Here is a 564440-nt window from a genome sequence, read left to right as displayed (position 1 = left end):
ACACAAAGAGGGAAATTCATAGTAAAAACATGGTAGCTTTGGAAGATAACCATTTAATTTGTCTAACTGGAAGCGCTGAAGCCTCATTTTTACTAAGGACTGTGAATCACTCAGCAAAATTACTTGGTTTTCAAATAGATCTCTTAACCAGTATAGTTGAGATAGACTTGAGAAAATGTGAACATATACTTTAAACAAAACAGAGATCTTTCCAGCTTCCCATTTTATGTATTTGAATGGGTTTTTTTTTGCATATTGTCTTGTTTTTAATTATTTAGACTTTACATTGACACATGCCGACGCACTCTTCTTACACAGAGACACAAAGATTATTAAATGAACTCACTGTTTGTGCTCTACACTTTGGATGTTTTTTTTTTTCTTTCTGACAGCAGGATTTGACATAAAACACTTCGAACATGAGGAACAACATGTTTTCAGGCCCCTCCTCATACTTGAGAGGGAAAAGGCCTCCGATGACAGCGAAAGTCCATCGTCTACAAACAGGAACTGGGACTCGAGACAAGTGTGTGCAGTGGAGATACATTCCTCATAATGTGGAAGATTTCTAGTATATTAACTAAAAGATAATTTAAAAAATTCAGCATGTTTAGTCATACAGCATCTCACTTCAAGTCCTTCTTCTCTTGTTTTGTTGAAACTGAAGTTTCTGAGAAAAGCCCTGAACTGTAAACTCAAAGGTGCCATCAGGAATAATAATATAAGTGATACCACAACTGATAGAGAAAGTCGGTAAGAAGCCCAGACATTGCTCAAGTTGGACACACCAACTGTTTGTAAATCCATCAGTTTGTGCGTCAAGTCCTTCCTAAGTTCTTTAGTAACACCCGGCTGGTGTCAAACTAGTGATTTACTAAATAAGGTTGCACCATTAAAACTTAAGAGATGTCTGAGCTAGGTAAAACTTTAGTAATGTGCAGGAAACATAAGTAACACTGTCCAGGAAGAAGCAACCAACTATATAAACAGAAAGTCACTGTTGCTGAGCTGTAATATAACCTCCAAAAATATCAGTTTTAGGGAAGAAAAGATAAAATAAATTTAACAGCCAAACATTTGTGAACATAGGCATGTACTTTTGTTTTATTTATATCTGCATACCTGAAGAAATGTGTGAAATATGTTTTAGAATTTGTAGTGTTCATATAGTTTACAAAAGAGAGGGAAATTGCGCAATTATGCTAAGCTAACACACGTTGTTTGGTCATTTAGTCTTAAGTTGTTGGCAAGTTTTGTAATTTTAAGTTTAGTGTGTTTAGTGTCAGGTCAGATATGTTGACTGTATTACATGTTACCTCTTTTACTGTTCAATCTCAGTGCGTCAGATATTAGCAAGCTAATGTTAGTTTTGTCAGTTGGTTTATTCAGCTAGCTAACGCAACAGGCCCACCTGGCAGTTAGTAGCTGTGAATATTTAGTAACAACTCATCTTTACATAAGAACTAGTTCAGTGATGTTTAAATGTCCACTTACTAAACACTTATGTTATAAATTTGCTAAGTTTGAAGTTATGAACAGCTGGTGAAACTGGCTACAGAGCTACACATTGGGCACCTTCATTACAGACAATTTACTAAGTTGGTTTGTCCCATGCGGGGTAACCTTGTTTAGTCTGAGAGATCACATTAGAGGAATAGTTCGTCTTTTCACTTATTTGTTTTCTTATTTTCTTGAAGAGAATTAGACGAGAAGATCAATACTACACTCTTGTTAAATATGAAGCTGCAGCCAATAGCTGTTAGCTTAGCTTAGCATAAAGACTGGAAACGGGGGGAAACTGTTAGCCTGGCTCTCTCAAATGGTCACAAATTTGGCCTCCCAGCACCTATAAAGCTTGGTTGTTTAATCCATTCAAATACTTATGTATGACAATAACATATTGTGGTTTTACGGTGGTTTATGTGTTGGACTATTTCTTGGTCGGGTGCAGTCACTTATTTGAGTTTCTGCTGGTTACCTGGAAACCTCACAAAGACAACAAGACTACACCCAGCCAAGAAATAGTCGCATAACCTGGCGTGAATACCACATATGTGTTGTTTTTGTACTGACTAAATAACTGAATTATAATGTGTCAATGAGTGAGCATCCGAGGTGTTGGCAGGTGGATTTTGTTACCTTTGGACAGAGCCAGGCTAGCTGTTTTCAGTCTTTATGCTAAGCTAAGCTACTTTGGTGCTGACTCTAACTTTATATTGATTTTCAGCCTTAAAAATTCTGTTGCATTGGCTTTGATTAAATGGACAAAAGAGAGTTTGTTGAGTTGAGGTTTTTTTTCTATAAAGGATAGTTTGTTGCTGCTGCTCAAGGATAAATGTGAAGAAACAGGTGAATTTTTCTTTTTCTTTTTCTGGCACATTTCAGCTGAAAGTTGAGTTTACAAGATTTAAACAGGGCTTGTTTGATTTGATTGGATCTACTTTACAATCCCAGCTGGTAATAACTCAATAAAAGTGGAAGATAAACAGCTCCGGATTTGATAAGGATATGTGGGGTGACCCGGTTTAATCACCCGGCAGTGGCAGTTTGATAAAAACCCTCGACATTTGTCACAGAGATCATGACATGCCAATGATAACAAGAATTTTCTGGCATGTCACAGCACCTGATAGGGAAAGGAACTGAAAAACGCTGAAAGATGAAAGTGCATTGTGTTATCCAACCATGGAAGCAAAAAGTGACCTTCTACTTCTGGGTCCGGTCACTCATGACTCGGGGATTTGTTACTCAAGAGCCAGCTGAATCCTGCTTCACATTACAGCACCAGTGTGACCTTTCAAAGTCCTGGTTGCCATAAATATCAAGGGCAGGGTTTTCAGGCAAAAATGTGTTTGCTGTTAACATTTATTTTGCATCATTTGTTTATTATCTTTCTTTTGAAAGCAACAGGCTGGCTAGATGTGGGTCATAATTGGCCTGCTTATACAACAGCGTGAGAATAAGCGTCCTCTTCATATCTCTATTCATAACCTTCAGTCTTGCTTACATCATTATACTGAATTACAACATCCAACGGTGACAATAGACAAAGGCAGCAAGTTTGGACTCTGGAAGAGACGACGTTGTGTAAAAAGGTGAGGAATGAACGAACATGGCCGACAGCTTAAAGAAAGGCTGACATGTTTTTATTAAATTGTAGAAAAGTGTGTGATTACACATTTATGTGCTTGAATACAATGTCTGCAAAACTTTGAATCCACTCTTTGACTTTTTAAACATTGAATCAAAGTGGGTGTAATTGGATTTTTGACACTGAACAGAAAACTAACAGTAACAATCTCTATGAATTTATCACAATTAGTATTTATTCCCTCTACTGTGACATATGTAAATCATGAATGGTGCACGTTCAAGTTGTGATCACATGCATGTAATCAAGGCGTGACGATTGATTTAAGATTAATTTAACTTTTCCAGATCCTGCTTTTACTTTCATCCCACCACTGTAACTCAAGAGAACATAAAAAGTACTATTTTTTTACTCAATTATATAATAATTGGAAGTAAAAAATATATTCACTGTTGCATTTTATTAAAAAAAAAAAAGAAAGAAAGAAAAAAAACAACCACACGCTGTAAATTGATAGACTTTATCAATCTTGTTGACTTCAGTCTAACTGCTCTTAAGTGTATCACATTCTTGTGATTATATCGTATCAGGCTGCAGCTGATGATTATTTTCATTATCAATTAATCTGCTGATTATTTTACAGATTAATCGATGAGTTGTTTCGTCTGTAAAATGTCCAAACAGTCTCCAAATAGTAAAGCTTCTGTCTTCATACATCTTACTTTGTCCGACCAACAGCCCCAAAACCCAAAGATAATTAAATCTACGATCCTGTATGACGGAGAAAAGCATTAAATCATCACATCTGAGAAGCTGAAAGAAGCAAATGTCTGAACGCTTGAAAAATGACTTAAACAATTATAAAAATAGTTGGTGATTAAACTCTAAAAAAGTATTGTGTGTGTATCCAAAGCCTGATATATCTTCCTCCTCTGTGTCGTTGTTGTCCAAAAACTATTAAAGGTTCCTTCATCATGAAGATTACAGTCATGTTAGTTTGCTTAGAAACGGCTCTAAACGTGATTGGTTTGAAATTAAGAACTTGCGTCAACATGTTTGCACCTGGATAAGAGTTAACTGAGCTGCTTAGTAACCAGCTTCCTGATACAGGTTATTCAGGTTATTGACTGAGCCGAACTGATGTCAGCCAGGTAAACTGAAGACATCCACACTAGTTGAACTTGCTTCGAGAGACTTGAAAACAGACGGTAACAGAGCTGAAAATGCAAAGAATTTCTGGAGGAAAACCTGCTTAAAGTCTCCAAGACGACTTGACTGTGACTCAAGAGAAGATTTATAACAATGACCCCGAAACATGACACAAGACTTTAAAACTGCTGCTCACACACTTTCCTCATGAAACATAACAGTTTTACAGAGAAAAATGTTATTTTCATTCACACTGATATAGATTTGTCAGATGAACAAAACAATACTGTTGTGAAAAGGACAAATACTTTACTATCAAGTATTTTCTGTTAACATATTTGCACAGGTTTGACACTTTTTTTTTGCTTCTGTATTTTTTTATCCAAATGAGATCCACTGTTGTAAAACAATAAAACATAAAAAAAAAATCCATGGTGGATGGTCACACTTCCTATAAGCACTGTATCTCTGCAAGTGTCTTTTTACACGATCATGTTTAGCAGTCCAGGACGCTGCTGAGCCAGCTGTGGTCGAGTTTCTTCACCCTCCTCAGCTCTCTGACCTGAGCTTTTGTCAGAGGGGGGGCTGCAGACTCCGCTGCTTGGCCTCCAACTGACGCCTGCTTCGGTCTCGAGGTACTGGACTCCATTTCCTCCTCTGAATCCTCTTCCTCTTTCTCGCTCTCCATTTCCTCCTCCGCATGTTGTTTTTCCTCCCTGAGGCCACAAAGGCACACATCGGGGGGGAAAAAAAAAAAAAAAAAAAAGTTTAGCGTGACTTGATATCTTTTCAGAGACCAGAAAATAGAAACTCCACATTTTCCGATGTTGACTATTTTAGTTTTCAAGTTGCTGAGTCATGTGAGACCCTGTGTGAACCAGCAGCGTTTTGTCAACTCACACTGACACTATCTCGACCCTCGATGATGAAGTTAGTCAAACAAAAACACATGGAAAAGGGAACAAACGGTAAACGGACTGCATTTATATAGCACATAGTCTTCTGACCACTCAAAGCGCTTTACACTACATGCCATACTACAAACATTCAGACATTTATTCAGATAACGTGTTGAATTTCAGGAAGTTTTCGAGGATAACTGACCTGGTGTCTGTGACGGAGATGAGCAGAGACTGTACGAACATGGAGCAGAGGAAAGAGGTGGAGGGCAGGACGTGTGCCGGCGTCTGCAGGAGCTGTCAGCAACAACAACAAAGTTTAAAGAGCTACAAACTAACAGGGACAAACTACGAATACATGTGTGTGTTTTCATCTTTCACTTAATGATCAATGAATCATTTTTAAAACATAATCCATGAAGGGTCAAACTACTGACCTCCTTGACAGCGACGGAGCCCTGAGGGAGCTGCTCTCGCTCAGCGGACAGGATGCTCAGCGAGTCTTGATTTTCCTCTTGTTGCTGCCGGTGTTTCCCCAGCAACAGGTAGAACGGCGTCATGGCGACGCTGTCATCAACCACGAGCTTGAATGGAGGAAAAAAAAAAAAAATCACAATCAATGTCAGGAAAAACAGGAAATGTATGTAAGTAAAGATTTATTCTTACAGCGCTTGTAAAGAGCTTGACGTTAAAAGCATTTAATTTATATTTACAGAATAACAAATAAAATGAAATTTTAAAAAGTGAGGGAATGTAAAGGCTGATTTACGGTGGGTTGCTCGACACTTTTGACAAATGTCACTCAACAGAAATTAAAGAGTCACATGACGTTTTCAATTTATGCTCCGGCGAAAGGTATCAGTCGTCTCCATGGTAACCAGACGCTATCCTCCAGCCGGCTTGTTCAGTTGCATTATATTATCCAGACTGGGACCAAAATATCAATAAGGAATGGTCACAATGGTCTCCATGGCGACGTTAGCAACACTACCCAATCACACTGTGTGACAAATATGATGGTGTCCAAAACATAACTTAATTTTCCAGGTGCGCGACATGAAAGGAAAGTGTCAAGCATCCCTTTTTTCTGTTGAAAATACATAATTTCTGTCAACCTTCCATAAATCAGCCTTTAGTGAGTTTTGAGGGTTTTTTTTGAGCTGGATAACCGGTTATTCAAGCCTCCTGCACTTCTTCTAGGTTCAAAATGCTGCTAATTGTCTTTTAACAGTCTGCAGACGAGCTACAGCTCCTTGACTGAGGTGAGAGTATAACGAGTTACGATAGTCGAGCCCCGAGGACAAAAAAAAAAAAAAAAAAAATTTCAAAAAGATAAATATTTTATCTTTGAGATATTTCGTAACTGTAACAAGCACAATTTCCTTAATGTGCACAGAGAAATCTGAAGAGTCAAAAGAGAAAACTGAATTCTCGTTTACTCTGCTGTTCTCAGGGCCGATCATCATCATCATCATCTCTGTTTTATCCTTTTTTTAAAAAATTTTTATGGTCACATTTGACAGACATGTACAGCAGTGTGTCGTCTACATAAAAACGACGAATTAAAAAGGCCCACGGTAGCATATAAATAGAGAATAAAACAGGCTCATGTCTCACATCAATAAAAATAAAAACAGTGTTCAGAGATATGATGGAAATAAAGCTTCAGCAGTGATTTTTATTTAATAGGAGGAACAAGACGGGACATCCGGATACTTTGTGAGAGAACAAGGAACTTCTGCAACTTTAGCCAAGCACAACAGACTGCATCTTCTCCATCAGCCTTTTTTCATTTTAGAAGAAAACATTTGAAGCAACAACTGAATACAGGCATCAGTCCAGCCTGCAGTTTTCAAACTATTAAATTTTATGTGCGGCTTTGCAAGCATGAGGAACGGCCAGATATCAGATATCAACTTCAATGTTTCTCAGAGTTCAGAAAATCTGCTTTAAACATGTTTGTTGGTGTACATGTGTGTGTTTTACCTGTTTGCTGGACGCCATCAGTCGCTCCTCTTCCGCCTTGGTGGTGAAGGTCATGAGGTCCTGAACAGGAGAGTCCACATCAGTCAGAAGAACACAACAGCACACACACAGTGTGCAAAATGTAACAATGGAGCAAAAGTCCTTTTTTATCAAATCAATGAATTAATCAATTACTTTATTTGTCCCTAAGTTGTGCAGCAGTGTAACAACACAGAGTAAAACCACAAATCACATGAACACAACAAATACACATACTATCTTCACGTGAACAGAAACATTTAAAAACAAGAAGTTACAACATAAAAAGAAGAAGAAATTTTTAAAATTCTGCAAATTGAAGCAAATTTGTAGCATTGACCAACTCCTCTGTACAAAAGGTCAGATTTCCTCAAGTTGTATCTCTAACCACTGAATCATGTGTTTAGATGACACTCAGGTGGATTTGATCTACTAATCAGAGGCTCGTTCTAGTAACTCAACATGCAGACGGTGTTTATCTGCTATAAATATGGCTGTGCATCAAGTTTCCAGTAGATCATTGCTCATTAGGTAGGGTTGTGATGGTGGCAAACATCAGAACTAAGCAGCATAAAGTCACGGCTAGACTAAAAGTTTCTAAAAAGGGGACGTCGCACGGAGCTCTAAAACGCTCTGCAAAAACCGGATCAGTTGTATCCAAAGCTCAGGTCAATACATCAAGCTTAGTTCCCCGAGAGATAGAAAAGCAACTTCCACACGGATACAGAGTTTGCTAAATAAAGAACACAAGACTCCAATCAGCAGAAGCCATGAGGAGGCTCACAAGAAGCTCTTTGGAACAATGTCAAAATCATGCTGAGGGAACATGGGTCATCAGGTTTCGCACACACTAGCGGAGTCTGTGCCAGCTCCACTGCATGCTGTCATTAAAGCAAAAAAAAAGGGGGACGAATCATGGCTAGACTGAAATTCACGTCCATTTTTCAAAGATTTAACTGAATCGTTAGGCTGATATTATCATTTGTAATGAAAGAAATAGTCAAGTAGACTTTTAGACCCTACTGTAAATACAAAAACATTAAATAAGTACAAAAGAAAGGAAAGTACACTAGTTAAAAGAATTTAAAACCAACTGCATCAATATAATTATATAAATATGTTTAAGGTGTCTAGATTTGGTCACATTTTCCTCTCAGAGTTAAGTAGAGAGTTGAGGAGGTGAAAGAGTTTTTGCTAACGAGACTCTAAGAGGAGAAGCAGAGGGTGAGATCTGATAACTCTGGATGTAAATGATGTGTGCGTCACCCTGAATGGACTCTGCTTTTATGGCGGCATTATGGATTTTATACAGCTCACTGTAACTACGATTATGGCATAACATTACACCGTTACATCATCATGTGATGTGGATGTCACGGCTGAGACATAAAACAGACTGAAAACTGGAACGAACTGTCTGAGTCCGTTTGGTTTTGCTGAATTCACATGTTTTCTAAACGCTGCAATTTCTGGTGTCATCACTTTTGGTTTTCATTAAAAGGATACGTTCACAGTTTTATCAAGTCTGTCTTGTTTTGATAAACTTTTCAATAAATGTTTCCACAGATGGAGGGCTGTGGATGTTTAGTTTTAGCTTTAGACGTATATAAAATATTCTGAGGTGGTTTTTCCACAAAAAAACTCAATTATCTTGTTAAAACCCTTAAAATTACTTCTACTCCTTCTTCTTTAATTAAAATCCAGAATCTATAAATATGCAAATATATTTCATTTCAGAAGTTGAACTGCTGGACACGAGATGGACAATTTACTCCACTGTAAAGTTTATTTTCAGTGTTTGTGAGCTGGAGGCTTCAAGTTTCCACATCACACTTGTCAAAGTTGAATACTGGACCAAGATTAGCTTCCAAACTAGTTGTGATGTCACAAATCTTGCTCGTAAGCCCGCCCCTTAAAAATCGTATTTTCAATGAGCTCAGAGAAACTTTCCACTTTCTGCAGATGTTTATAAAAAAAAACGGCCTTTTAGTGTCAAACTCTGCACAGTGAAGCTCAAACATCCAACTGAAGGATCAACTAGTAAAACGTGTTTTTATAGTGGAAGGAGACTTTAAATATCAGGGCCGGGGTTACGTGCAACGAGGGGAAAAATCAAAAGACATCTGATGTTTTTATAAATAACACAGTGATCCTGACTTGGCTAATCAGTAACAAACAGAACAGCATGTAAAAACCTGTAAGTGTAGCGCCCCCTTTGGACCAATCATTGTAACTCTACAAAAGGAAGATGACCAAATAAATCATAATCCAAAAGACAAAATATCACTGTCTGTGTTTGAGGTAGAAAATAAACATGAATTTGAATGATGGTGTATGAAAGAGCAGTGACCAACCTATCAGTATAACCAGTTTTACCAGTTTGAAACTGCCTCTGCCAGCCAATAAAAACTGTCCTACTTGTGTGTGTAGCTTCTCTGGATGAACACAGCAGTAAAGTAGTAAAGTCTACTCTTTGCTATTAAATAAAATCAGACATATCATGCACATTTCCAGGTCTATGTTTATGGGGCTCAACTGGAATATCTTTGCCTTATTTATATTATACTGGCCCTTTATGCAGCCCCTCAGTTCAGCCTCTGTCTGAAACAGGCTGTTTTAGCTCCTGTCTCTTTAAGCCCCGCCTCCAAATGAGCCCACTCTGTTCTGATTGGTCAGCTTCAGGAAGCTAACAGCAGACTTCCAACGGCTCTGGAGGCTACGTAAACAAATAATAGTAGTCGCATTTCACCTCTTTTCCTGTTCTTTACTCGAAATATAAACTTCTCAAATACATCCGTACATGTTCGAGCCTGAATTTGATTCGAAATGTGCGAGAGGACAACAAACAACAACCTGTGGAACAACCTTAGCAACAACCTTAGCAACAAAGACTACTAACAGACAGCATGTGTGAACAATCTGACATCACCACAAGGAGGAAGTAGAGGTAACGCTGCAAACAAAGCCCTGACTTTTGACTTGCAGTGAGCATTTTCACATACGTTCACCTCAAGTTTTGGAGCTTTGACCACTTCTAACATAGATATGTGACATTATAACAGTATTAAAATAACAGAATAAATCATAAAAAGCGAGATTTGTCCCCTTTAAACATCAAATGTGTTTACCATGTACTGAGTGAGGAAGTAGAGCTGGGAGCAGTTCAGCCATTGGCTGCTCTCCTCGCAGCTCTCCAGCATCTCGTCCCTCGGGGCAAAGACAGCGCGCGTCACTTTCCCCGAACACACGGCCTTCTGGGAAAACAGCGGCCGAGGCTCGCTGGGCTTAAAGACAAACACTGAAAATAAAAAGAGAGAGAAACATGAGAAGATTGATTCCTACAGATTAAGGATCTTAGCTGCTGGATCAGAACAAACATAAGCGTCAAAGCAGATTAATAATTCTGACAACGACACTAATGATATGTATTCTATAAGCTGCGGCACGTTGTTCACTGTCAAACCAGCGTTTCAACGTAAACTTCCTCTTTCACAACTTCAATAACTTTCAATTCTTGCACACGGGCAGCAGCTGCATCTCAGATCTAAAGACAAACCTCTGAACAGTTATTCATGGCTTTATATGGAGTGAAATATTTTGGAAAAAATCATAAAAATAAAATAAATCACTTGTCATTTTTAATAGTTATTTGATGTTTTCTGTAAACTCAAATGCTTTGCACAGTATTCCTACATATAGATACGGAAGAAATGTGATTTCCTGCAACTTTAAAGAGGTCTGATTCCAACTTGCAAATGTTAAAACTCATATTCGGGCTGCACGTGTGTTTAAATCTTACAGTCGGTGCATCCTTCCTGGAAGCAGAAGGCAGTGATGTTCTCAGAGACGGGGTCGGCCAGCAGCAGGCTGACGTCCATGGAGGTGCTCCACTCCACTGCCAGAGCAGGAAAGCAGACAGAAGAAGAAGAAGAAGAAGAGGGAGAAAAAAGAAAAGGGGAAGGATACGTATAGTTATATACTTGATGAAACCGAAAATATACACTTAAACAAAACGCATGCAGCTGCAAATATGAATTTTTAGCTTACAGGAGCAGGTGAGCAGATTCCAGCAGCAGAGCAGGTTCTTCGTTGTAGTTCCCAGCAGATATTTGGAGCAGCTCAGTCGCCCAAAACAAAGATCCCTAGTGGAGGAAAAAAAAAAAGTCTAATTTATTTTCCTGTCGCTGTAAAGAATCCCCCTAAAGAACCACCAGCTCCTTACACAACACATATTTCACAGGATTAGCTTTTTTTCTGCTTTGGGGGCTTCGATTGGGAACATGTAAGCACCCACCAAGAATAAATCAGTACCAGTCAGCCTTTCTGACTTTAAACTGCTGCTGCATGAACAAACATATCATTCATAAATGACTTATATTGACAAAAAATGTAAATGTGAAGTAGTTTCACAGCACTCGGTGGGTGAACCAAGCATGACTAACGTCTGAAGTTTCATGTAAAGAGTCTGAAGTTGGTTGAAGTTCGAGGTCAAGCAAATCACCAGGCTCTACGCATCCATAGGTGGGAGTTATGTAAGGGGCACCGGGCAGCTGTCAAAACAGCAGACCATTAACGTCTCCCAAGTTTTCCCTCCTTTCAACTCTGAAGTCTTATTATTATTATTATTACGAATAGATTCCCACCGTCAGCTCCCCCAAACTACACAGGAAATGTCTGCTCATTTGAAGAGGTTTTTCTGAGTATGATTGAGTTTTTTGAGGGGAAAAGGCAGCGTGCCAGATACGGAAATTAGTTCAGACAAGCAGAAGGAACACAAATAAGTGTCTGACCAGCACCTTTTCTAGTGTTATTGAATGACTCTTTAAAAAAAAAAGAAGAAGTCTCTTGATTGTTAAAATCTTTATGTTCCTTCTGCTGGTTCCTTTATTTTAACCCTTATATAGCATTAATACTCTGAGGCTTCACTGTATCCCTCATAATTAGTCTCTCTACCAAGTGTCTGAACAACACATCTTTTTTTCATTCATAAATACTCATCAGACAATAAATAAATAGCTGATTATATTTTAATCTTTCAGAGACTATGTATTCTTTAGGTTGTGCACTATTTGTTTATGGAGAGAAAACATTCACAATCGCACTTTATTATAGTTCTATGTAACATAAAATAAGAGAATTTAACATCCATCATGATTTCAATAAACAATTTGAGTGGTGATTTTTGAAATTTTTGAATAAATATGAGTCAAAGTTAACCCAAAACACTTTTGTATGAACAAAAATGCACAAAAAACTGAGATATTTCCATTTTTTTACATATTTTGGTCACTTTAGCAGTTTTCACTGCTCTCAAATGTATATAAAAAAAAAAAAATGGCCGAAGGGTGAATTTTATGTCATCTTTCTATATTTTGCTTGCTGAATGCTGAGTTTGTGTTGTGGTGCTTATTTCCAAAAAAAAAAGTGGTACAGAAACTAGCAACTGAAGTTTCGCGTCCTCAGTGACCTGTGGGGCCCCTTCTTGAGCAGAGGGGACATTTGCCAACATTTCTGAGACTCGAGCAACGTTGCGAAACTGCAGCCTGTTCCTGCCGTCAACCGGCCGACAGGCAGCACTTCTTCTCGGTTACATCCTCTGAGAAACAACACTCCTGGACCTCTGCCAGAACGGCGACAAGGTCGTTTAACTGTTCATGGTCGTCCACTGCTGCGGAGACTTGACAGCGAATAAACGGTCCTCTGTTACTGGTCTTTGTACAGTTTCTACTTACCAGTGTTGGACAGACTAATGAGCATTTTACAGATATTAATGTTGTGAAGATACAGTTTGGTGATGGTTTTCTTTCTCTCACTTTTAACAAGTCACAAGTTATTAAAGTGTTTGCACAGACTGTCTTTCTCTCTCTGCTAATAAGCACTTGATGATCTTTTGCTGGATGATGTTGCTATACAGCGTATGAATCAGTGTTTGGTGAATGCCTGCTGTAGATCATTGTCTGTTAACATCAACGTGTGCCAAAACAGATTCTGAAAGTTAAAAATAGAAGATTGGAATGTGATGAGCGTGCAGCTTTCTCCTCGATCGTTTATCAGCCTGCACAGAGAGATTGCAAATGAAAAACTATATATTTATCTAAATCTACACCTCTGCCTCTGCTTTAAGAAACAGTTTCACACTTTGGGAATAACATTTATTCTCTTGCTGAGAGGTAGATGAACAGATTGATATCACTATCACGTCTGTACGGTAGATATGAAGCCAGCAGGTGGTTAGCTTAGCTTAGCACAAAAGGCAACAAAATCCACCTATCAACACCTCTAAAGCTCACAAATTAACACGTTAGATCTCGTCTGTTAAACCCATACAAAAGGGACTATTTCTTGGCCGGGACTAGCAACTTCCTGCAGTCCCCTTTGGTTGCCTGGCAACGGCTCAGGGCCAGGAAATAGTCTGGCACACCCCCCCCCCCCCCTCCCCCCACCCCGCTCATTTTTGCACTTTGGTTTAACATATTATTTAGTGAGCCAGGTTAGCTGTTTCCAGTCTTTATGCTAAGCTAAGCTACTTAGCTAATGGCTCCAACTTCATATTTAGTGTGCAGACATGAGTGCTGTTGATCTTCTCATCTAAGCAAGAAAAGTGAATAAAACTTAAATCTTAACATAAACAGCTGTTCAAGAAGGTGGCTAACTAAAAAAACAAAATAAAAGAATGTGAGCAAGCATTCAATGATCATTTTCACTACTTAAAACTGCTGCAAACATAATATAAACTCAGTCCTACAAGTATTAATGTTCGACACACACACCCCTACTGAATGTGTGGGTATTTGTGTGCTGCTCTGACCTGATAGCTCCCGGCGGCTGGGACAGAGTTGTCAGGAGCTCCCAGGAGGCCGGGCTCCACACAGTCACCACCTCCTGAAAGCTGACGGCCAACAGAGAGCCATCGGCTGAGAAACAGCAGCATTCAGGCGCCAGGCTGTGATAGGCTCCGACGAAATCACACGACCAGGATGGACCTTCATCTGCAAGCCAGGTCGAGAGGAAAAAGAGAGAGAGAGAGAGAGGGAGACAGACACCAAGAGTTCTGGATTACATAATGAATAATAATACATTTAATTTGTGCCGCACTTGTCATTCATGGCGAAACTCAGCGTGCTACAGTATTAACACAGAACATAAAGAAAATAGCAATATAAGTTAAGATGAAAAAGCCTTCCTGAATAGAAAGGGTTTTTTTAAAAGAGTCTAGGGTCTGAGCTGCCCTCAGTTGGTTAGTGAGGTGCAGCAGAGCAGAAGACTTGATCCCCCACGGTGCATAGCTTAATACCGGGGGCCCAGACGAGCAAGCTGCCGGCAGATCTGAGAGAGCTGGTGGAGGTTTGTAGTATGATCGGTTTCTGTAGGTAGGGAGGTGCATATCTGGTGATGGGTTTGCATGTGAGTAGCAGGACTTTGTGGTCAATCCTGAAGGAGGCAGGGAGCCAGTGCATTGAGAACAGAATTGGTGTTATATGTTGGTGTTTTCACACTCATCAGGATCCTGGCAGCGTTGTTGTGATGTGTACCGGAGCTTCTGGAAGCTCCTGCCAGGGATCCCTGTGAGGAGCCTTGAGGAGATAAAGGCAAGTTTCTCTGCATCTGACAGGGTTTACAGATGTTTTTTGAGAGGTTTTGCATAGTCAAGTCAGCTGAGGGTCAAACCAAACCCCCAGATTAGTGACTGAGGAGGAAAGGGGGATGGTCCTGGCCGTCAAAGGTGTGAAGTGCCAATAAGAAGAGGATGTAACAGGACGTTTGTTGCTCATCCAGGCCTTTATCTCCTTCAGACAGGTGCTGAAGCGTGACATGGCTTCATAAGGGCTCGGGGCAGTTTTGATGTACAGCTGGATATCATCAGCATAGCAATGAAAAGACATCCCATGTCTGCTGGGGGGAGCGTGTAGAGGGTTAACAGGATGGGGCCGAGAACCGATCCTTGCGGAACACCACAGGTGACAGGGAGCGATCTAGACCTGCACCCCCCCCCCCCCCCCCCCAACTGAGACATACTTCATCCTACCAGAAAGGCAGGACTGAGTATCATCGATTAATCGTTCCATCTCTACAAAAATGAAATGCAGAACTTTAAATCACATGCCAACTTGCAGAAACGCTTGCTCATGTCTATGTACCAAACCAGTCTGTGACATGGCAGAGTGCACTATCAGCTCACAGAGAGCTTCCCGTTTGCTTTTTAGGAGTTATTTTGAGGAAGTGAGGGAGTTGTTGTTTTTTTTTTTATTGAATGACAACTTGAAAATCCTGTTAAAGCTGACATTGCATGTTCATATAGCATCTTAATCATCTTTATTTATTATAGTTTCCTATTAAAACTATTCCTTGACCTTATGATGGGGGCAGTAATGTAACTGGTGTATGCCCCTAAATCACCAGCACCAAGTTGTGGCCTGTTCTGTGAAAAAAAAAAAAAAAACAACCTCTTAATCTATAAAATCAGTGTCGGGTTTACCTGAAACTCCACTAGGAGTTGCGGTAGTGCACAGTATTAAAAGTATAAGAGAAGTCCATGAATAAAATCCTAGTGTAGGGCTGTGCTGAGTCCACGTGTCTGGCCTCGGTATCAGTGTCAAATGTTATAAAGAGAGCAGACAGATTCACAAAGCAGGTGCAGCCACAGCTGATCTACTCAAATCTCAGGATTACACACACAGTGATGCATGTCTAAAGTGAGAATTAATCGGTACATATAATGTCCGAACAACAAAAAAAAAACAAAACAATGAGGTAAAGACGACACTGAGCCAAAAACCTACTAAACAACAAGGTCACAACAAATTAAATAAGGTCAGTAAATGTTGTTGCACTGCTTAACTAAACTCCACCTGTTGGTCGACCGGACTGGCAGAAACCGAGCTAGACTGCTTACCCTCTGTGTGGGCTGGGGCGGCCAGCTGCCAGGCTTTGAAGTGCCCGTCTTTGCTGGCGGAGACCAGCATGGTGGTCTGGCTGTCGGCAGCGTGGCAAAAGCACATGGCTGTAATCCGGGCCTCGTGGGGGGCCGAGATGGTCGTGTTCAGCACAAAACTGCAGGTGATAGGAAAAGCATGTTACAGGGTTGTGGTTGGAGATCAAGGAAAAAAAAAAACAAAAAAAAAAAATCACTATTTAGCATACGTTCCTATTACATAATGGAACAAAAACACTACTAGATTACATTATTTTCATTTCATGTAATCCTGTTTATCTTGAAGCTTCCCACCTCTCCTGCACAGGCTTCTGTTTGCTTTAAATTCATATATATCACAGTATATGTAGGTGTAAGTACATCAGAATATATGCAAATATATCTTTTATATAATAATTGTATTTTTGTGCTTCCTCCAGTGAGCTGACTTCTTAACCGTCATGTAAACCAGAAAGCTGCTTAAACATAATTAGGGAAGAAACCCGGTTGTCTCAGGTAGATTTCTCTTGGCAAACACGTAAACATATAGCTGGGTGTCCAAACAGTTTTGTTTTTTGTTTTACAAGTACACACATGCAGAGTAACAGACTGCAGACTGAGGAAATAACAGCGTGGAGCAGCTGGATGAAATAAATCATTACACGCAGCAATGCGCCCTCATATTCACAATTATTCCGTCCAGATTTCAACTAAAAGTAAAACAAAGAAGCCTGTAGACGTATAAATAAGTCGGTTTTCACTGCTGTGAATATTTGAACATTGATTTGTTAAATTCAGGCACTTTCTCGCTCTGAAAGGAATTTAAAAAAAGCAGCTTTTTCTATCACTAATAAAGTTTCAAATCAGTTAGACATGATGCCAAAATAAGATCAGGGGTAGAGGAGAAATCTGGTTGCTGATGAGCTGCATGTATACTTAGATTTACAGTAACCTGGTTACTACAGTGCATGTAAACTTCATTCATTCAAACCTTTATTTAGACAGGTTGGACCATGTTGAGCAACGTCTCTTTCACAAGGACACCTTGATTACAATACAAATATAAAATATACAAAACAATAAACATAATCGGCAAATATGAACCTTCGTAACCTACTTTCTCTGAGTAAACTGGTCACTTCGGTGCATGTAAACATACTGATTTAAACTAAATAAAAAGTATAAACAGATACCTCTGTGTTTGTTCATCGAATGCCCACAGTTTTAAATTCAGCTCCAGCTCAGCTGCTTTCTGTTTTCTTTCTTCGACCGTTGCCAGCCAGTTGCCAGAGGCATCGAAAGCCGCCTTCACCACCTCGAACTGCTGCAGGCCCGACTCATGAATGTACTCCTGCTGTACAATGTCCAGCTGTGGGAAACACACAAGTTGGCCCAAGAATTTGGCTATTAAGGCAAATTTACACCGAGTTGTTGTGGTTGTTGGCAGTATTTTTAAAGTTTGTGTTGGAACTTTCTGTTCTTAAAACTACTCGCATCGGTTTTTAATTCAAATAAGTTGTTTCCAAGTGCTCATAATCGTATTTATGCACAAATGACAATAAAAGCCTCCACAAACATAGTTTTTTTTTGTTTGGTTTATGTGTGATATCTTACATTGAACAGCAGTTTGTCTCTTTGGAGCGAGTAAAACTGCAGGTGGCCCGGTTTCCCGTTCAGCACCAGGGCTTTGCTGCGTGGATCCACCATCAGGTCTGATCTGACACTTTCTCCTGAACAAGGACAGAGAGAGAGAGAGAGAGAGAGGAAAAAAAAAAAAAAAAAAAGAAGAGAGAGAATCAATTGCTGCATTCAGGTCTGATTAAGAGGAAGTCGTCCAAAGTCAACAACGTTTTCCTTCCCACAGGTGGAGACGGCTGCCAGCTACCTTAACTGAACGGGAGCGGTTCGTTAGGACGTGTTTTGACACATTTAAAAAGCATAAATCTGTGTCAAACAAGGATGAAATCTTGCTTTTTTTTATTTTGATATACCATATGTAGACAGACAAGTTTGATGCAAAGGGACAGAGAGGCGCAAATGTTCAGAAATCTGCATCATCAATGTACACTGGAGTGATTGTGTGACTGTAGACCATACATTTTTTTTTTTTTTTCCCAGGAAGTGAATCTGCTGAGACGTATAAAAATACGAAAAAACATAAAGATAATCTGCATGTCACAGCATTCACAGGCTGTAATGCAGCAGGGGCGCGACCGTCAGTTTCTTTTCCTGATTTGGAGCCATGACCGATGTTATTTTAACTTTTAGTGGTTTTTATCCTGCGTCATGCTTATATTTCATGCATAACACATTGTTTCCTGTGCTGTTCACTTTTTTTTTTTGTGTGTGTTTGTGCATGTTTAAAAATGTCATATGTCAGCTGTTTTACGGCAGTTCTTGTTAAATGTAAGATTTCCCTGCGACTGATATGATGGTTCAAACAGTGTTAAGACCTTTATTATTTGATTTAACACTGCTTAAATTAAATTATGGATACAATTCTCTGCAAAATGTACTGCAAACTTTTAACCTGGAGTCTATTTTGTGACGTCTCTGATTGTTTCTGATGCTGTATGTGTGTTTGTTCGTCCGGCTATGTGCGTTGTAGGTCGTTTCCCTTTTTGTTATATATCAGTCTATGCTCGTTTTCCTTTTGTCTGCTGGACTCAGATAAAAGATCTTGATCTTAATTAAATAAAAAGGTTAGAGTTGTAGCTTTCTTGGCATAAATGAAGATTGCACATAAAAGTGGTAACAGCTGATTCTCATGCAAGTTTTTTTATTCCAGACTAAAAAAAAAAAGTTTTTCTTCCTTTGATTTGTTTTCTAAATGTCGGTGAACACATTTCATTAGTTACAGAGATATTTCTAATCACAGTGAACACAACCTAAGTGACTGAATAGTTAACAAATCTAAGTGTTATTGACGAGCCCGTACAGCATGTTTGTAATCCAGCTACAGTCTGTACTCACCTTTGACCAGACCCTGAATGACCGCCGACACTTTCACACAACTCTGGATGATCGTGATTTCTAGAGCAAAAGAAGAGAACAGAGATTAGTTACTGCAGCTTTTAATTAATCCTGAAATCAAGTCTGTATAAACATTCCACAGCTGCAGATATTACTGCGAGCACCTTTCTCATCTGTCAGAGGAAAGATCTGATGTACGAAATGTGCGAGTTTAAAGTTTGAGGAGTTTAAACTAAGCGGAGAACAAAGTGTATTAAAAATACTGAAAACCAGAAATAACTAGTTTCCACCAGTGGAAACTAGATGTCGACTCCAAAAAAGATTAAGTACACAAACTACAGTGGTGTTTGAATGTTTGTGAACAGTTTAGATTTTTTTCTACTTTTGCATAAATATGACCTAAAACATGATCAGAAGTCCTAAAACTAGATAAATAGAACCCAGTTAAACAAACGAGACAAAAACATTAAACTTATTCATTTATTTATTGAGGAAATTTATCCAATCTTACATATTTGTGGGAGGTGAAAGTATGTGAATCCTTGCTTTCAATAAGTGGTGTGGCCCCCCTTTTTGCAGCGAGCAATGACTTCCAACTAAACGTTTCCGGTAGCTGTTTATCAACCCTGCACATTGGCTCGGAGTCCGTTCCTCCTTACAGAACAGTCTCAACTCAGGGATGTTGCTTGGCGACCACCGAGCTGCTCACTTCAGGTCCTTTCACAGCATTTCTATACGTCAGGACTTTGACTCGGCCGATCAAAAACATTATCTTTCTTCTGCTCTAACCGTTCTTTGGTAGAACGACTTGTGTGTTTCGCGTCGTTGTCTTGCTGCATGACCCACTTTCTGTTGAGCTTCAGTTGACGTTTTCCTGTAGAATTTGCTGCTTCAGCTCTGAACTCAAAGCTCCTTCAATGATTGCGAGCCGTTCTGGTCCAGAGGCAACAAAACAGGCCCAAACCATGATACCGCCATCATTGTTGTGCTGGAAGGCAGCGTTTGCTCGTCGCCAAACATAACGCGTCATATTCAAACCAAAAAAGTTCAATTTTGGTCTCATCCATCCACAGAACATTTTTCCCCAAACAGCCTTCTGGCTTATCAACGTGGTCTTTAGACGAGCAGTAATGTTCTTTTTGGAGAGAACTGGCTTTTTTCCTCACAACTCTGCCATGAAAACCATTTACGTCCAACGTTCTCCTGATGATGGACTCATGAACATCAACTGTAGCCGCTGCAAGAGAGGCTTTTAATTTCCCTTTGGACTATTACACGCCTGCTCCTGGTGTGATCTTTGGTGTTCGACCCCTCCTGAGGAGGCAACAATAGTGTTGGATGTTTTCTATTTGTACATGATCTGCCTGACAGTCGACTGGTTGAGTTCAAACTCTTTAGAAATGGTTTTTTAACCTTTTCCAGCTTGGTGAGCATCAACAACTCTTCTTCTAAGGTCCTCAGACATCTCCTTTGTTTGACCCATGACACACTTACACAAACCTGTGTTGTGAAGTTCAGACTTTGACAGTGAAGACTCAGATTTCTCTTCTTTAAATAAGGCAGAATCACTCTTGATTATCATCCTATTGATTGAAACACCAAACTCTAATTTCCCTTTGAAATGAATTGATAATCCTAGAGGTTCACATACTTTTGCAACACACAAATATGTAACATTGGATCATTTTCCTCAATAAACAAATTAACAAGCGTAAGTTTTTTGTCTCACTTGTTTAACTGATGTATCTTTATCTAGTTTTAGGGCTTGAATGAACATCTGATCATGTTTTAGTTCATATTTATGCAGAAACTTTCAAGCAGCTCTGTATTTCCACTATTACTGTTATTTTCCAGCAGCTTGTAATTGTTCGTTGTGTTTAATCCGAGGGTACGGTACAGGTTTACAGCTTCTTACTGTTGTCTGCGTGTGAGGTACAGAACAGAGCTCCGTCAGGTGACACAGCGATGTGTGTGATGGTGGCGCCCAGGCGGGGCAGGAAGTCCCGCTGGCTCTCTTGATTGTATCTCCACTGGACGAGCACCGACTCCACGCCTCCGCTCAGCAGGTTGGTTCCTGGTAGAGCAAAGCAGAGAGAGAGATGGAGAGGCGGGACAGTGATGTCGGGCACAGAAACCCTTCTGAAGGACTGGTAGACATTTAATACACTGTGGGACACCCAGGCTCTACTGCAATGTATGACAAACATATTTCAATTCACACTAACACTGCAACTAACGACTATTTACATCCTTGATTAATCTGCAGATTATTTTCTTATTAATTGATTCATCTATAAAATGTCAAAATATCATGAAAAGTGCCTGTTAGTTTCCCAGAATTAAATGAGACAAATTTAAACGACCAACAGTCCAAAAACGAAAATATAATCAGTTTATTATCATGTTTAACAAATAAAGTATAAATCACATCACATTGGCTTATAAAACCAGCCAATGTTTGGTATTAAAACCATTATTCTATTATCAAAACAGTTGCCGAATGATTGTCTGTTTAGCAGCTCTAATTAACTCAGACGTCAGCTGTAAACAGGTGATGACGTGTTTGTACCTTCTGGGGTGAAGCGCAGCGAGCTGACGGCGCTGTGGTGCCAGTGAAGAGTCGAGTACGTGTACTCCTTCTTGTGGTTAAAGTTTCTCCTGGAAGGACAAACGGAAATATAAAGTTTCTCCTCAACACCTGATATTTATACATGAACGTGTAAGATTCTCCATCTGCAACACACCTGAAGATTTGTTAAACTCAGACGATAACGAATCTCTCTCCTCACTGTTTTATTAGCAAAGATCAGCGGTAAACAAATAGGTAGCAGCTTTTTAGCCGACAGTCTCTGCTTAAAATAACAAACCGTGACGGCAGATTACAACAAATATTGTTAATTAACAAAAACTGTCACTGTTCTCTGATTAATATGCTCTCTGCTGCTGGCATCTGTATCCAGATGAAGATTATTTGTGACGTCACTGTACAACCGCCAGACGATCGTGTGTTTTTTTTGTAGTTCAACAGGGACCAACAGAAATAATCTCCCAGTTCAAACTTAATGATTTGATTCATATCACATCAACATTTAATCTGATCGGTTTAATCGATCTGAATCAGGACCTCAGATACAAGAATACAGACATAGAATATGTTGCTCATCTCATTATCAGGTTGTGAGCCTTAATTAGACATAAACTCTACTGTTACTTCCTATAAAATGTAATTAGACATCTTTGAGTTGTACTCATTGTTTGTACAACTACACTGGTTTCTGCTGAGAGGTAAAAATATTGAGATTCAAATTTAATAAAACTCTGTCGAACCCCATGCTCGCTTTACGAAGAAAAAGAACAGAATAAATAAGCTGAAATAGTGAAATAAGAAGGTTACAGAACAATAATAAACGTTTCTGTCACATCATCTGCTGGGAGGGATGTTCAATGGTGCAGCTATCAGCAGAATAAACGCAGGACACGTGAGCGGCACATGTTTAGACTAAACGGGAGCGAGCGTGCACGCTTCAAGGCCGTGTGGTTACGACACTCACCACAAGCGAATCTTTCCGTCCGCGTGGCCCGTGGCGATGCAGTCGTCTTGCGGGTGACAGGCGACGCATGTGAATGTGTTCTTGCCTCCCTTCTTGTTGTCTTCTTTGAGGGAAAACCTTTAAAAAAAAAAAAATCAGACATACAGTGTTAACGGCCGTCCTGCTGACTCATGACCTCGGTCACGTATATGTTGCAACGTCTTGTGTCTAATAAAGCAGAAATGTTTTGTGGTTTTGCGTGTAATTTAAAGCTGTCAGAGGTTTGTGGTTTTACTGAAAAGTTGGTGACAAAAATGGGTGAAATGATGAAACTGATGTTTAATAAAAGTATCATCTCCACACTGTGACTCACCTGTATGACTTCTGCTTCTTGAAGAAATAGCTCTCCAGCTGCAAACCTTTAGCTGAGGCGATAAATTCCCCCTGTGAGGATGAGAACGTTTTATCACACGGGTCAGGAAGGCTACAATCAAAGTGTATTTCAAACCTGTTCTTGAGACATTTACACAAGAATTAAACCTACAATAACTGGTTTTATGGCCATTTGTTGGCAGCAGAAACAATATGTAACCTTTTAAGTTGATATGTTGAACCTGTTAGCAAACATATTTCCTCATCCAGCAGTTATAGAGAAACATTATTACACATTTGGAGTCGTGTTTCTGTCCAATATTCTCTCTCTTTAAGCTCTGGTTTTGGTCTCTACCAATTCCTGAGGGAGATATGTGGCTCTTGAGATGCTAAATGCTCCACTTTGTTCACCAGTTAGTTTGCTGTTGCTCTACATTAACTGTGTCTGTTTGTCGTTTGCTGCTGAGCAGGTAGTGTACAGCTGCTTTTTAGAGCTTCTTCCTCTGTAAAACATGCTATGAGAGCGCTGAGACTGAACCGAAACAGTGAAGTTGCAGCCTGACAGCTGAACAATGAGCTGAAACTCACTATAAAGCTCCGTAAAGCCGAGAGGAACTGCAGAGTCTCTGATAATTCTCATCACTACAAGAGACTCGCAAATTACACGCTGTCATTTCATAACTTGTTATTAAAAAAGTATGGATTATAGCCGCTTTAAGAATGAATTTTGAGTGGGTTTCATCCATCATCTAACACCCAGGAGGGAACTTTACACATTCAGAAGGCTTTAATTTCAGAGCTTTGATACTCAAACTGCGGTTCATTAGAGGTTTTCTGAAGACAGACAGATAGTTTGAATTGACACCCAACAATTACTGTTTCCTCACATCAGTTTATGTTTTCATGGCAGCAAACAAACTAAGTGGATGATTCACATTTAGGAAAGTGAGAGTTCCAGATGTGCGTTGGTGACAGTGGCGGCGGCGGAGGCGGAGGCGTACGTACCCCTCTGCCGAAGGCGATGGCCTCCGGGTTGGAGCTGACGTCGCTGAGCACGGCAGAAAACTCTCGGGCCTCCACCAGCTGATCTCCACTCTGAGGCAGATGTACCGCCACCAGCTGGAACAGCTCTACACACACACACACACACACACACACACACACACACACACAAAGGCAAACATCAGCCTGTTTGACATTCTTACCCAGTGACCTTTTACACAGTTTCTAACTACACACATGTTTAAGCGATTTTTTTGTCTCTGGCGGCTCCTAGTGGTCGTTTTAAAAAGCACCTCTCTGATCCGCCTGGGAGATATTAGAATAAACGGGTTGAAAGCAACACATTTTTACCTGCATTACCATTATTTTAACAAACAAAAACCTCAAACTTCAGATTAACTTCAACAGATGTTAAATGAACAAAAACATTCTGCACATATAAACTTTTACATTCTACCATCTGCAGGTGATATTTAATTATAAATGTAAAATATTCGAGCTGTGAGTTTACAAGAGAGAACAAACAGGCTCATGAATGTGTTTAAACATTCAGTGACATTAAATTACTGCAGAGAAACACTGAGACCCGGGAGAATCCAGACAACACATACAATGATTGATTATCACTAGACTGAAGCTAAAACTTTCCTTTAAAGTAGGACTGTAGCTAACAGTTACTTTTGATTAATCTGAAGATTGTTTTCTCAGTTAATCGTTTAGTCTCTAAAACTGTGGAAAATGTCCGCTATAGTTTTATAGTTTTATAGTCCAAGATGAATTGTCTGTTTTGTTCGACCAACAGTCCAAAACCCAAAAATATTCAATTTAGCAAATCCTCACTAACGACTGGCTGGAAGTGTCATAAAAATGACATGAAATGATTAATCGATTCTCAAAACAGCTGCTGATTATTTTTTATGTTTTTAATGTTTACAGTTAGCATGCTAACTAGCATCGCTCTGCAGGTTGATACTTTTTCAGCATTATTATTGATGACTTCTGCTTTGGCTCCATGTAACTCAGTCAGGAAGTTCATGGCTCTACTTGCTTTAGATTTTAGTTCAGACCTCAATGAAATCATGAAACAAACATTAAAATCAATACATTTACAGCAGCTGAAGAAACACTTTAGATCAGAGGATGAATTTATCCTGTCAAAGCACATCCTGACTGTCTTTTCCTTTCCTTTATTTATACAGAAAGATCTCTTATTCATAGACGCCCTGATTACAATACAACTATCAAATATAAGAAACAATCAGCAAATATAAAAAGCAAATATGAACAGATAAGAATAAGCAATATCATATAAAAGCTATATATAAAGGCACATAACATGAAATATGTTAACAACATATATGCAAAGTTAAAGCTCAATTAAAACTCACACATTCACACTGTTAAACAAACAGTCACAGCAATCAGACAATATGTCAAACCTACCGGATCTTTTGTCAGTTAGCACGGGGGTAACGATGAAGATGACTCCCTCATGGTTTGCTGAGGCGTAGATGGAGTAAATCGGGCATCCAATGACATAAGTCTGGAAGAGATCAAACAGCTGTCAGACATCAGAGAAACAACACAAACAAACTAACTAGTCCTTCAGTACGTTAAGTTACACTCACAGCTCACAGGAGGCTATAAATATCTAATCAATCTCCTCATCTCATGACATCTGTCACCATCAGGGCTGCAACTATTATTATCAGTTAATCTGTGTGTTGTGGATATTTTGAGCGATGGTCAGCACCTCAGTGGAGAAAAGAAGACACGAGCCTTTCATGTCTTAAAGCTGAAAAAGTTTATTGAAGTATTTGATCAAGGAGAAACTGAAATAGAGAACAACTAGGATGCTGTCTCTTTCCGTTCCGAGTCTTTATCAGCCTACAATATGAACAATTAGTCTAATTGGTTCACTAGTTTCTAAACAAGGAACTGCATTTTACTCGTGTCAGTTCAGGTCACGTTGCATTAAACTTCAGGTCACTTTCAGCACATTCTGGTTTCACATTCCACCTATCTGTGTTATCTAGGAAAGCCTCCTCTGACCTCGGTGACCATGGTGATGCTGATTACTCTCTATCAGAGGGGTTTCTGCTTTCCCCAAAACATCACAGACAGCTGGAGTCTCGAGGAGAGGAGAGGAGAGGATGTCTCCTTCCTGCTTAAGAATTACACTGTGACCTCAAGACCCAGACCCAATGTAACCCAATCTGTAACCCCTAAAGATGGAAAATTCCACAACACTGTGGATTTTCTCCATTAAAATTCCAAATTCCTTTTTTCTTCCGACCAACAGTCCAGAAACCCAATAATAATAATAATAATATCTGTGTTATTATTCTATATGACAACAACAAGCATCTGAGCTGAAAACCAAAGAATGTTTGACTTTTTTGCTTGAAAAGTGACTGAAACTATTAATTATAACTATAAATTAAACTAATTAAATTAATTAAAGCTGATTCATTGTCTTCCAATACACTAATTGATTAATGATTACAGCTATAGTCACCATGGATACTAATTAATACCTTAAATCATTCAGCTGTTCAGAATGTACATCCTTTAATTCATTGGTGTGCATGTTGGTTTAATACAAATTTAAAAAAGTGACGTTTTCTTTTACTTTATTTCGTGTTCTGTGATTTTAAACTCAGCATTAAAAGGTTGTTTTATGAAAGTGTAGCTATAGATTTATATTTATGATCAGAATAATATTTTAAACAGTAGCAAGCAGGAACATTTTTGACGCTTCCTTCTTTGTGCAGAATGACAACTTTCTGCAACCATTTCACCGTCCAGTCAACACTTACTGGTTTGGGACAGAACTTAAAATGGAAAAACCGCCCTCACACACTAACGTGTAAACAGAGGTGGAGCAGATACAGAGAGAGTCTGTTGGGGGGCAGCAGGTTCAGCTGAACCAGAATGACTGTAAACAGTTGAACCAGTCTGTACCTTAATGAGAATCCCGTCTGTGAAGTCCCAAAGGCGGACAGTGCCATCTGCTGAGCAAGAGTAGACCTGCAACAACACAGAGGAAGAAATAAGAAATGTGACAATAAAATACAAATATAAACAACGAGCTGAAACAACTGAAGCACCTGAACACACGCTGATCATATGAAGAGTAAAACAGTTATAAAACAGACACCTACAACACAAAGATAATATATATTTAATATGTTGCAGACCTGCAACTGACAGTTACTCTCAAGTCAGATTCATTTTATTTATACAGCCAAATATCACATATTTGCCTCAAAGGGTTTTATTACATACGAAACTTAAGACAACAAACTCCCAAAAGATTCTGTAACAAGGTGAAAAACAGAAGAAAGAGAAACAGAGGAGTGATTCCTCTTCCAGGACAAACAGACATGTAAAAGATGTCCATCAATGTCTTTTACAACCAACAGTCCAGAAACCCAAAATATTACAGTTACAGTCACACAAAGCAAAGAAAAGCATCGTCTTGAACCGGCATATATTTGGCATTTTTATGATTAATCAGTTACTTAATTTTCTGCTTATCAACTAATCGTTGCAGCTGTAAAGTGTTGTAAATGAAACAAAAACAGATTAAGAGCTGCGAGTAACAATTATGTTCATTAGCAATTAATCTACAGATTTTTTTTGATTAATTAAGTCTAATAAAATAAAGAAAAGTAATGAAAAACTAGTCGTGAGTTTCCCAGAGACAAAGATGATTCTTCAAATATCTTGTTTTGTTCGACCAACAATCAAAAATGATTTTTGGTGTTTTTTGCTTGAAAAATCACAGACGACTGATGATTATTTTCATTATCAATTAATCTGTTGATTATTTTCTCTATTAATTGATTAGTTGTTTGGTCCATAAAATGCCAGAAAACTGTGAAAAATGTGGATCACAGAGCTTCAAATGTCTTCTTTTGTCTCAACCAACAGTATTCAGTTTACTGTCACAAAGGACTAAAAACTGACTCCAAACAAACTAACTTATCAAGATAGTTGGAGCTCAATTTAATAGTTGGCAACTAATCAATTAATCGACTAATCTTTGCAGCTCTAGACAGGATATCAAGCTGAAAGATACTTATCTGATATGATATTTAACAATCTAATTTAGGAGAGACACCAAGCAAACAGAAACATCATGAAATTAGACAGAAAACACACATATATACATTTTCAAGCAATTTTGTGAGTAAATTACAGCTGTACACTTTAACCAACTGTGTGGTGAGACGACTGTACCTGCAGGTGGTTGGAGGGTTTGAGCAGCACACCTGTGACCAGGTCTGTGTGACCCCGCAGGTCGTGGATACACTCCTCTGTGGAGGTGCTGAACACCTTCACACATTCTCCTGAGGCGCATAGCAGGAACCTGCAGCAGCACAAAACACATGTTTTCAGTGGTGGAAGAAGTGCTCAGATACTACTACAGTAACAGTACATAAGTATTATGAGCTTGATGTAGTTAAAGTATTGCAGTAAAAGTAGTGGTTTGGTCCCTCTGACTGATATATTGTTATATATGACATCATTAGATTATTAATACTGAAGCATCAGTGTTAGAGCAGCATGTTACTGTTGTAGCTGCTGGAGGTGGAGCTAGTTTCAACTACTTTATATACAGTTAGCTAGTTTAGTCCAGTGGTTCCCAACCTAGGGGTCGGGCCCCTCCAAAGGGTCAGCAGATAAATCTGAGGGGTGGTGAGATGATTAATGAGAGAGGAAAGAAGGAAAAACAAAGTTCTGATACACAAATCTGTTTTCAGTTTTTGGACTTTTTCTCTAATCTTTGATTTTTGGTAAAATATTGGATCATTTGAACATTTATTAAAATGAAAGCATGTGAGAAGTTTAGAGGGGAAAATCACTATTTGGTGGAGCTGTTAACAACTCATAGACATGTGAAATGTGACCCCGACTACACACTACTTTTTGTAAGACGTCAAAAGACAAAAAGGTTGGAAACCACTGGTTTCATCTTTAACAATGTGTTGTATTTTAAAAGCTTGTTATATTATCCATTGTGTCAAATCTTCATCTGAAAAGTAACTAAAGCTGTCAAATAAATGTAGTGGAGTAGAAAGTACAATATTTCCCTCCGAAATGTAGTGGAGTGGAAGTATAAAGTAGCATCATATGGAAAAACTCAAAGCACAAGTACTTCGAGATTGTACTTAAGTAGAGTAACGTTACATGTGTAAATGTACTTGGTTACTTTGCACCACTGCATCTTTTAGGCTACAAATCGCAGTTGAGGCACTCAAACGTGGTTATGTTTAGTCGGTATGAATGTTATTAAATTATCTTAACAGATAATTGTCGCAGAGGTGAAACAAACTGGGGATATTTTATGTAAACAGCAGCAGTAAGTTTCCTAGCAGCTAAATGCTAACGGCTAACAGCTAGCGCCGGCTTTAGCTCTCCGGCTAATAACGTCTTCCAAACAATATTAAACATTATCGGACTGAAAACACACACTCACTTCGAGTCGGTGGTGATGACAGGCTCCCTGAAGTTTATTTTACTGCCACCTCGGTGAACCACGCGGATGTCCCCGTGTTCAACCATGTTTTCACTTGGTTCAACTTTCACCTCTGACCTCTGCCTCCGCTTCCTCTTCTTCTTCTTCGCTCCTTTATAAGCGGCTGTTGGTGAGGCAGCTTATATCGCCCCCTACTGGACTGGAGTGGTGACTAGTAAATTACCATTTACTGTGTAAAAAAATAAAGAAATTAAATTATTTCTGGTAAATATGTGTCTTTGAAGCAGTTAATTAAACGGCTATACGCTCATTCATTCACTGATTATAAATCATTATACATTACGGACTACATTCCACTTATGGACATTAATTAATTAGTGAATACACTATATTAATGTCAAATCTCATAATTCTTTATTTGCACATCTATAATTTTTGATCTAACATGGCACGTTACATTAAAACAATTTGTATTACTATAACTATTATAATTGTTGTTGTTATTATTATTAGCACACCACATATACTGTTATACATTTTTTAAATTGTAAATTTCTTTCTTTCTTTTTTATATTATTTAAAATTACTTCATCTTGTGTATATTTTGACTGTTATGCACAACAACACGTGCAAACCTACTAGCAATAAACCTGTTTCTGATTAAAATAGCACGTGATCAAGTGATTCTTGTTGTTTACAGTGTGTTTGTTCCTCTTTTTAGTGTCTCTGTGAATCGAGTCATGTATGTCCCGACATTAAACAGGCCATGTGACAGACCTCCATTTTGTCAGCATCAGGAATAAAATGTGGACAGAATTACATAAATATTCACAATTTAATGTTTGACAAATGTTTAAACACGTGGGAGTTCTGAATAAGGCTCATTTTCAATAAATTTCACGCTCAAACATGAAAAAAAAAACATTTAATCTTTGCAGCAAAACATAAATGACGCTTTTTATCAGTTGCTTTGGTACAATCTGTAATTGTTTGGAAAACTTTCTGTTTATTATTCTTATTATTATTGGTGGGACTGCTGTGCAATGACTAAACCTCCCGTCTGCACCCATGTTATCGAGGGTAAAACATCTCAAGCCAGAGCTCCTTTATTTTAAGGAATACATAAACATAAAACACATCAGAGTCTTCAGTAAAGCCTCGTGCTTCTAACAGAACAAAAAATATTTCGATAGGACTTATAGTTCTGGAGTTACAAGCATATATTTGAGAACTGGTTTTTGGCTTAGAAGCAGTGTGTGTAGAGTCCAAAAAACAGTACCTTCTCTTTTTATTTTATGTTTTATTTATATTTAAAACATGTGTATGTTATTGTTTTGTTATTAAAAACAAACTGCCCTGCTATAGCATGTTTAATTAATTATTCTAATTATTAATTAATAATTAATCTAATTATTGATAGATTTGGGGATTGCTGATCATTGCTGGTAGTTGCATTAGATATTGGTATAAAGCTTTAATAATCAGCTGATAATGTGATAAAGTCAATAATGTGCACGTGCAATGTTGTTAAATCCATTTAAATGGACACACACACCGACCTGTTGACTTCTCTATGAAATGTCCTGATCACATAAGAGAAAAGATAAATACGATGCATGAGTCTATAATGTTAATGTTTATTAAATTAACATCTTTATTTTCACCTCACTAATAAGCTCCAATAAACCTCATAAAACAACTTTAGTCATGTTTGCTGTGACGTATTTTTTTTCCGAAACTATTACCGACATAAGATTAATCTCTTCCTCTCTCACAAAGTAAACTCAGTGTGTGTGTGTGTGTGTGTGTGTGTTTGTGTTGAATGTCTGTGGCTTTTTTTAACGTGTGTGTGTGTGTGTGTGTGTGTGTGTGTGTGTGTGTGTGTGTGTGTGTGTGTTCGGTGACAATGATTGAATGGGTAGATTTCCAAATACCTTAGAACAGCCCAATGAGAACAATGAGAGTAAATGAGATCACTTCCTGAACTGACAAGGGCAATAAAAAACGAAAGTCAAAGAGAGAAACAAGTGCACATGGTGAATGAGACTGACGGGAGAGCAGCGCGCACACACCAATCAGGTAAACTAATTAATGAATAAAACAAACTCATTATTAAAAAGATGGGGGGGGAAATCAGATAAATAAGTTACTCTTTTTTGTCACTTTAAGAATAACCATTTGGGATAAAAGGAGAAAATATGAGATTATATTATGGAGAAATCAGTTGTGGGGACTCAAATCCCTTATGGAGACAAAAACAAGTCCCCTTAACGTAAATCATTCATTTTAGGGTGAAGACTTGGTTTAAAATTAAGGTAAATTTAGGGGTTAGGATAAGTCTGCAGGAAATGAATGTAGGTCAGTGTCCTCTAAAGTGTGTGTGTGTGTGTGTGTGTGTGTGTGTGTGTGTGTGTGTGTGTGTGTGTGTGTGTGTGTGTGTGTGTGTGTGTGTGTGTGTGGACTGCAGCATGAGTCAGTGGAAGCAGATTCAGCAGCTGGAGATCAGACTCCTGGAACATGTGGATTATCTGTATGATGACAATTTCCCCATGGACATCAGGCAGGGTCTGGCCAGCTGGATCGAGTCTCAGGATTGGTGAGTTGTGCAGTGTGAAAAAAAAATGTTTAAAGAAGAAGAAGAAAAAAAGTTCTGTGGAGTAACAGGGACAATATTCCTGAGAAAAAAGAGTTTTTTAACCTCTTTTAACCTCCATTTTTGTGCACAAGCATGAAAATAATGTACCAAAAATAAGAAAGTTACTGTTCTTCAACCCTGGTCTCATTTAAAAAGATAAATCTTTTAACTTTTACAACCAAAAAGTCAGAATCAGTGTAACACTAACTAAATTTTATTCAACTCAATTGTACTGGGATGGAGACAGGATAATCAAAAATAGATCTTTCAAAATGGGTAAGTGAGAAATTTGCCTTTTTCTGGTAAGTTTTGAGTGTCCCGACCCTTTAAATTCCAACGTGGGGCTCCTGTACAGAAGCATGTCTGATGTCTGTGAAGTTACTGTGTATGTAAAGGTTTTTGCAAGAGGACAACAAGCAGGCGAGTCTGTACAGGTGTAGCTTGCAGAGGAGAAAAAGAAGCCAATGACTATCTCCAAGATATCAGCTACACATTTTGCATATCAGTGAGATCATGTTTGTCAAATAATTTGCTGGGAAGGAAAGAACATTTGTAAGAATTCACCAAACCGAGAGTCGGCAGACTTTACTGTTCACTTTTAGATTTTATTGAGATATAACCTGCGGGGTTGGTGTGGGTGTTCCATTGAAACGTCAACCTTTTTTTATTTTATCAATGGATAAAATTACACTGTGAAATGTGAAAGAGGTCACTTGCGGTGACGAACCCACAGAGAATTATCATCCAATTCCGCACTTCCTCTCAGCTCCATGCAGTACTTTAGTCTCTTTCAGTTCTTTGTTTTGGTTTTTCTTGCTGCTATCAACCTCAGTGAAAAAGCTCTTATAAACCCACTGTGCACTAGAATTTAGCCTCTACAGAGCCAGATATTTTTATTCAGGAGTTGGAGAGTGAATATTGGACTTACATTCACCAGGTGGACAGAAACACGACTCCAAATGAATGATAATGTTGCTCTGAAACTCCTGGATTGTTATAATTTCAGCTTGTTCTGTTGCCCCCATGTGGCCAAAAAAATCTACTAATGCAGCTTCAAGTATTTATTTTCTTTCTTTGTACTTTCCGATTTGGTAAATGTGTAAGTATGTCAGCTGACTTACAGACATCTGTAGGCTACATGTTTACAGGCTTGTAGGTGCAGGAATGTGTCAGGCTTCATTTTAAATTGACTAGTGAGCTCATTGGTGTTATATGTGGCTTTTTTTGGTATAATGTACCACAGAGTGCTTTGTTTTTTGTGATTTCTGGGTAATAACCATTAGCGGTCACTAGTATGGAAACTTATTCTGTGTGGCTTTAAACTTGCATTAACTGATTTTTAGGCCACCTGAGGGAAGTGGAAACAAGTTGCAAGTACAACATTGACATATCATCAATTTTTAAGTTGATATAATTAACCTGTTAACAAACAGTTGCTTATATACACATCCAACTGTTTCAGAGCAACATTACCTTTAATTTGGAGTTGTGTTTCTGTCCACCTGGTGAATGTAAGTCCAATATTCACTCTCTTTTAGCTCTGTTTTTGGTCTCCACCAACTCCTGAGGGAAATATCTGGCTCTTTAGCTGTTAAATGCTCCATTTTGTTCACCAGCTAGTCTACAGCTAACTGTGTCAGTTTGCTGTTTGGTGCTGAGCAGGTAGTGTACAGTGGGTTTTTAGAGCTCTTTCTCTGAAAACAGATGCCTGCTGCGGCCCAAAGTGACGTGAACCAAAACAGTAAAGTTGAAGTTGGGGGTAGCGCAACAAGCTGTAAACACAACACTGACATAATATCATCTTATGAAGCTGATATGACGAACAAGTTGGCAAACAGACACAGAGCTCACTGTGAATTTGAAAGATAACACAACCACAAATGTACTATATCAGTCTTTTTTGTTTACAACAGTCATCTTCTTCTTCATTGCCTTTGCTGGTGATCCCCTAAACATCACACAGTGTTTTGTTGTTTTCAGGGACACAGCAGCTAACGATGAGTCAATGGCGGCGGTGCAGTTCAACAATCTGTTGTCCCAGTTGGAGAGGGTGCGCTCGCAGGAGCAGAACTTCCTACAAAGACACAACATGAAAATCATACAGCAACAGCTACAGGTGCGTCACTCTCCTCTCATCTTTCAGTCACAGAGGCACTCAGTCCATTTTCAACCATAAATCTGCAGCATATCTTTTCTTTCACTTCACTGATTGTTTTATTGTTTCATGCTGATACAGCACTTCATACATGGATAAATGATAGACAACTTTCACTACACATGCACTAAATGAGAAAGCAGCGTGTCTGGCTGCATCACAAAGAGTAAACAAAGGAAGTGCCTTCGCAACAGCCGAGGTACAGCATCTACACCTCTACTGTATGAGAAAGTGACACTTTAAAAGGTGTTTCACAAAGTTTCAAAACCAGAGGAAGGTTAAGTTTATACAGCAGAGAATAAGAAGCAGTATTTGCTAATGAAAAGAGTTGTGTTTTGTGTTTGTGTGAGTTGTGTTTAGCATGTTTCAGCAGATTCCTGGGATTTGGAATAATTTACAATACAGTACAACAATAGATTCCTCTCTATCTCTGACTGTCTATTTGCATGTGTGTATATTATCTGTATAGAAATGAGTCATCATTCAGGTGACACGTTCACTAATCAGAAATAACCTGAAATGAATCACTTTTACATAAATTGTTCTACACTTTTCCACTTACACTTTTAAAGGTGTCATGGATGTTCATTCTTTCTAGTACAAAAGACAGTTGTGTGCTTCAACAGTATGTATTGAAAACATTTGTAATAAGAGGAAGTCGTGTGGTCTATGGTGTGAGTGTGTGTTTACAGGAGGTGAAGGGGAAGTGAGGTATAGTAGCTGTACTCAGCTGTAGCTGTACTTCATTTTGGGAGCCGCTTGATTGAGTTCTACTTTCATGATATTTTTAGTTGGTGTTCAATGTTTTTTTTTGCTTTGTTACCTGAGAAAAGCCTGTCTCAAATGTCAAATGAAGAAGGTGAAGGCCATGCAAGAAGTTTTAAGACAGTCTGTTCCTTCTTTACGCGCTAAAGGGAGAAAAAGTATTCCACTTTCGTGTAATGACAATCTGGGGGTAATTCTTGAAAGTAGATGAGCGAGTTTGGTCCAGGAGTGGTACAGGATGTTAGGTTGAGGTCAGAGCTCGCCGATGTCATGAGCTTAATTCTGAAAAAGACACATACCTTTGCAGAACAAACCGAGAAGGTTCATACCGCCGTTTCCTGTGCATGTATGTGTGTATCAAAGTCAACACTTCACAGAGGAAGCAGCTACTCCTTTGTGGTAGTTAAGGGTGTTTGCGGCTTGTCGTTGTTATGTTTGAGTTTGAAGTTTGTATCGTCGATGAGAGAAAGTCACAGCCATGTTAAAGAAAGCTTTTCCATTTGTTTGTCTTATCACACAGTTTGAAGTACAATCTTTCTTGGGAAAACCCCTCACATCAAAGAAAGAGATGCATTTTAAATTATTCATTTGGATCTTTCAAAGCTTTTCATCAGAAATTCAAGCAAATGTCAGCACAGTGTTGGTTTGACTGACTGAATTGAACTCTGACATGTGTAGTGTGTAAAAACCAAAGTAGTAAGAGATAAGAAGTCAAACACAAAGAGTTGACAGCTTGTGATTCAAGTCTTTCAAACCCTAGAAACACTAAACTAAACTAAACCAAACCAAACCAAACCAAACCAAACCAAACTAAAACTAAACTAAACTAAACTAAACTAAACTAAACTAAACTAAACTAAACTAAACTAAACTAAACTACACTACGCTACACTACACTACACTACACTAAACTAAACTACACTACACTACACTACACTAAACTACACTACACTACACTAAACTAAACTAAGAATTAAACTAAACTAAACTAAACTAAACTAAAAATTAAACTAAACCAAACCAAACCAAACCAAACTAAAACTAAACTGAAAACTAAACAAGCTAAACTAAACTAAACTAAACTAAAAATTAAACTAAACCAAACCAAACCAAACCAAACTAAAACTAAACTAAACTGAAAACTAAACAAGCTAAACTAAACTAAACTAAACTAAACTACACTACACTACACTACACTAAATTAAGAATTAAACTAAACTAAACTAAACTAAACTAAACTAAACTAAACTAAACTAAACTAAACTAAAAATTAAACTAAACTAAACTAAACTAAACTAAACTAAAAATTAAACTAAACTGAACTAAACTAAACTAAGAATTAAACTAAACTAAACTAAACTAAACTAAACTAAAAATTAAACTAAACTGAACTAAACTAAACTAAGAATTAAACTAAACTAAACTAAACTAAACTCAAAATTAAACTAAACTAAACTAAACTAAACTAAAAATTAAACTAAACTGAACTAAACTAAACTAAAAGTTAACTCGAAATTAAACTAAACTAAACTGAAAACTAAACAAGCTAAGCTAAGCTAAGCTAAACTAAACTAAACTAAACTAAAAATTAAACTAAACTAAACTAAACAAAACTAAACTAAAAATTAAACTAAACTAAACTAAAAGTTAACTAGAAATTAAACTAAACTAAACTGAAAACTAAACTAAACAAAGCTAAACTAAACTAAACTAAACTAAACTAAGCCATGCTAAGCTAAGCTAAGCTAAACTAAACTAAACTAAACTAATCTAAAAGTTAACTAAAAATTAAACTAAAGTGAACTAAACTAAGCCACGCTAAGCTAAGTTAAGCTAAGCTAAGCTAAGCTAAGCTAAGCTAAGCTAAGCTAAACTAAACTAAACTAAGCCATGCTAAGCTAAGTTAAGCTAAGCTAAGCTAAACTAAACTAAACTAAACTAAACTAAACTACACTAAAAATTAAACTGAACTAAGCTACATTACAACTTATATTGAGCTAGGCTAAGCCAAACTAAGCTAAGCTAAGCTAAGCTAAGCTAAGCTAAGCTAAGCTAAGCTAAGCTAAGCTAAGCAAACCAAACCAAATCAAACCAAACCAGAGATTCAGCAGTGACAGCTGTCTTTAAATGCTAAATGTCATGCTTGTCACAGTCATGAAAGTGAGCGTGTAGGTGTTGTTGCATCCTCAGTCATCATTCTGTTGATGCTGATGCATGAAAGTTTAGTCACACATGGAGGCGAGAGAAAAAGTTTCCTCTTCCCACAGCAGAATTTTTTTGTACTTTTCTAAGTGGGATTTTGAATTGTCTGAAGAGCAAAGAACCACACGGTTCATGTAAATTTCATGCAGTGTATTCAGCGGTGATGTAGAGGCTGTTGTGGTGGCTGGAGGGGAAGTTTGTGTATGTCGGCACAATAAATAGCTGAACAGAAATGCCCGACTAGGGGGTTTGAGGTAAATTAGCAACTGTGTCATCGAATTAAATTAAATTATATATTCATTTTTTAATTTTTAATTGAGTTTATTAAGAAATTCCACCCAAAATTAACCTTCCAAACACACAAAATATTGACTGCAATGCACAGAGTCTAACAAAGGGAATCCAAAACTCTACACATGCATACATAAGGTCTATAGATCAAGATCTACTTTTTAAAAAGTTTGTATCCAAGAAAATCAAAATTCACATGAAAACATAAAATAAAACAAATGTAAGAAATCCATATCAAGATTTCTTGTTGATGTTATGTGTTTATGTTTTTATTTTTTACTGTTATCAGTATGTATGAGTAGCATCTTACTGTTGTAGCTGGTCAAGGTGGAGCTAATTTGAAGTATTTAATGTATCGGCGGGTAGTTAAACTTATAACAGTGCATCATATATTTTAAGATTATCAAATGTTTTGTATGTAAATCTTAATCTGTCAAGTAACTCAAGCTACCTAATAAATGCAGTGGAGTGAAAAGTGGATAAGAAGTATAAAGTAGTATACAGTGGAAATACTTAAATAAAGTACTTTAAATCTGTAAATAAGGACAGTACAAATATACTCACACTGTCCAGAGCTAGAACAGTATCAGTCTTTAAAATATATATATATTTAAAATTCAAGAAGCTGCAAAACACTTGTGAGGTTCACACCCTTACTTCCTGTCTTTCTTACTTTTTTTCTTTCTTTGGCTATTCTTCCTATAGTCCACCAAACACACACTTATACACACTATCGCCACATAAACACAACAAACATCTCATTCAATTAACAATCAAGTACATACATTCAATTATGGTTCCTGAAATGTTTGGAGATACTGTTTTAACTAAATTTTGAACCGATCTTTATTACTCTCTTGAACGATATGCACTTGCAGTGAAAACCACCCGACCGTAGTTCTGTACGCGACTGTTTTCTGTTTCATACGTAGCTTATTGTGTTTGATAATTGTGTTGAGCAAACTGAGAGAATAACCTTTCATATAATATCTTTGGTGATCGTGTCACCAGCACATTTCTCACACTAGATTTAACAAAGCATAAGTGGATCTCTGACTGACAGTTAGCCAACTCAGACTGTCATGTCTATCGAATTAGTTATGTAAGAGCACAACATGCTGCTCTATTTTGAGCTATTTGTAATTTCTTTTATCATCATCATCATCATCATCATGAAACAGTAATCAATCTGTGACAAAACTCAAGCATTTATAACTTGTCTAATGATATCTGGTGGCATAACTTTTAAAACTCTTCTCACGACTGACACAACTTCCCATTTTACTCACAATGTTATCAACTTTTTTAGATCAGGATCGTTTAAACTCCGAGGTTATACCCAGAGATTTTATCTCTTGTGCTTGTTCAATAGGTATATTGTTCTCCAAGTTTCAAATGAACGTTATGGTTACAGGCTGTAACGTCTTTGGGAAAAACTGGTTTTTCTCCAGGTACCAGGGCACACCTTTGACGACAGGTGTCCTTATCACACTGTTATGTAATCACATCTGTTATGACTGGAGTTTGGTCCTTTTAATTCTTGGAAGAATCAAGGTGAACTGCATTCCTTTGCAGATAAAAACACATCAAAGCATTTCCAGTAACTGCGTGCACATCTCAGAGAAGATCCATGATAATGATCTTTGTTAAAGCTACTTCCTATTCAGCCGGGGCTTGTTCTCCTGGTTGGCAAGATAAACACTGTTTCATTATCTCTTTAATTCCTTTGTTTTTCATGTGTTTTTGTAACCTGTGATATTCTCTTTGTATGTCACGTGTGTCTGTGTGGGCGTGACCTCCAGGTGAAATACACGACCAATCCCGCTGTCATGGCCAGAGTTATCTCCACCTGCCTCAGGGAAGAGCGGCGTATCCTCTCCAGCGCCTGCATGCAGGAGCAGGTTTGTCACATCGTCTCCCTCAGTGGGAAAGTCCCTCTGATTCCTCAATAACAGCTGCTGCTGGTAAATCAGAGCTGCTACCAGGAAGACAGCACAGTGTTAACGCACACCCCCACATTCCCAAACGCTTCACTTCATTCCCAAGAAACAACTTGGCTTGATAATCATTTAAGTACTGCAATAACCATAAACAAGGTAACAGTGTATATGCAGATACATGCTGTAAAACAAAATGATAACAAGGAGTAGTTTACGTAAGGTTTTACAGCTACAAAAGATTTATTTGGTTATTATCAGTGTTTTTATATCAATAATGGATCTTGTTGACTGTAAAAGGTGTTACTCACTGTGATGAACCCACTCATAATTATCACCAACGCTGCAGTTCCCCTCATCTCTACCGAGCTGTATCGTGTCCTTCAGCTCATTGTTTTGGTTTTCTGTATCACAACTCTCACCGCTATAATTTCCACCCACAGCAGGCAGCGGTTTTCAGTGAAAAAGCTCTAAAAGCCTCAGCAGACAGAGTTATAGAGACTAGCTGGTGAACATAGTGGAGGATTTAGCAGCTAAAGAGTCAGATATTTCCCTCAGGAGTTGATAGAGAGCAAAAACAGAGCTAAAAGAGAGTGAATATTGGACTCAAAATTCACATTCATTAAAAAAAAAACTTAAATATTAAAAATATAAATTAACTCAGATGTCCACGAACTACCCATGTTTTGTATTTGCAGCTTTTAATTCACATCAGTGTTCGTTCCAGTGTTGTTCGGAAAATAACCATCCAACGAACTTTAAGTATTTTGGAAGTACACTTTAATTGACTCTGCCCACTTATGAGAAATGTTTGTATATAAATCACCTCATATAAAGGGTAGTTATTTAATTTATAACTTATGGGTTGCCAGTAGGGCTGGGTATCGTTTAAAAAAATTATGATACCAGTACCGATACCAATAGAGTACTTCATTCAATACCTTTTCTTTTCTACTTCATTCGATGCCCATCATGTAAACGGAAACAACCAGTTGCTTAAAATTCCACCAATCCTCCCCATCAACATGACTTTTACACAAATACATTTTGATATTAAATCGAACGCCGCGGTGATCGGCTGCGACCGAAACCATACCAATGGTCTTTTTTTCTAGATCTGGGTTGAAAAAGGATTGAACGCAGGTATCGTTTGACTGGAGAAGTTTTGACACTACTTGGTGCTGGGTTATTTCGTTCGATACCTTAAAGGTTTTGAGTACCGATATCCAGCCCTGGTTGCCAGGTTGTGGAAAGTCATCCTGCATTTAGATCTTTAGTTCATCAGGACGACCCCTTTAATGGACTGCTTGACCCTTTACCTCCTAGAAAAGGGAAGCATTTACAGTTACAACTACAAAAGAACCCTTTATTTATTAATTTAGATTAGATTTATGGCTTATTAGAAATTGATAAAGACCTTTATTAATGTCATCAATTAATTAGCCACTCTGGCAGCTCTAGTGACTCTATAGAGTTGGCAGTGCCAGTAGATGCGTCCAACACTTTGGGTTATAATATCTTGAGTATTGGACGTAATTCTATGAAATTTAGTACAGACGTTTATGGTTCCCAGAGGATGAAGCCTACAGACTTTGGCAACTTTTCCTCTAGCGCCACCAGCAGTAGCTTGTCCAACACCTTCATTTATGACCAAACACAGTCAGAACTAATGACATTCCCATCAGCCTCAGCTCATAATAATAATAATAATAATAATAATAATAAATTAGATTCATATAGTGCCTTTCAAAACACCCAAGGACGCTTTACAGAAAAAGGAAGAGAAAAAAAAGAGAAAACTAAGCCGAGCTTAAATAATAAACAACTGAGAGGTTAACTGGGAGTCGAAAGCAGGTGGGTTTTGAGGGCTGATTTGAAAGCGCCCAGGGTAGGAGCGTATTTCGGAAGAGAGAGAGGTCCAGAGGGTGGGGGCTGCCACGCTGAAAGTCTCTAAAAGTGTGTCGGCAGGTGCGGGGGATGGAGAAAGTGTGGGACGGTGGAGGAGGTCTGAAAGGTACTGGGGGGGCCAGGGAGTGGTGGGATTTGTGGGTGAGGAGGAGTTTATAGGAGATGCGGTATCTCACAGGGAGCTAGTGTAGGTGAATGAAAGTGGGGGGTGATGTGCTGATGTCATACAAACATCAAGGAGTTAACATTGTCTTTGTGAGTATGATAGCATGCTGATGTTGTTGGAAAAGTTTTTTAAAAGAAACCTTTTCAACAGGGTCCTCTGGAGAAATCTCTGCAGAACTCAGTGGCCTTCGAGAGGCAGAAGAACATGGACAACAGAGTCGGGATCATCAGAGGCAGCGTGCAGGTAACTAAACAGAACTAAGACATTGCTTTGACTCCAGTTACTGAATTATATCTTGTAAAAAGAAAAAAAAAAAAAACTAAACAAAACTGTGTCTAGTTGATGGACCAGGCCGTGAAATACATCGAAGACATGCAGGACGACTTTGATTTTCGCTACAAGACCCTACAGTCTCGAGGTGAGGAGTGTTTAAAATGAGCCCACAGGTTGTTATGAAATGAATTCACTCATGTTATTTTCCACTACTGTGCAAAAATCTGCACAGACAAAACTATATATATATATATATATATATATATATATGTGTGTGTCTGTGTGTGTGTGTTTATGACAGATCCGGCAGAGAGGAACTCTGAACTGATGAAACAGGAAGTAACAAGACTACAGGAAATACTCAACAGGCTCGACTTTAAAAGGAAGGTATGCTTTTGTACCAATGTGAGAATGTGAGAGATGAAGGAGTCTTACAAACATTTTCAAACATAAAAGTGACAAAGACTCCAACACATCATGGGTGTGCGGATGCAGACTCGTACCTCACAGACCATCATATCTGCTCTTCAAACCTTTGTTAGGAGATCCTGTCAAAGATGGACGTTGTGATCAAGGAGATTGACGACCTGATGACCTCTCAGCTCAACCCCGAGCTGCAGGACTGGAAGCGCAGGCAGCAGATCGCCGCCATTGGTGGTCCGCTGCTCACCGGCCTGGAACAGCTGCAGAGTTGGTAATAAACTGAAACCGCTTCTTTGAATTTGAATTTATGAATATGATATCCCCTTGAGATGTAGCATCTCGTTTTCAAGGGGGTCCTAAAAAACAGAAAATACAGAATATAACACATACTTACAAAGACATCGTTACATAACAAACATAGACTACTAATACACAGATACAGACAGCTCTCTCACCATCTCCCACACTCAGCAGTTGCACAAGAAACCGGATACAAGAAATGAGAAATGATCCGTGAAATCAGATCAGTTTCATCAGTACCGAAAGCACCTGAAACAATTCATCTTCTAATTGCAAATACACACAAATTAAAAGCATGAACAGGTTGTTTTAAGATGACAGAATAAAGAAGTCGTGAAGCAGAGAAAAGAGTTCTTTATATTGAAAAGACCTGCGTCCGACTTCTTTAAATATTCTGGGGACAGTTAAAGCTACAGTACGCAAGATCTGGCATGAGACTCAAACACAAACCCCTCCCTCACTTCCCTTCTCCTCCTTGCTCCGTTGTGTTCCGCCCAACGTTTCATCTGCATCCTCGTGATTGAACGCACCCATATGCGTAAGCCACAGCGACGTCTTCCAGCAGCTAATGCTAGCTTGGAGCATCAGTATGAGTTGTAGGGTAGAAGTGTCTTGATTGACAGCTGTGAGCTCCCGCCTCTGACTTCGGCCTTCACCTATCGGTTAAAAGGGTGAGGCTCGCTTATAAACTTGAGCCTCTGACAACAAATCTCCACATTAAGATACGCTTTGAAACATATTTCAACTAAAAGAAATACGAAAAAAAAACTTACATACTGCAGCTTTAACTATAAGGACTGCGTTACACTAGCAAGCATTCACACACAAACATGCAAATGATCAATTTCTAGATTAGATTAAACATTTAACAGTGATCCCTGCAGGGAAACTGGGACATTTTCACAGATGAGAACAGGACAGATGACACCAAGAGACAAATGACAATAACACAAATTAAATTTATATTGCCGTACGTGCATAAATTAATCCAGATAATGAGGATTGTCAAATATAGTTACACAGTTACATAGACATATGTAGCTGACGAGCTGTACAGCATGTGCAGAACATGTTGATATGCATTGTTATGCATTGTGGGACATTAAAGGGGCACTTTGGTAATTTAATGTCGCACTTCTGTATATTTGGGGGATGAGAAATGGACAGATTTAAGAAGTAGTGGTCAACATGGATGCAGCAGCGGTTTCCTCAGTTTTAACCCCTCGTATCGATCTTAAAGAACTTCCTCATCATGCAAACAACAATATATATATATATTTTTTTTCCGTAGACCATCACATGTCCTTCAAACTCAACGCTCCCAGTTTGTAACTCAAGATTTCTGCACTAAATTTCCTTCTTCAAGCCCTGAAATCATCACAGTTATTTTAGCAGACTCGATAAAGATCCTCTAAACCCACAGAAGACATTAAAAATGTGTTTTCACAGGATGAGTAATATTTGAATAAACCTTTACATGCAGAATCAATGGAGTTCCCTGTAATTGTTACTAACAACATCAGTTACATATTTCCATAACTTGTGGGTTGACCTTCAGCTGCTGCATTTACCGAACAATTATTCCACTAATAATCATAACAAGGGCTCAGTCTGAATGATAAATGTCTGATTTAAATACTTTGATCAGAATAAACTGTCTCATTTGGAGAGACATGTTATTTTGACTGAAAGAGCCGGGATTCATAATTTGTCATGGAAACATAATGTTGAGTCAAAGATGTTCCCCGTAGAAGATGAACCACTCTCTCCTCTTTTTGTTGTCATTTACAACTTTCCTTCCTTTAACCTTTTTTTACAATAAATCCAGTGGTTGTACTTTCACATAAAACAGTAAATCCAGCTGTTATTGTGCTTATCGTGCTATTATTACCAGTATTAACAGTAAAACTCTGGATTTAACTGGTTTGTGACTGGATTTTAATTGAATATCGTTTAAGGTCTAAAAAAAAATGTTCAAGGAATTATTCTGATGAAGTTGATTAAACAATTATACAATAGTAGAACATTAAATTGATCATAATGACAGCTGTTTATCATGTATTCCACAGCAGTACTGAGTTTAGGTATAAACTGTTGTTATTATTACCATTAATAGACTTTTTAACTGATCGTTGTATTTTAACTGTATTCAGAAAACATTTTAGTAAAATCAGTGTGTTTAGTAACACCACTGAAACTAAACTACATCAACATTATGATGTTTTTACTCTTTTTTTGGCCCAAACAGACTTAAAATGTTCAGTCAGTTTGAGTCGAATACAGGTATTTTATTTATTTATTTATTTTTGTAGTGTTTTACAATTCAAATACAAACAAAAACACAGTGGACATAACATGATACAGAGCAAAACATACACCCAACTCAACAACAATTCAAATATATAATAATAATAATAATAATGATAATAATAATAAAAGTGTTGTTTGTTTTGCTTTCTTTTTAATAATTTATTCATATACTAATCTATTTTGTATAGATTTTTTGTTAGAATGTGTGTATATACATATATTTTTTGTTTATTTGTTTGTTTGTTTGTTTTTAAACCACCATGTTCAGGTTCTTGTTCAGTTTTTTTTGTGAAGAATAATTCGCCTTTACATGTTTCCTTTTATAGTAACTGTTTGTTTATCTAAAGTACTGAGATCAATAAGGAAAGGAAAAGAAAGGAATAAATAATAAATAAATAAAGAAATAAATCAGAGTTTCCGTTCAAAATCTTTACAAAGATTTTGCCAACGACATTTCAGCCCACAAACTGCGGTCGACCACATGACGGAGCAACACATGAGGTTTTCCTCCAGTGTGGGAAGCTGCAGTCAACTTTACCGCGTAGTAGATCTGCAACCATTAGCTGATTAATTGTTTATTAGCCAACGGTTAAATTAATCACCACTGACACATTTTGATTCTCTATTAACAGTCATTTCTAAAGAAAAAAGATGTGAATATTTCCTGGTTTCTTTACTCCTCAGTGACAGTAAACTGAATTTCTTTGGGACATTAGAAGACGTCATCTTTAGGAAACACTCATCAACATTTTTCACCATTATCTGACTAATTATTTTATAGACCGACCAACTAATCGATTAATTTAGAAAATAATCAACAGATTAATTGATAATGAAAATAATCATTAGTTGCAGCCCTACTGTAAAAACAGTCAGTGTTTCCCAGGAACATGAATCTCACAAATAATCCTGATACACATGTGGAAATGTCAAACTCTGCTCTGACCAGCATGAATTTTAACCAGTACGATGAAAAACCAATTTATTTGTAGGTTATGTAAATTAAATAAGTATAAATTCTCTCAATCAATCCTCTCATCTGTCTCCTCTCAGGTTCACTCTGACGGCTCAGAGTCTCTTCCAGATCAAACGCCAGCTGGACAAACTGGGGGAACTTGTTTTGAAGGTCACCTACGAGAGCGACCCGATCCCCCTGCAAAAACCTCAGATGGAGGACCGAGTTAAATATCTCATCTATCACCTCATCAAGAGGTACTCTCCCAACGCCTCGCAGCATCTTCATGTACTTAAAAATACAACATAACGCAGGTTGTTCTCTTCTCAGTGTTCCTGTTATAAGTTGGTTTAATTATCAGAAGCTACACATTTATGTTTCTAGTTGAAAATGTTTCCATTTCCAGGAAAAAGACAGAAGTCATGAATACAAATGTAACTGTCAGCAGCTGAAGGAAGTAAACAACTTGTTACAGTTGAACAGTGACAGGAGGTGTGATCTGGAAAATGTTTAAAAACAGTATGAATCTAAGTCATTTTAATCCATTAATGCTTATTATTATAAATAATTGATGAACATCGTAGTATTTTGTATTGTAAAGTGGAACCAAAATATACTCTGATTGTGTTGTTACTAAATGCAGTTAATGACACAAAGAAATGAAGTCTTTGAAACCAGTGTTCAAATTTTGCTTTGTAGTTTCGAATTTGTGCAGCATAATCTGTTTTTTTTGTTTTTTTCATGTCAGACATGCAAAACTGTACATAGAAGACTAAAAATGCTGACATAAACAGACGTAAACAGATGGCAGGATTTCCTCCTGCAGGTGCAGCACCGACTCAGCTCAGCTGCTGCTCTGAGAGTCATATTAAAGGCAATAAGTTTAAAGTGAAAACTGTGCAAATCATATAAGTTTTTTGGTGTGTTTTCAGCTCATTTGTGGTGGAGAAGCAGCCATGTATGCCCACACATCCACAGAAACCCCTCATCATCAAGACCGGAGTACAGTTCACCACCAAAGTCAGGTATCATTCCTGTTTAAATCCAAACTTTCATTGACTAATGTCAAGTGTTTTCATTCTTATCTGCAGGTTTAGTTTATTGTTGGATGGTGAAAAAGTAGTAAAAGTAGTCGTGATGCATTTTTTTTCTCTTCCTCCCAGACTCCTGGTTAAACTTCCTGAAGTGGATTATCAGCTGAAAGTGAAAACAACATTTGACAAGTGAGTTAAAAATGTTGTTACTGGATTTCATCTCCAGGCTAAAAATAATAATAATTTCAATATAAACACATTTATACATTTACATGACTTGAAAGTATTTTATTTATCTGCAATGTAGAAGTTTGATCCTGCAGTGTTAATCATTGTGTGTGTGTGTGTGTGTGTGTGTGTGTGTGTGTGTGTGTGTGTGTGCGTATCTAGGGACCTCCCCCCCGGCAGAGTGTGAGTACAAACAACCTCCATACAGCACGTAACTGCTGCTGCTGTTTAATTACAGATAAAAGAAGTGTAGCATGAAGTTAGCGTGGGTTGGAAAAAAGAGGCAAACGTCACTTCGCTGCTTCAATAAATTAACTGTTTCCTTCCAAAAAAAAAAAAAAAAAAAAAAGGCTTCCTTCTTTCCTTTAAAAGCAGGAAACATGTAAAACATCTTAACCTGTAACTTAAACATTACAATAAATCTTAAAGTCTCCTCCTCCCACTCAAAAATATGTTTTTTTCTTCTCGTTCCTTCGGTTGGATGTTTGAACTTCACTGTGCAGAAAGACTTTCATCTGCTGAAAGTGGAAAGTTTCTCTATGATCACCTTGAATCTGCGTTGAAGGCGTTTACCTACGAGCATGACTTGTGACATCACAACTAGTTTGGAGCCAATCGCGGTCCAGTATTCAGCTTATACGAGTGTGTTGTGGAAACTTGAAGCCTCCAGTTCACAAACACTGAGAATGAAGTCGTGTCCTGCAGGAAATAAAAAATATTTGTTGATTCATAGATTCATAGAGTCTTCTTACATGTCTTAAACCCACCAGTCCACCAGACGTTTCCCCTGCGTGTTGAACTGGACTGAGTTGCCGTCGGCCCTTGACGTTGACATTGAAGTTTATTTTCACACTAGTAGTTTTTCTTGAGGAAATGTCACATGTGTCGACCGTTGCTCGCTGCATATACTGACCCTCCTGGAAACTAAGTGAGAAAGTGAAGTGAAACGTGCAGCCGTGAACTTACTGTTTCACGTTTATGTCAGCAGCAACGTATGTTTGAGTTCTGCTCAGTGTGACTTTAAGTTATATTCATGTATATGCTGGGTTTTTGTCCTCCTGTGTCTCCAGCCTGTGTCTTCTCCAGCCAATCAGCTCCCAGCCTGTCTTTGTGTCTTGCCACTTGTTCCTTGTTGTTTCATTAGTCCAGTTTGTATTTAAGTCCTGGTTTTCTGCTCACTCTTTTTGGATCCTTTGTTCTGTTTCTTCTGCTCTATGTTGTTGTTCAGTTTTTTCTTTGCCTGCACTCGAGCTAAATTAAGAAGCTACTCTTTAGTTCGTACCGCCTGCGTCTCCTGCTACTCTTCATGATACAAACATCATGCGTTTGGTGTCTCAAATTATTTCTCACTGAGCTTGAAAATGTGCAGAGCTGGAGATGACCGAACTAGTTGTGATGTCACACATCAGTCTCGTGGGTACAGAATCACAGAGAAACTTTCCTCCTTCAGCAGATCGATGTGAAAACAGCCGTTTAGTGACAAACAGCGAAGGTCAAACATTCAGACGAAGCAGGCGAAACACGTTTTTGAGTGGAGCGGGACTTTAAAGACAAGTTTTTTTTTTGAGATTGGAGTTTGAAACCACTGTCGCATCATCTAAAAACAGTCAGCAGCGACTTCCTCCGATGAATTCATATCATCTAATACACGGATATTGATAGAGGTTTACAAAGCTGTGAGGATTCGTGTGTTTTAACCTTCTTTTTCTCCTCAGAAGTCGGCAGTTTTTCATCCTGACAAACAACACTAAAGTTATGGACATTGAGGATTATTCCAACGGCTGCCTCTCAGTGGAGTTCAGACACTTGGTACGACAACCCAACCGCCGTCTGATTTTATTTACTCTTACTGATACTAAACGTTAATTGTACCCAGTTTAACCAGTTAGTCTTTCTGATTTTAGTTTTCAAGCCGACTGACACTCAGTTTATCTCTTACAGCAGCTGAAAGAGAAGAAATACATCAACGGCACGAAGGGGAATGAGGTAAGAAATGCAGATGAGTTGATCATTAATACCATATGCACCTTTGACTCTCATGTTTTTCTTGCTGTAATCATTCCTCCTGTTCATACTGACCATTAGAAGATCCTTTCATAATACACTTACAATATATAAGTGATGGGAGACAAAATCCACAGTCCTCCTTCTGTGCAAAAATGTATTTAAAAGTTTATCTGAAGCTAATATGAAGCTTCAGTCGTCCAAATGAGTCAAATCAAGTAGATATCTTTCAATGTTACAGTCTTTTTATTGCCAAAGTTCCTGTTTTTGTTCCCTGACTCATTGGGTGTGAATGACCCCATTACATAGTGTGTTTCCTGTGTGAAAAGTTTGCAACACAATGCTTCACATAAACTTTTAAACGCATTTTTGCTCAAAATGAGGAGTTTGAATCAATTATATTGTAAACACATTAAGGAGGAGGAGATCTTCTCATTGTCAGTATGAACAGGAGGAATAATTATGGCAAGAAAAACATGTTTCTATGTTCATTTGGGATCCTGATTGTTGTTTTCAGACAGTGTTGAGAAATTGTGACATTTAAATCAGGCATCCTTCTTTGGAAAGCTCGAGGTTTAGGTGTTTAGTAACTGTATTGGTGGAAGAACTATTAATGTAGATAAAATAATAGTTCATACGTGCACCTGACTGTTTTGAGGTGATTATTGTTGTTGTTCGACCCGTTAGTCTTAATTTCTTCTATGCATTTTTTAAAGTTGTGCTAAGAAGGATAAACTCTGACATGAACGAGTGTTTTGTGTGTTTTTCAGGGTCTTCTCTCCGTGACAGAAGAACTCCACTCTCTCAGTTTCGAGGCCTGTTTCACGGTGCAGGGCCTCGCCATCGATCTGGAGGTCAGCAGCAGCGTTTACATTCGATCCGCTCTTTTAAGCGCCCGCTGTTGCTGCTACATGCTAACTGTGTACTTTATTACATCTAGACGTGTTCTCTTCCGCTGGTGGTCATTTCCAATGTGAGCCAGCTGCCTGGAGGCTGGGCCTCCGTCATGTGGTACAACCTCCTGACTGATGAGCCCAGGGTGAGCGAATTAATTTTAAAATGTCTTTGAAAGCTCTACACAGAATCAGTCGCCAGTTTAACAGGTTCATCAGCTAATAATAATGTGTATAAGTTGTCTGTAAACTGTAATTTAACTGTAATGCTGCATAGATATTAATATATATACTGCAGCACCTTTAACAATCTTACAGTAATAGTCAGTTGAGAAGACTTTGCTTAATGTTTTTCTTACTTAAGTAAAAGCAGCAATGCCACAATATAAATATAAATACTGTATTACAAGTAAAAGTACTTTTACTTGGGTAAAAGTACAGTAGAGTACAGTTCAGGTATTGCAACCCTGTCTACTAGAAATGATCCATATACAACTAAATATTAAATGATTATGTTCACAGGTAATGTTTTTTTAAATGAATGAAGCACTTTATTCATATATAACTCAGGGTGGGTGGGCGGGGGGGTGTACAAGATTCAAGACTCTTGACACCACAGACTCGGGTCCACATCCTGAGTCCTGTGTGTGTGGTTTGGTTTAGACAACACAAGCATTTTGGTTGAGGTTAGTGAAAGATCGTGGTTTCACTTAAATGTTAATAAACCTCAAATCATTCAGGACCTTTTTCTGTATTAAACCGAGTTGATCTTTCTCTACTTTCACTAAGTGCTGCTAAACACAACCATGAAAAGTTCAATAACGCTGTTATCAGCGGAGATTTACTCCAACTAGTTAACATCGTCTCTGAACACGTCACTCATACGTTCATTATCAACATTTTTGCAACTTGCCAAATATGATAATGAACATTTTCTCATGTTGTTGACAGAAATTCAGCAGCATTACGTTTAACGCAAAGCATATTTCTGTTGCAATTTAGTTGTATGTAAACATAATTTCTATAAGATAAGTATAAGTAAGGGTATCATCAGCTAAATTTACTTAAAGAATTACTAGTAAAAGTTTTGCAGAAAATCTTCCCCTGTGACTGATACATTAAATATGTTTAATAAAGTCCATCCTATCCTAAGATTATCCTAAGATATATCTGAGATACTGGAGAGTTTTCTTGAACTATTTGTTTATTTGAAACCATGTGAGAAGTTTCGAGGGAGAAACAACATCTGACAGACAGAAACTGAGGTTTGAATCTACTGGTTTAATCTTTAACAAGGCAAAGTACAATATTTGCCTCTGAAGAGTAATAGTAAGGTGAAAGCATCAAGCAGCTTTAAAAGACCCTCTTCCTTGTACTTAAATACAGAACTCCAGTAAATGTGCTCATGTTACTATCCGTCCACAGAACTTGGCGTTCTTCGGGAACCCTCCTCGGGCCAGCTGGAGCCAGCTCTCCGAGGTCCTCAGCTGGCAGTTCTCCACCTTCGCTGGTCGAGGCCTCAACAAGGAGCAGCTCACCATGCTGGGAGAAAAACTTCTCGGTGTGTGTTTGGCCTCAGTGTTGCCGTAAATTAAACGAGGAAACATGTTTGAGGTTGCTGCTTTTTCCTGAAGAGCGACACAGGCAGATGTTGACAGCTGGTTTTATCTTCAGGTTGCTGGGTTACGGTCATTTATGATATGTACTTTATGTGTCTGCAGGTCAACACGCCTCCTGTAGTGACTGTCATGTGTCCTGGTCTAAGTTCTCTAAAGTAAGTGTATGTGCTGTTATGTCAGATATGATTGTGCCATCTAGTGGCCACGAGCGTGTTCTGTCTGTCAAAGTTGTATTATTTTGTTGTTTTTTATTTATTGACATGATTGGTTTAGTTTTGTGTGTATATTTCTAAATGCAGTAACTGACAAAGAAAAACCTGATTCAAAGTATTATTATTCCAGGATCAGAGTACTGCAGCGCTGCAACCAACGATTATTTTTATCATCTGTTTATCAGTCTGACGGTTATTTATTTACCTATTTAAAGTCTAAAATGTTAGAAAATAGTAAAAAAAAAAGCCTATTCTCTGTGAAATGTCTTGTTTTGTCCAAACAACAGTCTAAACTCTTAAAGACCTTCAGTTTACTGTCACAGATGAAGGAAAATTAGCAAATATTCACATTTAAGAAGCTGGAACCAGTGAATTTTTTTATACATTTGCTTAAAAAAATGTTTAAAAAGTGATAGCTTATTAACATTATTGCTAGTTAAGTTTCTGTCAACCAACAAATCAGTGAATGAACTTATTGTTTCGGCTCTAGAGCGCTGGACATCACATTATTAAAGCGCTAATTGTTTCCCTTTTTATATTTTGTCCATTTTTAAAGGAGAATATTGCAGGAAAGCCCTTCAGTTTCTGGATGTGGTTGGACTCCATCCTGGAGCTCATCAAGAAGCACCTGCTGCCCGTCTGGAACGAGAAGTAAGTAACCGGCTCATTTTACTGTGTCTGACCCTCCGTCCCAGTCAACCCAGTAAAGCTGCTCCTCTTAACACTTTGCCACGACATTACTGGATAAGATGAGTCTGTATCGAGGCTCCGGATTCACACTCGTTTACCTCAACATGGATGTTTACGCCCCAGTGACCTTTTGAATAACTTTGTTTTCACTTTGCTGAAAAGGACAAACATGGGAAGTGTTTGAAAGAAATGAAAGAAACAGTATTAATATGCTTCAGTTGACATTTTAAACCTGTAAAATGTAAACTGGAGCTCAAAACACACACAGAAAAAGCAGCTATAATCCACAGAAGAGTTTGTGTAAAGATTCATAGCAAAGCATGAAGAGATGATTGTTTTTCTTCTCTTTTTACCGCCTCTCGTCTCCACCGTCCGTGCAGCTACATCATGGGTTTTGTGAGTAAAGAGATGGAGCGCACTCTGCTGAAGGACAGAGAGCCGGGAACCTTCCTCTTACGCTTCAGCGAGAGTCACCTCGGAGGAATCACCTTCACCTGGGTGGAGCACAAAGACAACGGTGAAGCATCTTTTATACCGTTTCCACTGTGGAAACCTCACTCTGATCATGAGTATATCTGTTGTGTTTATCCGCATTATACCTAAACCATGACAGGTCATAGGTTAACATATAAACAGTGCAATTCTGTTCAACTTTATACTGTATAAGTTCTTGATTAAGGCCATTTTAATGTAAAAAAATATGAAATTCACTGTTTTATCGCTATAATCTAGTGTTAAGAGAACAGACACCTGACATGCACCATGTGCTGTTTGAATAGTTAAGAAGAAAATGACATGTTTGTGGGAATAAAGTACGTTACAGATGAATACTACACTGGAAACCTCATAAATGTGGCTCATAAATAAGACACAGAAAGTATTTATTCATGGTCGGTTCCAGTTAAACAGTCCAGTCGTCCTTGTTTGTTTGCTAACGGTGACTTTTTCCAACAGGAGACGTGAAGTTCAACTCTGTGGAGCCTTACACTAAAAGCCGGCTGAGCGCTCTGCCGTTTGCCGACATCATACGAGACTACAAAGTGATCTCGGACGGGGTCGTCCCCGAGAACCCGCTCAAGTTCCTCTATCCAGACATCCCCAAAGACGAGGCCTTCGGACGGCTCTACAACAGTCAGCCCAGCAAAGGCAAGACAGCGCAACCTTCTCTTCTTTGTGTTTTTTTTTTTAATGCACATTTTGATTATTTGTCTGCTGACTAGATTGTAAACATCAACACTAATCTCTCTTATATCTTTGTTGAATTTCCAGTCCATCCATACATCCCGTCTACCCTGATCCCCATCTCCGAACTGCGGTGAGTTCTTGATGCTGGACATTTGTAAGCTACAAAGACTTCTATTTAACTTACTTTATACTAAACTATCAATCAATCATTTTGCTTTTTCATTTAATTAATGGGCCACATTTACAGAAGTATATGAGAGAAAAATGAAACAAGTAACATTTGAGTTAATTCCCTTTGCTGATCAGAAGCAGTTCCCTAATCTATATTATCAATCTGTCATTGCTGTCGCAGCTCTAACACAAGCACCACACCGCCTCCTTGTCAGTCTCCTGAGCCTCCAATGACCCCCGGAGAGTTCGACATGCTCAACGAGCAGCTGTGCTTCGACATTGAAACCGTAGGTTTTCATGCATTGGCATTTAAAAGACTTCTGCAATGTTTTGTATTTTTCTTACTGTATAAATTAAATAAATGAAAAGACTCAAACCAACAAGGAATTGATCCTAATAACTAGAAATGTTTGTGCATCCAAAGCCTGATACCTGTACATCTTATCCTTCTGTCCAAAAACTATTAAAAACACATCAATGAGCCACATCGCTCGTTCCCTCATTACCAAGAACACACACACACACACTGTAGTTTGGGTCAATCCCACACACACCCTTTATATCTACATAGGAAGAGGGTCCCCTTCAGTACAGCTACGGTAGCCCTGAACAGACAAACTAAACTCTTAAGAGGGCGTTTTGTGTTTTTTAGCAAGTTTCATCGCCACCGTAGGTTCTCCTACATGCTTGGAAGGGGAGGGTGAGGTGTTTATTATAGGTCCCGCTGCTTTTCTTGGCAAGACACGCCCTGCTAGCCCGCTATTTCAGTGTTCACACCATCCACCAGCACTGGTCACTCGCTTCAGCTCCCAGCATGACATCGCACCGGGCTGCCTTGCAATTGTGTTTAGTTTTGGATGGTGCAAACCTCCAAAAACATCCTGAAACTGCATTTCAAACAGCGGTTCTTCAGTGCAGCAGCAGCAGTCTCTGAAAACAAGGACAAGGAAGAAAGAAAACTTCAGAGCCCCATATCAGTATTTTCCAAGCTACACATAATCCAGCCTCTACGCTTGACTCAAACTCATAGTCCTTCAGAATTAACGTTTCCCTTCAGTCAACACCAGACACACACTGAACATACAGTTAGATAGAGCAGCAAGACAGCGGCGCAAGCATGAATCCTAGTGCTTGAATGCCACACACAGGGCGAGTCTTGCCAAGAAAAGCAGTGGGATCCATAATAAAGCGAGGACGAGGGTTGTTTGCAATCTACAATCTCACCACTAGATGCCACTAAATCTTACACATTGCTCCTTTAAATAATTTACTGCTAAACACAAGGTGAAGATTATTAACTTCTACTAAACCAGGACAAATGTTTCCAGAAAAGTCTACTGCTAATGTCGTTCTTCTCTTTGTCTTCCAGATGAGTTCTCCATATTCAGAATAAAGCGAGATGAAACGCGCCACATTTTTGATCAAAGGTTTCTTGAATCCTTCCGTGTTTTCGCACCGACGCGACGCCAAACCTAAAAACATCCGTCCATCCATCAGCTGTACCGGGGCTGCAGCCAATCACAGGAGACGCTGGACAAGAGGCGGGCGACAACCTTAAATCGATGTTTTCATTTTTCCGATTATGAAACAGAAAAAAAACTGTGTGAAAAGAGGTTTTTGTTAAGTTCATTGCTTCTGCTGTTGTTCCTTATTTTTCATATATTCATAATGGGGTAATACTTTATTTTACAGCTGTCTAAATGTTATAGTAATTTCCTGAGTAATTTGCAGGTAATTTAACATTTTTAGGACATTTTACAGAGACGGTGGTGGAATTTAGTGCAAATTATAAGAAAAAAACAGAAAAAAAGTGTTATGTTGGTTTAGTTGGTGAGTGATAAGTTGTCAATTTGCAAACAAATATTTTCAGTGTGTAGTTTTGTGTATCAAAAGATATATTAACATATTAGGTTTTTCAATAAAAGTGGCTGCTGTGTAACTGTTCATTCTTAAGACATTTCTTTATAAGGTTTATGTAATTTGGTTACACAGGAAATATGCTCATTGTAGAGTTTTTAAGAAACAACTTAATAATGTATAATAGATATTGTTTGACACACAAAACTGCACGCTGAAAAAAGTATCTTATGTCACCTAAAGAATTGTAAAGAATTGATTTATTAAGAATTCTTGCAAATTTACATGAAATATAATGAGCTGGCACTTTTCTTATAATTTGTACCTAATTGCACCACCCTGTCTGCAAAATGTCCTAAAAATGAACCATTAAATACCTGCAAATTTCCAGAAAATGTGTATAAATTAACAGACCTGTAAAATAAAGTGTTACCCATAATTGTTGTTTTTAAAAGAAATTCTGTTGTAGTTTGTTTTCACTGTAAGTGTATGATTACTTGTTTTTGAGTTGATTTTCTACGAGGTTCTACTGTATATAAAGTCATTTGAATATAATTATTTTTGTCTCTTATTTTACTTATTGTCTTTTATTTTATTTCTGCATCAGTAGCTTCTACGTCTCTTTCACCAAATTATTCAGTTGCACAACGTTTGGATCCAACATGTTTTGTTATATTCACTCATTTCCATCTTCACTGATCCAGTCAGTGTGAGTTTGTCTGCCACCTGTCAGCCATGATGAGGCATAACAAGTAGTTTACTCTGAAAGAAGGTCTCTAAGCAGGAAGTAAAGACGGCTTCGCCACTGACTGCTACCAGCTTGATACACAGGCGTGGGCGGTGAACCACGTGATTCCCGGTGAGTCAAGAGAGGGCTGATGTGTTTGTAATTGACCTGGAAAAACCATCTGAACCATGCAGGTCTAATCCAGTCTGCTGTTAGTTCGTTAGATACATGTTGATATTAGTCCTAATAGGATTATCCATTATGCTTTTTGTGTTTACATGCACACTAGTATCCTGGTTATGTTTTGCACATGTTAACAGCTTATCTCGGTTTCAGAAATCTTGATATACTACCTGGAGTACTCTGATAGAAACCTGATACTGTGGCACATAAAGACCACCTCGTCCAGGAATCTGAACCATCTCGTAGTGGCTGAGATGGTCAGAAATCGAGACACGCCTGCAGGCAGACGATCAGAAACCTGGATACTGTTATGATCATTTATACGGTTTCATGTAAACGCCATATCCCGAATATAATTAAAAAAAGGACATGATGCACCGTGTAAACACACTCATTGATTACACCTTTGTGCCATTTAGTGCCTGTAATTGTGCACGTATTGAGCATATTCTCTCACTTTTTTATGTTTTCAGTGGGACTACATCCAGAATACTACACAAAGCCCCCCTTTCCATGCATTTGACAGTATATAATATGATGCATTTCAGTACAACAGCCTTGCAAACAGAGCCACCCAAAGGAGGTCCAGTAGGTCCTGACCTGCACCTTCAGCCCCACGTGTCAAACAAACGTAACAACACACATGTAAAGGACAGAAAAATGGGTTCAAAACAATAAAAAAAACAACAGTCAGGAGCCCAAATGGACATTGAAACAGTTTTTTCTTGCTGTAATCATTCCTCCTGTTCATACTGACCATTAGAAGATCCCTTCATAATACACTTACAATGGAAGTGATGGGGGACAAAATCCACAGTCCTCCTTCTGTGCAAAAACATATTTAAAAGTTTATCTGAAGCTTCAGCATCCAAATGAGTCAAATCAAGTAGTTTAGTGTCAAAGTTCCTCTTTTTGTTAGCTCAGCTCAACAGGGAAACACTGTCCGAGGAAACACAAAGGGGGAATTTGATGCTAAAAAGACTGTAAATGTCTCAGATATCCACTTGATATGACTAACTCAGACTGCTGAAGCCTCATATAAGCTTCACATCAACTTCTAAATGCATTTTTGCACTAAATGACTGTGTGGATTTTGTCCCCCATCACTTACATTTGGAGCACATTTGATGATAAGATGAGCACATATGAGAGGGGATTACGATAAAAAGGCCACAAAATGATAAAACAAACAATAAAAGTGAATTACAGTGATTCAGTCTTTGTGACGCAATCACACGAATCAGCTTTTCAGAGTCTGATTCACGGGAAACACCTCCATATATATTTCTGAGATGATTTTAGTGAACTGCTTGTGTGACTGACGCAACATAAGAGTGTACCAAAAGCTGTTGCCTCATTGTTCTAGGGGGAACTGGAACAATCTTAGTCACTCTATTGTATTCTTTAATCGAGCAGTTATGATTAAATTCAGCACAAAAATCTCCATAGTTTAAAAAGTTACTAAACTAATCGGCTCGAAGGTGAGATTTATGCTTTATTATTAAGTGTTTTCTAAATGTAGTTTTTGGGTTATCAAGAAAAAAAAACACTTTAAGGATGAGAACTAACTTGTTTTGGCAAAGGTACACGTAGTTAACCATATAACTCTCTCTCTCTCTCTCTCTATATATATATATATATATATATATATATATATATATATATATATATATATATATATATATATATATATATATGGTGTGCATATATATATGTATATACATGTATCTACGTCAATGCACACTGACACTTCCCCAAGTTATTCTACTGGAAAGTCCCTCACTCACAATGACCCCAATGCGTAGTGTGTTTCCTGTGTGAAAAGTTTGCAAAACAAAGAGGGATTTTGATGCTAAAAAGACTGTAAATGTGGCAGATATCTACTTGATATGACAAACTCAGACTGATGAAGCCTCATATAAGCTTCACATCTACTTCTAAATGACTGTGTAGACACACCGTGGATTTTGGCCTCCATCACTTACGTTGAAAGCACATTTGAAGGATCTTTTAATAGCCAGTATGAACAGGAGGAATGATTACAGCGAGGAAAACCTCTTTCACTGTTCATACGGACACCTATGAGACTTGAAAAATGGTGAATCTGCCCTTTAACACGGAGCACACAGAGAGAAACAATAAGTCCAAACTGGTTTTACTGTAATGGGAGTTTTGCTCCAAGCGAAAGTGTCAACAAGGAAGTTTAATAAATAATTTTGAGCTTATTTTATATGTTGTTTGCTAACTTTCTGGTGCTAACGAGTTACTAATTACTGTAATGCTAATGGAGTTTTAAATTATTATTTTGCCTTCTGTCTGTTTAGTGCAAGAAAACAAATTAAACATCCTCCATTTTTCTTCTGGACGCTACAACGCAGCTAGACTTTAGTATTTTAGACTTTAGTACCTTTAGTATTTTCCCCCAATTAGTTAGTTATATAATAAACGATAATAATTATAACAATTGTCATAACTCACACGGTTCCATTCATATTTTTCTGCGCACACAGACGCTTTTCCACATGTGCTCACTAGTAATCAAACATGGCCACTCACAGACTGATAACAGACTGATAAGAGTGTGTAAGTGTGCTGTGCTGTGATCTTATGATCAGTACTTAGGCCCTGTTTACACCTGCTATTAACATCCGCACAAGTGGACAGCTCTGAACAGAGGTGTAAACGCACCCAAGACACATTGAGATGGATTGAGATCCGATCAATCAGACCGCATTCGGAAGCGGTCTGGGACCACATTTATTTTAGTAATGTAAACGCAACGCGTCCTGGACCACACTGAAGGACGCCTACTCAACTGACGTCCTCTATCTTCCAGCAGACTTGGCAGGGATTTGCTTTCCTGTCTCCGGATCCAAAGCTGTTTAATAACAGGATAAACAAATTAATTTGTTCTTCATGTGAATTAAAAGACGTAATCCACCTCCTGTTTGTTTTTCCTGTTTTTCCCCGTTCATCTAACCGCTTTCCCTTTTCAAATCTACAAATAGAATAATAATTGAACCAAAACCAGAAGCTAACTTGTTTTTCGCTTGTCTGTCAGAAGCTAAACGTTGCCGGATAGTTTCTTCTTTCCTATCAAGTTGATAATTTTTAGTTTTGCTGCGCTGCTCGACATGATGAGCTCAAGATTTATCAGGAGGATGACTGCTTCACTCCAAACAGTATGAACCCGGACTGTGTGTGTGTGTGTGTGTGTGTAACAGCTGATCTATTGGATGTGTAGAATAAAACAAGAACATTATTAACATTAGATCTTGACCGCTGCTGTCAATGAAGTTATGCTGCTGTGTGTCTCGCGCGTAAATGCGCACAGCTCCTCTCAATGGAGAGACGCAGCTCTCTCTCTCTCTCTCTCTCATATAGAGCGGCAAAGTGAGATGTCCTGACCACTTGTGATCGGATCAACCAGAGACGGATGTCAAAACCAGGTGTAAACAGGGCCCACGCCCGACTCTCTGAATCATTTCCTTGTCTCACCGGTACTTTAAACGACATGTCCACACCATCACAGCCCCCTTGTATGACTGTAAATTTCCCGCGGAAGCCACATATTTAGGAATTATTTCTCTTCTTAAGCATTTAATCGCTGTCGTTGCGTCATCTTGCCTTGCGGGAACTCCTCAACCCATTCTGAGAACTGAACTATAATAACCAGAGGATACTTATATCCCTGGCATATGTACAAAAGGTCCTGACAGCGGTGATAGACGTTTTTGTTTATGCCATCACTCCACGCGGTATGTGGGCCGGATCTGGGAACCGAGTGGGAATGAGGTTTTAGGCTTTAGGGTTGCTTTCTTACAAACAATCCCGCCGTATAAACCTGAAATCTGTGTGTAGCGGCTAACATCTTTATATCCAGTCAATGCTGCATTAATTACCGTCAGATCCTGACTGATCAGCTGTTAATGAAGTTACCTCTGTTGTGCCACGTGCGTAAAAGCGCACATCACTTTCTCTCAATTTAAAGACAGTTTCAGCTGCTGTGTGATGCTGCAGGTGTTTAATAAAGTCAAAGGAAAAAAAAATCTGACACAAGCAGCTGTGGGCAAAAAGCAGAACATCAGTGCTGATGTTTCTGCAACATCCCGGATCACATTCAGTGACACGTGAACGACATTAATGTAAAATTCAGACGTTAATTTAACACGTTTCAGTCCCGCCTGAGTCACATTAATAGCTATAACCTATTCTGACGGACGTTTCAGCTGATTATGTTATAGATGCGAAATACTAGAGAAGAAAAAAGTGCATGCAAGTTGGAGCTCTGCTAATTAAAAGACGCAATTTGAGGCTTTTGTGCTCTCTGCAGTTTTCATTATGGATCAATCTGTGTGTTGAAACGCGGATAAAAGCTTGAAAAACTGTAAAATAAACTTTACTACATGTAATACATTCATAGTCTGTATGGGTCGTGTTATGAGCAGCACTTCTCCCTCTTAACTGTTATTTGTAATTATTTGTGCTGTTGTTGATGTTGTTTTCTGGGTTGAGGTGTTATAATCAATATATTTTTTGTTATGTTTTATATGTATGGTGTTTCAGTGTGGAAATAATAACACCCAGTAACAGCACAGCTTTTATTTTGAAGGCGGAAGTTAAGAGTGTGTAACCCTGCAGCTGTAACCGGCTGCTTGACGCAGCTGGATTTCTGATTTTTCGAGAATCACGTGATCTGCGGGAGGATCAGTTAACTATAAAGCCCAACCTTTTCTTCTTCTTCCCTGTCAGACACAGTGAGAGTCACTGCAGACTATTTTACTTTCTGTCCGGAGTTACCAGCCTGCTGCTATAATCGGACCGGGAAACAACAACCACACAGTAAGTCTGAAGGAAATAAACATTTTATTCATGTTTTGTTGTTGTTTGAAGTGAATATTCAGGCAGCAACTTCAGCATAAATCATCCTACAACTGGGAATAGTCTACATTTCATATCCATTGATGGTAATTATATTCTTACTAACGCTTGTCTTCACAAACATCATATTGTATTTATTAAGGGAAGGCAAATAATAAGTCTGTGCACATTGCGTTTCATGTATTTATTTATTTATTTATAACTTTTCGAAATGTGAGGCAGCAAACAGCCCTATTCCACTGCTGTAGTAATCCATATTATTACATACTTATTAGTATTAAATAACTATATTAGGTGCATTGTTATAATCTAATTCAAATATATTTTCAAATTTGATGCTATTTGATGCTAAGACCTACCATTGAAATTATGGATCAAAACTGGTAAACTGCCAACCTGCCAACTAAGTAACCCGGTAGTAATAGTATTACTCAGCATAACCGCCTTATTTACAGTGATGGTTTTCAGACTTGTCACTGTTTTTTGGGGCTTTAATCGCGCAGATGGCCCAGTGGCAGGAACTGTTGAGGCTTGACTCAGCACTGCAGGGCCAGGTGAGCCGACTGTATGAGAGGAAATTCCCCCGAGAGATCCGTCACTGTCTGAGCGTCTGGATCGAGAGCCAGGACTGGTGAGTCTGGGAATAATACACGGTTGATTTTTAAGATTATTGCACTTGATTTATTACCTGGAATAACATACGATACGCTTATAAATGACGCTGTATTGTTAAAGATTAAACCGGTGCTTCCAGTTTTGGCTTGTGACACTTTATAGTATCTAGTTGTGGCTCCTTGTCATGTTCTTCTTCTTCTGTTTTGAACATATACTGTATGTCAAATATATAAAACATGATCAGAAAAGATAACAAACAAAACTAAAACCCCCACAAAAGCAGAATGTATTCACACACACACACACACACATATATATATCTATATATACACACACATATATATATGTACAGTTGCATTTAAGAAAACAAAAACAACAGAATATACAAGAATAGCTAAACGAACAATAGAAATAAAAGAAAGAAGGATAAAAGAAACTAAGGCTGCAACTAACTATCTTCATTGTCGACTAATCTGTCAATTATTTTCTATAAAATGTCTGAAAACGGTGAAAAAAAAAATGTCGATCAATGTTTCAAAAAGCCTAAAGATATTCAGTTTACTAATATAGAGAACTGAAGAAACCAGGAAATATTCACATTTGAAGCTGGAATCAGAGAATTTAGACATTTTTTCCTTAAAAGAACGACTCAAACGGGTTAGAGAGGAATAAGATATATCAGGCTTTGGATAAACACACAGTACTTGTAAGTAAGATGAGTTATTTGTTGGTTTGGTTCTGCACATGACGTTAATTGATGATGAGAAAAATAAAGAAAATCATCAGCCAAATCTTCTAATTGGGCAAACAAGAAAAGAAAAAACAACAATTATCTGCACAGAAACACATAAATCTATATATAATAACTACAGTATATAATGTTTATTAATACTATATAATAAAAGGAAGGAGAGGAATATCCCCAAAAAACATGAAGAACAAGGTAAATATGTGTGTTGTTGTTCGGTAGGCTAGGCAACCAGATTAATATCCAGTGAGTCAGAGGAGGAACTTCTCCCAGAAATGTGTTAAATTGCTGATTGATCGTCTATCATGTTTTTGTTTTTTTTGCTTTTCAAACTCATCCCCTCCTGAGATCAATCACTCTGTTAATCTGATCAGTTATGACAGTCAACAGTCACAATCCTTAAATTAATTATATATATATATATTTATCTGTTGATTTGCTTTTTTTTTTTTTTTAGGGATTCGGCAGCTGGGAATGAAAATAAAGCGAGAACTTGTTTTGATGCACTACTGAAACATTTGGAAGAACAGTGGAACATTTCTATCCAGGAGCACAAGATTTTACTGGGACCTGATTTTCCAGGATTAAAGAACTACTTACTGGTAGGCTGTTATAGTATACCAGTATACCAGTATACCAGTATACCAGTCAAAGGTTCGGATACACTTCTGTATGTGAACTGAATATTGTTTTGTTGCTGCTTTTGAGACGATGTTCCTCACTTTTACTTCAGAGAATAAACACGACTTCAGTTTAACTTCATCTTATCTTTTCTCAAAGTAAAATAATTACGACCTCTCCTCTCTTTATGTGTCTTTATGTCCCGTGTAGGAGAACTTTGGACATGATCCGCTGAACTTTGCCGTTATCGTCTCTGAATGTCTGAAGGAGGAAAAGAGAATCCTTGTTTCCGCCTCCGTGTCACAGGTGAGATCACAACGATATCAGTAAAGATGATCAGCAGTCGATTTTTAAACCGGTTTTGTTGGTAGAAGAGATGTAAAGTCTGTGACGGCGTTATGTCAAGACTGCAGATCAAACGCCTGAATAAAGATTTTTCAAATTAGGCTTTTATTCAGTTGTACTATTTTATTTCTACATCTGAACCTTCAGATGTGTTTCTGGTTGTTGTAGTGTTTCAGATCTGTTTCATTCTGTTAAAAAAAAGGAATAAATACACACTATGTGGAGCTTTTTCTTCTTCTGTTGTGTTTAATGCCGTGTTTCTGTAGTGAAACTTGCACTGTTAGCGTGAGAGTCTCTTTTGTTAGAATCTGGTTTGAATGACACCAAATAAAGTAAAAGCATGAAATGAATCTCTTTGTCAGGGTTGCGGTCGTCCGACCATGGAACAAACATGGAGAGAGTTGTACAAAAACGTTGAAGAACTGAGACGGCAGACTTCGGTAAACTCGCTCGGACTGTCTCTCTCTCTTTTCTTTTCTTCTTTTTTTTGACATCACACGGTTTATTGGTTTGTATTTCACTGACTTTACCATTTATTTAACTCTGATGCAGGATGTAAAGAAGGAAATTAAGGCACTGGAGGCCCTGAATGAAAACCTCGACCATATACAGAAGACCTGGCAAAGCGAAGGTTAGTAGGAGAGAGAGAGAGAGAGAGAGAGAGAGAGAGAGAGACAGAAACAGACGACTGGTTTGGTTTGACTTCCTGCTTCATCTGTGTCTCATTTGTCGTCACCAGTGGAGCAGCGTGATGGATCGGCTGCGTCTCGTGCTTTTGTGGAAGATGAATGTTTGAGACGGGCCAACTTTATCGTACGAACAAAGCAGGTACTGTAGACCAGATGGTGTCGACAACGGCACAAACTCTTAAAGCATCTTCATCTTCAAAGTATGTCTGTATTTTGTGATACATTTTGAACACTTAAGCAGATTTATTACATATTTATATATTAGAGAGAGACGCAACAAAACTTGAACTCCCAGACTTGAACCAGGCATTTTAGTGCTCCAACTATTAGTCGATTAATCAATTAGTTGTCAGCTATTAATTAATCACCAATCAATTCGTTTTCTAAGAAAAACTGTTCGTCCTGTCGGTCGGGACAAAACAAGACATTTGAGGATGTTGTCTTGGTCTTTGAGAAACAGTAATTAACATGTTTCACCAAACAACTAATCAATTAATAAAAAAAAATAATGAATATATTAATTGATGATGATGATTTTCTTTTAACGTTCATTAACTTCAGCTTCCTTGACCTGCAGTATGTCAAAGACACATAACAACAGTCTGTTCAAAGCTCTAACAGTATTGTTTTTACATATTGATTTTTATTCCAGGCAGTTTTTTCCTCCCGTTAAATTCAATCAATGCAAAAACTCATTGTGTTTTACAAAAAGATGCTCAAATGCTTGATATAATGTAATGATTCGAAGCCACAACAATTTCTACATTGATTAATTAAGTATCTTAATTAGATTTTCTCTGTAGATACCTGAAACAGTTCAACATCAACATTGATGCAACAGAACCAGAGATATCATCTTTTTTTTACTCCATGAGTTCTTCTTCCTTGTTAAAACCCGGTGCCTACATTACCCACAATGCAACTCGGAGATGAGGAGCAGCTGCAGAGACTTCATACACCTGGAAACACACTTTAATGTGTGAAATTTAAAGCTTGTTGTATTTGTTGTTTTGTCTTGCAGATGGTGCTGCAGCAGATATTGAACATTTTAAACTTGGCAAAGCAGGTTGTGGAGACTCTCACAGCTGTGGAGCTGCCTGAGTGGAAGCACAGACAGCAGATGTCCTGCATAGGAAGTCCAGCTGACACCAGTCTGGACCATCTCCAGAAATGGTAAGAAAGCACTTTAGCTTTTCATCTTCCATGTAGAAGATGTTTTGTGTTTTCTGTCCCACCTGTCGCGTTTAATGACAGATGTGGTGTTGTGCGTGCCTGTGTGTGATTATTCTGTATGTGCAGGTTCACAACTGTGGCAGAAGTGCTCCAACAAATACATCAAGAGCTGCAGAAACTGCAAGACCAGAGCAAGAAATACAACATCACTGATGACTCCAACCTCCCTGGACTCCCAGATATTGAGAAATTCACACTGTCCTTGTACAAAGAACTTCTCACCAAGTGAGTCATGGCATCGGGACTCTTCTGTGTTTTATACATACACACACACACACACACACACACACACACACACACACACACACACACACACACACACATATCTCTTTATTGTTGACGTGTTTTGTTTGTGTTCTTGCATTGCAGGGCTCTAGTGGTTGAGAAACAACCTATCATGTCGAGCTTGCCAAATCGCCCCCTGATACTGAAGACCAGGGTGCGATTTGCAGTGACAGTGAGGTAAGACGCCATAAAATACATTAAATAGAAGTTAAATAATTAAATAAAAACACAGATTCGGTTGGTCTAACCTAGTGTGTTAGTTAGTGGATTATTCAAGCTTTCCAACCAAGTAGGGTCAATTTGATTTGGTAGTTAATAGCAAAACATTTAAGCTATGCTAACTGTTTCATGTATGTGAATGCAGAATGCTAATACCATTAGCGCCATACACCGGGAGGTATAGTTAAATAAAAACACAGATTCGGGTGGTCTAACCTATTTTGCTAGTCAAGCTTTCTAACCAAGTAGTTTGATAGATTTAGTTTATTCCATGTCAGCAAAACCTTTTAGTGATTGAAAGGAAAGTAAAATGGTATTTGAGCTGAAAGTGAGCTGTCAATCAAACGTGATCCAAACACACCCTCACAGTCCTCAGAAACTGTTTGAGCAGCAAAATGAGCTGTTTTTGAGCTACGTTTTCTAATAGTTATGAATGTTTATTTTCATTCAGAATTTTGTGGATGTTTAATGAGACACTCAACTTTGATATCACATATGCATTTTTCATGATTTCAAGCCACATTTCTGGAGGCTTTAACACCGTTGCTCTGCAGGCATTTTCTCCAAATCACCTGTAGAGTGATTTCAGGTCATTCACCTTACAAGAAATGAGCTTTTGTTTCATGTACAGTACTTCAAATACAGCACTGTACTGTAAGAAGTTACTGTTGCTGTAACTTTATAACTGCTTTTTGTGTTGAATTATTACTGTAATGTTATCGTTTTCTAACTGTAAGAAATACAAAATGTTCCACATGTTAAAAATAAAGCAATCATGAAGCTGTAATGTTTTGCAATTGTGATGCTGAATGCAATTTCACAAAATCCGCTCTCATTTTATTTCACTTTTACTGTATTTATGTATTTTAAATCATGTTTTTTGTTGATAGTGTGTCCCTTTCCTCATCGTTGTCCCATTTGTTTTGTATTATTATGTGGTGAAGCCAAAGATAATTTTCCACAATATGGACATTAAAGTTCCTAACTAACTAACTTCTCACCACCAACAGACTTTAAAAGTGTTAAAAGAGGACAAAAGCTGTATTCAGTTTGGATTCACAGCAGTCATAATGAACCTGTTGGTAAAAACAAACCAACACAGCAAAAAACTGTCTGCAGAAACCTTTTAAAACCACTTCCTGCAGCTGACATCACTTCTCACCGTCTTATCAGCTCATTATGTTTCAATAAACTGCTAAATATGAGCTAATAGGAGTCGACAGCAAGAAGCGAGAGTAGTATATTTAAAATAAAATTAATGTTTATTTGTGGATTACTCCATCAGTATCTGTTTTTTTTTCCTCTTCTCAGGTTCTTAGCAAACCTCCCAGAATTCAAGTGCCGACTCCAAGTCAAACCTGTGTTTGACAAGTAAGTCAAATAAACTATTATTATTTTACATAAACAGAAACTTTTGTTTTCCTCTAAACCTTTTTTGTATCCTTTTTCCCCTTCTGATAAATAAGGGATGTTGAAGAAGTCAAGACAGTTAAAGGGTAGGTAAACCGGTCGATTGTTTATATTGTATTGCATAAATCGTTATAGACTGCTGATTAACTTTGACACATTTGTCTGATGGTGTCGTAGGTTCCGCTGCTTCGATCTCACCGTGGATAACAGTAAAGTGTTGGACGTGGACGCGCCGGAAGGAGGCTTGGTGGCAGAGTTTGGGCACATGGTATGTAACGCCACAAACTCTTGAACTCTTGAAGCTTAAGAAATATTAAACCTTTGAAATCTGATTTTTTTTGGGGGGGTATCTATGTGTTATTAATTAAACATATTGCTTTGTATTGTATGAACAGTACATGTAATATAATTCATGCATCACTTGAGCTAAACAAACGTAGAACGGTATTTAACGGACACATTTTCTCTCTCTTTTTTTTTTTTTAGTCACTCAAGGAAAGCAAAGGGAAAACTAAAGGAGCAGCTGAGGTACGAGGAGACGTTCTCATTCAATGCTTTTTGTGATTTTCTGTTATTTATATACTGTTATAATGTTGTATATCGATGCTAAACATGGTCCAAGTTCCAAAACAAACAAAAGGGGAGCCACTGGTGGGTTTTTTTGCCTCACTACTTCTAAGTGCTGGTATATAGTCATTATTAGGGCTGCAACAAATGATTACTTACTAGGGGTGTGCCCGAATACAAATACATTATTCAGCAAAGCACAAATAATGTTTTTTTTTTTTTTTTTTACAAATATTTGTTTCATACAAATATTTTAAATAATATTTGTTAGTTAGAAGTCTATCTGCATGAGGCAATGAGTAAACTTTTCTCCTTCGTAAGGTAGTTTATTTATGAACACTTATTGTAACACTTGAATTTTCTAAAATTAAAAGCGTAATAAAAACAAAAACACTTTTATTCGAATACAAATACAAATAATCTTGCTGCCTCGACAAATACAGATACAAATACAAATACTGGGCTCTCTGCACATCCCTATTACTTACAATATTGATTTATCTGCTGATTATTTTCTCGTTCAACCAATTAATCTTTTAGTCTATAAAATGTCAGAAAAAAATGAAACAATGTCATGACGATTTCCCTAAACTGAAGTTAACACATTCAAGAGTGTTGTTTTATTCAACCAGAAGTCCAAAAATATTGAGCTTTATACATATACATATATATATATGTTTAACAAAAGTATCAAATAGTCACATTTGACAATGAAATTTTGGCATTTTTGCTGAAAAAATGACAGAAGATTATCCAGTCATCAGATTAATGCAGATTAATTTTCTGATGATTAATTGTTTCAGCTCCAGTAATTATACAAGTAATGTCTCTCTCCTCTTCATCAGAGTCGTCTGGGAGTCACTGAAGAACTCCACATAATTAAATTTGTGACGGAGTTTCAGCACGCCGGACTGGAGTTTAACATTGAGGTGAGTTTCAACTGTTTCTGAACTTGTAAATATTGGATTAGGAGAAGAGAGTGTTGGAAGTTTATTAAACGGTCTCCTCCTGTGTGGGTCCAGGCCAGCTCGCTGCCTGTGGTTGTCATCTCCAGTACCAGTCAGATTCCCAGTGCCTGGGCCACAGTGATGTGGTACAGCATGCTGTCCACCAGTGAACCGAAGGTAAATCCACCATCACACTGCAGCGCTCTCTTTAGCTGCATGCTGAGACACATCCAGTGTTGGAGAGTAACTAAGTACATTTACTCGAGTACTGTACTTCAGTATAATTTTAAGGTACTTGAGTATTTCCTTTTGATGCTACTTTATACTTCTACTCCACTACATTTCAGAGGGAAATATTGTACTTTCTACTCCACTACATTTATTTGACAGCTTTAGTTACTTTTCAGGTGAAGATTTGACACAATGGATAATATAACAACAATATAACAAATACAACACATTGTTAAAGATGAAACCAGTGGTTTCCAACCTTTTTGGCTTTTGACATCTTACAAAAAGCAGTGTGTAGTCGGGGTCACATTTCACATGTCTATGAGTTGTTAAAAGCTCCACCAAATAGTGATTTTTCCCTTTAAACTTCTCACATGCTTTCATTTCAATAAATGTTCAAATGATCCAATATTTCACCAAAAATCAAAGATTAGAGAAAAAGTCCAAAAACTGAGAACAGATTTGTGTATCAGAACTTTGTTTTTTCTTCTTTCCTCTCCCATTAATCATCTCACGACCCTTCAGATTTATCTGGTGACCCTTTGGAGGGGCCCGACCCCTAGGTTGGGAACCACTGGACTAAACTAGCTAACTGTATATAAAGTAGTGTAAACTAGCTCCACCTCCAGCAGCTACAACAGTAACATGCTGCTCTAACACTGATGCTTCACTATTAATAATCTAATGTTGTCATATATAATAATATATCAGTCAGAGGGACCAAACCACTACTTTTACTGCAATACTTTAACTACATCAAGCTCATAATACTTATGTACTTTTACTTTATTCATGCAGGACTTTTACTTGTAATGGAGTATTCTTACATCACTGTATTGGTACTTTTACTTAAGTAAAGGAGCTGAAAACTATCTGAAAACAGTCAATTGAGTTGAGTTTTTTCTGTTTGTTCTGTACATGTTTTACGCTACAATAAAGACCTTCGTTTATCTTTCATTCTCATGTTCGGACGGTACCATTTTCTTTCTTTTTATTGTAGTAGATGAGTGAATATTTGCAAATTTAAACTTGTAGTTAAATCACATTTTCACGACCAGCCAGAGAGGGGGCACATCCCTGTGACAGACAGTGAATTAGGATCATTTTTTCACTGCAGCACAAACAAACTGTAGTAAAACTCTTAACTTTGTTCTGCAGAACCTTTCGTTGTTTGTCGACCCTCCTCCACTCGCCTGGCAGCAGCTGTCGCAAGCTCTGAGCTGGCAGTTTCTGTCTGTTGGCAAACGAGAGCTCAATGAAGACCAGCTCTCCACGCTGAGACACAAAATTGTGGGTAAGTGTTTGACCGTCTCGTCCAAGGAATTGCAGCATGGCACTCTCTAGTGGTTGCTTGCTTAAAACTCTTGTTACAGAGGTCTTGTTACTTTAATGTGACACTAATATATACAGTATTTCTGTAGAGAATCAGTATTGTTATATTGTAATTGCTTGCAAGTATTTGTGAGCAGCTCAGAATAATTTCTTTATTATTCAACAACAAAAGTCACTGTTGAAGACAGTTCAAGTTGTAAATCTGTCATCTGTGAACTTCTTTGTCAAAAAAACAGTTTGACATTTTGGGAAATACGCTTATTCTTTTTCCTGCCGAGAGTTAGATCAGAAGATTGATACCATGCTAATGTTTGTGTCATAAACATGAAGCTACAGCCAGCAGCCTGTTAGCTTAGCTTAGCACAAAGAATGGAAACGAGGGGAAACAGCTAGCCTGTCCGTACAAAAACCAATGAGTAAGAACAACTTGTTGTTGTTTTACCAGGAGTTAAGTGAGTATTTCTTGGCCGGGTGCAGTGACTTCCTTGAAATCTCTATGAAGCTACTTTGTTTTTTTTCATTGTTTGAACAAAAGAGATATAATGTGATTGTTAGTGAGCTTTCGAGGTGCTTGTATACAGAGTTTGTTCCTCCTTAGACAGAGCCAGGCTAGCCGTTTCCCCCCCTGTTTCTAGTATTTATGCTAAGCTAAGCTAACCGGCTGCTGGCTGTAGCTTCATATTTCTCGCACAGACATGAGAGTAATATTAAAGGTGCAATATGTAAGATTTATGTAAGAATTTTAGTTTGAAACATTCAAAAAATAACTATTAATTAAATTATCAACAGAATGTCAAGAAATAACAGTTTTGACAGTATGTCAAAGACGTCTATGTCTTAACATGCTAACCAACTAGCCCCAGCCCGTCCTATCTCATAATACAACTTTGTACCTCAAGAGGCGATAATGAGTCACTGTCCAGTCTGCCCTCAGTCCAACATGAGAGGGTGAAGAAGTAGCACTTTGTCTTCTAGGTTAAATTTATTCAAGCAAATGTTAGCTCAACGTTAGCACTGAATTGATATTGCTATCATACTTAATCAAAGTCTTAGTTACCTAGTTTGCTAGCTCACAGAGCACTGATAATGCACTATTGATTCAGCACTAATGTAGCATAATGTAACGGTGATATGCTGCCCCCTGTTGGTTTGGAGTGTGGAGTATGAAATGACCAATTCTTACATATTGCACCTTTAAGCTTCTCATCTAAATCTCTGCAAAAAAATGTATTTCCCAAAATATCCAGCGACTCCTTATATTTATAGAAATTAAAACAAATACATGAGTGTTCATCAATAGGATTTCAGATTAAGGATTAGACAGTCAGTTGTGTTTTTAATGTACTAAAATAATATATTTTACTTTACATGTATGTTAATTTTTTTCATATTTTTCTGTAACTGTTGCGTCTTCACAGATGATCCTGATGATCTTGTTCCCTGGCAGAAGTTCTCCAAGGTGTGTGTGTTAGTTAGTGTAGTTACTAATAATATAATACCAATAAATAAATAAAATGTGACAAAACAAATCAAATGTGATGTTTTCCAGAAGAGCAGCAGTTTTTTTGTGCTTTTTTGTGCGATATTGACAATATATTGACAAAGATACATCTAACCAATCTGTAATATTGATTCTGTTTCAGATTTACAAAATGAGCATCTTTCATATTTACTGATGAGTTTGTTAGATGGATAAAAGTTATGCAATATTTTTAAATGAACCTCCTTTACTTTACTGGTTAGAGAAGAATCTGAGGAGCTTAATCTCTCTTTCTTTGCTTTCCCATGTGGACAGAACGAAGGCGCTTGGATCTGGATTGATGGAATCCTGGATTTGATCAAAAGACACTTGGTGGACTTTTGGAAGGATGGGTAAGACTAAATAATCTTGTCTCCTGAGTATGTGGATGACGATTAAGTCGCTGTGTTTTGACTAAAATCTTGTCATATCCTTTATGTGGGCTTCAGGTCCATCATGGGGTTCGTGAGCAGGGAGAAAACAAAAACCCTGTTGAAGGAAAAACCGGCCGGGACCTTTCTGCTCCGCTTCAGTGAAAGCATCATAGACGGTGCTATCACCTTCAGCTGGGTCGATCACTCCAACGGTGGTACGTTTCTGTCCGAGTCAAGTCAGATTTAGCACATTTCAAACTCAAACTCAAATTAGAGTTTTAAAGCAAGTCTGCCTAATACAATACTGATGTGCCATTATGTATGAGGAAATTAGTCTTAATGGCTGCAATAATTCCTACTCTCCTTACTGACCCTGAAGATCTTGGAACGAGACTACACTGTAAGAAAATCCACAGCCCTCGTTCCAAAGTTCAACTGACGCTAAAATGTTGCCTCAGTTAGTTAAATTGAGTCGATATATATCAAATTTACAGTCACTTATGAACGATATTCCCTCTTTTTCTTCGCCCGGGACCGTTACTCACCAAGCTGCGGCAGAGGGATACATTCACGGACAAGAAGAAAAACATGTTTTTGAGTCGTCTATACTGTCTTAACCAGATATTTTGTCTTCTTGTGTTTGCTTGTAGAGGCTTATGTGCATTCAGTAGAGCCCTACACCAAGAAGGAAATGTTGGTGGACACTCTGCCGTACATCATTTACAACTACAGCCTGAAAGTCAAAGGGAACAAGACCAGGAACCCTCTGCTTTATCTTTACCCAGACATCAAAAAAGAGACAGCCTTCGGACGCTACTACAGCAGTTCTAGTATTGTCTCTTGCTTAACCTTCAAATCCTTGTAATGATTCATGGATTTATAATGTGAGATTTACATAGTAGTTGAATATGAGCCCTCTAATGACCTGTATCTCTGCAGGTATGACGACATTCGAAGAGATAAACGGTTATGTGAGGAAAATACGGGGCCATCAGTCAGAGTAAGTAAGATAATGATAAATAAACAAAAAATACCTCAGAAATAAACACTTTGCATCTACAGCTACAGTCCCATCACTGAGAAATGGTGGATGCTTTCTTTCAAAATGCGCCAAACACTAACATGAGTTCCCCCTTTAAATCATGTAACTAGTAAGTGCCATGCTAATTGATATTTTTGATAATAATTATGTATCAAATGACAGTGTGTAATGTGTTTACTGAGCTTTATAGCAAGTTTCAGCTCATTGTTTAGCTGTGCGGCTGCAACCTTAGCATTCATCACCCATTTGCTCAGGTCAAATTAACATTTGATTGTTGCTCAACCCATCCACAACTCACAAACTTATTGACTTTTGGGTGCAAACCACACTTTAAACCCCTTATAATCATCAGCCATAACCTCATATCCATCACTGCCTCATTCAAAATAAACTGTAGTAAACTGGAATGTCACCTCAACACAGACCGCAGCATCAAAAAAGACTTTTCTTTCTACGTCAGCGCAAGACATAATTGAAAGTATCCTCACATCATCTCCAGCAGATGGTCAACAAGTCATCTAAAATCACTGGCACTTAAAAACCAAAAACAAACTGTAATAAGAGCACATAAAATCATCTTAGACCCCACTTATCTGGCTCACCTTCTTTTCCAGTCGCCAGTCTTTGGGAGGCGCTATAATTAGTCCAGCTTTTTCCTCACATCACTACGAACTCCATGCCACCATAGCCGTCTTTTGCCCCCCTGTCAATCTGTACTGTTGTGTGCTATAACTGACAGGAAGCAGAGGAAGGATTTGCCTTTATTATTTACAGTGTGTTGTTTTTTTTCTACAGCGATCCTACGCCACCTCCCTCTCCACCTCAAGAGCCGCTCTCCATGGACACGGACACAGACGTGGACATGGACACGGAAACAGACGCCCGTGTCAAAACCGCCATCGCACATGTGGGTTTGAAACATTTCTCATAGGTGCACTGTGTCGAATTTAGAGTCGTCTAGCTGAACAGACATGGCAGAAATGGAATATAATATTAGTAAGTATTTCGTGATTCAGAATTGTACAAGACAAGAATCACGATTTTTTTCGCCCTTTCACCCACCCCCTAACCAAAAAATGTAAAAGTTGCAAAACCAAAACAACGAGCTAAAAGAGGTTAAAATTGAAGTAGAGCTGAGGGAGGACGGCCGATTATTATTATTATCCATTTTTAATATAAAAACATTGATTAGCACAGCTTTGACAATCTCTCCAGTTGAGTAATTCCACTTTTTTTCAAATATACAGCTAGTTTGATGTTTCTCGTCTCTTCAGTTCATTTAAACGTGACCTTTGTGTTTCCCTGTAGATGAGGGATCACCAACTGATCGAGGAACTCTTCCCTGATTTACTTGACACATCTCAATCCCCTTTCTACCGCACATCTGAAGAGGAGATGCTCATCAAGTCAGTTTGTTTCCCCCCGGGAAATGTGCCAGCACCTTTTTGTCAGGATGAAACATTTTAGTAATCAAGAACAAGCAATGTGTTTTGATGCATATATCAGTGAAATACAATGATATGGATTTAATGTTCTGCTAGATGTTTTAAATATGTTGTACAAAGATATCGTGAATGTTAAGATGTTTGGGCGATGCAATAGATGTTTAAACTGACTGCCTCTCTATGTTCTTATGATGATTATTTGTTAATAATTGATTTGTTTTTCTTTTTGGAGATTCACTTGAATGTTTATACAAGCTGACTTTGTGTCTCTCTACTGCTGTGTGTGTGTAAAAGACATCGCTGTACTGTATTTCATTTTGTTCATTAAAATAAACATATTTTTAACCCATTCCAGTGCCTAGGGAAATCACATCTTCATTATACAGCACTGAATCTACAATAATAACTTTATTTATGGAGAGAAAACAAAGAAAACATTAAGTGGTCAAATTTCTTGACTGCTTGTCTTCAGTTTTCCAGGAGTATCAGTCCTGACTAGGGCTGTAGTCAACCAAAGAAAATCTTGGTCGACTGAAATCGTACATAATCTTCAACTAATCGATTAGTCGCAGGTGTAACGGGACAGAGTGCACAGTGAACTCACATTTCTCCGTTTTGCCTCTTCAGGTTATGCTAACCTATTGTTGCTAACTTTGGAGCTAACCCCCTTCACTTTTCCAGTACTTGGGGAAACAACAGACCTGACTTTTTTTTTTTTTTTTTAAAGCATTTATTAACTGTTACACTTTAGTCTGTATTGTATATTTAATGCCAGACTGAGAACTTACCGCTAACTTTTTCCTCTGGTCCGCTCGCATCCACCGTCACTTTCCCGCCGCTCTTTCCCCACTCGCTACGCAAACATACTAAGCACTGCCCTATTCCTAACCGGAGTTACGCTACCGATATTTAGCGTTATTTTTGGCATTAAAAAAATATCTTTTGGCCTGGCGGTGATTCGTTGATATTAATACGAGAGAAACGCTGACTCAGTAGACATTCAGTACCTTCAGTAAACGTTCAGTAACCGTTGAGTGCAGTTAGACCCGGCAGTCTCCGTTAGGTTGGACGAGTCCAAAGTTGTGAAAACAACGGGGGTGTTTTGAATACACCCCCGTTGTTTTCACAGGTAATTTGTTAGTTTGTCCCTCCCGCCGCAGGAAATAATGGATTAATCCCGGAAGGCTACTGATGTAGCACTTTTCTTTTTATGAGAATAACACGGAGATTATTCGACCAATGAGAATTTAGTCGGACGAGAGCATATCGACCAACTAATCGACCAGTCGACCAGCAGACTACAGCCCTAATCCTGACAACACGTCATAAACAATAAATAATGAACTTTTTCTGTCTCGAATAAACCGTAAATGTATCAAAACAATGGTAAACACAAACAAAACTCAGGATAGTAAGTGGCAGCAATGTGACTGGCTAAAATAAAAATAAATGACGAGTCTGGTAAGAAATACAAGTCATTCTCACTCACTTTTTCACAGCCTCTAAAAACTATTCAAATAAAACAATCCTAGAACTTCTTTCCTTCTCTGATCTTAAGATTTGATATATTTGATACTGAAATAGTCAAAACTTTAACCATGAAGATTAAAGCTAAAGCTAAAGCTTGACCGAACCGGTAAATACTGACCTGTGTGACACTTTCCTCATGGGAGATGACGAGGAAGCAAACATTTAAACAGAATATGATGTGGAATGAGAACAATGTGTAGGTTATTCATAGTAAACTTTGTCTCGAAAAACATGAGTCTCGTGGGTATTATCTGTACGTTCAGTTGTTGTTTTAAGGCGACTGTCTTCAAATGTGTGTTCCCGCGATGAGGGATGTTTAATACAGCACAACACCGTCCATGTACCGGTTTGTAGTTTGTCTTATTTACTGTTCATGTGGAAAAACTTAAAGTCCCCCTTCATACAAAAATCTTCTTGTTCCTTCAGTTGGATGTTTGAGCTTCACTGTGCAGAGTTTCTTTTCACATTCATCTGCTGAAAGTGAGCCAGTTAAAAGTCTGATTTCAAGCCTTCGAGCAGGATTTTTGACATCACAACCAGTTTGGAGCCAATCGTGGTCTAATATTCAACTCACACACAAGTGTGATGTGGAAACTTGAAGCCTCCAGAAGCACAAACAGTGAAAATGGACTTTACAGTGAAGCAGGAGACGTCTGGAATATTTGCATACTCACAGATTCTGGATTTTTAATGAGGGAGAGGGAGTAGATGCCATTTTTAGGGATTTTAAAGTGGTGTTTATACTTTATTTTGTGGAAAAAAAACCATATCAGACACACATTATTATTCCGAGCAGAGTATTTCTGTATGTCTCAATACATGTTTGGATCTTTAAAATGAAGAAATGTACTTGCTGGCATTCACGGTGGGAAGAGAAAGAGGATGTGGAGGGAAGAAAGCAGGAAACACATCTGCTTTATGAACATTAGGTGACGAACACACCCACAGAAAAATGTAACTATGCCGACAACGAAAAAAAATACAACAAATGAAACAATCTGACGTCTTTTAGATGAATTTTTTTTTACACTTTTAAAAGTCTCTGTGAAATAAATACAAACTGCTTCTATTGCGAGTGTTACCACTGGAAAAATACATTCAGAATACAATCTGTCAGTGACTTCAGATGGAGATCTGAAGCTTCAAATATCCTGCCTCCAGCAGTCAGGAGGACGTTCTGACAATAGACGCGGGTATTTATACATATTTATACATTCAGAGACACATATAAGAATATACGTAATAATCTCTACACACCTTACAAAACTCACAGAACTACTACGGTGAGATTATAACACAAATACTAGCAGGTAGTGAACAGTACAAACAAAACTAAACTAATACAAGTTGATACAATCTGATTGAACAGTACAGACGGATTACATGAGTCACATACTGCGTAACGGATATTTAGATATTGTATCATTAATTTAACAGTATTGATAAGGCGCTCACACACACACACACACACACACACACATACACACACACATTACATTATGATAGAGGCCTGAAAGCATAGCACGCTAATAAGATTACTGCTGCGACAGAGAAACACAAGTTCAGCTCACAATTCAGAAGTTTGGCAGCTAATGTACAAAAAGCGCGACGGTTCACCGCTGCGGAGAAGCTTAAAGCTCTGACGCGTCTACAGCAGGCTGTCCAGGCTCTTCTCCACTCTCTCCTTGTCGTCAGAACCGGCAGGCGGGCTGTATTTGTCCTGGTACTGCTGCAGGATGGTGACGACATCGTGGTGGCCGAAGTGCACCGCCTCCTCCATCGGCGTGTTCCCCCATCTGTACAGAGTGCACGTTGTTTTGTTATTTGTCACGTGAAGAAAGGAACCATAGAGAAGGATTATTATACATACAAACAGCATAAAGTGCCTTGAGAAAAAAGGGTAAAAAGAATAAATATACCTGCAAAAAACACACAGACACTAGATCATGTGTGTCTGCAGGTTTTCTTGCTTTCTATCAAGGTGACACATTATATCTGCGCAAAAAAGTGTGAGTTCAAAAGAGAACCAATGAGGATAAACCAGGACTCTACAGTGGATTTCTGCGCTTTATGGATCACAGCTGATGATCTTTCTATGAGAGAAACAACCTCTAAAATGATCGGACACTCAGAGGAGAAACATGAGTGTCTTATGTGTCTTCTTGGCAACAGTTAAACCTGCTGCAAATATGGTTTTCGGAGTTATAAAAATAAGAATAAATAAAATAAGGTGAGCTGTTTTTCAAGACGCGTAGCCACTTCGGACCTGAGATATAGAAGGGCAAAACCAGTAAACATGAAGATATGTACCAGTTAGATTATCTTTTAAAATAAAAGGACAATATAACATCCTGCACTGTAGTCAGCTGCTCTACATATCAGCAGTCACCAGTAAATGTGAGTTATGAAAGATTTCTACAAACATTCTCACAAAAACTGAAACCAAATCCAAATGTATGGAAGCGCATTGAATTAACCCAAAGACTGGAGGCGTTAATCTCATGATTATAACTTCCTAATTATGAATTACTATCTCATAATTATGAGAAAAGCATGTAATTATGAGATCTTTTCTCATAATTATGAGACAGTGAGTCATAATTATAAGATTTGAGTGCTGGAGTGCTTATAAAACCTCGACAGGTCATGTGATCAAACTTAAACAGACTTATAAGCTTCTTTCTGCTCAATGTACCAACAACATACATATATACTGTACATTCATATCCCTTAGTTACTTTTTTTCTGTATTGTTTGGTTTCTGTGTGTTAGTTATGTTTGTTTTTACAGTATATTTCTACTCTTGTATATTTAGTATATGTTTATTTCTTTAGTTTATGTCTTCAGTTATTTTTACAGGGACAATGTACATGAATTATCAGTGTAAATGTGCCAGTTTAATCCCAGTTTGTGTCTCTCATGTATCAGTGTACATTCAGGTCAAAAGGTAATTAAGCTAACCGACGATGTTTCAGAAACCCAGAAAGACTCGTCTAACCATCTGCATGGAAAACATTCTGTCTACTGAATGATAAAAAAGATTTTTTTTAGCCCTTTTCACAAGTTGCACCTCAGTTTGATGATGTGTGATGAATTGGAAACAGAGTCAAACGGGTTCAAATGTTCTTCTTCTCTTCTATCTTCATCCAGATGGTTAGAAGAGTCTTTCAGTATCAATAACATGTTAAACAACGATTGCACCAACAATCAAAGCTGCTGTTTTTTCATATTTCTGTCCATTAACTAAAACATTACAGCTGACTGTTTTCCAAGTTCTGCTTTTCCACAACAGGAACCTGATGACCTGAACCTGAACCTGCGCTGCTTTTTCGTTGTATTTTACAAACCAGGAAGGATCAGATGTGTGAGTCAGACATTTTAAACTGAAATGACAATCAGTTCTTGTGAAAAGGAAGAAAGACAGTAAAAGGAAGACAAAAAACCCCCCACAGGACATGAAGGAAAATATTCATCTTTTAGCAAGAGCACTAATCCATCAACACAGCTGCTGCGTTAAAGGGAAAACATGCAGGCTGCGGTTTAGAGCCTTGAGATGGAGAATCTGACATCATGTAAAAAAAATATGCTACATGGAATAAAAAGAAATGATCGATGAGATGAGGATGTGAAGAGACACCACAGAGATGAAGGAGGGTCTGGTCTCACCTGTCTCTGGGTACTGGGTTCACCTTGCAAGCCTCCAGCAGGAAGCGGACCACCTCGGTGTGTCCTGAAAACAGAGCAGGAGTTGGAAATACATGGTGGTGGTAATAAAGATTAACTGGTTGACTGTAACCTACACGTTACCTTCAGCTGCTGCCACATGGAGGGCTGTTCTGGAGTCGTAGTCTCTCTGCTCCATGTCCATGGACGACAGCGCAAACCTACACACACACACACACACAAACACACACACACACACACACGCACACACACAAAGTTTGTGTAACTACCTTTGTAAGGACCAAAATCCTCACCTATCTCACAGTTTGTGGTTGAAGAGTATCTTAATCCCCCAAAGTGAAATTCTGGATTTACTGTTTTCCCCCAAAATAAAATAATGTTTTATAAAATTAGAATATTGAAAAAGCTGAATTCCTCCAATCAATGTTAGTTTATATGATTTCTTTCTACTTAAACCTGTGATAATTAATTTTGTGAGCACTTGGTGGCAGCAGAAACAAGTAGTGAACACACACTGACACACAGTATCATCACTGTTTCAGCTCATCTGTTGAACTTGTTAGTAAACAGTTGTTTATTTCCACATCCAGCAGTTACGGAGCAACATTATCATTCATCTGGAGTCATGCATAAACATGTGTATGTAGAGGAAGTGTGAATGTAGGAGAATGAAGGAGTATATATGAGTTGTGTATATTCAAGAGTGTTTTTAAAACCTATTTATTCTTGTAAATTTTATTTATATCCTGTTCTTATCCAGCACCTTTCAGGAAGTTGCACCTTTACTCTTGTTGTACTGCTTTACAATAGCAATAAAGGCATTTTATTCTATTCTATTCTGCTGCAGCTGAAAATTACACCATTAGAGCGCTGAGAGTGAACCAACACATTGAAGCTGAAACGTTCCTCTTGCTGCCACTTGAGGTCACCAAAGTGCAAAACTGCCCCAGGAAGCAAAGAGCAAAGAGGTCAAATGTCCTTATTTGAGAGGATTTTCATCATCTTTCTGTTTGTGTTGGTATAATAAAAAACACACACAGTTTACATGTTTAAGATTAAGTTAAAAAAGGTTAAATAAGACAACTGTGGCCAATATTAAAAGTTATTAAATGTAAAAAAAAAAAGGACTAAATGAGTTTGAGCTGTTTACCTCCTCAGGGCAGAGACGTCTCCTGTGAAGGCAGCAAACAGCAGGTTGATGACAGTCTTGACCTGTTGACAACAGAAGACACACAAAGAGAAAAGATGCAGAACAACTGAATCACTCTGATTCACTTCTTCTTCTCTGACAACAACAGCAGCAGCTGTAGAAACATTATAGATACACAACGCAGTGAGAGCTGCAACGATGAGTCAATCAATCCACAACTATTTTAATAATCAAATAATTGTCATTTTTTTCAGCAAAAAATGCCAAATATCTCTTTGTTCCAGCTTCTCAAATGTGAAGATTTGATGTTTTTCTTTATCATACATGATAATAAACTTAATATCTTTTGGTTTTGGAGTGTTAGTTGGATAAAACTAGAAATCTGGAGCATTTCTCACTATTTTCTGACATTTTATAGATAAAATAATAATAAGTTAGATATGTTAGTTGCAGCCCTAAAGTCAATCACTATTTTAATGAGGGACTAGTTGGTATAAAACATGAATTACTTCATACTTAACTAACGTTATGTATTTTATTTCTAAGCAGCACTGAGGAGAATTCAGTTTCATTCTTGTATTAATCTTAAAAGGACAGAATACAGAACATCTTCAGCTTTTATGAGAAAGTCTTTTTTATTTAGATATGAAAGAGAATTCACCTCAGCTAACTGTCATCACCAACACAGCTACGTCTACTTCATTATGAACATAAATGAAGTGATATGATGGACGGAGACGTCGCTGCATCGATCAACACTTACCGTGAAACAGGAACATTTCCTACAAGCAACACTCGAGGAGTCGAATTCTCACAAAGAAACATTGAAAATATAAAATAAAAATGACGAAAAAAAAATAAAAGATTTGTTGAAATACAAACTGCAAGCAAAGAAATCTGAATGAATGAATCAGTTAACTTGAGATTTTATTTTATTAACTGTTAGTCTTATTTACGTAAATGACCAGATGAAGCCTGCAAAGGATGAGAGGGAATTACCAAACCTCTGAAAAAGGTTTGTGTGATGAAGGCGACAAAACTCTGGATTTTAACTTGCAAAACACACGAGAGCATCATCTGCAGCAGCAGGGACAGACTGTACATGTATATCTGTACTGTATGCAAATGTGCGCTAACAGGTAGGAGCGTTTTATCACACAGGCTCATGCAGCAATAAAAAAAAAAATTCACCACCGACAACTTTCACGAGCCAACATGAAACAAAGCGCTAAATTAGTTGAGAAAAATAAATTTTGCAAAAGTTTACGAGCAGAAACTGAGACAGAAGTTAAAAGACCGAAGACAAACAGAACATTCACAAAGCTTCATTTCTCTCAGATTAAAACCTCACGACTGTTAAAAGACGTCACTGCTGCAGACGGACCAGATTCAGGCTGTGAGACATGTTAAACAAACTTAAAAGTCTCCTCAAGTCACTGAGCAGAGTCTGTTTTCACCTTCATCTGCTGACAGTGGGAAGTGAAATGGACTCGACAGTGAAGTAGGAGACATCAACTTCAAATTATTTGCATTTTCATTGATTCTGGTTTTTCAATGAGAGAGAAGGAGTAGATGCCATTTTTTTTTAGAATTTTTAACGAGGTAATTGAACTTTTTTATGTGGAAAAATCCAAAGGAGACACAAAATATTCTTCAGAGCAGATTATTTTTATACATCTGAAAACATGTCTGGAGAGGATCTTTAACGTCACACTGTGATGCAGTTTGGGGGAAGCAAGAGGAAGTTTTAGTTCAATTTACTGTCAAAAGATGGTACACCAGCATTAGACTATGAAGATCAAATCAAGTCTAGAAAAAAATTTTTGTCCTTCACTCAGAGTAAAGTTGTCAGATTACAGTTTAGATTTTTTATCTGATTATGTTAAAAGAATTACAAAGGTTTACAGCCAAGAATAAATATAAAAGCCGTTATTTATATTAAAGTTCTGTGTGTAAATGCTTCGTTAGTGCACAGTATCGCCCTCTGCTGAGACAACAACGATGGGTTTGTTGCCCAGTTTCTGTTCAGGGAATCAATAAATGTAATTTGAAATAATATATATATATAAATGTATAACGTACAACTACTATTCACCAAAGTCAGATATTTTCCTTTTTGTTTATTTTGGATAAAAACCCATCATGGGATGAGTATTGTATAAATTCAGTATGTCATAAATACCAAAATACAATTATGTGTATGATATGAATCTGTCCCTATAAACTAAAATCCTGCAGATACAGCAAAATACACAAATAATCAATTTAAACACCTTCCAAATGTTGACTTGCCTGCAAGAAAACATGTTTGTTGAAACTAAAATGCTGTAAAACTGGAATCTAATGTTTGATCATGTGACACAACATGACCTGAAAGCTGTGTTTTTGTCAGCAGGATATTTGGTGCATAAACAACCGAACACATCCTGCAGACTTTCACTTTTTCCTATTGTGTATTCAGAGATTAAACCTATTTTTCTATTATTTCATATGCATGTTCATTTAAAAAGTTTCTCTGATAGCAGAAACAAAACTCACAAAAATCAAACCAGCGCTGAAGTTAAATAACGCAGCATCATGAGACAAACATGTAACGGTTCTTTAAAGGCTGTGAAATTATATTTTAAAAGTTTTATGAGGATCCTACATGAAAACACGATGTTCTGACAACATGAGACAGATTTCTGTTTTATTTCCTCTGAGGTGAGCCGCACTAAATTTGAAAAAAAGATGATGTCATGTACTTCAATCAGGATTTGACAACATTTGAACCAGAATCTGACGACAGTTGGTGGTTTGTTTAGTAGTTGTCAATCAAATCTGATCAAAACACACCCACACAGTCCTGATAAAGCAGATTATCTGAGTTAATAAATTAAAATCTAAAATTAAATAATATCTTAAGATCTTTTTAGAGAAATACTTACAGTAAAGGGGACATATCATGCTTTTTGTGATTATTTTTTGTTATTTTTATACTGTTATGATGTCAGATGTCTATGTTAAATGTGGTCAAAGATCCAAAGGTTGAGGTAAACATACATAAAAATGCTGCCTTTCAGTCAAAATCCAGGGCTTCAACTTGCTCTGTTTGCAAAGTCATTTGCTTTTTGAGTAAAGAACAAGTAAAACAAGTGAAATCCTATTACTGCTGTTTGTTTACGTGGCCTCTAGAGCCGAGGGGCAGCTTCCAGGAGCTGACCAATCAGAACAGGAGGAGGGTCTTAAAGAGACAGGAGCTAAAAAAGCCTGTTAGAGGCTGAACTGAGGGGCTGCATAAAGGGCCAGTATAAGATAAATAAGGAGTTTCTTAAAATTATAAATCATGCAAATATATTCCAGTAGAGCCCCAGAACATAAATACAGACCTGAAATGTTCATGATACGTCCCCTTTAAGATTTAAATCCAAGTTTTCAGGGGCTTTAAGTTTGCAGAATGAACTTTTAAAATGCTGCTTAATGCTGGAAACTATTTCTATCTAACTGTTAAAGTGATGAAGGGAGTTTAATGCAGGTAACCAGTGAGTCTGAGTGTAAAAAAACAACAAGGTGGGTGTTAAAGAACATCTACGGTCGCAGAGAAACAGATGATGGATAACAGTGCTTTATTAGATTTTTTATACAACGGACACCAAAGCAAAAAAAATAAAATAAAATAAAATAAAAATCTTAACACCACTTTTCGCTGTCATGTCTGCATTTCCATCACAGCCAAAAAGAAACTGAAGTATTTTTTTTCTCAGAATTGTGAAGCTGTTTTCTCCTCTAAGCAGACAGGACAGTTCAGGGAGTTTATGGAGACATTACATACAGAATTACAACCATGTGGACCGAGAAAAGAAACCAAAACATATAAAAAAAAGTTTGACAGTCATGAGCTTGGAACTGTGTGGTTTCATCTGCTGTATGTTTTATTTTTTATATTAAGCTTTAAGATTTGATTTTCCTAACTTTGCATTTTTTTTCCTTTTGCCAGATCTGCTTGTAAAACTGCATATAAATAAATAAATATATAATATCTTAACCAAAACATCAGAGATCCTTACAATTCCAAGGTCACTACATTGTAATGGTGGTGATAGTTTTTTTTTAAATTTATATGCAATTTCCATGTCACAAGTTGGGATAAAATTTATGTCCAAGACACGAATCAACATAAATAAAGACATGTGAAAGGTAATAAAAATTACCTTAAAAACATACTGATTACATGGGATTGAAACACATTCATTAAAATCATACAAAAATATGCATGCAAGAGGGAGAATGAGAGTTTCACAGAGAAAATAATGAAAACACCAGGAAACATTACATACATGGTATGAGCCATAAAAATCAAATGATTTCTGTGGAAATGCTGGTAACTGCATTCAAAAGCCCCTCTGTCTTCAGTTTGATTGTACAGAATATTAAAAGTAATACAGTTATTTACACTCATGCAAAGTAACATCAGGCTTGTTCGTCATTCTGATTTACAAAGTGGAAACAGATCAGATAATCAATCCTGATTGGTTGCAATAAGGTTAAATCAGTCTCCTGTCAGTGCTGGTCTGGTCCAGTCTATGTTTGTTTTTTTTTTTAGATTTTGTGCCCATAAAGGAGGAAACTGTAGCAGCAAAGAAATAAAAAGACTCGCAGCACTGTTATAAAATGAGAGACTGATTCTCTCCTGACGTCCACACGTGACTGTCGACAATCACGGACGGTTCAGGAAAGAGACGAGAAGCCTGAGATGAGACACTGAGATGAGAGCTACTCTAGGAAACGGATCACATCTGAGGGAAAGCTCGTAGTTTTTTTCTATTAAATGAGTCATGGCAGCAAATACCGGCTACACTATATCTGTAAAAAAAAAAAAAAACAAACCTCAAACTATGATGAAGCAGGCTTTATCATCACGAGGAAGATGATAAAGATTATATATCAACGATTCCGGCGATAAAGTTATAATCCTTAAAATTCCAGCTGTGGTTACTGGTGATATTATTATACCAGTTATAATAAATGTTCCAGATGTTTGTTTGCTAATGATGAATGCTTTTAGTGTAACTTTATATTTACAAATCATTGTAGCTACACTTGTAGTGACGCGAATGTTTCCTCTGACGCCAGCTGTTCATTTCTTCTGAATGACGTCATTACAGATGTTCACTTATTACACACAACCGGTGCACGCGGCAGCTCTCGTCTTACCACTTTTGTCCAGTACGTGCACATAATTTCAGCACAGGACTTATAATGCAAGTGACTGTACAGTAGAGCTGCAACAATTAATCGATTCATTGCCAACTATTAAATTAATAGATAATAGATTAACTGTTTGGAGTCATTTTTTAAGAAAAGAAATAGCCAAACTCTCTTAATCAAGCTTCTCGAATGTGAATATTTTCTGTTTTCTTTAGTCCTCTATGATAGTAGTACATAGTGGACGTTACTGTTGGCTTTGATCGACATTTTTCACCGTTTTCTGACATTTTATGGACCAAACAACTCGGGCTGTAGTCAACCAAAGAAAATCTTGGGGGGGAGTGCACAGGAAACTCACATTTCTCCGTTTTGCCTCCTCAGGCTAAGCTAACCTATTGTTGATAACTTTGGAGCTAACCCCCTTCACTTTTCCAGCACTTGGGGAAACAACAGACGTGACTTTTTTTTAGCATTTATTAACTGTTACACTGTAGTCTGTATTGTACATTTAATGCCAGACTGAGAACTTACCGATAACCTTTTCCTCTGCTCCGCTCGCATCCACCGTCACTTTCCCGCCGCTCTTTCCCCACTCGCTACGCAAACATACTAACCACTGCCCTATTCTTAAACGTAGTTACGCTACCGATATTTAGCGTTATTTTTGGTATTAAAAAATATCTTTTGGCCTGGCGGTAATTCGTTGATATTATTACAGGAGAAACGCTGATTCAGTAAACATTCAGTACGTTCAGTAGACGTTGAGTATAGTTACACCCAGTAGTCCCCGTTAAGGTTGGGCCGTTGAGTACAGTTAGACCCACTAGTGTCCGTTAGGTTGGGCGAGTTCAAAGTTGTGAAAACAACGGGGGTGTTTTGAATACACCCCTGTTGTTTTCACAGGTAATTTGTTAGTCTGCCCCCCCATCCCCGCCGCAGTAAATAATGGATTAATCCTGGAAAGCTATTGATGTAGCACTTCTCTTGCTATGAAAGTAACACGGAGATTATTCCTGTAATCAGCAGATTTATCGATAATGAGAATAATGGTTAGTTGCAGCCCTGCTACACAGAGAGTTAACTAATGCTTGTAAATACATGTAATGACTATAGTAGAATAAATGAACAGCCATAAACTGTATTAAAGATTGAGATTGATATGATGAAGATTTTAAGGATTATAACCTTAACAAACAAAAGTAGAGTCCAACTAATACTAATATCAGTACTTAATAAGATAGTCCACTGCTAAACCTTTAGCAGAAAGCAACATGATCCACGGATTAAATCATTTAAAAAGTAGCAAACAGATCCAACTCAAGTTATTGCAAACTGTAGAAAACACTATAGGAAGGAAATGAGTTTCATACAGTCCAACATTTCCAAGGACCATTAATTATAACAGAGGCTTTTGAATACTTTTTACCTCCACAAAATAATGACCGGAAACAGACACAAAAAACTCCATGACTTCAAGAAAAAAAAAAAAAAAAAAAAAAACTTCTCACAGCATGACAAAGTAATAACAGGGTATTATCGGCTCCGGCAAGCAGTCGCTTTGAGCTCAAGTCAAACCCTCAGACAGACACCGAAAACACCAGCGTGGTACAAGTTTCAACAATGGATTGAACAACACAGAGATGAAACTTCACTCCAGTCACAGTAGAGCGACATCTAAGGCATCTGCTGACTTGACATTCATGTGCAAGTATTTTCTATTTCCAGGAGGAGGAGGAGGAGAAAAAAAAAAAAAAATCGGAACGTCTGAAGTGTATATTCAACACACACACACACACACACACACACACACACACATTCTGGTCTGCTGTTCAAAGGATCAGCGCTCACGTACAGACACACACACACACACACACACACACACACACCTAAAAGCTATATACACCTGTCGCTATGTACATTCAGAAGTACAGTAAATCATGTGTATGGAAAGAAGTCTTTGATAATATACAACTTACTAGAGGAGTAACACTGAGAGCAATTAGAGACAATACTGAACACGTGTTGTGTATGTTTGCATACCGACACTGAAATCACACTTTTTTGAGTATACGGATAAATATTTCTGGATCGGTGGACTTGAGGCGTCTAACTCACTTTGATAACATCTATTTGATATAGTTTTTTTTCACTCTATGAATGCGTACTATCCAGAAACACTGCTGCAAGATCAACCGATCAATAATCAATCATTTCTCTGCTGCTAGAGCTGAGTATCGTTTCAATTTTTTGATATATATATGAAAACAAAAGAAGTTTTCAAATGTTTTAAATGTTGTCTAAACACAAGCAGCCGTACGAGAACTTTGCCTCAATAAAATAATCTGAAACCGACATCTTAATCTCATCCTAAGGTTCACTTACTCGCTTGTTCCGGAGCTTTCGACCATATGAAACTGTCAACTTCAAAGCCAACAAGGATGAGAGAAGACCTGGAGGTGCTCAGGAAAAAAAAGAAAAAGAGTTTGAACATCTACATTTCCTCCACGGCAACAAAGTGAACTCGATCTGCCGATGAAGACCGTGTGATGCGGTCAAAAGCTCCAGAGCAAGCGAACCTTGAGTTCAGTCAATGAGGTCAAGAGTGAAGGGTCAAACTCTTCAAACACAAATAATCAGATCAAAGAATACAAATGTGAAATTTGATGCTTCATTTCTATACTTTTATATTTTTCGATAATCTGAGCTGCGGATTAATTTCGGAAGTTTGATACTCAGCGTATTTCAGATCAGATGCTTTAACTTTTTTTTTTCCCTTGAAGCTTTAAACCCTTCTTCATATCCTTTACTTTACTTTAAATTTACAAAGTTCCTGTAGAAAGCAGCTTTAATCCTGTTGCAACACACTGGTGGTGGTTTTGGATCTCAGCCTAGATAAACCCTGCAGTCACCCTACGAGCTACGAGGGGCTTGAACCGGAGGTCACGGCGGTGAACGCACACGGCCCGTCGCCTCAGCCGACGTCACGCGGCGTACAACTTATTAACCTGGACAAACACGGCACAACCAGCAACACGCGCATTCAGACTCTACAGCAGCTCGATACGCTGCAGCCGCTCCAACCAGCTCCTGACACCAGACCGTCGAGTCCAGAGAGCTCGTCGTCGTCGTTTACGTCTCTCCTGAACCTTCAGGTTGAGCCAAACTTTTATCAGCAGCCACATTATACATATAGATCATATTTAGATACGCTTATAAAATCTCATCATGATATTTTGGCTGATATTCATTTTGGTTTATATAAACATACTGAGTGGAACATTTTACAGTTTTAAAACAGACTTGTCAGTGCTCTCTGGTACTGTTCTCTAAACTGCCTCAAACGTTTTTTGGCTTTTTTTTTTTTTACTTATTGGCCGACATGTACGCCATCATGTACGCCATCATGTACGCCATCATGTACGCCATCATGCCTTCCCTCCAGGATTTCAGAGGTTTTTTTGGTGATTATTGCAGCTAAGCTTCCTCAAAAATTGCAATTTGTACTGTTTTTTGTGCCCGTTTTGTGATAAAATTGCAAGAATGGGGAAATGAAAATAATGCGATTCTTTAAAAACTAGTCATATGTTATCACTTCCTGTGCGCTGCCATGATGTAAGTTACCACAACACAAAATGTGACAGTTGGTCCAAATCACAAGCAATGTGTTGATTTGGTCATTTCATGCGGAAAAGTTGTGGTACTTCATTACTGCGATCGCACTATTTGCAGTTTCCTGGAGGGACTGTTTAATGTGGATCCCCCTGCAAATACTGATCCTGATTTCTTGGAGGGATTAATTATAATATATCTGCAATGAGTTTAATATCGTCTGATATCAAATTATCAGAAAATTCAGCCTAAACTGTGGTCCAGATGCAAATACCGACAGACTGAAGTCCAGTTTATCTTCTCTACGTCACAACAGTCGTTCTCTCGACCGCAGCACGAGTTGATATGGGTATTTTATATTTTTATATATCTGATAAGGCATTGAGGGAAGTACAAATGATGCTTCAACGTTATTCAACGTAATGTTTACAATTTAAAGTAATCAGGGTGCATACCAGTGTGCAGTACGAGGGTGTTTTCAAACCTGTGTTGTTCAGTCTGGTTGAATCTGACTCTGGTTCGATTAACTGATTAATCGATTAGTCAGAAAATTAACTGGCAACTATTTTGATATTCAAATAATCTTTTTTTTTTTTTAGTCAGATGTGACTATTGATTGTCATTTATGAAAATAAACTCAATATTTTGGGGGTTTTGGTCAAAATAAAACAACACTTTTGAATGTTTTTCACTTTTTTCCTGATATTTTATAGACTAAAAGGTGAATCAATAATGAAAATAAAACAATGAAAATAACTGTTAGTTTTGTTTCTTAAGTTTCTGGTTCGTTGGATCTTCTTGCTACGTTTCTATTTGTTTTGTTTCTGCGTGTAAAGAAACCAAACCAAAGTGAAAACGCATCAAGTTCACCAGCTCACCCTCTAACTGGGACCAGAACAAACGAACTGCAGGTTTGAAAACGAGCTCATTCTTTATAAAAACAATCATCTGCGACCCTGTTTGTGTATAAAGTGACTCCGACATGGGCTCCCGACTAATCTCAAATTCACACACGTCTGCATTTACAGACATCTTTAGGCAAGTGTCTTTCAGAAAGACAGTCCAGTGCTGGTATACTGTGCAGAGAAATATTCAGAACTGGATCAGAACTGTTTGCAACAAGCTCCTGTTCGGTTCTGAATCTGCATCCCAACTTCGTACTACAGTATCGTCATAGTGACTCATATAAGTGTTTGGGCTTTTGGGGTAAATTTTTCCTTTCGACATCCAGCGTGTAGATTGTAAAAAGCACAATACCTGAAGAATGATTAAATCCCTTCAGAATCCAGCGCTCATTTTTATAAAATGAGAAACCGAGAGCGAACACAACATTCTCCTTGGACCCAAAATATTCCATCCATAATCCAAAAAAAAAAACACATCCCGTCATACCGCCATCATGACACCCAGCATGTGTGTTTATGTGCTAATATAACTAGAGTCTCAGGCCTCAGTGTGAGCTACAGTTAAGCAATCATTCCTATAAAAGTAGTCTGAGTGTTTAAAGTCTGGCTGTACCGAAGCGCCACACATGCAAACACACTCATACACGGGGTTGTTTTTTGTTTTTGTTTTTTTTTTGGTTAAAATAAAACTGAATTTCAAATCAACCCTTAGCCTACGTTGTTTTTTTTTTTTGTTTGTCTTTAAAAGAGGAATATGTGTTAGAGTTAAAATAAAAAACATATTGCATTAAAGAGAGTAAATTGAATACAAGAGCACAACCTGTACACTGTACATCAGATCCTAAACACACACTAAGGCAACAAGCGGGGCCGAGGCTACGAGTTCATTTGGAATTCAGAGGGAAAATTAATAATAATAATAATAATAATAATAATACTAAAAAAAAAGAAGAAGCAGTAACTCATTTCCATCACAAATAAAAACAAAAGCTTCCCAGTCCGTCCACACAGTAACCGCTTCACAAGCAATAAATAATTCCTCTACATAATTTATATAAATATTCGAGGGTGCGGCACAGAGGGAGGGGGGGGCGGGGCCTGGCGAGAGGAGGAGACGTGGTGGTGGTGTTGTTGTTGTTGTTGTTGTTGCGAGAGACCAGGTGAGGTGAGGGTGTGTGAGGAGGAGGAGGGGGGGACAGGCGGGTCTTTTTTTTTTTGTTTTTTTTGTTTTGTTTTTTAAAGTTTCACTCGGCGACATTGTCCATCCTATAGACTACAGTGGTGGAGCAGTCCTGGTGCGACTCAGTGGGAGACACCTTTTTCCAAAGAGGGGCTTTCAGAGCTAGCTCTTGTTGGAGGCTCTCGTAATCCATCGGTCCGAAGGAGTTTTGCTGTTTCAATTGACACGAATAACAAATTAGTCTCGCTCACTTCCTTGTGTTAGTGTGTGTGTGTGTGTGTTATGCTTTTTGTCTAACATTTTAAAAAAAATAAAATAAAAACAGAGCCAAAATCTGCTCGTTTTACAGCTGCGATGATTAGCTGATCATCAGGAAATTAATCAGCAGCGACTGTTTAGATGATCGAATGATCGTTTTAGTCGTTTTTTGAAGAAAAATGCTAAAAACTTGCAGCTTCTTGAATGTGTTGTGCACTTTGTTTCATTGTATTTGTATGAAAAGTGCTTTATAAATAAAGTCTGATGGATTGATTGATTGAATGTGGGGAGTTTATAGATTTCTCTTTGGGTTTTGGACTGTTGATCACATAAAATAAGACATTTAACACATTTAATTAGTAATGAAAATAACTGTTAGCTGCAGCTCTTCTTCATTTAATTATTAACTTTATGAGGAAAACTTTCAACACTTTGCTGTGAGAGCAGCAGCTGCTGAGACGTGAATTAAACGAGGAGATTTTGGCTCTAGTTTTTCACCTCTAGGGGCCTCGATGTATTTTGGTTTGATAAAAGATTAACAGAAGAAAACACCTGCGACGACCTCCACAAGAAGAGGCAGCGCATCGACAGATGAAGGCGACATGATGATGATGATTATCTGACATGTTGAAGAATAAATCATGTTGTTTTTTTTTTTTTTTCACATTAGATGGACTGTATGTACAGTTATGGAGCTCAACAGCTACAAATCAGCCAATGCTGTTTAATGTAACTGTAACAGTGACTTCAGAGTCGGCTGAAGTCACTAGCAGCAGTTTTCTGAGAGGAGATGTGTTCGTTAGTGTGTTTGAGGTGCAGTTTTTTGTTTTTTTTTCTCCTCACAACAAGATGTTGTGCGTCCTTACCCGCTGGTCCCCTCCCTCTCTGCGAGGATCGTGCTTCTTGGCGAAGTGCCTCAAGTTGTCGTAGTTGTGGAAGTTGAAAAGTTCCACAAGGTCCTGTGAATGGAAAAAAAGAGACACGTAGAGCAGATTCATCAGAATATATAATGTGTTATTTCTGGAGGGAAGGTACAAAGTGTTAAAATTGACATTTCATTCTGATGATTAAAGGCTGAAAGAAATAATTATTTCAGTGGTAAATAAGAAAATAAATGAGCTAATTCCATTAATTAAAAACACTCGCAGTCTTAAGGTGGATTCTTGTGTTTACTGGTCTGTATCCAGGTCTCGTCTCCAGGCCATCATTAATCAAGCATTAATTAATTATCAAACACATTCAGTCACTCTAAAAAGTAAATCAAGTCGAGCTGAATTAATAACTTCAGGACTCTGTTGCACATTAATTTCATGAGGCGTTATTCCTGTTTGTATAAAAGAACTTATTTCCTTGAGGCCACAGAAACGTAAAAATGAAAAATAAACAAACATATAGCTGAAGAAAATAAAAGTAGATAATTGAGCTGAGACATCAGAAAATTAATCTGCAAGTTTTTTGATAACTGGATGATGGTTACTGCTATTTTTTCAGCAAAAATGTTCAAATTTCACTGTCAAATGTGACTATTTGATGCGTTTGTTTGTCAGGTGTTTCTTCTACAGCTGGTTGATATCTGACCTTCTGTATCGAGACATTTGAATGCATTTAACATCATTTGAAATGCAAAATGCCCAAACAGCTTTATTACAGCATGGTTGATAGCAAAAAAAAAACATATCATATCACATTATTGGATGTAAATTTGACAAAACACCATCCTGCTGCTGAAATGTTAAAGACTAAATATACTTTGCTGCAGGACATCTACAGTCTTACATGTGCACATATCTGAGTATTTATTATGTGCAAGTACACACTGCATGCTCTTCTATTTCTGGACGTTACATACCAAGCAGAACTGTATTCCTCTGACCGAGTTGCCCAGCTTGTCCAGTGGAGGTGACCAGCACATAATACCCATCACGTTGGGAACAACCAGCAGGATCCCTCCTGCCACTCCAGACTTGGCCGGCAGGCCGACCTGCAACAGAGAAAACAGACGAGTGACAGAAGATCAGCTGTGTGTATCTGCAGAGTCGACACGTCTGCAGTAACACAACGCTGAAAAACAGAAAGTCGGCAAAGAACACAACAACAATCATTTATCATTTATCAGCGATCTGGTTATTATCAGTTTCCTCAAACATTATGCAGAAGAATCTGAAATATTTAGATTATTTTAAAATAATCATTTCTCAAAACTCTTTTAAAAAGGTCTTTATTTATTTAATTGACACCACTCTTTTATTGCCAACATGTCTTATCTGTTTCATTACACCTGTTGATTTATTGTTACTATTATTATTAATAATAAACTTATATTTTATTGTTTTATTATTTTTAATTGTCTGATTTTACTGCCTTATTGTATTATTTAAATGTTTCAACCATGTTTTAATGGTTTAATTTAATTAATTTAATTAATTATTTTGCATCACAATAATGCACATTATCTTATTATCTTATTATTGGTTGCATTCCTTCGTATGATATCCAGTTCAAAATACGGCAAAATGAGAGTTTTCTGCACTAAAGTATTTCAGACGAGCAGGATGAAAGCAGAGGATTGTTTTAACTGTCAATATTTCCATCGCTCTTTTGTTTTATGTCAATAAAAAGAGTGGAAATAATTCAAATCATCAACTCAAACAAAAGTAACAGACAAAACAAAAGTAAACTCTCACTGTGCTGCCTCTGAACTGACAGCTCTGAATGTGGTTTATCATTAGAAATTAAACACTCAAATGTGCATTTTCACACTTTTCTCGCTGCCATCGGGAAGCGTCTCGTTAAAACACCTCTGACGATGTGTCATACCAAGGTTTAATCGTTTTAATCAAAGTCACAAGTACATGTACAGAAGTGTCACAGAACAAATGCAAAAAGCCTTTAAAGCCTGATTCATGATTCTCCTGCAGTTATATTCTCCCCGTTGTGAGAGAAGAGAGTTCATTTGACTTACATGGAAGGCGAACTGTCCCGAGAAGTCGTACATGCCGCAGGAGTGCATGAGACTCAAGGTGTTCCTCACCGCCTCGGGGCTCAGCACACGCTCGCCTGTGATTGGGCAGATACCGCCGTTAGCCAGGGTGGCTGCCATGACGCTGGCGCTCTCGCAGGTCACCTCGATGGAGCAGAGCTGCAGGTTCGTTCACACAGAGAGAAAAAAAACAGTTTGTATCAATCCTCTGTTACAACTTTATTACACACGGCGACGCAAGTGTGTCTCATGAGGAGGGCGAAGACGATCACAGTCACAGTGGTGGTAGAAGAGAAGAAGTAGATCCGTACAGATGACAAATTAAAATAAATCCTCCAATAAATGAGGAGAAACATGAGGCTCAGTGGACGTTTACACAGTCACCAGATCTCAACCAGGCTGAACATCAAGATCTTTTTAATACCACGGCGCCTCTTCATAAGATTTTTTTTTGTCATGGAAACCCTCCTGAACACAAGCCAGAAAGCGTTACTATGACAACTGGCAACCGTGAGTTGTCATTAGCTGCATATTAAACATTTTCAACATGGTGATTTTGATATTTTTTGCTTATTTCTTCTGTGTTTTACTATATTTGGAAAACATACTAAATGTAAATGTCACCTCAGTTTAATGATGATGATATGAAACAACAAAGAACGACATGAAAATAAACTCTGCCGCACCCTTGGCTCGTCATCAAGACATTCCAGATACACACATAGATAGACTTTATCGTCTCTAAAGGGGAAATTTGTTTCCATGGAGATACATTTGAACAATAAATAAACTCACACATGTGGGAAAAGAAAAAGGAAGAAACAAACTGTTTTCTTGTGATATCAGATCAGCGACGGCAGAGCAGACACATATTCTACGGTAACGAGCCTTATTTCCATTTTAGTGTCCTGTATCTGCGACTAGATGAGAGCAGAGTGATAAACAGGTTGAGTGAGTATCCAGGGCGGCGACGGGGTTCGACAGCATTTTATCGAATTCAAATGCAGTATCAATTGCAACTAACTAAAGTCTCAAATAACTGCAGCCCAAACATGTCTGATCGCCTTTTATAGACTAAGAAGGCAGAAACAGATTTTAGTTGCAGCCTAATTAATGCTCACAACCTTAAAATTAGATGAGCTACTTATTCAAAAATACTGAAGATTCAACTATTAACTGGATTAAAATGTTGATCTGATACGAATCAAAGAAACAAACAGTCCACTGACGGTCCTACAGTGGTGTTACAGAGTGATACGTCTTTTCAACTACAAACAGTCTTTGTCTGAATACAGACAGCAGCTGCAGAGAGCACGATAACCAGAGAGAGAACAGAGAAACTTTTCAGTTTAGCCGTTAGGGAAATTAACATTAATTAGCTACAGACGTCTGACTTTAACCAGCGACAGAGAAGCTGCTACATACAGATTTGTTAGCATCGGACCGAAACACATCAGCATATTTCGGGAACGGCGATGGAAGTGATGGCGAGTGTGTGATAAGAGACGACAACAGACAGCATGGTGAGAAAGCAGAGGGAGCAGTAGAGTAGCGCTGGTTGAATTCTTCTTTTGTAGAGCAGTAACAGAACGTGGGGGGCAACAGAGAGGGCTTTGAGTTTGTGAATGACGATGAATGAGTCTTTGCTGCCAGTGTTTGTGGATGTCGGGTCAAAACTGAGTTTAGTGTCTGCTGTGTGTCTCTTCACCGCCATCATCAAAATACCAGATGAGGGGAAAAGGTTTTGGAAGAATGGTGTTACACGCCTGACAAACACAGACGCTGTTTACAGAAAAAACCGGGAAGAAAACAGGATGGAAATCAGAGAGTGTGACAGAATAAAAGGGATATGTTGATAGTTTGAGTAGAGCAGCAGAAACAGGACTGAACCAGCATCTCTGACACTCAGGGGTGTGACCAATAGGAGGAGGAGAACAGCAAAAATTAAAAAAAAAAAAAAAGCAGCAGGAATATCATATATTGTCATTTAACATGAGTAAGAGTTGAAAACTCAACTACACTCACTTGAAAGTAGAAGTCCAGTACAGACGTCATATCTGTCCCTTCTGGGAAACACTGCGGAGGAAAATGAGAGTTTCAGCCAAACGAGTGAATACAGTAGAGAAACATTTATCAACTATGATGCTGCAGCATTTCCAGATAAAAAGCAGGTGACTGTGTTTTACTGTTAAAGAGGACGAGTCATGCTCATCCTGGAAACAGACTCCCAGCAGCTCCGGAGGCCGCATAAACAAACCATTCCCGTTATTTACTCAAAATATAAACTTCTCAAATACACCCGTACATGTTTGACCCTGAAATATACGAGTGGACAAAGCGAACAACCCACGTAACAACCTTAGCAAAACATGAGGTGAAGTTATGTAAAAACGCTCCCTGAAAGTCACCTCTACTTCCTCCTCGTGATGACGTCCGATTGTTTGCACACGCCCACAAACGGTCGTCCGTCGGTAGCTTTTGTTGCTAAGGTTGTTCACGTCATCCAATCGCATATTTCAGATCGGATTCAGGTTCCAACGTGTACTGATATATTTGAGAAATTTCCATTTTGAGTAAGTGAAATCTACTATTGTTTGTTTACGTCTAACCAATCAGAACAGAATGAGCTCATCAGGAGGCGGGGCCTTAAAGAGACAGGAGCTATAACGGCCTGTTTCAGACAGAGGCTGAACTGAGGGGCTGCATAAAGAGCCAGTAGAAGATAAATAAGGAGTTTTTTAGACTGTAAATCAGGCAAAGATATTCCAGTAGAGCTCCAGAATATAAATATAGACCTGGAAATGTTTATAATACGTCCCCTTTAAGATCCGTCTGCATCGGTGAAATATAAGCAGGTCTAATAAATGTTTATTCAGCTTATTCCATTAAATCAGAGCATTATAATCAGTTCTGTTTCTTCTAAATTATAGATGTGAATATGCCTGATTCATATATGATTAATAAAGCAACTGATCAGCCTCTAGCAAGAACTTATTCTTCTTTGTATGTGCTTTTAAAGTTAGCGGTGAAAAAAGCAGCAAAGAGACACAGAAAAAATGTTGCCCTCTAAAAAGTTTGACAACAGTTTGTGTTTTCTAAATGTCAAACATGAGGAGCTAAAATGTATTTATTTATTAATTGACAAATATAGATTATGGACTTAACCTCACAGGCTTAATGACTAAATACAACAAAGCTGCTTTTCCCAGTTATGTTTTTTTAGTTCTTAGTTAGTGTTGTGAAGCTTTTTAGGGTCGAATACAGACAGAAAAACAAAGAAAACAAAGTCAGCGGTGCCTCATGACACATTCAAGGTCAAACCTTTTTTTCTTTCAGGTAGTAGCCGATGGCAAAGTTCCTGTCTCCTGACTCACGCTCCGACTGGAATCTGTCACACAAAGAACAGAGCACACCCCATTACACAGAGGAAGGAAATGTTTGCACTGTGTGTGTGTGTGTGTGTGTGTGTGTGTGTGTGTGTTGTGTGCGTGTGTTGGAATGTCACTACCCCACCCCTCATGTGTACAGTACAACCAGAGCTCTCATACCGTCATGTGATGATACTGCAACACGAGCCGCGGCGCTCGCTCTTTTTTTTCCATAAACATAGTTTACATACGGCGTCATCTTAGATCATATACATGACATACACGTATACAAGTGACCTTTACAACACAGACGCCGGTCCCGGTCCCAGTCCTGAATACAGTCCATCCAAATCAATCAAACTAATAACTAACTGGGGAATAAATACAAACTTTACTTTTTTTTGAGCACGTTTAAAATTTACCAACCAAAATGATCCTTTAACCAGAGAATGTTGCTGCTCTTTATGACTTATTATTATTATATATTTTCCTTTTTGGTCACCGTATATATCTACACATATTATTCTAATGGAAATAATCATCTGAGTGAAAGATTTTCTAACTGGTTCTTTGTTAATTTCTCTTTTATTTCATTCATTCAAACTGTGTGTAACAGTAGGAAACACTTTGCCTACATACAGACACCTGAACGTAGCACAGATACAGTTTTGCAGCCTGGATTTATTTAATGCAGCGCTGCAGCTAATTATTATTTTTTTATTAATCGATTACTCTATCCATTATTTTCTCAATTAATCAATTAGTTGTTTGGTCTATAAAATGTGGATCACATTTTCCTAAAGTCCAAGACGTGACCTGAGATGTTTTGTCTCGACCAACAGTCCACAACCCAAAAATATTCAGTTTACGATCACAGATGACTAAAGAAAACCAGTAAATGTTCACATTTAACAGGCTGAAACCAGAGAATTATAAAAATAAATTAATTAATTAATTAATCAATGAACAAAATAGTTGGCATTTAATTCTTGGTGATGAATTTTCTGGCGTTTGACTAATCGACTGACTGTTACAGCTCTAACTGAATGACAAGGAAACATATTTTTTAAAAAGGGAGTACAGATGGTACATTTGATCTTTAGCATCATGTGCGTCATTTATATATTTGTAAATGCAAATGTGCAAACCCAGCAGGAAGAACATCTCCCGTAAACTAGAAACAGGTAAACATCACGTAACGACAACGTCACATGTTTAAGCTGCTGTCTGTTAGGCAACTGTCATCTATGTAAATAATGCCAAATATAGAGCTAACACCAACCCACACAGGTGTTTTCATCTAGCTGATTAAAGCTCTTTTTATGGCACGGTCACACTGGATTTCACCTCCCATTTAATGTCTTTGTGGAACAATCGAGACACGTTATCTTCAGTTCTGACAGTTCAATCTGATTTAACTTTAACTTTGAAGGTGGGATTGATGTCTCAATCAGGAATTACTGTTTGTTTTATATTGTTTTATAATCGCACGGCGCAGTAATACAAGCAGCAGTCCTTGCAGTCCTTGTTTGACTGCAAGGACAGAACACCTGAGATCTGCCAGATATTCATAAATAATTGTGATTTAGAGATAATTATTATTTTACAACACTCATGAGGAGCAGCTTCTGCACCGATCTGTATTATTATGAGTCAAAATAGCAGCAACAATGAAGTCAGCAGCGTTTGGATCGACAGCTCGGTGCATCTGCTGACCGCCAGACACCCTTTTCACTCTAATTGGTGCGTGTAGTTTTGGTGTCATCGTGTAATTTCCACAAGCGCACCATCAACCTGAGCAGAGATCACTGAAGAGTCACCTGCAGGTTACGTTTGGACATCTCACAAGTGTTGGCAGTGAAAATACAACACCATGGACTGGATTCAACCGTGACGAACCGTGTGACAGACATGTTTACCAGTTTACCAGTCTGCTGTCGTCTACAGGATAAGTGTTGGTACATCCAGTTTGTTTTTTTTCTGTTTGTTTTGATCCACAAACAACAGACTTGTGTTTCGATCTGACACAAATCAGCGCATTAAGAGCTGATTAAAGCCTCCTGCTGTGAGATGACTGATTGGATTTTGGCCAAAGACGCAACATGCTTCAAAGTTTCAACCCACATAGAGTTGTGCAGCATGTTTTTCTGCCCTGTGTAGTCCTCTGTAGAGCTGCTACAATTATTAGATTAATTGATCGGCAGAAAATTAAGCATTTAATTAATTAATCAGCAACTATTTTGATAAGCGATAAATCGTTTAGCCATTTTTAAAGCAAAAATGCCAAAAGTTTGCTGTTTTCAGCTTCGCAAATGTGACGATTTAATGATTTTCTTTGTCAAATATGAAATTAAATTGAACATCTTTTGGGTATTGGACTGTAAGTTGGACAAAACAAGACATCTGAAGACGTCACCTTTGACTGTGGGACATTGTAACATTCATTTTTTCACTATTTTCTGACTTTTTACAGACCAAACAATTAATTAAGAAATTCATTTGCAGAGTAATCAATAATGAAAATTTATTCTTAGTGCTGAATAAAAGAAGAGAATGGAAACTGAACTCGTCATTTGAGAGGGACTTACGTGGCATTGCTGAAACCAACGTACTCGTTTCCCGCCATCTTTTTCAGGAAGTTCATGACCTGGAGGGAAAGCAGCGGGGAGTTAAATGATAAACAAGGGCTCATACATACAAGATTAAATTCTGTGGTTGGCTGGTTGCTGAAAATGAGGAAATAATAACATCTCAGTATTTTACAACAGTCCTGAGTCCAGTTTCTCTGGTTAGTTTGGCTTTAATTTGATTAAGAATATGGACTTTTCATCATTTACACCTGTGCTTTTCCTAATGTATCTACATTCTGTGAGCTTGTACTAAGGAACTAGGACACAACTAATGAACTTAATTATGCTCTCAAAGTGAAAAAAAAATAGTTCAAAGAAGAATCTAATGTATGAAAACTAACTCTGAAAACTTGTCTGACCCAGATCTGACTTCAAATACTCACATAGTCAAATTTTTCTGCGTTGCCTGCACCTTGCTGAGGAAGGAGAAGAAGAACACGCAATTAGTACAGTTCATTAACCAAAGTCTGATGCAGGTAGAGGTAAAGAACAGCATCATATAAAGATAATACTAACATATGATAATGCTATTGCTGTCATATTAAAAACTACACAATTAGCAGATAGATGTGAATACATTTTGTAATAATAAATCACATGAGCTTTGCCAAGAATTATATAAAGAGTAGATACAAAATATTAATAAAGATTGGCTTTGCAAATAGGTTACAAAGAGGGAAATGTTTTGGAGTTAAAGGGGAGATTTAGTAGACATGTACATTACCAGAGTTTAGCCACTTAAATAAAAACATGTCTCACTATTATGTCTCGCTTATTCAAAGGGATTCGTTTTTATTTAAAGTGCAAAAAAAGGTAAAAACACCAGTTTTGAAAATTTGCGGCAGCCCCGACTGTGTGTATGTGTTTGTATGTAAAGTATGACTGCACAGAGATGTGGGGGGGTGTATACAGGGGAGTTTTGTATTATGGGTTACCATAATGCAGGTGTGTGTGTATATGGTTTTTTTTTTTAAGATGTAGGTCAACATGTGTCATCTGTGCAGAGAGCCACCGGGCAGCCAAAACAGAGGGAGGGACGTAAATGAGGGAGTAATGAATCTTCCTCTGAGAGCTTCTAGTTTATTGTACTTTTGTTTATTTATTAAGTCACAAAAAAGCTCATTGATGCTGCCTATTCCCACAAAGAAAACACAGACACACATGCACATTTATAGTGCTATAGCATTTGTTATAAACTCATAAATATTGAACTATATGTATGTTTTGTATGGTGTGATTTTACATGTATAAAAAAATAAATAAAAAAGAAAGAGGCTTCATATGTGACTGACAGTACATTTTAAATTCTACACTTAACTGTGCAGAAAAAAAAAACTGATGGAGGTGTTAAAGAGTCACTAAATGGGGGTTTTTCTACAGGGCTGATTGGAGGAGAAAAAGAGAAGAGAGGGGGGAGAAGGGTGGGGAGGAGGAGGGGGGGATCATGGGATTGGGAGAGTGGAGGAGATAGATATGGAAAAGGAAGAAAAAATTACCAACGTCATTTGACCTGCAGCAGCAGTCATTATTTCCCACAGTTCCTAAGTCTGGAAAATATGCAACAACATACAAAAACAGCAACAACATGTAGCCTTCAAGCACCATGTAACAACAGTTTGGGGCATACTGCCACGGCAACCATCCCATAGTTTTTACCCCCCCCCCACGGAGGTTAAAAAGCTGACTGGGCGACCTGACCGACGGCTTGACATTTGTGCTTTTCAATTATGGAAAATAAAAACACACACATTGAGACACTGATGATAATGGTGAGCAGAGGTGGAAACAGACACACGTTACTGTCTCTGCAAACGATGGAGAGTTGATGTCTTTCATATTATTTCTGGAGTTTATTGAGCAGTTTTTACAGGTTTGCTGTTTGATGTAGGAGAAGTAACCAACATATATAACTCTCCATATGCTATAATTTCTGTATTTAAGAAAACAGAACCAGTGGATTTTGCTGGGATACACAGTGTTTGTACTTCTGCTTCGTCTTAGAAGGATCCGCTCACAATGTTAAAGAAATACCTCAACATTTTGGGATTTAATTAGGTTTTTTTTTTTCCCCCGAAAGTTTGAAGAGAAGATTGATATCAATCACGTCACGTGCGTCAAAGTACAGAGCTGGAGTCAGGAAGTCATTAAGCCGCCAGTATAAATCATCGGAAATGAAGCTTTTGGTGAAAGTTCAAAAAGTTCTACGTTTATTCCCTGCGGGTGAAAGTTTGTTTCCTCTTGTTTTGTTTCTCTTTCCTTTCACTTCTGTTTTCCCTTCATTTACCAGACCAATGATCTTTCTGCCCGTCTTCCTCCAGCCAATCAATCCCCAGATTGCCTCCTCCCATCACCACCATTTCTTCCATTATATCCAAAGAGACTCTTCTAAAAGGTTTCCACCTGCTGGCTCCGCTCCACCACCACCAGCGTCTAGACTCTACATCTCTTTACATCAATGGAGTCTAACCGCCAAGACTTCCTGTCGCTAACATCAATAGATATTGTTCTACACTTCCAGTTGATGTCTCCTTATTGAACTGCTTGTTGGATGGTAGAATAGTTTTCCAATATCAGAATTGAAGGAGCTGTGTTTTAGCTTCTCTCTTGAGCTCTCATGTGTTCAACTGAATACATAATAAAAGCTTTCCAGTCTGAAAATGTGCTGTTATCCCTTTATTTCAATGACCAGCTTCAGCGTCTTTATAAACACTTATAAACAAGCCTTCTGACTACTTTGGGCAACACACAGAGATAATTCGTTATTTTCTGGCAGAAAACCAGCCCTCAGCCAAGATTAGCATAAAGACAGGAAGTAGATAGTCTAGCTTTGTCCGAACTGAAAAGACACAGTTTCCAACATCTATGAATAGTTCACTAAAGTTCACTCGTGAGACTTCCGTAAAGCCAAAACCAAAGTGCTGAAAGACGCTAAAATGCAGAAGTGACTCCTTTCACATTAAATAGAGTAATTTGGTTTATTATTGATATAATATATAGATTATTGCAGCATTAACGCACTGGTAGAAGACTGATACCGATCTTCTCTTCTTGCTTTCATAGAGTTTTTTCCCAAATTGTTGAATTATTCCTTTAAGAAGCAAACTTATTGTCAGTTCTGACTGTAGTAAAGCATTTAACACAATTTACTCTACAGCTTTCTATTTCCTTGATCAAAGGTCACAGATTACTGACTGTAGCAGTTGTGAGACAACAGAAACAGAAAGTCTCAATGAACTGTTCTGTTTTGTACATAATGAAATAAAAGAATCATCACAAGGAGCAACAGTTGGCTTCTTAACATCGCTGGTGACAAAACAGATCAAAACACTGCTAAGACGAACCAGATCATTTACAAATGTGGACAGATTTTAATACTGGTAACTAAAAAAAGACCAACGTTTGCTTTCAATCTGACTTATTAATAATGTTTTTCTCTGTGCAGTATTTAGACTACAGGACTTATAGTACAAAAGGCTTTTTGACATTTGGTGGTTAGTTTCCTGTCGAGGCCCTGAGTGCTTAGAATACACTTTAATGAAAATTGTTAGAATAAAAAGAAAAATATGTCAGCACACTGTTTCAACGGTGCTTCAATTGATTATTAATTAATCACTTGCCCAACAAGTGTTGCTGAGCAGCACTGGGGAAAAGGTAACTTGTAGTACTTTGCTTAAAAATTAACTTTTATGGAAACCATGTTCAAAAACATACCGTTGTTTAATGGTTTACTGTTATGTTATGACCTCTGTTATGACTTCTGCTGGGACGTCTCCAGAATAAATGTTTTCTGTCATGGTAACGACACAATCTTTCATCCAATCTTTTTTAAATGATTTCTCTTTCACTAGAAACTATTTGGTCAAGAAAATAAGTGTATATTGTTTATATATTTGCATGATGATAATGCACAATAAACACAGGTGGAAAAACTGAATTTTTCAAAACAATGAAATGGGATTTTGACAACATGCATACACATGGGTCCCAGACCCTTAAGAGTGGTGACGGAGCTACTCTGTTGGGTGGGTGTTGCCTGCAAGAGGTCCAAAAATAAAAAAATCAACATCAAACAGGCCACGTGCTTCAGCATGCCTCTTCAAAAACATACAGTTTCATTACTATGTGAAGACTTTCATTCCCTCTCTGGATATTGCTTCCTCTCGAGTCAAATGAAAACTAATAATCACACCCCTCCGAGCTTTTATAGCACATTTGTTTCTTACAACATCAGGGAGAATGCCACAAAGATCAGGCACATAATTAAGTCAAAAGCTTGGCATAACAAAGGTCAAATACCAGTCCTTGAAGTTGAAAAAAAAAGTGGAGCAATTAACAAAAATCCATAATTCAATAAAATAAAAAAAGCTCATTTCAAGACATCAGAAACAAAAAATCTGCGACACAGTCTGAAGGAAGCTGACACACACAGTAAAGGTATCTATGATGCAGCTCATGTGTAGATGTGTGAGTGTTAATAATTCACTGCTTCACCCTGGTAGGGTTAAATAATTACAAATTAAACCTGAGAATGATTATTAAACAGCTGTAAAGCTTACGGCAGAGTTTAAAAATGGAACACTGCCAATGTGAAAGCCTACTGGCAAAGCTGGTATTTAAGCTATGTTAACATTTCCTTTGTTACGGCTGAACCTGTGAGCAGCAGCGGGATGATGTCGGTGATTCATTTCTGTGACTGTGCGGGCGAACTTACTGTGTTAACCCAGAGAGAAATACAAATAGGGCGACACCAAACTCTGGTGACGAGATGGAGGTGTCGTTATCTGACTTCCTATCTGTCTTCATGTAGAGACTGTGGCTGCTGTATAAGTGCACCTGCGTTCCACTAGCGCTCTTCTTCCAGGTTATTTTCAGCGGAGGACAATAACAGCGTGTGAGCCGGGGCCAGCTAAATGCCCCTCAGGAAGGATTAGCACAAATCTTAATCACCACAACAAGACACATGGCGGTGGACTAAAAGTAGTGACCTAGAAATTCTTCAAGAGTCAAGAGTCATAAATATCTGAGCGCACTGGGAAGTCTACAGTCTATTGAATGTGTAACAACACCACAAAAGAAAAGAGTTTTGTGTGGACGAGGGTGTAAATTCAGCTAAATATTGCATTATTGTGAGTCTTGAGTGGGTTTCATTGTGTTCAAACACATAAAGTAGGTTAATTAGTCTTTTGTTAAACAGTCAAATCTTATCTGGTACCAATATTTACCTTCACCTTTGTTTTTTATCTACTTGATAAAGCAGCTCAGTGATACCCACCATACAAGGAATTTTTCTAGTCAACGTTTTTGAGTGGAAATGACACACACATGAAGAAAGAAAGAAAAAGTGTTACTGTTTTTTACCTTTATCAGTGAAGTACAAACGATAGCGCCGGCATTCACCATCGGGTTGTGGGGCTTATCTGCAGATGAACAACGAGAGCTCAGTTAACATGCGATAGAGGATCTGAGAGTTCTGTATATAGACTGATCAAACAATGAATTAATCATATCAAAATATATGTAGAACACACACCGACTCCAGATACTGCAGATAAAAGGATAGTTACGTAAATTTACATAGAAAATAGAGGTAGGATGTATATGTTTCACTTTCAAACCTGATGTTTAGGTGCAGATTTTGGTAATACAAGTCTGTGTGGAGACTCCTGCCATGTTTTATGAACTAAACTGATTTTTATACCATTCAAACAAGAGTTTGACAGCCACGTGGTAGCATGTGGGGGTGGATGGTGTCCGACAAAATAACCCAAAGCCAGTTATTTTCAGTGAAAGTTTCTATTCGTTCGTCAGCTGTTGACGTCATGTGACTCCTGACATATTGTGCTGTATCTCCTCTACAGCACAGTTCAACCAAAAACTTCTATATCCATAACTTATCCCCTGAGATGAGCTCTCTTCCTCTTCCCTTTTAGTTGTAGCAACGCTGGGCGAGGAGGAGGAGGAGGAGGAAGAGGAGGAGGAGGTGAGAGGAAGCCTTCCTCCCCCAGATCTCTAAAAAGAGTTAGCTCTTACATCACCTACATTACCTCACTAGTGCATGATCTCCTTACACAACAGGAATGCCACAAAGCTACGCTGGCAGGAGGAGATACAAAATTCCGACTAAACATATGACGACAGGATGGCTCCGCTCTTAGTACCAGCCTGGGATTAGTGGCATTTCCTCTGAAAAACTCAAAACAACTTTGACTTTGATAACTATGAGATTTCATTTCATATCAAAAATGTCACTCAAATAAATATCCGCACACTTCTACAGCATAATCCATGTGTTTAGTAGATGACTGAACAAGTATTTTCACACAAAAAAAACAAAAAAAAACTTTCCACAAAATCCTCTAATGGGAGCATCTGACTCATTCACTTGGCAGCTCAGTCGCAGCTTTCACTGCTTAATCTGACACTTAAAGCCTCCCTACTGTGTATTTTGGCATTTCCTGACAATGTTGACACCAAATATTGTTTTGACAAATAGCTTAATTTTGCTCTCAAAGTTCAAAAACTTCATTGTGACATATGACTACAGTAGAACGCTGCAGTTATACGTCATTCGCATAAAACTCCTCCATAAGCTACTGAAACAGTATCAAACTAAACACTCCGACGTGCTGCAACAACGGATTAATGCTTAAAATATGAATTATTTATTTCAATTAAATTGGTACAGAAAATAACGTGTAATGTGGTTAAAGCAGGAAACTCAGTAAATCTTACAGTATTTGTTGTTCACAGCTGTTTATACTGTATGAAAAGCTTCTCCTGCAGCACCTGAAGGCAGCAGGACAGATATATTGATAAATCCGCAGCCTCTGAGAAGTGCAGCGTCAGAGCTCAGTGCCGTTACGCACGACCGTTCACTGTGTTTCCTTTCATTAAATCATCTTGATGTCACCAGGCTGCTACACCGGATGGTCATAACTCAATATTCTGCTTTTTATGAAGGAGACGTCGTGTCAATGAGGCTCACCAGCCTCCTTTCCAACTTCCTGTTTAGCACAAGTAACATGTTTTATCCTTTAAACACATTGTGATGCAAACGCTGTTGTGTGACATTAATTACTAAATGTGACGAGGTGAGATACATTATAATTATTGCTGAAATAGCGTTGGTCCAATATAATCATATAAACAGCTTCAAATCAATTTCTTTATTTCTATCGTTGTTATAGTAACTAACTAATGAAAAGAAACTACTCCATCTGTCTTTTGGCTGCAGATTTGTGGTGATGTGTGTTCATGTCGTGAAGAAAAGCTTTTTGTTTGCCATCACGTTTAACTGTGATTGACGCTTCAGCTACGAGAGCGGTGATGTGACTGGCTGAGAGACTATTTAACAATCACCACACCCGCTGATCTATATTTACCTTCACTCAGCCTCTTTCTGCACGTCGCGCTGCTGCACATACACGAACCTAAAATAGCAGGCGCGCACGGACGGAAACGTCCTAACAATCCTACCACGCTGCACTTGACATTTATTATTCAAATTTCAACTGAGGGTGCAACATATTAAACCGAGGATGCAATGCGTGCTTTTCCATCCTCCTAGAACCGAGGAGGAAAATTTACAGACGTGTACTAAAAGCGAGACGTCATTGCTCAGTATAGACAAGCCGCCAATAAAGAAGCCGTCATCTGACTTCACGTATCCGTTACTGACATGTAACCTGCTCTATATGGCTACAGCCATAAACCGTAAACGGAAAGGTTAAAGGCTATAATATCGCTACCGTCCCCATACATCACCAGTGTGCTGGAGCAGCAATCTGGTTGCCACGGTAACGACTATTAGCCACACGTTCCATTCTCTGTTTGAGAAAGAAGCGTTAACCGTTAAACAGGAAGTTGTAAACACTGGCTGAAGCTAAACAGCGGGTGAGTGTCAATGACTAACTATCAGGGTCGGTGCTGACAGACTGTCCCACTTATCGTTATGAGGGTCATGAGGGAGCAGCGTCAGTCTACAGATTGATGGGAAAAATGCCAAAAAAATGTTGCAGCAGGCAAAGTATTTCTCTTTTATAAACTCTATCCGTGTTGTCATGTGATTTAGACTCAACTTAAACATAAATGCTTCCTTGTTTACAAAGAAAAAAACAGCAGTGAAGCGTTAAATCAGTTGCAGATAATGTAGGTTGTCGCTTATAGTTTGCACACTATGATTCAGTGCCACTTTCTGCTCAATGATATAAATACAAACAATGTAAAAGTCGGAAACCTCCTAAACCCCTCTGTTGGCAACACATTCTCCTTATCAACGTTGCATCAGGTCTCAACTAGGTTGCAACATTTTAAGGAGGAAAAGTAGCGTGCACGGGCTGATAAGCTCTCCACAGACAGAAGAATAATCTTAAAAAGGGAGATAAAAGAAAACTCACCGTCTTCATTCAGGAAGAGCTTATTGAAACGTAGGCCACTGGGCTCCTTCCCGATGAAACTGTGCACATACTCTGTGCCGTGGTCATGAACGGCGACGGCGTATTTCAGCGGTTTGACACAGGACTGCAGACAGAAGGGGACCTTGGTGTCTCCTACGGTGTGTCTACACGAGACAGAAGATAACGGTTATCTGAGCGGTTAAAGCAGCCGCAGTTTCAGTGGTTATTCAGAATGAGAGAGAGACATGAAAACAGTGAATGTTATTGAGATTATTCATTGTCGGTTCATAGAATAATGTCAGTATTCCGGGAAAAACCATAAACTTCAGTGACACAGCGGGCAGGAGAGTGTTGCAGCATGATAACAGAAACACATGACCTGTTTAGTACCATGTTATCTTTACGACTTCCACTCTTACACAAACATAAATATACACACCTATGGAATTTTACAACTGCTTATCAGAGGACAAGCTGACCGAAACAGCTGCCGACATCATTACACTACACTCGTTGCACTACTTTTGTCTTTTCTGGGAAATATATGAACGTTTACACAGTGAAACCAACAGCGGCTGTACATGATAACATAAAGCCCTGCAATAAATAAACATGATAAATGAACATTGTAAGCTTCACAAAAGGAGTGTTTATTACACCGCATTTCATTTTACAGGTGTTCCTATTATTCTGTCCATCCCCAGGACCTGGAGGAGTAAACTGCAGCACCGTGTCAGAATCATTAATCATCATGTGACTCATCATATTAACAGATATGGCTGACGATTTTCTATAGTTTTATTATTTTATTATTGTCAATAAATCTCATGTTTGGCTCCAAACCAACAATGAATTGACCTACTTACAAGTACTGTGTGTGTATCCAAAACATGTCAATGACTCACAGTGTTGCAGTGGGTGACATGTTCCTTTATTATGAAGATGTTAGTTTGTTTAGAAACGGCTCCAAAGACTAATAACAGCGATCATGTTTTCAGTCTCTGGAGAGTAGTTCCTTGTAATGCAGATACCACTGTGAATGTGTGGGGATGTTGTTCTGTTTACAGAGTTTCATTAGCTGGTTGTCCTAAACATCACAACCTTTTGACTTTGGTACAAGAGACTGAAAAGTTGATCTCTGTTATTAGTCTTTGGAGCAGTTTCTAAACAAACTAACATGACCGTAATCTTTTTTTAATGAAGGAACATGTCAGCCAGTGCAACAGTGCGGCTCATTGATGCATTTTTAATTTTGTTTTTAACAGTTTTTGGACAAAAACGGAGGTCTACAACACAGACAAATAAGATTTATCAGGCTGTAAATGACCGCTATCTCATTCAGTCATTTGTGGTCAGTCACTTGTATCATTTTGAACCTGTTTAGCAAAACATGTAAGTTAACATCATATGATGTAGAAATGTCATGTTAGTTACTCATTAATGCTGCATGTGTGTATTTTTACATTCATAGTAACTTTTTGAAACTTACGCAGTGTTATATTTGTCGCTCTTGTGTGCTATTTTTAGCTTAGACAAGGTGTATCAATCAAGCTAGCAGCACTAGATGGGACCATATTGATCATTGGCATTAAATGTGTTTTATTACATTATTGTGTGGTAATAATAATTGCACTGTTAAAATGTGTGTAATTGTGTACAATCTATTGTACTTGTCTTAAATCAAATTTGAGGGTTAATATTTTACACTTCACTCTAACTTTTATTCTCCTGTTTTATCTGTCTTATTATTTTTTAGCTTATTTTTATTTCCAAATTGAACACTTTTTAAATTGTCTTTTTACTTGTGTTGCTTTTATATTCTGTCTTGATGCCTTTTATGCTTTATGTAAAGCACTTTGAATTGCCTTGTTGTTGAAATGTGCTATACAAATAAACTTGCCTTGAGGAGAGGTTTTAAGCAAATTGCGTTTATTTTTAGTTTTCACAGTGCAAATGTGATTCTCATCATGATGCCAGCAAAATAAAAAGATTAGAGACTCTCTGCTGTGATGATTAATGCTAAGGGCAGCTACACAGTCTGTGGATACACACAGTACTTGTAAATAGGATGAGTTCATTACCTGCCAACACTCCCAATTATTGCAGGAGTCTCCCTGTTTTTAAACCTTTCTCCAGCTGTGCTCCCAATTGGTAATTTTTCCCGTTAATCTCCTGATTTCATAGTGATACAAATCAAACGGGTGTTTCTCAGTTTCTGTGTGTGATATGCGTCAAGCTACCTGGCAACCGAACTAAGAGGCAGAGGTCAGCGTGAACAAACGACTGCCAACATTTTTCTCTGGTGTCTCCCGTATTTTCACCCCCCCTCCCGCTGTGCTCCTGTTTTGTTGTTTCTTCATAATTTGCATGTTTCCTCTCTCTTTATTATGAATAATCGTCATACACACAGATCCACAGGTTTTACATGTTTTTCTGACGTTACCCGAGTTGCCAGATGGTCTTTGAAACCCAAACTATATGCAAAATCCATACATGACAAACAATTTCAACCCATCTATCACCACAACAAGACTCAAAGGGGCGTATGCACAGCTGCTCTCTGCACAGGAAGTCTTTCCTCTTGACCTCTGTCCTCCTTCCTCTGCTGCTGATGTGATTCACTGCCTGCAGGTATCGCTTGATAGAGAGACGAGGGGCTGGTTCGTCTCAGCCGGCAGCAAAGTTTACAAGAATTTGCCAAAATTTAAGATACGTGGCAAACTCACAGCTTTTGTGTTATTAGCTGTGGTTGTGTAAAACATACTGGTGGTGGTTTGGACACTGCGGGCAAAGCAGTTGAAAACATTGCTTTTCTACATGTTCATGCTTGTTATCTTATCTTTCACTTCATCAAGTGTCCCCCCCCCCCCAGCCCCACCCCACCCACCTGAAAATACCTTCCACACTTTCATCTGATTTCTGACACTGAGGTTAAATAAGTAAAAACTGGCTTGTTAGCATTCCACACTGAAGACACTGGATGCTGTTTTGTAATGATTTAACTAACTGAGAAACATCAAAAATAATGTGCTAAATTTTAAAAACATCCCAGTATCCCTTTAATACTTCTCACCTCTGTCCGTCAACCGTGCACAGAGAGACGGCCCACAGGTCAGGGTTGAATTTGGCAAGCTGAGGAATGTAGTCTGCAACCTGAAAGAGAAGTATACAGCTGAAAGAGGGTCACAGTACACCGCTGACGTCTGCTGAGGCTCATGTTTCAATGGGAAGATAAAACCACTGACAGAACAACAAGACTGACAGAGGTCAAATCCTCGTCTGACGATCGCAAAGGAAAAATCCACCCTCAGGTACTCATATCAAAAGGAGCTATTTAAAGGCAAAGTGTTTTGTCTACTTTGTGTCTTTTATCTGTTTCCACTACCACTATTATCCCCTCAGTATGTCTACATCGAGCTCTTCTTCTGTTTGGTTTGGCTTTTAGTCCGCACATAGCTGACGTCTCACATAGCTCCGCAGAATGGATGGATCTAACAACGCGGGCTTCCTGTTTTAAGGGCTGATATACTCAAGGACAGCTTTTAGACTGGGTGTTCCTATATACTGTATATGTTGGTCTGCATGGTCATAAATTCTGGGTCAAACTGTGGACAGTCTGTGCAGACCCTAGCAGAATTGGGAAGATGAAGAAGAAAGATACAGAAAGTAAACTGAACTTTTGGAAAACAATGACGTGACCCTGCTGAGACACCGTCAACTTTCTGCCTCTAACCCAAGCGGTAACTGTCACGGCTTGAGGCTGAATCGTAGACTGTATATAAAGATGGACGTAGCGAGGTGAGACAGTGTGCATTGGAGCCGGTTTGAAGCTCGTAGCTGCTGCTTATAGTTGGCGCCATCTTTTCCATTTGAAGCCAGGAGCTTCCAAATAAAAAGTGTCGGGTGTTGCCTTTCACGCTCTGGAAACACACCACGCTACCTCAGACGGAAGCTAACGTGTGCTAACATTAGCTACGCAGCAATAGCAATAGTCTGACTCAGTGTGAGTCTTGGAACGAACTGTCAATCACGGCTGTCAATCAACGCCCACATGGCAGACATCACAGCTACTATAAGTCTTCAAATCTTTTTAACGAAGCAATAATTTCCAAAATATCAACCAGCACACTTATTAGAAGGCCTGAATTTAACAATTGAGACCAAAATGACTCGTTGAAATAAATGATTGACTTAATATTTCTAGAGAGAAGTTGACGCTTTTTGAATGGGAGTCAATTGGAGCTGTTTGGGTTTTTGCGCTTTCTATTTAAGATTATGCTGCTTTCTCCTTGAAACTGTTTTTTGTACAAATATTTGAAAGTAGTACTTAACTTACAGCTGCCGGGAACACCGCTACGATCCTTTTAACATGTTCAAGGGTGGAGTTTTTCCTTTGAATCGGAACACTGCTAGCAAACCAGCTGACTGCAGACTGAAGCCAGACTGTTACAACAGACTGATGGTAATGAATCTGTATGAGCTAATAAATAATAAAAATGATGGTCTGGAAGAAAAAACAAACAAACAAAAAAAAAAACAACCAAGAGTCATGCATCTAAGGTCACACCTGTCCTCCAGAGAGATTTTTGGCACTCTCATACAGTTCATCAATATGGGAGGAGAAGGACTGGAAGTCTGGGATGACGAACTTCTTGCGGAAGGCCTGAGTGAGCAGGACAATGTTGCTCTGGACACACCTGATGAATAAACAACAAATAGCATGCTCAAATACAGTGACTGCATGCAACTGAAGGAAAAAAAAGTTTGTCAACCAAGTTTTTAAAACCCTGATGTCTGACAAACTTCTGTGAATGTTAATAGAGGTGGTTGATGAAGAAGCTTCATCATAACATATTGGTTCATTGGTTCATCCGTGTAGCATGACCCAACATGAATCCATATAGTGATGAATGATCATTTTCAAACCACACGACTGTAGAAAACCATGAACATAGAGCCTGTGAGGGTTTCAGGGACGTGTCAACACTCGAGCTTTCTTGAGCCTTAAAAGAATTTCAATTTGAGCAAAATGTCTTTCATGGATCCATTTTTTTTTTCAAAGTGGCACTAAAACACAAGATGAAATACTGAAAGCTTAACTTCTGCTAGACAAAAAAAACAAAAAAAAGTGATTTGATGACTCGACACTTGTGTTGTGAAGGAAGGAAGGAAGTTGAGGGTTTCAGATTGAATACAGTCCAGAGTTACTATGACATTAACTGCATATCAGGGCATCCAGTCATGGTGTTTACCCCAGTGTGACATAAATCAGTGTCTTTAATGTTTAGAAGGTTAAATAAATCTGGTGTTTTTTGTTAATGTACAATATAAATCAAGAGTAAAGGCTACAAAGTGCCAAAAGCATGTTAGCGAACTACAGCAAACATCATTCTTTGCTCTTATGTCAGAAAGCTCTTAATGTTATGTTTGTGCAAACACATAATTCTTAATGTAGTGTTGGAATAATGAGAATACTGCAATGCCATTACAGTATTAGTAACATGGCGTCTGACACTAATTATGTCCTTACATCACATCCATTGATTACTCATTACTGCATTAGAAGGATCTAGAAGGAGAGGAGTTTCTCACATAAACAGAGCTGCTACCCAAATGCTTGTTTGTTGATATTTTTTATGTGTTTACAAAATAGTTTGAATTTTCTCATTAAAAAATATGGTTTTCAAAATGCAGAAAATATACTAAAAAGAGTTCAGGTTCTTTGGAGAATGTGATAAAAAAAAAGAGAAGTGCCGCTGTGGTGTCGGTGTGTATGATGGAGAGAGAGAAAACAATTAAGTCAGACAAGACAAGACAAGACGAGACTCACTTCTTGAATAGGTGCCTGTCCAGCGTAACGCCATCTGATGTGTTCTTTAAAGTTTCTTTGAGGGTTTCCATGCATTCCTTCAGTCGTGGATCTCCACTGCGAAGCCCAGTGGCTTTAAGAGCCTAAAATAATACAAGAGGAAAGTACAGGACAGTAAAAAGGAATAAGGAAAAATGTCATCTTGTAATGCTAGTGTGGTTCTGATCAGTGGTATGTGACTGCTGTAATGAGCTTATTAACGTGGTGAAATGAGCAAAAACCATCAAGCTGAACTCAATTTAAAAAAGGACTTACTGTGAGAAATTTATGAGCAGGAATCTTCTCTTGACCTTCAGCGACTGTATAGAAGAGCAAATCCTCCAGACTGGGGAGAATACCTACGTTTCTTCTCCTAGGTTAGAAAGACAGACAAAACAGTTTAAATAATGTGAAGGCATTTCAATGAGGTGAGAAATACATACAATAAATGAGCTATTATTCTTTTGTTATTTATGTAAGTGACTGTTTTTTTCACTGGCAGGTAAATATCTGTACCAAAATAGTCATGTAATAAAATATCTGGCATGATGGCTCAGAGTAAATTACTCATGTTTGTCCCTATACAGTGTAGACACGCGCACCATATCTGTTTTTACACGTGTCTAAACAGTGCCGTGAAACTGAGGGAGCGCTCGAGACGGTTTGAGGTGAAGGAGCGCCAGCCACAGACCGTCTCGAGCGCTCCTAGTTTCACGGCACTGTTTACCGTAATGGACATCAGCTACTCAACTTCACAGCTCTCCGCTAAACTGTCACCTGCCGCCGGTCTGCTGCTAGCTACCGTTAATAAAACAGCTATTATGTGGCAACATTTACAAGGAGTAAGTATATGTGACACAAAAAGGCAATTTATTATTTTGGCTGGTAAAAAATTTTGATTTTTTTCATCTACAGCCTCTTTCACACATAGTTCCCGGTAGATTACTGGGATAAACTTTCAGGCACCGCTAGTGATTTTCACTATTCACACATGAATTCACTATTCACTCAGGGACATTTCCGTCTGGCGCCTTTTCACACATGCCACGGCAATGTCGGGATACGCGAGGTGAGGGACAGTCCAGCAAATGGCGGTGATGCAACACTTACGGATGCCAACCGCTCTGCGCGGACTGAGAGGAGCTTCTTTATTTCTGAATCTGTCTAGTTTCCAGACATTATTGAAAAAAAGGAGCTTGTTTGCAAAAGTACTTGTATTGCTTGTTCGTTATCAAATCATCCTCAAAAGCATCAGCAAGGCAACAGTCAACAAGTCGCAGATACAAACACGTCATCAGTAGAGTCCTGTGATTGGTTCGCTCGCTCCACGTAAAAGCGTCTTACGTCAGATAAACGTAACCTTTACATGCTTGACCCATGGATGTATAAAGAGGACTGGATACAGTGTCGGAGGCGGGGCCCCGTTCATTTTTATGAAAGTTGCTCAGTGGCGCATGAAGCCAAAAAAAAAATCGACTTCCCGGTATGAAAGTACCCGGATCTTCCGCATTGTGCGGCCCATAGAGCATGCGCACTAGTGACTTTCGCTGGCCGAGTCGGCTACTTCCGGTTTAGCCCTCCGGCTAACTTGAATGGGGATAAATCAATTCAATCATGCGGCTCTTCTAGGCTTTTGAAATGTGATCGGACCAAACGGATTTAATTCTGATAGTGATACAAGTCATTTCGCGGGGTTTGTGACGCTCAGAAAAATGTATCCGCTGATTTACAGACGTCTCTTTCACAATGTAAGTCTATGGAGAAAAGTCTTTTTGGGCCAGTGTGCATCACGTGACGTTGTAATTACACGGTTTGGCCGCTATGTCAAATTGGCTTCAAAGCCTGGCACTCCTCCTGTATCCAGTTCTCTTTATACATCCATGGCTTGACCCTGTAATGTTACTGCTTTCATCCACAACACAGCCGTACCAGCATTTTCTCTGAAACGTTACTGGATCTTGAGGTGGGAAATTAGTGGTTACAGCTTTCCCTGTATATCGATCCCTGCTCCCATTCGTACATGACCCCATGCTGGAAAATGTTTCTGAACATTTCAGGGATAAACTGCATGTGTGGAAGGGGCCTTCCAGTCCCCCTGGGCACGTGAGTCCAAAAGTTCATTTCGGACTGTGTCACTCAAAGTAAATATAGTGCAACAGCGTAGGCATGACTGATATGCAGCCAGATTGCCCTTTAGCCCGAGCTACAATACAGCCTATTCCCACCTGTCTTCACAGAGTAAACACAGAGCTTATCTGTAGCTGCTGATAGTCTTATCATGTTAACGAGGGATTCCAGTGACACATAATATGCAATACAAGTGGAAGCATTAACCACAGAGATGTGTGTCTGTTTGTACAACCAAGTAATCACAGGGCTCGTCATAAATTAATTATAATATTCAGTGTTTCCTGTTGGCAGTTCTCCCTGATGGGGACCATTAAGTTTAATAGCTGGAAATCAGGAGATAATAATGTCTGAACTGGCACAAAAATGGGAATAATAAGCTTTAATTACTATTTTAATGAATTGATTATATTTTATATATATATATATACACACACACGTTATTTTTTATTCAAACATTTGTTTGAACGTCCAGCAGTGAACACTTCACTACGACCTTGACCTTGACCTATCAGTAAGCTAAGTTACACAAGGTAAAATGGAGGACACTAGTGAGAAAAGCCTTCCCTGAGTAGACAATCACGACACCAAAGCATCTGAGAAGCATGTGTGTGTTAGTATTTTGGGTTCTACACCGTAGATCGACTTTGTAAAAAGCAGGTGAAAGCCACTGATACTGATTCGGCCGTTTCCAGACTAACTGCAGCTCATCTTGGAAGGTCTCCATCAGACAGCAGCCTGATGGAAGAAATGCAGGAGCTTCTCAGATTTAAAAAAGACAGACTAATAAATGTCACCAGATGGAAAACCACTCATGACGTGATACGTCGTGCATCTGTGCAACAAGCAGCTGCGGCAGTCGTCATTTTTAAGAGGAAGATGTCCTATTTGGAATTTAGCACTTCTCAGTAGTCTATGGTTGAAGAACTAAAAGAGACACTGAAACCTTTCAAAGTGGCAACTCAGGCCGATATTTACCCCACAGCATCAGCAGCATGTCATGATATCTCAGCTCAGGGCTCCTGATGCGTCGCATAAATCAGCCATAAAAGAAGTGAGAGGTATTTAGGTATAGCTTATATGTTACACCATACGTATTTTCCAAGACGACTAAAATAGCGTGTGATATAGAGCTAAAGACTTCCTGGTCTGCTGGTTCTCCTGTTTAGTCCATCTTTCATCTGAACAGAGAACTTTAGTCAGCGATAGGTTATCACAAGAGATGAAGACACAAGCTGCCCTGGGTGCGACGGAAAGCCTGTTTGGGGACTTGTACAAATCAATTGACTTTGGCAAATGTAACGGGGACGCCATGCAGGAAGCTCACATGAAGGAGACTCCTCTCTCCTCTCTGCAGACAGAAACCCACTGATTTGAGAGATATAAGGTTCAACAGATCCCACAACTGTCAAAGCTGGCTCATAAATATGTGTTAATCGTCAAATAATCATAATCAAATAAGTGTTCTCATCAGTGGGTAATAGTATAAATAAAAACAGAGCCACACCTGATCCTGCCTGATTAAGTTGATAGACTTGTGTTTCTGCTATGTTTGTTGATACTTTTTTAGTTTAAAGCTCCTGTTGTCTGTGATTTGACATTTTATATTCAGGAACGCTTCTTCATCTTAACTCTTATTATTATTTTCTTTATGTTGTGTCTTCTATGTTATTAATACAGTAGCACTTTGAGTTTCACTCGGAACGAAAAATGCAGTAGAAATTAAATGTATTGTCATCATTATTATTATTATTATTATTGTTCTGATGCCTGAATACAGCAGTTTAAAAAAAATAACATCCAATTGTTGGAAGAATGTGATGTCAGACTGGTGTAATGTAAATTTAATAAACTAATATTATTGTTGTTGGGGACGGGCAACTAATTGCGTGTCATTTCAAATTCATTTGAATTTTTTGGAAGTCAAGATCTGAGTGAACTGTTGGCAGTCGAGTTGCATTATGGGTAATGTAGGCACCAGAATGCATGTTTTCTCACTCCTGTTGTTTAATATTAATATTTTTTATTTTATAAGTGATTTTATAAGTAATCTACAGAGCAGATATGTTTCTGTATGAAACAAAAAAAAAAGGCAATTTAATTTCAGTTGGACTTTAAATGCAGTTTTCAACCAACAGCTACACTTTAGAGGTGTCGTCCACCTGAGAAATGTCACACAAATGGAGGCTTGATAACCTTTCCTTTCATCCAAATCACCTCCACTCGCTCTGTTCGCCAGACACACACCATCAGTGAGGGTATAATAATTAATAAAATCTATTGGCATCAGTTAATTTGTTCATATCGCCACATGGTCCATTCATTCACTACACTGCATATCTCTTATTTTGATTGTGCAAACACAATGGCGCCCTACTACGTGTCGACTCACACACAGGTTTGGCGGGAGTGCCAGTGTTAGACAAGGCCTGAATTCCAGGGATTCTCTTGTCCTTAGCCCTGCCCCAGCGCTCTGCGGCTCTCGGATTAATAAAGCCAACATCGTGGCCCGTTCACACGCTGGTCATGACACAGCAACGTGGTCCGCGACACGGCAAACCGGGCTTAGACACAGATGAGGCACCCTTGTGCAAAAAAACACTAAAAGTATGACCGGACGAAGTGTTCGGAATGACATGATCAAGACAGATTTTCACACCGCTGTGGTTGGATGTGATAAAGATCTCGTGATATAAGCGCCTGGACCTTCGTGGGTGTAAATAAAAAGTCCAGGCGATAAAGCTGACGTCATTTTTTTGAACAATCCAATCAAATCAAAGTGTTTCTCTCTCTAAAACTAGTAGCAGCCATTTCATTTACACCTCCCTTATGTCTAATGCTCACCTGGCTACGGGAGCCTTTAAGCTCAAAATTGCAGAGTACACCGAGTAGTCGGGTCGGATCGAGGTCAGATCACATTCCCACCACGAGTTCGAATTAACTGGACTAAAAAGTGCAGGTGTGAAAACACCTTTAGAGGCGGTGGTCTCGATCCGGTCCCAGATTAACTCCGGAGTGGTTTGTTTGTGGTGGGAACGTGATTTGTCATTTGCACAGAAGGTCAAACAAGGCAATGACATCCTGAGGACATGATTTATGCTTCTGATCCAACTCTGCTGCACATTAACCACACAAGCTCATTTGAAATTTCAGTCTGCACGTCCTCCGTGTCTTCATCTCCTCTTTTTTTGGGCACATTTTCTGCTCTCCACAGAGTAAACACTCCACATATAGCCGAGGTAACCGCGCCAGAACATGTGCAAACAAACCAAGATCGACTGAAATGCTGTCCGTCAGGCATGCCTAATTCAAAGGCAGCGTTACTGGCCTGACATCTGTCACTAAAACAGCCCCTTTCATACAGCAGAGTCAACAGATGCACTGCAGAGTCACTAACTGGTTTGCGTACGTGTGTTGTGCAAGGATGATACACTTCCCATAGAGCGGAGGTTGGATTAAGTTCAGGTGAAGTGAGGATAGGAAATTTAAAAAAAAAAAAAGAAAGCATCTGTACGAATTGAGGCTAAATCTTCATTAATCTACCTTTATAAGCACACTTAAAAGTGTTTGCTTTCACAAGTGGACTGAAAAGTTATTCATGTTTGTGAAAAGCTCATTAACCACCAACAGGTTCTACTTATTGGACAAAGTGTGTTTGTATTTCTGCTCACATGGGCCACACGGCAGCACTTTGAGCAGCGACTGACGAAAACATGAGGGCAAAGTATTCATGCCGTTAAATCTCATGATATTCTTTCTATTTATTCTAGTGATAGAGAGCGCTACTTTACAAAACATGCATCTTCTGTTGATACAAATACCAAAAAAACAAAGGATTTCAAATGAACTGTTAACCCATAAACGGCTCTTTTTTTCTCTTCTGCAAAGTTTTTTCCATGTAACCAGCTCATTTATGTTTCATACAGTATGTGAACAACCAACCAACAAGTCTTTGTGTGTCATCCACACTGATAAATAAATATCAATTTTTATCTTTCCAAAGAAAGTGTTGCGCAGTTCCCAGTAAAAAGGACATGGGGGAAAACCAAAATGGAGCTCAATTTCTACATCATTCAGACAGCACATTGAACAAATCTGCTTCTCTTCTAGACTAACATACCGTCCAGTTCCAACAGTAAGTAGAGAAATGAAAGATGACAGCTTTTACTTCATTTTTTTTTTACAAACATTTATGTGTAGACAAGCTGCAGAGATGCAAGCCGCATTGTTCAAATACGTCCCAGAGTACCTTGCATCTACCTGGACAGTAAAAAAGTGAATCAACTTGCTTACTGAACTTCCTATTTTGCACGCTGCAAACATAATGGTGACACTGGATAACATACTGCCCTCCCAGCATTCATGTATCTTCAGGATGCATAGTGGTCATTTCTGCAGACCAGCATGTATTGTTGAGCACTAGCGATGCTATATGGCTGCATACATATGTGAGGTTAAGTTCCTTTCCTGGGCAAACAAAGATATTTAGCTACTGTTAACTCTGGTAACTCATTACCTGGACAGTGACCTATAGTGCATCGTCAGTGCTATATAGACTACAGAAGGTTTGCTCAGGGTCGGCACGTTACGCTGCACTCAATGTCATGAAGATTTTACTCAGAAACACTTGGTTATGAGCGTTAGTGACTGTCATTCCACAAAAATGGAAAAGAAAACTTGGCATGCGGTATCGTTAGATGATACGGCAGATGGTGGAGATAATTTATGCCACATATCCACATCATAATCCTGTGGTTTGTCTCAGTTTTCACCAGTCTGTCACATGAAAAGAACTAAACGGGCGAATGCGCCAGACTCTGTTTGAACCGTGCAAACAGATCAGGTGTGAATCCAGCCTGAGACACCTCAGTCGACTACATTTGCACGTTTGAAAATCCTCGTCTTCATCGCGGGCAGATGGCTCAGTCCATTTGCCTCTGGATGACTGCTCATTGGTGCGAGCACAACACTTACTCATTGAGAGTTTCCTGGATACCAGCTAAAGACGGGGCTGTGATTTTAAAAATCTCCTTCTGGGTGTTCTGTGACGTTTCAGTGCCATATTAATAATCAGTATTTTATTATTCATACAGCTAGGGCTGCAACTATTTTGATTATCAATTAATCTGCTGATTATTTTCTCTATTAATCGCTTCTCTAGGTGAAGTCTTCAGATATCTTGTTTTGTCTTGTTTATTATCATGTCTAAAAGTACACATTTGTCAAGAGTAAAACACCAAAGAAGTATGTGTGAATTGCCAGTTTTTGTTGTAACAATCTGGTAATTAAGCTTCTATAATCAGTTTTAGTGAAACGTGCAACTGAACTACATCCACCAGGGCTGCAACTAACCATTATTTTCATTATCCATTGTTTTCCCGGTTAATCAATTGGCTGTTCGGTCTCTAAAAGGTCAGAAAATGGTGAGAAATGTTAATATGCAACCTAAAATGTCTTGTTTTGTCCCGCTCAATAACTCACAACCCTTAAACACAACCACAACCTTTTCATTTCTGCCAGGTCTGTTCCTCTAGATGACACTAAATCTTCTACGCTGGTCCTTTAAGGTTCAAGAAGCAGATTGGATGCTGCAAAGATCTGGCTGTAATATTTAATTATCTCAAAGAGATAGAGAGAGAGAGAGAGAGAGAGGATATCCTTAGTAGGCCATACCAGTGACTTAGCAGCAGGTTTTATTTCACTATGCACTGTGTGTTAGAGCTTAACACCACCAGTGGCTATCACTTTCTGTTCCTGTCATGTAACACAACAGTAACTTGTCTGTTTTTGATCTCTTAATCTTTCCAACCTCTGATCCAACAAATTGCTCAGGCTAAATGGCTCTTCGCCAAGGAAGCTCTTACTGAAGAACATAACTTAATAACACATTCTGCTACCGGTTGAAACCACACAACAGCTCCGATCGTTTGTACTTTCCACCTTAACTCATTTAGAGCTGCGACAATTAATTAATTAGTTGCCAAATATTAAATGAATCGATTCGTTTTGAGGCATTTTTAAGAGGAAAACCGCCAAATTCTCTGATTCCAGCTTCTCAGATGAGAATATTTTCTGGATTCTTTAGTCCTCTATGACAGTAAACTGGATATTTTTGGGTTGTGGACTGTTGGTCTGGACAAAACAAGACATTTGAGGGCGTCACCTTCGCCTTTGGGAAACAGTGATGGACATTTTTCAACATTTTCTGTGATTTTATGGACCAAACAACTAATCGATTAATCAAGAAAATAGTCAACAGATTAACTGATAATGAAAATAATCATTAGTTGCATCCTTAAATTCAGCACTTTCTCGCTTACAGCTCAGTCTACAGCTTGATAATTAAACCCTGATGTGTCAAAACATGTAAACACTGCTAAATTTCAGAGACCAGTTGTTGTCATGAACCACGCTTCCCTCTGTGATTTATGCTGTCAATCTTCATCAGTGATCTGACAGGTCACAACATTCCCATCACGTGTGTCAACACCTCTTCTTGTGCTGACTACGTAGAAATCACTGGACTGATTCCAACTCTTGGGAACAATGCGTTTCCGAGGACGGCGACATATATGTGCACATATATTCAGATGCTCCACATCAGACTCAGGTGACGAGTCAAGTCAATATAAAGTCATCTCAGGGCACTTTTCACACAGAGCAGGTCTAGATCGTACTCTAATGTACAGAGACCCAATATTCCCCCATGAGCGAACAGTTGGCGACAGCGGTAAAGGAAAAACTCGGGAAGAAACCTCGAGCAGAAGCGCGCTCTAGGTGGGCGGCCATCTGCCAAAAGACGCCTGCTTTGTTTATCCCTTCAGCTAAAAAGTAACAGTTGCTGTTTGCAACATACCACAAGCTCAGTGCCAAGATGTTAGTAGCTAGTCGTAGCTAGTTTGTTTTTTAACATCTTGGGACCATGTTGGAAATAAATGTTTTCACTTTAACATGTTATCCTTTGGATTTTGTTTATGTGTTTGTAATCCATAAATAAATCATATTCTATCATATCATATCATGTCTGCTAGACTGATCACGACTACTGCGGGCAAGCCCATGAAAGTACCTTACATTTGTTGGTATCTCTTCCTGAAAAGTGAGGAAATCTAAAACTACTCTTCATGTCATGTTTCATTAAGTCCGTTAAGCGGAAAAGATTTGATTAGAGAGTGAGCTACTGACCCAGAGAGGACTCGGGTTATGTGAGTGCAGACTCCGGAGAACAGCATAATCCCACCCCCAAAGTCCATATTTTAGTGATGTAGCTTCATTTCTAGGTCAGGAAATATCCCAGTGAATTAAGCTGCACAGAGCTGACTCATAAAAACTGTATCCCTTCAAAAAAGGGAAACACATGGACTGCAGTCACTGTACAGGCAGCCAGCTGGCTAAGACCATACTACTTTAAATGCAAAATGGCAGATTTAAATCCAACAAGGGTGAACGGGTTTGGTTTTTAATTATGGGCGTTACAAGGTAATATTAAACAATGGGACAATTTTGCAAACGCCAACAAAACAGAACTGGATTTACAGTTTCAGTGTGAATCTGAATAAAGAGCTACGACATCCCATAATGACATAGATTTCACTAATTTATCAAAACCACAAGTGGAGTTTTGTGCACTTACAACATGCTTCACAGTAATTGACTAAAATGGAAGACCGCACCTCTCTTTTTAACCATACCTCTCCGAAAATACCCTCACCAACCAGTGGAAAATATATATAAACACATCACAACAATTTGGTTCAAACCACTGCTCAATGAGACTATTGTTTCAAATCAGTTATTTTGGTAAAAGTTTTTATATTTTGGGAAAATATGTTCTGAGACGTGCAGAAACGTGTGTATCTGTAAACTTGTAGATGTGTGTTATTCTGTAATTATAAATGGTAAATGATAGAAATTATTGATTAATAGTCAGACACAAGTGCCGAGACTAAAACGAATGGTTTAATCTGGAAACTGTCACTTATATAGCAAGATGTTTCAGGTTTTAGTGGCGCAGCTTCACTATTTCTAAGACATTATTTAAAAAAAGACACATTTGGCAGGGAAATTATAAAATGGGCAAATATGCACAAATGGTTTGCATGCAATTTAACGGTAAAATTGCAGGGCTGGAGTGGATTATTTTACATATTATCCTGTTATTACTATATTTATTAGTCTTATGAAGTGGTTAAACCACACACAGACAAAAGTGGACTTTTAGAGAGCAGATACTGTCAGTGGTCTGGAAGCAGCCCTCCAGCTGGGACCTGCAGCCACCTCAGTGAAATGAGTGGGAGGTCACAGTAGAAACCACTAGAAGCCATTCAAACCAGTTCACACACACCAGCCAGGCACTGATCATTATTGTAAGCCACAAATCAATTATCCTAAGAGGTTTTATTCCACCTCTATGACAGCAGTTGACATAGTTTGTGGTTGGATTTCTTTATATTTTAAGGTCTTTTCTGTATTTCGTCTGTATACAGTTTTCAAGCCTATTAAATGTGGATAAACTGCTCGCTATTTAAACTTGAATATGGATGTTTTTAGCCTCCACTTCATCACTGATAACAGGCCCCACTTTCACTTTTATTAACAGCCCACTACCACGTTGCGTGTTATCTCCACAGGAACAGATAGCTAACCCAGCGTTACATACAAGCTGGTGAAAGCCAACTAAAATCCTAATTAACTTCGGGTTAAGTTGCCGTGTGGGTATTCCAAGGTGCTGTATTTATTCAGCGACTTGGCACAAAGCCGGTAAATGGAGGTCACACATGGTATGATAGCTGTTGCTATAGGGGCGGTGCGGTTAGCTAGCCATATTCATATACATTACGTATGTGTTTAAAGGGGAGGTTATTTTGTCTATAGGTAAGATACTGGCTTCTTGTGAGAAGATGGTGTTAAGTTAAGTAGTAATTGTGAGCTATTTAATGCTGTTTTAATACAGGTTTTGTGACGGTTGGCGCATACATCCGCTAGCGGCAAGTGTATGCGTCATGACTCGCCATAAACGCTAGCTGTAACATCACATCATGGAGCCGGGCAGCTTATTGCGCGATGACAGCACTTGGGGAAAAAAACCTACTTGTCACTGGCTGCTTCACCGCTGACTCCATCCTTCTTCAGCTGTTCAGCGTCCAGCTCCACGGCGCCTTCGGTTTTCGCGCAGTATGAGCGGAATGGCGCGGCGCAGAGCGCGGTGCGTTGCGCGGCGGCATGGAGAACCTTCAGCTGAGTGGACGCGGCTCTGAAATCAACGGAGGCGGTGCCGAAGCAGCAGCGGTGGGTCGGTAACCAGGTCTTCTGTATAGAGCCGGGCAAGGGACGCTTGAGGGTGGCTTCAAACAACTCCTTCAGCACTGTCGAGAACCTAAAATGTAACATCTCAATCCTGTCAGGCAGTTAGAGAGAAAGTCTTGGGTCCAGATATTTCCAGTAGCGACTACAGGCTCCCTAAGAAAATTGTCCAACCGCTGCGACTGTCTGAGAGGCGATGACTCACAAACCGGCGCGCGGCCAAAAATAAATAGAGGCGCAAGTTCACGCCCCCTCCGTTCCTATTGGTGGAAACGAGGTTATGTCCGCATTCAAAGATAATATATGACGCCCTCCTATTGGCTATTGGACACATGCCTGTCAATTCCTGTTTAGAGGACGAACGAACCGCTTCACACATACCTGTCTAGTCTGATTATAAATGTGGCTTATTAATGACAGTAACGTCAACCTTTGACTATAATCAGATCCTGTATTAAGCTAATTATTCTCATTTTTACTCTATTTTCCACTCATGTTTTATTTATCATAAAAAATGATACATTATTTATATTGTTTTATTGTTTTATTTAGCCTTTATTTAAGCAGGAAAAGTCTGATTGAGGCTAAAAAGGCAGCAGCACAGCATATATGTGTGTGTGTGTGTGTGTGTGTGTGTGTGTGATATATATATATATATATAATATCAGAATTCGTCACAAGTCATCAACATCAGGGGTCAAACAGGGGTAATCTGCAGCACGATGTGTCTTTCCTCCATGTCATCATCTATTTATTTATAATTTATAATTTATCAGTCTTCTTCTTCTTCTTCTTCTTCTTTGTCTTCTTCTTATTATGATGATTATTATTGCTGCCACACCCTTTGCAGACTGATAAACAGGCTTTTTGTTTAAATCTTTTTTTCCCCTCAAATTGCACCTAACATTCATTATTTTATAGTTTGCTGTTTAAATCGGTAGTCTGCACACAATTTAGTGATAATTTAAAGTAAAATTAAAAGTTCCATCAATTATCATTATTATTATTATCATTATTATTATTATTATATAGCACATGAATAAAAGAGTAAGACATATACAGCTTGACATTTTATTCATTATCATATCTTTATTAAACATATATGTACTTTTATATGTTATTTTATACTGTTGTATCTGTCTTTATAATATCATAAATAACTTTCTGTGGGACTTCTGACCCACAAGTGTTGACAGTTTTCATTTTACAGCATTCACTTGTGTAGTGTACATTAATCTTCATTAGAGCTGCAACGATTGGCCGGTGAATAGACAATTAATCTCCAAGTATTTTGATCGATTAATCATTTTGAGTCATTTTTTTTTTAAAGAAAAAATGATAAATACTCTGCTTCCAGCTTCTTAAATTTGAATATTTTCCGGTTTCTTCAGTCCTCTATGACAGTATGACTGAATATCTTTATGTTGTGGACAAAACTATACATCTTAGGTTGCACCTCGGGAACATTGATCAATACGTTTCACCATTTTCGGACATTTTATAGACCACAAAAATAATCAATTAATCGAGAAAATAATGAACAGATTAATCAATAATGAAAATTATCATTTGTTGCATTCCTAATCTTCATTTTTACGTCAGTCATTAATTATTATAAATATACTTAGTTTAATGCCCTGAGTTTAGTCTGTCAGGCAGAGTTTATACTCTGGGTGAGAGGTACCTCCCTCGGCAAGCTTCTCCAGTCCAATGAGCAACCGTTAAAAGAGGGCCATGTTCATTGAGCGGACCAGATATACTAGAGGAGGTGGGATTTGTAGGCACCAGGAAGCAGAAAACCCTGACAGTCCGCACTCAGGGCCACAAACTCAACTATAGCTACAGTTCTCCACGTCCTCCAGTGCTCCAGTGTGTTGAAACGTCATTTTCAGAAGTTGCCACGCATACACAGCAGCATGATGTCGAAGTTGGTGATCTGCACACTGTGGCTCTTTGTATGTTCACAGCTCAGTCTGTGGTCCGTTTGGGCGACAGCAGACGAGCAGGACGGCGAGGTCAAGATCGAGGTTTTATTCAAGCCTGAGCAATGCGACAAGCAGAGCAAAAGAGGAGATCTGATGAATGTTCATTATGATGGGTTCCTCGCCAAAGATGGTTCCCAGTTCTACTGCAGGTTGGTTGTATGAGAAAGGGAAAAAAAACTCTTAAAACTTAACAGAAAATCTTTGCAAGCCACTTTGATATATTAAAAGTCTACATGCAAATATAAGACGTACTTTTTTTGTACTTTCTTCTGTAAAAGCAGTGATTGATTGATTAATTGATTGCAGCTTACATGCATGGGCATTCTGTGTGAGTCATAAAATTGTGAAGCCCTTTTGTATGTTCAAAATCTATAATCTTAAAAGCCTATTTTAACTATTTTAGCTGAATCCATGGAGCCAAATCATATCTGTCCTGCAAATCTCATTGATGTGAAGACTGATTGATTGATTGATTGATAGCATGTTGTGTCTTTTTGTGCTTTTTTTCTGTTTCAGTCGATCTGACAAAGCTGGGCACCCTCAGTGGTTTGTTCTGGGTGTCGGACAAGTCATCAAGGGCCTTGACGTTGGGATGATGGATATGTGTCCAGGAGAGAAGAGAAAGATAACTGTTCCACCTGTACTGGCTTTTGGAGAAAAAGGCAAAGGTAATCATATGTAACAGACTGATTTTTGCCCACAGGAATCACAAAAGAGCATTTTTTTTAAAGGATAGGCCTAATGTGGTTTTAAGGTTTTCATTAAGTGCAACTCATCTGTACTTCATTTTAAGAATGATGAAACAACTTCATGGATTTCATTTTTCAATCAGTGCTTGACTCATTCATGCAACTATTCTGAGACTGTAGTCTGTAACTGTAGTTTACACATGGTGGATAAACCACTGAATTACACAAAATTACATTACATCAGAAGGGTCCTCAAACAATTTCGTACTGTACTTTTATAAAGTTGAGGGACAGATTTTAAAAAATAAGTTTAAAATTGATGCAGCAGAGGCTGAAATACCCTGATGTTCAGTCCCTAGTTTGGGTCAAACTCTAAAAATACTGGATCCTACATTTCCCATAATGCAAATTGATATAATCTATTGCTCTGCTGCATTCATATCATATCTTAATTATGAGATTCTGACCTGTAAATAGCGGCTACATCAACATTTAAGTTGTAATTATGACTAGTAAACTCAGATTTTTCTGAAAGCTCTGACATGTCCGACTCGCCACTTCATAAGCAAAGAAGGCTGCTTTAAATTGGCCAAAATGGAGATTAAACCCACATTTACCGAACATGTTATATTTTTAATGCACAGTATTTTAACCCTCACTCTGTAATCATACAACTGTCTTACATTGACCTGTGACGTGAAACACACCTTTCGCATCTCTGTCATCCAACCCAAATGACAAGAATGTGACATTAGACCATAGACTGTAAAAAATAATGGAAGTAGCCACCATAATGGCATTATGAGTTTGACATTTTGACTGTCGCCATCTTGGATTTTTGGAGCCAGAAGTTACCATATTTGGACGAGAGGGTGGAGCTGACCCTAATGCTAGCAGCTACCTGCTAGCTTGGATAGCGAGTGCATTTACTGTCTATGGTTAACTGTAAAAATGCTAATGCTAATTTTCGCTAGAGAAAAACAGGCTTAAAACTATAAAAACAAAATCACCATCACGTCACCAGGGTTGTTATTATATCTTAGACCTGACACAGTTTCTCTAGAACCACAGACGACATTAAACTGCAAACTGTTTTCACTGGCTGAGTAGTAAACTGAACTTTAGGTGTAAAATGGACGGACTGGCCCTTAAAATAAGACAAATAACACAAGTTTCACCTGCATTACACTGCAATCATAACTTGTTGTTGTCCAGATGTTCTCTCTGGTGGATATCCTGTTTCAAGCAAGTTGATTTTCATGTTTTAGTAAAATAAATGTAATCAGTGACCAGTATAGCTCAGCAGTAGTAGTATGCATGTTGTGATTAATGAGTTATAAACAATAAATCCTTTTTTATATACACTTTCAAACTGACCAACTGTATTGTGTGATATTGTTTCTGTAACGAAAGAGCTGCCTTTACGCTGTCTTGTCTTCTTTTCACAGCTCTTTAGCTGAAAGGGCATCACATCCCTGGCAGTGTTTGCTACCCATCCCCCCCCATGGCATGTACTGTAAGCATGTACGGAGGTTTTAAGGTGTCTACTTCCTGTCACTCTTTTCTCGCATGCACAGGAGCACTTTTAAGGTACTAACAGCCGAGCGGTGTTTCACCTTCAACTACTATTGTCTGTAAACCTCTTCACGTTGGTGTGTGATGGTCTGACGGTGTTATAATCTAGAGATTCTTCATTTCAGTGTACTCTGATTTCTCTCTTTGTCTGTGGAGGAAATGGGGTTTGCTGAGTGTGCATGTTGCCCCCCTGCACCAGTTTATATCCAGTCAAAACCCTCCCAGGCTGAAAGCTGCTGAATGTAAACTCACTGTTGACCAGCTGCAATGAAGCCACCCAGTTCTTTCTTACTCAGTCAATAAATATTAACAGCTTTAATTGCATGTTGCTCTAGTTAGAATAGTCCCTCTTCTTGCTGGATTAATGTGTTGTATCTCTTACAGGCTTTTACATTTTGTAGATTTGTGTTCTTGAGGCCTAATTGCTACTCAGAAAAGGCTATGTTTAGTTAATAGTGAAGTCACCACTCCTATTACTCATATGTTTCTGTAGTTAGTAGCTATTTTCACGGTGGTCCTGATGTGCAAAACACAACTGAAAATACAACATTTTCGAAAACACAACAAACCAAGACAACAACATTTCAGGAAATGCATCAACAAGCATGACAACAAAACAGAAAACACAACATATCAGAATACACATGAAAATTTTACAACTCATAACAACGTTTAAGAAAACACAACAAAACAGAAAACACAACATTTTACATATGTGAAAATGTGAAATTTGTTCTGTTTTCATAAACGTTGTTTCTTGAATGTTATGTTCTTCTTTCTGTTGTTGTGTTTTCTGATTTTTTTTTTTTTTTTTTTTTTTTAATTTTCTAAAATGTTATGTGTTGTGTTTTGCATCTCACAGCCTCTGTATATTTTGTTCAGTTCATCACAAAGTCTGAAAATGTCATTGAACCACCAACCAATGAAAGTAAATAATGTTTCTGTTGAAATGCAGCAACTGCTTTCCTTCCTGAAATATCGTCCAACCAACTTCACTATTCCAGCCTATAAGGTGGAGGAATTTAAACATGATCAGTAATTACAAGTAATGATTATGCTATTATTAAAGTTACTACAAGGAACTTTTAACTGGTTATGAAACAGTCTTATGATATGACCTACGGCACGCAGACCAGAAGAGCCTTTGTTTACATTACATATAGCATTGTAGCATGAGGGAGTACAAAGACGTTACTAGGACCTCCACACAGCCCTGCAGGAAGGTGCCACATTGCCGGATTAGGTGTGAATGCATCCTTACATGTAACCTCGGTGTATGAACGCTACTAAAACAAAGTTTTACTTTAGTTCACCATCGTCATATTAGAATTATTAATCTTATATAGCCACAAATAGATGCATTACCTCATCGCTATGCATCTTACAAACAGCTGTTTTAAAAAAAAAAGTATTTAAAAATAAGTAGCGTCTTTTTTTCACTCACGTGCTAGCCAAGATCTTTACGACGTGCTCATGGGAAATGCAGTCTTCATTCCGGGAAAACACAATCAACACAAAATGAAAGTTCCTTACAGTAACTTTAATGCATGTGGTCTATTTAAATCTTGATATTCTGTTGTTTTCCTGGTACTGAAACAGGTCCAGTACCACCCAATGCCACGGTGGTGTTTGAGGTGGAGCTCTACTCCGTGTCCAGGGGACCACGCACCATGGAGGCTTTCGGAGAGATAGACATCGATAAGGACAGAAGTCTCACAAAGACCGAGGTAAGTTTCAAGTATGAAAAAAGGCTGAAAGGCTTTGTTTTATTGTAATAATTATAGTTGGATTAATATGCCAGGGGGTTACTTACAGGGCAGAAATGAGCTGTAAGCCCCCAGTTAATCCTTTTACCTTTGGTTGTCTGTGCAATGTGGACAGTTTTTCTATTTGAGGATAATCTCTTGCCACTGATGTGCTGTGTGGTAATTAAACACATTCATTTACATTTACATTCCTTTTCACATAAAGGTCAAGCACAAAACTGTAATAATGAAAGTCTTAAAGTAGATTTTGACCTTAAAGAAACAGTTTGACATTATGGGAAACTTTTTTTTTTTTTTGCTTTCTTTCCACTAGATAGATGAGAAGATCAAAACCAAACCTTTATGTTATCTTCTCATCTAACTCTTACTATTTCTTTATGTCTCTTATCTTGTCAGTAAGTGCTTTAGTTGTGGATATTTTCAACAAATGTTCAGTTAAATAAGCACAAACCAGCTGATACACAGTAAGTCTGGATCCCAGCTGGTAATCTAAAAGCTTTTCCCTAAAAATATGTTTCTCCATCACAGTATGTCTCCATCTGAATTTTATGTCAGAGAAGAAACTAACAACCCTCTCTGATTTTTTTTTTTTTTTTTTTTTTGACATATTTTCTAATCGCAGGCTGACTAAGAACGAAATAATTCAACTCAAAGTATCTTATCTGGTTGCCTCATAAACAGTGAAGGTCATCCTTGTTTCTAATCTCATTATCTCACATCATAAACACTGAATGAAGGTTACAAGAAAGGCTATAAATCACTACCTTTAATTTATTAACGGCATTTAGGTCTTTACAGCAGCGTAAAAACAAAACAAAGAACCATATCGATACTACAAACCAGTATTTTTACATGACCCCAGAATTCATGATCAGAGTTGAGTTTGATAACGTTGTAATAACCTAAATATAAAGAATGTTGACAGTATTGCTTTATTTTCAGGTAAAAGAATACTTGAAGAAGGAGTATGAAAAAGGAGGGAAGCCCCGCGACGAGGCTTTCTATCAGAAGATTATGGATGATATATTCCGCAGGAATGACGACGACAAAGACGGACTGATCAGCGCAAAGGAGTATAATATTTATAAACATGATGAGCTCTAGTGTAGTTCACGGTGGTCATTTTGTAGTTTTAAGTACTTAATTCAGTCAGTGAGAAAAAGGGAACAGGTGAAGAATCGAAAGGAAAAATCCACCCTCAGATATTTTTTCCACTGTTAGATGTCAACTTTACTCTTTCAGTCTACCTACTTTACATCAACATGCCTCATCACTTCCTCTTTAGTTGGAGTTTCCCTCTCTTCCCAGAATGCCTTTTGACAACCGCTGCACACACTCTGGTCTGTTGAAGCTACTGTGGGAGTAGAAATGGAAACATCTGCCTCTTCTATAATGTTTTTCCCCCTGTATGATTTTTCAACTTCAGTTCAATGTGGCTTATCTGGAGAGAAATCTTTAGATGATTTATAGTTTAAACAACTTCTTATTTATCTTATACTGGCCCTTTATGCAGCCCCTCAGTTCAGCCTCTGTCTCTAACAGGCTGTTTTAGCTCCTGTCTCTTTAAGGCCCGCCTCCTGATGAGCTCACTCTGTTCTGATTGGTTAGCTTCAGGAAACTTCCATCCGCTCCGGATGCTATGTAAACAAACTATAGAAGCAGGATTTCACTTCCTTTTCTTGTTTTTTACTCAACAAATCAACTTCTTAAATACATGCGTACATGTTCAGGCCAAGATATGAGAGTGGACAACATGGACAACCTGTGGAACAACCTTAGCAACAACCTTAGCAACAAGCTTAGACATTTGGGTATGCGTGACTAATCTGACATCATCATGAGGAGGAAGTAGAGGTAACTTTGCAAACCAATCGTTCAGAGCAGACTGAAGCCCTGGCTTTTGACTTGCGGGGAGCATTTTTACATATGTTCACCTCAAGTTTTGAATCTTTGACCATGTTTAACATCCGACATCATGACAGTATAAACATAACAAAATCACAAAAAGCACAAGTCCCCTTTTAAAGGGGTCGATGCCTAAACCTTAACATTTGTACTGCTGATGATTGTAACTGAAAAAACACTTAAATGCGACCAGAAATGCAGGGGAAGTAGCTGTTTTTTAAGAAAGTGTTGAAGAGTTTGTGGGTGGATTTTTTTCCTTTAAAGATCTGACAGGAAACAACCACATTGAGGTTCTTTGAGTCCCAAAGACGACTTTCCAAAAAAGCACAATAGACTCTCATTTTTTAATACAAAGTATTAAACTTTGCAAAGAAGAACATCCATAACACCCGAGCAAACATTTACTTTTATGCAAATACCACTAAATTTTAGCGTTTTTAAATGTTTTATTCCTATTTGTTATTAGTTTTGTCTTTCGGTGTGTCTCAGATACCCGAGTTGCAGCCCGTAGAACAAACAACACGATTGCACAATGTTGTTGAATCAGTGGTTTTGAAAACTGTACCATGACTGTCATGTGAGAGCTGAGAGAAAACAGCTGCAACTTTTTCACCGTCCTGTGAAATTTCTGCCCTCTGTTCTGCAAAATCACACCAGTGATTCAGCTCCTTCACACAGAGGTGACTGCAAAGTGTTTGTAAGACTATACAGATACGATTTTTCCAATTGAAAAGTGTAAAAGAAATGAAATGTGGCTGAAATGGGTGAAGTTTGAATATAATTGATAAAAAAGAAAATGCACATGTATTGTTGTGGTTGACATGTTTACAAGTTTTGTGTACATCTTAATGTGGTCACGATCATGATTGTCATTGTATTTTTGTATTTAGTAACAGAATAAATAAGCCATAATGTCATTCAACTTTCTCTCCTCGGTTGCAACTGTTGATTTATGGACTTTTTACCAAGATGAGAAAAAAGAGAGAGAAGCTATAAGTAGGCTAAAGATAAGAGTGTGTTTTTGAAGTTAACCTCCAGTTTAGGTGGATGTAACTGACACGAGAGGACAGAGCTGATAAGACAAATGCTTTCAGTGTTTTTCAGAGTACAGTGAATGATTTCTTGACCTGAACTCATGTTCTTATGTCAATGTTTACTCTGTATGTTCCTTAATAAATGCATTTTGTTTTGTCATCATGCAGAAATAGTTGCCCGTTCATACACCAACCATTAGAGGATACTGTTCAGCAGTAACAGAGGAAAGATGCGTTTGCTGTACAGAGATTGGACACAAAGGTTATAGGATGGTTTAAGCATATAACGTTAATTTCTCAGATAGTAGCAGAGAGGTCTAAGAAAGTCTTTGTCTGTCCCTTAAAGGGGAAACTTAAATAGGTGAAACACTTTTGTCACCATGACAAATAATAAATATTTGATTGGTTTCTTGTTAATGAGGGAATATAAACCAGTCATTTTTACTTTTTCTAGCCGCAGCATTTTCTGAGTATCTTTCTAGTTTTAACGATATATGGAAGTCTCTTATTATAACAACTGATCATGTAAAGAGAAAATTTGGTTTTAATGAGATTCATTTTGTGAAATAATGAGAAATCTTTGGGATATAACAAAATAAAAGTGATAAAACAAGAAACATTTCTTGATAAAACAATAATTAGTATCTAATAGTAATGAGAGAGTATCATTATAACGTGAACACATTAACACAACATCATGGTGGCAGCAACACACAGCCGAACTTTCAACACTGGTTTTATTGTTAAGATTTTAGTCCTTTTTCCATCCGAGACTCGTTGACCAACAAGGGGTCACAAACCGTAGTGAACTGTAGTGTTAGTGGTGTCTTGTTGGGTTCTCAGGCTTTTCTTTCATTCACAGAAGGAAGAACTTTAAATGTAATTCTCTTGTAGTAGACGAGACAGTAAAACGTGTAAAATCAGAGGTGCGTTCAGGGTGTAAAGGAGCAACAATACAACAGAAAAATCGCCATAGGTTTTAAAACATTTATCACCCTCAGATGTTCAATTCAAATATGTATAAACCCAAATAAATGTCCTATTTAGGAAAAGAAAGGAAATGATCAAGTGATGAATACAACAACATGTCTTTTTGTGACATTTTGACATTTTTGTCATTTCTCAGGAATTTGCACACCTTGTGCAACTTGTACTAAACTAGAACTGAACCTTCAAGAATAACTATACAAATACAAACAAACATCACAAAACTTAGGCAACCACCTGAAATTCTGAGGCAATACAGGAGCTGTGTTCATGCATGTTGCAGAAATCCTTTGATTACAATCTCAAAATGTGAAGTTATTTTATGTAAAGTCATGTAACATCGGTATGAAATAGTCAGATGTCTTGTAGATAGACAATATGTGAGATGTGCAGGAGAAGAGGGGATCCTTGATTCCTTGGGAGAAGAGGACCAGGCTTTTTCCTTGTGAGAGATCTCTTAGAGACTCTCTTTAATTTTAGTTTTTTGTATTTGACTATTTTTGTAGTTTTAGATCGCTTGCTTTGTAAAACCAAATAAAACTGGTTTGTAGTTTTTATACACTTCAACCAAAGTTCCTGACTCGTGCTCATCTCTGAGGTTCTCTGGTGTTAGAAGAAAAGACGCCTCCCTCGGGATAAGCTGACAGTAGTTTTTGAAATTGATGAGATTAAAAATTCTCCAGACTCTTATTAAGATAAAAAATTAGTGCCGTTTACTAAATAATAGAGTAGTAATGGTTCTGGTTCAGTGACTAAAGTTAATATATAGTCACATATGTGTCAGAGGTAGAGTTTCAATACAATATTAAGTTGAGGGTTTATAATTAGGAGTCTAATTGGCTAGACTGTTAGGGCTAGGGCCTACAGAGTGGGCCTCGTCCAGTGATGTCCTGTTAGTGGGCCATCCTGGACTACTTTCAAACCTCCAACACCTATTGCACCTACACATTTCGTTGTCGGGACATACTTGACTATATAGGCCCTTTGGTAGTGGTTCAACAACAGCTGGTGATTATAGAAGCTGAATTCTGGTTCCCTAAGCAAGGCCAGGTTGGTCGTGCGTCTGTAGATTTTGGGAACTACGTTCGAGGACAGCCGTCTGTGTCGGGTATCGGTTATCTGTAGGACAGAAACCCAAATAAATGTCCTATTTAGGAAAAGAAAGGAAATGATCAAGTGATGAATAGCAACAACATGTCTTTTTGTGACATTTTGACATGTCATTTCTCAGGAATTTGCACACCTTGTGCAACGTGTACTAAACTAGAACTGAACCTTGAAGAATAACTATACAAATACAAACAAACATCACAAAACTTAGGCAACCACCTGAAATTCTGAGGCAATACAGGAGCTGTGTTCATGCATGTTGCAGAAATCCTTTGATTACAATCTCAAAATGTGAAGTTATTTTATGCAAAGTCATGAAACATCAGTATGAAATAGTCAGATGTCTTGTAGATAGACAATATGTGAGATGTGCAGGAGAAGAGGGGATCCTTGATTCCTTGGGGGAAGAGGACGAGGCTTTTTCCTTGTGAGAGATCTCTTAGAGACTCTCTTTAATTTTAGTTTTTTGTATTTGACTATTTTTGTAGTTTTAGATCGCTTGCTTTGTAAAACCAAATAAAACTGGTTTGTAGTTTTTATACACTTCAACCAAAGTTCCTGACTCGTGCTCATCTCTGAGGTTCTCTGGTGTTAGAAGAAAAGACGCCTCCCTCGGGATAAGCTGACAGTAGTTTTTGAAATTGATGAGATTAAAAATTTATAGACTCTTATTAAGATAAAAAATTAGTGCTGTTTACTAAATAATAGAGTAGTAATGGTTCAGGTTCAGTGACTAAAGTTAATATATAGTCACATATGTGTCAGAGGTAGGGTTTCAATACAATATTAAGTTAAGGGTTTATAATTAGGAGTCTAATTGGCTAGACTGTTAGGGCTAGGGCCTACAGAGTGGGCCTCGTCCAGTGATGTCCTGTTAGTAGGCCATCCTGGACTACTTTCAAACCTCCAACACCTATTGCACCTACACATTTCGTTGTCGGGACATACTTGACTATATAGGCCCTTTGGTAGTGGTTCAACAACAGCTGGTGATTATAGAAGCTGAATTCTGGTTCCCTAAGCGAGGCCAGGTTGGTCGTGCGTCTGTAGATTTTGGGAACTACGTTCGAGGACAGCCGTCTGTGTCGGGTATCGGTTATCTGTAGGACAGAAACCCAAATAAATGTCCTATTTAGGAAAAGAAAGGAAATGATCAAGTGATGAATAGCAACAACATGTGTTTTTGTGACATTTTGACATGTCATTTCTCAGAAATTTGCACACCTTGTGCAATGTGTACTAAACTAGAACTGAACCTTCAAGAATAACTATACAAATACAAACAAACATCACAAAACTTAGGCAACCACCTGAAATTCTGAGGCAATACAGGAGCTGTGTTCATGCATGTTGCAGAAATCCTTTGATTACAATCTCAAAATGTGAAGTTATTTTATGTAAAGTCATGAAACATCGGTATGAAATAGTCAGATGTCTTGTAGATAGACAATATGTGAGATGTGCAGGAGAAGAGGGGATCCTTGATTCCTTGGGAGAAGAGGACCAGGCTTTTTCCTTGTGAGAGATCTCTTAGAGACTCTCTTTATTTTTAGTTTTTTATTGACTATTTTTGTAGTTTTAGATCGCTTGCTTTGTAAAACCAAATAAAACTGGTTTGTATTTTTATACACTTCAACCAAAGTTCCTGACTCGTGCTCATCTCTGAGGTTCTCTGGTGTTAGAAGAAAAGACGCCTCCCTCAGGATAAGCTGACAGTAGTTTTTGAAATTGATGAGATTAAAAATTTATAGACTCTTATTAAGATAAAAAATTAGTGCCGTTTACTAAATAATAGAGTACTAATGGTTCAGGTTCAGTGACTAAAGTTAATATATAGTCACATATGTGTCAGAGGTAGAGTTTCAATACAATATTAAGTTGAGGGTTTATAATTAGGAGTCTAATTGGCTAGACTATTAGGGCTAGGGCCTACAGAGTGGGCCTCGTCCAGTGATGTCCTGTTAGTAGGCCATCCTGGACTACTTTCAAACCTCCAACACCTATTGCACCTACACATTTCGTTGTCGGGACATACTTGACTATATAGGCCCTTTGGTAGTGGTTCAACAACAGCTGGTGATTATAGAAGCTGAATTCTGGTTCCCTAAGCAAGGCCAGGTTGGTTGTGCGTCTGTAGATTTTGGGAACTACGTTCGAGGACAGCCGTCTGTGTTGGGTATCGGTTATCTGTAGGACAGAAACCGCTTCAGTAGGAAAAAGCACAAATAATACAACTAATAAAGGTCAGAATGTCTGCTGTGAAAAAGGTCAGTTTACAGCCTCAAACACCTTCGTACAATTGTCACAGTGGAAAAGGTTCCTATATGTGGACATTCACCTGCCTCTTACCTGTTACTCTTAATAACTTCCTATCAGTGAAAGCCAATTAGACTGGATCATTTCCAGGACTCTTAGTTCACTGAGGTCAGCTCTGTGAGACTGTTAGTAGACGAGTCAAACACCAATAGTTTGTGATAAAAGAAAACATTACAAGCATTACTGACATAAAACATTGTGGCTTAATTGTTCAAAAACCTAAATGTAGCAAAGAAAAATGGATTTTCAGTTGGTATAAAAACACATTTATTAATAAATATCTGTGTAATGTTCTTTTATACATAGTTTATCAAATATATACACAGTATATACTATTATTTGGGAAAAATCCAGAGTGACAAAACATTATTTTTAGTCTGTCAGTTGAGGATCTTCATCTTCACAGACGGTAACTTGATCGCTGCTGCTTTCACCTCCTCTGTCATGTCGACACCCAGCGGCGCCCTGCGACACAACGTTTATACAGTGATAGAAGTTCAGTTTGGTATCTCACTCGACTCAATCATTGAAATTTCAAATGAAATCCTTCCTCCGGGTGTTTGACTTACTTCGGCTCGTAGCTTACGTCCACATCCGGAGGCAGTATCCCCTTCCCTTCTCTCAGACGCTCCACGCCGTTCCTGATTAAACAAAAAACAAAAAACCTTAACCAGACTCAACGGTAGGACAAATCTGATTCAAAGCTTTTTACTGATCATCACATCAACATACACACCACGCAATCATCACGCCGTTGTCTGTGCAGAATTTGGCCGGAGGACAGAGCAGACGCAGGCCTGTCGTCTCGGTGATGATGGTCAAGGCCTTACGGATGTACTGATTGCTTGCAACTCCTCCAGACAGCACCTGGAAAAAACCTAAATTTATATCCACAGTGTTCTCAAGCAGGTCACAAATATATAGTTTCATGTTTAAAAAAGGCTTTAACAGCAAGCAGCTATATTTTTTTTTTGCAAATGTTACTCAAACAGAATGAAATAGTGTATTTTTGGGGACTATTTTCAGTGGCGGATGAATCCACATTTGTTGCTTTCATGAGTATTTCTGGCAGCAGGACGGTTTGTGTGGGATTGACTCAAAATAATCTACAATGTGTGTGTTCATGGTGATGAAAGAACATGTCACCCGGTGCAGCCGCGGGGCTCAATGACGTGTTTTTAATAGTTTTGGGACAAAAATGGAGCTCTACAGCACAGAGGAATAAGATATATCAGGCTGTGGATGCACAGAGAATACTTTCATTGTTGGTTTCAGTCTTTTATAGAATAGAATAAAACCAACTTCATCCTTAAATAGCTCTACATTTAAGTTATTTATGAGACGCTGCCATCTACAGCCTTTAATGCAACAGCACGATAAATTTAAATCACAAGCAGTGCAAGAGTCAGTTGTCAGGCTCTTGCAGTATTTTTATATACGCAGGATGATAATGTAAGAACAGTGTGCTGAGAGCAAAAGTAAAATAACAATAGCTATCCCAATATAGCACATTTTAATTGAATGAATAAATAGTTGGTCACATGATATATATCGTCATATCGCACAGCCCTATGCCAAATATATTCTTGATTAATTGATAAGTGTATGAAATGCTCATCCCAGTTTATCCATTCCCAGTTAACTTCTCCAAATGTCTCGTTTTGTCCGACTAACAGTTTAAAATCTAAAGATATTCAGTTTACAATGATATAAAACAGAGAAAATCTGCAAATTCTCACATTTGAAAAGGTGGAACCAACAGAATTTTTGGCATTTTTGCTTGAAAAATGACTGAAATGATCACTCAAGCATCAAAATAGCTCTAAAGTGGTCAATGAAGAAAACATATTTTTCATTATTCAACAGAAACGCACTCACCAAGGTGGGACTGTGTGACGGCAGCAGGCCGTTCGCATTGCAGAACAAGATGGCTCGATGTGTTCGCTTTGCAAGATGAGAAGCGACCGTGTGCTGTGTGGCAGCCGCGATGTCGTTCACACATGACAACAGCGTCCCCTGTTCTATACCTGCAGAGGGAAGGAAAACATGTTTTGCATGTTTTTACAGGAAATATCACATTTATCTGGACCAACTGGTAAGAATACTGGGAAAACAAGTAACACATGCAGCAATTAAAGCTCATCTCCACTCAGAAATGTGTTTTTCTTCTTGTTACTTGTCATTTTAAGGATTTTTAAGGAAGTAATTGATATCTATATGTCTTTAAACATGTCTGGAGGGGATCTTTAATGTTGTTACACCTGTGTAGTTAGTTAGTTTCTCTCCCCTGGTCATGTATCTCATAACAGGAAGTAAACTTGTACATGTAGCTGTTCATTTAAATACAGGTTCAGGGAGAAAATATGACCAAACTGAGTAAACATTGAATTCACAATATTCAAAGGGTTAAGCTGCTTGTTGTGAATCACTGGTACATGTGTTTTGGTTGTAATCATACCTTCCTCTGCCTCTTTTTTCTTTATTGTCATTGTAATTTGATTCCGTAGTCCAGCGAAAGAAAAGCAGCAGTCATAAGTTTGTCCCATAGGAGTCCTGAAAGGAAACCTCGCCCTGTCACCGTCCTTTGCCAGAAGCTCTATAGCTCGTCCTCCGCTCAGCGTGGAGCACCGCGGGTGTTTTATGAGGGACAAACGTCTCGCCACCTGTGAATCCACACAAAAACAATGTTAGTTTAGTTCATGATCACAAACTGAGCATCACGAACAGCAACGACAGCCAAACTCACTTTATCCAGCGTATCCCCAGGAGCTTCGTCCAGATTGTGACCCAGAAGCAGAAAGTCATCGACTCCTCGAGCCACAGCGAGAAGTGAGTGACCACCAGAAACCAGCAGCACCAGGAAGGGGAAGGCGACGGGCTGAAGCATCCTGACGGTCAGGGCGTGGGCTTCCATGTGGTGGATGGGGATGAAGGGCTTGTTGTGTGTCCTCACAAACCTCTGACTGAACTCGAGACCGATGCCCAGGCTCAGGCCCAAACCCGGCTTCACCGTGGTGGCCACGGCTGACAGCTGGCTCGGGACCACGCCGCTCCTCTCCAAAGCCTCCTGGACTACACGCTCGATGTTTTCCCTGTGGAGCTGCTGTGCCACTGTGGGAATGATGCCACCGGTCCTGTAGGATAAAGGACAAGTTCACAATTTTTTAAAGTGTGTCTTAAAACAACAATGAGGTGCTATCACTGAGCTAAGGTTAGACTGTTGAGAATGTATGTTGATCCTGTCTGTTCTGTTTTGGACGTGACCCTTTTTACATTTTGGTTGGAAATATTCAATCCAATATCACAAATTATCTCATCACTGCCTTATTTATAGTCATCCTGACACCTAAGATATCAAATCATATGAAAAACTTTACAGCTGTTGTATCTCTTTTGGCCTGATTCTTGTCAAGTGGAAATCCCCTGCTCCACCTACCCATCACTCTAAGATTAGAGATATTTTCTACTTTGTTAACATGGAAAAAATAAGTGTACACTAAGAGGGTCATCTACCAGTTTTAAGAAGACACAGGGACCATTTTTCACATATGCTGACAAACTAACTTTCACTGCCATCCCGGACGGACAAACTCCAAGACCAGATTCAATATTCTTACCTAATTTATTGAAATTATTCATTTTGTTTTATTGTTGTGTACTCTACATATGTGTAAGTGTATGTGTACACACATATAGATGTTTGCGTTTACAGTTGCCATGTAATTACACAGCTGCTTATTTTTTATTTCCTTTTGTAATTACTTAAAGTCTCAATTGAAGCTCGGTATACTACTTGTCTGTTATCTGTTTAGAAACCCAATAAATAAAGTTTTGAGGAAAATAAACAGTCAGGTGTCCATATGAACAGTGAAAGAGGTTTTCATCGCTGTAATCATGCTGAACGTTGAACCTTCATATTAGCTTCAGATAAACTTTTAAATACATTTTTGCACAGAAGGAGGACTGTGGATTTTGTCCCCTATCACTTACATTGTAAGTGTATTATGAAGGGATCTTCTAATGGTCAGTATGAACAGGAGGAATGATTACAGCAAGAAAAACATGTTTCAATATTCATTTGGGCTCCTGACTGTTGTTTTAAGACCACTTGAAAACTTGGTGAACCTGTCCTTTTAGGAATTAATACAAACTACACTCACCTCAGATGTACTTGTGTCTGTGAGTGCAGAGACTCTCCCAGTATTGCACCTGTCTCATCCAACACAGCAGCTCCAGTGTCATCACAGCTTGTCTCGATGCCCAAAACCAGTCTAGAGCAGGAGGCTTTTCCAAATGAAGGATTGCACCAAAGTGTGTGTCTAAACTGTAGCAGCCTCTGTAGATGTTTTACTTTTGAAGGGAACATAGTCATGCACCTTAAGTTAACCAGCTGTGAGGTAAAATAGTCTAATAAATCAGGGTGACCTCACCTTAGTTTCAACTGAATTTTAAACTCACAAAATATATAAAAAAACGGAGACAGATATGTTAGTAGCATCACATTAAATTTCACAGCGACAAACCAATAACGGGAAGCATAGTGAGGCACTTAAGAGCTGCTTGCAGGAAGCACGATTTTACTCTGTTTTGTTTCTTGACTGACATTTCCTCCAGGGAAAGACGTCTGGCTGTGTCACATGTAAATAATTCCGTGCGTCGGCAAATTCGTGACAATAGATTAAGTGACAATAACCAGCTAAAAGACACTCAAATAAAATAAAATAACGACCCAGTAATATAAATTATACACTTATTCGTTTAGAAAGCTTTTTTTTTTTTTTAAAGAATCGTTGAAAATGAAGCTTGGGCCCTCTTTGGGGACACTTTAGTCTGCTGCACAAGGAAGTAAAAACGGAGTCCAGCCGTTTATCGGCCTTTTTAACCATGCGGCATTTCCCATCAAAGTTTTAATGTCTATAGAGGTAAAGTAGAATTTTTGTCACTTCATAGTCAGAGTGTATTAGTTTTTTGGTTTCTGTATATAACGGCGCTGTTTTTAAAAACGTTACAAACGTTGAAATTAGTTGTGCTGCCTTCACGGGTCTCAGAAATGTAGTACTTCTGATGAACACTCAAACTAACGAAGGGATAAATGAGAAAATAATTGGATATTTGTTGACAGTCAGTGTCATACGAATGCTTCATTTTAACAATATAAAATTTGATGTAATTAAAATAACAATACTGACATCTATATTGTATAGCAACAAAAAGATTGAGTTTGGCACTAAAAAGACTAACATTGAAAGATATCTACTTGATTTGACTCATTTGGACGGCTGAAGCTGGACGGAGGAATGATTACAGCAAGAAAAACGTGTTTCAGTGTTCATTTGGGCAACTGACTTATTTTAAGTCAAACTTGGAAAAACTTTGAACCTGTCCTCTAATGTCTCTGACGGAAACCATTTTATTTGAATGAAAGTAAAAGTCATTTACACGGCTCGAGTTCTCCTACGTACATCAAATGCACCATAACGTTCATGTGTGCAAGATTTTTACCATTTCTGATTTTTCTGGCTCACTAACTGCAGAAAAGCAAACCAGTTCCCATTTAATATGTATCAGTGAACTTGTAATGGATCATACAATCGGTCTGTCGCTTTGTCTGTACTGTACTTCATGTGTTGTAGGCATAAAAGTGTGTGGAAATGGTTCGCGGGAGCTAAAGGTTGCTAATGCTATCAACATACACGGAAATACCTCGGATCACGTGACATGTTAGGAACTGACTGCTGCTAACAGACACGTGATATTTTAGTGTTTGCTCGTTAATTAGGCAACCTGCGCGTTTACGCTAAAATATTAGACGTTTTGGTAAGATTTCCAGTCAACTATTCTAATTGTAGTTAGCTTTAGCATTTTTTTCACCTTTAACAAGCATTTCATGTTTCTGAAGGAGGCATGGATCACCCAGCTTGTATTTTGGAGGAGTTGAAGCAGTTTGTCGTAGGTGACGCCCCACCGACAGTGTATTACATCCCAGATTTCATATCAGAGGATGAGGAGTCATATCTTCTGCAGCAGGTCTACAGGTCTCCAAAAACTAAATGGACTCAGCTGTCAGGCAGGAGGCTTCAGAACTGGGGAGGGTTACCGCATCCTAAAGGCATGCTAGCAGAGAAGATGCCTGACTGGCTCCAGAAGTACTGTGAGAAAATTTCCTCTTTAGGTGCATTCAGTGGGAAATCAGCCAATCACGTGTTGGTGAATGAGTATAAAGAAGGAGAGGGGATTATGCCACATGAGGACGGCCCTCTGTACCACCCTACGGTCACCACTATCAGCCTGGGCTCTCACACCCTCTTGGACTTCTACACACCTGTCAGCAGCCTGGATGATGATGATGATGATGATGATGATGCTCCGCTGACAGAGGAGAACCGCTACCTGCTCTCCCTGCTGGTGAGGCCGCGCAGCCTTCTGATATTGCAGGATGAAATGTACCAACGTCTCCTTCATGGCATCAAAGCCTGCACCCAGGACACTCTGACGGACAAGGTGCTGAACCTGGCTGCCGCCGGCGGCGCCCTACCGGGGGAGACACTGACCCGAGGAACCAGAGTGTCACTGACCATTCGGCATGTGCCTAAAGTGATGAAGACAAAGCTTATCCTGGGACGGAGATGAAGAGAGACTGCAGGAAACAACTGTCACCAATATCATGAAGCATAAAATGGGCTGCTTTATGAATTATATTTCATGTCTTTATTAATTGGATCCAGAGCTGCAACAGTTAGTTGATTAATCGATTAGTTGCCAACTATTAAATTAATTGCCAACTATTTTGATAATCGATTAATCATTTTGAATCATTTTTTTAAAGTAAAAAAAGTTAAAATTCTCTGATTCCAGCTTCTTAAATGTGAATATTTTCTGGTTTCTGCAGTAATCGATGACAGTAAACTGAATATCTTCGGATTATGGACAAAACAAGACATTTGAAGACTCTGGGAAACAGTGATCGACATTTTACACCCTTTTCTGACATTTTATGGACCAAATGACTTAAAAAATAATGGAGAAAATAATGGACAGATATTAGTTGCAGGATCAATTTAAGCTTTGTTGATCTCTCTGCAGCTCTGGATCTGTTGTGACAACACATACATAAAGGACTGCAACTAACGATTGTGTAAATCTCTTGAATATTTTAAGGGATTAATAAATAACTCACTATTATTTAATATTAACAGAAGAACGGTTCTTGATCTGCAGCCAAAAAAAGATTCAAGTATAAAATTTCCGATCAGAAGATCAAGCAGCCGTTTGCTGTTTTGTGAATCTGTAACCATCAAATGTTTGACTGACTGTAATCATTAATGAATAGTCAGAACTGCAATCAGGGTTGATTTCTCTGCTTCTTGTTTCAGCACTACAACATATAAAAAAATATGAAAAGTTGTCTGGTGTGTGCGTTGTTTACATCATGGATGTTCTCTGGTATCTGTTATATGTTGTCTGATATGAGCAAGAAGCTACTAAATGTGTTTGAGGTCATTTAGAAAGTGTCACCATTACATCGATCGTCCACCAGAGAGCGCTGACGGGTTTATTTTTGAACTGTTAAATTTCAGTACATATGTTGGTCACAACTCCTTTAGTAACTATATTTAAGGCGTCGTTATCAAAATGTGCATATAAAAAGTTAGTAGAAGCTGATGTATTGTTATGTCATGTATGTATTGTATGTTTTGTCAGTATCCTGTTGCATTCTAACAGAAATCACAGTAAATCTTATTTGTGTCACAAATGTAATAATCTAGTGTCTAGTAGCCTCTCAGAGAAGCTCAGCACTGAACTTTATGGCTTCATAATCTACCATCAGAAAAATAAGAGCTGCAAAAATGAGTCAATTAATTAGTCAATCCACAAAACATTAATTGCTATTTTGGTAATCAATTCATTGGTTTTAGTCATTTTTTTAAGGAAAAAACCCCTAAAAATTCTCTGGTCTCAGCTTCTCTAATGAATATAACAAAATACAAATGAATATTTTCTTGTTTCTTTAGTTTTCACTGATAACAAACTGAATATATTTAGATTATTAACTGTTGGTTGGAACAAAACAGGATGTTTGAGGACGTCTCTTTGGACTTTAGGAAACAGTGAAAACACTTTTTATCATTTTCTGACATTTTTAAAGACAAAACAACTAATCCAGAAAATAACTGACAGATTAATCAATAATGAAGATAACTGTTACTCACAGCCCTACTGAAACCCATCACTATGTCTAACCAGAGTGTAGAAATGATTACAAGATGTCATTGAAGTTACAACTGGCTTGTTTTTGACTGTTAAAGATCACAGTCACACCTGCAGGCTGATCTCTCTTAAGGAAATACAAAAAAAATATGCAAATAGCATCACAGTAGGGCTGCAACAAATGATTATTTTCATTATTGATCAAGTGTCGATCACTGTTTCCCAAGATGTTTTTGTCCCGACCAACAGTCCACAAGCCAAATATATTATGTTTACTGTCACAGACGACTAAAGAAACCAGAACATATTCAAATATAAGAAGCTGGAAGCAGAGTATTTATATTTTTTCTTTTAAAAATGACAAAAATAGTCTGTGACCGACTAATCAACTAATCGACTAATCGCGGGTCTTTAACTGTTGTATTAGACAGACAACACAACTGCAGGGCTTTGTCATCATGTGCTCTATCCTGCAAACGCACTAACTATGTTTCACTTTGGTGTGAAATGATATATTCACAGGAGGACACCGAAACAATGGAGCCACAGACGAAGCGCTGGAAAGGGCCGGTGTGTGACACCGACTCCTGGGTGGCTTATCCTGTACTGTCAGATGAGCAGTCACAAGACGTCGAGCTGATAGAGGCGTTCGCTGCACCCATTGTCAACAAGAAAGAGACGTCTCGACTTGTCAGGGAGCTGAACAGCCTCTACCCCTTAAACGGCCTCCAGCACGTCAAGAGGGTGCGAGCGTGCAAAGAGAAGGGCGGCCCTCACCCCCTGGAGGTCCTGCTGTGCCTCGTCAGCGAGGCGCCACACGTGAAGGAGGTCAGCGTGGAGTCTCTGCTGCCCTCGGGTGAAGTTAGACATGATGGATTAGGTGAGCCTTTTGTGGTGAAGGTCCCCGCTCGTCCCCCCTTGACGCGGCCCCAGTTTGAGCTGGCGAGCAAACACTGGCCCACTTCCTTTCACGAAGACAAACAGGTGACTGTCGCCCTGAGAGGAGAGCTCTTTACCTCGCCTCAGAAAGCCAGGATGCACATGTACATGACGTCTGCTCTGACCGCCGCCAAACAGGGCAAGGAGTTAGGGATGGAGGCGGTGGGGGCGGCGGTGGTCGACCCGGCGACGGAGAGGATCATCGCGGTGGGCCACGACTGCCGAGGCGACCACCCTCTTCATCACGCGGTCATGGTCTGCATCGACCTTGTGGCTCGGAGTCAGGGTGGTGGTGGTTACCGCTTTGACAGATACCCTGCTTGCCACTATTCATCGCCCAGATCCATCTCTACCTCAGATACCTCTCAAAACACGTCTGACGTAGAGCGGAACGCTCAGCCGTACATATGCACCGGATATGACCTTTACGTGACCCGAGAACCTTGCGTCATGTGCGCCATGGCGCTGGTCCACTCCCGGATCGGTCGTGTGTTCTACGGGAGCGCCTTCGCTGACGGAGCTTTAGGGACAAAATATAAAATCCACTCACAGAAAGATTTGAACCATCGTTTCGAGGTTTATAAAGGAGTCTTGGGGAAGCAGTGTGAGGATCTCAACACGCTGGATGAAAGTTTAGAGGGAAGCAGGAAATAAATGTGTCTGATCAGCTGGACGAGATCTGATTATCATGATGTTTCACATAAGTGTTTATTTTAAATAAAGTTTTTAATCTTGTGGTGTTTGTTGCTAAGAGAGCATGTGTGTAGATGAAAAGTTCCCATCATGGTTGAAGTGTTTCCATGAGATAAAAAACACTGATTTGCTTTTTTTTTTTAATATAAAAAGGTTGTGACACAGAAACTTGTACAAAATCTCCTCAATAAAGTTAGCATGAGTTAATGAAAATAATAAAAGCTGCTGCGAGGGCTCTCTAGGCCGTCATGAATCTGATGCAAATCAGCTGATTAAACTGAAAACACTCATTCACATTGAGCTGCAGACTGATTTGTATGTCAGACTAGTTGTACATGTGCTAACCTGTGCTGCAGGTTCCTTTAACTTTAGGAACAAACATGAGTTGTTTCCGTCATGTTCACTGAGGTGTAACTTTTGTAGATGCCACCTGCAGCCGGCGGCTGTTACAGCTAGGATCAACATTTACAACTGTTAGCATCTACTGTACAAGCTAAAATAATTAAAATTATTTGGTCACATTAACCTTCAGGTGATATTAAACATCAGCTGTTTGTAGGTTTTTGTAAAGTTTGACGCATCAAGATTGAAGAGGCTGTTACTTTTATTTAAAGGGAGGCTGGAAATGCAGGTGATGCATCTCTGCAACTGACTTTTGCAATTTTATTATCCGACTGCATCCATCAACTCTTACAACATGTTTAAGTTTGTACTCTGTGTTCTACTGGAGACGTTTTTTCAGAAATCATTTGATTAGAGATCATTCTGATGATCGTTTATAAGCTGCTTCATGTTATTCTCGTGCAGTTTATCGTATACGAGTTTAACGCCAAAGTCAGACTCTTCTGATAAATCCATGTTATTTGTCAGATCAATCTACAATCCATCAAGTTTATGGAAACATCAAATAAGTTGTCAATGCTTCTAGAGATGTAACCATCTGTAAGACTGGAAAGGGAACCATTCAATACACAACCACGAGACATTAAACACTTTGAGGGCACAAACAATTTAATAAGATTAAGAACAAGAAATATCAAGAGTACTATGAGCTATGGCCAAACAAAGCAGGACTAGCTGCCTTGATGATAGCAAAAAGTCATAATCTAAAGACAGCAACTACATGAATCTACGTTCATCACAGAGACGTGGCAGACCTCCCTCAGTAAACACTTAACCTGACGACAAGAGTTTGTCTCATTTCTACATACATTTACATTTTCTTGAACACAGAAGACATTCACAACAAAAAAAAAAAACAAACAAACTGTACAATGAAAAAAAAAAAGCCTGCCCTGTTGTTGATTGAGTTGAGAAATGATTCACATACAAAGGAAATGATGCAAATAAAAAGACTATGATTCCTCACTCAAGCATGAATACGTTTTGACACCCGTTACAAAATGAGAGTGTACCAATAAACGACGAGCCACAGGCTCCTACCCTTACGAAGTAAACATCTTTTGAAAAATACATTTGGGACATCTTTGTGGCTAGAAACATATTCACAATTTGTGTCACCGTGTGAAGTGAGGGCAACTGAAGGAAAAAAAAAAACAAACTCAACTCAAAAGCCTCACTGATACCTGGGCCAGCCCGGGTCTATGCAGGCCAAAAAATACATCATTAAATATTCACATAAGTTAGTAATGCGTATGGCATCCTGTCATCTACATACCTACTCCTTTTTTTTGTTGTTTTTTGTTTTTTTTAACTTTTCATCTTAAACCAGATATATCTAAATGACGACAGTGACATTTACACAAATTGTTCGACTTTAGTTTACACATCGGCGGAACGGACTACACAGGGATTAACTTGTGTCGCTACGAGGCACCGCGTTTACAATAACTTAATACTTGTTGATACCGAAAATCCTCACTCCGTGTAGCTGCGGTAGCTTGGGGATCAGCACGCTCAGGAGCGAGGCGGTGTTTATGAAGAAGTGCGCCGTGTCGTATTTTGTATAGAAACTCGCCAGGAAGTATCTGTGGAGCGAAAACAGACGACACACAGAAAAAAAAAAGGTTTGTATAAGTTTCAGCGTTTCATTTTCCATGACTGTTCTGCAACCGTTCAACACCACTGTTATGATCTGTTAGCATTGATGAAGTTCTGTTTTCATGTTACTTTCTGCATCAGTGCTTAAAGGATCAGTCTCCCGTGCAGAGCCAAACCAACAATGAACTGATCTACTTACAAGTATTGTGTGTGTATCCAAAGCCTGATATATCTTGTTCCTTGGAGCTGTAGACTTCTGTCATTGTCTAAAAACTATTAACAACATGTCAGTGAGTCACACAGCTGCACAAGGTGACACGTTCCTTCACCCTGAAGATTATGATCACGATAGTTTGTTTAGAAACGGCTCTAAAGACGAACAACAGCGATCATGTTTTCAGTCTCCAGAGAGTAGTTCTGTGTAACGTTGCTGCACATAAGTGAGAACATGCTTCTGTTTACAGCTTTCTGTGCTACATATCACAACTTCTTGACTTTCTACTGAAGTTCTAAGACATATCAGGCTTCGGATACACACACAATACTTCTAAGTAGATCAATTCATTGTTGGTTTGACTCTGCACATGCCCATCAGTTTTATTTTGTACTGATATTATCAGATCAGTATAAAAGGACAGGACAGAATCAAAGGATATCTAATACGTACAGAATGATCGGTGAGATGGTGAAGAACTTTCTCGATGAAGTGAACTGGACGCCGTAGTCCAGCTGTTCCCAGTGTGTGAGGAGTCTGGCTTTTCCTTGGTCGGGGGTCTCGAAAGGCGTTCCTTTCACCGCGTGCATAAAGACATACATTCCCTGTAGAGACAAAGAGTCAGTCAGTAGTGCAGTGAATATAGTGTGTGACAGAGATGGAAGGACTTGTTTCCATCTTGTTCTCTCTGTTATAACTGCATGAGTTTTGGTTATAATCGTGGCTGTTTAAATATACAGCAGGTTTTGAATATTGTTCACCATGTGGGGGGAAAAAAAGTAGCAAAAGGTTTGTTTGTTTTTTTTTTTAAATATGTAAAGTTTGAGGCTGATAAACTTGTGGGAATAAAAACTTTTATTTCCTGCAGGAGTTTTTGGTGTTCGGCCTGCGGAGCGTTTAAAGCAGAAAGGAAAAAAAAAAAAGAATTAAAACACATCTCCTGCCTGAGGCGTCTTCTGCGTGCCACCACGATAACATTCAAGAGCCACAAAGAAAAAAAAAAGGACGAGATGATGCAGATTTATTGCCATCTCGGGAATGACGCTCGTTTCGAACATGCCTCTGTGTGGAAAACACAGGAATCCAGCTTTAAATGGAAAACGTGCGTTACAGAAGGAAAAGTAATCAAACTAAAACGGTGGCGAACAGCCAAGACATAATCAACACACTGCTGCTGTATTGTGTAGAAAACAATAGGCTATAGTTGACCTTAGCCATTACTGTTAATAGCCCTCCGTATTGGCTGTGAAACACAATCCTCGCAAACTGCTTCGAGCTCGCACTACTTGATGATGTCACACAAATCGACTTTGTTTCTTCATTTGAGGCCGGCCGTGTAACAATGAGAGGTCAGTTTTGGTCTACGGACCTTATGTGGAGTGGGGATATCATCATCATCATCATCGTCATAATAGGTCACGCGCCAGGCTCTGCAACAAGGACGGCCTCCCCCAAAAATAGAGCATATCTTAACAAGCACACACACACAAACATAAGCGCAGGCCTCGGCAGCAGAAGCTTAACAGACACTCGGGCTCTTTTAGGCTACAGCTAACTTAAATGTCTTTATTCAAAATGGCCCAGCGTGGTTTGGTTTTGTCTCGGGGGGGGGAGAAGAGAGCGACGAAGATGGTGTGCGAGAGACTTACAAAGTTGTGTATGACATTCGTGAGAGTCCACACCACCGGCACGCTGAAGAAGGGTATGCTCAGGAGCACGATGTGAAGTATCCCGACACCGAGCGCGTAGGTCAGCCAGATCCCTCGACTGTTCATGACCCGAGTATTTGGGTTCACCTCACTGTGTGCCACACCCACATTCATTCTGGTCTGTGGATGAAAACGTTATAAAAATAATGTTATTAAAAAAAGAGTCGACTTTCAACAGTGGATATTCAGCTCATCAGGAGGAGTCTGATGTCTGTTTTACTTCACTGTGGTTATAACCATTCGTGGCTTTTTGAAAGTATTGCAAGGATTTCTAATGTCAGATAAATGGTTGTGAATAAAGCTGCAATGATTACTTTCATTACCTATCAATCTGCTGATTCTTTTCTCAATTAAATTTGGCTATAAAATGTGAGAAAATAGTGAAAATGCCCATTATAATTCCCCAAAGTTGTTGTATTTATTGGGACAAAGTACAGTTTTAAACATAAATGTTAACATTTGCACCAGAGTTAGCTTAAACTAATTTTCATTAAAAAAAGTTATATCCTTAAATTTCCTATTTTGTACGAACAACAGTTCAAAACTCACACATATTCAGTTTATCATCAAGTATGACAAAGAAAAGCATTAAATCATCATATTTAAGAAGCTAAAAGCAGACCATTTTTGGCATATTTGCTTAAAAAAAATGACTAAAATTAGTACTCAGTTATCAAAATAGTTGCTGACTAATCAAATAGCTGACTAACTGTTGCAGTTCTAGTTGTAAATATGTATTTTAGTAGGTACGTGATGTTAGACTGTGAGGATTATTATTTTTGTATCATGTAAGCAAATACAAGATGTTGAAGTATGAAATATCACCTTTAACTCACTCAAAACTAGATTTATTTACTACGATCCTGAAACAGTTAAACACGCTCTGTAAATATCTCCACTCATAACTAAAAAAAAAAAGTGCAATTATACATTTATACAATAACATAAGACACACATGATATTACCAAAAAGTACCATTGTAGCACTTTGACCTGCCTGCAAGACTGAACGTGATAACTATGAAACACCTTATGCAATCTGGTTGAACTTTGCCCTCTGGCACACTTTAAGCTGCCAGGCTGGATTAAAGAAAAGGAACAGAGCTCAGGACGCAAGTCATTAAAAGCAATGATGACTTCAATCCCACATTCCCAAACAACAGGAACCCGATGTGTGCCAACATTCAGCAAATCTGTTCCACTATTTCACCAGCTAAAATGATATTTTGACCACAGAAAAAAAAAGCTGCTTTCAACTTCTCAAATCTGATGATGTAATGCTTTTCTCTGTCACGCATGATGGAAATTAAAAACAGGCATTCTCACTGTTAAGTTAATCTAGAAAACAGGCCTTAACTGCAGATTAATCAATAATGAAAGTAATGGTTAGTTGCAGCCCTTTTGACAACCATTAATCTGACAGTGGAAATCCTTGCAATACTTTGAGAAGGTCACATATGGTTAAATATACCACTGTGATAGAAGAAACAACACCTTTTAATTGCTAATATTACATCTGTATTAACATTTAGCCAAATAAATATCAACAATTATTCATGCAGTGCAACAAACAGATATATTCTGATCTGATAACAAGACTATTTACTTGTGGATAGTGAGTATATACAACGACAGGAATGACTGAGACAACTAAAAGACTTGTTAAACTAGATTTTACTACAGTTGCATAGAAATTAAATGTGTTTTGCTGCTCAGCCCACTTTCACTGGCTTAGACTATTTGCTGATTAATTTTTTAATGTAGCTACAGCAAACTGCACGATTTAAGATATACAATTATATGGAGTCAAACTGATTATATTTCTGAATGACTTAATAGAAACCGGATTATCTAGCTAATCTTTAATGTCTGGCTCGTCCTACTAACTATGTGTAAACATGAGACGTGTTTTCGTTTCCAGTGCATAGCCCGAACCGAGCCAACCGCTTAAACCAAAGTTGGCCAGCGTCATTGCGTAAATAAGAGACGTTAAGTAACGTTTTGTGGTTAAGAAAAGTGTAAAGATCAAAACACCCACAAACCAAGCGGTGGAAACTTACAGGTGGCGGCGAGCAGTGGAGGTATTTGTGGAACCAAACTGCTACGGAGAGAAATGGTTTATCTCCGCCGTGTTCGTGTGTTCAGTTCACGGGCACAGACCCGAGCGGAAGGAGACTGTTGTGGAGGTTTTTATGCCCCATTTTTTGACTTGTCAGGCTGAGTCTCACTGACAACAACTTCTACAAAAGAGCAGAGGTGGAAAGTAAGTAAGTATATTCACTCAAGTACTGTACTTAAGTAGGATTTTGAGGTACTGGTACTTTACTTGAGTATTTCCATGTGATTCTACTTTATACTTCCACTCCATTACATTTCAGAGGAAAATATTGTACTTTCTACTCCACTACATTTATTTGACAGCTTTAGTTACTTTTCAGATGAAGATTTGACACAATGGATAATATAACAAGCTTTTATATATAATAACATTTCGTTAAAAATGAAACCAGTGGTTTCCAACCTTTTTGGCTTTTGATGTCTTATAGAAAGCAGTGTGTAGTCGGGGTCACATTTCACATGTCTATGAGTTGTTAACAGCTCCACCACACAGTGATTTTTCCCTCTAAACTTCTCACATGGTTTCATTTAAATAAATGTTCAAATTAGCCAGTATTTCACCAAAAATCAGAGATGAGACAAAAACTCCAAAATCTGCAAATGTTGTTTTTTCTCCTTTTCTCTCCCATTCATCAACTCACGACCCCTCAGATTTATCTGGTGACCCTTTGCAGGGGCCCAACCCCTAGTTTGGGAACCACTGGACTAAACTAGCTAACTGTATATAAAGTAGTTGAAACTAGCTCCACCTCCAGCAGCTACAACAGTAACATGCTGCTCTAACACTGATGCTTCAGTATTAATAATCTAATGAGTACTTGTGTGCATTTATATAATTCATTTACTTAAGTTTCTGAAACTTTCTCAATATATATATTTAGAAATCTTATATTTTTTAATAGTTAACTTTGTTTAAATCGTTTATTCTGCAAGTGCACTGTTTTTGGTCTGAGAGAAATGGAATTTAATTTCAATGTATACAAGTACTGAGAAATTACAATAAAGTTATCTTGAATATATTCTGCAATGCCATTAAGGTTAAATTACAGCATGTACAGTATATTCATTATTATAACAGTGTACAGAATGAGCAGGTCCAATAAGAAAGTCTTACTATTTTCTATCGGACTATTAAATCTTCCAATCTCTTCTTCCACCACTGTGTATTTCTAATTAGCCTGACAACGAGTTGCACCTGCAAGCTCAAACTCAGGGTAAACTTCAGTGTGTATACCTCTGAACCCGCCCACGTGTCACTTCTGACCAATCAGCGTTTAGTAGAGGGGGCGGGAATCGAGTCATTTCCGCCGTGTGGCTCGTGTCTGTTGTTTATGGAAGATCCAACAGTGAATGGTCCTTGTGCAAGTCAGTATTCAACTATTTATCTTGTTATTGACGTTAATATTCAGTTTAATATGAGTTTGTAACCATTAACGTAAATGTGCAAGAAATGATGTTTTCAACAGTAAGTTAGCGAGTCCAAACAGCTTTAAACGAGCCGCAGAGCAGCTAGCTAACGTTAGTTTGAGCTCTAACGTTTAATCGCCTTCTAACTGTAATTATTTATTAAGATGTTTAGAGCTGTAACGATTAATCGACTAGTTGCCAACTATGAAATTATTTGCCCATTATTTTGATAATCGATTAATCATTTGGAGTCATTAAAAAAACCCGGATTCCATCTTCTTAAATGTGAATATTTTCTGGTGTTTTTAGTCCTCAATGACAGTAAACTGAATATCTTTTGGTTGTGGACTGTTGTTCAGGACAAAACAAGACATTTTAGTAGAGCTGCAACAATTAATCAACTAGTTGCCAACTATTAAATTAATCGCAGACTATTTTGATAATTGAATAATCATTTCGAGTCATTTTTTAAGAAAAAAAAGTCCAAATTCTCAGACTCCAGCTTCTTAAATGTCTGACAGATGCTGGGTTTTTGGGGCTGATATCGATATTAGGGAGTGAAAATATTTTGATATCGATGCATTGACGATAATCTCATATAAACAGAATATATACACACACACATTATGAAACGAGTATTTTGCAGTGATCCCTCAAATGTGGTTATCAAACACTTGTGACAAAGATATGTAACGGAAGCATGATAATTTACAGTTTAACAATAAACTTTATTGTATAAAATGACATCAGTGCACTGAAACAGTAAACTTCACTGGGAATTTAATAATTATAAATAACTATGATGAAGAAAAACACACAGAACAAAAAACATATGTATATATTAAACTTGAATTAAGAAAAAGGACCAAATATACATAAAACGCTGCCTATATAACTCTTAAAAATAAAAAATATCGTGCATATCAGACAACATATACACAGATACCGATATATCTGTTATAGGCCAATATCAGCTGATAATATCGGTCAGGCGATATATATTGGTTGTGTTCTAGTTTCTTGTGTCTTCTATGATAGTAAACTGAATTTCTTTGGGTTTTGGAATAAACAAGACATTTGAAGACATCATCTTGGACTTTGGGAAACAGTGATCAATATGTTTCACTATTTTCTGATATTTCATAGACTAAAGAACTAATCAATGAATCGAGTAAATAACTGCCTGGAAGCTCTTTTATTTGTTACGTTCACGTATTTATTAGCGTAATTGTTTTCATCCTCAACTCTTGACTTAAGATGTTTAGAACTGCAACTATTAATCGTTTAGTTCTTTGATAATCAATCAATCAATTTGGAGTACTTTTTTTGATCTTGTATGACAGGAAACTGAATATCTTTTGGTTGTGGACTGTTGGTCGGGACAAAACATGACATTTTAAGTTGCAGCTTTGACCTTTTGAAAACAGTGATTGAGATTTTTCACCATTCATCAAACAACTAATTGATTAATCAAGAAACTGTTGCACAGATTAATCGATGATGAAAAGAATCCTTAATGGCAGCTCTAATATTTCTATGATTAACAGTAATAAATGGTTACTTGTGGCAAGAAGACTGTGAATCTGTGTCCTCATCATCATAATAATAATTATTATTATTGCAGATGGACAATTAAACTGATTTGTTTGCCTCACATAATGTTTACAGGCTGTGCTGTTCTTGTTCATGTACAGTCTCAGTTATCTCACTCAGTTGTCCCTCCTGGCTCCCTCACAGTCAAGACGGCAGCAAAGCAAACAAAAACAGGGATTTATTCATCTCATATCATGCCTAACTTTAGTGGATCATAATATATCGGGTATGGAATGAATCTGGTTCAAGATGACATCAAACTTATCTGCGGATGTCAGTTTTTGAGTGACAGACTTGTTTTTAGCCTAACTGTTTGCTGGAAATGTCTTTTGCTGCAGTTGTTGATCACTTGTGGCCCCTGCCGGCCGGTTAAGAGGAGTAAGGAGTCAGCAGTCAACGGTGATATGAATCGTGTTTATAAAACTGGTTTTTCAACAACTGTGAATCACTGCAACCACGAGAGATCCTTGAGCACACAGTCGTAAATGTGCACAAAGATTATTAGGCTGACGGGTCCAGTCATATGCAAGATCTCCACATCATCTCACAGATTTCACTAACATCTTCATCTTCTTCATCTCCACCCTCACATCACGATGTTGTCCCGACTTAACAACATTCATAAGTATAAAACTAATATGAGGCAGTTTTCTTCAGCAGGTGTCTTGAATCATGAAGCAGCTGTCTGCTGACACCGTGCGGCTGCTGTCCAGCTCGCAGGTCATCACTTCTGTAGTGAACGTTGTGAAAGAACTGCTGGAAAACTCCCTGGACGCTGGAGCTTCAAGCATTGACGTTAAACTGGTACAGAGTTTAAATTACTGGACAAAAAAAAATATTTATTTATAGAACTATAATGATTTATGAGTGATAAGTTTTTGTTGTATTTCATAATACAATCTGTAAATCTTAAGTACGGAGGGTGTGGCAGCATGTTGTTGTATTGTTCTCACAGCTCAGACAATGTACAGGACATGGCTGACTTTTAATATCCCATTGTAGGAGAACTACGGCTTGGACCGGATAGAAGTACGTGACAACGGCCAAGGAATCAAAGCTGCTGATACGGCTGTGATGGCCGTGAGACATTTCACCTCAAAGATCTGCAGCCACGAGGATCTGGAGCAACTGGAGACGTACGGTTTCCGAGGAGAGGCGCTAGGCTCCGTCTGCGCCGTTGCCGAGGTAATTGTTGTGTTATGAAATTCATAATGTTGCTTTTTCAGTATTTAAGTTTGGTATTTATCTGTTTGGAAGTTGAAAACTGAACCTGATTGATGACATGGATCCATATTTAGAGGACTGCATATGTCTCTATCAACAAAAATACTTTATTATTACAACAAAAAACATTAGAGAGTATGCAAAATTAGAAAATGTTGTATTTTTTTGTCAACATTTTGCAATCTAATTGGAGGTTATTTCATTTATTAGTCTTCAACAGAGTCAATGTCCACTTATCAATAGAAAAAAAGCATATGAGCTCCTGCTTATATTCATAATTTAGTATTTTACAGTTAGCAACACCCTTGTCTCTTTAACAGTATACATGTAATACAGTACATATTCCCTAGTTTCTAACCAGTAAACTGGGAATAATAATAAACTGGGATGTCGTGTTGTGCTGTTTCTCTTCAGGTGGCCGTCACTACAAAGACCGAGGACGATGACATCAGCACCCAGTACACACTGAACTGCACAGGAGGCATCGTCTCCCAGAAGCCGTCTCACTTAGGTCAAGGCAAGGCATCGTTAACCGACTCAGAACGAGATGCTGAAGTTCAACTCATGAATGTTTTGATGGTTTTTCATTCTGCTGAATTGGAAATGTGTTGCTGTGTCGCTGACAGGTTTAATATTTTTGTATTTTGAGGGATGTTTTATTATCTTCTGTGCCATAATTATGAAGTTAATGATTTATTCCATGATTTGATTATTCTATTTATTAATATCTTTACCCCAAAAGTCAGTCATTAAACTGACAAATGTATTTGCTGATGGACAAGTCTTAAAGGGATTACGTATAATTCCCGATGATACACATATCATTGATGTTTACACATCTAGCCATCTATGTTTGGGCCTCATGGTGTTCATGTACATCTAGTCTTCCTGCATCCTTCAGTCTTGTCACAGGAAGCTGTTGCACAACTCTGTTCTTTGTGTGTTTTCCAGGAACAACAGTGAGCGTACTGAAGCTTTTCAAGAATCTTCCAGTGAGGAGGCAGTACTATTCCTCCACAAAGAAGTGCAAGGAGGAAGTGAAGAAAGTGCAGGACCTGCTGATGGCGTACGCCATTATAAAACCTGACCTGAGGCTCACGCTCGCTCACAACAAGGTCAGTCGCTCCTCTGGCCTTTTCACATGTAACCATGTGAAAACTCTCACTGGTGAACGATCTGAAGTTAGTGTGACTGTCGGGTAGCGTTATTGAAACCGAGGTGTTTCTCCAGCAAATTTAATTAATATAATTTACACTTAACAACTGTCCAATATTTTATTTTTCCACCAACTCATCACCCAGTGCAACAACTAGTGATAAAGTGATGATTTGCAACCCAAAATCTATCTTATAAGCATCAAACTTTTCACCACTGTAGGCCTTAATGATGGTTGTAAAACGTTTATAGTTTGGTGCATCACAAAGAACGGCAGCTTAGTTTCATGCACCTTAATGTGGAGTTTTTAGTTATCAAAATGTATAAAATATGTCTCAATATACATCTTTGTCACACTATTGTTCTCCTAAATTATGTCTAGACAGCAACACCAGATACTCTCATTTTAATCTATGCAGCTGGCGTGAGAAGCTTCTGTGGACGTTTTAATATTTTTTAATATATTAGATTAATCTGTTGATTATTTTCTCGATGAATCACTTCTTTAAAATGTCAGAAAATGGTGAAAAATGTCGATCACTGTTTCCCCAAAGCCCAAAGAGACGTCTTGTTTTGTCCCAACCAACAGTCAACAATCCAAAAATGTTCAGTTTACTATCAGAGGAAACTAAAGAAACAAGAAAATATGAATTCATATTGTGTCATATTGATTTGAGAATCTGGGAACAGAGAAGTTTGATGTTTTCTTCTTTAAAAATGAATAAAAATAATTATTCGATTTACCAAAATAGTTGGCGATTAACTTTCTATCGATTGACTAATCGATTGTTACAGCTCTGTAATATATAATTTAAGATAATTCAACCATAAGTCAAGCTGTTCTTTACATAAGGATGAAATAATCACTTTTCAAGCCATTATCATGTGTTTGATACTCAAAAGGAAGATTTTTAATCACGTCTACGATTAAATTTATTAGATTATAAAACATGGATCAATGTAACGACCCCTCCTCCAGAGTCTATGAAGTTTAATAGTAATAAACTTTATATAACGGACTTTAAACGTGTTCATACAGTATATTCAGTATATATTTCACTACAAACAGCAGCCACTAGGTGTCCTCATTAGTCTTCAGATGAGAGTCTGAATGTCATTAAGCTCTTGAGGATCACACATGATATTTATACAGCACTAGTTTAAAAAATATGTCCTCCAGATAGAATAACAAATAAAAACAACAACAACCATTATGAAACACAAGCAGCAAATACAAACACTTAACAGTTTATGAGTTGTTAATATTAATGCAGTATGATGTCACAGCTGCAATAAATCTCCACCTTCATGAAGGTTATCATGTTTAATTTATAATCAATCTGTTTCTGAGAGGTTTTGGAACTGTATCGGGTTAGAGATGTTTCTAATATTTATATTGATATTGATTGATATTGTTCATCCCGTTTATATGAATTATAGTAAACAAAATATTAGAACACAGCAGCACCACAAACTACAACCTCCAAAAAGTCTTTTAAACAGATTAATTACAAACTAATCATGATAACTTTGATTGGATTTATTGTAGAGCTGCATTATGTTTAATGTTGATATAAAGTGAGTGTTTGTTTGTTTGTACATGATAATAAAAATGGTCTGAATGTGGGATTGTAAATGTGTTCATCGACATTCAGGCATGACGAGAAAAAAACATGTCAGAGGAGTAAAATACCAACAAATAAGAGCACAGATCACTTTTCACACTCGTCTATATTTCTCTCACATTTTTATGATATTGTGAAATATTGCAAACATTTCTGCGGACGTTTTTAATCTTATGAAATGTAACTTCTGCGTCTGGAAATCCAATGTCTTCGTCGCTTCTCTTCTTCTTCGTCTCCGTCAGACGTGTGAAGAAGCTTTGTCAGATAAATTATGATTCAAACACCCTTTTCTGAAGACACTAATTGTCTCCAGCCTCCCTGTTGGTTCGTTGTCGGTGTGAATGCGAGTCAGTGAGCTATGAAATTGTTACGTGTAATGGAAAAATAATCATTTTGGCTTTGTGGAAACATTTCTATAAACACATCGACTATAAAGCTTTTATTGAGGCGAGCGGACGGACGGACTAACCTGACGGACGGTGAGACTGTCACTTCTTTAAAGAAACCAGATTTCTTACAAGGATGCATTAAAATGTACAATACATGTAATTATTTAAGTAATTATGAGTTGTAGGACTCTTTTAATTATTGTGCATGTGGCCCTCAGTCACATCAGTGCATTTTGGATGCAAAGAAAATATAAAACACTTCTAAATATTATTAAAATAAGTTACTACTTGAATAACTTTTGTTAAAACTAATTATAAAAGCATTTGATGCAGTTTTAATCTGTTGAATGACATGGATGCTCTCAGAACATTCAAACTTCTCTGGTTTTCCTGCTTTGTGTTTCTATTCTTCATCTTCTTCATAATAAAACTCTGAATAGATAATTATCACACATACAGATGTTGACTTTGAGGATAACATCTGGTATTAAAGGGTGTTGATTGATATTTAACAGATGTTTTGACATTTAGGTGAGTTAGAGGCGTCCTGCTCTTTTTTTTTTAAAAAGGTTGGTTGTATTTATTTATTGGGACAGTTTTTAACATAAAAGATGCACCATACTGGAGTTAGCTCAAAGTCAATTTATATCCACAAACCATAAAAAAACACAAAATACAAAGCTAAGCAGTGATCAAATAGTGATTTAAATTCTTTGCTTGCATCAAAACATGAATAAATTCTGTGTTTAAGTTATAATATAATAAATTGTTGATGTCCATAAAGGATGCAAAGATCTACAAACCTTTTTCCAAAAACGTGAGCCTTCGACATTCAGTAGCCTGTCAAGTAATGACGCTGCTCCGTCTGCAACATCACTGCAAGACAGAGGTGCTGCACAGCTTCAGATCATCATTTAGCAAATGAATAGCTGAAAATAGTAAAGGTCAGTGCTGTTAATGGAGGAGACTGTTTACACTGTGCACAATGCTACTGGAATAATATGCTGTGAGCTACTGGTAAAAAGACACTGTTCTGTATTTGCATCGTGGTTTCAGCTGTCGAAGGAGCAATGAAACCCAAAATCTATCAGGAAATCTGCGTATAAACAGAAAGATGATTCAACACCAGAGTAAATTCACTTTATATATTATCTTAAATGAATGAAATGCTTGACTTGTGTCCAAGTTGGCTGCACAGAGTTATTTGTATCATTTCATTACGTCATTAAGACTTTAAGGTTTAGACTCTTGCGTCATTGACACTTTGTATTTATAGTGTCTGAAAAAAAAGTTCATAAAATAATAGTTCAGATAAAAAAGAAATCATAAAAATGGCCATTAGAGAATGGAAAACAGTCAGATAACTAGTTGATTGTTGCATGAGGTAGTTGACAACACACATACCGAAGCTATGTTTCATATTCCACAACGTCCAATTTTATTTGTCTACATTTGGAACGATTAATCATCAGCTTAACCACCGGTCGTTAATTATCAGTCGTATCGGGGTTAAATGCTCTCGGTATGAATAGTCAGTTATTTTGGTTGTAAATACGTTTTGAAACTGTTTTTATTTGGTTTCTTTTCTCCCTCTGGGTTACACAGGAGTTGCATGCTTTCGGGGGCACATAATAAAAAATCCAGTTATGTCAGTTTGTTCCATTACATAAGATTAGATTAATCAACAGCGGAATTATTTAGCAATTAGACATTTCCATCCCCCTTTTTTTTTTTTTTTTTTGCTCTTTCCCAACCACAGCTAAGCATAACTGTCAGGTGCCCCAAACACAAATATGGCTGACTGTGAACTCGGATTTGGCTGATTATGACGCCTGAGTAAGTTGCTGAACACAGCTGTGGGACTTAGCCCCCAGATTCAGTTTCAGGCTGCAGCCAGTTTGTACACAGAGGCGTGTAGGTGGCGTGGGTCAGGGAGGGGGCACACGACCACCATATAGCTTTCATAGAAATCAGTTTCCTCCCCCCACCCCCCCCCCCCCCGCCGTTTTGTACAATCAGCACTCAGTTGCCCCTATCCTTTATCTCGAACTCTGCTATTCGGCCTGTGTCGTGTTTCACAGCTTCTTCGAGAACTGTTTACAGGAGTGATCCGTTTACATGTGCCAAATTGCGTATTTAATAGCTGAGACATGCCCCGCAACGGAGCGCATGCTTTGGGAAATCAACACCCAGGGGATCTAATCACAGGGAGACACAAACTACAAGCCCGACCCGTGGGTGTCAACATATTTTGTATCAAAAAATATTTCCTGATCTTGACATGATCTTTTCTGGTAATAAAGCAGGTTTTTTTTTCACAGGCGTCGCTGGTAAGTTTGAAGAGGATGTTTTTGAATTGTAATAATTTCCAAAATGGTATAAAGTCATTATAAGGAAAATAATCATGACTTAAGTAGCTGAATGTCCTGTTGTAGTTTTAGGTTTTCAATTAATCTTTTCTCAATTGATCGATGAGTTTTTTTTTTGTCCATAAAATGTCAGAAAATGGTGAAAAATGTCAATCACTGTTTCCCACAGTCCAAGATGACGTCATCAAATGTCTTGTTTTGTCCACAACACAAAGATATTCAGTTTACTGTCATAAAAGACTAAAGAAACAAGAAAATATTCACATTTGAGAAGCTGGAATCAGAATTTGGACTAAAAACAACGACCCAAAACAATTAATTGATTATAAAAATAGCTGGTGATTAATCTATTAATCGACTAATCATTGCAGCTCTACATGCTGTCTTATAGTCTTGAAACTCTGTCACACATCACTGATTTAAATCATAAGATATATATATAAAGAAGTTGTTATAATTTAAATCCCCCATTAAAGATCCTCGATGGCGCCCTCAGAATGAATTTTATAAACCATAAACTTTTAAACCGGACATTGCTGGTATCACTACAGTTTCATCTTCCTCTGGCTGAATATCTTTACAAAGAATATGTACGAGCTCCGGATATGTTGGCGGCTCCGGTGGCCCAGTTTCTATCTTGACAGGTGTTTATGCAGTGTGATTCGCCTGATGTGGACTCATGGAAGTCGACCGGTGTCATATTGTTCCAGGTGGTGGTTTGGCAGAAGGCCAAGGTGGTCGATCACAGAAGCGCCCTCCTCGCTACACTGGGGCCCGGTACTGTTGCCAACCTGCTCCCTTGCCACCATCGCCAGGAGCAACCAGAGGTTAGTTAAGGGGAAAAAAACGCAGAGACGAGAAAATTCAGCAAATCTGTGGAACGAATATCAGAGTTTTCTTTGTTTTCTTGCGTGCAAACATTGCTAGAGATGCATGAGTGTGTATCATTTTTTTAAAAATCATATCACATTTTAGATAAGTCAGTTTGAAATAGTTCCCCCCGTCTTGACTAAAGGCGATGTAAAGCTGTGTTATATCACAGTATAAAGGCTCGGCGTTTACAGGTTTCTGGTTTCATGGTCAACTGTTATTTTTATTGTTTCACATGGACCGTTGCTCAGCTGGACAAAGTCACCTTTGAACGTCGTAACAAATGATGCAGTGAATGTGAAGAGACTGCATGGAGCGCGTTGCTCTCTGATGGATGAGCGTCACAGGCACATAGCAGGGCCGAGCTGGCACGCCGCCACATGCTGCCCGTTCCACCTCGTGCACACACCTTCCACTCCTTTGCTCTCATACTGTGGCTCCCATGCCCCTTTGCCCTTCATTATGGGGCCAATATAGCAGTTTATCTTCAAAAGAAACACACTCGCCCCCTTTAAAGAAAGCTCACCGTCAACAAGACCGACTTTAAATCACACGTCTTTTAGTCTCGTTTTCGGTTAAAAATCGAATCTTTTTGATTTGTGGTTGAAAAAGATTTTTTTTGACTCGTTTCAGGAAAGTTTTAGAGGTCAGCTTCTCTGACGTTTAGTGACACTAAAAAAGCACTTAAAAACATATTTGTAATAATGTAATTTGCACTGGAAATAACTGACACGGTCTCGCCGGATAGCTTATTTGTTTTACTTGTCTCCGAAAGGTCTAATTTAACCGTCAGTACCGCATTAAAAGCCTCGTTAAGATGGATACTTTTTGCCGAGCAAATGAAAGCACGCACGTTATACTTGACCGTGAGCTAATAACCTCATCATGAACGCCTGGTCTCAAGCCAGCAAATGTGGTCAGTTGGTGGCTGGCCAACTATTCCCTTGCCCTTTTCTCTTGAGTTCTTTCCTGATGAAGAGTGAGTGATTTTGGTTAGCTAAGCTTTGCTGCGCTGATTGTAATTGAATTACTGTTGAGCGGTAACTTTCTGCTTGGTCACGGTAGGTGTCATGTGGCTCGTACCTGCTGCCAGGCTCCCAACTAATCTAGTCTGACAGATATGGAGCAGCCCTTTTCACCCTGTTTCTCTCTCATTTTCCTCTTTGTTGTTGTTATTTTGCTGCTGCACTTTGGTGCCCGGTTATGAGAACAACCTTTCACCTTTCCCTCTTACTCCCTGTAGCAATGAAAGAGAACTTTTTCTCCTCCTTGTCCCCAAAGACCAAAGCTTAGTGATCAAGGGAGCCAGGTTGACAATTTCACCGGGGCCTCGCTCAGGGAGAGTTGCAAGAGCTATTCCTCTGCAGAACAAAATGTGACACTCATTTTTGGCAGCATGACTACACATAGCCGCGGCCCTTCAGGGCCAGAGGTGCCATTCGTGCTCTCATAAAGTGACCCTAATGAGCAGAAATAGAGAGAAGCATATGTGCCCCGACCTGAAACAGCAGTTCATTTATTAACTTCATTGGCGTGCGTTGCTGCTAATAGTGAGCTCGAGGCCATGTGGAGAGAAAAAAAAAAAAAAAAAAAAAAAAAGCATGGCTACTCACCGCCTGCAATCTGTAGAACATTAATAGCTTTCTATAATTTCTTACAAGCTCACATTCATAATGGAGTTTTGAGTACAATTGTTGGGTTTTATGTCGAGTCATCAATTTCAGCTCATGAGATCTGCCTCAGGCGGTGATTCTGGGTGAAAGGTCATAATATATGACGCAAATTTTAATAGAAAAACACCAGCCTGTGTCGGCCGTGTTCATAGTGAAGCCTGCTAGTAGATTCTCTCGTTTCAAATGACTGTCTGAAAAAAGTTGCAAAGATAATCCAGGCCATCGAAAAAATATGAAGGGAGTCGATGAAACGAGTGGAAATGTAGCTACTACTCGTCCTCATTACGCCGCGGCAGTGTATGCGCGGTATGCTGCGACCGCTGCCAAGTGCCTGTTTGCTTGTGCACAATCAGAATTAATGGCTTCATTCCCAGCTGTGCAGGCAGTGGACTGGATCAACCGTGTCATCCTAATTGAAAATGTAATGGTGGCAAAGTTTATGTAATGTCCAGGTTTTTAAAACGTGTAGTTACGCCTCCCCCCCCACCCCCCCACACCCCCCCCCCGCCCACCCCACCACCCCCTCTACCCCATCCGTGCCAGCCGGCTGCTGAGCATGTCGGTATGAAAATGTTTGCATAGGCATCTCAGCCAAATTCATTCCCTTATTACAGCTGTTGTTTGTTATGCAGTGTGATATTTTCCTCACTGTATTTTTTTTGTATGACATCTACTGTCTGCTTGTCTTGTGTCGGATTGTTAATATTGACATTTATTTTATGTTTTTATTCAGATTTTTCTAGACGGTTTTTTTCCGAAGCCTGGAGCAGATTACTCTTCTACAAGCACGTCGACACCTGACAAAACATTCATATTCGTCAACAACAGGCCTGTCCACCAAAAAGATATAATGAAGGTAAAGTCATTCTGGATAAAAATGTTTATATAATGAATATTTTTTTATTGTATCTTATGCCGTTCTTTTCTTTTATGTTTCCTCGTTATCGCGGTCGGACGGATCATCAGCTGTTGCGTCAGCACTACAACGCTCAGTATCCCGACGACCGAAATCGATATCCCACCCTCATGCTTAAAATCGTTGTTTCGCCTTCCTCGGTGGACGTCAACCTGACACCAGACAAGACCCAGGTTCTCCTTCATAACAAGGTAGTTGTGAAACTCAAGCTTGATCAGTTGAACATGTGGTCACAATCTATTGTTCAGACGTGTTATTGAGCTCTTCGACAGCGGTGTTTTCAAGCACCGTCCAACTTTTTCTTTTCATCGGGGAACTAATTAAAAACACTAGACTACAAGATGTTAAAGGATAGATTTACAGTTTTTCAAGTACAGTAGTCAAGTTTTTCTTGCTGTAAGAGCTATTGGCCATTAAGAGATCCCTTCCTAATGTGTATTCAATATGAGTGATTCACAGTCGTCCTTCCGTGCAAAATGTATTTTTTTTGCAGAAGTTCATCAGAATTTTATCTGAAGATTTTATGAGTTTATGAGTCAAATCAAGACTATCTGACAAAGTGTTTTTAGCAGAAAATTCCTTCTTTTTGCTTTTATCCCTCCACTGCAACTCAACAAGGAACCAAAAAAGGGAATTTTTGCACTAACAAGCTTCACTTTATTTGACTAACGCAGGCAGCTGAAGTCGTATAAATGATTCAGATAAACTTTTGAGAACATTTTTGCACAAAACGAGGACTCTGGATTTTGTCCCCCAAAGCTCATTTGGAGGGAATCTCTTAATGGTCGGTATGAAGAGGAGGGATGATTACAGCGAGGATTTCAGTGTTCATATGGACACCTGATTGTTATTTTAAGACGGATTTGGAAAAATGTGAACCTATCCTTTTTTTATTAATAAAAATATTTTCCATCTGTCATGTGTGTGTGTGTGACATTTAGGAGGCTGTGCTGACTGCAGTAGAGGCTTTACTAGTTTCTCTGTATGGCTTTCGGCCCAGTAGCGACCCCCCACCGGGGAAGCAGCTCAGCCATGAAACATCTTCACCATCTAGTCCTCTGCAGACCGATGCTTCACAACCGGGCGACGAGACTAGCGTGGAGAGGGATGTCACGCCCGACGACCGCGGCGGTGACGTCCTCGAAGATGCACCCGAACGCTGCGACGCGGCTCTTTCCACAGCCGGGAGCACCGATGTTCCACTGAACAGTCAGACCTCCAACGGAAGCTCCTCATCCTCTATAGCGGAGGACTGGATCGTCAACCAGATCCCAGATGGGCTCGAGTCTAACTTTTCTCTTTATGACGATGAAACGGCTAATACAGGAAGCAAATCCCCCGAGAGTTGCGAGGACAACGGCGTGTTAGACGCAGACACAAGTAAAGACGGTCTATCAGCTGAGGACTGGAGCAGGGGGACGGCTCTGACGGACCCCGTGTCAGGAGAACCCCTTCGACCCGTCGAAATCCATCAACCCTCAAAGCACAATCACTCAGACACGGATGAGATCAAGAGCAGCTCAAACAAAAAGGTGTTCAACGTCATAACGGAAAAGCGGGCCGCTCTGACGGCCTACGACCTGATCAGCAACCGAGTCATGAGGGCACCGCTGTCTCCCGCCGCCCTCTACGAGAAGGAGGTCAGAGCAGAGGTCCTCAGGGAGAAACCCACAGCCAGCCTGCAGGATATCAGCGTCGCCGTTCACGAGAGATGGAAAAATCTGAGGGAGGAAGACCGTAAGAAGTGAGTTTCCAGACCTTCACCTTTCCAAGCAGTTGTTTCCATTTCTTGTTATTTGCAAGGCAGAGAGAGAAGGAGGAGGTTTGACCTGTCATTTGCATGTGAAAAGCCCCAGCCTGGAAATTTTGTTGATACGAGCTGTGTTTCTAATTTCCAGACAACTGTTCCTAATAGCGGGATAGGTAGACAACATTTTCCACAGTGAAAAAGGTATCACTAATGATGAAGTGTCGTCTATTTCCTGAGGATGCCATCTCATCCAGAGAATTCACATGTCTCACGTTTGTGGTTCACTGTCTGTTAAACTTCCCACAATTTCAATAATCCCTGAACACAGATGTGATTATAATGATTTTAATTAGAGATCTCACCATTTACTTTTAATATCAACTGAAAGGTAAATGTCTTGTTTCCAGGTTCTCACAAGTCTCTTTGTTCATTTTTAAAAAATCTCACCTACACTTACTTCATAACTGGTTGGAGGAGTGACACATAGTTGGCTAGTCAAGAACAGATTTGAGTTCTGTGCCAAACAGATTTGGCACAGAACAGATGGAGGTAATGAGCATTTGTGTTTGACCCCTTGCTCCCCTCAGAGTCAAAGGATTTACATTAATGAAGGTAAGACAGAGATGGAGTCATTTAAAACAAAAAACAAAAAAAAAAACAACAAAACAGAAAAACGAGGTGATCAGATGAATGCAGACTGCTGCTAGAATATCTGGTTATTGGTTGTGTCTGTCACTGCTTATCAGTGGTGGAAGAAGTACTCAAATGCTTTACTAAAGTACAAGTACAACAGTATTATAATACTTTATTACAAGTCAGGTACTTGTTCTGCAGAATATCTGCCCCTGCGACTAATATATTCAATATACAGTACAATATATTATGATATTTTACATGATTAATACTGATGCATCAGTGCGTAAGCAGCATTTTACTGTTGTGGCTGCTCAAAGTGGAGCTGGTTTCATCTACTTTATATACAGTTTAATCCAGTGGTTCCCAAACTAGGGCACCGGCCCCTCCAAAGAGTCACAAGTTAAATCTGAGGGGTCGTGAGATACGATAATGTATGACATAAAAACACCACAATCGTTTTCATGTTATTACAAGATTATTTCATGTTATAATGACTTTTACTGAATAATCTGGTATCTAGTAATAACAATAAAATATCTCAGAATAACATGAAATAGCTTATAACACAACATGAAAAGTTTCTTGTTAAAATTAGAAAAGTTTCTCATTATAACAAGAAACTGAGCAAATATATTTTTTGTCATAGTAGCAGCAACACACTGCTGTAGAAAAAGTATGTTCTTGTCTCTCATCTTTTTTTTTGGTGAAATATTGGATAATTAAAAAGTTTTATTAAAAAATAAAAGTTAAATTGTAATGAAACCGTGTGAGATGTTTAGAGAGGAAACATGACAAGGAGACACAACTACACACTGAAATTAAGAGCTCACGAGACAAAAAGGTCATTAAAACACTTCTTTCATCTTTAAACTATTACCAAATGCTTTTTATGTCAAATGTTAATCTGAGAATTAATAACTAAAGCTGTCAAATAAATGTAATGGAGTAAAAAAGTACTCCATTACATTTATTTAAATGCAATATTTGCCTCTTGGTTGTAGTCGAGTATCAGTAAAGTACCTCAAAATTGTACTTGAGTAAATGTTCTCCACCACTGCTTTCTGTTTACTACATATTAACTGTTTTATCTGAGTACAGTATTTAGTTCCCTCAAAAATTCCCCAATGAAATTAAAAAAGGAGCGTCCACGGCATGTATGCAATGCAGTGGGCTGCGTTTTATAGATTCAAAAAATGGCCGTTTTACAACTCCACCGCTGACAGTGATGACACAAAATGATGATGAGTAGCGAGTGTCTAAAATCTCTCGTTCACTATTGATTAAACTATTTAGTGTCTATTATAAAGGGAGTAGTGATTGTGTCGTGTCTCCAGGCTCAGCGGACAAACTGTGAGCAACTCTTTACCTTTTTATTCAGTCTGTTGGATCAAAACCAACTCTGAAAAAAGACCAAATCTTGTCTCGTAGTCATTAATAACTTATAAAAAGCTCCGGGTGCACGAAAACGCATCAATAACAGAAAGTACAAACTTTTCTGTTTGTACAGAAATCTTCTGTTCTCCAGCCGTGGAATAACACCATTATACTGCACTGAAAGCGCTTCAACCTAATTATGTTAGATTACTGCAAACCAATTTAAAGTAATTGCAAGGTTGGAAAATGTGTATCAGCAGTACTTGGGGCCTTATATAAGGTATGGAAGAGTGTATGGAAAAAGCCATCTGTTTAGAATCCCGCCTTGCCGTACTGCTGTCTTTAACATGAAATAAGACGTGGTAAGTACAGTACTTGGCTTCTTTCACCGCCACCGTTCAGTGGTGTACCACTTCTAGGAATTACACAGTTCACGAAACAGGTTATTTGAATAATGGGGTGCTATGTTAAGCCTTAATGCTTAACATATGAAGATGCATGGAAACATGACTTGGCAAATACCTATATTGCTCAGGAAAGCACCCTATATATTTATATATACATATATATATATATATATATATAAAATTCAATATCATGTTCTCAGTATGTACAGTGGGAAGGTGATACTCGGTATCTAAATTCTTAGAACATACTACTCCTGTAGTATGTGTACTGTAGTAGACAACAACAGATGGCAGCTCAGCAGCTGTTACACAGAGCAGAGCAGCTGTATATAAAACAAGTTAAAGCTTGAATCACTTATCAGGCAATTAAAGCATTTGGGCTGGTTATTAATGTTAATAATGATAAACATCCCAGTAAGAATTGATTTGGTGATTTGCAGGTCAAAAGATGTTTGGACGTTCAGGCTAAAACTGGACATATTTGGTTGCATATTAGTGTTTCATTGACTATTTGAATGTGAAGCAGGTTCTAACTGTATGTAGTCATTTAAATGCTGTTTAAACAATGGTTATAAGTAACTTTTATAGACGTTTATAAAACTTACAACGACATTTCAGATATCCTGGATGTCTAGACGTGTTTTGCCTGCTTGTTGGGATGTCAGCTCGGAATAAGTTTAATAATAAAGAAAGAAGTTTGTCACTGCTGGTTAAAGACTTGGTTGAACTCTCGCAGGTATGAGGAGAAAGCAAAAAAACACCTGGAACACCACAACCACAAGACCAAGTTGGCCTCCGCCGAAGGTCCCAGAGAGACGAGCGCGAGCACCCCGAGAGGCCACGCGCAGGGCCAGAAACGCAAGGCCCCGCTCTCCAACCAGCAGCTGCTGGACGAGCTCTTCTCCGCTCAGCCCCAGAAGAAGATGAGGAACCCTGCGCCTAAACCCTCACAGCCCCTCCCCTGCAGCGTGGCTGCCCTTCGGCTGCAGCTTCAGCGCCTCTCATCCCAGAGCAGCGCAGCACCGCGGGGCCTCCGTCTTGTAAACCGGCTGGCCTCTCAGAGCGCCTGGGTCATTTTATGTGGTCAGAGGCTCATGTTGTTAAACCCATTTCGAGTGGAGGAAGCCTTGTTGTTTAAGAGACTTCTAGAGAATAATATACTTCCAGCAGTGAGTCTGCAGAACCCTATACAGTTAACAGATGGGTAAAGTATCACTCACTTCTCTCTAGCTAAATTCCAATGTTGTCAGTTGTTTTCCTTGTGGGAAACTGCACACTCATCCAATTTCTTTAGATACTTAAGAGTATCTAATAGACACCATTACCAAGAAAAACAAATCCTAACCCTTGGAAACCCTTATAACCCTTCTTTACTTAAGTAAAAGTACCAATACAACAGGGTTAAATACCTCATTACAAGTAAAAGTACTTAATTTAAAATTTTACCAGAGTAAAGAAGTGTTATCAGCTAAATTTACTTAAAGTATTAAAGGTAAAAGTTTTGCTGTGACTGATATAAAACATATAATAAATTACATAATTAATACTGATGCATTAATGCATAAGCAGCATTTTACTGTTGTAGCTGCTCGAGGTGGAGCTACTTTTATATACAGGTTAGTCCAGTGGTTGCCAATCTAGGTTTCGGGCCCCTCCAAAGGGTCATAAGATAAATCTGATGGGACAGAAAAGAAGAAAAAGCAAAGTTATTTTCTCTCATCTTTGTTTTTCTTGGTTAAATAATGGATCATTTGTACAGTTACTGAAATGAAACCATGTGAGATGTTTAGAGGGTAAATGTGTCTTTGGTGGAATTGCTAACAACACGACAAGGAGACACAACTACACACTGATTTTATACAAGAACTCACAAGACAATTTGTTGTTTTATTATAATCTCATCAAATGCTTTTTATGTCAAATGTTAATCTGAAAACTGGAGTCAAAAGTACAATATTTCCTTCTTAATTGTATTGAAGTATAAGTAGTAGAAAATGGAAATACTCAAGTTAATTACTTGAGTAAATGTACTTTGTTACAACTGCTCATATCTAAAGTCTGTTGTTGTATGTTTTACATCTTGTCTCTGTCTTGTAGGAGTCTCGGGGGAGCCGAGTATGTCGAGGCTTTGTGCAACATGAAGAAACAAAACCCTGATCTGAACGGAACGACGTTCATCTCTGATCCCAGAATCGTGGCTAACGGGTTTAAAATCAGACTCACTCCAGGTATTTATACATAAAGTGTTATTTTTAATTTAATTCTGTACGAGACAGTCCAACGTGTGCGCGATTAATCGAACATTCACCAGCTAATTATGCAGCTCGCCCTTTTAAAACCCGACAACAAAACCACTAAACATACGAACCTTTAAACTGGTACTGTGGGTACTGGAGTATAACGGACCAGTAAGAAAACAAACCTTTCTCATGTTTCTGAGTCACGCTGTTTAAAGGTCTCACGGATCGTTCAGTTTTATTTCACAAACGTTGGAGCCGTTTGCCATCATTAATGTCATAGTTCACAAGTCACTGAGAAATGTCAAACATACAGTCCCGGAAAAATGGATTATAGTCAATTATTTCTGACAGTTTTCTGTGTGTCGGATTAGTTGTGGATAAGACAAAATATACTCATTCTTTCAAAAAAACAATGAATGATGACACAGAAATTACAGATTTTGTAGAATCTTGTGATATAAAACCAAACAAATGTAATTTAAAAAAAAAAAAATCATAGAAGATTAAGAAAAGTTTATCAATATTTCAATATGATAAGAAAATTTTGGCAAATACATCCAAATTGACCACAACACTTTTATTTGCACACATGTTCAAGCATTAAAGTTATCAGTGAACCAAACACACATTTAAATAATTAACACATTTATTCATATTAAACAATAAACTGGTTGCTTTAAATAACCAGTTAGACTTAGTAAAGTGAATATAATTGAAAAAAAAAAAATAAAAAAAACATCAGTTGTTTATACAAAATGTGTTATTTATATCCAATAAGCTTCGTATTTTAGGAAGATCCTATTTGCGGTTTAAATATTTAACAGATAAATGACATTAGTGTAATTTAACCATATATTTACTGTAAGAAACTAAGTCAAAAACAAAGGTAAATGTAATTATAAGCATCATGTAAAAAAAAATAAAGCAGTTAAACTTGTTTTTGCCAGATTTCTTCCATCATTATTATGACATTATTCCTCCGTTCGCTAGTAAAGGGTATACAGTGTCCTGTGAATGTTGGTTGTTTTTGTTACTGGAATGGTTCACCTCAGTTGACATTGGCTCTCTGCCCGACAGCGTGGTCTCACAGTAGGTTTGTACCCCAGTGTGCAGGTGATGAGAATGGTTGCCCTTTAAGAAATTCAAGGAATTTTCATTTGGCACTGCCAGCCTCGGTGGGTGTGCATGAGACTGGAGGTAGAGGCGTATATAAGATGGTTTCATTGCACAGTCTGCTGAATATCTACAGCTTCGTGACGGTTATTGTGACTATTCATATTTAAAATTGATAGATTTCTCACAAGCGAGGCAGCAAATTTCTGTATGCAGTTAAATATGCTGTAAAATAATGACATTTCTTACTGACAGTTGTTGCTCTCTACATAAATATTTAATAGCACATGCACTAGACTTTGCAGTCTCGCACAGACAACAGAGCCAGCACAGAAATATTATAACTGTCTCTGACTCTCCAGGGCTTTTTGGTTCATTTTTCATCCAAAGTCATGTATCAGAAATATAAATTGTGCATGATTTCCAGTATTTCCTCATGAAATGAGAAGCTATCATTCTTCCACCCTACAAGACAACTTCCTTTCAGTCTGCTGGGGCTTCTATTAGTCATTTAACACTCCATTTGGCCCTTCGCTTGTTTGACTTGGTCATCAGTCCGGCCGTAAACCACAATATTTATTTATTATTCTTTCCTGGAGATAGTAGTAGCGTCTGGAGTATATGAATCCTTGTTTTCTGCTTGTTTTGGCCAGGTCTCACGTCAGCCGAGAGACATCTGGAAGTGACAGCTATGGCAGACTGCGTGCCTTTCCTCGGCGTGGAGGACCTCAGGGAGATCCTGACTGCAGTTCTTCACAGGAAGGCCAGCACCGTGCATGAGTGCCGGCCACTTAAAGTCACAAACTACCTACAAGTGAGACACGCTATGAATTCAGGGATGAGAAAAAAAAAACAAACTGCATCTGATAAAGTATGTTAGGTTATTTTCTTTGTTTAATTTAATGTGTGCTATGTGACTTTTTCTTGACAGGGTGAAGCGGTTCGACTGGCCCGGCAGCTGCCCTCACATTTATCCAGAGAGGATGTGCAGGAGACGCTTCAGCGGATGGAACAGCAGCTTGATGAGAACAACCGGACCTGTTTCCATGGACGACCGTTTCTACAACACCTAACTGACATCCCTCGTACAGACGAGGAAGCCGAGGCTCTGCTCAAGCCTTTAGAGCTGTAAAAACACAGACACCTTTTTTTATTTTTATGAAAAAATAAAGGATAAGACTGGCATTTTTCTGTATCAGAACCAAAAAAACAATGAATTGATCTACTTATAAGTATTGTGTATGTATCCAAAGCCTGATATATCTTATTCCTCTGTGCTGTAGACCTTCATTGTTGTCCAAAAACTAAAAAAAAAACACGTCAGTTAGTCACACCTTGTCCCCTGAAGGCAATTACTACTGTAGTTTGTTTAGACATGGCTCCAAAGACTTTTAACAGCGTTTTAAGTCTCAGGAGAGAAGTTCCTTGTACGGCAGATGCTTGGCTAGCTTGTTTGTGCTACATATCACAACCTCATGCTACACTGTAAATTCGACCGTAATCTTAGTGATGAAGGAAAATGTCACCCAGTGCAGCGATGTGGCTAATTGATGTGTTTTTAATGTTTTTTAGACACAAACGGAGGTCTTACGGCACAGAGGAGTAAGATACATCAGGCTTTGGATACACACACACACACACAACACTTATAAGTAGATTAATTAATTGTTTGTTTTGGCTCCGCTCATGAGATTTGATGACAACAAGAGAAATACAGAAAATCACCACTATCCTTTCAACAGCAGTGCAATATCAGTGAACATCTGTGTCTTTTTTATGCAGCAGATTATTGTAAACTACCTGAATTATTTCGATTCTCCTCTAATTCTGTACAACTGTGTTTCAAACAGAGTATAATAAATTTATATTTGTACATTTGTACTTTGGTTAAGCTTGTAACTCATTTTGTAAACATTGAGTAGTTTTGTTGGGTTTTTTTTTATACATTTGATGGCACAGCTTATCTGTAATAAGAAAGGCCTCTAACAAATATGGATTTGAGGATGCAGCTCATTTAGGGCTTATTAGGCCCTATCTTATCACAGAACGCCGGAGTGTTTGTTGTTGAATAATTAACGAGAGTGCTGATAAATAAAGGAGAGATTCATACATAAATATAAAATAGGTGAAAGGCTATTTTATTGGTTAAAAACTGTATTAAATGTTCCCACATCACACACTAGTAAATTTAATGTTTATTATGGTTTTGTGTGATTATATTAAATTTTTTATGTTTATAGGCCACATTTTTATATGTATGACTCATTTTTTTTATATTAGCTTAAATTTGTTTATGTGTGTGTGTTTGTGTTGGGTTATTTTTCTGTAAATTTGCTGTTATAATTTGCTTTTTGTGTTCAGTAAAATCTTAGTCACCGCTCAGTTATAACCAAATTTAAGGAATCCTTATCAAACATGCTTGTTTTTAGTTATGTGTTGTTTGAAAAAAATTAATATCAGATATTTTTATCAGGTTTTTTAACTGCTGAATATCGATACCCATCTTAGAAATCCAGTATCAGTCATGCTGTAGCTCTATCCACTGTGAGATATTATGGATTGGAAAGATAATCTTCCTATTATCCGAGTCCAAATAAGGTGATTTGTTTGAGGCAAATTATGTCTGAACTTCTGGTCTATATAGCCCTATTTGAAAAAAAATGAAGAAAAGGTTATAGACAAGGAAACCTTTTAGTCGTCAGCTTGCTTGAAAGTGAAGTTTAAAAGCTAAGCTAATGCTAAATGAATTTAAATCTGCCCTTTTTTCACCATATATATGTATATATATATATATAGCAGATAACAAATATAGTAATAGCCTGGTCATACTGTAGTTTCATAGTGCAACTTAATCCAATTTGTCAGCGGAATTTTTATGGACATAAGTCAAACCGCAGTGAAGTTGAGACATAAAGTCAGATATGTTTTTATCTTACCAGGTATTGCAGGCAAAGAGTAATGATATTTAATTAAAATGAGATATATGAAATAATAGATTCACAACATCAGTGTATTTATATGCATATTTACTCTTTCCTGTTACACCTACATGTTTTTTTCTTCTCTTTCTTTTTTTAATAGATTGATTTCTGACCTAGTTTGCATTTCTCAGATTAACAACAGCAGTCTTTGAACTGCTGAGTGACACCTGAAAACCAGAGTATTTTACTACCCCTGAGCCTCATTGTGGCACCGTTGGAATGAGTATTGGCAAGCAACAAGCCAGAGATGTACACTGTGCCAGCTACTACCCATAATTCTTTTCCCTCAATTAGTGCCAGCTGCTCGGCCTTTAGTATTGACAGATAGTTGTATATAATCCCTGGCTGCATTAAATGCTTCAGAGATTTGCGCTGTAATTTCAACCACAAAGTTTAGCAAATCCTTGACACTGCGCTAACTTGTAGCGGTGCCACTTCCTAAAGACCTTAGACTATTACAGCATCATTCTGGTGTACATGTTGCCTGGGGTTTCCTGTGGGAAGCCAGTTTAATTAGGCTGTGCTGTAACCCTAAAAAAAGGAGGGACTGGTAGTCTAAAAAGTCTATAGGTATATGATTTTTTTTCTCAATCGTGCAATTTCACAATACTTTTCAATAGACGTGGTGTGATGAGAAGTGGAAATAACCTCAACAAAGGCTTCAGTTCTTTCAGTACAGAAATAGTCTTGACTATGGTTTGACCACACTTGGATAACAGGGATACATATAGCCACAAGAGGTTTTCACTCATCGCCTTGTCATATGGACACTGAATCTCACCGCAGGGAAAAGTGCAATCTGAACACTCATCTAATGATAATATTATAGTTAGGGCAGTGAAAGGTCAAACCACAGCACACGTCTTGTTTTACGTGGCCTCTGCTGAGAGAACCCTCCCACAGATGGCTTCGGCATTGCTGCAGGGCCAACGCTATGCAAAGTGCCTCAGGGAAGGGGATAAATGCCGGCGAGGACCCCTATCCCCCACCCCCCCTCCAATCCCCCCCCCACCCCTACCCCATACCCCCATCTCCCCTCAGCTTTTTGCCCCTCACTCCTTTGTGGACTCTTGTGTGAAACTTCTCACTGTTGGACACGTGCTCCTCAGTTTCTTGAGTCCAGAAATGTGTACAGCAGCAGAATTTACTCTGTACGTGCTGCCTTCGGCACCCAGGGGGCATATCAGAGTAATTGGGGACGATTAACTGATGACCATCTTTTGACCATGCGACCACACTGTTTAAAAGGTCAGCAACGGTTCAGTTTGCCAGCTGCCTTTTAAACCACCTGTTGCACTCTTTTTGACATTTTCTGCAACCAAATTGAAGTATTTGGTAGTGAATAACGCGACCCGGAGAATGTAGAAAGAAAGTATCTTGTAATGCATGCAAAATTTTGAATATCCAAACCTCGATACAAGAATACTCGTTTCACATACAGCGTCATCAAGATAGTTTTCTATTCTCCTATTACTGCCTTAATGTGCAGAGCTACTGCTTCTCAGGTCGTATTCAGCAGCCGGGGCAACTGTACACCACTCTCACAACCCAGAAGTAACCGTGCACTTTAACAGAGTCGTCAAATCCAAAATAAAATGACTTGAACTATATTTAACCCCTTTCCCACTCTATTTTTGGAACTGTTATGAGAAGTAGTCACATAGAGTACCTTGCCCGGTGCTGGGTACAAGCACCACCTGTTTCTGTTTAGAAATGTGAAACTAGATGTGGAGAAAGACAACATTTATACATCCCCTTGGGAATGCATGGATTCAGCATGTCATACTTGCAAAAGTAGTGATTAGATAACAGGTTACATCTTAATGGGAAAGAACAAAATTCATATCAATCACTAATCAAGCCACTTCTTCAAATATTGCCGAAAATGGCAGTGAAGAGACTAACGGCGTTCAATCATAGTTCTAGTTGGATGATCACATACCGGCTGTCCCCACATGTTCCCATGTTTCCTCCGAATTTAGGCGGACTGAGTCCCACAGTTTGTGTTACTTTCCGAAACATCAATCGGGACATTCATGCAGCAATTGAGTAGCATTTTTCATATGTACAAATTTTGTGCTGTTATCCCCATTCGTATGATTGATCATGTCTTGCCCCTCTCAATAATGGCGGATTTGCAGCTATGAACACCTTTGCCTTTGGTAAATGCTAGGTTGGATCAGCTGGAGGGACAAATTCGTTCGTCGGTTACACGCACAATGAAGAAACACGTGTATTTTTCACGAGAGCTGGTTAGCAGCAACCTTTGCCTTTAGCCATGGTCAGACGAGCTAGTTTGTTTCAAGTATACTCTGGTCTTAAACTCACCAATGAATCTCTGCACCATCAAAAAAATATAAAACAAAATCCGCTTGCATTCTGCTGCTAGCTTTGATCGTGTAAGGGGAAATTTTTGGAAGACGTAACATATAGTAGTACAGCCTAAAGCAAGTTCAGTGGTAGTATTTTGAGTTCAAGGTGGGGAGAGCTGCACCTGTAGCGCAGGGTTATATATTATAAGAGTGTTACAACTTCTGTTTTTGAAGTTGTTCCTCGTGTGCTTCACTGTTACAAGCCATCAACTGGACAAGTCAAGTTGAAAGCTAGAGAGGAGGGCAATTTACCTGTTTGTTGTTTTAGGTTTATGCTCCGGTCCGTGTTAAATTAAAATTTAGTAGTAGCAGAGAATTACTCTCCAGTCATTACTTCCAAAAACCAGTTGGAAGATGATTTAACTGCCAGGACTTACAGAAGTACTTGCAGTCAATAGCAAACGAGACAAAAAGAGTGTACAGTCCTTTTAGGGATCTTGGATAAAAGGCTGTTTGCCGACTTTGTAATGCAACTGCTTTACAGTAACGTTAGCTTGTTACTCGAATGAGGCAGCGGAGGCACTGCGAATGAACCGAACAATGTCGACTCCACCATTTCAAATTAGTTCACACAAATTATGTATTTGAATTTGTTCAAACTTGATTTTTTGAATAAAACAACAGCCCCAGTAGAAACAGTATGCTTTAGATAGCTGATGACGGACTGATTACCTCCCATACTGATGACCTAAGTTTGAAATCTGTATCCTGCTGTTCAGGGACCTGATTTGTGGCATTTTGAGAGACAGAGGATCAGTTTTCTAAAACAGGGCACTCCAACATCCACCATATTGTCCCCATGCCTCCTCTCGATGTTGTCACACTATATAATATTGTATACCCAAACACACAAACAGAATAACTAGAAACTACTACAAACATATACTTTAATGGAGATAAAATATAGAAAACTGGATATTTCAGTTATGACTCACCTGTTGACTGTCTACTGCTTTGAAGCCCGGTTTCCAAACAACTACTTCCCTTTGCTACCTCTTCGCCCGCTGTATGTCGCCTCTTTGAAGAAGGCATTGTCACTGTAATGTGCAACGCTTAATAGAAATACTATAGAATTTACAATTTTCTTCCAGATAAATAGGTTGTAATATGTTGCACAACGAGCTAGTGAAGCACTGTAAACCATGTTACCGCACATGCTCAGTGGCATCTGCCTTACAAGGAACTACTCTCCGGAGACTGAAAACGTGATCGCTGTTATTACTCGTTGGAGCCGTTTCTCAACAAATTAACCTGCCCAAACTCTTTAGGGTGAAAGAACTTGTCACCCAGCGCAGCAGCGTGGCTCCCCAACATGTTTTTAATAGTTTTTGGACAACAACGGAGGTCTACGGCACAGAGGAATAAGATACATCAGGCTTTGGATACATGCATAATACTTGTAAGTAGATCAATTCATTGTTGGTTTGGCTCTGCACATAAGATTTCTTGACAAGAAGAACAATATAGAAAGTCGTCAGCCTTATTCTTTAAAATACTCATTAATAGAACTATACAATATGCTTTTTCCTTAAATAAATCAACCATTTAAAAATCTGTTAATCAGATGCAAACGATGGTCTTTAAATCTGTCACCAAGCCCCAACGCTCACCATCAACACCAAACTTCACAGAAGGTCTTAATTAAGCATCTTAAAACCATACCATAGTCCATATAGGACCAACTATAAAATGCATCTAAGTTTTTGTTTTTCAGCTGGTAATTGGTGGTGGTGCCTTGCTGTGACTGTGCACTTTTCTGCCAACCACCGAAGAGGCACTTAGTTCTTTTTATGGGTTTCAGGCACACACTAATGTGATGGGTGTTAAAAAACCACAGGTTCTCAACAGTTGGAGAATTTAAAGCCACACCACATTCAATTTCATGGGTCAAGGGCATCCACAATGGGGCCATCAAGTCTACTCTTTTTAATTTTTAATCACTTGTCAACAATTCCTCCAGCAAGTTTATTGAAGTTATATACTATATGCTACTTGGAGGGATGCATTTAGGTAATTAAAGAAAAGAGGAACTTTGGGTTAACAGGACGAAAACAACACATAGTTAAACTGTGAAAGTCACTCAGGATGCCTAGCTAAAGGAATATCTGCTTTCAAGGAATATCTGCCAGTAGGTCGTGATGTTTTCACTCTTCAAGAGAACCAAATAGAAATAAACACAAATGATTTTTCACATAAATATGCCATGTTGAAGCATTTTTGAAAGTGGGATTTCCTTCCAATTCAATAAATGTCAAACCTGTGCTCAGACAGTCTCCTGGATTTATCCACGAGACCTAATTCCGGAAAGTCCTGCTTACTGCATGAATGTCACTCAACTGAGCTTCTTGTTAAATTAATTGCATGCAGTAATCTGTAAAAATGTACCATAAATGTTATTTCTGAGATGTCAAAATCTATCCAGCCCTCTGACACATACCTGATACTACTCTACATCCGTCTGTGTTAAGAGCATAGGCATATCATCTGGAGACAGGAGGTTTCCATAATCTGCCCTCCCTTAGCCTCCTTAGAGGAACATCTATTCTTCATCACTGTCAACTCTTCATCCCCAGAGAGACGATGCTCCGCTGCCTTGGACCTTGGATGGCTTACGGCCACATTTTTTGCTCGTCACTTAACCCCTCCTCGCAAACAAACACTGACAGTGAAGAATTTTGTAAACATATCTGGAGTGAACACCAAATTTGTCCCGTCTCCAAACGTCCAGTAGCTTTACAAAGTCATCAATCATATTATAGCTTCCCAGAGGTGACTGTCAGTTTTGGGGTAGGAATAGTGATTCCTCATCCCTAAGTGAAAAAGCAAGCGGAGTGCAGACGGAAAGGATAAATCACTCGAGAAGTGAAGACAGGTAGCATTCAGCAGCTGGCCATTTGGCCCTTATCGTGTCCCAGACTGGCTGATTTTATTGCTTTTCATTGCTTTCTGTAGACCCAAGAGGGATTTTCACAAATAGGCTGTCAATCTGGCCTGTGGTGATCATCCTCTGCTGGTTGTTTAAGTGATTACAATGTGCATCTTGAACATCATGCCCCTATAAGATACAGTGGCTTCACATTATATTGAGTCAATGCTCAGTTGGACAAGGGACGCTGTGTACTCTGCATTGACCCTGATCAATGCCTTGGGCATTTACAGGGAATTAGACATGCAGTTATCTTTACACAATTTCAGTCACTAGTAATTGTGTTGCTTGATCTGACATTAGTGGCAACACATACTAAACATTATAATATTTAGCTATGGTGGCAACATAGCTCTGGGGATTTGGTCTGTTGGTTAATCCACCACTTTGGTGCGGACAGAAACATCTCAACAGATATGAGGTGGATTGCTATGAAATTTTGTGTAGACATTCATGGTCCCCAAATGATGAATCCCACTGACTTTGATGAACCTCTGATGTTTCCTCTAGTGCCACCATGAGGTTGACATTTGTGCTTCAGAGTTAAAAAGTATGTAATGGATGGTCATGAAATATACAACAGATATTCAAGGTCCCTAGAGGATAAATTCGAACAACTTTGGTGATTCTCTTACTTTTTATCAAGCGCCACCAGCAGGTCAAAGCCGTTTTCACTGATGCTGTGCTATATCTCAGCATCTACTTGATGGAGTAGCGCAAAATTCAGACATTCAGACATTCATGATTCCCAGACGATGTACCATAATGACTTTGGTGATTCTCTGGCTTTTCCTCCAATACCACCGTGAGGTTGAGATTTTAGTTCTTTATTAAAATATCTTGACAACTATAGGATGAATTGGTGTGAAATTTGGTTCACACATTCATAGTCCCCTTAGGATGAATTTTAATAACTTTGATCTGCTGACTTAACATCTGGTGCCATCATCTGGCCAAAATTTCTGTAATTTTTCTGGTCAGTTTTGTACAATACCTGCAAAGCCATGACATTCCCAACAGCTTCTACTCAGTGTTTAATGCTAATACAAAATGTTTGTATGCTAGCACTTTAAACCAACACGGTGAACATGGTAAACATTACACCTGTTAAACATCAACATAGTTTCTCTTTGCTTCTACACAAAACTGTCTTGTATACACAACTTGCCTCATTTACACAGAATCTGGTGTTGGTCTAAATGGTTGTTTCTGAAACTATAATTCTGAATTGGTCTCAGTCTGTACTGTAATGACCTAATGGGCCAGGTCGAGGCAAAAGGTATCAATTTGGACTGAAAGCAGTCTTGTTGAAATCAATACCATAAAGTGTCACACTGTGAAAACACAGCAAATTACCATTTCAGCAACTTCTGACCTTGTTTCCTGACAACACCACTAAATTGCCATTTTGTTTCACTCTCATTTCTTTAATTTTATTCATTCAGTTTGACATATTTTTATGTTCACATTCCAGCCAATTTGTTGTTGTTCCAGCTGTGTCAATCCCATCCATCGTTGGCGCCATTTTGTGGTTATTGTTTATGAATGTAGCTATGTAGGAAGATGGCAACCTCATTCTTAATCTCGCCTAGAAATCTCCAATTGGGTCAGTTGTTTTTCCAACCAGGAAAACAGACGTCAGTGGGAACAACACTGGACAGGAAAAACACCAGACGCATTGACTCACTGAACAAATCTGAGATATGGAACAACGCCATTGTAGAAATCATCTGTAATTTTTCAATAGAGGTTATAATTTCAAGTTTCAGACTAGATAGTAGTGGTCCACATAACAGCAGGAAAATGGTTTGTCTCCGGAGGGTTCAATAAAAGAATTTCATTACATTATTTCATTGCTATCACAATTTCATTGCACTTTGCTGACACGTTCGCTTCAATCTCACCGTGGTTTGACAGCTTTCATCTGTCATCACTCTTCAACCCTGCTGTTGTCGAGGAAGACCTTTGCCACAGAGGGTTCTGTATCTGTTGACAGCAGCACTTGTCCAGATGTAATGGTTTGCTCATCTGTTAAGGGCTCCAGATGTTTTTGGATGCACCTGGCAAGCCCCTTTGCACTCACCACCCGTTGTCCATGGCTATTGCCCCACTTCCAGGACAGGGCATCCCCCTCCTTTGTCCAGATGTGGGGGAAATCTTGAGGCCTTGCTGTAGAATTAGGAGTAATAGAAATATTGCTCTTTAAAGCCAAATGAAAAACCAACAATAGCAGCAATAGAATATTGGAAACAGTGAGGAAGTTGTTGTCTTGTCTAGACACTTACAAAACTTGTAAAGTACACATGGAATGTTAATCAAAATATTTTCCTAAGGTAACGCATTAACAGTGTAGTTTTAATTGAAGTAAGTGTTTCGTAATTATGACACTGACTATCTTCAAACCTTCATGAATTTTAGTAAACTGGTTGTACCAAACCTTTAGGTGGAAATATGATGCCTCCAAATAAGTTAAGAGAGGATGTAATCATTGTATGCACACTACATGTGTACTTCAAATCAAAAAGGCCACAATTATATCAACAGAGGAATGTAATGGTCCAATGTGTCACAATGGACCCAACAACTCAGTTGATAACTCTTATAAAACAAATACACTTCACCAACTTTGACCTGTTTTCTGTTTTGGCAGTTGTTCTTTGACCACAGCATTTAGGTTCAAGTTCAACTTGTGTCAATCCATACATCCCAGATTCCTTGAAATGCCTCTGGAGGTGACACCTCTCTTGAATAGCTGCTATCATCTGTCAGGTGTCTTCACCTGACCTTCTCTAGAGACATAGTCGACCTTCCTAAAATAAACCTGGGCCACTTATCTCTTAGATTCTGCTTACTTGCAGAAATGTGTAGATTAATATGCAGAAAGATGTCGAGGTCACTGTGGTCCAGACTGAATTATCTTTATGACTTTTTCCATGAAATTTTCTAGACATTGTTGTTTCCCTGTTGAATACTGAGGACTTGCACTACCAAGAGACTGACATTTTAATTTAACATTTAAGAAATGAAATTTCTAGTCAACAGTTGGATGAATTCAAAGTTTGGCACAGATGTCCATGTTTCCCAGAAGAGGAATTCAACTCTCAAATCTCATAAATTGCATCCATTATCTATTTTATACCCCCTTTATTACTACTAAATTTATTTGTATGCCCTTTTCAAAGCACATTGTAAACTCTGCCTTTAGGTATAGATATAGATATTGGTATTGCATTATTATATTCATTTTAGCCATAGTGGTGGCAAGGCTCTAGCAATGTTAGCCTGTCAGTTGATCAGCCGTTTTGTTGCACTTTTTTGGCCCAGAGTAAAATATCATCTATTGGTTGGATGACATTTGGTACAGATACCTGCAGTTCCCAGAGGATGAATCCTCATGACTTTGATGATCCTCTGACTTTTTATCTAATGTTGCCAGCAGGTTGGAGTTTTTATTTATCCAGTTACCAGTCTCACACAATTGGATGGATTGCCATGAAATTTGGTCCAGACATCCACGTTGCCCACATGATGAATTTGAATGTAATATAATTTCATTTTGTTGAATACTTTGGTTTATGACCAAATACCTGCAAAACTAATGGCATTCCCATCATCCTCAGTTGTACTTTGCATTTAGCTAATTAACAAATATTAGCATGCTAACATGCTACTCTAAGATTGTAAACATTAACGTTATACCTGCTAAACATCATCAACATGCTAGCACCGATATTGTAAACATTTTAACATGCTGATGCTGCATCCCAGACAACTCGAAACTTGAAAATTTCTGACATCGTACTTGGAAAAAAGTATGATGGAACACAGTTGCAACTCTACCTGGGAAACTCGGGCCAATTTCATGCACCCCAACTTCACCAAGAAGCACATGCTCTGACGTTAGGGGTGGATGATATGGCAAAAATATCATATCATGATTTTCTTCAGGCAGCATCACGATCCCCGATCTTATCACGATTCTTTTTATGTTGGTTTTTAAGACTATTTTGCAAGTTACTGAACAGCAATCAAGATTAAAAAACAGTTCATCACATAGGGGCTCACAAATAACAAAAACATACACCCATGAAAAACATAAAGACATAGTATTACATTAAAACACAAACCGTTCCATAAATAAGTAAGAGCAGGTGTGCAAAGCTGTATTAAAAGGTAGTCACAGTCTATTAGGCCGTGTTTAAAATGGACACTGCAGTAGGAAACCAAACTAACAGCACAACCAAACTAATTTCACAGCTGAAAAGCAAACAGTTGATGTGTAGAAGCGTTAGTGTGTCGTTTCAGATAACTAGCAGGATATGTGCCGTTAAAAAAAGGTACCAAGACAGTACACCAGAGCTGACATCATGCTAGCTTGCGGCATGACAGCAGTTAGTGCTACCGGTTAGCAGGCGAGCTAACCGCTAAAAGGTGGCGTTTACCTGCAGCCCAGCTGTCAGTTTAACATGATGTGCAGCAGGTGAGGTTCCTTGTAGGACATTAAAACTGCATATTGAAGATGTGGTATGAAGCGCTCACCGTGTTGGGGCTGTTAACCATTAGCCTCCTGCTAGCAGACTGCGCTCCATCATGCATATCACATACCCCTATCTGACGTCACCCAATGTGGCAGTATTACAGAAGTAAACACGGAGGTCAACACCATGAATAATAAGTAATTGATTTAAGGCCAGTTTCCCCTGCCTATAAACACTGTAAATTAAGTAAGACCGATGATCTATGCAGAGTGATAACCATACCATAAATGCTGCAAGCTAGTCAATGAGCCATGTTGATTGTTTGCATTTGGCGTTGAGAGTCATGGAGCGCTTCAAGCTCAGAATTCTGAATTATCAACTTGGAAATTTCCAACTTCCGACAAAGTACAGTCTCACAAAGATAAACTTGCATCAAAAGATCACATTTCAAAAACTCAACAACAGTGTGTCTTTGCAATGTTTACAATGTCTTGGTCACTCACTGTTGCAATCTTTACCTTTGGTGGATAATAGATCCCAATGGAAAATGTTTGCAGGAATGTTTGTGTATTACGTTTTTCCAGGAAAGAGATGCTGCTGTTGAGTTCTTTAAATGTAGTCCACTAAAGGTAAGTGGGAAATATGATTTTGGTAAATCAACCTATAAAAGTGCAAAAATGTGATTTCATCTCTTCAATAACCATAATCCATTTTCATATCACTCATTTTCATATAAACATTCTTAAGCAGCCATATCAGGCATTGTTTAACGAGGACTTGAAGAGGAATACAGCTTCTATCCATTCAAATTCTGTTAACCTTAGACAACAAGAATCCTGTCCAATAACGTGGTCTCCAGCTGTCTTGGACTACTTCTTTACCCCCTAACATCCTTCTTCCCGTTCTCTCACTCTCACTTCCTCACCTGTCAGAGGTGGAATGTCGCTGGCGGATACAGTCCTCCAGGGTCTGACTCTTTGACAGATGTAGCGATGCTCAAGTCAAAATGTTTCCCAGCTCTCGTACACAAAGTAGCTTGAAACAAGCAGACAGCAGCAATTACTGCCGGACAGCACTTAGTGAAATGATGCACCCGGGTATGATAAACATACGGTTGTTTCCAGCCATGCCCTTAGCTGGAGTGAAAAGAACAATGTTGATAGCTTTATCATGTTCAACTTATCTTCTCTTTACCAGCTTACTTTATCTAAAATCAAATCTGTGCCGGAGATTTACTCTGTAACCTAACTGTAGAGTGGCAAAGCTGTAGGGCTGCGTCTAACAGTTATTTTTATTATGAATTAATCTGTCGATTTTTTTCTTGATTAGTCATTAGAATATCAGAAAAAGTTGAAAAATTGCTGATTTCCAAAGCCTGAGATTCAACCTCAAATGTCTTCTTTTGTCCCGACCAGCAGTCCACGACCCAAAGATATCCAGTTTACTGTAATGGAGGACTAAATAAATAGAAAATATTAAAAGTTAAGAAGCTGGAACCAGATAATTTAGTATAAAAAAAGACTCAAAATGAGTCAAAATGATTAATCAGCTATAAAAATAGTTGACCATTGCTTTACTGTTGATCGACTAATCAGTTAATTAACTAATTGTTGCAGCCCCACAGTTGGGTACAATTTAAACCTAAGCTCTGGAAAACAATGAAAACAAGTTTAAAGATGCCCTGCAGATGTTTTAAGAGGTATAAAATAACTCTGTTTTGAGTTATAATTTGTATCTGATGTGTTTTTTTTCCACAGAAAAGTTTAATTAACTCGTTAAAATGTCTAAAAATTACATTTACTTATTCTCTTTCATCGAATCGATACAGAATGAATGAGTTTTTTGTGCACCGGAGGCTTCAAGTTTCCACATTACACTCCTCTAACTGGACCATGATTGGCTCCAAACTAGTTGTGATGTCACAAAATCTTACATTCATACATTTTATATTCAAATTAAGGCGAGCACAGAGAAACTTTCCTTCTTTAGCGAATAAATGTGAAAACAAACTCTACACATACATGGTTCTGCACAGAGAGGCTCAAACATCCAGGTGAAGGAACAATAATCAAAACACATTTTTGACTGGAGGGGGACTTTAACTGACATTTATACATGGGACCTGGGAGCAATTATATTTTTATACTCCTCAGTTGCTAATTTTTAAGACATGCGTCATTAGTAATAATGTGAAAGTAAACTGCTGGAGAGTATTAGACTCGTAAAAAGTTCATGCCCATGTCAAATTGCAGATGGAAACAGCACCATTTTTTAGCAGATATGAGCATAGAGATTACAGATTGTAAATTGGTTCTGTCCTGTGCTGTTAAACCTGCATGTTTTCATTTATAAGAATTACTTTCCCTCTCTAGTTTACAGATCTTTTTATCCACTTTTTGCCCCTTCACTAGAAAACAGAGAAGGGTAGAATGTAAAACTCTTCCTCGGGGGGAAAAAGAAGTTCTGCGGATCCACTCTACCCGGGGTCTGCTCTCTGCTGTGGCCGATCGTCGTGGCAGCTTTCCAGCTCTCAGCAGGAAAGGAAGTGGCTCTCAGGGGCAGTGCTCAATTCGCCCTCTACTGGGCGGAAGTCAGGCCTCAATGAGGCCGTCAGTCGAATAGGTCATGCTGTCAGAGCGCACCAGAGTTCACATCCTCTCATTAGACTGCAATACTTTCAACATCCCTTCACTGGAAAAAAGCAAAGTCAGGGAAATTGGGCTGAATTACGCTTGTGATAAAACAGGCTTATGGTGATGGGATTGTGCAGGTGTAGTCAGGTAGACGGAGTGTATGTGTGAGTGTTGTTACTTTTCTGCTCACACACACACACACACACACACACACTCACACACACACACACACACACACTCACACGTTGCCTGTGTAACTTATCAGTTTACACCATGTGTTGAAGACATAAAGATTCTCAGCTGCTGAATTGTGAAACAGGGCTGCAGTGTTGAGCTTCAGGTTGTGGTGTGACACCGAAACATCGAATGATCTTTTAACCAACAGAATGACACGAAGCTACCTCTAGAAACAAAGACATGTCCAACATTATTCTTTTGATAAACTACAGTAAAATTATGTGTTATGTCTCGGAAATATTGTGTATAATTTCCTGGAACGTACATGACTAAATGTACCCTAAATGCTGCAGTTCATCCTTAATGGAAGTGCAGCTAAAAGGACAAACTGCGTGATGAATGCAACCTGAGAAACAAACTACTCAAAGAAACAGAACTCAACAAACAAGCTAGAAACTTTATTTGTTAAAACAAGTATATAGAGTTGCCGTATTACATCTTTTATCTTGCTAGATTGTGGTTTTTTATACATTTACCAAAAGTGGTTTAGAAAAGCAACTCCTAATGGAAACAATGGCATATGTATACAATACAAATTAGCAAACATATCAAAATCAGTTTTTACAACTTTTGTAGCAACCAATTCTCTCTATTGGTGTGCCATAGTGCAAACTGTGTTGTTTATAAGACAGAGTATAAGCATGATCTCAACATTCATACATCTCAACAATCCATGTTCTCTGTCTTAAACACATTTTCATTTGTAGGCTGCATTCATTGTGCCTTCAGTTCAAGTCCTTCCGTCCTGTAATGTGAATTTACAATCAGAATAATTCAAGTGTATCGGGCAGGTCAGGCTGTTCTGTTGGATAGTGGAGATTATGACTGAGCGAGGGCGTCTCTTCGGGTATGTGGATGCATGTTTGTGTGTATATGGCAGAGTGCATGAAGACCTGTCAAGACCGAATAAAGTGGTACTTCACCCTGGTGGAACATTTTGGGTCCATATGATCAACCGCCACGTCACCGCCTGCACTTTTTTTTTTTTTTTTTTTTTTTTTTAATCCCAAAGTATCGTTAGCCAAAAAAAAAATTAGAACTTCAAGTTTGATCCAATATAGTCTTATTCTCTAAATAAATGTCTGGGTTTTTATAAAATGGCAGTTATAACGTAGGGGTGACTCAGGCTTTTAGCGTGCAGCCACTTTTCATCTTTTCAACAACTTCTTACGAATCTACGTGTACTAAAACATGTTCTACCAGTGTGAAATATCACTCTAAAAAAAAAAAGTCTCCAGCTGTGTTTTTTTTTTTTTTCCAAGCCCTTTCAAAAAGTCCATGAGGATTCCTGGTTTCACTCTGAAAACATAACTCGTAAAAATGATTATCACAAACGTATAGCTTAGCAAAAAGTGTAATAGCTTGTATGTCGTCTAGGAGTGGAGTGTGAAAGTGAGGAGTGGACGGCGCATGTTTTTGAGTATAATCTGTCGGCTTGTTTTGAATAAATGGACAGAGCACAGAACGCTGACACAAAGAGGAAAAAGTTTTTTGGTTAACTTGATAATTTCTGTCTACATTCACGTCCAGCATGTGTGTGTATGTGTGTGTGTTTATGTGTGTGTGTGTGTGTGTGTGTGTTCCTGTATCCTTCAAGCCTCTATGAGTAAGATTTCACTGGAGGAAAGAAAAAGAAGCTATGCCGGTTGTGAAAGCGCAGCCCTGTGGGAGGGTCGGGCTGTTTGTGGCCTCTACTCTGGTTCTATTGCACTGTGTTCTGCAGGAAAGCACTGGAACTGGTGGATTGGTTGTGTCAAAAAGTCTGAAGTTGGAGGCCAGACCCGTCCTCCCCTCCCTCTTGCCAGGGGGTCTCAGTCCCAACTCAAGAGCATCCACAACGGTCCACCACCATGGAAGGGATCTTGCCATAGATTATCTGCTCTTTGCGATTAAAGTAGAGCATGTTGATGGGCGACATCTTGGTGGGGGTACAGCAGGGGCCTGCGGTCCCTCTGGGGTTGGCTTTGTTCACCAGGTGGGTGTGGGGGTACTTCTGCAAGTGCATGTACTCACACTCCCCGGAGCAATAGTTGGCCTTGTAGCGCTTTGGGGCAATAATCCAGTCCCAGCCAAAGTCTTCAAAGTCCACTGTGAGCGGATAGCGGCAGCATCTGGACTCTGGCGAGTTCTCGTCACAGTCCAGGCCCGAGTCTCTCCTGGCACGCTTGGGGGCTTCTGAAATCTTCACCTCCATGAATGGTAGCTGGAATGACAGAGTGTGTGTGAATACTTTGAAAATAGCGGCTTTGCAAAAGGAGGCCGGTGACAGCATTCGGCTTACATCTTTCAATCTGGCGCCCGCGACCTTTGGCAGCTGGTTTTGAAACATGGCACGATAATATTATGAAACTTTGAGTTTTAAAGAAATTAAATCATCTGACGGTTGGTTAACCACAGCCGTCTAGGTATTCTAATTGCCTCAGAGCCCGGTGCCAGTATTTGAGCCGTATGATGTGTGTTTGTCATTGATAGTAGCAGTGTGTGTGTGCAGGCAATTACTCTGATTTGCACAGTCACACAGAATACTTTAAGGAATGTGGGGCAGGTGAACTTTTATGTAATCAAGCAATAAGATTTGAGGTTATTGTGGACCAGGCATTAGTCCAAATGCAGGTGTGCGCCTACATGGAGTCTGTGTTGATTAACAACTTTCAAAGGTCTTTTAAATCTTGATTCCTGCTTCCAGCAGCGAAATGCATGAATGTTTAACCACCTGCTGACTGTGCAAAGCCTCTCTGCACACTAAAACCTCTGCAGGGTACAATACAGCACCCCAAAAGCAATTTTTGAGACTCCAGCTGGAATATAGACTTTTAGAGATTATTTGTCAAAGAGGATGGTCCAATTATACACACTGATAAGCACTGGAGTCCCAAAGTCTGCAGCAAATCAACTGCAGCAGCAATAAACAGCTCTGCATTAATGCCACCTGTACACTTATGGTTTAATTAACCTTTTAGTTTATCACTTATGCTTTAAAAGCTGAGCACAAGGTTTCTATCAAATGTGAAATAAAGATTTAGCTCACCAGTCCCTCCTCTCCTGGCTCCGCAGAGGTCACGGCCAAGTCATTTCCCCTCGAATCGAAGGCGTTAATTTCGATGCCCCAGTTGGTCTCCGGCTGCCGCAGCCACACAGTCAGCACTTGTTTGACGTCTATACTTTGCCAAGAGCTGACCCCGGCACTCACGTCGATTTTCAGGGACCGGATCCGTATGTGCCTGCTCCCCTCTGCGACCGGCATCAGGCGGGAGATTTGCAGGAACACAGTCGTCGCCTCGTCCGATTGGCGCAGATGCACCCATAGCTGAGCTCGTAATACGCGACTGGCTTGAAACTTTTGAGTAAAAGAGAAAAAGCAGCACCTCGGTTCCCCATCCACTTGCACGATGGACTCGGCTGGAGGGAGACAAGGAGAGAAAGTGTGCTTGAAGAGTCACAGACAGAAATAAACAGGCTCAAATAAAAAAAAAAATAAAAAAAACACCCTGACACATTTAAACTGAGGAAGAGGACTAATAAAGTTTATTAAAAAACTCTGTGCGTAATGACCACGCGCTCCGTGTCAAAATGCACCTCCTCATACACTGTTTTAAATATTAGTAGATTGTATATCCACATTTTAAAACTTGATGAAATCTATCCTCATGTCTTCAAAATATTATTTCCTATTGATTGCGTCGCTGCGCGCTCTTCCGTGCGTAAAGATCTATTTTGAGGCCAATGAGCTCCCGGTGCGCGTCCTTTTTCATTATGCAACAAAATGAAGAGAAATAAAAACTTACGTTCAGTGGCCATCATCATTATTGTCTCCGTGATGGCATGCTCGTCATCTTCCTCCATAACCACATCCTTATTATCATCTCCCAGCACGTCGTACTGGTCGAGAAGCTGCTGCAGCGGCGGCGCTTTGGGCAGGAGCTGCTTCACTATATCTCGGCTGATATTAGGAGCTTCTTTCATTCGCAGTTTGCTCAGAATTTGGGATTTTATCGCGTTTAATCGCATAGTTTTAATCTGCTGCCGGACGTCGCAGGTTGAGCACTGCTCCGTGTCTTCTGGGCTGGTGGCGGAGGGCTGCTGGTGCGTCTCTTGGTCACTCAAAACTACTGGACCCAAAGCAATCAGCAAGCTAAGATACAGCACAATCTGAGACAGATGCATTGTCTCTAAGGTGTGAAGTCTGGTTAAAAAAAAAGATCCCGTGGTGTGTGTTGGACCTGATTCGCGACTGAACTGGGTTTGGATTAATGTCCCACACTGATAGGCATCATACTTTATTAGCGCACACCTTTTTATACTCCAACTTTAGCCTCTTTTGTGTCGTCAAAAACTATGATTGGCTGGACAGGCAACAATGAATTTTAACCGACTGACATGAAAACTTTTTTTTCACTGTCAAACCATACAGGGATTGAGACTGTGAGCATGTGCTGAACGTGTCCACAGATGGATAAATTCACTTTTCTTGCGGTGATTGCGCAACAAGCGCAAGGGGTACAAACCTGACCATCTGTGAAATATGTAATGTTCTGATTAGCCTCAAGTTATAAAACCCACACAAAAAAACAACAACATATCTAATGCATCTCCGAAGGAAAATAAGATAATATGATAAGTTTCAGTCATATAGATTGAGTTAGGAGTGCGCTTTTTGAAAATAATACATAATAAAATAAGATATTTTGTTAAATATGATTGTTCTATCAAACATGAAACGTCTTGTTTGCTTTCACTTTGTGCTTTTGAGGAATAACATTGTTGTACAGTACTTGAATATGGAAATAAAAATGACCCTCGAGGAAAAATAAGAGTTATAATCGTTTCCACTGTCAGTCAAATCCTTTCTGTCCCCGATGAGAAGCTGTTTATTGGCTCGTGTAAAATCAAATTTAGTAACACATTGTTCTCTACGCTGGGATTTAAAACATTCAATGAAGATAAATAAAATTCTTGGTCCAGGACTTGTCCAAATCCTTGGTAGTGAAACCTGCACGCAGTCTGTCATGGTTGGAGTATTTGAGAGGATAGTGCCACCGTGTGGTCAGTAAACGACCAAAAGACATTTAGGAAAAGACATGAGCCTGTGTGGCTGGATTAACAGGCAAAAACAAGATGCTGTTTCCATATTTGTGGCCATTTAGTTAAATTAAACTACACTCAGAAACGTGTTTTACTTCTTGTTCCTTCAGTTGGATGTTTGAGCTTCGCTGTGCAGAATGATGGATGTGCAGAGTTTGTTTTACATTTATCTGCTGAAAGATGAAAGTTTCTCTGTTTCTCATCTTCAATCTGAGTTTAGGATGTGTACCTAGGAGCAGGATGTGTGACATCACAATTAGTTTGGAGCCAATTATGATCCAGTATGCAATTTACATACTGTGTGTGTTTGTGTGTGTGTGTGTGTGTGCGCGTGTGTGTGTGGGAACTTGAAGCCTCCAATGCACAAACACTGAAAATTGACTTTACAGTGAAGCAGAAATAAATTATTATTCAAAGCAGAGTGTTTTTCTGTGTTTTAGAACTACTGTGTTAAAACTACAGGAATATGCATCATGTAATTCCTCCTCTATGACGGGTTAAAGTGCAGGTTATCATTTTCAGTTGATATTGTGCTTTAATGTTACACACAACCAAACAAATATGCAAATAATCAAATCACCACAAACTATTTGAATAAATATGTTGCCTTTAAAAAAAAAAAAGAATAAATTGATACATTAATATGTGTCCTCATAAAAGTGATCTAATAACGTTTTACATACAAATAAAAGCAGCTTAGTGAATCAAAATTATGACTTAAACAAGTTCTGAGATACAAAGTCAAAGACAAAAAATAAATCTGACTCGCTAACATCTGATTCACAAAGTCAAGGGCCTCTTTGTTCTGATTGGTTGTTTCTTTGATTGACATTTCATTCCACCAACCAAAACCAAGCTGTGGTAACGTCAGACAGCACGAAGTCTGTTAATTAAGAGAGTTTAAATAAATGATAAAGTAATGTTATAATAAGTAATAAGTCATGTTAATAAGTGATGTAAGTGAAATGTTCACTAACACTTACAGATTAAAAAAAAAAGAGAGACAAAACATACTTAATCAATATATCACCAAATTAGCTGCATTCCAATTAACAGCATCACAGTTCCATGCACATGATCCAGAGAAGTCCGGGTTTACTTCATATCATTTGGGTCTATATAATTTGATTTATCCAAAATTTCTTAGAAATTAGCAGCACTGACATCTAATATCAACTCTGACAAGTCCTCCATCCTCCCTGTTGTAGTTCTGGTCTTGAAGAGGGACTCTGTGTCAAAATCTTGTTTTAAGACATTCATTGTTTTAGTTTATATTGGGTGTAAGAGTTCTGTAAAGCTGCAACCACACGTTATTTTCCTCATCAATAGGTCTGAGAGTTATTTTCTTTAATAATCGATTGATTGTTGAGTGTATAAAATGTCAGAAAATAGTGAAAAATGTCGATGAAGCCCAAGATAACATATTCAGATGACTTGTTTAGTCTGACCAGCAGTCAAAAAAACAAAGATGTTGATTGATTATAAAGATATGATATAAAGATATGATTACTATCATAGAAAACTGTATAAACTAGTGAATACTCACATTTGAATAAGTTGATATGAGTGAAATTTGGGCATTTTTACTTAAAAAATTACTTCAGATTATTAATCAATTATCTAAATTGTTGCAAGTTAATTTTCTGTCAATCAGCTAATCAGCTTATCATTTCTGGAGTCCCATCATGCATAGTGGGATCAATGGGGGCTTAACAACCAACCTTTGCCCTGGAGCTCTGTACGAGGTTAATCTGTTCATGAAGCTACAAGAATTTATTCTCATAGAACATAGAAGTTGGTTTTTCTAGCTGGTTAGAAGAGTTTTTATCTTCAGAACAGCACTAAATGTGTTTATATGGACTTCAGGGTTTTTCTTAAATGAATCTTTTACAGAAATTGACGGTGAGCTCTGTGAAAACATTATCGCTGTTATTAAAGTTTGCAGCCATTTCTGAACAAACTAAAGTAACAAGTCTCTTCATAATGAAGGAAGATGTCACCCAGTGCAATGGTGTTACTCACTGATGTGTTTTTAAATGTTTACGGACAACAACTGAGATCTACAACACAGCAGAATAAGATATATCAGACTTTGGATACACACACAGTACTTGTTAGTAGATCAATTCATTGTTGGTTTCTACACATGAGATTTGTTGACAAGAAGAAAAATATATTAAATTTCCAGCTATATCCTTTAAAATGTCCTTTTATCTGCTTACAACTACATTATAATGTGTTATAAACCAATAATAATCTGTATATGAACAGTTACTAAATGGTTAAAAGTTAATAAAAGCTGAACAGGGGGATATTAAAGTGTTACCACCTTTAATCGGCCTCATGAGGTGAACAACACTCCACTATTGACACAGTTCTTAAAATACTCAAAACAGAAGATTTATTAACATGAAGACATACAAAACAACCAAGACACTAAATAAAGACTTTAAACAACAGTCAAAAGACAACAGCAACAATAAAGAGGCAGCAAGACTAGCAAGTCCACAAACCAGAAGCCTGAACCACTTCCTCTCCTGGACCAGGTGCACCTGACTGAGGACTGATCAGGTGTAGAAGACCTGGACGGGAGAAGACTTCTCATGGACTGTTACAGAGACAAACTGCACTTTAATTTATGTTATAAAACTGTCATGAATTGTATTATTGATGAAAAACTGCCGTCTAAACACACAGAACTGATACAATTATAATTATGTGTTGTATGTTCAAAATGATGGAAATCAAGATGTGCAGTTATAATATATATATATATATATATATATATAATATCTCAGCATCTCTCCTGGAACATACTGGACTGATGAACTGACAACACTTTATACCAGATTACTGGACTTTATGCACTTTATTGATGTTTTTGCACTTTATTTTAAATGTAAATTACTGTTTTTTGTAAATTTTAATTATGTGAAATTCAATAAAGTTCTTTTAGTGTTACCGGTGAAACACTGAAGATCAGTGTGGACACATCATACTGTAGATTATAATATATTTATCTGAAGCAGTTTATTAAACACATGGAAAATATACAGAACAAAACAGGAAACATATATCTACAAAATGAAGGATAGAATTCAATCAACACTTTTAACACAAACTACAAACAAAATAAGTATAATTACACTGAAAATCAAGAGAGAAACAAGCTTTTTAAACAAAACAAACAACAACAAAAAAGAGAGAAACAAACAGGTAAACAAAAGAGCATCATAAGAGGACTTAATATTTGCATCAGTACCTCTCGGTGCCGCCGGAAGATGTCAGTGTTGGAGCAGCTGCTGGTCCGCGGTCACTGCGCACAGAGCGCACAGTGCGCAGCGACTGCTGGACGCTGCAGCTCCGTCTGTTTGCCGTCGGAGCGTCGTTTCACTGAAGTCAGTCCAGATAATAATAATACTCCCTCCGCTGAGGAGCTGCACTCAGTGTGGACCGACGTGAAGGCAACAGGGAAACAGTCTGTCGTCTGCTGCACCAGTCTGGGGATTTTTTTATTTTTTTATTTTTTAACATCCTCAAACATTATATTTTGGAGTCTGGTGCGGAGCGCGTCATCCTTACAGTTATTAACCAAACCTGCAGTAACTTGGGAGATATTTTTGTTTCTTTACACATTGAATACAATCAATCAATAATGTGTGATGTTTGAGGAGGCGACGAGAGGACAGAAGAACCGGCGCGACACCAGATGATGTCCGGATTTACTTGAACGACCTTGGGTTTTATTTCTTCTCACGCCGGATTATTATTATTATTATTTTGGTGGGATGGATAAAAACCTGACGCGTTTTCCACACTCCTTTAAAAGTATGTACAGCTTTTCTGGATCACAACACATAATTCATTTTAATCTTTGCAGATATATTTCCATTCAGTCTCATTGAAACAGGTTTTAGACAAAATCTCCACAGTGTTTAACTCAGATAAATCAGATTTAATCTAAATCCGTGTGTCTGACAGCTAATGGCTGCTCTTACAGTTTGATGCATATTAACATTAAGACACGTTTACAACCATTTAAGCTCATTAACATTAAATGTCAGATGTTTGCAGAGGGGTTTTTGTGACAGAGTTGAGATTCCTGTATTGATGTCTTAGACCTCCAGACGTTTGTTTTACACACAGGGAGACTCCCCAGCTCTGCATAAATCATTCATGGCCTGCGTGTTTGCTTTCTGAATGAAGCACATGTTTTCCTGTGCACCAATAAGGCCTGCAGACCTAGACGAGGAGCTGTCACTGCAAATCAGGCTGCGAGGCTCGGTTAGTAGAACAGATGGGAGTCACAGGCTTACAGCAAAAACAGCATCAGTGCACTCAAGCTAGAGACAGACGTCCCCGTGTCATGCTACACAATACAGGCAGGGGGATTGAGTCATAAAACACTCTTGAGGCAGAGGGAGGGGGGGGGGGGGGTAGTGAGTAACACACTTGATGTGTAGAGGAGCGTGTTTAAAAATGACTCTACTGAGGTGAGCCACGCTGAGGCCTTGACCCCCCTCCCCAGCCAGCCAGCCAGCCAGCCAGCCAGCCAGCCAGCCTCTGGAGCCCGGGTCACATAGTGGCTACAGCCGCTGTGAAAATCGTTCTCAATCCTTTCCTCGTTCCCCCTGCCATCTGGTATTTTTAGGCTGCTTCTCTGATGGAAAAATAAGTCACTGAAATCCTCCCTCTCCCACTCTCTTTTCTCTCTCTGCAGTTGAGGAAGGGATGAGTTCAAGTCAGCGAAGGAGCAGGACTGACGCCGCCGGACCCACACAGGGATGGGCCTCCTAGCCGGTCGCCCCCCCAGCTCCCTCCTAATCGCCGCCCTTTCTGCTGTGTAAACACCCCTCCCCAACCCCCCCCTCCCTCCCTCCCTCCTGATCATCACACATGTTGGCACTCAGACATGGATGAGCGACTGAGTGGATGACAGGAGCACAAAGGCGACTGCACCGAGTTGTGGGACTCCTTACTTCAGGAAATCGAGATGAAAAACGTGGATGTGTGACTTATAAATCGAACCAAAGACTCTTGCACTTTACCGCCAAAACGCACATCTCCCACCGCCCCACCCCCCCTAAAGTAAATCAATGCTATATCCTCTAGAGTATGGGGTGCGTCAAATCCAAGAGGAGCGACTCTGCAGCAAAAAATGCAAACGCCACGGAGAAGTTGGACGGCAAAAGCAAAGGGACGACGAAGGGCGAGAAAGCCTACTTGGTGCACTCAGAGATGGACTCTACGGAGAACTCTCCTCAGATCAACCCGGTGCTGCTGGAGTACGCGCAGAAGCTCTCCGAGGAGATCGTGGCCCGGGCCGTGCAGCAGTGGGTGGAGGTAGACCGCCGCTATGGCGACATCCCTTACATTGAGTGTGACGTGCCGTGAGATTGGGGACGGTGCGTCGCAGAGGAAACATCAGGCCAAGCTCGACCTTGACACTGGAGGTTCTTACGTGTGACGAAACAAGGCCATTTAAGTCTCAAACACCTTCATTCAGAGTGAATCTACTTGCTGTGAGCGGGAGTGTGAATGAGCTGTCAGTACATCAGTTTTGACCTACTTTTGGATTGGATTATACTTGGATTGATCCTGAAAAAAAAAAACCCTTCCCTCCAAAAGCGCTCTGATCCCGTTCACGTTTCTGTGATTATCTGTATCAAAGCTTGAGCCTCGCTGAAGCAGAGCGCCTTTCAGTTGGGATATCAACTCTCTCAGACCTTATTTGTCACCCTCTCTCCCAGTAGATGTTGGCTCTCCGTGGTTGGACTCATACCGCAAAGCAAGAAATCCTATCAGATATTGCCTGGAATCGTAATGTTCCTCCTCGCCAGTGAAAGTCTATCCCGCCCATTGATGCTGCCCCGTGGCCAAGAGTCTCTCTTCTTACTAAGGAAGTTATTAATAGATCCCCTTCATTTGGAGAAGGCTCTAACTTGAAATCTCTCGCTGGTTATCGCCAGGTCAGAAACACACCCAGCTGTTCAGCCCCTCCTGGTCTGACAAAAGGCGGCGCGGGGCTGCAGGTCTCCCTTAATGGCTTCCCTGGAGATCCTGTGGCAGAGACACCATTAGGCAGCCTCGACCACAACCCATCCATCTATCCAACGGGCCAGGTCCTCAAAGTGAAAGTCCAGGAAATGATGTTTCCTGCACTCTCCAGGATATTCTGTAAACACAACTTTGACATCAGGCCTGCTGGTCTGTCAGCCACAAAGAAACCAGGGCATGAGAAAGGATTGACATACTTTTTCGGAAAGGATTTGGCTCGTCAACAGAACTGGAGTTTAAACAAAAAAAACAAACAAAACAAAAAAACCCCACGTGGTTTTGGCTAAAATGTTGTAGGCCTAGTTTTTTGTCAACATTGTGTCATTGTATTACGCTTAAAAGAGAAATACTGCCATCTGCCATACAGAGGACAAAAGCACTAATATGCAAACCTCAAAACACATCTCAACTCAATCCAGTATAATGTATAGTTATATACATTATTATATACATTATATTAAATATAGCCAGTCTATCCAGTCTATATATATATGTATATATATATATATGACTTGTTAAAATAGTGTGGTGCTGCTCTATAACAGTGGGCCACGATACATCCCAGGAAACAGAGTAGATATATTTGGAATATGGATTCACAACCGCCCAAGTCCTTAATGAATGTTACTATGAGCCCAATACAATTTATTGTTTTATACTGTCTGATTTCTATTAGAGTGGACATTATAAAGGTCTGTCCTTTGTTCATTAGACGGACGGATAGTTTAGCTACGAGCCGAGGCCTCGGAAGTAAAATCAAGGTCAGATTTGTGCACAAGTACTGTAACTGATGTCATTGGGATCTACCCAAAAAAATTTCAAGTGGCGTTGCACGCTAAGCTCCACTGAGGAGCATCGATGAGGAGACACTTAAACTGCCACACAGCTGTCTGCAGCGATTACAGCTGTGAATAGTTTTGTAGTAATTACAAAATAACTGTAAAGATCAACCATAAAAGTCAGAAAACTTCAACCCAAGGTAACGATAAGCCATAAAAAAAACAAACAGTGGCAGGGTAATTCTCACCACTTGCCTTCTCCCCAGGTCTTCTTTAATAACAGTGACATAAAAATGGCCAGTAGATGATAACATAATATATATTATATATTATATTTGTACTGGGGAGTCGAAGCAGTACAGAAAGTCCCTGTTAAAGACGTTTCAAAGTCTCAGTTTACAAGCGAACATTGAGAGTTTTTTCATAAGAAACACGATGTTGCCATTAAAAACGTAATTTCTGCACTAATCTGTGCGGACAGAATAATCCCAAAACATGCTGCCAACACATTAAAGATTAGAGATGACACTACTCTCCACCACCACCACCACCACCACGTATTCCTAATTCTTAATCCGATGCCATTTGTTTTTGCTTCAAGATAAAATGATAAACTGGTCTCACAGTGTGTTGGGATTTGACTGGTTTCGGTTGGACGGAGAAGTGAGAGCATTTCTTTTCTTTACGGTTCACATGCTGGAAGATGATGTGTCATGTTGTTTTACCTTTTTTTTTAAAAAAGTAATTTAGAATATAGACTCTAAACTGGGTGATGGCAATCTGTTTCCGAGGCGATAAATCAAAAGGATGCTGCCATAATGCTGATGTCAGGCTTTACTGTTGCATTTCCAGTGTGATGTCACCACCGAGAAAAGTTTAAAGGGCTGGTTCGCAGTTTTTCAAGTCTGTCCTAAAACAACAGTCAGGTATCCAGTTGAACATTGACACACGTGTTTCTTGCTGTAATCATTCCTCCTGTTCATACTGACCGTTAGACCTTTATAATGCATTTACAGTGTAAGTGATGGGGGACGAAATCTACAGTCCTCCTTCTGTGCAAAAAAGTATTTTTGAGCTAATATGAGGCTTCAGTCGTCCAAATGAGTCATATAAAGGCATCTTTCAAATTTCCAGTCTTTTTAGTGCCAAATTCCCTCTTTTTGTTGTGTGCAGCTGAACAGGAAAACACTCTCTGTCGAGACATTAAGGGGGAATTTCTTACTAAAAACGCTCTAACTGTGGAAGATATCCACTTTATTTGACCAACTCAGGCTGCTGAAGCCTCATATAAGCTTCAGATAAACTTTTAAATACATGCAAGGGGATCTAGTCAGTATGTACAGAATGAATGATTCAGTGTTCATATGATGTACATTATGTTCACCTGACTAAAAGTTGCGAACCAGTCCTTTAAGTACACAAACTGTGGTATCATCTGTGTTTACAAATTCACAAGAGACCTTTGTTTTCTTTCTTTTTATTATTTTTTTTTAACAATAATCAGGTTTTGTGGTTGTCTAAAAGAAAAGCAGTGAATTGGATTTTCCTTCCTCAGACAGCCATGAAGCTGCACCTGCAGCACAACAAGTTAAGAATCTGATCCTGTGTTAACGCCTGTCTTCATTCAGACATCTTCGTCTTCCAGTTGACGCTTTTAACACTGACTGAAAGGCTGCCAATGCTTCCTTTTGGAAACTGTGATTTGTAGCTTGTAAAGGTCACACATTTTAGATTATTTTATAGCGGGAGCTGTTTGGACAGAGATGGGAGATGCTGCCAGACTCAACCCTTTGTGGGATTTATTCATCACAATAAGAAAACATTCCCTTTGCAGAGTCTGGAAGGTTGTTGCGCTGCTGTGTTAAAGTCCCCTCCAGTTAAAAATGTGTTTTTCTTCTCGTTACTTCATTTGGATGTTTGTGCTTCACTGTGCAGAATGATGTATGTGCAGAGTTTGTTTTCACATTCATTTGCTGAAAGTGGAAAGTTTCTCTGTGCTCACCTTGAATCTGAGTTAAAGACGTGGACCTACGAGCAGGATTTGTGACATCACAACTAATTTGGAGCCAACTGTGGTCTAATATTCAACTTACTTGAAGCCTCCAGTGCACAAACACTGAGAAGCAGGAGACATCTTGTGTCCAGCAGTTCAACTTTTGAAATGCATATTCATAGATTCTGGGTTTTTTCAAAGAGGGAGAAGGAGGAGATGTGATCTAAAACATGGCTGGAGGGGATCTTTAAGGTTTAAACATGTTTAAGAGTCTCTTGGCAGCCAGAAGAATAGTGAGAATCAAACTTTTTCTTTCCTTTTCCTGCACATCAAATCCTATTCTGCTTGGTAAAAGACGTCTGTTTAATCCTTTATTCAAAAAATGTTTACAATCAGACTTTATCCCATGATTCAAAGCTGCGCCACTTGCCTGAAACCAAGTCAGCTGATCCAGTAATGCACTCCCTATGGCAGGTAAATATGAGCGCGCCGTTGATACAGGTGGTCACATGGTTCTGAGCTGCAACAATTAGTCGATTAGTCGAGTAAAAATGCCAAAAATTTGCCGTTTTGAACTGTTAGTCGGACAAAAACAGACATCTCAGGACGTCACCTTTGACTCCGGGAAATTGTAACGTTTTATAGACCAAACGATTAATCGATAGTGAAAATAAAGGTTAGTAGCAGCCCTACAGCAAAGTGACCCATCAGCCAGAGCGGGGCAGCAGAAAAAGATCAGCTGAATTGACTATTTTCGTGATTTCTCTGCTGCAAAATGAGTGAAAAATATCCTGCAGGAAGCAGCTCTGTAACATGATACAAGTCTGTGAATATATCATCATAAAATAATGTAAAATGAGTGACTTTTTTTTTTTTTTTTTTTTTTGCATTTTCCAATAGTACATTATTCATGTAGCCTAACCTGCCGAGTGTACTTACAAGTGTGTGTAAAAAACTGATGATGCCAATAAATCAGATTTACGCCTTCTCTCATTAAAATCATCATTAATTTCTAAATCAGGATATTAAAAACAACGTGTGTGATGTTTTCTGATATTGTTAGGTCGGTGACACTCAACAATATTTACTTTAAAAAAAAAGACTGTCAAACAAGACAGACGGATATGCTGCATCCTGTGTCAGTGAACGCACCGCAGGTTAAAAGTTCAGCGACACGAAGGACAAACAAGAGGATTTAAAACTGACTGCCAGCCAGCGTTTGTTTGAAGAGCAAATGGTCGCCATAAACCATGAGGGTTTTATCTTTGACGCGGGGGTGAAATACTCAGACTCTTCTCTCAATGTTTATATTAGTTTATTGTCGACAGTTTGTGGAGGTCAATGTCTGCTCAATGAGCCGCTGTGAAAAGACCGAAGGAGTCAGACTGTGTACGTGTTGTTTGATGAATAGACTATAAAAAGTTTTTTTTTTAAAAAGTTTGGAAATGTTTGTGCAAGTGAAGCAGGCAAAGACATACTTTAGATAAAAAGGTATCCCATATTTTACATAGATTAGGATTCAAAAATCTGATTTTGTTGCGATTGGTGATTGGTAACCGGGTCAATGCTGCACAGAGCAGTTTATGACCCAACATGCAATTAAAATAAACATTTCTACTCTCTAGATTTCATATCTGAGCAGCAGTTGAGACACTTTACGACCAACCCCCGTCATTCTTTTACAAGCAGGTCATAAAAAAATCCTGCCGTCCACAACTGCGGCTCTTTTTATGCCTGAACATGAGACGTACGAGCGGCTTCTTCACTCAACAAGAACACACAAGATTTTATGTTACATTACCAACCGTCTTTATTGCCAGCTGTTCCAGCATCGACTCCGGCTGCCTCATAAATAATGCAGCCATTGAGAACTAATGTTTGCGCAGGAGATTTCACAAGGTTCCCTACTGTCAAAGCGGTGAAAATGTAAAAAAAAACACACAATATATCACACACATTTCAAACTGCTTACACCATATTTAATTCATAAAAGGTCATGTTAATGCATAGTGGATATAAAATACTGATATTCTTCTAAATCTAATGTGAGTGGGAGTGTTGCTTTGGAACAATTTGACATGGAAAAAGAAACTACAAATGCCATTAAAAAGAAAGAAAGAGATTTATGATCGATATTAGGGCAACGCTGCAGATAATTCAGATGATATTGATCAGTGTCAGATCAACAAACCAACAGGAAATGTAATAAAGCACTCAGTGGTGAGATCATTTTCTCCCTTCATGTCTTCATGTTAATGCGAAGCCGCAGTTCGACTGATTCTTCGAGTTCACGGCAGAACAGTTACAGTACGACTCGTGTAAGAAAAGGCTCCTCTTGCACTGCAGAACAAGTTTACACTAGCTGTGTTTTATCTGCTGCTACCATGTTGGATTTCTGGCTGCGAACATTAATCAGACCGTCCTTTCCTCGGCTGCAGAGGAACAATTCTGGATTTTACACAAGTGTTTAAAACGAATCCGGCGGCTGATTTATGTCACTGCACAGGCAGAGAGAAACTGAACACGTGTCCGCTAGAGCCGCAACAATCAATCAATCGACAGAAGCAACTATTTTGATAATCAAATAAAAATGTCCAACTTCTTCTGGTTCCAGCTTCTCATATGTGACAGCTTTTTAGTTGCAGCTCTAGTGAAAGCAGAGATGTTTAATCGAGGTCCGACAGATGAAGGTGGTCTGTGTGAATGTGGAAGTTCCACTAAAAACAACCAGTATGATACTGGTTATAACACAAAGGGTGCTGGGGAAAATAAATTGAACCTTCTCTCCGAGTCTGGATGTTAAGGTGTTGTGTGAAGTAGCTCATTAAACCCATCAGGGAATCGCTTGCTAGCGTATTATTGGATTGTAATTAGAAGAAATGAACCGTTCAATAAAACTCGGGAGACAGACGACAGAGTAATAGTGAACTGTGGACAGATCGCTCGGTCTTCGGCGGTCACCGCTCGACACGCGGCTCGGATTGAAACATGAGGATTTAATGGAGATGTATGGAAGTAGAATGAATGTAATGGAGGCGTCTCGCCGTCTGTTAAAACGGGACTAAATGTTATTGAAAAGTATTTTTAGCTTATAACTTTTATTTTAACGGCACACGATGACAATATTTTTCAACACATAACCGTTTCTATGAGATTTCTTCGCATCCAACACCCAAAACGTCAAATCCTTTACGTAGTGTTAAAAGAAACATTTTTTCTGCAATGACGGCGGCTTCTACCTCCACCTACAACCCTGATTCGTCTACAGAATCAACCCATTCCAGTATTTGACCTGTGTATTGATGTATAATAGCAAACTGTCTCCCTCATATTCCTTCATCCTCAGCCTTACAGTCCTCATGAATGACTGACAAATAATGGAGATGTGGGGACAGGAAGCAGCTGTTTAGAGAAAGGCTCAGTGGTGTGTGTTTGAAAGTGGGAAGCAGCTGCTGGCTGGCAGGACATCAGAAAGTCAGGTCCTTCCCTCCCAGCGAGGAGAAGCACTGCTCCACGCTCTGGTCCGACACTCCTTCCAGTGTTGATGGATTCCACTTGGGGCTCTGGTCCTTGTCAACCAGCACTGGCAACACACAGACATTCAAATACATAAAAGGGGAATTAGATGATGTGACAGGCGGGTAATACGAGGTGGTTTCAAGCTTCAGCTCTAAAGGGGCAAGAACTAATCTATGAGCTTTGTTAACCTTTAAAACAATGCTAGTTGGACTACAAGCTCCCTGCAGATGTGTGTATACTGTATGTTATGGTCATTTTGTAGTAGGAGGGATAAAAATTCCAGTCTCGTTGCCCTCGTACTGCAGTGACTTACCAGCTCGAACTCCCTCGTAGAAATCGCAGCCTCTCTGCAAAACAACACAAAAAAATCTCATGAGACGACATCATATTGATCATCAATATAGATTAGTTAACTTTAACAAGTCTTCACAGCTAAACTAACACAGTTGTGGCTAATTAAGATAAATAATACTTACATTACTTATTGAGGAATACAAGTTAATATGTTAAAGAATGCAACAGCTTGAAGAATAATTTATTAATCCTCAAATTATGAGTGAAAATAACAAACTAAAGATGTTGGGTCTGTGCATTTTTTGGTATTTTAAAGTGGATGTATGCATATTTCCAGGTCTATATTTATATTCTGGGGCCCTACAGTTACAGTTATTTGTCTTATATTGGCCCTTTATGCAGCCCCTCAGTTCAGCCTCTGTCTCTAACAGGCTGTTTTAGCTCCTGTCTCTTTAAGGCCCCGCCTCCTGATGCCCGCTCTGTTCTGATTGGTTATCTTCTTATCTTATCTTATCTATGGAACCTCTCTGCGGCTCCGGAAGCTCAAATATAAACTTCTCAAATACATCCGTACATGTTCAAGCCAAAATCTGATCTGAAATATGTGAGTGAGCAACGAAAACAACACATCAAACAACCTTAACGAGAAGGACTACGAACAGACGGTTGTTTGTGAGCGTGCACCAACAATTTGACGTCAGTTTGATGGTGAAGTAGAGCAGCCTGAAGTCCTGGATTTTGACTTTCAGGGAGCATTTTTTACATACGTTCACCTCAAGTTTTGGACCTTTGACCATCACAAAAGTCATGATATTCCCCCTTTAAGTTTCCTTTTATAAAAAGAAACAAAACATTAAAAAGAGAGAGCCTTTTTTAAAAAACAAATTAAAACATAGCAGAAATATAACTTAAATGTTTTTTGTGAGTTAAATAATGAAATTTTCATACTTTTGAAAAAACAGCTTCTTTTTCGCTCTCTAATAAACCAGAAATACTGTCTTCTTCTTCTTCTTCCATTCGTGGCAACACGCGTACGCAGTATCAACGTTACCAAACTCAACTGGCAGCAAAACATGGACCAATGTGTAGTTCTCAGAAATAATCAAGTCAGAATATTGTTACGAAGATATTATTATACAAGCCGTTAGCTTCCATGTTAGCTTATTTGTTGGTGTCACTTGGCTCTGAACAGATTGTTCAAATTAAATAACGACTGTTTTCCTGTTTTATTTTCTTGCAGTTTTTTCTTATTTGATGTACAAATGACAAAAAAATTGAGTCTTTTTTGTTTTTCATTCTGGGATTTTTCATTGAAAATCAAAACACTCTTTCTTTTTCATCCTTTGCTTATATGAGGAGAAAGAAACTTAAAATACCAGAATGAACACAGACCCTGATGCATGCTGATCATTTGTTTGGTTTTTACCATGCAGGCTTGACTCAGTCGATACTCCATCACCAACACGTCTGGCAGGCTCAGAGAGGCGCCTGCCTGCAGCTGCTTGTAGGTGATTTTCAGGGACGTGGGAGACATCTTAGACAGCGTCTGCAAGAGACGAGACGCAAGGAACTTTTACTGTTTAATTGACTCAACCTTCAAACAGAGAGATGGTTTTGAAATGCTCAGTTTTTTCTTCTGTTTTTTGCTTACGGATACATTTTGTTGCTAAATATCCAACAGAAAAACATAAGCAGTGCAATGTGTAAGACGGTTATGCATTTTTAATGTGCAGGACAGCGAGTCTGTGGCGGAGTAGTAACTGAGGAAGTGGGTTTATTATAAATATTTGATCCCTGAGCCGACCCTCGCTGGCTGTAATTCAGATTTTTATGGTTGGAAAGAAAACTGGAATTGCTTAAATGTTTGTTGAACTGATCAGGATGAAAGCAGCCAAGTCATGTTAAAACGGTTTAAATGTGGACTACTGTATACTTTAACACATGTTAAATAATCAGGTGATTATCAGTCACTTTAAGAGCGGACAACTGATTCTGGAAATGAACAATGAAGACAATGAAACGATGAGGAGACGGGTGGCATACGTGAGGGAGGGTCTGATCTCATTGGACCATCCAGGTCGACATTAGGTTAAAACACAATTATGAGAATTATGAAAAGAGTCTAAGACACTAAAATTTAGTTTTATTGAAGCCGCCATGGTCTGCTGAGCTCTTAAGTCTCACAGGAGGGATTTTGGTCAAGCCAACGAGGCACAAGACTAACCTCATTAAGTGCTTAAACTGAGCTAACTACTAATTACTAACATATACTGTTAAAGCCATATAATACACTGGATCCATTCTAACACTGTCAGTGGGATTCATCAGACTGGAAACAGGAAATGACAGCGTTCATAAAGTTAAATTTAAGACATTTCAAGACCTTTTTAATACCACATAGAAAGCTATTTGTTTCACCATCATACTGGCTGAAACATGAACGCATGATGGAAACCAGAAGGGATGATATGACCTGGAATTATTTATCATTACATCCCAGTACTTCCCAACAGTGTATAACAATAATTACTAATGATATAATTAATTAAGTTAATGCCTGGATAAGCGGCAGATAACTGTTTAACTGATTAAAAAATCGACACTCGCTCATCATAAGTGGATGAGCTTCCTAGTTACGGTATCTATGAGCACTGACGGTGTTTGTGTTGTGATGATGCTGACTGAAATCTCCACAAAAAAGGATTTAACAGCTTCCTGCAGCACAATCTTCTGTCTAAACAACCGTGCTTTTAGTTTAGAGACGTCTGCTGACAGCCCGCAACAGCAAACAAAAACATTTTATAACTAATGTTACTGTCGACGACAAGGAAGAGAAAAGATTTTTGTAAATATTGAAGTCTTTTTAATATCTTCTAAGACTTTTTTTTTTTTAGGAAACTGAATTTAAAAAATACTAAAAAGTTGGTCACAAAAAGGAAACTGATGTCAATGCTTTAAAGTATTTTCCAGACCTGCAGATACTCTGGAACGTACAAGAACTCTATGAGGACAATAAAAGTGAAATAAAAGTTTTGTCATCGGTTTCCGACTGAGCCGCAGGTCAAGATCGTACCTCAGCTTGTTTCTTAGCGAACTCGGAGCCGTCGGCCTTCAGGTTCTGCATGATGCCCTCCACACTGCCGGAGCTGAACAGCCTGAGGGGAGAGAAAGGACGACACGGGTTCAAGTTTTCAGTAGGTTACCTCTATTCACTTTAATTTAGTTAAGTTTATTCAGAAATCTAATTCTCATTACTTTCACTGTCTGCTGTTGTACTGGGCTTTTTTAGTTAGGTCCAGTTTAAAAGGCGCTCGGTGGAGTTTTCTTGTAAACAAATGGATGCACTGTGTGTATCCTTGAGGTCTAACAAAAGTGTTAAATGCATTTCATTCCTCAACAAACATTTGCAAAGCAGATATTTTGTTTACTAGCTTGCAATCTTCTTCTTCCATGTCTTTGCTGACATATTGCTGAGTCTGTTGGTGCATTATTACCTCCTTTAGATCACTGGAACAGCAGGCACATATGTGTGTATATGTGCAAAATAAGAAAACTGCTCCATAGTGCTACTAGAGGTCAGAAACTCCAAAGGGTACCTTTACGTAACAAGCTGTTTACCAGCTTTCCTGATGCACCAATCAGATGGATGTTTATGGTCGGAGATGCAGAGATTCAAAACCTACCTGTCGATATCAGATACGTGCTTGTCCAAGATAAAAGGCTTGTCAGAATCCAGACTGCTCTGTGGACAGAAAACATAACGATCAACACTGAAAAAAACAAAGACTCAGACATTCACAGGGAAACAGATCTCTGAATAGCAACTCGTTGAATGTTGAGTCATGTTTAACGGCAGCCTCGGTTTCTAACCTTGTTCTGGAAGGAGTCTAAAACTCTGGAGACGTCGTCAGCGGAGGGAGACTTCAAGTCCACCAGCTCCTTCTCCAGGTCTGGGATCTATTGGAGGAGAAGTTTTGATTCTCTGTGGTCGACTATTGATTCTTCAAGACTCTAACCCAGATTCAGTTTTATTATTATAAAAAGGCTGAATCTTTCCCTTTTGGTCCTCACTAGAAAAAGAAATATCTGAAGAGGAGGTTACTGGATTGAGAATTTCTTTTTTTTGGTGAATTTTTGTGCAGATTTTAACCAGTTAGAGGGAAATCATGACAGCAGATCTCTAACCCTAGATCTCCTAACCCTAACCCAAGCCCTAACCCTAACCCTGGCCCTGGCCCTAACCCTCACCCAAGCCCTAACCCTGACGCCCTGATGCCCTAACCCTTACCCTGGCCCTAACCTTAACCCTGGCTCTGGCCCTAACCCTCCAAAACTGTTTTTAATTGGTCTTACAGGCTTGATTCAGTGAGAAAATACCACATGAATGCACTGCTGTAGCCAACCTTAAGTCCCTGCAGTCGGGTTGTTCCTACAAGCGTATAAAAAAGGTGACATTTCATTTTATCTTTAACAAACAGACAGATAATAATTCTAATTTATGACCAAAGCAGAGATTCTTTCATTATAAACATTATTCTCCCTTTATTTCTATTGAGCCAATGGGTAGATTGAGAGCTCAGTGATTTGAAAACAATCTGACTTTTCTTTCATTTCCATTGAGGTAAGATGTTTTTCCAGCCTCGTCTTTGGTCATAAAAAAAAATTGTAAAAATAACCTAAATCCACCCCACTGGTCATCTGTCCTGAAAGTCAAGGTTATAGTCTAAACACCCTGTGCCGCCCACTGCTGTGTCGACCTCACGCCAACACAAAGACAAACACCACCTGCCTCTGGACCAGCCAGTGTATGTCGGCATCTATGAACAACACCCAGTGACTCAGCATCCAGCTTTCCAGTGGAGCTTTAACACCCCCTCCCCACCATGCTCCTGTCCTGCACTCGTCCTTGCAGCATCACTATCACCATGTATGGACTGAAGAGTGGTTTAGATAACAATGAATTGGTAAAAATCCTCTTTGTGTGGTTTGCTCAGCAGTGCAGTGCGAGTTTATCTATTACTTTAAGGTATCGTACCTTCTTAGACTCTACAAAGTGAGTAGCGACTCCAGCTCTCTGCACGTCACGCCCTTTGAGACGGAAGCCTGTCAAGGCCAGAAACAGTCCCAACTTTCCCCGGAGCCTCGGCAGAAAATAGCCGCCTCCTACATCAGGGAACAGACCTGTCAAAATGAAACGGGAAGAGTTCAAACACATTCTTATACAGCTTTAATACAGGTGCACTTCAGGGTCACAGTTCACTACACAATTAACCATGTGACATCGACTAAAAAGAGAGGTTTCCTTAAAATGAAAAGGGAATTTATTGTTAACTACCCCACAAATAACAAGTGCCACATGTTGGGCCTCATGCAAGAACATTTTCGTAAACTTATCCTACATCTCTCTTTCTTTTTTCAGAGAGGTTTACTGGTACGAGTGTTGCAAGTCGGATTCAACAAACTCTCATAACTGCACAAACTTGACATAAATCGCTGGTTTCAGCCTGATGAATGTTACCTGTTCATGAGGAAGTGAACGTTTGTGAGATTTGATCATTAGCATAATCAACGCCCCCTAAAATTGCCACAGAAGGCGACCTGTTCCGCTCAGTTTGTTGGTTAGTTAATTAGTTGGTTAGTGGATTAGTTTCATTGACATTTTTGAACACCACAGACCGTCTGACATGAAGTTAGCTACTGAAAAACATTTTTCTAAAGGAAATCGCTCTATGACTAATATGAGAGATGGTCATGTGACAGTCACAGAGATATGAGAGGAAAGAATATTGTATCCTACAGTAGGTGATGTTACACTGTCAGCACAAGATGTTGGACAGAGAGCTGCAGAAAGACCCTGAGACACCTGCAAATGCTACTGAAATGTAGAGGTCGCTGCACCAAAATATAATAAACATCAAAAAATATAAGTAAATTGGCAGCCATGATGAACAGAAATTAATATTCATTTTGCTTTAAGTTTGTCTTAGTTATATATTTACTTTAATCTAACTCTTTAAACTCCAAATTAATTTTAATGAAGACGTACACACAACACTAATTCAAGTCAAGTTAGTGTTGGTTTCCCTGTGGAGGAAGACAGACTCGTCTTTCACACGTAAGAAAAAAATCTAAGTACGAGAAAACTGGTGAACATCACAAATTCACTTAAACCTCATACGTGACATTTAAGAGCAAATCTATTGAGTGTTTTTTACACGAGGCCCATAAACATACAATAACCAGCTACGAGTGCAACTGGTGATTCATTAATGAACACTTTTATCTATAAAACATTAGAAAACAGTGAAATGTTTGTTCTTTTTACCTGGAAAATACTTCAAAGATTAATCGATTGTCAAAATCGTTGTAGATTAATTCTCTTTTGATTGACTAATTGATTATTCAGCTAATTGCTGCATAGTGTTGCATTGTTTTGCTGAGTGTAAAATTAGTGAATTGCATTTTCCCTTCCTAAAATATATGTAAAATATATAAAATATCCGTCCACTTCCACCCAGAAATGATTTAAGTACAGATTAAGCAAAACCATTAACAAAAAAATACAAAAAAACCCCCAAACATGTGGATTATAAGTATTTATGTTTATGAAATCTTTTATCACAATCCACAGCCTTAATCTGTATGGAATTTATTCTGTATTTTCAATCATGTTTCCATTTGATTCGGAACAGGAAATGAGGCTTTATTGGTCACAGTTGGTTTTCTGATCGCTTTTGTAGCGTGGCATGAGGCTACAGGGGGGCGGAGCAGTGTACGTGAGTGAGAGAGAGAGAGAGAGAGAGAGAGAGAGAGAGAGAGAGAGAGAGAGAGAGAGAGAGGGATTAGATGAGTTGACCTGATTCACAGTTGAAAATGTAATATCATAAATGTGGCAGATTATGGCTGCTAGCAGGGCTGGGTTAAATCTGTTAATCCCGCCACAGAAGGGGTTAATGTTAAGACGTGAGGGAGGGTACGAGTGTGTTTGTGTGAGAGAGAGAGAGATGAGTGTGATAGAAATGTTTGTTGGTAGGTTTGAAGAAAGTTATTAGTCTAAACTTTAAAACACACTGTGCATTTGTAGCCCTGATGGTATCCTGCTTTAGTAAAATCATAGATGCAGATATTTTTTTTATCCTGAGGGAATAATCAATAATTAGATAACTTTTAAAATGAATAATCACCACACCCAATAATAAGGCTGACGTTCTATATTCTTCTTATAATCTTATAATCCATAAATCCCATGAAAGGACCAAAACCATCAATGTGTTAGTCCGTCTCTGAGTGCCTTCCACCTTCCCTACTCTGTACTCAAGTCCATATGTTCCTGAAGATGTTAATACTTTAAAAAAATGGTTTATAATTGTATAGTTTAACTTTTGGAAAAGGGTCAGTAACTTCCTCAGCCACCACCAGTGGTTCAGACCAATCAGCGTCCTACGAGGATTCTTGCGTGATCCAACAAATCTAACTGTCTTGCAAGGTAAGACGGTGTTAGACAGGTGGTTCATCCAATCACCTGCTAAGTATTTTTTGAAAGTGCCTGGTTGGTTGATGGTTCTGTGTAACAAACCATCGGCGCGTCAGGTTAGTGGACTGAGAGTCAGGGTAGGGAATTTAAATACAGCCATCCTTGGTCAGAGTGGAGAGACAGAAAATTAAGTAAATATAAGACAACATGGAGAAGATCCACAACCTCTACAGTCAATCCAATACAAGAGTTTTGAGTTTTTTAAATACACGATGGTTGGCCAGCAGCTTCTGTGCTGTAAAGGCTGTGTGGAGGTCGTACGAAGCACTCAGACATTTTGAAAATGCTGCAGGAGACCAAACAAGGAAGAGAGGCAAACTTACAGAGGCCTAGCTCATCGTATGCAAAGCAAAGAATTTCTGTGTCTGAACTTGTAAATCTGTCTCAGCAACTCAGACAAATTCAATCAAACTGTTGAGAGCAGAACAGCTTCTGAAGCGTATCATCCGAGTGCTGGCGTCATTCAAAGACTCTCCAGGGGGAGAAATCGGAGGAGGCTTTGGGACATTTCAGATCACTTTCCCCTGGAGTCCAATGCAAAGCTCAATCAATGCAAAGCACTTCCTACAAAGTCTGATTAACAACATGAAGAAGCGCCTCTCATTGGAAGGAGAAATGCTTCGTGATCTCAGCATTCTGGACACAAGCAACCGCCCATCAACACCTGGCATACTGCACGGTGAGTCACGAGTGAAACGACTGTGCAGGCGGTTCAATCTTTGTGAAGACCTTGACCTTCAGCACCCACACAGTGAGCCTGGAAGCCTAAAAACCACTCATACGATGCATGCAGATCATCTCCTGCAGCACGGCTGACTGTGAAAGGTTTCTGTCTTATGAACAACATTTGCAGGGACAAGAGATCTACAATGTTGTTGTCCAATGTAAATAATCTGATGATGACCAACGTGTTTTGGCTTGTGGCCTTCATCAGGGTCATCCAAGGCCATAAGCCGAAATGCGTTAGTCTTACAATAAAGTTGTTCTATATACAACTTTGTGCTGGAGTTTTGACCTCTTGAGACTTTTTTCCCTTCTCCATGAACCTTGGAAGTAGGTGAAGTTGTGCCAGAAACCCCTACTCACTGGGTCATCAATTGGTAAGTCTTTTCAAGCCAAGGAAGTACGTCACAACATCGGTTTAAGTGTGATGGTTCTGCTCACATCATGACGTGCCAGCTCACTGGGAAAGAGTCAAGTTGTCAAGCCTGCTCTGCTTTGTCCCAGTCCAGTCATCAGCCAGCTGTTTGATTGAAGTGGCACGAAAAAATATGGAAGGTGCACAAGCTCGTTAGAAAATACTGTACAACCATTAAAACTGAGCGTCACCAGTTTGGTCCTAGTGACTCTGTAGCTAAGGAGGTGAATGTTACTCCTGCATTTGTGATTTCTTTTGTGCTTTCAGATCCTGAGGTTCCTGCTGAGAGTTTGGACGATGAGAGGGACCTTCAAGCTCCTGATCCTGATCCCGTATGCTAAAAAACCTGAGTCTTGATACCACCACTGATGCTACTGATATCCACAACCCACGCTTTACATATTTAGTTACCTCTTTACTTTGGCTTAATTTGGTTTAAGTTGGTTAATAAACTCATCTTTTGTTAAAACTTTATCATGGTGTGTCTCCCATTTGTTGTGGCCAAAGTGCAAGGTCTACAAACTGCATCCACCACTTCCAGGTCCTTTTCTACAAAGTTAAGAACATGGCTTACAAGCACTAGTTTGGATGCCTTCATCATTTGGCAAATGTCTATCAATACACAACTTGTGTGTTGCTAAACTGCTCTGCTGCTTGACTTACCTTAGTGCTACTGTTGTCCTGTTGCTCATATCTGTTTTTGCTCATGTCTGTTTTTGTGTAGCTGTAATGTAATTTCAGCAGTTCTATAATTGTTTAAGCTGTTCTGTTGAATCATAACTCGTTCTGCTTTTATTTCTGCCCATGCCTGTGTTCTGCTTTTACTGTAACTGACATGCCTTACATTATGATCATTGTTTTAAACGTGTTTCTTGATTATACACTGACTTTAGGCTTCCAACTTCACACACCTGGCCAGCAACTATGGATGAAAACTAGTCTTCTGGCTAATTCTGGCATATTTACAGTTATGTCTATTAATATGCACTGTGCCTGAGAAGTAAACTGAATAAATAAAGAATAAATAAAAACGTTGAGAAGACATCACTCTGCCACACAAGCAAGGAGATGCTCAGACGTCAGATGCCTGAGTGCAAACGTATTTTGAAAGCTTTGTTGACTACCAGGCTAGATACTCCACCCACCACCCACGAACGTTATACTGCTGCTCTGTAGTGACCCCACCCCTTCCCTTCTTACCCCAAACCGAGGACACTGCCAGCAAACAGAAGAAACTGGACCAGGTGGACCGGGAGCTGGGACATCTGTAAGTGTTCCATCTTTTTTTCCAGGGTTTGTGGGCTAACACACGGTGAACCCAGTATGCATAATTTGATTGTGATGTTGATAAGAGTTCTGTCTCTGAAGCTTATTAGTCTTGCAGCAGTTCTTGGATGCTTTCCCCTGCATTTAATCAGATACGTAACCTTAGTTTGACAACGGTTTGGAAGATAAGTGAACATACTGTTTTAATTCCTCTCCTTTCCTCTTTGTATTTTTTTTCCCACTCTCTCATCAAGGCCACGAGTAAGAAGCCCAAAGATCTATCATTGTGAGGCGCACTATTGACTGTCAAAGCAGTGAATTACTGTCTCCTGCAGCCATGCGAAATCACCAGGTATGGTGATTAACACTAAAACAGCAGCAAATCTGTTAAAGTCTTGTTTTGCTTATAATAAATAGTTGATAACACATACCCAGTCTTTCTGAATGCTCTCAGTTATGTGTGGATTCATGTATTAGTATGTGTTAGTGAGTGTTGTGGTGCTTACAGGGTGTGTACAAGGCTGAGAGGGAATAATCACAGCATACCCACTACAATAAACTGGACTACACCACTGGTGAACAGCACAATCTTGTCCTAAAGTGGTGGTGAAACCTAATACAGCTGGTGCTGCATCTTTGGCTCTATCTCTCTTTACAAGGCAATGTCTTTGGTTGATCTGTTAAGGGTGATTACTGAATTATAAAATGTTGTTGGTAGTGGTGAGAGAGCTGTGGAAGGGGGGGTGGGGGGGGGGGGCAATTAATAAATTATAGTCAGGGCCCCCTAAAGGGCAGGGGCAGTACTGGTGCTGCATGCTAAAATCCAGACTGGGACAATCAGGATCAGCCCTTTTCTCCATCTGTTCATTTGCTCATGATGTTGTAAGAAACAGGGAAACAGTTCAGTCAGTACAAGACACAACATTTTCTCTTTTTACATTACAAGTTTAACATATCAACAAGTTAGCTTTGACTATATTTAATTTGTTTTAATTAACTGTGTGTCATTTAGGCTCTTGACTGGCTGTGTGTATTCATTTCTACAATTTCATATGGATGTTAATTTGAATGGGTGTTGGGTTGTTTATTGTTGTGCCTTTTATTAAACCAAATTTGAGGGTTAACATCTTACTCTGCACTGTAACTTTTATTCTCCTGTTTTATCTCTTATTCCTTTTTATCTTCCTTTTATTTCCAAATGTAACACTTTTTAATTGTATTTAAATGTCTTTTTACTTGTGTTGCTTTTATATTCTGTCTTGATGCCATTTATGCTCTATGTAAAATGTGCAATGGTTGAAATGTGCTGTACAAATAAAGGCAGTTTTAACCTTGCAACAAGCTTTTTTAAACCTTCTTTTGAAAACCTACATTGACTAATAAAATGCTGGGCCTGGAAAGGGGTTATTAGTTCAAAAAGAATAATCAGTAAAACTTAGGATTATTATTGATATCTTCATGACAGTGTTTAAACTATAGGCCCTTTCTACAGCAGACATTTTGACTTGGAATAAATATACCATGTGTAAAAGCCCTGCACACCCACACAGGCGTTTTCACTTCAGGGTGATTAGACCTCCACTCAGGCTGATGTCAGGAGATGTGCTGGGAATCACTTGAGCTCACAGAATCAATGTAAGAGACGATTAGAATAATAATGTTTAATTGTCCAAACAGGTGCAACAAAACTGACAAGAGAGTGAGGATGATGTCAATGAAACAAACTCTGTTTAAGCCTGAACAGTCCTGAGAAATAGTCAAATAAGTGAAATTTTATATTCAAGAACATTTCAAGACGTAAATTTACGTAACTGAATTTCAGGCACTTGAAGCTTCATGTATAATATTGGCATACTTGAGTGGAAAAATCCAGATTCGACGGCGCGATAATAGCAGCAATAAAAACCCAGCACATAAAAGAGACTCTTGAGAGACTTCGACCCCAAGATCAAGGCTAAAATAAGCACGTTGGGGTCTGGAGGCAGCTGAAAAATGCTGTTTTCTCATGGAAAACTGTGCATTGTGAATTAGAAGTGGCTGATTGCAGAAAGGATGACGTGCTGGAAGTCAAATGAACAATAGTGACAATGTGTTACGACCACAGAGGCTCCAAAGAGGATTAGCAAAGATTTTACGCCATCTCGCCAAAATGACTGGAGAGATTATTACCTTTATAGGACCATAAATAATAAAATTAAACAGGATATAGTGTTTTTTTTATTGTTTGTACTACAACACTGACAAAAACGCATGGGTGTATGTGTGTGGATTAAAGGAAAACAAGCGCAATAATTAACACTTGCAGACACACATACAGTCCACTCAGAGAGCCAATTCTCAGCCTGCGCAATTCAATTATCGTCCCATTTCCTCCAACTCCTTTTTGTGGCCTCGCCTTTGAGAAATTTTCACACAACGCTCGGACCGCATCGACAAGGACCTTTTTTTTTTTTCCTTCCTGCTGCACTCATTTCCTGTCCGCTGACAACACGCTCTTCATCTTTACTGCCCCAGACATGTGAGTCAGATTCCACCGCACGCAGCTAGACAGCGTTAAAAAAAAAAAGGCATCAGCTGAAGATCTACGAGCCCAGACTGCACTGGAATAAGCTTGATGTGTGTGTGTGTGTGTGTGTGTCAGTATCTGTGTGTTCAACAGAGGATGAGTGTCCTTGGAAGTTTGCGAGCGTGAGGAAGTCAATCATCAGAACATACACTTATTATAACCGCAGAAAAAAAGATCAACCCTGAGCTCATACATCTACGGATGATACAGATTTCCAGACATATTGTAGTTTCTGCACAAAATACTGACATCATTTCCCACTTGTCACCTGATTATAACCTAAATATAATAAAATATGGACAGAAAGCTTTTAAACTGACCATCAAAACTGCTCGAGGACCATCTCAGAATCAGTTATCCAGCTTTATGAAGTGAATACACTGACGACATTAGCTGTCTGGTTTGTTTACAGGCTCGTTCTCACCACAAAACCATTGTGATTAATGCTTTGGTATAACAAGCCTTCTGTAAATAATTCATACACACATAAAAAAAACTGTGATAAACCATCTGGATTTAAGTGACAACGAGCTAGTTTATACCATAACGTAAGCTGTAATTAGTCAGTTGTTAGAGATTTGTTTCTAATCTCCTCAGAGCCTCAGGAGGAGGCCATCTGTCTGCAAGAGTCATTTAGCTAAAGAGCAAACTATAGCTGTTTACACTGGAGGAACTGACAGCGAGATAAGTTCTTGATGATCTCTGCAGACACTAAGTGGTATCAGTTATGCAAATGAGGTTTAAAAGTTCAAGAAATGTACAGTTGTTTTGTTCTACTTTTCACAGCTCTCTAATTTAGGATTTTAACTTCACCGTTAGTGTGAAAACATGCCATTAAATACAATTAACAAAGACACTGTTGATGGAGTGGAATATTTTTAAAGGCAGGTCATTTCAGTTCATGCTTCAGAAAAACTCATCAGTGGCTCTTTTTACGTAAAGGGGACGTATCGTAAACATTTCCAGGTCTATATTTATATTCTGGGGTCCTACTGGAATATCTTTTAATGATTTAAAGTTTCAAAAAACTCCTTATTTGGTCCTTTATGCAGCCCCTCGGTTCAGCCTCTGTCTGTAACAGGTCTCTTAGCTCTCAGACGCTGCCTCTCAGCAGACGTCTGCCAGCTCCGGAGGCAACAAGAATGAATAATAGTAGTAATCTCAAATATAATCTCTTCTCAAATATATTAGTACATGTTTGAGCCTGAATCTGATCTGAAATACGCGAGTGGACAACGTGAACAATCTTAGCAACAAACACTAGTAAACGGACGGCCGTTTGTAGGCATGTGTGAACAATCTGATGTTGGCTTGAGGAGGAACTTCACAAATGGGGCGTTCAGAGAAGGGTTGACTTTCAGGGAGCATTTTAAATACGTTCACCTTTTCTAACTTTGAACAACATCATAACAGTATATAAAAGACAGAAAAATCACAAAAAGCTTGTTATGTCCCCTTTAAAAGCTGCTTCAGTCAGAACAACAGATGAAATGAGATCTTCCAAAGCGTAACGTTTTATTAATTCAACTGGAAGAAACTATTTACAGTTGGAAACCTCACAAAGCATGTCTGTGTTTGATCCATGGCATATTTATAAATTAAAGAATTTTTGGAGTTGTAAGTCCCTTCTCTCCCTCTCTGCATGATGTAATATTTCTTTTTTTATGTCTCATCCTCCTGGAGTGTATCTGTGAGAAACTGAAGCTCAGCTGGAAACATATACAGGCCTTCATCATATATCGCACCGAAGACAACTCAGTCAACCCTCCTCGGCTTTCCGTGCAGACAGATCTCGTGTCGATGAACGCGTGTGAATTGAGTCCAGCTGGGTCTGCGGCTAAAATCACTGCTGCTTCATAATTAATGGACTAGATACCCTCTCACACTGATGTAGGCCAACCAGCGCATCTGCCCCCCTCCACCCCCTCCCCTCAAGGAAAAACAGGAAGCCGGTGCAGCGGGACTTACCGATGGCGGTCTCCGGCATGGCAAACAGCGTCTTCTCAGTGGCCACTCGGAACCGGCCATGAACTGATAGACCTACACCCTGCAGGTGGAGGAGAACAAAAAAAAAAAAACAATGCTATAATGAAAAGAGGTGGAAATAGAGTCCCATGCTGGGAAAAAGAGAATACACAGAGGGGGGAAAAGAGGGCATGGAGAGAACATTAATCACTGTCACCCTCTACAGGGAGGAACTGAGGTGAAGTTTGAGATAGAAAGTGCTGACTGGGGAAAAAAAAAAAAGTAAACCAGGACGAGCGTGTGTGTGTGTGTCTGTGTGTGTGTGTGTGTGTGTGTGTGTGTGTGATTAAAGTGTGTGAGGCCCAGCAGGGAGAGAGGTGAAGGCTAATGAGCAGCGTTGGCCAGAGGACACTTCCAGCACAGATAGGACTCTGTGCGTGTTTGTGTGTGAGTCGGATTAGGTTACCATGGAAATAACATCCCTTTGCATACATCCTCAGAAACAAATATGTATAAAACAATGTAGATACACAGACAGGTAAGCTTTTTTTTATTTATATAGCACTTCTTAATTGACAAAATTTAAACAAATAGATTGATAAAATACACAGAAATCAACCAAACTGACATAAAACAGGACATGGGAACAAGAGGGGAGGTCTAGCTGATATAAATGGGTTTTGAGGCGTCGTTTAAAACAGTCCAAGGATTCGGCGGATCTAACAGATTGTGGAAGATGACTCCACAGGGTTGGGGCTGAGAATGCGGAGGCGCGATCACCTTTTGATTTGCGGTTTGTGCGGGGGATAGATAGATAGAAGGCTGAGATTTGAGGATCTAAGAGGTCGTGAAGTGAAATGGGGAACAAGGAGAGCTAAGAAATGTAGCTAGCTCTCGCAGTTTATTCTGAATTTCACCGGAAGCCAATGGAGGGACGCGAGAACAGGGGTAATGTGGGACCTTCGGCTAGTTCTGGTTAGAAGTCTGGCTGCTGTATTTTGGATTTACTATAAACGTTTTAGAGAAAACTGACTGAGACTGGTGTAGAGGGAGTTACATTGTATTGCCTGACAGGTGAAGCACCATGTAGTTCAGATATGGTCCCAGTCCACTCAAAAATGTGTTTTTCTTCTTGTTTGAGCTTCACTGTGCAGAATGATGTCTGCGTGATGTGTAAAATGTCTAAATTGTAAAATCAAGTTATTACAATATGCAAAAAAATGTTATTTTTTTGTCAAAAAGTAACGTAGATGCTAGCTGCTACATTAGCTGTTTTGACTCATGACAGTCCCGTAAACTGGGACGTCATTAGTTTCACTATGTGTGACTCCAGGTGGCTAGGTGTCTCTGCTCATCTCGTACTGAATTTAACGGCCACATCTACAAGAAGGACAGAACGAAAATGAATCTGCACACCGATCTGAGCTCTCAGTTTGCTCTAATTGCGTTTCCAGATTCTACATACTGTGTCTCAAATCGCGTACTTCTGTACTTACACTTAACATTTTGAGTGCGTTCACACTGAGAAGTATGGAAAAATGCAGTGTACTGTGAGTACCCGGACGGTGCACTCAAAACACTTCTCGCCCTCAATGGTCGCCATCTTGGCTACGTAGCGGAAGGGGAGGGACCACTTTTCAAACTGGAAATGGCGGCCGAGTGCGTTGTAACTACAGTGAACATTGCCACATTATACAAATGTAAGTTATACATGAGTTTTTTAGCACTAAGCACCACTATACTGTTGTCCAATATAAGTCATCAGTATGTTTTTTGGGTTAATTTAGCAGTCTGTAATGATTTGGTAGTGCAAACGATAAAACGAATGCTAACGCTAGCTAATGCTAATGCTAGCTAATGCTACTTTGCGATCGTCATGCGGTAAGTGCACAACGGCCGTGTTTGATTTGAGACAACACTACCCTGTAGAAATTTGCGCACTACGTCAGTAAGTACATACTGTACACAGTGTACTACATGAAAGTGTACAAACAGAAATATGTGATTTGAGACACAGCTTTTGTCTCTACCTGCCGGGCAGCTAACGCTAGCTAGCAGCAGTCTGCAGATATCAGACTGATGATCTGAAGAAATACAAACAAAAGCAGATCCATTAGTGAGCTGATCTATCTGTCCTTGCAGGTCTTTTATTATTCTTGCTCAGCTGTCTTAAAAAAAATATGATGTTTCAATTCTGCATTTTTGCAGGCAAACATAAAATTGATTAAAATCGTGAATTGACACTAGACAACATAGATCGGTCTGGAGCAGAGGGAACATAAATGAACTTGAGACAAATATAGACAAATGTACCCTACGCTTCATTCTGTAATCTTTATGTAATGTAAATGTCAAACGATGAGCTAAACTCAGTCAAAATGTTGTCATGCACTGTTTCAACTGAACTGTCCTTCATACAAGCAGGAGACAAGACGAATGAGCTCTTATTTACAGTGATTTGAAACCCTGCTGACAATGGCAAAATACAATAAAAATAATCAATTACATTAAAAATAAAATGACAAAGCAGTCATAAAGCTAAACACTAGAAGACGAGGTAGACACTAGTCGTTACAGCTTGTGTAGTTAGATGAGAAAGGCGACTGAATACCAGAGACACAGTATTTCTCCTGCAGTCCAACTGCCTTTAATAAATCACTAAAGCGTATGCAGAGGAGTACCTTGAACAGCTCACACAAAGACTTTATACTTTAAGCCTCTGCCTAACACAACTGTCAACACCTGTTTCCTGCAAGATTATCAATAATAATTCCATATATGGTGTCATGACTGTCCAGTTCTTGCATCAAGTTCCCCTTTTCCAACGATCACTTCTTAGAATGGGGGTCACCATGTATCACGCACTTCAGATAACCTTTCCTAGTTCTTCTTTCCTAACAGACTAGACGTTCATTTGCCTAAACAAACAAAGTGTGAGACATCTCACTTAAAAACAGAGCAGGGTCAAGAGTGCATCGTGTTCTTTAAAGGCAAAAACTGATCAGTTGATCACACTTCTACACTGGAATAAAGATTAAAAACAAAAGGAGATGGAATTATTTAGTTTCTGGAGGAGATGTGATCCAACAGTAATGGAAAGTAATCACATTACTTCGTTGACCTTCAACGTTCTGGAAGATTGTTATTAATTGACTAATCATTCATCTACAAGGGGATATGTTGTGGGAGGACTCCTGGGAGCAGGGTCATTAACTGGTCAAGCCTGAGAAAAATGCAGTATGTCAGTGACTGGTGATGACTGATGACTGTGGAAGGTCACCGGGTAAATCCCCCCTGAGGGATCACCGTACACATGAACTAGAGGCTAGGATACGTATAGGTGATTCATTTCCTCTAGCTAATACATATATCTGCTTCGTGTCACGGTCACGTCACGTAAATCTGTTTGTATGGCCTGATATCATACACAGTTTTTCTTTAAGCTTTATAGGCGCACATGAGCAATGGCTACAAATCATGCGGCGAGTGGATACTAGAGTATAAGATGGCGTCCATTTAATTCCAATGAAATTTGCTCATCCGACACATAGGCCAAGACATCTCTTTGGTCTGTGATGTGCAGCCCAAACTATACATTTAAGTGTCTCCCTCTCGTTTTTCTCCAACGTCTTGGCCCACTGACTTAATTTTGAGATGATTTCATGCACATAAAAAAAAATTCCTTTCCAGGGTCAAGTAAAGTTTTACATATTTAGTCATTATTTATAATTGTTGTCTTTGAGAAAAAAATGCTTTTAGGGCTGCAGGGGATTTGTTTGTTGCAGTATTGCGGTTAAGAATTGGCAGCAACGTTGATTCAGTCTGTAAACATCACTTAGCTTAGTCTAATACAGCGCATTTTAAAATGGTGACTGGACACTCAAACTGTGCTCGTTGTAAAGTTGGGACATACAAAGAATGAAACCGAGAGCAAAGACAATCATGAAAACGTCAAGGTCCTGCCAGATGGAAAAAATAATAAGCCTTGGATTTAAATAATGTGGAAGGTACAAATCACCTGGTTTAAAGAGGACATATCATGCCTTTTGGGATTTTCTGGTATTCATATACTGTTATGATGTCAGATATCTTTGCTAAACATGTTCAAAGTTCAAAAACTTGAGGTTAATGTACATAGAAATGCTCCCCGCAAGTCAAAGTCAGGGCTTCAACCGGCTTTGAACACTTTGTTTGTGGTGTTTTTTTCTACTTTGCCTACGAGCTGACGTCACCTCATATGCCCATAAACAGCTATCTGTTCTGTAGCCTTGGTTGCTAAGGTGGCTGCTAAGGTTTTCCCATATGTGTTTGTGTTGTTTACACTCATATTTCAGATCAGATTTTGGCTCAAACATATACAGATGTATTTGAGAAGTTGACATTTTGAGTAAAGAATGAGAAAAGTGATGAAATCCTGCTACTATAGTTTGTTTAATGGGTTTGTTGACGTATCCTCCGGAGCAGGTGGAAGTCGGCCGAAGCTGACCAATCAGAACAGAGTGGGCTCATCAGGAGGCGGGCCTTAAAGAGACAGGAGCTAAAACTGCCTGTTGCAGACAGAGGCTGAACTGAGGGGCTGCATAAAGGACCAGTATGAGATAAAAAAAAAAAAACATTTTCTTAACTGTAAATCATGCAAAAATATTCCAGTAGAGCCCCAGAATGAAAACCTGGAAATGTGCATGATACGTCCCCTTTAAGCTACGACAGCTCAGTGTGATCGTGTGCTCTGTTTATGGTTGGTTTGTTCTTTGAATAACGTTTGCTGGGCTATATGGTCAATGCATGACAAATATCAGGTTATATAATGTTATGATGATTTCCAGTGTGATACATGGAGCAGCCCAGTAGGCCTTTGGCTTTGGATGGATGACGCAGTGTTTAATTTTATTCTCTGATAAGCGAGTCACTGATGTTTACATGTTGTTGAGTCTGATTTGCTGATTTGTTTCCCTGCAAGTGATAAATTGGCTAATTTTACAGTCATTTAGTGCTATAAATTTAAAAAAAAAATCCTTATTGCCTCTTATGAGCCAAGCTGAACCTTCAGTGATTTTAACTGATCTTGCTGTAGCAGCAGAAAAAGTAATGTTTTTATCAGGGGAAACCAGAAAGTAGCATAGAAGAAATTATATAATAAATAAATAATAACAACACAATAAAACAACTGAAATGAATCAAAACAAAGCAACAACACCAGAAAAACAACCGTGTGTTTTGACATGTCGCATAGAAGTTTATGACAAAATGCTTTTTAAGGCAGTCGGAGGAGTCGGCGAGCCACACGAGGGGGAGAAACTGAACCCTGCAGACCAGTTGACCCACATATTAAAAGGAAAAATGCAACCAGTCACAACATAGTTGAGCAATTGCAGACAACTGGGGAGCAACCAACAAGGCAGAGTGAAAAATCCAGCAAGGTTGGTATGTAATAGGACTGCATCTAATCACAATTTCCTAGCGCTAAAGGTGACATCTTCAAATTGTTTGTTTCGTCAATTGTCAATTGTCCAAAACCCAAAAATATTCAGTTAACAATGGCATGACACAGAAAAAAATGACACATCCTCACATTTTTTTTAATCAACTAATCAGATAAATTGTTAGTTAAATTCAATATCAGTCAATCAAGAGAAGAGACAAGAGTAGATTTCGGGAAATACTCTGTAATTATAAATACTCTGGGTTACTTAGGGGTTGCAACGGGTTTAGTTGCAGTCAAATGAACATATAGATTTCTATTTATGAAATAATGACTTCAAGCAGCTGCATTTAGGCTCATAAACGCTCAATCAAACTATCTATAAAACAGTAGACTGTGCAGATATAAAGAGGATCCCACCTGCCGAGGGCTGAATCACTGTCAAGCAACAATTAGTGACTGTGATTGAAATCGACAAGCTGTCTTCACCTTGCTCTTAGCGAACAGCCAAAGAGAAACAAGCGGGGGAAGCCAGAGAGCAGCGCCGCTGGGTTCGCCATAAGGCTGTGTGACAAATGACCACAGAGGATTAAAAATATCTGATCGCCGGAGACTAAACAGACCTTTGCCAAGAGTAGCTGCTCGTCTCGAAGAGCCAAAAAAACCAGAAAGAGACGGACTGTGACTTCTGTCAGCTTCTGCCATGAAACACACGATCTGTCTGTGTTTCATCAGCACGTCTGCACATGAGGGCGAAGACGGGCGTCCGGTTCATTTTCTTACAAAACAAGGAAACTTTGTAAAGTGGAAATCAAAAGATATTTATTTTTAATCCCAGTATACCATGAAATTCGGTGAAACTGTGTGTGTTTGTAGGGAACTCCTAAATGTACAACTGATTAAATTAACCACAACCTCTTTAAATAATCATCAACTATAATAAATAAAGGTTGTCTAATAAGTTTGGATTCTTACCAAGTGTCAAAGTGAATATTATCCAGTTAATGAGCCTTTTCCATGGAAGACATTGTGACTTGTCAAAGCAGGAAAAATACAGATGTAAATAATACAATTATTGATGGCTGATTTCCATTTAGCTGCTTCTGTTTCAGGGTCGTGGTGCTGTGCACGCTGGCTCACTGTCACGCTGTCATCATGACTTACTGGGACACTAGAATAGAAAGGAGCCATCATAATGTTATTACCTGTGCTTTTATTTCTATGACGAGCCAAAACGTCTGTTGTCTCAGAATAACCTCTGTTGAGATTTAAAGGTATTTTTTACAGTAATATTGTGTATTTTTAAATAAAAATAGCTATAATGAAACTATGTTACTATGAAAATGAGGATAAATTCACATAATGAACACAGTTTTAATAGGGAATGCAATTATTTCACAATTTGCTAATTTTGTATATTTTACTGCATTTTTTCATATCATTATTTGTTATATAATGTTGAATTAATCCGGGCCGTTCAGAGCTTCATATGTGTAAGCTCATGTTCTAGCAAAAACATCCAGTGTTCCTCCTGTCTTCATCTATTATTAGACACCGAATGAGTCACGTAAAACGGAGTGCACTTCAAAATGTTAGCTAAATGAACCTTGATCTGGAAAGAGATGTGAGAGAGTTTTAGATATGAAAGAAAGAAGAAATGAAAGACAAAAAAAAAAAAAAAAAAAAAAAGAAGATTGTTTTTGCAATGATCACAGGATGCAGCCGATGGAATGAGAGATCCTTCAATCTCATATTTCACCATAAAAGTAGTGGAAGACTGTTGCGTTCTGGTGCCGTATCACCAAGCACCATATAAGAACATGTCTGCAGAACCTGCTGTAAACAATGGAAATGTGCAAAAGTCTGCAGAGCGGCGTGTTTATAGCTCATGCATGCAAACAGGATTGGCTTCAAAATTTACCACCCAGCAGGGAGAGTTTACACTTCCTAAGAATATGCAAAGCTTCATTAAGCCCTCGTTAGGATATCTGGTTGACTGGATATTATTGTTATTAGATCAGGTGGAGTAAAGCGGTTGCATAACTTTTTGCATCCTAGTGCAGCAGGGTACCTCTCCCCCGATTAATATTATCTCCCTGAAGACTTTGCAGAGGATTTAAGCTTCTTCCTGCATTCATTATGAGACTGGAAATGCCCGTGTGGGTTATGCAGAAGCCTCCCAGACGGTGTGAAGGGACAAACGTGACAGACAGTAGTTATAAACACAGAGACCCGTGCCGTCTGTTTGAAGATGTACAACAGTTGCGTTACTTTCCACATCACTCTTGCACAAAATATTCACTTTCAAAACAAGCTCAGGCTGCAACAAAGCTCTGGAGGGATGAGAACCTCAGCGCAGGGATCAAAACCTGCCCCGAGGACCTTCTTGGGTCTCATTCTTGTCTCGGATATTAGCGATCAAGAGCTCTGTTCTCTGCAGGGGGAAGAGAGATCATACAGCTCCAGACAAATATCCATCAATTTGGGAAGCAACCGCCTCTGTTAAAGAGTCGTACAAACAGTTTCTGAACGTGAGGAGACGACCGTCCCGCTGTGTAAATGTTTGAGATCTCGACAGCAAACGCAAAACACTCACAAAGTCTCGAATGTAAAGTGCAGCAGACAGGGATTAATAACACTTCAGCATTTGCAGGCCTTTAATTCGAGGGATTTGAAACTTGAGAGAGTAATGAACGATGTGCGTGAGATGAGATCCTACTGATGTAAGAGGGAGGCAAACAGATGTGTGTCTCTGTGTGTGTGTGTGTGTGTGTGGTTTGTTATCACTAATGCAAGAATACTCGTTGTTCGACGTGGGAGTTCTGCCCTGAGCTCAGAGCAGATCTGGGAGCAGGGACTCTGGTGCCTCTCGGACTTTTTCCTTATATAGAACTCTGCTGTTTTCAACTACTGCGCACATTAAAACAGCGATCACCCCCGAGGATGGTTTGTGTCAACATCGCTGTCCGCTCTGTGCTGACACGACAGATCAGAGACTATTTTATTCCCAAAGCCATAAATCCATAAAGAAAAAAGAAAAAAAGATAAAAATGTGTGATAAGCAGCAGCAAATGATTCAAACAAACACAGCTTTTATCAGCTTTACTGTTGGGATGATGAACCGTAGTGAACATATGGTGCGACGTAGATCCGGACCAGGCGTTCAGCCGTCCCTCGGATCCGTTAAACGACCCCCTGTTTTTTGTTTTCTTTCGGTTTTGTTCTGACAAATAAATTACAGCCTCTGTCTCTTCTGGAAAGCAAAATGATAAGTAGGGATGTTATCATCACTATCATCATCATCATCATCATCATCATCATGGCTGTGTAAACATGAGAAAAACAAGCAAACGAGATGAGTTTTTGGAGCTTATTTACTACACTGATAAACTGACAAACAAAAGCTGCAAAGATTTATGTGTTTTTGTTTATTTTTCTGCAACAGGAGTCAAATGTTATGAAAATTGACTTATTCGCTGAATGAAGGTCAGACCCAAAAAAAACAACAGCACACATTTTGATTTAATTACAACACAGCCTCCAGGCTGTCAAAGTCCACAGTTTAACCCCTTCATGTCCCCTTCCTTTTGGCAGGCGGTTGGTCTAAATTAAAACAAATGTAATACTTCTGATCATTACACATCTGCGACGGATTTGGATGTTAAGTTTTCCAGGATTTATTAAATTGCGGGACTTCCAGACTGCTTTGAAGGTAGCGAGACGACATTCTTTCAAAGAGCCAAACATTGAACTGAACCTTTTTTTGTTCATTCTCGTGTATCGGCCATCAGACTAAGAAGCTATTGTTAAATTATATGTTTGCTATAAGATGGAAAGGCTTAATATTTAATTGTAAGCGTTTATGTTTAATGATAAATCAGTAATTTGTAGTTATTGTGTCTTAAGTAATAACTGATCAGTTTATAATAATTTAATTCACCATGGCAACCAGGTGCTGCCACTTTAAGAGAAAAGAGAAGCCTCGGAGCAACACCTGTAGATAATTAATGTTAATTACTTCATGTGTGGTGTAGCTGTGGAGGACTACGGTGTCCTGTGGAGAACATTTTGTTATCCTGCTCACCTGTGGATCACTGGACCTTGAAAAAAAACAAAAGTGTGTATTTTTTAATTAAGTAACTGACTTGGTGTGAATCGTTTGGAGGCTACGGTTGGTCATGAATGAGCCACTTTGCTTCTACACTGCATTTATCAACAGCAATGGATGAAGTGACTACGTGCAATGTGAAAGGGTTCACTCGCAGTGATGAACTCACAGAGAATTATTACCCGACTCTGCATCTATTAACTCACTGTTTTCTGGGCCACAACTTCATGTTTTTTTTTGTTGGCTCTCATCTCTCACCTTATTTCCATTAGCAGGCTGCTGTTTTCACTGAAAAAGTTCAGATAAACCGACTGTAACTGCCTAGCACCAAATAAAAGACAGAAGAAGTTAGTGACCGACTGGTAAACAGAGTGGAGCATTTAGCAGCTAAAGAGCTGGAGGAGACCAAAACGGAGCTAAAAGGAGAGTGAACACTGGACTTAAGACTCCAAATGTTTGCATGCAAGTATAAAAGATGTGTCCTCCCCTTCCAATGTCTCCATAAAAACACACGAGTTTCATGATTAAGTGCTTCACTGATAAAACATCTCTTTTTCTGGCTTCTCTATATCCGTCCTTTCATCACCAGATTAAAAGGTTATTGCAGTGTGAGTCGGTGTTTTCTTTAACTCGCTGCGCATCATTAAAACCTGACACTCTCTGATATGTTTTGTTTTTGTTACGGCCTTCACCTTCGTCCACCCTTTGCTGCTAACCAATTTTCAGTGTGCTGCATTTATGTAAATAAGGACGTGTTGTCTCCTGTGTGAGATTGGTCCCGCTGCCGAAATGACCCTCACGTTAATATATTCTCGGCCGTGTTATCGGTCGGGACAGCTGTGATTTGAGCTCGCCGCCATCTCTCCTGATCTGTCTGTGCTAGACAGTGTTGTATAGTCTGTATAGACCTGAATTCAATGTTTAAGAGCAGAGCAGGTTAGTTGAGGTTTTATCTCTCATTTCTTTTGTTTGTAGACAGGTTTTAGTCTTTAGTTAGGCGTCCTCTTTTGGTTGTATCTATTTGATTTAAGCAGCACCCCTCAGGCCCTTTCTCCTTTGTAGTTTGCCTCTTTTATATCAGTTATTCGTACACTGAAGTCATTTACGACCAATCATAGTAATACATAACTTTATTTCACCAACTGGTTTATGTTGCTTCCCTTTCCCTCAGACAGCTGGGTCGTAATAGTTCTTTTTTGTCCTGTACTGTATGCGAACGGCAGACGCAGCCAAACGCAAATACAAGCAAGTGCCAAACGCTGCCATTAATATCTTCAGCCTGTCTAGTGCAATGTTATTTCTGATTCTCTCCACTTTAGCATTAACACATTAACTTCCTTCTTGTTCCTATCCAACGGAGAAGGATGATTTATAAAAAGTACATCAGTACCAAAGACCTGAAATCTAATCTAGAATAACACACGAGAATAAAGAGCAGCAGACGAACAAAAATGTAAAACAACAACTCAGAAACCGAAGATATTTGGTGTTTCTCATGTTTCTCAACCTCTCCTAACAACATAATAGAAAAATGACAGAGCCAGCTAATTATCATAGTGATTTGTACAACATACTGCTTTCAAAACACTCTTTGAGGAGTACCAGAGTGTGTAACGGCAGAGTGAGGGTCATTTTTGTGCAAAGGGCCTGATGGGGTTTCACACATCTCTGCACCACAGGGACGCTGACACTGACACACACACAGACATGATGAGTAATGACCCAGCGGATACTGTCGGCTGTCAGTGACCTCGGTGACACCTCCGGAGTAAAAATCACACGGTCAAGGTCACAGCAGAGAGAGAGAGAGAACAGAGTCATCCAGAAAGTCAGAAATCTCCTCTGAGCAGCTGAGTTATTAATAATATTAACGAGGCTTCGTGCAGCTCTCTGTCTGTGTGACGAGTCGTCCTGCTTATTGTGGGGCAAAGGTACCAATTCAAATTCCAAAAACCATATCTGACACGTGGAGGGAAGAAACGAGTGGCAGCAACAATGCTTTGTCACTTTATGTTTCATCCAATCAGACGCCACCTCGCCTCTGGCCGATAGCTCTCTACTGACACCTACAGGTAGAGTCTGATATCACCTCTCACAGCAGGAGCAACACTTGTAACACTTACTACATGACATAAACCCCACAAGTGTTTGATGTCAATGTCGACTTTACTTTTTGTATAAAAGTGAATGAATCACTCTCATCTGAAACATGTACTAAAGACCAATCAGCTGTGTGACCATTGAGTTTAGTTTACATTATTTCTAATTGACATTGTGGGTGTATGTGATGTGCTGTGTGTAGCTTTTTAGTTTGTTTTGTTTGTTTGTTTTTTTGTTTTTTTTTTACTGTTTGTTGTTGTGCTGTTGTATGTTTTTTGTCTGGGACTACAGACGCAAATTAGCTTCAAGCTAACTCTGGTGCGGTGCATCTTTAATGTTTCAAACTGCACACTGTCCCGTTCAATAAATCATAAATAAATAAATAAATCAATTTAGTCGTCATTTCCAACATAAACATAATTTTAAACAACTTAAAGATGTTATAAAACAATTTGAATGCAGAGACTCTGAGACTGATGTTATAATGGGAAAATCTTTTATTCACAAATGTTGTTTTTTTGTAAAAGATTATCAATTTTATCTCTATTTCTTCGGGATTTTATATATTTTATAAACTCCTTAAAAATGTCTTCAAACTAAAAGATTATATGTGCAATTAATTATTAAAACTACATTTCTGAAAACGTTTAGAACTTAATCTGCTTTCACTTTATTTACTTTATTTTTTCTTCTTATTGTCTTTGTGTTTGTTTCTATTTGTCTTTCACAAGACTTGGTTGTAATTTCAGTTTACAATGTCTGACTTTTGGATGTGATTGTGTTGAAATGGAATTTGTTGTGATGAATAAAGTCTTTAAAAACAAAAAAGGACATACAATACATCCCATCCTTTGCAGTTTTTTAAATTACAGTGAAAAACACGTTTAGGGTAAAGAAAGTCCAAGTTTAAAGGAGCCAAAACTGACCAAACATAATAAATCTATGAAGACAGATACCTCATAGTGTGTAAATATCTGTTTAGAAATAGCTAGAAATAATGAAAAAAGCTATAAGGTTTACCGACCTGTATGATTCATAATGAAATATGATACCTTAAAAATAATTGTACTCACCCCTCCCATTGTTATTCCATCAATGAGGGCGATATATGGCTTACTGCACCCTCCTTAAAAGATCAAATAAAATGTGTGAAAAGAAGGGAAAATTCATTTAAAATATGTAAAGTGATCAATTAGAAGCCTGAACACTGATTGTCATGATGTCCATATTTATATACAGTCAATAGGTGAGACTGTAGGTGAATGAATATCAATACATGACACATTTAATTGATAATACAGGTGTGATTGTAATCATAAAACTCACCTATAAGATTGTTCAGAATATATTCCTCACGGAAAAAGTCCTGTGCGAGAGAGTCTCCGACCTTCCCCGCGTCTGTAACGGCTGAAAGGAAAACAAGACAAAACATTACTGAAGCAGCAGCAGGTTTTAACTACAGTCAACCTGTTGCACATCAAAAGCTCCACAGATACCAAACTAAATGGTTAAAACTCACCTCTGATGTCTCCACCAGCACAAAAGGCTTTCCCACCTGCTCCTTTGATAATCACAATGTCAGTCTCGTTGTCCTTATCCCATTTCTAGAATCACACACACACACACAAAAAAAAACATCTAAGCTGCAACTAGATTCAACACATTTTTTTGACATCTTAGACGTTCAGAATAGAAGAAACAACAACTGAGACATTTTAATCGTGACACAAACTGTGTCCTTCTCATTTGAAGATCTGGATAAATGTGGCCTTTAAAAAAAGACTGAAAGCAAAACAACAAGTGGCACAAAATACAGTTTGAGGAAACTGAAAACCACAAATGATGCATCAGTCGTGTCCTTTCTACTTCCAGCAAACACACACATTTTTTATTTGACAGGAGGGATGGTGTTTATTAGAACCGTTTTTATGTGTGTCTTCTGTTATCTGGTTACATTAAACTGTTTTTCAGAGTTAAATGAATTAGATTCCCCAGACTGCTACATAATCGTAGGCACGGCAACGTATTGCTGCCACCATGATAAAAAACAAAGTATTTGTTCAGTTTCTTTTCTCGTTTTTAAGATGCTTTTCATATCTTTAACTAGGTATTTTATGTCATTTTCTCTTTTTCTAGCTGATTTAGGCCACAATATCGTCTCTTTAGGCTCTGACTGCATTTTTTTTCTTGATTTAACAACATATTGTTCTAACAACTTATCATGTTATGACAGGAAAAGTTTGTTTTAATGAGATGAGGTTCATTTTGTGAAATAAAGAGGTGGTTTTGTGATATAACTTGATAAAGTAACATGTTGTTAATACAAGAACTGTTTCTTGTTAAAACTGAATAATTTAGTTTCTTGTACTAACAAGAAAAGTAACATAAAACTAGTTAAAACAAGAAAAACGTCTTGTTATAACAAGCAAATGTATGTACAAGCAAAATGAGCAACTGTATCGACTCTCAATCACATCATGACCTTGAGTGTCAAACTAAGTGAGATACTGACAGACGTTTACGATCAGTAACACGCTGCTGTAATACATAAAACATACATAACCAGTCCTTGACTCTTGTCCCAGTAGACGTTTGCATTAAGCTGAGCTGTCATCATACCTTGAGCTGAGGGTAGATCTGTCGGATCATGGACAGGTTGAGCGCGTTCAGGACTTTAGGTCTGTTCAGGGTGATCACGCCGGCTTTGCCCACTTTCTCCATGACAACTTCCTGTTCCACATGACTCGACATCTGATCCAAAATAGAGACAAAAGGCTTTAAATCACACTTTATATATTCAGAAAGAGCAAGATCACTCCAGTAGATTTAAATAGTGAAGAGTGTCATCACTTTAAAAGACAGATAGAAAAGGCTTTGATTGGAACTGACTCAATAAAATCACTTCAACAGACTCATATAACAGTGATACACAGAATAGAAACTGTATCAAATAGAGTAAAGTGAGTTTTTTTAGACTGGACAGGAGCATAATAACTAGAACAGAACTTCACTGAACACAACAGGTGAAAACTTTGCTTGGTCTTATCTCAGATGTAAAACCAACATCAGCACAAAACAATCAAAATGCATCAAATCATAAAACACATGAAGAGCAAAACACAACAGTCTCCATAATGTCACTGTCAGGAGAAAAACACAAGGTGAAGTTCTCAGGAACAAAAGTTGTTTTCTTATATATGTATAAATATATACATACCATGTGGCCCTGGATTCGCCTCAGTCTGCAGAGGGACCTCAGTCTGAGGGAAGCAACAAGGAAAGTGTGGTTGAGAACGTTAAATAGCATTATATAACATCAATCAACTTATCAATAATCTGTTGCATTTTGTCAAGTACTGCACTTAAATATAATTTTTAGGTACTCAATAAATGTTCAAATGATCCAATATTTCATGTCCAAAAACTGAAAACAGATTTGTGTATCAGAACTTTGTTTTTTCTTCTTTCCTCTCCCATTAATCATCTCACGACCCCTCAGATTTATCTGGTGACCCTTTGGAGGGCCCCGACCCCTAAGTTGGGAACCACTGGACTAAACTAGCTAACTGTATATAAAGTAGTTGAAACTAGCTCCACCTGCAGCAGCTAAAACACTAACATGCTGCTCTAACACTGATGCTTCACTATTAATAATCTAATGATGTCATATATAATAATATATCAGTCAGAGGGACCAAACCACTACTTTTACTGCAATACTTTAACTATATGCTAATACTTATGTAAGTTTACTTTTACTAAGTGGGATTTTTCATGCATGACTTTTACTTGTAATGCAATATTTTTGCATTGCTGTATTGGTACTTTTACTTCAGTAAAATATCTGAATACTTCTTCCACCACTGCTAACTATGTGACATTTAAAACAAGCTACATGATTTTAGCAAACTCGGAGTATTACGATAAAAACACCTGATTGCACCGAATAAAATCGCTACATACGTCGTCACTTGACACGTACCTGTAAGTAGAAGTCAACACCGTTAAGGACATATTTATTATTATTACTATTATTATTGATTTAAGCCGTGAGGCCAGTGGCTGTACTTGAGGCACAGTTTGCTTTGCTCTCCTTTCTGGAGTTTACTTCCTGACAGAGGTACACAGCTACCTCTGATTGGTCACTTACTTCTGACGCAAGCACACAGCTGCTCCTGATTGGTCAGTGTAGAGGTGGGCATACACACCATCGATGGAGCTTCAGTCCACGCTGCGTCTCTGCCACACTGCCACCTGCTGTAGAGATGAACCACTCACTCCTGTCCTCTTTAAACATGAACTATGAAACTTCTGTTTTTCTTTTTAATGTTTTTAGTCGCTCATCTTCACACATGTCTGTAAGGATGGTTCACCACTTCGGTCAAGATTATATTGAGGGATCACCACTAAATGTTGCACAGACCAAGTTCATATCTTGGATAAGATTAGATAAGATGAGATAAACAGATCTCTAAAATAATAATAATAATAATAATAATAATAATAATAATAATAATAATAATAATAGTAACAATAATAATAATAATAATAATAATAATAATTCTGTGTACTTCTTTCCAATTCATTAATTAATGAATTCCAAATACCTTCAAAGTTAATGACATTCCCTTCAGCCTTAAATGTCAACATGTTAATGTGCTAAACTGAAATACTGAATGTAATGATAAATAATATATTTTACAGGTTGAAAACTGTTGTAAGACTTTGCCTGTTCATGAGTATCAGCTCCTGACCTGAATCATTTCTATTTGCAGCAAAACATTTGATTTTTCTTTTCATATGATATGATATGATATCTAAAATACTATTTCTGCCTGCTGCGCAGTGAATGACCACTTTACATGACTCATGATGATGCCACTGATAGAAGCTGAAATAAAACAGACATGAGACCACAATGACATTGCAAATAAAGCATAAAGCAAACTAGTGTTTCTAGGTGAACTTACAATGATATGATAGCAAGGTGAGGTGAGTTTATAGTATATTTCATACACAAGGTGCTTTACATAGTGCATTAAAACATTAAAATGCAGAAACAAAGGAAACAGAACAAGTTAAGAACAGAGGCTTAGATACTGGTATAGGTATATATTTAATTTACTTAAGGTTCAGTCAAAGGCAGTGCAGAACATAAATGTTTTTTGGTCAAAGTCTGAGATCCTCTGGAAGTTTGCTGCACAGTAACTAAATGCTGCTTCTCCATGTTTAGTTTACACTCTGGGAAACGTTAGCAGTCCTCTACCTGATGACCTGAGAGGAGGGTTCATCTGGTACAAGAAAGAAAGTCTGTACAAAGCCATGAAAAGATTTATAGACAAGCAGCAGTACTTTAAACTCTATTTTCACATATTGGAAACTGGTGCAGAGACCCGAGAACTGGTGTGACGTGTTCAGTTTTCTATGTCAGCTAGCAGCAGCTTTCTGAATGAGCTGAAGAGTTTTATTTTGGTGAAACCTGAGAACAGACCGTTACAGTAATCTAACCTGCTGGAAATGAAAGCATGGATTAGTCTCTCTAAATCCTGGACATCAATGTTTTTTTAAGATGGTAGATTTGACTTCACATGGTTGTTATGGTTTAACTCTGAGTCCAGGATTGCACCAAGATTTCTGACCTGGTTTTCAGAGACAGAGAGTCAAAATGAGCGCTAACAAGGACTGGAGAGCGAATACACATGAAGAGAATCAGCCTGTGTCCCCTGAGGAAGAGGTTTGATGTGAAATATATTGATATTAGACGTTGTGGTTTTGTGGTGAGCCCATCTTCAGTCAGCAGTTAAACCACATAACAATCCTGCAGAATTCACAGCATGTAAGCCTCATTTTTTAATACAAGAACAAAGAGCAGCAGCCGTCAGAGATCAGCGAACATGTTCTATAAAAGGCTGAAAATCAACGTCAACATGTGTTTGATTACACAGGTTATCAAAATGAGATTAGGGAGACTGCACCGGCAGGTCCAGAGTGAGATTTACTGCTGTGTGAATGTGAACAAGGTTTGGCTGAACAATTGTGGTCAGTCATCCTTCCCTGGGCAAATAAAATAAAGAGTCCGCCTCGGTCACAAGTGTATTCAGAAATATTGTAGAGAGACAAAACAAAATTTAAAAAAAGCAAGATGCTGCATCGTTAATTTACTCGCATTTATGATTTTTATTTTTATTTTCTCACAAACACAAACATGGATGCATTAATGCTTGTAATTACACCCAAATTATGGAAAGTTAAGAAGCACCTATATGACATTATTCCCTGTTAACATGTCATGATGTGGCAGATCTCTGTTAAAGCTAAAGCCATGTTTTTATATACAGTATGTTCTGACAAAAGCTTGATTGTAAAAATGCAAGTGTTGGATACAAATCTATTTTTAAGCTTTAACTTCAGGCGGTAAAATAGTGATTATAATATAAAGAAGAAGGAAGATAAAGGCAACTTGTCTTGTCTCTTCATCTTCATCTAGTCAGAATCGCTGCTGCAGGAGCTGCTGGAGGACTATAACAAGGAAGAACAGAAAAATAAATAGTTCCATTATTTCAGTCAGTGATGAGAAACTAATGCAAACCTCAGATTACACCTGGATGAGAACATCAATTCTTGCCTTAGATAAGTCAATTTAAATGCCAATTTTACTCTAATAAATCCAATCAACATCCACTGCACTCTACTGGAGAAAACTTCTGCATCTTACCCCGTGGCTGTCCTTTCCTTTCTTGTGACAACCTCTGTGCTTGTGACCATGCTTGTGCTTGTGTTTATGCCCGTGCTTGTGCTTGTGCTCGTGTCCATGGCATTGTCCGTGACCTTGCCCGTGTCCGTAGCCCTGTCCGTGTCCGTGGCCCTGCTCATGTCCGTGGCATTGTCCGTGGCCCTGGCCCTGACCATAACCAGGTCCAGGTGGGTAGCCGTGGTTGCCTCCTGGTGGACCGTGGGGCTGAGGAGGGTAGTGTGGTGGCGGGGCGGCGCCTGGAGGATACTGGGGTGGATATCCTCCTGGCATCTGCTGAGGATGGTTTGGGTACCCAGGAGGGTACTGGTTTCCTAAACATACAGAGAAGAGAGAAGTCAGCCATAAGTCAGAATTTAGAAGAAGTGATGCACATTCAATACATTTAAAAGTGTTGTTGTTTACCTTGGTTGTGTCCGTACATGTTAAAACTTCAGATGAAACTACAGATCCTGTAAGAGAAAAAAAGCACTTTAAATAAATCAACAGTTTGTCTTTCAGCACTCGTTCATGAAACTGACAGAGCTGCAATTTACTGTGTGCAAGAGTGCAGATCCACAGATGCAGACGTCTCCTGTTGATGCTTTTATTTGCAGCCGCACCTCAACCTTTAGCGGTCCTCCTCACATCATTAAGGGCAGTGCCTCAACTCTCATCAGCAAGTTTTTGCTCAGTGACCTAAATGGGTGTGTGCATGTAATCATTAACATATGTCAACATAGACCATCAACAGTCTAAGATATGGATACACACACCCACATGCAAAATGTGAGACTTTTACATGCTTGTTTTGATCATTTGAGTCTCTTTTTGTCATTGCTTGATAAATTGACTACCTACTGCACACTTTTCACACCCAACAACTCAGAAATTATTCATATCTGGATGACTTGAAACAGATAGATTTCCAAGTTTAAACATGATATCAATTAAATTTATCAAATGCAGTGTGACTTAAAAACTCAGTGCAACATGTTTGAAAGTTTCAGTCTGTAGAAATGAGAACAACAGCGGCAGCAATGTGTTTTTTTTAGTATTCCATAAGCTGTTTATTTGGCTCGTTCTCCAGTTTACATTCACACAAAAAGGTGCCAGGCTACTCCTTATTTATGCATGAAGTCATTATAGACAATAACACTACTGATTTCCACATACTGCCACTTACAATACAATACAGATCTGTCCAAGATTAAAAGGTTACCAGTAATTACAAGACCAAGAACAATATTTGATTTATAATCGATTCATGTGAATGTACTGGGGAGCTGCAGGGTGTGTAACTATTAGTGACACAATATCACTGAACAAAGGTCTTGATTCATCCTTCCCTGGGTAAATAAAGATAATATAAATGCACATGGACAGATAACACACACACATTGTAACAAGAAACTCTGAGGTCATATGAAATAGAGAATAAACAGGCAAAACATAGAGAGAGATTAGCTGCTTTTATTATAAACACAAGTGTTATGTTGTTGTTTTATTCAGGAACAATTATGATCATCATCTCACAGCATTAACTATTAAAAGCAAACACAATGTCTGATGATTATAATAAAAGGTAGAAGGATGAAGGTTTCCAGGTGGCAACTTGTTTTGTTTCTCTTCTCATCTAGTCAGAGTCACTGCTGCAGGAGCTGATGGAGAACTACAACAACATTTTATTCTTCTTTATATACAAGTAATTAATTAAGGAGGATTCTTCTCACATCCAGGAATCTTCATCTAGTCAGAGTCACTGCTGCTGGAGCTGCTGGAGCTGCTGGAGGACTACAACAAGGAAGTGCAGACAAAAAAAGTAGTGCTGTTATTTCAGTCAGTGATAAGAAACTAATGCAAACCTCAGGTTATACCTGGATGAGAACATCAATTCTTGCCTTAGATAAGTCAATTTACATGCCAATTTTACTCTAATAAAGAGTTTCTCAGATTGTCTCACTTTCAACATCCACTGCACTCTACTGGAGAAAACTTCTGCATCTTACCCCGTGGCCGTCCTTTCCTTTCTTGTGACCATGCTTGTGCTTGTGTTTGTGCTCGTGCCCGTGCTTGTTCTTGTGCTTGTGCTCGTGTCCGTGGCCCTGTCCATGGCATTGTCCGTGACCTTGCCCATGTCCGTGGCCCTGCTCATGTCCGTGGCCCTGGCCCTGACCATAACCAGGCCCGGGTGGGTAGCCTCCTTGCGGACCGTGGGGCTGAGGAGGGTAGTGTGGTGGTGGGGCGGTGCCTGGGGGATACTGGGGAGGATATCCTCCTGGCATCTGCTGAGGATGGTTCGGGTACCCAGGAGGGTACTGGTTTCCTAAACATACAGAGAAGAGAGGTCAGCTATAAGTCAGAATTTTAAAGAAGTGATGCACATTCAATACATTTAAAAGTGTCTGTGTTGTTTACCTTGGTTGTGTCCGTACATGTTAAAACTTCAGATGAGACTACGGATCCTGTAAGAGAAAAAAAAGCACTTTAGATAAACAAAAGTTTCTTTCAGCACTCGTTCATGAAACTCACAGAGCTGCAACTTACTGTATGCAAGAGCTCAGATCCACCGACGCAGCCGTCTCCTGTCTGTCCTTTTATGTGCAGTTGCACCTCAACCTGAAGCAGTCCACCTCATATAGGGCAGTAAATCAACTGTCATCAGCAAGTCTCACATGAGTGTGTGCATGTAATCATTAACATAGACAATATACAGTCTAAGATATGGATACACACACCCACACTCAAACATGTGAGATTTTTACTAGTTTTGATCATTTGAGTCTCTTTTTGTCATTGCTTGATAAGTTGATAGATATCTGCACACTTTTCACACCCAACACCTCAGAAATGATTCATATCTGGATGACTTGAAACAGACAGAACATGATATTTCCAAGTTTAAACATCATATCAATTAAATTTATCAGTGTGACTCCAAAATTCCCCTTATTGGGGTTGGGCCTGTTAAGTGACACAATATCACTGAACAAAGGTCTTAATTCAACCTTCCCTGGGTAAATAAAGATAAAAATAAATGCACATGGACAGATAACACACACAGTGTAATAAGAAACTCTGAGGTCAAATGAAATAGAGAATAAACAGGCAAAACATAGAGAAAGATTAGCTGCTTTTATTATAAACACAAGTGTTATGTGGTTTTTAAAAGCAAACACCATATCACACTTCACAAGTCATTTTCAGACAGAAGAGAGTCAGAGACGTTAGCTGTTTAGCTGATATGCGTTTAGTTCTTTTGACTTTACTGTAAAACATACTGGCTAAACAGCTCAGTCAAGGCAACACAGTATGTGACAGTTAAACACGACTTCAACAGGTTTCAAAAAAGTTTATTAGACCAATATTTGGAAAAAAAAAAAATTATTTTTGCTGCTTTTCGGTTTGTGTTTTCTGTTTGGGACACACTCACAACTAACAGCTAATGCTTTTGCTGTGCACTGGATTTGTTTGTGGATGTGAGCCTCAGTGGATTATCTTGCTATTAAATTTTATTTACAAATGCAATTACAACTTTGTTATGCTCAGGCGATAAGGACAAAACAAATGTTTAGCCTGAGGGTGGTGCCAGAGGAACAATCTTGTTAATCGAAAGGGTTTTTTTTTTTCCTCTGGTGAGCTGCAAGAACTGTAGATGATATAAATACACACTGATGGAGACAATAGAGACTCCGTAGTTTTCATTTTACAACTAGATCTTATCCCATTACACTGTCTTCCTTTCTTGTGACTATGATCAAGTCCATGTCTATGTCCATGTCCGTGGTGTCCATGTTTGTGTCCATGTCCAGGACCATAGCCTGCATGTCCTCCACAGGGTGGTGCTACAGGACGGTATCCAGGTGGTTCTCACGGCTGAGGAGGGCAGGGTGGGGCTGAGGCAGTGCCTGGGAAGTCCTCCTGGTGTCAGCTGAGGACAGCCAGGGGGAAACTGAGCTCCTTTTTTTATTTACATCTGATGTCATTTTTTTGCTCCTTAAAATCCACACACAACGTTTGAGAAAAATTATGGGATGGGGTTTTATTACAGGTAAAAAAGACTGTGAGAATGAACAGAAGACATGTGACAACAAGTGACTCATTTATCTTGATTATGCCCGTATTTGTCACAAAATGACATTTTGATCTAACAGAGATCTTCGTCAGGCATTGTCAAATCCAAAAATGTCAGATCCAAATCCTGAAACACAAAGAACACACTATTGCACACAAACTCCCTCCAAATATTTTCATGAAAGTGTGGAAAAAGCAGTTTTAAAACCTTAATTGCTATGTGGTGTAGAAAGAAAACAGTAGCAGTCCAAAAGTTATAAAACAGACATCATCATCATCATAAAATAATGCAATAAAATTGACAAGATAGCAAAATGATAAATCTATCAACACACACACACACACACACACACGCACACACACACATTTTATGGTATTTAGCCCAGATAACTACTAGTGAACCTACTTTTAAATAACATTTTTTATAAGGGTTTGTGTGTGCTGGTATGAAAAAATACATTTGAGATTTCTTTTCTATTTTATTCTGTTCTACATTTTACATGTTTTTTATCAATATGTGGCACCTGATAAGCAACAGTGAAAAGAATACCAGGCTAACTGACAGCATCATGGCTTATTAGGTCATTTTAATTTAGTTACATGGATCATGCATAGTAATACATCGTTTTTTCATTTTTTCCTACTGTTAGCCCTTTGATCTGTGTCTATTATAGGATAAGGCTGGCAATTTTCTCATTACAATATATGATATATCAGACTTTGGATACACACACAATACTTGTAAGTAGATCAGTTTAATATTGGTTTGGTTCTGCACATGAGATTTGTAAACAATAAGAAAAATATAGAAAAATGCCAGCCATTAACTTTAAAGTTACTATATAAAAGATTTGAAAATATCGTCCTTTATTGCCACCTGGTGGCAGTATCGATAATGACACTGTGGCAGACAGCGATGCACATCCCCAGTACCTCGTTAATCCAACTTTGATTTTCATCTGAATTGTTTCATTTTTCTTCAAAGAAAAACTGCATCACAATACTTGAAAGATGTAATAATCACAGAAAAATTCTACATGCTGTGGCATTTGCAAAATCCTTCAAGTTGACGTGAACACAAGGCTGCTGAGAAACATGAAACTGAGGCTGTGTAGAGAGCATCCGTCTCTGTTTTCAGTTTGAAAATGATTTTATTCAAGTATTTGATACAAAACCATGCAAAACACCAGACACTCCATGTGAACTTTACATATGTCCTGACAAAAGCTTGTTTACATTTGTTAGGGGAGTTACAAAGTAATTCCTAAGGTTATATTGTGCAAGGAAGGAGGACAAAAGGCTTCCAGGTGGTTCCTGGTCTCGTCTGTCTTCCCATCCAGGAATCTTCATTTAATCAGAGTCACTGCTGCTGCTGCAGGAGCTGCTGGAGGACTACAGCAGAACAGAAAAACATACATTCAGTGAGTGATGACGACTACCAAACTGATGCAAACTTCATTTCATAACTCTTGCAGTTGTGTCCAAAAGGTCGCTGGTTCAATCCCAGACAAACAGGATAAGCAAGGCACTAAAACCCCAAACTACTCCAATCATCAACTGTAATTAGACTCATATTGTATCAAGAATCATCCAGGTGTGAATCTGTGTAACGTTTCACTGAATTCTGAACAAAATTCACTTTCTTTTGTGAATAAACAAATAATAAATGACCACTGCAACACTGGATCTTACCCCATGAGAGTCCTTCCCTTTCTTGTGGCACTTGCGGTGCTTGTGGCCACGCTTATGCCTGCGTCTGCGTTTTGGCCCTTGTCCATGTCCGTGTCCGTGTCCATGTCCGTGCCCATGTCCGTGTCCATGTCCATGTCCGTGTCCGTGTCCGTGTCCGTGTCCATGTCCATGTCCATGACCATGACCATGACCATGACCATGTCCAGGTCCATGTCCATGTCCATGTCCATGACCATGTCCACCACAACAACTGCCACCACCGTGTCCATGGCCTTGGTCACAACAACCACCACCGTGGTCGTAGCATCCCTGAGGACAATGTCCTCCTGCAAATAGTCATAAATTGATATTTAGCAAATGTGAAGATACATTTTGAGGAAAGAGGTGAGGATGAACCAAGAGCAACTGTGTTATTTACCTTGGTTTTGTCTAAACATTTCAAAACCTCAGATCCTGAAATTGAAGAAAAATGAATATTAAAATGTTTTGAATCAATCAATCAATCAATCAATCAATCAATCAATTGTTTAATGACCACACGACCGAGATGCTTTTGGTACAGCATATAGGAAAGCTCATAACAACTGTGTCAGATATAAAACAGATAACAGCTTTACATTTGACTGGCACAAATCCACAGAGATCCCTCGTGAGCTAAGAAAAGTCTTTTCACACAAGTAATTAAAAAAAAACGTGTGAGATGGCAATACACAATAACAAAACATTCAAAATTAGCTGACTGTAACTGTAAGTAAGGTGTGATATGTAAACCACATCAAAATTATACCAGGAATAATGCCATCACCCCTGCACATACTCCATACGCTCACTCGGTTTTTTTTCAACAGCAGAGTTTTAGATGTAACTTACTGTGTTCTGATGTGCAGATCTACAGACGCAGCTGTCTCCTGCTGCTCCTTTTATGTGAAACCACACCTAAACCTGAAGCAGCTTGTCGGGGGCAGAGGCTGACCTCCCATCAGAAACCCTTTGTTTTGTCAGGGTACGGTATGTGAGTGTCAGTGTGTAGCACGTCCACATGGAGCCACAATGAGAATGCAGCATTCAGATTTATAACAGTAGCTTTTACATTGTGTTTGTGACACTCATATATGTGCTGTGAACATTGTGATTTAATGAATATGTATTTCTTTGTTGTGGTCACATAAATACCCATGCATCTCTAGTTTCAATCTGGTAATTTGTAGTTCTTTTGTCCCCTGCGCAGCATATTTCACAAGCCGGTTTGTTTCAAACATTGTCCTCATAGCAAACCAGTGTGATGTTATCAGGAACCCAAACCTGTATGTTTTCCTCTGAGGAACAAAGAAACACTTGTAGTTTGAGTCTTCTGTTTTCTTTGCATGTCAACACATAAAACTCTCTAGGTGTGAAGGTGTATCTTTTAATAGGCTTTGTTATGTTTATAAATGTTTACAAATCAATTATTATTAATATTTTGTAGTACACACATACACACACACTGAACAACATCATAGCGGGCAATGAAACTGTCAATCAGCAATAATTAACTGTAGGCTATTTTTTTAATGTTAGCGTTATGTACGTAGCCACAAGTCTTCATAAGTCAGTTTCAAGTCATGTTGACTATTAAAAAGGGAGAGTAGTTTAACAATTTCTTTTTAAATGTGTCATATATATGATTTTTTCTTACATAACCAAGATCAAGTTATTTCAGGCTATTGCCCGTTTATCATTTCAGACTTGATTTCTGCTTTCACGTCTGTCAAGTATTACAGTAGGTAGTCAAGTCTGAAGTCAAGTCTTTAGGGAGTCACGTCTCAGGTCTCAAGTCAGGGCCCGTATTTATCAAACTACTAAAAGTAAAATTTTGGACTTGAGTGAAAACAGAAGAATAAAAGCTCTTTATCAAATTTCTTATAACTTAAAAAGGCTCTTCAATTTAAGAGAACTCCAGAGGCCTCTGACGATCTATGAGGTTCCCATCACCAAAGTCAAGAAGCTGGAGAGAATAGTCAGTACATACATCTAGAAATGGCTCAAACTCCCACAATGCCTCAGCAATATTGGCTGTACGGGAACTGAGCTCTGAAACTGCTTATCAGCTTTACTGAAGAAGACAAATGCTCCAAGGTAAGGCTGGACATGAGCCTGACAGAAACTCAGAACGCCACAATATGGCCGGCAGCGCCCAGAGTGGCAGCAGGCAGAGAGTGGAACCCATCAAGAGGAGGTGCAGCAGCCAAAATCTGCTCTCAGGCATGGAGATATTGTGGGCCAAGTGCAGCATGGAAGAGGTGAGTTTGGGTTAGGCACAAATAGACCCAGACGGCACAGAGCAACACCTGTCTGGAAGAGAGGGCTGGTGGTAAAAGAGATATGGCAGCAGGAGGAGGCAGAACGATGTGCAAAGGCGGTCTCACAGCCAAAACAAGGCCAATGGACAAGATGGGAAAACCTTGAATACCGGAAGCTTGTCTGGAAGGATCTTTGGGAAAAGGAAAGAGGCAGACTGAGCTTCATCATCAGAGCCATCTATATTCTTCCCAGCCCCAAGAACGTGAACTAGTGGCTTGGGGAGGACCCATCATGTCCCCTTTGCCAAACACCAGCAACTCTTCGGCACACACTCACGGGCTGCGAGACCAGCCAGATCAACCAGGTCCTTCAGCAACTGGCACTACTACTGGAAGAAAGGAGAACTAACAACAATGCCCTCTTTCTCTCTCAGGTGCTTCCTGTGGAGGTTGGCTGAAGGGGTTTTGTGGCCATTTCAACCACCAGACGGCTGAAAGGGATGAGAGTCCACGGACAGACCCTCCGACAGGCTATTAAGTCACTGGCAGAGGCTGCCAAGCACAGCAGCAACTTTCTTTGGCTGAAAAGAAACAAAAAGAGCCAGCAGGAGGGGGGTGCACCTGGGACACTAGGCGCCACCGTTGAGACCCCTGGAGGTGTTGTGGGCCTATCAAAAAAACACCAAGGAAGGAGGGTGCACACTTGGTGACCCCCCGGGGAGGTTCTACCCCCACTGCTGGTTATGATTTACAGTCTGCATAAACAGGACTGAATCATTGACAGAAGAAACCCAGACTCAATTGATCCTCTTGAAGTTCTGTTGCCGTGTGGGCCTTGCTATAAAAATTATGATTACACTGTGTATGAGTGTTACTATTTTATCTAGATCATGATGAATTGTTCCTGTCTTGTTATGCAACTCTGCAGCATCAGCAGACTCATCAGCAGGTTAAAGGAAGTTCAGCATTATATTTGTAAAGAGGAAGACGTAGAAATTAAAATTCAATGGAGACAGGATGAGACATGTCATCTGGGGGTCAGTTGGGCAAGATGGCTCTTGGATAGGAGAACTGAAAACAGACATGACGTTATCTATAAGTCTGTATTTTGATAGATTAAGAAAAGAACTGTAACGCCCACTTAAGGTGTATAAAACCCTGTTGTAAACGCTCCACTAGGAGCCTTTTCCTTGTAACCTCATCCTCTGTGTTGCATTGTGAAACGCTCCTTCTTGTACAAGAAAATAAATTCTGTTAAATTTTAATACTTGCCCACCTGATGACCCCAGTGAAGCGTTTACCTTCTACTCCCACTTAAGGAATGATTGCTGATTACAATAAGGGATCGTAAAACCAAGTCCTATGAACTCAACAGTACTGTTCAAAAGTTTTATGCACTAAAAGTAAAGTGAGGATACTTTCAAAGGTAATGCCATGAATGGTTCTTATTTATCAATTAACTTCATGCAAAGTTCAGTAAACAGAAGAAATGTGTGAGCAGCTTTGCCTTTAAAACTGCACCAGTTCTCCTCGGTACACCTGCACACAGTTTTTCATGTACTTGGCAGGAGTTTGGGGTTGTCATGCTGTCATGCTGCAGAATAAATTTGGGTCCCATCTGACACCTCCATGATGGTATTGCATTATGGATAAGATGTCATGGTGATGTTTGTTTTCCCTGGCAGTGTGTGTGCAGCTGAAGGTGTGCCTGGCTGAGCAGGGTCTTCACTACTGGTGCTCATCCAGTAATCACTCCTGCCATAAAAGCCTGGTCAAGACACCACTACTGTGTCAGATTATCCCGTCGCAATCGGTAACTATGAGTTCCTGATGTTCTCTTGTTCTCCTGAGCTGTGATTTACTTGAGCTTCTTTGAGTTTCCACTGCTGGTCTTACAGTGTTTTTCCCCTTTCTTGTTATTCAGACTATAGACGGACCTGAGACGTGAGTTTTTCCTGTGTATAGTTTTCTGGTGCGCCTCGCCTGCAGTCTCCAGTGCCACTGTTTTTTTCTGGTGCTCAGCCTCAGTGGATCTCCCAGTCAGTTTGCCACCTCACCTCACCTCACCTCACCCTAACCCTAACCTTAACCCTGCAACACCAGCCAACCGTCAGCCACCACCTCCAGCCTCTTGCCTTTTTTCACGGAGACATTATTCTTTCAATAAACACCCCAAGAACTGCCCTTGCCTCTGTCTCTGCATTTTCCAAACACAAAAACTTAAACATAATAATCTAAACATCTTAAGTGCCTAAAACTTTTGCTGTATATATTTAGTTACTCCTCCTCCAACAGGTCAATCAGGTAACAAACATTGGAAAATCACTCGATTGGCGCTTTGCTATCAGATTTGGCATCCAGAGGAGATGTGGAAAAGTTTGGGGAGGTGACCAGATGTCTTATCAGTATCTAGTCATGCATAAGACTCTGAACAGTAGGCAGCACAGGCTTAACCAGTTACATACTCTTGTGTGCTTCTTTTCAAAAACAAGGTCTCATTCCTGCTGCGACTGAAAAGATCCACTGAACGCTTCTGCAGCCAAGTATGCCTACACCTCAGCTTCACAAATAAACACTCTTTTATATTAACCTCAGACACTCCCATGGTATTTGAACCCTGTCATTTTCACAATATAGGACACCTTGAGAACATTCACACACTTCCATACACACCTTTTAATCAATAAAATATCTCAAAACATTACTCACCGCACCTATAACGTTAAAAAATTCAGTTGTGTCAGTGACAGTGTTAGTGGGTGAAAAAACTGAAGCTTTGGTAACTTGTTACTTTCCACACAATAAATCAGAGTGTAATGGACGGCAGAGAGCCCAGCCTCATATATAAACTGACTGTGTGAGATGGGATATCTGACTCCAGAGTGATAAATGCTGACAATCTACAGATGGTGTATAAATCTTAGAGGTTACAGAGGTTACAGAGGTAGATTTTGCAGGTTGCATGTTTGAACCCCTCTTTGCTTCTTTCCCTCGTTCTAATCTCCAACATGTGTTTGATATTTAGCTGAGCACAAAGCAATGTAAAGCAAGCCAGAAAATATATTAATTAAAGACACATCCATTTTAAATTATGCCATAGAAAAATTCTTTATTCTAAATTCAAATAATTTGTAATTAACAGGAAGGGATGGCAGGGATATAAGGCGATGTGGACATACAGTAAATACATTTTGTAAACCAGAGCACGTGAACTACGTGTGTTGGAAAGCAGCAGATCTTATCACAACAGATTTTGAAGGAGTCGCTCTGACAGATGAGCTACGCTGGAATGTCAACACAGAAAAAAAATTCAGAGAATGAAATGTGTTTCAGCCCTGAAATCACATCTGAAACACTAATATGTCCATGATATAAATTCACACTTGAAAAAGGGTAACATGTAGAAATTATGCATAATTTGTGGGCTGGCTACAGCTCATTAGCACTCGTTACTTCATTAGAACAGTTCAGGTAGTGTCACCCACAACAACATATACACTTTCCACTGACTGTCTGAGCTTTGTGACTGTTGTTTGACATTTACATGTAGTTTTCTTATCCTAGATATCTTCATATTCTTCACAGCTTGACCTTCCCTGTGAGGGAACTGAGGGGGTAAAGTGTTGAGAAGCGGCCGAGGGTCCAGATGGGGAAGACGTTCCTGTAGGAGGTGTAGCTGATAGCACAGCTCTTGTTGAACACACCTGCAATATTTTCCTGAGGAGAGGGAAGCACAAAACATTAGATTAACTTCATATCAGTAGTATTATTGGTGGAGTAAGCCTAGTATAATTAATTATAAAGAATATATGATATGTAAGTAATAAAATATATGCAAGGCAGAGACTCACCTGTGGCCAGTCTCCGTTGGGCAGCTGCTTGTCAATCAGCAGCTGTACTCCTCTCTCAATGGCCCGCTGGTCAGGATGCCTGTTTATGAACACAAGAGTTTTGATTGAAATTGAATGAATGAATTTTGTTTTGGATTCAGTTCGTTTGCCTCTACTTCCTCCTCAAATTGACGTCAGACTGTTGGCACATATTCACAAACAGCCTGTAGCCTCTGTTGCTCTCATATTTCAGATCAGATTCAGGCTCAAACATGTACAGATGTACAAAATCTGACAACTACTGTTTGTTTTTGTAGCCTTCAGAGCTGGCAGTACTCTGCCAAGGGGCAGGAGGGGGGTCCTAATGGTCTGTTTCAGACCGAGACTGAACTGAGGGGCTGCATAAAAAGTTTGAATATAAGATAAATCTGAAAATCATGCCAAGATATTCCCCAGAATATAAATATAGACCTGGAAATGTGCATATGTCCTCTTTAAAATACAGCATGAGTGTTATCAAAGGCAACAGCAAATAAATAAATTAATATATAAAAGAAATACAGGAGAGATTCACCCAGACCTGAACCCACCGACAGTCCATACAAACATACAACAGTTAAACCCAAACCTATCCAATCCAGTCAGGTTGTGATCCTGCTTTACCTGACAGCCATGAGGCCTAACAAAGCCCAGCAGGTGTTGTGGATCTGAGCAGAGCTGCTCTGGATGTAGCAACGCTGCTCACACGACTCAAAGTCCTCCCCCCAGCCTCCGTCCGGCATCTGCTGATCCAGCAGGAACTGACAAGCTTTCTGCACTTCCTCACACACATCCCTGGTAACAGACGCACAACAGGTTAATGTAGTAAGTAAGGTGGTGTTTGTACAGTGTATTTGTAATGTTGTGAGTCAAGAAGAATCTTTGTTCAGCCATCTGTAAAATGTTCACTGTTTGGAGCCCTTACTCGTCTTTGTAGATGTGACCCATACAAGCAAAAGCTTCAAGGCCGAACCATATTCCATACGTGAAGCACACTCCCCAGGACCTGAGAATGAGCCAAAAATGATTATTTTTTGTAGAGCGTGATCTGTTTGGATTTGATATTGAGCATTAAGCGAAAAGCTCACCCCTCCCAGGATCCATCAGGTCTCTGCACCTTCCTGCAGTACTCTAGTCCTTCTCTGAGAGTGGACCTGAAGAAGAAATGAACAAACACTAAGTTTGTGACCCACCCAGAACGGGTCCGTGACCCACTTTTGGGTCGCGACCCACCAGTTGAGAATCACTGTTTTAGAGGATAGTGTTGTTTGCTCTTAATTTTAATATGGTAGCAATGTTATTTGTGATGCTACTTGGTGCTTGTGGGTGCTATAAGGTCGTGAAGAACTCGTTGAACTCTTGACTTCTATTTACTAACCTGTAAGGCGAGTAAAGATGTTTCAAATTCTATACGTTAGTATTTAAAGGACTGGCTGAGTGCCAACTTTTCAGACAAAGAATATCAAGATAGCTAGATGGTGTGTATCTTTGTCTCCAGAAATATGATGCATTGTACTTCTGATTGTATTATTTGATTACATTATTTCATGCTCTCTTTGTGTGTGTATGTGTGTGTGTGTGTGTTATGTAGCATTATGTAGCGTACCTTATCTCCTCAGTGCGGTGTTCAGGATAGACCTTCTGGAAGTGACTCAGAGCCTGCATTACTGCTGACGTACACTCCACATAGGTATAATCTATCATGATGTCACCTGTGTGTGTGTGTGTAAGAGAGTGAAAGACAGAGCACAGTTATACTTGTAAACATTACATTTCACAACACACACTACATCCTCTTTTTAAAGGGAATATTGGGCTCTTTGCCCTTTGATACAGAAAAGGGCAAAACACGTCAACATATTCAGAGTGCAATGCAGCCAATTAAATGTTGAGGGGAGACAGAAATGTCACGATTATATTTGGCTCCTTGTTTTTAATTAGTTAGTTATTAGAGAAGTTAACTGAGCTCCTCCGCAAAGGACTCGAGGCTGCAATTTAAACCAGGCATGATGAGTCCATGATGCTCTTATTAAAAATGTTAAATGACTCATTTCTGTAACATCAAAAAATCATTTCAGTGACTTTTTATGTCGTGCCTTTGGTTAATTGTTGACCCTGGACCACAAACATCAGGCAACAGACTCACCAAACACCTCAGAGGGGTTGAGCAGCTCCAGGAGTTTCCCTCCTCTCTTAGTTTCATATGTGGCAAATCCACCGTCTGAGTTTCTCATGCTCAGCAGCTACGAGGAGAAGAAAGACGAGTGGTGAAAGAGCCGTGCTGCTGAAACACTACAGCAACTATTATTTCAGTGGCACAAGTGTAGATGAAGGACTACGGTTTGGCAATGCTGAAAAAAACTTTCAGCAAGTTGCCGATAAACCTGCAAATTATTAGATATTTCACATTTTTCTTAACAGCACAAGAGCACAGCTTTTATAACAGCGTTGTAAAACACAGTACTGGGTGTAGTTCATGTTTTCAAGGCCAGCTGACTAAATATTTGTGAACACCGACAGCTCTTTCTCAAACACAGCTGCCAATGAACACGAGGTTAAATTGGAGGCATATTGACATAATGTATTTCTGAGCTTACACAACCAACAGAGAAAACAAAACACATGGGAGTATGAGACTTAAAAATAGGTAAGTAAATAAATCTTCCACTTGTTCATTGTCTGCAGACTCACCACATTGACAGCATCGTACAGGCGCTCTGAGGAGACAGGCTGGCTGATGGAGGGGCAGCGCTCCTGCAGCAGCATCACTGACTTCAGGCCCTCCGCTGTGCAGTCAGCCACGATCCAACCACAGTCACGGGTACTGAAGGGGAAACCTCCCTGACAAAAATCAACACAGGGATATAGTGTTATATCTGTTATAGTCTCATTTAACAATAATGTGAAAAGTGTTGTTGTGTGATTTTACCTTGTTCATCTGTCTGTAGTATTTTTGGTATTCGGGAGGATTATCGGGAATCTGGTGGAGTTGAAAAACTGGTCAGGCATAAGTAATCACTTGGATCAAAGCACTGGAAGTTCATATTACACTCGTGAAAGTCAGGAAAAAACTAAAGCATAAATAAGCACTACCAAAAACGTAACAGCAGCAAAATTTGACAATATGTATTGTTTTCCTTTAAGAAGTCCTGTCTGAATATGAAAGCTCATTTGCTGCATTTTGTTCATAAATGGACATGTGTAAATGTCAGTCTAGTGGAGGACGAGGTTTTGGAGGTAGAATTAGGGATGCATGATATTATTGGCATGTCATCGGTATCGGCCGATATAAGCATAATATGTGCATATATCGGTATTGGCATCGGCAATCGGCCACAATGAGTTGGAAATATCGGCATATCGGATATCGGCAAAAAATCCAATATCGTGCATCCCTAGGTAGAATGATTTACGTCAGTGGGTCGTACCTGTGTGATTGTGAGGAACTGATGGGCATCTCGGAGGCACTCAGCTAGTCTGGGATTATCCTGAGCTCCTGCCTGAAAGAAACCACAATTTATTATAATCAGCTACATGATACATTTCAATCAGGATACAGTGCAAACCACGGTACTGAAACAGCTCTTCTCAAGGTGATGAATAATCTACAAGTAAATAGTGACAATGGTGAAAATTCTACTTGAATATAATTATATTTGAGTGCAGTGTTTTGACACATTTGATTACAGCTTTGAAACTGGAAGGCTTGATAAGAGGGTTTTTCTGGCTTCAAAGAGACAAATGTTTTCTGTGTCTTCTGGTAATTTTATATTTAGTAAAGTTGACATTGTACGTGTTGCCTCAAGGCCACATAAGCCGCAAACACAACTTTGGTTATCATAATTATGCTGATGACACCCAGTTATACCTATAAATGTCCTCTGGAGACCTAAACCCTTTTAAAACACTGAACTCTTTACAGCTCAACAAATACAACATTGAAATTCTTGTCAGTGGTAGTAAAACTCTGCAGTGAGAAATATGTTCTTAGGAAATTAGCAAACAGGTCAGAAATCTGAGTGTTATCCTTGATTCTCACATTTCTCACACATCCTTTTCCTGTGTGTTTTATATAGATAAAGTTGGACTGCATGCATTAAAGCTCTTAGTTTTGAGTTGCCAGGTTTGAGTTACCTCAAGGAAGGCCTGCACAGCAAAGCAAGTATCCCAGAGTTGAGATCCATTGGTTCCCTGTGAACAACAAAAAGAAGAAAGTGGTCAAGTTTCTTCAATAAATCGCTCAGATTAAGTTCAACTCACTGAGCGCTCTCATACTTTGCAAAACAAAAAACAAAGTATAGAACCAGTTAGTAGACTAAAAGAATGTGACTGAAGCAACTTTTAAAGTCCATCCATCCATTTTCTGCTTATCTGCACCTTAATTGGCTCCTCAGCCGTCCTTAAAAGTGAACCTTCAGGGTTCATGAATGACCTCTGTAAAGCTTAGATTGTGTGAACTGTCACTCAATATGCAAACAGAGCAGAGAACAATCTCTCACCTGCATTTTCAAACCATCCAATCCCAACCTGGAACACAGAGAACTTCCTGTTAGTTTGTCATTGGTAAACTTTCTTGAATTTATTACTGCTGAATGAACATTTTTTTCACTTTCCATCACAAGTGCTTCACAAGAGCTTTTCCTTAACACCAATTTCTGATCAGTGATGGAACAGAAGTTTGGTTATGTTGTGGTAATACGTTGTTAGACACCGGCTGACTGACCAGAGGTAGTCTGGGATCCTGGACACGTGCTCCTGAAAGGCCGGAGAGGAGGGACCATCCACATACCAGCGAACCAGCATATTGATTGTCTTAGAGATCTGTAGAATAAGGCCAATACTTCATATGTAATTGTCTTTGCATATACATATCTCATACTCTATTCAATATGCATTCTTTGTTTTGGTTATACAGACACACCTTTCCATTCCCTTGAATAAGAAAGTGTGTCCAAACTTTTGACTGGTACTGTACGTGTTTTCTGTACTGTCTTATATTACCGGTCCGATGCTGATACATTTAGTGAAGCGGTCGTCAGCCTGGATGTGATCATACAGCTCTTTGACAGCCATCCCTCTCAGTGTGGTGCTGTGGTGGGCTTCGTACACGTTTAACACCACTGCAAGGCAACAGGAACAGGACTCACAAGGTTAGGTTACTTTCAGGGATATTCCAATGAAAAACTCTTAACTTCTTTTTATTTTTGCACACAACCATCCTGTTGCCAGTGTTAGGCCTAAATGTTTGATATCTTGTATGTCTCAGCTGAGTGCAAATCATTTGTCATCACTTTTAAGTTCAATTACATTAAATATTTTACATACTGGTTCACTTACAGCTACATGCTACTGTAGACGGAGGGTTTGTCATCATGGTGTACAATGTTTTGTGGATACTTACTGTAGGCGACGGTGAGCAGTGTGCTGTGAGGTGTGTATATGTCACATGCCGCCACATTGTTCCTCTGAGCTGGCCAGTTAATGGTGGCATAGTCCTGGACATAAAGCTCCTAGAGCACAAAAAGATACAGTATATATTCATATTTTATATGGTTATACATATGCATATACATTGTTTAAATATACATCATTGTCAGTGGCATTTTCATTGGCCCTGTTTTGTGGTCTATGTGTCATTTCGAGTTCAGAGACTGGCTGCTCCCTCGGCATAGTTTTTAGGTGCATCAGAGAAAGGGAAAATTCCACGCCTTGATTCTCCTACACTGATATACACACAGATATGCAGATGCTTCTATACGGGCCAAAGAGGAAAGTGATGTGAATGACGTGCTGTGGCGTTCACAGACAAACCCAACTGAACACCTATGTGAGATTTTCGAGAGACCAGAACTGGACTGCGCCCAGTAGAGTTCAGAGACTTGGAGCACCGGAGCTGTTCCTGAAGCTCGTGGTGTCTGAGCACCTTAAAGAGACACTTTTATTAGTTTTTCCTTTTAATGTGTCACCCATCTTTACATTATGAGTCTGTTATGTTTGTTGCATTGTTATTTAGTGATTTGTGCTGTGAGTTTTGACTTCTTTTGTCAAGGATACCTTTTCACAACCTCAAATTACCCAAACTTGCAACATTCAGAGCAAGTTTTTCCAGTAGAAACAAGTTTAGATTGAAGAAAGACGCTCTTGCATTTGTAGTGTCTGACAGCAAAAGCCACAGTTTACCGTTTGCTGTTCTGAGACAATTAGTTGATTAATAATCAATCAATAGAAAATTAAGTATTAACAATTTTGCAAATCAGTTCCTCCTTTATGTCATTGATGAAGCAAAAATACGTTTGATGGTTCCAGCTTCTCGAGTGTGACAGTTTGCTGCTCTTGTCTGTTTTAAATCACTGTGAACTGAACATCTTTGGGTTTTCAGCTCCAAACATCACCTCGGACTGTGAAACTGTGACGGGCATTCTCACTTTTTCAGACGTTTCATTGCTTAAACAGCTAATCCATTAATCACACAAAAAAGAGAGATGAATCTTATAAGGAATAATCGTTAGTCAAAGCCATAAATATTAATATGCATTGTGAGGTATCATAATGCCACAACATATCATCTACATTTAACCTTAGGAATAAAACACACTGAAAACAGCTAAATGCCCCCAGGAATGAAAAGCACACTACTAAAGACTCTTCAGAGCTTCATCATTCACTTCTGGCTGTAAGTATGGCGCCCCCTTGTGGGATGAGGCAGCTTCAGCACCTGTCTGAGGCTGAGGACCAGGGAGTCCTCCTCAGCTGCCAGTCTGACAGCATAGCAGTAGCTCATGGGGAGGTAGACCTGGCGACAGTGACACCACAGGGTAGAGGGGTGGGCTGGCATCCAAGTGGGGAACAGCCTAAAACGGACACAAATACAACCATCAACCCTGAATTGATACAGGAGAAAAAAAAATGCTGATAAAATATTTCCCTTCTTTGTGACCATGTAGCAAAGATGTAAACAACAATGATTCAGTCTGTGTACTGGTGCAACATGATTATGTTTTCTCTAACCTCAGCTGAGATCCTGAAGCTTTTTCAGTATATTTGAAGTAGTGATGAAGCCTTATGAAGCTTTGGGGCTTTCTTTCTGTTTGTGCAAAATAAAATATTAAAAGCTTCTGGGGTTTAAACTCAGCAAACACAGCGACATCTGGTGGTTTGTAGAAGCAGCTCGTCAAGACTGAGGCCACAACAATACTGATGTTATAGTTTTAATCTCATACATGTGCAGTAAAAGTCCAAGAAACCTATGTGTTGTTTATAAAATCTATAATACTGTGTGCAGTATAGTTGCAGTAAATACACATATCATTGTGAAATATACTGTTGGTATCAAGTGAAGATGTTCCTTACATACATACATACATAGATATGGTTATGTGTTTCTAGTGTATGTCGCCATATTTCTCCACTATTCTCCTCTCATTCCTGTGCCACTAAAGTGTCACTGGAGTATATCGTTTATCTGAATGAAGCACATGTGACGTCTGAAGCTGCAGACGTCATCGGTCACGTGGTGTTCTTTTATTTGACACAAACTCACAGGAGTGAAATACGCTTCGGTGCTTCTGTATTGTCCACCAAACACTAATTTAAAGCATGACTGATGGGTTAAAGGGAACATAACGGGATGTTTGAACGTCCGACTTACCACATCTCTGGTAGCAGTGTGTTCATTCCCTCCCAGCTGTAGACATTTAAAATGGCCAACCAGAATTTACCCCATGAAGGAATCCCCACTGCGCCGCCTGTACAAAATGAAAAACACTGACAGCTTTGGTATTCAGCTACTACTGAAAGACGACCAGTAATCAGTACTGAGCGTAGCTTTAATAATAACTGACTTTGTGCTTCATGCTTTTCAACATATTCCTTCTAACCTTTGCTGTGCAGGTTGTTCCTGGCTCGAACCATATCTGGATCATCAGGCTCTACTCCCAGGATCCTCAGTGAGGTGTAGCTCAGAGCTGTGCCAAACACGGTAGATTTGTCTTCAATATGTCTGAAAAATAAACACACACACACCACAATGCTGCTATAATCCATATTCCAGCTAGTCTGACACTGTATGATTACAGACATTGATCCTTTAATTATTAATATTAGCAATTACAACACCAGTTTCCCTGTGGCAGTTCAATAACAGTTGCACAGTAGAGGCTTGTATGATAAATTTAATACCTTTCACTGATCATACTGATCAAAGAATGAAGGTATGATGGAAAACCAGTAAAGACAATATGACCTACAATTATTTATATTATATCACATTCTGTCAGTTCCTCCCAGCAGTATAATAATTCCTAATAATATAATTCATTAAATGAATGCCTGGACCTGAATAAGTGGCAGAAAATGGATTCACCAATTAAAATGTATTAATTCATTCAAGTTAATGAAGTCTTTGCTATAAAAACTAGCATATCTCTGATTATCAAAAGTTAAAGAGAGGCGTGTTTCCACTTACAGACCCCAGCCTCCATCTGGCAGCTGAACGGAGCGCAGGTATCTCACCATTTCCTTCTTCCAGGCCGCTGCCAGAGGGATCTTAGCTACATGACATGTAATCAGGAGACCTGGGAAGCACAAACATGGACAGATGTACAGACACAGAAGCACATGTATTGATTTTGTGAGTTTGAAGAATTTAGTTTTTCTATAATCAGCTTATTGCTAACTGTTGAATGCTGTCTGCTGTCTTCAAGATTTACTGGAAGTGCGTTTAGCTCGCTGCATGTTGAGGGCAGGAGATATTGGTTTTAAATGAGAAAATGTAGCTACTGCAAAGCCCAGGTGGGGACATGGCGAGGATGACTCATCTTACCTGGGAGCAGGAAGAGAGGACCGCCGTAGTCCCCTGCCCAGTGGCCGTCCTCGGCTTGGAGGTGTCTGTAGAAGTTCATACCTTTCAGAGCTGCATCCACAGCCGTGTGGGCGGGCGGCGAGCCAGACACAAACTTAGTCTGTGAGGAGAATTCATGATTAGAAATGAACACCTGGCAAGACAAGTGTTATAGATTTCACATTGGTTAAGCGACTGTATCCAGACTATCACCGTCCTGCTAAAGGGCAACTCAAACTATCCCAGAGTGCAGCACAGAACCTAATTTCACTGTTATTAAGGATAATGATGATGATCATGAAGCCCACCGTGTCCAGGCCCAGCGAATGGGCTTCTAGCATGGTCTGTTCTCTGTCTGGGGTGTCTTGATCCTCCACATAGCGCCAGGTCTGCCTGCCCTCCACATTAGTCAGCCTCCAGCGGCTGAGGTCTGTGGCGGGCTCCGTCCTGTACGGCCCTCCTCGCCTCCGCAGCTGCCTGGAAGAGACAGCAGGTAGTTTAATACTGTAGTTCATCTAACTTATTCCATATACTATTGGGCACTATGTAGTAAATGTAGGATACTATGAAGTGTTGCACAATGGAAGTATTTCCTCAGCTGGTCAACAGTGAAACCAATAATTCAGCAGGTGATGCTGCTGATGGTTTTTGGCCTGTGTGCAAAGGTCTGACACAGTCAAAAGCTGTCTTTCGTTTGGGGAAAAAAGCGATTCAGTTCAATGGAATTGGTTGTCATATCTGGAAACATATGTATGCATATATATTTGTGTTGTGGTGGACAAAGTAGTCAGATTATTTAATTACATAAAAGTAACAACACCACAATGTAAAAACAGAAACTTTCCCTTAAGTAAAAAAAAAAGTATCTTTTAGCAAAATGTATTTACAGTATCAAAAGTACTGATTATCCAAAAGAATGGCCCCAGTCATTATTATATTTTTATACAACATACCATAATATTTGATTATTATTAACTGATCTAATCATGTATATGCAGCTATTCAATTTTGGGACTGGTTAAAGTGAAGCTAATTTTGTTGATGATTGACTTATAACAAACTATCACTATGATAATAGTTCATATGTTATAAATTGATCATGATTTTGTGTGAAAAATCTGAAAAATGATAAATGTAGTGAAATAAAAAGTGCAATATTTCCCTCTTAAATGTAGTAGTAGTAGTGTAGAGGTACTGGTGTAGCATGACAATCTGGGATGTGTCAATGTGTAATTTAAATGGGCCTCCTACCATCTTAATACACCCCCACTCTGCATGTAAGAAGGACTTAATCAACATCTATACACATGCACCTGTAGTGGTGTGTGGAGATAAAAACAAACTTCTAACTAAATAGGTGATCAACACAAATGCACAAATTGGAAGTATATCAAGTAAACCACAACTGAATTTCATAATACAGTTTATAGTTCATTTCAGCCTCTACTTAGCATTTGTAAGCAGTATACAAACATTTAATAAATGGTTTATAACACTCTATAATATAGTTGTGAACAGACATAAGTACATTTTAAGTGAAGTAGAGTATGTGTCAGCAATTATAACTTGTATGAAGACATATTTTATATTATTACAGCTGTGTTTAACTATTAATAATGTTTATACACCAGCCTTCACTTATGGGTGTCCACAGGAGGAGTTATAGTTGTTATACATACACACTTATATCTACTCACAAGTACATTATAGTTCATTTATTAAATGCTTATAAATGCATAAAGAACATAAAGTGTTGTCGGCGTTTCCTACATGAGAATACGACCTGCCTTTAATTAAAGTCGGTTTACCCCCTTCATTTACATTGTAAGTGCATTATGAAGGCAAGAAAAACATGTTTCAATGTTCATTTTGGCTGCTGACTGCTGTTTTAAGACAGACTTGGAAAAAAAATGTCCTTTAAACTAGCACAACTAGCACTTTGAACATTACTGTTGTTCAGTCATGGATACACGCTGACTCAAACTTTTCACAGAAACTCACTGTTTTACATTTTATGACGGTTTTATCCCATGAATTCGAATTAAAAACACGGCAAGAAAGTAAATTTGGTGACGTTTTCCGTTAAATAACCAGATAAAAATACTCACGTCCCCTCAGTCATCACTGCGGCTGTCAGATACAGAGTTGAATCCTCCGCTGGACCAAATGAATTAATTTCTTTCCAGTTGCTCTGACGGCTCGGCCCCTTTTTACGCTTCTCTTGGGAATTGTAGTGCTTTAAGGAGAGTATAATTCATCGTTTAACGACGCTTAGACTCTATTTCCCAGAGGACCTAGCGGCGCCGTCCGAGGAGCTCTCTACATGGAGAGACATGAGCAGAGACTCGGTTGTCCAATCACAAACCGACTAGGCGGAGAAATGGGCGGGCCTGGCGGGAGGTCCCCCAATCAGAGCGCTCCTAGCATCAATACTACACATGTGCTCACCTATAGATTATTATGATCGAATGACAGCCTGTTAAGCTATTGAATGACAGCTGGACTAGATTTATTTAAAAAATAACACTTTTATTCAATATTTGGCTATTTGACAATGTCATAAACAGTACAAAGATTAGGTCAAACATAACTGAAGGTAGATTGTGACTGGTTTTACAAATAGAATCCAAGTAATTCAACAGGTGTTTAAAGACAGACACAAAAAGTAGTTTATCTTGGGATATTATGTTAGACGTTGTATTTTTACTTGCACACATTTTTAAGTTATACATGCTAAATCAATGGTACAAAATTTTCGTCCTCCTGTACAAACCCAGACTTTAATAAAAACAAAGAAAAACACACACACACACACACAGTTGCATTAAGTGAATCTGACTTCAACAGTCCAAGATGAAAAACTGACAACAAAGAAAGCTCAATATCTCACAGACGCCATAATTTCAGCAATTGAATCAAAGTAGTCTCTAGCTGTAGGGTTTGTTTGTTCTTAGTTTTCAAACATTTGTGTAGCTTCAGAGTCATTTATAAAAAAAAAAAAAAAAAAAAAATGACATCAACAGTTCATCAGTCATCAACAATGCTCAGCAGACCACTCAGCTTCAGTCTGCAGGCTAATTCTTCCTCTTGGCTTGCCAAAATCTGTTGCTCGAGTTCCTTCAGTCGCCACGCCATTGATACAGGAACGGTCTTAGGCCAGTCTGCTTTCTCCGACAACTCATCAGGCTCTGCTTCCTGGAAAATCAAGACAATGCAAACGCAATGATTTAGCAAAAATCACTTCATTTTTTTTCCTTTAGGATGAGGTTTACTGCGACTGCTAATGCCTCGTCTTTAATGCAGAATATCCAAATTAGCTTCAAGTGTAAAGCTCGGTACGTTTAGCCACCTTCTGTATTTCTATTACGTAGATTGACTGTTTGGATAAGAACATAACACGTCCCTGGATCGCTGAGAGAGGTGAGCGGAGATGTCATATACCTCTGTGGGAGCTGTATCTCCAGTCTTGGCTGTGGGCGCGTGCGTTAGGATTGTGGGCATGGACAACAGGGTGGAGGATGGAATGAAAAGCGGAGTGGACAAGTGGTCAAAGGCAGCACCATCCAGCCAACGTTGAAGCTGCTCCATGCTCCTGCAGAGACGTACAGTGGTGTGTTAGTGACGGGATACACATTCTGTATTATTTTTGGCAAATTAAAACTGCAGTATAAATGTGCTAAGCACTATTTTTCTTTGCGTGGGCTAATCTTATACCAGATATACACCTCCTCTTTAAAGATTGTTGAATGTCTCATTCTATAAAAGTCAAACTTACATACAATGCAAATATCTAACAGCAGCTGTACCTTTTGCTTTCAGCTTTCTCCTCCTCTAAGCTCTGGAGGACTTTGTGGGCCAGCAGCTCTTCTGCTGTGGGAGTGTGTGAGATGTCCAGCTGGGCTGTCGGGGCTTGAAAAGGTTCCACCAGACTGTCGAACAACCTCTTTCTGAGCGACAGACTGGTAGGTGTGGCACAAGCAGCTGCACTTGCCCTGAGGAGGACAGAGGGAGGGTAGAGATGGAGGCAGGGAGAGAGCAAAGGAGGACATGATGATGTTAGTTGGTTCTACTACAACCGCTTTTGATGATTTCTCTCCGAGACAAGGACAAAAAGGCAACGTTGCTCTCAAACTTGCGAGATACAACTTATAAACAAGCCTAATTCCTCCTTATTACCTCAAATGTTTAGAGACTCAAGGGCAAAAGACATGTGGACATCTACAGCACACATCAGATGCATACAGACTGGTTTTTAGCCTTTTATACAATCTACTCTGTGTTTGTGAAATAACTGCCTAACCAGCAGTGACCCTGGACGTTAATGTGAGGTTAGTGACCACAGAAAGTGGAATTAGGAGCAGTAAGTGCTGCAAAACTACATTTTGGAGAGCCGTTGCCATCTCAAAACCACAGATCAACACTTTAGTAGCAAAGTTATTTTTTTATTACAAATTCCCTTTGTTTGCTACTTCATGATATGTGGTATTACAGATGCAATTTATCTGACAACTACTACATCTTAACAGAATGACAAATGCTGCAGCAGTTTAAGAAAGAAGCACAACGTTGATTCAAGGCGACAAGTTGCAATCAGCAGTTTTAAAGGTTAAAGTCTAGATGACCAGTGACACTTTTAACAGGCATGTTGGACTTTCTTACTCTTTGTTCTCTTCCTGCTTCTCTCTGTGGGTTTGTCTGACGGCCTCGGTCCATTCTTCAGGTGGCTGGAAGCCCTTCAACGACTCTGTGGGGAAGTAAACCAGGATCTCCCCGTCCTCCGTCACAGCATCTTCAAAAAAAGGATAAACAATCATATCCATCATATTATCATGCAAGCCATAAATTATCAGATACAGGTGGAAAATAGAGATTATACAGTAAAATAATTCTCAAGTGCGCTCTCACCTTCACAGACAGGTGGTCCAGGGAACCGCCAGTCTTTCAGCTTGTGGTCTATGCATATCACCAGCACGTCATCCCAAGGGATCTGACTGAAAGCCGGACACAGGCTCTCGTCTCCGTCACAAAGGTTGCCCATGGTTACCTTGGATCCAGGGGTTCTGGTACGGTGACCCTTCAGTCTGACTCTTTCCAGTAGGTTTTCCAGACGTGACATTATGAGGGGCTGACTGTTGGGTGAGACCGGGATCTGAGCAGCGTAACGAAAGATGGAGGAGCAAAGCTGAGACCACGAGTCTAGAGAGAGAAAAGGAAAGAGAGGAGGGAAAGTGAAGATTATTTTTCTCTTGCGTACATCTTTGTGTCTCTTTTTTCACTAATTTCAGTAATAAAAAGCCTTCCTGTGCACAAAAATACCCCCCTAAAACTATCTCAGTCACTGACCCGTGTTAGATAGTTGATTCCACTGTGGCAGCTGCAGGCTGAGGATGGCATCACGTAGCCAGGCCAGGTGCGGGGCAGAGTTCCAACCCAGATGAGGGACAAAGTCACGAGTATCAGGCAGGCAGAACTCGCCTGGTGGCCATGAGAGTCTGGAGAGATCCTGGGACGACACTCTGTCAGCAACGTGAGCCAGGACAGCATTGTACAGCTGGATGACAGGTGCGGGGTCCTGGGGAGGAAGACACGCTGCAGCCCTGTCCTGGCGGTGGGCGTAAATCCTTTGACTGAACTCATGACTCAGGCTGGCCTCCACCAGCTGCACCAGGGTCTGACAGGAGAGCGGGAAGGGTGGCGGTGCACGGGCCAGCAGCCAACGCATAGCATGACTTAGCTGGAGACAAACAACATGACAGGAGGAGGAGGAGAAGTTGAATTAAGTGAACAGGCCATGGACTTACATAAAACATCAAACAACATACATATTTTACAGATTTGGCTCCTGACAATTGAGACCTATGAATTGTGAGCAGAAAGCACCAAAAAGAGGCGGAATGTTTTTTCTTTCCTCTACCATTAATCATCTTGGGAACCCACAGATTGATCTCTTGGAGGGGTTTCAAGGTTCAAAACCACTGATCTATATTATACTGGATATGACACTGTGGTCCTGTGTAGCTCAATGGAGGGAACATGACACAACAAGAATAAACAGCCTACAGACATGCTAGTGTGTTAGGATGCAAACATTTGCTTATTAGCACTAAACACAAAGGGCAGCTAAAGTGAAGGAGAATATCATTAGTTTTGCAGGTATTTGGTCATAAACCTGATTAGAATTTTGACCTGATGGTGGCGCATAACTAAAGTTTATCCTGAGGGTCACATGTAACAAAAGTGTCAACCTAATGGTGGCAGTAGAGGACAGGTCAGAGGATTTCCATTGCTCTGGAAGGTTAAAGTTTTTCCAATGGTGTACGTTTCTGTGCGTGTGTATTACCTGTTTGGATCCCTGCAGGTCACTGGTGGTCTCTGGTATGAAGAGGAACGTGTATTCTGATATCAGGCCTTCTTTAACCAGTTTATCCAGCATCAGGTCTGAGGGAGAAGGGACCACACGACGAGTCAAAACATTGCTTGCTGGGTCGTCAAGCTGCTTTGATTTTTGAGTAAATCATCTAGAAACTCATTGATATCATCGTTTACCTTCTTCGAGTTTCTGTGTGTCGCCGTCAGGCCCCGGCACCAGAATGACCAGAGGCAGCGGGCTGTGCCACGTGTTGGCTTGTTGTAGCTGTTTGAGCTGAAGCAGCGCTGAAAGCAGAGGGACGTCCTGTTCTTCGTGCCCCGGCTCGACGGTGCGAAGCGCGGGGAGCAACATGATCAGGGCTCCTGTCCCCTGGAGCTCACAGCACTCCTCCATTTTAGACAGGCTGTCTTCAGTGAGCGGGCCTCTGGACGCCTGGGAGACACCAACAAGGAAGACTGATCAGAAACACAACACCGAGGAAGGACGAATAATATTTTTATCCACCTAAATAAGTAAAAAGATTTATAGATGGGATAGAACACAGCTGTAGTGTGATCTCACCTTGATGCTGACGTGGACTTTGTGAGTGCGCTGTCCGTTCTCCTGCAGTGAGTTGATGACACAGAGGGTCTGCAGTGTGCCGTCTGGCTGCTCCTCCCTGACCTCTGACCCCTTACCACCACCACCACCACCACCAAGCTTCACCTCCAGCCAGTCTGACAGGATCCTGAAAGCACAACAGACAGGAGAGGAGACACTGAATGAAAGGTTCAGTGAACAATGTATGCTGGGTGTCTTCATAAAGAACACATTCAATTTAATTGTTATGGTAGAATATTAGCTTTTTGTAACGCATTTATCTGACAAGTTCATGTAGGAATGATGTAGTGATGCTCGCTCTAAATCCAGGAAATATCTCCCAAACTTTGACCTTTGACTATTTCTGATCTATGAAGGTATGCATTCTTACCAAAGGAGAGAATTCCTCAAAGCTGCATTAATCAGTATTTTTTACATGAAAGGGATTTGCTCTCATTCACAAACATACAGATGATATCTCTGCAGCTTTATGAATCTTTTTAGCCTGTTTTAGCTAACTGTTTTCATTTCATGAGCCATTTACATCTCACTACTCTCACCAACAGACAAAAAAATGTCCTGTTTGTACTGTACTGTTTGTCATACTGAAGTGCAGCTGTTTACCTGTCTGCCAGACTGGCTACACTCTCGTCGTCGCTGGGTAAGAGGACAACAGATTTCCAGAAGATTCTGTCAGTTGGATTGCAGATGTTTTCTGTCACCAGTGCTGGCAGGTCGAGTGGCGCCCAAACCGACTCACTGAGAGCAACATGACAAAAAAAAAAAGATCAAAATGCTGCTTTGTGAGATGAACCACCGACTGAAAAAACATACCGATCAACTGGTCACTTACTCGAGCAGCTGCTGATAGTAGTAGTGGACTCTCATCTGGTGGATCGCTTCTTGTCTCATTTTCAACAACCTTAACAAAACATTTTTCACATTTAATAGAGCAGAAATTTGACATTTATTTCAAGTTTGACAAACACAGTAGATCAAAAACAAAAGGGATCAAACCATCATATATTATATTGACTAGTTTTTCATTAAATAGATCCATCTGTGCAGTCCAAAGACATGGAGAAAAATAAATACCTGGTGCTGGACAGAGCTAACGTTCCTGCGTTTCCCAGGTTGACCAGACCGCGGGCCAGATCTGCCATGGAGGGCCGTGCGGGGGCGCTGGGAGCCAGAGCCTTCAGTTTGAAGCGAGGGTCCACGCAGCAGGGAGCTGCAGGGAAACCTCTCATCTGTCTCTTCAGCTGCCGACGCACCGCTACCACATCACGCCACCTGGTTGTAGAGATGAGAGAGGAGAAAACAAAGGAACAGGCGGTTAGAGAGTTAGATGCTCTGAATATTTCACTGGCTTTCCGTATCCTTCATGTCTTACCTCTTGATGTACTTGTGGATTCGCTGCAGCTCCACATCAAGGATTTCTTCAACCAACAGAGCGATGTCTGCATTCAAAGTCTCCTCAACTAGACTGGTGCAGACCTGCTCTGTGCATTTCGCCACACGTTGTGTTTTCTCATTCACTGCTTGCCTGAAAAAAAAAAAAAAAAAAGAAGATCAGAGATGTTGTGAGAGCAGCCTGTAAGAAAACATTAACATCAGACCAGATATTGTGAATTTGGTTGTGTTTTCAGTCTTTACTGGATCTCAGAGGAGGCGGTCTCCTTGATGGTTTCGTCTAATACTTCGTAGATGAGCTCCGTGCAGAGAGAGAAGCTGAACTGGACCAGGAAGGCCTCGTGCTCCTGCTTCCTCCTGGCACAGACCGAACGGAAAAGGAGATGTGTGCTTTTAATATGCAAGATCATGTGATTGTGATGATGAGTCATATTTATCAATGATGAAGAAAACTGGAGAGAAATTCACTGCTTTGTTGCAGTTTTTGCATCTTAGATTTTTGTTTTATTTTACTTTATTATAAGTGACTGTTTTAAAACAACATGACATGATGCTAGATGAGAAGGTTTGATATGAGTGAATTTCAGTCTGAGTAAACAGTTTACAGGTACATGTATGTCTGCATGAATAAAACTTATATACTTAAAATATACATTAAAAAACGGAGCTAATGTGAGGTTATTCTGCTCTGATCAACATGCTGAGTAGACCGACCTGGCTTCTTCAAGCTTGCGTTTCTCTTCAGCGACACGTTCTTGTTCCAGCTTGATCTCAGATGACGACACCTCTTGTAGCATCTGTCCCAACACGTCACTCACTAGCGACTCCACCTGCACGCTGCTCTCCCTGCAGAACGACAGAACGGCAAGAAAATAAAATATAACAAAATCATGACAGCGTCGAAATATTAAAACGTACCACGTGATTTTACACAGAGATGGAAGGACATATAAAAGACCGTCTGAACTCACGCAAGAGCCGTTGTTGCGTAGCTGGCGCCTGCATCGGCCACCTCCCTCACTGTCGCTTCCACCACCTCCTCAATAACACAGTCTAGTTCGGCCATTATGTCCTGCAGGGACAATAAAATTACTGTCACACAGATAATGAAAACAAAGACTGTTAATATAGTTAATTAGTCAATTGACAGAAAATGAATTGGCAGCTACCTATTTTTACAAATGTTTGATGATTCCAGCTGCTTTTTCTTGACTTACATCATAATTAATTGGAAATCTTTAGATTTTAGGCTGTTGTTCACTGTTCTGATGTTTTATAGACCAAACAATTAATCAATCACTTGACATTTGGTTGCTTTAAATGTTAAGGAAAGAAATAAATTCAGTGAGGATGAAACGATTCTGACTGAGACGGTCTTCCTCACCTCGTCGCTGTACACCGGCTGAGGTTTGGGTGGGGGTGACGGTGGTTTGACAGGTTGAGGTTGGGATATAGGCTGGAACAGCTGCTGGGCGTCTGCTGGATGTGCCGCGCTGTGAAGCGAATCACTGGGCTCTCCGGTCTCATCTGTAACAGCTGCAGGCAGCCGAAACATGAGGGGAACCTCTGGAGACCTGGCCCGCACGACCGGCGTCTGCAACTCAACGCTGGCTGGTGCTTTAACCTCCGCCTTGGCAGCAATGGCTGAGACGGAAAAATGGAGATTTAATTATTGAGATTAATTCTCTGGATTTGTATAGATGTGGTAAAATTGCATATTTAATTCTTAGAATGAAATTTAAGCATATTACTATGAAAGTAAAGTGTTTGATTCCACATAAAACATTAAGCAAGAGGTCAGATAACACCTGGAAATAACAAAAATCATTTTCCAACTCTGCATCCAAAAGCAACAATGTCACTGCGTGTAGCCTCAGCAGATTCATGTCCTGTAAAGGTCCATGTCCAGGATCAGGATCAGTGAAATGGTGCAAATACCTCTAAATGTGCTTGTAGAGGACTCAGCCAGGGGGCCTTCACCGCGGAACTTGTTCTGGGAGTCGAAGCTGCAGACTGGGGTGTGCTGGGGAGGGTTGGGGAGGGAGCCTCCGTTCACCACTTCTCCAATCAACACCATTTTTTTCGTGAGGATGACCTCCGACTTCTTCTGGGACACAGGCAGCTCCGGCTCCTGAAAGGCTATCCGACTGAGCTCCACCATACTGTCAACAAAATGTTGTGAAATTTAAGTGAGTCATGTGTAATGTGTTCCTGGATCAAGTGGATTAAGTTTCATTTGATCAACAGTGAACCAATGATTGTAAACACTGCTTTTCTCAAAACTCTCTATTAATTAAGATCACTATTAGACACGTACCCGTCGTTGACGTTGAGGCCGTACTGCTGGATGAAGTCAGTTGCTTCTGCGACGCTGCGGAACATCAACATCCGAACTACGTCATCGACTGGAAACGCAGTTGAGCGCGGACCCACCGTGTGAGCCACGTTCAGGGTCTTCAAGGCCTTCGCTCTGACCTGCAGGCACACGCAGACACATTTAGATCACAATATATAACACAATATAGTATCATACTGCAAACTGTTGTGTATTATAATATACATAGACCAGAATAAAAATCAATGAACACAAAACAGTTATAAGTTAAATACCTCAAAACTGGAAAAACTTATAGATTTAAAATGGGAAATCAATAAGGGACGATGTTTTTTCCCTTAATTCACCAAAACAATGTACTTGGTGAAAAGAATTAGTACATATTATTACTATACAAGCATATGTTTTGTCATTTGTAATATTTCCAATAGCAGAGTTCAGGAACATATTCAAATTAAGCAAAATGCTTTAGTCAAGTTTGACGTTTTCTGGTTCGGTCGTGGTTTTATTCGTTAATGAAGGACTACGGTTTCTGACCTGATTGAAGTATCTGTGTAGGAGGCAGCTGGCCAGGTACGAGGCTCCTTTCACCAGCTTGAAAAAGCGCACAAAGTTGTTGCTGTTGACTGCAGCGAACGCATGCACAGCAAACTTCACCTCGGGGGAATTGCGCACTTCGTCACGGAACTGTTGGACCTCACTGCGTGGACGAGAAGTTTAAGGTACGGATTTAGGTACAAAATGCAGACAAACATGCAAGTGTGCAAACTTCAGGACAAAAAAAAGATGCTTTTGTATATATTTCAAGTGTCTAATCAATTGTACATTGCGTGTGATTTCGTGGACTGACCGTAGGATGTCACCGTCGTTGAGTTTCACCAGCACGCTGTACTGGCGGAACTCTGCCTCGCGGGCGCAGTAGACCTGACGTGTCGCCAGGTCCTCGTACATTTCTTTCAGACTCTGCAGGCACTTTGTCATGTTCTCGTTGTTGATCTTGGCGTCGAAAGAGGAGATGTGCTCCTCGCAGAGGTGGTGGGCGCAGTGCACGTGGAAGCGCGTGCACTTCTCGATCAGCGACACGGTGTGCGGGCAGCACAGGCGCTGCTGGGTGATGTCCTGCGGGGGTCGTAGAGGGATAGCTGGGATTTGAAAATCAGTCTTCGACATGTGTGTCATAATTTATAAAGTCCCAACATTATTACAGACTGAGCACAACATTTAAAAGATACCGTTTATAGACGTCTTTTCTTTGCCTGGTGATAAGTCACATTGACACAAGAATTCAGCTTAATTACATATTTGAGGAGAACAGCTCATCTGCAGCAGGCCCGTACCTTGCGGATGCCTCGGGTCCTGTTCCAGACGAAGTCATACCAGTCCCGGTAGTTGTCGTGACCCTGGTCCATGATCTGAGTCACCAGGTAGTCCATGGTCATACTGAGTATGGGCAGGGGGCGTAACTCGTGGGGCAGCGGCTCCTCCTGGTCGGCTGACGAGCGGCTGTACTCTTTGATGGCTGCTGTGTGATCCACCTAGTCGTAGACATGTGTCCAAATTGTGAACTTGAAGATACATTATCAGCCATTTTTATCCGTTAAGCTACATGTGTTAATATATTCAATTAAAAGTTTGAGTACAAATTATTACAAACATTACCATCTCGGTGTCTGGGACGACCTCGAATATGCTGAGCTGGTTCCGTGTTTCCCTCATGTACCTCTCCTTCTCTGGACACATGTCGGGACACGTTCCCACAAACACCTTAGACAGGTCCAGGTCTGTCCGCTTGGGTCGACCTGTGTGTGTGGACACAATGCAGACTGTTAGAATGTCTCTGATGTTTTTAGAAGTGAATCACTTGTTAACGATAAATTGGCGTAAGCGGTGGCTTCACCTTGACGCAGAATCTTGTCTCTCTGCTCCAGGAGGCGGTACTTCTCCTCGGCGGTCTCAGCCAGCTGGCCGATGAGGGGGAGGAGGGAGGAAGGGACCGGGCGCTCTGAGCTCTGGGTCTCTGTGCTGCTCTCTTTCTGGGGTTCGGAGTCAAACTGGAGAGACTTAACCATGGTCGACTTCTTCACCGGAGAGCTGACAGACATAAGACAGAAAGAAAGAAAACAGACAAATCTTAGGTTGTGATGACATGAAGTAACACATGCATAACAATTAAGAGACAGAAAATAATATTTAATAATCTTTCCTCAGTAGTAAACAACAAAAGCTGAGACAATAACAACCAACACTATAACTGAATTGAACTGTAACCTCTTGTAATAAGTGCAAACACTTTCATACAGGTGCAGCTGTTACCTGCGGCTGAAGGTCACTGCGCTGCTGACAGCGGGAGCTCTGAACGGAGGCCTTCTGAGCGGTGAGGAAGCAGCCTTAGACTCTACATCCTCCTGACTTTCTCCCTCTGCCTCCTCCTTTTCTGCTGCAGGTCTGTTCCCTTTGTCTCCTGGACCTGATGCACCAAAAAACAGCACCACAGAATCAAGTTAGGAAGGAACTTTATGTTGAAAAGTAAAGGAAATATGACCGGTACTATTAATCCAGCAAACTGTGCCTGTTGAGTAGTGACATTTATTTCTAGAATAATTAAGTTTTCATAAAAATATGTTGTATTTACTTGGCTTCTTGCTTCTCTGCCACAAGATGAGAAGTTCTTGTCTATGCATGATTTTGCCTTTCTTCTTTGCCTTTGCCGCTGATGCCTGTAAGAGAGAAAAATTGAATAGTTACAAAAAGCAGAATCATGTGTTTTCATGTCTAACAAAGAGTTAAGTTTAAACTGAGGTCTGTTGACACAGTAAGAGATGCAAAAAACCCAAACCTGCAAAGAGTTTGTTGTTGTTTAACATATGAAAAGACCAGCATCTCATCGATCAACTAGTAGTAAAACCAACGCTCCAATCTGTCTAGAAGACAGTTCTTCTACTGTACAGCTGGCACTATGAGTAATAAATAAAATTTAGATCCTGAATTTGTTTAAGCAGGTATTTAACTCACGTGGTCATCAAAGTGCACTATGGCCAGGTTCTTGGCAGGCCGGCAGTAGACCTTGCGGACTTTGCCGAATCGACCAAAGTGCCTCTCGATTACGTCCTTTTTGTTGAGGGCTGGAGGAATGTTCTTGCACTGGAGGGCGGTGCTGTCGGACATGCCGAGGCTCTCCGAGCTCTCCCGGCGTACGGCATGCTTCACGGGGGTTGTTGTGGTTTCCAGCTGCGGTTCTGGAGCTTTTGCTGAATCTAGAGAGGGATGGTTGGTAAGCGGCAGAGAACGAGATGATGTATGCTCTTCGAATGAAAGCAAGATTTTGACTTAAATTTAAGTGGGATGAAAGCTTTGGCCTGGTTTCTGAACTCCATCAAAACTAAAAAGTATTGTGTTTTTCAGAGCAGAAGTAAAACGAATCCATGCATGTTTGCAACTATTGTAGCTTCATCACTTTAAAAGTTTAGAGTCCTTCCACACATCAAAAGATTTAGTCATTAAAACTTGCCAGCACCAAAAAAAAAAAAAAAAAATCACTGATAAACTGGTCAATCAAAAATAAATTTGATACTTTATTCAGACAAACAACGTCAATTAAACTTGACATTTATCATGCAGCAGTTGCTTTCAGAGTCCAAATAGGTTTCAGAAATTTAAATGTAATCATTTTGCATTAAAACTAACTTTAAGGCAAAAGGCACATCTCACCTGACTCTTCAGCTTTTTCCAGCACATCCCTCGTCAGTGCTTGTGTCTCAGGTGGTGCGGCGGTCAGGTTTTCATCCTGAGCTTGGACGTCTTCCCTCTCCGTCTCCTCCAACACCGATGCGGGCTGCTGATTCGCGGCCTCTCGTCTCACTGGGTTAGTCACATCTCTTCGCAGTCCACTTAGCGCCCTGCCGAATAAGCCCGCTGGTGGGCCACGGGACCTCATTAGGGGCCTCTTTGGGGGGTGTCTTGGTGAATCTGTTTCTGCTGGAACGTCCTCCTCTGTGGCAGGCTTCTCTGGACCAGAGCTGGGGACCACTGTATCCTCTTTACGCTTGGTGCCTTTGCTAAATCGTGCAAATATATTTGTGTCTCCTAAACTCTCGAGGCTGCTCCCTTTATCATCTGTACTCGTGTCTGCGTTAGCTTTGGTGTCACCGAAAGCTGAGGGCTGAACGAAATTGGTTCCTGCGAAAATGGGCGCCGTCTGAGGCTGGATGGCTTTGGCTGAGAAGCTGAAAGATGATGGGGTGGTGGGCTGGGTGGTGGATGCTTTGGTATTGGAGCTGGAGGGGGCGGCTGGCTGGGAAAAGGTGAACTGCAGAGTGCTGGTGGGACCGCTGCTACTCCCGGTTGTTAGCAGGTTGTTTTGGGCAGAAATTGAGGGGGCTGCAGCAGGCTGTGAGAAGCTGAAGCCCAGCGGTCCAGACTTAGCCCCAGTCAAAAGGGGGAAGCCAGTGGTGGTGCTGCCGCTACTCATGGTGCTGGAGCTTGTCTGGGGTGCATTACTGCCAAAAGGTGAGCTGGACAATGACGTGGTTTGAGGGTTAGTAGGCTCAGGGCTGGCACTGAAGATGGGTTTGAAAAGAGCCTCATTGGCTGGTTTGAAACTGAATTCGGATGTACCGAAGCCTCTGCTCTGGGTTGGAGTTGCGCCAAACACACTAGTAGTGACACTGGTAGATGACGGCTGCCCAAACACAGACTGTCCAAAACCCAGTGGCTGAGGTTGCCCTAAGGTAGTGGTGGAGCTGGAAGACATCTGGGAGTTTCCAAATCCAGATGGTTGTTGCTGTTGTTGTTGTTGGCCATACGGTGGTGGCGGTTTACCAAATCCTGGAGCTTGCTGGGTAAATCCTGCAGCTTGACCAAACGCTGAGGGCTGCCCAAAAGCAGGTGTCTGCCCAAAGACTGAACTCTGGCTGGGTCCACTGGTCTGTCCAAAAGCTGGTGCAGTGCTACCACCAAAGCCAGAGCTGCTCATTCCAACCGACGGCTGCCCGAAAGCTGGAGCCTGGCTCACTGTCGGAAGCGAGGGGGGCTGCGTGGACGGCTGGCCGAAGGCAGAGCCCTGTCCGAAGAGGGTGCTTCCATGGGGTGCGGGCTGATTCAAGACAGACGGCTGTCCAAACGCTGATGATTGAAAAAAGCCCACATTTTGGGACTGATTGCTGGGAATTTGCTGCCCAAATGACTGGAACAGACCAGTCTTCATGGCGCTGTTTGGCGCTTGGAAAGCTCCACCTTGTGGACTTCCAAACGGATTGGGTGGATTCATGGCGGTGGGTATTTAGTATCCTTGGATGTTTAAGGAAATGTTTTTCGTCCAGACATTCAACAACACTTCCGCCGTTTCTGCCGCGCTATCCCATTAAACGTCAACAGACCAGGATGAAGACAGGAGCGAATGAAAACGAAAGTCTCGGCCGCTAGCTGAGGCTAACACCACAAACATTGTAAAAGTTAGCTCCGGAAAGTTTGTTTCACTGACTTTAAGTTGTCACAGTGACACAACAACAATATCAATTCTCTTGAAATACCTCAAAACTATAACTTACAACTCCGGTGCGGGAATACCCCCAGCTTTAGTAGTTTGTGCTTGCTATGTTCCCTTATCCTTTTGCTTAAAACACAATTTTCATATCCGGTTCCGGTCCCACGAAACTTTTGGTCCCCACCCGACGCTAAAGTCGGTTCCGCTATCGTCAACGTTGCGACCATTCATAGCTCGAGGAGGCTTTTTTAACAGTAAAGCGGCCACCCACCTTGAACGACATAGCATGTTTAGCTTCCTAAAAGGATAGTGTTCAATCTAAACTAAGCCAGAGAAAGTTTTTATTGTCGGTTTTGTGGGAACTATATTTTGATACAACCGGAGCGTGTCACCTTGAATTCGGCCTGCCTGGAATGGCTAAACGCAAAGCTAGCCAACCGCTCTTCTAAGCTTTAACGTATTATAACTGTCCGTCGCCGGAAGTGGGACAGTTTTATCGTTCACCTGCATATCAAGATTTTTTTTTAAATTTATGTTTTCTCTTTTTACGTGGAGTTTTGAAAATGGGTGTAGTGGTGCGTAATCTCCAAAAGGTGGTGCCTCTCCGCCGCGCCAGACTGCGCAAAGATGTGGACACACTGAGACACATACTGGGCGTCCAGAAATTTGACTTGGGCATCATCTGCGTGGACAACCAGAGGATTCAACAGATTAATAACATTTACAGGAAGAAAAATGTACCTACGGATGTCCTCTCATTTCCATTCTACGAGGTAAAGTTTAAAAAAATACAATAAAGCCGTTAGTTCATAAAGCCACCTGCTTCCATTAGCCTGCTATTGCTTTGAAATTAGATATTAAACACACACGACATTCAGTTCAAAAGACATGAAAACACTAAGTTAAGGACCATCTGTAAATTACTGTCTGACTGACATATCACAACAGTTATTTTTTTCAATACCAACAAGCTGATTTGCATGATATCATTTTAATTTTGTATTTTTTCACCCTGTTAATTTACATAAATTATTAATATTTACATAAATATTTAACAGGACAAGTTACAGTTTTTTGTGAACACATTATTAATAGTATATTGCTACTTTGTCTATTATTTTAATAGAAATCTTATTTTTTTTCAACAGCTTTCATGTCATATGAGCATATTGTTCCATGTTATGTGACCCAGTGGTTCATCTGGTGGACTGGGGTCATCATGTTTATGCTTTTTTTTTGCAGGACCTGAGACCTGGTAAGATGCCTTGTCCCCTTCATAGAGATGAGCTGAACCTTGGGGACATTTTCCTGGGGGTTGAGTTTGTGATGAAGCAGTGTAAAGAGGAATCCATAGATCTGCACGGAGCTCTGACTGTGAGTAGCTGCAGCATCGAACAGTGTGTTTCATCATATCCATGATAAAATGTTTGTCGCCTCTCAGAAAATTGATGATGATATTAACATTAAATAGCATATTTAATAATAATTCAGGTCTTTAAATGTGACTATCACCATCCAGTCTCCAGTAACCTGTCACTGCGTACCTGTGACTACACTAATGGCACTAACACCCGGCCTCACATTGATTAATTACACTTTTTCTTCTTGTTTTAGGTCGTCACAGCACACGGTATCTGTCACCTGCTGGGTTACAGGCATGAGACAGAGGAGGAATGGGCTGAGGTATGTGAGGAGATACCATGAAAGAAACTAAATGTAGAAAACAAACAAAGAGTTCATCATCCGATGTACAAAAAGCATAATTTTTTATTTACCTCTACTGGTGCAGCACTGCTGTGTTGGTTTGGAGATTTTTGCCTCCAAACCAACACAATCGAGGTGATCGTTTGAATAGTTTTTCTCCCAGTGTTGAAACAATTAATGAAAAAAATAATCAGCAACAGAGACTTTTTCATCTGTATTACAGTTACAGCTACAGCCGTGGTGATGTGCTTTGATTTCATTATTGTATTGTTTAGTTTTTAATGTTTCTTTGTCTTTTAACATCATGGGACCATGTTGGAAATTTTCACTTTAACATGTTGTCCCTTTGATTTTTGTTTTTGTGTTTGTAATTCTTAAATAAATCATATCATCATAGGGCTGCAACTAACAATTAGTTTCATTATCTATTCTCACATTCGAGAAGCTGGAATCAGAGAATTTGGACAGTTTAGTCAAAAAAATGACCTCAAACAATTAAGTGATTATCTGAATAGTTAGCAAATAATTTAATAGTTGACATCTAATTGGTTAACCGACTGATTGTTGCAGCTCTGATTACAATCCTTCCAGTGAAAACGGTTCCTGGCAAAGTCTGTTTGTCATCCGCACTGATTAAGTTATGGGAAAGAGATGCTGCTGTTGAATCATTCAGATATAAATTTTCAATGCTGAGACCCAAAAACCAGGCTTCAGCTCACCATCATTGTACTGGAGGCAGAAAAACCAAACCAAAAAAAACAAGCATGACTAGATTCTTGCAGGTGATTTAAGAAAATATGTTTAGAAATTTGGGTTTGTAATCAGGTTTCATCTCAAGCATTGAAATTGCTGATGATTTAATGGTGTGAATATTTGCACCATATGGGTTTATAAAGCAACTAATTGAACTCTGAATGTGCCGTTTCATCACACATTTTAATATGATGTTGGTTTGCTTCCAGATGCTGCAGAGAGAAAGTTACATTCTGAGTGAGTACAACAGACTCACGGGTCGACATCTGGAGCCACTGATGAAGAGATGCGACCAGGATAGGTGACAGTGACTGTTTCCTGTTAACCTCACTGTTTGAAAAGTGAACACTGCACTACGGATATTGCTCGTACACTCTCCTGTAACCAGACGGACTACTGTTGTATTCACCGCCTTTCTCTGATCCTGAAACGTACAAGGACACCCGGCGGTAGACACACAACCCGCCGATTGTGTCGGACACTCGTCTGAAACACTGGAAGTGAAGGGTTGAAGAGTTTTGTTTGTTTTTTTTTTAACATCAAATCAAAAAAAAAAGTCTGTGCACTTTCACTGTAATATTTTATTAAAATCTGCTTTAAGAAGAAGAAGTCAGTTGTATATGAAGGATAGAAAAAGCTGCTCTTTCTTACTTCACAAATACTTTGTACCCTCTTTACACTGCATCTGGGACAAGATGTTCAGGAAGGCGCCATGTTTCAGAACTGTAACTCCAAGGCGGACATATATATATTTATATATATATATATATTTAAAAAAAAAAAAAAAGAATAACTTGTCTGATGTCATAACTGGGCATATGTTCATGGTGCAGCAGAGTATTGTACTCACAGGAAGTCAGCTAATAATGCTGCACGCTTCCTTAAAAACCCAACTACAACGGGCTGAGTCTGTGTGTTTTTAAATGCTATATTAAACAAAAGTCATCTGATTTCACAGGGAACTGAGGAAATAATTTGCTGTGATCTGAATACGTCCAGCAGACATCATGTTTGAATGTTAGTTAACTGTTGAAGTGATATCTCATTTTACAGTGGTAACACAGAAGAACCGTACAAAACTTGAGAAAAAAAACCTCTCATTTTGCTCCTTTTCTACAAGCGAGCAGGTCTGACAGGAACAATGTGAAGAGGGTTAGCAGAAGGTGTTTCGTACTGTATACTGGCCTTAAAGATGTGAAATAAGACATTACACTATATCTAGCTTCCCTGGTGGTCTAGTATTAATGACTTCTAATTGTCGTGGCTTATCTTGATGCTTCGACCAAGATAAATCAACCCTATAATAAATAGAAAAATCTGTTGGCTTTTTTTTTATAGAGGAAAAAAAATCTGACTTAAACATTGCTGAGGTTTGACAAACATTTTCAAAAACAACAAAGGTTGTGCAACTTTTAAAGTAAAGCTTGAACACACATTTATAAAAGTTTTCTTGGGAGGCACAAGTCTTCAAAACCCAAAAAGAATCAAATGGGTTTTACTGCTTTACTGAGAAAAGCTCAGTAAAAACAAAACATGGAACTTACTGATTTCTTCTTTTTTTTTTTTGTTTGTTTTTTTTGAGATTTATAAAGTATGGAGACAGCCACACATACAAATAGGTTAATATGTCAAGCACAAAAAGCAACTGGGAAAAACAATCCACACACTCTTGACAGGAAAGCTGATCTGAATCGGCCAGTTTGTGCCAGAACAAAAATATTGCACCAAATGTACCCGCTAAATACAACAACCCTCTAAACTCTATAATAGCTTATAATCCAACATAGAATATAGCTTTATTTAGTTTATATGGGGGGAAATAAAGGGTTTGCAAAACATACAATCCATGAAGCTCCAGTAGCATCTGGTGTTCGATAGTTGCTTTTTAAGTGAGTTTGTATGAATGGCGTTGCAGTTCAAAGAAGTGTACAAAGAAACAAAGAAGAAAAAAAAACAAAACTTTACAGTTGTTTGATAAAATCATAGCAAAGAAAAAAAAAAACTCCAGCCCCCAAAAACATGAAGGCAAAATTTGATCCACTGAACATTTTAACTGCATTTCTGGCATCTTAAAGAGTCTCGACAGTTGTGCACCTGTGTGTCGGTGTGTTTTTTTACAGGTTTGCTGATTTCTCCTGTCGTTTAGTGATTTGCAGAAGAAAAAGAAGTGCCTGAAGACGACCGAAAAAGGACGGCAATCAGTAGTACTCGAGGTTGTTCAGAGGAGAGCTCCCATCTACCGAGGTTCAGCTGTTAAACGTGTGCGCGAGTGTCTGTAGATGTAGGAGCTCAGAGGGGCTGCAGGACGTTCCTTCCCACCTCTGAAGTGCTGCTGGCTCCGGCTCTCTCCATCTCAGACAGCTGCTCAAACACATCCCTGAGGACACACAAAGATAAGAGCATTGTACGGATGTCTCGTGTAATCTCTTTCACCCCCCCCCCCCCAATCATGTTATTCCGCCGACTAACTTGTGCATGTAGAAGAAGATGTATCCGCTGCGGTCGCGGTCTCGCTGGACGGCGGCTTCCTGCGTGCGTGACACGTCCAGGTCGTTGTAGGTCAGCCACGACTGCTTCTTCATGTCGTACACGTCGCTGATGTAATGGCCTGGAGTAGGAGGGGGAAAATAAGGTTAGCCAGCGGACGGTCAAGTCAGGACAGACGGCAGTGTGCCATGGTATTAGGTGATTTCACTGGCTGTGATCTATTCTGCCCTACTTGTGTGCCAAATGTGTAGCGGCAAGCCTGAGGAGACCAGCTTAAACAGTGCAGGTGGCAGGGATTGTTCACAATCTATCAGCTGAGTTGTGTACCTTAAGATGTGCTCCTTATTGAGGAAACGTTGTGCAATGGTTCACAAGGAACAAGTAAATATCAGGTCAGGCAATATGCAACATAACATGCTGAGTATGATGCTATAAATAACCATTGAAATCAATTCTATATAATAATTCGGATTCTGATGTGCAAAATGATGTGAAAGATGTTGTTGTTTACAAAAGATCTGGTTGAGTCAGCATGAAGTCTTTAGTTATCGAGGCCCGATTTACACCCAATATTAACATGTGATCTGCATCCAGATACGTTATTTATATAAGGACATCTGATCTACGAGCCTTTGCATTTACATCTGGTATCAGTGGGTGCTTGTTATCATGATACTACCCTCATTGTGATCTGATCTCGTTATGCAAATCAGCCAGACGGAGCTGGTGAGTCTCAGGTGGAGGGAAGCGATGATGTGAATGAGTTGTTCATGTTCTGTGAGGGAGGACTTGTACGTGTAGCTGTTGTTAGCTTATTTAAACCAGCGGGAAGAGTTCAGTGACCTTTCAACTTTCTGGGAGGGGTTTTTCTTTCTTTGAAATGTGGTCATGCTGCACAGACTGAGATCCAATCACAATGCGTTTCTCCTCATCCAGATCACACAGATCACATGTTAATATCAGGTGTAATTTGGGGTCAAAAGGCCGCACCCTCTCAGTCCTCTATGTGACATGATTGGAGGAGCTTGTACTGGACATTTAAGGTGTTTTTGAGTTACTCCTGTTTAGTAATGAACATAAATGTTGGCAGAGAGTTAATCTACACAACAGACAAAAGCACAAACACACACAAACACACAGTAGTGCTCACCAGAGGAGGAGCTGCTCCCGATGTGACTGACGACACTGATGAGTCTGAAAGAGTTGGCCAAGTCTCCGCTCTGTGGATTAGAGGGTTCATTAGCAGGTTACTACGACTGAGAGCAGCGTATCCACAATAGTAGTTGACTACCAACAAACAGCTGCGACTGCAAGTATCCTGGAGATGTTCAACCAGTTTACTGTGGCTGCTGCTTGCTTTGAACGGGCGGAGCAGGAGCAGCAATTTCAGTTAGTTTTAATGTATAATTAAAAGAACTTTAAGTGTTTATTTAATGTATGATTCTAATACCTAATGGACTTGGGTTGTGCTGCAAAAATAGTCTGATTTACTTTAAATTAAGCTTTTATCCACAATCTCATAAGCTGTAAAATATGCTCAAATATAAGGAAGATACTGTAAGTTATTAATACAGTAAGAAAAGTTAATTTCATGTAAAGGTAAAAGAAGGATTTTTACTCCAGTATGTTGGTAGTATATTAAGTGTTGCATTTTAATTGATTGTGGGAACAGAATTTGACACTTACTTCTCAAATACACCGGTCTGCTTATTGAAATAACAAGACAGAAGTGTTGTGTGACAGCGGGATGTTAAGTACCTCGGCGTTCCTCTTCAGATTCTCGGCTTCTGCTTCAGTGTACTCCATGTCCAGAACGTCTTCGTTGCCAGAATCGTCATCTGAGCACAACAGCTCAGGCAGGGAATTATTAAACTCTGTTGGGTGAGAAGGAGATTTTGTTATTGATCTAGTGTTTTCACAGCACTGAGTCTGATTTAACATCCAACTGAGATAACTGTCTTATATAAGGTTTGGTTTTACACTGCGGCTGTCGCTTGTAGAAGAAGAAAAAGGAAAACACATTGACAATCTTAACAGATTCTTTAGGCTGAACAGCCAGTAGAAATGTCTTCTTCACTGACTGCAGCCACCATCATCATCACTTTAACACACTCAAACAGCCACCAGCTCAACGACAGCCAAACAAGTGTCTGCGAGTTTCAACAGCCAGCGACCCGACATGTAAACAGTCTTGGTTCGTACCTTGCAAGCTGAGCTCTGTGGCTCTCTTCAGGTCATCATCTTCTCTCATCTCTTGGGCTTCCTATATAAAGGTGGAGCAGGAACACGGTATTATATCACTTAAATATAGTGTGGGAAATTTCAACTTTGCATTTTCACCTTTTCAGGTCATGTCTCTTGGTTACTTAATGTCTGCTTGATCACTAAGTACATGCTGCAGTGTGGTCTATGATATCTGAAAGCTTATTAAGTTAATAGTTCACTACTAAACTGTAACATCTGCTCGGACTGGAAGATCAACATGACTGTTAACTAAACTATGTGTATAGTTTCATACAGGTCAGTGTTTCACATAACAGTACAGTAAACAATCTGAGACACACAAGAAATAAAAATAATGAAAGTACACTGTTGCACGACACAAATAGTATTTTGTATTTGATGCAGGTTTCATGGCTTTATAGTGTTACAGTATAACAGGGAAGCTCTACAGACGCCATCTGGCCTTGGACCTTACATGCTCCTGGAGGCTCTGGGCCAGAGCTTGCTGCAACTCCTGCTCCTCCCTCTCTTGATCCAGACTGTACTGCTGGACCCAGTCCAGCTCCCCCTGCTGCTGCACGCCCTCCGGAGTCTGGTTCTCCTTGTTCTCATCCATGGTCAAGTCCAGAGAATCCAGCACATCTACACCAGACCAACACACACACACACAATATGTAGCGATTCACTAGTGAGGTTATCTCCACTTAAACACTTGATTTACGGTAGAGAACGACACAGTGCGTGAGGGATATTTATATTTCACCAATTTCAATTTCGTGTGAATGCAGAAAGCTCGACAAGTCAGCGCATCTTTCTGTGCTACTTTTACACAATTAATCTCCTGTTCTGTCTTTAAAACTCAAAGCCTGAAATAAAAATAGACTCTTCTCTGTAGAAACCCTGTCTGCTGAATTCAGGGTTTCTGCACTGTTCACCACATTAAATTCAAGACTTTTGAAGACTGCTGAGGTCGGAAAAGAATGATGGGAAACCAGTAGGAACAATTACAACTTTACAATAATCTATTAAGTGCATGAATTCATTGATAATTCACAGTTTTGTTAGTATTTCCCAGCTATATATAACATTTCCTAGTAATATAATAAGTCAATTGAAGTGACCTGGACCCAGCTAAGAGTCAGAAAGTTGATAATTGGATTAAACAATGACACAATAATTAATTTAAGTTTTTACTAAAATTGACATTTGCCCATTTTGAGTCAATGAGCTACTGTAGCCGGCAGCAGAGACAGTGTTTGCTGCAGGTCTGATGCTGCTCAGTGAAACTCCACAATAAAAGGTTAAACATCTTCCTGCAGCACAATCCACTGTCACTGATGTTACAGTCTACAGCTGGAAAGAAAAAACATTCCAGACCAATGTAAATGAAATTTAAGACTGTTAAATACAGTATAAATTCAGTTGTTCAGAGTTTAAGACCTGCAGATATCAATCTTTCCTAACTGCATACCTGCAGGCTGTTTGCTGTCTGTGTCCAGCAGCTCTGTGTGATAGGCCAGGTCGTGGGCATCAGTGTCCCCAAAGCCTGTGTCTGGGCTGCTGGTTGGCTCGTCCTCCATGGGAGGTGCAGCAGAGAGCCCGGCCTCTTGACGGCTCATCTCCAGCACGGCTGCTAGCATTTCATCGTCGTTTATACCGCTGAAGTCTGCTGAATCCATCGCTGCTCCCCGCTGAAAACACACAAAAAAAAAACGGTGTGAAGCAACATAGATGGAAAAAAAGGGGGGTTGAATCACAGGCTGGTCAGTAAACACACACCTCTTCCGGTCGGTCGTCGTCGTCAGGCAGACAGCTGCTGAATCGTCGCTTGCGGCTCACGTTCACCTTTCTGTTAGGCTCCTCTTCACAGTCAGAGTCCACGAGGATGGAGGTGCAGCTGGAGTTGGCCACCTTCCCTCCAACCCTCCTACACATACATTTAAGAGTTCAATGATTGAAAGTCTGAGAATACTGTATTTAAAGGACCAGTCTGTAGGATTTAGTGGCATCTAGTGGTGAGTAGGGCTGGGCAATATGATATATAGGTCATTTCATATCCTGATATTGATACCTATCCCGATATAGAACATTTTATTTCAGTGAATAAATAGTTGGTCTGTGCCAACATTTCGTAGTCTTGCTATGTGTGACATTATACATATATTTCATTAAAGATGCTGAATGCAGAACAGGTTGTAGCACATCTGGAGCAGCTGGGAGTTCACAGCTTTGCCTTAAGAAAACCTTAGTTGTGCCTAATGTGAATACGATTATTAATTTATTTGTCTGTTTGACATCATAATGTGAAAGTCTTGCAGAATCAGCAGGACTTACCGGAGAGGTCCTGAGGAGGAGTTGACCGACTGCGACGTTTTGAGTGTTCTGGACCTTTGAGAGCAACAAAGCATCTCATTAAAATCCTTTCGTATAAAGATTTTTAAAAAACCTATAAGATGATTACACACTTTTTGTTTTAAAGTGTTTAGGATGTCTTACATGGAGGCTTGGGAACTCCAGCCGAGACTGATGGGGGGCCGTGTGGATTCGGTGCAGTGGGACAGCAGGGTCAGGTAGCGGGGGATCACCACCTGCTGGCCCAGCTTACTGTTCAGAGACAGCTGGGCATTAAAGCTGTACCGTTTCAGATGTAGGATGAGCACTCTGAAGGGAGGAAAAGATGCATCATTGTTTACTGTCTGTGTTGTGATTCTAGCAGCTACGGTACTTAAACTCTGTCTGAAATGAAGCGCAGCTCTGCTCAACTGTAAAATATGTGTCATTTCTAGTGTTTTACTACAAGTGTGATAACTTGAGTAGTCTGTGTAGATACCTGGGTAGTTTGCTGAATTTATGTGTAACGGTCGCTGTTTTCCCATTGCACTTTTCACACGAGTACTCAATCTCCTCCATCTACAAGAGAAAAAGAAGAGTCTTCTGTCATTAAATGTTCAATGTTTCATGTAGGGATCGTTCTTAAAAAGGAGTATAAAGTGTCGATAGATTATCTTTCCATTGAAACTGATCAGAAGGTAAAACAAGAGACTCACCCTAAAAAAGAGATCCAGAGAATCCTGGATAGAGCGAAGTGGGAGGGTTTTCTTTCTGCGCGGTAGGTCGATGGACAAGTCGTTGAACTGCTCTCGCTTCGTCACCAACTCGCCACAGCTGCAACACAACATGAGGGTGATCACAGTTTTTCCATCTTCTCCGGGGCGTCTTAACAGTTTACATTACAGAGAAGAGAAATTCATGATGATCAAGTGGGGGAAACGGGCCTCACCCTTTGCAGGTGATGGTGTGCTGCACTTCAAATTCCATGTTGACCGCCACGGGGCAGGTGTAGATGCGGGAGGTGTCCGCCTCGTCGCCGGGCTCCGCCTTGGCTGCCGAGGACGGCGTCGTCGTTGGCGTCGTCTCGTGGCCGTTCTCACACACCGTGGAGGAAGAAGATGAGGAGGAGGAGGAGGAGGCTGCGGCTTCGTTCGTGCAGCTTTTGTTCATTTTCTCCACGTCGTCCTTCAGCTGGTCCAGACACTGACTCAGGAACTCATGAGCATCCTGATAAACACGGAGACATGCAGGGATTTAATTAAACACAATGAATATATGAGGACATTTGAATTTAAGGTGACTTTAAGGTGTATTTTCCAGGTTAAGTGTGTGGACTAATCTCTACATAAAAAGATCTGAGGTACTTTATTCTAGTACTTGTAGACCAGAGCTGCTCTGAACTGTTGATAGTAGAGAGAAATCTTACATTCTGCATGTTTCCAGAGAAACGCTCAGCTGTGGAGGAGATGGCACTCTTCACTTTCCTCAAGAGGTCCTTTTTTGTCTCTGGACAGCCCACGTCCTTCTTAGCCATGAGGTGAGCAAAACGCCTGGAAGGAGTGATGATACCATGCAGGAAAAAAAAATGAAAGCAGGTTTTGAAAAAAAAGGGGTCAGCTAGCAAAGCACATGAACAAATAATTCTCACTACATTACGTTCATTTGAGTTATTTTTAGAGCATGTTTCTTGCATGACATCCTGTTGACTGTTTCACTCTATGTGGGCATTTCATTTCACACTTTAACAATCTGTAGACGTGCTGAACAACACCGTCTCTCCCTACAATCTGCCCCTGATGCTGATTGAGCTGAACGCAGTACCTGAGCAATGCATTGATGGGCACCTTCTTCCATGAGATGCCCTGCTTCAGCATGTCATTGGAGAACGAGGGGAGGCTGAAGAGAGACTGCAGGATGGCGTTCATGTAGCAAGTGTTGCCCAGGTTGGAAAATCTGTGATGTACAAGTTGGAAGAATTAAACATTGGATGGCATCACAAAAAATCTAATAAAAACAGAAGAACGTCTACGTGACGGGTTAAATTTCTCACTAGAGTGCACCAAAAACATCTTTTCTTCTAAATAAATAGTTTTGAAGAGTTGCAGAGACTTAGTTTTCATAATGTTACAATTGTTTAAATGTCATTTTCCAACCAAGTAAATGTAAATTCAGTAAACCACAACTGCAAAGCTGACTTTTGGAGACAGATTTTGTCAGGACAAGTGGCATCAACAACATCTTTTCCCCATTTTTTTTTGGCATGTCAGCTGGTTTTACAACTTTCAAAACATATACAATCCACTCTCTCTACACATATAACAGATCCCATCTGGCATGTTCTTACCCTTGCAGTGGAGGCTGAGCCTGGGCCAGAGTGGAGGGCCTCTGTTTGTTCCAACCACCGTAGTCCAGAGAGGGGCGAACCTTCTTGAAAGGAGTGGAGTGATTGGGCAGCATGAGGCTTCTCTTGGCTGTGCTGGTCTGTGATGTACTGGATGGCCTGAGGGGATTTTTAGTAAAGATATTATAACTGTCAATCCATGTCATAACAGCCATTCAATTCTTTAACTTGGACATTCAATTCAAGGCCGATTACAATTTCTCAATCTGATTTTGGAAACTGTATAGTCATCAAATAAACATGGACAATAAAGTGACACTATTCTCCTACTTTTCTATAAAATTGCTACCAGATGTTTCACTGCTCATGTATCAAATGGAAAAGTAGCCCCGGCGTGTTAGTACTTCTAGCTGACCACTAAAGAAACTGACCTGTCCAGAAAAGAGTGGCTCTGGCTGTAGTCTTTAGTCACAGATCGGCTGCCGTAGAATGACGTCGGCTGAAGGGGAGTTGAACCCAGTGGAGCTGAGGGAAAGGGTTAAAAAGTGTGATGAGACAGAACATGAAATATGTAGGTTAATTTTTCTATATAAACTCATCTCTCAAAACTTGCTTCTGTAAATCTCCAGAGATTATGCAGATAAAGTCAACATGTAAAATGAATTTTACTGCTTCTGGTAAAACTGAGTCAACGTAGCACCACAAGAAGAATTTGTTAAGATGCCGGTATGACAGCTGAGGACATAAGCAGTGTTACCGTATACAGATGGTGTTGCTGCTGAGCTGTGAATGTAGAGGTTTACCTGAGCTCCTGTTCTCCTCTGTTTGCTTCAGCTTATCTTTGCAGCTCAGTAGAAACTTCCTGGATGGGTCTGAAGTGGCCTTGTTGTTGCTAAGAAAATGTACATATGTATTTTTAAATGTTATCTGACTGTGGAAAAGGCACCTGAAATTAATTTATTAGGACAAAAAAACTCATCTGCACATTGATTTATGATCTAGATGTTCCTCTTTGCCACTGACAGCAATTACACATGTATATGTAGATATACGGTTCGACTTACACTACGAGATATTAGCATTCTGGCAGAAGAAAAACACATGATTGTGATAAAAGGCAGCATAAGTCAGGTCATTCTATGTGTATCCAGCATCACTACAGTTCAGTCTGAGCAGCGGGGCGTGTTGCTTTTACCTCGAGGAGTCATTTTCCTTGGGGTAGTCCTCAGTCAGGTCACTTTCAGAGTTCAGGAGTCTCTTTCTCTTCTCGCTCCTGAAAAACAGTAACGCGGAACAGTTCATGCCACGAGCCTGAAGTGACAATTCCAGTGTGAACTGTTTCATTTAGGAATAAAATTATCAACAAGAGGTCCGTTGTTCTTGTCAGTGAAAAGAAAAACAACAACACTTGTTCTACTTAACCTGAAAAGCACACTAACACAGTACTTTTAATAGAAAGAGAAAGAACGCTTCAGGTGTCTCATCAAACTCTGCATTCCAGTTATATACAAAATTTATGGATACACAGTGAAATTAACCGTTATTACCAAGCGTTATAACCTCAAGATATAGTTAAAATGATCTGTTCGCATGACATTAAGTCGCATAGCAACAGCAAAATGAATTTCCTTCATACCTGTTCTCAGAGAGTCCAGTGCGAGTGGGAGTGGACGCCGCTCTGCTCGGGCTGCCCAGAGGCTTCCGCGGTATCGTGTCCTCTCGGCCTTCCACGCTCTGCCGCCTCGGTGTTGTCTGGAAGACGTTAGGAGTCCGGACGTTTAAATCAAATGTAACCTCAACGCTTCTCTCTACATTTAAATGTTTAAAAACGTGGTTTTTGAGTCGTTGCTCACCTGTCTCTCTCCTGAAGGATTGCTCTCGTTTTTCACCGAGCGGTTGCCAAGAACACTGAAGTTCGCGCTTCCGTGGGATGATTTTAAAACTGATAAATTAAGAAGGAATAAAAGAAATCAGTACAAAGTATGTGGATGAAAAGATTCTTTGGACGATTCAGTCTGTAATTATGACAAAATAGTTAAGTATTTTGCTTTTAACACAGGTACTTATGTTCATTTCATTACAAAAACTAGTTTATTCTTTTGTGTTTTATATTCAATTGGACATCTTTATTGAAGAGAAGTCAGGAACTATAAATAGCTGCATCTTTGAGCAACATCTTAATATTTTTTGACACAGTTGAGCAATGGTTTGATTGAATCATCAACCAACAATGTGTCACGAATTATGTGCAGGATATTATGTTTTTTAAACCAAATAATTACTGTCAGTTATTTGTGCCTTGAAGCGGAGACGTGCTGTCTCCAAAACACAAAACGGGTCCTGTGGGATACTGTTGGGACACGAGTATTACATAATTATGGGAAAACTCAGCCTCAGGAATAGACAGAGTCAGGAGGAAACGGCCTGAGAGACGTTTTTCAAGGCTGTAGTTGTTGTAGCTTGATGTCAGGATTTATGATTAGCTTAAATTCAGAAGATCAGAGGCTTGTTATCACAAATTGGTGCCATATCCGGCCAAGAAAGGTTCAGTGCATTGATGACTATCATGTTGAGTATTAGTCACTTTAGTTTCTCTAAATAGAAAATCTGCTTCAGAGTATCAAGAGTACAAGGAGCAGGACAGAGTTGTAACATCAGAAAACAAAAGGTCAGGGAGGAAGAGGAGGAAATAAATCTGAACAAAATGAAATAATAAATAAGTGAAAATAAAAGAATATTGTGTGTTACCTTCTAATCTGGACATTCTTTATCTATGGCTCGGTTAAAATCCACTAAATAAAACAAATAGTCAACAGTGCTCAACATCAAAATATGTGGAGGTAGCTGTTGTCATTTGTTATGATTTTATGAAAAGTTATAACTGGATTCTATCAATGTTCATCCCACACAGGTACGTTACTGCCCCACAACTGTCAAAATCTGTATCAATTCAACATTAACTTGAGAAATACTGTAACTAAAAATAATGACTTCACGTTGGACAAACTTATCAACATCACAAATAACAATTTTGTTCCTTTCTGTCGTGCTGTGAAGCATCAACAAAGCTCTTAAAATAAGCGCAGGTGTAATTACTTGTTTTTGGCTGCTTCAGTTTTTCCAGGTATTCTTTAGTCTTCTGAACTAAAGTCGGGGTCATCTTATCCAGCGTGATGAGACTGTTGTCCTTCAGAGTCAGCATGATTCGGTTCGGGTTCTGGTTGATGGTCTTCACGTTCTGGTTGAGCTGAGGGCCAGAAAACAATTCGACGTAGTTTCATTAATTTCATTCTTATGTTTTTCTTATAAATAATAACAACTGCATTTATTAACCTGCTGGTGCTATGCTGACAATTAATTTGCTTGGATTTAAACTGTGAATTATTTTACCAATTTTTTTAACTGAATTTTTGGAATTTGAACTGAACGGTTTGTTGACGTAGCCTCCAGAGCTGGCGGACGTCTGTCAAGGGGCAGCTTCCTGAAGCTGTCCAATCAGAACACAGTGGCTCCTCAGGAGGCGGGACTTAAAGAAATAAAAGCTAAAGACGCCTGTTTCAGACAGAGGCTGAACTAAGGGGATGTAAATCCTGCAAAGTTATTCCATCAAAGCCCCAGATTAAAAATATAAACCTGGAAATGAGCATAATATGTCCCCTTAAAAAAAAAAAAAAGTTTACAGCTTGCCCCTTGAAGAGACTTGCAGCTGTCAAAATGCCCATCATCATGTAAACATGTCAAACCACTCCTGAACCTCCACTGTCCATGCATTTGCCTAGTATGATCTATCTACACACTCATATTCCTGCCAACACATGGTTAAATAAACATGTTTCAATCCTTACACACGACCCCATACGTTCACTCAATAGCGAGAATGAACCTACAACTCATTCAGATGGTCTAAATTTCTACTGTAGTTTAATGACAGGCAGCGAGTTATTTACTTCATAGGAGTTACAGTGAGACAACCAACAGAGCAGTACTCCTGACTGATGTTACAACAGGAGATGGACAGATGTTCTGATACTCTTGTTTACCTTGAATTGAGCCTTTTTCCACAGCAGACAGTTTGACTTGTCATAGCAGGAAAAGCACAGGTGTTACTAATAACATTAACGAGTCAACATGAACAATACCAGGACCCTGAAACCGAAGCGGCTAAATGGAATTAAACCAACATTGATTTTATTATGTACACATGTGCTTTTCCTGGTGTGTCAAGCAATGACTTTGGGTTATGAGAGGAAGACATTTGCATATTAGTGGAGTTTTTTGCTACTACCATTTACACTGAGGAAGCTGTCTTTTAAAAAAATGTGCCCTGTTGAGTTTTTTTTAACCCCCTGTGGCACTGTGGAACAATATTTTGATGAGCAGGTCTGTTTTGTTTGTATGTCATGCTCTACATACACGCACATGTGGAAGTGGAAGAACCTTTAATATTTCTAGATGTATAAGGCCACTGCAGGTAATATGGATGACGCATGACTGATTTATACAATATTGGAGTTTTCAAAATTTTACGTTAATGTTTTGAAGGCCACCTTTCAAGTCTATTGCTCCTTACGACTGCTGAGCAAGTTATAGTTACGATTTGGGCACCACAACTGATGTAAACAAGATGGTCTGAGTCGGTCTCTGCCAGTTTCCGTTAACAGTCGAGAGATAAAATCATACAGTTTGTGGTGTTTAACGCTTCTTATTATTTATCTTCAGATCCAGTCAACTACCAGTCATTCTCATTCATTTCGTTTCGAACACGGTTTGTTTTTAGGGCTGAAATAAGGAACATGTGTGAGAATAACAAACAACAAGGCGACAGGAAAACACAGAGATATTTCGTTTAAAATCCTGTTTTTCTGGTTTCACTGCAGTACCCTCATCCCCCCCCCCCCCCCCCCCCCCCCCCCCCATTTTCTGTACAAATTGCAGCATACATTAGCAAAACAAACCAAATTTTGATCAATGTCATAGATTTTGTTTTCTGTTTTGGTACAATGACTGGCTTTTCTCGTGGGATTTTGAGGGTTGCCTAACAATGCCTTTCTACTCGTAAATTACCTGACATTGAGTGTGTTGTCCTCTGTTTTTACTCAGTTGTTCAATATATACTTCTTTCTGGCTGTCAGAAAAAATCCAGTATGTTGTATATCACGTGAAATAAGTTTATTTACACCATATCAGTCTCAGACCATCATCCGGTAAAATTCACAACTTATTATTCATATCTGTTGAGACCAAAAACAAATTAAAAAGATATAAATCGATGCATGTTGAAGGAAATAGTTCTAATGTCAAGTGTCTGGTCTCCGTTGTGTGTTCCTGACTTAGATTTTGTCGTACATTCCTGTACATTTCATGGTACTGGTGCAGCAAATTCCATGGAAACCCCCTGAAATGAAGTTTTTACTGAGTAATGGCAGAGTTAAGGGACAGGCACAGAATACGGTGGTCAGTTATTGCTTATTTACAAGCTAGACATTGCTTTGTTGGGCGAATAGCATACATCGTCAATCAGCCACCGTATCGCTTGCTTTCCCTGAGGCCTCTCATATTTAGATAATGAAGGGAGAAACACCAAAGACTGCTCTGATCAAGTTTCCACAGATGAAACAGATGTTGTTGTGACAGGTGTTTTCTCTAAATATTACAATGGAAATTGTACAAAGATACTCTTTCAGAATGCAAAGCAATTGGTAGGTGCACACATTAAATCAAATAAGTCCAAACCAAACAAACTGAACAATACCTGGAAAGTTTTAGGAGCTCCACCACTGTTGAATCTTAGACAGAGGTTGACTTTGTTGTCCTTCTCCAGAATCTCAAACGTTCCTTCTTTCCATCTGGTGTTACCTAAGTCCATGCTGGTAAAGCGGATCTTAACAGTGCCACCACTGGAGACTTTGGGCACTACGGTTGCCATGGCTTAATATCCAGTTGGTCACTTTGGAGGCTCGGACTTGTGACCAAACAAATCCTAAACAAGAGGGAAATTAAATCAACTGTCAGACAGCAACGTCTAGTGTAAAAAGAGTGAATGATTAATTGTTTGCTTTGACTAAATCAATGCCTCCGAATATCACTGCACAGCTTTGCTCCATTATAATTAATATATTCAATGTACTTGTCATTACTGTCATTGCTCTGTAGACAGCTAACATTAGAGTAAGTTAATAAACTCAATGATGTTGATTTTAAAGAAATCCGTAGACAGGACAGAAAAATATTTCTTCAGTGTAAAGATGAGGTGGAAGCAAACTGTTTTTGATTTCTATGTGAGAGATATGCTTTTGTATATTATCTTTTTTCAGAGCCTCTTTTTGTCAGTAGCTTTATACTCAAGCCACTATATATGCAGGTTGACTCCTCTCGTTTCCGTGTTGGGTTGGGTTGGGGGTGGGAATGCAGAGTTTGAGTTGGTTTCACATAAAATGTATCATTATAAGTCATCAGTTGTATGACTGATGCTGTAATGTGAAATAAAAACTGCAAGTCTTTAAAAAAAAGAAAGAAATCCATAGCACTAACAGCTGATGTTACACAGCTTATTGAGCTAAAATCCTTAACGGTAACCAGGCTACTCCAAACCATTTCAAAGTCGCATTTAATTTTTGCACTAGTCACCGTTTCTTGGTCTATGACAGACTCCATATTTCCTTTTTTACAGTCAATATTTCATTTCAAGTTTTATATCCCATGTCAACGCTATCGTTATTCCATTCTGTAAATAAATGTAAAATGTTTCATTCAATTTTAGCACTACTTTATTTAATTATTATCATTACCTTACTGTTATTATATTATTGGCCAATAAACAGACTGATTCTGATTAACGTTACTCAGCTATTGCCCACTATAATAATAATTCTACTTCTTTTTAATCATAAATCATTATATATTATGTTTATACTCACTGCACAATGGATAATAACTATTTTTAAATCTATCTCACTGCTCATTTTGTTTTATACTACGTATATAAATACTGCACAATGTATAACATTATAGCCTTTTCTATTTTACTATTGTCGTGTGTGATGTGTGCTGGACAGTGATGTTATGACACTTGAATTTCCATCGGCATTAACAACGTATTTCTTATTCTTAATAAAAACGAATTACAGGAATTAAAGCAAGAAAAGATTTGTGAGTCTGTAAAGTTGTCCGGGAGGAAATGTGTACAATATAATGAATTAAGTATTATATGAATTTAAAACTGCTTTACACCTGAAATCAGACATGGTGCCTAAGAACTCTAACCCCTGCAATTAACCTGAGCAACTCAATTAAGGTAGCCCACGTTGTGCATCGCTTTACAACTAAGCTCCTTGTTGAAAGTCACAACAAACTCCCAAAGTCGACCAAAAGCAACGTAGCTCAGCAGCTAAACAGCACAGACACGTTATTAACGTTACAACATCTGGATGATACACACTGAATGTTATACAAAGTGGGGAAACTCAAGCCGCTCATGTTAGCAGGCTAGCGATGCCATTAAAGAGCCAATATAGCCTGAGTTTGCATTAGCCATCATCAAACGGCAGCAAAGACGTGCGAAGGTGCGACTGGGCGCTACGTTACCGTTATTCTGGCAAGACAAACAGTCACATAGTTAAATGAGCAAAAGCGGCAGCAAAGTTACGAAGAGCTATCCAGGGTGACACTACAGCTGGGATGCAGGTAAATGTCGCTGAATGGATGGAGGAGGCCGACATTAGCAAAACGTCCGGCTAGCAGGCTAACGGGCTAATTTGCCTGATTGTAATTTGGTGATGAAAACAGTGCCACAGTTTGATTACACCGTCGCAGTTCTTTACCTGTCGATGACGTACGCTCGTCCCGACACTTTTAAATCACAGTATTGTCTTTGTAGGTCCTCCGAGGGCAGGAAAGTTTGTTTTGCCGGCATTCACCTGCTCCCAGTCCGTCTCTTGTTGACAGTGGACCCGCACACGACGCCTCGCAACACTGCGCGATGATGGCGGGAATGTGAAAATTTACAACGGAAATGAGAACCGAGATCTCGTAGAGTCTCATCTCGCGATATTTTACGTATTTGTTTCTAGGTTAGCTTGTTGCCCCCGAACAAAAACTCGCTACTGGATTATGTTATTGGATTAATAGCTTTCAGTTTTGTGCTCTTTACAAATGAGAATAATAACGTCTTTATTATCCATTTATCTTAGTGAAATGTTGTTGCTTGTAAAGGTGATGTAGGATACGTGCGTACTAGATTGTATTCGTCAAGACACTTAGCGTTAGCAGCCAGCTAACGCGGGCTAGCTGTCCGTATCGTGTTAGTTACACCAACTTTTGTTTCACTGCAGTCGCATTTAGTTTTTTTTTTTACTAAACCACACTTCAGTTGATACAGTTATTCTTTTAAACAACCACTAAGAGCTTCAGAGAATGCTGGCTACGGGTGCAGTAAGTATCTATTATCCGCGTACTGTACCAACCGTATTAAGTCCTTAAAGGAAAGGTTCGCAATTTTTGAAGTCTGTCTTAAGACTGGAGCACAAATGAACATTGAAACATATTTTTCTTGCCATAATCATTCCTCCCGTACTGACCATTATGCGCTTATAATGTAAGTGATATGGATCAAAATCCACAAGCGTCCTTGTGTTCAAAAATGTATTTAAAAATTTATATGAAGCTAATATGAAGTCTTGTTAGTGCCAAAGTCCCTCTATTTGTTACCATACTTCCACCGCAGCTCAACAGGGAAACACTGTCTGAGGAAACAGAAAGAGGGAATATGATGCTAAATAGACTGAAAATGTGGCAAATATCCACATGATATGACTAACTCAAACTGCTGAAGCCTCATATAAGATTCAGATCAACTTTTAAATGCATTTTTTTGCTCAAAATGACTGTGCAGACACACTGTGGATTTTGGCCTTTATCACTTATATTGAAAGCACATTTGAAGGGGATCTTTTAAAGCCAGTATGAACAGGACGAATGATTACAGCGAGGAAAACCTCTTTCAATGTTCATTTGGACACCTGACTGTTGTTTTAAGACAGTCAATCAACAGGAAATATTCTAGATATATTCTTTAGTCTTCAGCATCCATTTATTCATATTTACTGCTATTATATTTGATATATTTGGAAACTTTGGGATCTCCACTGAAACTTCAAGTTTTGTGGCTTTGATCAACATTTGGCTGGGCTGTGCTGGGCCACAGACTACTTAGATAATTCATATTTTGACTGTGACATAAGTAGGTGAACACATTATAATAATTACAGTGAGATCTCAGCAAGACTGCCAATTCATTCACAGTGATGCCCAGTTAAAGCTGTTCGCTGGTGTAAAAATCAGTCATTTTGAATACCTTGATGTAATTTATCTGATGTCATATTGTGGTTATGACTGTTTATGTTTCCTAAAATATGCATTTTATGTTATTATGATAAGCAAAACAATGCAAATAATGTCTTTCCTCATACTGTAATGTTCTCTCTCTCTCTCTTGATGAGTCATATGTTGATTGTTTTCCTTCATTTCACAGGCTGTAACTAATGTCACAGCCCTGGCCCAGGTAGACAGGGAGAAGATCTACCAATGGATCAACGAGTTGTCCAGCCCTGAGACCAGAGAAAATGCCTTGCTTGAATTAAGCAAGAAACGTGAGTCTGTGCCAGACCTGGCACCCATGCTCTGGCACTCCTGCGGCACCATCGCTGCCCTGTTGCAGGTACGACCCATGTCCCATCATCCCTAGCTGTAGCATATAGTATCTCTTCAGTGTGTTGTCTGACCTTGGTGAGAAGTTAAACTGATTTCTTTCCTCATATGATTCTTTCTTTGCTTTTTAGGAAATAGTGAACATCTATCCCTCTATAAACCCACCTACACTCACAGCTCACCAGTCTAACAGAGTCTGCAATGCGCTGGCACTTCTGCAGTGTGTCGCCTCACACCCAGAGACACGGTAATGATGAGTTCATTTTAACGGAGAACTGCAGTGGTTTCTGTAACTGACTTGTTTCGCACTGTCTTTAGAAGCTGCAACTATGTAACGCTCCTTCACGACGTTGCCTCTTAATCATAGTTTTTTCCATTACATCTGACATCATGTGCTCAGAACTTGTTGACATTTCAGCAAATATATTCAATAATCATTCAAAACACAGTCAAATATTCACTGGCAGTAAATGTCTGTGAGATGTGTTTGGAGTTTGGTATTCCATGTGACAAACAGCATATTGTGAAGCTATTTTGCATCTCCAGCTATATTTTAACTGGAGTTAAGTTGTTTTCTTTCACTTGTATGTTATTTAAAATCAGACATTTCACCTTATCAACACCTTTTTAAAGATATGTGTCTTTTTATTGACACAGTAACGTATTTTCTGGTCTTTATATTTGGCTCGTTTTGCTTTTACTAGTTTTATCTTGTTTTATTATTACAGGATTTTAAATTGCTGTTTGTCTTGTTGTTGTTGTTGTTGTGTGGACCCCAGGAAGACTAGCAACCACTTTGTGGAAGCTAACGGGGATGTGAATGAGGGGAAAAAGTAAATATGTCTCACGTCTCAGCATTGAGACTGTCATGAACTTAGTTGCTCGTAATGTCAACGTTGGCATTTAAACATTTTCTATTGTCTACCTGATCAGCAAATTCCATGAAGATATAAAAGTAACATCAGAGCTTACATTTGATATTTACTGTATAATGAAGGTCACATTGATTATAACGCTTTTATTTCTTTGCTCTTCACCAGGTCGGCCTTTCTCGCCGCTCACATCCCTCTTTTTCTTTACCCTTTTCTGCACACTGTGAGCAAAACACGGCCGTTTGAGTACCTGAGACTCACCAGCCTCGGAGTCATAGGTAACCTCTTCTACTTCTGTTTCTTGATTCGGGGTTATTTTTGACAAATTGTGTGTCTTCAGCATTCATCGTTCACACACTAAGCTGTCTTTTTGTATTTCCCGCAGGTGCGTTGGTCAAAACAGACGAGCAAGAAGTGATTAACTTCCTCCTCACCACTGAAATCATCCCGCTGTGTCTGCGTATTATGGAATCAGGGAGTGAACTCTCCAAGACGGTACTTAACTATGAGCAGCTGCTTTTCCAACTGTTGGTTTAATAGATAAAAACCTGTGATTACACCTGCTAGTGAGGAATCAAGTCCTGCCAGAACCTTTTGTCCTTCATCTGTTAGCTTTACTGTTTCCCTGCTCAGTTAGTTTCCTGTATTCTTTTAATACCAGATCTTTATACCAATAATTTCTTCCAACCTTCAAGGAGATTTATCACCACAATCAGTGCTGTAGTGCTACTCAAACTGTCTCCTTTTCATTACTCTGTTGTTATAGGATAAGAAATAATAGGTTTGTGACCTGAGGTAACATCTCATCATTCTTCATTTAATTTTGTTCGGCAGGTTGCTACCTTCATACTGCAGAAGATCCTGTTGGATGATACGGGGCTGGCTTATATTTGTCAGACATATGAACGTTTCTCTCACGTGGCCATGATCCTTGTAAGTGTCCCTTAAACATCTGATTGATTGAATCCACCTACCTGGTCTCTCTGCACTGCGTGACACTTGATTATAGGAGAAGATCTCCTGTCAGGATGTAATTGTTATCTTTTTATTTTGCAGGGGAAGATGGTGCTCCAGCTCTCTAAAGAACCATCAGCTCGTCTGCTGAAGCATGTTGTTCGCTGCTACCTTCGCCTCTCAGATAATCTCAGGTAGATCACCGTCGCACACATATACAGTATACGGTCGTTTATTTAAAGTTTGGCTTTTTATAGAGTGGTGATCAGTGTGAGATGGATTCCAGTCCCTAATGACCCTGAAGCTTCAGTACAAAAGCCCAGTCTAATAATAGCCCACACAAACAGCACGGGATTCTTATCAAAATAATGATATAAGAATAATTTGTCCTGCAACCAAGTGTCTACTTCCCAGAACCTTCCCTGCTGCACACGTACCCTGCACCTTACTGGTCTGACTACAAGACACAAAACTTCTAATGCAACTGTTGTTGTGGTTGCTGGAAATGATTTAGGATCTAAGTATTGCTGCCAAGGGAATGTTAATTTGAGGCCTGTCGATCAACTGAACAGAACTGAGGAACTTCATCATTACTTGCCACTAGGTGGTGCCATGACATCAAACATAGTGTGTGATGACTGTAAGTAAATGACTTGTCAGTCTGTGGGTTGTAGGAACTTAATGACTGACCACAAATTAAAACAATCAGAAAACTAATGAATTGTCTTTCTGATTATGAATAAGTAAAAAGTCCAAATATTGGTTATTACACACGTACAAATGTTCTTACTTGTGTCCCATCTAGCACATTATAGAATGAATTCTTTATGCTTTTTGTGGCTGATGGTAGGAGTAAGAATAATAATAGCCCATTACAATTACTTAACTATTACATAATCGTCATAATTGATAGCAGATCACATGATGTGACAGGGTTTTCTGCAGTGGAGGCTGCTAAACCTTCTGCTAACATCAGTAGAAATTATGACATTTTTATGAAATGTAAATGAATCTTCAGGGTAAACAGGAGAGACTCCATATCGCACATCAAAGGCAACATATTTAATGAGTGAGGCGATTGTTTAAACCAGCACACGAATCATGATATTGAGATGTGTCAGAATTCGGCTGAGCAGAGGATTGGTTGATTCATTAATCACATGGTACATTCGTGAGGAGGGAAATGATGACATGCATTTTAGCAAATAAAAGTTAGTTATGTGTCTGATTTGTGTTTTAATGTCAGCAGGTTCATGTTTGTTTCTATTTCTATCAGTGAGTCGGTAGTCAGAGGTATTTTAAAGGAGACCACAGCTCTGCTCCTCTGTTTGTGCCTCCAAAAGCTGTTTCAGGAACAAACAGAATACAGTGACTGGCTGAATAGATCCAAACACAAAACCACACCTTGTATGCTTTATTGAAGTTTACCAGTATAGTGTTTTAACCTCATAGTTAAGATATAGTCCATTACTGCTAGTATCCCTTTAAGCAATATCAATAATGCATGCCAGGAAATCACATTGCAGAAGAGAAGTTATGTTAGAAGTATAGATTGATCTTTGTTGTACTTTATCTAAAGAATAACCCTGTTCCCCAGTTTGTATGTAACATTAATGTGGGATTAAGTTTACCTCTCGCTGCTATTGAGACAACCAACGTGAAAAGTCAGGGACAAAAATAGTACATTAGTTTGTGACACGTGGTTTCTCTTTCAGAGCCAGAGAAGCCCTGCGTCAGTGTCTGCCAGACCAGCTGAAGGACAGCACCTTCGCTCAGGTGCTGAAGGACGACACCACCACCAAGCGCTGGCTGGCTCAGCTGGTCAAGAACCTGCAGGAGGGCCAGGTCACCGACGCTAGAGGCATCCCCCTGGCCCCGCAGTGACGGGGACGAAACGCGCGTTCGCAGCAGACACGAATGGACTCCCATCACTGTTTAGATTTTGTATTTTGCCAAATGTGGTGCTAAGACTGTCTGCACAGTGAAGGACTTGATAAATAGAAGAAAATATTTTTGCTTTTGGCTAAAAGGATTCATTTCCACCGTTTTTTTTTTTTTCCACGCTGGTTACATCACCTTTTGAACAACACTATCGACTGAAAACCTTTTTGTTTTTTAGAGCCTGATAGATAAGCTTTTTAAAGCCAATACTGATATATGAGAGTAATTTAAATCCAATAATTCTATATTGGCTGATATTACTTTAAAAATGTATTTTGTCAAGATCCCTCCAATTGAAAGAGTCGTCTATTTTACAGTTGAACAATAAACTTCACTATCAAAGATGAGAAAAAAAAAAGGTAGTTTTGAACAGTAAACATTGCTGAACATAATATGTCATAACTGTAAGTGAAATATTTTAAACTTGAATGAAGAAAAATGGCCAAATGTATAATTTACTACACTGTATATTCTCTCTGGATATGTGTGAACAGTATAGGTCAGTACTGATGTATCAATGATAAACCAGCCTTTCAAATCTTGGTCATCTCTGCTCTTCTTCCCGTTCTCGGGGTTATCACTGTAACTTTCTGTAACATTCCACTTCAAAAAGAAACTGTTTAATTTTTTTTTTTTTTTTTGCTTCTTGCGTTTCAAATAAGACTTTTTAATCTTGGATATGACTGGCTTGTGTCTCTTTTTGGACTGATCTATGCAACAGTTTAGTTTTTTTATGTTTCCCAGAGCTGGGTGGGGCTTGTTCAAGACTTTCCATAAATAAACTGGTTTCCACCTAACTGAGGATATTAATTGCTCCCTTGACACGTAGTAAGAGGAACTGCCTTCAGTCTTCTTCAGTGGAAAATCACATTGATTTTGAAGGACATATTTTTCTCCATGTCTTGTGGAGCCAGAAGCATAAAAAGTTATCTATTGTAGCTTTTTCAAAGTTTCCTGCAAGTGTTTTTTTTCTGGTAATAAAAAATATATTTCAAAATATTTTTCAGACAAAATACATATACCAATATTAGGCATCATTAAAACTTTGTATTTGGAGTTTCTGCTTCATGATGATAGATGATGGAGCCCTATGAGTAAAAAAGATAAGATTGCATCTATCTGTACCTGCTTATCCTGTCTAAGCTTGCTGGATGTTATCCCAACATGCATTGGGAAAGAGGATGGGTACATCCTGAACTAGTCGCCAGTCTGGGGTTGACAAATATATAGACAGACGACGGCCACTTACATTCACACCAGTGGGGAAATTTAAAGTCGCCAGTTAACCATAAACTGCATATCTTTGCTGGAGAAAACCTGTACAGGTGAGGAGAGAAACATGTGAACTCTGCACAGAAAGATCTCAGCTGGCTGGTGGATTTGAACCCAGGACCTCGCTAGATGAAACACCATCATGCTGCATAAGACTGCATGTATCTGAAATGTATTTTGACACATAGCAAATGAAATATAAGGATAGTAAGGTAATAAATACTTCAACTGTGTTATCTATATTATATTGTATACTGACACATGATTTGAGTTGGACTGCATCTAAAAGATACTTTCCATATTGATTCATCTGTCAAATATTTGCTTGATTACTCATTTAATCATCTAGTCTTTATAAAGTTAGAAAAATATTGATTCAAAATGATAAAACACAGAAAAGCAGCTCATGAGCAGTATTTTGATGATCTTGCCATCATCAGTGATGCTTTGTAAATAAGTAAAATATCCAATATTTCATTTTTTTAACTCATGGAAAACTTCAAACTAAACTTTTATTTTGCTAAATATTCAAACTGCACACATTAAGAGCTTTATTAAATCTCAGACGTGTCCACTCAGTGCTCCGTCTAACAGCTTCACAAACTTCACCGATGAGTGTACTTTTCCTTTTACCGGTACATTAACGGATTGTTGCCCTTGTAGCTTCCATTATCCTCAAAACGACTTAGATAAACGTCAGGCGTCGCGGAAATATCTCCACTCAAGCCCTCCATTTGTGAGCAAATCTGCTCCCTGGTGGGAGATGTTCCTGAGTGTGCATTGTGTGTGTTTTTTTTTCTGTTTACCTTTAAGTAGCTAAAGTCATTACAGGTCTGCTCCATGGAGCACATTAGAGTACATTAGATAGATTGGGTTGAGAATCTCATACTGACGGTGAGGAAAGTGAAGTTTTCCATTTTTGGTGCTTGTGATATTCACCCATTTCTTTGCATGTAAAGACAGGTTCAAACTAAACTATAATCACTGCTTTCTGAGTGAAATTAGAGTAATGAGTGCAATAAAAACATTCCTGTCTACCAATCAAGGCTCTGCTCTGCAATATGTGACATACTGCAAGTTCTACAGTAGGGTACAGTCCTTTCTCATTCTTTACTCAGTCGATTGCAATCATCACATATTAGATTTAGCCAGAGGGGAGCAGTAGGGGCACTCCTTTGACACAATATGTATTTCTCATTGCTTTATGATTTGGCTTCGTTCCCCAACACAACAGACTTTTTTTTCCCACAGTTGTGTTAAACGTTATCAGAGCAGATAGAGAGTCACTTTGACTTTGACTGCGGAGCATCCCCGATCACGTTTAGGAGACAGAGGGAATGAGGCGAGGCAGGCTGTTGTGTGCGGATAGCGGAGTGAGGGAGTGGCAGGAAAGGAAGGAAGGCTGGTGGGGAGGGGAAGAGGATGAGGAGGAGAAGGAGGAGGGATGGGAGCGGAGCGTGCAAGCATGCAGCAGCATAGGGAATCAGGTTTCTGAGAAGAGTGGAGAGTGGAGGCTGAGCCAGATTTCCCTCCGGACACTCCCAGGCTTTTAAGGCCCAATGCTCAGCAAACAGTCCCTGGACGCTCCCTGAGTCTGGATCTCAGCATATAGGGTTGGCGTTGACATACACACACCTCCTTGGACTTTCTCTGCAGCCAGCCAGCCATCCAGGGTCCTACCCCTCAGTACCTGAGGCCCTCAAAGGGAGAGCTGTTTCTTAAAGTGTACCCACCTGACTCATAATATCCCTGGTGAGATCTGCACTTTTGGGTAAATATAACTTTTTATTCTTCCTATCTAAAGACAAATTGCAGTTTGTTTGAGTCATTCTTTTCTCTCTTTTAGCTGCAGCTGCATACAGGCTTTGCTGAGGTGATGCTTTTACGTCTCGTATTTCTGCTTCTGGTTCTAATTTACTGTGCAAAAACCTCCCTCCCCCCCTCCGTCGTTTGGAGTTATATATGGATTTTATCGGGCAGGCAATAGTTTGTAGAATTCTTCACATAATTGCGTGCGGGATGAAAGCTGTCATGGTTAGATGTTAGGACTGCACTGAGGAAAGGGAGGAAAAGGAAAGAAAGATTCCTATGATTAAATGGATTGAATCTAAAACTTATAGAAGAACACAACATAGACAACTGCTCATGACTGAGTTGTTTATTCCTAATTTCCATCCTGTCAGATATCCCCATGAGTCATGTCTTTGTGTGTTTATGTGTGTGTATGGTCAGTGAACTCCCTGAAGCAGTTGCATTGTGTGTGTGCTGATCCAGAACACTTAGCCTAAAAATAACACATAACTTAACATAATGTGACCTAATTGTAGCTTGAATGTCTGGCCCTGAAATGTGAAGGAGGGTGTGTTAAACTTTGAACCGTAGAATCTGGAAAAAAAAAAAAAAAAAACGTGTGTGGAAAATAAAAAATGTCTTTGACGTGGCTCTGCAGTGGAAGGACAGAACATAAAAGTGCTCATGAGTTTATGGAGCAAATAGTTGTGGAAAATAAGACCCGCTTTCATGGTCAGTCTGACTTCTCAGTAGGAATGTGATAATAAATTGTGAAGCAATTGTGGATGCATCACGTGAGTCATACTGTGGTGAGAACTGTCTAATTGTTTGCCAGAGGAGGAGGGGGGGGGCTGGCTGAAACATAGAGGACCCCAGATAAGATCATGTTGTTTCAGGACACAATGAAAGGAAAGGATAGATGTCAGATGGGAAAACTGTGATAAAAACTGTAGAAAACCCTCCTTTTCCGGAAACGTTTGAGCCACATTTATCAGCGAACAACAGAGATAACTGGAATTTATTAGCTTTCACTGATAGGCAGCAAGTCTGCGTTGCATTCGTCTTCTTCTGCGTCAGTTTATCTGCTTTTAACGAGACACTTTATGAGGTGTGTGTTGTAGTGATTGTAAAACACTCTGAGACCAATATGTGATGTTTCCTAAAGCTGTCCTGTATAAGGTTTTAGGGTTGATTCAGATGTTAACAAGCTGTAATCAAGTCCAGTCAGGTCAAGACCAGTTTTATTTGTACAGCCAAACATCACAAATCACAAACTAGCCTCTGTACAAAACTTCATGGCAATAAATCCGATACTTGTTGAGACGTGTCACCAAAAACCAAACATGTTAACTTCATGGTGGCGCTACCAGAGTCAGCAGGAGTCATCCTCTGGTGTCTGTACAAACATTTAATGGCAATCCATCCAATAGTTGTTGAGATATTTCAGTCTTTATCATCATTATCTTAACGTGTGCAGCTTATTTTTGCTCTTACGTATTTTTAAATTCTCCTGTATTGTGTAGCTTGTTGACTGTGCTACTATTGGCGCTTCTGGAAACCGGCCCCTCAGGGACAAATAAAGTGTTTCGAATTGAATTGGGCCAAAGCAGTAGACTGATAGACTGACGTTAGCATCCATAGAGGCACGCTGTCAGCATAGTGAATAAAAATATATGTTGTTAAGTTGTGCATATGTAAGCTCCATTTTCTTAAGAGCATGTTTTAGTAGAGTTTTCATAAATAACATCAGGAGTCTGGAAATTCTAATCTCCTTGAGTGACTGCAGCACAGACTGCTGAGTGTGTGTGATTTTTATTAGTCAGTACACAGACTGCAGTAGTTGCCAGACACTTGACTCTCAGTGTCCTTGCAGCTAATGAAAGAGTATGAGAGTGATGGTGTGACTGGATCGAGATTTAAACGCTGACTCGTTTCGAGAACACCTCGGGCAGATTGCAGAGAGTCCACGATCTACTATACCCCTGCAGATTTTGTCAGTATACTCCTCGTTTTTCACCTCATTGATCTTTGTTTGCTCTGGTTTCACTTCACAGACGTCAGGTTCAATAACTGACTAAGTATCCTTGGAGCTGAAAGGGACACTCGCTGAGCAGAGACTTCCCCACACAGTTCTTCCACTAAAACATAACAGTTATGACTCCCTACACCGTCTTACTGCTCGAGTCAGTTCTGTAAACTGCAGCTATAATGGCCTCTTATTCAAGGTGATGAAAGGACATATTTCATATCCCAGGAGCAGCTGGGAAATCCTGTTTGGGCAAAGTACAGTCATATCTCTTCCTCCTTCTCAACAGCTACAATCAAGATTCCTGTCACTGAAATATTTCAGTGTAGATCGTGTGTGATTCGAGGAATCTGATCCAGTGTCCTTAGCAAACCTTTTGTGGATAAGTGTAGATTAATATCATCCTGTGACTCATAAACTACCTGAATACAAATGAACTTAAAGCTTTTGCAAAAATGTGTTTTGTTTGGATAACAGAGAAAGAAGCATCTGGGTCAGTCCACTAACATCTGCTTCTTTTCAGCAGCAAATTTCCATTGGCATGATTCAAGGATAGAAATGGATTCTGAAGGTTCACGTGAGTAAATGTTATTCACTCTGACTTGAGATAGAGAAATCTTAATGCATTTGTAAGTTTGTTTTAAGATTTATGGTCTAATAGAAGTTGATCTGATTATGTTTGAATCCATAGGTGTAGAGTCCTTTCCCAGGCCGGCCAGTTCTGATGGTTCAGTATCTAATCTAATCTTGATTATAACCTTTGATTTTTTTTTATGTGACTCTGCGCAGGCATTCAAGATGACCCAGATGTCAAGGTGATGTTGGCGGGGTCGACTCTGAGGAAGGTCAGGTCACGTTCGTGGAAGAAGCAACGGAATTTCCGACTTCTGGAGGATGGCCTGACTATCCGGCACAAGTCCAGATGGGCGGGGAGAAGCCACTCCACTTGTAAGTACAGATGTGTGTGTGCATATGTCTCCGCACGCACACGACTGTAGTGACACATTAACTGTTGTTGTACTTAAATGACCTTCCTTGAAACTGTGGCGTCAAGTCAGAAGTTAAAATGTGCAGCATTTCCTCTGAGGCTGCATACAAACCCTGTTTTCATTACTAAGATTTGGCCCCAACTTTTACCATATCTAACCTAAAACTGAACATAAAGCTAAGTACTCTTTAAAGGAATAACCTGACATTTTAGGAAATACATTTATTCACTTTCTTGCAGAGAGTTAGATGAGGAGATTGATACCACTGTCTATTCTGTGCAGTAAATATGAAGCTAGCGCCAGCGGCTCAGTTAGCTTAGCTTAGCATAAAGTCTGCAAACAGAGGAAACAGCTAGCATGGTTCTGTCCAAAGGAAACAAAATCTACTTACTAGTACCTTATATCTTGTTTCTTTAATCTGTATAAAAACTGAAGTGTGAAGTGTAGTGGCTTCTCTCTCTTTTAAAGTTTTTTTTCTTTAAAATACTTGTAATGCACTTTGAAACTGCCCTAACTGTATGAATTATACTATATAAATAAACGTGCCTTGGCCAAGCAGATCTTGTTACCTTTGGACTGAGCCACGCTAGCTGTTTCCAGTTTTTATGTTTAGCTAAGCTAACAGGCTGCTGGCTCTGACTACCATATAGACATGAGAGTAGTATTAATCTTCTCATCTGACTTTTAGGAAGAAAGCAAATAACTTAAACCAAAGAGTCAAGTTACCCTCTTAGGAAGCTCACCTTAGCACAAGACTACCAAACAGGAAAAGCTAGCAACTGCCCCGGGGCCCCAGGCACCCAAAGGCCCCAAAAGCCCAAGGTTCACCCGATATCAACTGGTTGTACTTGATTAATTAAAAATGTGTATTTCTTGTGGCTTTGGTTACGTAGAGGAAATCCTGTGTTAAAATAGTCTCAGGACCTTAATTATTGTAGTCTACATTGTGCTCACATGGTGGATATTCCTTAATAAAGTTGTGTTTTATCGAATTGTTTGATCTTTGAGGCAATTTTATAAAATTTCTTCAAAATACATTCGACATAGAAAACCCGGGGCAGGTAGAATTAGTCCAGCATAGGAGTCTTGGAAAATAATAATGCTGCTACGTACAGTGGGGGTCAACAGGGCCCAACATATTTGTGCCCCAGGCCCTGTAGTGGTTTGATCCAGCCATGGTGTAGCCACAAATCATTCATCACAGCAGTAATAGTTCCTAGAAATACAAAATGGTTAGTAGAAATACAAAATACAAAAATGGGACTACAATCCAATAATAATTAAGTCTAAATCAAGATTTGTTACAAACTGACATGTACTTGTGAGAGTAACTGTTTAACAAATGATCACCAGACAAACAAGTACAAAGTAATAAAAACACTCATGAGTTGAGCTAGAAGCATATGAAATGCATTAGTAGTTTAATTCTCCAAACACTGAACTGTTTCTCTAACCACACTCTGATCACGTCCCAGTCTCAGTGACTGAGGTGGAGGCGGTGCGTGAAGGCCACCAGTCGGAGGTCCTGCTGAGCATTGCTGAGGAGTTCCCCGCCGACCTCTGCTTCACTTTGGTGTTTCACGGTCGCCAAGGCAACTTGGACCTCGTTGCCGAGTCCCCGGAGGAGGCGCAGGCCTGGATCCAGGGAGTGCGCAAGCTGATTCACAAGGCTCAAACGATGGATGAGAAAGAGAGGCTGGACCAGTATCTTTTTACTGTTGTAGATCATCGTTAAGCCTGGTATTTTATGTTGGCTGATATCAAATACTGGCTCATCCCTTGTCTTTTATGAACTAAACTCCAAATAGTCTGGTTACAAGTATAAACAATTCTGTCCTTAAAGGATTAGAGGTTGCAAACATAGTATTTCAAGAGCAGAATTGTTTTATTGGTGGAATTAAACTAATTGACTGAGTATAAATTCAAGATTAAGATACATAATCCACAAATTAAACAATATGGAGATTATGGAACATAAGACAGTCAGAACAATCAGACTAACTATTGTATTTAAGTATGGTGTCAATACATTAGTATGGTGAGGAAGCTAGGTAACTGACTTTGTGCCCTGTGCGTTTATTCTATTTTACATTGCAAAAATACAAACATAACAAAAAAATACAATCTTGAAATCTGAGCTGGAGTTTCCCTCAGCATCCTATCAGGTGGGTCTGTGACTGGTTTCAGAAGGCCGACAAAAACAAAGACGGGAAGATGAATTTCAAGGAAGCGCGGAAACTGTTGAAGATGATGAACGTAGAGATGAATGAGGAACACGCTCTGCATCTCTTCACGGTAAGATTTTGCCACAACAGGTGGCAATTGGAGTGTCAATTTTGCATATTTTTAATATGCGAATGAGCTTTCATTGAGTTTTAGCTGCTGCAGGGACTGAACCTGTGACTGTATGCTCATGGCACAGTCTCACTGACCATTAGACCTCCTACTGTCCTTACTGGAGTTTTCTTTTGCTGGTTAGGTTGTTGGACAGAGGAAGGTTTAGCTTAATTTTGTACATTTTTCAAAAATGTCCAATCTCAGACAACATGTATAAGACCAAACATATGTAAAACACTGACATATTTCTTTTTAAAACAATGCAACAAATACAAAACTCTTCCTTTTTGTCCGCAGATGGCTGACAAGTCAGAGAGTGACTCTCTGGAAATCGAGGAGTTTGTCCATTTCTATAAGATGCTGACTCAGAGGGACGAAGTGTGGAAGGTGTTCCAGGATTACTCTGGAGATGGAGAGAAGTTAATGTTGGAGGAGCTGGAGAACTTCCTGAAGATAGAGCAACACGAGCAAGAGAACAGCACAGAGCATGCCCAGGAGCTGATCGACCGCTATGAACCATCTGAAACAGGTAAAGACTTCTGTGACCGATGTAAGTACATTTACATTTAGATAAGAAAGTTTGACAAAAAAACCATCACATGGTCCACATACCTGGTTTTTATTTTAGCCATATCTCATGGCCTTCATTAGTTAAGTAAATAAAACCAAGTAAACGGACCTTGTGATAATTTTTATTGTGAAAATTGCTATTTCCAAGGTCAAAGATGAACCTTCAAACTAGATCAGAAGTATTTGCTTGAAAAAGCTTTGCACTGAATGACTGAGGGTGTGTAGGTCGACCTTCTATCTCATGTCTGATATCTTTTGCATAACTCAACTAAATACTCTGGCACAAATATCATATACATAATAGCAGTGCACATGAGCTTTTCTCACTTTCCTTCGATGCACCTGTTGCAAAATCAGGTGTGCATTTTTACAATTTTGAGGACTTTCGATTAACAGAGCATTTGATTCTAAATTAAAAATTATCATAGGATATCAGTGCATATAGTGACAAGAAAAAGACTTGTGTGCTGATGTTTGTTTCTCCATACTTTCAGACAAACAAGAATAAGAATCTACAGCCACACTAGCTGCTCTATGAGGCTGCACTTAAGCGTGCAAGTGTGCTAACATGCTAACAGTGACAATGCTGATGTTTAGCAGGAGATATTTACCAGGTTCATATCTTAGTTTAGCATATTAACATGCTAACATTTCAACACAAAGTACAGTTGAAGTTGATGAAAAAATGAAAATTCAAATGATCAACAACATTATTAGAATTTATCCTCTCAGGACCTTGAATAACTGCAACAAATTGCACAGCAGTCCACCCAATAGTTGTCAAAATATTTCATTCAAAGCCTCCCTGCGGCGCCGTCGGGGAGAAAGTCAGGGGATCACCAAAGTCATTAAGATTCATCCTTTGGGGTCCATGAATGTCTGTACAAAATTAAATAGTAAAAAATCCAATAGTTGTTGAGTTATTATATTTAGTCTATATTTAGACCAAAGTGGTGGACCAACAGACAGACGGACCTTACCATCCCCAGAGGCACATAATTTGAGTGTGTAGACAGCTTTGTTTCCAGTCTACGTCTATTTATTAAACTCCAGCACCTCTGCGAAGACTTATTCCATGTGAGCTATACTCCCTGTTGATCCGCAAATGCTGACGTAAAATAGAGTTTTATCCAGAGTTTTTGCAAATTTATTATTTGAACGACTTTCAAACTTTTTTACGACTAAATAAAGCTGGATTGTGCTCCTGTGCCAACTTTATCTGTATCATCCCCTCTGTGCAGCCAAGACACAAGGCGCCATGTCTCTAGATGGCTTCCAGATGTACCTGTGCTCCCAGGAGGGCTCCATATTTAAACCCGAGCATGTGCATCTTCACCAGGACATGAGCCAGCCGCTCAGCCACTACTTCATCTCCTCCTCGCACAACACCTACCTCATGGAGGACCAGCTCCGAGGGCAGAGCAGCCTGGAGGCATACATCAAGTGAGAGCTGCTGGACACACTACACACAAGATGATTTATTCGTAGTCAGTGTTTTTATATGCCTGGAATACAAAAAATGATTTTTATATATAGGGCAATAAAATGTGAGCTGAGTTTAAGCTGAAAAAATCTGGGAAAGACTTCAAAACAGATAAAAAAATAAATAAAATATATAAACATAATAGTACAATCAGTATATTATAATATATTAAATATATTAAATTATAATTACACATAAGGTTAAAGTGTATATAGGCTTGATGTGTTGGCGGGCTGTGCAATTTTTCCAGTGTATAAAAGTGAAAAATGTACTTTATGTCATAGCTGTAAAGAAAACTACACAATAAAAATCAACAACAACAAAAAATAATAAAACATGACATATATAATACGTTCAATAAAGCAATTTTAATTTATATAATATTTAGGTTTAGGTAAACTGACATTTGTGCATGTTGTGTGTGTGTGTGTGTATGTGTGTGTGTGTATAGGGCTCTGAAGAGAGGTTGCCGTTGCGTAGAGGTGGACTGCTGGGACGGCAGCGATGGTGAACCTGTTGTGTATCACGGTCACACTTTGACCTCAAAGATCCTCTTCAAAGATGTCATTTCAACAGTCAAAGAATACGCCTTCAAGGTGGGACTTCAAGCTGCTCTTTAAAGGGTCAATTTGCCCAAATAACACAAAGTATACTCTTGAATCACAACGTGTCGTTCAAGAATACTCTGGATAATCTTCAAACCCCACTGTGAACGTTTTACAGTGGAACAGAAGAAATAATCCTTATAAAAACTGTTGACAGTGTGCTCTGTGGTTGATCCAGGATAACAGGGACACAGTTACTGAAAATAGATGTTGCTGTCGACACTCTGAAATGCTGTGAGCACCACAAATGAAAGCCAAACCTATCTGCATGGCTAGTTAGACCAGAGCTGATTGAGACAATGTGTTTTGGGTATTCAGTGAACAAAGCCTTTGAACATCAAGCCCTAAACTCTGCTATGAATCACTTGCACGAGGCTGACTGTCTTTGCATGTGTGTGCTTAGAAAAGTGTAAAGCCCAGATGGAGCAGTTGGTAACCTGCCCTGCCCCTGGAATCAAATGTACCCCTGCTGACTGACCTACATGGAAAACCACCAGGAACTTCTTATGTGTCTCCAGTTCTCTGTGCTATCCTGCTCAAACTTTCCTACTCAATTTTCGGAAGATATGATGGAGGAACTTGAGGACTGTGGAAACTCGTGCTCATGCCAAACTTACAACATTTGTAATGACGTTGGCTACTGTGTTTGCTAGGGCTGATGACAGGATTTCAATATAAATCAGGTCAGTCAGATAAGCTTTAATATCCACTTGTTCTTTTTAAGAGTATTGTGTTTTTCCTTCCTGTTTGATAGGCTTCTGACTTCCCAGTCATCCTGTCTCTCGAGAATCACTGTGGCATGGAGCAGCAGACTATAATGGCTCAGCACCTTAGCCAAATCCTTGGTGACACGTTATTAACCACCCTGCTGGATGGGCAGGTCCCTCAACAGCTCCCCTCTCCAGAGGTTAGACCCCGACTTAGTTACTTTTGGTTTTGTTTTATTGTTTTCATTCTATCCTATTATGAGATTCTTACAAAGCAGCACAAATGCTACAAATTCAGTAACCTTTAGTGGAATCACATTCGATAATTTGTTATATATTTGACATTTTATCTTTAAAATGGGCCTTGAAATCAAGTTATTTGTCATTTCCAGTGTTTTGTCAGAAAACAGAACTAAGAGTCTACAGTCACTCTTAACTAATCTATGAGGCTGTAAAGCTCATTGCAAATAAAACCAAATTGTTATATAGATAAACCAAAGTATTGAACAAATTGCAGTTTTGACCTGATGATGATGCCAGATCAAAAGTTTACAAAGACCATGAATGTCTGCACCAAATTGCATCCGGTTGGTGTGACTGTCACTCTGAACCACAAATATTGACCTGCTGGCAGCAATAGATGAAAAGTCATTAGGATTAATCCTCTCGGGACCATGAATGTCTGGACAGTCTTTCATGGCGGTCCTGTAGTTGTTGATATACTTTACTCTGAACCAAAATGGTAGACTGACTGACAGACCAACCAGCATTGTCATCCCTAGAGCTGCACAGCTAGCATGGCCAAAAAAGGATTAACAATGGACATCAAAATTATCGGACCTCAGCGCATTATTTGCCATTTGTGTAAGAAAGCATAATGTTACATTTGATGGCTATACAGTAGTTAAAACCTCAACCAGTCATTTTTTTCCTACCATGCCTGCAGTATGGCTTTATAGATGGCTCAGTGTCAGTCTGTTGGTTGGTTGGTCCACCAATTTGGTCCAGACTGAAGTATCTCTTATTAGATGGATTGAGATGAAATGTACTCATGGTCCTGAGAGAATGATCTCTACTTACTTTGGTGATTCTCTGATCTCTCATTTAGTGCCACCATGAGGCTCATATTTGTGTCTGGAATTATCTTGAGCGCCATTGAATGGATTGTCATGAAATCTGGTACAGACATTCATGGCTCCCAGAGGATGTAATGTAATAACTTTGGTGATCCTTTAATGTTCCTTCCAGCGCCATCATCTGATCAGTATTTCAGTTTGTTCAATAATACCTGCAAAACTTATTAAAAAAATAAATTAAAATCTCAGCTGGACTTTGTACATGTATTATTATCAGGACCTGGGTTGACTAATAATAAAATCTAATATGAAGCTTCTGTACACATTCAGTCTATTGAACATTTTCTGACTGCTGAATATCCTTCTTTTATGGAAACTTGGGTATCATTAACCATTCAAAGGCATTTTTAAGGATTAATGGTCTGTCTGTGCCTCTTCATCCATCTTTCACTAATCCTGAAAGCAACAGCAACAACTTTAAAACTCTTTTCCATTAGAGCACAAGAAACAATCAATGCTAACTTCAATTAAAGGCAGATAAATGCTATGCGGTATTCCACTGGGGATTCTGCCAATTAAATAGTGGTGTATTGCTGCATTTAGTTAGGAGACAGCAAAGTGCAGGAAGATGGACCATCTTCATGAGTAGTCTGAATTTCTCTTCTGACATTTGGATCAACATGGATTTTGTTATGTAACTTAAATTTCAATGCTATCATTTGGACTTCCTTATTTACAGGAACTGAAGGGGAAAATTTTGCTTAAAGCCAAGAAGATTGGCGGTCTAGAGGATTGTCTCGATGAAACCCTGACAGATGACGTCAGCGATGAGGACGAGATGGCCAATGGTGACGCTGAAAGCCCGTCTGCAGAAGACCTACCTGCTGAATGTTTAAACCAGAATGAGAAGGTAGAAAGTACCTGATTACTAGTGATCCGTCTATAACATCTAAGATCACTTGCTGTCTCCTGAGATTTTATTCCTTTTAGCGTCATTTGACTTCGTAGTGGAAGTGAAGAAAGACAGAAGACAGTGGCGGGAAATGAAGCGAGACAGGACTGAATGGAGACTGATAAAAAAAAGAGAGACAGGAAACTGGGTTGGGACATAAGAGACAGCGAGGCGAGACAAAAGAAAAAGAAAGGAGATAATACAAACAAACAGGAAACAAGGATATTTAAAAGAAGACAGATATGGGACAAAGGAGATAGTGAGGTGAGAGAGAAAATAGCAGCCAATGTGCTTCTTCTTAGCTGTGGGAACAGGTTTGTTTCTCGATCTGATTCTATGTTCCTTATTTAACTGGCTGCTGTGTTTTACTCACAATTAAAGTATCAAGTTCTTAAAACACAGCATTTCCCTGCTGGACAGTGGACTGATTATCTAAAACATTTGTGGCTTTAGTGCTTTACTTAGTGTTGATGAGGCAGAGAGAGGGATTTCTTATCATTTCACACGGATGTTTTTTCTTACCACAAGGCCTCTAGTGACAGGGCCGTGGTTTGTTCTTTGACCGACTTTTTCCTCATTGTGTGCATTTTCAGTTGGCATTTAATTCTCTCATTCTTCAGAAATCCAAGTCCAAACTCTCCAGGGAGCTATCAGACTTAGTGGTTTACTGCAAGAGCGTACATTTCCATGGCTTTGAGCATGCTCGCTCGCACGCCAAGTGCTATGAAATGTCTTCATTCTCTGAGTCCAAGGCCAAGAGGCTTGTCAAGGAAACAGGTATCATGAATACTTACTTTGATCTTTATACGCAGACATACTTTTGTCCAATATTCTCTCACGCTAACTAGTTCTCATCCACGAATGTCATATTCATAGGTAAAATAATTTACTTGTTTTATGTTTAAACCGTAAAGCAGCCGTGTCAGTATTATCTATAGAGGAACCGGTAGATTTCTCTGCTCTTCTTCAGGGACAGACTTTGTGCAGTACAACACAAAGCAGCTGAGCAGGATTTACCCCGGTGGCCTGAGGACCGACTCCTCGAACTATAACCCCCAGGACATGTGGAACGTCGGCTGCCAGATAGGTGAGGAGATGACCGCCCTCTGCTGGTCAAACAGCATATCTCCACTGTCACTCCAACCTTCAAACTTAGTGTTATCAAGATCAGATTCTTTATTAATGCTGCTGCTGATGATGATGATGCATGACGATGAAGCCGAGCGACTCGATCCTAAGAAATCTGAGCATGATAACGGACTGTCAGTTCAGTCAATTGGCACAGTTTAAATATGAGTAGCAACTGTTACAAATAACTAAAACATAAAACAGTGCTGTTGCCGCTACCGCAAACAAACTCCGAGCACATGTTGCGCTGCAATTTTTAAATTGGCTAAAGGGTTTTGAGAAGGTTTCATAAGCCCAGCTGGCTGTGGAATTTCTCAACTCATAGAGAAGCACATAATCCAGTAAACGCGGTTTAAACATCAAAATAACGCAAATTAGGTTCTCACATGCTAACAGCTAATTTGTGACACTATACCAGATGCTCTCACTGCCACCACAACCTCCTCTTACAGGGAGGTCAGAGGTCAGGGTCTGCAACAGAACATTCCTCCTGAAGCTGGATTTTGAGTTTGACAGGACAGATGCTTCCTGTCACAAGAGCACAAAGTGGTGCTGTCTGTTTTGGATTAAAGACAGTCTTCTCACATGATATTTAGAAAGCTAAATAGATGTCTTAGTGTCTGGCAAGATCACGTGATACAGCCAAAATAAGATATAAAAAAAGTTAATTGCATTATTTCTCCTCTAACTCTTTCCCCGAAGTGGCTCTGAACTTCCAGACAGCTGGTCTGGAAATGGATCTGAACGATGGGCTCTTCAAGCAGAACGGCTGCTGCGGCTACGTCCTCAAACCTGACTTCATGAGAGACGGCAACACACAGTTCAGTCCGGAGAAACCTGAGGAACGCCAAGACTACAAACCACTCCGCTTATCCATAAAGGTTTAAAACTAAATTAAAAGTCTAAATTGACTGTGGTTTACTAATGTTAATGTTTAAAACACAGAATAAATATGTACAATACGGGCAAGTTAAGCAATCCGGTTTGAGTATCTAATATCTGTATATTGTATGTGTGTTTATCAGGTGATAAGTGGGCAGCAGCTACCAAAGGTAAATCAGAAAGAGGGCTCTATTGTAGACCCGCTGGTCAGAGTGGAGATCTATGGAGCTCCACAGGACCAGGCCAAAGAAGAGACCAGTCACATTAACAACAATGGTGAGAGATGGTTTAGCTCTATTATTTGAAGATAAGTTTAGTTCATTTGCACATATATGGTTTTGATATTAGAGCCAGAAAACAAAATCACATCCCAGTCGGCCATAATCGCTCCTCTGCTGCCCTCTACCTGCAGGTTTTAACCCAGAGTGGAATGAAATTCTAAATTTCGTCATCCACACGCCTGAGCTGGCCCTGGTTCGCTTTGTGGTGGAGGATTACGACAAGGCGTCCAGAAATGACTTCATTGGACAGTTCACTCTCCCGTTTACATGCATCCAAACAGGTGAGCAAAGTCTATATACAGCCAGTAAATCACTTAACCACTTAGTATGAACGTTTTTTTTAATCCCAATCTTCTTCTTTCCAGGATATCGTCACATACATCTGCTTTCTAAAGATGGAACAGCTATCCCTCCCTCTTCACTCTTCATCAATATCACCATCTCAGAGCTCACATGAAGAAGTTAAATCTGAGTATATGAAGCCGGAGGTTGTCGTCAGTCCAACGTTTCCATAAACCCGAAACCTGAGAGACGAGAACAGCATGTTCCAGTACTTTTATCTAATATTCAGCAAGTGCCAGGCCAAGTTATGGTGTCATATTTAATATTTTCCCTCCTTTCTTACGTTGGTCTAATAGCAATGGGCAGGAAAAATGTCAGAAAGAGACTCAGTCATTTGATTTCCAGCAGTTTTCACCCTAACAAAGAGGACTCTGTCTGATTTTTTTTTTTCAGGGGAGCTGAAAACTTACAGCTCAGTGATAGATTAGGTTTGATGCATCTCTTTTATGACCAAATCTATTAATTTAACAAAAAACTAGAGACAAGAGCGCATGCAGTACTATGAAAAATTCAAGCTCGGTATGATGCCTGCTCACATTTATCAGTATTATTATGTTTAATATGTGCAATACTACAACTCAACCTTTTATGGATTAAAAAAATCCTGAAAGCTTTGCGACTTTCTTTGGCTTGAAATGAAGGAATTTAATGCTGCATGTCTAGAATGTCTAAATATACCCCAGTCTGCCTTCAAATGTACTGTAAATGGTAAGTAACAGTATTGAAAGTGTATGGTCACGATGGAACGTGAAAAAAAAAAGCCAAACATCTCTATTATAAACCATTGAAATACTCAAAGCTTTGCATCATGTCGGTTTAATCCACAATTAAAGCTGAGAAGTGCCTGCTTTGAAAGAGTTATTTCTATTTACTAACGGACAAATGCCACAAAGTATGTCGTGTACAATGTACAGTATGTGTATATGAGCTTGTAAATACATGCAATACTTTTTTCTAAATGGTTGAACACCATTGAATAAAAATAATTCACATATATTTCTCACTTATTCATCGTTCATTTATTCACTGTGTAAACGTAGTTCTTTATCACAAGCAAATCTCGAGAGACGTCAGAGAAACAAACACTCCATTCGATCCCCATTCTCACACTCATATCTCACGATATGTACAGATGTGTTTTATTGGCCTTTTTAAAGACCTTTTTAATGCCACATAGAAAGCAATTTAATACCTGTTTCACTATCATAATGACCAATATATGAAATCAAAATATGACAGAAAACTAGGCGATAAGGCCTAGAACAACACATTACATCACACCTCCCAGCAGTGTATAACAATAACTCCCAATGATATTATTAATTAAATTAAAGTGACCTGACCCTGACAAGCTGCAGAAAATGGACGGATGGATTAACCAATGAGAAATGATTGATTCATTTCAGTTTTTGCAAAAATATTTTAACTTTCCTGCAGTAATTAAGACCTTTTAATACCTTCTCGAACCTGTTTCGAGGAAAATGAATCCAAAACTTTTCAATATTATAATATCAAGTGGGAGAAATATAAACGTTGACAGGCTTCAAAATCACTGCATTTCTATTGTGCTTACTCTTCACTGTTTTATCTAACCATCTTCTCCTCTTTGTGCAACCTCTTGACCTACTTTCTGTGCCTCTTCAGCTGTTCCTTCCTCCTCCTCCTCCACCTCGGCTGCTCTCTCATCCAGCGTTCCCTGCAAGGCCTCCTTCAGGGTCAGGCTGACAGCTTCGGAGTCCCTCACTACCCCCTGCTCTACCGACATCTCCGGGTGGTGCCTCTGCAGATGCTTGACCACCTGGAACTTCTGTTTGGCTCTGTAGGAGCAGTGTCGACAGCAGAAAGGCTGCTGCTTAGTGTGAGAGAGATAGTGATGTCTGAGGCCTGCCGGCCACCGGAAGGCCTTGTGGCACAAGCCGCACGTGTACGGCCGATCGTCGCTGTGTTGCCGCTGGTGGGTTTTCAGTATAAAACTAGTCTTGAAGGCTTTGCCGCATTTCTCACAGATGTAAGGGCGCATGTCGCAGTGCTGCGTGTCCCGGTGGGCACGGAGAGCATCTGCTCTGTTGGTGCGGTAGTCACACTCTTCACAGGCGTATGGCTTCTCCCCTGTGAAGGCAAATACATCTTTAATCTTCAGCAGTGTACATTTCTTAACATCCAATCTGTAAACCATACTTATACAAAACCAAACTCAGATAATTGCTCTAAAAAATTGTAAAATATGCCACAAAAATAAATGATGTAACTTATCTAGGGAGGTTTAGTTATGCATTAAAGTCCAGTACAGAAATACCCTGCCTCACATTAAGACCATGACAGCAGTTTCTGCAGTAAAATGTCACTGAGGGAGGCAGATCCAGGCATTCAAACCCCAAAAAATAATTTATCAGGTTGTTCCTAATCTTTAAAAGTACACAAGTATAATCATGAACTTTTATATCCTGTTTATACCTGTGTGTTTGGTCATGTGATACTTCAGCTGAGTCGCCCACTTGCATTTGTAGCCGCACTCCGGACAAAGGTACTTCTTCTCTTCCTGGTGAACCCTCATATGAAGCTATGATGGAAATGATTATAGAACACAGAGTAAGTCCAAGAGTCTGAGGCTTGATGTTCCTCTTCACCTCAAGCAGTTGTTATGGGGATAAAACACTAAATTAAGATGATTCTTGGATTGTGTTTGAACAAAATGTAAGTTTTCCAGGCTGTCAATGAAATAGGACCTTGTTGTATCATGTTTCATCTAAAACAGCACTTTTAAAAAAATAATTAACTCTTCCTATAAACTTCGAGCTTACCTTCAACCTAGAGGGATCGGTGCAGGTGTAACTACACTGCTCACAGCTGTACGGCTTCTCCCCGGTGTGTATGCGGATGTGCCATGTGATCTTCTGCTTGTTCCGGGTTGAATATTTGCAGTCTGTGCATTTGTACAGACGTTTGCCTCCATGTGAACGGAGGTGCTGCTCCAACACCAGCTGATGCTGACAAGAGAACTGGCAGCTGCTGCACTTGAGAGGCTTGTCCTGTGGAGATCCTTCCTCATGTTCATTCAAGAGGTGTTGCGCTAATAGCTGCCTTGTTTTGGTAGCAAACGGGCACAGCTGACACTGATGTGCCAGGTGGATTCTCTGGTGGATCTCAAGGTTTTCCACTGTCTCAAAAGACTCCTGGCAGGTGGTGCACTTTACTTGTGGGTGCTTAGTCTGTTGGTGGGTCTTCAGCGTTGCCTCGCTGCTGCACGTATAGTCGCACTGCTTGCATGAGAAATAGACCTGCAGCTGGTGCACACGTTTACAGTGGTTTCTCAGAGCAACTTCTGAACTAAAGCGAGCTTCGCAATGAGTGCAGGCGTGATGCAACTCTCCGGTGTGACATCTGAGATTGTGTCGTCTTATGTCGTCAAGCGTGTAGCCGCTGAAGTCGCAGAGCGAGCAGAGGTGAGTAGGCTGTTTGTCGTGGATGCGCGTCTTGTGTTGACGCAGTTTGGTCACAGCCCCAAACGTCTTGTCGCACATATTGCAGCTGTGACGACCGACTCCTGTGTGAAGAGACTCGTGCTCCTCCAAGCGATAGCGCCTGGTGGTGCTGAAAGGACAGTAACGGCAACGGTGAGGCCTCGCACCTTTGTGTTTGAGCGCGACGTGTTGCGTCATGCATCGTTCTTGCTTACAGGTGAAAGTGCATTGCTGGCAAGTTAAACGCTTAGGTTTAGCGACGCCAAACTTTTTTTTGTCATGGACATACAGAACGTGACGTGACAAAGACGTTTTAGATTTGGCAACAAATGAACACATGGTGCATTGGACCTCATCTGGTTTCAAGCAGCCTCTCTTTTCATGGCGGTCTAATGCTCTTCTCTGATTGCACTTAAATGCGCAGCTTGGACAAGAGAAAATTTGACATTTCTTTGAAACTTTCTCAGGCTCCTCCACCACATCTTCTTTTTCTTTGACTGACTCATCACCACACTCGTCATCCACTTCTGAAAGGATTTGATTTTTTTTCCGGCAGGTCGAAGTGTGTCGATCAACTGTTGTGAGCTTTACTGATGAGAAATTGCAGAGCTTGCATTTAAATTTCCCATCTTCTTTAGTGTAAAGGGAGTTTTTCAGCAGTGGAACATCTGTTTGTTCGTTATCGGAAAGCTTTTTTGTCTGAACGTTGCGTTGCTGATGTCCTGATTCACTAGACGTAGAGGCACTATTAACAAGCTGATGAAAATCCTGATCATTTGAATCTGTGGAAATCCTATTTTGTAGAGAGAGACGCTTTGTCTGATCTGAATTAATTCCCTCGTCCAGTTGTTTGGAACCATCTTGACCCACGGTAGAGTTTTCATCTGTAGCCAGACGTGTAGCTGAAAGACCGACAAAAGTCCTTGTTTTTCGTGGAAGTGCTGGGCACTTTTTTGCAAGGTGGCTATCAAGGCCTCGCCTCTGTTTGAACTGTGCACCACAGGCCTGGCACTTGTGTCCCTGTATTCTACCGTGGCACAAAGACCGGCAGTGGTACTTCAAAGCCGTTTCCTTTTTGGTTACATAAGAGCACTTATCACAGCGGTAAACGTCTTTAGTCGGCACCACAAGCATCTGCACCCGTCCCTCCAAAACCATGGCTTCGGCTTGGTCCTTGTCGTGCTTCTTCATGGCTTTCAGACGGACTTCGGATTCCAACGGTTGATTTTGCTCAGGTGGGAAAGTTGAAATGACTGTTCCACAATCATTCTCCACCTCTGGTGTCTCAGTCTGACTCTTCTCAGGCTCGGTCGGTTGGCTCGTATTATTTAGAGACTCATAGTTGTCATCCAAGTCACTTTGTTCACACTCTTCGTCGGCTATGGCTACATTGTCTTCCTCTGATGACCTTGTAGATATAGAGAAGTCTGCCTTTTCTTGTGGCATATCAGACTCATTGCAATTTAAAGCGGATGCACTCGGAGAATTTTCCTCCTCGTTTTGAAAAGATGGGGTTTCATAGTCAGTGGTTGATAGTGCAGTTAAAACAAGAGTGCAGTACTCCTCGGGACTGCTCCCAGGTGGACTGTCTGAAATACCTTCATTGACAACCTCTTGACACACAACATCAAAAACATTCACTGAATCAACAGCTTGTGAGCCAGCTACGGTTTCCTTGCTTCCACTGTGATCTGCTGATCCAGGGAGATCACATTGAGGTGGTGGAGGTCCTTCGGTAAGTTGTTCAGACGGCTCATTACCTATCGAGGACTTATGGTAGAAACCCTGCAAGAACTCAGTGGAGTTCCTCTCCTTCTCTTTTGCAGCGTAGTTCTCTAGCCACGCTTTGTCCCCAGGTACGTACCCGTGAGCTTTCCTCTTGTGCAGGAAGAGGCTGATGCTACTGAACGAGGAATAGAAGCAAAGTGCACAACGAAACTCTTTCAGCTTGGTATGTTTGCAGTTCTCATGGTTTTGAAGGGCTTGTCGGTAGCAGGTAGTGTACGTACAGTATTTGCACTTATACACAGACGGCTGTTTCCCTTCTCCGGAGTGTTTGGCCAACATGTGATTGCGAAGCTCATATTTGCGCTTGCAGGCATAAGCACAGATCTCACACATGAGAGATTTAGCCTGATGTCGTAGTTTGTGGCTGTTGAGCTGGTCCATGCGGTGACAGCGATACGGGCACTGATCACACTGGTACCTAGAACAGGAGACAGGAAGTTTAGTCATAAGAACATTAGTGTATATAGGATACTGGATCACCATCTCTAAGTTAAAACAGCAGATTTACTTCAGATCTTTCATTCTAAGTGATTATTACATGCTATTTCCAGCAACAAGGGACATACTGTAACTTGAAACTAAAAAGTAGATGAACCCACTCTGGCAGATGCTAAAACCGCTAAATTCACTTAGCATCTAGCAAAAAGGAATTCAAATCTGGCTATATTTATCTGTAGCCACCTCTCATTTGTATACAAAAACACCACTTAAAATCCCGCTCATGTCCACAGGTGTTTTCAATGGTTCCAGCTGATAGACCTCTGTTCACATTGAGGTTGGGTGGAGATACTCATTACATGATGTCACTAAGGCTCCTGATATACTTGAGTTTTTAACCTGACGATAATCCGACTTGGATCAAAACGTTGTCCATTTAAACAAAAAATAAAATTGTTGGAGTAAGTGTGCTCTTTTTTAATTGACGCTCTTTTAATAGCCCTGCACCTATGTCATGTGCATATAACTGCACCCCTTCTATACTTGCATTTTACCAATGTTTTTGCGTAAACAAGCAGCATCGTTTAAATACTTGAGGATTAATTACAGGCATTTGACGGCAGACCAGGACGGAATGACCCCTGGCAGACACCGGAATATCTTACTTGGGAACTGGGAACATGGTGACACTCCAGTAAGCAATCATACGTTAAGATTATGGCAGTAAAAGTGACAGCAGCTCCATAGTAGATTTGTTTCCTTTCAAAAAAACTCTGTAATTGTTACTGTCTTTTGTTCAGGGTCTGCTGTTGGCATTACTTAACATTGTGATAAACTGCCCTTAACCAAGATAGCATAGTGTTAGCATAGTGTGGACAACTAACACTACAAAGGGTAGCAGTCATGCACGTGCAAATGCATGATTACAAACAAATATGTTAGAGACTTCTCAGGTAGAACAAAAGTAACAGGGGAGTCAAGGAGAACTGTAATCAGGCTAAATAAGTGAAATAACCTCTATGGGTGAACCAAGGGTGAAGGTGGGCTTTAGGTCAAATTCTACTAGATTACAGCAGGCAGTACATCGCAGAAAAAACATCATTATTTTTTTTATAGCTCTGTTTGTACCCAGTAGTGCCCCAACAAGACCGTGAATCTACGACTCTACCTGAGGTCTCCAGCATGTTTCCTCATATGGACGTTGAGATAGTGTTTCCATTTAGTGACATATCCACATTCAGCACACATGAAGTTCTTGTCATCAGAGTGAGTGAGCATATGTTTAGAGAGGTAGGACTCATCTCGGCACCTGAAGTCACAGATGCTGCACTTGTGGGGCTTCTCACCTTTAAAAAAAAAATGACCCAAACAACAAACATAAAGATTGAAGATGCTGGAAAACAATTAGAACATTTTAAAATACTATTTCATCCTCACCGCTGTGCATCAGCATGTGTCTCTTCAAACCACGTTTATGTGAGGTCACATAGCTGCACTGAGAGCAGCGGTGGATCTTCTCGTTGGCGTGTAAGTGTCCGATGTGCTGTTCGAACTCCACGGGGTTAAATGTAACGAAAGCACAAAAGTCGCAGGAAAGCTTGTCATTTCCTGGGTGGCCGTGCCGCTGGTGCTGGAGGAAGACGGTCTTATTGGAGCAAGAGAAATCACACAGCGAGCAGTGGTAGGCGAGGTGCATCCGATAATGAGCCTCCATGTCCTTCTCGTTTGGAAAGACGGCACCGCAGGCGTGATGTCGGCATTCTACGGCCTTGACCCCGTGCGCTTCGGCGGCGTGTCTAAGAAGCTCCTTGCGCAAAGAACTCTGGAAAGAACATCCCTCGTGGAAGCACGCCACCGGCTCACTATCTGGCGCGATGTTGTGCGTCTTCATGTGAGCTTTAAGCAACCTGCTCTGGCGAAAGCTTTCACCACAGGTGGGACAAGGATAGCTGATGTCATCTTCTGCCTCGTCGGCGTGCACGGTGACAAGGTGGCGGCGGATTGCGTTGCGCTCCACGGCAGAATATTCACACAAATGGCAGCGATGAACCTTTTCACCCGCCTCACGGAGTCTGTGTATGCGTAGCTTACTCTTGCTGGTGAAGTAACGCTTACAGGTGGGACACTGGAGACTGGGATCAGGGAAATGTAAATGGAGGTGCTCCTGCAGGTGGGAGCGCATCTTGAAGCAGCGCCGACACTTGGGACAGGTGTTGGTGCGATAGATGTGCTCTGCACCCTCTGCGAGGTACTCTAACGGACAAGAATATATGAAACAAAGCTTGTGGTTAGTTTAAGAATTCCTTCCATGAAAAGAATAAAACATATTTTGTCTGTGTTGCACTGTAATGTTACTTATTCACATATTTCACATCTTTTATCAATGATTCATGAATCTTTAGTTAAAAGTGTGTGTTGTTTCTTCCTCTTAGCCTTACATTTGAGCCGGGCTGTGACATTTTTACCTTATTTTATGGTAACCAATTCAAGGTCTTATTGTCCCTAAAATCATTTATGGAGGATGTTTACTGTTGCCTTGATTATTTTTTGTTTCTTGCACTGATTCTTCTGATTGAAATATTCTCATTAACCAGTTGTATGTTTTGATATAACTTGATATCATTTTATATACATATAAACTTGGTGTACGTACCTTTGGATGGCAGTGGCACAGCTGCTTTTCTTGCTCTCTTCACGTTAGGTCCTTGCCTCTCATCTTCTTCCTTGTTCCCATCTTCAACTGATGACGACAAATAACCTGGGTTGGTTTTCTGTTTTCTTTTCGGCCTACTGGAGACTTGAGGCTCGTGGATTTCCTCAGTACAGACAGTAGTGGGCGAAGTCTCGTTCCCTATGAACAGATGAGCCAAAATTGTTGACATAAAACTACTTTGTCAGACAGAAAAAATTAATTGGCAACTATTTTTTGTATCAAAATACTGTTTGCTCACACATTAATAATAAACATTTTCTGGTTCCAGACTCTTATATATGACAATTAGATGTTTTTCTTTGTCAATATGACAGTCATTTGAATATATTTAGGTTTTGGACTGTTAGTATTTGTAACATTTTATGGACCAAACCACTTATCGAGAAATTAATTTGCAGATTAATTGCTAATGATCAGCTGCAGTACATAAAACAACAGGCCTGGTCCCTGAGTTCCTATCCGTTACTGCTCCTGTAAGACTGGACTCCATCTAACTTCATACTTCTGCAGGTTTATGGTTTTTGTGCTACAGAGCACCTTCTACTTGCAGAGGTAGGTCAGTTTACCTTGAGTGTAAGTTGGCAGATGGTTGTGCTCTGAGAGGTGGTCAGTCAGTTCTTTTGCATTTTGGGTGATAAACTGGCAATGAAAGCAGCCAAAAGGCATGTGGCCTTTGCAGTGGCTCTCCATCTCACCCTGTGTGAGGAACGACACTTTGCAGGACCGGAAGGTGCAGGGAATAAGAGTGAGGCCGTGCGTGGACGTCAAGTGGACTTGATATTCCTGATGATCTGTGCTGCTGAACTGGCAGCCTTGCTCAGAGCAGTGGAATGGGCCTTCAGGGTCACGTCCGCCGTGGAGGATTTTGAAGTGGTGTTTCAGAGCAGCTGTTTTGGAAAAGATCTCGCTGCACTGAGAGCATTTGTAGCTCTCCAGATGTCCTTTACTGGATGGAGCTCTCTGTCTCTTTGAACACACATGAGAAGCAAACAAGCCACTGTCTGAAAAACTCTGTCCACATTTTTCACATCTGTGAGGTTTCATCGTCTCCATTGTGTCTGAAAAAACAGAGCAGAGATTTTATAAGGACATGACAAACATTTATTATGCTCATGTTTTTTTAACCAGTGCACACAGGAACATAACAAATCCTATTTAAATAAAAGTACATAAGTATTAGCAAAGTAGTGGTTTGGTCCCTCTGACTGATATATTATTATATATGACATCATTAGATTATTAATAGTGAAGCATCAGTGTTAGAGCAGCATGTTACTGTTGTAGCTGCTGGAGGTGGAGCTAGTTTACACTACTTTATATACAGTTAGCTAGTTTAGTCTAGTGGTTCCCAACCTAGGGGTCGGGCCCCTCCAAAGGGTCACCAGATAAATTTGAGAGGTCATGAGATGATTAATGGGAGAGGAAAGAAGAAAAAACAAACAAAGTTCTGATACACAAATCTGTTTTCAGTTTTTGGACTTTTTCTCTAATCTTGAAGGTGCAAGGTGAACATTCATTTAAATGAAAACATGTGAGAAGTTTAGAGGGAAAAATCACTATTTGGTGGAGCTGTTAACAACTCATAGACATGTGAAATGTGACCCCGACTACACACTGCTTTTTGTAAGACATCAAAAGCCAAAAAGGTTGGAAACCACTGGTTTCATCTTTAACAATGTGTTACTGTGTTGTGTGTTATTTTAAAAGCTTGTTTTATTATCCATTGTGTCAAATCTTCATCGTGTAGAAAGTACAATATTTACCTCTGGAATGAAGTGGAATGCAAGTATAAAGTAAAAGGAAATACTCAAGTAAAGTAAAAGTACCTCAAAATTGTATTTAAGTAGTAATTACTTCCCATCACTGGTATGAGGTTTGTAACTATATAGTATTACTAGTAATTAAACACATATACACACATAACACATGCGCATTCCTTCACACGAAGTGAGTTACATGTTGTAGCTACAGAATAAAAACATTAACGTTACTTACCATACAAACTGAATTTCGACCTACTGCCCGGGTTTCAGCAGTCCTCTCTATCTGAAAAACGGAACATCAAAACCAGTCAGTTTGTCTTAGCCAGCTCTTAACATCCATCTCCTTTACTCCTTATTATTTGCCAGCTTCTCTTCATTCTTATGAGCTGGCAGAAGCTGAAATTTCTCTTAATTTTTTTTATTATAATATAAACTGGCATCAGTTAGTTCGCTAACAACGTCGCCATTGACTAACGCTAGCTGAGCTAACGTTAGCTTCTTGTGATTGTGCTCGCCAAAAACTTGTCGTTCCTGCTGGCAGTGAATTTCGCCGAAGCACCCTGTACGGTCTACAACAAAATGCATTAATTATATTTTCCACAAACATATTTATCTCAGTCAGTTGTTATGTTTGAATGCGAGCAAAATAACAAAACAGGAAAGCGGAACGGATCTTCTCTGCTCAGATGTCCAGTCGGAATGTTTATCAAGCACAGGAAGTGTAGTAGAGGTCGCTACCACTGCTGCACTTCATCACATCCACCACATATTAAACACATTAGGCTTTATCTGGCTGGAAAGGACTATTTTCTAAGAAACTATAGGCAGTACAAACGACGACAGCCTCTACATAGCGGTATAAGACGAAGACAAACAAGGCAAGTTAGCAGGATATGAGATATTTAATATGTAACATGAGTGTGTCACTAAAAAAGTAGCAACAACTGTCACTAGATTCCCAGGAAGGCAGCAGGTCTGCAGATATATCTTAAGTAACAAAACAATTTCCGGAAAGTCTGGGCTGTCAGACAGATGTACAGATGAGCTTGCATTTTATTTATACGTCTGTGCTCCTTCAAAGTGTTACAACAACCATATAGAGTCTGAATCCACTGGAGGTGTGCGGATATCAGCAACATGCCGCTGTCAGACTTCCTGGACGGCCTGAAGGACAACCCTTACTTTGGGGCCGGATTTGGACTAGTTGGGGTCGGAACAGCGTTGGCAGTGGCCAGAAAAGGGGCCCAGGTGGGGATGATATTTCTCCGCAGGAATTACATGATCACCCTGGAGGTCCCCAGCAAGGATAAGAGCTACCACTGGCTGCTGAGCTGGATCACCAAGCACGCCAGGCACACCCAGCACCTGAGCGTGGAGACGTCCTACCTGGCACATGAGAGCGGACGGGTCCACACACAGTTTGACTTTCACCCTAGCCCTGGGAACCACATCATCTGGTCAGAGGGATTCATTAACTATAGTTATTTAAGCTTACTTCAGCGTGGTACCAGTGCAGTCTTTTACGTTATATGCTTGACTCTCTTTTTCCAGAGAATATCCACATACATGAATTTGCTTGACAAATAAATACTCTGTCATCAGCCCAACTTGTGACACTGTCATCCATCTGCAGGTATGGGAGGAAGTGGATCAGGGTGGAAAGGACCAGAGAGAAACAAATGATCGATCTGCACACTGGAACCCCGTGGGAATCTGTCACCTTCACTGCTTTAGGCAGAGACAGACAAATCTTCTTTAATATCTTACAAGAAGGTACAGATTTACACATGTCTATAGTGTATAACAAGCAGTGGTGGAAACTAACTAAGTATATTTACTCAAATACTGTACTTAAGTACAAATTTGAAGAGTCTTACATATGCAATATACTCCACCTGTTTTCCATTGAGTAGTTACAAGCTGTCCGTTGTGTTTTGTAGCCAGAGAATTGGCCCTGAAGCAGGAGGAGGGACGGACGGTGATGTACACAGCCATGGGCGGTGAGTGGAGGCCCTTTGGGTTTCCACGGCGGCGCAGACCCCTCAGCTCTGTGGTCCTGGAGCAGGGCGTGGGTGAGAGGATCGCAGACGATGTGAAGGACTTCATCGGAAATCCGAAGTGGTACACGGACAGAGGTAGAATATCCTGTTGTTAGTCTAGAGTTAAACAGCGTCCATTCAGTGTATACGCAAGTTGTCTGCAAGTGTTTCATTTAGGGCTGCAACTCAAATGATTATTTTCTCAATTGATGGATTAGTTGTTTGGTTTATAAATTGTCAGAACATAGTGAGAGGCTAAGATTACATCCTCTAATGTCTTGTTTTGTCCTGACCAACAGTCCACGACATAAAAATATTCAGTGTACTGTAATAGAGGACATAAGAAACCAGAAAATATTCACATTTGAGAAGCTGGACTCAGAGAATTTAGACATTTTTTCTTTACAAAAATGACTCAAAACGATTAATTGATTATCAAAATAGTTGACAATTAATTTTATAGTTGACAACTAATCGATTAATCAACTAATCATTGCAGCTCTAGTTTCATTCTTATTTGCCCTGTTGTGTAATTTATGGTTTTTTATTATGACAGTTATTGTTCTGTCTCAAACATCTAAGAATTGGGATTGGACAGAGCCAGTTGCCCAAAAGATTTTGGTCTTGGAGAGTCTGTTTTAGAATTTCCCGAATGCACGTAAACGCATCACCTCACAAGAATTTTGAAATCAGTCCCTGCTCACAACAGAGGGGTGTACTATGAAGCAAGATTAGTGGGTTAGAGAGGTGTGTTGAGTATAAAGTCAGGGTTTACAATGTCACCAAGGTGGCTCTCTTTTAACCTGGCTACATCACCATGGTAACTTATACTGCAAACTTAACCTGGTCTGGAGCAGGTTATGTTCCGGGTTTCGGCTTAAATCGGCAATAAAAAGCGCTGCTCTCTCACTGACTACCTGATCTGCTGCCAAGTCCATTTAACACTGTTGGTACTGCAGGTATTAGAACACCGATTAGTCTTTTATCATACTCACCATTGATTTGATCTGACATGTTGTAAATTTGTAATGGTGCAAGAGGTTAGGATTACTGATGAGATGGGATTTTGTTACAATATATCAAACTGTATTTCAAAAGAAAAAAAAAACTAATAAAAAAATGAAGAAATACTTTGAACAAAAAAAATGTAAAAAAATAAATAAATAAATATAAAAAATAAATAAAATAATAATAAATAAAATAAAAATATAATTGACCAGTCTATTGATATTTATCAGAGATAATATACAATCTATAATATTAATTTCACTTAGATTTGGCCTAAAGTGATTTCCACTTATCCTTCATTATGGGACAGAGTCAGATCTGAATGCACTTCTTGAGTATAATGTTTAAATCTGCTGCATCAAGTTAAAAGTTTCAAAGCTCTGGATGTGGGAGGCATTGAGTGATAAAATAAATATGTTAACTAATTACGAATTAGCAATTAAAGAATTTACACAATCAGCAATTTTCTGCCAGCATTCCTCTCTCGCCTTATTTGCAGCGATTTTGTTGTGATAATGTGTTTATATTCTTCATAACTCTCCGTTATAATGACCTGTCCCTCCTGACTGAAGCAGGCGGCACACGATCGGTCCATTTTGTGCGGAAAAAGAGTCAAATGACGCACCAAACGCCCCCTTTCACTGGAACGTGCACAGAGCCTGAAGCAGAAAGTTAACAAAGAAATTTAATAACCACCATCAGGATACCACTTATCTCTCATCACGAGTTTAGGGTTCGTCTAGCCAGCTCACACAAAGAAAGCCTGAGTATGTTGAACTTGTTTCGTTGTAAACCCCTCAGCAGTAACTAGGGGTCAATAAAACACCTCTAAAATAAGCAAAAACATAAAAACCTGAAAGTTCAAATCTGGAATCCTGTTCTCAGACTGTACCGTCATGAGTGGTGAGCAATGACGCTGGAATGCAGGAAATTGTGCTGTGCTTGGAAAATGATAGCAGTGATATAACATGTACAATTTGTGGGTTATCCGCTAAAATATGTTAAATTGCTGGTTTTTGAAAAGTACAATGTGGTAGCATCTAGTCTACAGTAATGATGTTTTTCTTTGTATATGCAGGCATCCCCTACAGAAGAGGATATCTGCTGTACGGTCCTCCAGGATGTGGAAAAAGCAGCTTTATGTGAGTGATTCTGTGTGACTGGACGATGGACTGTATGTCAAGTAAACATATCATTCTCTGTATGCAGCGTACATCCTCATGTGCTGTATTTTTTCCACTCTTTGTGTTTCAGCACGGCGCTGGCGGGTGAACTGGGCTACAGCATCTGTCTGATGAGTCTGAGCGACCGAACCCTCTCAGATGACCGTCTGAACCACCTGCTGAGTGTGGCGCCGCAGCAGAGCATCATATTGTTGGAGGACGTAGACGCCGCCTTCGTCAGCCGAGACCTGCTTCCGACAGAGAGTGAGTCGTAGGGAAGGAGATGTCGTTTTGAATTTCACCGCTGAGGTGAAGCTGCGGTTGTTAAGACAGACTGTGTTTGTGTCTCCTTAGACCCTCTGGCCTACCAGGGAATGGGAAGACTGACCTTCAGTGGCCTGCTGAACTCTCTGGATGGAGTGGCTTCATCTGAGGCCAGAATAGTATTTATGACCACCAACTTCATAGAAAGGTACTGCTGGAAGAGAATTTTGAAACTCATGGTTAGGATATGTTACTAAAAACCTCTGGTGTATGTTTGCAAATAAAAAATAAACTACAATATCTTTTCCAGATAAAAACTACCTAGACTTTTTAAATGGACATTACAGCTTATTTGTAATCTACATGTGCTCAGAACCCTTGTCAGTGAGTTTTACATACACTAATTAGTATTTTCAGTGTTATTAACTGCCAGTTTTGCTTGTAATCTCTGCACACAGGTTGGACGCGGCGTTGATCCGGCCGGGCCGTGTCGATCTGAAGCAGTACATCGGGCACTGCACCCACTGGCAGCTCACCCAGATGTTCCAGAGGTTTTACCCAGATGAGCCTTCCTCTGAGGGAGAGCGGTTTGCAGAGCGTGCGTTAGCCACGCACTCTGAGATCAGCGCCGCTCAGGTGCAAGGACACTTTCTGCTGCACAAAACGGACCCTGCAGGATCTATAGACAATGTTGCCCAAATAAAGGAATAACAGGACTGGAAGATGTTTAAAGACTGATTACTGAATAAAGGGAAACATGAGTAAATAAGACTGATGTGCCTGGATACAAACTGATTGATACCAAATAAATGCATTGTTGTCCAACATGGGATGCCCTTCAGCAAGGCACTAAACCTCGGAGCTGATTCAGTCGAGCTGATTCAGTCGAGCTGCTCAACGGCAAATCGAAAAGATACGAGAGTTTTATTCATCCTGAAAAAAATGTTTTGAAAAACATATGTTGATGGAAAAACATTTCACATCTGCAACCTGCAACCAGCAGGCTGTAAAGACGTACACATGATCCACATGTAAACACAAGTGTCACCCAACACAGGACTAATAAAATGCTTATTTTCCACCATTAAGTCAAATGTTTAAATTACAATCTAATATACCTGTAACATATGGTGAAAAATTACAAATAGAGCATTTACATTTTATTTAATCTTTATTTGTAAAGGGTTGGTTGGCTGAGAATACACTTATATGAGTACACTTGAAAAGTTCTGTAGTAGAATAAAATAAACAAAATTGACAATGAAGGCACAGGCTCAGTGAAAGCATTCAGGCAGACAGAGAAGAGTTATTAAGAATGATCTTAAAGATACAGAGAGGTATAAGAGTTTTTATTTTTTAGGCGACATTGCAGATTATTCCAAGAAAACGCTGCAGAGGTTCAGTACGGACCGCAGTGCCAGACCAGCAGGGATGAGATGTAACATTTTCCAACAAGAGTTTTATAGGAAAATGAGTGGTTATTATTATTATTATTGGTTATTACATCTCTCGAGGAACCAACTTTACTATACAGAACACAGCGGTGAAGTTGAGGCAGCAGCATGTCGATAAACGACATTCCCATAATCCAGCTTCGACAATACCACTTCTACATGTCAGAGGGAAGCTGCTTCTGTTTCTGCATAACAGGCTAAGCTTCAGTCACAGTTGATCAAATTTATTTCATTATCATCAAGCCAGATGTTAACATATTTGTATTCTATAACTCTGAAATATGTGTATTACTGTGAAGAGCAGCATGAACAGGATGGACAGACTCAGGAGCAGAATATTTAATATTACAGTCTGTGTAAAGATGAATTTTACACTCAAACACAGAAGAGACAATGAGCCTCATGTGGCAACATTCTCTTAAATTTCTCTTATATTTTCTCTTAATTCAAGTCACCTCCAGATGCACCAAACATTCTTAACCAACCAATCCTTCACCACACCCAGGTGCGTTGAAGGATGAGTCCCACTTGATCATGAATTGGAGGCGTATGGCTGATTATTATTAGCATATGTAACGCCCCCCACACACTACATCAGGGCAGGTGTTGTGCTTTGTCCAAATACCCTGGCACATGCCCAAGAATTGGATAGATGCCACCAAAAAAAAAGGTTGTAAGAAGAAGAACTTCAGCAGTAGTGAAACAGATGAAATGTTAAACAGACTTAAAGTAACTGTGATTTTCCAGAGCGTCAGTACTGGCGTTACAGGAAAATGAAAACAGCAACAGCAAAACATTTGTGATGCTGTAAATGCCGAGTCAGCAGAGGGACACAGAAGCTGAATGCATGCAGTATCATCCAATGGTCTTTATTGTCTTAACTGGGATTAATGGACCAATAGTATTTCTTTTCCCACAAATTTAATAATCCAATCATAACAATAATAATAAATAATAAAACCTATCATAATCTAAATTTGATTATATGACATTCCTGCATTTTTTTATGTTCCTCAAATTTAAAACATTTATTTCCCTGCGTTGGGCAAACAATTTGTTTGTGGACAAAAATATGAAAACATTGGTGAGTCCTAGAAATCAATGGATACTAATAAAATAAGAATAAATCATGGATACAAACAAAAATAAGAGGAAATTTGTTTGTATATCATTCTGATTCTTGGTGGTTTTCAAAATGAGAGAAAAATGCCTCTTTTGAATCTTCGAATCTCCCAAATAGAGGAATAAGATATATCAGGCTTTGGATACACACACAATACTTGCAAGTAGATCAATTCATTGTTTGTTTGGCTTTGCATATGATTTGTTGACAATGAGAAAAATATTGAACACATGCGGGTCAGGTAGTCCATGGTTTCCAGGTCTTGTTTCCACCCTCCCTCCTCTATTTTTTCTACTGGATCTTTTGTTGTAGAATTGGCCTGTCGTGGCTTCCTTCTTCCGCTCTCCACTCTTTTCCTTCCTTTGAATGGCCCCTGGCCATTCTCTTGACTTAACAAGGCTATTGTCTGGCCTTCTCCTCTCGGGAGGCCCATAAAGCCTCCTGAGTTTAGTATTGATATCTGGCTTCTTTGACATGTGCAATGTATCAGTAGCTAAAATGTTACAACTGCAAACTCCCTTGGTATTTTTAAAATGAAATTAAAGACCTATCTTTATAATCAAATCTTTTGATTTGGGCTAATTGTACTTTATCAGCCCTTAAAACCTTTATTTTTGCTATTTATATAGTTTTTCGTGTTGGTTTTATTGTTATTGTTTTATGTTACTCTTATTAATTTATTGCTCTCTGGTTTACATCTACATACAAATAAAGTTTATCTGTTCTGTTTCAAAAGAGGCAGAAATGTCAGAGATACTGTTGTCAGTTCTATGTATAAAGAACGTACACAAACTAATTGGCTTTCTCAACAAGTGTATGGAAATTATAGATGTGGAAAATGTGCACACTGTTCAAACACATTTGATACCAAGACATTTAATCACCCTCATACAGGAAATAAATATGAAATAAAATAATTCATCAACTGTCTCTCTACACATGTCATTTACATCTTGAAACACCCATGTGGCTTAATGTATGGAGGCCAAACAAAGCGCCATCTCAAACTAAGAGTTGCTGAACATAAGGCTGCCGTTAGAAATGGTAATATGGATTATGCCATTGCCAGACACTACAAGGAGAAAACCCATGGGTCAGCTACTTCCCTCAAATTTATTGGCATTGAAAGAATGCGACCCAATCCGAGAGGTGGTAACTTGATTAACCAGCTCTTAAGAAGGGAGGCATTTTGGATTTATGAATTGAATACTATTGAACCTTATGGACTTTATGAAACACAGGATTTGAGTTATTTTCTGAGATATGTAAATATTAACTTGTATTTCTCTCCACAGGCTATTTGGACTCTTAGGGAGAGATGAGCCACTAGGTCCCCTGGCACTCACCCTTCCCATTCTTTAGTGATGTAGAGGGACAGCTGTAGGACCTGTAGTCCATTCTGCTTAGGGAGTCTTACTCATCCTATTCAGTCAGTTGTTTACGGGAGGTAATGAAGTTTAATTATATAAAATGGTGTAATTCTTGTAACTTTGTGTAACATTAATCACGTCATGTTTTTTGTAATATGTATATGTTCACTTTGAGAAAATGAAGACCGTGATAATTAGTCATGTGACTCAGATGTATTTATCACACCAGTGAGTACTCAGCAGTTGTACTGAGCGAACCTGAAGAAGCTACAGGCGAAACGCGTTGTTCGCTCTTAGTAAAGTCACAGTGAGGTCATTACAGTGTGTGGTGGTTAATTTTGATTTTCACATACAAATAAAGTTGTTGTTACAAATAAGTAGTGATCAACAAGATGACATGACAGTAAACCAGTCCTTTTCTAGATCTACCACTAATTTTTACATTTGAAGCGGACAAACTTTATTTGCATGAATGGATGGTAAATGGACTGCACCTATTTATTGCCTTTGTAGTCTTCCGACCACTCAAAGCGCTTTACGCTGCACGCCACATTCACCCGTTCACACACTGTCATACACTGACGGCAGAGGCTGCCATGCAAGGTGCCAACCTGCTCATCAGGAGGAGTATCTAATGCATTCACACACACACACACACACACTGATGGCACAACCTTGGGGAACAATTTAGGGGTCCAGTATCTTGCCCAAGGACACTCTGACATGCAGACTGGATGAACTGGGAATCGATTGGTGGACGGTGAATAGAAGTAACGAAGTTCTTTCCGAGAAGAATTACGTGCACAGCCTACAAAAGTTAAGTTAATAAATCCAGTTAGAGAAAACATAGAAAACAAATCTATTTGGTTTTCAGCTGCTTTCTTTCTGAGACTTGGGGAGACGCTGTGCCAGAGTCAAGAAGCAACATGAATAGTGGTCACTACAGTGGACAGCTATTCAAAAGCCGTTTTCTTATATATGCATGGGTTTTAATGGTATTGTTGCACATCAGCCAACACAGTGGACTCTAGTGTGTCATCCCATACACTACCATTCATTGGCCAGCCTTTGTAAGTGCAACACAAATTTCTCAAAACCAAGATGGCCGCCTGCCGGCCGGAAATGCTCTCCTGCTCAGGAATAATAGACCCTTGCAGGTAAATACAATTTTGTAACATCAAGTAACAACTAAGGAGTAATACAATTGTTAAAATTTCCAAGTATTGATTTTATGTTGGGAGAAAATGACAATCAATCATCTGTCCACTAAGTTGGACAAACTCCTTGAAAAATGTGTGTTTAAAAAAAATGAAGTTGGAATATTTTTTTTCATGCCTAAAGAGGAATAAAAACACTGACTGAGGTTATCATAATTCATGCATGAAAGGGTTAAATGATTTAACACAATTTTAGATTTAGCAATATAATGTGTAATTGAATATTGTCTTGTTTTAGTTTATCTTTAAGGTTATAATAATTGTTATGCCTTGGCTCAAGTGGCCACAACAAAAGGGAGACACACCATGGCGATGTTTAACAAAAGAAACTTTGTCCAACCAAATTAAGCCACATTAAATTGTAACTAAGTATAATTAAAGCATGTAACCGGAGGGGAGAACAGAGAGTTGCACACAGCAGCAGCCACAAGCAGTCAGAGGAGAGTGACACAGCCAGGCTTGATCCCCTTGGAGTTAACAACCCACCTGTAGAGCAGGACAGACAGGTGAATAAGGCAAGACAAGTTTATTTGTATAGCACATTTCAACAACAAGGCAATTCAAAGAGCTTTACATAGAGCATAAAAGGCACCAAGACAGAATATGAAAGCAACACAAGGCAATGCAAAAAGACATTTAAATACAATTAAAAAGTGTTAAATTTGGACATCAAAGAAGCTAAAATAGAATAACACATAAAACAGGAGAATAAAACTTACAGTGCGGTGTAAAAAACTTGGTTTAATAAAAGGCAGCAGCAAACAGAAAAGTCTTCAGCTGTGATTTAAAAGAACTGAAAGTTGCAGCAGACCTGCAGTTTTCTGGGAGTTTGTTTGTATGTGGAGCATAAAAACTGAACGCTGCTTCTCCATGTTTAGTTTTGACTCTGGGGACAGAAGGCAGACTTGTCCCAGATGATCTGACAGGTCTGGATGGTTCATAACGTAGCAGCAGATCAGAAACGTATTTTGGCCCCTAAACCATTCAGTGCTTTATAAACCAACAGCAGTATTTTAAAATCAATTATTTGACAGACAGGAAGCCAGTGCACATGCACAAGTCATAGAGTATCCCACCATCGTAGTTCTGATATTGCCAGATTCCAGACAATCTCACTACACAATTATGAAAAGAGGTTAATATAAAAAAATCTGCAAGTATTGTCATATGATGGAAGATCTGGATAGCCAGACTGTTCTGAAAAACAAGACTGTAAAATAATTGTGAAAAAGCCTTGCTATGTGACCTACTTCACGTATTGTAGTAGGATCAAGGTTTTATAGCTTAGAACAATCTCTAGTTAGTGTGACTGAACAAACCCATGAGTAGCACTGTACCAAAATCAACTGAATGGAATAATGTCAGCTGCAACAACTCGGCTACAAAATGTTTTTAAGGGTGACTTATATTCCTAATGGTCAGCCTACAAAAAGGATACATTTATTTCTGTTATAATGGCCAGTTTACTTCTCTAAGGGCATCTTATGGGGCAAAATACCATACTGTGGGGGCACTTTAGAGGGCATTTTTATCATACTGTAAGGGCACCTTAGAGGGCATTTTTATCATACTGTAAGGGCACCTTAGAGGGCATTTTTATCATACTGTGGGGGCACCTTAGAGGGCATTTTTATCATACTGTAAGGGCACCTTAGAGGGCATTTTTATCATACTGTGGGGGCACCTTAGAGGGCATTTCATCATACTGTGGGGGCACTTTAGAGGGCATTTTATCATACTGTGGGGGCACCTTAGAGGGCATTTTTATCATACTGTAAGGGCACCTTAGAGGGCATTTTTATCATACTGTGGGGGCACCTTAGAGGGCATTTCATCATACTGTGGGGGCACTTTAGAGGGCATTTTATCATACTGTGGGGGCACCTTATAGGGCATTTTATCATACTGTAAGGGCACCTTAGAGGGCATTTCATCATACTGTGGGGGCACTTCAGAGGGCATTTTATCATACTGTGGGGGCACTTTAGAGGGCATTTTATCATACTGTGGGGGCACTTTAGAGGGCACTGTATCGTACTATGGGGGCACATCAGGACCTGAAGACAGGACTGTGTCATGGAGCTCTCCACTGGGGATCGGTCAACCACTGTGGTTGACACTCCTGCTGCTGGTGACTTGGTGGGGGGCTGTTGACAAACCGGACCAGTCTGTTCCTCTGACCCAACTGTGGACATTGACTGTTCTGCAGAGCTGGCAGAATGGACCCTTTTTAGTGACAGGACACTGGGACCAGAAAGTTCTTACTTGTTGCTAATGTTTATATTGTGTATTTGGCTTTGTGTATAAATGAATGTATTTGAGCTCCTTATGTTTTGTGGGAGACTTTTGTTTGTTTTTTGTTTTATTCTCAGAATATGGACACATGTATGTGACTAATGGTAATATACATGTTCATGTGGTGCATGATTGAATGATTTGAGTAGCTTAACATAGGTGGGCATGTTCTCCTCTAATTCTTCAGGAATAATCTTTATGACTGGTATACTTGGTATCAGTGATCTGAGCAGTACTCTACATTTTGGCACATTTATTTTCTCTCCTGTTTGTATGTTGTTGTACCCTATACACTCAAAAAAAAAAGAGAGATTCAAACCCGTCTTAGAGGTGACACATTACTATATTGTTTGCCCAATGAAAATATATTAAATCCAACAAAACCCAAATATGTTTAACAAATGTCGGAGTTGGCCGGTGGTGACTATGGAAGCCTCATTTGAGTTTTCAGCCAACGTCACTAACTATAGTGGTGGGACGCACGTAAACACGTAAACAGTACCGGTCAGCTCAGTGTCCGGTTTGCCGGTGTTGCAACACCACTTATACAAACTCTAGTTAACAGATGCTCCTGAATTCGTCACATACAGCTGTTATCTCATTTGTTGAGCTTCGAAAAGGTAAGCGGTAAAGAAAGTTAGAACCAGACTATGTTGCCCCGGTGAGCTCAAAGTTGAGCGCTACCCCCCCATTTCATTGCACTTTGAAAAGGTGTACTTGCATTATGCTATTATATTATTATTATATCAGTGGCATAATATAGTCTTAAACATGACAATAATTTATTGCAATTATTTCTGGGACAATATATCGTCCAACAGGCCTACGCCCCGTGTCTGCTGTGTCCGGTCTCCATGGTAAGTTGATCTGTGATCAGCTCTGCTAATATCTTATATCTGTTTTGATTCAGTGTATATTTTCTGGAGCTGTTACAATGAAATCTGGGTGTTTGAGAGCTAATGCTGCTTTGTTTATTACCAGGTACATGTAATATAGTATTACCAGGTACATGTAGCAAGAATCTAAACATATAAAGTGCCTAAAACATTTGTGCAGCACTGTCCATGTTATATAAATGTGAGAATACCATTTCCATGCATATTTGTGATGTTATTACTCAGAATTTGCTTTAGTTACCCATCACACTGAATATGGTTTTTCAGATGTACTGGTGCAATGACCCTTTAGTGTGCCTGGTCCTGATTGATCCTTGACTGGTATAGCTGAGCTGGAAGGGTTAAATATTATGTGAGTTGAGCCCCTCCCTGCTCAGCTAGTCTCTGTAACAGGAGCTGTGTGTATTTGCTTTTCTACCCTCACCATGGTTGCATGGCTGTCCCAGAGTGTGATGCAAAGGAATGGCAGCCGACTGCTGTCATGCCCTATGGCCGTGGCTCAGGTCTGCTCCAGGGGGATGGGGAGCACCTCACCTGCCCCGGGGACCCTCTCTGCCTTCCACAACAAGCCTCGGACTGTGGAGGATCTCCCACATACCAGCTTCTCGGAGCTGATTTACAGAATGGTGTTTCAGGGTTTCTACAACCGTTTGCATGAGCTACAGGTACACCAGGCTACAGTGCACTGTATGGTTTCTGGATGACACAAATGTACATGTTCTGTAGGTTCCTGACACAGCAGTGCATGTTTGTTTTGAACTGCATGTAAAATGTTGAATGTTTTCTATATTATGCATTTCAAAAATCCCTGATATAATTAACTTGCTGACAAATTTGATAATTTATTGGAGGAATTACGGGATGTTTTGATTGATTGCATTTCCCCAGAGTGGTAATACATAATGGAGAAGAAAATGTCAGGCTGGTTGGATTACCTTTGTTCCCATAGTAACCCCCAGATAATGACAGAGAGTCTCAGCTAACTCTCACAGAGGAGGAGATTTAACCTCTCTGCAGGACCTACTTTCTGTGAGGTGAACAGCATTCAGGCATGTTCACCTGCGTTATCAGGAACATTGGCTTTAAAAATGTGCACTTTTTGTTTTAATCACACAACACATGACATTTGTTTGATTCGGCAGATTTTTTAAACTTTGTTGAATGAATATTAACATGTTACAGGCCATAATGGAGCAGCTGTTCAAAATATTACATTTCCTCTTCATACCTCATGCATCATGAGATTGCTTGCACATAGGTTTCTCTGTTAACTCATCTCTCTTGAATTCACTCTGGCTGCCATCAGATCTATCAAAAGCAGCTATACGGGCCCATATACAGAGACGGGATGAAGACAGTGTGCCTGAACACTGCAAAGCTGCTGGAGGAACTCATGAGGAATGATGAGAAGTTCCCTTGCCGAGGAGACATGTCTTTTTGGAAAGAGTATCGCGATATGAAAGGATTCGGCTATGGACCTTTCACTGAGTAAGACAAATATAATGTGCACAGCAATGCCACACTTCCATTTTTCTGCAATCATTGTCCCATATTCAAACAAAACCTTGTAAAACCTTGTGATACTTACATAGAAGCTTTCTAGGGCAAAGTCCGGTCATGTGAGTGGGATGGATTGATTGTAACCGGCTGGTTATTAAAGACATTGCTAAGAGACTGGAAGGCTGAAATCGCAATCTCCAACATGGTTGGATTAATGGGTTGGTTTAAGTAAAGTAAAACGGTCTTAATGAAGACTGTGTGATGTGGTTAAAAGTCTCAAAAAGGCTAGTATGTGAGATTATTTTGGCACATATATTTGGCGAATGTTTTCGTCCAGCAGAGAGCACTGATTGGAATTTATTTTTCAACTGTAAAATCAGATTCTTTAATAATCAAATTTAAGGGACACCTATCAAAAATTTTTGTTTTGGCTGACATGTTGTTATTAGATTATTTTGGTCAAGTTACACAATGAGCATTAATTTACTTGGATTTCTAATTCACATTATTTGTCTTTCCAGCCCAAATCCAACCACTTGCTAAAAAAAGTGGTTCAAAACTTGTTTCTAGATGAACAAATGCCAAAGAACACACCTCCCCTCCCCTCCCAAAATGTAGTGTCGAGTTACTTTTTAAGAATAATGACAATGATGGGGAACAAACAAAGATTGTAAAAACAATTGAAGGGAAATACTGTGGATGTGTACAGCAGGAAAAGTGCTTTAACTCCAACTGAAACAATATTCTTCTTTCACATTATTAATCACAATGTGTGGTTAATCTTACAATGGATGCAACTAATCTTTTTTTATGGTCACAAAATTGTTTCCTTTTGCAAACTCACAGGGGAATACGAATCTCACTTCACTTTTTCGGAAACCTAAAATGTAAAATTTAAAAGTGAATTTCTTTTCCCAGGGAGGGAGAGAGGTGGTACAATCTAAGGGTGGTGCTGAACAAGCGCATGCTGCATCCGAAGGATTCAGCCCAGTATGGCAGTACTATCAATGATGTGGTTACAGACTTCACCAAGAGGATCTACTATGTGCGTCAGTGCAGCACGACAGGAGATTTGGTGACCAACTTGGCCAATGAGCTCTATCAGTTCTCACTAGAGGGTAAAATGATGATTGATGATTGACTGATGAGCTAAGTGCTGAAACAAGTGCACTACGTGGGTTTATTTCAATCTTCACTGATTAAAATGAATGGTAAACCTGAAAATCATTCTGTTAATTTGCATTTTAGTTTGTTGTTTTGTTGGTTCTAAACTCTAACCTTCGTCACTCAGGTATTGCTTCCATACTGTTTGAGACGAGGATTGGCTGTCTGGAAAAGGAAATCCCTGCAGGTACGCAGGACTTTATCAACGCCATAGCCCAGATGTTCTCCAACAGCATGGCTGTGATAATGGCGCCCAAGTGGAGCCGCAATCTACTTCCCTACTGGGGACGCTACATCGCCGGGTGGGAGGGTATCTTCAGCTTCGGTGAGTTATAAAGAGAGAGTGAGACATGAAGCTTAGTGACATCTGAGGTGTTAGATAGTTTAAAATTCACAGTGATTTGACTGTTTTCGCTGTGGATCTGCCACTACCACTACGACCACATTTATGAGTAATTAGGATTTGATTACAATGAAGAGAAAAAATGTGACGAAACTGTGGACATAATACACAAATAAGTTATTGAAACTGTACTGTAAGACAACCCTCAGTCCCCCCGAAAAATTACCAATAACCCTCTTTGTGTGTTGGGAAAACATTAACTGAAGATCATTGTACAATATCAGGATCAATGTCAGTATCAGTATAGATAATCCAATTTAGGGGTATGCCCGAATACAAATACATTATTCGGCAAAGCACAAATAGTGGGTTTTATTAAAAAGTCAAATACCAGTTTGCAGGTCAGTTACATCATTATCTCAGTCTCTCTCCTCTGTTCCACTGTGACGTCTATCAGGGGTAAGTCCCAAGGGGACTCTCCATAACCTATTGTTCCCCTTCTCCTTTCCACAAAGTTAGGTTGTAAAAAATAGGCAATAAATACAAAGTACAAAGCAAGAATCACCTTTGGAGTTCTTCCACATGTTACATGGTGTGCTGTCTCTGTGTTATGGGTGAATGAATAGTCAGACGCCTGCCAGCAATGAGTTGATGAGTAAAGTTTTAGTTCAGTAGTCAGCGCAGTCGTCTATGATCTGGGAGACTCCAGTTAAGTAGGTAAGGTAGTTTATTCATGAACACTTACTGTAACACTTTAATTGTCTAAAATTGCCTCTTTTCACTTTTATTCAGATACAAATACAAATAATTTTGCTGTCTCAACAAATACAGATACAAATACAAATACTGGGCTCTCTGCACATCCCTAATCCAGTTTTAGGAACTAGTCCATCAACTGTCCTTTAAAGGGATAGTTCGACATTCTGGGAGAAGTTGGGAGAGTTAGGTGAGAAGATTGATACCACTCTCATATTTGTAAGGCAAATATGAAGCTACTGCCAGCAGTCGATTAGTTTATCTGTATATAACAGCTAATAAAAAAAATACTGTGTCATTTTTACAATTTGATTTTTGTACCAATTAAACAAATGAGATTTGAGGTGTTAATTTGTGGGCTACAGTGGTGCTGGTAGGCGGTTTTTGCTACCTTTGGAAAGAGCTAGGCTAGCTGTTTTCCCAGGTGTCCAGTCTTTATGCTAAGCTAAGCTAAGCTAACTGGCTGCTGGCTGTAGCTTAATAGCCTATTTTGTGTACACATGAGAATCTAATACATCGATTTTCCCTTCCAACTCTCTGTAACAAATCAACAAGTGTATTGCCCCAAATTTCTGTAGAAATTGTTTTAGTTTGTTGTAAGACTATGAGTTATCTTTTGTCCACATGGTTAATACTAAAATGAAACGTCTTTGCACTTATTCTAGCTAAAGAGTTGATTGACAAGAAGATGGAAGTCATTCAGCAGCGCATTGACAACAGCCAGGATGTGGAGGGCGAATATCTTACATACCTCCTTTCAAACACTCAGATGAGCACTAAAGATATATATGGCAGCATCGCTGAGCTTCTGTTAGCTGGAGTGGACACAGTAAGTGTGTACCAATGTCTGCCAATTCCTACAGAAAAAAAGATTTCTGCTTTTGATGCTCACCTTCAGAGCCAAACCAGGGTTTTATGCCACAGTGCTCTTACAAAAAAATAATGTTGGGGTGTTGCGATGGATCTGTGTTGCATTGTGTTTAATCAGTTATTCTGTATCTCCCTGTGTTTCATGTCACTCTCCACTGTGAGCTGTAGAATAAGAAATGCTTCAAGAAATCTTCCCCCAAAACATAAAGGATATGGCTGGCAGTTTTCTATATTTACAAATCTCATGTGCAGAGCCAAACCAACATTGAATTGATCTACTTACAAGTGTTGTGTTTGTATCCAAAGCCTGATATATCTTATTCCTCTGTGCCGTAGACCTCTGTTGTTGTAAAAAACTATTAAAAATCTGTCAGTGAGCCACACCGCTGCCCTGGCTGACATGAGTGAAGAGTTTGGTCACTTTAGTTAGTGTAGAAATGGCTCTAAAGAGTAATTACAGCAATCACATTTGCAGTCTCCAGAGAGTAGTTCTGTGTAAGGCAGACATCACTGAGCATGTGCAGGAACACTCCTCTGTTAACAGTGCTGTTGGGGTGTTGTGAACTCAAGTACAAAGTCTTATTCCTTGTTGCCATAGAGCTACATTGTTGTCCAAAAACTTCTACAAAATTCTACATGGTACATTTCAAATTTCTCAAAGAACTTTAGTACAAAGTCGAGAGGTTGTGATATGTAGCGCCAAAAGCTAGCAAAGCTGTGTAAACAGAACCGCATTCCAAAGTACGCATTGGCGCCTGCCTTACACAGAACTACTCTCCAGAGACTGAAAACGTTATCGCTGTTATCAGTGTTTGGAGACATTTCTAAACAAACTAACATGACTGTAATCTTTGTAATGAAGGAATATGTCACCCTGTGCAACAGTGTGGCTCATGTTTAGCCACAATGTTGTGTTTAAATAATTGAATATTTGTGTTTTTAATATTTTTTGGAGGTCAACGGCACAGAGGAGATCATATATCAGGCTTTGGATACACATAATATGTGAAATTTGTTGACAATAAGAAAAATACAGAAAATCACCAGCCTTATCCTTTAACCACCTTAGATGTGTTATGAAGAGTCAGAATCAGATCTGAAAATGTCTCATGCTATTCTTGGTTTATTAAAAACAGCATTCTGTAAATTTCATCATCAATATATATATATATGCATGTGTGCATCTTTCTGTCTGTTTACTTATTGACATTTCTTTGTTGTCAAGACATCCAATACCCTCACATGGACTTTGCACCTGCTGTCCAAGGACTCTCAAGTCCAGGACAGACTTTATAAAGAAGTGTCCACATCAGTACCAGCAGACAGGATCCCCTCTGCTGAAGAGGTTACTCGCATGCCGTATTTAAGGGCTGTAATCAAGGAAGCTCTGAGGTTAGGACGTTATGTTCTCAGCAACAAGAACAACCAGCCAAACTAAAGTAAACCGAATGAAATGAAAAACTCTTCTTTTCCAGGATGTACCCTGTGGTTCCTATGAATGCAAGGATCATTGCAGGGAAGAATGTTGTTATTGGTGGAATTCAATTCTCAAAGAATGTGGGTCTGCTTTTTTAATTACACTTTTTGTTTGTGTTTTGTGTGTAGTTCATTATACTGCAAAAAGAAAACTGGTAGAAGTTTATAGGTCCAGTATTACTTCTCAGATTATACTTGTATTACTACAATTAATTATAATAATGATATAATATAATGATATTACATGTAAGAGTATTTTCTTCACTACATAAAGAATGAGCTGTAAAAATCACTGCAACATAACAAATATATTAGATTAGGTTTTCCTATTAATTTCAGTATATAATCTCTTGACTGTTGTTTCTTCAGACCCCTTTCACCATTTGTCACTATGCCATCAGTCATGATGAGGAAACATTCCCGGAGCCGTTCAAATTTAAACCTGAGAGATGGCTCCGTGATGGCCAGAAGAGGCCAGAACCCTTCGGCTCCATCCCGTTTGGCTTTGGAGTAAGAAGCTGTGTCGGCCGCCGGATTGCTGAGCTTGAGATGTATATGGTTCTGTTTCGGGTAAGTGACAAGTGGGACAAACTTTTTCAACATCTATTGAATACAGACGATCTGATGTAAACCTGAGGGGGGTCGATGAAGTCAAGATTCAATAAGTCTGTTATCATAACGCAGGTGGTTACACCATACAATGAAATTCTTACTTTGCTCGTCCACCCTTTCGCGCAAAAAAACATTTTTACATTTTAAAATTAAAATCACAAAGTATATAAATTACATATAAGTTACATGTACGGTAGAGTATTGCACAGCACAGCATTGTGCAAAAAAGCAGTGATCCTGATGCTGCAGCAGCAGGTCGTAAAATGCACTATGCGTTATTGTAAATATGGTTACATAACAGTGAAGTGACAGCAGCAGGCAAAATGTATCTGTGTGCATAGGGTTCAAAGTTCAACCAGTCAGAGTGATATGAGGGGGGGGCAGTGTGTGAGGGAGTTATTCATAAGCCTGATGGCCTGTGAATAGAAGCTGTTTACCAGTCTTGTTTTTGAGTCTTGGTTTTCACACTCTTGTAGCATCTGCCTGATGGCAGAAGTGTGAAGAGGCTGTGTTGGTTGTGTGTATTGTCCCCGATGATGTTATGTGCCCTCTTGATGACCCTGGTGTTGTAAATGTCCTGAAGTGAAGGGAGGGCTACTCCTGTGATGGACTGTGCACACGCTGGAGAGCCTTCCTGTCCTGGGCAGTGCAGTTTCCATACCAGACTGTGATGTAACTGGTAAGGACGCTCTTGACTGTACACCCGTAGAAGTTGCTGAGAATTTTGGTCGGCATGCCAAACTTCTTTAGCCTTCTTAGAAAGCACATTTGCTGCTGGGATTTCTTGATCATTCGTCGTGTGTTGTAAGACCAGGTGAAATCCTTGCTGATGTGGGTACCAAGGAATGTAAAGGTTTTCACCCTCTCTACCTCTGTCTCACCTATGTATAGTGGTGTGTGAACCTTTTCCTCCATGGATCAATAGTCATCTCTTTGGTCTTGTTTGCGTTTAGGGAGAGTCTGTCTGTTAGAAAGTTCAGTACCCAGTTACAAAGAGAGGGCGTCAGTCCGAGGGTGAGGAGCTTTTCAGAGAGTTTGTGTGGGATGACCATGTTTAATGCTGAGCTGTAGTTGATTAATAGCATTCATATGTGTCCTTGCCCTCTAAGTGTGTGAGGGCTGTGTGGATGGCGGTGTTTACTGTGTCGTCATGGACCGGTTCTGACGATACGCAAACCGCAGAGGTGTCTGGGATGGTCTTCTTGATGTGGGTCATGACTATCCTCTCAAAACACTTCATCACGATTGGGGTGAGTGCAATGGGACGATAGTCATTTAAGCAGATCACAATGCTTTTCTTTGAGAGGGGCACAATGGTGGTGGACTACAAACACATCAGCCAGCTCTGATGTGCAACCCTGAGTGCACGCCCGGGGATGTTGCCTGGGCCAGCTGCCCTCTGTGGGTTTGTTCTCTTCAGAGCCTTACGTACATCTGCTGATGACACAGTGAGCGATGTGCTCTGTGTGCACTCTGTGGCCAGAATCCATCTCTCTCGGTCAGTATTATGGACCTCGAAGCGAGCGTAGAACTCATTCAGCTCATCTGGCAGTGTGGCTTGGCTGGTTGTAGCTCCTCTGCCGGTAATCTGTGATGAATTGCAGGCCTTGCCTCATGTTGCCGGGAATCTGCGGTGGAGTAGTATCCCTCCAGCTTCAATCTGTACTGTCTCTTGGCCTCTTCGATAGATCTACACAGGTCATATCTGGCCTTTTTGTGGTCCTCAGCGTTGCCTGAGACAAATACAGTGGAGCGAGCGCATAGCGTAGACTGAACTTCAGAATACTCCATGAAAGATAAATAAAGGATTTTGATTTGGTCATTAATTTGCAGCAAATAGGAGACAGCTGTATGGGCACTGACTCATTCAACTCTGTATTTTTCTTTTTTTTTTTTCAGATAATCAGGCTGTTTGAAATCAAACCAGATCCCACAATCGGAGAGGTGAAATGCCTCAACCGCACTGTTCTGATACCAGACAGACCACTAAACATACACTTCGTGGACAGAGGATGTGGAAATGCAGCTTGACGATGTCTGATACATTAAGTGAGACAGACAGAAGCAGGAGGTTGGACATGTTTACTCTTAAGAAATCTAAGTGTAAATATAAAATGCACGTGTTCAAGTTTATGCGTATTTTCTTTTAAAAATGTTATATATATATATATATATATATATATATATATATATATATATTTTTTCTTTGAAACATCCAGTCCTTCCAGATATATATATATATATATATATATATATATATATATATATATATATATATATATATATATATATATATATATATATATATATATATATATATATATTAAAGTAACTTCCCATTCAATATTTTGAAGCAACTATGAAACCACTGAGAGACACAGACAAGACCCTGCAAGACTTTTATGCTTCATGCTTCTGTAACTATGAGATAAGACTTGAGAAAACAGAGTAATAATAATGTGGTTACATCAATTTCCTGGAAACACATTTTTTATGAAATGGTCTTTGTAGTTCAGCATAGTAGGTGAAGCGTCATCATGTGAGTTTTATTACTTGTAATAAAGAGTAAATATATATTTGTTATCAGTATTTTGCTTGCTTTCCACTTGCCTTACATATACAGTAACTAACTTTATTTTAAATCAAACTGGAACTGCATTTCATGTAATAATAATAATAATTATTCACAACTCAGGCAAGAATCTATTGAAAGATTTAAAGCTTTTGAATTCATCGTGTATTCATGTGTGTGTGAACTGAACGTGAAGCAGCCTATTCAATGTGTCACATGTGCAACCATATGGTTTCACTTTCTATAGTACAATAAATATATAAAGTATTTTTTGTATTAATTGCTAAAGTGTACGTTGTTGTAGTTAAATAAAGATGTTGAATGAATTAAATCTGTAATTTGATGCATCTTGAGAGTGATCCCTTCTATTTCTGTATTGTATTTTTACTCCAAATTTGTGAAAGTGAAATTCTGCAACAAGTCCAGTGACATGAATTAGACACAGATTAAATGAGAAAGGCGAGCATTGTTCAGCTGCAGCAAGACCTTGTGGGGAATGTTGTTCACTAGAAACTGAATCCTTCCACTGCTCACTTTGTTTTCTTGTTGTTCCTCAAAACACTTACTCTGTACATTGTAAGTCAGATGGAGGTCAACATTTTACAGACAATGGTGACATGTCTGTAGGCAAAAGTGAATGAGTAAATTATAATATTTAAAAAGCAACATATCACATAGGAGCTGCATGTCACTGCTCACCACTAAAACAATAAAGAAACAATTTACTAAGAGAAATAAGTACAGCTTAACATGTTAAATGCTCGGCCATAACACTGATATCTGGAAGGACTGGATGTTTGGTATATGGACACTTTGACTTGGCAAAGAATGAAAAGCACAGGTGCACCTATTAACTTTAACAATGACTCAGCGTCATTCTGGTGCACCAGGGCCCTGCCGCTGGAATGTTATTAATTGCACCTTTGTTTGGCAAGTTCAAATGTCTACTGTGAGAAAAGTTTATGGACTAAAAACATATCTGATAAGTACTGATAAATGCCAAAATCAAAAAGCCAAAAGAATAACTGAGACCTTTAATAAATATAACCTTTTAATGGTATAATACCACTAAAAATAAAAACCTTGTTGCTGTGGTGATTTTATTTGAGTTGCTTGTCCTTTCTATTTATGTGTATGTGGTTTGTTAAGGCACACTTGAATTGGAATTCAATAAGTTCAAAAGAAATAAAAGAAAGGTCTGTGGCCACTGGATGACAGCTGTAAGCTTCTCACCTCGTCCAGTCTGCTGTCAACCTGCAGGCCAGAATCCAACATTCTGCAAACCCTGGAGTAAGACTGATGACTTTTTTTTTTTTTTTTAAAGAGGTTTATTTTGGGCATTTTGAGTAAGTAAATACAAAATCAAAAACATGTGGCACCTCTCACCCCTAAACACCCACATACGTACAGTCAGGGCAAAAGTAAAAAAAAAAACACCTACACACAAAAAAGTGTAACATATAATATCCATTCATGTTGGAAAGCACCATATCTGCAGCTGCTGCTGCAAGATGTCCATATAAGCTGAAGTTGTTCATAGAAGAGCAGTCCAGACAGACAAAAATCTAACTCGCAGGAGCATCCGTTTGCCTTCTGATGTGGTCTGTGAAGGTACCTCACATTTTTTTACAAATGAGGAGAATGTAACCTCCACATAAAGACGGGAAAGCCATTTCTCAAAATAACCCTTTTAACTACAACTATACCAAACATTAAAGCTGCTAAGGACCTTTCAGAACAATCCATTAAGGTAAGAACACAGCCTGGGATGATTTGTTTTTGCATATGTTATACTAAATCAATGAAATATTTCCTTCCAGAATTTCTGCAGTTTAGGGCAAGATCAAAAAAAAGATGAGACAAAGTTCACTCACTTGATTCACACTTGTCACATAGCTGAGAACGATAGAGAAAAGATGAATATAATGTATAAACTTAAACTGTATAAGCTGCAGTCCCTTGATCCCAAAGCTCATCAGATATGACATGACTGATTTCCACACTCCAGGTCTCCCAAAGATGACTCGACAAAGTGGACAAAAAGATCCACAAAGTGTGATATTAAATGTTTGGAGGTAGTGTAGCTCATGGTATTAATAATATTCACATGTAGTGTTTAATATGCACAGCCCTGTTGAACATACTGGCCCAGAGCCATCGTTAACATTATTAATTACACCTGCGCTTTACTACAAGTCACAATGCCCACTGTGAAAAACACCTGTGATGGTCTCTACCCACTTGTTGTATAGTTATTTACAAATATATTCATAAACATAAACATTAAAGAGTGTTATAAACCAACTAATCTTTGCTGTTTTGTAAAATTGATTTTGTTGTTTTTGTTTGTTCGATGCTTTTAATGTGAAGTGCTTTGTAACTTTACTTACTCACATAATCGGGGAACTTTAAATATGTGTTATATTTCTATCTGTATTAGTCCGGACTGAATGATAAAACATAGAGTAAAGACTCATTGAGCAATGAGGCAACAGTATTTCATGCTTCAATTAAAAACAACAACAAGACAACAATAATGATAATGCTAATAATAATTATAAGACGCACCCTTGTAAAGTTTGATTTATGTACAATAAAACAAACAAACAAAAAAAAGAGGCAAAAATAATTTCAAATACAATATAGAACTTATAATATCCTCAAAATATCCCCATAGAAGTATAATATTGCTTCTGACTTATGACTGCTAGTTCACAAATTAGCCAGCAGGGGGAAGCACCATTGCATGATTAAAACAAAGCAATTGAACTTCATCAGTGCTAAAAGACTCCACAGTGTCATCCTGCAGTGTGCATCAACTGACCTCAGTCCAGCAGCAGAGACTGGAGGTTATTAATGAGCCCAAGACAGACAGATCTCTGCAGACTTTACAGGCCTAATGGACACACTGATGTTAAAAAAAACATGAGAAAGATGTGCTTTTATTTAATGTGTGTGGGACCAAATAATCAAAGTCAGGGATAGTAATACATTATATTCTAGCTGTGTGGTTAGAAATGTTGCACAAATGTAGATTGATAGTCTACAATCAAACCCTTCTGGCTGTAAGTGGCAAACCTCCAAACAAACTGAAAACGCAAATGTAAACGTGTGTGTGTGTGTGTGTGTGTGTGTGTGTGTGTGTGTGTGTGTGTGTGTGTGTGGTCCACGTATTCCTCATGTTGTGGGGACGTAAATCTGATTAGACAGTCATGTTGTAGCAACTCGCCTCCCTCATGGAAACAAAAAGCAAGTTCCTTAAGATAAAATCATTAATTTTAGGTTGAAGATTTGGTTTAAAGTTAAGGTTAGTTTAGGGTTGTGTTAAGGTTAGGGTTAGGTTTAGGGTTAGGCATGTGATGGTCACAGTTAGGGTTAGGGTAAGTCTCCAGGAAATGAATGTAAGTCTATGTAATGTCCCTGAAAGTGTCCATGATCTGATATGTGTGTGTGTGTGTGTGTGTGTGTGTGTGTGTGTGTGTGTGTGAGAGAGAGAGAGAGAGAGAGAGAGAGCGAGAGAGAGAGAGAGAGAGAGAGAGCCTCTATGTGCTGTTTAAGTATTGGCGGCTACCTGTTTGCTCTCCTTAGTCTGCAGTGGGAAGTCACTTCACCTCAGTGTGGCAGCCAGTCGGCGCACGGTTGCGTGAAAAAAAAAAAAAAAACAAAGTGCGTAAAAATTGCGTAAAACTTATTTCAATGCTGGTAACGCAGTGATGCAAGACCGACTGCGCAGATATGTGGTCTGTCTGGGCGGAATAAAATCATAATAACTCTACCTGCTGCTGCGACGTGAGGGACAGGAACCGGGAGGTGAAGTCTTGAATGGGTTAGGACGTGTGTGTGTGCGCTCTGGCTTTGCTCGGATGGGATGCACAGTGAGCTTCATCTGCTGTGAAGAGGACTTTCTGCAAATGCCTGTTTACCAACATGAGGAGGAGAAGAAGAAAAAGGCAAGTGGGCGATCGCGTGCAGACACGAGTGGGCGTCAAAACACGACCTGACAAAAAGGTTTTTGGTGCAGAAAAGGCTGCGTGATTGTTCAGGTTGTTTTCACTGCAGATTGGACAGTTACATGCATGATTTATGACATGATTTAATATATTTATGTCTTCTAAAGTCCTCTAAAACCACATATTAAGAGCAATAACAAGCAAAGTTTAAGTCAGAGTTAGAGCCAGTGGTGAAATAAGTAAGAAACAGCTTGTGCACAACCATCAGTCCAGATATATCTTTGGTTATTACCTGCTTTTACATTATCAAACGCTTATTCGTGTCAGTGAGGTAAACCATTCACTATGACTGCCAAGGGCAACTCTGAGAAGTCCCAAGTTCAGTCATGCTGACACTCTACAACAACAAAGCACAGGGCTCATCCGTAGTAGTGATCTTACCTGTAGTGATGTAATGGAAATCATGAAGTGTTTCTGTCTCTTTAGAGTCTGCTGTTGGGTCTCTATTGAGTTATTAAGATTTGTTTAAGCTGTTAAATATAATAGTGCTTTGCAGCCTGAGGCTCTAATTTCTGCCCTGTGGAATGTGGTCAGTGACCTGAACTGATTTACTTCCTCAAATCCAAAGCGGACCAGTCAGGGTTGATTATAATTAATATGAGTTTATATAAATCTACACACAGCATTGATTTCACACTTCACCTTAGATATAGTTGATATAGAGGCTTTACATCCATGTGTGTGTGTGTGGATAAACAACACTCTCATCAGCACCGGAGCTCCTACTTGTCGAAAAATCAACACTAGAGTATTTATGCCATGTGATGAGAGTTCAGTCTACTCTTGAATATCATTCATGATGCCAGTTTGTGTCTTTAACGAGCGTCTGGTAGGAGGGTTAGTTTGGCGACAAATATTCGGAGTCGATTATGAAGGATTCAGGAGTTGTTTGTTCACTCTCAGAGCTGACTTGGCACTGAGGCGGCTGTTTTTAAAATAAAACTAAAAGCTGTGTTGTAATATTTAAACTCTGGCACGCTGGTGGTTAACAGTGAGAGTTATTCTGCGCCATCCTACTGTGGTAAGTGTGGTTTGAAAACACTGATGATGCACTTTATTTACCTCCAGGGCTGCAACTAACAATTATCTCCCATTACTCATGAATCTGTCTATTACTTTCTCGATTAATCAATTAGTTGTTAGGTCTATAAAATGTCTGAAAATGGTGAAAAATTGTGAAAAAATCACTGTTTTGCTAAGTTTAAGATGCAACCTAACACTTTTGAGGACAAAAAAAAAAAAAAAATCACATCTAAGAAGCTGGAATCAGAGAATTTTGGCATTTTTTTGTACAAAACTTTCTCAAAATGATTAATAGATTATCAAAATAACTGTTAATTAATTTTCTGTTGATGGACTGATAAACTAATCGTTGCAGCTCTAATTACCTCAAAGTTGAAATCTTTATTTGTTAAGTGTTCAGAGCTGCTCACTACATTTATGTGTTTCTTTCTGCAAGATTTAACGTGCATTTCCAGTCCTGATTGCTGTGGTCATTCAGAGTCATAGCGTGGATCACTGAAACAGTACAAACATATTGTCCGCAACAGCAACAGCAACAGCAACAGCACAGAAACATATTTTATAGCAAACAGTCTAACTCTCGTGCTGCTGGGAAGTAACACTATAGAGACACTTTCTAGACACCTCGGATATGCCGAGCCCGTCTGGTGGCACAGACAAACAGCTCGCACCGAGGCGTGTAGGGCTGTGGGCACATGGGGAGCTGTGGGAAATGAATGCCCCGACTCTGCCAGCGGAGTTGTGGTTGGAAGTAATGAAGTGGTGCTAAAGTGTTGAAAATAGTCACTCAAGTGAAGTAGCCAAGTGTCAGTCATGCTGTGTGGAAACAATCAGCATTCACTCACGATTTAAAGGAACATTTTGCAAGAAGCTTTTAAAAATGTGGAGCTGTTTATTGCTGACCTCCAAAGACTGAAGAAAGTAAGTTTATGTTCTCAGAATTTGAATTGGTCAATCGCCAAGTACAATAATGACTTATCTTGAAGACATTGTGGTGTGTAAGAATGCCTCTTAACTTTTGAACTTTTGTGCTTAGTATCTCTGCTTGTCTTTTGTGTATTTACTTTTCCAAATGGTGCGCAAACCTTAGCGTTTTTTTTTTGTTGTTTTTTTTTTTGCATACCGTTTGTTCTTGTTTTCATGCTGATGTTTGTGGTGGCAGGTGTGCTCAGGTGCAGAGAGATTGCTTCCTGTGGTAAACGCTCCCTGTGTACGTCTGATGCTTGTGGTTTCGCGTCCCAGATGAAGAAGAGAGTTTAGCCGCTCCTGTCAGCAGGGAGACCCACGGCGCAGATCTTTTGAAGATCGATAACAATCGGCCAGAAAGTAAAAACCCTCATGTAAAACCAAAGTACACAGCCTAGACTTTGAACCAGATGAGGGGGGTCTTGAATAGGCTTCGGGAAGAATGCGAGCTGTGTTTTTTTGTCTAGGGTTTGTTTTATTATAGCAGTGCATGGGCTGACAGACAGATGACAGAACACAATCCGTGTTTGACTGCAAACATGCATCTGCAATTATGGAGATGATGCGTTATACTGTTGTATGGACGCGGCTTGCACGTTCGAGAATCCTTTTGTTTACAGAAACAAAATCAACGGATTCTACTTGCTTACTTTAAAGTCCCCCTCCACCCAAAAATGTGTTTTTCTTATTGTTATCTGATTGATGTTTTTTTTTTTTTTTTTGCAGAAAATGACTGTGTGGTCCCCATCACTTACATTGAACGTGCATATGAAAGAGATCTTTTACATTTACATGTCTGGAGCCTGCATTTGGTTTTTGGTATGATTTGTCTCTGTTTTCTGTTTCTGACAATCTTTTAAGGCCAGATAACACTGGAATCAACTTAGAGTTTTAGTTGTTTGTGCCAGTGTTACTTTTTCTTTAGAGTGTCTTATAATTAGGGACCAGTGTTGATCTGAGTCTGGTCAAGAAGGGTTTGAGAAGCAGAGGTTAGTCTCAGTAATTGATACAGCAGAGTCTTTTCTTGGATTTGACCGGAATTGGAGGGGGGGGGGCGACTGGAGAACTAGACTCGAATGGTGGTTCAAAACTCTTATCGCTTTCTTCTAAATTGTTTAGTGGGTATCAGCCTAGTTCTGCTGTTTTTGAGCGTTTTTCTGTGTACATATTGAGTGTATCAACACATTTCTGCACATTCTGCTCGGCCAAATAAAAAAAAATTAAACCAGGTTTGATTGTAATTTGGATATTATGTAATTATAATGTAATTGCATTTAGAATTTAGTGCAAATTAGCACAAATTTACATAAAGCTCAGCTGTCTTTGTGCCTCGATATAAACTACAATGTAAAATGTTAAAAATAAATGCTTTTTAAAATGAGACAAAAAGGGTCTTTTAGTGATTTTCACATTTATATAAAAGCTGAATAATTCTTTACACTAGAAGTACAACTATCATTTATGTAACATGTGATGGGAACCATACAGTAGCATTTTAAAGCTATATTGACAGGTATCTGTTCGCCAGTCGTCACTGGGTTTCAAGTATCTTGACATAAGTAATACCGCTGACTATCCCTCCTTAAAGAAATTAATCCTCATTTCATTTTGATGCCTGTCAAGTCCGGGTCTCTATCTCTCCCCTGTTTCTGAATTCCCACCGAAGTGTCAGACGGCAGGCGGGGGCTTTCCTGGGATTTGAAGATTTTTGATAAAGGTATGCGGTGAACTGAGAGTTACCTGCCGCCCCATATTGCATTCCAGTGGATGCTTTAGCTGTGGGGGAAACAGTGTGTCCTCTGTGCTGCGTCTCTGGGGAGGCCTATCATTTCACTCCTACCTGCCGGCTCTGACCTACACATGGGCCCCAGAACAAGACCCTCTCTGTGTGTTCCTGTGTGGAAAGGTGCCCAGTGTGTGCTTGACCCGGGAGAAGCTTGTGATGCCTCAGCAAAGTTAACCCCTGTCATGTTACCTTTTAATGCCCGTGCACACAGGAATTTAACCTCTTGCGGACATTTCTGCATTTTATTTCAGAGAAGGAAGTTTTTTTTTCAATTGACCTATACTGCACATGACAGTCTGGGTAGAATATATTAGATCTTGTTTGTCTTTAAGATGATATTTAGAGGATTAGAGGATAGCAAGACTGTTTGTGAGTTAAGTGAATGTAACCTGAATTCATATTGTGTGCAACTGTCTATCTGGAAGTCTCCCACGTTCTGCTCCCAGCAGGTTAAACTAACTCTCACCACCAAATATTTTAACGTTTTAGTTAAACACAGTCTCTCAGCTACTCTGCATCCTTCCCAACTACCCTGTAACTCAATAATAAGATCCAGTTACTGAATGAGAAACTTGCACACAGCAATCATGACATTTAAAAATAACACGGAGAGAACGAGAAGAAACGAGTCGATCAGAGCAGCCTCTTTATCTTCTCGTCGACTTCAGATGTGTGTCTAAATTTGCATGTGTGAATATATTTCAACGACTCTACTAACAGAAGCAGTTAGGACCAGTACATTTACAGTGATAAAGACATAATTATGCAATGGAAAAAGCTCTTTGTGTACTTTAGTCGTAAAAATAGCGCTAAAATTTAATGCAAGCGACACAATCTGAGGAGCTAATAGTCTGAGAAAATAAACTGTACTCGTGGGCTCTTGCTTATGATGAAAAGTCTGCATTTGAGGAGGGATGACTGAACTTATGCAGATGAATTCAGAGAAAATTGATCTCTTTTTCATTTAAAGTCAGAAAAAGATACTTCAAATTACTTTTAGTCTCAGTTAAGAACCCATCAGACAGTCGTATTTGGTTGTAATTGGTAATATATGCAGCTACAGATTTAAAATTCCCTCCATGAATGTAGATGTGTTTGTTAAATTGTACGACTCGAGCCAGCTGCTAGCATGGAACCGTCTAATGATCTGAGCCTCTTTTTTTTTTTTTTATCCATTTTGGGAGGCTTTACTTTTAACGCCTCATGGTCAAAGGATGTGTGAATCCGATGAGCGGATATTTCTTTTCCAAATAGCCTTTCAAGACATTACCGATTCAGTGATGCGTGACGTTGGCCACAAAGCCTCTGGAACAAGAAGATAATGGGATACAAAAGGCGTTCATTGAGCTTCTTAAAGTGTCTTTAATTCACTTGGCAATGCACAGTGGATAGAATGACAGTCAGAATGATAGATTAAGGCACAGGGCAACTGTATTTTCCCCAAGAGTCACGGTTGTGTGCCCCTTTTCTTGGAATGTAAAGCAGAGGCCTTACTTCCACTTCTGCCTTCAGACCTTGTGGTATCAGTGCAACATAATACGCACAGTTTAGCCCTATACCATCCAGCTTCTATGGCTTTGTGTGCCGTGAATGTGGTCTTTATGCTGCAGTTTTGTTGATATTTCTCTACGTGTGGGGGGGGGGGGGGGGATTTTCTTGTTTTCTCCCTAATACTTGGCAAAGCGATGTGGCATTCGCTCTTGGCAACGTCGAAATCCCACAAAGTCTCACTCTGGGGGCCTTTGTAGCCATTCACAACACTTCCGAGTGATGGACAGGGAGCTCGGCTCTCCCAGGTCGCATCCCTTTCGCCTCAAAATGTGTCTTTTGTTGATATTTGTGGCTTGTCTCTTTTCCCGGGGTCTTTTTCACCAAGGTCGGATGCCGCAGGGCTCCAAGGGTAATTACTGTGACAGTGGAGCAGAAGTTAGGCTGGGCTACCCAGGTCGCCCAATCATGTTTTCATCATCGGGAGAATGTTTTTCTTTGGGGACGTAATAAATCCCCCCTTTGACATGCTGCATTTACTCTGAATACACACAGGAAGAAAGACCCCAGATTTTTTTTTTTTCTCTCTCTCTCTATTTTGCACCAATGCTTGTAACAAGCTGAGGCAGATCATTGTTGCCAGTTCGCCCTGACTGGTTTTTAAAAGGATAGGTTTGCACACTTAGACATTCCACTGTGGAGGAATTTCATAGGTATTTGCACTGGAATGTAGTTTCTCAGTGGACTGTGAGGGAAACGTAATAGGCATTATTTAACCATAAAGTGTGTAATGCACATTATAGACTACTCACTGTCACAGGCAAAGTTGTGTAGGAAATAAAGAGTTCACTGGATTGTATACCACTTATCTTTTGCCAGTGACCAAGGCAATGCAGAGTAAATAAGATATTACATAGGCTTAGATTGACAGACTTCCTTTATCAGTGTTTTCAGGAAAACTTAACTCTTATCTTTATATGTGTCTCCAGTAACCAAAAGAAAACACAGGTGGAAACAACAGTTGATTGTTCTGCAGAGAAAGTTTGTCATGCCTTTATTATTACTACAGCAGGAGTAGAAACTTAATAGCCCTCCATAAAAAAAAAAAAAAACCCAGCACATGTTCCACGTTCCCGTCCTGATCCCTGTTAATGAGAGCGGGTGTGTCCCACCCTTTTCGCCAGGCAAAGGAATCTTTAATCAAATCACACTCTCGGACCTGATGTTACATGTGTTGCACGCGCCTGAAATCCAACACAAGCGTCATTGGCGTGCCATGCATTTATATCATATATACACATACTGGGAGTTTATTTATGGTATCCCCAAGGCTGTGTTCACACCAAAGCTGAAAATATACCCATACTATTTTTTCCTCACATAAAGGGTTGGGCAATAAAATGATATATAACATGAGATGATAAGAATTTGTCCACAGTTGGAGATTTGCTATATTAATATACACTGGTGGTAATTCCAGTAACGTCTCTGGTTGCATTAGGGCAATTCTGTAAATCATTGAGTAGTGCTGAGAGCCAAAATCATGACATGACTTCCTGTTTAGCTTCTGTAACTCAATGCAATCTCTCATTCATCAGTCTTTCTGGAAAAATGAAGTGTGTTCCTGGCGTTTAGTTTCCATATTCTAAGACCACTACAGCAGTTGAAACTTTCATGATTTTAACTAAACAATTATTTCTTCGTGAGCACAGAAAAAACTACAGTAACCATGAGAAAACTACAAGCGCAGCAGTGCAGGGACTTACGTCATCATATCTTGGTTTCATCCATATCCATAAAATTTGTCAATGCTTTCTTCTAAAGTCCTTTTTTTTCTTTTTAAACTTTCTAATTGTAATATCTGTTTTCTACAAACTTCTACACCGTTTGCTCCTCTCTGTCCAGCAGACATGTCTGATCCAACTCCGACCCCGAGCCCTGGCCGGTGATGTTTAGCCTGTGAACATCTGGGGGCTTATGGGAAATGGTGTTCATTGAAGGCCACTAAAAAACATAAATATTGATTACATTACATTACATTATACACATGTCAATGAGATTTTGAACCCAAAAACAGACATTACTATTTGTTATTGTATCCATGAACACTTTCTTTACTGACTTCCCCAAAATTTTACCATATATTACTGATATTGTGGTATAAAATTACATGAACTGTGATAGCAGATTTGATCTATGTCGTCCATAATTGTGATTCTGATGAGCAAACTATATTATCTGCTGACATACACCAATATAGCAGTAACAAGCTAATATTTGCTGGTTTATGTCCATCTTGCGTGTAATGTTTTTAACTCTATGACACGTGAAATTTGATGTATCTCTTTTTAAACATGCATGGGACATAGGCAACTGTATGTAACATCTTCGTTATAAACAGTAATTTCAGATAAGCCACAATTAGGGTTAAATAACAACAGCCTTTATTGTTAATACAGTTTCTTTGTATGGACTTTCCCAGACAACAAGAATAACATATTGGATTACTTAAATTGAAGGGTTTTACCCTTTAAATCCTATTTCTTTTTACATTACAGTAGTCACATAAGTTTTGAGAACATAATATGCTGCTTCTTTGCCTTCTGCGTGCCTATCTGCCTTGGCAAGTCTTCATGGCATAACTCTGAAAATAGCCTTAATACCTCCACAACATTGTATTGTGTTGTGCAAACTTAGACTGGAGGCGAATGTTTCTCTGTGTATGTAAGTGATACACCACTTTACAGAATTTGATAACTAGATTGACTCGTAGTTGCATAACAAGTTACTGTAGTTACCGAAATCATATCTTGCTGTTGTTTGTCTGAACCAAAGTGGCAGCTGTGACACAACTTCACCTCTGTTTTATGGCAGTAAACAATATTGAAGGACAGAGTTTGTTGATGAATGTCAAGCATACCTCATCACATTGAGGTGTACAGTTATAGATGAATGATTAAAACACATCCTCATACACATTGTTGGGTCTTGAGTCAAGAGTTCAGTCCTGCCCTGAGATAACTTTTGTTATGATTTGGTGCTACATAAATAAAACTGAATTGAATTCATAATTAAACGACAGTATAGGTCTAAAATTCAGCCGGCAAAAAAGGACCTATAGTCATATTTACGCCATCTAGCTGCTGTAGTTAGAAAGACCAGAGGACCTCCAGAAAGATCCATAGGACTGTAATATGCTGCTTTCCAAAACTGTTACAAATCACTAATGATAATGACGCTTTATGGTGTGACGACACTGTGGTTAAGGTCTGATTAGGTTTAGGCACAGAAGCCATTTGGTTAGGGTTAGGAAAAGATCATGGTTTGGGTTAAAATGATCACTTGAAAAATGGTTTATACTTCCTTAAAGGTACGCAACCTTCATTGTCATGGCAACAGTAACCACCACAACGTTATGGTTTTTAAAAAAATGTCCCGAGCGGTCTCCTGCAGCAAAATTCACTTTTTGCCATCTAACAATCTAGCAATTAACCCAACCCACCTCCTTCTATCAAGTCAACTTATGTTGACGTCGTCTGAACTGCGTCACTTCCTCAGGTCATAATAACTACGGCTGCTAGATAGTGTAAACGTAACAATAGGTCTTTTTTGCCGGCCTGAATTTTAGACCTATACTGTTGTTTTTGGGCTTATTATTAGCATTTTAATCTCTGGAGTAAAACATTACATCAGGGTTCATGGGAAAAAAAATCAGGCTCAAAATGTTTCACTGCCAGTGACATGGCGTGACTTTTCCACTAGATGGGGCTACAGCTTTAGGTAGTTCTGTGTATTTTGGGCATTTTATTTTGAGCATGCACCGTACAATGTAGCAGGGAGCTAGCGGGTGGCTAGCGGCTAGGCTAGCACTTCCTAAAAGTTTTAAAAAGTATCTTTTGGTAGCCACTTAGCAGCTACTTTCACTTTAAAATTATCACCACGGTACCATAACAATCTGTGAATCTTTTGCCGCCTTCAGGGAGTAAATGTTATCTAATAGGAAATTGCCCAATCTGGCAACAGTTCTTGGGCGTAAAATTTTCCTCCCCAGATCCAGTTATTTTCAGCATACCGTGTCGACCAATCAGAAGCCACAAAGAAAAGCGGAACATATTACACACATACCGCCATCGGGTGGAGTAAAGTACGCCCTTCGGCACATGTAGTCATCGCTCGTTTCTGTAATTATGTATGATTTATTTGAAAGTAACAAGTGAAAAATACACAAACACACACACACACACAACACAACAATAACAAAAATGATTTTTCATTGAAATATGTATTTCACAACTGGAACGGCAGGAGGGGCGGTGCCGCGGCGCCCTTAATGGACCACTGGTTCACTGCTACACTTAATCTGTCCTGGAAGGTTGGGCTGCACTTGTGAGAGATAACAGTAATGGTTGAGTTAGATAAAGTGCCTTTAAACAGTATTAGATGAAAACGAGCAAGCTGCTTTAATGGCTGCATTATCAGTTAGCAGCTCCACTGGAACACTGTTACTTATCACCTCACTGGATAACATTCCAGTCTGGGAACCTTAACTTTCCTGGCACATTCTTGGGATCTCTGGTCATTTTGTGCAATTGTCTTATATTACCGCTAAGCTCTACTTTATGCCAAGCCTTTAACACCTGCCATGAGCATTTTTAAATTTAGAGTCTGAGATTAGGATGCCATGTTAGGGTCTTTCATGGAACAAAAGAGGTGAGTTGGCCCAACTGAGGCCCAAAGCTCTAATTCACACCACCCACAAAGACCTTAAGCTTTGATGGATTATATTTGTGTATTATTTTGATTGACTGGCATATTTTTCATGTCATGCATTAATGCTGCCTAAGCAATCGTCCATATACAGTATTCTACATCTGTTTAAAGATGCAAGTAGTAAAAAAAAAATGTTCAAAACAGATTTCTGCTCCATTCATATTTTTAGATCAGAGATGAAGCATGGTGTGACAAATGAGTGAGTGGTGTTGCAATGTATTACATTTTCAACTGTAAAAAAATAATATATATAACATTGTTTCACATGATGATTGATTTCACTGTAAAATGACATCAATGATGTGCTGATCCTTATTCCAAAGATGAATGAAAAATATTTTTGGGGGTTTTTGAAGCACTCTCAGGTGCCAGACACTAGAGGATTACATGGGTCCAAATCCGAAAGGGACCCAACCACAGTCAGACCTGGTTGGAGTTAGTGCCGTCACTGTAAAAAAAAAAAAAAAAAAGTTCAATCAAATCTGTCAGACAGACAGATTCTAAATTATGTCGTAGAGTTTACGTTGTTTTTTAGTTTGCGGTGCGTTCACTGCCTCACTCGAATGACAAGCTAACGTTTTTGTATGGAAGTTGCATTTTACAAACAGCCTTACCTTTATCCACAATTTCCATATGGTGTTGAATTCAAAACGCTAACATGCGTTACTTCTCAGATGGTTCGTTGTCATAATTATCCCTTTAGCACAGTTGGCTAATTTTCTCCGTTTTGTGTTGGAGCAAATCACACAAGACAACAATCTTACTTTGGTTTATTTATGGGGAAACAGGGCAGGTCGTGGATCAGACCAATTTAAATATGAACAGATGAATTCAGATTGAATGCTTATTCCCCTCCCTCCCGCGTTCAAATCTGCAACGATACAACGGACTACTATAGTTTGGATCAGGCCTGCCACAGGTACCCCTCTACCAGACACATGACAATACAATAAAAAAGCGGCAACAAGACTGAAATGTTTCAAAGTGAACTTCCTTTTCTGTGAGGGAACATTTGGTTGATAATGTCTCAAAAACAGTAAATGATGATACACATCTAGCTAAAACACAAGCCATACTCTGAGCGACATGCAAGTCTGTAACTGCAGAAATCAAGACACATCAAGATGAAGGGAACTTGTTTGCATCGTATTATCTCAGTGACTGGCCAAACATTTGTACTTCCACAACTCTTTTATCTTGCAGGGAACAACCACGTGACGCTGTTTGCTCGGTGTCTGGGTGGGTCTCATCCATTTTGAAAAGGGAAGGACGAGCAGACATGAAAGAAAAAGGAAGACAACCAATAAACAGTGAATACATTCCTTCCTTCAAACTGCTGCTCGTAGCCAAAACAACAGCATAGTGCTGCATTTGATCCATTTTTATCAATGTTCCGGGTACTTTAAAACAGAGGTCATGACTACTCAGTGTGATTTTAATGATGCTGTGGTTTTTATCCAGCAGATGGGGACATTGCCATTAATTTCTCTGACCCTAAACTGTGATTGATCAACATTAACTGTAGTCCAGCAGTCCTTAGTTTGAGTAGAGAGGAGAAAATATATCTCTGCACTACAATAGTTTTTTTGCTGGTAACACATGTGAAGGCTAATTTCTCCTTAACAACCCCTTTTCTTTGGACTGGAGTTATTTAAGTCATGAAAAGGGACGAACACAAGGAGGTTAGACAGCAAGTATTAAGATGTATCTGCGCAAATGAGACCTTTGTTTTTCCCATAATATAAAATGACATGAATGACTCCTCCAATGATGATCTTTTATTTGCGTATCTATTATGTGCAGAGGTTGTGACAAATGTGTCACGTGCCTCTTAAAAAGAAAACGTTAGCAAGTTATAAAATTTAGTAAAGGAGAAGCCCTTTTTTTTCTTCTAAAGCACTGAATGATTCCAATGTCAACACTATTAAAAGCTCCCATGCGGAGGTGACGGCTGTGTAATGTCCCATCTCTCTCTCTCCTGCAACAAGGTCTGTTTCTGAGAAGTTAATTCAATTAAAGCAGACAAAAGACCACTGGCACCAATAAAGTTTGGGTGAAATGTGAAGCCATGCGATGGACACACACACAGTCTTGTGGCAAGTCGAGCGTGATTTACATTTGCATAATGCCCCGGCCACTGGGCAGGCTCACTATCGCCATGGGTAACAGCTGGTGTTGTGAAGAAATGCAGCTCTGTGTTTAGTGGGTGTGTCATGTCTGAAGCTGACAGGCGGGGAGTCCACACACCACACACACGCACACACACACACACACATTACTATACTTGTGAAGACTCTGTTCCTAACACTTTAACTTTAACCCCTCTCCTCTACATAACTAATCTAAACTTCAGCCCTAGCATAAATCTAATTTTAGTCTTAACCATAAGCTCCAAAAAATAAATACAGCAGTTAAAAGGACTTTAAGTAATCCTTAAGATGTCAGGACTGGTTGATTTGATGATACCTGTGGTTATCATGGTACCAGCAAGTGTGGTTTAATACTAATGCAAACACTCTTTGAGCCGCTACTTTGTGAGAATCACAACAGAGGAGCAACTGGCGGATCTGTTGACAGTGCAGCCAAACAAACTCACGTTGTCCTTAATAAAGAGATCAGTCAAAAATAATCGTAATCGCAATCTGATTTCACGCTGCACACTGCAAAAGTAAGTTTTCCAAACAACAGCAGGACACTTTAAAATGAGTTGTTTACCTACAATAGCTTTCTGTGCAGCCTGTCGCCTGCAACTATTCATCTAACAGCTCCTTCTTGTTCCCTTACTCTCTTGCAAAAGTTGAAAATGATGAAAAAATACTGAAAATGACAGTTGTCTTGTTTCATAGACACATTTTTGATGAATGATTGCAATTAGCACTAAGTGCTGTGACATTTACATTGTATTTCCTGTTGCAGCCTCACAGCAGTAAGACGTTTTCTGTTTCCATTAGTTGTATCTTAATACAGCTTTAATATGTTGTAAAGAGAGTCAACAGTAAACAGTGAGGCTGATATAAATGAGATAAAATGCTGCATTATCTCCTGGGAACCCCTCACACTTACATTGGCAGTCTGAATCATGCACGGCATTGATGGACTCTGCCGCTGCCAATAAAAACTACTAGATGGAGAGATAATTACTGAATGTATTAACATTGAATGGCACGATTGCAAACACAGCGATACGTGAGAGATTTTTAAAAAGAATATCTTTACCCACAGTATATGGCAAGTGTGTTGGGAGGGAAAAACATTACAATTATGTAAAATATGACATTTTATATAATGTGTCTCAATGAAGAAATCTAAAAAGCCTTTTTTTCTTCACCTTCTCATTTCATTAAACCAGATTGTACAATAGCAGTAAAGAGAGAGTTGAACCTTAAGGTTGAAGTGGCTTATAAATCTGAACAGAAAAAGCCCCCATATCGAATTATTTGTCCAAATGGGAGTAGACCCTGATGCAGGAGGGATTTCATATGTCATCTGGTGTGATAGCTCAGGATTCTTTAGGAGGATCATTAAAAACATACCAGAACATACTATATGGCTTGTTTTGTTTAACTGGCTGCCATTGAAATCTGGATGTATAATGTAAAGATGTGTGGAGCTCTCTATACAGAAAGTTGATTAACATATCTTGCAGCCACACATTTCATATAATTGCATATCATATTATAACTCCCCCAAAATCCGTTTGCACTAATTTACCTATCTCAGTCTGTCTTTGACATCATTGCAAGACTCTATCCACATAAGCCATGAATCTTCAGGGATTACAATTTTTCATCATTAATAACCTGTCAGCATCATCCCCGCGTATTACATCAGTTTCTTGCACATGTGAGACATATAGACGTAATGCATCCCCAAGGAACAGTCTAATCCGCTAGAACAGCTCTGTGTTTCTTGGAAATCCTCTAATAGATGATAGAACTCACCCTGTGTGAGGCTTAATATGTGTTGAGTGTGTTGAAGGGATTTTGTGAGTACATGTGTGACTTGACTGCTGTGTGAAGAAAAGTCCCCGAGGGCTCATCTGAGGCGGCGGTGTCACGTTTACAGCCTGGCCAGTGGCTTTAACCTCTAAACAACTGGCTCACTGACATCTGCATAGATTGTTGGATTTTCACCACTAAGAGGAAACGTTTGATCTTTCTTTAAACATCCCCCAGACATGTATGGAGACATATACAAATACTAATAAGAAACGATTAAAATGACATCTACTCCTTAAATCTTGAATCTATGAATATGGAAATATGTTTCAATTCAGATGTTTAACTGCTGGACACAAGATGCCTCCTACTTCACTGAAAAGGTCATTCACAGTGTACAGGAGGGGAACCCCAAATTTCCTGGAATTGTAAAAAAAACCAAAAACCCCTTCAAAGTACTTGAGAGTACTTGAGATGCGATCCCAAAGCTTCTTCCATTCCTGGAAACATTTCCTGTTGTCATCTTGTGTTATTGTGTTCAGAGCCTCCTGCAGTTCTTCCTGGATTTCTTCCAGAGTGGCGTATATCTTTCTCCCTTTCAGTCCCATTTGTGTAGACTTTGGTTACCTAGCAGTAAATCCCATAACTATAACTACACCCTACTTCTCTGTTATTGATGGCTTCTGGAAATTTCAGGGAATTTTTGGCCTCCTATTATATGGACTGGAGGTTTCAAGTTTCCACATCACATTTGTGTGAGTTGCATACCGGACTATGATTGGCTCAAAATGGGTTGTGATGTCACAAATCATGCTTGTAGGGTTCACACCTTAAACTCAGATTTAAGGTGAGTGCAGAGAAACTTTTTTGTTTTCAGTAGCTGACTGTGAAAACAGCCTTCTAGTGTCAAACTCTGCACACACGCTCAGACTGTCTTGAGTGATTGTGATATTCGGTGAGGTGTGGTGAAGAGAAGCCAGCAGGGGGCAGCCAGTGTTGTGATTTGTCGGTGCAGTAAGCTTGCAAGAGTTTTTCTGTGCTTTAATGCCGTGTTCATGTGGTTTAATCAGAAATGACAAGTGTGAGCTCATGCAACATGCGCTTCCAATTTAAACCCATGCCTTTGCCTTTTGCTCAGCACACATGGCAGGGAGGACCACTTACACAATACACAGACGTTTCAGACACTCCTCTCGGCAGCAGCATTCACGGAGGCCTCACTCATGGCTTAGCACTTTGAGGAGCGATAACAATCGGCCAGAAAGTAAAACCCCCCATGTTAAAACCTAAACACACAACGCACACTTTGATCCAGCTGAGGTGGGGGGGTGGGGGGGTGGGGGGTTAGGAAGGGCTTTAGGAAGAATGAACCCTATATGGTTTTGGCTAGGGGCTTCACAATGTTTACAATACAGACACAGTTAGGACCCTCTCTCTACATACACATACACAGACAAATTCTCAGCTTGCTTTTATCATTCAGCAATGGGATTCTTTTATTTGTTCCTACTTGTTTCTTGTGTTATGATCTGACTCAAGTGACTCAAACAACTGATACTAACCATGTTGCCACAGCACTACAAAAAAAACAAACAGATGCAACCCAAAGGGAAACACTACTACAGCCTAACAGGGAAAACACTGTATACAGCGTATCAGGACAGGAACACTTATCTTCTGAATGGCACACGACAATTTGACACCAGGTGAGAAACCAATGCTTCCTGAGAGAAAAAAAACACACACTGTATCTCAAAAAAACAGAAACCAGAGCTACACCAGAGCTGCTCTGGCAAACAGATCACACAGCCAAAACCAGTATGCAGCTGGACCAAATCACCTAATCAGCGTGCACAATCAACACTGCTGCTACTTGAGGCGGAAACAAACTTTTTTAACAAAATAACCTTAATGGACGAGCCCCCGTTTGTTATGATCTGGTTCAACTGGCCACAACAAAAGGGATACACATTAGTGTTAACAAAAGGAATTCATTTTAAGCAACTTAAAGAAAATTGAAGTGTTAACTAAATATTTACAGTATGGAGTGTGGATATCAGTGGTATCAGTAGTGTACGTGATGCATGAGTGGAGAATGTGTGTGCATGAGTGTTTTAAGGTGCATGAAAGCAAACGCAAAGGACCAAAGCAACATAACCAAAACAAACAGGTGCCTGTAGGGTGAGGTGGGAAAAGAGCTGCAGCAGCAATGCAGCCGAGTGTCAGAGGGACTTAAATAACCTGGAAACACAGCGGGCCCTCAGGTGTTCCAGGTTACACTTAAGATCACCTGCAGAACAAAGAGAGATGCAGGTTAATAATAGGTGTGTGCCTGAATACAAATACATTATTCAGCAAAGCACAAATAGTGGGTTTTATACGAATATTTGTTTCATACTAAATATTTAAAAAACTATTTGTTGGAAGTGTTCCCCAGAGATAAAGCTGAGCTACTGACACAAGCAAAGTGCTCCCAAGAGACTCTCCAAAACTGTTGTTCCCCTTCTCCTTTCTTCAAAGTTAGGTTATAAAAAATAAGTGCAAAGCAATAATCGCCTTTGAAGTTCCTCCCTACACATCACATTGTGTGCTGTCTCTGTGTTATGGGTGTATAAATAGTCAGAGGTCTGTCTGTAATGAGGCGATGAGTAAAGTTTTGGCTCAGTAATCAGCGCAGTCGTCTATGATCTGGGAGACTCCAGTTCAAGACCCGATGTGTGGATCTCCTTCGTAAGGTAGTTTATTCATGAACACTTATTGTAACACTTTAATTTTCTAAAAATTAAAAGTGTCATAAAAACAAAAACAGGATTTTTAAGCCTCTTTCCACTTTTATTCAAATACAAACACAGATACAAATACAAATACTGGGCTCTCTGCACATCCCTAGTTAATACCAGATCAAACCACAAGATGACACCAGCAGTCATCACCCTTGTTTACTGTCATTACACAAGTTATTAAGTTTGTGTAAAGCATTTTGTATCTTATCATTATTACAAATGTAAATACATACTGTACATATGCTTACATCTGTAGAAAAATCTGAGTAATTGGTTGAATTACACAACTTGGAATATATTCGTATGCAATCTGTATGAATGCAAATGGTTTCACTGTGACAAGACATGACACACAGATTTTTAATGACTAGTTAACGATGAACGTAGGTGGTGGGATTGAATTACGCCTCTTGGATCAGTGTAGCTTCTGTGTGTGACAAGGAGGCTGCCACTGTGTTTCATCACCAGCAAAGTAAATATCACTTCTTTCTTCTAAAACCTTGTAAAGGTCATGTCAAGAAGAGAAGAGTAAACTAGAGGAATGTTAATGCTCCATGTCACTCCTGTTGCGCTGCATGCCCCTTCCTCACTCTCTGATGAGGGGCAATGAATCTGTCAGGTCTGAGGTGGCTTCCATCAAGGGTCTGTTAAAAAAAAAAAAAAAACAATAGAGAAGCCTGTTCAGTTGGGAGTTACTCGGTTAGGGGACCCTTTATAGGAGGGACGACCTCTTCACCTCAGCTGCCGGTGCCTCTGATGTGACTGATAGTGAATTGATTCATTTGTGCACCTCTTGTTGTAGAGAGAAAGCAAAAAGTAAACACTGTGTAGTCAAGCCGGAACTAGTCCATCTGATTTCCACAAATCAATACACTTACATCATCATTGACTGATATGACTATATGTTATATGAAAGCAGTCGATTATAATGATGAACACTACACAGAGAATTACCACCCGACCTTGCAGTACCCTTCAGCTCTTTTTAGCCTTTTTTTTTTAGCTCATAGCGACTAAAAAAGTTAAATTACAATAAGACACAGATATTTTTCTCAGGAGTCGTGGGAGACTAAACACTATGACATTCCACTATTTCTAAGACGGTTTTGAGTAGAGGACGATGTACATACTATATGTGGTAAATGTTTGACTGCTGTCAATGGACACTGTTCTCCTACAATGCATCCACAGAATTACAAAAGAATTATTCAGAGAGCAACAACACTTCATATAAAATAAAGAAGGAGAGAAAAAAAAAGATTTATATTCTTCAGGTGACCAGAAACACAACTCAACATTTTGTGTCTGCAGGATGTGCAGGGAATTCTTAACCCATAAGAACCCCATGACGACACAGGTGTCACCAACCCTTTCAATGTCCTGGAAAATTCCTTATACAGCTTTATCCTTGATTTTAACTCATGAAGTCCCTAAAGTGACATCTATTGAACATCCTGGTGCAGTCATGTGACAATGTGTGAATCTGTGTAGCCATGACATCACTTCCAAAATGGCAGTGTGCCTGGTCAGCAAATGTGACAGAACTAGCTAATTTTAAAAAGCTTGTTTTTTGTTACTAAAGGTTTAATAAGACGTCCTGGATTACATTTAACCTGCACATTTCTTGAACAAATTGATATAAAACAAGTTAGGGAAATGTGTTCCTTGTGGTCCATTTGGTCTGTTTTATATTCCCCATAATTTACCTTTAAGGAGAAATGGGTTCTTATGGGTTAACTAACATGTTGGACATAACAAAGTCATATATAAGGTATGTCATGTTGTGTATCCATCAGCTTGTTGTAGAGTTCTTCTGGTCCCAAAATGATCAATGAATGCAACCTTAATTGATTAGTTATTTGGTTTATGAAATGCCAGAAAATGGTAAAAAAAAAAAAAAAGGTAACAAACGTCCTCAAACGTCTTGTTTTGTCCCGATTAACAGTCCATAATCAGTTTAATGTCGTAGAAGACCAAAGAAAACAGAAAATATTCACATTGAAGGAGCTGGAATGAGAGAGTTTTCACATTTTTTCTTGAAAAATTACTCCAAATTTTTAATTGATTATCAAAATAGTTGATGATTAATGTTCTGTCATTTGACTAATCAATTAATTGCTGCAGGTCTAGTTTGGAAACACAGTGTGCAAGAACCTTTTCAGTGCTTATAGATTTACACTTTCTGTAAATTGCTTGATTCTATGCCTGGACACATCTGGAGACACATCACGTCTTTGTTCTGATAACAGCCAGAATTTAATTTTCATAGAGAGAGAGTTCAGTGTGTTCTCGGCCTACACGCTGACCTTGGTAAAAAAGTACAAGAGACACACAAAAAAAATCTCAGAGAGGGAACAACAGCTCCTGGTATTCTCACTTTCCATGTTATGATCTCCTGACACAGGCGTTCCATAGTGTGTGTGTGTGTGTGTGTGTGTGTTTCCTCTCCTCCTGCTAACAATGCAGTTCAGGAAGTATGTCAGGATAAGGGCCAGACTGCAAGGCTCTCTTTGGTCAGTGCATTCAACTTTGAGGGGACAATAACATAGTCTTGTTAAATCCAGAAAAGCTAGCGCAGTGTTCGAGAAAGCTCTGGATCTGTGAAAGGGAATAACTGCCCCAGGTGTCTTCAAAGACAACTCTGCGATGTCCCTCTCGCTGGTGAGTGCTGTTGCAACACGTCATTTTTGACTGTGGGTGGTCAGAGTTTTGCTTCTATCTCAAGGTCAGTCGTAGGAGGCCGAGTCAAAAGACTACGCAGGTGGTTTTGCCTGTCGTAGGTTATTAAAGTACACGTTTTCTATACTTATCATCACCTCTAAGATTTTGTACCTCATTGTCAGCGGTCATTTCAGTGAGCTAATGAAACCAATGTGCAGAGGTTTAAAACTTCATCCATCAGAATTAATACTTTGTCACTATTTTTTTTTCACATTATCATTGTTTGTTGTTTCAGCATTGAAGGAAATTTCATCTCAGGCTTAAGATCCAACTGCTGAAAAGTGTTTAGAGCCACAGTTGCCAGATTGATCAGTTTATAAAAATCCCTCTCCTGAATGGAAATTTTTATGATGAATGGGCGGGTTTGGAGCACTGTTTGGGTTATTTGGTGTCAGTCACATCTGTTTAGTGCTGAAACTATGAGAAGCTGATCAACAGCACATTAATCAGCAACGATTTCGACAACTAGCTTGTGATTTTTCAAGCAAAAATGCCAAATATTTGATGGTTTCAGCTTCTAAAATGTCTTATATTAGAGTATGCTGAATTATCTTTGGGGTTTTTGTACTGATGGTTCGTGTTTCACTTTCATGTATTGATTTGTCCTTTCCTTCGCATCCAGTCAGTGGAGATGAAACGCTCTTTATGCCATCTTTTATTAACATCCTTGTTTGTGTGTTCGCCTGAGAAAATACGCATTTTATGACACAAGCACATCTCCTCGTCCAGTTGACTGTCTGTGTTTCGACCTCAGACAGAGACAGTCTGTGCTGTGTCCATTTGCCCGTGAGTCTCTCTTTCTATCTCTTTTTTTTGTTCTGTCCTCTAATGTGGAAGCGTCACTCTTAGAGGTGTCCGGACAGCTAATTACTTTATGGCTGTGCAGTAACTTTCACACTGATGACTGTTTTACAAGCAACTCATCACTCGAGGCGAGACCACGTCTGTCATTGACTCTTGTGCAACGGCCGGCTTCAGCTTGTTGTCTGTTATGTGACAACAGATGAGAGAACACCAGACTTCTTTAATTAACCTTCATTTAATCCATAGAGACTCCTTCATTGACTGAATGTCTGCAGTCATGAGGAGGGGGATATTTACATGAGAAAATGATTTTAAGCTTAGAGATATTGGATATACAGTTAAGATATACAAGTATACTTGCGTTGGGTGTTCCTGCAGTTTTTTTGTTTTTTTTGCTAAGTGAAGAAAGACAAAGTCACACTGCACCTTCATAGCTTTTCATCACCTTGGCCTGCATCCTGTTCATTTCTGCCCTGTCTCAACTTTTTATGAGGCAGCTGATGATTGCTTAGAGGCCTTCGGTGTTTGAGGCCAGTTGATAATTGCTGCTCCGAAGGTGAAATGGTCACTGTGGGTACCGGGTGCCTCTGTAGATGATAATTAAAGGTTAAAAAGATCACCCCTGCCCATTGGAATTTGTAATTTACTCCCCCCCCCCTTTCCCACCAACAAGGGTTAAAACTTCTTATCCACCTCTGATCTATTCATCCCATAGAAGCCATGTCCATCACCCTCGTCCATTTCAGGATAATATTGATTGTAAAAATGTGAATTATTGTACTGAATATAATGCTTTTAGTGAATTACTTTTTAAATTTTACATTATAACACATTTTGATGCTTAAAACTGATATCTGCATGAATAATACAATAATATGAGGGCAAAAAAGTGTTTTTTGTTTGACATTTTTACATTGTTCTGTCTTTAGGTGCTTTATAGATGAACACTATGCAAGGTTTCAAAGTGATGCAGAGCATATCTGCAACTATGGGATAACAGTCAGAATCCTTTAGACACATTTTCTTCTTCTGGAAAAACAGTATAGATTTCCAAATTTTACCACCGCATGGCATCAGATTCTCAACCTTCTTTATCATTTCTCACCAGACGACTTTATTTTAGGTTAAGGCTGCAGTATCACTGTCACGCAGTCACAGAGATTTAAGCCTGAACCCAGAGAGCTTTGTAGTTCTTTGTGCCTCCTTCTGTCCAAAACTGGGATTATAGCTCATCTTAAAACAGGATATTTAAATGTGCTCTTCATCATGTCGCCAATCTGACTAAAGTTGCCTAAAATGTGCCAAAACTGTTTTCTATCTGCCGACTTAAGACAGAACGGTGTCTCTTTCCAATGTTAAAGATGAAATGAGCTTTTATTTAATTCCCCATGGCTTTTTGCCAAGTGCTTACATTCGCCAAGCTCTCAATCCCAAAAATGGAGGCCTTGGATCAATAGTGGGAGGGGAAGAAGATAATTGCCGCATTAATCACAGCCACTTTGTTGGGGGCAGCAACCCAAAATGTAATATTAAAACAAATGGGTCTCCACTGCAGATGTTTTTATTGGCTATGACTTAACTTCATTTTTAATTCGTTCTGCCTTTGCAGCAGCGACGTCTAGCAGACTCTCAACTGGAAATACTCTCTGGATGTCAATTTGTATTATGGGCTCTTACAGCGGCCGTGTGCATTGAGGGCGAGTATGATGTACTGTATGATGTCATTTCAGCTCAACTAAACCTTGGCACTTTGCTACTGACGGATGAAATACAGCTGAAATAAAGGATAAGATGAGAGCTCAGCACAGTGAGCTGCAGTGTAGCACTAAATAAGTCTTACGTGGACCTGCAGCTAACTGGCACCGCTTGTCGAGATCTAACTTTGGTCAGCTCTTCTTTTTTAATATTGACTTGATATTCCAGAGATCTGTATTTGCATTATTTTATTGCTCCAAAGAAATGTCAAAGGTGATGTTAAAATTAGATAACATAACTCCTGGGTAGAGATAAGAGTAGCCTAGACAGTATTAACATTTTTTTTAATTGGTTCTTTCAGAATTACTCTGCAAGTGATTGATGGATAATATTAAATTAAAGTGATGAATGGATACCACCAGCTGTGACCAAAACATCTCTGTCAGCCCCCTTTAAAACCATGACCGGCCACTTCCCCTTTTTATTCTCCCAGGAACAATATGGCCCTTAACTCCCTAACCTCTTGTCTGGTTTCCTAGAACGGACAACAGACCTGATGTTGCCAGACTGAGACTCGAAACCGGCCCATTGTTTGTCCTGCAGAGAGGCAGGAAGTGCGCATGATATTGTCCCTACACCTCTGGAACGTCTCTGTCTCTTTGCCAGTATTGTGTAATCTGTTTTAACAGAGATGCAGCTGATGTTTTGTAGTGGTAAAGTGTCTTTGAGCAGAATGCCTGCAAAATGATCCGTGGTTTGACCGTAACATCTGACCACACCCGGCATGTGTGAATCGATAAAGTATATAGTATTCGTTATATTCTTGCTCTTATTGTTGCAGAAGCACGTGGTTGGATTTTGGTAAATGTCCTACAGATGATATTGTTACTTCTCTTTTAGCATTCATAACAGGAAATTTCCTTTTTAAAACATTTAATTTTGGTGGAATCATTAAAATCTGTAGATTGCTCGCAGAGGGGAAGTAAATTTGTGCAGAGCTTTTGTATAAAGTTCAGCTGTGGCGAATGACTGTATATAAATATGGACGTCATGACAGCTCCCCAAAAGTGGAGCCAAAACATCTTGATTGCCCCCTGGTGGCTGGCTGCAGTATAGGTCGTAAGTCCCGCCCCCTCTATGTTAGCGGATGGGACATGAGCCAAACTAAAAACTCAAAGTAGATGTCAAATCATTTTTTCCTAAAGATGGTTTCAGTCATTTTAGGTAGTTCTTATTATGCTGATGTTTGTCCAAAAGCTAATTTTTCTGATAAGTTTGTTTTTAATTAGTTATTTGACGATATAAAAAGTGGGTGTGACATAGCTGTGACAGCCGCTGTCAATGTAAGGTAACACTGGTATAGCTACACTATGTGCACATAATGCACATGTGTATATTGTTCATTTGAGAGCAAGAATTATTAATATGTGTGCACAGATGAGCTTATTTTCCTCTATTACACCTGTCAGACTTTGTATTTTCAGTCTACAGCTGTGCAACTCTGCATTAGAGTAGACTTAGCTGTAAAGAGTTGGATGAGTAGTCTGGCCATTACAGCATAACTGTTGCACTTTCCAACACCTTGCTGGGATTTTTTAGATTTGGAGCAGGTTGTGGAAAAGGTTGATCACAAAAAAAAAACAAAAAAAAAACAGGAAGCAGCTCAGAATACACTCAAATAGGACATAAGGCTTAATTTGCATTGTTGTCACCAAAAAGTCAGAGGCTTCCTTCTTTCATTTCCCTGCAAAGGAAACAAAAAAAGGGATCTTCCTGTGAAGCTACATGGCAGATCTGGAGCAAGGTTACTCTCTTTTTGTTCATTCACCAGATCATAGAGCCAAATGTTCTGGCTCAATCCTCCTTTTGCTATGAACATAATTTAACATTGTAAACCCCCTCTAATAATTTTGCAGTTTCAGTTTTGTCTTTGTTATTTTAATCCAGGCTCCTCTTGACCTTTCTTGCTTTTAAAAATATCAGTTTTTTGTTCTCTTCTTTAATGCTGAAGTAGTTTTCAATATTAGAACAATTTATTTAATTAGGCTTCCAGTTTGATCCAATAAGGTAAAATAAACATGCAGTTCAATAGCTGTCTCCAGTCACTGATGCGTTCCTGAGGCTCAATACTAGTTAATTACTCAGAATGCATACAGGGTCAGAGGTCATTTATGATTGGTCTGGGACTGCCAATCTTCATTAGGGCCTCGCTGACAGCTACACATGTGACAGCATGCTCCACTGAGTAACACGTTCACTTTTTTTACTCTTCTCTGTTTTGCTTTCATACAGTCTTTGTTCATTCACTCACCTTGTCTCCCTTTTGCAAATCTTTTTGTCTGATCCTTTGGCATAAAATTGGCAGTAATCATATCATCTGCTGGAAAGAACCTGCATCATAATTAGTATTTACAGTTTTCATTTTAATCACTGGGAATTTACTGTTTCTCCACACAACACATCTTATATATATTGTTCTTTTTCTGCTCCCTCCAAGCCATCCCCCCTTTTCTACATTAAATTGCGCACCCTCCTCCTTTTCCCATCACTATAAGTGCCTCCGTCTTTACCAGACGGCTCTGCCCGACCCACCCCGCCTCCACCCACTTCTGTCTTCCCTTCTCCTAATCTTTTTCCCTTTGAATGGAAGAACCTGCAGCATCCAGAGACAGAGATGGAGAATTAGAGGGATGCTGTGAGGATGTGAGGCAAGAGAGGGAAGGATGCATTTAGGATTTAGGAACTCCACTTTAAGGGAACTTGAAGGTACTGAAACCAAAGAAAAATGAACCATTTTTTGGATTAGATCAATAACCATAACGGGATTCTCTCCAGGACTAACTACTAGGGTCTTTGCAAGTCTGGGCATTTCTTTTGAACAACAAGATACAGAGGGAGGGGACACAAGGAGTAAGGAACAGCAGTGGTGATACAGTAGAGGACGTGAGGAGGTTTACAGAAGAGGATGGGTGGACTAGGCTGGTGTCTCGCCACAGTCTTCAGTTGGGCAAAATTTTTCTTCTTTTGCATCTTCCCATTTTGGAAACAGAGGAGAAGCAAAGACAAGGTACAGTTTTCTTTGTAGATGTAACTTGATTAATTGGAGGTTTTTAGGTTTTGAAGTTGCTGTCAGTGACTTTGCCAGATTTTTCTGTTTGTAATTAAAAAAAAAAAAAAAAAATCAAATGCTGCTTTTTGCGAGGAACATGTCACATATAGCTGCTGCAGTTGTGACAAATTAGAATATTTTTAACCATGCTAGCAGCGTGAGGGTCAATGTCAATCTGTCAGTTGCTCCACCAGATTTGGTCCAGACTGAAATATCTCAACAACTGTTTGATGGATTGCCATGAAATTTGGTACAGTTATTAATAGCGCCCAGAGGAAGATTCATACTGACTTTGGCAATCCCCTGACTCTTCTTCTTGCACCATAATGAGGTTGACATTTGTGGATTTTATTTTGGATAGAGTCTTGTGAAATTTGTTACTGACATTCATGTCCCCCATCTGATGAATCAAAATAACTTTCATGGTCTCTTAACTTTTGATCTAGCGCCATCATCAGGTCAAAATGATCATTTGCTCAATATTTTTAAGTTACCAAATACCTGCAAAACTAATGTTCTTCCCATCAGCCTCTGGTTTACTTTGTGTTTAGTGCTAATCAAGAAATGTTAGCATGCTAAACTAAGATGGTGAACATGGTATACCTGCTAAACAACCAAATGTCATTGTGAGCATGTTAGCATGCTAATGTTAGTATTTATCACCACTTTACCTGACAGAGCAGTTTCAAAAAATGGGTTTGTTTTCTCACATTATTGATCATTAACTAATTTCTGCAACAATTCCAGTGTAGTTTCAAGTACTCTTTGTAGCATACGCATTGCACTATTCAATTTGATCAACAAAAGCATTGTAACCTAATGATTTATAGCAGCTGAGGCCGGATGTGTGAAGCATTGTGATAATGATCTTTTGCATGACCCCATCTCCAAATATCCCACATCTGTTCCATCTGCAGTTGCCAAAAGCATTGTGGATGTAAATGACAATGGAAATAAATTTAATACTTGTATGATGGCCCGTGCCAGTGGCGGACCTGACATGAGCACAGAGGACGGAGACAAGCTCGAGAGATAAGCACAATAGGACGCACACACATGGACACGCAACCGCAGACTTACCAGGATATTGCCAGTTTGACTTGGGCCCTGAGTCTGATGGCTGGTCTGTGCTGATGAACAGAGCCATTAATCTTGTAAATGCAGCCACTGCACAGCCTCTTGCACACATCCACTCACATACACACACCCCAATATGCACATAGTATTCCACTTAACATGTGCACGCACGAAACTCACCTTTAATTAAAGCAGTTACTGTTTTTAGCCAATGGTTGGTGGGCTGACCACAGACACATTGGGGCTCTTAAGCATGTCCCTTCGTCCTCTGGTGTTGTGCATTTTCCTCCACTGGCATTTTGATGGTTGCCATGAGATGAGGTGAATAAGCACTTTACCTTCAGCTGCCCTCAGTGCTGGTCAGTTTGAGTGGTTGTTTAGTGAGCGACGGTGGCTTATCAAGGCCGTGTGGTGGTGCAGTGAGAAGGATAAGCACCTGTTTTGCTGAAGCAAATGTCCTTGAGACAGATTCTGAATCCCTGCCAGCTCCTGGGATGCAGTTTCATCGTTGACCCTGTGCTCTGACCTTTCAGTTTAAGTTGACCAAAAAATAATGCTATCCCAATAAAGTTTTATATTGTGTATTGTATTCTTAAACCTGCAATAACTGATTATATAACACCTCTAGAATTCACTCTCCTTTTAGCTCTAGCTTTGGTCTCCACCAGCTCCTGAGGGAAGTATCTGTCTCTTTAGCTGCTAAATGCTTCACTGTGTTCACCAGCTAATCACTACCTTTGTCAATTTGCTGTTTGGTTCTGAGCCTGTAACATACAGTGGGTTTATAGCCTTTTCATTAAAAACAGCTGCCTGCTGCGGCTGAAGACAACACAAAGTTGCGAGCTGTAAAACCAAAACAATGAGCTGAAAGAAGCTAAAATGAGGGAGAGTGATAGTTCTTTGTGGGATCATGAGGGACACCTGTCACATACAGTCCAAATATTTTTCAATATAAAAATACTGATTAGAGCAGCTTTGTATTTGATGAATGCATTGTCCAGGTTCTTAGAATTTACCAGAAGCCTTTTGTTGTGGTCAAAAACCTTAGTTTTTTCAACCTTAGTTACTGATTGCAGTCACAATATATATTTTGGCCACTTCATACATTGATGTAGTTTAAGTTTTTACAATCATGATACATTATACACTTGTTTTTAAACAATGTCACATTTCTTTTTCACATTTCAGGCCATTTACCTCCCGCTTTGTTGGGTATTGTGTTGTATAGCACATTTGTGTATCACGCACCATTTAGAAAGCTGCTGAGAGATTGTGTTAAAATGTCAAAGCCACAGGATGTGAACGCCCTGCACACTGCAGCGAGAGTAATTCAACAAAGTACTGTGCTACACTGTACTGTATTTATGTGACGTTCTGTTTATTTTGGTGTATTTATAATTTTTCTGTGTGTGTGAGGATTTTTACATTGGCTTTTTTTCATGCACTTTCTCAAAGAACAATCCTCATACATTTGACTTTCTTGGCATAAAAAGCATGACGTAAATAAACAGAGGAAGAAGTTGGCATAAGCAGTCACAGCCAACATGTTTTATACAGACACAGAAACCAGTTGGGTCGACAGAATATCAAAGTTCTTAACGGGGAACTCCGAGGAAATATATATCATGTAGTGCCACACATGCTAGTTTGATTGCAAGTTGATCTGTGGAACGTACTGTGCAGAAACACTCCTGGCACATGTGTGAATGATACAGATCCCACAAATCATCACTTTCATGTTTCCTAATGACAATTCTTCAAAGCCCCCCCCCCCCCCCCTTCCAAAAAAAACCCCCCAAAAGGCTTCACACCATGTGAGAATTATCGTTGTTGTTTCCACGGGTCAGTGTGTTCTGGTGCTGAGCGGATGATCCCTCCTCTCCTCTCGGTGTTGCGCAGCAGAGAGAACAGGGGGAAAACGTGCTCTCACATGTGAGTGTTCTGCAAAAGGGAGGGCAAGGGAGGGTCTGTATTGTTTTCAACAGATGGGAGACACGGGGGTGGGAAAGGGTGTGTGCATGTCTGTGTGTGTTGGGGGGCCTGCTGGAGTGTGTTCTTCCTCTGTCTGTCAACAAGTGAACTCCCCCCTTCATGGCGGCTTCTAGGATGTCAGCCAAGATGACAGAACACACCCCTTTGCTGTTTACACATTCACTTTCTCCTTATCTATCTCTGTTTATCTGCTATCTATCTATCGGCTTAGCTATTTGCGACACATTTTATCTGTTTATCTGTATATATATTACATTTCTCTCCTCTTTACTTTTGATTTTTTGACAAACTGCCTCACTTGCTTTGTTTTTCTTTTACATGCAATGATTTTTTTTTTTTTGCCTTTAATACTGAATCAACTGTAACTGGCTGCCCAGCTTTGATCTCTCCCAGCTTTTGTTGACCCATCTTTGCTCGGTTCAAGGACAGTGACCTGATACTGGTTAATCTTCTTAATTGTGTGAGTGCCTCGCTGTCCCCTCTTGGCTCTGGTTTACAAAAGAAGGCAGAAATGGTCAAGGTTAAAGAGGTAATAAAACAAATCCTGTGAGTGAGCTGATTAGCCTTGGAAATATGCCCACAATGCCTTTGCTACATTACAAGCTCCCTCTCACACACACACACATACACACACACACACACACACACATGCACTCCCTCATCCTCTGCAGTCCCTCTTATTAACATATTTAATAACTCTGAACAAAAGTCTGTATGATTGTTAATGCGGAGGCAGTGTGACCGTTGACCACCAGTGGGTGCTGCGGCTGTACTTGGTTGATTTATGAACTCTGTGGTGTGTAGGGAGAAAATGTCAGTGGGATAATACAGTCTGTCGCCTTTATTGTGCCAAAAATGACTTTTATGACAGGATTATTGTATCTGTGAAGTCATGATATCAAACCATGATCCAGTTTTTAATGATCTCTCACTGCTCTGTGCTGTTGTTTTCATGACATTCTCTATTTTAACACTTGTTTCTCGTCCAGGAGTCCCCCCCCAAAAAAACTGTAGCTGCTCTCACTGTGTCTCTCAAAGACTCACAACACTATAAAACACTCCTTCAAATATATTCTTCTTTATTACATATTAGAATCATAAGAGCACAACGTTTCAAGCCCAGATTGGCTCTTTGTCAGGAAAAAGAGCAAAAATAAAACTGCAACAATTTTGTAAGACTGAGCATAAGATATTTTGTCTTCTTTTCCCTTTTCCAGGGTGATTTAGATAACATGTTCCCAAGAAGTGACTCATTCTGATTAGCGTCAGTTTCATTTTGATCATTTCCCAGTTGTTTTTTTAATTTTTTTTTTTATGCATTTGTGCATGACTTTATATCTTGATATTTTGTTCAGTGATTTTGTGTATCTCTACAACTTATATAATGTATATAATAATGATATTTTCAATATATTGCTTTAGTGTTTTGTATAAAATGTTGGGTTTATTATATCTGGCTTGAAGATGTGCTGTAACTGGAGTTGTAGCCACGACTTTAGGAGGGACACACATGAGACAATTTGATGCCTCTGTACCTAACGGAGAGCCAGTCTGGGCTTGAAACATTGTACTCTTCTTGATATCTAGTAAAGAAGAACATTTTTAAGGAAGCATTTTATTATGTTGCATGTAAATCCATTACATTCTTTTTACAAATTTAGCCAAAACTTGATATCATTCCTCTCATTCTTTCTTTGATTCTTTTGATTCTCGGCCGTGCAGCAAATCCTGATGTTATATATAGAAGATATTCTAATATCAGAAATAAATAATGCATCATACACAGTCTGTCACACTAGAGTGTGCTGGAAGGAACTGGGAGATGCCTTTTATGCAACAGAAGAACATAGTGTGCAAAGTTTTTATTTGAGTACCACTAAGCTCTGCTGGACAACACTCAAATGCACAGTCATTCGGTGACTTAGTGCACCGAAATAGCACCGAGCAGTTGTATACACTTCCCTGTGTGAAGTGAAATATAAATTATTCAAATAAAGTTACATTTTAAGACATTGTAAAGCTGCTATACTCAATTGTTTGCTTTGCTTGACAAACCCACAGAGAATTATCAGCCTGTTTTAGCGTCTTTAGCGTTGATTGAACAATTAATGCTGTAACAGTTAATCAATATGCTAAGATTTGCTTCCTTTTCTTAATTTCATAACATTGCAAAATTCCTATTTTTGCTGGGGGAGTGGGGTTTGACTGCTGGTCCCACTGTGGATTTCACTCAGCAGTTTCTCAATTTCTCAGACAAACATCTCGCTTGATGTGTGTGTGTGTCTGTTGTGTTTGTGTCTGTCTGTTGGTTTGAGGGGGATTAGGTTTAAATGTTTTCTCTCTATCATTGTCTCCTTTAGTGAATTTGCTTCTGTAAGGGTGGCCTGCAGGAAATACCAGGGGATTAATCCTCTGTGCCACAGGGTGAGTGTGTTTGTATGTTTCTCTGTGTGTGTGGGTGGGTTTGTGTATTTGTATAGTGTGTGAGAAAGATGTGCATGTGTGTGTGTGTGTGTGAGAGAGAGAGAGAGAGAGAGAGAGAGAGAGAGAGAGAGAGAATGGGGGAGAAATAGGTGGTTATTGGTGGATGTTTATGCATGTGGCGAGTTTGATAGTTTAAATTAGGTGTGTTTATGTTTTAGGGAAGCAGTGGGCCTGGACACTTATGTGAGAGAATCTTTGTGTGTATTTTACAAAAATTATGGGTCCATGAGTGTTTACAGGTGCGTGTGGCCCACCACTGGGTAACATTTGTGTGGCAGTTTGCAGTACTTGCTTATAAGGAATACCCGCACAAGGGGATAAAGAGTCACGCATGGGGCTAACACGGTCATTGATGAGCAGTGAGGACTTACTGAAGCAGCTTTTGCTTCCTGGCCCCTCTGTGTGTTTTCTAAGATGTAAAGGGTGAAGACGGGGGGTGGGCTACTTTTATTTTTCTCTTTGAGGAATAAAGAATGTGTGAATGAAAATGGTAAAGGTCTGCAGAGATAAGTCTAGTGATATTCTATATTTTTCATATTGGCAACAAATCTCATAACAAGACCAAAATGAACATTAAATTGATCTTATCAACAAGTATTGTTTGCATCCAAAGTCTCATATATCTTATATGTACCATAGAGCTCCATCGTTGTCTAAAAACTATTAAAAACACATCCCTGGGTGACATGTTCCTTCATTACCATGAACACACACACTCTACTTTATTTTTACTCAATTCCACAAACACCATCCTGCTTCCAGAAATACTCACCAGCGAGCACCGAACATGCAGCTGAAAATAAATCCACTACTTGCTTCTGTATGAGTAATGTTTGCTAAAAAACTACAACACCCAGCTGTTTAAGAAAAGTACTGAATCTATATAATTGTGACCAGTGTTCAATAATGTGTGTGTCTTTAGCAGGAATAAATGGGTTTGAGACTGAGAGACATTGTAGGGAAGTGGAAAAAGCGAAAAACTGACTAGTTCATTGTTGGCTTTGGTGTTGTCATGGGATTGTTGACAACAATAAAAATATTGACTAATACCAGCGTTATCTCTTACGTATAAGACTGAGGAGAGATTAAGACATTATTATCACAAAACTTTGACTTATTCCCTATTTTGGAATCTGATGTTCTCACAATTAATTTCATGGATTACACACACATATGGTATGTCTTTTGATTTATTACCTACAAATTTTAGAGGCACTCTGTGACACCTTTGCTACCTAAAACCCTGAACCCCCAACTCATGAAAGCTCATCATCATCTACTGCAGATTTTACAGGTGGCTGCAGCTTATAATGCTGAGTAAAGAACTTTACAAAAAATGTCAGACAGTGGGTGTCATAAGTAGGAATCACGTACACAGATTTGAGTCAGGACTGACAAACTAAATAGCACGTGTCTTTTCAATTTTCCAAATTGATTGGCCGAAGCATTTTCCAGCGTCAGGAGAAATGCCAGACATTCATCATGAGAGTGAATATGAGGGAGACAGACTTTATGAAATATTACACAGGAAAACCTTGCAAGAGGGAGATGGAAGGAGGGGGAGGTGAAGTGCGATGGATGCTGAGAGGGGGGGGGGGGGGGGGTGCACGCACAGGGAGGGGGGAGGGATCAAGGAATGAATGAAATTAAAAGGGGTGAGACTTAGAGGGGTAAAGACGGGGGGGGGGGGGGGGGGGGAAGAGGAGGGGAGGGTGGGATGGGATGAGAGAGAGAGGAGGGGCAGGAGAGATGGATAATAAGTGGAGTACCCCCACCCCCTTTGCTCCCGTGGAGAGGTGGGGGCTGCCTGACCCCCCCCCCCCCCCCCACCCACCCACCCTCCAACCCTCCACCCACCCCTCCATCCCGCCACCCCTCAAAAAAAAAAAAAAAAAGCTTTGTGAAACTTTCCCCCGGCAGAGGGTAAGAGAGGCAGAGTGAGCCGAGAGGAGAGGCAGTCAGGATCCAATTAGAGGAGAGAGACAGAGGAGGAGAAAGCAAGTCAGACAGTGAGAAAGAGGGAGAACGCAGGATCCCCCGACGTGAAAGAGAGAGTGTGTGTGCTCTGGTGCATCCAGGATAGTCATGGCTTTGCAGCGTTGGCCAACTCTTCTCCTGGCTGGATTAGACTTAAGGAAGCCCTCTGGTCTGTAGCAGTTGCAGCATCACTCCTGTCCGTCACCATGCCGTCTGTCTCCCTCAGCCTGCCAACAGCTCTGGCTGGCCCCGCACGCACCTGGGTCTGTCTGTCCTGCATGTTCTGGGTGAGATAACTTTTCAACTGGAATTTTTCTAATCAGGATCATGAGTTATTTGTAACTGTCAGCATGGGATATCAGAACTCTACGCGTAACTAGAAGATGTGAAGATGTGATTGGCGGTTTGCAAATTTAATAACTTTGCGGACCTCAATTGCACAATATACGCCATAGTGGGGAAACATGAGTGTGTAAGTAGTTCATAAGTGAATTGAGGGATGAGGTAACAATCAGCTTGATGATGCAATAAGCCAAAATGCCTTTGTTGTTGTGATTTTGCAATAGATTAATCGAGAGGTGATACTTCAGACCGGTGCCATTGAGAAACCCTGATCAGATCAAGCTGGTCAGGAAATCTATTGGGTGGTCTGCTTGTCGGGGGTTGGGTGGAGGGTTGGGACCTCGGCCGCGGGGGGCCTTGGCACGGTGACACATGTGAATGAGGGAGATATTATGAAAGAGAACGGGAGGGTGTTTGAACATGAGACAAACTGAGCGTTGTTTTCCCCCTTGAGAAACACATTTTTCTCCACGGCTCCACGTACACACTAAAAAATTGTCTGCTCTGACACCGAGTTGGATTTAATGGGACTTCTGCTCTTTTCCCCCTTAGTCTTTCTTTCTCACTCTTTCCCCACTCCCTTTGCTCCCTGTGTCCCGCTCTGTCTCGCTCTAGGTGGTTGGGACACACAGCTATTTTTGCTTTCTCTTGTATAATTCAATCTGCTGCGCATTCCCGCTCACAGTAAGGGGTTGTTTGTGCACTTGTGTGCCCTCTAAGCTGTGATGTGGTCAGCGAAGAACTGTGTTTGTGCGTGTGTGTGAGTGTGTGTGTGTGTGTGTGTGCGTGTCCATGCTAAAAGCATTGTGACCGCGGTCTCGACATTTGTCTTAAAACACTGTGAGTGCTTTTCCTAATTTGTGATGATATGAAAGAACATTCCTGGCTCAAATATACAACGTTGCATGCTGCTCTCCTCTTTTTTCAGCTGAATAGAGGATGAAAGAGGAGAGCGGTTGAATAGACTATTGAGATCCATCCTTCCCCATTCTGCAGTGGTCCTTTGGGACATGACTGCACACCACTGGCAGAGCTGGAGTTCTTGGCGAGGAGACTGGATAATCTTACAGAGCTCTTCATCAGTTAATTACCATTCTTTCTTTTGAGGAGCGGGAGGCGAGGTGAAAGGGGGGTCGTAAAAGAATCTCAAAGCCCCCCAGCTAAGCTCTGGGTCACTGATTGACTGCATCAGAGCACTGTATGACAAAGTGAGCTCACTTAAGGGGGCGGGGTTCAATCTGAGCCCCTGCGTTAATAGCAGGTCTTTGTTTGGCCCTAAAACATCCTTAATTTGGGCACACCTTATTCTAACATATTGGGGTTAGGAGATAGGGTTAACCTTCTCTGAGAGTGTCCTTTCCAATACGTATTGATCAGAAAACCAAAAGACGTGCCAAGAGCACTAAAGATCAGAAAGTTTTAAAATGATGAAATGCCAAGATTGTAGAGGGTTTTAGGCATAGATCACTGGCAATTCTCCTTCCCGTTGTCATTTTTTCTCTACGTCCCTCTCAGGTTTGCATAGTATGGACATAAACATACTCCTTGGGCAGCTGGGAAAGTGAGTACAGCTGCAAAAGCTGTTATGAAGTGATGAAGAGGTAGGAAAGACAGATAGAGAGAGGGAGAATGAGCATGTGAGAGTGAGTGAGTAAGTACAGATGCAGGAAACAGACTATCTTCACGATCTAGACAAGGTCTATTCCTTCGCCTGGCCTCTGAAGGGGAAGGTTGGCTCTTTTCAGTGCAGGATGGTCCCGGATAAAGGAGAGACTTTTCCAGTATAGAAACGGAAACAAAAATGCTCAGGAAAATATAGGAAGAGACAGGAACAACTTGAAGGACAAAGGAAATGAACAGAAGATGCTCCGGGCAAAGACGGAGGGCAAAGTAAGCATGTCAAGGCGCAACAGGCCTTGAAAGAAGACCTTCGGAAGAGCGCCGCTCCTCCACCTAACGTGGTGAATAATTAATGAATGCCAAAAAGGGTTTTAGGAAGAGTTTTATCAGGTTTCTTTGAAAGGAACACGAAACCAATCAAAATGTCCTCTAACTGCCAATTGCTGAAAGAATGTTTAAAGGCCATGTAAATACTGTTGGTGCTCAAAAACAGTTTGGCTTTTGCACGAGACAGGTGTTACTGTTAGCTGACAGTACATACCGGGCAACTGCAAGCTATGGCAAAGGTGTCTGCAGCAGTAGCCAGGTGCTTCTGATCTGACAAGGTGAAAACATGGCCTCAGAACGCCGTCTCACGGTTGCGTTGATGCAAATATTGACCCTTGGCTAAACCTTCTGAGTTGTCAGGGTTCAAAGAGCTCCTCGGGATGATCGATATCCATTAACGTACACACAGTCCATCTAGTTTCAACGTCAGGTCTCCAAAGGATTGCTCTGGGAAATGGTGTCATCTTAGGAATGTTAGGTCACTGGTCTTTAGTTGTCTTGACTTGAAAATAGACAACCCTGAGACCTGTTGTTTCAAAATGACTCGGACCTCTAATTTCTGCCTCTGAAAGCAGAGATTTAAGTGTATGACACTTAAAAAAGTAACTTTCAGTCAATTCGTCAGATTCAAAAGGTCTAATTTTCACTGTTTCTACCTGTCTTCTTTTATTTTTTTTTAGCTCTTTTCTCCCTGCACTCATCTCCTTTCCCACCCTCCTTTTTCTCTCTTGGTCTGTTACTAGTTTCAGTTTCCCCCCAATCCGAGTTCCTGAGATTACCACTGATTTGAGTCAAAAAAAGTTCCACATGTGGGGCCCCTTTGAAATACGGCAACATTTCTGTAATTGTAACATCTGGGTTTACATTGCCCCAATGTTTTTCACTATAATGGATTTACCATGAAGTTGGTTTCCAGCATGATGCTCACTCAGTTGTTACCATCCGGGGGAATTTTGTGCTATTTTGTCTTGGTGTTTCTCTTTGCATGTGTTTTTTTTTTTTCAATGGTGACTTGGTTGAAAAATCTCGAACAACAAAAAGGGGAAGTTTAACCCTTGCTCAGTTGATTTATGAGAGGTGTTGAGCTTTGTGTCATCCCCCACCCACCCCTTTTCGTTCTTGAAGAGACCCCCAGCTTTCTGCATGCTTCACTGGTCACATTGGCCTTAAACCTCCCAAGACCCTCTGGCTTTCCCTGCAGGGAGTTGCGGGATTCAGAAATCTGACTGGGTTTCAGTTTTTGCTCTCAATGGTTCAAGGATGTTGACATGTAGACCACAGTAAAGTCATGTTTGTTCACATTTTTTTTTTTTTAGTGTTCTAAGTTTCTCCGAACTCTCTACTTTACCACAGATGAAATATTGTAAATCTAAATAGTATGGATTTGAAGTCAGGATGAATTTAGGAACTACGGTAATCGTTACCCCTCAAACCTTTGTGTCTAATTCAGTGCAATAATACTTCATGTCTCTGATGAGCTTTAACCAGCTTTGCCCCCCAGAAAGTGTGTCCTTTTATCTCTGGTTGTCATGTCCATCACATTATTTCCGTCAGAGGTGGAACAGGAGATCAGCACACACAAGTAACTTCATATCATGAGTTTTGTACAGGCTTTTATTTTAGATTTGGTTGGTCTGGAGTCATGTAGGACAGGCTCAGACAGTTGTAAATGGCAGACATATTGGCAATGTTTTTGCAATGACAAGCAATTTCAAGTGTAGCTGTTTGTATTAAAGTATGATAATGGACTACAAATGTCCCTTTTGGTTTTGCTTGTTTACCTTTTGTTTTTTTTTTGTTGCATTCTCTTCTTAGTCCTCATCTGTTCTGCTGGGCAGATTGCATGAAATACAGAGATCACTTTCATGCATCATGTGCTGTAGGATCAATTCTTTCCATTTCAACAGTCCATTTATCTCTCATTAACTTTACTCCTGTGTCACGTCAGGTCAAAATGTCAGCTGTGGAAAACAACAAATCTCATCATTTGGGCAGATTTCACATTAATGGCAGTCTTTTCTTTTTAATAAATTCAAAAGTTAAGTTCAAATTATTTTGTATTTTTTGTACTTAGCAATTAACTCTTTAAAATAGCAAAAAACCAACATAATTGTCAATTGTGGCAAAGCATCACATGAGTGGCTGCCTAATTATGTCTTACGCTTCATCTACATCTTTGTTAAAAATATATTCTACAACATATTTTGTACTTTTGTCTGCCTCTCTGGTTCACTGCTGTGCTTTAATTTGTTCTTGATTCATACAGGTGACCTTACTCAAACAAATGTCTGCTAGACTGTTGACAGCAATGAAGGTCAAAGGTCACTGTTAGAGAGGTGAAAAACCTGTGGGGACTGACTGCAGACTTTGCTCTGAAGTATGGGAGGTGTTTGGACCTGGTAGTAATTAAGATAGAGCTAACAGGAAGCTCATTGTGGGGCCTGGGCCCCCGCAATACCGGAACCACAAAATTGCAAAACAAATCTCCTGCAATTTTGTCGGTCAGTTGACGATGACGCAGTACAAAAATAATCTTAGACTCTAGTTAAGAAAGAAAGAAAACACACATCATTTTAATCCGACACCCGTGAGAGAAATGGAGCTTATATCATAGATTTAGGCAGGAACATGAAGTAATTTGTGGCACCTAGAGCAGCTGATTATCAGGGTGACCCAGTGGCCAGGGGGATTAAGGTGCAGACTTCAGTTGCTGCTAACTGCAATTAATTAGTTAATAACTGTCATTTAATGTCTTAATATGTTATTCAGTTTAATTATTGCTGCTGCTAACTGATCTGGCTGCTAATTGCTGAAGTATTTAGTGGCGTTGCTATTAATAAATATTCAATTTAAGATGATTCAAATTACCTATATGATGACATAAAAGGTATGTAATCCTATAGTGATCTGTGTCAATAGTGGCCAATGGCTTGGCTTCTTGTTTGGACAGGAAAGCTTTGAACATAGACATAACACTAAAGTCAATTGGATTTCTTTATTTGCTTGACATCAAAAGTGAGATGTCAGCAGCGTGTAAGCTCTACTGAAGCAACCAATCCATTCAATCCACACCGTCTCCGACCTCCGTTAGACCGTCACTGCAGAACCATCTGTCCTGTCAGCAGCAGCTCATGAGGTGCTGAAAGAACAGCAGCCAGCCAAGCTGTTGTCACCGGGCTGACTGACAGCAGCAATTTACCGGATGATATACCGTGAGGAGTGTACAGGAAGTTGTTTTATTCATTGATTTGTTGATTTTATTTCTCTGCTACAGTGAAAGCTCATAGTGAAACTAAAGGGGCCTTGATTAATTGTACAGAAACTGTTAATAAGTTCACAATATACAAAAACCAGCAGCAGATTTGAATGGCAGCCTTTAGAGAGTGGCATCGATAAAATGGAAGCATATTGTTCAACGACCAGTGACAGTGTTCTGTGTATATTTTGGCCTTTAAACTAACATTTTTTTCTGTTTAATTAAAGTCCAACTGAAAATAAATTCAGTTTTTTGTCTATTACAGCATACATATCTGCTCAGTCAATCACTTGTCCTGTGTCCTTTGAGAAAAAAACAATCAGAAACCACAAAGGATAAATTCATATTTTAAATTCTTTGATTTCATGATGTTGCCTCCGAGTTGATAAAATAACGTTCCATCATCCGATTACATTTTTGGAGATCTTTTTTCCATACAGCAAATCAAATCAGAGCAAGCGGTCACACTGACCCTGATAGCATCTTGCTACACAACACAAGAGCCACAGACTCTGAACAATAAACCAAATTAGCTTCCCTGCTAAAGTCTCCTTCTTATCTGACTTACAAAGATGAACACATGTCTGGCACCTTAGTGTGTTGAGCGAGCCACCGAACAAACAGTCACTGGGGAAAACAACAACACTTACGTCAGTTAGCAAGCTAGGTAGCTAATTAGCTGCTCAGCTGCAGAACATTAAGCATGTAAATGTACATGCAAATGTCACTTCAGAACCGTTAGATGCTGGTTTGGTCGTTGCTCTTCAAAAATCCCTGTTAGCGACACATTGTCTGTCCATAATTTGTTGCAGTTTGTTTACACTGACACACTCCTCCAGCTGGCTGACTAACACAAAACTGTTAATACATTTATAAAACTTTTTTTTCTCACGGCAAAGATGGATTTGATTTCAGCTGGACTTTAATAATTCATATTTTGTTTATCAAACCTATTTTTACCACTCAAAGCCACCTTATATGGATATGCTTCACATCTCATGTGTGCAGCACATTATCATAAGCCAAAACATTCCTTACATGTGCGTGTAGACTCAAACTTTGCTGCTTCTTCGCTGCCAGAACTGAACAGAGAAGCCAAGTTAAACTTATGTAAAAATCTTATTATTTTAACAAGACTCTGTTTTTACATGGCAACAAAGCACAAACACTGATTAAACCCAGGATACATGTCACTTTATTAAATCCGATGCCAGAAACCTGAGCGTGTGCGTCTTTGCGTGAGTGAATATGAGAGCTCTGAGATCATGATAAAGCACACTGCAGAGATTAAGAATAAGAGAGCGAGGATTTATTTATTTTTACTTTGCCAGCTGTACGGTCTGGATTGTATGAGGAGGTCGAGATCGTTCCTTGGCACAGTTTCTCCAACCTGCCATTCAAAGGCTCCCATCAAAGAGGCCCACCGAACTTGTTAATGCCATGATAACCTCTAACTCTGGATGTGATCTGAGACCTCCTGTGGATACCTATGCATTCAAGTGTGAGGCCAGACAATGCTCATTGGAACTGGTGCTGACAGCGTCCTGCTGTGCCGCCTGTGCATTTATCCAAAAGCGACAGGGATTTGCATTTGAGGGTTTCAGTTGTATAATTCTTCTAATTTATACTCAATAAGTTAACTCGCATTACTGTTAGTGCCACGAGTAATCTGTTGGATTTATTTGAATTTTCCTGATTTGATGTATTTTAGGCAACAATCCAGAAGTGATTGTGATCTAGTTTGGAAGACCAGAAGAGGCACCCTTCAGGAAATGATGAGATCTAATCATAAGAACAAAATCCCCCCAAAACATGTCATCCCCATCCGTCCAAGAGAACATTTTGGGGTTATGGTTTTAGTTTCATCGCGCTCTTCCAAGCGCCTGAGCCTCTGCCAGCCGAGCTCGATATAGAACACGTGCTGTTTTCCCCTGGCAGTCAGTTCTGATGATGAACTTTGGCTGTCTTTCATTAAACCTTCTTTATCACCCTGAATCAATGCTATTGGCGAAGGTCATCTGTCTTGCTTTTATTTGGGGCTCGTAGCCATCTTTGTTCCCCATGTATAATTTATTTTGATAGGCTGCTATATCACAATACTGTGAGAGAAAGTTCAGAGCTTTATTTTCTTAAAACGGAAAGCTTATCTTGGGCAATTCCGAGATTTTCACTCAAAACAAATGAAACAGAACTTTTATGAGTTGCTTAATATGGATTTGTTAAGATTTTAAAAACACATACCTGAATCCAGGTCAGGAAATGAAAAAGTAATTGTGTAACAATAATGATAAAGAATTTACATTATACTCAATACCTGGAGACATAAAAAACACAGTACAACAGTAAATAAGAAGTATTGGATATATGAAGAAAAGCTTAACATATCAGCAATGATCAAAACAGGACGTATCAAAAGATTAAAGCTACATATAACAATGTTTTCCGCTATACATGAATGCAAGGATGTTATTTCCTTATTCCTTTGTTCTTTTAATTCAGTACTTTGTCTTTATCTTTGAGGAATGTGACCACATATTTGTGTTGTAATTTTCTGAAGATTAGGAGATACTGAGACTGTTTTCCCTGATGCATTCTTGCACAAAACAAATCACAAAACCACTGCGAACTTTTTTACAAGTAGAGTGTAATTTGTTTTTTGCGCAATAACATTTATTTCATTCATTTTTTTTTTTAGATTTCCTGATGTGCCTCCACTGATAAAAATCATCTTGTAAAACCACATTGACATTCTTTGTTTTTTCAGGGGGTTCATTTAAGTATTTTCAGAATTGAAAATGGAAACACAGCCTTTCTAAATTATATGAACATGAATAAATAAATGTATGGAAAGGATTTCTGGTAGCCTACTGTTTAACACATAACCACAACATCTGCGGTTGGATTCCAGCAGCAGACTTTTGTTGCATGTCAACTCTCTCCACTGTTGCTATTGTATGATAAAAGCATAAAAAATGCCCTGAAAAACATAATTAAAGGAAGGAAATTATTTTCCATATTCCCATGTTTCATTCAATTTACAACACAGTCATAGGACAGACTGCACACAGGACTCCAAAAGCTTGTCAGACTCCTTGTTTGCAGGCTTTTTGATAGCTCGCTAGCTAACTTGAGAAGTTAGTGGTTGAGCATTCGTCGGACAAACACATACAGTAACATAGTTGAATGCGATTGAACATCTGGGTCATATTAAACCAATCTAACAGAACTTTTGGGCAGCTACTTTCAAAATTCATGTCAGTAGAAAAAAAAAAAAAGCTATACTTTTGGATTGTTGCTCAACCTCTTTAACTCGTTACTGTACAGGTGCCATTTCAAAATCAAAACTTTTTGCTTCTATCGTTTATTTGTAAGAATTGGTTGGAATGACGTAAACGGCCCTTACCAGCTTTAGTGATGAAAAGAAAGTTAAACAAGACGAGAGTCTGCAGCCATGCTAGCGGCTCTATGAGGCTGTACATGCTGTTGTTTAGTAGACATAGAAAAGTTTGCGTTCACATGTAAAGCTAAAAACATGTGAATTTATGTTTTTCACATTGAGGTTTATATTCACTGAGGATTCACTTGTCATTTCCAAATGTGAAACTTGGTTCACATGTGAAATCACAACATCATATGTGAAATGTGAAATGAGCTTTTTTCATGAAGGATGTTAACAGTGGTCACCATCTTATTTTACCATGTTAGCATGCTAATAGTCGCTAATTAGCACTAAACACATCAGAGGCTTATGTGAATGTCAAACCAAAGTATTGGACAAATTAAAAATCCGATCTTGATCACCAAAGTTATTACAATTCATCAGGTGAATGTTTGCATCAAATTTCATTTTAATATGCAAATACCACCATTTGCATTTAATATGCAAATATCACTCTGTGTTACTCTCTCAGTGCTGCTGATGGTTTGTGAAAACGAAGGGATTTTTTCCCCTCTTCACTTCTGGATGACTGAGTAATTTCCTCCTCCCTGGGATCCACCTCACTGAGATGAAATGCATGTAGAGAGTGGAGTTAGGAAGGTGGGGGGGGGGGGGGCACGGGGGGCGGGAGAGGGGGGGGAGATAGAGACTGGAATGCCTGGGGTGCATTTTCCCCCAAATGAAAAGCAGGTGACTGTTCATTGTAAGGCCATTTGGATAGTGGGAACCGGAGAGCGGAAGAAAAGGGAGGAAGGAAAGGTCGGAAAAAAAAAAGAAAATCCAAAAAAAAACCCCTCTCTTCTTTCTAGTGTTTAGCAGTGAATTGTTGCCTGTTGCACTTGTTCTATATAGGCTGCTTACAATTACAGGATCTACAGAAACTTCCCTCTTCAACTGCTGAATGCATTGTAACATGTCATTCAGGATAAGTCGGTTAAATACCTTAATTGGAAGCAGGTTTATTCCTGGTTGAGGCATTTTTATTTGCTATCCGTTTGTTCTTAAGAATCGATCCAGAAGTCACTGAACATTTGTCTGCATGAGTTGTATCTGGGAATATATTGCTCCGAGGGTGATATGCTTTGTAATGTAATGAAACCCAGACCACAGTAAATGAGTCAAACTATAATGAATTAAACATTTCATGACTTTCTTGGGGTTGTAACAAACTCCTGTCAAACATTCAGCTCGGGGCTGGGAATATTTTTCAGTCCGATTGAAGCTGAATAACAGTCATAAAAACTAGTTTCGTTTGAGGTTGCAAACAAGATACCTAAAACAGGGAATAATACTGATGCTAACAAATGTTCAGGCATGCACAGGTAATAGCTAATTAGAATGACTGAGTCAAAAGGCTGAACAAATAATATGAGGCTCAGCGGAGAATAGCAGTGTAGCCTCTGTTGAACCCTTCTTTTGTTGTTTAAGCTGATGTTTTCACTCCGAACTTTACCGTGCCTTTTCTTGTCGTGGGTGGGATGAATAATTTAGTCATTGTATAGTAGATGACTCATACTGTAGGCTGTAAAAATGTTTTACTTCACATGCATTTCGCCCACAGATGGTGAAGTGAAATGTTATTCAAGACTTTGGAAACATATCTTTATCTCTGGCCCCGTCCCAACTGAGGGATGTAGGACTTGAATGCTGGTTACGGTTTAGCTACTCGCCAGACACGAGACATTGTTTTCACTGACAACTTTAATCTTTTCTGGCAGCTTATGACCTTTTACGGAAAAGATGGTATTGTACTCACTGGCTCAGCCCAAACACACCTGTTGGGATGCCCCACACTCCAAATGCACTATCTCTCTAGCTCCCCCTACAGGTATGGATGTGTCACTTACATTACCTGCGTTCTGAGCAGCATCTACTTGAGTCATATCCCCACTTGAATTGCTACAAAAACCTCTCTTGAACCCTGTTTCTGCTTTCTGTTAAATCAAGGGTCCAGGAAAATGTCAATAGCCTGATTTATTAATCCTGTTACAAAGCGGTCCTGTGTTAAAACAATGCAAAAGGTTGCGTTGGTGGAGGCTTGCCGTTTGAGGTATCGGTTAGGCATGAAATGCTATATTGAGAGTCCAGTTGGAGCTACAGATCAATGTGTTTAAAGGTTTATCAGACACTAAAACATCACACAGCTGCTTTTACAATTTTACAATTCTGGAAAGTTGAAAAGTTCAACTTTTTTCCGGACAATCCTACGCTTTTTTACTAGAGCATGATACTATACCTTCTCTGTGAGTGTTCTTGTCTCCACCCAGCTGTGTGTGTGTGTGCGTGTGTGTTTGTAAGTAGGGTATGTTGACAAAGCAGCTCCTGTAATAAGATCATGCATCGTCAAATGAAGCACTGTGAATGCACACCGATCACAACAAGGATTTTATAGATTTCCTTTTAGTTCGAAGTGACTACTTCTCTGCTTTTTTTTCGTGGCCCTCCAGTGCAAACTTGCAGAGAAACAGTTTGGGTTCTCTAAAGTCACATGAAAACACGAGGGGGGAGAGAGAGAGAGAGAGAGAGAGAGAGGAAGGGTGGAGGTGGAGGAGGAGGAGGAGAGCGGGTGAAGGTGGACAGGAAGGGATGAGAATGAGAGGGGTTCACAGCCAGAGTTAAGGAACGTCTTGTCTCGACGAGGGCAGGGTGTGGAGGAAGAGAAGGGAAGAGAAGTGGAGATAGGTGAAAGGTCAGTTGAGAGAGATGAAGAATAGCTGCCTCGCAAAAAGGGAACATGCACAGTGGGAAGAGGGGGGTGAGGATGTGTTAAGAGGATCTTGGGAAGTCTTCTGTAAAAATGGGAAACAAAAATAACCTTTCCAGTCATCAAAAACTAGTCTTGCTTGCACAATCATTGAGTCACACACATACACACACACACATACACACACACACACACACACACACACACACACACAGAGTCACAGATGGAGACATGCAGTGGTCACCCCGGTGCGTCTTGTTAAAATGTCCATCCATGCATATGGTGTCCCATATGAGAGACGGCGGCGTGCTAACTGGCTGATTAACCCAGCTGACTGGAGAGGTCTCGTGTAGTCTTCTGGCTCCCGCAGGAAGAACAATAGTGTCTGATAGGTGGGGGCGATCATGTAGTGCCGTCTCATGTACGGAGCCAAAACAACAATGAATTGATCCACTTATAAGTATTGTGTGTGTGTGTAACCAAAGTCTGATAAATCTTATTCCTCTGTGCTGTAGACTTCTGTTGTTGTTCAAAAACACATTAAAAACACATCGTTGAGCAACACTGCCTCACTGGGTGACATGTTGCTTCACCCTTCAAGAGTTTGGTAACCTTATTTTGTTTAGAAATGGCTCCAAAGAGCAATAAAATTGTAACTCTCAGGAGAGAAGTTGTCTGTTTGCAGAGCTTCGCTAGCTTGTTGTGCTACATATCACAACCTCTTAAATTGGAACTGAAGTTCTTTGAGAAATGTATAATGTAGAACAAAGTCAAGAGGTTGTGATATGGATGCAATCTTATTACTCTTTGAAACCATTTCTAAACAAACAAAAAAATCTAAAACCCTTATGCAACAGATTCAACATTTTTAAAATGTATTCCATTTGCAGTAAATACACTTAATGCAAACATACCATAAACTTCCTCTAGATTCCATGCACAGCTGTGCACTTCTTATCTTATTATTTTTTTGCAGTTATTGTTTAATCGCATTTACTTTTTATTGTATTGTGTGTAAGATATTCACACTTTTAATGCCTTCTATTGTCCATTGTTTTTGTTTTATTGTTTTTAAACTGACCTGCTGCAAAAAGAATTTCCTCTTGCGGGAAACTGAAAATCTGAACTGAACTGAACTGACCAAAACCTCATTAAACCATAAATAGGTTAACTTAAATAACCAAGAATGGATTATTTTGAGTAAAAAGAATATATGATGAAAATTTGACAATGAAATAGATACTATACTTCTTAAAACAGACATGCAACGTGTCTAAAAGCATCAGATACAGGCTGCAAATAGAGATTATTCCAGTATCACCTGGACTATCCATGTTTTCCAGTGTCTTAAATACGCAGGGCTTCATAGCAACTGTATGCATGCGTGTGTAGTGCACAAGCACGCCCCCCCCCCCCCCCCCCCCCCCCCCACAAACATGGCTCAATGTGTAAATGATGTAATGCATGACTTGATTAAAAGTGAATGCCAATGTAATCAGAGGTGAAATCAGTGTGTGTGTCTACACAAGTATGAGTCACACTTTCGGAAACTACAGTTAAGGAGAAAAACATCCTCTTGGTTACGTTATTCAGCTGGAATGTCTGTCGCAAAGCAGAGTCTGGAAGGTTTTATCTGCATACTATAACGTTACCTAACAAATACTGAAGCTGCTCAGTGTGAAGAGTGTGACTTTTAAAACATTATTCAATATGAGATTAGTGACATTTGACAGCAAACAGATTCCCAGATGTCTTTAAAAAGTTGATATGTCTAGGAATGTTACCATATAATAATGATGTTTTATTTGTTCAGTGACTAAAATGGCGCCTTTAGATCATGTGTTAGGTAATGTTTCATGTACGTTTTTGACCATACCAGCAAAAAAACAAAAATTCAATCATTTGTTGCAAGACTGAACATCAGTCAGTGAGATATTACAGTAGGTCTTCTTCTCTGTCTGTGTGCCAGTCACACATCTGCCTTTTTCCTGTCTGCTTGTCTGGTTGTTTTCCTGCCTGTCTTTTCTTTGGCAGATCATCCTGACATCCAGGTCTGGTGATCCTGCAAACTGTAAAGAAACTGGAGTAAATGTCATCCCTGACTTGTTGCTCTGCTCAATGTTTTAATCTATTTGACATCAGATTCACATCCAGCTGGCCTGCATGTTAAGCTATTACCGGCAATACATAAATGTGATCTCATGGTGATTTTTTTTGAATATGGCCACGTGAAAAGTATGCGTATCTTATCAGAAACATGGACAGGACAAAGCACGCTTCTTCTCACCTCTGCGGATGCTGCTCAGTGTTGCGACCTTTAGACGTTGGCATTTTTACAGGGGCTGTTTTTATATTTTTACAAATTTTATATTAGCTTCTTTTATAGTTTTTGCAGCTGTAGCGGGTAGTAAAACTCTAAAAACCCACTTTATGCTACTTGCTCAGCACTTAACAGCAGATAAAACAAAGTGAGTGACTAGCATGTGAGTATAGTTGAGCATTTAGTAGCTAAAGGGTCAAATATTTCTCTGAGTAGTTGGTGGAGACCAAAGATTGGACTCACATTTGTTAGGTGGCCTGAAATGCAACTCCAAATCAATGCTAACGTTGCTGCGTGTCTGCTTGATTTGATAATTAGCAAGTGTTGCTAACACATTCACCATGATTCTGGTTCTGATCACTTTAGGGGATAATGTTTTTCTGTTTTGTTGTCTCCAAGTGGCCAAAATCTTCAAGTGAAGTAGTTTTAAATTATGTGAGGCTAACTGGACTAGGCTAAAAAACATATAAAGCGTTGTCAAATGTGTAGTAGAGTATGAGTTTGGGGCTAAAGCTAAGGTAGGCTAATTCAGCACCTCCCTTGAGGGTTCCTGAGATTCCTGTGAAATTTAAAATGACAGGGAAAAAAGGTCCCTGATAATTAGAGAAGAGAAGAGAAACTCCGCAGCCAACAATAGGAGGGACCAACCCAAACACGCACCACTGTGTCAGTAACAATCTTACACAACCATCGTTGTTAAAAAATGCTAAGACTTATTGGAAAAATAAATCAGTGGTGGAGGGATAAGATGCCGTTTGGAGACCTTTCTCGTCTTTAAGGACTTTCAGCAGTGGGAAAAAGTGTAAAAGTAGGGTGGGATGTGTGAGAGATGCTTAGGCATGTGTCTATGCATGTGTGTGTGTGTGTGTATGTACAAGTGTGTTCATCTGTGTATGTGTGTGTGTGTGTGTTTTTTATGCACAAGAGTGCCTGTTTTGCCCGTGTGTGCTAATGAGTGTGAGGCAGGAGATTATGCGTGCGTCTCTAAGGGAACGGGAGTCTGTTCCCAGGAGCTGCAGTGCCTGAGCTGGGGGTGGGGGGGGGGTATGTGTGCACAGTGCACCCTGACCCCAGCTTTCGGGGGTCCCGGTTGCCTGTCTGAAACCATTTCCTTTCTTTGTGGCCCATTTGAGAGCCCGGAGTGTGAAGCGAATGTGAAGGACCGAGGCCATTTGCATGGTCCTGCAACATGTTGAAACAGAAAATAATCAAGAGCCGCGTCTCCACGTGAACGCAGGGTTGCCTTTAATTCTGTGCTCCCCACCCCCATACCTCTCCCGTCACCCATATCTCCCCAAGCGACTCCCTGCATACGCCGGGCAGGCACCCCTCAAACAATAAACAAACTGCGAGAGCGCTGGGTGCATTGCTAATGATCGGAAACAATTAAGGGCTCACAAAAGGGAGCGTCCTGCTATATTGCTCAGTGCCGTATTTACATTTTGAGGTTAAATGACTGGATTTCTGGTGAGGGCAAGAGGACTAACATAGACAGGCTTGCTGAAGAGTTCTTTCTTTTGTTTGGCTTTGTAAAGAAGGATATGTTGGACTACTGGCCACTCTAATGATATTGGGAATTAAACCCTTAAAGTTGAAATGGAATTCCAGTTTGAGTGTCCCTATGGGCATCATACCTCTCGAACCTTGCCACTCTACCCCCACGAATAAGAGAATGAGAAATGTGTAAACAAGACAAGTGGCATACCAATGGATGACTGCACCCCCCAACCCCCCACCCCCCCACGCAGTGTCCATCCGAGGCTACTGGATAAGCCCTGGTTTGTGAATAGGTGGAGGCTGGGAGAGTGTGAGAAGGCTCAGGAGTGGTCAAAGAGGCCGCTGAATAGACTCCTAGATTGAGACATTCTGCCTGTTTAACACACAAGTGTATAGGTGTGTGTGTGTGTGTGTGTGTGTGTGTGTGAGAGAGAGAGAGAGAGAGAGAGAGAGAGAGAGAGAGAGAGAGAAAGGCAGAGAGTGAAAGAGAAAGCTTAAGTTTGAAGTCCTCTACAAACCTGGAATATGTAACATTCTGTAAGTAATGGCTTAATTTTTCTGTGTGTCTACACATCGGACAAAACATTTTTTGTGTCTTCTCTAAACAACAACAACAGCAAGTTACTTAAAATGATAATTTCAAAACCTTTTAAATCCTTTGGAGACATTAAATTGACAGTGATTACGTTGCCTTGGACAGGGCGTCTACAGTGGAAAAAAACATTGCTTATTGCTATGGCAACATGCTAATTAATGTGCTGCAGAAGTCATTTGACTTGGAATCTGGATTGGATTTGAAAACATGTTTAATGCATAAATCATTAGACAGAAAAGACAAGTTCATGCACGCAGCATTGTCCACATTTATTTCTACTCTATAAGATATATTTTTTCATCATTATATCATTTCATTTCATTATTGTATTTCTTTATGTTTGTTTACTGAATATAAGAAACACCACATTAAAAACTAACTAATACAGTGACCAACAACGGACAGATTTCTATTTGATTGTCAGTCATTGCTTTAGTTTTTACTCACAACAGAAGCATACTGTTAGGTCATGGTCTTTCCTAAATATCTCTGTGGTAATTGCATCCAAAACCGATTACTTCATTGCAGTCCAAGAGTTCAATTCCTGTGGGCTTAATGACTGTTTTGGTTGATGTGGTTAGAGAGTAGACACTTTGACAAAAGCGATTAAAGAGGGTGTTCCTCGAACACCTGCCTGCGGCTGGGTCATGTTCATTCTGCTGACAGTATGTCGACAGCTGATTCCTAAACGGTCTGTAGAAGCGAAACCAGAGGATTGTTTTTATGTCACAACAGAGCTTGTGCGCTGCCTCAGTCTAGAGGTATCAGTTTCCACAAAGCCTGGCGTCATTTTGACGGAACAGAGAAAAATATGTATTGCTATATAATAGTATCTGTTAAAACACTGAAATACAGACTGACTGACAAACGCACAGTCATCCATAAATTCAAGACACACTCAGAGTATCATTAAACCCACTTATCACCCCTTCCCAATCCCCTCAAAATCCATATCCAGATTCCCAACCCAGCAGGTGCCAGCTGGAGCCTTGGCATGGCGGCGCCTTGGGTAACTCCATGTATGGATGCCAGGCAAAGATCTCTACCCCCCCCCCCCCCCCCCCCTCCCCAGAAAAGCCCCCTTGCCAACGTGGCGCGTCCTGCACAGCCATGGCCATTATTTCAACCTAACTAGATTAAGCTAATCATGTTATGTAGTGGTAAGACGTAGCTGGGAGATGGAATGAAGGGTCGGCTGTCCTGCTGTTGCCATGTGGCCCTGGAATACAAACACCGAACTGTCACAGAGCTTGATAAACACCAGTGGTAATACCAGTCCATTTGAGTACCTAAACCTCCATATAAGCTCATGGATTGGAAAAAAACACCAATTCAGGCTATCTGTAATGTATAATTATACACTGCATATTCAGCGCACCATCCTACTGCATCATCTTAATCTTAAAGCTTTTGGAAAAGTCTCCATCTTCTTCCTAAATGCCAATTTATTGCAGCTGACGAAGGTCTGTTAGCTACAAAAACTGGGATTTTTCAAAGAAATGTTGTGCTAGAGATTTAAGTTTATTTATACAGTATTCTTTGTTCTGGGTCGCACCTCTCTTTGAGTCAGTTCGTCTATTTTCAAAGAAATTCATTGAGTATGATTGCTGCCAGTCAGAGTGGATCTCTAATAATTAAGTTGTAGTAATAGATCCTGGGGTTTAAAAGGCTTATCAGATACCAAAACACCGCACTGTGGTTTAGAATACTTTGAGACAGGATTTTAAAACTCTGGAAAGTTATCATGGTGACATGGTCATTTTTACCTTTTTCCTTGCAGTGATCACTAGGAAATTGGTAGAAATACAAGGTTCACATTACAAAGTTATATACCAGAAATGTGTACTTGCACATATTCGATTGGCCGAGGCAGTGCTGTGCTGGATGATGTCGCATTGTGTTGCAGCAAAAGGTTTTTTTTCCTGGAGCCTTCAGTGTTGGCACTCCTACCTTTTCATGCAGTATTGATGTCTTTCTGAACACTGCCCTTGTCCTTAATATGGGTCAAGCTCAAAAAATGCTGAATCCTTCTCTTCCCGTTATGCAACTCAATAATGTCTTTTGTTAGACAGTACCTGCTTGGTTATTGGGCATGTGTTTATGTAATACAGTCTTTAACACTCCATGCCCCCCCCCCGTGATGCAGGGATTCTGTTAAAAAAATTGAAGTTTCCGAGCCAAACACCCAGATAATGCTGCTAACATTAAGGTTTTCTTCACAGACTTGATAAACCTCCTTCAGAAAAGACATTATACAACTGCCTTCATAGGCTGAGCAATGCAGTAAACTTTACAGTTGATCTGTAAAACCGACAAGTGCCCCTTTAACGTTACAGGTTACTTGCTCACGTAAGCTTTCAGTATGAAGACAATGTGTTAACTGGATCCTGCTCATGGGAAACAGACATGGGGCTATCCTTTCCCTCTGCAAAGAACCTGAGAGAGGACAGTCAGTGAATTGAGGAGTGAGAAGTATCCAACAGATACTCAGTCTGGTTTATCATTCAAGTGTCTGTGCTGTGATTGCACACCCTAAGCCGCTTTTCCAACACGTTGCCTTTTAGGATTGATGAGAAGAGAAAAAAAGGGGTCATTAGTGGTTATAAGGTTGCTGTGGTTGGTAGTCTGGAATTTTTTGTCAGAAAGGGAGCTGCTATATTTTCCTTGCCAGGCTTAGAGATTGTATGGTTTTCCATACAAATTCCTGTGTGACGTCCCCCTATTATGCCAACCACATGGCCACTTTTAGCCCTGTCCAGCGTGCACACACACTTAATAGAAGCCTCATGGCTGGACGCCCTGCTAAACTGGCACTTCCTGTATTGAAAACACATTCCTTTTCTCTCTTTTATCTGTGCATGGAACATATGTACATTTACGGCATTTAGGTACATTAAAGACACGTAGTCTTGCACACACAGTCTGTTTCCCCTCGCAGCTGGAGCTTACTCATCTAAACGCCCTTTGTGGGGGGATGTTAAACAGGAAATATTACGATAAATGTTCAGAAAGCTGAAAAAGATGGTGAAATTTCTATTCTATTCTCATGTCTCACCAATGACTTAATTGGTTCATTTTTGATATATGTCAAATACCATTCAATGCAATATAAAACTGTTGTGGCTAAGTACTTACTACAACATAACAGCTATAATATAAAAATTTGGTAGGGTGGTCTGGCGTACATGGGATTCCCAATGAGCTGAACCTCAAAGTAAAAATTGGGTAAAAATGGGGTCCAGCTGAACAAATACAGCACAGAAATGATGTCACATTTCCCCCGTCGATCGGTCATTAGAGGGCAAATGGAAACACGATGGAGGTTTCTGGTAAAGACACCACAGGAAACCTCCCAAGCTTCACTTTTGTGTTTGCTCTCCAGCATCGCTGAATGTCAAGTTTACAAAGCAGACAGGAAAAGGCTTTTGGGGAGGAGGGCAGATGGTATACAGTAGAGGAAGAACAGCAGCAGGCTGCAGACAGATACACAGGGGTGTTTAACAGGGGTGGGGAATACTGTCAGCGAGTTTCTCCAAAGGCTTGCATAACGCACCTGCGAGGAGGGAAATGAAACGACTTGACAAAAGTCTAGTGGGAGGGAGGAAGAGGGTGAAAGAAGGAGGGAAAACAAGGGACTTTAGGTTAGACTGTGGTCTCCCTTTTTCTAGTTTTTGTTCTGCCAACCTAAACCCCTACAACTTTACCTCCGGGGTTCATTTAAAGGACATTTTGAACATTTTATTTGATGTTTTTTAGCACAGACAGTTATATGACATTGTTTATTTATACGTTTTTAAAGGCACTCAAAGACGCCTTAAATAGATGAACAAATTAGCAAAAAAAATACACAAAAACAACAACAGAGCAGCAGGAAAGACAGTGTAAAAGTAGAAAACAAATGCAGTAAAAGAGAATAAAAGTTCTCATTTAAAAGTGTCATACAAAGAGCTGAGCATGAGTTAAAAGCAGCTTTAAAAAGGTGAGTTTTTAGAGCTTACGATGTGCCTTTTATGCTCTGGACAAGGACTTCATTTGCATATTACACATGGCCAGGTGTTCGGTGAAACACCTGCACTTTAAAACATCTGTCCGAAATCAGTCACACCATCTGGACTCATTGAAGTCCCGATCGGTCACAACATTTTGACACTAACATTCCACCTCTTTTGTCTTTTTGTTGTTGTTTTTCTTAACTGCAGCCAGAGGAGTTGGAGGCTCTTCATTCCCACACGTTTCGGGTGAAGACTTTCAAGAAGGCCAAGCACTGCAGCGTCTGTAAACAGACCGTCATCCAGGACGGACTCATCTGCAGAGGTAAGAACGCCAGTCCTGAAACTCCAAGCCAAGACTTGATGCTGCAAATTTCTGCTGTTTTTACACTGTTATAATGTCAGACTTCTATGTTAAACTTAGATATCTGAGGTGTATGTAGCCAGGGCCTCAACCTGTTCTGAATGCTTTGTTTGCAAAGTTATCTCTACTTCCTCTTTGTGATGACATCAGATTGTTTGCACGTGCCCACAAACGGCGAGTTGTACCATGGGTTATTTGTGTTGTCTGCTTTCGGGCTCCAACATGTAAGGATGTATTTTAGAAGTTTCCATTTCGAGTAAAGAATGAGAAAAAGAAATGAAATCCTGCTCCTGTTTGTTAACGGAAGTCTGCCCAGACGCAGCCTCCAGAAGCTAATCAATCAGAACAGACAAAAGTGATAGTAGCACGAGAGCCAGTATAAGATAAATAAGGAGTTTTTCTGAACTGCTAATCATGCAAAGATATTTCAGTAGACGCCCAGACCAGGAAACGTGCACGATTCTGCACTTCCCCTTTAAAGGAAATCTGCAGCTTACTGTATTTCAGCTTTTATGTCTGTCACTCCAGCCATCAGTTCTATTGGTAATGGTAACACTTTACTCACCAAAAAGTAAGTTTTCCTTTAATTTTCTGCAATGGAAATAAAAATATTGCTAGTGGAAGCAAAAAACCCACATAATTATTATTAATTCAACACTATAATGACGCCCTAACAACTGAGTGGGGTCTTGTGTTGCCTCTGTGAACTGGTGAGTGAAATGTGTCCGTAGGGAAGCTGTAACACCTTCACGGTAACCTTTTAAGTGTGCACAAGAAGTTGCTCATTGATTTTTAGTTTGAGGACAAAGGAAGGATCTTATCACATCCTTCCTGTTTTGTTGAGGGGACTATTTTCAGAGCCATATAAGGTCCTCAACTCTCAACACTGTGATAGTTGACTCTCAGCCCTTGTTTTGTTTGGGTAATTTGGAAAATGTAATCAGTTATGGATCATTGCTTAAATCAAAATGAGCAACATGACTCAGGAGACTCATGATTAATACTCAGTTGTTAAATTTCCTCAATCTAGAGCTCAGGCTCACTGAGTACTGGTTTTAACCCTCTGGGAAAATGAAGGCAGCATCTGTCACAACATCCATCAGCGGCGTAAATGAGGGGTCATCTGAGGTTACCTGGGGTCATCTCTGTGTCAGAGCAGTGATAGAGAAAGGCAAAAGAAGCCTCAGGAAGGTCAAAGGTTAACAGCTTCTCAATTTCGTTAATGGTGTTTACAGAAGAGGCAAAGTGGTTGACTGATCACTTATCAATTTACATATTTTGAGTGATGCCTCAGTTTTGATAGAGCGCTGAGATGGAAACATCATTTTAAAGTACTGTAAGAATGTTGTCATGACTGGTTCCTGAATAAATCTGTTGTTTTAAAGCTATTGTAACTTCATTAGGCTCCCGGTGTCAGGCAGTATTTCTTGCGTCTATAGTTGTTTTTTTGCCTACACAGATGCCAGACGAGTGAGACTGAAGTATAACGTGAAACATCAAACAATTACAGGAAAATAACCGAGATTCAGTAATAAATTTTAATGATCAGAACAGTCTCGATGTAGTAAACCACTCCTATGTGGTTCTCTAATCATCTTAAAACAAAATTGGAGAATATATGACCCTGATCTGCTCAGCACATCATGTTGTAGTGGAAATGTCTGTTTTCAGACAGATAACTTCAACTGAAACCATGCGGAAATGGCTGAATGTTTGGTTTGGCTCACAGAAGGGGAACATTCAGCTGCAGCTTCCCAAACCTGACACAGGACGGGTACAGTAGATGTTTGAAGGGCACGGCTCAGAAAAACAAAAGCTTACTCTGCATGTTTCTGTCTTTTGACCCCTAAAAGCCATTTGACAAAATCACTTTTTTTTTTCTTCAAGGAAATGGTTCAATTATTAGTCATTAGTTAAGTCTGGTTCCAACATTTTTACTTTTATTTTTATTTAAACTGCAGTTGCACATTCACACCTGAAAGCTGCTCCGTGCATCCTGTGCTTTGGCCACTAAGGATCTGATTAGTTAGGGTTTATGTGTCTTGCTCAAGGGCACTTCAGTAGTGCTTATGAGGAAAAATTATATTTCCTCACCCAGATTTATCCTGTTAGTCCTGTACAAGTATCATGCATCTCCTATACTGAGCATAGCTGAATGGTTTACACAGATGGTGCTGCTTCTTAACCCAGAGTTTTCCTTCACATGGCTGCATGGGTACAAAAAGTCACAAGTTCTCAAGACAATCCGATGGACAGATGGTGAATTTTTATTCTTTGCAGGAACATATGCTAAAAATCCTTTTGATCTTTTTTTTTAAGTATACAGATGGATATATTTTGGCTTGACATTGGGTAAAAAGCTGGTTTAGTTGTGTCAGGTGACTGACCACTCCTTGAACCGACTGTACTGGTCTACCAGGTGTCACCGTGTTTACCGTAATTGTGAGTGTAAAGCGAGGCATTCATGAAGAAGATCATGTTGGCACAATATGCTTTGCCTTATAAAATCTGTGCGACTCACCACCTGTATTTACTCTGCAGTTCACTCTGTGATCTAACTGTTGCGTCCAGATGTTGTTGTTGTTGTACAGCGGGATGTGTGTGTGTGTGTCATTAAATCTGCACATTTGCCTCTTTGTTTCACATGCTCGGTGTGATAAAGGCGGTATTTTACAGAAGCGGTGTTTGGGTGTGAACTCTGAGTTGACTATCAGTATAAAGAGGGTGTCTGTTCTTCAGCCTCTCAGCAAAAGGAACACACATTAAGTAGTGTGAAGCAGCAGTATTCATACCAGCTGACGTAATGAAGGCTGTCTAAAATCAATGGAAAATAAGTCTAACTTTCCCATTCTTACTAAATAAGAACATTTAAAAGAAAACAATCACTGCAGTAATAAAATAATGAGCAACTGATGGGTTGAAAGTTACCGTTTCTTCTTCCAAAATGGATTTGTTGGATTTTTTTTTTCATGAAATTGTTTGTTTATATGCCTCCTGTTGTCACTCTATTCTGGATAAATAATGTTCAGTTGTGTGTGCAGACAAGCACTCGCATGTGATCATAAAATGACACAGAACAGCACCTGGGACCCTCATCTGTAAAAGCTTAGTCATAGGGGAAATAAACCATCATGACAAGGCTGCATACAGCATTTTCCCTGCACATATCCAGGTTTGGTCGTGTGTGTGCGTGTGTGTGTGTGTGTGTGTGTGTAGTTGTGAGAGATTTACAAGGACAACACAAAGTGAACTGTAGACTCCTGCTCAGACAGCAGACGTCAAACACTCTGCTTTTCTTTCCCTGGTTTTGTCTCTGTTTTATGATTTCATTAAATTTCCATTTTGCCAAAAAAAGTAGAAGCGACTAGTAGAGTGAAGTTCCAGTGTCAAAGGGGTGAAGAGAAGCAGAGATGGGAAGTAGCAGCACTGCAGTGGAGTACAATACTTAAGTACATCTGTGTTTTAGAGGAGATAAAGATCAGTTCGCTGGTCATAGTGAGGACAACGTGGCCTTCGGAAGCTATAAGGTCTCCTCTAGCTCTGGAGGAGCTTTGTCAAGTCTGAGAGTTCAGCTGGAGATCGGAGATACGCATTTATTAGAGAAAGCCTGTGTTACAAGCTGGGAGAGTGAAACAAGGCTGTTTACCAGACAGGGATGGTCTCATAAAAGAACTGCATTATGGGACATTTCTGGAGATTCTCATAACCCTCAAGAGATCTCAGCTTTTGCTACATTGGTTTTTTGAAATTTGTCTTTTATAAGTTTCCAAATTTTATGAAAGTGCAATATTAAATTAGTGGAGAACACTTTTAAAGGAACAGTTTGACATTTTCGAAACCATGCTCATTCACTTTTTTGACGAGAGATTGATGAGAAGATGAATCTACAGCCTGCAGTCGGTTAAAGCTTGGCTCTGTTCACTAATTAACACGTTATATCTTGATATCTGCAAGTATGTATCAGCAGACTCCCTCTTTGTCTTCAAAAATCACTTGAAGACCTTCCTCTTCTGAGACAACTTACTCCCTCTCAGTCTCTCTAAACATTTCCTGCAAACCTCAAACACCTGCAAGTCTTGTGTAAGGTGGAACTGAGTGTTATTCTCAAAGGCTTCTGCCAAATGAATAAATATAAATGTAGGCTAGTTGTTTCCAGTCTTTAAGCTAAGCTAGCTGGCTGCTAACTCTTAGCAAGAAAACAAAATAACCACGTTTCCCCCAAAATGTCAAACTGTGCCTTTAAGCATGAGACTACTGTAAGCAGCTAGGAGAGGTTTCACATCCAAAACACTCCATAAGATCATATATATGAACCAGTGAAGTATGAACATTCAACATTAAAATACATTTTAGAGATTAATGCATCAATAATTTATCAGTGTGAAATGAACTGTTCCTCAGAATGAAGCTCCACAGGATCCTGCCGCTCCCTCAGTCACACAGCTCCTCTCCTCCGCTGCTCTTGTTTACTAACATTCTCCAGTCACATGGTCCCATAATGACACAAGCACTTGGACTTCCTTTCCCCTCAGCGGTTGCCAGGATACAAGGTGTTAGTTACTTTGACAATAGCGTGTTGACGCAGGTCGGGCCTGCAGTTTTCCAGTTAAAAAAAATAAAAAAGCTCTGTGTGATAGGGTATTTTGGGAGAATTGGCCCTGAGGGCAGGAAGTGGCTTTTATACTCATTCACTGCAGTGCAGTTCAGGTTAAATGGATGTTTGTGTGCAGGGGCAGGCCAGTAGAGCAGAGTTGGGCTTATTAAAAATAAAATACAAGTGAGAATGTGATCAGAGATGCTTTAGTACTTGATATAGTTTATATAAAACTCCCTTTTTTTTTGGTTATATCCAATTTGACCTACGTTTGTCCCCAAAAACTGAGTGGAATCAGTTTTCTTCTGCTGCGTTTAGGTTTTGTAAAGGCAGCACGCAAAACCGTTCTAGCTTGAAGAAAACAGTAGAACTGCACCTTCAAACAAATCTACAAAGATTGTTTTAGAACTGCTTTTCTGCAAAGGCTGTAGATCTTCTTCCGTGGGGGGGGGGGGGGACTGGTTGGCCCTTGTTCTGGAGTCGACCACGCCGCCGTCCCTGAGGGAGCCGCTGTAAACACAGAACTTCAAAGACTGACTGGAAACACACCACGATAGCAGGTGTGTGTTTATGTGTGTGTGTGTGTGAGTAAGGGAGAGTGAAGGTTATCACAGCTCTGTTCTCGACTGCTGAGCTCACACAGCTGGTATGCAGCAAATCCCAATGACAAACACACACATACACACACACATATAGATATATATATATACACACACACATGTAGAATTGGCTGCATATAGCACATTATACACTGATGTTTGAGAGCGACAAACACTGTGTTACTACAGTATATAAATATAGTTTGATCACTGCTCAGGCAGCGGCTAACACTTGTCTCAGTCTGTCTAGTTAGCAGCCAAGTTCATGTCACACACACACACATACATACATACACACACGCACATATATAAGATACATAGAGCTAGAGCAGTTAACTTTATTTTTACTCCCTTGATGCTTTGACAGAAGTCATTAGACTAATAAGTAGAGCAGATGGATGAAGATGAGCATTAGTTTTCTGTAAATGATGGATAGCGACTGTCTCCCATTCTCCTAATATCATTATCCTAATCTACTAAACTGACCAGACAATGACTTTTCATGTGTACTGACGGGGGACAGAAGCTCACTGTGCTGTGTCAGAGTGAAAGAGGGTGTGATGGAGATTTTGGGCGGATTTCAGCTCTTTCTTCTTCCCGGATGCTCGTGAACTTTGACTCTCTTATCTGCTCTCACAGTGTGATACACCAACGGTACATGCACACATCTGTGTCGCATATGTTTTCACAGGACTGCTCAGGCTTCTTATTATCCATGCAAATGAAAACCATGATGTGAGCGGGTTGTGATTTATAGTGAAACTTAAGTTAGTTAAGATTTCACACAGTGCCTACAGTGGCAGCTCCGGGGCAGTTAATGCAGTTAGGGCGCCACCTGTTGGATGAGTTGTAACATTACTCACTGAACTGTAGTTGAACCTTTTTAAGACTTACACCAGATCTGTTGAGTTGAGCATATTGTTCAGCCTGACATGCGTGTTTTCAAAGCAAACATAGGTCTCCACCCTGCTTAAATCTTTTATTTGTTTTTATTTCTTGGTATTAGTTTGTTATTATTTCTTTGCTGATATAATGACATATATAGTAGCAAACACACTATTATAAATCTTTTTTTTTTTGGTTTTATTTATTATTTTGGCAAAATGAAACATATTGATTTAACAGTTCATCATACAATTATTATCTCAGATCACATATATCTTCTGTCTGTCCTTGAGTTAAAGGTGCAGTGTGTAGAATTTAGTGGCATCTAATGGGACAGACTTGAAAGAAATGGAAGATTCATAAGTTTTAATTAGCGTATAATCACCTGAAAATAAGAATCGTTGTTTTTTCATTACCTTAGAATGAGACCCTTATATCTACATAGGGAGCAGGTCCTCTTCCATGGAGCCCACCATGTTTCTACAGAAGCCCAGAGTGGACAAACCAAACACTGGCCTCTAGAGAAGGCCTTTCATGTATGTTTTTCATGAGTTTTGTGGCCACCGTAGGTTCTCCTACATGCTTTGAAGGGGAGGGGAGGGGTATTCATATGCTTGCAATCTGCAACTTCACAGCTAGATGTCGCTAAATCCTTCACACTGGTCCTTTAAGGAACGCCTTCATGTTTTCTTCTCCAGCCACATGAAATAGTCTGCAAAAGTTTGAGGAATTGAGGAATGATTGATTGAAGTTATCAAGGATAAAACATAATAAAGCTAGAAAGCTTTTAAGGATAATTGAGGAGGGTGTACTGAGCAGCATAACTTTAAAACACCAACAACATCACAATATTAGAAAACAATGAAACATCAGAAAAACAAATAAACAAACATACAAAAAAACCCAGCAACAACAGCAACAAACATCATCACCATTAAAGATATAAAATACAAAACTCTGACACAATCATTAAGGCACGGACTGGGCTTCAATCTATTTGCATTTCTTATTATTTTCAAATCTCTTGGCAAACTGTTCCAAAGAATAGGAATGAATATAGGAATCTGACATCTGACATTAAAGACTAAATGACTTTGCCAGTTGCTTCAGTTCTCAGGGTATTTTATCTTTCTTGGTATGTGTTTATGTGTTTATGTGTTTATGTGTTTATGTGTTGTCTCATTTTGTGTTGTTTTGTCTGTAACTTTTTTGCTGCCATGTTGGCCAGGTCTCCCATGTTAAAGAGGTTTCCCACATTTAATAGACTTTCCTGGTTAAATGAAGGTTTAAAAAAGAAAAAATAAGAACATATTATGGTTTACATGACTGATGAGGATCCAAGAAAATAGATATTCAGGGGAGCCCTTTTAAGCCGACCTGAGGGGGAAAAATACTAATATTCTATTTGTAATTATTCCATTTCAAATTTATTCATAATTATAGGAATATTTAGAAAATTTACACTGTGGTCTATGCTGTGATTTGTTTCCTGACTCAGAATTTTATTTTTATTATATTAAGTTCATCACTGAAAACATTCTCATATGCAGACTTTTTTTTTTTTTAAAGGATTTTATTGTCACTTCCATATGAGACAAAACGATTAATAAGTAAGTTCTGCAGCTGATTTTCTATAAAGAACATTGTTTATAGTTATTTTTGAAAAAGGATTGTGAGCATATAGCATTTATGTTCAAAGATGATGCATAAAAGCGTCAGTGTTATACTGAATTTCAATGGATGGATCAAAGTACTACCCATCTCATATGTCCCACCTGTAACCACCAGGAGGCAGTAGAGTCCTTTTTTTTTTTCTAATGGAGTAACTGTATCCATCTGTTCAACTACATCTGCCGCTCACTTCTAGTGTAAATTTCCAGAATTTGCAGCCCAAATCTCAAGCCTGAGCTTGTGCATATTGTTATCCACATGTGTCAACCTTTTTTTGTTATATTTACATATTAATTTACTATGTTTTTAGTAGCTGCAGCTCGTATCAAGGGAAACAGCTGTTCCTACCAAACAAAGTCAGACTAATACTCACAGTAACACCAAAAAAAAAAAAAAAAAACAGACAGAAAAGTAAATAAACAGAAATTATGTTTTGTCAGGAGGAAGCAAACAAATGACACAGAGTGATTCCATGGGAACTCTCACTCTGGATTTATTCTACACTCCTGCACTGTTTTCAAGAATCTCCCATGACAAGCGAGCCTCAGCAGCTGGATGAAGGTGGGGCTTTACCCACAGAAATCCAACACTGCCAGGGATTTTAGCTGTGTGGGCCGGGTGCCTGAATGATGACACCCATGTGGAGAGTGATGAGAGTGTCAATAGTTACTAATCCTACACAATAAGACGGTAGTTCATAAGGGATATCCGTTTATTTTTTATGTTTTTTTTTTCATGCTAATCCCAAATTGGCTGGTGGCTGGTGTGTGATACTGTTTTGAATGCGGGACGTGATGAGGGTCAGCAGCCAGCGCACATACCAGTTTTAGATCCAGATTTGAACCTTTTTTCCCTCCATATTGTTGCCTCTGCCCCCATATTTTAACGCTTAAGTCACTGATCCTGATTGGTACAATATGCTCACATACAGGCCTCATATATACTGTTAGAATTACCTCAACTTTCTCCAGTGTCATCAGTATCTAGGATGTCTATATCAGATAAACGCCGCGCTTTATTCACCAAACTTTTTCAGCTATCTCGCCTTCGGCAGGGTGCTGTCTGAGGCCACTTCTGTGTCCCTTATATACGATGAATTTACTACTATACATACAGTATAAAACATCAAAATCAATCCCTTCTTCAAAATTACTATACACAAAATATCATTTCTCTGAATTGACTGAAAAATTGTATTGAGAAATATCGATTTCCATAAATCCAGAACATATAATCTTACAATATAATCTTTTCACAATATTTTTATTTAGCAAATATAAGATAAAATATAATAAAATGTGTATCCATGTCTACTTTATGTGTTCTTTCAGCCACATTATTCAGACTAATCTTTCAAAACACATTGTATTTACATCCTTTCCATTATTTGTCACTCAGTTTCTCTTGTAAAATATAATATTAGCAATAAATTCAATTCAAAGCTGAAAACAATCGTTAGGTGCCCATATGAACACTGAAACAGGTTTTGCTTGCTGTAATCGCTTCCTAATGCACTCAAATGATGGGGGACAAAATCCACAAGCCTCGTTTTGTGCAAAAAACTATGTAAAAGTTTGTCTGGGGATAATGACACTTCAGCCATCTGAGTTGGTCAAATAAAGTGGAAATTTTCCAAAGTTTCTGTAAAAAATACATTTTTGCACAGGAGGAGGACTGTGGATTTCGTCCTCCATCACTTGTAAGTGCATTAGGAAGAGATCTCTTTATGGTCAGTATGAACAGAAGGAATGATTACAGCAGGAAAAACAAAACTATTTAAATGTTCATTTGATCAGCTGGATATTGTTTTAAGACAGCCTTGGAAAATCGTGAACCTATCCTTTAATGTCCCTGAGGGGCAATTTGGCTTAAAGGCACCAGTCATCATTAGTCAGTGAGTTAGTATGTACCCAGGAGTGATGTATTGTGTATGTAAGTACACTGTATGTACACGTGTTGGTGCTCACGTGTTCTCGCTTGTGTATTAGAGGCCCGAGAAAAAAGGACCAAAGAGGGGATGGAGAGAGTGAGAGTGAAGGGGAGAGGAAGAGGAAATTCTCCAGCCCTGCCCTCTGATTGTGTTCAATGTTGTAAGGAGGTTCAGCCCAGCCCTGTGGGAGTATACGCTCATTCCAAGGGACCAGGGGAAGGAAATCACCCAGCCTCAGTCACACTCCCCCACCTCTTTGTCATTTTTACCCTCCTCTCACCCTCCGAACCTCTCTCTCTCCTATGCTGTAAAGCATTCCACAGACCCCGAGTCAGATAGGAACTACACTCATCATCTCCCCGCTGTCCCTTTCATTTTGCCAATGATTGATGTGAGCAGTTGCTGTACACCCACTTACTGTTCATCTTTTCCAGTAATGTCTCCTCTGCTCTCTTCTCTTCTCTTCTCTTCTCGTCTCTTCTCTTGCTGTGATTGTCCCCCCCTCCCCTCTTCCCCTATCTTCCTTTCCTTCACCAGGAACATTTCTGCTCTGTTTATCCTCCAAAGCTCTAACTTCCTAACAAGGTAAAGCCTAACCCGAGCTGTCCGAGCTCAGTGCTTTCACACCCAATATGGAAGTCCTGCTTCTCTCCCATGTGGCCCAGGAGTGTTGTTTACTGGGGACTCACGTGCTGGGAAGGGCACTGGACATCGTCCTGGATAGACAAGCACATGGCTTTTATGCTTATCAAGCAAACAGCCAAGTATGTTTGAATTTCACATCCAGGAGAGCATTCCACAAGACTTAAGTCACAACCAGTATGTCAAAAATAGTTTGTGCAGGCTGCAGTATATGTACATTCTCACGTATTACTCACGTATTATCATAAATGTTGTGGGAAATACCACATGTGGCACAAGCACTTTAGGACATTAACACAGTACAAATACAATTTTCTTAAATCTTTTTACTCCAGTTTTTGCATTTTCAAAGCTACCAAAATGATGAGTTAATTAATTGATTAGTGGATGGACAATTTTTGATAAGTGATTATTGGTTTGAAGTTATTTCTCAAGTAGAAAAGCCAAATAATTACTGGTTCCAGTTTCTCAAAGTTTATTCTTGACATGGAAACAGTAGCTGACACAACAGTCTCACCACACTGTCCGATGAATCTTCGATCGTATCACATGATCTTCCTCAGCAGCTGGAGTTTGCACAGTTTATCGTGGAATTGATATACAAATTTTCATTTTTCTGATCACAAAGGACTTCTCATCCATGTTGGCTTAATAGTTGATATTAAAAGTTTCTCCTTCAGCTCAGGCAGATATGATATGATTTGAGTGAAAGCTCCGACGCAGCTACTAAATGGACCTTGCGGTGAGACGGTTTTGTCAACTGCTTGTATCCGAGGTCAGGGAATAACTTTCAATCTCAACTTTTAAGCCAACATGGATGAGAAGTCCTTAAAAGTGCTCAGAAAAAATGTAAATGTGAATATCTACAATACCATGATAAACTACATCTGCTGAGGAAGATCATGTGTTTTGACTGAAAGCTTCAGAACAGCGACTAAATGGACCTGTGTGATGAGATTGTTTTGCCAACTAAGATTTGTGTGTGTGTGATTTTTTAAATACTTAGAATTATATAGAAAAATATAACAAAAAAATGAATGGACAGAATGTTTGATAATGAAAATAATGATTGAAAGGTTAGATGCTCCTCTGTGGGATAATAAAGAGTCGATCAAATAATAAATGCTAACCTCATCCAGTGTATGTTGTTCCAGACTGAGTGTAACTTTGTCTCAAGTCTCGGTGTCCTGTGATAAACGATGTGGGTCATGTTGTAGAAGAACTCCGTTCACTTTGACCCTGGGAACTCGAGTCTTTTTGGAACTGTGCATCCCGGTAGGATTTCATGCTGCCACCCACATTTGAAGGCCTCTAATTAAGAAGTCAAACTGACTTTAAAATTTTACCCCCCAAGTGCAAATATAGTCCCAGCGAGTGCCTAAATAGAAACTAAATGCACCATGATATAATTACACATTTGACTCCTAAAAGGAAGCTTCTCACTTTCTCCAGTTTCAGCATGTGTACACTCTGTGTCCAGTTTAGTGAAGTAGAGTTTCTCATCTAATTTAAATGTTAATACCTAACTTTGTTGTATGCCTGGTGTAAGACATAACAGTATTAATTAAGAAAAGGTTTAACGAGTGAATGACTGAAAAAATACGACATGTCGGTCAGGTAAAACATGGCTGACTTCTCATGAATTAATGCTGGTGTCCCTGTGAAAAGAGAAAACTCTCTCCTGGGGAGGATTTAAGGCCTTGTAGCTGTTAGGTGGACCCCCCCCTAGCTGCTATGAACACTTAACCTCTGACCCTCAACCAGACTGATGGGTATTTAAGGCTTTTTTATGGTGCTGCAAAGGAGCAAATTAGAAAGATTAATTAGCAATATTAAAGTGGGAATATGTTAAAGAAGAAGATGATGATTTAGTAACCCAATAAAGTCGTCAGACTGGTCGCCCTGAGGTCAAAGAGCCTTGCAAAGATCTGATCTCATCTGCTGTTTTCGGTCTATGATGATGTTAACATCTTAAACATCTTGAACAGTTTTTAACATGGTTGGTTGTGGCGTTTTGTCGTGATATTATGGCTGCTAGCTGGTCCACCTCAAAGCTAGTCTGTTTCTGAGTTCTGGTCCTGGTTGTGCACAAAAAGATGCTGAATTCCCTGATGAAAAAATAGGAAACAAAAGTGAAATGTCAGACTTTAAAGGTGCAGCGTGTAGAATTTAATGGCATCTAACAGAACGGACTGGGCAGAAATTAAATGTAATATTAATAAATATGTTTTAATTAGTGTATAATTCCATGAAAATAAGAATGGTTGTGGTTTTGTTACCTTAGAGTCCTTTATATCTACATAGGGAGATGGTGCACCGCCATGTTTCTACAGTAGCCCAGAACGGACAAATCAAACACTGGATCTAGAGAGGGCCTGTCATGTTTAATGCGAGCGAGTTTCACGGCCACCGTAGGTTCTCCTACATGCTTGGAAGGTGAGGGGGGGAGGAGTATTCAGTGTGTTTCAATCTGCAACCTCGAAGCTAGATGCCACTAAATCCTTCACACACTGGTTCTTTAAGAATGTGGAGGTAAACGATAGAGCACATATGGTTTCATAAACAAAAGGTTTAAGGATTTAGAAATGGTTGAGGTATATACTGTGAGATTAAGGGACATAAATCAGAGAGAGTTAAGCGTTTAAGGAGCTGTACATCTGAAGCAAGAGAGATTATATATAAGCATTATGGGGTTAAAAAAAAACATAGGAATGATGACGTAACACGGTATAACATAGACATGATCGCACTCCCACACAATTTGAGGATGGGCTGCTTTCCAACTTCATATCAATGACTTAACCGCTAATCACAATAGATATTACACTCGCTTTGAAGCATGTGGCTTGAGACAGGAAGAATAACTCATTACATAAGGTGTAGCGTGTTCCAGTAAAAGCATACAGTCTTCTCCTTTATTTGGAAAGCCTACGCCTCGGCACGCTGAGCTGTGTTTTGACTCTCTGTCCTTCGTGGGGATCTGACAATTTATGAGCCGCTGGTCCAGGTGCTCCCCTCTTGACCCTTATTTGTAGACCCTGTGGGAGTCCAGAGAGAGGGCTCGAGGGTGGAAGGGAAACTGCAAAAACTTTGTTGAAATTCAGTAGAAGAGCAATGTCTTTTATCTTGTTTGGTTGCTTGCTAGATTTTTATGAATTTGTCTCAGCTTTGTCACCCACATAACATTGTTTAAATTGCTTTAAATACACAATTTCAGCTTGTTTGAAGGGGCCATAATCAATGTTTTTTGATATTAACAATGGATCACGTAACTACTTGTTTGTGAAAGAGGTTACTCATAGGCCCCTTTTACACCTGGTATTAACGCGATCTGTATCTGGATATATTATGAATGGAGCTGGTGGACTTATCAGCAAACATATCGCAACCCAAAGTCAAGGAAACTGCTGCCACAAACCGATGTCATTCACTATTTTGTGAGGGAAGACTTCTAGTTACCGCTACTACATCTCGTTTTCTGTTATTTCAGAATTCAAATTCAATTTTTTTGGTCTACTACGACATAGTAGTATATATCTGCTATATATCTGCTCTGTAAATCACTTGTCCTGTGTTCTATTTTGAGAAAAACGGGATAAATTTACATTTTAAATTCTTTGGTTACATAACGTTGCCTCTTAGTTTTACACTATTTGGATTAAACAATGTTCTGTTATCTATCTACATAGCTGGAGTCCTTATTTCAATACAGCATATCAAATCTTGCATAAAGCGATAACACGTCAGCCTATCACTCAAACAGCGCAGACGGTCACACTGAGCCTGATTGCATCCGGCTACACGACACAAGAGCCACAGACTCTGTACAGCAACCCGCGTTAGCTTTCCTGCTGAAGTCTCCTTCTTATCTAACTTACAAACATGTACTGCACCTCTGATTGTTGAGCGAGTGAGCAAACAAACATTCACCAGGGGAAAAGTACATCTAACATCAGTTAGCAGGCTAGATAGCTAATTAGCTGCTGATCTGCAGCGCATTAATCAGCATGTATACATACCTGCAAATGTCACTTTGGATCTGTTAGATGCTGGTTTGGTTTGGTTAGTGACACACTGTCTGTCCATGACTTGTAGCTACAGCAGTCTGTGTATTTTCTCTCCGTTCCATATCGAGTAACACCAACAGTCAGAAGTCAGAGGATGACTGGAGACGTACAAAATATTATTCACTGCACTAAATGTTTTGTCTGGACAACAATGTGCTGCGTTATAATTGAAAGGGACGCAGCCTATCGGTTTCTTTATCATGTGCAGTTAAGTTATGTCTATATTGTCTTGATAATCATCTCTCTGGAACCTCTGTAAAGCTCTGTTATGGTGTGGTGAACATAGTTTTACGTTGTAAATTGTAAATCATTCATGAGAGAAGTGTAATGGAAAGACGAATACGTGTTGTAATCGATTTTACTGTTATATGTTGGCTGACACGAAGATACTCTAATCCCTGTAATCCCAAAGATAATTAAACTAGACTACACAGATGCCAGACCTGCAGAGATGATATTTAACTTTGACCTCAGAACAAATATTCTGTGGAATTCGAAGGAACCTCTTTCCTTTTCATACCGCCTCGATAACCACTTAAAGTCGTGATTCATACCTGACCGCAGTGTTTCAACATTTGGGAGATTTTTATGACATGAAGAAGTTAATTTCATCTTCTCTTTTTTCTGTTTTCTCTAGTGTGCCGAATAGCCTGCCACAAGAAATGCGAAGTAAAGGTAAGAATCAAAACACCAACTAAAAACGAAAAAAAAATGTCATGTTTGAAAGGTGTCAGCAGTTTTATGATGTTGCTTTCCACATGGATAAGTACAGGAGAGACGCACCTAAACCGTCTGAACTTGCACTTTAAAATGCATGCAAGCTTATAGGGAGGAAATATTATTTTTAGGTGGAGTCAGCTACTCTTCATGGTGTGTGTGTGTATATATGGTACATGCAGATGCTGGGGTAGGTGGAGTTTATGTTCTGCAAAAAATCTTAAGAATGTCTAAACAAGTGCTCTATGTACCAGAATGTGTTTAGATTGGATGAACTCTTGTGTCTTGAAGATCGCCCCTCGTCTAAAAATAAAAGACCTCTGGATGGAGCCGTCGCTTGATTCATGTTGTTTTGGAAAGGCACCGAGCACGTCGAAGAAAACGGGAGGGAGAACAGTGTGAAGCTGAAGCTCCTGCGGGGTTGTTAAAGAGGGAAAGTTGTGTGTTTAAAGGTACAACTGTGGGTTTAACTGGATGTTTCGCAACACACATGCACACACTCACACACACACATATGTACACCTATGTATATAACACACCCTTCATCTGGTATCCATTATTAAAATAGGTGCTAGTTGCCAGCTTTGCCCACTCCCCTCTTTTACTCACAGGAAATGCCAGGGGTGCAGGGCAGACAGGCCACACTAAATACAAGGTGGGGGCTTTGGTCATGCAGAGCATTTTCAAGCAAAATGGCTGAAATGATATGCCCAATCCACTTTTCTTTACCACCTTTCTCATTTGTCCCGTCATAGCGATATTGTAACTTTTTGCACTGAAAAGGCCAATAACAGGTTGTTCACTCAAATAACAAACAAGCATATTTCCTCACTTATGGTACCTCTTGTCTGGTTGTGCAAATTATTTTTCTTTTCTTTTTTTTTTTTTTTAAGGCATTCAAGGTTTTGCCACTAGGTTGTAAAAGTGATGGAAGTAGGATGATGAAGTAGTCGGGCTTGTCAGATTGTTGGTTTTGGAAAGTTGGAAGAATTGTCAGACGCAGAGCACTTCTAATGTCGGAAAGGTGTGGGAGGAGGTAGTTTCAGATGCCAACTAAAGATAGAGGTTCATAGATGATTTCAGTCGGATCTTTTGCCACATCAGCCGTTTTGGTTACTTCCATCTGAATGTGTTTCAACGATGTATAGTGTGTACCGATACATACAGGTACAAGCAGAATGCATCGCAATGCGGTTGTTGGCGATTCTACATCAATGCATTGACAGAACATAATTGGGAGTTTGTAGATATAATTAGGCCTACTTGAAAAAAAAAACTACGCCAAACCTGCCATTAATTTCTTATTAACAGATTTTATTGTGATTAAAATAACAGCCTACACAAAGTTATAACCTACTAACGTTGATTGTTGATCTTCCGGCCTTGGCTGGACAATAAAGTTGTAAAGTTACAGTTACCTTTCAGAGGCAACGTTGCTCTCTTGCATTGAATTGTGGGCGAAAGAGGGAGGGAGGCAGCAAGTTATAAAAACATGCACCCAGTATTTTGAAAGCAGATATCTGGGCACATTTCGAATTTTATGAACTTACTGGGAAGCATGAATTGGACAAGACACTGTCAACTACTGAGGTGGGTCACACAGATACTGGTATTGAAAAGATGCAGCTTTTTATATCATAGACTGTTATAGTCTGATTTTTGAAAGCACCTCCTAAATAAAAAGGGAGTCCAGATTTATCTGACTGCTTGTATCAATTGATGAAACAGTAGCTCTATGCAGTAATATAGAAAACTGAGGATGCGATACTGTGAGATGCATCAAGATGCATCGAGAATCGCTTTGCATTTGAATCATTGACAGGTGAATCATAGGTAATTGAAGATTCACACCTAGGTACAAGGGAACAAGATGTGAAGTTAGGCAGTAAAGAGGGTAAGTGTTTTTAACAAACAGGTACCTATTCTAATATTGTATTACATGTGTGTTTCTGTGCCTACTTACTCGTCCACCATTGGTACAAAAATTATATTGTAAATCGGTTGTACAATGGGGGCCTTAATCAAAGAGCTGCCATTTTTCCTCTGTTTTCACAAAAACCTACTCAACTAGTTATGTTTCTGTATCGAAGAACAAAGTGTGATGAATGAAATTGTACACAACATACTTGTTGATAACATTTGAATTTCAGGAAGCCAGAGGTCACATTTGTGGGAGGAGACGTTAAACCTCTAGAGCTCAGTGCCCAGAACATACTTCCAGTGTCTATATATACAAAACTGAAACCTTCCATCTCTAAAAATCACAGCAGCATTTCCTTTTCTAAACATTTCAACTGAAAATGTCATAGCTTTGGCAGGAAGCAATTTGCTAACTAGCCTGAGATGAAAAACAAGGGAGTGACCATGACAGGGTCAGTTGTGATCTCTATCAGCACTCAGTCAGGCCTAAAAGACTGTTGGGTTCATTTTTATGAATTATTTCTTTAAAAAAAAAGAGATTAGGCTCTTTTCTATGCACTGTCAGTCATATATTGTATGATTTTACATGTTAGGAATCTAAACTCATGATAATAACTCTTATTCGGGACAGCAGTTATCCCAAGTGCACTCTACAGTTATAAATCTCTGTCTCAAGATAAGGGAACATAATATGTGGCCCATATTTAACCTTGCAACTGCAAACAAATGGTCAGACTTGTGTACAGCATGTGTGCGTGAACATGTGCATGTCCTCCACTGTTATGTGTGTTTGCTCGTAACTGGCTGTGAAAAATGCTTTAAATCTTGTCAGTAAAATTTCTCTACCAGGTGATGACAAGAAAGAGCCACAAAGAGATCATTACATCACCCTGGAAGTAGAGACAAGAGTGAATTCAGAGTAAATGTATTTTAATTCTTGTTAGTTTGCAGTGAATATGGTATATTGTACATAGTACCTGCCCATAACTATTTCCCTGACTCTTCCACTTGTCCTCTTCCTTTGCTAAAACTTAACGCCCTTATTAAAAAATGGAGAGGCAGGATGTCTGGGGCTTTCCCGATATACCACTGTGAAAACATTAAGGAAAGGTAAAACCTCATACTGCTTAAGAGTTCTTGGTCTGCTCACGCTAATTTCAGCCTCAGACATACAATAAACCACAGTAGCAGCCATGATAGACGCTCCCACCCTGCAGCTACCACTCAAGAATGCAACATAGATTTGATAGAAGTTCCCTGTCATGTATTTGTCTATTAACAGTGCAGTCACAGCTATAGAAAAATGATTTAATTTTGCATTTTATCCCCTCTTCAGTGGCCCGTACAGTCTGTTCTTTCATAAATTGATAGCACCCTCTTCCTGTTTTGCGCAGTAAAACATATTTTCTCCGTGCTTGAAAGCATTTCTGTAATGGCTCAGTAAAATAAGGTTTGAACCCAAAAGCATGACTCAGAAGTACTGTAAGACAAAAAAGGTAAAAAGCTCAGCTTTACTCAAGATAAAAAACAGGCAAAGTTTAAGACCAGACAGGCAGAGGCAAAAAAGACAAACTAGTCCACCAGGAGAGCAGGAAAGAGAACTGAAACAACTCAAACAGGCAGGTTAAGAGGTCAAAACAGGCAAAACTACAGCTGAGAAAATAGCAATCTGGATGAATGAAGGAATGAATGAGTGAATGGAAGTAAGCCAGTATATGTGCTACTGGGCTGATGGTGGGTGGGGAAGGTCAGGTGTCAGGGAATGGCGGGAACACAGAGTTAACCTCAGGGCAGGTGAGATCTGAAATGACAGCAGGGTTAGTTTATGGCAGAGGGAAAAAAGCAGACAAAAATGTGAGACTAGAAACTGACTGACATGGTGACAAAGTGAAACGATTTCCCTTTTCTGTCTGACATATGATATAAACATACTGCTGTTTATAGCCGTGACACAAACATCTTTGACTTGAAGGATAAGGCTTGTGTTATTCTGTATTTTTCTTACTGTCAGATCTCATAAAAGAGCCATGAAAGTCCAACATGTTACATCTCTCAATACTTTACGGCTGTCCTGCACCCTGTCCGTTGCACTCTACATCAAGCGCGTTCATTCCTACTGAAGAGGAAAATCTTTAAAAACAGATCACAAATAATAGTTTCATATTTTGTTAAAAAGCCAAGTAATTTCCTAAAACAGCTGGATACTGCAGTTTTTAGCAAAGGCTGCTCAAACAGAAGGAAATGGTGCATTTTTTGGGAACTATTTTAGGCTTCGGCGTTGTCTAGTGAGTGTTTATGTTACCAAGAAGATGTATATTCAGTTCAGTTCAGATCTTTATTGTCCCACAAGAGGCAAGGCAGCATAAAAACACAAAACCATGAAAGCGTAAACACAATAAAAATACACCAAGACAATAAAAGACTATACATGCAATTCCGATTATATGGATGTATCTTAAAAGAAAGACATACACATAAATAGAAATAAGAAAACAGAAATAAGAAAAATAAATTGCTAAGCTTAGAATTAAAAGCACTTATTGGGCATGGGGATAAACAAAAACTTGAACCTTTTGCACCAAATTTTTGGAAACCTGTATCTCTGACCAGAGGGCAGGATGTCAAATATGAGGGATTCTATCACAATAAACTACAAAGTAATGCTCATAGTAATGAAGGATCTTGCCACCCAGTCCAACAGTGTGATGGTATTTATCAGCAGCCTCTTAAATTTGTTATTTTTTTAATGTTTCATACAATTTCACATACTGTACACCTGTACTTTTGATTATACTTGCTTTCCTGATCATTTTTGTAAATGTACTGGGTAATGTGGTCTCAATAAACTTCGGTTCTCCTACTCTACTGTGGTGTACTGTGGGCTCGTAACACGTAAGGTCAGGAATAAGCTGAGGTGCTGAGGGGAGGCCGTTGGATTTCACTGATCCTCTGCTGCCTCTTAAGTGTGTTTTGAGAAGGAAACTACCATGTTCCACCGTTAATGAGGAAGGAGGTCTGTGAAAGCAACGCGGAAGAACATGTATTCACTATTTTTTCAGTCCCCACTCCAACATGATTAAGCAGTTGTTTTCCTTTTTTTTTTTCTCCCTGTTCCTGAAATTCACAGAATGCCTGTTTTGAAAGTCTGGAGAAAAATCATGTGTTTTTTTGTGGTAGCTGGCTTCCACCGTGTGTTTTTGTTATTTCAGATTTGTTATTTGTGACCCCCATAGTTCCTTTCACTGAGTACAACATGTTTCAGTTAGAAATATGTTGCTTGCAGCTTACTAATGGATATGTCCCCATGTTGCTCAAAAGCTGCAAATATCTTGTGTTGTATTGCTAAACGTAGTAGCAGCCTTACTAACACTTCTCTTTGAATCTTTTCATGCAAATGAGAAGTTATTGAAACATTTTTGGAAGACAAGAATGAAATGAAAAGAGACTTTAATGAATTTATACAGTAGATCATTAAAAAAATGCATATCTGTGTATATACCTGTACATTTGTGATCAATTACATAAATGTACTCCCCTCCAAGAAGTTTCTGGTTAAAACTACATACCAGTGGGTTTAAACAAGCAGTCATTCTTGCACTGTTTGCATGACAGTGGCTGCCGGTTCCTGATGTTTTTTTAAAATTTCTGAGAGATCATCTGGAGATATAAAGTACTTGGTGCGGCTGAGAATAAGGCAGACCGTATATTTCGTATTATTTATTGCCTCCACGTCTTTGACACATCCAAACACCTGTACACACACACATGTGAGGTGTGTTTTTGACAGAGTGAGTGCATTGGGTTTGCAGCTGGATGTCCCCTCACCTGGTGGAAACCACTTTGATTTATCACTGTGGGAGATTACAGTAACTGTCTGGTGACCACTAGTAGCTTCATGTACAAAGTCATGTAGTGTGTCTTTAGAAAAACATCCTTCAACTGCAAGAACAGGGTTAAATCCCATGTGACTGCAAGCATACAGTCAGTTGAATCTCTTGAGAAAAACAAAAAAAACAAAACAAAACTCCTTCGACGGTGGTATTTTGTTGTTGACTCTGAACTTTGACCTCCCTGTTGGGTTGCATCAAGTGATTACTATTATTTTTGGGGATGGCAGTTGATTGGTCAGTGGGTGGGTCAGTCCACCACTTTCATGGATTGCCATAAAATTTTGGACAGACATTCATGGTTCCCAGATGATGAATCCTAATGACTGAACCTTTTCTTTAGCACCAGCATTGGGTTGACATTAATGGTTTAATAGGCATTCATGTTCTCTTCAGGATTAATTGCAATAACTTTGTAATCCATCAGTTTCCATATAAGTCTATCAACAGGTTAAAATTTAAATTTGGCCAATACTTTGGTTTATGACCAATATGGCTGCAACTAATGATTATATTCAGTATCGATTAGTCTGTCGATTATTTTGATCAAATACTTAAAATCACATTCTTTACTATGTGTTTAGTGCTAATTAGCAGATTTTAGCATGTTAACATGCTAAACTAAGATGTGAACATGGTAAACATTATATCAGCATGTCAGCATGGTCATTGTGACCATGTTAGAATGCTAACATTAGCATTTAGCTCAAAACATCACATCGCAAGTACAGCTGGAGCCTCTAGCATGAATGTAGACTCTTAGTCTTGTTGTTTAATAAGTGACTTAAACAATCAATTGATTAACTAGATTGTTTTTGATATTTTTTCACTCAATCAACAAATGGATTACTCAACTAATCATTTCAGCGCTAATACCAATACTTCAAGCTTTGTGTATGTGACTGTATTTATACAGGAATTGGACAGAAATGACCCAGGAAGTCTTCTTCTGTCCTCAAACTTCATCTTGTCTAATAAATCCTTTTCCTTCAGCAGCAGCAGCAGCAGCAGCAGCTGTCATTATCATTTGGCATGATTAACCTCATCCTCTGTTCCGGCAATTTCCCTTAGATACCACACATTGCTCTTGGGCTGATTCATCACACAGGCATTAATTGGAAGCTATGTCACTGCTGCACAACAGCAGCAAAGCTTTTTCACAGTAGACTTTATAGCACTGTAGCTTTGGCACTTGTGAGACCGGACACAAGAGATTTCTAGTTCTTTGCTAACAGCGGAAGAGTGAATTCCTGCTATCAGGTGGTTTTGACTTTCTTTCCTGTTGATTATTCATACATCTTTGCTCAGGCTAGACTTAAACTCTTAACTTACTTCTAGTCTATTTATGTTATATGGTATTTCTTGCTTTCTTAGAAAGTGCTGCCATTTAAATTGTGTGCAAAATACAATCCCAGTTAATGAACAGTATGTCAGTAATCAAACCTCTTTAAGGATGCTGAAAATTCACTACAAAGTCACACATTTGTTTCCACAGACTGATACTGCTTTCATGCAAATGCTAGCTTGAAGGCTTTGTCACTGTTAATGTGACCTTTTTACATACAGGTTTTAGCCACTCTGGGACTGAGCAAACTTCATAGAGAGTGAGATAAACTAGCCATTAATCGAGAGGTGCAACAGATTGTTCTTTTACTGTCAAGTACCGGAGGCATTACATAACCTCGAGTTAAGTTTAGTTTAAAAGACGTCGGCGTGGTTTTGAATCCCAGTAACAACATTAACAACTTCCTTCCTTTTCCACGTGGTGGCGGCCCTGCAGAGAATGAGAAATGGGAGTTACAGTAGGAGGGGGAGCAGTACAGTTTGGGGGGAAAATCCTGTTAAGGAAACATGCAAGAAGCCATGTGAAAGTCATATCACTTGGACTGACTGAGGGCGGGGTAGTAGTGGTTAGTAGGTAGTAGTTGTAGTAGGAAATAGATGGGCTGGGATAGTAATCAGAATATTCCCTTGGGTACTTGCCATGGCATCTGTATGTGCTGTGTTTTCAAGTGAGCAACTCCTTGTCTGATCAAATACAGAGTCAGCCGGCAGCTCTGAAGCTAATTGAATTAGCAGTCACAGGACAGAACACATGCTTGCCTCTCTGCCTTCCTCCGTATGACAGTAAGTGATTGCAGTAACACAACAACAACACAAACATGGGATGAATCATATGGTCTCTCATTTGAGAGCTCTGAATGAGTCAGATATTATTTTAGTTATATTACCTGTTTAGTGTTTATGTTTTTAGTTTCATTTCAATCAGTTTCATACCCTGAGGATTGGAATGCTTCATTGAGTTTAAATATTTGGAGTCAAATATGTCATATGTAGACATATATTGCTTTAATTTAAATGAAAGCATTGGCTTTGTCTAGACAACCCAAAGAGCTGTTCCAGTCCTGGGGGAAAACTAAGAAAACTTGAAAGCTGCATTCATTAATTTTATTTTGGCCACTTGGGGGCAGTGGAACAGCTGTAAACAGGACAATGGCATATTATCACCTTATAAAGTTGTTATGACTAACATGTTAGCAAACAGTTGTCTATTTACACATCCAGCAGACACAAAACAAAGATAGTATTCGTTTGGAGTCATGTTTCTGCCCACCTGGGGTCGACAAGAGCGGCGAGAGTGAACTAAAACTGTAAAGTTTCCGGCTGTAAAACTAAAACAAAGAGCTTAAAGATGCTAAAAAAGGGCAACTGCAGAGTTGGGCGATAATTTCCTGGGGGTTTGTTCACAGCAACACCTTTCATGTGAAACATACAGATGGGTGACAATTAAAAAAAACACACACAGGTGCACTGCATTGTACAATTAGACAATTAACATCCAGTCATGCTCTGTGACTTGTATAAAAATGCTGAGCAGGTCCAGTTGATTTTGATTTTGTATCAAGATGGCAAGAGGAAAAGATCCGAGTGACTTTGTAACAGGGTTCATTGTTTGGGCATGGATGGCAGGAGCATGAGTCACAAATACTGGCCAGTGTTTCAATAGGAACACTGACTAAAGGGACAGCTGCGTTTAAATCCATGGGAAAGACAACAGTAAATAGGGTCGGATATTGTGGTTGACAGCGCACATTTAATGACCGTAATGCTCGTGCATTAGTGCAATATGTAAGGAAAAACAGAGGAGCAACTCGTCCTCAGGTGACTGAGAATGTCAATGCAGGACGTGATCACACTGCGTCAGCAAGAACAGTCGGTCGACAATTACATAGAGAGGGATATTATAGTAGGGTTGCACTGCATAAACCCCTCATTACAAAGATGAATGCACATTTAAGAGTTCAGTGGTGCAAAAACCATAGGCACTGGTCTACAGAGATGTGGAAAAAAGTGATATGGTCAGATGAGTCATCCTCCACCATATTCTCAACAAATGGGCGAGTGTATGTGTGGCGTACACCAAGAGAATGGTACAGGCCTGAATGCTTGACCCCTACAGTCAGGGGATCTGGTGGCTCTTTTATGCTGTGGGGGGTATTTTGCTGGCATGGTTTGGGTCCACTTGTCCCCTTAGAGGGAAGGGTCACTGCAAAGAGTCATCACCTTTATCCTATGATGAAATATTTCTATCCTGATGGGAGTGGTCTCTTCCAGGATGACAATGCCCCCATCCATAGGGTATGTTGAGTCATATGCTATGGCCTTCCTAGTTATCAGATCTCAACCCAATTGATCACCTACGGGAGATTTTGGACTGACATGTTAACCAGTGCTCTTAGCCACCATCATCAAAACACCAAAAGAGGGAATATCTTTTGGAAGAACGGTGTTCATCCCTCCAGAAGAGGCTTGTAGATTCAATGCTGAGGTGTATTGAAGCTGTTCTGGCGGCCAAGGTGGCCCAACACCTTACTAAGACACTTTATGTTGGTGTTTCCTTTAATTTGTCACCCATTTCATCCATTGTTAGCATAAGTATATTGATTAATGCAGCTTCAACTTTGACTTTATAAGCAAAGATCCTCTTGTTATTATCTGGTCGAGCTCAAATAGAATGATTGGATATATTTGAACGATTTTGTGCTGCAAAAACAAAAACAGAGGTTCCCTGATTTGTGTGCTTCATGAAAACCAAAAACAATCATCTGTCATTTCTGTCTCTCTGTCCCAGTGCATGAGTAAATGGCTTACACAAGGAGCTGTGGCTTATAGCCATGTATTTAGTAACATGTGCATAGATACAGTAGAGAAAACAAACAGGAACACCCAGCTTTTAACATGATGGAGTAATCAGGAGTTGCTGGAAAGAATGTCAGCAATCGGCCAAGTGCATGTAAAAGACGATGATGGCAGAAACAAGTGAGGGGTAGGATCAAGTAGAACATACCATCTAATAAATAATATGAGATTTGAATTAATTGTCCAACAAAACGTGTTTTTATATCTTTATTCATCCAAAGAGCTTTTGCTGAGCATGCATCCTCTTTTTCTGGCATCACTGAGTGTTCCTGACTGCTGGAACAGCTGTGTAAAATGCCTTGCTGTTGGACACCTCCTCATTACAAGCGGAAGGAGTTCAAGCTCCCCACCCATATAACTCCAGTTAGTACTTTGATTCAGAGTGACAACTTTTCCGTCCTGTGTTTGCTTCACTGTGTCTAAGCTGCTGCTGCTTAATCATGACCATCCAGGAAAAAAATCCATGTTAAATCTGGTCTGTACGAGTGGGCGTTGGTGAAACGTTCCACTGGACTCTGGGGGACAGTGATCTGCTCGGCTAGGCTGTTACTTGGGAAAGCCTGAGTCAGACTTGTGAAAGCTCCTCTCCCTCTATGTTCCTCCCTTTCTTTCTGTCTTATTGTCTCTTCATCTTTCATTTTAACTGTTCCCATCCCTGTCTCGTTTTCTCGCTGTCGTCATCGTGAAATCATAACAAAACAATTGATCTTTGTGTGTTTGCTTCTCGCTTAAACAGCCACTGTGTTTTTCCAGTTACAAAAGTCAAATTGAACATGGATGACAGCGCCGAGAGAGGTGTGCTGTCGTCAGCAGGAAGGATTCATGATGATATTAAAGAGAGGCCTGTCAACAGTCCAGTGATTTAACTTACTAGGAATGACATCTCTCCTCAAGTTATTGCATACATGGCTCTGCTAGAACAAAATGAGCAAAAAAAAAAAAAAAAAAATTGCGGCATGGCGTCGTTTAGCTAATCTGATGTCAAAAGGATTATAGACAGCAGTCACGGGATCAGGAAGGTAATAAAAGCTAAGACACAGGAAAAAGACCAGACTGAGAACATATTAGTTTCAAAAACAGACAGATAACTTTCCCATGCTTTACAATCCCTAACATATAGATGCATAATTGCACTGCGGTGATTGTGGAAGCACAAAGCTCTAACTCATTCCAACATGGACAAACACAGACACCAAGAAGCAAGGGGAATTCCTAATTCCCACAGTTCAACCTGGTCCCTCCATAAAAAGGTGTGTATCTCACATAAACAAGCATGTTGTTTTGTTACCATAAACCATATGTCGCCTCTCTGGCAGCCCTTCCTTCCTGACTTCCTGGCCCTTGTCATTAATAGTGAATTAAATAACGTTTACTGAGACGACATCTGGTGAACATGACTTCAGCAAAAGGTGTTACCTTTAGAGCTACGTTCCATGTAATTACTTTCGAGCCGAGATCAAAGACGGCGGCCATTCTTTCCATGTTGAGGCATAATAGTTACTACAAATTTTTGTGACACGTATTTCAGTAATGTCCCTTTATCTGCTACTGGATAACAGCTTGTGAGGAAACGAGTTGAAATGCCACAACGCTTACTATACATCTGTGAGAACTATCATACTTTAGAAGTACCTTGCTATCATCGTAATTTCAGGTGTGGTTTGTTTGTTCCAGGAATTCCTGCCTTGTTATATTCTGAAATGTTTGTTAGGTGAGATTGTCTATTGTTAGTATTGTCACTTTCAGGAAAAGTTGAGCAAACTTCAGTCTTAAGACATGTTCACAAAAGTTGGTGATGCCACTGTTGCATCTAGGCTAACATGTCATCAATGTGAGTGTTAATTGACAATCCTACTGTAAGCACGGCCTCTTTCCCTGAGTGCAGCAACTAAACAAGAACATAAAAGATGTCTGTAGTTTTTCTGTTCTTATGCCTCAGCTTACAAAACTACAAACACAGTCGGTCAAAATGGTCAAAAGATGTTTCCGTGGGAAGATTTTTAACCACAACACTCAGTACTCTGATCACGGTGACGGTGTTGTTTTTATTCCATCTCCAAAGCTAAACAGCCACATGGTACACATGTTGCTATATTGTTGACTAAACAATCCAACATACAGTAACTGGGAGTAAGGTGGGGTTTTGGGGGTTATATACAAATCCATAGTGCAGAATACACTCCATGTCATAACACAGGCCACAGTCAATTTATTCATATTATCACAAATCACAAATGTTCGTTAGGGGGCTTTACAATTTGTGCAGCAATACAGCATCCTCTATCCTTACACCCTTGATTCAAATAAGGAAAAACTCCCCCCAAAAACCCATTTAACAGGGAGAAAATGGAAGAAATCTCAAGAAGAGCAACAGAGGAGAGATCCCTCTTCCAGGGTAGACAGATGTGGAATAGATGTTTTGCGTACTGAATAGACCAGATAGCAAGAAATTACAGAAAGACAGCATGGAAAAACAGGATCACAAAATTATAGCTGGATTGATAATATGGTTATGGTTGTCACAATGTGCAGACACTGAAAAAAGATGCTGGCTTGAGTGATTATGAGTTTTAAAGACATCAATGTGAAGAGAACGACAGCTCACGTGTGTCGTTTGAGCCGACTTTCACTCGATTTCTTGCGATTTTATTGATCTCTGACTTTTCTCACCCTCGAAAGCTGCAGTGACTGTTTTAAGTCAGCTGATGGCAGAATGTTTTAGTTCGAGTTATAAGCCTCATCCAGCGAATGAAGAAGCTGCTTATGCATGCCCCACAAAAAGCCTGTCATCAATGGTTATTATTGAATATGTATATTATATTTATATTCAGGTATGGAGTGGGAGAAGATCAATACACATTTGAAATAAAAAGGTGGTTGCATGCATTGTTGAATTAAAGGGGCCGGTAATTGATCAGTAAAGTCAATCATTTTCAACTGACCTCTTGCACAGTGCAATACTCTACTGTACAATGTTGTTGCATGGTTGCAGTTTTTAATCTTTAGTTCACGTCCATATCTGATTATATCGACATTAAGACAGAGTTTTATTGTTGTAGTCAACATGATTAAGTGGCACCGGGAGTTGAAAGACATAGTGTGCTGTGTTAGTGACTGATAAGTATGTATCCCCTCACTGCTGCTGACACTGTTTGACTTTGGAGTTGTTATCAAGTCAATGCATTCATTCATGGTACTTTCTCTCTCGTTGCAGCTGTAGACTGAGTGTGTAAGTGTGTGTGAGTGTGTGTGTGTGAAAGAGGGAAAGTCAAAGAGAGAAAGAGAGAGAGGGAACGAGACAGAAAAGGCGAGTGTAAGGGGGGGGGTGGGTGGGTGGGTGGAGGGGGCGACTCATATTTAACCTGTAACTTGAGAAGCTGATAACAAGGACAGAATGAAGAATGAGCTTGTGAGGAAGGAGAAGGAGTGTGTGTTTGTGTGTGTGTACGTGTGAAAAAAGTGAGAAAGAATAGGGCTGTGCTTTTGTTTCCTGAGCTCAAGTCCCATTCGCCCTGATCTCCCTGGGAAATTCTGTTCAATATTTTTTTTTTTCTCTTTTTTTTTCATTACTCATGTGGCTCCCTGTTTGGGAGGAGGGTGAAAATGGACTGAACAAGAGGGAGGAGAAAACCCAGGCAGCAAAAGAGAGGGAAATAGCTATAGCCAGTAGCCAGACTTTGCCTGCTTATTCAGCGCTGAGTGCTGCACTGCGCCGTTTCCAGTTGTGGGATGTTAAGATTTTCCTTTGGCTGCACTTCTCCCCACTCTCGCGCTCTCACATTAAGACTCTTTAGACATTTTTATGCTCATTTTCAAGGAGGAGGAGGAGGAGTGAGAGAGGGAGAGACTAGCCAGACCTATTAGCCTGGAGCCTGAAACACAGACACCAACTCTCTCTCTCTCTCTCGCTCTCTCTCTCTCTCTCTCTCTCTCTCTCTCTCTCTGACACATTCATACACAGTCGTACACTCCTCCGGCTCTGCGCTGCACCAAGGTAACAGTGAGAGTGGATTTAGCTTTAGCCATCTGGACGGAGCGCAGGGAAAACCTCTGCAACAGGGGGGGGGGGAGAGAGAGAGAGGAAAAGGACAATGCAGCACTAAAACACCAGCCGCACCAAAAAGGAAACCAAAAAAGTGAAAGAGAGGCACACACAGACAGGATGGCCACCGCAGTGTTTCAGGTAAGGAGTATGGTTTGCCAGAGAGAGAGAGAGAGGGGGGGAAAAGAGCTGCTGTCTGGTCTGGTATTCGAGCTCCTGGCTGTCCCAAGTGTTGGCTGTGCTGTGCTCTGTTTCACAGCAAGCTACTCCGCATTGTGGATTTGCTTGATTGGATGGGAGACAGAGAAAGCTTTAAGCGCTCTCACATGTATGTATGTGTTTTTTAAAAGGGATGTATTTGACCTGCCATAGGTGATGTACTGGTGTGGTGTGTGAGTTGTGGCAGGCTTTACATATGCATTCATGTAGTAGATGTACAGTGTCTATGTGCATGTGTATCGATATGTGTGTGTGAGAGAGTGATTACAGTCGTGTTAGTGTCTGCATGTTTGCACAGTACATCGGGCTGCCTCTACTGTATGTTCACTGGATGACAGGAATGTGAAAAAGTGAGCATGCTAGGAAGAGATGGATCATATTTTTTGTTTGTTGTATTAGTGTAGTCTTGTATGTGTTTATTTAATGTAAGGCACTGCTTGTTTCTGTAGGGCTCGTGTCTGTGTGTGGTCTCCTTGGCTTACCATATTTTGTGGTTGGTGGCCCATGGTCATAGCTGGAATGACAGTGGTGGTGTATGTCTCCTCTTGTTTTCAGTTTTTCTCTCTTCTCTTCTCTTCTCTTCTCTTCTCTTCTCTTCTCTTCTCTTCTCTTCTCTTCTCTTCTCTTCTCTTCTCTTCTCTTCTCTTCTCTTCTCAGAATCTGACAACAATCATTTGCCATTGAAAGTAATATTTCATCTATTAAAAGCTCATATGTGTGTGTTTTGCAGGTAAGAGAAAAAGTGTGTGTGTGTGTGTGTGTGTGTGTGTGTGTGTGTTAGTCTGCTTGTGTGCTTTGTGTTCATGAGATTTCAGTGTGTGATTTCAGCCATGAACTCAGCCGCAGTGTTTCACAATAGAACCTTGCAAAAGTTGTTGCACAGAAAAAAAAAAATCGCCCCTAGGCGTGAGAAAACCCAACAGCACTTTGGGAATTTTTAGCACACAGAGTAGATGTAATCGCAAAAGTTGCAAAATTGCAAAAAGAATAAGGGCATAGTTCGAATAAATAGAGCATATTCTTAAACACATCAGCAAGGTAGAGCTGTATGTGGATAACTGTGATTTTCCCTGTCAGCCCAGTCTGCTTGGTTGGCCTGGAACCAGTACCACATTATACTCTGTGAAATAAGGGTTAATGTACTGCAGTTCAACAGAGCTGTTAGATAGCTATGGCACCACTTGCTGGGCAAAGTTTTGCTGTTGCGCCCCTATTGACCCTCCAAACACCTTCTGCCCACTTTGCATTGAGTACTTCATGTTCCCTGTCACTTCCAAGGTCCCATCAAGTACAGTGCACAGGGCCAAATAATGCCCAACCCACCTTTGTTGATATTGTATCTCAGTCTTGCAAATTAAGTACAACTAATTGACATGCAGTGAACTTTGGGGCCCCTGGGGGTTTGGGGTAAGGATAATTTTTGATTGTACTGCAAGTGAATAGAAACCCCTGTTGTTCTTCTTCTGTTTAGATCATAATGCAACAAATTTTCTGTATATTTCTACCAAAAAAATGTGATTTTTGACATCAAATTTGTCATAACTTCTATAATGAGTAACCCAGAGCCGCACTGTTCATGCCTGCTCCTTTGAAAAAATACGTCACTGTATCCTCAAATTCCTTGGAAGCAGTGGCCAACGTAAATGTAACACAGAACTGTCCTGCCTGGACAACGGCATTACCCATGGCTCCTGGTTGTGTGGGAATGGCGTACATCCACTGGCGGGGAGCCCATGCCGGACTGGGTTTCAGAGGAGACATTTTTCATCATTACTAGCTGCCAGGGAAGCAGTGCTCCAGTCAACCCCCTGTCTCTCCTTCAGGCAACTCATGATAGATGCATAACCACAACCACACATCCAGCCAGGAGAGGGACGTAGAAAGGTTTGGGCAGTTTGGGAAGGTGTGTGTTGAGTGGCTGTGTATGTGTGTGTATGTGTGTGTGTGTGTGTGTGTCTTTCTGGGAGAAGGGATAAGGCAGTGGTCCACGGACCATAAAAACCACCAGCATGAATTCTCATGCTCCTCTGCTGATGTAATCCTTCCTGGGTGTGTGTGTCTGCATACCCCTGTAGTTTGTGTATGTGTGTGTCATTCCTTACAGACAAAGCAAACCTCTATTATTACCATATATTGTAAAACAAAAAGAGGCTTTTGCTTAGCTCAGGTTTTAATCATTTTTTCTCATTACTGCAGAACAGACTGACAGTGCAAAGTACTTGTTTTTGATGAATGTCTGTCTTAAAATCTCCTGTTATAGGACTGGAAGCTTTGTTTCAATTCACATCACCACATAAACCACGAAAGGCATAGCTGGTCGAGTCTTGGCCAACCTTTATTTCACTCCTCCTCACTCATCTTGAGCCATCTAGTAGCACAGCTCTAGGGAAGGCAATATCGACCCACCGCTTTGGTCCAAACTGAAATATCTCAACAACTGTTAAACAGATTGCCATGAAATTTTGTACAGACGTGTAGATGGTGCTCAGAGGATGAATCCCAATGACTATGGTGATCTCTTTCCTCTAGCACCACAGGCAGGTCAAAGTTTGAATTAGCACAACATCTAGTACATACATTTATGGTTCCTAGACGGTGTATTTTAAAGACTTTGATGATCCTTCTGACTTTTCATCTTCATGAGGTTGAAATTTGCGGTTTTCGAGTGAAATGTACCAACAATTGAATGGATTACCATGAAATTTGGTACACACATTTATGATCCCCCCGAAATAAATCATAATAACTTTGGTGATGTCTAACTTTTGGTCTAGATTGGACAAAAATTCAATTTGTCCTGTAGTTTATGGCCAAATACCATCAAAACTAATTGCATTCATGTCAGTCTCAGCTGTATTTAGTTTAGAGCTAATTAGCAAATGTTAGCATGCTAATATGTTGAAAACTGAGATGAACATGGTAAACTTGCTAATAGCAGCATGTTAGCATTGTCATTGTGAGCATTTGAGCAATGTGAGCTGTTAGCATGGCTGTAGGCTCTGATCTTTCTTCTTCTTCTTTCTACATCCTATCCACATTCATTTGTAGATAGATAGATAGATAGATAGATAGATAGATAGAAATCTTGGCATTGGCAAGGTGATTCAAAGGCATGAACGTACTTTGTGATATAAGCCAGGTAGAAAACATTCACTCAGTGTTATGCTCAAGTACAAAGTTTGCATAATACAGAATTCACAAAGCTAAATCAATACATGGCATAATGCATATACCCTCTAATGTTATACAAATGATGTATTGTTGGGCCTTGCTATACACTCAGAAAATGCACTACAGCAATGTGTACACAGAAACGTTTTTTTTTATACGCTTTGTCCTCTGTACTCAGTGCTGACACATACTGTGAACCAAAATAAATAATCTACGGTTGTGCCAAAGCATCATGCCTCACAGTTGAGCTTTTAGTGTAATTAATAGTTTCCAATGAGGGCACAGTAAAAGCTTAATAATTCATATCAAGGGTATCATAATGTTTCGCTTATAGTAGTTACTTAGCAGGTCGCCTGGCTCGTATGAAAAACTGCTGTCACAGACTCAGAGGAAGGCGTTTAAGGAGTGTATGAAAGAACATATCCGGAGACTAATGTTGCAGTTAAAATGAACAGTGGACCCCTTTAGGATTTATTGCTTAGACGCTGTAACAACTCAGTACTGTAAAGACATGAGAAAGCCCACCCACTCGGACTAAATAATGCCTATTCATCGTCTCAGAACTGATGTAATGTTTTCAGTTTTATTGTTTGGTATTATTTTGTGCTACAACTCAAACTGGTGTTTCGCTCAGACCAAAATTGTACCTCAAATATAGTCTGTCATACGCATTTTTTTTCTTTGGCTAGAAAGCTGTTTGAATCGAACGTTTTATTTTGTTGGTTTCCATTTTACATCTTGGTTACAATCCTTGTTTTCTTCCCATTTGGCTTTCAGTGGTTCCAGCAGATGAATGCTTTCTGCAGACCCTCATACACTAATACCCCTTAAATAGAGGAACTTCTTATAATACCTCTAAGAAGAGGGACATTATAGTGAGACATTTAATGATGGCTAATCTTCTAAATGACTTCATGCAATCAAGCTGCCTGTTATATTGACCCTTTCTTTGTTTTTTCATAGTTAAGGAAGAAGTTCTTTCCATGGCTGAGGAAAGAAGGGGGGGGGATGTGGGGTGGGAGTGCTCTACCACTCTTCTTGTTCACTTTCCCAGTCTTTGACATGGCCTTTTAGTTTAAGAAGTGGCTTTACATTTATTATTATCAAATGTCATTGGTTCTCATTTGCCGTGACAACATCAAGATGGCTCTCTTATCAGTTGCCAAACTGTCATGTCTGAAGTAGGCTATAGGAATGAAGTAGCAGGCTTTACTTGACCTTCACAAACAAAGACCTATTTTGCCTTCAAAGCAAAATGATGCTTATTGAATGTGGCTCCTCCAATAAAACTCAGCTGAAATTTAGGCCATGCGTAGAGTTTTATAGATTAGTTATAGACTTTTTTCAGTTTATAATGCCCTGATGTCCCCAAATGCATAGGCTAGGATATTGCACTTTGGTGTAAAGGCAATATTAGGTGCCTTAAATTTACTTAAAAGTCAGTCTCTGTTTGGGATCGGAACTCCTCCAACTGGTAAAGCTCAAAGTCATAAATCTTCACTTTGGAAGTAGAAGTTCCCGTGCATAATTTTTTCCTGTGTACAGAATGGTTCCCAACAGCAGAGAAGGTAAAGAAAAGCTTGATGGTTGATTTTCAAACTTTTTTTTGAAGCAGGTTTTCTCATAAGTGGTTTGGAGGGTGCTGAGCTGTTCTTGCCCTCTGAATAGTCTGGGGGAAGAGCTAGTTCCTGTTCTCCTATACAATCAGTTAAGTTCCCTTTTAATGCAGTAGTGATTTGTTGAAGCATTTTAAGCATCTTACATGTTGATACTCTGCTCCTTCAACAAGAAACCGAAAGCACACAACACAGACAGTACTAAACAAACACATTCTTTCAAGTCTGCAGAATGTTTGTTGGTGTCACCGTTTGTAAGCACTTTGATTAACATTTATCATAGCTAACCCTGAGAAGTACCCCGTGGACTGAGACTGTCTTAATAAAAATTATTTCAGCAGGTGCTCCAAAAACAACATACATTTATTTTCAAGTGACAAAGCCCTCTAGTGGACGTAGTAAATATGACAGAAGAAGAGGAGGAAATTAGGTGACGTTATTATAGAGCAACAAAGTCCATGTGGGCAGGATGTTGTGGTGGATGAAGGGTCTAGAATAAGATCCTCTAACCTTAAAAAAGTAGTCATTTTAAGCTAAACCATTATATTTCCATAACCTTAACAGAGTTCTTGTCAGTTAATTTGAAGGACGTCTTCGAGTAAATGCACATGTACGGCCATGAGCAAGTGTGTGAGGCTGTGAGGCATCAAGACATGCAGCCATGTGATGACAAAGGCAAGGAAAAGAAGATGACTGCAAGCATGTAAACACAGATGCAAACGATACAGGTTTAAACTTTTAAGAAAAATGAAGGAAATGCATTCATCACATTTTTTAGACCCTCAAGGATATGCACAGTGCATTTTGGTGAATCTAAACAGAACTCTGTTTGTTTAAAAGAAAACTCCACAAGGCACTTTAACATAGATAAAGTAGAGAGAAACAGAAAAAAACATGATAATTGTAATTTCATGGTTTTTTGAGTACAGTCTCAGTCTCAGTTGTGACGTCTTCCAGTCTGTTTGTTCAATAGACACGAGGAAAGCAGGAGTTCATGATGTCACCTCCACCGCCGCACTAATTGGTTTATATCTTATCTTAAGTCATGCTTTGGATTTAGTTGTTGACTTTAATTCTTTGACGTGATGTAGAGTTTGACAAAATGCCATTTCTTTAGAGGACACTTTAGAGGTTGTTGGAAAGCAAAGTAATCTCTTGTAATCGCCCTGCTTTTCACCCCGGTTACCTTATCTTATCTATCTTGTTTGACTTTTTTTTTTCATAATTTGATGAATGTTTGTATGAGTTGGATGTTTAACCTTGTAACAAAAATGTCCATATTTTTTTAGTTTTCTCTTCTCATTTCATCTGTTTCATCTTGCGAAAACTGAAAGCATTTCTAAGCATCAATCAAATGTGATAGGTAAAAAATAATCAAATGTATCAAATCTTGTCTCCATCATTACTAATGTACCCAATATAATGAGTGCTTTCAGATTATGCAAGAATTAAAATTTCATAGTAAAGTTATATAAAATGTGAAAAAAAAAATTGGGACACTGTGAAAAAGGCTAAACTTTGATTCACATTCAGTGAAATCAGTTAAAAACACACACTCAAATTGCAATTTGTTTCCATATGACCGAGCATTTATGCGAACACTATGTGAAGTATGTGCCCTATGTGTGTGTGCCAGCAGACGAACGGGAGGGTGGAGAGGTTATTTTCTTTTTTTTTTTTTTTTTTCCTTATCAAGCCTTCATGTCTCTCTCTGAGGAATGTTTATAGAAAGCAGACCTGTTTCCTCAGTTTTGCCAGAAAGCCCTGATATTGTTGTTTGCTTTTCATAACTGATTGATGTGGAAGGGGGCTTGGTCTCGAAACATAAAGACAGGAAACATCGGTGCCAGGTCCCTGAATCTCTCCAAGTAGCAACGATGTTTGTCTGGCCCTGAACAGTTGGTGTATAGAGCGTTAATATGCCTTTTTATCATTCTTTAAAATGTAAAACATAGTATTTCAAGTGTTTATGCACGAGACATACTTTCACTAATGTTCTGTTAGAATAAACAACATGTTTACTCTTTCTATAAATTGTTGTGTCCTCTGCTGTCCTCGTGGATATTTCTACATCAAATGAGGACTTTGAAGACCGATTTAAAATGCTGTATAAATACTGAAAATTCAAATTTAATGGTAGCTTTGCTCAGCTTGTTCATGGCCTGCTAATGACAGTGTTCATTTATCCCTCTTAGATATATTAGTAATATTTATCACAGTAATATTTGTGCTGGAAACCACAGTGCAGCAGTGATTAATACATGCAGGAGTCAGGTTATGCAATTCTCATGCAGATCTGTGAAAGGATCAATATTTTCTCCATCAATTCAAACACACATCTGATGTCGAAAAACCTGGAACGACAGCGTACAAAACAATACGGAGCAAACAGAGAATGCCAGTCGTATTCGAACATAATCTCCACTCTTACGTTTCTCAGTATTCAGCGTGGAAAAACAATTATGAGCCAAAAACAGCAGTTGAAAGAGAACTAGATGAAGGAGGGAGAAGGAGATGACGGGAAATACACGGAGGGACTTTGGCGAGATTAAATATGAAACCCGAACCCGCCCATCCATCTGTCATTCGATACAGCAAAGTCTGTAGGCGTGAAGGTGAGTTAGTGTGGTAGTTGCCTGTAAGCTCCTTGCATGTTAACATACTGTAAGTCTGTAACATCCTGTGGAGGGGCTGTTTTTTTTTTTATCTGGGTTATGAGTTAACAGCTCATCTTGTCGTGGTGTGCTAAATGCCAGCATGACTGACTTTTAGCACAGACTTGCATCAGCTTGTCCAATCCCCCCCTCCCACCCCCCCCCCCCCCAACCACCCACTCAAGTACTTTTTAAGATTGAAACTACTTGATTTTGGAAACAACAGTTGCCAAATCAGTCTCACCACAAGGTCCATTTAGTAGCTGTTTCTGGAGCTTTTCATCATATCATCATGTCACGGAAATTGTAGATGATCAAATTTTTCATGGCAGGGACACAAAGGACAACTCCCGTACCGCTGATGAAGATCATGTGATATGATTGAAAGCTCCAGAAACAGCTTCTAAATGGACCTTGTGGTGAGATTGTTTTGTCAGCTATATCCCGTTTCTTTTATCTGTTCTCAAGAGCTTCAAAAATATAACAGTTGATATTATGGTTAGGACTGTGGCAAGTGCTGCGCTCTACCATGTTAAATATTAGTGTGCACAGAAACCACAATAACTGTAATAACCACACTATCATATTATGTGGTTATAATGCTGTGTATTTAATGGCATAGTGAAAGGCATATATCAGATTTATCAATCAATTTCTCTCCGCTAAAAGGTTCTAATTTCCGCTTTTTTAATATGAGACTAGTTTGTAGCCCAGCAGTTGAATGTATTTGCCCTGATTTACCCCACATTTACAATAACGTGTACAACCTTTTATTCATAAAGGGCTTTTCTGTCTGTATCTTCTTCACTCCTCATCTCTCTCTCTGTCTCCTTCTGTTTGTTGCTTCCCTTTCTTTACACTGGTTCCTAACATCCCCCGCGAGTGAGCAGATGTCCAATGACATCATGTGGAAAAATGTTTTCATGTGTCACTAAGATACAAAACGGGAGTTGCCGAAAGACTACTTTTCACTTCTGACAGAGGCTAAAGTTTCTCCTTGCTTCCAGTCTTTGAGCTAAGCCTTGAAGATCTTTCTCTGTACTGTACGCACACAGATGACACTGGTATTGATCCTCTCGTCTGACTTGCCAAAAATGTTGAGGTGTTGCTTCAGTAGAATGACTTGGATTTAGATCAGCAGCAAGAAAAACTTTAATTTGGCGTGTCCCATCAAAAACAGCATTGTCTTTGGAAGATGGCAAACTAAGTAGATAACCAGCTCCAAGCGAGGGACTTTGACTATGGATGCCAAAGGATGTACACCCCCGCGCAACCCTGATTCTCCACGGCTGCCCTCTCCCCTCTCTCCAGACCCCCCCCCCCCACCCCCCACCCCTCCTCATCCCCTCCACCGTTTGGCCCGGTGCCAGACAGTGAGAGCCATGCTAAATGTGTAAATCAGCGTGCTGGTAAATACCGGCTCTTAGCTGAAAGAGTCTGGGAAGAGAACGTGACCCCTGCTGTAACTTTGGAACAAAAGAAACAAGCTGTAGCTTCTCCCCTCTCCACGCCATTACTCCCGTCGAACAAAGACAGGGTGAGAATGAACAGGCGCTCCGCTCGGCAGAAGGCCACTTGAGTCCCGGCCGTGGAGAAAAAACATGGCAGGGACATGCAGAGGCTGTTGGATCCCTCTGGGGCTCAAGTTGTTCATACACAGACAGAATAACATTAAGTGTGTGCTCTTCATTATGGTTTTAAATCTTAATTCTTACATGTCTACCGCAGTTTTTGTTTAGTTTTTTTGTGTCATTTCTCCATTTACAGTTCAAACATAAACACACATGAATGATGCATATACATATCGTACAGTATACAACACAGTACGCACACACTGCTTATAGTATATAGTACTCATGCACAAGGGTACATGCAAAAAAGAAACAGACACACACATGCCCCTCCATTCCTGAAGTGTTTCTTGTGCTGTGAAACATAAATCAGCGACACCGAGACAGGGAACAGTGTTTGAAACAGCAGTTGAGACTGCTGTTCAGTCGTGTACATGTCCTGCAGTCCAATCTGCTCAATAAATCTGAGATTTTCCACAACTTCCCCTGGAAAAAAACAAGAGACCGTAACTTTCACAGAGACAGATAGAAGAAAAGAACAAAAAAGAGAGGTAGAAATAGACAAATTTGATAAAACAACGTTAGAGATCCTACTGAAATATCATTCTGTGTACATATTATGCACATATTGTAATAAATAAATGATTATGGATAGAGAAGTAGACAAACACAAAGTTATAGGGCATGGGCACTTGGACTGCTTTCCCATCATTCCTTTGTGCTTTGATAATATCCCAATATGTCCATACGGACCCACACTCTGGCACACTCCAGCATCACGGCTGCAGAAAGCCTTCTGTTACTGGTTACGCCTCACAAATTGAATTTGCACACTGAATAGTTCTGCTGGGATGTGCCAGATGCAAGGATCTGGATAAACATAAAAGCACTCAGGGCAGCCGTGTGTTTATATGCCAGTGCGGAGGGCCGGGGGAAGTTTCAGCGGCAGTGAATGCACGGCCCCACGCTCTTTTCCACAGTGGAAACAAGCTAACCTGCATGGCAACCATTTCGCTGCTTGTGATGGTATGGAGTAAAGCTGGAATGTGCTTTTCTCTGTCACGATCAATCACTCTGCTGTTTGATTTTTCCTACTTGAACTTTGTGATTTATAGACATAGGCAAAGCAGAGGTTTTACTGCAGGTTATTTATCCAAACTATGAATCAATTTATCATTTATGAACTGTATGGCTCCTCACTGGTCACATCATCAATGACAGTCATTGATATATTCAGAGCTCGGAGACTGACAGCAGTTACATAACGCCACCGTGTCTGGAGTGTGTCAGTTGCTAGCAGAAAGCTGACTGCAAATGAGCGCTGTCCTACGAGCCAGAGACGTCTGACATGGACTTTTGTCTGCAGGAAATGGGCCCTTGTTTAATGCTGTTAACACAAGCATGTACGGAATGCAACAACACAATTATCCTTTATTATATTACACTCATTTGAATACTCCTGATAGCATCAACACACACTCTTGCCAGGCCTCCTCCCCACGCACCGCAGAGCACGGACAAAGGCTTTGTGTAGGTTTTCATCTAAATTCAAACGGCGATTCAGAAGCCACCGGTTGAATCACATCTATTGCATTCAGTTGTATGGATTGATTCAGATATGAGCGCTTTTCTTGTGATCGCTTGAAAATACTTCTTACATGCAGTATGACATGTGAGCGCTGGATTAAGATAGACTTGAAAAAAAATCTAAATTTATCCTTTTAAATGATTTATGGACGGAGAGGATGCAATGAGCAACATGCTGTAACTCACATGCTCCAATTCAAACGTCTATTAGCTCTTTATAACCTCTCTCCGTGCCGACTTTTCAGATTAGCTGTTCTTTGCCAGGAGTATTTTTCACATAGTGGTTTCCCACTGTTTGACCTGTGGCTAGCCCACTGCTAAGTGCTCACCTGCCCCCGTCCTTTGGATAAATATTCCCTGTGGTTTCTGGGAGATCCTGGCCGTGACCGCTTTACCAGACTGCAACAGTGCAAAGCTCCTCTTCAGCCTCAACTGTTAGGAAGTAGCTACTTTGCATGTGGGAGAATGTGAGTTATTCTGATGTGGGCCGACTACCTACCCACTCAATATGACCTTTACGTCAGAGGTTCTATTGAAGTGGCGACACTGGCTCACTGATGATGTCTCAAACAGAATTGACTCCATTTAGCACAAATTAAAAGTATACATGTTATTAGACATGACATTCAACTAAATGTCAGTTGCCACAGACTTTTTGATTTTTGGAGGCTTCTTTATAAAGTCTCTCTTTGTGTTTTACGTTTTGTCATTGTGTCTGATGGCACAGTGTCCCCCGAAATGTCACTTTTCATGATTACATTTCCATTTATTCATCACAATACGTCTGACGGCTGAGTCTTTCAATGAAAGGTTGTCTGATCAAAGTGGTATTCACTGCTCTGTGGTCTGTGAAGCTACAGGATACAACTGGGAGATGAATGATGAACCATTAAGTCCACTTTGGAGGCTTTTAAACACCAAGACCCTCCTCCATCTTGATACCTGTAAAGCAGAAACTAGCTTAGCTCAGCCAGTGCATTGCATTGTCAGATAATGGTGCTATAACCGACTTTTTTGCCAGACTACCTTTCACCCCTACTGCTTAAAACTTCTTAAAATTAATGAGGAAGCATACCCTGTACGCGCTCATATCTCCAACACATTTTTACACCTACCAGAAGAAGTCGACTAAACGCGTATGCATGTTCTTTTTTAGCTCACACAAATTCATGATTAGCAGCTGATAAGTTACAGCATGTTGACCAATGAGCATGAGAAAAAAAGAAGTTTAAACACTGTACTTTGATCAGCTGCATGGCAGGTTTTGAGTAGTAAAAAGGATCGGGGGATTGTTCACACTTCAGTTGGAGTGTGTTAAGAAATTGTTGAAAGACCTTTTGTTAGAATTTTTTATCAACAGTTGAAGCAGATAAATGGAAATCAGCCATCATTAATGTCAAAATGTCTTCTGTGAGTCTTCAGTGGGTTTTTCCAAGTCAGGGTAATAGCATTTTTGTTAAACTGGATGTGTTTACATGTGCAAACATGGAGTAGGATACTCCAAAACCTGGCGTGTGTGCATGTAAATGTTTCTTAATGATTACTGACTGCAGATGGACTAGCTTTTAACACATGCAGGGCAGAGGCAGCGTCAGGTGAAAACACTGACCAGGCCTGAGGAGTCACAGGCAGTAGATGGAGGCCCTGAGAGAAGAACAGCATGTCGTTGTGAGTGATAAGGATGGTGGAGTCAGAAGAGGGGTTGGGGGAATGGTTGTACTACAGCGGGGTTAGAATAACTTGTATTGGAGGTGATTTGAGCCAGACGGAGATACTGTATCTTGTCAACTCCAGACACACTTCACCATGCCAGATGAAATTATCTGAAAACAGAGACGCATTCCACCGAGATGCCATCATTCAAGTACGCTGTTGATACTCGGGACGACGTGTTGGGCAACTGTGACAGACAGCAGTCTATGAGGAACATTTTGTTCCCTTTAAAATTTAAAAAAATATTCTTCGATTAACGTCACTTTTACCACTAATGTGACAGATTACGTCCAAACAACAATACATCACAACCACTGTGCTGGAGCATGTCTTAAATTTAGGCGCTGCCTGTTTTCAAATCAGTGTATCAGCTGCTTCTACTTCTAAAACCGACTGAAACATGTAATCTGATAAAGGTCATTTCCTGTTTAGATTTAAAATTCCTGTATCCCAGATGGGATTCGTGTAAGAGCCATAAAAAGAGTTTTAAGAGACTAACGATGCAAGGTGACTCACGCATCCTCAACTTTGTGACTCCAATCAGCTAATCCTCACATCACAATGGCAGTCATCCAGTCATGCTTTTAGTTTAGCAAGCATCCGTTACAGGTGGTTAGACCAGTATACAGTATAACACCTCCAAAATATAGTCGCTTGTTTATCTAATTAAATTATGCCTTACCTTTGCATCACCATGCTAGCTGTTTGCGGCTTTGTTAGTTTCAAATTACTTGGTTAGGATTTTTATTGGTATACAGTACCAGTACACACTTCCCCATTCACTTGAATGAGAAAATGTGTCCACACTTTTGACTTGTACTGTATAATATGTCCTGCTTAGACGCCCATATACCACATACCATCAAATACTGACACTGGTATCAACCTCAAAAATCCAATATCTGTATGGTTCTAGTTGGTATAATGTAGGCAAGACATAGAGACACTTAAATAATATTGAAAATTAAGTTCAGGCATTGAAACTGACTTAGAGAAGAATTTCATGGTATTGTTTTAAACATTATCCAACTGATCTACTATCTGAACTAATCTGTGATACATGCCGTATGTGTGAAAGCTTATTGAAAGCATACAACGTTTTCAAAAGGCCACCGTTAAGACATCCGAGTGGGCCAGAATTTTACTCTGTTTTTGCGGTCAGATGAGGAATGCGGTTCCTTCAACAATAACACAAAACATATCCCAACAGAGCAGAGACCTTGTGTTCATGAAATGACAGAATTAGTCTTGGGTAACGACAGTGATAGAGCGGTAGCAAAGATGAAAGGTGCTTTTAGGGGTGAACAGCTGTGATAGCCCGTCTGCCTAATTTCAAATTTAGAGAGACAAGTCAAAAGCCTACTGAAATCATAAAGCTGTCCTGTGCAAATGCTTGTTGTTTGTCAGTTATGTAATGATAACATGTTGTTGCACATGGCTAAGTGGTGACAATTAAGTTTTTTTCTGTTAGTAGCCTTAGGGTAATAATGGTGAAACAGAAACAAATTGACAGAATACAGACGTGCACAGGAAGGAAACATCAGTGGTGACATCCTGTTTGTCTTCATCCTCATCAAACGGTCATCTTTTTCTGGAAGCACTTCATTTGAATCTTGTGTTAGAGGCCATTATCATTATACTCCTTCCTGTTTATCGGCCCCGGTCCTCATGCTGTGACTCCAAGCTCACAGAATGATTATGGAAACTGTCGGATGGTAATCGGATTAGCCCGGGCCCTCGGCAGATCATGAGTTCTGTTGGAGAAATCCCACCCGCTGAATAACGAACGCTTGATACATTGGTCGAGTTAAACAAGATCTTACTTATGTAGGACCTGAGAGGTGAGATTCGGCTTTTCAGTCCGATTATGGTGGTGCTCTTTAGCTGGCCCTTTAAATTTCCTCATTGCAGTGGAAACATTGTCCTTTCTGATGGAAATGCTTCATACATGTTCACTAAAAACACTATAAACAGTTTTATTTAAACTGCATTAAATTACTTTTTGCAGCACATCAAGCTTTTAACACAATGATGATCACCACTGATATGGCAAACATGATGCCTTTTTTATTTGCATCCAGTAGACTCAGAGAAATTTGCACTTATTTGGAGTTTCCGGACACCTGGAGTGTTCACTCTCCTTTTAGCTCCAGTTTAGTCTCCACCAGCTCCAGAGGGAAATATCTGGCTCTATAGCTGCTAATTGCTCCACTATTTTCACTAGCTAGTTGCTAATTTTGTCTGTCTGCTGTCTGGTGTTGGGCAGGTAGTGTACGGTGGGTTTATCTGAGCTTTTTTGCTAACAGGTTGATGAGAGTGTGACAGTAGGTTTGACTGTTTGAGCGAGAATCGTCACGTTACACATAGTTTACACGTAAATGCAGTTATTGCAAGAATGTTGCATTGATCTGTTGCTGTTCTTAATGTACTGCACATTAGAATATCTGCAATAAATCAACAATACATCTGACCGGTTTTCTTTTTGTTTTTAGGTGTCTTCATCTTGTGTTCCCGCAACAAACTATGAGCTGGTGAGTAACACTTTTTTTTCTTTTTGTTTTAGTAATTGCTTCCATGCTGTACATGCTCAGCAGGCATTATTGGGTCCTTCCTGGTGTAGAGTTATTGCAAACAGGGTCGGGGTAACAGCCTCTATCAGCTACACTAACAAGGCAGTTACTATTGCAGATAATGATCCATTATCTGGAGGCCCCCTCAGACAAAGTTGTGATTTAGGGCTATATAAATAAACCCGAGTTCAGTTGACTTAACCATTGTTTGGCAGTTGTTCTTCTAAAATTGAAATGGATTTTAGAGTCATAAATCCACTAATTGATGTGGCATGAAAACAAAAAAAATAATCTAGATGGGAAAGGTAAATAAAATGAGGTGTCCTTAAATCTACTATATCACGATGACGTCTTTTGGTCTTTAAAATAACACTGAAGTGGGACGTAGTCTGAGTATGAAGTGATTTTGCAAGGGCAATAAAAACTACGCTTGCTTCGTTACCTTATTTGGTATTGGCATTAGAAGCTGTGTTAGACTTGGATGTGATTTGCTCACTCTCTTTCTCACATGTTGTGCGTTTAAATGGTTTTGGAGTCTTGACAAACCAAAGCAAATATCCCCTGCGCTTTTCTCTGCTCACACAGAAAATATTTCTCAAAATTTCTTGTTTTTCTTTCATATAAGCTGCAGTAATCAGGCAAGAAAATATTATTATCCTCTACAGATGCTTTATATACTAGATTGTTTCTACATGAAGACATCTGTTAGACGTCCAGCAGCTTGGGCCAAACTTTCTGGGCATTGTTAAAGGCTTGCTCTTGACTCAGAGTCTTTTGGTTTCTGAAATGAATGCCTTTGGACCAAAGTGCAAGAGAACTTACCTCAAACTTAGTCTATTTGTTGGCCTCCGTATGACATAAACATTCCCTTCACTAACTGATCCTGCAGTCTGTTAATGCTGCCACTTGTCTGCTGACAGCTCCCACAATTTGTTCTGGTGTCAATCAACTTCAAGTTGCTTCTAGAAAATATTGCTACACCTGAGTATGATTGCAGTGTGCGCAACACTATATAGGGCTTTCATAGGCAGGTCTAAAATATTCATTTTTATGACCAAATTTGCAGTCAGACAGTGTACAAGAAAAAAATAAATCGTTAGTGAAATAGTTTGGCTCAGCTGACTTAGTTTTCAGCAGGTTTCAGTTAGGATATATTTCTGTCTGTCCTCGTCCATTATCTGTTTTAATAGAGTGAATAAAGGCTGAATGAAATGGAAGAAAATAGAAGCCTCGGGGCATCTCTCTCCGTTTTACCTTCTTTCTCCGCTGCTTGCCAATAGGAGTGTCCCTGGAGGCTTTTGTGCCTGCATTAAAGGTGCTGATTGCTCTCTCATAAACACTGACAAGCTGAGGTATAAAACAAAAAGGAAGAAAAACTGATGAAACTATGTGTGTCATAGCTGACAAGTCCAACAATGGTTATGTTTTCTGGTAGCCTGAAAATACAGCCAGATGGACAGTGAAGCTATTTAAAGAATATGAAGCACGGGAAGTACATATGTACTGAACACCTGCTGAGATCCAGGTTGCTTTCATGCACCTGAAATGTTATATTAAGATTAGATGAGTAAATCATTCCACTTGTGAGTACAGTGTGTGTCATCCTTCTGGTGTATTTGCTGCTGTATGACAGGAATCGCTGTTTGTGTGTGGTTTTTTTTTTTTTTTTTTTTTTGTGGACGTGCAAGCCTGCATGTCTTAGAGTACTCCAGCCTGAGGTGTGTGTGTGTCAGCTCTCCTCAGACCCTTGTTTGGTGAATTCCTTCGCTCACAGCCGGAGACCAACGTGATTTACCACCTTACTCAGGTGCAGACTGATTGCAGCATCGACGATATATTAACCTAGCAGGAGAAAAAAAAAATGCTGTGAGAAAAATGCGAACTTTTCCTTTTTGTGAATCCAGACATTCCAGTGAGATTGGAGAAGCGACAACGAATACAACTTTATTACCAGATAATAATGCTCCACCCTGAATGAAGTGAAAATCAAATATTTTCATACAAATGTTCCTCAGCTACAGAGGAGTAACAAGTGCTACTTTATGAGTTCACTGTTTCGGTTGGCCTGAGAAGTGTTTTGAATTTGAGACATTTTTAAAGCTGTACAAAAAGTAGATAAAGAACATAAATAATCATTATAATCGCAAAGGTAAATAAGTACTTTTTTGTAAATAAAATTGCCTTTTTGGAGGGGGCCATAAATATTAACCCCACATGTTTGAGGTTAACATTAGAGGTATATTAATTCTACATGTTTTCACTATTATAATTAGTATTTAAATTTCAGTGGTTTATATTTGTCTTTGCAAAGAGCTGGAGCTGGATGTCAGTCTGATATGAGGTTGCACAACCTACACAACCGATATCAGAAGTGTACTGGTTAAAAGATTATTCCAGTTGCAGAAATGTGACTGGAGCTTCTTCCTTTCCTGCCCTCATTGAATATTACTCATCTCCCATCTTCAAGGTGTTCCAACTACAGGTGCATCTTGTTTTTGGCTTCATTAAAATCATGCTTGAGAACTGTTGTAGTGTCCAAGACTGCTCACAACAAGGTCTAACTGCTCAAACTGAACCGTCTCTCATGTCAAGCACGAGTGCAAACTTTGTGCTGACTTGAAAACTTTTTTCTCAGATTTCAAAAAATTTGTCTGAGACAGGAAACTTGGCAAAAATCATGCAGTCTGCACACGCCTTTGTAGAACAGCAGAGTCATTGCAATAGTCACAGATCTGGATAGATGCAACTGTTATTGTAGTGATTATTTTGACTTGTGTTGTCAAACTGGATTTAAGTTTGATTTATTTGTGGAGCCACAGTGTTGGTAACTGACAGAAATAGGACACTATGATTGTGTAAGACATAACTTCACCAGTATGTTGACGTTAAATCAGTGTAATTATGAAATTAGTAGCCTCTTGGTCCTGATTTAAATATAGAAACCCACCAGTCACTTAACTACTGAGCCTATAGAGTGAATATAGGATGGAACAACCCGCTGTGGGAAGGTGTTGCTAACGGGCAGTCTGGTTGTACTGATTGATGATGTGTATTTGGAAGATCCTATCCAGCAGTGTGGATGACAGAAGTGACAACCCCCCAACCAGACCCCCCACACTTGGACGTGCATGGTGTGCTGTAAAGCATGCAGGGAAATATTCCTCAGATGTGCCCTCATGTCGAGCCAACGCTGCCAGGAATACGTTTCATTCTGCAAAAACACAAAGCCTGGATGAGCGATATTATATTAAGGATTCTGGTGAGGTAGACTGCACATCTAAACGCATCACCCCCCCCCACACCCCCCCTCCCCGAAACACACATAAAGAAGGCATGCACTCAGATATGCAGAGACACACACTGAAAACCATAAACCACAAACACCTACGTCACTCAGCTTCTTTTTTTATAGGTCTTGTGTAGTGGGGGAACAGGGCCAGGACATTGCTGAATAATGAGTAACTGCAGGGCAAAGATGGTCTAGATATGGTCCAATTAGCGCTGTGTTTAGAACCACACATATTTCCCTGATGTGCCCTGTATTATGTTCTGTATACAAGCACCAACCAGGCATCCTGTGACAATATCACGATCCTAGTCCCCCTGGGAATGTACGAACTAGCCAGTACATAAAAATGGACATATTTCACATTCAAGTTAGAGTCTTGCCTCTGTGTTTCTTAAGTGTACCACATGAGAATCCAGCGTTATCTAGTGTGTGTATATTACATAAGACCTGAGGGTGCTGTGTGAAAGACTGGATGTCATGGTCAAGTTTTTCTTTCTTTTAAATCACATACTTATTTTGTACGGCAAGTTGTTTTAACTACGTCGGAAATCAAAAGTGTTTATAGCTGCTCTAACGGCCGCACTTGAAGGCGAAGTGAAAAGTTGGCCATCATAAATTTGATGTCAGAAAGGTGTTGGGGGGGGGGAGAGGTTTCTCAAGCTATTTGACAATCTGACAAGCAGTTCAGACTAGAGTATACTGGTGCCTTAATATTAATGCTTTGTAATGCAGTTAGAGGTTTGTTTACATGGCAAAGCCAGTGCACCTTTTTGAAAAAGCGTCTTAAAAATCACTTGTTTCTTTGACTTTTTCTTGCTCATATAACTCGTATTATAAATCTCTGGTTTGTGCAGTTTGTGTCATTGTTTTTCTGCAACGTTTGTTTTGAAAAGTGCTACTGTGTATGAAGTGGCAGTGAAATTTACATATTTCAATCCTGAGAACCACTCAAAAAGTTCCTCTTTCATTCATAACTTAAAGTGTTTACATATTTGTAATTCATATGGTTAAAAACAACAGTTCGGGGCTTTTCAGTTTACAGAGATTAATTACGAGTAAGCAGTGGCTTGTACAGTGTACAGTTTTATGAAGTCATCCCACCAAATTAGATTTTGCAGTTAATGGAGTCAAACCTGTTCCAGTCCCATTCACTGTGACCTATTACGATAATGGACTTTGTCTGCACGTTAACCTGTAATTGAAGCCGGGCTCAGACTGCAGGGTTTTTGGGCGGATTTATCACTGATTCACCCCTCCTGACAATCAGAGGAGGAATCTGTTTTGGGACCTTGGTTGGTACCGATGTTTAGCCCAGATTATCTGATGATGTGAATGGTTTACAGATCCGCTCACAGGGCCACCCCGATCATTTCAAATATGTTTGATATTTAGGAGTTAAAATCTGGATGATCATGTCACTACTTTCCGAACAGGACCGACATAGCCAATGAGAGAGAGCTGACAGTGTTGCCAAGCAACGGTAAACATTCTAGCCCTTGAGGCTAACATTAGCTATTTATACTACTGTTGCCAGATATTAAAACTGATCTCACCTCCAGTTCTCGCAGTGTTTCCCCAACCAGTTTTTCATCCAGACTCGCCTTCTGCTTTTGTTTTTTTTCTCACCACAAAGCATTTTGTTTACATCTGCTTCCCGATGAGATCATATGAGATCATGTGAGGTGGTGCATTGCTCTCTCTGGCACGATAATCTTAGTAATATCCTGTAATGTGTGATGTGCCATTATTTTCAGATCTTGTAGCGTGTGCATGTTTGGAATTAGAGAGGAGAACATCTGTGAAGTTTCTCCCTATGTGTGTGTGACGCAACACGATTTCAGAGTCAGGATTATAAAACTGCTGTAGTCTGAGCCTGGTTTTATTGTCTCTAGTGTTCTTACCGATGTTAGAAAGTACAGTATGAAGAAACAGTTCAGACTGTGGTCACCCTCAGCCTGTTTAGTAATGTCGGCCTTTCCAAACTACTCCTATATATACCATCCACCCTTGCGTTTCAGCGTGGTTTCCGATTGTCGGTTCTCCTAATAAACAGCACTTCAGTTTGTTTGAAAGAGGACTGAGATTTCTCACACTTTCACATTGGCTCTGTAAGAATATTCGCTGCCAGCTAAGTTTTAGTAACAACTTTCTTATCTTTCCGAATGAACAAGATTGTCCTCAGAAACAATCATGTTTTCCTGACAAGGCTTTTCTTGTGACTGTAATCATGACTCTTGTGTCTCAGAGGCAATGAATAAGTGAGACATTACAGAAAACAAAGAGCTTTTAAGTAGAACGTCCTGTTTGGGTGGTTGGGCATAAAGCTTTAAACTTTGACACAGGAGACCGCGGTTCGCATCCTGTTTCCTACCAACAGTCAACGTCGGTTTCTTTTTGACTATCACCATGTTCTTTCTCTGACCATAAACAAGTAGTTTTTGTGCCTAAACCTAACCAAACTTTAACCATAGCGGTGGTAGAAAACAGTCATGAATCACTTTTACAATGGCATTTTGGAAGGCACTGAAAAACCACGTTGTCCAACGGGTTGTTTGTGAAGGCACTGACATATGACCTATTCTGTCCTTTAGGTTATTAACTATACATACTTCTCTTATCATAGCTTGAATTATTGCATGATGTACAGACCATATTTCCCATGCATGGGGAGTGCAGTCTTAGATGTCAAAGAGGTGGAAAAAAACCATTCATAATATTCATGATGAAAATTATTCTCATGATGTTTTCTGTTATTACCATATTTGGGGTTAAAATAAAATATTAGTGGGTGGGTAAAATGTGTGTGTACATACGCATGAGACTGAGTAGAGCCCCTCCACACACACCCACACACTCACACACACACACATATACAAACACAGACACACACACACACATGCGCTCAAGGAGTAAAAATACTTGGCAGATGCCTTTAGAGACTCCCTCCCCGCTCACATGTTGGAGGAGGCTTTTGGTTACATAACAGAGCGAGAGGACGGGTCCATATCAGTAGGAGCAGGAACGAAGGCGGGGTGAGAAACACAGAGAAGTCAGAGGTGGTATAGGGTCACAGACAGCTCAGGGGTTTTTCCCACAGCATGGACCGTCCACTCTCCTCTCCTCTGGTCCTAAGGGATCTCTGGCATTTCAGAACCCCCCCCCCCCCCCCCCCCCCCACCCCCCTACCCCAAAGGGAATGGGAATAGGAATAAGCGTACACACTCCAAACCTAACCCTAACCCTGGATACTCACACACAGAGGCCTGCACAGCCCCTCCTTCATCAGCGCTGTGTTTACATTTCTGGGACATGGCTGTGTGAAAGCTGCAGATGAAAGACCATGGAGCATGAGAGAGGAACAGCTGTGGGTGTGTGTTTTTGCTCATGTGTTAGGGAGACTGTTGAAGTGATAGGGTGGGGCAATAAATAATATTATTTTTTATCAAACTTTGGTGGTATTGTATTGTGGAGACTGTATTGTGTTATCATTTTTTACAAAATCAAATATCCGCATTAATGAATCCAAGGAAATTGGGTAGTGGGTTGTGGTGGTGTACTGGAATGCATTAAACTGATGTGTTATGAAGTGTTCTTAATATATTGTCCACCCTGTTACCATTGCACGAGGGGGGCAAAATATTAGTACACTATACAGTTCCAGTCAAAAGTTTGGAGACACCCTCCCATTTCCTTGAATGGTACTATATAGGCACAGGTGTTAGGGTGGGGGTATCATATATATACATATTACATTTTTGACATTTTTACTTGGCTGTAAATTAATCAAAAGTTCATATTTGTGTGTTTGGTGCACATCTTGGACTAAAGAGGCCTAAATCACCGGAAATCAGCTGTTGTATTGGTATGTCAGATAAATAGTTACATTTTGTGTTTAAAAAGTCACTTAAGCATTTCATTCCTTGTTAACTAGAATAATTAGGAATTAGGACTGTAACATGAACGAGAAAATGCACGTAACCCTGTGAATTGGGGAGTTGTCATCCTCTCATCAATATAGAAATGTTTCATTATAGGATAAAGGTGATCACTCAGAACAACTTTGTATTGATTTACAGTGACCCTTCCCTTTAAGGGGACAAGTGGACCCAAACCATGCCAGTAAAACACCCCCCAAATCATAACAGAGCCACCAGATTGAAAGTATAAAAGTTATAAAAGTATAAAGCATAAATATCCTTAAATAGCTGAACGTATTGATATATGAATGGATTCTGTAAATGAAAGTATTCAGAAGTAGTTGGCCAGCGAAAAACATACAGAGGAAAAAGAATAACAAAGCTTTGGATCACAATAGTGTGACTGCTGAAAGCAATTGCACATTTTCAATCTTACATTTGGCACCTGTTATTAAATCCAACAGTAATTGGCTCTGAGGAGGCTTCAGCTCTGGTGAAACAGCATTGCCTTTTTAGGCTGCCACTGGAGAGTTTTGTCACTTCAGGAATGAGCATCATTTAGACTTTAAAGTTATTTTTTTTAACTTTGCAGAATGACAACAGAGCTGTTGTTGTTTTCAGTGGCTGAGAGTTCAAATGTGTGGATTATTTACACTATGAAGAAAGACTGATGTGTCAGGCCAATCATCATTATTACAACTGGTGTTTTGAACCAGGCCTGCAGTTTGTGATTACTCCCACTAGAAGGCACTATTGGACATGTCCGTGTTAAGCCTTTACAGGTGTTGTGTGTCACATCTGTCAGTGACACCCACAGTAATGGGTAGTGTTTGACACAAACACAACACAACTCACAGTGCAGGAGCGTTTATACAAACAGAGGGAAGTATTTCAAAATGAATTTGCAAATATAATTCGATTTAAAACTGTTTCCACAGTCTGCCGCAACGGTAACTGTCATTTCAGACAATAACTGTCTGACAATACATTTATTTTTTTCCTTCAGCCTGAATGGTTTTCATCATTTTAATTTGGGCATGAATCACTCGCCTGCATGAGAAAACATTGTCAAAATCTTAACATTTTTCATTGTTTTTGGGATGTGTTTCATTTTCTGCAAATCAGACCCCGAGGGGAGTCATTTACTGTAACGTGGCTCACCATCACACGTTCAAGCAATTTCATTACTGCTGGAATCACAAGGAATGCTGCATAATTTCTCATCTCATCAAAGCAAGATGAAAGTTTCTGCATTGTTCCAGCAGCTTAGTTGAAACATAAGCACATCGAAGCATGCCTAAGCTGTCAGTGTGGGATATTGTCCAAAATGCAGTGTAAACATAGGAGTAGAGCTGGTGCATAGCCACACTGCTGCCAGTGCAGATTGTGTGTGTGTGTGTGTGTTTTTTTTTCAAGCCTCCAAAGAAAGCAATTGTTTTAAAAATGTACGAGGCCATCCGAGGAGAGAGAGGCCGAGGGAGGAGGAGGAGGAGGAGGAGGAGGAGGAGGGAGGAAATGATGAGTGGCACACCCTTGGTCTGACTCATAGGCACACGCATATAGACACAGGGATATACTCTAAAAACAACAGCAGAGCTTCCCATATGTGGTTAGTGACATTACACTCGCTGTGCCGGGGAGGGCAGCGCCAGTACACACACAACACACGCAACACACGCAACACACACAACACGCACAATCAGCATTTATAATAATTTACAAGACCAAAAAAATGAAGGTTTTCTTTCAGTTTCTTTATTTCAGTTTCACACATGCACACAGAATCAGATATCGCTTGCTTAGCTGACTAACTGAACATAAACACTGAATCATTCCAATACTCACAACCAACGCTGTCTGTTTCCTTTCAGGGAGTAATATTCTCCCTCTCTCTCCCTATCTCACACCCACATGCACACACCAAAGCGGTGATTTTTAACCACCCTGCAGTCCACGCTGAGCGGGCTGGGCCGAGCTAAATGGGTTGTGTCTGGAGCTCTAAAGATGAACATTTGTATATTTAGCCCTGGGTCATTTCCCCAGAGGCTCTGCTTTGGGTTACGTTTATTCCCACCGCTCAAGGGGGGAAACTCCCAGTGTGCTAGCTACCTCTGCTTTCCTCAAGACGTGGGCTATAATTTGGTAAACTGGTCAAAGAAGCCACTGTGCTCATGTGAAAGAAAGCACATGGTACGGTGGTGGTAGAGATAAAGCGATGCGGGTGAAAGGCACACTCTGATGTGCTGTACTTGTAGGAGACAGACACGTGGGCCCTGTCCGTGATCTCTCATCATCTTTGGCTTCGCGTGACAGTTTTCACTCAAACATGAATAACAAAGCTCCTAAACTCAGTCCTATTGCAGGTAATTAGTGCTGGTCTGTGAATAATCTTTGTATTTTACTCTGGTGGGGAACAAAAAGAGTACTGGAGGGAAATTCAAGCTACAACTTGGTCTTATTTTTGTAGATTTAGCCATCATGCCCATTGGTAATATTAACATTGTACCTACTAAGTTAATTGCTTAAGTCTAGGAACACTGGTGACATTTCTAAAAAGATGTCAGGGCAAGAAACACAAGCAAATTTGCCTAATTTTCTATAGAACTGACCAATTTGCACATATTATTTGAGATATTACATTACCTATATAATTCACATTATATAGCAGCTGCATAGTTGGGTTGACAATGTTTTGATGTCTGACTGACAGTACATGTTTACAGCTCTGTGCTGTAGCAGAAGCTAACGTTAGCTTCAGTGACTGACAGGACAGCGTGTTTCACAGCTCTGACTCTGGTCTGAGATGTTCTTGAAAGTTTAACTGGGAGATTCCAACATCTGTCTGCCAGCTGTTGCATGGTCATTTACACTTGAATGCTAAGCTATCACCTTGGCCATCTTTTATGAGCAGAATAAAGATAGTTAACTTCTAACATAAAAAATGATACAAAAAAATACAAAGCCATCTTTGACAAAAATGTACAGGCAACAGCTTTTTCTTTCTTTTTTGTTGTTTTTGTTTTGTTTCATTCGCTGCTAAGTGTGAAGGTACTATGTACATTTTAATTAGTATTGTGGCTCTTGGAATTTGAAAATGGCACCATTTCAAATGGATTTTGATACCTACTGCACTCACTGTAGCTGTGTGGGAACACAGTTTTCCTGTTTAATGAGGGATCATTACCAATTTTTCATGTGAGGACAGTTTCTAACATCCAGGTTGTGGACTGTGACTTGAAAATAATATGATTCAGCAAAAAATAATGAATAATAATCATAATTTTACAAACCATTGTGCAGTTTTTATTTTTTCCCAATTTTGCACATTGCATCTTTCTTCTTCTTCTTTTGAACTAAACTTGATCATCAGCTAAATCGTCAGTCACGCTATTAGTTATCTATTTGATCTAATCATGTCAAAACAAACAAACAAAAAAGGACATTGAAAGTTTAAGAGTTTCCTTAGAGGAGGCTGCAGAATGGCCTAATTCTGTCAAATGTAAGGACAGCTGAACCTTTGTTTCAGTTGTGATACGCCTGATAACGCCCCTCTGGGCTGCAAGAATGGTGTCAATATGCACTTGTTGAAGTAATTTTTATCATTGTTATTGATCAATAATAACCCAGATCTTCCAGATGTATTCATAATATATTGTAGAGATGAACTTGTTCGTTTAAGCAAAAATTTTGTTACAGTGTTTCTCTATCATTATGTCTGTTGCTGTTTTGCTATTGGAGAGATAAACAGTCTGTATTTAGCTCCTCTTATGAGAACAAAATGTAATATGATGCTCAGCTGACTTGGCTCAAGGTGATGGCATTGCTCTGAGCAAGGGATGTGCCAAGGAGTCAGAAAGGCATGATCGAAAAGTACATACTTAAAATATTTAGGGCGTAGTAGGAACAGATTTGTCTTTTCACCCTGTCCACAGGTGCTGCACAGCTCTTCTTTACGCATCTTTTGTAATTATGTTTAAAGACGATACTGGTGTTTTCTTACTTTAAGAGTCTGCTACAATCGGTTCTGTGGTTGTGCGGCTGACATTCGCTGTTCCACCACATGTTCAGCTGTTGAACAAAAACCTCTGAGATGGAAGAAACCATCAGATTTACAGTATCAGTCTGACACAGAGCTGCATGATTCTGGACAAAGACGGCTGTGGATTGATACCATCAATAGGGAATGCTTCAGTCTGAAAATGTCAAATTATACACATTGTTGCTTTAATAAACATTTCTATTGATTTTTTTGTGTTTATTTTAATGCAACAATATGATCATAACTGGAATGGGACTGTAAATCAGTTTTGCATTAGGAGCAGATCTCCCTGCTAATGCCAATGTGCAGGCAATGTGCAACTAAGATTGCATTGCATGACACAATTAATCCTGCGGCTTTAAGGCCATAAAGTGGCAAAATGAAATTCATACTTAGGTCTTTGCCAAATATGTTGCTAGAAGCTAGGTCATGTAAGGACTGCTAGCAGGGCTAGTTTATGAATGACTGTAGCTGGCAAGCTAATGGTCAACAGCCTAACGAGTGCTACTTAGTGACAATAGCTCACTTAACTTATTTCTGGAACTGTATTCTCAGGATTGTACATATTTTATTCAATATATTGGAATAAAGCTTCTGATAAACTGTCACTAATGGGGTAATAAGTTCACACAGTTTGTTTAAGAGATGTATTTGTACCATCGACTCCTGTGTTATAAGTGTCTATAAACAATGCCTGTTTTGTGAAGTGGTTTATACTCCGGAAGAGGACAGTTAGATAAAATGGGATGGTGCAACACTGCTAATACGTTTCAATAGCTTCCTCTGTTTTAGACTCTCTGGCACAAATTTGTGTTTCGAAATTCACAGCAGTTGAACTCAGTGTGAAAGATTTGCACAGATTTACTTTGTGCCTGTGATTGAATCCATCGATTGTGGAGATTCAGTCATTTAGTCTATGTTCGCTTGTTGTGTGTTTTCAGGGGCATATTTCAATTTCTGTGCGCTGGGACTTGAACTTTTGACCTTGTATTTGAATCTCACTATGACACAGCAAATTCATGGCTAGAGTGGTCTGTTTACTATTGGATTTTTATCATTTGAGTCAATGACATACACAGTCTGACTGGTTTAGACAAGAAGTGTGTGTCATCACAACATTTTTGAAGGTTACACATCAGTTTGTACGTTTCCCAGCATTACATTTGTTTTTAAATATGTTTGTTGGGTAAGTCCGGTACAACTCTTTAGCTCTGCTCCATAAGGACGTCTTAAAAGCCAAGATCCATTCGAATCTGTGATTAGACAGAGACTTAATTTGAGGGGACGGCATGACAATATACAAATAGGTCTATTTTGTGTTTGATGTCATCAGCCTCGGTGCTCCATTTCCCCTTCAAATGGTTCCTTTGAAGAGCGTTAAGAGAAACTGCTAAAAACTTCCTCTGTGGAATATTTTTGCTGATACACAACTTCCCAGGCTTTCTCATGCTTTCTGAATTAGTTGCAAGTCCCAACTACAATATACTCACACACATACACACACACACACACACACACACACACCGGCCATCTGGCTGCAATTGTACAAAACGGAAACGCACATGTTAGAATAGATCATTGTGAGAATTGTTTGTGTCTATGTGTGTTTTTCTGGGTATACACACAATGGCTCTATTTGTGTGAAAATGCCTGCGGCTGCAAACGTTGGCCTCGGAGCAAATCCGCGCTCTGCTTTTAGAGCCTCAAACATCAGTCTGGTGTTTCCTTTTCTTTATTCCTTGAAACAGTTCTGTCTTCCACGTGTCGGATGTACAATGCCAAACACACACACACACACACACACACACACTGACTTTACGTCTGGTAGTTTTTAAATGCTGTAAGTTGGTGAAGTTGGAGTTTTGAGGTAGAGTTTGAATGATGCTATGTTAGTGGTTCAGTCTGGGCGTTCAGAGTCTGTATTCTGGGGCCTCCACAGCCAGACTATAATTTCCCTTCTGCGTTTACTGTTTATATTCTACTGAAGCATTCGACAGAAGCACAGAAGCAGAGCATCCTTGATGTCGCTGCACATCTCCCTGTGTGGGATTACCCAATGATCACTACCGAGAACCAGGCTTCCACTATGAAGTCACAATTTCCAATATTTTAACAGCACAACAGCAAGCGAATGTGCTGTAATTTACCCAGCATGGTCACACATGTTTTTTTGAAATACTACGAGCTTGAGGCTATAATCAGTATTTTCATAATAACAATTGTTCAAATGACTATGTGTAATGCGAAAGGAGTTTCACATTAGAGAGAATTATCACCCGACTCTGCAGTTCCCCTCAGCTCTACTGAGCTTTATAGCGTCTTTCAGCTCATTGTGGTTTTCCGGCCCACAACTTTACTGTTTGGGTTCAGTCTCACCACTCTCATAGCGTTTTTCGGCCACAGCAGTCAGCTGTTTTGTTTGTGAAATAGCTCTAAAAATAAACTTTATGACAGACAAAGTAACAGACTGGATGGTGATCGTAGTGGAGCATTTAGCAGCTGAAGAAGCAGATATTTTTTTCTCAGGAGTCGGTGGAGACCAAAACAGAGATAAAAGAGGAGGGAATATGGGATTTACATTCACCAGGTAGACACAAACACATCTCCTAATGATTGCAAATGTTGCTCCATTTCTGCTGGATGTTTAAATAGCAACACGCTCACATTACTTCAACTTAACTGTCACTTTCCCATCCAACTACTCGATGCATCAGTTTTAAATAAAGAGCTTTCCTGATTTAGATAAGGAAATACTTTGAACCATTTTGGTTGGCATTCAAAAAGTATTGAGGTTTGATATTTATCTTTACTAATTATGACAACATTTTCTTTGTTGCAGTGCAGACAATTACTTAAATTCCTATGACATCATAGTTGTCAGGAGTCCATTATAATCTACACCAGAAAGATCTACAGAGATAAGCATCTTCCAATAAAAATCACAAAAGATTAACTCCACCATTCTCTCTCTTGCTGTTCAGTTTGGATGAAATCATCATTTCTTATATACTATGTAAATTATGTGACGTTTTCTCTGCAATGAAAAGTTGAATTGACTTCCCTCTCCGCTACATATAGATTTGACTGACGTTTTAGAGACCGCTCAGAAGGATTTTTTAATGCTTCATTTAGTAGGTAACATCTGTGTGTGTTAGTCTGAGGTTAGCCAAGCCCACACAAGCTCATGACATCATGGGTCGCTCTGATGTTTTCTTCTTCTGCTCTCTGCCATGAACCTCCCAGCTTTACCTTCATCGCCACTCCCTCTTTGCCCCTTTGCCTGCCTGCCTGTGTGTCTCAGCTTCTCCTGGTTTCTCTCATTTCTATCAGCCTATCACAACTGTCCCTCCACACACTCCTTATTTCCCTTATTCTCTTTCATTTTCTCTGTTTCTCTCTGTCCCTTCTTTTCCTTTTCCCCCTCTGCTTGATCCTCTCTCTCTCTCTCTCTATCTCACTGTCCACAGCTGTATATGGTGTTGAAAAAGAGAGTTCCACGGATGGACTCTCTGGTCTTGGCTAATGGAAGCAGACTTGTCTTTTTGTGTAAATATTTGCACAGAAGGATTATAGATGGTCCCACGCATTCAAGGTGGAGCCCCATTCTGCTTCAGGCCACATTAGGGCAAAGAATGCCGCTGAGTGTAGCTTTAACATAAGCTTACGATGTCATGAGATGATGTGACATGACATTAACATAACAGGGTGTTGAGTTTTTGAGGTATGAAGTGTTGCAGGTATTGATGTCACTTTCCATCTCTCTTGTCTTTTCTGAACAGGCGCCGAGCAGTGACCTCCCTCTCAAACATGTAGACACCATGGTGAGTTTCAACTCGTGTGTGCATGACCCCCCCCCCCCCCACCCCCCTCCATAAATCTCTGTAACACTGGTAGACCCATCACATGCATTTGATGCAGGAAAGGAATTAATTATGAGTGGATAAAGGTTTCCCTGGTGGCATGAATGGCAAATATACCTTCAAACAGCTGAGACTTTAATGCTTTATAGAACAACTTCAGCCACATATTTGATACATTATAGAGTCTACAAATCATTATTTCTTTTGCTCTCTGAAGTATGGGAGTCCAATAGAAGTACTGCTTGGTTTGCTGTTGGCAGTTTGGACTGGACTTGGCATGTTACAAATCTAATTTACTGCCCTATTCATGCAGTTTTCAAAAATACCACACATCTAATGTTCAGATCAAACAAAAAAGTACCAGCTTTTTTTTTTTATAAGATGACTTCAGACCTCTTACAAGCCAAACAGGGAATTTCTTTGCTATGAATCAAGCCAGACTGCTGTACCAAACAGCTGAATCTGGTCCCATTAGATCTATTTGCATGACTGTTTTCAAAAGCACATCAGACGCTGATTAGCGGCTGATTTGTGAGGAGGGAAATTAGTTAGTGCAATGTAACATAATGCAAAGATTTCTATTTACGCCTCCCGCCATGTATGCAGGCGTGCAGGTAGGTTAAAGGTCAGGGTCAGCTGAGTTCACAAGTTCATTATCACAGTTTTTGGAACAATCTTTCCCGTAACCAAGTGCTGCCAGTGCCCAAACACAACCATAAAGAGTTTAATGAAGCTGCACTTTCTTGTCTCTGAACATTTTACTCATATGTTTAAGTATCATATGTAAGTATCAACATTTTTGCAACTTGCCAAATATGTTAATTAACATTTTCAGCCAGCATTACCTTTCTAGCAAAAATATATTTGCCATGGCACCTAAATTGTGAGTGTTGCAACCGTGAGCTAATACGCTTTTCTATATGTCTGCGTCACATTAAGCCTGCTGCAAAGCAAATACATGTACCCTTGTGCCTTGATCAAGTAATGCTCAAAGTGAGAGTTTCAACAGATGTTTAATGATGCAAAAGTTGCAACACTGAGCTTCGGTTCCTCCGTGACATCTCCGTACACAAAATGAGAGTATACATGTTTGCCTTGGACTCACTGGGCACTACTTGACTATGACATAACTTCCTGTGAGTTGTATTTTGTCTGGGAAAGGAAGGATCAAGTAACTGATTTAGAGTTACCACCCAAAGCTAAGTGCCCACTTTCTCCACAAGGACAAAAATAAACACATATACCAGTGTGCCTGTGTGTGTGTGTGTGTGTGCGGCTACTTTTATTGGCATTTCCTTTATTATTCCTCTGTTTTCTTCTGCAGTGCAATTCCTTTATGTGCAGAGGAGCACAGACTCTTCCATGCAAGAGCTTTCATATCAGACAGTCTTTTGCACGGCTCATGAGTTTCACCTCTTAGGTCATAATTTGGTCTGCACCTTAACTGAGGGACAGAGCCCGAAACACACCCTCGTTATAAGTATGTGATTAAATGAGTTTGGATTTCATGCATACTGCGTGATTACATGTCTGCACAATAAGCTTGTGTTAGAGTTTGTAGGCATGAGTGTATCTATGCGTACGTGCGTGTGTGTGTGTGTGTGTGTGCAGCTGCTACTGTCTGGTCATGGGCATTTGCTGCGTGGTAACTCTGTGACGTCTGGGAGACGTTTGGCCACGGCTCATTGCCTCCGAGCATCGAAAAAGATTTGTCTTATGACTACATGAGTCTCTCTCGCTTCACTGGATCAGTTTATACTTTGCTTGGATCGTCTTCGCTTTGTTGACTTCTATCGAGTTTTATTTTAGTTTTTTACTTGGATGTACAATGTAGGCACTGTTAGTGAAGGAGCGGCGTGCAGCACTTTAAAAAAGTTAAAAAGTTTGAAGTGCAGCGTTTCTGGAATTATTTTGATGATTCTTTCTGTTATTGTGTTTGAAAGCTGAGAAAATTACAGGAAACAGAGGGGAAGTTCTGAATACTTAAAATACTTAGCAGTGCTGACATTATAAAGTATTGTTAAGAAGTCTTCAAGAGGGAAGGTTATTTGTGAATGTGAAATTGCCTGTGCAAGAGACACAACCGTCTTAATGTAAAAATGGGATTTCACAGAGAGACACACACACACACAAACACACACACACACAAATGCATTTGATTGGACATGAGTTAAGACAGAAAAGTGGTAAAGAGCTACAGTCAGCTGACTTGTGTGTGTGTGTGTGTGTGTGTGTGTGTGTGTGTGTGTACAAACAAGCACCAATCCCCACATGTTTGCCTAGAGTGACAGAAAGGGTTTGGGCAGTTGAAATTTAGACCCGTACACAGATGACAAAGGGGGGGAGGGAGCGAGGGAAAAGTTGAATATGGGGGGAGAGATAACGTGATGGGAGGCAGAGTAGGAGGGGGAGGGTGGCCCGGTACACAGACACAGAGAGGGAGAGACAGAAAGGGAGTGAGGGAAAGGAGAGCGGACAGAAGGACGAGACAAGAAGTGCTGTGGAGGAGTCTGGTCTGAGCCAGAGCATGCAGTGGTCCACTGCAGGCAACTGCCCAAAATAGCGCCCTTGGTTTTTTTTTTTTTTCCTTCTTCTTCTTCTTCCCCGTTTCCTCCCTCGCTGTCAGAGAAAAGGGAGAGGTTTCGCAGAGGAAACTGCGCTGCCGGACAGAAAGCAGTGAGAGACAGATAGAGCTCTCCAGAGATGGACCGAGGAGGGTCTTTGAGAAGGCGGCTCTCCTCTCTGAGGGGGGCATGGCGATGGAGTACGGGCTACCTTTTCAGGAAGGTAGGGTGTGATGGAGAGACGAATGGTTGGATTTCTTTGGATGGATTTAGTGTTTACATCTGGAGACTCAACTGGAAAGTAGTCAACACGGATCTGCTACTTTTCTCGTGTCGGATTCTTCAGTGCTTGTTTTTTTTTTCCCCCCCTACTTCTTCTTTGTGATAGTTTCTCTCGTATCTTTCGCAGACTTTTACCAGCCCCCAACGTCTTTTTGCCCCCCCCCCTCCCTCCTCCCTCCTTCGCTCCCTTGCTCTTTCTCAGATGGTTAATTTGTATGGCCTGCTTGTAAAGTCAACCTCCGCAGATGGTTTTCATCTGGAAACAGGCCTGCAGGACCCCCCACTCCAGTTCCCACCTCCTCCTCCTCCTCCTCCTCCTCCTCCTCCTCTTCACCCGTTACCTCGCCGCATCTCCTCCTTCCCAATCCAAGTTCTCAAAGGAGAGAAACAGGTCTTAGGGTTTGAATTGTGTGCTGTTCACAAGCTTATGGATTTGATATTGATCTGCTTTGGAACCTTTGCAATTGGGAAACTAATATTTGAACACAAGTGATCTCTGCATTCATGATCTCTGCTCCTACTTAATTACTTGTTGCTTAAGATAATTGAAATTCAGTAAATTTCATTCATATAATTCTGGTATTTCGTGAATAAACGTCTTCCAGTTTTTCAGTTGTATCAAAAACATCAATGTGACCACAGTGAAAGTCATTATCTTATTACTGGCCGTAGCTTCGTTGCAGTGCTTTTATTTACCCAGATGGTTGCACTTTAACTTAAATATTGTGGCTCATAAAATTCTCTACACACCAATTCAGACTAATTTGAAGGAAAAACTATGAATTAACTGCCATCGCCGCAGCACAATACAAACGGCATCTCCTCAGAACTCTCTCCCGGTCTCTAATTAAGATGTTTTTGTTTCTTTGTTTGCAAGCTGGTTCAATGATGGCACCGTGTCATGTGTGTTGGCTCTAGGCACGTTTACCTTGCCACTCCAAAAATCTGAGGACGTTTTGATCATCTCACGGTGGTCCGTTTAAGAGGACTTTGGGCTTTTCTCACTCTGATGCACATTAAGTCTCAGAGCCCCACTCAACACAAGCACTCTTAACCCTCTTCATGGTCTGTGCCTGTGTTTGAACCTTCTCTTTTAGCCCGTTTCTTGGTCATTAATCTCTGTCCTCTTCTGGCGACACTCTGCACTTTACAGCCCTTCGCAACATACTGAAACGTTTAGGCCAAAGCACAGACAGAAAAGGGGGGGGGATTTACTTTGTGTCACCTCAGGTGGGCCAGGGAATCATGTGAACAATGAGGATGTAAGATGGAGCATAGAATTTGTCAGATAAACTGGTTGTATTGGAAAGAACAGTCGACAGGCTGTATTATCTGACCTGTTCGTGTCTGTGTTCACAGTCCCTCCACGAATTTGCAACTTAACACAGATGAAACCACTCCCTGCAATATTTGCAATCTTTACTGTCACTGGAACTGATTACTTATCATTAAGTTCTTTAAACAATCACAGTTGTTTATTGTTTTTTTTATTACCTGCAATGTGCTGCAAAATAACAAAGTGCTTGCACAATTTCAGCACATTTTATTTTGGAAAACCTGCTGCAAATTTAGTCATTTCGGGCAGCAATAACCTACCAAAACAGACATTATAAACCGGTCCATGAACATTAAGTACACACAAATGCACTGGATGTTGTCTCTGTGTTAAATGTGCATGTTGACAGTCAGCTGTTAGGAGAGTTGAGCGAGCTGAAACTCATCCGTGGTTGGCAAATGTTGCTCTTCACACCGGTGGTTAAGCCAGCCAGTCTGATCTAATGGATGATGATGGATCACAGCCCCTCATGTGTACATGTGACCCGAACACAGCAGGGGGAGTGAATAAGTCCACATGGCCTTTGACCCCCTCCTCGGGCTGGTTTGAGGGGGAGGCGAGGCATGCCAGGCATAGTGGAGCCAAACACAGTCAATCACCTTCAGCTGCACTTCCTCTGCAAGGGCCTCTCTCTCTCTCCTTCGCGTTGTGAGGATGCCATGTGAAACTCTTATCCTCACACGGTGCTGCACAGGATCATAAAGGATATTCCATCACAGGGTTCATATACACACTCGGCGTGTAGTGTGTTAAGGGCCTAACAATGTAAAGTGGAGCAATAATCAGAATTTGATCATGTGTGGGTTTATTTTTAGGTACAATTTCAAATGACATGCAACTGCCTGTTGTATTGTGTTACATAACAGTACTGGAGCAGAATGGTTCATATACATGGATTGAATGTAACCTCGTTCAGGCTTATTTAAGCTATATTGGATATTTCTGTGTTGAAGATTTAGTTGCTCACTGAGGAAGAACTGTTGTGAGTTTTCCATTGTAATCATTATCCTAAATGAAACTATAAAACCTTTTAATAATAGGCCGACTCCTTTTGCAATCTGCCGCGTTTCCAACTGTTCAGATTTAACAACATTAACAAGATTGAACTTGCAATATCAGTATAGAGCAGCTCGGTTCTTGGACTGTTTTACTTTACAAACATAGCAGCTGAACCCACAGTCAGAAAGAGGTTTTTTTACATACTGTAGAACCACTGATGTCATTATGCATTATATTGAAGCCTCAATGAAGCATAAAACCCAATGAAAACCAAACACCATTGTTGACACATAGTATTATTTCATGCCCTTTTCACTGTATTTACATTTTTAAAGCAGTATTATTGTTATGAAAAGTTGGCATATGCATAGAATAATGAGAAAGTTGTTCTTTGTGTTTTGCAGGGCTCGACAAAATCCTCAAAGAGCATGGAGTCACGGCGCAGACCATCAAGGTAGGAGGTCCTCTCTCCTCTCCTCTCCTCTCCTCTCCTCTCCTCTCCTCTCCTCTCCTCTCCTCTCCTCTCCTCTCCTCTCCTCTCTTCTCCTTGCAGCAACTTTCCCTTAAAAGGCTTAATTCGGCTTATTGGACTGTATTTATTGACTTATTTTAAGAACTAATCTCCACTGTTTTTTCCCAAAAGGACAGAGAGAGATTAAACACAACTCTAGAAATTCTCTATCACTTTTGGCTCGAGATATGAAGCATTTGAAACGAATAGTTTCGATGTGATATGATATTTTCTGATATTACCCAGGGAATTAGTGAAGCAACATGTCCTGCAATTGAACTGGACCTCACACTGTTTTGTTGGACAAAAAGATATCTGGTGTCAACCTCTCTCACCTCCGTCCTCAGGGAGTCACAGATGTTGTCGGTTGTGTAATTAATGTGTAAAACGTGACACCACAACAGTTCAGTGTTGAACCTCTTCGCTAAGCTTGAGTGACATTTTCATTCCTGCACAGTTAATCAGAGAGTTGATACAGGGTTATAAAAACAGTGAAACACCTGACACATTATCACTATCAGCGGCACATGCGGAGTATGTGTGAGTCCCTTTACTAAATAGATTCATCCATATAAAGAGAAAAACTTAAGGCTTTTCAGGAGCGCATAACTTTCAGTCATATGGCAGTTATCTCTTATGTAATACACTAACTGAGGAAAGATATACAATCAAATGAGCGGGTCCAAACAAGCTTATTTACATTCCTACACAGGCAGATAATCTAAGATGATTTACAGCATTGTTTTTTATTTGATAAATGTACTGTAAGCAACCTTACTTCACTATTTTTTTCTGCATTTTTCATCCAAGTTATGTGACTTCTAGTTGTATATCGATACATTGCAAATACTGAATTTAGATTCTCTGCTCCTAAAGCAAAAGTGGTGCTACGATACTGCTTACAGGTTGATTTCTACATTATATATTTGACTAAATGGACACTATTGGATGGAAGGTTACATTAGGATACTTTAGGTATCTTAGTCATGGGAATCATTATCACAGGACATAACATCATATACAGACTTCAATCTGCAGCACTTTATATATAATCAGATTTGTCTGTGTCTGGTCACCCAACGCTCTCCTTTTTAGCTCTGTTTTGGTGTCCTTCAACTCCTGAGGGATATATCTGGCTCTTAAGCTGCTAGAGGCTCCACTGTGTTCACCAGCTGGTCACTAAACTTTTCTACCTGTTGTTCGGTGCTCAGCAGGTAGCGTACTGTGGGTTTATCAGAACTTTTTTTCTGAAAACAGCTGCCTGCTGTGGTTGGAAGTGGGGTTGAGAGCTATGTTGTAAATCCAAAACAATGAGCTAAAAGAGGCTAAAAGCTTAACTCTGAGTGCTCTTAGAGTCGGGTGATAATTCTCTCTCTTTCTGATCAATCCCTTTTACATTACATATAGTCATTTGGTCCATTCTTAACAGAAATAATGGCTAGTGCAGCTTCCAGTAAAAGCTTTGGGTTAACCTTTTCCACCAAGTCTAAATTGACAAATAACATTAAGGTAATTGCAAAAAAATAAGTAAGCACTAACTCAATCAATTCAAGTATCACTGACTGGGATCAAGGAGGATTCTTAGAATTTTAAACTAGAGAGACAGAAGTCTTCGTTGTTCACTTTTATTACTAAGAAATATCTGGCGAGATTTTTTACAGCCTAATGTCTCTGGTTTCCTGATAAAACATTCATGGTTCACAGTTGGTATTTGTCCAAATGCACAAATGAGATCACTGCAGCAATGAAATTGAGCGTGTGGAGATAATGCGTCATTCGTCAAACGCGATATGCAGAAAAAAAGAGCAATCGCTTCATCTTTTCAGCTGATGAGAAGCAGGTTGGCGCTCGGCAGGGTAGTGCATGCTGGTGGATCTGGAATAGTACCAAACCACAGGTCTGTATTGGCCCCTGACTGCACCCAGAGGCGAAAGATGTATATATGTTGAGACAGAGACGGAGACAGAAAGAGTCAAGCAGACAGAGAATCAGACAAAATAAAGAGATACTAAGAAACATGGGGAAAGGACAGAAGAATTGACAGAGAGAAGCAAATAAAACAAATAATAATAAAAATATTCAACAAATCACAAAGATATAATCTCAGATAAAGAGGCACATGTGAGAAAACACATGTGACATATCTATTTCTCGTCTATCGCTAGTGATGAATAAGTTCCAGTAAGCAAGTTTTGAGTGGGTCCAGATGTACTGTACAGTGGGAGGATACAATATTTGTATAGTAAAGCTGGGACTTTCTTCTCACCCAGACGTATGAGCAATTTCCTCAGGGGCTACTCAGAGCTGACAAATGTGGGAAATATGCTTCAGTCTGGGTGCTAAGGGTCTAGACACCCCTTCATCTCACCCTCCAAGTTCAGATATTTCACTCACTCCACCTCTTTATGGTTTCTGTAGACGTTTTGAAACGCGCAAGTGCTGAAAAAGACGAGAATAACTCATTCACATAAAGGAATAGTTCGTTTCAAAATGTCAAATCAGTCATTCGTCTTTTGAAGTTTGTTGGAAAAACATAACTCAGACAAAAAGATGAATCAACAGTAAGTTACTGACTTTTTTAGGTGGACCTTACATCTCATTTCATCCTCCAGTCTCCTTTCTCTTCTTCAACACTTTCTGACCCTATTTGACTTCAGACAAACCAGACTTGGTGGAATGACATGTCAGATAACGTCTACCCAGATGCTACTCTGTTTTCCCCCTCAGACGCCCCAAAATGAAACAACACAACATGTGTTAAATGCAGTGGGGAGGGCTTAAATTTTTGGAGGCAAACTTGAACCCCTCTGGGATTTAATGATGTCATGGTGGATATGGTATTTATGTGGTGTGTTACCATCTCCATATTAGGATATTTGTTCCTTGCAGACTCGAAGAAGAGCGTTGTGTGTTCAGCTGAAACTGAAATTTATTGCTGCATTCAGGACATTCAGGACATTCAGTGTAGCGAAGTTTGCAGATGAAATAAGCAGTCACTGCTTTGGCAAAAAAAAATTTTTTTATTATATTTTTGTGGCACTTTTGATGTGGAACAACAGAAGGGGTTAAAGTACAGACGAACCTGAGAGAAAATCAGAAAAATACCAATAGCAGTTTAGCTGTTTGGTAAATTCTGTCCTAATATGACATGCCATGTGACATCTCTGTGAAAAAAAAAAAAAATGCTTTTCCATATTAAATCACTAGTATGAATCACATGGCAGCCACATCATCATTTTTAAAATTTCCAGTAGAAGATTTTTAGACAATAATATTCTTGGAGATTTATCTATTCATCAACTGTTGACCTTTAAAAACTACACCAGAGAAAATCCGTCACCTTTAACCAAGTCGTGGTTGATTATCCCTGTTTGTTGATATCATGGGGTTAGGTGTGGTAATTCACAGTAAAATCATCTCCCTTTAGAGGTAGTAATGGATAAAAAACATGAAGTGATCACACACAACTTGGCATGAAAAACACGAGCACATGCGTATAAATCACATGTGCTGCATTACTTCTAGGAATTAAATTCCTTCTAACAGCTATTGCAGCTCAGTCGTCCGCATCGGTTTTTGTTTTTGCACAGCGGGGCCTCTGACATGCTTGATCTGTCACACTGAAGTGTAAATGCATCTTCGCTTTCTCTGACAGGAGTGCTAGTCTGCTGCAGGCCCTGGATGAGAGCTACGAGTTGGACCTGATCTACATCACAGAGAGAATCATCTCCGTCTCCTTCCCCAGCAGCGTGGAGGAGCAGAGCTATGCCGCCAACCTACGGGAGGTCGCCTCCATGCTGCGCTCCAAACATGGCCACAACTACCTGGTACAGTTTCCTGTGTACATGTGGATGATTCTAGAAGGATTATAGCAATTAACTTTCAAAAAAAAAAAGAAAAAGAAGCAAATAGTGTACGTTCAGGCGGGAACAGGAAGTCATTAGAGCTGCCGAGATCAGCGGATCATCAGCTGATCTCCCTCAGCTCCAACAACACGTTGACACACACACGTTCACACAACAGACGGATTATGTAACATCTGTATCTCTATACATCAGATACAGTTTTCTACCGTTCGCTCTGTTACTGAACTTTAAGAGTTGGAGAACTTTGCTGCAGTTTTAGGAGTTTCTTTGAGTCTCAGCTCCTATTGCACTGCGAATGTCTGAGAAACAACATTCTGTATATAAATAGTGAATAGTACATCGTCCAAAATAGATCCCTGTGGAGCCCTTAGCAAATGACAGGAGCTGACCTTCACTAAACCCCTTCCCCAACGGGCAATTGTCCAATCATAGCTTAGCAACTGTAACTACGCATGAAAGTCCTGTTGAGTTTTGGGTTTCTCCTCGTTTCTCCACAGAGAAATCCGAAGCTCTGATAAAAAAAAAACTAAAAAAATACTCAGCAATTAAAATATTTGGTGGGATGCGTATGTTTGATCTCCTTTCCAAAACAAAAAGCACAAGAGCAAAACTGTAAGGAATGGATTAAACAGTGCGCTTGTCTGCTGTGTAAATTGCTAATGTTAGCACACTAAGCTAACTTGTGTTATTACAGTAGTAATCCAGTGTTACTTACTTACTTATTCAGTTAGCATATGAATAGTTAACTATATTATTTTGTGGTTAAAACGCCCCCTTCAGAACTGACACATCCACAGTGTGGAAGCTGGTGTGACATGATCCCAGATGCTAATAACCGACATATCAGAGTTTTGGGTTACCGTTAGCGACACTCTCCTGCTTGATTTTCTCATTGTTCTTCCTCATAGTTATTTTCTCATGTATAAGTGAAACATAGCTTACTGTTAAAGAAGAACTGTTTAAGAATAAAGCTAACCAGTTTGTTGTTTGTCAAAGTAACTTATATTGCACGATAATATTAATTTTACTAGCTTCTGACTTTGTTGAAACATTACACAGCACTGAATTAAAATGATATGTAGCTATGAAATGCATCTTTAAGACCATTTTTGGAATTTCTCATTTAGTTGGAAAGAGTAAAAAAAATCTGTGTTCAATCAACTCACAGAGTCACAGCTAGTTAACCAGCTAGCTAATAACATCTGTCTGCAACAGTTGTCATTTCAGCTGTCAAAATCAATAATCACCAGTTGGAATTGTGAAGTCTGCTTCTGTCTGTTGGCGTCTGAAGTCTAGCTCCCATTGTTTTAACAATTAGCATGAATTTCAAGTGGGAAATCTGCCACCATTATCATTGTAAACTGTATATGTGGTTGTGTGAGAACAGAATGCTTAAAGGAATAACAACAGTGACTAAGGGGGGCAGGAATAGCAAGGATATCTAACACTGAAGACTGAATAACAATGTCAATATGTGAATATTTAATGCCAAAAATTTGTAATACTGGTCTCTGTTTTTCCTTAGCTCTTCAATCTCAGTGAGAAGCGATACGACATCAGCCAACTTAATCCAAAGGTAAACCCTGATTTCTCCCTCCTCTCATCTCCTACAAATGACCACCAGTCTCTGACGAATCAATCTCCCCTCCTCTCCCAGGTGTTGGACTTTGGCTGGCCTGACCACCATGCTCCAGCCCTGGACAAAATCTGCAGCATCTGCAAGGCCATGGACACCTGGCTGAGTGCTGACAGCCACAACGTGGTGGTTATACACAACAAGGTGAGGCTGAGAGACAAGAGGATGCTGTGAGAATGGGACAAGTATCACCAGACAGTAGAGGGTGCTCTCAGGCTCTTCTTGGGACCGCTACTCCCCCTGAGGCTGCAGCTGTTTCTTTGTGTTATTGTCAGTAATGACGCTCTCCCTGAGTGAAAAACTGACATTAAGGGTGGAGTATTTTGTGTGCGATAGTGTGTCTATGTCTGCTTATTTGGATTGGGTTGGGTGGATGAGAGATAGGAAAACACAATTAGGGTGAAAAGAAACTCTACTCATCATGGCTACTTAAGTTTATCTACTCTTTACCCTTAACAATACCATAAAAACTGAATTGACAAGTATTTTCCTGTTATTGCCTGAACTTACTTGCATCACATACTCTTGTGGCAAGCCACACTCAGTCTGGCTCAGGCTAAGTATGCCGACACAAACCATAAAAAGTATATCTAAATACAACTAGGCCAGTGTCCCATATGTAATACCTAATTATTTTCACATTAACCCCAGTGTGTTACTGATTGTGTTTTGCAACACAAGGATTAACTATGGGATCCTAAAGCTCCGTGCCTCATTCCAAGGTGTTCCCCACAGGGAGGTTACAAACAAGTCGGCTGCTATAACAACAGTTGTTATTTTTCTGTGAGTTGAGTAACGCTGGTGATGTGAGCGTGGGCTTGGAAGTTGTGGTGGTCACTAAGGAAGCAGGCTGTGTTGGGTTTCCACATATCAACAAATCATTTCCACTGAGCTCCACGCTGTTTAAACGGCAGCAATATTTATAATGTGGAACACACTCATCCTCCGCAGCGATCCTTGTTTTAAAAATGCATAGATGGTTAAAATGAATGCTTCCATATTAACCATTAGACTTGCCCAGGTCACATATATATTTTTTTTATGATTTGAATTGATATTACTAATGTAAAAACAAAACTTTATCAAAACTTTAAAGGAGCCCTCCACCAATTTTACATGTAATGGTCAGTTTACTAGTGATGATTCTAGTCTGTGAAACCAGTTGTAATAACGTCCTCTGTGGCTTTGGCGGAGCTGTCTATAGTCTGAGAAAATTTCCCTGATGATGTCACTTTAAATGTATAACAGACGGTCAGTCTTACAAACTGGGGTCATTGAGTTTAAAAGAAAAAAAAGTGGACATTTACCAGGCAGGGAGGATCTGATGCTGCATTCATTTTCTCTTCCATTGCATTTTACTCAATACTACTTGCACTTAATTGTCATTTTTCCTTGTTTTCTGTTTATACTGTATCTGTTCTTATTGTGCACATTGTAGCACTGAAGGAACATAGTTTTGTTCCCCTGTATGCCATCATGTATGGAGAGAATGGCAACAAATGCCATCTTGGACCTTGAACCTTGAATATCTGCGTTATTGTAATTACTTGTTTCCAACTTGAAAATAGCGTTCACGTCAACATCAGTGTCGTTAAGTACAACGAGCTTCAAAATATCCTACTTGGCACTAAATAATATGTAAATTCCTGAAATCTTGGATAACTTGCGTCAGTCAAAGTTGAGTTTAATTACCTTGAACGATGGCTTCAAGATAATTAAAGCCTAATGTGATGGACAAAGTGCTATGATGCCAGTGCGCTGTATTTTTAACCTTCACACGACAGAACTTTACAATCATACCGTACAACCATCTTGGGTTTTCTGATGACACGAACGCAAACAAGTTGTGAACTTTGGAATCTTTCCCATCTCTACCATCCATCCATTAGATTAAGTTGCACTGTGTGGAATGTAGGATCCAGTGTTTCTGGAGCTTGACCCATTTCTAGGGACTAAAAATCAACATATCTCAGTCTCTGTTTTGATCATTCTTGATTTAATCTGTCTCTTATGAGTCTACCAGCTATATGGAAGTGCAATAACACCACATAATCACCACAGTCCTCCTTTACAGCACCAAACTGTTCAACAACATCAAAGTCTAGAAAGAAAATCAGCACCAGAATAAAATTACTACCTCAATAACCCCATTAAAGAAAATTCAGTGTTATAAAGATGTGGAAAATGTGTTCCCGGGAAACCATCATGACTTGGAAGATAATATCTGTTGTTGACTCTTGCTTGCTTGATGTCTTTTCAGGGCAATCGGGGCAGAACTGGAGTGGTGGTGGCAGCCTACATGCATTACAGCAACATATCTGCCAGGTAGGCGTATAGTAGCACCTACAGCTGCAAAATGGTTAAGTGGCAGCACACTTTGGGAGAGGAAGTCAGAAAGAAAGGGAGAAAGAGGGAGCATGAAGATGAATCTGTAATTTTCTGGAAACAGGAAAATAGAAGTGCAGAAAAATAAATGGGTCTAAATGAGGAAGAGACATGAGCGGAAAAAGTAGATAGACCAGCATTGTTCATCACAAGACTGTAGCCCACATCTGAAGAACAGACAGAGATGTGATGAACAGAAGGAGGAGGAGGAGGAGGAGGGGTGTAACATGAGACTGAAGAACAACACTTTTATTTGCAGAAATCCAAGAAAAAAAGTGTTTGATATAATAATTATGGGCAGCAAGCATTGAGTTAGCTTAGACAGTCACTGGATCATAAGGCCCAAATTATAAGTACACGCTTTTTATTCATTTTTTATTGGATTTATTCTTAGATAGGCCGAAATAGAATGACATTCAGCTGCGAAACCGAAGGAGATTTAAACTGTTAAACAATCAGAGGAGCGCCTGACTCCCTGTTGTTTCTGAAAGAGCACTGATTGGTCAATTTAAAGCTGGCATGAAGTAGTATTGAAAACTTAACTAGCAGTAAAATACCAGAACATTAACCACCTGTGATTCTTGTTAACATTATAGATAAAGATGTTTAACTATGTGCATGGAGATTATGCAGAATTAGACCACTATTGTCTTATGAAACATTATGAATATCTACATTGTGATTCAGAATGCATTATATAACATCTATTTCTTATGATACAGTGAGAAATATTCTTCTTCCTGATTGTTATTGATTATGTCAGATGCAGCTTGTTGTCTAATTAATTCTATGCCACCTTTGTGTGTTGTAATATCTGATATTAAGCATGCTGAAGGAGGGTTTTTCACGAAACGTACATGTGCATTATAGTAATTTCCTACTCAAGCGATGGTGTGCAGACTTCTTAGATGTCTCACGTGGCATGATTACCATGGTTGTTTTTGCTGTTTCCTCTGATCATCATCAGGCTCCATAATTGCATAAACACTAAAGTTGCACACAGATTATACACTTGAAATAATATAAAGTATACTGTATATGCATTGCAAACACTAGAGATGAAATAAAAGTATATTAAATATGTAATAACCAAACTTTTCTGTTGGAATGCAGTGCTGACCAGGCTCTGGACAGGTTTGCCATGAAGCGTTTCTATGAAGACAAAGTGCTTCCTGTTGGTCAGCCTTCTCAGAAAAGGTCAGTCTTCCCTCACTTGTTGTTTAAAGTATGAGTTTGACCCCAGAATGAACTGTCTCACAAAGAAATCTCTTGTCTTCCTATGTACTAAAAAAGCTACATTCATTTATTTTTAGCCACTTGGAGCAGTGAATACACTTTAAGCTAATGAAACAACTCAGACATCCAATGAGGGTTGAATCGAGGACAACTGGACTTCTTGGTTATAGACACTTGAAGACGTTTCACCTCTTATCCAAGGGGCTTCCCCAGTTCTGGCTGATTGGCAGGGAGTCTCGGGTATTTAACCTCTCAATGGTCATTATCAAGGTCATTGATACCACTTGGTTTGTTAGTGCTCCTGGCTGTTGTAACAATAATCGTTAGAGCTGTCGGTCGTCACCGGAGGCCAAGTGTAAACGACAGTTGGAGTTGTCACATGAGGCCAAATGTGAATGGTTGTTAAGTTTCCAGGGAAGGGATGAAAGGACAGCATTGTAAGTGGGGGGGATAAGTGGTGTCGTAGCCCTCTTCCTCTGTTCAGGGATGGTTTCTCTAATGTGATGTAAATAGCCTCCTTCACTCCTCTTTCCAACCATCTGTCCTCTCTATCCAAATTATGCATGTTGTTGTCTTCAAAAGAGGTGTAAATAAACTGCTGAGTCTTGACCCGAAGAGTTGACCCCTCCTGCGTTAAGCCATGCGTTTGTTTATACAAGTGTGTGCATTCCTCACTGCGCTGGACTGCATACACTAGATTGCTTTTCTTGTGTTTAGGTGTGCGGTCTTTTGGGTGGACCAGTTTCAGTCTTAGTATGTTGCTGGGTTTGAAAAACACAGGGATGTGGTGTTTGTAAAAAAATCCTTCTGAGTTTCTCAGATACTCCAGACATGTAAGGAATGACCATGTTGTTGGGTTTATTCTTCTTTTCCTCACCACCTGCAGTGTTGGTTTTCTTCCTGTATCTTGTGGCTGTTTTGACAAAGGACCAGTTAGGATATCCACAAGCTTTAAGTGCATCTTTCAGGTGTTTGTGCTCCTTCTCTTGGGCCTGAGCACTTGTTGGTGCATTATCAGCTCGGGGGTGCAGGGTTCTGAGAGTCAAAGAGGAAGTACTGGTCTGTATGTGGTGGTTTCCCTGTATACTCCAATGTGGAGGCTGCGTCACAGTCCAAAAAGGCCAATCTGTTGTTTTTGACGTCCTCTTGTGTGAACTTGATGTTATTGTGCACCGAGTTAATGTGTTCTTTGAAGGATTGCACTTCCTGGATCTTCACAGAATACATTAACTCAGTGGACAGTAACATCAAGTCACGTTGTTCACACTTGAACTCAGGTGACTCCCAACAACTCTAACAACTGTTGTTACAACAGCAGGAGCACTAACAAACCAAGTGGTATGATAACGACCCCACAGAGGTTAAATACCTGGGACTCCTCACCTGTCAGTTAGAACTGAAGAAACTCCTTGGATGAGAGGTGAAACATCTTCCAGTATCTACAATCAACAAGTCCAGTTGCCCTCGATTCCTCCCCCTGTGGTCTTCACAGACAACTCCAGAGTGAATTACACGGCTGTTTAGCAGCTAAGTGCTTCACTATGTTCACCATCTAGTCACTGACTTTGTATTTCTGCAGTTTGATGCTGGGCAGGTGGTGTACAGTGGCGTTAACAGAGATTTCTGCTTGAGAATAAATATACACACCTTGCAAGCCACATTTTGTATTTAAATTTGCACTGAGGCAATATCTGATGCCTCGGTTAAGCAGATTAAACTCAGCAATAAAATGTAGTCACGTTAAAGTACAGTTACCACAAAGTAATCAGTATCACTATACCAGTATCAACAGCACTGTAAGAAATCAGATACTCAGGACACAGATGTTACCAGTTATGTACTCTACTGTCAACTAAGAAATTGACTTTATAATAAAAAAGAGTGTTTGGCTCCTTTAGCATGGCTGATATGTTGAAAACATTCATTGTTGTTACTAGAGGTCATAGCCAAAGACTGTGTCTCTTTGTTGTGATGAACACAGGATTATACCTTTATCCCTTTGTTGTAAAACATTAAGGATCGTGATAGAATTTCACTGAAAGAGACATAGTAGTACTATCATCTCCTCCTCCTTCCCTTTGTCCCGCTCAGGTATGTGGAGTATTTCAGCGGCTTGTTATCCGGACACATCAAGATCAACAACAAACCCCTGTTCCTTCACCATGTCATCATGCACGGCATCCCCAACTTTGAGTCTAAAGGGGGTGAGTGTCATGCGCAGACTGTATATGTTCACATATGCACATGTGTGAGCATTTAAACACACATTATTTATTTTTCTAACCTTCTCTTTTTGAATTGTTTTCCAGGTTGTCGTCCTTTTCTGAAAATCTACCAGGCCATGCAGCCCGTCTACACATCTGGGATCTAGTAAGTCTTAAAACATACTCACACTCAAATGCTTTTACAAGATTCCAGGGATAGTGAGCTCGTAATGGCTCAATAATAAAAACCCTGATTTTCCTTTATAGCCTCTCCTCTAACTCCCCTGCCCCCCCAGTATGCACACACATCACTGCTCTTGCCAGTTTACGCTCTGTGCTTGCCTCACATTATTGTATGCTGCAGGCTCTTGTTTCCCTACTTTAGATCCTGCAGTCACTTCAAGCGTTATTTGTGACCGGAGAGCCAATGAAACAGGCAAACAGGCATCTGTGTGGACGCCTGCAGAGTTTTCCTGCCAGAGGCCCCCTGCTGGTTCCCAGGGCCAGACAGGAAACTATGGGTTCCATGACTTTCTGTTGTTGTTTTGAGAGGAGAGGAGGTTAGAGGAGAGAGCTGGAGAACATTTACACTGTATTTACATGTTATACAGACACTGATTACAATATCTTAGCATAAAGAGCAGGAAAGCTGTAAGAAACATATAATGTATGTGCACATCAGATCATTGAGTTCCATACATAAAAGTACAACTTGTACACATAACACATACTTTAAACATTAATATGGTAATGAATAAACCAATTAGCAGATTTGAATTTTGTCAGCCGTTGCAGGAAAATGGCTGACTGGATTGGTACTTGAAGAAAAGCTTCAATTCAGTAAAAAGTTAGAGGCAAAATGTAAATATATCAGTTCATGAACAGTTGTGGAAGTCTCTGGTGTAAATGCAAGCACTGAGTGTTGCTTAAAGCTGCATTTTATTCATTTTTTGCCTTTAAGGAGAACAACATTGTCCTATTATCACCATATGAAGTCGTTTGATGTCGTGTTTCCGTCCACCTGAGGGATGTGTGTCCAATATTCACTCTCCTTCTCGCTCCGTTTTGGTCTCCACCAGCACCTGAAGGAAACATCTGACTCTTTAGCTGCTAAATGTCCCGTTATTATGTTCATCAGCTAGCTGCTAACGTTGTGTTGTTGTTTGGTGCTGGACAGGTAGTGTAGGGCACTGTGGGAGTTTAATCGCTAAAAACAGCCGCCTGCTGCGACTAGAGACGTGGTTGATGAGAGCAGAGTTTCTGGGCTGTAAAACCTAAACAATGAGCTGAAAGATGCTAAAACACTTCATAGATCCGAGGGATACTGCAGAATTGGGTGATAATTCTCTGTGGGTTTGCAACTACAAGCGAAACTTTTACATTACACAAAGTGATTTCATCCATCGTTACTTTAAAAATACTGATTAGTGCAACTTAAAACTGTCTGATCCTGGTTTTCTCATTCTTTGGGAATTCTTAGGAAGCATTTTGAAGTTTTTACTGTAAATAGCAAAGCCTGTTTCTTGTCTGAAATGTAATACTAATGTCCATTCTTCCAAACGTGTTAACACTATAAACACATTTACAGTTTACACAATAACTAAGTGTGAAATAATCAGCGCACATATACTTCCAGACTGTCAACCCCTTAAAGCCTTAAGTCACATTCCTTCCCACTTTCTCTCACATGCTCCCTATTAGCACTCTCCACCCTTTGATCCCATGCTTCCAGGAAGACAATCATGTAGACACTAATGCCCAAAATTAGTCCAGCTCTGCACTGTGGTTACGCTCTGTGATGGCCATTGTTAAAGCAAATAAGAGATTGTTAGTAGGTGATGTAAATAAAGTGCTCACGGTGATACCAGACGAGCAACACCATGATATTCAGAGGAGTAATAGGGATGGCAGCCTTTTTAGCTAACATGTTGTGTTTTTTTTTCTTTTGCAGTAATGTTCAGGGGGACAGCCAGACGAGCATCTGTATCACCATTGAACCTGGTCTTCTTCTGAAAGGGGACATCCTGGTAAGAATAGCACAGTAGCTTGTGCGTATTGATGAAATACAGCAAAAGAGTGAAATCTCAGTTTAGCATCGTAGCTGTTTGTATCACATTCTGAGAACTTTAAAGGATAGATTCAGTTTTTTTTTTCAAGTCTGCATTAATATAATACTGATGTGTCATTATGTAGGTGGAAACGGGTCTTTCTCGCCGTAACAGTTCCTACTCTCCGTACTGACCCCCGAAGCTATTCTCTCGGAACTTGACTACACTGTAAGAAACGGGGGCCAAAATCCACAGCCCTCGTTCTGTGCAAATATGCGTTCCAAAGTTCAGCTGACACTAATATGATGCTTCAGCAGTCTCGGATAGCTAAATTGAGCTGATTTATTCCAAAGTTACAGCCTGTTTAGAAGAAAATTCCCTTTTCTTGTTTCCCAAGAATGTTCGGCGGAGGGATACGTTCTAGCAGTGGCGTGTAGATTTTACAAAACAAGAAACTGGAAGCATTTTCTCTCATGTCACAGGGTGTGAAAACGATAACAGAGGAAAGTTTAATGTCTTACTTTTTCCAACATTTAACCTCTGCCAGAAAAAGAAAGAAAAACAAAGGGATGTTAATTGATAAATAACATGGAACGCCAATGAGAACAGCTGTAGAAATGTACAGAGGATACACTGATTTGTGTTGTTTATTAGTAATGAGGGAATCCTGTTAGTTTTTCCAATCTGACGCTGTGTGTGTGTATGTGCTGAATGCATATGCTGTGGGCAGTTTATAGTATCCATTCACGGAAGAAATAGGGCCATAAAAACCTGGGGGAATACAGTTGGCCTGGGTCTCATACCTCAGTTTATAGACCCTCATTAGCACACAATATGTTTGCTGGAAACTATGACGTCAAAATGGTAATCTACTTTTTTCCACAACAGTGTTTTGGAAACATAAGGTACTATTTCAATGTGATATAATCATTTAAAGGAAATTTGCATGTAAAATGGATATTTTTAGTACTTTGTGAGAGATCTTTCTATTTATAGAGAGATATTTTAGGGATATTTTTACAAAATCTTAAGTGCTCCATTTGCTCTTTTTAAAATGAAGAAAAAAGATCCTCAATAAAGTAGAGTACCTCAGCTGTATTTTTTGCATGTAGTTCAAGCAGAGGAACTGCATACATCAGCAAAGTTTCTGCTTCTGCTGTCATTCAGGCCATAATATTATCCATGAGATGTCCTCAGGGTCATAATTTCAGCGTCGGGAATTTCAAAGAGGCACTTACTGTACGCTCGAGGCCGTTCCGTTTTGGCCGTCAGAGCTGAGCTCATATCTCATCCTTTATTTAGGACAGACTAATGGATTCTGCTGAACGCATCGTCTGACCGAGCCGTTGCCTGCTGATGCTCGTTATTATTCAGATAACACAGAGAATGTGAACTGTGGCCTTATGGCCAAATGGAGGAGACATTAGTCAGCATGGAGTGTGCTCTTGCATTTTAATTTATACTGGTATGTGTTTGTGCAGCTGAATCGAGTTGCGGATGAAACGAGTGCCAAAAACATTACTAATTACTCAATCGTTAGATGAAAAATGATAATCACAGAGGAAAATCTTTATTAAGATGATTGATATTATTCAGGTTGTTTTCCTCTCTTATTGGCCAAAGTCGGTCATTTTAATTCCAAGTTTGGTTTAAAATTTGCTTCAAGGATCAAAGTGGTTTCAAGGATGTCACAAACTTTACAGAGAACAGAAACAACACAGCTGAACAAGTCCAGCGGACAAACGAAGAACTTAAAAGGAATACTTTGACGTTGTCGGAAATACGTTTCTCCTCTCATCTAACTCTCCAGCCAAGAATTAGATGAGAAGATTGATACCACACTTATGTCTGTCAGTTAATGAGGCCATAGCGAGGAGGCAGTTAGCTTACCTTAGCGTAAAGACTGGAAACAGATGGAAACAGGTAGTCTGGCGTTCACTATAGCTTGACTGTTTCATCTGCACAAAAGTGCAAAAACACAGCAATAGTTTTATGAGGGGTTAGACTTGTCCGAGTGCAGCGTCTTCCCATCTTGTCTTTGTGGGGTTGGTTCACTTGGGTTTTTGTATGGATTAATCAAACTATGCAACGTGTTAATTAATGAGCTTGAGAGGCTTACAGGCAGATTTTGTTACCTTTGGACAGAGCCAGGCTAGCTGTGTGCACTACTGTTTCCAATCTTTCTGCTAAGCTAAACTAACCGGCTGCTGGCTGCAGTCTTATATTTAACTGACAAATATCTAACTATTGGCAAGAAAACAAATGAATGTTTCCCAAAAATGTTGAACTATTCCTTCAACATTAAGGATGATTTATCCACAAATGTGGAGGAAAAAAAAAGCTTTGGTTAGTTTTAAGCCTGTGTGTAAAAAATGAAACCGTGTAAATTCTCTAAAGACAACATGTAAGCTTAAAATTAATGTTTTCCTTCTTCTATTTTTTGTTCTCAAACTTCGCTCACCAGCGCTGTTTTCCTCATGAAAAGGATCCCTCAGTGGGAGGTATACAATATCCCTGAAAGCTGCACTAAGCCAAGGGATATTTTACTTTGCCGCCCACTTGTCCTCAATCATTTATGTGCTTGTGTGGATTTGAGAACCTTACATATTTAGATGTTATTTGGCCCCACATGCAGAAAATGGCTACACAATATATTTTTTAAACTGTTTATAAGTTTAGTTTCTACCTGCGCCGAGTAGCATATACCATAAGTATCTGAAAAATACTCACTGTCACTGTAACAGTGGGATGTTTTTCAGTTTGGCAGTTTCTTCTTCTCTGCAGCTGCACTTTGTGGCTGCATGTTGTTTGGCTTTAGGTAAATAGTCCTCCGGTACCTTTAAATGTGAGGTCCTTGTAAAACACTAACAGATCCAGGCTGCCCATCAGGGAACAGCAGGAGGGAGAGAGATGATTTTCCTGTGTGTGGTTTTAGTGTTGCTTTTAAAGCTGTTGTGTTGGGAGAAACATTTTGGATAATAATGCAAGTGGAGAGGCCATACACTATACACTATACACACATAAAAAAAAGAAAAGCCTTAAATTCTTTTTTTTCTAGCTCTGAGCCAGTGTAGAGAAACAGGACTAACAATGAATCAAGCTGGAATGTCTCTGGCTCGTGTTTCATAAAGATGATTTCATATTCTGCTCGCTTGATTTTAACCCGCAGTTCAGCAGTAGAGGTGATTTGATTTTTTTGTGGTTTTACTTTTAACATCCTGAATTTTATTTAAGTTGACATGTTGAGTTTTGTTGGTCCTGTTAGATGTGATGCTGGTACTACAATACTTAAAAAATCTCATCTTCATCCTTCAGCTCAAGTGCTATCACAAGCGCTACCGCGGCCCGTGCCGAGATGTGATTTTCCGGGTGCAGTTTCACACGTGTGCCGTTCACGACCTGGGGATCGTGTTTGGAAAAGATGAGCTTGATGAGACGTTCAAAGGTAGGAGAGAGAGTACTCAGAATATACGCAATGAACGGCTGATTTATTATGTATTTAAGTAGTCGATCCATTTTTTCCTGCTATCTATTTGGTTCTGTAATGACGACTAATGATTAACAATTAATAATCATTGTTTTTCCTGTTCTCTTTTTATTATTTCCTGGCTCCAGATGACAGATTCCCAGAATATGGAAAAGTAGAGTTTATTTTCTCCTTTGGGCCAGAAAAAATCCATGGTAAGAATCAATGTGTCGGGTTTTGTTGGTATGTCGGAGCGTTTTTCACAAATTACAATATTTCGCCTTCACATTTCTCATATTTGTTTTGTTTTGTTGTAAACGAATCAAACCGAGCAGGTTGTTTGAGACTTGCTGTGCACATACACAGATCTATTATAAATCAAAAAAAGAGAACATTCTATAAAATTAAGTGAAAATTAAGTCTGAATTAAAAGACAACAGTTATGACTGTATGTAACATGTGTTGTATTTGTTGTGATTGAAAGACATTCACATTTCTGCTCTGCCTCTTTGTACTTCTGGTCAAGGTATGGACCACCTGGAAAACGGGCCGAGCGTTTCCGTGGACTACAACACTCAAGATCCTCTGATCCGCTGGGACTCCTACGAAAACTTCAATCAGAACTGTGAGGACACCGCAGACGGTGAGTACAGTCGGATTATAGATAGTATTTTAAATTTTGTACATACACACACAACAAAATTCAACACGATAAATATCACACACATGTTGTACGAGCATGCTCAGAGACACAAATCCACACAGAGAAGGTGGAACTCCTGCTGCCCCCCCCCCCCCCTTGAGTGCTGTAAACTTAACAAGGTGTTAATTACACTGGCTCTTAACAGCCATAAGCCCTAATGAAAGGTCTCATTTAGACCTCACTCTCACTTAGGCTAAAACGCGATAATTTGCGCACAACTTGTATTTCTGACTTATTTTAAGTAATTGAATTTGCAGGTTAACGTTACAAGACACGCCACACTTTTCAGTTTCCAACAATAGATGACTGCACGGGGGGGGGGGTCCTCGTTATTGTATCAGTTGTGAAAGATTTCTGTCGTGACCCTCTAGGTGAAAGGTCACCTTACGTAAATAAGGAAACTATACATGTGACTGTGGAAATGCATTTTAATGTGGTTAGGAGGACGTTGGGATTCTGTTTTATTCTCTCTCTCTCTTTCTTTCTCACTCCGCCCCCCCCACACATACACACAAACAGCACGTATCCATGATGACCTCTAGCAACAAGGCTGTTTTTGTCTGTCTGCGTGACACAGAGAGAAAAAGATTCAGCCTCTTTCCTCATGGAGCTTTTTCACACTTTCATCCCTTTAAAACTCCCACGACAGGGTCGAACCGAGGTCACGTTTAAGTTCAAACAGGTGTTGGAATGCTTTATGAGACAAACTAGCAGATGTTTTTATGCTGGTAAATACTGAATTATTAGTAGCAGGAGTATACAGTGTTGTTTATTTACTTTCATGCATCACAAAGTTGCTCAAAAACTCAAACCACCGACGGACTATGTGAGGCTTCGTGACTGTGTGTCTGATGTGGTGGTTTGCGGCACAGGGGGCCCACAGGGGACGGTGCGTTCTCCTTTTTCACCCCCAGTAGTTCTCTGATGAGAGGGCCATCATTGGATGCCTATCAGAAGGGCCATTAAGGACTTTTGTCGACTGGTGTGAGCTAAATCACCTTCACATAAATGCCAACAAGACAAAGGAGATAGTGATAGATGCCCCAGTCTACACCGGTGAACATCCAGGGATTGAAGTGTACAAATACCTGAGTGTTCCCCTCAATAATAAACTGGACTGGTTGGACAATAACGATGTCCTGTACAAAAAGGCCAAAGTCATCTCCATATGCTGAGGAGGCTGAGGTCCCTCGGAGCGTGCGGGACACTGTTTAGAATATTTTATGACACTGTGGTGGTGTCAGCGATCTTCTACGCAGTGGTTTGCTGGGGAGGTGGAAGCACGGAGAGGGACAGAAAAAGACTCAGTTAACGTGTTAAGAGGGCTAGCGCTGTCCTGGAGTGTCCTCTGGATTCCACAGAGGAGGTGGGTGAGAGGAGGATGTTAGACAAGCTGTCGTCAATCCTAGACAACACTCATCTCCTGCATGAGACAGCAGCAGACTGCTACACCCACAGTGTAGCAGTCTGTAGCAGCCTGTACATATCTGTATATGTGATAGATGTATATAGTGTATATAGTTTTTAGATGTATTTATCACTCACTCACTCTTTTTCTTCTAATTTTGATCTGCTATAACAAGTTAATTTCCCCTGTGGGGATCAATAAAGTTTCCATCCATTCATCAAATGATCATATTGTTATAAGAGAAAAGCTGTATGTAAATCAAAGTAAAAATAAGTGTTTTACCCACAGCAAGTATCAAAAATCATCCCAAATCTATTGTAAATGGTAAATGGTAGATCATGTTTTGAAAGGGAGGAGAGTCACTAGCACCACTGAGTTCATTTGTGGTGAAATTCTGACCGCAGAGAGCCCAAAGGCCTCGTGGGACCTGACTCTACTGCTTTCCAGAACGCAGCGCGAGGCATTCCTGGGTTTAGCCACAGGCGTGGACAGAGTCTGTCTGCTCAGGGGGCAGTGGTCACTCTGTGACCAAAGTGCTACTTTCTCCGCCACCCAAAAAAGGAAGCAATGCTACACCCTTAGCAATAGCAGCAAGCCTGTTGTTTTGCCTTCCAAAAGGGCCACGCTTATAGGGATGGTCAACTTGTTTTTGTAACCACTGGAATGATTTTCCTCATGTTTGTGGCAGATAAAAACTGACATCTATTGGGAATCAGGGTTGTGTTATGTCTTATCACATAATCATTAAAGGGAAAGTGTTATGATCTGGCACATTCCTGTGGATATCCTATATATGTTCAGGTTTCAGGAGGTATTTACTGATACAAGAATTTCACAGTCGTTATTACATTTACCGCATGTTCCAACACTGATTTTACAAGCTGTCATAACAGCTCATGCAAATGTTAAATTCTTGCTCATGCAGGAGAAAAACATGCAAAAGCAGGGACTAATACATGTAAAGTTTAATCATGATGAGTGCTAAACTTATTATAGTCTGCATTATAGAAAGGTACAGATTATTTTCCAACAAGAGAGTGTGTCAGGGCATTTAGGGTGGATTAAAAAGACAATTCACAACACGACGCAGCAGCTTTTTTAAGAGGGATGCTCTGTCCTTGATTCCCCCGGAGTTTTTTTTATGTGTTTCCCAGATAGTCAGAAAGGTCAGAGGTTACTTGGCTACCTTCTATCGCTGCTCATAAAGTGTCTACGCCACAGTCGGCGGCAGCTTGAAATAGTCCTTGCTAAAATAGAATAGGTCTCCACTCATTCTGTTCCAGTGGAGGTTATAGCTGATGTGTGTGTGTGTGTGTGTGTGTGTGTTATCTCAGCCCAGCCTTGTTCAAGCGACGGTGATACTGTGTTCAAGTCTTGAATTTGACAAACACATGTAAATACAAACTACTATTGCTTCATAGGGTACATACTGTACACAGAAAAATACAAACGCACAATCACATGTCCTTATGTGGCTACTTGAGCCATGAAGTAGTCGATAAAACTTCAAACATGTCCCATAATAGCCTTTCTGTGCCGTGACTTTATTCAGCCGGCGCAGTCAGACTGATACACACTGCATTTTAAATGAGCTCAGCTTGCAAAATGGTATTTAAGGGAACAGTTAAAAATGGTTCTGTCTCATAGAAATGCACTTTGCAGCAGTGGCAGAGAGAGAGAGAAAGGGTTTCCAGGAAACTGATGGTGTTTCCACAGTCATTTGGCGTCACACTTGTTAGCGCTGAAAAGGTAATTAGTTCCTCTGACGGAGTGGCTTTTAGAGCCGAGAGAGAAAACGAGAGAGGGTGTATATCTTCACGAGTGTTAGTTAGAAACAGAAAGTATTGTTGTTTGTTGTTCGCAGTTTGTCAAGACTGCTGTTGCTCTTCTGAGGAAAGCGTCAGGCTACTGTACTTACAAGATTTCTGCCCTCTTAGCTTATCAAGGCATTGCATAAAGCTTAAAATTATAGGGCCAATGTTTTGTTGGGATCAACATTGGGTAAGTGCTGTTTACGTGGATGTCGGTTTTCAAAAGATTGATGTTGACATTCATTGTGTTTATTCGATAAAAACAGCTACAGCTGCTGTGGGACGGTTTCAGCATTGGGATTTTTTTTTTGTGCCTTTTTACATATCTTTACTAAGCTTATATGGATACGGTATGATAATCTGCTCTTTTACATACAAATCAAATCCTTGCACTTTTTTCATCACGATCATGTGTTCAAAGAAGTCATTGTGTCTAAAGGATGCACTTGCTGCAGCTCAGCGGGCAAAATCAAAGCACTGTATGTTTCTATTATCCTTCACATGTATCTTCTATTGCTGTTTTTTTCCCATCTTGTAGAGTTAAAGTTACTCTTGGAACCTTCTGTTGCAGTTTCCGGATCCCAGAGATCTGTTTAAGTCTGTATTCGGTGCTGGATTGGTGTGGGTGTGTTACAGATACTGGTGAGAAGATGAAGAACAATCCAGTTTTTTAAAGTCTAGTTTTAATAATATATCTTGTGTTTGAAGGCTAATCAGATACAAAGACTCTACACAGTTTCTCACATTCTACCAGGAATGTACATTTGCACGTCATTTATTGATCAATGCGGTGTATTGCTGCATGACGTTGCAGAAAAAGTCAATGCTTTTGCTTGACAACCCTGCGTTCTTGCATCAAGGCCCTCCTTTATGGGACCCCTGATGTGGCAACGCAGTAGTCTCATTAAAATGAATAACAGGGTAACAGTTTTTTGATGTAGTGCTATTGTTAGGTCATGACAATCAGAACAGAAATGCAAACTAAATTGTTGCTGCTAAGATTCAAGATGAAAAAAAGAGACATTTCCGCTAAATCTAACTGTATAACAGCTTGATATAAATCACTACTTCCTTGATTCAAGTGTCCCTGAAATAGAATTTGTAACAAGCCGATCCTGTCAGTCACCTGATACATGCACGAGTCTAATCAAACAACGCCGCTACATGCCAAGCTATAGCTTGATGCGAGCAACCATGCAGACAAACTGCAGGGAAACACCATGTGAGTAGCAGATGTGAAAGTTCAAGCTGTGTACGGTCTGTGAAGGTAGATCATGTTTTGGTTACTAAATACTGATAGACTTTCGGGGAGTGACAGACCCTTGTGTTGTTGTTTACCATTCTGTTCCAGTGATTGGTTCAGCTTGCCAACACAACACATTTGTGGAATAACTGGGATGGGAGGAGGGGGGGGGGGGGAAAATAAGAATAGTGAGATATATAAACAGAGAAAAGATGGATGAGAGTAAAGAGCAACAGATTTCACAAGAGCGAGAGATAGAAAACAAGAGTCATTCAGTTCCGTCTAATATCAAATTAATTCAGATTTTTGTGTTATATTAGCACTACATCTATCTATGATTCATACAGAACCTCTTCATCAAGACAAGGATTTCTCATACACAGTCAATATTATGGCATTTTGACTGTAAATCACATTTCCCTCTGGTTTGAACAAACTTTGCTACCTTTCATTCGTAAGGACTTATTTCTACTTCACCACCTTTCTCTTCAAGTTCTAAGAGATCTTCTTCTCTCTGCCTCAGTGAAGAGTCGGAGGAGTTAAAGGCAGACTCCTCCGCTCGACTGTGAAACCCTTTTGTGCACAGATTCACAGGAGGAGGAGTGACAGAGAATGTCAGAGTGGGTTTGTGCATGCTGCTGCTCAGCACAGACAGAAAGTGACATGGTGAATTTGTGTCCAGCATTTCTTTGATTTCCCCTCGGCGCGAGGCTGCCTTTTATCAAGATTTGATAGTTGTTGAAGAGTTCCGCCGTGAACCTGTTTCGAGTTTGTCCTTCTGCACTTTATAACGCCGGAGAGAAAAGTTATAACGAATTCAGCAGCTGACGTCTTTGACAACATGTGAGTAGCATGCTCAGAGCTGTAGATATAGAGATTTGCAGAAACAGGATCTTTAATTTTATCTGGAAATATGCTCAATTACTCATTGCGGGTTGTCTATTATCCAAACACTTGGCCACATTGTGCTTTTCATGTTAATGTTTTTTTTTTTTACTGCTTCAACCAAGTTCACAAGGCAAGTGATCCTTTGAAGTTTAATCTTTTACAAATGTTTTTATCCAGTACTGATAAAAAGTTGAGTCGCATATAGAAAGTCTGTGTTTTTGTGGTCTAAAGGATAATTCGGGTTGGCTCTTATTTTTGTGATTTTGGCTATAATTCCTATTGGGAATACTGTACGAGCCAAGTTATTGCTGAGATCTGGAAATGTGGCGACAATGCTCAAGAGAAGTCTCAAGGAGGAAGAAGGACGAGCAAGCAGATGATCATACAGGTGATAGACATATTTGGAAAAACTAAAAACAAACTAAAAATGTTACTGTTGTAAACATCTATCAGAATTAAGACTCCCTGGTTCATCTTTGGTCACCTTCTTTATACCAATATAGCAGTTCTCAATAGGAATAATGGTGCAAATTACAAAAAATAAGACACAAGCCTTAAATTGTACACGAAAAATCTCTATAGGTGTTGTAAAATAAGGTTCTGAGGCACTGTAGCAACTTCCAGAAACAAAATGAATCAAGTGTCCTTGACTTTTCTATGTAAGCTTATTTTCTGATGCCACTTAGTTACTGTTTATCCAAAGTCCAATAAGTATTTTCCTGTGTTGAGAAGCGGCAGCCCAAGTGTGTGTGTGTGTGTTTGTGTTATTTTCTCACTCTCTCTCCAGAGGTTAATGCTTCCTCTCTGATCTCATACATTACAATAGTCAGAGGGAGATGTCTGTGTTCCCGTCCCCATGTCCTTAATTATCCAAACAGAAAGGATTGTTGACCATGCGTGCCCTGTTTGGCACAGACTATTTCTCGCTACATTCTTGCAGCAAGAGAGCAAGGCTTAAATAAGTCGAATTTAAGTTTGTATTTGTGTTGCATGCTGAGCTGCAGAAGGGGATCGGGTGGAGGGAGTTACATAATCCTGGTGGAGGTAGAAGTTGACGCAACAGAATGATATCACCGCTGCGACTATGTTTAGGCCCAGCGGTTGACTGAGATTCAAATGGTCAGTCGGCCAAATAGTAGTTCAAGAACCAGGTGGGATGTGAATTACCACAGACGTCAATATAGTTACACTTCTCCTAAATTAATTCACTTTTTTAGAAACTTGGATTTTCCTAAATTTGACATTTTTCAGTTTGCCAGTACTGAATGACTCCTGTTCAAGCATTTGATGATGGATAAATCTGCTCAGCTAGTCTCAGCTAAGAATAATAATCTGAATATTCATTTTATGTTCCCTAACTCTAATGTTGCCATCACCCTCATTTATTTCTTTGTCCTTTGTAGAATTGAATAATGCTCAAACCATAATAATAATCTGATACTTACAATTGATCTGGTAGGGAAACTCTTTTTAATTGAGCCTTAAACCAAGTAAGTCAGCAGTTTGGATCAACTTTAGTGCAGCACCCTTGAAGATGACTGGAAGTCTTGCTCATGGGTCTTTCAGTAGGAGACATGCTGACATTATGGCAGGTTGGCATCTGTTGATTCATTCTGAAGATGTTGTCATGGTAGCCACACTGTTTCAGATGAGTCGTTTCATGACTAAATGAAAATTAGATTTACTTGTACATGTCTGTGTGAATTGATTTGAGTGTGTACATCCGACTGCGGATACCAGTCGTCCGCCTCGCATGATATCCACTGACCTCGACATTCTTGCACTCACACTTCTCTGATGCTAAAAGTCAAGCCACCACCTCATTGACACATTTTCAGGCTATGGCATTTCTTCACAAAATGCAGAGGTGAAACGTCTGGCCCTTTGTGTTGGCAACAGGCTTCCATGCTATCAGTCCCCCAGTCTGGTCCCAGGCTTTGGGTGGATTAGGCTGCTTTGACTCCAAACTTTGCACAGCTCCGATTGCATAACAGCCAAGACAGAAAAATAAAGGCCTTCTAGGAAAGACTGGACACAAAGAGAGAACAAGTGCCTTGTGTTGTGGAGTGTCCCCAATTGGACCCTGACTGTGGGGGCACAGGGACAGGGGTTTCTGCTAGGCGACAGCTACATACTGTGGGGCAAGTTCAAAGTTGTGTGCTACACCTAATATAGCATTCACCTTCCAAGCTATGTGTCAGACAGAGGCTGATCACTGAATTTCATTCAGGAAAATAGATAGTATACTTGGATTTTTTTAATATAGCGTGAGCATTATAGAAGTTTCAGCAGGACATGGCTAATCCAGGGAGAGAGCTCTAGTTATAGGCAGTCCACAGTGCGTGGGAATGAATGAGTGGTCTGTTAACTCCTCATGGATACAGCTTTACTCCAGCTGTTGGCCAGACATTCTCTCTCTTTCTTTCTCCCTCTCTTTTTCGTTTTCTCCAGCCATCTTTACACAGCTGATCTGGCTAAAAATGCCATCGCAGAGCCAGGACATAATTAATCATCATCACTTTCCACAAGCTCCTCTCACAAGTTCCGCTCTTTATTTGCCTTTTATCCAGTATTGATGTCTCTGCACTGTAGGAGGAGGAACCACAATGACCACTTCATCTCTGTCAACAGTAAACTCTTTCTTGAAGATAATGACAGGACATTTCTATGCCTAGTAAATTAAGTATAATTCAGTTAGAGAGCCTGACTTTGGGAGCTTAACTGTTGGCTTCCCTCACCTGCAATCTTGCTTAATGCAAAATGGCTTTGCACAAGCACTTGTCCAGCTTTCCTTCAGTGCTTCTAACCATTTCCCTTTATCTGCATTTTTCAGTGTTTGGTGATTTTGCTCTGCAGCCTCTAGGACTTTATTGAAATCTAAATGGAGAAACCCAGTATGAACAAAGACTAAGAGTTACACCTTCTTTATTTGGCACCACTGTCTTGTTTCGGTGTGTGTTATTGGCCTCGAGCATCCTTCTGCACGGGTAATTTAGCTTAATGAATAGACCCCTTCTAAGGAAAGGGGCGGATGGACACAGGAGATGAACTTTACAAGGGGAAAGGGACTACGTTTTTGCATGAACTCAAACACTTTCATTTTGAGTCTATTGGGAACACTGGCCTCAACTCCCCGGCTTTTGTCTTTCCTCTGAAGGGAATTCTATTCATGCACCAACCTTTCCTGCTCTTTGTTACAGTCCTACCTTCTTCAGTTCATAAGAAACACAGTTTGACAAAGCATCATTATATTATTCATCATACTGCCAGTAACATCAAGGAGCACGTACAGGTCAAGTCTGTTTTTCTCAATTGTGCCACCCTCGGCAGTTGGTTTATGATTCCTCCGGGACACTTGGTGGCACAGGGTCAAACCACTGCCCAGATTTGAACTCTGATACTTCACACTTGGTCATGTGTTCTTACCAACACAAAGCCAGAAAGGGAGGTAGCCAGCGAGGGGTCATGCCCTCGCCTCTGCACCATTGACTCCCACTTGTTGCACCTGGCACCTGCATTGATAGGGGTGGGAAGGGAATAGGGAGGCTGGCAAGTGAAAATAAGTGTCCGGTGACAGCATGTACGGGCCAACAGAGGGACCAAGATGGCAATGAAGGGAATTGGTTAACCCAAATTGGGGAGAAAATGGTAGAAAAATACTCTCCATACAAAAACTTGAACAAGTTGGGAAAGCTTGGACCACTACTCTCTCTCTCACATCTCTTCCATCTTATACTTGTATAGGAAAACACTTAAAAAACACCACCTATAAGGCCAAAGAAATATGGGACAATGAAGTGTTTTTTACCCTAGTACTCTGCTCTCTCTCTCTCTTTCTGTCTATTTGTGTGTCTGCCCCACATTTTAAAAAAGGGGAGTGTAAAAGCAGTCATTTGGGACACTGGAAAATTCTACATCCCAATAATCACATTGTTGCCTGAAGGCACTAAAAATATTCCCGACAATTTAACCCATTGTAAAATATCATGTTGATTCAGCTTTAATATCAGGAAGTATCTGGTCAGGAACTGAAGATGAGTTTGTGTCTGAAGCATTTACCAGGATGTTGATTAGAACAAGAGCTGACGAGAGTTGCTTTGAAGAGGATCTGTGTAAACTATCAAGGCTTCAGAGGCAAAACGATGTGGTCGTGTCTTTGCAGTCTCTCCAGACCAAAGCTACCGAGAATTAGCCCATCAAAGCTTCTCCTCACCTCTAGAACGAGATAGCTACGGCCAGCTCATCAGACGCTCTCCTCATTTGGCCCTCAGGATTTTCCCTACACAATCCTGCTGCTAACGACCGTTGATGGCTTTTCCTGAGACACAACCTCATCCAGAGTGAAACATAATGCTCTGCATGGATGAACTGTCTGCCTGAGAGGTAGCGCATAGTGTGTGTAGGTTATGTCTGTGCTTTTGTTTGTTTTTAAGCATTATTTGTGCTGAAATGTGTTTTTATATTATCAGTCCAACATAGTCCTTCATTTTATCCAATACTAGCTGCAAGTTACTGGTGGCAGGTTACAGTTATGTTGCACTCTCAAATACTGAGGCATAGATATGAAGGATTTTATTCAGAAGTGTTACTTTGCATTCACCCTTGATGCCTGTTTTTGGAAAAAACATACAAATAATACTCCCTCTAATGATGTCATTAGGGTGCTGGTGCAGGGCATGTTGAAGGTGAACGTGAATGTCAATATCAATCAATATTCTTCTCCTGCGTGTTCCAAAATCAACCTCCATTACCTTGTCCTTTGTTTCTCCAATCCTAGCAAGTTTGCACTCACACACATTGATTCACAGTAATCTTTGATGTATATTTAATGAGCTGCTGGGCAAGTGTTCATTAAGCCACAACAAGTTCCTGTACTTACTGTATATTTGACTAAACGTTTTGGGCCAATAGCTAAACCATACTTAAATGTACTGTATATCCTGCTGATCCTCCCCATTAATGCACCAAGGATACCCATTTCAAATAAACATTTGAAGTTCTTGCATTGGCATCATTAGCATATAGCATAATTTGACTGCTTATTAATTTTCTGTCGTACCTATTGCACCAAGCCTTCTCATAATCAGTAAGCCACTTACGCAACAACTATTACGTTTCTTTTAATATCAGGTACACTTCATGAGGTTGGCTTTTTAATTCATCTGTCTTCTGTGATCTTCACAAGTCAAATTAATCCAGCCCAGACCATGAAATAGCTTTTTGTGTAGATCATTTACAAGACCACAGGATTACTTTAATAGCTGTCCTTGAGCCCTCACAAACAGTACAGTAAAGGCATGCTTTGTTGCCAAATCAATAGTTCAGCCATTAACTTTTACCAAACATGGCACCATACGGGCTATACTTACATACTGTTACACTAGTGTGTGCAACCGCTGAAGCTCTCTATTCTCTTGGGCTTCTTGAATGTAAATGCACTTAGAACTTTATTCCTGTCCGGCTATTAGTGGTTGTAACATTTGAGGCCTGAGGGCACATTCTCAGAAAATGTTTCATCATTGCTTTTTTATTAATGTCACACTTGTGGCCAGTAGACAAGGACCCCCAGGTGTTTTGGAATGCCTGCACACTCCCTCACACACACATACACAAGCACAGAGTGGCGTACGGTGTGTTTGTCCATGTAAGCTATAGGGGAAACATGCTATTTCCGCTGTAAGGGGGATCTATTGCCATAGGGTCAGAGCTCAAAGTTCAAAGGCTAAGAGGTCACACAGTTGCACCATCTGGCCCACAGAACCTTAAAATATCTGGCAGCACCCTCCATCTGTAACACTTAGTGTTTTATAGAATTCAGTTTTGATCCATGTGTTGTATTTATGCAGGATCTTGTGAAAACCTGTGACTGCCTAGACTACTGTATCTTACACTGACTTGCTTGTCTTGTGTTAACTTTATTATTGTCTGTGTGCTGCTGCTCTCTTAAGCATTTTGTAATAAGCCTGTTTTGTAATATATGTTTATTTTTACACCCTCTTTGATGAAGACCATGTAGCAACACAACACAACCAATTGGTCATTCCAGGCAGGACAGACACGGTTGACTCTCCTGCTGTTATATAATTGATAAGGAGTATGGGGTCAGGATCGCAGACATTCTCCTCTAACTAATGTGTTTGGGATCACAGAGCAAGTATTTGCTTTCTTGTTTTCACATACTCCCCTCCTGGGGAGTATGTGAAAACACACCAACATGGTCACACACACACATTGTGAGATATCACACATACACATGTCCTTTCTTATCACTTGAAGAAACACTGTCAGAAGGTATTTGCAGAGGCTTACGTGGGTTCATTGCAACCAAATGAACAGCATCAGACATAGCACCGCACACAGAAACAGCCACAACATAAATAGCATCCCTGCAGTAAAAAGTCTCACAAGTGTAAAATGACAGATTAGATTTCCTGTTGTACAAATGGGGATTCTGTGGATCACTCATCAGTCACATCGTCCCTAAACAGAGATATGAGCTAGTTAAAGAGGGCTGACTAAACTGGGCTTTCATTTAGTGTGAGGATGGGACCATAATACAGCTGGCCTCATTACCATTACCATCATCATCATCATCACTGAGAGAATAAGTGAGAGGTCAAAGGAAGGATGTGGGGGTAGAAAGAGAGGAAGAACAAAGAGAAGAAAGAGCTTAAAGAAAGGAAACAAGAGAGTTGGTGTGATCTGTGAGTCAAATGAGGGGAAAACAATATCACAGCGCAATCTATAGCCATGTAACTTCCAATGAATTTGCTTGAAATTAGGATGTAAATAGAAAAAGCTTTGTGGAGGCCAATGTCACATGTTTACTGTTATCAGACAGAATGACGAAAGTGGTTGTTGTCAGTAGTTCTGGATTGTGGTGTCCAATAGTGAAGTGACTGTCCTGCATGCAAATGTGTACAGATGGCTAGGTGATATGAACTGCACCATAGACTGAAGAGTTTTCAAACTGTGGGAAAAAGGTTGTTTTGTTCATGTTTGTGTGTGTGTGCACGTTACTGTATGTCGCATTTACAGCGAACTACTAAATCATCTACAGCTCCCTTTGTTCTATTAGTACTTCTGTCAAGTAAGACTATAAGCCCTTCTTATATTCTTTCCAAACCAGATCAGCAGCCATTCAATGTATTCATCTTTCTATTTTTCACTCGCTACGCTTTTCTGTTTTCTCCATCTGTCTGCAGCAGGGTGGAGTTTTCTCCCCGCTTCCATGCTTGGAGAGAGCTTGTTAAATGGCTGTTGTTGGACAAAGTAGCTCTTTCCATTACATGAGTGTTTTCAACACCAGTGCGCTAAAGGAGGGGCATCTGTGTGTATGTGAGCATGCAGGGCTTATTTCTGTGAATGTTAGTGTATGCATTAATATGTGCTTTTCTGTCAATGTACAGTACCAGCCAAAAAGTTTGGACACGCTTTCTCATTCATTCTCGTTCTCGTTGAATGGGATGATGTGTCCTTCCCATCCACTATTATTGGAAAAAAAGAGTCTCTTAAGTAAAGCAAAGAGTTTTATTTTATGAAATAGTGGCTTGTCCAAACTGTACGTAAGGGAAGTAGATGTGTGAGAGAGCCTTACCTTATGGGACTGATGTCACTCTCTCAATCTCTATACTCTGAAATTCAATGGCCAGTTACCCCCCACCTCCCACATACACCGTCAAACAGGCTGTTGTGATAGACCTCCCACATACGCACACACAACAGGGGCAGAGTTAGACTAGTGTGAGCCACTGAGCAGCAAGCAACAGCAGAAGCTCTCCTGATTCGGCCAGACAGCAAGCTATTCAGTAGAGGGAGGAGGAGAGGGAACAGTAGCCAGAACCAACTCCCCCAACTCTTGCTGTAATCCCTCATGTCCCACCCCGGGGACTCCTCGTCAGGCCTTTTCCCAGCTTAGTTTGGGATCATACCGTCGTCCACTGCTCACACAGGTAGGGGAACTTCCACCTGTGGAGGTATTTCTGTCATTTCCTTTGAAAAAACTTTGACTTTCTCTGAAGTGACTTGATGAGATGTTTTAGTTGAGGCGTTCAGGATGTAAAATCAGCTGAGCTGTGTGAGTAATCATCCTAATTGCGTGAGTCACATTAGGCTACAGGGCAAGTGATTATAAAGGTGCTGAAATAGAGACAGTTAGGGGAGCTCTTCTTTCACGACTTATGTCTATGTTTATCGGCATGAGTGATGCATTAAAAGTGTGTGTGCTCATGTGGGTGGGAATGCATGCAGAGCCCCTAACTCGATACTTAAACAGTTTCATGAGCTGTATAAATTTGTCACGGTGACTTGATTTGGAACCTCCTGTCTTAACAGCTAACTTGTCAGGGGAGACAACACTGACATTAGTGGAGAGTTCATATCATCAGCTTCCAAAAATCTGAACTGGCATCATAATTGGTCTCTTTTGGATATTGTCTGTGTTGACTGTGGTAATTATAAGAACTACCTTGTGTGTTGATAAATTGAGCTGGCCAGACCACAACTACTAACACTGGGGATATACTGTCCAAATGGCATGCAGTACAGCAAGAGGACATTATCAGTCTAGACATGCTGGAAGCTACCATAGCCTCTTTTTCCCGCTAGTGGTCCACCAATGTACCAATCAAGTAAAATCACTAATAGGTTAGTAGTAGACAACACAAACTGGAATTTTCTGTGGCCAAGAACCACCACATTTGTTTCCATCAGTAGCCTGACAGTGCAACCACTACGGTGCGCCATTCCCCTGGCAAATTGCCCCGGTCCAGCCAAGGAGACTTTGCAGTACCCAGCTTGTGTAAGCCCAACAAGCTCCATTACAGAGCCCTGTATTCACTGAAACTGAGATGGAGATATCTATAAGTTACAGAGACACAGACAGCTTCTTTGTGCAACTCCTTTCCCAGTTATCTGATTTGTTTATCAGGACATGCCCAATCATGGGTTATGAGGTTTTGGTTTTCTTTCTGCCCTTCTAAGGTATGCATAACCACACAAACTGATACTAAATGATATGGATGATGTGAGATGGTTGTGATGAATTAAAGAAATATAACATTACACCTTAAAAGAAAGAACTGATATTTTGACAGCCTTTGATTGCGTAAAAAATGTTGGCAAATTGGTGCAATGTGTTGGCTGTATGAGGGAATTAGGGAGGGTTTGTGTTTCAGTCTTTTCGGTTAAACTCTCAGTATGTTGAGCTTTTGTTTTGCTTTGGGTTTCGGAGGCCAGGAAAAGCCTCCAGGTCTCCCTTACACAGTGAGGCTGATTTTCCAGTGATGACTAAATTCTTCTGATTGGGGCACCCTACTTCCTCTTCACTGGACTTGGGTGTGGCCATGTGTGAATGTGTATGTGCATGTGTGTGTGTAAGTACAATATGTGTGCACGTGCATTTGGCTTCAGTGAACACAACCTACATTGCAGCATTCTATCGGAGCTTACGAGTTAAGAAATCAGTGGATTAAAAGTCTGTTATGTCCATCTGTCATCGTTTTCTGCATCAGGTTATCCTGTTCACAGTTGCAGGGCTTATGAGCAAATCAAATCAGAAACTGGTTCATCTTCTATTATGCCAGTATTTCTCAGGTGGCACAGATTAGTCCAGTTGGCTTGAGAAAGCGTAAGGCAGGCTCCTGTGATTTCATCGTTTTTTCCAAAGTGCATGCCACAGACCCTGCTCATTTCCTGAAGCTGGTAGAATAGATGGATATGAGCCAGTGTTTAATTTAACTGCAGCTGTTTTGGCAATGGCCACAAAATGTCCCCATATCCCTGCTTCTCTCTCTGATAGTTCCTCACTCTTTGCTCTTTATTCCTTGATGAAAAGAATGTGCTCATATTTAGAAGATTTCCAGACTTATTTCTTTAATGGCCAAAGTGGCTCTAAGATTATTTGGGTGGTTGAAAATTAAATGGTCAGGGAAAGTTAAATGGCTGTTGAGTGTTGCATTTGGTTTAATCTGATTGTAACAAGTGTCTTTTGAACTTCTTGTTCTAGAAGTCATCCATACCGAAGGACCCCTGGACGGCAGCCTCTACGCTAAAGTGCGCAAAAAGGAGTCTGTTGAAGGAACAATCACAGCGAATGGCCTCCCACCCACTGCTGTTGAGCACGCACTGCCTGCAGTTGACCATGCCTTGTCAGTGAGCAGCGACTCAGGAAACTCTACTGCCTCCATCAAAACTGACCGAACTGATGAAGCAGCAGCAGCCTCCCATGCTTCCACAGTGAGCCAGCCACATGTTCCTGTAGGTGAGGAGCTACCCTCAGTCCATCACCACGCCCCAGCTCCCCAACAACCCATCAGTCCCCAAGAGAAACAGGAGCTGGAGCAACTCCTGAGTGGCTTGGAGGGGCCCATGCACCGACAGGGCTACCTGTCCTCCCCGACCTCTGCTGTTGGAGGGATGCTTCACCTGGTGCCTGCTCAGGTCCATGTCAATGGGCACGGTAGTATTGACCGTGAAACAGACATTTTAGATGACGAGCTGCCTACCAGTCAAGAGGGCAACAGTGTGGACAGTCTAGGGACATTCTCCTCCACAGATGGTCGGGCCACACCAGCTGATCTCTATTACCAGTCTGAGTCAGTTATTAATGGCCAGGATCATGTGCCATATCTGGAGCGCAGTGCTCCAGAAAAGCCCCTGGAAACCATCCAGCCACAGGTTTGCATATCCAACAAACCTGTCACTTTGACCCAAAGTGATTCAGCCCCATACTCTGGTAATTACATGGCTACTCAGAATGGCAATCTGCACCGCTCTCAGTCGTATGGTGCAGAACCAAAGTCTATGCCACAAGCTCCCGCCCGCACCACCAGTAGCAGGGATGCCGTCCAGCGTGGTCTCAATGTTTGGCAGCAGTTTGGTGTACCTGAGGAGCCAGTAACTGAAGGGCTCACCTTTAGTCCACCTACATCTGTGGCAGTGATGCCAAGTCACCACAGCCTCCCACAGTTCCCTCATCGCCAAAGCGCCTCCCAGCAAGAGATTGAGCAATCTATTGAAACCCTTAATCTCCTCATGTTGGACCTGGAGCCAGGCCGTTCGCTGGTGCCTAAGTCTCAAAGTGCTCCACTGAGGGAAAACAATGATGTAGTGACCACACAGCCGTCCTTCTCCCAGAGCCAAACCAGACCTTCCTATCAGGCTGATGCCGCTATTCATACCCACTTGTCTGGCCCCATGTCCAGCCTGGCCAGCCACTCGTTACCTGCTCAGATATCACCTGGGAAGCCTAATACACCAGACCCTGCACCTGCCCAGGGATCTCTGAGTTACACATCTGAAATAGCTGGAACCAGTCCTTCCTCACAAGTATCCCCTTCTGTACCTGGCCACCTCCAGCTCAAGCCCACCAACACCTACCCACCAAACACATTGTCCCAATCTGCAGAGGTCTCTGAGCCCCAGAGAAGCCCTAGTGCTGCCTCAACATCACCCCAGCCAAGAGACAGTGAGCCTGATGAAGTCTTCAACGTTGAAGGTCTGGTCGCCCAAAGAGTAGCTGGTAAGATCTAACATTAACTTATTTCCTCTTGACTGTCTGATTCATTCTCCATTCTATTTGTGACCTCAGCACTCTGTTCATATCTTAGGGGAAAATCTTTAATTTCAAAAAAATTCCCATTACCAGCACCTGGTTGCATCTTTAAAAGTATTTATATGATCTCATACATTTCTATAGCGTGCATGTTATGATACAAATTTTGTCCAGGGCAAAACCAACCTTAAAATCCAATATTTCCACAGACAGTGTGGGGCCTGACCTACAGTGCATCCAACAGAGAACAAATATAAGAGTGGAGTGGAGTGGAGTGGAAATATTGGATTTAAACTTTGGTTTTGCCTCTGGCAACCCTTTTTATCATTCTCAGCAAACAGAGACAGACATCTTTGAGATCACAAAAATACATTTGAAGATGCAACCTTTCGCTGGAAAACAGATTAAAAATGTTTTGATTTCATTCTAAGGTTGGTCTGCACAGCTCCAAATATCTCTGAGGCCTTGTGCAAAACTGAATCTTGATTGTAGCCTTCCACTATAGCTTCTCCTAAGAAGCACCCAAACAGTACTACATGTCTTTAAATCAGCAGTGGTAAAGTTAACATTACCCTGCTGTTTAACAGTCATTGCAGATGCTAAATTAAATACTGTTCATTTTGTGAATTATTATTCACTGCATCAGTTGTTTTTGTGGCAGCAAATGCAGAACAGAACATGTACTGAAGAGTAATATTGATGCCATCGGCCCTGCACTGAACACACATCTCTCATGGAAAATACTGCTCTGTCCTTATCTCATTTCCTGAATGTCACCTCATCAGTCCCTATCACTCAGGCTCAAACAGGAAGTGATCCCTCCAGCCCAGCAGGTTGACTGTCCCTAGATAAGCACATCAGACATCCTGCAGAGCAGCAAGAAATGGAACAGAGTCAACATAAAGGAGTGTGATAGCTGAACCTTCAGATAACAAACAGAAAGAAGCAGAAAGAGGGTTTCTAGAATCAACAGTATGGTTCACTTAACTTTACTGCCATTTCAATGTAGAGCAATAGTTCATATTACACAAAACAAAATGCTAGTTTAACACCGCCAGGAGTTAGAAATGTAGAATACTGTTTCTGTCAGTTTAATGAGACCCAAATCTGACTGCTTTCTACTTCGTGTATCATAGAAATCCTCCTTTTCTCATGACAGGACAAAACTGTTTCACTTAAGGTTTTTAATGTGGGATTTAGATGTTAGCGTGCACATCAACACTCATAGGTTGATGTCCAAACTTCTGTAACAGAAATGAGCATCTTTTATATAAATAGAAAATATCTGTCAGTTACCTTCTTCTCTTGTTCTTGTCATAGGCGGGACCTCATTTTCTCTCTACTTGTGTACCTTTTCCTATTAGTTTTGTTATGATCAGTCTTCTTCTTCTTCTCATCATTCATCTGTTTTCCCAGAGTACTCGGCTCGTGTCCAAAGTGTCATCCCCAGCATGACCTCTTCTCAGTCTGAGCACCGCCGTTCTCACTCCCTCTCGGGTTGGTTCTCCCGGCCTGTTGAGAGGAACACTTAAAAAAAAAAAAAAATCTTTTTCAAGTGTTCCTTCAATCAGTCTGTACCTACTTTGCCTCTGAGTGCGGTGGTTTGCATTTAATCATTTCGCATATCTAATCTTTGAGTACCCCATCTGTAGCTGCTCATGTCTCTTTTTGTCTATGTTTCTCTCTCTCCCTTTCACACATTACACATTTTTCTCTGTCATCATCAGGTTTTCAGAGCATCAGCATCTTCAAACTAACCATCTAATGATCTCTTTGCATACTTTACAGCACCCCTGTTTGCTGTTTGTTCTGCATTGCCTATCTCAAGGTTAGGGAATTACCCCAGCACAGAAAAAAACCCAATTGGATAATGTTAAAGTTTCACAAGAACGAGACAGGGGAAGCACAAAGGAGGCTCTGTCCCTTGCCAGGAGAGTGCATGTCACAAGATCCGTTTTGCCAAACTTGGGGAACAATACCAAGGCCAGGATACACTGGCCTCATTCAAAGCTGCTTTTTTCACTCGCACTATTTTGAAGATTTACAAAGCCAGACAAAGGACACTAAATCTAGGAGAGAGACCACAGTCCTAGTTGGAAACATCACTAAAGCCGTATGCGTCCACTGGGAGACAGCGACCACAATGCAGACAGGATTGTCCTGTGTAGGGCCCGAGGGTGTCAGGGGCCAGTCTGGTTTCTTTACCGCAGACAGCAATATCCTTTTTAGAGATGCAACAGTACGTCAGAGTAGAGTGCCACAGAGAAGATCTCGGATTAGTTGGAATTAAGCTCCAATGACATCTGAAATTATCATGACATTTCTACACTACTGAGTCATTTGTAGTGTTTGAAATAATTTCATTATTCCAGTTTTCAAAACACAAGATTTGAAATAAATGATGATTTGAACTGACTGCCAGAATTTAAATCTTCCTAGTCTTACCTTAGATAACCTCTCTCAGTTGCAGGTTTGCAAATATGGAGACTGTGGTTTCCCCTCCTCTAAAAAGTAAAAAAAAAGACACCCACAGGATCACCTATATCAAGTTTATGTTTTTGGAATGAACCTCATGCTTATTCCACATGATAACTGGATTTTAAATAGCCGAGAAATGGGAGAAGAGAAAAAAAAAGTCAGTCCTAGAGATCTCCAGCCATCTCAGCTGGAAGCCATTAGCTGTCGCTAGGGCAACAGGGCAGTGTTTGACAGTGCTCTGCTGTAGAGCAGTGCATCGTGGGTACATCTGGTTCTCAGTTTCCAGGCTTGGTGTGATGGTGGGTGTGTTTCTGTTGGGGGGGGGTAGACTACATGCTTTTCAAATCTGTCAGTTCCAAGATTTTTTAACCAACAACCTGCCAACATAAAACTAGATAAATCAAGCATCCTAACTTGTTTAGCACTGATTCTTTTATATTATGTATAAATAACACATTAAGTCTTTTCGACATAGTTGGAAGTTTTTGATGGCGAAAACATATAGAAAATCTATTTTAACACCTTGGAGTTTTTCCTTACGCAGGAATGGCAGCTAACTTTATTCCCAACTATTTAACTCGCTACTATCTCTAAATGAGCCCCACAGACACTCGGCCAGGATTTTCTCCCTCACTTTAAAGTGAAGCTAAGTGAAGGGAATATTAATACTTTCACTGTTTCCATAACAGTCAGGTTCATAGGGTCTTGTGTGTTTTTTCCATGTATGTAAATGTCTGTTAGCATCGACTGACAAATGCATACATTTTTAAAATCGCCTATCAGGGGTTTGTTTTCAGTTTGTCTGTGAGATTATTACTAAGTATTGCTAAGATGTTATTTCATTTAGGTGTGAGAGAAGAAATGCTGTTGTTGTGTAGTAGTTGTCGGTTGAAGAAAACAGGAAGATTTTTAAACCTAATAAGACAGGAGATCTCCACGTCCATCAACCAAACTCTATATCACTGATAAAATCAATGAGATACAGTTGAAAGCTCCGAAAAAGATACTGTAGATCTTGAGTTATGATTGTTTGATCACAAAAACTCCATATTATCCATGCATGTGTTACAGTGACAGAGTTTCAAACATCAAGGAAACTAATACTTTGGGTAAACACACATAATTCATAATCCCCAATGTTTCGCGCTTGTTACTTAAACCTATTGTATTTTCCCCTTTTTTCTCCCATTAACATTCATCTTGTGCCAAAGCGCGGGGTAGCCAGTGATAATGTTTCACACTGGCAGAGCTGCTCTTAGAAACACCAGTCAATGGCATTGCATATTAGCTTAAAACTCTTAACTCAAATCCTGTTTGTTTAACGCTGGTAGCTTTCTCTCCCTCTCTCTGACTCTCCCAGTTCAAACCAGATTAACTAAAATGAGCTTACTGGTTGCTTTGAGGTTTAGCCAGAATCAGCCACACTGACGCATTAGATAACTAAAATACGGTTTCCACCAGTGTCTGTATCAGCAAGTCTTGATAATGCGTGCGAGAGAACATATTTCTCCCCGTATTCCAAAAAATAGTTGCATATTATAGTTTACAACTTCACTTTATGTTTCCAAGGTCAGTTTTTATTTTCTCCAAAATTTGAAACCCTTGCAAGAGTTTGTGTGGCGTGTTTGGATGAGGATATCATTCACGGAGAAGCTGCATTAATAAATTTGAGGATTTGTTTTTGGGCTGCAGTTTGATCAGCAGTTAACCCTGCATTAACCTTGTGTGTGTGCATGTTAAATTTGAAAGTTTGAACAACCACGGCCTCCTGCAAATGCTTTGCAGTGTTTGATTGTCTGTCAAATGCACATGATGACCTGTGCAGTGAGCATTCACAATGGCTGACAACCATTAATCTCTGGTGACAGTGATGGAATTTGCTGGAGCAGCTTTGACCAGCTCTTACTGAATTTTAACACTCGCTTGCACGTCATCTCAGGTGTCCAGGCCCGTGCCATGTCCTCGGATGAGCCTGCAACTCTGCCTCGTCGTCGCATCACCAGTGATGGCCAATACCAGAACGGTCCTGATGATGGTTCCTCTCCTGATGCCCCGGTTCGCTCCCCCATTCGCTGTGTTTCTCCAGAGTTTGTCAACACCATAGCGTTGAACCCTGGAGGACGACCCAAGGAGGTAGAAAGCGTACATTTGGGAACATGAATATGGTGTATATATGTGTGTGTGTGTGTTTTTATGCTTGTGTTCTGTTTTTGCTCTCTCTGCTGCATCTGTGTGTTTTTTTTCATCTCATTGTTCCCCTCTCTAGAAACACATGCACAGCTACCGGGAGGCCTTCGAGGAGATGGATAGTGGGCCCACTGGTCCTACACCCACAGTTGGTGGTGAGGTGTTTCCCCAAACCCCTGCATTCCCCATCTCGCCGCAAACCCCTTACTTCAACCTGTGTAAGTTTCCCCTCTGGCTGACAGAAGGCACTGTGGAGCTCAGGCATAGTTAGATATTCAAGATGATGAAGAGATCCTAACTGAGGCTTGTATTTGACAACAGAGAATTATTCTTATTCTAGAGATTCGTCTAAGACTTGTGTCCTCATGCAGTATGGCAGATTATCCTTGGAAACAAAAAGTTACTCCAAACATTACAACCACATATTGATATAAATTTTAAAGGGCTAGCTCCCTTCTTGAAATGCCGTCCAGATGTTTCTAGTGGTGAGAGTATTTTTTTTAATGAGATAGGAAACGTGATTGATTTATGTATGTACATAAATGGTTGCAACTGTCTAAAGAACTAAACAACAGTCCACAGAAGATCATAATATATTTAAGTACTTTCACTTAACATTTCATTCTTGAATGCTAATATTTATCTTAGTAGTGGTTACTTTCTGGTTTCTTACTTTAAGTGGAACAAAAGAAATGTAGATAAACTTGTGATACTGATGAAAACCCACTGTAGCAAAAGTCTTTCAAACCCATGAGGTGAAAAAGAGTTTTCATCATGTTTTTAGTCACTCAAAGTACTTTATTTTTACTGAATTTCTCTCTTTATGCACTCCATTTGGTACCACATATTCCAAGGAGTGAAAAAAATATTCCCACTATTACCTCATCCCATTTTCATTCAGATTGTAAATGGGCTGCCTATCCAATGTCCAGTGTACGAGTGGGAAGTTGCAGCCTTCTGGCCTTGTATTGGCTCATTAAAATGCCTGAGTGGCCACGTCTCGTGAAGACCGAATCTATCTTTTCTCTCAAGAATGTCTGTAGTCATCATTCACAAGACGCAAAATGCAAAAAAAAAAAAAAAAAGAAGGGAAAGAAAGACAGCTAAAGGCCAAGTCAGTCTGGTGTAAAAGTGATGTCCAGAATTCAAATCTGGCCTGCTGCTTGGTCACATGTCATGTTCTTCTGTCTTTCCCATTCAGACATGAGTTGACAAGAAAAAACTATTATTCTACAAGGCCAGAAAACAGAAAAGATAAACTGTAGATAAATAGATCAACCGACATACATACAATTGAGGATAAATATACACATCCTCATCTCCCCATTTTTTCCCACCCCCACCCCTCTCAGTCTCATATACACCCCACACTGAGTTACACAAGAGTTATGTATTAGGTAACACGTCATTTGCCAAGTCTACCAATTACCTCATCTAGTCCTCTTGCCTATCTCCCCCAGGGCATATCCATAAAAGTTAGTCATAAAAACATACGCTCTGTAGTATAACGTCCCTCCTTATCCTCAAAGTGGGAACATTGAACACACACTGACACTGAGCAGAAGCATTTTCTGAGATATAAGTATGTTGAACAAATTGTCAAGATAAAACTGTTGCAGGTTAGTTTGTTTCCTTCATTGTTTGTGTTTTTAAGGTCTTAACGGACCACAAATCTTGATTTTCTGTCTCTCACATGAGCACAAAACGTAGCAAACAGGTGTCATCAGTTAACTGAAAAACAGTTTTGCAGTTTCTGGCAAAACTCGTTAAAGGTGCATGGTTAGTTAATTGATCAGTGCACGTGACACCGGATTTATTTCCCATTATACTGTCATTTGAGGAGTGTCTACAAATCACATTCCCCAAGTGTCCACTTAGGCTGCCCTACACACCCCATCCATGATTAACTGTGGGGCATCTAGGCTGCAAGTACAAAGAATTGATTTGGATTCTTTGGTAAGTGGGCGATGCATGTCTCTCTTCCGGAGTTCCACTGTCCCACGAAGTCAGCCATATTGATCCCCCTTCCCCTCCCTCCCCTGTCCTTGTCCCTTCTCTCTGCTCGAGTGACCCTTTAGCCGTTACTTATCACAGTCCTGCACCGCTTTGGCATGAGAGCAACACGAGAGCAGCACCAGCAACAAAATGGACATGATAAAGGATAAAACACACACACCCATACGTTTTTTGCTAATATAATAGGAATGACATATAGTGCAAAATGGGGAATATGAAGTAAAAAATGAAGTCTCAACACATGCACACATCCATTCAAACATACACATGAAGCACAAAGACATGCAGTTATTTCAAACTTCCATGTTTTCAGCTGCTGCTGCTCTCCGTGTTGCTGTTGTCATTTGTATTTGGATTTTTGTTCCTGCCTTATTTCACCACAGCCAGCACTCTGCCTGCCACCTTGATTACCCTGCCATTTATGTCTTGTCCTTTTTTTTTTTTTTTTATAACTGTGCTAGCAGTATGCGTTTGTTATCACAAGAGTTTTTTTTTTTTTCCTTCCACGTAATTATTTGTGTTTATGCTGGAGAGGAAAGAAAGGAGTGGTTGGCACTGTAAAGGAAGACTACAGGTGGAACAGAGATTTATGTAGTGGAAAGTGTTACCTGGAATAAAACACATTCACAGTTACAATAATTATAGTAATATACGTCTAAATATGACTCACTAAGGCTCTTGTGGTAAAACCCTCTACTCCTCATCTTTCCCTCTGGTGTTATTGTAGCAGAGACTGTGTCAAAGTTCCTGCTTTTTTCATAGGCAGTAGTGGCAACACATCATTAAAATGAATACAGTGGTGTTAGCATTGCTAAAAATATAAAGAATGTAAAACTAATAAAAGCTATAGAGTCTATAAAACAACTGAGGGATCAAAATGTCATTTTCCTGTAACATGACAAGCTCCTGGGGAGCTAAGTACCCTTTGATGAGTCCAGTTTGACCCAGCTCTGCTTTGATGACACACGCCTTATTCTGCTGATGGTAGAGTGAGGTGGTGTCACAGCCAGAAGTTCACACGCATGTTTTGCTCCTCCATCAGAGCATGAGGAATGGACACGCCTTCTGAAAATGTTGCTCCTGTGTCACTGTTTCTTGCCTTGACAGCTTTTTACCTGTTAGTATTAGCAGTCATATTGACTACAGTAGATCACTATTGAAAAACACAGAAAAACAGACCATGTGGAAATTAAATTGATATGAAATTGAAGGTTTTATACACTGTGGCACAAGTCTCTCCTTTACTTCTTACCTTTTTTTGTCAAAACGATGATAAATAACTGTCAGAATATGTCACTGATTTTATAGAAACATTTGTATTCTGTGAGTACGGAGAATATGTTTGTGCCTAGGGAGCAAAGAACAGGTAGCAGCTGTCAAGATTGCTGTGATGTATGATGTTGTCAGCTGGTAACTGTCTATTTTTCTTCAGGTCGGTCCCCTCCTGGTCTTGCCAAGACTCCACTGTCAGCCCTGGGTTTGAAACCCCACAATCCGGCAGAAATCCTCCTCAATCAAACCGGATCAGGTTGGTTGTAACATTCCTTTTATTAGAATTACAACCTTTGGTAGTCTCTGTGGAAACTCAAATATGGAAATGATGATGAGGCAAGAACTGAATCCAAGTTGTTATTATTTTCAGATGCTGTTGAAGGTTTTGTTTGTAAAACAGATGTAAAACAAGCTTATACTTTGAAGTAAGAAAAGCTGAAAAACACAAAAATGCAATGACATTTTTATGCTTAAAATAACACTTGAGTTAGCTTAATCTTTAAACCCTTATTCCTAGCAGCTAGTGTACCAAAACAACATGTTAAGCATCTCGACCTTTACCCTTTCCCAAAATACACACTCTCTGTGTTTGCTGTTGAAGGCTACATGGGAACGCCTAACTTCTAGTACTATGAGTTCTTTTGACGTCCCCTTTCATACACACACACACACACACACACACACACACACACACTGTGAACACCAAATTAAAAAAAAAAATATAGCACAGAAAAAAAAACTTTCCAACTCCCTTGCTGTACCTCTGTTCTTTTACAATCCTCTGTTTCTCTGGATTATCTCACATGATGCCTCACAGATGATGAGAGCAGTGAGGGAGAGGAAGGTAAGAGTGATGCTGTAACGCCACAGATCATCATCAACATTCATGTTTTTTAACTTCATTCGACTGTTATTTAGTCTTAGTCCACCTACATATCGTTTGTGGTGAAACCATTTCCACTTGTTGAAAAGTCACAACCACTCCCACAGCAGCATTTGTGCCACTCTTGTTTTAAGACACCTATTTTCACGGTTTTCATTCCTTTTTTTTTTGTGTTGTATCACCCGTATTGACTATGATGAGACACCCCATCATGTAATACGCATTGGAAACCACTGGATTATCACACACACAACATACAGCTGTTGTAAATGTGTGGCTCATAGAAAAACCCCCTCTCTCATACGCAGCACCAAGAAGCTATGTGGAGTCTATTGCAAGGTCGGCAGCGGCAGTCGGAGAGCCGTCCTCGTCACCTCGCAGTCTTAGCCCACCGGGAGAGACTGCAGGTCAGCAGAGAAGTCCAAGTCCCTCCTCCCATGCCCTGAACCCACCTTTGTCCAGCAGCAGTCCCATCCTGAGCTCACAGGGGTGAGTAAGAAACAGAATGTGTTTTTACTTTTCAGTCCAAAGCCACATCCGAAGAATTAACCATAAAGAAATTAGAGAATATGTTTAAAGTAGAAAGAGTTGTCTTTTGGAGCCATAGATGGCTTTTTAAATTGCTTTTTAGTCTGCAAAATCATGCATCCAATCAAAGTGTTTGATCTGTGTACTCTTCAATTTCTTCAAAAGGAAAACTTTGCACAAAACCTTCAGATGGTTAACACATGTTTCTCGATTCTCTTCCAGTGATCGCCCCTTAGCAGAGAGCAGCGTTAGCACTCCGTCCCAACCCACTACTGATTCGGGCTTCCGCTCCCAGGCTACAGAAAGTGCCTACCCCACTCCTACCCCCTCATATCAAACCCTGAATACCCCCCCTTCCTCCTACCTGGATTCCAGCTCTCCAGCTTCTTCCTCACTTGGCACTACTACACCTACACTGTCCTATCTTGGTCCCAACGCCGTACTGGGGGGCTATGTGGCCTCAGATTCTAGCCTGCCCACCTCAGAACTGTCCCAGACTACGCTCAGCCATGGAGGTCCCCATGCACAGTACCGGACGAACATCCTCGGTCCCACACACAACCCCGTCCTCCAGCAGCGCCCTACTGTTTGTCAGGATGGTCCCACCATGGGCCAGCAAATACCACCAGCTAATGGCTTTGAGGTGGGTATGCCAGGTCTCAGCGGCAGTCCCATCCTCGGTCACCGTCTGTCTCAGGGAGCTCAGAGCAGCCCGGTCCTTAGCAGACAGACCGCTTTGGGACAGGGGTCTCAGCGAAGCCCAGTCCTCAGCAGACAGCCGTCCCTGGGCCAGCCCTTGCAGAGCAGCCCTGTGCTCAACCGACAACCACCTATCACACATCCCCAAGGAAGTCCAGTGTTGGGTCGCCACCCATCTGTTTCACAGATGTCCCAGAGAAGTCCCAGTTTGGACCGTCACCCCATGCACAGCGGTTACACCACCCCAGATGAGAGGCATGGGAACCTGTCCAGACAGAGCAGCTCTTCGGGCTACCAGGGACCACCAACACCTTCTTTTCCCATCTCGCCTGCAGGCTACCAGGATGGGGGGACGATGGGGATGGGCGTAGGGTTCCGGCAGGGTAGTCCAGCCCCCAGTTTTCAGCCCCAGCTTCCCGAGAAAAGGCGCATGTCAAGTGGTGATAGACCAAATGGAGCGCTGTCATATGGTTCATTGAACGGGAAGATAATGTCCCCAGCAAGTGGAGGACCCACTCCTGGCTACTTCCACACCCTCTCCGACTTCTCCAGGTTCAACATGCCTGGTAAGTACATACATTCTCTGGAGTTACATGATAACTTCTCTGTATGCTTGTTTCTCTACCTTTCTGAAACACCCCAATCCAGATGCTGAGGGGGCTCTATAGCTGTAGAGTGGCTTACAGCCCAGTGTGTTGGCAGCCACCTCTCTGCTTGTACTGTCTATTCTATGTACATAGGGCGCCGTCTAATATGGTGGCAGAGACCGACAAGCCTTTTCTTGTTCAGGGATTTGCTTTATTGTAACTTTATTATGGCATTTTGGATTCTTGCTGGATTCTTATTGCCAGAATTTGATGGTCCCTCACAATTTTCCAACTCAGTTTACCAGTTTTCTCTCCATTTTCTCTCTTTCCATTGCCATTTCTAAACAAAATATTTTTCCAAAGGATGTTGATGCCATTTGATATGTACATTCAGAGATTTTATGCTTCGCCTTAACCAAAACCATGCTATGCTCACAATCACAATACTGGAGGGTACCAGTACAAGCAAAACAGGCAAGAATAGTTTATGAAATTAGAGTTTTCTGGTTTCCTGCAGGGTTTTGGAGTGCTGGCTTTTTCCATGTTTTACATGATTTGACCAAATGTAAATACCAATACACAATACACCTCCCTCCAATCAGCAGTAAAAGAACATAATGAGTCTATATTTGAGCTTTTGGGTGTTATCTTAAATGACGTGTTGGTAGGTAGGTTTTTCAGCAAGACACATACATTGCTTGTCATTCACACTGATGTAATTTTATGTGATGTTAAAATGAATTTTGTTTCATCGCAGATGGAAGTCCTGAGAGCAGGCTGAATGTCAAGTTTGTCCAAGACACGTCTAAATACTGGTACAAGCCAGATATTTCCAGGGAGCAAGGTAAGATCCTACAAACATGAGGATTGTTTTTTTCACTGTGTGGCATAATGTTTACACAATTCTATTAAAGGAATAGTCCACCAGAGATGTATATTTTGAAAATCAAAGTCTCAACCCAAAGTCAATCTCAAAGTTTGTAGCTTGCAACTTTATGCTTGATTACCTTGGTTGCAAGCAACAGAAATAAACAAATAACCTTGCTAGGGACAAGCAGAAGCTCTGTGTTAAGCAATATTTAGGCAAAACTAACTAACTACTTACTTCTTAATTGAAAGTTGTGATTTGAAAAGTTTGAAACTGGGTCACTGTTGTTTTTGACTGAGTATTCCTATGAAGCATTGAACGTTTGGCTGGAATGATTAAACTCTTGTGATTCAACTTTAATGCTTTTGTTGAATTTGAAGTCATGGTTTTGAATTTCCCACACTGACGCCAAGGGACCTTCATCACGTTTGATAAATGCATGTACACACATACACAATAATGAATATGCATATAGGAACCTGCACAATATACATGTACACACAAAAATATTTCTGTACTTGTGTGTTTGGTTATGTGTTTTGGTTATGAGGTCAGTGGCTATTGGCTGCCCCATCTGCATTGGCTCACAGTCCATATTGGATTATATCATGTTAAACACAAGCACATGCTCTACTGCAATGACATCACACATGCACACATGCATGCACACACACACACATGCACTCAGTGTTTGTACTTAGTGCCATCCACTCCCAAAAGGAAAGCCACACCATATGTAACGAATTAGGAAACATCTGCATGTATTGCTCATCTCATCCATCGTCCTTCCTTAAACTGTCTCATGTGGACAGACTGAGGCATTGAACTAAATAGTGAAGTAATGGATCTGAAGCTCTTCTCTTTGAACAATGAAGTGTCTGAAGCAAAGTCGTGTTAAAAGTTGTATATTTAATGAAATACAGAATGACAGCAATTTTTTAAACAAAGGGTCAGGACCTGTTTCACCTTAATCTCAGTCAATCTTTACTTTTTCACTTTTTGCTCCCCTTTTTCTTTAGTTCACCTTGATCTTTTAATATGCTTACTGACATCTAACTCTTGTTATCCAAATTCAGTCCGTGCAGTGAAATATGTCACATTTCACATGCCTTCTCTTCGTTTTAATTTCCCTAACATACACATCTTGTTGATATTTCACAAGTAATATACTGCTGTGCATAATTTAGTATCATGTGTCTCATCCTGTTTGTTTATATTGGATGTTACTGAGTGTATGTTTAAATTGTGACCTGCTAAAGGACTGGAGATGTAAATTAGCTCCAAGCTAACTCTAATACAATACATCAAATAGTAATATTGGACATGATCCCTTACAAATACCTAAATAACAAGACATGAGCTAATTGCGAGCATCAGCCAACATGCTCACAATGACAGTGCTAACATGATGTTTTGTTTAGCGAGTGTAATGTTTGCCACGTTTGCCATCTTAGTTTAGAGTGTTATCATGCCAACATTTGTTAATCAGTTTATAACACAAATTACAGTTGAGGCTGATGGGAAAGGCATTAGCTTTGCAGGTATTTGGTCACAAACGAATTATTGGACTCATTTAAATGGCCTGATGATGGCACTAGATGAGAAGTCTGTGGCGTTTTCACAATTCATCCTGAGGGGGACATGAATGCATGCATTACATTTCAATGGCAATAGTACATACAATAGTTGTAGAGATATTTCAGTCCGGACCAAAGTGGTGTCACTTTGGTTTGGTGTCTGACATCGCTAGAGCCTCGCTGATAGCAAGGCTAAAAATGGAAACGAGCAGACCATCTACATTATCCATCAGTCGCGTAGTTTATCAGTTCCAAGAATACTAATGTTGTGATAACAGGAAATAACTGAATGTCCACTGTGTTACAGCGATCGGCCTGCTGAGAGACAGGGAGCCTGGAGCCTTCGTTATTCGGGACAGTCATTCATTCAGGGGGGCTTACGGCTTGGCTATGAAGGTAGCCTCTCCCCCGCCATCGGTGCATCAGAGCAAGAAAGGTAAGGGACAGGATGGCGGGTGATATGATTATTTCAAAGCAGTTACAAATGCAACAGGTATTTATTCCGGCTGCTCAGTTGTTTTGTGTATTTGTCAAGGTGGAGACTGATTTACTGCTAATACCAAAGATATGAGGTGATGTCTACGTGCTAATCAGCTGAGTATGACCTAGAATTACTCACCCCTCTCCCTCTCTTGTGTTGCAGGTGACATCACCAATGAGCTGGTGAGGCACTTCCTGATTGAGAGCAGCCCTAAAGGAGTGAAACTGAAGGGTTGTCCCAACGAGCCTTACTTTGGTTAGTGGAAGACACCTGCTGCCCTCTCTCCTCCCTGAAACACATTCTCACACGCGAACTGACAGTTTAGTAAAACCATTAAGAGTTTGGAGGAAAAGTCAAACATGAGTGTGTTTCGTAGACCTTTATTTACAAACCAGAACGCTGCTCCTCTCCTGCCTTTGTTTCTTCCAATTCCTGTAACATTTAATCCGACTGTAATTATAGTATTGACTGAAATGATCTAACTCATGTTCTCCCTACTAATTACAAAGCTGTATGACGTGTGTGTGTGTGTGTGTGTGTGTCTGTGCGAGTGTGTGTTTGTGTGCATGTACTGAGAGAGACGGAGCTCTTCTGCCAAATACAAAATGGGGCAAGCTGACTTTTGTAAACTTTTGTCTTGCTTCTTCTTTCTTCTTCTTCCATATTCAACTCATCTCTCTTTTTACTGTTCGTAGTTGCTGTTTGCGTTATAAGAAGGATGATGAGTTTTCTCTATATTACTAATAGTTTTTTTTTTATCATCCACAAAACACATTTAACCAAATCCATTAGTCTCAGAGGATGAATAACAGGTGATGGGCGTCATAATTAAACAATTAATGATATGACTTTGTATAGATGTTTGTGTAGGATTTTAAAGAGTAAAATAAAATAGAAGATATAAATAATAGTATATGTTATAGTAATTTTTACAATGGTGGCAAATAATTTTCAAAAATGCATGTAGAATATTGTATTTACTTGTTTTGTGGGTTTACTCAGTTGTGTAACATCACAACAAATACAACCAATAACTGATAAAAATGTCCAGTATTTGGTTATTTTTCCTGTGCATTTTGGCTTTATTTTGAAAACCTGGAATTATTTTATTTTGAAAGTGTTTGGTGTTGATTCAACCAGACATTTGCTAAATTATAGCCACAACACACCTATTAAACATTATTTCCTTAAATACACTGTTATCACAAAAAAAGTAGCAGAAATCTAAAGCCATACTGAATATTTTAATAATAACACTGAGATTCATGTGAAATATTTCTGACACTGGTGAAAAGAGGTAAAAACTGCAACTGAGGACACGGAGGAGCTCACTCTCCACAAAATGTGGATTCCAAAGAATGAAATTCAAGAAATGTTCAAGATGAATAAATGTTGTCTGTTTGTGATTGTTTCTTGTGTTTATTTGGCAGGCTGTCTTTCTGCGTTGGTCTACCAACATGCCATCACACCACTGGCCCTGCCCTGCAAACTACTCATCCCTACCACAGGTCTGTGCAGCGTGTGTCCTCACTAAAGATTTTTTTTTGCATTTTAACTGTTTCCTTGTTGTTTCTCTGAAAGTTCTTGATCACATTATGTTAAGAGAATTTCTACAGATGAAAGCTTTATTTAAACTGAAAGACTTTTACACAAGTTCAGCATTTGCTTACTGCGATCAATGTCAACATGTCAGACCGTGAGAACTTGTGTGAGTGGTGTCAGGTGTATCTACAGTGTGTTTGTGTGTCTGACCAACATTAATACGTTCAGTCCTCAATCAGTGATTTCTCCAGTATCTCAGTTGCCTTAACATTCGTAAGGAGAGCATCAGGTTTAGAGCTGAAATGATTAATCAACAGAAAATTAATCTGCAACTATTTTGACCAACAATTAATGGTTGAAGTAACTTTTTGAAGCGAAACATTTTCTAGTTACAGCTTCTCCATTGTTGTTGTTGTTATTTGCTGCTTTCTTCATTTTATCTTCATTTGTCTGACAAAACGTGTGATTTTGAAGACGTCACATTGGGCTTTAGGAGATTCTGAAACACAGTGGATTGATCGAGAGAATAATTGGCAGATTAATCGATAATGAAAATAATCCTTAGTTGCAGACTTAAACATTTTATGTTCAGAATATTATCTAGTTGCCTCCACATTTTAACTTCATTTTGCTCCAGGCATCTGTTTTTGCTAGTTATGATTAACAACATTACCATTGTTTTCTTTATTGCAGGTAAATATAATAATAAGATATCAGTAGAGAGATTGGAACCTCTGCAACCCTTAACCCTTAAATTTTGAATATACACCAGTGCAACTAAATGAAAACTGAAATTAAAGCATTATACCGACACTAATAACGTGCCCTCTCTCTTGTTTCATGTAGATCTCATTGAGGAGGTGCCAGAGGTGGCGACAACAAATCCACTGGCTGAGCGACTGAAACAAGGAGCAGGTAAAAACATAGACTCACTCACACTTTTAAAAGCAGCCCTCTAAACTTATACCAGTCTCACATTTAGAGATTCAAATACAGCCCATACAGCTTTGAGATTCTAGGACATAAGTACTATTGATGTCCTGAATCATCCAATTCACTTGACTGACAACATGACGTCCTTGTTATCCCAGTGCAGAGGGCCCCTGCTGATTCCCATGGTAAACCCTGTGAACTTTTATTCGGAAACCTACATCTGGAATGTGCATCCTATGCGTTTTTCTTGTCTGTCTGTATGTGTTGGTACTTGCACAAATGAAGATAAAAACAAACGGACCTATGGAAATGAATTCCTTTAGAGATGTCTTTAGATTTTGTCTCTTAACATCAGTGTCCCGCTTCTCGTCAATAACAACAGGCAAGAATGTTGTATGTGGAATGATTTGGATGGATTTAAACCCCGGCTTTGTTCCAGAAAGCATGCTCTCTAATGAGAAGACATTGAAATTCATGCATGAACAGGCAGTAATGTTTACTTTAACAGTCATTAATAACATGCTACAGGATTCATTTTGGAAACAATATGTACAGTTTTTTGTGCTCACAGAACGAGTGAAATTTATATTTCTTAAGTTGTCTGACCGGGACGTCTGCTCTCTTCCCAGCATGCAACGTGCTCTACATCAACTCAGTGGAGATGGAGTCCCTGACGGGCCCTCAGGCTATCGCCAAGGCCATATCTGAGACACTGGCTGCCGCTTCTTCACTCACTGCCACCGTTGTGCACTTCAAGGTGTCTTCGCAAGGCATCACACTGACTGACAACCAGAGGAAGTAAGTACGGATGCCGCCTGCTCAGTGCTTAACGACGTCTGGAGATTGTTTTATTGATGTCTCACAAGACAAACATTGCACGACATCTGGAGATGTTGATGCAGACGTGTTTGTAGAGAGCTTTGAACATGTCTTGAGAAATATATTTGGTTTTGAGGAGCAAGTATCAACATGTGTCACCGCACACAGTCAAAAGCAATAAATAACTGCTAACACAGGATTAAGGGATTAGGGTCTTTTTATTTACTCAAGTATTTCAATCAAGAGCCCAGTTTTGTTTGGGTATTGTGCAAAAGTTTTAGGCACTAAAAGTGAAGTGGAAATGCTTTTAAAAATAATGCCATAACAAGTTTTTCTTCATCAATTAACTCTTTACAAAGTGCAATAAACAGAAGAAAACGAAATCAGATCAATATTTGGTATGAGGACGCTTTGTCTTTAAAACAGCAGCAGATCTCCTCGGTACACAGCTTTTCAAGGTTGTTCCTGCATCTTGGAGAAGTTGCCACACTTCTTCTGTGGATTTTGGCGTCTCAGCTGCTTTCTGTCTCTTCATGTTAATCCCAGACTGACTCCATGATGTTGAGATCAGAGCTCTGTGGGGGCCAAACCATCTGTTGCAGGACTCCTTGTTCTCCTTGTAGCTGAAGATAGATCTTTATGACTCTGGCTGTATGTTTGGGGTCGTTGTCATGCTGCAGAATAAATTTGGGACTGATCTCTTATGGTTTTGCATTATGGCTAAGAGAGTAAACATCTAAAGTACCTAAAACTTTTGCACAATACTGTATATATAAAAATATCATATATATATTTAATCCATACTTCAAAACCTGCATCACAAGTATTGTGGCATTAGCAACACCTCTCACTGTTACCAGTTAAGTTGTTCTTGTGTTTTCTGCAATATTTCTGCCTTGCTGGTTCCTGTGCTAAAACGACCCAGCTCCACACATTATCATCTGCCTCTACATACATAGATGAATGTCAAAATATCTTTTTATTGATGTATTTTGATGTTTCTATAATCTTATCTTCGGTTTGCGTCTTTTACAGGCTTTTCTTCCGACGCCACTACCCTTGCAACACCGTCACGTACTGCGATATTGACCCTCAGGACAGAAAGTGAGTACAGAGACATTATAATGATTACTTAAAATAGCACCAGTTGTTTGTTTTAACCTAATCAGGTGCAATATAATTGATGTTTAACAGTCAAAGGAAGGTCCAAACATCTGTTATACATACTATTATCAATCTTGTTGTTGCTTATTATGCATATATATAGGTTAAGAAATAATAATAAATGATTGTCTTCATTCATACCTGAAAATATTGAAGCGAGTCCACAGTTTGCTTGTATTTTTCAGTGTTAAAATGTTAAAATTGTCATAAAAATTTCATTAAATCTTTACAGATGGAGCAAACCTGAGGGAGGCACAGCTAAGTAAGTAAAACTTCCAAAAATAAAGCTTCTATGGATGAAATTTCTTCATTTGATTTTGTCAAATGCGAAAGTATTTTAATAGAATTTGTTGACAATAATAAGAATGTAGAGTAACTCCAACTTTATCTTATAACCATCTCTACCTTTATCTTTCCAGGTTGTTTGGGTTTGTGGCACGTAAGCAGGGAAGCACAACCGACAACATCAGCCACCTCTTCGCTGAGCTGGACGCTGACCAGCCCGCCAGCGCCATCGTCAACTTCGTCTTGAAGATGATTGGCTCGCAGAAACGATGAGAGCTGTCAGCAAACCCTGGCGCTTTTTTAAATGCCTTTGGTTATTTTCTTTCCTTTTAAACCACAGACACTTCCTTTCTGCTTTGGACAATTTAGCATTTTGGTTTTACACCTCACCTTATTTTTTCCTGCTCTTTTACATTTAAGCAAGTGTGTGTGTGCGTGTGTGTGTGTGTGTGTGTGTGTGTTTGTGTATGTAAGCAAATGAAAGAGAACAAGAAAGAGAGAAAGTGTGTTTGTGTGTGTGTGTGTGTGTGTGTGTGTGTGTGGCTTGCATGCATGTGCTTTTCTTCTTGGACGGACAGAATGGACCAGAGGAAGTGAAGGATGGGGCGTGGCTCTGTGTGACAATAGGATGGGAGGCGGTTTCGATCTCCACGGAGGGGTAACACATGAACAGCAAAAAGGGGGGAATGACATTGTGTGTGCAAATGTTATTTTTAAGCAATTGTTTATTTTTTATTTTTTTAAAAGAAGAAGTCAAGTTGTGTGATGTAAAGGTGGATTGTAAATCTATCAGGCTTTTGACTGGTCAACCAAAGATTTTAAAAAAGTAGTCAGGGCGTGAATAGTGTGCCACTGTCAGAGGGTCGGAAGTATTCTTTTGTAAAACAAATATGGCTGCTTAATCAAAAAATACCGAACTGTTTCTTTTCTGTATGTACTGATACTGTAGGTCAATTTTTGCACCGTAGCCATCTTGCAAACAATGTTTTTGGACATTTTTTGCAGCCGGCGAGGTCTGTGTAAATACTCTAGATTGCTTTATGAGTAGGACTGTTCTAGATGACATTTGGTGCCTGACTTTCTTTTGTAATGCAGAGCTTTTTAAGAAAAAGAAGAACATAAAATTCATCCAGGCCGTCTTAAATATGCAAATAGCCGAACTTGGAAATAAGGATGTTCTGCAAAATTCCACAGGTCCTTCCCTGTTTGATGTAGTAGTGTCGATAAAGATGCGACGGATGTTAAAGTGCAGCTACAGTCCGACAATATCAGCTAAACCAGATTTGCTGTCTCCGTGTGAACACAGAAAAGCATTACTGAGAAGGTAATCGAGTCATTACATCCACACTAAGGTCTGTCAGACAAGCAAAGGAGAGGATTAGCTTCCTATCTGCCACCATTCTCTGTTCACAGCACATAGCCGCACTATTTCCCTCATTACTGAAGGGCCGGACGTTGTTTTGTGAGGACGATCTTTATAGAAAAGTCTTGGTCCGATTCTACAGCTCTTCAGTTTTTCTGCATCGAAAGTTTCTGTCAATAGAAAGCAGCTCTTTGCGTCAGCCGGCCAAAACTGTTATAACACTCACACCCTACCCAAAAGTAAGCTATACATATAAATATACATATATAGATATATATAAAACTTCCAAACAGTGACTTAAGATATTTATTTTTTTGCTTTGTTGCTCTATGTTATCTTGTATACATGTATTATAAAGTATACATCATGATTACTGAAAAACGAGAAGAAAAGAATGCTTTTTATTTTGGCTAAAGTCAAGTGCGTTGACATATATAAGGTGTAAAGTGTGTGCATTTAAAAGTGTATCACTGTTGTTTTTTGAATGTTTTTTTTTTTCACAGCATTACTTCCTTTTTGTTAACATTCTTGTTTTCAGCATCAAAGAAGCTTCTCGGGGAGGCTTTTTGTGTTTTTTTTTTTTGGTTTTTTTTTAAGAGAGGGGAAATATTTTGTATGAAAGATTGTTGTTATAAAAGTCCAAATTGGAGTTATTCTAAAGTGACGCCAACACAATTGTTTTATTAACTTAAACCTGCCTAGAAAATACATTGTCCAAGTTTAGCACTTAAAATGTCAAAGTATTATCAGTGTGTTTGTACAAATGAGAAGCTGACAGACCCCATTTCATGTCATTATTGCGTGTGCGGTGGCAGCAGGGGGGGTCTGAAACTTGTCAAGAGCAAAACCAGTTCAGTCAGTAGCTGCTGCCCTCATGTGGTGTAGAAAGATCATTACAACAGGAGCCACTTTTTATTCTAATACAGTGTTTTAGCTGTGATCATGGCACGTCAAAGGGTAAATGTTTGAGTTAAAATAATTTGATCACAGAGAAAATTAACTTAAAGATCTTTAATTTTAATGTTAAGTCTTGCTTTTGCATTTTTTTTAAAAAGTCCCATTCAAGGATCGAGTAATACAGATTACAACTAGTTCCTTTTTTTTTCCTGATACCTTACAGTAGGATCAGTTGGCAGAATGATGTAAACTGATTAAATAAGGGTTAGTTTGAGGGCCTACATTGACTCAAATGTACTTCTTCAAAAATTAAAAAAAAAAAAAAGAAAAAATACAGCACTTACAGGGCTTTTTATATCTGACTAGAGTGTTCCATTATTTATTAACAGAAGCCTGCATGCTCAAGTCGTTACCTTAACGCTGCTGACTGTAATCTTTACACAGTATCTGCAAATCTTACTCAGTCCACTCTTTTCAAGAACGACGCCCATAGGTAGTAATCCAGTTTTGTTTTTCCTATGATGACTGTCACGTTTCAGTGTCTTGACTTGGCTTATGAGACATAAGAATCTATATTTTTTTGCCTACACGATGCTTGTCGAGAAAAAGGGGACTTCATCACCTTCAAACCTAATGTTAGCCATTTGTTTGCTGAAAGATGGAAACCCCGGTGGCGTCTGCCCACTTTGACAGATCAGTCTGGACTGTAGAATGTGTGTGAATGAGCTACTATGCCTGTATAGAGCTTTGTCATTTTTGGTTTGCTACATTGTATGGCTTTTACTATTTCTGATGGAAAAAAAAAACACATTAAAAAGCAGTACAAATCAAAATGTTTGATGAAAAGTTTGTTCTTTTTTTTTTTAAACATGCAGTTTGTTGTTACACTGACTATTAAGAAAATAAGGGTTTAGGTTAGTTTGTCATGAAGATATTTGCTTTCATTAATAAAATCCTCATTTCTGGAAGAGTTTTACAAAAAAATAAAAAGCATTTTTGATGGTCCATTTAACATAACAACCACTTAAAGAGAATCTGACTACTGCAATAAAACCTTTTTTTATGTTCCTGGCTAACTTATGGCACAGAGGCAGGGCAAATTAATGACACCATGAAACAGCTTTTACTTTTACATTAAGATCTGTGTAATAAATAGGACATTAAGACATAAACTACATAATATCTTCCTAACTGCGATGTTTGGAAGATAAAAGCCTGTCATGTGGGAGTCATTACTGCTTTTTTAGAGTCTGATCAGTGGCATAAACATGTTATTTATGTGTGCAATGCATCTTAGGTTTATCAGATGTTATGTCTTATTTATTTACTGGGACCATGTACAGTTAAACATAAATGCTACCATTGATGGACTGAACCAGAGCTAGCTTATAGCTCATTTTCATCTGCCGTCCCTTCAGCAGGTTAAAAGCAAAATAACAAACAGTACACAGGACACATAATACAAAATACAAAGCTACACACAATAGCACATCACATACACCCACAATGTGAACTAGAAATGACTGATGTGTGCTTGTCAAATTAAAAGCAAGATTATTTGAGATTTTATTATTATTATATGAGATAAAATGTAGAGTCAGTGCTTACAGAGCTGAGTACGGATCTTATTTTACCACTTAACATAAACCATATTTTTTTCCCAGGATGGCAAAGTCATGACCTGCCCTACTCTGCCTCTGATTGGTTTACCCTGATATTCTTACCCTAACCCTAACCAATCGCACTCCTCATGTCTAAACCTAACCAGAGACAGTTCAGAAAGTTAGTCAAAGAGCAGCTTTGACCTAACCAACCCAACCAATGAAGGCAATGAGTACTAGCCAATCAGAGGTGGAGTAGGGCAGGTCATGACTTCACCATCCTGGGGAAAAAACCCCAATTGGCTTACTGTAATGGGTATTGTTACTACGTGTGTAAGGATGCGTCTCTTATCAAAAATTAGAGTTAAGAGAGGCAGATAATCTGTTACTGGTGACTTCAGCACTCACTCACAGCAGTTTTCTCTTTAAGTTTCACTTCACTTGTGACTCTACCTGAAGCCAAACTATGGTGAGTCACAGGTATTTTGCTTTGGGAGGATGAGACGTGACTCCGTTGCAGCAATAATTTGTGATTTACAGTACAAGAGCGACAAATGGCTTTTCTATTAAAAAACAGAGTCCAATGTCTAATGTAGCTTCAACTGCCGGGATCACTGGTAGTGCAATCTCATGACATCACTGCATTGCTCTATAAAAGTGAGAAATTGTTATAATAAAATTTTATGTACAGCAATTTTCTGTACCCTTACCAGCTTAATAAAATAAGGAAAAAATGTAGACACTTCGAATGTGCAGCCAGTTAACAGGAATGTGACGATATAAAATGTCTTTGGACAATGTCATTCATGTTTTTTCACTGATGTCATGAAGTTGCATTTTCTCCAGTCTTGAGACCCTTAAAACAAAACGATATAAAAAGCATGGTAATGTTTAGGAATGGAGAAAACCCTCTAATATTTCACTGGACTGAAGAAAGTTAAAGTTAAAGGATGTTAAGGTTTTAATATTCATCCGGCATGGTCTTGACCAAATTTAGTCTAAGACAATATCTCAGCAATATTCAAAACTTTGTTTCGCATTAGTCACATTAGATACAATATTAGTCTCAGTAGACATGCACTATGAAAGCCTGGGTTTACATGACACCTGCACTACAATAATTTGTTTAATCTTTGCAAATTTCAGCTTCATTTTAAGCATGACTCCCACTGAAAATGTAATGAATAACAGTATACTTTGACCAAAACTAATAAGCAGCATTTACAACTCTGGCCAGTACTCCGGTGATGCTTAGTAGGCAGTAGTTTTACTGGAGGCAATAACAAACATGGGTGTTGAGTTCATTCTCATATACTATTGTTTTGTGCATAAACATTCCTTACAAGCCAAGTTAAAATCCATAAATAATGTGGCATATATTATCAAAGTTGTACCAACAAGGCCAAAGCAAGAAACCATCAGAATTTTAAGACATTACTACAGAATTAGTGAAAGAGTTTGACAGACTGAAGTTTGGGATTTTGTATTACACAATAATAATCATAATCATAATAAAGTTGTATAGTTGTACAGCACTCAAAACAAACAAAGGTACAAGAACAAAAGTCAAGCCAGAATCAATCAAAAACAATCAAAAATGAATAAAATTAATATAAGAAATAATAAAATATCAAGAAAATATTTGGGTGGCAAATTGATAAAAAGGAGTTTTAGGAAATAATTTAAAAGAAGATAACTCTGATAACACTATAAAGTATAGCCTGCTGAAGAGCTTTAAAGAAAAAAAAAATACATAAAAAATGAAATATTAAACTCAATCCTTCAACAAATGGGTAGTGATGCTAAGAATGTAATGACATGATCTCTTTTCCTGGTAGAGGAACTGGACATTTCATAGCCATGCTGAAAGGATTTAGAGTTTAAGACTTTAAGAGTTTCCCTTTTTGAATTACAGACAGCAGCTGTCAACTGAGTTTACAGAGTGATTGTAACACACTCAGATGCGGCGTCCTCTCGTCAGCAACGATGCTGTGATCTACAAACTGAACTAATCAAAACTCTACAGTTAGACTCAATGATGAATAGGCAGAGCGACGGCAGAAACACATTCCTAATTAAGCTTGTTCACATCAAGCAAATAAGAAGCAGGCTTGTGCTTGTGGAGCTTCAAACAGAATCTGTGAACTCTAAGACTTGAAATGAACATCAGCGTCATCAGCGGTAGAGTTTTGGAAATCAGAGCATCTACCAAACATCTTCAGACTTGCACAAAGCTTCTTTCCCATGTTTCTGTCTTCAATCGTTCTCTGCACACTGAGGAAACAAATGCTGCAGCTAAAACTGATCTGATTATAAGTGCAGAAAAAGGAAAATGTCACAAGTTGTGCAAAGTAGAGTCACCACATTTCTGACAACCTCTCCCGTCTAATATGTGTTTTGAACTGTATGAACTCGGCTCATGTATCTGTTAGTTCTGTGAATTTTTGCCCTCATCAGCATTGGCTGCTTGTATGTGTTGTTATTCATTGGCCCGTCACTGCACCTTGATCCTGTAAGTGAAAACAATGGAGTTGCAAACCGAGACATATTCAGTAATGATTAATTGTATTACTTATAATAAATTAGTGGCTTCAGTGGTAAAAAAATAATCAATTCTAGTTATTGCACACCCTAGAAAATCTATTTTAGAACATAAAATGGCTTCATGGAAGAAAGAAACACAATTAATGTTTATAAAAATGGTCTAATACCAACATTCAATTGTTTTTTGTGGCTTTACTTTGGTTATTCAAATAGTGTTCTACTAAACAGCCTGTTGCAGTAAAACTTTCTGTATGAACCCAGTTTATTGTAGATGCCTGCATGTATCTGTAATAATATATTTGGCCACTTGATGTCAGTGTTTCTCTTTCAGACCAGGACAACACAGAGCGGCAGTCTGCCATGAATCCACTGACATTTCTCCAACTTACAGTAGTTTACATTTTGCACTGTACTTCAGATCTTTACTGTTTCTATCATGTCTATGATATTATTTAAATTGTATATTGTGTTTCTTTAGTAATTAACTCTTCTAAATCTTTTTAGGGTGTTATGAAGCTTTCATTGAGAGATGCACTGATGTTGTATATATCAAATGTGGAGAAGTAATCATTATATTTTGTACTTGAGATTTTAAAGAGACCAACTGTTTCAAAAGGCCCTAAACATCTGTATCATCACCCCACATCTATATTTGAATTTGTCTTTCACCACGTCTGCCTCAAATGGTCAAATAGTGCGACTTCTCGTTCTTCAGCGTTCGCTAAATGTACTTTTACAAGCAAAGAAAGTACAACCTTTAGTTTATGGGAAAATGTAACAGCACCACTGGAAGTCCTGCGTAATGCTTCCTGAGAGGAGGATTACAATCTTTTCTTCTCCCTTACGCCATGGAATAGAGTTGTGACTCTGGAAAATGGTAATTTGTTCTCCACAGGGGGTCCAGATGACAAGATGGGGGGAATTAGATGGTCTATTTTGGAGCAGAGAGGGTGGATGACAGGGGGATAATCCGTTTAATCTGTGTTTGCTTCTGTGAACTGTTTTGCCTGCTAGTTTCTCCTCTACTTTGTGGCTCTGATTTTGGCCTTGTGGACGAGCAACTACTGTACGCTTGTGGACTAATTAGCTCCGAACCCATCTTGCCAAACCTATCTTGTCTAATCCTGCTTTTGATCATCTGATTTTGGGCCTATTACTGCCTGGCTTTTGCTGCTAGCTTAGCCACTTTTTTTTTTTTTTTTTTTTTTTGGTAGACAGGAGGCCAACCTCAGACATCACTTATCCCAATTATGAGCATGAGCTTTTCATAACCTTAACCAAGTAATTTCAAGTTTTCAAATGCCTCATTTGAGTCATTTTGGAAGGCAACGACATGACCAATTTTGTCGTAAAGTATTTGGGCTTTTTTGGCACAGATTCTACTTTCTTTATGGATTCTGGACAGGTACAGAGGCTTACTGTAAAAGCTATAAGTCAACAATTGTAAGAGAGAGCGTCATCTGAGTTAGATATTCCCAACAGATGAAATGGTTGCCTAAGGCAGTTAGAGACAAAGAGAACTGATCACAACTGAATGTGAGATACACAAAAGTTTTATTTTAGATCCTCACCCTCTCATAAACACCAAATGATACTCATTATATAAAACACACTTGTTTTCACAGGAATTTTCCTGATGTTTTTACTCGGTCTTTTTCTTCTTTTTCATCCCTGTTTGTCTTTTATTTCTGCAGAGTATAATATTTGTTTTGCAAGGTGCGATAGGAATTAAGTTTACTGACTTTGGAGGGAAAATCTTAAAATCAATATTAGTCTGGTCTAATATTGGTTGGCAAAATGTTTGGTTGGCAAAGTGTGGTAACTGGATTGGAGCAACAGGTGTCTCGTTTCCTGCTAAAGCCTGTTGCTCATTGTCACACAAGGAAACTTGTCACCATTTGGAGCGAGAGCGAGTGTCAAGCCTCCTGCTTGCATATGAATATACAGAAAAGTCAGTTTACACTTCACCAGATAGAGTGCAAAACCTCAAAACAGAAAGCAAAATGTATATACTTGCATTGTATTCCTTCTACTCAGATATAATGCATTGTATTAAAAAGTAAATTGACTGAATATGTGTGTGTGTGCACGTGTGTGTGTGTGCAGTATTTACAAATACAACTTTGTGTACTGAATGTCTGTGGCCATTATTTAAGTCTGTGGCCATTATGTAAGCAAATCTGTGATACGGTTACAATACGTATCCTCTGTGTGTGTATGTGTGTGAACCAGTGTGTGTTCATGTGCACACACAAATTGTATATATATGTGTGTGTGTGTGTGTTTTCTGGCGTCATGAGTGCCTGTCCATCCTGTGACCGGTACGTGTGACTCATTCCTATTCCAAATGTTTCCATCTTGGCGCCTCAAAGGCAAAACCATCAGAGTGCTGTCACCATCTGGACAGTAAGGGCCCTCCTGGGCTGCCTGCCTCATGTCCCTGACTCAAAGACTTAAACTAATAATACAACCTTCAGGATGTTATTGCAAAAGCATCAATACGTGACTGGCCTGGATTTTTCTGCTTTCGGCATTTGATGTTTCTGTCTCCTTGCCATAAATAACGAAGGTGAAATTGCTCACACAGACATCATACAGTAGTAATAATGTAGTCACACTGTCTAATAGGCATGAAATGGCTTTGATGAATGCCACTTCCTTGAGAATTAAGTTAATTTTGGAAGTTCATAAGGTTGACTTTCAAAGCTGCACTAATCAGCGTTCTTATATTAACTAAGCGCATAGTGACAAACCCGCAGAGACTTATGATCAACTCTGCAGTCCCCCCACAGCTCTACTGAGCCTGTTCTCTTATTTTAGTTCTGTTTTGATTTTCAGGCCAGCAATTCTGCTTTCATCAACCTTGTTTCCAGTTACAGGAGGCAGCTGTTTTAAGTGAAAAAGCTTTGAAAAAACCCCACTGTACACTTCCAGCCCAACAACAAACAGCTGACAGACAAAGTTAGCGAGTAGCTGGTGAAGGAAATACAACATCTAGTAGCTAAAATACCAGATATTCCCTTCATGAAGCCAAAGACTCAACTCCAAATGAATCCTAATGTTGCCTTGTGCCTGCTGGATGTGACTGTCTGCTAACATGTTAGCCATAATAAGGTGGTAATATGTTAATGTTGTGTTAATAGCTTGTTTGACTGCCCCCAATTGGCCTAAAAAATCAATTCAAACAGCTATATAGGGATGAACATGACTGAAGGAGAATCTGCTACATCATGAACCTTTTCAAAATGTAACAGTAGCCGTAAACGCTCCCTCTTTTAGTTGTTTAGCTATTCTTGGCATGACTGTATGTAAACAATACAGAAAATGATAATCAGCTGTCATTTTCATTAAAATTTAAAATTGAGAAATGTGCGTCTGTGCCAGAATAACCATTACCAGTATTACTGTGTATTTTTGTAAGTGGATCACTGTTGGGGAAAGTTACTTTACAGACAATCATATTATATTAAATTGTTATTAACCAGTGACTAGATAAAGACCCACTTAATAATTTACTACTTTATGCTGTAAGTTACAAATATAGTACAGTCAGAAAGCATCAGGACAGTTATATGTTTTTCATGGTTTTGGATCTGAAATGAAACACTGACTCAGGTTTAAAGTTAATTTTAAATTTGAGGGTATTTAAGGGTGTTCATACCCATATTTAGCGTTAATTGGTGGTAGGACTAGTCGTGTTTTAATACATAACCCCACAATTTTAGGAGTGCGCAGCAGGACGTTCCTAAACAGATGGAGTTCATTTGACCTCAGTCCAACTCATAATGTGCTTCAGTTGCTAATAATGTTAAGCAGGTTAGTTATAAATGCGACCAACTACTCTCTACGTATTAAAAAAAGTAATTACATTGCTTTTTACGATTTACTTATTGGCAAAAAGTAATTTATTACATTACCTTTTATTTTTCTTTGGTTACTCACACCTACACGTCTCATCTTCTGTATTTGACGTATAGAAATAAACAAGAAACTGACTTAACAAACAGCCAGCCTACAGTTTTGGAGGTATTTACCGACCATCAGCTAGCTTAACGTTAGCCACAGTGACTGCCTGCAGCTGTCCAGAGCTCCCATCCTCACTGTGAAGCTGGAGGGTTCGCACACACTTAAGCCCTTGCACCAAGCTAAAACATCTGGGACCAGTCTGCTCACTGAATGCACAGAGATGAAACTGTTAACAACCTCCCATTTGACTCCTTCTAGGACAGCACATATACTAAACAAACCAACCCCCCCCCCTCCAAAAAAATGTCAAAATAATAAAGTATTACTGGGATTAGTGAATGCAATGTGATTACTGGAATTCAATTTGTAACCCCTGACACTTACATGTTATTGAAAAAAGTAATCACATGACTGTGGCATGAAGTGTTACTGTTCAACACTGTTTGCTAAAGACCAGACTGGGGGGAAAAAGGCCACGAAACCAACAAGAAGTGAAAATGGCTGCAGTACAGGCCTTGGCAGAGAACTGAGTATAGCTGGGTGAATGATGCCCCTCCTCTCTCTGGTCACTGGGTACATGTCAAGCACATGCCAGTAAAAATAGCCCAGGGAGGACAGGGCAAAGGTCAGCTGTAGTAGTAGTTCATAGTATTGGGTTGGGAGAGACAGAGTGGCCCTCTTCTGACCAAATGAGGACAGAAATGGAGAGGGGGAAGAAAACCACCTGATGTCTCCAGTGGTAAGAGAGGAACACACCTGTTCCACGGCTGTTTCATTGCCACATGCTCATCCTCTAAACTTCAACTGGTGGAATAAAAAAAGGAAAACATTGTAGGAAAAAGGAGTTTCGGGAAAGACAAAGTTGGCTGGTTGAATGCTCGGTTGTGTATTTTGATGGAGAACAGGTTCATAGCTGGACAAGAAAACCCAAACTTAACTCATATATTCTGTTTGGTGTCCAAAAAAACTTCATCATTTTATCAACTTGATGATTCATGACTTTTGCTAATTTTTTTGAATTGGATTTAAATCTGATGACATGTTTCAGAGGGCCACTACATTTATTTTGTTTTGGGTCTAGGAGACCTCGGCTGTAAAACATGGTTAAAATGATGGATGATCATAAGATCTATAGCTATCCCAAATAGGTCTATTAAGATTTCTGTGATTAAGTTCATAACAGTTTGTACATATGAGGTTTGAGGGATAACAGGAAACATACAATACAGTAAATAAAATGTGCAGGCCCAGTGTTTTTGGCAAAGGGAGGAGTAATCACTTTAATATTTTCCTATGTATTGGGTTTTTCGTTTTTTTAAGCTCAGAAGAAAAGAGAAAATGAATTGTTCTTGCAATTATTGTTATTATTTTTAAACATAAATCAGTTGACTGTCACTCTCTGATACATGACCCTGGGGCGCAAATGCACATAAGTATAAAGTATCACACTTTATACAGCTTGTTTTATCCTATTCAGAACGGAGTACTGTATGTCCAACTGTATGGAAAAACTGTTCAGCTGCAATGAGTGAAACCCTACCCATATGGCAAGATGGGATCCCCCTTGAAAACAAGATGGTACAGCTCAAATTTTTATTTATTTTTTCATATTTGAACGACAAAACAAATGCAAATGTTTGTTGAAAAAGATAATTTCATATAAGTTGGGAAACTGGTTGTTTGTTTGTATTTAAGGGGGACTGAGGCGTCCTCCTCCTCCTGATGGGTTTAATTGCAGCACCGATGGCTCCAGTGAAGACAGACAGCGGGCAGAGATGGATGCAACACTGTAACATGAGCCAAAACTCCCTTCTCAAGCTGTTGTGAATGTATGGTGTGCTCCTTAACAGAATGACCCACCATAATGCATCCAGATTAATGGGCATCCTATAACCTTCGTGCATGTATTTAAGTAGACATGTGTTGAAAAATGTAATTTTATGGATAATCAGTGCAATGTGTCACTTTGAACCTGGTCATGCTTCGTGTACAAATTCCCTCAAAGCTCCTCAGTCCCCATCACCAGTCCAGGAGCTCCAATCCCAACCCCAGCCCCACCTCTCACCCCACTTCCCCCGAGCCTATCAACACATCCCAGAGCCCTGTAACAGATGGCTGCAAGGGTCACCAGGGGTTAGCTGTGGTGGGGAGGGGGTTGGCTAAGGTTAGGCCAGGGCACAGGGGTGTTTGGGATTGTTGTGACATGGCCTGTCTGCCTGTCAGTATGCAGGTGGATGAGTAGCATGTGGCCATGTGGCCTCCAATCCCCTCCTCCCACTCTGCCCTCTCAAAGTCAGGCTTTTGATTGCAGGTCAAGAAGCCGGGATGGAGGGATTCGGTGGTTATCTCAGACCAACCCCCAAAACTCGACGTGTTCGGATTACTCAGCACCCCCTCGCACCTGCTCTGGAAAAGTGCAGTGTTAAGCTGTGGAAGGGGGAATGTCCAAAGTAAACACAGGACACAGGGAAGGACTGATGAACCTGGTCAGTGCGGTACCATGATTAATCTGTGCTCTTTAACCTCCAAGACCTTTGATCCTTCTGGTTTATTGAGGGTGTTTCTTTATGTGCATTTTTCTAATATTTTTGCTGTATTTATTGTATAGAATCTGCTGACTATGACAAGGTTCTCTGGTATCTATGTAACCTTACAATTTTGCAGCATTAAATAAGAAATCTGTTTCTGAAATATATATAAATCTAAAGCTCAACCAAAACATCACATTTACAGTGTGCAAGAGCTAATCAACAATATTAGCTAACGTACGTGAGATTCTTCTTTAAAGAGAGAATGCAGGCAAAAAGTAAAAGCATTTTTAGTGTGAGAATACAGTGACACAGAATACAGTCTGTGTGTCTCATATGTCTCCTCTGGACAGAGCAACAGGTCAGGTGTCTGCATAACAGACGTCTGAGACAGGTAAGCAAAGGCCTGCAGTGGATCACAGAAAAAGGAGACCACAAAGCTGGTGGGGAGAGGTACGACAACACATATTAACACAACTATCATCCCTCAGTGGCTAAAATACCACTGAGAAGAGGATTGGTGTTCATAATATTCTAGTGGAGCTGCTACAGTTGGTGGTTGCAACTGTACTGCATTTATGTGAACACGTGTAATATTTTCTCAGTTTTTCTGGAAAAATGATGATTAAAATGAAAGCAACCATCTCATTTATGTTCATCTTGTCTCCCTGAACATTTGAAAAAAATGAAATTGTGCACTGTTTTTCTAATTTGTAGTACATGTGTAAGATGAGGTACATAATGAATAGACTTTTGTTTCTGTAACAGCAAGTAGTGGTCACGGCTTCAGTTGAACCATACGGTCTAATTAATCTCCAATTTACTGCTCTTTTCTTAAACTTTTCATACGCTCGGATCTGACAGCATTGTGCTGGGTTTTCCCAAAGAACATGGTCATTGCTGCCAAATAATTTACTTTACAAATGAGAGCATATTTTCTTGCACTCTTCCATAAGATATGTTCTAGCTGTACACATTAGTCAGAATTAATACTCTCTCATAAAACAAGATCAGAAGTTTGCAGTGTCAATGCCAAAACACACTACCCTCGCAAGTTATGTTCCAAATTCCTTGATTACAGTCAGAGGTGAGGAAAGGAAAAGACAAAAAGAGTTGAAAAAGTGAAGGAACAAGACACAGGCAGATCGGTTTCATGGAAAGCAAACACTGTCCTTCTCATCTTGCCTACAAAGCGTCTAGACTCTGATCACCATCCTGTGCAAAACCTGCGTATGAACCTGTGTCAAAGGCTGCATTCACACCAAATCTGTCAATGGGGCACCTACCTGCAGGGTTGTACGGGGGTGTGGGCATGTTTATTTGTGCTTCAGAATGTAACTGCTGTGAAACAATCAGAAAATAACATTTTATTTCTCTGAGTCTCTGCTTTGTTGTTTGATATAGCTCATATAGCTCCAGGTATCCAGTAACAGCCACCACTAGTTTGTCTCAGACTGGTCCGGTTATCTCCACTTGTTGTTGTCACCAATGATTGGACAATGGGAAAAAATGCAAATGATGTTGGGCGCTTTTCTGCTCTGAGTGGAAGTTTTTTCAACTCGAGGCATTCAGGGCACTCCTGCAAAAATATGAGGTGCATGAATTGGAAAAAAATGACATAAAGCCGCCCAAGGCTGCTAAAAAGTGTTCTGTCTGATCGGGGCCCTAATGCTACAGTACCTGCCCTGGTATCCAATCCCTCCAGTCTGTCTGTCATGCCTTTAAACTTACCAACCTTCCATCCCCAAAACCCCCCATCCTTCTTTTTTTTTTTTTTTTTTTTTACCAGTTTTCATTGCTACATTCTTTCCAGTGTCAGCCATACCATGAACAGGACAGGCTGCTGATACTGTTTAACTCCAGACCTGGAGAACTTCCTGACTCAACAGAAGTATGAAATGAAGGTGATGTCTGGGTCTGTCTAACTCACACTCAAAGGCACACACAAAAACACTAAGTACATACAACATTCCAGTATTTAGGCATACAGTACATATCATAGATACCATACATACTCAATAAGTGGACTCCCATCCAGATCTGGACTGAATAACAGTTTAATCCAGACTGGGAACAAAATTTAACTGCAACCTGACCCGCACCTCTTTTGAGTGACACATCACTATCACGTCACTTCAGCTGTCATCATTCAGCTGCCCATTAGTCGCCACAGTTAGCAGGGTTGTTGTCAGATGTTGAAGGCCTGGTTGAAAAAGTAAAATGGCTTGTTCAAAACTAGCTGATACTAAAAAAGAAAGGTTGACAGTGAAAATCAAACATTTGAGGATGACTGGATCGAGGGAAGTATGAGACCATTGTCTTTGATTTGCAATGAAACAGTGGTCATAATAAAGAGTGGGAAAGCACAAAATTATCCCAAACACACGGAGGTAAGAACCACAAAACAGAACCAGTTGAAGCTGTGTCTTACACCAGTGCCGCTGCCTGGACATCGCACCTTTTTATGCCCAATTTTAAGGACCTGGTTACACAACAAAGGTGTCACATCTCCCATTAATAAAGAAATGCTGTTCATGTACAGAGTTCTGGAGTTTTGTACTGAAATATCATCATGTAATGCACCCTTACTGGACTTTTGATGCAGTGGAAATGTATTAAATTAAACTCTAAGACGCATTCACATAATGGTGTACAGTTGGTATACAGTTATTTACGACCAGGACGTCCTGAAACCTTGATGCTATAGAGGAAGGGCAGCACTACAAGCTCTCTGGGATCCCATGGCTCACTGGGCCACCGTCGGCTCCCTGAGGATAGACTGCTAAAATAAACAGGCAATCCAGCAAGAAATGAAAACAATGAAAACCAACGGTGACTGACACAACATCAGCTTGTGTGTGTGTGTGTGTGTGTGCGTGCGTACTTGTGAGTATGTTTGCTCACATATGTACGTCACTGATATCTCTGGGAAAGTGTTCACTCACTCAGGCCGGATCTTCGCTGGCAGATGCATTTGCCTGGTGGGACTGTGGGGATGTGTGTGTCTGTGTGGAAGGGGCGGGCTAAAACTGTGGCAACTGTAAACAGTCACTGGTATTGAGTTCTTCCTTCTTCCCTCTTTCTCTGTCTACTTCCCGCGTATGTTGCGTGCCAACGCATGTGTCTGTCTATGTCTGTCACCGCCTGTGAGTAATGTGCAGATCTCTCTTCTAGTCACATCTCACGCTTATGACGTGAGATGTGACTGCAGTCCGGTTGTATTAGTTTGGATAACATCTGGATGAGGGTCAGTATAAAAAATAACCAGTCTCTAAACATTCAAGTGAAAGAAAAGGTTATGCAATGTGTATTGTGAAAGTGACCTTTCAGATTCAATCAGGTCTCGTAAATTCGACACCCATCACTCAAAGGGAAGTTTAAATGAGAAGTGGTCCAACATCTGGGCTCAAAGTTTTAAGCATAATAAATATTTGAGTCCTGGCAAAAGCATATTTCTCAATGCATGCAATGACCTCACATAAAAAAGGAACACATTGATTGTGAGAAGAAATTTCACTCAGAAAGATTTATTCTGTTACATAACTCGAAGCACTCCATCGTATGTTGTAATATAAGGTCCACAGAGCTGCTCGTGGCACCTGTTCTTATGACAGTTCCGATCATAAGCCAGATGAGGAAGGAGTCTGCCACTCATAGTGGAAGCTGGCGTCATTGTCACGTTTGCACTTATGCTGTGAGAGAGGAGACCCTGACATGAACCCAAACCACTTGTTGGCTCTGCTTCTGGCTCCCACCACAGTAAAAAAACAACAAAAAAAAAAACAACAACTGATCCTCTGCGTGTTTCATTAAGTTAACAAGCCCCATGTCTGTCTTCCCTCTCCATGTTCTCTTAACATCAAAATCTAGAGATTTTTTTCCTAAAAATCCTCAGACAAAACCTCAGCATGGAGTATTGAATGACCCTTCTGGACTGTCAAGTTTAAAGTTAACATTGCGGCCAACAGTAGGCTGATGTTTTTTCCAAATGACATTCCTTAAAACTAAGAGTCAGGCCCAAAACAAAAACACATAATAAAGACTGTGAATTAAGGGTATCTGTACAGTGTCTTCTACTGTAGCTGGTTAAAGAAAAAATATGTAAAAAGAAGGATCCATATAATCTTCAGGTAAGAGGAAACTGTGACTCAGATGAGAAAGTGAAACCAGTGAGAGATTATATCACAGGACAGTCCAGCGACTTGCACACGGACACTAAATGTGATAAATCGCCTACTTCTGTGTTTAAATATGAATGTGCACTGCAGAAATTTATATTGCTTTTTAGATCACACAAAAATCAATTCTTCACCAAGGTTTGACCTGTCCAGTCATCCTTTCCTAATCACCATTACAGAATTAATTTAAGTGTTATCTACCTTTCAAACAATGCATGCAACATCAAAGGACCCTGGAGTCAAGTTTTACATTAAGTTTGAAGTGTGAATTAAGTTTCATGCATAAGACATTTTTAAAAATGTTTGTGTCATGAGATGTAGGATTTGAAAAACTTTGACAACTTCCAATAGTAGTTTCAAAAAATACACTGAGGCAGACAGTAATGCATCCTGCCTCAACCGCACCAATCTACAGATCTGACCCAGAGACACTGAGACCAAATCGTATCAACTGTGTCAATTTTTACCTGACTTGTACAATATTGTACAAACAAAAACACGTTTTTGAAAATGTGAGGGACGCTATAATCAAATTCTACATATAGTGGCTTTAAACTAGAATGCTTTAAATTCTATGAGATTACAGCATCCTTAAAGGTGCAATTTGTAATAATTGGCCACCTGATCCAAACAAATAGGGGGCAGCATATCACCAGAAAGCCCTTGTGGTACAAAGTGGTATTACAAGACAGGATGGGCTGGGGCTAGCTGGTTAGCATGCTAACTTCAGTAGATATCTCTGCAACACAGTACATATAGGTCTTTGATATAACATCAAAACTGTTATTTCTTCACATTCTGCTGATAATTTTAGTTATTTTTTGAATGTTTTAAACTAAAATTCTGTCCAAATCTTAGACATTGCACCTTTAATGGTATACGTTTTCATGGGGAGGAGAGAAAAACAACTTCTGGGATATGTTTTCACAGGACCCCGTGGAGGTTTTGACCACTAGTAGTACTGTGGAGCAATGTTTATGTAAGGTGTTAAGAAATGTAGCAACGTGTCAAATAAGGCAAAAAAAGAAGCAGCTACTAGCAAGAAAACACATATGTAAACAATGTTGGTTTCAAATTTGTCCAAAAATCAGCTCTGCAAATGTTTCATGAGGAAGGAAATGCCTTCAACGTGTAATTTATTTCAAAGTACCTTGAAATAAGATTTCAGTGGCATGAGAACACTTTAACTTTAACAAGAGTCTCAGTGATAATAAAGAGCAGGGGCAATATCTTTGTTGACTTCATTTCTTTTGAGTGTTTGGTTTTTTAGAATATTTTCTTCTGTTTTGTGTTGTTTTGTTTACCTGTTTGTGGGTGGGGGTGGGGCTGGGGGGGGGATTTCTGCGTACTATTGTCATGTACTACTAAGCACCTATTACGTCTCTCCAGATCTGTTTGATTTAGTTTTACGTTTGTATCTCTTTATTTATATAATAAATAATTGATCACACACACACAAAAAGCATGTTTAATTAAGCCTCAAGGACACACACAATGCATTTTGGTGAGAAACAGTGAATGTAAACATATCTTTGTTTGTTTACAAAAAAAAAAAAAAATCCACATGGTACCTTTAAAGTCCTCAGCAAACAAGCAAATTGTTTTTGTGGATAACATTTTGTCTGCATGGAAAATCACAGAGCTTGTTGGATGGACTTATATTAACTGGGAGGGAGTTGTAACTGGTTTGACTCCAGTCAGAAGTATGAGCCAGCAGAGAGCTAATCAAGCCCCTGTTGTCCACACAAAAGTGAGAAAGCCCCATCTGCTCCCTGACCTTGACCCCTGCGTCAAATCACCCTCAGCTGTGTGTATGTGAGTGTGTTGATTTGTACATGTGTGACACTGGTGCTGCTACACTACCCCGAGGGTTTAAGGGTAAGGAGGGGGTGGGGGGTGGAGGGGGGTGAAGGGGTGCTGCTGGCGAGATGGAGAGGTGACAACCTTTGACCTTTCTCCATTTCTCTGGACTTTCTGTGTCACAACCACAGCTGCAACATCCAGCAGGTGTGGCGACTCATTTTCAGCTCAGAGCTGCAACTCTGAAGCCTGCGGAGGCGTTGAGTGTCGAGCCACGTGGAATTTGAAGCTCTGTTTGCTCCAAAACACGGGAGGATGATAATAACAATGTTAGAAAATAAAATAAACTGGGTAACGGTTGTTTGGATGCCTTTTCTATATTCAGAGGCAACTGAAAACTGCTGGCTTGCAGGATTTCATATTAATGACAGCTTCAAGCAGTTATTTATTAAGCAGGCAATAACAGATTAAGGCAGTATGTAAACATTCAAAAGTAGCTCTTCCTGCCTACATAAACTGTATTATACAGTAGATACAGTTTACTATAAAGGACAAATATGCATAGAAGACATGTTTTCCACACTATGGACTTTATGCTGACATTTATACTCCACGGCATTTGAGCACAACATGTGGCTCCAATAGTGGATAGGCCCAATTTGTACAATAAGTATGCCTATCGACCACTAAATAACATTGGAAAACAAACCAAAGTAACACACACATACTGTACACCACATACATAGCAAAAAAAAAAAGGAAAATAGATTTTCACTCCTGCAGGAATTTAAATCGTGAACAGATTTGGTTTCAGTCTGTGAGAATGACCCAATAACTGGAGTCGTGTCCAGGAAATACAGCGGCATCAGCCGCACAACACCCATAATTAAAAGAATTGCTCATATTGATGCATTCACTAAAGCATCCATTCTGAGTGCTCTACTGGCAGCTGGTGGGGGCAGTCCACCCTCATGGCGGCCTTGTGGGGGCTTGAAGGAAACCTCTCCAAACAGTGAACAGTGTGTGTGTGTGTGTGTGTGTGTGTGCATACAGTATGTGCCAATATACATACTTTTTACATGGACAAGTGGCCCACACATACATGAGTGTAAATCTGCCTTTGTGTGGCAGATGGGCGCAGTGTGAGCCAGGCATTGCCAGAGGGCTGTGCCGTGACCAGAGTTGCAGTCGGGCTGTGGGTTACAGCCTCACAGCACAGCAGCCTGGCAGGCATAGCTGGCTCTTGGCTGACCTCTGCTTCCACCAGGCCGCCCTCACTCACTCACCTCATTAGCTTGACAGGAGCGACCAAACAAATTGAGGGCATCATAGAGCTCACAGCACTTCCATGGGAACGTTTTTTATAAAAAAAAAATCCTCCCTTTTTCCTTTAGTCACGTTAGTGTATGTGCGGTAGACAAACACACCCATGTGTAAACATTGTCATCTACTGAAGACGGTGTCAGAGCTCGTGTTTGAACAAACACATGGACAACAAGATGCGTGTACACACCGGCATGCACATGTCTCTCCATATGAATGTGCATGCAGGGACACATAAATGCATACATTTAACTGCATCCAGGTTTGTAAATTAAGGCCAGGTACAGTATGAGATCATGCTAAAGTTTGAACTCCACCTTGAAAGTCTCCCCTAAACAAAAAATCAACCTTTCACGCAAAGCCTCCTTTTATTTATGTTAAGTGCAAACTATTGTAGCTGCACGCATGGCTGCCACTCCTGACAGATTTATAAACACGTGAAATCACCCTTAAAGGAATGATGGTGCTGTGCAAAGATGACTTATCATTTCTCCTTGTTTAGTTTCACTTTTTTTTACCTCATCAGAAATGTCAAATAAAGAAAAAAAAGGACTTTCTTGAAGAAGAAATATACCCAGGAGGCGATGTTGAAGATGTAAGTCACTGCACACGTGAAATAATAGCTGAAAGGGCACTGACCACTTGTAAGAAATCTAATGTGTTGGTTCTCATGTAACTGGGGGATACCAAACAATGGTGTGATTTATGACATGTAACACTCTATTGAACCTTCTCTTTGAATTGTGATCCCATTGTGCAATTCTAGGGATTGCACACATTCGGTTTTGAGATCATAGTGTAAGTCAACATGCCCTCATGCACATGGTATGCTGTGTGCTGCTGTCAAACATAAATGTAGATTCTTTATCATGTTATGGTGACTGAGGATAAATATTGGCTGATTTGATTTGATAAGAGGCACACCTTCTGTTAAGCAGCGTCTTGTCAACACAAGACACATTCACGCAAGCGGATGTAATGGCGAAATTCTTTAGCCATCTTACATTAAAGGGGACATATTATGCTTTTTCTGGTTTCCCGTCATTTATATACTGTTATGATGTCGGATAACTATGTTAAACATGTTCAAAGTTCCAAAACTTGAGGTTAACGTATGTAGAAATGCTCCCTGAAAGTCAAAAGCTCAGGCTCCAGCCTGCTCTGAACGCTTCATTTGCAACGTTTTTTTTAAAAAACTGTTGGCTTGTCGCACATGCCCATAAACAGCCGTCCGTTCCTTGTTGCTAAGGTTTTTCCAAGTGTTGTTGCATTGATACTTTCTTCCCCAGTGACTGAAAATCATCTGATTAAAATCTATTGTAGCTGCTGTAAATCCGAACTGATCACAGCTGATATTACGTAAACCTACAGGGGGCAAGTGTTTCCTACTCAAAAGATAGATTTAGGGTCTGTTATCACTTTAATATAATGATGACACAAACCAGTGCAGGATGAAGTCCACCCTGCATGTCATAGATGCAAACATGGAGGAAGTTTTGACCCAAACTAACGAGCCATCAACAACAGGCCAGGCAGTGGGTGGTGTTCAAAAACTGGGCTAGAGCTGGAGGTGAAATAAGTCACAAGCAGTGTTAAAGAGGTGTTAAAGAGATGGCAGCCAGGAGAGAGACAGAAAGATGGATGTGCTCTGGTACTTCACAGCCAAGAGAGAGAAGAAATAGAGGTGATGGACAAGGATAGTTGGGCAAGAGGGAGTTTCTGTGTGCCAGCACTAGCGTTGTTTAAATTTCTGCTTTTGGATGTAACACACAGAGTTCTTCCACTCCAGAAAATCTTGTGGGCAGGTGCGTGGGATTATAAACTGTGACTGTCCCACACACTGTCAATCACTTGTACTTTATTGGCGACTTTTCGGTCCTCAGACCTTCATCAGGAAATGTTCATAGTGTTTGAAATGGTAAGAAAGTATTTTTCCAAGGTTACCGTAGTGAACCCTTTTGGTGTGTACAGTGACATACAGTACAAACCTGTGGTATGATGCAGTTTAGATTTTGGTGGGCTGCAGATTGAGCTTTTTGTAAAGTTTCTCTGCCTTTGTTGTGTGTTCTGAGTGCAGGTGAGCTGCTAGAATGTGTAGGAGGTTGTGTTGAGAGTCAGTGAGTCAAGGTCAAGGGTTGACGCTACAAACATACATCATAAAACAGTTTTGAACGGAAGTGGAAAAGGAAATGGATGGATGGAAAGGGACGGGTTTTTAAATGCTTATCTTTTGAAATGAGGCCAAACCATGAAAAAGTAAAGAAAAGCAAGGAGGATACAGAGAGACGAAGAGAGATAAATGAATGGATCTGGGTAATACAACTGATTAGCATGTAGACATCACCTCATATGTTTAGTATTCATGAAGGAAACATGAAGAGAGGGCGAAGCCCACCTACACATGTACAGACCCGCTCGCAAATAGGACAGCTGCATGCAATATTGCAGGAAAGACAGCGCCACATCCACGGAAAATCACCGCAAAATGTGACCACTAAAGACTGTATAAAGTCTTTTATAAAGTTATATATTAATAAACAGCACGACAACATGCATGTCTGTGTCTGTGCAACCTCTTTGTCTGTGTCTTGCAGTTGAAGTGACTGTCACATGCTTTCTTATTGCTGATCTGCTACTTGCAGTCAGTGTTGAAAGTAACACATCAGACTTATATAATACATGACCATGTAAATACAGACTGTGTTTTTAGGCCTGCTGATACTGCCGATGTTGATCCACACTAAATCATTTCAATGCATGCAATGGGCGTACTACGCTTGAATCGTGGCACATTAATGTATTTTTAGCTTGCGGTCTCACTAGCTCCACACAGATTGTACTCCTGACCATCCTCTTGATAAAAAGACATGAAATATGATGTGTTCCTAATGCGAAACATACTCACTGGGCGTGCAGAGAGTATGGTTCTCTCCCAGCCCCCAAGCCTCCTGCACGCTCTATTCTTGAAGAGTAAAAACATCTTCCATTTCACAATGAGCGGGCTCATCTGTTGGTGCCTTGAAACATGTATCTCTCTGAGTAAAGCTAGGGTTCAATCATCAGGCCACAGAGTATTTATTAAGCCACATCTGGGATTGTCATTACAGAGCTGAAGCACTGGTGAAAGGCAATGGGAAGGGAATGTGATTGAGTGGTGTAGAGAGTGCACGAGGGAATAGCGAGGAGCAAGGAGACAAAATGGAGGGAAAGATAAATTCAGAAGATCCTGTTTTTGTGTCAGAATGCCATGTTAGTGTAAGGAGCAAGACTAACTTATTATGACTTATTCTTTATTTTCATTCCTGCGATAATCCTCTCATGTGTTCAAACTGCATCTCATTTGGCAAAGTATTTGTCAATGGTTCTTGTCTTTCAACAAAACTGAAACCTTAGGGTGGCTTTAGCTACCGTATGAACACATGGCATCGACAAAAATATTCTAGTTTCTAGACATCTGGCAATAACATACAACATTGAGGACAGTGTTTAAGTCATAGCCGTGACCAACACAGCAGCAAACCAGTAGAGAAGCAAAAGTGTTCACAGCAGCAGAGGTCGGAAATTCAAGCCACCAAACAGACACAATGAAATCTATCCTTGGAATCTGTTTTCACTCTATGACTATCTTTCTCTTTTTTTCCTCTCTTTCTCCCTCTATCTCTGTCCTTTTGTTTGTGTGTGTTTTGTGTGTGTGTCCTGTTCTTTCCCTGTTGGCTGGAAACACTTGAAAGGTGGACACAAGAAGTTCAGCTTCCTGTACTGGGTGAGGTCCAAGGACCCACTGAGCATATGAAAGGAACTGCAGAGGAAAAGACCAAATGAACTACAGAGGTTTAAATGCATTAATTCCTAGACAAGGCCAGAGGTTTGGGATGAGGCTTGAAACCGGAAGATCAGTACAAAGGACTGCATTCTGTTTGAAAATTACCCTGAAAAGCACAGCCATCAGATAATACAGTGAAATAAACTGGGCAACATAGTGAAAAATGCTACTCTGAAGCTGAGATTCAGATCTACTATGTAGTGGTTTTGTGTTTCTGGCTTTTTTAAAACATGCAAGACTGATGATTGAAAAAAGTACTTTTTCCAGTGGCTGGTGTTTGCACCACAGGGATCTAGCTGGCTCTTTCATCTTTGCATGTGTCCGGCAGCAATGTTTTTGGTTGCCCCCCAATTGTGTTGATGTGGTTGGGAGCAGTGGAGTGTTGATGCCAGCCCCTTATGTAAGGTCAACCAGGTTATGTTAGAACAGTGTTGGAAGTCTGTGATGGTGGCCCGCTCCCATGTGACCAGCAAACTTTCTTTATGTTGTGTTAGTGTCATGGCAGGGGGTAACTGACTGGCTTTGCCTCACTAAGCCTATAGAAAGTGTAAGACGGTGAAGCTTGTATGAAATGGAATGAAAACTAAGCATTATAACCCTCTAGGCTATGAGCACAGGCAGAGCCCTCTATCCTGCTGCTCCTCAAATCGTTGTCTTTGATTAAGGCCGTGGTGCCCATACAGTGGAAAAAGTCTAGGCTCATTCTGATTGGCTAGGCAGCTCCAAGAAAATATCAAAGTGCTTCTCTGTAGTAGAGACTTTTTAGGCCTTTAAAGTCAGAACTTTGTGTGAAATCAAACAGTTTAACTTTTTCAAATTAGCACCAACTTTTCTTTTCATTCAAAAGCTGTGCCCAAGTAATTCAATTTTTCCACTTTCCTGTCATTTTTTAATCGTTTTTGGTTCGTTTGTTTAATCCGTACAAAAACCTAAGTAGAAGACAAGTTGTGGTTTTCCAGGGTGGTATTTGGAGGAGGATTTCTTAGCTGGGTACAGTAACTTCCTATAGTCTTGTCGTCACCATGAGTTTGCCAGAGGACTTCACCTGGCCAAGAAATAGCCTGGCACATAACCACCAGAAAACCACAACATGTCTGTTTTAGTACATTTTAAACAAACAAGTTATAACGTGTTAATTGGTAAGGTTCAGAGGAGCTGGTAGAAGAATTATGTCACTTTGGACAGAGCCAGGCTTTGTCTGTTTTCCCTGTGTTTCCAGTTTATGCTAAGCTAACAGGCTGCTGGCTCTGGGGAGGATGTGGCTCAGGATGTAGAGCGGGTCGTCCACTAATCGGAAGATTGGTGGTTCCATCCCTCCAGTCCGCATATCCAAGAGTCTTTGGGCAAGATACTGAATGACAAATTGCTGCCGAAGGCTGTGCCATCGGTGTGTGAGTGTATGTGTGTGAATGATTAAAAACTCCTCTTGATGAGCAGGTTGGCACCTTGCATGACAGCCTCTGCCATCAGTGTATGAATGTGTGTGTGAATGGGTGAATGTTGCATGTAGTGTAAAGTGCTTTGAGTGGTTGGAAGACTAGAAAGGTGCTATATAAATATATAAATGCAGTCCATTTACCATTTGCAATCTACATTCATATTTATCATACATATTATATAAGAGTGGTGTCACTCTACCCTCCTGACTCATGGCAAGAAAGCAAATAAGTGTATTTCCCAAAATGTTGAAAGAGGAATTCTGTCTTTTGTACAACTTGCGTCATACCGCCATAGTTTATTCATGGAGTTATCACTTCATGTTGAATAATTCATAATTCACTTTGCATCAGAGGAGGCTACAATTTCTTGGTTGACCCTGCAGGTTGACCTGAAAGCATGCTGCCATTTCATGTACTGTGAAATGTGATCTACTTGTAGCGCAAAGTCAAACTGAAAAGCCATCTAGACAGTTTAAATGAGCCTCGTAAAGAGTTGAGGAAGAGTTTTAAGAACAAGTTGAAGGCAATGGTAAATGCAGTACTTATAGGTATACTGTATTAGCCAAAGCTATAACAATAAGACCTGAGTTTCCTTTTAGTACCTGACTGATATTGTCAGACCGTAAAATCTTGTGTGTGTGTGAAAGAAGCTGCTTCATATCTAATAGTTGAATGAAAATGTGTTTCGGTAGTTTCTACACAGCCACTGATGATTATCACTGTATAAAACACATTCAAAAGAAAATAATGGAAACAGACATAGAGGAAGTATAGCATGAAATATTCCTGTGTATTATCCTACTTGTGCCTTGGAATGAACAATGGAAAATGGTAAATGGACTGCACTTACATAGCTCCTTTCTGGTCTTCCGACCACTGAAATTGCTTTAACACTACAATCCCCATTCACCCATTCATACACTCACTGGAACACCAATGGCAGCAAGCTACCATGCAGCAATTTGGGACTCAGTACACTTCAACATGTGGACTGGAGGAGCCGGGAATCGAACCGTCAACCTTCCGATTAGTGGATGACCCGCTCAACCTCCTGAGCAACAGACGCCCCAATGTTAGGTTGTTAGGTTATAACAATGTTAGGTTGTTTCATGGCAGCAAGCTCATTAAGTATTGTTCAGAAGTTTGGTAACCACAACATTAAAGTTTCATAAGTGACTGATAAAATGCCATATGATTGAATATCTAAGTTATGTAAGAATGCATGGTTTTTTGAGACACTGAATAGTCATATTGCAAAAGATTTTAGACACTATTTCCAAAACCTCATTCTTTGAAAGATCCCATAAAGCCACATTTCCTTTATTCAACAATGATCTAGTTGCTGTGTTCAATGTGTACCTTTTTCTTATTGTATTCAAAAATTAACTTATGCCAACAAAACAAAACACTGTGAAAACTGAGTGAGGTCATGCGATGAGATCCGATCAAAATGCAAATGACCATAATTACATTTGTGTATGGCAGTTATGGTCAGAGGGGATATTGTTGCAGTGTGGTCATGCAGTGGTCAGATAAACACAACAATGAAGCCAGTAGATATAAACATAGTAGACTGCTAAGAAAACAAAGCGTCGACTGTTCTAAAGGAAAATACCACTTAATCTTGAAAACATATTTTTGTATGCTCAAGGACACAGAATTATGCTATCAATATTTCTAACTGTTAACAACTGTACTTCAAAGCAACAACAGAGAAAACCTGGGATATTATCGGTATGTAAAATCTGGAAGGACCGATGGAAAGACAGGAAACAGAAAGAGCAATTCTTGGGAATTAGGGCACATTTTCCATTCCAGGAATCATAATAATAGATAATAAAGCCTATTTGGGTAAAAAATCCCAAAAAACAAAACAAAACAAAACAAAACAAAAAAAAAAAACACCTCAGCAGACAGTCAGCAGGTTCACCAAATCAGTCTCCTAATAATTGTTTTACTGTTTATCTTCATGGAAGTTTTGACTCAAAGATTTGAGTAATAACTATTGTCTCAAGAACTGATTGGATTTGAACAGACAATAATTCCCATATAGATGCTGGCTAGAAAACGTAACCTGATGTCACCTCTGAAAGTCAAGAATTTGACATTTCTTTACTTTGGAAAAAGTGAAGCTTCTATTGTAAACTGGCCATGGAGGACTGGTCACCAGCACCTCCCTAGCACACACCCATTTCAACATCATCCAACCACAGAGCCAGAGCCAAAATTTGACTGGGGATAACTGATAATGGTTGCTCTTTTGCACTATTGGAAACCCAAACATATTACATTCATATGATGTGATGAGGAAAATCATTTATTTCCATATTTTCATAGCAGGTCATCATTGTCTTATGAGATAATACGTTTACGTTTGAGTGGGGAAGAACCTCCTCCCACAGCCATAACACTGACAAGAATAAAAAATTACTTTAATAGAAAAGATACAACAATTTCGCTTGATGACAACGTTGCAAAGACCCAAGGATGTCATAAAGCATTCTAACTTAAAAAATATAAGTTTACTCATCAGCAGCTTCAAAACTAATGCTTTTAAGGTAATTAAATCTCAAAGGAACCTGTAAATTATTACTATAATGCTTCCTTTACCTTCCAATTATGCTCAATATTTTACACTGAATTAGAGCCCTGCACAGGCCTAAAACCAAGACCTGAACCTACAGAATATGGCACAGAGGCCCATCAATACAGAACATATAGCATTATCTTCTAACAGTTGATAAGCCATAGGTTTAGTGGCATTACACATACTGCAGTCAACTTCCAATAGAATCTCAAAATAATGAATTATGTGCCTTACCGGTTGCCATTTCTGAGTATTGGCCAGATTAATGTGGCTGGTGAACTCCAAACGTCTTTTCCAGCTGAACTTGTCAACAGTCGTAAAAAAAAATAAGACTCTTTTGGAGCCAGATCATTTTTCTGTTTTTTAAATCAGCTATTCTGAGTGTCATGCTGCAGTGCAATAAGGCCTGGTTACAGCCTATCTGTGACACTTAAAGCTAAACTATATAATCAAATCCAAATTTGTTCGAATTATTGACCAACTTTTGGCATACTCCTTTCATGTAACTCACAACAAGAGCATGCTCGGGCTTGCAAACAGCATCTCTCCTCTGAGTCCTTGCATGTTTTAAATGGAGAATACCAACCTCTGCCCTCTAACAGTTTATTTAGAGTCCCTCAGTTTAAACACACAGGCTGAAGAATTCTTAAATACATCAGTCTATCCTGTTACTTTACCAAAATCAGCTGCTAATTGAGATCTGAATCCAGCAGACATGATGTGTTATGTATGATTGTTGTTTGATGTGTTATGTACGGCTGCGAAAAGTGTCATATGTGTAACTGTATGTTTAATCTGTGTGTCAGCCTCTTAAAGTCAACTGCCTGTAGGGATGCTAAATGAATGTCAGTTTAAACTGACAGTAAATTCGCATTGCAACGTATTGTATAGTATCAGTCTACAGTGTAGTATCTGATATGGATAACTTAGTTGTGCATGTATGATGAACAGGGCCCAGGGGAAGGTTGGAAGTTTTTATTTGTTGTCACAACAAGGTCATGTTTCCACAGTGCAACAAATCATTGGTGATTTTAAGAAGGTTTAAGGTCTTGCGCATGCTGTTTATCCTCCCCACTTCCCTCTGGACTTTGCATTATCTACTTACAACATCAGTGAGAGTCATGAGGAAGATATATTGAATAGAATAAAATGCATAAAATAATTCAAGAAACATAATATAAGACATTTCACTCCCACCGTCACGTGTTGTATGTAGCATCTGGACATGGACTGAATGACACTGCACCACACAGACTTGTACAGACAGTTGTGATGCTTTCATGAGCTCTCCTAAAAGTAGGTCAGGTGTTTTACTTCATCATGTGCATGCAAGAAAGAGCATGTGTAACATTTTTAGGGAAGAAAGACGTTTCATGTGTCCATTTCAACAAGTGTGATACATGTTTTGGCAAGCAGAGAGACTTTGAACAATCATGTCATTGACACAAAACAAAGTCTTTAAACCATAATGGCTGTGTATAGGGCTTTCATGCTTGCTTTCCATCAGCCTTACACTAACATTGAAGCTTGCTGTATGCTGGTACCTTCATTCAACATTACAATCTAAATATACTCAGACAATATTTACACAAGCCTTATCTACTAGACTGTCTTCTCACTGTTATCACACTCATGTTTTTTTCAGAGAGTCCACAGAAATGTCTCCATAGAAATGTGGCAGACACTGAATATTCTTCAGCTGCAGCAGGAGTCTCCTATAGTTGTGTTGACTTCAGATATATGGACAGACACGTAGCCCCTAGTCCATAGAAAAGTACCTTTCTATAAAAACCTAGGAATGAAAAACATATGAGAACATGCACAGTATTGTCCTCCAGAATCACCAGGCAGGGAGGTCTATACAAGCTCCACTCCTTCCCAACAGGTTTTAAGGAGAAGCCAAGGAAGGGCCAACGACAGGCAGTGTAACTTTAGAGCTGCTGACAGAAAGTTGGCCCGGCAGGATGGTCCTCTGCAGGAGCCATACAGTCCAAATCTGAGGACAGTCCAAAGCTCTGCTTAACAAGCTGTGGCCTGCCAGTAGACCATGTCTGGGTTTGAAGAAGAGATGGTCTCAGAGAGCCCATCTCAAGGTCGAGATCAAGGGGATAATCTCTCAGCCTGTATCCTGAATGACTGCAATAATGTCAGTGCTGATGTCCAATAAATTTGTCATTTTTGCACATAAGAGAAGTAAACACTTCACCAAAGCCATGAGGTAAAGATGTTGTTTTGTCTTCATCAGGCTAAGGAGAAACGTGGAAGAACCATCAGTAAAACTACAGATATTCTTAACTATAAATACACTCTATATGAAAAGTTATTATGAGCCTTTTTTTATATAGTATGTGTGCATTGCACCTCAATTTATTAACATAGTTGTGAAGAGTACAGGCGTAGACCATAAATCTGTAGCTTAAAATTAAGGAGAAAGTCCTCAGTTTTCAATAACTTTTGGGGAAAAAAAATAACATTAATGGAAGGCAACTGAAATTGGGTCTGCTTCAGCCCCCTTTGGTGGTATTTGGCAGAAAAGGAGAAATTAATTTAGTTCTTGGCGGAAGCTGTGACAGGGGTGTTAACCTTTTGGCACAGAAATCAAAAATAGAACCACATCATAATGAGAATTTGATTAGATTATAATATTGTTGGTCTGTGTAAAATGCTGAGGCACACAAAGAGCTCTTTGGTAAGCTTCTAATAAGTTTTATTATCTAAAGTATCGCAGTTTTCATACAGATGTTTTGCATGGTTACAGAAACATAGCAAGTGTTGCTTTTATGCTAATGCTTAAAATATTTAACTGAATCATCCATTCCCCTATTTTACATGTGGGATAGGTAGAATAAATAAATAAATACATAAATAAAAACTAGAGTATACACAGAGAGTTAGAAAGATTTATTGATCTTGCTGTGTGCTTCACAAGAAGTGATCTCAGCATTGTCATTTTAAAAACACTGCAGGCGTGTTTTTAACCTGGCTTACCCGATTTTCCTGCCAGGAAATGTTCCCAGTCTACATTCCTCAAAAACCTACAAGTAAACCATCACACACTTCTGTGATGAATATCACATTACACCTGGCATTAACATGTGATTTGCATCCCTGGATAAGGAAAATCATGTTGATGCAAGTTGTAAATGCAGCAGAACGCATTGTGATCAAAAATGCGATTGGATCGGCCAGACCACATCTGAAGGTGTTTCCCATGACCTAGGAACATGCCATATTTTTTGAAAAGTCAGCCATGCCTAGTAAATTTGCATATTGAAATCTGATCACAATAACTAGAATTTTTTGTTTATAGGTATAAGAGCAAAGGCTGTGCACAGATGTGCATAGTGCCAATAAGCTGATTATTTTTATATTCCTTATCTTGTATTATCTTGTGCTAACTGGTAGATGTTTGGATTCCCACGCACTGTCTTCAGATCAGTTCTACTATAATTAGTTTTAAAAACAGACCATTTTCTTCATTGTCCTTTTGTCTTTTCTTCATTGTTCAACCAATTACACATCTCCCTTTATACACACTCTGACCTTATTTCTAACCAACAGGGACTAAGCAGACAATAGTGAATCTGAATTTTCACATAACTGAACTCGCCATATCACGATGCATTGTGGTAGACCCCGCTGATGTCATCCAGTTGTCTTTGGCTTCTTGCATCAGAGACATATGACGCTCCCATGTGACATCCCACTGCTGTGTGTGGGTCTGGTTGTGGCCTGTGTATATACACCAGTGATTTGTGGTCACAAGGATACATTTGTAAGCATTCCAACTTTAGTGCAAGTGCTGCTTTCCATTTTAAGGCATCTGTGTGTTTGGGTATGCCTACTGGAAATACAGTGGTTGACTTTGCAGCTTCTTCTAAAGCCAATTTCCAAAGTTTTGGTGGAGAGGATGGTGAATTCTAGCTCACAGGAAACGATAAAATGAAACTCGTTGCCACCTAAAGCCATCGTCCAGTTTTAGCCGGATTAGATGGAACTGAGTATAACATCCACCTGCATTTTATTTGTTATTGTTTTTTCTCTAGATTTACATCTGCCAGTCTTTTAGTTCAGAGTAATCATTTATTTATTTATTTTTTGGCAAGGATGGAAAATTGAAGTGTAAGAATTTATATTCAGCAAACAGCTGCACTGAACTGCACAGTCCAGCTCTCACTTTTTTTTCGAAATTCAAAATACTGTTAAATGTGTTCAATCTGCTTGAACTGAAAATTCACACTGTGACAAAAAAATCTCCCCTCAAAGTACCCTTACTGGTGAGCTGTGGTAAAACAGAGAAGTAATGCATCCACACCAGTGATGGAAAAGTCTTGTTTGAAGGGAACGCTGTTTCCTGACTCTGAAAAATGCAGCTGTCTTACACTACAGCTATCACGTGTTTGTTTTAACTTGACTTTTTGCCTGCACAACCTGTAAACACTTATGCGAGGGCCGACTGACTGCCACGGTGCACTTGACACCCAACACCAAAATGTATCTTTCGAAACCTAAAAAGAAAAGTTAACCTGGAGCACTGCCAGTCTCAAGAGATGTTGCTGTGAAGTTTAATGTGACAGATTCCTGTTTCAGTAGCAAAGAGCAATATGCTTTTATCCAAGAATACAATCTTACAGTAATATGAGGAGAGGAGAAGACAAGTTGTTCACCTTTGGAGTGTATATACCGTAGTAATTAACCTTTTTTCTTTGTAGGAGAGGTCAACCTGCACTAAATCTGTCAGTGAGTCACCATTGAAAATTGTAAACCTGTAAAAATGCTGAGTTTATCGTTTGTAAAACTGTTGGTCAAAGTGCAGATATGCTTGGGTGGCATTTGTGAGCTCTTGTATGTGCACTAGCACGTTTATTGTCTCTGGCGCACATCCTTATCACTCTGCTTCTGTGTGTTTATACTGTAGGCTACATCCAACATGTAGCTACTTGTTATCTTCTCTGAATCCACAATGGACCTTTTAAAAAGTTAAGGGTGAAAGAAGATCACTTTAATTAAAGTTGGTGGCAATATCAGCCACTGGGGAAACCTATACTACTATCTATACTATACTACTAACTATACACCTACATGTGTATGTCAAACATACTGTACATTATAGGAGAATAAGAAGGCATTGTATGATGTTCTGGGGCTGACATTGGTGCTATATTAGTCACACAAAAAGATGTTTTCATTTCTATGCAGACAAACATATTGACACATTTAAGAGCATAAACATATGTAACCACAAATGCACTCTTACTGTTAAATTAAAACAAATGGCTCATTTACAAAGTACTAAAAGGTATGCTTTCACCGTCTCTCATGCAAAGTAGCCATGTGAATTAAAATGGAGTTGGCATGGCCGTTGCCGTCTTACGAGAAAGTCAACAAACTCAAGAGCTCTGGTTTAAATCTTGGGGCTGGCAGGGCACTCAGTCGCCTCCTCTCCTCCTCCTCCTCCTCCTCCCAGACTGCATGTTCACTGCTCGCCTCATGAAGTTTGGTCATGGCGCTTGTTTTCTTAGTCCTCCAAACCACCAATGGTACTGGCACAGTGCACTCGCTGTGCCCTTGTGCTGCTGCTACCCCTTCCTCTCTATGTCCTCCTCTTACTTGATCTGTTTTGCCAGAGTTGTCTTTCTTCGTTAAGAGCGAATGCCCTCAGAAGCAGTAACACACATAGCTGGCCTCTCCCACCTCCTGTGAACCCCTCACTGCACATTAGGATAGCAGGCTTGTGTCTGCTGACTGTCCCTCTGCCAATCTACAATGTGGCTGGCTGTGCAGTGGTGAGCTGTGCGGCGGACCACGCCTGTGTAGCCTGATTTACACTCCTTTCTTCCTGGGCAGCCACTAGACAGCAGCCAGCTCCTGGAGGCACCAACGGCGGCTTCAGCTAAGGGGCCAAGCCCGGGGCCCATTTGGTTTTGGTTTCCTTTCGCCTGCCACTGTGCCACACCTAGCATGAGTTGGGCTAAATGAGACCAGTGTGTAGATTCAGAGATTGTGCTTAAACTGAAACCAATAAAAGGCGAGGCTGTACAAACGGCTCCACCACCCCTCGCAGGTCATATGTCTGTCTGTCAATTTATTCATGTTCTACCCGACCCACCCTGTCTCTAACTCGTTTATGCATAAATTCTTTGTGCACGCTATCGCACTGAAGCATTGAGAGTAAGGGGCCATGGTTCATGGGCTGATGTTAGCGTTCATTCCTTTCTCCCATTTTGCCTCCCCACTATAGGCAGAAACATGTGCACGGAGAACATTCCTTCCACTGCACCTCCATTCTTCCATCCCTGAGTTCCCAGAGAGTTGAACAGTGTTTTCTGTAGACTCTGCCCAAATATTGTCTGAGTTCTGTCCTGAGTGCAAATGACCCTTAAAGCCTGCATTTGAAAAGATTAAAATGAAACAAAACAATTTTACAGTGATCTCTCGGGTAGATCTGAGACGGAACTTACAAGAACTAATAGTTAAGGCAGGCTATGTGTTGAATGTAAAGGCAATAGTCTAGTTCACCTTGACTGATGTATATGCAATTTGCACATGTTGTTTAAGTGTAGCTTACTCCCAAACAGAAAACACTCAATCTAAGGTGTAAGTGTATGTCATAAAGTAAAAAAAAGTACAACAGGTCACATATTTTCGTATACTCTACTCTACTGTGTATACTCTAATTGCACAGAGTCCAAGGTGATGAATCACATTGCCTGTTTTGTCAGACAACAGTCCCAAACCCAAAGATATAACATTTTCTATGATATATTGAAGGAAAAGCAGCAAATCCTCACGGTCCACCTTTTTGCTTGATTAAACAATTTATTGTAAATGATCAAAATTGTTGCAGATTTATTTTCTGTCACTCATCTATTCAATGAATGAACTACTTGTTTTAGCTCTAGGTACATGTATCAACATGGTGTATGTATAAAAAAGGACTGTACATGGTGCACTGGATTTGGACTTAAATGCACAATTAAAGCTGAATGTCAACACTATTACCTTTTAATCATTGGAGTATTTTTTTTAGCCTAATTTAGCGGAAGCAAAAGGTTTAAAATGTTGTGTACGTCTAAAGAAACGTCTGTTGCATCCACTTTAAATAATATATGTTAATCATTGAAATGAAAGCCATTCTCTGTAAAGGCTATAGAGATACAT

The 564440-nt window shown here is 39.7% G+C and overlaps 25 protein-coding genes and 2 long non-coding RNA genes across 53 annotated transcripts; 13 read left to right on the top strand and 14 right to left on the bottom strand.

Annotated features, from left to right (window-relative positions):
* Positions 1-4367: 4367 nt before the first annotated feature.
* Positions 4368-29581, bottom strand: wdr75 (WD repeat domain 75). Its single transcript, XM_044366049.1, has 21 exons — positions 29417-29581; positions 28177-28306; positions 26896-26961; positions 25375-25474; positions 23935-24059; positions 22931-23001; positions 22579-22695; positions 21597-21685; positions 20943-21101; positions 19028-19087; positions 17669-17784; positions 17248-17423; positions 16037-16194; positions 13952-14132; positions 11191-11285; positions 10943-11038; positions 10272-10441; positions 7126-7185; positions 5577-5723; positions 5345-5436; positions 4368-4956 (listed from the first exon to the last, which is right to left on the bottom strand). Exons 1-21 carry the CDS (start codon positions 29500-29502, stop codon positions 4737-4739), a joined length of 2514 nt encoding a protein of 837 aa, XP_044221984.1. The 5' UTR covers positions 29503-29581; the 3' UTR covers positions 4368-4736.
* Positions 29582-31282: 1701 nt separating this feature from the next.
* Positions 31283-57272, top strand: stat4 (signal transducer and activator of transcription 4). 3 transcript variants are annotated; one of them, XM_044365121.1, is made up of 24 exons: positions 31284-31495; positions 31884-32012; positions 34032-34167; positions 39267-39365; positions 41626-41718; positions 41815-41893; positions 42050-42135; positions 42291-42442; positions 45835-45993; positions 46669-46761; positions 46900-46959; positions 47161-47181; positions 48717-48807; positions 48940-48984; positions 49773-49856; positions 49943-50041; positions 51321-51456; positions 51617-51669; positions 52283-52377; positions 52797-52933; positions 53371-53562; positions 53686-53731; positions 53954-54059; positions 55142-57272. In XM_044365121.1, the coding sequence occupies exons 2-24, from the start codon at positions 31885-31887 to the stop codon at positions 55163-55165; spliced, it is 2214 nt and encodes a 737-aa protein (XP_044221056.1). In that variant the 5' UTR covers positions 31284-31495; position 31884; the 3' UTR covers positions 55166-57272. The 3 variants fall into 3 exon arrangements, with proteins under 3 accessions (XP_044221057.1, XP_044221056.1, XP_044221055.1); XM_044365120.1 differs by having other exon boundaries at positions 48714-48807; XM_044365122.1 differs by lacking the exon at positions 55142-57272 and having other exon boundaries at positions 31283-31495; positions 48714-48807; positions 53686-53755; positions 53954-54043.
* Positions 57273-59903: 2631 nt separating this feature from the next.
* Positions 59904-75573, top strand: LOC122991790 (signal transducer and activator of transcription 1-alpha/beta-like). Its single transcript, XM_044365119.1, has 24 exons — positions 59904-61381; positions 61924-62051; positions 63241-63385; positions 63615-63710; positions 64112-64189; positions 64302-64380; positions 64489-64577; positions 65460-65611; positions 65738-65896; positions 66041-66133; positions 67487-67546; positions 67642-67671; positions 67763-67853; positions 68072-68113; positions 68998-69081; positions 69175-69276; positions 70489-70624; positions 72081-72121; positions 72458-72534; positions 72631-72770; positions 73206-73385; positions 73495-73555; positions 74393-74504; positions 74906-75573. The coding sequence occupies exons 2-24, from the start codon at positions 61924-61926 to the stop codon at positions 75062-75064; spliced, it is 2334 nt and encodes a 777-aa protein (XP_044221054.1). The 5' UTR covers positions 59904-61381; the 3' UTR covers positions 75065-75573.
* On the bottom strand, positions 70119-76189 carry LOC122991792. Its single transcript, XR_006405907.1, has 3 exons — positions 75831-76189; positions 74200-74329; positions 70119-70564 (listed from the first exon to the last, which is right to left on the bottom strand). It is a non-coding gene; the product is annotated as an uncharacterized LOC122991792 (long non-coding RNA).
* A 1387-nt stretch (positions 76190-77576) lies between these two features.
* On the bottom strand, positions 77577-127413 carry glsb (glutaminase b). 2 transcript variants are annotated; one of them, XM_044366582.1, is made up of 18 exons: positions 126986-127413; positions 116044-116140; positions 115750-115871; positions 114487-114616; positions 112993-113072; positions 109920-110083; positions 106882-106940; positions 101907-101939; positions 101482-101540; positions 98847-98913; positions 97551-97601; positions 95508-95684; positions 94395-94526; positions 93412-93504; positions 81407-81468; positions 80380-80456; positions 80239-80302; positions 77577-78368 (listed from the first exon to the last, which is right to left on the bottom strand). In XM_044366582.1, exons 1-18 carry the CDS (start codon positions 127282-127284, stop codon positions 78221-78223), a joined length of 1914 nt encoding a protein of 637 aa, XP_044222517.1. In that variant the 5' UTR covers positions 127285-127413; the 3' UTR covers positions 77577-78220. The 2 variants fall into 2 exon arrangements, with proteins under 2 accessions (XP_044222517.1, XP_044222518.1); XM_044366583.1 differs by lacking the exons at positions 77577-78368; positions 80239-80302; positions 80380-80456; positions 81407-81468 and adding an exon at positions 91414-92498.
* A 1468-nt stretch (positions 127414-128881) lies between these two features.
* Positions 128882-134390, top strand: fkbp7 (FKBP prolyl isomerase 7). Its single transcript, XM_044366884.1, has 4 exons — positions 128882-129331; positions 129699-129850; positions 133046-133173; positions 134155-134390. The coding sequence occupies exons 1-4, from the start codon at positions 129114-129116 to the stop codon at positions 134314-134316; spliced, it is 660 nt and encodes a 219-aa protein (XP_044222819.1). The 5' UTR covers positions 128882-129113; the 3' UTR covers positions 134317-134390.
* Positions 134391-140806: 6416 nt separating this feature from the next.
* Positions 140807-145170, bottom strand: osgepl1 (O-sialoglycoprotein endopeptidase-like 1). The gene is made up of 7 exons (XM_044364993.1): positions 144725-145170; positions 143311-143698; positions 143023-143227; positions 142443-142591; positions 141301-141431; positions 141134-141205; positions 140807-141029 (listed from the first exon to the last, which is right to left on the bottom strand). Exons 1-7 carry the CDS (start codon positions 144934-144936, stop codon positions 140945-140947), a joined length of 1242 nt encoding a protein of 413 aa, XP_044220928.1. The 5' UTR covers positions 144937-145170; the 3' UTR covers positions 140807-140944.
* Positions 145171-145399: 229 nt separating this feature from the next.
* alkbh6 (alkB homolog 6) lies at positions 145400-147969 on the top strand. 2 transcript variants are annotated; one of them, XM_044364995.1, is made up of 2 exons: positions 145400-145486; positions 146464-147969. In XM_044364995.1, exon 2 carries the CDS (start codon positions 146469-146471, stop codon positions 147192-147194), a length of 726 nt encoding a protein of 241 aa, XP_044220930.1. In that variant the 5' UTR covers positions 145400-145486; positions 146464-146468; the 3' UTR covers positions 147195-147969. The 2 variants fall into 2 exon arrangements, with proteins under 2 accessions (XP_044220930.1, XP_044220931.1); XM_044364996.1 differs by lacking the exon at positions 145400-145486 and adding an exon at positions 145745-146381.
* Positions 145405-150446, top strand: adat3 (adenosine deaminase tRNA specific 3). Its single transcript, XM_044364994.1, has 2 exons — positions 145405-145486; positions 149295-150446. The coding sequence occupies exons 1-2, from the start codon at positions 145475-145477 to the stop codon at positions 150363-150365; spliced, it is 1083 nt and encodes a 360-aa protein (XP_044220929.1). The 5' UTR covers positions 145405-145474; the 3' UTR covers positions 150366-150446.
* Positions 150447-151394: 948 nt separating this feature from the next.
* Positions 151395-156504, bottom strand: ormdl1 (ORMDL sphingolipid biosynthesis regulator 1). Its single transcript, XM_044364997.1, has 4 exons — positions 156388-156504; positions 154269-154448; positions 153073-153224; positions 151395-152392 (listed from the first exon to the last, which is right to left on the bottom strand). The coding sequence occupies exons 2-4, from the start codon at positions 154440-154442 to the stop codon at positions 152257-152259; spliced, it is 462 nt and encodes a 153-aa protein (XP_044220932.1). The 5' UTR covers positions 154443-154448; positions 156388-156504; the 3' UTR covers positions 151395-152256.
* A 4-nt stretch (positions 156505-156508) lies between these two features.
* pms1 (PMS1 homolog 1, mismatch repair system component) lies at positions 156509-179067 on the top strand. Of its 3 annotated transcripts, none has more exons than XM_044364992.1 (13): positions 156509-156594; positions 160103-160249; positions 160448-160630; positions 161084-161186; positions 161621-161784; positions 166918-167034; positions 169484-169606; positions 169717-169857; positions 170608-171410; positions 174570-175037; positions 175931-176061; positions 177840-178000; positions 178118-179067. In XM_044364992.1, the coding sequence occupies exons 2-13, from the start codon at positions 160118-160120 to the stop codon at positions 178316-178318; spliced, it is 2727 nt and encodes a 908-aa protein (XP_044220927.1). In that variant the 5' UTR covers positions 156509-156594; positions 160103-160117; the 3' UTR covers positions 178319-179067. The 3 variants fall into 3 exon arrangements, with proteins under 3 accessions (XP_044220927.1, XP_044220925.1, XP_044220926.1); XM_044364990.1 differs by lacking the exon at positions 156509-156594 and adding an exon at positions 157733-157810 and having other exon boundaries at positions 160106-160249; XM_044364991.1 differs by lacking the exon at positions 156509-156594 and adding an exon at positions 157733-157810.
* A 14123-nt stretch (positions 179068-193190) lies between these two features.
* On the bottom strand, positions 193191-197092 carry mstnb (myostatin b). Its single transcript, XM_044366577.1, has 3 exons — positions 196599-197092; positions 195842-196212; positions 193191-195016 (listed from the first exon to the last, which is right to left on the bottom strand). Exons 1-3 carry the CDS (start codon positions 196975-196977, stop codon positions 194636-194638), a joined length of 1131 nt encoding a protein of 376 aa, XP_044222512.1. The 5' UTR covers positions 196978-197092; the 3' UTR covers positions 193191-194635.
* A 10472-nt stretch (positions 197093-207564) lies between these two features.
* Positions 207565-240752, bottom strand: hibch (3-hydroxyisobutyryl-CoA hydrolase). Its single transcript, XM_044365548.1, has 14 exons — positions 240619-240752; positions 239854-239896; positions 239256-239387; positions 238156-238240; positions 237963-238043; positions 237710-237762; positions 225010-225088; positions 215573-215718; positions 214408-214494; positions 214221-214279; positions 213611-213692; positions 211964-212083; positions 210557-210590; positions 207565-210307 (listed from the first exon to the last, which is right to left on the bottom strand). The coding sequence occupies exons 1-14, from the start codon at positions 240648-240650 to the stop codon at positions 210192-210194; spliced, it is 1149 nt and encodes a 382-aa protein (XP_044221483.1). The 5' UTR covers positions 240651-240752; the 3' UTR covers positions 207565-210191.
* Positions 240753-242829: 2077 nt separating this feature from the next.
* On the bottom strand, positions 242830-243969 carry LOC122992488 (annexin B11-like). Its single transcript, XM_044366311.1, has 4 exons — positions 243924-243969; positions 243793-243839; positions 243352-243701; positions 242830-243155 (listed from the first exon to the last, which is right to left on the bottom strand). The coding sequence occupies exons 2-4, from the start codon at positions 243809-243811 to the stop codon at positions 243120-243122; spliced, it is 405 nt and encodes a 134-aa protein (XP_044222246.1). The 5' UTR covers positions 243812-243839; positions 243924-243969; the 3' UTR covers positions 242830-243119.
* Positions 243970-244819: 850 nt separating this feature from the next.
* On the bottom strand, positions 244820-245997 carry LOC122992489 (zinc transporter 7-like). Its single transcript, XM_044366312.1, has 4 exons — positions 245914-245997; positions 245785-245831; positions 245376-245692; positions 244820-245160 (listed from the first exon to the last, which is right to left on the bottom strand). The coding sequence occupies exons 2-4, from the start codon at positions 245801-245803 to the stop codon at positions 245116-245118; spliced, it is 381 nt and encodes a 126-aa protein (XP_044222247.1). The 5' UTR covers positions 245804-245831; positions 245914-245997; the 3' UTR covers positions 244820-245115.
* A 2568-nt stretch (positions 245998-248565) lies between these two features.
* LOC122992350 (serine-aspartate repeat-containing protein C-like) lies at positions 248566-250642 on the bottom strand. Its single transcript, XM_044366122.1, has 4 exons — positions 250003-250642; positions 249551-249585; positions 249133-249458; positions 248566-248832 (listed from the first exon to the last, which is right to left on the bottom strand). The coding sequence occupies exons 3-4, from the start codon at positions 249399-249401 to the stop codon at positions 248787-248789; spliced, it is 315 nt and encodes a 104-aa protein (XP_044222057.1). The 5' UTR covers positions 249402-249458; positions 249551-249585; positions 250003-250642; the 3' UTR covers positions 248566-248786.
* A 3837-nt stretch (positions 250643-254479) lies between these two features.
* Positions 254480-266323, bottom strand: lss (lanosterol synthase (2,3-oxidosqualene-lanosterol cyclase)). The gene is made up of 22 exons (XM_044366118.1): positions 266228-266323; positions 264428-264596; positions 264102-264240; positions 263745-263853; positions 263158-263279; positions 262929-263025; positions 261996-262131; positions 260682-260790; positions 260282-260400; positions 260004-260101; positions 259780-259807; positions 259415-259471; positions 258709-258780; positions 258210-258260; positions 257972-258121; positions 257427-257523; positions 256887-256992; positions 256369-256434; positions 256206-256286; positions 255905-256075; positions 255263-255341; positions 254480-255128 (listed from the first exon to the last, which is right to left on the bottom strand). The coding sequence occupies exons 1-22, from the start codon at positions 266239-266241 to the stop codon at positions 254991-254993; spliced, it is 2208 nt and encodes a 735-aa protein (XP_044222053.1). The 5' UTR covers positions 266242-266323; the 3' UTR covers positions 254480-254990.
* A 747-nt stretch (positions 266324-267070) lies between these two features.
* Positions 267071-280444, bottom strand: LOC122992345 (minichromosome maintenance complex component 3 associated protein). Its single transcript, XM_044366116.1, has 28 exons — positions 278525-280444; positions 277829-278070; positions 277449-277533; positions 277130-277283; positions 276714-276907; positions 276476-276615; positions 276154-276351; positions 275667-275935; positions 275354-275516; positions 274799-274956; positions 274420-274643; positions 273866-274125; positions 273453-273553; positions 273196-273327; positions 272725-272838; positions 272462-272614; positions 272164-272361; positions 271922-271990; positions 271693-271827; positions 271051-271216; positions 270666-270921; positions 270460-270557; positions 269463-269853; positions 269025-269315; positions 268779-268908; positions 267926-268111; positions 267561-267711; positions 267071-267314 (listed from the first exon to the last, which is right to left on the bottom strand). The coding sequence occupies exons 1-28, from the start codon at positions 280080-280082 to the stop codon at positions 267147-267149; spliced, it is 6384 nt and encodes a 2127-aa protein (XP_044222051.1). The 5' UTR covers positions 280083-280444; the 3' UTR covers positions 267071-267146.
* Positions 280445-280497: 53 nt separating this feature from the next.
* Positions 280498-283288, top strand: ybey (ybeY metalloendoribonuclease). The gene is made up of 4 exons (XM_044366121.1): positions 280498-281071; positions 281541-281672; positions 281913-281981; positions 282965-283288. The coding sequence occupies exons 1-4, from the start codon at positions 280862-280864 to the stop codon at positions 283058-283060; spliced, it is 507 nt and encodes a 168-aa protein (XP_044222056.1). The 5' UTR covers positions 280498-280861; the 3' UTR covers positions 283061-283288.
* Positions 283289-284522: 1234 nt separating this feature from the next.
* Positions 284523-300098, bottom strand: usp37 (ubiquitin specific peptidase 37). Its single transcript, XM_044366117.1, has 24 exons — positions 299958-300098; positions 297890-298117; positions 295234-295384; positions 293991-294079; positions 293774-293889; positions 293333-293410; positions 292941-293029; positions 292569-292662; positions 292141-292296; positions 291618-291749; positions 291223-291346; positions 290746-291023; positions 290513-290630; positions 290296-290375; positions 289962-290126; positions 289800-289853; positions 289245-289392; positions 288937-289156; positions 287941-288107; positions 287445-287505; positions 287001-287116; positions 286393-286462; positions 285225-285363; positions 284523-285132 (listed from the first exon to the last, which is right to left on the bottom strand). Exons 2-24 carry the CDS (start codon positions 298061-298063, stop codon positions 285045-285047), a joined length of 2907 nt encoding a protein of 968 aa, XP_044222052.1. The 5' UTR covers positions 298064-298117; positions 299958-300098; the 3' UTR covers positions 284523-285044.
* On the top strand, positions 299707-306285 carry LOC122992348 (CCR4-NOT transcription complex subunit 9-like). Of its 2 annotated transcripts, none has more exons than XM_044366120.1 (8): positions 299707-299820; positions 301667-301852; positions 301974-302089; positions 302883-302992; positions 303100-303209; positions 303549-303647; positions 303771-303862; positions 305384-306285. In XM_044366120.1, exons 1-8 carry the CDS (start codon positions 299815-299817, stop codon positions 305550-305552), a joined length of 888 nt encoding a protein of 295 aa, XP_044222055.1. In that variant the 5' UTR covers positions 299707-299814; the 3' UTR covers positions 305553-306285. The 2 variants fall into 2 exon arrangements, with proteins under 2 accessions (XP_044222055.1, XP_044222054.1); XM_044366119.1 differs by lacking the exon at positions 299707-299820 and adding an exon at positions 300184-300567.
* Positions 306286-308311: 2026 nt separating this feature from the next.
* Positions 308312-323405, top strand: plcd4b (phospholipase C, delta 4b). Of its 6 annotated transcripts, none has more exons than XM_044365264.1 (16): positions 308312-308633; positions 311225-311275; positions 311488-311646; positions 313163-313391; positions 313853-313982; positions 314322-314553; positions 315836-316037; positions 316529-316673; positions 317437-317589; positions 319205-319375; positions 320038-320194; positions 320388-320504; positions 321248-321426; positions 321571-321703; positions 321840-321989; positions 322074-323405. In XM_044365264.1, the coding sequence occupies exons 2-16, from the start codon at positions 311257-311259 to the stop codon at positions 322163-322165; spliced, it is 2268 nt and encodes a 755-aa protein (XP_044221199.1). In that variant the 5' UTR covers positions 308312-308633; positions 311225-311256; the 3' UTR covers positions 322166-323405. The 6 variants fall into 6 exon arrangements, with proteins under 6 accessions (XP_044221199.1, XP_044221196.1, XP_044221198.1 ...); XM_044365261.1 differs by having other exon boundaries at positions 311222-311275; XM_044365263.1 differs by having other exon boundaries at positions 308312-308652.
* Positions 323406-323470: 65 nt separating this feature from the next.
* On the bottom strand, positions 323471-332800 carry znf142 (zinc finger protein 142). The gene is made up of 8 exons (XM_044365259.1): positions 332446-332800; positions 331017-331508; positions 330391-330588; positions 329175-329990; positions 328906-329083; positions 324852-327717; positions 324505-324610; positions 323471-324159 (listed from the first exon to the last, which is right to left on the bottom strand). The coding sequence occupies exons 2-8, from the start codon at positions 331501-331503 to the stop codon at positions 323639-323641; spliced, it is 5172 nt and encodes a 1723-aa protein (XP_044221194.1). The 5' UTR covers positions 331504-331508; positions 332446-332800; the 3' UTR covers positions 323471-323638.
* On the top strand, positions 325646-337458 carry LOC122991844 (mitochondrial chaperone BCS1). 2 transcript variants are annotated; one of them, XM_044365270.1, is made up of 8 exons: positions 325646-325664; positions 333295-333670; positions 333847-333986; positions 334154-334348; positions 336339-336402; positions 336515-336687; positions 336778-336895; positions 337146-337458. In XM_044365270.1, the coding sequence occupies exons 2-8, from the start codon at positions 333351-333353 to the stop codon at positions 337396-337398; spliced, it is 1263 nt and encodes a 420-aa protein (XP_044221205.1). In that variant the 5' UTR covers positions 325646-325664; positions 333295-333350; the 3' UTR covers positions 337399-337458. The 2 variants fall into 2 exon arrangements, with proteins under 2 accessions (XP_044221205.1, XP_044221204.1); XM_044365269.1 differs by lacking the exon at positions 325646-325664 and having other exon boundaries at positions 332944-333670.
* Positions 337459-344585: 7127 nt separating this feature from the next.
* On the top strand, positions 344586-353827 carry LOC122991843 (sterol 26-hydroxylase, mitochondrial). 2 transcript variants are annotated; one of them, XM_044365267.1, is made up of 11 exons: positions 344586-344766; positions 344968-345003; positions 345489-345707; positions 346349-346530; positions 347461-347660; positions 347834-348031; positions 349471-349634; positions 350901-351067; positions 351151-351232; positions 351521-351721; positions 353663-353827. In XM_044365267.1, exons 2-11 carry the CDS (start codon positions 345001-345003, stop codon positions 353792-353794), a joined length of 1548 nt encoding a protein of 515 aa, XP_044221202.1. In that variant the 5' UTR covers positions 344586-344766; positions 344968-345000; the 3' UTR covers positions 353795-353827. The 2 variants fall into 2 exon arrangements, with proteins under 2 accessions (XP_044221202.1, XP_044221201.1); XM_044365266.1 differs by lacking the exons at positions 344586-344766; positions 344968-345003 and having other exon boundaries at positions 345064-345707.
* A 4100-nt stretch (positions 353828-357927) lies between these two features.
* tns1b (tensin 1b) lies at positions 357928-532323 on the top strand. 13 transcript variants are annotated; one of them, XM_044365248.1, is made up of 34 exons: positions 357928-358285; positions 411258-411372; positions 426437-426474; positions 455589-455627; positions 470691-470732; positions 476357-476406; positions 480119-480290; positions 481855-481905; positions 481987-482109; positions 484226-484290; positions 485464-485547; positions 487678-487790; positions 487896-487956; positions 489742-489817; positions 493154-493283; positions 493454-493519; positions 493831-493947; positions 509364-510878; positions 512328-512408; positions 515329-515522; positions 515656-515794; positions 519025-519120; positions 520056-520236; positions 520498-521540; positions 522319-522405; positions 524314-524442; positions 524650-524742; positions 525918-525995; positions 526876-526944; positions 527121-527147; positions 527592-527760; positions 528817-528885; positions 529178-529207; positions 529365-532323. In XM_044365248.1, exons 1-34 carry the CDS (start codon positions 358199-358201, stop codon positions 529501-529503), a joined length of 5568 nt encoding a protein of 1855 aa, XP_044221183.1. In that variant the 5' UTR covers positions 357928-358198; the 3' UTR covers positions 529504-532323. The 13 variants fall into 13 exon arrangements, with proteins under 13 accessions (XP_044221183.1, XP_044221182.1, XP_044221186.1 ...); XM_044365247.1 differs by having other exon boundaries at positions 493825-493947; positions 509367-510878; XM_044365251.1 differs by having other exon boundaries at positions 493825-493947; positions 515656-515731.
* Positions 515801-518649, top strand: LOC122991845. The gene is made up of 2 exons (XR_006405922.1): positions 515801-517758; positions 518599-518649. It is a non-coding gene; the product is annotated as an uncharacterized LOC122991845 (long non-coding RNA).
* Positions 532324-564440: the final 32117 nt, after the last annotated feature.

Source organism: Thunnus albacares, chromosome 11, assembly GCF_914725855.1.
Source record: "Thunnus albacares chromosome 11, fThuAlb1.1, whole genome shotgun sequence".
Classification (NCBI taxonomy): domain Eukaryota; kingdom Metazoa; phylum Chordata; class Actinopteri; order Scombriformes; family Scombridae; genus Thunnus; species Thunnus albacares.
Note: the sequence above shows the minus strand (reverse complement) of the source record. Positions and strands in the feature narration are given on the sequence as shown.

What these genes read in the sequence shown, in the direction of transcription:
- wdr75 (XM_044366049.1), bottom strand. Translation starts at nt 29,502, where the DNA reads ATGGTTGAACACGGGGACATCCGCGTGGTTCACCGAGGTGGCAGTAAA. An exon ending in TACCTCACACGCAGACAACA is followed by an intron (nt 19,088 to 20,942) that starts GTAAGAAGCTGT and finishes CTTTTGCTCTAG; the next exon opens with AAATCACGATCATCCAGAGT. An exon ending in TTCGATGAACAAACACAGAG is followed by an intron (nt 16,195 to 17,247) that starts GTATCTGTTTAT and finishes TATCACCTGCAG; the next exon opens with TTTTGTGCTGAACACGACCA.
- stat4 (XM_044365120.1), top strand. Translation starts at nt 31,885, where the DNA reads ATGAGTCAGTGGAAGCAGATTCAGCAGCTGGAGATCAGACTCCTGGAA. An exon ending in TCCTGACTGATGAGCCCAGG is followed by an intron (nt 50,042 to 51,320) that starts GTGAGCGAATTA and finishes ATCCGTCCACAG; the next exon opens with AACTTGGCGTTCTTCGGGAA. An exon ending in CCTGGTCTAAGTTCTCTAAA is followed by an intron (nt 51,670 to 52,282) that starts GTAAGTGTATGT and finishes CCATTTTTAAAG; the next exon opens with GAGAATATTGCAGGAAAGCC.
- LOC122991790 (XM_044365119.1), top strand. Translation starts at nt 61,924, where the DNA reads ATGGCCCAGTGGCAGGAACTGTTGAGGCTTGACTCAGCACTGCAGGGC. An exon ending in TTTCCGCCTCCGTGTCACAG is followed by an intron (nt 63,711 to 64,111) that starts GTGAGATCACAA and finishes TCTCTTTGTCAG; the next exon opens with GGTTGCGGTCGTCCGACCAT. An exon ending in GAAGACCTGGCAAAGCGAAG is followed by an intron (nt 64,381 to 64,488) that starts GTTAGTAGGAGA and finishes TGTCGTCACCAG; the next exon opens with TGGAGCAGCGTGATGGATCG.
- glsb (XM_044366582.1), bottom strand. Translation starts at nt 127,284, where the DNA reads ATGTTACATTTTAGGTTCTCGACAGTGCTGAAGGAGTTGTTTGAAGCC. An exon ending in AAAATCTCTCTGGAGGACAG is followed by an intron (nt 113,073 to 114,486) that starts GTGTGACCTTAG and finishes CTTCTCTTTCAG; the next exon opens with GTTGCAGACTACATTCCTCA. An exon ending in GAGGAATACAGTTCTGCTTG is followed by an intron (nt 93,505 to 94,394) that starts GTATGTAACGTC and finishes TTCCATTCACAG; the next exon opens with GACCTTGTGGAACTTTTCAA.
- fkbp7 (XM_044366884.1), top strand. Translation starts at nt 129,114, where the DNA reads ATGATGTCGAAGTTGGTGATCTGCACACTGTGGCTCTTTGTATGTTCA. An exon ending in TTTTGGAGAAAAAGGCAAAG is followed by an intron (nt 129,851 to 133,045) that starts GTAATCATATGT and finishes GTACTGAAACAG; the next exon opens with GTCCAGTACCACCCAATGCC. An exon ending in GAAGTCTCACAAAGACCGAG is followed by an intron (nt 133,174 to 134,154) that starts GTAAGTTTCAAG and finishes CTTTATTTTCAG; the next exon opens with GTAAAAGAATACTTGAAGAA.
- osgepl1 (XM_044364993.1), bottom strand. Translation starts at nt 144,936, where the DNA reads ATGACTATGTTCCCTTCAAAAGTAAAACATCTACAGAGGCTGCTACAG. An exon ending in GAAAAAAGAGGCAGAGGAAG is followed by an intron (nt 142,592 to 143,022) that starts GTATGATTACAA and finishes TTCCCTCTGCAG; the next exon opens with GTATAGAACAGGGGACGCTG. An exon ending in GACGTAAGCTACGAGCCGAA is followed by an intron (nt 141,030 to 141,133) that starts GTAAGTCAAACA and finishes GTTGTGTCGCAG; the next exon opens with GGCGCCGCTGGGTGTCGACA.
- alkbh6 (XM_044364995.1), top strand. Translation starts at nt 146,469, where the DNA reads ATGGATCACCCAGCTTGTATTTTGGAGGAGTTGAAGCAGTTTGTCGTA.
- ormdl1 (XM_044364997.1), bottom strand. Translation starts at nt 154,442, where the DNA reads ATGAATGTGGGTGTGGCACACAGTGAGGTGAACCCAAATACTCGGGTC. An exon ending in CGAATGTCATACACAACTTT is followed by an intron (nt 153,225 to 154,268) that starts GTAAGTCTCTCG and finishes TTGTCTCTACAG; the next exon opens with GGAATGTATGTCTTTATGCA. An exon ending in ACCATCTCACCGATCATTCT is followed by an intron (nt 152,393 to 153,072) that starts GTACGTATTAGA and finishes TTCGCTCCACAG; the next exon opens with ATACTTCCTGGCGAGTTTCT.
- pms1 (XM_044364992.1), top strand. Translation starts at nt 160,118, where the DNA reads ATGAAGCAGCTGTCTGCTGACACCGTGCGGCTGCTGTCCAGCTCGCAG. An exon ending in TCACGCTCGCTCACAACAAG is followed by an intron (nt 161,785 to 166,917) that starts GTCAGTCGCTCC and finishes ATATTGTTCCAG; the next exon opens with GTGGTGGTTTGGCAGAAGGC. An exon ending in AGGGAGGAAGACCGTAAGAA is followed by an intron (nt 171,411 to 174,569) that starts GTGAGTTTCCAG and finishes GAACTCTCGCAG; the next exon opens with GTATGAGGAGAAAGCAAAAA.
- mstnb (XM_044366577.1), bottom strand. Translation starts at nt 196,977, where the DNA reads ATGCATCTGTCTCAGATTGTGCTGTATCTTAGCTTGCTGATTGCTTTG. An exon ending in AATGATGATGGCCACTGAAC is followed by an intron (nt 196,213 to 196,598) that starts GTAAGTTTTTAT and finishes GTCTCCCTCCAG; the next exon opens with CCGAGTCCATCGTGCAAGTG. An exon ending in AGCCAGGAGAGGAGGGACTG is followed by an intron (nt 195,017 to 195,841) that starts GTGAGCTAAATC and finishes CTGTCATTCCAG; the next exon opens with CTACCATTCATGGAGGTGAA.
- hibch (XM_044365548.1), bottom strand. Translation starts at nt 240,650, where the DNA reads ATGTCCTTAACGGTGTTGACTTCTACTTACAG. An exon ending in ATGGAATAACAATGGGAGGG is followed by an intron (nt 225,089 to 237,709) that starts GTGAGTACAATT and finishes CTCCACCTGCAG; the next exon opens with GGTGTAGGTCTATCAGTTCA. An exon ending in CACGTATCTGATATCGACAG is followed by an intron (nt 213,693 to 214,220) that starts GTAGGTTTTGAA and finishes CTCTCCCCTCAG; the next exon opens with GCTGTTCAGCTCCGGCAGTG.
- LOC122992488 (XM_044366311.1), bottom strand. An exon ending in AAGGAAAGGACAGCCACGGG is followed by an intron (nt 243,156 to 243,351) that starts GTAAGATGCAGA and finishes TCCTTGTTATAG; the next exon opens with TCCTCCAGCAGCTCCTGCAG.
- LOC122992489 (XM_044366312.1), bottom strand. An exon ending in AAGGAAAGGACGGCCACGGG is followed by an intron (nt 245,161 to 245,375) that starts GTAAGATGCAGA and finishes TCCTTGTTGTAG; the next exon opens with TCCTCCAGCAGCTCCAGCAG.
- LOC122992350 (XM_044366122.1), bottom strand. Translation starts at nt 249,401, where the DNA reads ATGGACACGGTGGTGGCAGTTGTTGTGGTGGACATGGTCATGGACATG. An exon ending in AAGGGAAGGACTCTCATGGG is followed by an intron (nt 248,833 to 249,132) that starts GTAAGATCCAGT and finishes GTTCTGCTGTAG; the next exon opens with TCCTCCAGCAGCTCCTGCAG.
- lss (XM_044366118.1), bottom strand. An exon ending in ACACTGCTACCAGAGATGTG is followed by an intron (nt 262,132 to 262,928) that starts GTAAGTCGGACG and finishes TGTCCGTTTTAG; the next exon opens with GCTGTTCCCCACTTGGATGC. An exon ending in AGGATCCCAGACTACCTCTG is followed by an intron (nt 259,808 to 260,003) that starts GTCAGTCAGCCG and finishes TCTGTGTTCCAG; the next exon opens with GTTGGGATTGGATGGTTTGA.
- LOC122992345 (XM_044366116.1), bottom strand. Translation starts at nt 280,082, where the DNA reads ATGAATCCACCCAATCCGTTTGGAAGTCCACAAGGTGGAGCTTTCCAA. An exon ending in CTCTACAAGCACATTTAGAG is followed by an intron (nt 274,126 to 274,419) that starts GTATTTGCACCA and finishes TTTCCGTCTCAG; the next exon opens with CCATTGCTGCCAAGGCGGAG. An exon ending in TACTATCAGCAGCTGCTCGA is followed by an intron (nt 271,828 to 271,921) that starts GTAAGTGACCAG and finishes TGTTGCTCTCAG; the next exon opens with TGAGTCGGTTTGGGCGCCAC.
- ybey (XM_044366121.1), top strand. Translation starts at nt 280,862, where the DNA reads ATGGGTGTAGTGGTGCGTAATCTCCAAAAGGTGGTGCCTCTCCGCCGC. An exon ending in TCTCATTTCCATTCTACGAG is followed by an intron (nt 281,072 to 281,540) that starts GTAAAGTTTAAA and finishes TTTTTTTTGCAG; the next exon opens with GACCTGAGACCTGGTAAGAT. An exon ending in CAGAGGAGGAATGGGCTGAG is followed by an intron (nt 281,982 to 282,964) that starts GTATGTGAGGAG and finishes GTTTGCTTCCAG; the next exon opens with ATGCTGCAGAGAGAAAGTTA.
- usp37 (XM_044366117.1), bottom strand. Translation starts at nt 298,063, where the DNA reads ATGGCAACCGTAGTGCCCAAAGTCTCCAGTGGTGGCACTGTTAAGATC. An exon ending in AAATTCAGCAAACTACCCAG is followed by an intron (nt 290,127 to 290,295) that starts GTATCTACACAG and finishes TCCTCCCTTCAG; the next exon opens with AGTGCTCATCCTACATCTGA. An exon ending in ATCTGAAGAGGAACGCCGAG is followed by an intron (nt 286,463 to 287,000) that starts GTACTTAACATC and finishes TCTAATCCACAG; the next exon opens with AGCGGAGACTTGGCCAACTC.
- LOC122992348 (XM_044366119.1), top strand. An exon ending in CACCAGCCTCGGAGTCATAG is followed by an intron (nt 302,993 to 303,099) that starts GTAACCTCTTCT and finishes TATTTCCCGCAG; the next exon opens with GTGCGTTGGTCAAAACAGAC. An exon ending in GGAGTGAACTCTCCAAGACG is followed by an intron (nt 303,210 to 303,548) that starts GTACTTAACTAT and finishes TTTGTTCGGCAG; the next exon opens with GTTGCTACCTTCATACTGCA.
- plcd4b (XM_044365264.1), top strand. An exon ending in GGGGAGAAGCCACTCCACTT is followed by an intron (nt 311,647 to 313,162) that starts GTAAGTACAGAT and finishes ATCACGTCCCAG; the next exon opens with TCTCAGTGACTGAGGTGGAG. An exon ending in TCAAAGAATACGCCTTCAAG is followed by an intron (nt 316,674 to 317,436) that starts GTGGGACTTCAA and finishes CCTGTTTGATAG; the next exon opens with GCTTCTGACTTCCCAGTCAT.
- znf142 (XM_044365259.1), bottom strand. Translation starts at nt 331,503, where the DNA reads ATGGAGACGATGAAACCTCACAGATGTGAAAAATGTGGACAGAGTTTT. An exon ending in ACACATGCTGATGCACAGCG is followed by an intron (nt 329,084 to 329,174) that starts GTGAGGATGAAA and finishes TTTTTTTTAAAG; the next exon opens with GTGAGAAGCCCCACAAGTGC. An exon ending in AAACATGCTGGAGACCTCAG is followed by an intron (nt 327,718 to 328,905) that starts GTAGAGTCGTAG and finishes CTCCTGTTCTAG; the next exon opens with GTACCAGTGTGATCAGTGCC.
- LOC122991844 (XM_044365270.1), top strand. Translation starts at nt 333,351, where the DNA reads ATGCCGCTGTCAGACTTCCTGGACGGCCTGAAGGACAACCCTTACTTT. An exon ending in GAAGTGGTACACGGACAGAG is followed by an intron (nt 334,349 to 336,338) that starts GTAGAATATCCT and finishes TTGTATATGCAG; the next exon opens with GCATCCCCTACAGAAGAGGA. An exon ending in AGACCTGCTTCCGACAGAGA is followed by an intron (nt 336,688 to 336,777) that starts GTGAGTCGTAGG and finishes GTGTCTCCTTAG; the next exon opens with ACCCTCTGGCCTACCAGGGA.
- LOC122991843 (XM_044365266.1), top strand. Translation starts at nt 345,468, where the DNA reads ATGGTTGCATGGCTGTCCCAGAGTGTGATGCAAAGGAATGGCAGCCGA. An exon ending in CTATCAGTTCTCACTAGAGG is followed by an intron (nt 347,661 to 347,833) that starts GTAAAATGATGA and finishes TTCGTCACTCAG; the next exon opens with GTATTGCTTCCATACTGTTT. An exon ending in TGTATATGGTTCTGTTTCGG is followed by an intron (nt 351,722 to 353,662) that starts GTAAGTGACAAG and finishes TTTTTTTTTCAG; the next exon opens with ATAATCAGGCTGTTTGAAAT.
- tns1b (XM_044365246.1), top strand. Translation starts at nt 358,199, where the DNA reads ATGGGATGCACAGTGAGCTTCATCTGCTGTGAAGAGGACTTTCTGCAA. An exon ending in AACATGGCCACAACTACCTG is followed by an intron (nt 480,291 to 481,854) that starts GTACAGTTTCCT and finishes GTTTTTCCTTAG; the next exon opens with CTCTTCAATCTCAGTGAGAA. An exon ending in CTGTGAGGACACCGCAGACG is followed by an intron (nt 493,948 to 509,363) that starts GTGAGTACAGTC and finishes TTCTTGTTCTAG; the next exon opens with AAGTCATCCATACCGAAGGA.